This window comes from Nyctereutes procyonoides, unplaced genomic scaffold, assembly GCF_905146905.1.
Source record: "Nyctereutes procyonoides isolate TBG_1078 unplaced genomic scaffold, NYPRO_anot_genome, whole genome shotgun sequence".
In the NCBI taxonomy this organism is placed as follows: Eukaryota; Metazoa; Chordata; class Mammalia; order Carnivora; family Canidae; genus Nyctereutes; species Nyctereutes procyonoides.
The window spans coordinates 37004028-37532960 of record NW_026575043.1 but is presented as its reverse complement, the minus strand read 5'-3'; the positions used below and the strand labels follow the sequence as shown (position 1 = coordinate 37532960).

The 528933-nt window shown below is 48.5% G+C and overlaps 7 protein-coding genes and 1 non-coding gene across 16 annotated transcripts; 6 read left to right on the top strand and 2 right to left on the bottom strand.

Moving 5' to 3' along the window:
- Positions 1–75756: 75756 nt before the first annotated feature.
- LOC129508429 (U6 spliceosomal RNA) lies at positions 75757–75861 on the bottom strand. Its single transcript, XR_008664167.1, has one exon. It is a non-coding gene; the product is annotated as a U6 spliceosomal RNA (small nuclear RNA).
- A 41927-nt stretch (positions 75862–117788) lies between these two features.
- RSPH14 (radial spoke head 14 homolog) lies at positions 117789–200239 on the bottom strand. The gene is made up of 9 exons (XM_055322665.1): positions 200184–200239; positions 198097–198264; positions 195452–195590; positions 193548–193805; positions 192400–192502; positions 189114–189232; positions 121784–122009; positions 119742–119878; positions 117789–118027 (listed from the first exon to the last, which is right to left on the bottom strand). Exons 4-9 carry the CDS (start codon positions 193744–193746, stop codon positions 117789–117791), a joined length of 1023 nt encoding a protein of 340 aa, XP_055178640.1. The 5' UTR covers positions 193747–193805; positions 195452–195590; positions 198097–198264; positions 200184–200239.
- Positions 128403–180186, top strand: GNAZ (G protein subunit alpha z). 2 transcript variants are annotated; one of them, XM_055322662.1, is made up of 4 exons: positions 128403–128508; positions 141822–141998; positions 150434–151584; positions 178351–180186. In XM_055322662.1, exons 3-4 carry the CDS (start codon positions 150862–150864, stop codon positions 178693–178695), a joined length of 1068 nt encoding a protein of 355 aa, XP_055178637.1. In that variant the 5' UTR covers positions 128403–128508; positions 141822–141998; positions 150434–150861; the 3' UTR covers positions 178696–180186. The 2 variants fall into 2 exon arrangements, with proteins under 2 accessions (XP_055178637.1, XP_055178639.1); XM_055322664.1 differs by lacking the exon at positions 141822–141998 and having other exon boundaries at positions 128429–128508.
- Positions 200176–216674, top strand: RAB36 (RAB36, member RAS oncogene family). Of its 4 annotated transcripts, XR_008664097.1 has the most exons (13): positions 200176–200443; positions 201147–201229; positions 204271–204362; positions 205948–206013; positions 206442–206543; positions 208338–208445; positions 208705–208769; positions 210307–210362; positions 210874–210951; positions 211263–211353; positions 212898–213017; positions 213513–213719; positions 214399–214502. XR_008664097.1 is itself a non-coding variant. In XM_055322660.1 (12 exons), the coding sequence occupies exons 1-12, from the start codon at positions 200185–200187 to the stop codon at positions 213575–213577; spliced, it is 1185 nt and encodes a 394-aa protein (XP_055178635.1). In that variant the 5' UTR covers positions 200176–200184; the 3' UTR covers positions 213578–214526. The 4 variants fall into 4 exon arrangements, 3 of the variants coding, with proteins under 3 accessions (XP_055178635.1, XP_055178636.1, XP_055178634.1); XM_055322660.1 differs by having other exon boundaries at positions 213513–214526; XM_055322661.1 differs by lacking the exon at positions 208338–208445 and having other exon boundaries at positions 213513–214526.
- Positions 216675–225128: 8454 nt separating this feature from the next.
- BCR (BCR activator of RhoGEF and GTPase) lies at positions 225129–349399 on the top strand. The gene is made up of 23 exons (XM_055322060.1): positions 225129–226632; positions 287653–287834; positions 295400–295504; positions 295838–296023; positions 301907–302014; positions 305467–305527; positions 306781–306833; positions 308427–308567; positions 318656–318777; positions 319867–320035; positions 320584–320703; positions 321525–321600; positions 323025–323129; positions 323774–323848; positions 327108–327205; positions 329074–329205; positions 341456–341515; positions 342210–342319; positions 343823–343962; positions 344799–344933; positions 345717–345822; positions 346196–346358; positions 346706–349399. The coding sequence occupies exons 1-23, from the start codon at positions 225294–225296 to the stop codon at positions 346793–346795; spliced, it is 3876 nt and encodes a 1291-aa protein (XP_055178035.1). The 5' UTR covers positions 225129–225293; the 3' UTR covers positions 346796–349399.
- A 12979-nt stretch (positions 349400–362378) lies between these two features.
- SPECC1L (sperm antigen with calponin homology and coiled-coil domains 1 like) lies at positions 362379–494821 on the top strand. 5 transcript variants are annotated; one of them, XM_055322683.1, is made up of 17 exons: positions 362379–362499; positions 381149–381306; positions 394627–394816; positions 408484–408637; positions 413312–414942; positions 417012–417219; positions 429016–429089; positions 430215–430390; positions 434589–434752; positions 439178–439269; positions 444301–444391; positions 456738–456821; positions 457677–457833; positions 461256–461358; positions 489402–489518; positions 490388–490447; positions 492171–494821. In XM_055322683.1, the coding sequence occupies exons 3-17, from the start codon at positions 394664–394666 to the stop codon at positions 492258–492260; spliced, it is 3354 nt and encodes a 1117-aa protein (XP_055178658.1). In that variant the 5' UTR covers positions 362379–362499; positions 381149–381306; positions 394627–394663; the 3' UTR covers positions 492261–494821. The 5 variants fall into 5 exon arrangements, with proteins under 5 accessions (XP_055178658.1, XP_055178659.1, XP_055178657.1 ...); XM_055322684.1 differs by lacking the exon at positions 381149–381306 and adding an exon at positions 366188–366298; XM_055322682.1 differs by lacking the exon at positions 381149–381306.
- A 1710-nt stretch (positions 494822–496531) lies between these two features.
- On the top strand, positions 496532–501626 carry LOC129508247 (translation initiation factor IF-2-like). The gene is made up of 3 exons (XM_055323256.1): positions 496532–496608; positions 499772–500499; positions 500620–501626. The coding sequence occupies exons 1-3, from the start codon at positions 496532–496534 to the stop codon at positions 501624–501626; spliced, it is 1812 nt and encodes a 603-aa protein (XP_055179231.1).
- Positions 501627–508647: 7021 nt separating this feature from the next.
- On the top strand, positions 508648–517911 carry ADORA2A (adenosine A2a receptor). Its single transcript, XM_055322940.1, has 2 exons — positions 508648–509208; positions 516148–517911. Exons 1-2 carry the CDS (start codon positions 508877–508879, stop codon positions 517052–517054), a joined length of 1239 nt encoding a protein of 412 aa, XP_055178915.1. The 5' UTR covers positions 508648–508876; the 3' UTR covers positions 517055–517911.
- The last annotated feature ends 11022 nt before the right edge of the window (positions 517912–528933 follow it).

Sequence of the window (528933 nt, the reverse complement as noted above, 5' to 3'; positions counted from 1 at the left end):
AACTGCCTCAGAGATGTCCCACTCTCTTTTCTTTTATGACCCCACTCAATGCTGTGCTTTCTCTTGCCTCCTACTCCATAAGGGCATTCCCATCCACAGCCTAGAGCATCCCTCCTTCCTTAGAGGATTCCCTCCCCAGTGACACTATCCTGTGCCCCTCCCACACAGGACTCTGTCACACTCAGTACAAGACCTACAGTACTGCACCCTATTCACTCAATCGCATACCCCCACTGGGGGCCCCTCCTCCCACATCTGTCATGGGGGTCCCAGTTGTATTCAAAGCCTGGAAGGCAGGAGCCCCTTAGAATCCAATCCATCGCTGACCCCATCACAAGCACTAAACCAAAATGCCCATGGGTAGTCACTGGGGCCATGGGTTCAATATCAAGATTACATTCTGGATTGTGCCCTGGACAACTGTGGGTTGTGGGCTGACTCACCCTCTAGGAGTTGGGAATGGGCCCTGAACCAGGTGGACTACTGTGCTAGGAGCTGGCTCAGCATGGTGGATGTAGGCTCACGGTCCCACAGACAGACTGGACATGCGTGCATGCACAACATGCACACTCACAGGCACAATAAACTCAAATCCACACACTAGTACACACTCACGCACCTGCTATTGCACACATGGTCATGTTGCACATGTTTCTAGGCTGTGTGGTGGCATCCAGAACCCTCCATGGCCCTCAACTCTGCAGGAAGCACAGGCCTCACTGTGTCTGTGTTGGAAACAAGACTGTCACGTCTTCCAGGTGGCATTCCCCAAGCAAGCTGGGCCACAGACAGAGCTCCGTCCAGGAAGTTACCTAAGATGGGATATGTCACTCAGACATCCCTCCTACCCTCCATGTCTGGGGATGGGAGGAAGCTCACCCCTCCAAGAAGTGAAGGGACGGTGGGGAGGGGGCCCCCCTCTCAAGCTCTCATGGGCCAGACCAGCCCCCACAAAGAGGAGGCTGGACTTTGAGCCTCCCAAGCAACTGCAGGTGGACCTGGGTTTGGCGGGGAGGGGGTGTGCTGCCAGGGGTGACAGAGGGTTTATGTTCGAAGCTGTGTCACTGTGTTATGTGTTCAGCAAAAGGACCCAGGTGACTGTCCTAGGTGAGTTTTCCCTTTCTCTCTTTTGAGACCAGGGTGAAATTTGGGGGCATTTTTCTCTCCTTTCTGTCCTCAATGTGGCTGGAGTCTGAATTTCTCTGGAAACTTCACCTTTTTGTCTGTTCATCTCACCCCCTGTAGCCTATTCCTGCTCTGAAGCACCTGGTGGGGACAGGATGGGCCAGTTCCAGTGACCCCATCCTGTCCCTCCTCTTTGTGGCTCAGAGCTGCTCCTCCAGTTGACCATCTCCTCTGGCCTCTGGGGTAGAAGGAATCCTCATTTTTCCTTATGGGGTAGTTGCATTCTTAGTCAGAATAGCCCAGAGAATGTTCCAGAAAAGAAGATAGGCCAGCAGGACAGGACAGCCCACCCCCAGCACCTTCCCTATATTTACCACTCTTGTGTAGACCACATCCACCCCCAACGGTCTTGGGACCCACTGCCCATGGTTCCCCAGGGCCTCCTGGCTAATGTGTAAGCTCCTCCGTGGAATCCTGGGTCTCCTTGGAAGGGACAAGAGCCTGAAAAACAGAAACCATGTTGAAGACAGACCGACAGAAGCCCTATATGAAGACACTAAGGAGAGCTGCCAGGGAAAGATCTCAGACAGATTGATGCTGTAGGACAGACAGATTTCTCACAGAGCTCTAGGATCTCGAGACTGATGCCAGCCAGGAACGGGGAGCTCAAGGATGGGGTGGCGAGTTAGGAGGACAGGTGAATCTGCGGAGGGCCCGAGGCCAAAGAGAGGGTGCAGGGATCCCCTGAGCCAGGCATCGGGGTGCTCCCAACAGTGTTGGGGGGCTCCTGCCAGGCCCCACGCCCACATCCCCAGCCCTGCTCCCAGTGCCAAATCAGCTCTCAATAAACTGTCCTTTTGTCAATCAGAAATCATGCCCTCTTAATTGGGGAGGGGGGGGCGTCCTCATATTTAATTTGCAACCTCTCCAGGATTCTAGGGTGAGGTGTATGGGATCCTTGGCACCCGCTAGGAAAGTAGCCCAAGAGGAGAGGCTCACAGTCTCCCTGGTGGTGCCTCCCAGGAAACTGGCCTGGACATGGGAAGTCTGGTCACTAGGACCTCAGTCCCTCTGTCCTCTCCTTCTACTATTCTTCCTCCAGCACAGAACCAAGCCCACCTCCTGCTCTCTCTGCTTGGAGATGCCCATGGCTGGTGACCTCCAGACAAGCCCTCCCTCCCTGACCTTGTGGAGACCCTCTACATCCCGGTGTCCTCTCTACCCTCAGCCTGGAAGCCCTGCTCGGGCCTGGACACCTCTGCTCCTGGCCCTCGCCCCCTGTATGCCCTCCTCCCCCACCGCCCAGCTCAGCTTCTGCCCACCTTTACCCCCTCCCTGTCGTTCCCTCAGGCTGGACCACCCATGGGGCCCAGGACATTCCAGCAGCTCGGCTTCAAGGGCTCTTAAATCTGGGAACCACTTCAATTCCTTACCCGATAGCAGATTCAGAGATGTAAGAGGAATAGGAGGAAGCCAGGAAGGAAACTCGCACAAAAGCCCTGTCGGGAGGCTCAGATACTTGCCAAAATAAGTTCTGAGCTCCCCAGGAACCAGCGCAAGGAGGGAAATAGGTGCCTCACAATTTATCTGAGAAGAAACAAAGCCTTTGCTGGAGGGCCCCTGGTGTCTCAATGCTGAGGCCAGGTATCTTGTACCATAATAAAAAGTGGGATGTGTTTTACCAGAGGCCTCCCCACTGATGGGACTCGGGCTCTGACACACACACAGATGACTACCTGGCAACCTCGGGATATGGCAATGACCATGAGGATTGCTACCGCTGCTCCTCCCTGGGGAACCCCCTTGTTCCTGTCTCCATTACCACCAGGTCACCATGGCTGGTCACATAGTCACAGTCCCCCGATTTGGCCCAGTGTGGCCCAGGCAGGCAAGCTCCTGCCCTCCGATCCAGAATGGACCCTGGCGCCAAGTCATAGCTCCTTGCACCCAGAGCCCATGCCCACTCTACCTGATGGCCCCTCGGGTATTCCGGGCCTATGAGCCACTCCCTGACTCATGCCCCAGCTCTTCCAAAGAAAGATGGGGTTCTGTCTCAGGTGTGTGGCTCAGAAAGTCACCTGCCATCTTCTGTGGGGGTGCATTATTTATTCAGAATTAGCTCCATTCAATCCTGGACATCACTGAGAACACCAAGGTCCATCTGGGGACTTTCTCTGTGGCACTGTGGGCCTCCAGGGGCCTCTGGGCATCTGGGATCCTGGCTGCTTTCTGACTCGAGTGGGGAGAGAAGACCCAGTCCCAACACCCTCAGCCCTTCGTGCTGGGCCCCTGGGCTCCCGCTCCTCCTCTGCACTCTGGGGGACTAGAGAGGAATGGCCCAGGCATGTCACCACTCAGTAGTGGCCACACTGAGTGTCCTGGGTAAGTCTCTCCCTTGGCTCCTTGAGTTCATTCCCTGTGGCTGCTGTCACAAATCACCGCAAACTTAGTATCTAAAAGCAATACGCACTTATTATAGGGCCTAGAGACTAGAAGTCTGAAATAGGCCCCAAGGCAGAAATCAAGGTGTCACGGGGCAACCTTCTGAGAGCTCCAGGGGAAAATCCATGCCCACATTCCTGGGCTTGTGATCCCCCTGCCCTCTTGTCAAAGCTTGTGTCATCTTCAAGTCTCTCCCTTTCTCGTTGACCTCTGTTTCCACCACATCTCCTCACTCTGTGACCCTTGCCACCCTCTTCCCTTGAAAAGACTCTACCTGGGGCTACCCACATGACCCAGGATCATCTCCCCACTTCATGTCACATCTGCACATGTAATTCTATCACATCTGCAAAATGCTTGTTGCCAGGTAAAGGAACAGGTTCTGGGGATGAGGACGCGGACAACTTTGGGGGCCTTATTCAGCTGACCACGACTCCATTGCCCAATTCCCTGGGGGTCTGGGAACCTTCTCCTATGTTCCTCTCCCTCCATGCATCCTGCCCAGTCAGGACCACTCCTGGGGCCTCCTCAGCCCAGGCTCACTCCCCTTTTCTTCCTGGCCTCCTTCAGCCCCTTTTCCTCTTGGGGTCACAGGAAAGGGACTTTGATTTTAGCTGTGGGTTTGGGGCCTTCTTTCCATGTGGTCCCCAGTTAAATGCTCTCCAGGCCTTACCTATCACTGTCTTCCACCCTTGGAGGAAAATCATATTCGTGATCCTTGTCCTATGGATGGACACACCAAGCCCCAGAGACCCTGAGTGACCTACCCAAGGTCATAGCAGAGAATGAATTGGACACCCATCACCACCTACCCCAGATCTCAGCTCCTGACCCCAGGTCCCAGGTCTCTGTCAGCACCCTGCCCATCTCAGCCAGGCCCTCCTGATTTGTCCAGCTTCCTCCCTGGAGGGCTCTGAGGACTTAGGGCCCTGTCCCTGACCCCTTCCTCCCTCCTGGGACTCAGGTCCCTTTCCCAGGACCCACAGCCTAAGGGGACAGAGTTGTAGGGGCCAATGACAGATCCAGGGGGACAGAGCCTGGGTTCAGAGTGTCTGGATTCCTTAGGTCCCTTCACCTTCCTCTGGCTCAAAAATCAGGGTCAGAGCACTTGGAGGCAGGGCCAAGAAAGGGTCTCCTCTTCCTGAAGACCTCACATCATTCCCAGTTCTGGAAGGTGAGGGTCACAGCAGGGTTCACTCTTGGTTGCCCCAGCTCCAAGAGAGTTAGGCCCTGGCAGTTGACTTCTCCAGCACAATCCCCAATTCCCATGTCCCAGCTGCTCCCCCTCAGGATCCAGGGATTCTCTGTGTCACCTTCAATCAGAAGAATGATTTCCTGAGGAAAAAATACACAAAACTCTTGGTATGGATCCAGGGGAAGGGGGTTCAGTGCCAAGCACAGTAGCTGCTCCAGGGCTGGCTGTCCATTGGTACCACTGACTCAAGTGGAATTCTCCAGGTAGGAAGGCAAGACAGCACATACCCTGACAGGTGAGGACATTGGGCTGCTTTTCCACTCTGTTCTCTTTTTTAAAAAATATTTTATTTATTTATTCATGAAAGACACACAGAGAGAGAGAGGCAGAGACACAGGCAGAGGGAGAAGCAGGCTCCATGGTGGGAGCCCGACGTGGGACTCGATCCCGGAACCCTGGGATCACACCCTAAGCCAAAGGCAGACGCTCAACCGCTGAGCCACCCAGGCGTCCCACCACGCTTTTCCTGACCGCTCACACACCCCAGTCCACTTCCACCCCTGCCCTTCCCTGCTAAGGATCTTCCAGAGCTCCCATTTCCTCCAGGATTATGTCTGCTGCCCTGAGATGTCCCCAAAGCTCCAAGGGAAGATGCAAAAGGACATCCAGCAGAGAGAACCAGACTTCTGGAATGGAACCTTCAGACCCCAGGATGAACAGGCACCCTGTGAGGAAGTACAGTACCTGGGGCAGGGGGTGGGTTGTTTTGCCTTCGGGACCCACCTCCCAACAATTTTCCCACTGCCCCCTTCCAACGAAATGTCAGTGACACCCATTTCCCTAAGGCCACTGCAGGTGCATGCCACTCCGGTCCCCTTCCCCTGGCCCTGCCTGGTCTCGCTACAGCAGTAACGGCCAGCAATCAGAGATACGTCAGTACCTCTGCCCTCCATCTCTATCGGAGAGCAGTCTCTCTGGCTCAGCTTTCAGCTTTCAGCTTTCATCAACACCTCAATGTGAGGAGCCACTGTCCCTCCCATGGCCATAACAGGACCACAGACATGATCCCAGGGGAAAGAAGTAACCCTAAAGTAATGAAATACCTGGACTCAGGGATGGCCTATCTTGAGGATTCTATTTCCCAATAAGAAAATAATGGAGCATCCTGTGTGTGATCCTCTAACAGATTGTGTGGGAAAGCCCTCCTAACGTTGGGTCACTAGGCACTCCATCGAGGCCTCTGACCTCTGACCTCCCACAGTTATTGGGCATCCCCAGTGGCTTCCAAGGCACTTGGTCACTCCAGAGTAGACCATCTGGCGCCCCAGGCACCCCCTCCCCTATACATGCTCTGAAGATCCAGGATGGCATAGCCAGGCCAATCCACCTGCCAATCACCTTCTCCTGCCCCTCTGGCCATAAACCTACTCTTTCTCCCACTCACAGAACTCGTCTTGGATGCCACCTTCTGTCCTGTTACTACCTACCTTTCACACCCCTTACTCCTGGGCTCCATGTCCCCCTTTATCCAGGTCTCAAACCAGGTGGTCTCCTGTCATCCCACCTGTTCCCTGCATTTGCCAGGGCACCAGGGGTCCTCAAGTGCCCTGATCCAAAGGTCTCCTCACTGTCCTCCCCTCTGCCGACCTCTGGGCATGCTTCAGCACAGCACATAGTTCTCCCCATCTTGAGCTCCTCAGGCCCTGAGTCCCTCCTCCAGAGTCCACTCTTCTATCCTCTTCCACCTTCTCTGTTCAGAGCCACAGGGCCACAGGGAGCTGGCCCCTTCGGCTCTTTGTAAGTCACAAGCTGGATCTAAAAAGGCTTATTTTTTTTACCAACTCTATCTCCCAGCCTGGCCTTGGGCTCAACAATCCAACCAGGCTGCTGACCTCACTCTGGATGGCTGTGGTGTGCTCCACCAACCCGAGTCAGCCTGATGCAGGGCACCCTGAGGTGGGGGCCACACCTCCCTTCATCCCGCAGATGCTTGACTGGGTGCCAGGCTAACACTACTGGGCCCCTCCATTGCTGCTGCCCAGTGGAAGGATCGTCCCCTGCTCTGCTGAGGTGTGATCCCACCGGCCGTATGGACAGTAACCCCCTAGTTGAGTGCGGCTTTCAGGGAAGCTTAGCACCGATGTCTGACACGCTTTATCTGTGTGATTCCCAGACCACCCCAGCAGGCAGGCATTAATACCCCACACACACCTTATGGATGAGGAAACGGAGGTTCCCAGAGCTGGTCAGGAGGTCCCCACACCTCCCCCCGCCCTCCCCACCATGCAGACAGGAAGTTTGCCTGCCTGGGTCCTGCTGGTGTTCAGGGATCCCCAACCTGAGGCCACTGTCCCTCATGAGGATACCGTGCTTATGTCAGCCCAGGAGAAGAAGCCGAGCACAATGACCCTTGTAACCACCAGAAATCAGAGGCATCTTGAAGTCTCTGTAGGATCCTAGTTCTTTGTTCTATGTTGACTCAGGGTGGGCAGGAGGGCAGGCAAGAGGGGTGTCATGGGAGGGCTCTCTGAATCCACAAAGCAAAGCAGGAGCAGGTGCTGTATATCCATCCCACAGATGAGAGAATTGAGGCTCTGGAGGTGGGATGGGTAGGGGTACTGTCAGGGTCACACCCCGGTTGCTGCTGATCTGTTCCCCAGGCTCTTTCCGCAGCAGCTCAGTCCAACATGATGTGTCATTCATTTATTCACACACTCTTTCATTCAATAGTCTCTCGCTGAGCACCACTGTGGGCCAGGGCCGGGTGCAGGGGACAAGGACCGTGTGCCCTGGAAGAGCTTCTAGGCTGCAAGGAGACAGCTGTGGAGACTGCCACTGACCCCCACCCTCATCCTTGAGCCCTCCACATCAGCTCCCAGCGCAGGGAGCAGCTGATGCAGCAGATTCTGATCACTTAGGTTGAACCAACAGAAACATCAGCAGATGCCCGCCTTGGAGTCCTCGTTAGGGCTGTCAGAGTTCGTGTCACTGAAGGTCACTGACCATGAGGGCCGCGGGCGGGGGGGGGGGGGGGGGGGGGGGGGCTGGAGGCAGGCAGGTCCCCGTAGGATGGAGGAGAGTGGCAGGTCTGGGGTGTCCTAGCTGTAGGACCCAGGGCGGCTCCCTGGCTTGGGGGGTGGCTCCTTCAGGCTGGATGCCTGGGCAGAAGGACAGGACTGAGTCAGATGGGGGAGGGAGGCTGTGGCTTCCTTCTCACCCCAAAAGCCAGAGCCCAGAATAGCCTCAGGCAGGGGAGGGCAGAGGGACCTGTGGGGAGGGGAAGAGAGGGGGCAGCTCAGGGCCCTTGGGCAAGGGAGGGAGGAGAAGGTGAGATGTCAGCTCTGGGCTCTGGGGGAGGGGAGGAAGGGGAGGAGAGGTGTCAGATCAGAGCCCAAGGGGAGGCCAGGGGGAGGGCAGGGAGGGGAAGAGAGGTGTCAGCTCTAGGCTCTGGGGGAGGGGAAGGAGCAGAGGAGAGGTTTCAGATGGAGCCCAAGGGAGGCCAGGGAGGGGAAGAGAGGTGTCAGCTCTGGGTTCTGGGGGAGGGGACGGAAGGGAGGAGAGGTGACTGCTCAGAGTATGGGGGAAGCCCAGGGCTCCTACTGAGCTGAGCTGAGTGACTCTCCCATCTGCCCAGCCCCCCTGTGAGCCTGCACAGGCACCAAGACAGTGCCCCAGCCAAGCCTCGGTAGGGGGACACCCTCTTCCTTCACCCCATAGTATTCACTGAGCCAAGGAGTGGTGGGAATAGGGTCCAGCCCCAGCCTGTGTCTTATGGGGATATAGACACCAAAAAACACTCATTTCCCAACATAAAAATCCAAACCTGGGTTTCCAGGCACCTAGAAAATAGAGCTTCCAGAGGCTTCAAACAGCTGCTCACGGGAATGACCACTGGCTCAGTGACACGTGACGTAGCACAGTGACAGTCCACATCTCAGAGAGGGCTCCCCTTCCCTCCCCTCTTTCCACACAGTAATCTTCTCCATGGCCTCTGGGGCCCCTGTCAAATTCTGCATCTTCCTGTGTGATCATGATTCTAAACTCCTGTGTGTCTCCTAAACAGGACTTATGGGAGGAAAGGGGCCAGGTGGCCAGGTGGCTGTGACTGTACACACAAGAGCATCTCAAACTAGCATCCGCGGCGCTGGCCAGGTCTTTCCCAAACACACTGCTGTGCAAAGTCCCCAGAGGCAGCTCACACAGGACCCCTTCGGGAGGACTCACTCCCTCTAGGGTGATCTGGGGAAAGTCTGCTCCCATTCAGACACCTTGAGGAATTGCAGGTGGCCTCAGATGTCACCGAAGGTAATGGAGCTGGGGTAGGGCCAACTTTTCTAAAAAGCCAGTTGGTCACTTGGGGCTCCAGTCGACCTAATTCTATCTGGCCAGGAACCCAAGTAATGGTCACTGCAAGAACAGAACACCTGTGCCCAGGGCAGGTGACAGGGTGGTGGAAACTGTATCCTGGATGTCCCTGGACATTCCCAGTTCAGGCCTGTGTCCTGGTCTGCTTATTAATAGCACCCCTTCCACTCCCAGAAATGTCCCAGTTTGGGTGATAAGTTTTTTTAAATATTTTATTTATTTATTCATAAGAGACACACACAGAGAGAGAGAGAGGTAGAGACACAGGCAGAGGGAGAGGCAGGCTCCATGTGGGGAACCTGATGTGGGACTCAATCCCGGGACCCCAGGATTACGCCCTGGGCCGAAGGCAGGCGCTGAACCACTGAGCCACCCAGGGATCCCCAGGATGATAACTTTGAAGCTCCGAGCTCATGACCGCTTGCTGACTGAATGATGCCCCTTACGAGTTATGGTCGGGGAGGGGGCAAGGTCCTGCAGTCAGCTGGGCCAGACACCCTGCGGCGCAGCACCACTGAGTGGTGGCACCTGGACAGGGGCACCACGATGGGACCCACAGTGGCCAGGAGGACCTCAGCAGGGGCCACACCCCGTGGTCACTATGGGGTTCCTGGTCTCTGTGGGTCCCACTCAGAGCCCCCTGGTGTGAGCTGCCCCCAGCCCAGGCTGTGAGAGATGCAGGTGTGACCCTGCCTGCCTCTATTTCCCACCCGATGACAGGACCAGCAAGGGACGGGTCCTCTGGCAGCCCTTGTGCCCAGGAATCCAGCAGGTATCAGGGACAATGTCTTGGGGAAACCAGGGCGGGGACTAGGGCCAGGGGACTTCGGTGGCCAGTGTCACAGAGCCGGGGTCATCAGACGCCCCCGGGTCCACTCTGGAGACAGAGCGGCTGACGGTCAGCATGACCCACCGGGGCACCCCCTGTGGTCACACCCTCTTCCTGTGGCCACATCAACACCCTTGACGCGTCCCCAGGTCCCCTTGCTCTTCAGCGTCCAGCCCAGGGACATCTCACGTCAGGACTGACAGCCACCGAGCGTCCCCCGAGCATCCGCTGGCTCAAGCTCGGCTGCTCCGGAGCCTGGACCACCCGCATGTCCCCGCCAGGTGCCGTCCTTCATGGGGACGTCCTTCGGGGTCTCCTGAGCACCCTGGGGGTGGAGAGGGGCCCAGACCTTGCCCGACTCCAAGAGAAGGGGCGCCGGCCCGGGCGCAGGCCGGAGCAGGCCGGGGGAGGAGGGACCCCGGCCCAGCCAGGGAGCCCCGGCCTCAGGCTCCCCAGGCAGACTCAGGGCCAGTGTGGCCCGAGGCGCAGCACGGAGGAGGCCTCAGTGTGGACACGACCCAGAGCCAAGTTGCCGCCAGGCCTCCCTTCCCTGGCCACCTACTATGTGGGGGACCCCAGGGGGCAGGGCAGGCGCAACCCTGCTCGGAGTGCTCCCGTCTGGGGGGACAGAAGTGAGCCTAACAGATCTGTGAGCTGGGCAGTGCGGGAGATGGGGTTCACGCCTTGGAGAAAATAAAGTGGGGTGAAGGGCCAGGCCGCATGTGGCCAGGGTCTCCCACCCCAGCAGCTGGAGGAGGGGGCCAGGAGGAGCCCTGACGGGGGGCCAGGTCCCCTGTAGCTGGAGCTGGCTCCTGGGGGCCTCAGTTCCCATCTGTGCAGCCTGGTGACAACAGTGAGACTTCACCCCCCGGAGGGAAAGGAGTGACACTCAGATGGAAAATGGGTGTTTGCTTGTGTCCATGGCTGATTGTTGTTGTCGTTATCGTTGAGCTGTTCCAACCCCAGCCAGCCTCGGGCCAGCACCCGGGCCCACGGCTGGGCTCCCCGCAGGCCTGGCACCCTCACCCCAATACAGCTGGCCTGGCGAAACCAAGAGTCCCTGTTGCTCAAAATAGCTGGGGAAACCCAGACTGGCCCCAGCCCTAGTAGCAGGTGCCTCTACCTCCCCAAATGGGGGCAGGAGTTCCAGTTCCAGAAGATTCCACAAGCCTATCTGGCGAAAGGGCCTGCATCCCAGCATCAAGGCTGCCCAAGCCCCTGTTGGACAGGCCTGAGTTGGGCAGGGTTTGAGATCACAATCAATGGTGAGGAGCAGTATTCTGTTCCAGAACACTGTGTTCGTGTAGATCCTGCCCCCTCCTTGGGATACCCCATGGACTTCCTAAGTGCCACACAGGGAGCTACAGCCGACCGTGGGGGACAGCCAGACATTTGTTGCTCAGAGGCGCCCTCAGTGAACATGGCTGGCCAGGGCTAGATGTGGGACACTGGGTTACACCTGACCTGTTGCTACTGGCCCTCGAACTCTGGGGATTGGGTCAGATACAGAGATGGGGGGTAAAAATGTCACCCTCACAATCGCTGCCCTGGAAGTCCAGGGTCTGGGTAGCCTGGAAGCACAGCAGTCCCTTAGGAGGCCTCAGGGAGTCCTTCTTCAATAAGAGGGCATCAGATCACTCAGTCCCTCATCTACCTGTCCATATATCCATCTGTTCATCTGTCCATCCGTTTACCATCTATCCACCCATCCATTTGCAAAGGCTTCCTTAGGCTTTCTGGGGGCCTGGCCTGTGAGAGGTTCTCAGCACCCCATATCCCAGGAAAGGTGGGACTGGTCTAGCCAAGGTCAAAGTGAGACCTAGAATGTCCTTGCTTCACCTTTGGAAGAGGAGCTTCAAGTACCATTCACTGCCTAGTCTGACCCTGTACTGGGTGCTCGGTCTAGATGCCAAGGGCAAAGGTGTGACAGGCCAGTATGGTGAGCCCTGATGGCACCTGCCCAGTGGGTAGCCAAACTCTCCAAGCTCCCTCCAAGCCCCCATTATAGACCTTCCTGATCCACCCTTCAGGCTGACCTCCCCTTCTCTCCTCTCCCCTCCAATCAGAAAGGCTCCCAGGGCATTCCAAGGCTCTCAGATCTAGGTGGGGGGATGAGAACCCAGTACCCAGCACAGTTACCCCCAAAGATGGCAAATCCCATCCACCAGCTCATTATTGGCAGGGGCACCACCAGTAACTCCCCCAGCCCAGGGAAGCCAGGAGTCGGGCCTACTGGCCTTGGCGACAACACCATGTTACATGACACATGAGACGTGAAGTATCCTGTGAGCAGGCCTGGAGCAAGGGACCCTGCTGATGAGCCCAGGGGAATATGGCCCTCACCCTAGCCATGGTCAATCAGCTCATCAACCACTGTTCACTCACATCACCCCAAACCTGCCCTACAACAGACACAAAGATGCCTGGCCCAGGTCAGGTTCTGGGGGTGAAGCTAGGAGAGTGGACACTAGTCCCTGCCCAACCTGGAGCTCACAGTGCAGATGAAACCCTCCTCCCCAACAAACATTAGTGGAGAAGGCAGGAGTAGGGGATTGTAGGGGTCTTACATAGTAGACAAGGGTGGTCTCGAGGCAGTAGCAACTTTGAGAACCACAAAATAGGGCCTGGGAGCTGGACCCCCAGGGCTGGAAGGATAGAAGTAGGGAGGACATCTGGGGGGGTGCAGCATGAGCAGAGGCACAGAGGGGGACAGTAGCACCCCTGAGCTGGTGCTTTCCAGCCCCACTGAAGCCCCAGGACCCCTCCAGCTTGAAGGCCTCAGACTCCTGTCTCCCATGCCGCCTGGCCCGCCATCCTGCTCACCACCCAGAAAGGGCTGGGTCTTGCCCCGTGGAGGAAGGAGAATCGGACATAGTGACCACCGAGCAGAGGAGAGGGGATGCGCAGAGGATGCTAAGAGGCAGGCCAGGGTAGGGCCTGAGTTCCCTGGGGTAGACGGGTCGTCAACACTGCAGGCAGGGGCAAGGCAAGGGCATGAGCGCACACGCTGAGCCCAGCCAGCAGCCTGGAGTGTCCGGAGCCCTGGAGCCTAGCAGAGGAGCAGGGGCCGGGCCCTGAGGGCTTCAGCACTGACTAGATCTTTGGTTCCAGAAGGCAACTGATCCCCGAGACCCTACTGAGTGGCCTATTGTCCCTGGAGGACTTACAAAACATGGGGACACGTGGTATTCAGTTGAGCCGCTCAGGGATGCTGTGAGGCTGACAGCCAGGATCATCGTCCCATTTCACGGGTCGGAAAACTGAGACTCAACGTGGTTAACGCGCAGAGTGAGTGGGAGCAGCTCCTGCATCTCCTGACTCCCGCCCGACAAATGGAGAGACTGAGGTCGGCAGAGGCAGAGGACGGAGCCGCCCGCGCTCACCCGGCGGGGCTCCAGCCATGCCCACGGGCGGTGACCTCCCTCTACCATTCTGCAGCCCCGGCTCCCTTTCAGAGGCTCAGGAGGGAGCCCCCAGAGGGGACGTCAGGCTGAGCCAGGCCGACCCCAGGGATGGTTCCTCTACCCCACGGCGGAGGAGGGAGGGCCAGCAGGCAAAGGGCCTCAGGGACACTCTGCGGTGGGGGCCCTGACCCCAGGGTCAGGAGGGCAGGCGTCCTCACCCCCACGCACCCACTCTCTGCCCTTGACCTTGGCTGATTCGCGTCCCCTCTGTGGCCTCAGTCTCCTCTTCTGTACAAGGGGGAGATAACTAGTCTCTCCCCGGCAGGGTAGGTATGGGGATTCAGGACGATACCTGTGACGTGCCTGACTCATGGGGACCCTCAGCAACCCCCAGCTGTTCCTGTCATCTCCTGGGCTCTTGCCCACATCTGACATGCTGTGTGACCCTGGGCATTTCCCTTCCCCTCTCTGGGCCCCAACCTGCTACTTGCTCAGGGAGAGCTGGATGAGGAGCCCGGAGGGCCAGAAACTACAAGAAAACTAGAATTCCTGGATGAAGGCATTGCTCAAGGAGGCCCTGGATCTGCAGGGGCAGCAAGGCCTGAGGTGGGAGCTGGGTGGGGTAGGGGATTCAGGCAAGGGAGTCAGAGTGGTGGCCCTGCCTGCAGCTGGCCGCCCCTGGGAACCCCCAGGCTAAAGTTAACCCCGAGTTGGCTGAAACCAGAACTCAGGGTAACCAAAAGAGAGAAGTAAAGGGAAGAGAAACCCAGACTGTAACCAGCAGGGCGTGGGATGTGTGACAAACAGGGCCAGGTGTGCCTGAGGACTAGGACGGGGGCAGTTTCAGGGCTGTAACCGGATGTTTGTGCAGCTCACAGGTGGGGGTAGCAGAGCCCTTCCCCAACCCATCCCCCTCTGTGCCGGCCCAGTGGGTCGGTTGGGGTGCTGCCCCCTGGCTGCCTCCCCAAGCTCGGCCCTGAGTCCTGGAATCCTGGAGGGCCAGGCCTCAAGGGATCTCGGAACCAGCCAGTGGTGTTCTTCCATTGCCAGTAGGGCACCCAGGAAAGGGATAACCAGGGTCCCCCATGGAATCAGCACAGGAGGGAGGGCCTGAGCTCTGGAGCCCAGCCCCAGGTCCTCCCAGGAGCAGAATGAACAGATGAGTGGACCAGTGGGTAAGCATAAGCGTCCTGACTTCCCAAAACCCCATGATTCCAAGGGGACTCATGGAGACACAGTCTAGCCTTTCTGGAGGAAATTCATCCCCTGTGTCCATGGCCTATTAAAGTACTTCCCTAACGAACTAGGGGTGGTGGAAGGGGAGGTAGGCGGGGGGTGGGGGTGACTGGGTGACGGGCACTGAGGGGAGCACTTGATGGGATGAGCACTGGGTGTTATTCTATATGTTGGCAAATTGAACACCAATAAAAAATAAATTAAAAAAATAAAAATAATAAAGTACTTCCCTTTGACCCCAGAATCCTACTGCTAGAAATTCATCACCAGAACGGTGCACCCTGTGGTGGGTTTCTAAATGGCCATACATTCAGATAGCCTAATGTTCACAGCTCCAAACAGCCTTGGATAAGTGCTGTGGGCCACTTCCTCAGTGGACAATGGGACACAGGCAGATGACAAAAGAAGGTCTCATCTGAGCCCATCCTTGTGAAAAGGACATGGCTGTATGCAGAGAAAAGTTTGGAAGCACACACACCAACAGCCCAACAGGAGTCCTCTCTGGTTGTGAGAGCAGATGTTTGCTTTGTTTTCCTCTTAATTATTTTCTGTATTTTCTGAGTTCTCAAAGAACATGTGTTACTTTTATAATCAGAAAACAAAAACAATAAATTGATTAAAATCAATGATCCTCTAAAGATGATGTCTTAGAATATATCACTGTCATCTGAAGCTTTGAACATGATGTTATGCCAAAGGTCACAAGACAAGATGTGACATATATGAGCCCATGTCTCTAGCTCTATAACCATAATTACACCCATATCTGTATCTCTGAGCTGGAGCTACCTGTAGCTGGAATTATAGGTAAGGTTGGATTGGATTCCATTTTGCATATTTGACTTTTCTGATTTTTCTACAAAGATCATCCATTTATTGTGCAATTATGAAAAACAAGTATAAATTTATTCCAATCACTTCACATCCAGCAAATATTTGCTGCTTGCCTGCTACTCCCATGACAGGCCAGGGCCAGAGTTTGGGATGACATCAATGAAGAAATAGAGAACTGTCCCTCCTGGGCTCTGGTATAATGGGGAGATTGTATATGGAAAGAGGTCATTTCAATACTGATATGGATTCTTACCCCTGAATCACAGATCCTGTTCGCATGCTTGAAACTCTGTCCTAGCTCTGGCTCCACACAGAGGCAGGCAGCAGAAGGGAAGTTGCTGGACCATGAATAAAGGAAAGTATTCCAGGTGGTGAAAAACTAGCAGCAGGCATTTGGCAAGGAAGATTAGAGGAAAGCAGTCCCTTTTAAAGGCAGTTGAAAACAGAAGAGTGAGCAATCACAAACCAGAAGTTTAAGCAATTTTCAGCAAATGGTAATAAAAAGCTTCCTACAAATAAAGCAGATTAGCATGGGACAAGATTAGTCCAGAATTGGCAAATGTGAAGGAAAGAAGCACTCTCTGTAGCAGACCAGAATAGACTTTGAGAGTTTTCATCAGTTCCTTAAACAGGAAGAATTTTATGACAGGTCAGAGCTTGGTATGCATAGGTGGGAAGAGCTAGGTTGACAAACTTCTCTGCCACACAGATGACAATGTACCTTGGCAAAGACTCCCTCTCCCCATATTCTGATCATAGTCGGTATTGATCATAGTAGTTGTTATCTCCTTTGTCAGTTAAGAGGAACACACGAGAAAATGTGCATAAATCCCTTCCCAGAAGGCCTGCTTCAATAGTTCATAGAAACAGATTAGCTTATTTCACTCAGAATACATTATATGGTCTCATTCATTTGGAGAATATAAAAAACAGTGAAAGGGAATAAAGGGGAAAGGAGAGAAAATGAGTGACAATATCAGTGAGGGAGACAGAACATGAGAGACCCCTAACTCTGGGAAACGAACAAGGGTAGTGGAAAGGGAGGTGGGTGGGGGTTGGGGTGACTGGGTGATGGGCACTGAGGGGGGCACTTGATGGGATGAGCACTGGGTGTTATGCTATATGTTGGCAAATTGAACACCAATAAAAAATAAATTTATTTTAAAAATAATAATAAATAAATAAATATAAATATAAATAAATAAAAAGAAAAATTGAAATCCAATAAAAAATAAATTAAAAACAACACGTGGATGGAACTGGAGGGTATTATGCTGAGTGAAGTAAGTCAATCGGAGAAGGACAAACAGTGTATGTTCTCATTCATTTGGGGAATATGAATAATAGTGAAAGGGAATATAAGGGAAGGGAGAAGAAATGTGTGGGAAATATCAGAAAGGGACGACAGAACATAAAGACTTCTAACTCTGGGAAACGAACTAGGGGTGGTGGAGGGGGGGGAGGGCGGGGGGTGGGGGTGAATGGGTGACGGGCACTGAGGGGGACACTTGACGGGATGGGCACTGGGTGTTATTCTGTATGTTGGCAAATTGAACACCAATAAAAATTAATTTATTAAAAAAATAAAATAAAATAAAAAAACAACAAAAGAAACAGATTAGAAAGAAATTGTTACTGGAGCCTCACTCTACAGTACCTATAGTTGGTTCATTCTGATCTTGTTTATATTAGCAACAGAGTAACTTGCATATAGGCCATTTCTCTTCTTGCATTCACAAAATCTTGAAAGAAACTCTCCATTTAAGGAGCACCTAGATGGCTCAGCCAGTCAAGTGTCTGACTCTTGGTTTCAGCTCAGGTTGTGATCTCAGGGTCCTGAGATTGAGGCCTGTGTCTGGCTCTGCCCTCAGCTTAGAATCTGCTTGAAATTCCCTCTGCCTCTCCCTCTGCCCCTCCCCTCCCACTCATGCTCTTTCTCTAAAATAAATAAATTAATCTTTAAAAAACAACAACAACAAAAAAAAAAAAACCTCTCACTAAGGTCACTGCCACCTATCTGTTCTATAACAATGAGGACAGATGTGCCTTGGTTGTTCGCTCCTCACTTTCTCCCCAGAAAAATACAAGTTTTTAGCATAATTTCTAGTCTACTGTGACCTAGTACCCAAAAGAGTAGTAATTCAACAGCCACCACTCCAGTCTACCTGCCTCTTGCCTCGGCTGCCACTTTCAGGACCCCGGTTGACAAAGCAAAAGACACTGCCCCTAAGAGATGAGGCTCCTTCCCAGCTCTGCAGATAGTTCATCTTATCCCCAGCTCAGTGCCTGGGAACCACAAAGCTCTCCATGCACAAGGGGAAGGAGGGAAGAAAGAAGGAAGACATAATGTGTGTACAGGATGAATGATTGATGAGTGGGTGCATGGATGGATGGATAGATTGCAGATGGATGGGCAGATGAGTAAGTGAAGTGATAAGTTAATGAATAGGTTAGTAATTGGACATGTGACTGGATGGACAGACAGTTGGACAGGTGGGTAGATCCCAACCATGAGAAACACAGACCCTTGGCACCTTCCAGCTCTGTGCAAAGCAATGATTGAACCCAACACTTGGGTTCTGATGCTGAAGCTGACTTGAGTGTGACCTTGGGGCTGTCATTACCTCAATGTCTCTAAGCCTTGTCCCCTCACAGGAAGCAAAGATGTCGGTCAGCACCTGCCCTGTCCACCTCACCAGCCCAGCTGCTGGGAAGCCAACTGAAGGGATAGACAGGCATGGAGGTGCTTTAGGAACTCTAGAGGGCTTTCCTGGTGTGCTGTTGCTGCAGAAGGTCCTTGTGGGTCATCTGAGCTGACTCTCCCCAGAGCTGGATCACAGTTTGTAGGCCATGATCCAGGTGAGCTTGAAGCCTGGACAGACCTGGGTCCTAATCCTGACTCCACCACTTACCAAGTGCATAACCTTGGGCAGGTGACTGTCTTTTGTGTCCTCCTCTGTGGTGTGCAGGTGATGATAGTGACCACCACCCCTCAGGGTTGTGTGAGGATTCAGGGGGATAATTCTGGAAAGTGCTCAGCACAGTACCCCTGATAAGGGGAAAATAATGGATCTGAGGCCTGCTGTCTGGAGTCACAAAAAAGAGGCTCAACTGCCCCCTCCCCATCATAGGATGCTCTGGAAGCCTGAGGTGTTCTAGGACATCTAACTCAGGAGTTCACAAAATTCTGAAATGTATCTGTATAAATGTGGGTTGTGGGGAGAGGTCCAGGGCTCTGTGCAGAAAGAGGACATGACTCATTGAGGATTAGCCATATTGATCCAACCTACAACCCTCATTTAGAAACTGAGATCAGAGTCTCCCCCAAGAACACTTTGTGGGAACAGCAAAGTACCCAGGGATTCTGTCCACCGTGAGAACTTCCCTGGCCAGGAGCAGGACCCTGCCTTGGAGCACAGGCCTCAGATGGTATCACCGCCACCTGGAAGCAGTGTGCATCAGGCACAGGCTTCCAGGTCCAGGGGAGTAGGGATAGAAACTGCAGAGGCCACCATTTGGATGGAGCAGTGAAATTGCAGGGGAATTACAAGTTTCTCTTTAACTTTGTCTCTCCAAGTTGTTGTAAGAGGGTTTGAACCGTAAAGTTGAGGGAGAAAGAGGTAGTGGCTTGTGGAAAAACAACTCAACCCACTCCCCAGGGGACCTGCAGTTCTAGTTCATGAACTCATGTTAACAAAAACCAACCAAACCAGAGTTGGAAACAAAACGAGTTTATCAAACACGAGCGTGACGTGGAGTCAGCCAGATGACGTGGAAGAGAACATCCAGGAGGGGGATTGCTGAGCCTGGAAGAGTTTCTCTCCTACTCCAGGGCAGTCCTGGCAGACAGAGTCAGGCACCTCCAGGGCGGTGGGGGCAGTGAACTCCAGGCCCAGGTGGAGGCAACAGGATGTAGACACAGTAACCAGGGCACAGGTGTCAGCTCTGCCTAAGGAAGAATCACCTTGTTTGTTTTCCGAGTTCCTCTGAAAATAGAGTTTGTTGGTCTTGGTCTTCAGTTTTAAAATAATAATTGCTCACTGTCAACAACATGAGAAGTACAGAAAAACAAACAAGAGAGGAAAAAAAAATCACCCCTTGTACTTCAGACAGAAGAGCCACTGCTAATATTTTGATGAATCGCCTTCTATTTTAATCTTATTTTAATTGTAAACCGAAACAACCACAAAATAAATAAAGTGCATCTGTAAGTCTAAACAGTAACAACAATAGTTGTTGTTGCATAGTTGTACAATATTGTGAATGCACTAGGTGACCCAATCACACATTTTAAATGGTGAACTCACTATGATGCGGACCTTCCATTAATTAGCCTCGCGGGCTCTGAACCTGACCGGGCCCTCAGGGGCCCCCGGGCCAACTGTCCCTTCACCCCTTCCCGTAGCTTATGGCCTCTGCGCCCTTGACCCAACGAGGTCTCCGCGTCGCCTCTCAACACGGCGCCTTTGCTCTTTGCTCTCGGTCCGCGGACCCGACGGTCGGAGCTCCCCAGCTGGGCTGGTGCGGAGGAGCCGGGCCCTGGGCGACACTGGGCGGGTGTGTCCCCTGAGCCGGCCACCGCTGCCACCAGAGCCGGAGGGAGGCTCCCCGGGGCCGTCGCCCTGCAACACGCTGTTCTGATCCGTTCTCTTTCAAAATGGACTCAGCTTAGTCTTTCCCCCGATTACAAGAAGAGATTCAAAGATTCTTTTACAATAAAACAGAAGAGGGGCCGTGGGCGGCTCAGGCCGTTAAGTGTCTGCCTCCGGCTCAGGCCGTGACCCGGGCCCTGGGATCGAGCCCCGTCGGGCTCCCTGCTCGCCAGGGAGGCTGCTGGTTCCTCTCCCTCCGCCCTCCCCCCTGCTCATTCCTCTCTGTCTCTCAGATGAATTAATAAAATCTTTAATAAAATAAAATAAAACAAAAAAGTATAAATAAATAAATAAATAAATAAATAAATAAATAAATAAATAAATAAAATAAAACAGAAGAAAAGCGTGAAGACGTTGCCAGCACAGCCTGGCGATGGTTCTGGTCGTAGCCGACGTGTGGCCTTCCGGGCTCGGCTGCTTTTCACGCAGATGACGGATCGATGACGGGTGGCGGTGACGGGGGCGCGGTGCTTTGTCACTAGACAGCACAGCCACCAGGGAGGGCCCACGGTTAGTGGCACTCGCTGCCAGCCCGGGCCCGCAGGCCACTGCTCCAGGGACACGCGGCCCCGCCTCCAGCCTGTGCCCTCGGGTTGCGGCCGCCTGAGGCCCTGGAAGCCTGGCCCAGACTGGCCTCTGGCAGGTGGCACACCCCGCTCAGGGCCCCGAAGTCCCACCTGGCTCCGGAGGAAGGGCAGCCTGGGGCGGACAGAGGGGAACCCGAGGGCACCCCCACCCGCCCCACCCTGACCTCGGCTCTGCTCTGAGGCCTCCCCCCAGCTCCGAGGGCACCCACCCCGGGCGATCCCTCCTTAGGAGGTCTCGGACCCCTCTCCCCAGCGCCGACCTGTGTCCCCTTGGCAGCACCGGTCCCCAGGTGGGAGGGGAAGGCTCAGGGCTGTGAGCTCAGCCTCCGGCTGCTCTGGGGGCGCTGGGAGGGTGTGAGTGCTGGAATGGGGGGCTGTGGGCCCACATGTGTGCGGCTGCGGGAAGGCACGAGAGGCCCTGCCGGCGGTCCCCACAGTCAGGACCCGAGGAGAGGATTTGGCCCCCTCTGCCCCGGATACCACATGGCAATCAGTTTCTGTGGCCAGAGACCCATCTGGGCTCCCCGGGGCGGCTGCCCTTGGTGTGGAGGTTGAGGGGAGACCTCCGGCCCCAGCACCTCCTGCAGCAGGGCCTGCAGCCCCCACCCTGCGAGGGGGTGGTCTCAGAGCCTGGGTGCCAGGCCCATGAGGGGTCCTGGCTGCCCCAGAAGCCAGAGAGGAGCTGGAGGTGGAGGTCACTGGGCAGGAGCAGGGACCTTAGAGATGGGGCTCCACCCACTCAGCTTTCACAGGAGAAACTGAGGCCCGCAGGGGGCAAAGGGCTTGCCCCGGTCACTGTGAGCCCGGCTACCAGCCTCAAGGCCAGGGCTCTCCTCCACATGGCAGCCACATGCCCTTGGCCCTCAGGGGGCCCCCTTTCCACTGGGCTCCAGCCCTGTGACCTGTACTTGAGGCTCAGCATTAACTACTCTGGGCTGAAGATCCCTCAAGGTCTGCAGTCAAGTCCACAAAGTCAGGCTTCCCCCTTCCAGGCCTCCCAGCCTCAGGCCCCAGCCTGGCCTTCACGCAGAGCCGGTGCCTCCCTGCCTGCCTCTGGGCCGGTGGAGCTGAAGCACACTCAGGAATGAACCTCACAGCCCAGTCTCTGCGGCTCACTCAGGATCCTGCCAGCCGGGATCCAGTCTCAGGGGCAATGCCCACAGGGAGCCACATGTGATCTTTCTGTAAGTGGGTCTCTGTCCCACCTTGACCAGATGGCACACGGGGGGCACCACAGGGTCTGGGGCTTATGTGCCGTGAACAGTGTCTGAGAGCAAGAGCAGTCCCCTCCTCCAGACCTTCCTTCCAGGCCTCAGGGAACCACACCACCTCACACCTCACATCGCAGGTCCCTTCTGACAGGCCAGCGTCCCACCAGCACCATCACCTCCACCACCCAGCATTCCCCCAGCCCAAGGAGGGTGGTGCCACTGCAGAGAGGAGTTCAGGCCTGTCAGGAGCTGACCTCAGAAGAAGGTGGCCGAGTGGTTGGGAGCCCAGCCTGGCAGTCACCATGCACAGGGCAGAGGCATCACCCACACAGGAAATGTCACCACCTCTCCTGACATTCCTCCATGGGCCATAAGGGGGGTGTCCTGGCTGCATTTCTGGTCAATATATTCTGAGTATCTCTGTACAGTGCAGCACATACACTGTTGACCACGGGTTAGCTTGTGTTGCTTCTGTGTGGCAGGTCTATGTCAGTGTTCTTGGTACACACTCACACTCATGCATACGTACATACACACACGTCACACACCCTCACACTCACACATGCTCCACATTCAGTCACTCGATATGCACCAAAGCTCGAACTGAGGCCGCCCTCTAATGGCTGCTGTGGTCACTTCTCTAAAAGGTCAGTCAAACCAGGAACAACCACAGGCATGTTCATCAGAAATCCCAGATGCCCAAGTCTGGGAAGATCATTCTGTCCTTTCTTTTTTTTTTTAAGATTTTATTTATTTATTCATGAGAGACACAGAGAGAGAGAGAAAGAGAGAGAGATAATGAGGCAGAGACACAAGCAGAGGGAGAAGCAGGCTCCATGCAGGGAACCCGACACAGGACTCGATCTCGAGACTCCAGGATCACTCCCTGGGCCAAAGGCAGGCACTAAACCGCTGAACCACCCAGGGATCCCCCATTCTGTCCTTTCACAGAGGGGGATGTCACTTGTCCAAGGCTATAGAGCAGATAACATGGAGACCAGGCCCCTGACTCCCAGGCCAGTGTTCTTGCCCCCTCCCACAGGGCCTAGGTGTTCAGGTTCCAGTTCATTCCAGTTCCCAGAGTCCTGCTAGAGCCCAGAGGCAGGGTCTTCTCCCAGGGGAGGGACTGGGGCAGAGGAGTTGAGGGTTTCATACCCCTACTCCCTCACACAAAGGGTCCATGGCCACCCATGAGAGAAGAAGGTCCCTTGGGGGAGAGGAATTTCCAGACCAGAGGGTCCCTGAGAATGGTCTGCTCTGTGCTAGTTGGGAGGGAGTTGGGAGGGGAGGGGGCTGCACTTTCTGGAAACGTAAAAATACCAAGAACACTGACATAGACCTGCCACACAGAAGCAACACAAGCTAATCTATGGTCAACTAGCTCACATCTTTCACTAAGAGAACAAAAACAACTGGTCACTTGTTTCCACCCACAACCCCAAGTCCAATGTTTTCCCTACTTCCTGGAAAGAAAACGAGCACCATTCATTCCCCAGGTAGAAACTGATCTGCTCCAAAGCCTGGCATTGCTTTATGACCTGGGGACAGGACCGTGGCCTCAGAGGCCAAGTCCCCAGCAAAGTTCCAGTGGGTCACCAAAGCCAGAACAGACACGTTATGCTGATATGTGGTGCGATGAGTTCCTCCGGGGAAGGAAGGTGTTAAGGGGGAGAGGGTGACAACTGTGGGTTTAGATGGATGGTCAGGAGAGGCCACCCCTGAAGGAAGGGAGAGGACCGGCCCTGGAGGGTGCTTGGGGCAGGGCGCTCGCTGCAGGAAGCACAGGAAGTGCAAAGGCCCTGGGAAGGGACGACCCTGACAAGTCGCAGGAGCAGCGAGGCGAGGCGGCCGGTGCGGCCCCACCAAGGAAGGGCCAGGAGGCGGGCCAGGGGCCAGTGCGTCCCTGGGGCCTCGCCGCTGGCGCTGAGCACCTTGCCCTTTGCTCCAAGTTGTCAGACGCGCGCGAACCTCGCGTGGACAGAGCTTGCTCCTTCTAGCTTCCCGCGCGCATAACGGCTGGATCCCACCGCGGAATCCTGGCTCGCGTGCGAACCCACAGGGGGCCTGGCCCTCCCGGTGGCTGCACGACCCCGGGGCAGATCCGGCTCCTCCTCACCCACACGCGCGGTGCGCACGCCCCAGGCCTGGAGCCGCAGGGGCGCGGGGCGCCTGTCCTGCTGCGGCGGCGGGGACGCGGCGTCCGTGCGCACTGTCCCGCCGAACCGCAGCCGCGGAGGCCGCCGCCCGGGGGCCCATGCTGCCCGCTCGGGGCGAGCCGGGCGCTCCGGGTCCCTACGCGCCCCCTCCCCAGCGCCCTGCTCCGCTAGTTGGGGTCCGCGCACTTTTTATTGGTGTTCATTTGCCAACATATAGCATCACACCCAGCGCTCATCCCATCAAGTGCCCCCCTCAGTGCCCATCACCCATTCATCCCCACCCCCCGCCCACCTCCCTTTCCACCACCCCTTGTTCGTTTCCTGGAGTTAGGAGTCTCTCATGTGCTGTCACCCTCTCTGATATTTCCCACTTATTTTCTCTACCTTCCCCTATAATCCCTTTCACTATTTTTTATATTCCCTGAAAGAATGAGCCCATATAATGTTTGTCCTTCTCCGACTGACTTACTTCACTCAGCATAATACCCTCCAGTTCCATCCACGTGGAAGCAAACGGTGGGTATTTGTCGTTTCTAATGGCTGAGGAATATTCCATTGTATACATAGACCACATCTTCTTTATCCATTCATCTTTCGATGGACACCGAGGCTCCTTCCACAGTTTGGCTATTGTGGACATTGCTGCTAGAAACATTGGGGTGCAGGTGTCCCCGCGTTTCCCTGCATCTGTATCTTTGGGGTCAATCCCCAACAGTGCAATTGCTGGGTCGTAGGGCAGGTCTATTTTTAACTCTTTGAGGAACCTCCACACAGTTTTCCAGAGTGGCTGCACCAGTTCACATTCCCACCAACAGTGCAAGAGGGTTCCCCTTTCTCCACATCCTCTCCAGCATTTGTGGTTTCCTGCCTTGTTAATGTTGCCCATTCTCACTGGTGTGAGATGGGATCTCATTCATTTGGGGAATATAAAAAATGGTGAAAGGGAATAAAGGAGAAAGGAGAAAAAATGAGTGGGAAATATCAGAAAGGGAGACAGAACATGAGAGACTCCTAACTCTGGGAAACGAACAAGGGGTGGTAGAAAGGGAGGTGGGCGGGGGGTGGGGATGACTGGGTGACAGGCACTGAGGGGGGCACTTGACGGGATGAGCACTGGGTGTGATGCTATATGTTGGCAAATTGAACACCAATAAAAAATAAAATTTAAAAAAATAAATTCAATAAGACAGAGGCTAGCCGACAAAAAAAAAAAATCCTCTCCTTCTTCCAGTAATAGGTTTTAATAATTTTGAATGAAGTTGTATGTAGACTTTTCCCCATATACAAATGGCTTGGACATCTCTTTAGATTAATCCCTAGTTAACTGATATTTTTAATGCAGTTGTAAATTTTATCTATCTTAAATGTCATTTTCTATTCGTTGGCTGATATATAGATATATAATACATTTCTGTATTTGAAATTGGATCTGGTAAATTTGCTACACTTTTTTTAATAGGTTCTACCAATTTATCTTTACATTCTGTGGGACTTGCTACATACTTAAACATACCATCTGTGAATGACAACAATTTTGTTACTGTTTTCTCAATTCTTAGACATTTCATTTCTCTGCCTTGCTTACTCCCTCTGCTGGTAGCTACGAGTGCAACAGCAGGGAAAATAATCGGCATCCTTGTCTTGTCACAAAGGGATGTTTTTAAACACTTCATTATGAAACATGATGCCTGGCATAATTTTCTTAAGATTCTCTCATAGATCAAGAAGGTTCTAAGGACACCTAGGTTGCTCAGTCAGTTGAGCATCAAACTCTGATTTCTGTTCAGGTCATGATCTCAGGGTCATGAGATCAAGCCCTGCATGGGCCTCGCACTCAGCTCAGGGGGAGTCTGCTTGAGATTCTCTCCCCCTCTGCCCCTCCCCCCACTCATGCTCACACTGATTATCTCTCTCTCTCTAAAATGAATAAGTAGATCTTAAAACAAAGTTCTGTTATATTCCTTGTGTAATGGGCCTTTTAAAGTCATTTGTTGGATTTTATTCAAAAGAAAAATACTTTTTTTTTCTGCATGCTATTATACAGTAGCTTCTTTTTAATGTTGCAAATTTACATAGATTTTTCTAGGGTCAAACCAATCTTGCCTTCTTGAAATGCATGAACCAGACTTGTCCTTTATGTAGTGTCCTGCACTATAGCTGGACTTCAGTGTGCTAATAAAAATATTTGCAAGTTTAAGATGTTTGAGTTTATATTCCCGAATAAGAGAGAGCTGTCATCCTTCTTTTGCTGCCCTTGTTGGGTTTCACAGTCAAGATTGTGTTCATTTAATAAAGTGGGACAATATTTATACTGCATAAGAATTGTTTTCTTCTCTGGAAGAATCTGGGTAAGGTTAGGATTGCTCACCAGTGAAGCTCCCTGAGCCAATTTTCTTTGTGGGAAAATTTTTGGCTACTGATTCAATGCCTTTAGAAGAACTGAGATTTTCTATCTCTCCTTGAGTCAAAAATACGTGTTGGGTTAGATTTTTCTAGGAATGTTCTTATTTCATGTCAAATGATTGTCATCATGCTGTTATAATCGACTGCTATCATCCACTTTGGGTATGCATGTCCAGAAAAAAAAAAAAGCCCCCTTTTTTGTTCTTGATTTGGGTAATTTTTGCCTTCTTTCTGCAGTTCTTAAGAAATTCACCAAGTCTTTTTTTTAATATTTGGTTTATTTATTCATGAGAGACACACACAGAGAAAGAGAGGCAGAGACACAGGCAGAGGGAGAGGCAGGCTCCATGCAGGAGCCCGGCGTGGAACTCGATCCCGGGACTTCAGGATCATACCCTGGGCTGCAGGCTAAACCGCTGGGCCACCCAGGCTGCCCTCACCAAGTCATTTTTAATTTCAGTCATATCATAAAGCAAACAATTCTCTACTCTCTTGTTTCATCATACCCACTGGATATTTATCATCCATTTCTTCAGTATTTGTTCTCCTCCTTGTATCTGCCTTCATTCTATTCTTCCTTGAGATTATTTTGTTCTTTTCTAGCTTTGCAGAGTATTTGCTTGGCTCATTCACCTTCAGCCTTCTTAACTTTCTATCAAATTTCAATATACATTTTAAGGTTATTCACTTCCTCTTGTGTACTACATTAGTTGTATTCCTTAAGGCTTTATGTAGGGATTTCATTATTGTTCAGTTCAAAATGTGGTCTTATTTCCAATTTGGGTCCTTCTCTAAACCATGAGGGGCATATTTATTTATTTCCAAACATAAGAGGATATCTAAACATCATACTCAGTGGTGAAAAACTGAGAGCTTTTCCCATAAAATCAGGAACAAGACAAGGATGTCCATTCTAACCACTTTCATTGCATATAGTACAGGGAGTCCTAGGTAAAGCAATCAGACAAGAAAAAGAAATAGAAGGCATCCAAACATATAAGGATATCTAGTATCTCCCTGTCATTGATTTCTAGCATTTTGCTTAGAGAACATATGCTGAATGATTTAAGTCATTTAAAATTTATTTAGGCTTGTTTTTTGACCCAGACCCATTGACTTGGTTTTTGTCAATGTCCCTTTTCTGCTTGGAGGGAATATACATACTGTAATTTAGGATTCATGTCCCATAAATAAATCCATTAGGTCAGGTCAGTTAAGTCTTCCAATCTGCTATCTTCTTCCTCAAGTTTTTCCAGTTATTTCGAGTTATCACCTAGCCCACCATGCCTGAAAATGGAAGTTCTCCTCTAAATGACTTTCTTCAGGGACGCCTGGGTGGCTCAGCAGTTAAGCCTCTGCCTTTGGCTTGGGGCACAATCCCGGGGTCCGGGGTCGAGTTCTGCATCAGGCTCTTTGCAGGCAGTCTGCTCCCTCTGCCTGTGTCTCTGCCTCTCTCTGTGTGTCTCTCATGGATAAATAAAATATTTTTAAAAAAATAAAAAATAAATGACTTTCTTCATGCAACATTCATTTGGGAAATGTGTACCAAGCATTTACATTGTACAAGAGTAAATGTCTGGGCTCCTTACATTTCCAACACTTTAGTTGCCTTTGTATGATGGAACCTCTTGGCCTTTTCTCTGCTATATTTGAGGCTGAGGCATAACTATTGGGCAGCTATCCAAGCTTCCAGAGCATGTGTGGGGACCTCTGCTATAGGTGGTGTCGGTCAGTGATCCTGTGGAGCACATCAAAAAGTAGCCTCATGCAAGGAAGGAATTATCAGCCCATATAATTGGGAATCCAGACACGGGACGCTCAGGGCTGCCTAAACCCAGAGATCCTGGCCCTATTCTTCTAGAATTCTCCCTTCTATGTCCTTGTTCCCCACATTGATGGGGTTCCCTCATGATGCAAAACAGCTCCAGCAGACTTCACCCCTGCATATAACACATCCAAGGAAGGAAAAGGTCTTGAACCTGGTTTTTTGATGGGTCTGCACCATATGCTGGCACCACTGGAATTGGACAGCTGCAGTACCACAGTCCCACTCAGGGGTGACCCCGAAAGACAGCAGTGAAGGACAGCTTTCCCAGGAACAGAAGACTGAGAGATACATTTCAGGTCTTGGCCTGGATTGAGAGGTGGCAAGAAATATGGGTCCATGGTGATTCATAGGAGTTGCCAGTGGTTTGGCTGATGGTCTGTGTTATGGGCTAAATGTTTGTGTCCACTCCCAAATTCATATGTCGAGGGCCTAACCACCAATATGATAGTCTTTGGGAGTTAGGTTTTGGTGAAGTCATGAGGGGACCCTTGTGTTATGATTATAAGAAGAGGGAGAGAGGGCTTGCATGCTTCGCTCTCTCTTTTTTCCCTCCACACATACATGCACATACCAAGGAAAGGCCCTTGTGAGCACACAATGTGAAGGCAAGTGTCTGCAAGCCAGAAGAGGATCCTCAGCAATCCAAGCGAACTGAGACAGTCAGGGACTCAGAAGGATCAAGTGTCACTATTTGAAAATTATGACAAGGAACGAGTGAGAAGCAGTATGGAGATAGGCCTTTTAGAGTGGACCTTGTGAAGCCAGTCTCATCCCATATCACCAAGTGACATGTGAACGCTCTCTGCAAAGGAGAGCTCAATAATCATGTGGACAAAATGACACACTTCACAATGTCAGTCAGCTTCATTCCCAGCCATCCCAGTGTTTGCCCAATGGGCTTATAAACAAATGGGCCCTGGTCACAGGCTTGGAGGCTGGGCAAGAGCACAACATGGTCTATCAAGGCTGACCTGGCTACTGCTGCCACCTAGTGGTTAATTTGCTGAGACCAGAGACCAACATGAAGCCCCCATGACAGCACCTTGGCCTGGGGAACCAGGCAGCCACCTGGTGGCAGGTGGATTCTATTGCACTTCTTCCATCATGGAATGGGCACAAATTCCGGATATGGATTTGCCTTCCCTGCCTGTAATCCTTCTTCTAGTAACACCATGCCTGGACTCTTGGGATGCCTTAAATACCATCCTGGCATTCCCCTACAACAATGTCTAATCAAGGAAATTACTCCACTGCAAAAGAAGGGCAGCATGGAATTACTGGTCTTACCTCATACTCCATCATTCAGAAGCAGCTGGCCTGTTTAAAAGGGAGTGGCATTATGTCCACAATAGCCAAACTGTGGAAGGAGTCTCGGTGTCCATCGAAAGATGAATGGATAAAGAAGATGTGGTCTATGTATACAATGGAATATTACTCAGCCATTAGAAACGACAAATACCCACCATTTGCTTCAGCGTGGATGGAACTGGAGGGTATTATGCTGAGTGAAGTAAGTCAATCGGAGAAAGACAAACAGTGTATGTTCTCATTCATTTGGGGAATATGAATAATAGTGAAAGGGAATATAAGGGAAGGGAGAAGAAATGTGTGGGAAATATCAGAAAGGGACACAGAACATGGAAGACTCCTAACTCTGGGAAACGAACTAGGGGTGGTGGAAGGGGAGGAGGGCGGGGGGTGGGGGTGAATGGGTGACAGGCACTGAGGGGGGCACTTGATGGGATGAGCACTGGGTGTTATACTGTATGTTGGTAAATTGAAAACCAATAAAAATTAATTTATTAAAAAAATGAAACTCTACCCATTGGGGAAAAAAAGGGAGTGGCATTGACGGGATGAGTACTGGGTGTTATATGTTGGCAAATAGAACTCCAATAAAAAATATAATAAATAAATAAATAAATAAATAAATAAATAGGAGTGGCTTGTGGGCTCCTGGGTGGCTCAGTTGGTTAGGTGCCCAATTCGATTTTGATCTCAGGGTGGTGAGTTCAGGCCCAGTGGAGTGGCTTACAAAAGACTCAGTTATGGCACAAGTTGAGAGAGAGCACCATGAACTATGGGCTTCTGTCTTATAGGATGCAGCTTATGCTTTGAATCAAAAACCCTTATATGATTCAGCCTCTCCCTGGAGCCAGAATACACAAATCTGGGAATCAAGGGATAGAAGTAAAAGTCGCTTCTCCCACAATTAATCCTAATCATACACTCAAAGAATGGGTTTTTCTATGCCAGAAGCTTTTAGCCCTGCTGCTTTAGAAAACTGAGCTCCCAAGAAGATAATGCTTCCAGCAGGGCACACTACAATGCTTCCATTGAATTAAAATCCAACAGGCAGAAAAAGGAGCTACTCTACTAGTTGGACAGATTGGCCTGGATTTCTAAGGAGAGATCAGGTTGGTGCTACACAGTGGGGGCGGGGAGGGCTTTGTCTAGAACCCAAAGCACTAAGCATCTTAGTACTTCTTAGTACTCAGAGACTTTAAGAATGCAGGTTTAGGTCTCCCCCCTAAACCACCAGGTGAAGATCCGTCACCAGCTGAGGTTCTAGCTACAGACAAGAAAAATATCGAATTGGCAGAGGAATAATCAAAGATATCAACTATGGCCTCATGACTAAGGTCACCAGACTTAGCAATTAATGTCCATGCCTGGTTACATTTGAATTTCAAGTAAACAACATATATGTGTTTTAGCATAAGTATATCCTGTGCAATATTTGGGGCATTCTTTTTTTTTTTAAAGATTTTATTTATTTATTCATGATAGTCACACAGAGAGAGACAGAGAGGCAGAGTCACAAGCAGAGGGAGAAGCAGGCTCCATGCACCGGGAGCCCGACGTGGGACTCGATCCTGGGTCTCCAGGATCGCGCCCTGGGCCAAAGGCAGGCGCCAAACCGCTGCGCCACCCAGGGATCCCTATTTGGGGCATTCTTATACTAAAAATTATTTATTGTTTGGGCATCCTGAATTTTATCTGGCAACCCTGTTCATGACCAATGGAAAAAAACTGCACTTTTTTTTTTTTGCTTGTTATATGTATTTGCATTAGCCATTTTCTCTTTTCTGCTTCTCATGATCATTTTATATACAAGTTGTTGGAGGTTAGCAGAATATTCAGTGGAACTGTGATTGATTTTGAGGAGAAAGTAATATAATTATCTATGGATACAATGTCTCTTGGAGGTGTATGTCTCCTCATTTGGGAGAGAGACTATAGAATAGCTGCGTCTTAATTGGGTGGAAAGTTCTTTTGTCAGCTGGTGCAATGCTAAAGTTTGCCAATAGAGGGTGCTGGAGGGATGTTTCAAGGCTGTAGCAACAAAAGGGCACCTCACTCATCTACCAGATTTCCTTCCTTTTTATGGAGTACAAATGTCACTGGGTGGATGGGTAGATGGCCCATTTTCGCTTCAGCAGCCCTGATGACCAGCTCCAGCCTCTCGAATATTCTGGCCAGGGTGTGCCACTTCCATACACCAGCCCTGGCCCAGGCCCTCTGGCAAGATTCCAGCTTGCGTTGCCTGAGACCAGCCGATATTACACAGCTTCCTCTCTCAGACTACATCTTCTCCTTACTGAAATATTCATTCATTCATTCAAATATTTAATGATCATTTACTACTGCCAGGCAGTGTTCTAATAAACGCTTGTGTATGAGTCTTTGTATAAACATGTGTTGTCTTTTCTCTTGAGTATATCACTAAGGGTGGAATGACTGGATAATATGGTAGATGTAGCTAGTTGCTTAACTCTTTTGTTTAGGGTGGGGAGGGGCAGAGGGAGAGGGAGAGAGAGAATCCCAAGCAGGCTCCATGCCCAGCACATAGCTCGACACAAGGGCTTGATCTCACAACACTGAGATCAGACCTAAGACAAAATCAAGAGTTCAACAATTAACCAAATGAGCCACTCAGAAGCCCCAGTTGCTTAACTTTTTAAGCAACCAACAAACTGTTTTCCAAAGTGAATGTGCAATTCTACTTTTCCACGAACAGTGTGGAAACAGAAGTGGACACAGAAATGAACACAACAAAATGCTTGCCTTACATTTAAAAGAGGGAGAGAGATCATAAACTTATACGCTTAAATAACAATAGGTCATGTTAAGCTGTGATAAGAAATCTGAATTTATTTCCAAGTTTTAGAATTTAAATGAATGGATTTATGCAGTATATATTTTTTTAAGATTTATCTTAGAGACACAGAAAGAGTGTGTGCATGAGCAGGATGAGGGGCAGAGGGAGAGGGTAAAGGGATGCAGGCTCCCCGCTTAGCCCCACAGAGGGACTCAACCCCATGACCCTGAAATCATGACCCAAGCTAAAACCAAGAGCCAGATACCTAACCAACTGAGCCACCCAGGTGCCCCTGTACATGTCACTAGCCATATTTTTTCATTCAAAGTTATGTTCTTGAGATCTACCCATGATAGTAATATAAACACATCAAGTTTATACATCCTAATCGCTGAATAGTCCATCATATTAATGTACCTATATATAATCTTTTTTTAAAAATGTATATACCTTTGGGGGTGCTAAATAATAAGATCTTTTTTAAAAAAGTTTTTATTTATTTATTCATGAGAGACACACAGAGAGAGAAGCAGAGATACAGGCAGAGGGAGAAGCAGACTTCATGCAGGGAGCCCGATGTGGAACTCGATGCTGGGACTTCAGGATCATGCCCTGAGCCAAAGGCAGATGCTCAACTGCTGAGCCACCCAGGCATTCCCTGAGCCACCCAGGCATCCCATAAGATCTTTATTTATTATCACACAAACTAAAGCAACATGAAGCATAATTCTCCAGGTTGCATAACTGGAGGCTAGAAAACCTGTAATGAACATAACCTGGAATGAATATATATATATATATATATATATATATATATAATCTTATATATATATATGTATATCACTATATACATATATATTGCTATATACATATACTTGACACTATATACTTATATATCACTATACACACATATGTATACCACTATCACACATACATATACATAGGTATATATACAATACTAGTATACATGGCATATAACATATATATATATAAAGTATATACTAGGCATTTAGGTTTCCAACTTTTTACTGCAACAAATAATGCAGCAGTTAGCAAATAATGCTGTTCCAAATATACCCAGAGGTGGAGCCACTGAGTAAAAAAAGAATGCATACTTTTCAGTTTCACCGCCCCTCTTGTGGCTGCACTGATTCCACCAGCAGCAGGGAAATCCTACTTCCCTAAGTCTTTGCAACAGAGGGTACTGCCAGGCTTTTTCGATTTTACCCCCCGTGCTCTTACAACAACCCTCCCTTACAGCTCTGAAATAATGCAGGCAAAATGCCACTGGTGTGCCAGATGCCAGGTTAAGGACCCCACCACAAGAACGTGTGGAGTCTTCCTCTTCAGACTAGGCAAGGGTGAGGGACTCATTCACTCTTGGCTTCTCCAAGCACACCTAACACAGGGCTTCACACACAGTAGGATGCTTTAACAGTTGTGCCACTAATAAACTCTCCAAGCCTCATTTTTGCCGGTTCATGCCTCTAAGCTGTCACTACACCCGGTACTGTGCTGGTAAATGTTGAACAACCAACTCAGAGGGTGTTTGTAGATGAGGGGCTGGGGAGAGACCTAATTTGCAGCATTTGGCAATTTCCATGGTGTAAATACCCCCGTCATGGTAGATTCCGAGCTACTAAGTTGCATCACTGAGGAAATACGTTCAATCAATAATTCCTGTGAGCTGGTGCAAGCAGTCTCTGACACACCACCGACTAAGGCTGCAGACGCCTGGTCCTTCACTCTCGGGTCTGGGCTGGCAAAAGTCAGCTTCTGTGCTTCTGTACGAGTCTGACAGCGACATCTGGTGGTAGAGCCAAGCAAACCCCAAACCACATAGAGAAGGATCTAGAGTGTGGGAAAAGAAATAGGAAACCCCATCCCCACCCCACCTCCCAAAGGTTTCTCCCCTTTGCCATGTTCTGCCCTGGGGCCCACCATCTCCAGAAAAGACTCAATGCCTAGGAGGAACCATGATGGGGACCCCTGCAGGTCATCCTCCCGGTTGGGTGGAAGTGGCTCCAGGGGTCGGAGTAAGAAGCGACTTTATAGGGCTGCCAGCAGGTCACCACAGCAGATCAGCAACCTACCTCTGATGGAGGATTATCAGAACAGCGTATCACCCTGAAGCAGTCCCCACAACATCCCTAGAACAAGAGTAACCCAGCTACCATACTTGGAAGCTTTTGCTCATGACGGGTCTTCCCTCCAGGGACCTGGAATTTGGCCCCATACTCCAAGGCTTTTTCTTTGGCCCAAGACTTCCCTGATTTCATGTGTAACCTTTGGCTCCCAGATCCTAAAGCCCTATAGCCCTACCTGTGGTAGGAAAGGTGGGAAAATGAAGGTAGCATCTGGAATAGGAAAACCATTACACTTACCCTTTGGCCACCCCAAACCCCAACAGATTGCTGACCACTAAAGGTTTATATTTGAATCCCTTCAATAGTGTACTCTTTTTTTCAATAGTATATTCTTTTAGAAAGCTTCTGCTAAGTCCAGAAGTCCACTTTTTTCCAGATCCCTGGAGGGTAATGGGGAGGAAAACTATTAATTCAAACATAACCCTGTCTGGTACAGGTAGAAATCAATCGCCATTCACTAAAAAGAGAAATCCACTTCATAAGAGATAAGGCTGATCATTTGGGGGTAATCTTGATCAAAGACTTCTTGAGAACACTGCCTTCCTGCAGGATACAGTCCAATATTTTGCATCTGGCTTTCCCCAGAATTCCTGGGCTCACTCCCTCCACTCCATTCCATGTCCACTGAGTTCTAAAGGGTGAGGCCTCCAGGCACTGGGTCCTGCAGAATGCAAACAGCCAGCTGCCACAGGGAACAGCAAAAGGCAAATGTGATGACCAAACAACCCAACTGCTGATCAGCCCAATCCAAACTGGGGTTAAACCGGACAGGACAAATCAGCCAGTAGGAACATAGGCAGCTTTCTTTGGAAAGGTCATTGCAGGGTCAGGGGGACAAAGAATGGATGCGGGTATTTTCCCCCTCTCCAATGAGCAATGTCAAGTACAAGATCTCCTAGGATTTATGAAATTTAATTCCAGGAAAGCTAAGTTAGAGCAGCCTTCCAGAAGTGTATAAAAGAAATCAGAAATTTCTGGTGGACCTAGATGCTGTGGCAGCTTGGGACCAAATATAAACACTCTTGCAAATGCCTCAGGCCTAGCTCTAGTTAAGGACGCTGGGCTAGGCATGCTTCCCAGAGCATACACAGGCTGTGTCGCATATCAAAAAAGGCAAACCAATTTTCTTTTACCCTTGCTCCTTCCAGAGGCTTCATGTGATGAGCCCAAGACTAGATGTTCAGCTACTCTCTCCTTAAACATTTCCCTTCAGAGTGTAGAACTTCTGACCTCAGGGACGGCCTCACACACGATGGCCCCCAGTGTCATGTTTTCAAAAATGATTATCAATCCCAGTGGATGCCTTCTCTGTTGGAATCAAATGGATGGGAATCACTGGCTTCCAACCAATACAGTGATCCCCTGCTGCTCTGTAGGATGGGGGAGAAAAGGTCTAGAATCATAGGAACCCCAACAAAGGAGGGATATGGTTGTGTTGTGTCCTTTGAAGGGTGAGGTGTAAAACAATAAGCCCCAGATCAGCCTCTCTTCTTTGTCTTTTCACTGCTGGCCAGCAAAACTGTGACACTGCCGTTATTATCCTTCCTAGTTACTGCAAAAATCTGCTGAGCTAGCTTCCTGAATCCAAAACCATAGAGTAACTCTGGACACTGATCTGGCAGGAATACTAGACTGCAGACCTAGGGAAGTACATGTCTTAAATGTCCTCATAGTGAGACCAAACCTGACCCACCCCCAAGGGAAATGCCAGCCAGCAGCTTGTGGACATGCATATAGGCTGCTTACTTTGGCCTTTCAGCCAACAAACTCCAAATTTGCTTCCTCAGTGATCCTTTGGGTGATCACACTCACTAGGTCAAAAATCCCTTTACAAATTAAATATGATCAAATGACCAGAAATCACTGCACTAATATGTTTCCTCACTGGAGGGTGCCAGAGACCACTAAATCTAATCCAGGTTCAAGGTAGTCCATACAAAACTTGCTCACTGGGTGGCGTGAATGCTGGAAGAGGACTGGCACCCTGAGCAGTCCTGTTCCCCATGTGCCCCAGTCCCTTGCCAGGTGGAGAGAAGGAATCCAATCCTAAAAGAAGACTCCCTTAGGAGCTAGCTAGCTTATGAGTGCCCTTTTACACCAAAGAGGTAGGAAAATTAAAATTCAAGATAATAAGAGTTTTATTTTACAAATTAATGTGTGGCCAGCAAAAAAATTTTAATTAGAAAGGTGAGATGTTTGACTCACTGGGGCATCCATCCTCAAGTCTCTTCTGCAATGGAAGTTGTGTAAGCATCCAGCTGGGCATCCATTTCCAGAGTTTCAAAAACCATTAAGTGAGAGGAAAGTTTCAAAGTTTTTGAAATGGCAATATGAAGAGCTCCACAGATCCATTCCCCAGCAAAACTGGTAAAATGTTAAGCTTTTTTTTTTTTTAATGTTAAGCTTATATGTAAATTTATATTTATTATACATGCTAATTCTTAAGATACACCTAAATTCTAAGAAATAATACACATTTTAAGGGCAGCCCGGGTAGCTCAGCGGTTGAGCACCACCTTCGGCCCAGGGCCTGATCCTGGGGCCCCGGGATCAAGTCCCATGTTGGGTTCCCTGTATAGAGCCTGCTTCTTCCTCTGCCTGTGTCTCTGCCTCTCTCTGTCTCTCATGAATAAATAAATAAAATCTTAAAAAAAAGAAATAATACATTTTATATATAAAATATTTAAAGTACATACACGTATATATTTGTGTATGTATACATATATATAGTCCAGAGACTATATATATGTATATATATATATACATATATATAGTCTCTGGAAACAGACCTGAAGGCATACAGCTAATGAAATATTTATTCAAGAAAATCTACTAAAATGTGGCAAGAAAAAAAAATGTGGCAAGAGCAGAGAATCTGTGGCATTTCAACCATAACCTGTTCCCTTCTTCCCCTCCCCAACCCAAAGTGATGGGAACTCCACTCCTAGCAAGTGAAGCCAAGTAACACAGGGCACTTAAAGTGATAGTATTTCCCAGAGAAGGGCAGTTCATCAGTATTTTTCCCACCACACACACCCAACTATCTGTTGCAGAGGCTAAATTCCAGGTGAGTGTGGCAGGGGGTTGGGCCTCTCTCCTGCTCAGCATTCATTGTGACACAGAAGCCCTTCCTTGGAGATGGCATACTGAAAATACTGGGATGCACATCACTCTTGCTGAAGCTTACCCATAACGTGGAGATTCCATGCTGAGAGCAGCAAGCCAGGAATTCAAAGGCCCCTGGATGAGTGCCCAGTTCCTAAAGCAGAGCTTTAGAGAAGAAGAGCTTCAGAGAGAAGCCATCATTCACCCTGCCCCAGGCTCAGAGCTATGGCTTAGAGATTTTACCCAGGGGGAAAAGCAGGACAAAACAAAGATCTCTGGAGACTTTCCCAAGTGAACTGGCTTTATTTGCAACTGAGTATGAGGAAGCTCAAACCTAAAGGCACTCTCACAACAATGGAGCTTGTGTTGAAATGCAATTAAGAGAATACTGTTAACTTCATTAGAGACATAAACTAAACTGTAATTTACCAGGGAAAATCGGGAAGAAACAACTAAGAAGAGCCCTCCTAGGGTCAGAACAAATCTCACTGACCTCAAAAAGTATCCTGGCAAATGAGCCTAAATTTAATTGGATCAGTCTGTGAAGCAATGCATACCCCTGGGCATTGTTGAAAATGAAAAAGTAATCAGCTGTAATGAGTGAAGTTTATCAGATAGGCTTGGTCAGGGAAAGAGGTTGTAGCCAAAGCAACTAGGCAAGAAAAAGCAAGGAACGGCATCTAGTCTGAAAAAACAAGAAGTAAAAACTACTTCTATTCACAGATGAAATGACTTTGTTTATAGAAAATCCTAAGGAATCCACAAAAAACAATACTAAAGCTAACAAGAAGTACAGCAAAGTTGCAAGATATAAGATCAATATACAAAGAATTAGTTGTGAGATGTTGGTCAAAGTGACGAGGGAACAGGGCTAGCTGCGGACAAAGCACAGCTGGTATCCCACAAATGACCCCCACTCAGGGGTGGGATATGTGTGACATTCTTCAAGAAGCTTCCAATCATCTTAATGTTAATGCCTCAGTAGAGGGAAAAGCAATCTTTACCTTGACAATGGCAAGGCCTCCAGTATCTTGTAGGTACTCCTTAGCATATGAAAATCCTTTTGGAATCTCCCTTTTGCTTACCTCCCTCAACTCCTGGGTATATAATCAGCCCAGGGCAGCAGCCCTTCCTGACCACAGGTCCTGTTGCTGTGTTTTAATAAAACCACAATTTTGCACCAAAGATGTCTCAAGAATTCTTTCTTGGTTGTCAGCTCAGAACCCCACCTATATTCCAAAATTTCATCAAAATGGTACAAAGTTTCAGTTATTCAGAATGAATAAATTCTGGGTGTTATTCAGTTATTCAGGATGAATAAATTCTGTATATCTAATATACAGCATGATAGCTATAGTATACTATATCATATACTTAAGATTTGCTAAGAAAACATCTTAAATGTTCTCACCACACACAAAAAAATTACAGCTATGTGAGGGGATATGTTAATTGGCTTGATTGTGGTTATCATTTCACAATGTTTACATGTATCAAAACATCACATTATACACTATAAATATGTACAATTTTTAAAAAGATTTTTGAAGATTCTATTAAAGATTTTTTAAAAGACTACAAATAAAGATAGATTTATTGATTTGTTGATTTATTTTAGACAAGGGGCACAAGCTGGGGGAGGTACAAAGGGGGAGGAAGAGGAAGAGGAAACGAATCTCAAGCAGATTGTGGGACCCAGGAAATCTAACAAAAATCCCCTACCCCTGGACAAGCAGAGCAGGACTAACTCCATTTTATGCTACACCCACCATCTCATGTAAAACCCCCCACATGACATGCCTATTGTTTAAGGCACTCCCTCACCCTAGTTTAGCTATTAAGCACACCCTTATCAGAAACTAGCACACATTGGAATGCGGGACCTTTGACCTTTGACCTTTAACTGCCAAGGAATGAAAACCCCTCTTTTGCCCGTCAAACCTGCACACCAATTCTAACCAGAATAATAGGCTAGTTCAAATGGTCACTATAGGGTGAATCGTAATTCAATTGGCCACCTGCATGTGGACAGACATGACTGTGCAACTTTCTACATATGTTACAATCTCATTGGCCACGGACCCCTATAACACTACTATGCTTCTTAGTCTCGGGGTCCAAGTCCCTGCTCTGCTGTATGGAGTATACTTGGACCCAGGCTCGAGCTTGTAAATAAACTCTCATGTACTTGCATCGGTGTCGGCTCCTTGGTGGTTTCTTGGATTTGCAGTCTTGGGCACAACACAGATCTGGGACTTGATCTTGCAACCCTGAAATCATGACCTGATCTGAAACCAAGAGTCGAACACTTAACCAACTGACCCACAAAGGCATTTCAAATACATATAATTTTTGTTTGTCAATTATACACAATAAAACTGGAAATATAAAATTGTATTTCTACACACTAGCAATGAACAATCCAAAAATGAAAGTTAGAAAATAATTCTATTTACGGTAAGATCAAAGAGAGTATATACTTAGGAACATATTTAACAAATGTGGTGGAAAATTTATACTCTGAAAACCACTAACCATTCTGGAAAAAAATTAAAGAGGATCCAAATAAATGGAGATATATCCTATGTGCATGAATCAGAAGACTTAATATTGATAAGATGACAATGCTCCCCAAAGTCTATAGATTCGGCTCAATCCTTATAAGAACCCCATCTGGCTTCTTTGTAGAAATTAGAAAGCTGATCCTAAAAATAATATGAAAAACTCAAAGGATCCAAAATAGTCAAACAATCTTGAAAAAAAAACAAGGTTGAAGAACTCACAATTCCCTATTTTAAAACTTACTACAAAGCAACAAATTAAGAAAATGAGGGATAGATATATAGGTCAGTGTAACAGAATTAAAAGTCTAGAAATACACCCATATTTCTATTGTCAGTTGATACTTGATGAGGTGTCAAGACCATTCAATGGGGAAAGAATAGTCTTCTCAATAAATGGTGGTGGGAAAACTGTATCCACATGTAAAAGAATTACACTGGATCTTTAACTTACCCCATATACAAAAATTAATTCAAAATATGTCAAAAGTCTAAATGTAAGAGCTAAAACTATAACACTCTTAAAAGAAAACGTATGGGTAAACCTTTATGATCTTGGATTAGGCAATGATTTCTTAGATATAGCACCAAAAGTATGAACAAATGAAAATGATACATAAATTGGTCTTCATCAAAATTAAAAACTGTTGTGCTTCAAAGATACCATCAAGAAAATGAAAAAACAACTCACAGAATGGGAAAAATATTCACAAATCATACATTTGACAAGAAATTTGTGTCCAGTATATATAGAGAACTCTTACAACTCAAAAATAAAAAGACATCCAACTAAAAAAAAAAGTACAGGAGGATCCCTGGGTGGATCAGTGGTTTAGTGCCTGCCTTCAGCCCAGGGCGTGATCCTGGAGTTCTGGGATTGAGTTCCACATCAGGCTCCCTACATGGAGGCTGCTTCTCCCTCCTCCTGTGCCTCTGTCTCTCTCTCTCTCTCTCTGTCTCTCATGAATAAATAAATAAATAAAATCTTTTAAAAAATAAAAATTTTAAAAATGTACAAAGGACCCAAATAGACATTCTCTGTGAAAGATACACAAATAACCAATAAGCAAATGAAAGTATGTTCAGCATGATTAGTCATTTTTATGTTAGATTAAAACTATAAGATACTACTTCAAACACATTAAGATGGTTATAATTAAAAAGACAAATAACAAAAAGTGTTGGTGAAGATATAGAGTAATCAGAACTTTCATATACCACTGGTGGGAACAACATTGTAAAACAGTCTGGTATTCCCTCAAAATGGAAAACATAGAGTTATCATATGATTCAACAATCCCACTCATAGGCATATACTGAAGAGAAAGGAAATCATGTGTACACATAGAAACGTGTACATGAATGTTCAAAACAGTAGTAGTGGGACACCTGGGTGGCTCAGTGGTTGAGCATCTGCATTCAGCTCGGGTCATGGTCCCAGGGTCCTGGGATCAAGTCCTGAATTGGGCTCCCCATGGGGAGCCTGCTTCTCCCTCTGCCTCTCTCTGTGTATCTCTATGAATAAATAAATAAAATCTTAAAAAAAAAAGAATGTAGGAATACAAAAATACCTAGCACCCAACAAGATAAAATTCATAATGTCTGGCATTCAACTGCAAATGACCAGGCATGGAAGAAGTAGAAAAACATGATCCATTTCTCCTTATTTCTCCATAATAAGGAGAAAACTAATCAAAACTGATGCAGAATTGACATTGAAAATAAATGAATAGACAAGGACATTATAGTAGTGGTCATAACACCATTCCAAAATGTGCAAGAAGCTTGAGGAAAGATCAAATATATTGGGTAAATACAAAAAGGTTTTTTTAATCAGTCTTTAAGAACTACAACATCTCTGATGAAAAATACACTAGATAAGGTTAATGATAGATTAGAAATTGCAGAATAATTGAAATTTATAATTTAATTTAGATTGAAAAATAAATAAACAGAACATCAGTAACCTGGGGAATAGGTTCAAGTGATCTAATGTGCATATATTTGGCATCTCTGAAAGAGGGGAAGAGAGGCATTTCAAAAAAAAGGCAGAAATTTTTCTTAATTTGATGAGAACTATATACTAACACATGCAAAAATTCAACAAACGTAATCACAAAAAGCATGAAGAAAACCCTATCAAGAAACAGCATAATCATCACATTTCTTAAACCAACTCACTTAAGAGAAAATCTTAAAAGTGGTGAGAGGAAAAAGTACACATTATGTATAGAGAAACAAAGATAAGGATGACAACAAATGTCTCATCAGAATTAATGAATCTAGAAAACAGTGGGCAAGATCTTAAAAGTATTGAAAGAAGAAAGAGTCTTTTACTAGGAATTCACCTAGTAAAAATGTCTTTCAAAAAGAAGGCTAAGTAAAGATTTTTCTGATGTATAAAAGCTGAAAGATGTATCATCAGCAGACTTGCACACAAGAAATCTTACAGAAAGTCACTCAAGCAGAAGACACAAGCTGGAAGTCTGGATCTACACAAAAGAATGAAGAATGCCAGAAATAGTAACTATGTGAGTAAATATAAAGATTTTAAATTTATTATTTAAATCTCTTTCAAGGAAAACAAACTATACTAAAAAGAAGTAAGATATAGAAGTTAAACTTTAAAATTTATAATAAATCTAAAGTACAATATATGACAGTATCATAAAGACTAGGGAGGAGAAATGGAAGCATACTACTGTAAAGTTCTTATAGCATATATGAAGTGAAATAATATCACTTGAAGGTAAAGTGGATTAAGTTAAGGATGTATAGGGCAGCCCCGGTGGCTCAGCAGTTTAGCGCTGCCTTCGGCCCAGGGTGTTATCCTGGAGACCCAGCATCGAGTCCCACATTGGGCTCCCTGCATGGAGCCTGCTTCTCCCTCTGCCTGTGTCTCTGCCTCTCTCTCTCTCTCTCTGTGTCTTCATGAATGAATAAATAAAATCTTAAAAAAAAAAGTTAAGGATGTATATCATAAGCTCAAAAGCAACCACTGAAATAACACATCTAAGAGTTCTAGCCAATAAACCAACATGCATGAACATGAACATACACACACACACACACACACACACACACACACACACACACACCATTTAATCCAAAGAAGAAGAGAAAAAAGAACATATGAGATAAATAGAAAACAATGACAGGATGAGCACTGGGTGTTATTCTGTATGTTGGTAAATTGAACACCAATAAAAAATTAATTTATTAAAAAAAATAGAAAACAAATAGCATGACGGTATATTTAAACACACCACATCAATGTGCACATTAAATGTAAATGACCTAAACATGCTAATTAAAAATAGAGATTATCTGGTTAAATAAAAAAGCAGGACCCAATATATGCTGGCTACAAGAAATTCACTTTAAATATAAACACAAGTATCCTAAAAGGAGAAATGATAGAAAAAGATAAATCATACTAACACTAATCAAAGGAAAGTTGAAGAGATTATAGTAACATAAAAATAGATTTCAGAGAACAAAAGGGGTCATTTCATAACAACAAAGGGATCGATTCACCTAAAGGACTTAATGTTTATGTATCGTGCTATGGAAGAGCTATTTGTTGGGTATGTAAAAAAGTTTAAATAGAGTAAACACTATAAGAGGAATTTTCAATCACTACATAGTGAATTTTATTTTTTTGAAGTTTAAACATTGAAAAATGCTTTTTAAAAAGTTATAAAAATTAGTTACCTGAAATCAGAAATAAATATCAAAAAAAACCTGTAATTGTTTTTAACAAAATTTGAGTTTTCACTTTTTGCCAACTTTGAAACAGCTTAGATTCTTTCCTTAGAAAGAAAAACATTTTAGATGGAAAGATGACAAAGAAATTATTACTTTAGTTATGGTAATTTTTTAGAAAACTATGAAGAAACGTTTTTAAAACATATTTTACAAAAAAAGTGAAAGATTTTTCTATTAAGCCCTGAAACAATTGCCCATAGAAGGCCTTTCTAACAACGCCAAAAATGAATGGATTCAAAATTTGAAAATTAAAAAAAAAAATTTTGAAAATTTGCGAGTACCTTTCCTTAGGTTTAGTTGATCCGTGTGATATGAAACATTGCTCAATTGATAGTTTGTGTTTTTAGGGTTTGGTTTTGTTTTTTAAGTAGAATCCATGCCCAGTGTGGAGTCCAATGCAGGCTTTGAACTCACAACTCCAAGATCAAGATCTGAGCTGAAATCAAGAGTCAGACACTTAACTAACTGAGCCACCAAGTCACCCCTCAATTAATATTTTGAACACATTTTGTCTCAAAAGATATCAAACCTATAAGAAATGTTGCCAATTCATGACCCAAAAGATCAAACTTGAGACATAGATATTTTTAACTTTTTATATTTATCAAAGAAGAATTTCAGCTAAATATGAAAAAAAAAGTTAATATAATAGACAGTGCTCCAGCTCTGTTAGGTCAAAACTCCAGATTTAATGGGATTTTTAAATAAGAGACGGATGTTTATTTTATTGCTTTATTCCACTCCATGATACAGTTGTTAAAATCATCCAATTTATATGCGCAAATAATATAAATAATCATTTTATACAACTGTGGAAGGAAAAAGAAAGCAATAAATTTAATGATGTGCTTTTGTCAATGCTCATTGGTTGAGTCTTGGAAATTTTACAAGAATTACTGTAATGTCAACTGTAATTCAAGATTTTCTTAAAAGGAATGTTTATATTCCATATTCAGTAATCAAAGACCAAAAAACATCAGTCTGTACTTTTCATTAGTATGTACAGTATATGAATTAGCTAAATTTGAATAGTCAAAGACAGGAAAAGCTTATTTGTAACCTAGCTAGCCAAATATTAAAATTTATGTTGCATTGGAACTTTATGATACAAATCAATAATAATGATCTTGGGGCTCCTGGGTTGCTCAGTTGGTTAAGCATCCAACTCTTGGCTTTGGCTCAGGTCATGCTCTCATGAGATGGAGGCCCATGTCAGGTTCTGTGCTCAGCAGGGAGTCTGCTTGAGGTTCTCTCTTTCCCTCTCTGTATGCCTCTCCCCTCTAAAATAAATAAGTAAATCTTTTAAAAATAATAATAATAATGATCCTATGCATTCTCCTAACATGACTCAGTATATCAAAGATTTTAATTGTAAACTGGCTGTGGTGTGTAACTGGCAGCAAAAACTACAAAAAAAAATTGAAGAATGCTTTGTGCCCATCCATCCATCAGTTTAAATGTTTTTCAAGCTATATTAATGCCTGTTTGAATGCAACATTAATAATAGTGAGTTGACAACAGAGTTAGTGACTTACTTAACTTGGACAGATATAATTTTGAAAGTGATATCCTTTTGCTTCCAAGTCAAATTCTTCTAAAAAGATAAGCCAGTTTTGTCATTAATTTAAAGCAAAATGAACTTTTGGTACTTAATTCAGTTACTGCAAAACTTTTAAGAAGGTTTAGAACAACTTGGTATGTGAATCTACTTTTTCAACTGTAAATTTTAAATCTAAATACAGATCAAGTACTTCTGGTGAAAAGTTAGTGTGTGAACTGAGATGTGCTGTAAGTGTAAAATATATATCAGATGTTGAAGACTTAATGTAGGAAAAAGAATATATAATATTTCAACAATTTCGACATTGATTATATTTTTAAAAAGTAATATTTTGGACATAATGCGCTAAGCAAAATATATTATTTAAGTTAATTTCCCCTGTTTCCTTTACTGTTTTTAATGTGGCAACTGGAAAATTTAAAATTATATCTGGGATAAATAGCAAAGGAAACAACAAAATGAAAAAGCAACTTACAGAATGGTAGGAAATATTTGCAAATCATATACAGGAAAACCTCACGTGTTTGTGCTCCACTATATTGCACTTCATCATAGATACTGCATTTTTTGCAAATTGAAGGTTTGTGGCAATTCTGAGTTGAACAATTCTATCAACATCATTTTTCCAACAGTATTTGCACCCTTCCTGTACCTGTACCACATTTTGGTAATTCTCACAATATTTCAAATTTTTCATTATTATTACATTTGTTATGGTGATGTGTGATTAGTAATTAAGACTCATTAAAAACTCAGATGATGGTTAGCATTATTTAACAATAAAGTAATTTTGATTAGGTTATGTGCATTTTTTTAGATGTAATGCTATTGCACACTTAAAAGACTACAGTATGCTGCAAACATAACTTTCTTTTTTTTTAATTTTTTTTAATTTTTTTTAATTTTTTTATTTATGATAGTCACAGAGAGAGAAAGAGAGAGAGGCAGAGACACAGGCAGAGGGAGAAGCAGGCTCCATGCACCGGGAGCCCGATGTGGGATTCGATCCCAGGTCTCCAGGATCGTGCCCTGGGCCAAAGGCAGGCACCAAACCGCTGCGCCACCCAGGGATCCCCAAACATAACTTTCATATGCACTAGGAAACCAAAAAGTTCACTGGATTTGCTTCATTGCAATTTTCACTTTATTGGAGTGGTCTGGAACTAAACCCTCAATATTGCCAAAGATATTCCTATATCTGATAAGGGGTTAATATCCAAAGATACAAGGAACTCATCCAACTCAATATCACAAAAACAAATAACTCAATTAAATATTGGGCAAAACCCCTGAACAGAGATTTTTTCTAAAGAAGACATACAAATGGCCAACAGGCATATGAAAAGATGCTCAACATCACTAATCACCAAGGAAATATAAATCAAAACCACGATGAGATATCACTTCAAACCTGATAGGATGGGCATTATCAAAAATACAGGAGATAATAAGTATTAGCTAGGATGTGGAGAAAAGAGAAAACACTACTGGTAAGAATGTAAATTGGCACAGCCTCTGTGGAAAACAGCATAGAGGTTTTTCAAAACATTAAAAATAGAACTATTACATGATCCAGCAATCCCACTTCTGGGTATATATCCAAAGGAAATAAAGTCAGTATCTCAAAGAGATATGTGCACTCCCATGTTCATTGCAGCATTATGCAGTAGCCAAGATATGGAAGCAACCTAAGTGTCCATGAAGAGATGCATGGGTAAAGAAAATATGGTATATATGTACACAATGGAATATTATTCCACCTTACAAAGAAAGAAACCCTGCCATTTCCAACAACATGGATAAACCTGGAGGACATTGGGATGCCTAAGTGGCTCAGTAGTTGAGCGTCTGCCTTCAGCTCGGGGAGTGATCCCAGGGTCCTGGGATCGAGTCCCTCATTGGGCTCCCCACAGGGAGCCTGCTTCTCTCTCTGCCTCTCTCTCTGTATCTCTCATGAATAAATAATAAAAAATAATAATTAAAAAATGAAGGACATTATGCTAAGTGAAATAAACCAGGTACAGAAAGACATGTTATGATCTCATTTATATCTGAAATCTAAAAAAAAAGAAGTCACATTCATAGTAACAGAAAGTAGAATAGAATGGCTTATTACCAGATTACCAGAACCTAGGCAGGCCTGAGGGGAAAGGGGAGATATTGATCAAAGGGTACAAACATTCAGTTATAAGATGAATAAATTCTAGATACCTAGTGTATAGTCCTAGCTTAAGTTTAATGCTATCCGGGCCACCTGGGTAGCTCAGTGGTTGAGCGTTTGCCTTTGGCTCAGGGCGTGATCCCAGGGTTCTGGAATCGAGTCCCACATCGGGCTTCCTCCATGGAGCCTGCTTCTCTTTCTGCCTCTCTCTCTCTATCTTTTATGAATAAATAAAATCTTTAAAAAAAAAAAGTTCAAAGCTATCCAAAAGAAATATACTATGAATCACAGACGGTATTTTATTTTTTTCCAGCTTTATTGAGGTATGATTGACAAAAATCGTATATATTTAAGGTGTAGGTGATTTTGATAAATCTCTATATTTGAAATAATTACCATGATCTAATGAACATATTAATCACCTCACATCATTACCATCTTGTGTGTGTGTATGGTAAGAACCCTTGAGATCTCTGTTAGCAAATTTCAAGTATGCAAAACATTAGCTATACAATTTGTGTCAATCATACCTCAATAAAGCTGGAAACAATAAAATACCATCTGTGATTCATAGTATATTTCTTTTGGATAGCACTGAACTTAAACTAGGAATATATAATTCTGTTCCAGAAGCTGCGATCATAGAACTTTGGCTGGTTACTGGTAGGTACAAGCCTCCCCCTCCTCATGGTCATAAATTCAATATCCTTATTGTGAGAATCAAATGGGTTAACACGTGCAAAGTGCATAGAAAGAGGTCTGGTACCCGGCAAGTACTATTATGCCAGCTACTATTATTGTTATCATCATTTTTGGAGTTATTAGTATTATTAACCAAAATTTCTAAAAAGATACTTTATTTTTTTTAAGATTTTATTTATTTATTCCTGAGAGACATAGAGAAAGAGGCAGAGACACAGGCAGAGGGAGAAGCAGGCTCCCCGCAGTGATCCTAATGCAGGACTGATCCCAGGACCCTGGCATCACGCCCTGAACAGAGAAGGCAGACACTCAACCACTGACCCACCCAGGTGCCCTCTAAAAAGACAGTTTAGCAGAAAAACACCTTTTGCAGAGACAATAAAGGAGAGTAATACTTGGCCCAGATTTTAAAATGCTCACATCACCTGTGACAGATCAGTCACCTGGCCCCCACCTCAGGTCCCGCCCCAACCCAGGACCCTCTCATCCCTGCCTCCCGCCTAGGCACAGCCCTCGGCAGAGACATCTCCACCCTCCCTCTGCTTAGCTACTCCCCACCTTCCAGCCAAAAGTAAATAATAAATGCAGGTCCCCAGTAACGGAGTCATCCTTGACTAACCCCACGTTTCCTCACCACCCTCCCCCAAATAAACAAGCAGGCCCCCATCCCCCTGCACCTGCCTGGAACCTAAGTGGTGTTTGGTAAGCAGTCATTGTTAGGATCATCATGATGATGGTGGTGATGATGACAACTAGTGCTGATGAGACCCTTAAGCACCAGGTCCGTCCTGAGTGCTTTAAGTCCATCACATCCTCCCAACCGTGCTGTGTATAACATGCTGTCATTCCCTCCAGTTTCACAGTTGAAGACTCTAAGGTTCAAAGAGGTTCAGTAACAACCAGGGAATGAATGATTGGGTTCAGTTTTTTTAAAAAAAGATTTTATTTATTCATTCATGAGAGACACACACACACACAGAGAGAGAGAGAGAGAGAGAGAGAGAGGCAGAGAGACACAGGCAGAGGGAGAAGCTCCATGCAGGGAGCCCGACGCAGGACTCGATCCCGGGTATCCAGGATCAGGCCCTGGGCTGAAGGCGGTGCTAAACTGCTGAGCCACCTGGGCTGCCCACTGGGTTCAGTTTCAAACCTGGAGCTGCCTAATCTGACTCATGAGGTTAATTAACCCCTTTGCCTTGTTAGCAAAATCCCAAAGGTCACATGCAACTTAGGGCTCTAAGCATTCCCTTCAAATTTGACTGAAAAGTTTGTATTTTTTGTCTCTTCTTAAGAGGTTGGAGACCTTGTCTCCTTTACTGCCATCCGCCCACTAGAACTTAGCATGTAAGCACTCATGTCTTTTCACCGTACTACCCAGAGACAGGCCCTCCTCCCTGCCTAGGAGGAGCTTGCCTGTGTTCCAGTGAAAGACCAGATGGATACGAAAGCTTTGGCCGGTGTCATGGTATCACCCCTCGGGTAGGCTGTTAACGGTCAGAAGCCTCTGCCTGGCCCGCTCCACCAAGCAGGAGTGGCTGTGACTGCCACCATTCACTAACCAGGGGGAAAGTTCTCGTTCTGGGTGGCCCCCACCCAGCTGAAGCTTTCATGCCTATGTGTGTGACCTTTACGTTGGGACATTTCACCAGCTCATGAACAGGATCTTACTGTGCAGAGTCTGGCCTTTCAAAGTGCGATCATTGGACACTCTTTTTGAAGGCTTACAGTAAGTCATTATGCTGCTAGTAAGCAGACAGAGCAATGAAGACATGGTCTCCATCCTGTTAAGAGAATTTTGTACCAGAAGAGAAAATATAGGGCCTTTATGCCATACATAAAGGAGAAATTTGGGGTATTTTTCCAGATAATTCAAACTGAAGATTTTTTAAAGATTGGCCCCAATTATGGGAAACATCCTTCCAAGTGGCCGATAGATACAGGGGCTCTGAGTAATGAGTACTTGCTTTGGGATCCTCCCCTAGTGCTTTTATTGAATTAGGAAGCCCCCACCCAGCTTTCTTCCAGGCTTTGTTGGGGCCTATGTCTGGCCAAGGTCAGAGGACTAGTAAGCCATCTGGTCATTTCCAAAAGAAACCTGCTATACTTTCTGTTCACCTGGGAGCCATAAGATGTGCCCAGCTATCTAGAACACTTCAATCTTTCTCCTTTTTTATATTATTATCTTTCCATTTGTTCTTTTTGAAAATCATTATTTTTAATTAGGAAAATATTACATGCTCATTATAAGAAGTAAAAGATGCATAAATAAGGAATAAGGTAACCATGGGTGGCGTATCCTTCCTCCCCTTTCTCATTGCTTATGCAAACATGCTGATACATAATGAGTTTTTGTCTCTGGTCTTTATGGAAGATGTGATCATATCATACACATTACTCTGCAGCTCACTTTTTCCCCACTTACTATATATGGAGAGAGTCTTATAGGTCAGTAGATAGAAATTCAGCTTATGTTTTCATTAGCTGCCTAGTATTCAACTCTTCCCTACTGACACTGATTGTTGCCAAGTGTTGTTTTTGATGTGTTGGTGCTTTTAATCTGTGTAGCATGGATTCCCAAAATTAGAACTGCTGGGTCAGAAGTATATGTTTACTTGAAATTTTAGTAGATATTACTCAATGCCTACCTCCAAAGCTTGTTGAGATTTACTTTTACTTTTCTCACAAGCAGTATATGATCATGCTTTTTTCCCCAAGACTTGGTTGTTACTGCTTGTGCGTGTGTGTGTGTGTGTGTGTGTGTGTGTGTGTGTGTGTGGCCAGCCTGATGGATGAATAGTGGTTGTCATTGTAGCTTTGATTTGCACTTCCTAGACTCCTGATGAGGTTGAGCATCTATTTATGAATTTATTGTCCATGGATTTTCTTCTTCTGTGAGTTGCCAGTTTGTCATTTTGTATTTGGGTTATGTGACTTTGCTTTTATCAAGTTCTTTGTCATTTGACTTGCTCATATGTTTTCCCCAAGCTATCATTTGTCCAGACCAGTATGTACTGATATTTGGAACCAGATAATTCATTGTGGTCATCTGTCCTGTGTGTTATAGGATGCTTGGAAGAAGTACCCTCAACCTTTACCCATTCACAACCCAAAGTGTTTCCACACGTTGCCAACATCCCCTGGGTGAATGGGGCAAAAATCACCTCTGGTTGAGAATCACTGGTCTGAACTGTTAATGGTGTCTTTCTGTCATTTGAGTTTTTGTTAACTTTGAAGAAGTCAGCTATCCCTCTTTTCCTTTGTATCTTCTAGATTTCCTGCTTTGGTTAGGAAAGTTTTCTCCCATTCCAAGGTCATACAAATATTATCCTAAATTTTCTTCTAATACATTATAGTTCTTTCATATGTAAATCTCTAGAACATCTGAAATTTATTTTTATATATGATGTGATGGATGAGTCTAGCTTTATTTTTTTCCAGTTATTAAACCACCCTTTTCTCACTGAACCAATTGCCCACATTCGCACAGATGGGACTCCTTTCTGAAAACATTCATCAATTCCTGTCTGCCGAGCCCCCCCAGAGAACTGGTGCCTTGGCTCTTACAGGATGGTAAAGGGGGAAAAACTTACACTTTTTTTGGTTTGTTTTCTCTTTTATCAGTCTGAGCCCAGAGATCTTTGAGAAAGTGTTGGATGTATCTTCTTCCCCACCAACCTGGCTGCTGTGGTTGTGTTATTATTCCAGAAAGACAGCAGGGAGGAAGGAAGAGGCAAGGACAGGCGCTTAAGCCACCTTCTTTCCAGGATCTCCTCTTCTTACTGTCTGATCCTCTCTTTCCATAAAGAGAGGATGCTTTTATTCATCTGAGGACATTTTGTAAATTCCTTTTAAAAGTTTTACTGCTGATACCTTCCTTAGAAAAGCTCAGCTCTGCACATAGCAGGCCCTAGATAAATTTAGTGAATAGATGAAGTGAGCCTAATTTAAATCTGATCTGGAGAATTGTTTCTTTGGCTTAGGGCTTTATGATGGGAGGGACCCCATTATAATGCAGATACCTTATATGACTGAAACAGTTCTGTCAACCAGCTGTCATGCTTAGGTCCTTCTGGTCCCAGGCAATCTAGGCAATCTGCAGGATTGTCTTTCATTCACCTCGGGGTTGGGGAATCAGAGCTGGGAGCCTGAGGAAATAGGAGTTGGATGTGTTGGAAGGACACCTTAGTAATGGCAGACTGACTGCTGTCCTGGAAGATGATGCTAGGCGCATGTTCAGGTCTACCATTCCCGACTGACCCATACATTCACTTATCTCCTAGAATCTGCTGGAGACTCTGGCACTGATTAACTAGTTGGGGAAAAACTAAAGCAACATTATTTTCCCAAGAGTGTAGAGAAATGGAAATGTCCATGCAATCAGAGCTGAAAGAAACTGTAGTCTCCAGCCAGGCAGCCATGAGCCTTCATTGTAACTCAGTAGGTAGGGGCTTCTACTCCTAAAAAGAAAGAAGGGGAGAATGGATTTAGGGATTAGGGATCTCTGCTAAAGAGATTTACCCATAAGTGAAGGTGATGGTTTGAGAGATCTGTATCTTTGGAGCAGTTTATTTCTTGTTTTCCTTTGTTTGTTTGTTTTTAAGGCTATCCTGTCAAGCGGCCGTGGGACAGTAGAAGACTTCTTCCTGGCTGGCCGCAGCCTAGCATGGTGGCCGGTGAGTAAGCCTTGCATGTGGCAATCCACTCGGGGGGCCACATGTTAACTTGTCTGTTACTTTAATGTAGAAGTCTTATACCCAGAATAATTTGAAGTTGCTAAATCTGCAAAGTCATTCCGTTAGAGTTTGCCTAGCTCTGAAGTAGTTTCTTACTGACATGTTTCCATTCAACTCTGTTTAATTCACTAACCATTTATTAGGTGTTTCATATGTACAAAGCATTGTTCCAGGGTTCCAGGATACAGGTTGGAAATAGACAGTTTTACCCTCTGGAAGTACACAAGCTAGAGTGGGAGTTAGATGTGTATCCAGCAAATTACAGCATTAACGATGCAGTCCAGTGAGTCTGGCAGGAGGTACACGGGCCAGGTACAGATGATAGGTAAACTCAGGCTTGCTGGGTGAAGGTGGTGCAAGACAGGAAAGGTCTTACAGAGACAGGGTTGTTCAAGCAGGATTTGGAGGTGGAATGGGTGTTTGGCAGGTAGAGTATAAGGGTGTTCCAGGCAGAGGGAAGGGAATATGCCAAGGCTTAGCAGTGTGGAACAGTATGATGCTGGAAACATTTTTTGTCTTTCATGTATTAAATAATGTATTCTTATTCAGAATGATTTCATCCAAGAGAAGTCCCTCAAAACTCCCACAGCAGGAGAACCAGCTGGCTGTGCATGACCCTATACCCATGATGGAGTGGGTAGGGGTGCCTCAAGGAGGAGGAGGATGTAGGTAACCAGCAGGGCCCAAGGTCTGAGGACCCAAGTCAAGACTGAGCCAGGGCTGCTTTATAACTTATTATGTTAAAATGTGCATGTATTTCCTGCATAGGAGTATAAGGTACATTTGGAGCATTGTGTAAGAAGCAGGCCCTATTCACCAATATTCTTTGCCCTCAAACATTAATCAGTCTTATGGCAAACATTGGTCTTTCACACTGGGGTAACACTTCAAAGAGAGAAGTCTTGTCTCACAAGGAGAAAGCGCCTTTATTCAAAGGGATGAGGAAAGTACACTTATTAACTCTGATGGATCCAACAACCTAGCAGAAATGGCTTTGCCTCTTAGCTGGGAGATTTGGGGAAAAGTGGTTTCCTGATGTTAACTCTCTGAGTTATACTTGAATCTTTTCTTTCTTTCTTTCTTTCCTTTTCTTTTCTTTTCTTTTTTTAACTGGTTTAGAAAGAGATTGAATGCTGCAAAGAAATATTTGCAACGTGCCTCTACCTTGTTTATTTTTCTGCAGCTGATTCTAACAACACAATCTCTTCCTGGGCTGTGAGATACCCAGTCTTTTGCCTGAGACTCTTAGGCCTTGTAGTCATGTTTTACGTACCCAGAAAAATGGCAACCTGCTTCCCATGTTATTTTGTGTAACTGACACTTGTAATGGTTTTCAGGAGATGGCCTCCCAAAGTTTATGTATGTTATGATTTATTAATTTCTTTGCTGTGACTTGTCTTTTCATTGTTTGGATTGTTGCCTAATGAACAAAATATATTACAGTATTATTAAAGGAAATTGTAGTAAAAGAATGATTTTTGCCACTCTGATTTTGTTAATATTTTTATTCAATTAGCAGATATCTGATGCTGATACCAGTTGCTCTTGTCAAGGGCCTTCCACATGAGTTATTCTTTTCTTTCTTTCCTTTTTTTTTCTTTTTTCTTTATTTGTACATGGCCTATTCTTGTGGCCAGCTGGCTTGTCCGTAGTGAATCTCTGAAATGCTCAGTCCTCCCTCCCTCCCTGTTTTGTCACCTTGCTCCCCTCCTTTCCAGTTGCCTCCCCAGCTACTCATGGGCAGTCTCCCTAACTGGCTCTCCTCCATCTCCCTTGCTTAACGCTGGAGGTCCCTAGGGCTTGCGCCTGGCCACCTCTCTCTAATTAGACTCACACACGTGGCAATTCACCTAGCTCATGGCATTGAATACCAGTTACATGCTAACAAATTTCAGTTCTCTCCCGTGAACTCCCAGACTCACTTGTGACACCAGCACTATTCAACACCTGCACTTGAGAGGTCTATCAGGGATCTCAAAGTGAACAAGCCCCAGAGGGAGCTCTGGACCTTCCTCCCCAAATCTACTCCTCCCACCATCTTCCCTATCTCCTGAATAGCAAGCCCATCCTTCTAGTCGTTCTGGCTGAACAAACATGGAGTCTTGTTAGACACTTTAGTCTCTCTTATACCCAACATCCTATCCATCAGGAAGTCCTGTGACTCAATCTAAAGAATATATTTCAAATCTGACCACTTCCCATCAACTCTGCCTCTAGGTTTGGGCTGTTCTTATCTCTCACCTGGATTAATTATAACAGCCTCTTGAGCTCCCTCTTTCTACCTTGGCTCTTCTTTTTTTTTAAGATTTTATTTATTTATTCATGAAAGACACAGACAGAGAGAGAGGCAGAGACACAGGCAGAGGGAAAAGCAGGCTCCATGCAGGGAGCCCGACGTGGGACTCGATCCCGGGACTCCAGGATCACGCCCTGGGCCAAAGGCAGGTGCTAAACCACTGCGCCATCCAGGGATCCCTACCCTGGCTCTTCTATATCCAATCTCAGCAGAGCAGCTAAAGGGAGCCTATTAAAACACAAGCCAAACCATGTCACTTTTCTGCTTAGAGCCCTTGAGGGGCTCCCATGTCACCCAGAATGAAAGCTGCACTTCTTACGATGGTGTATATTAGGGCACAGAGAATCTGCATCTTGTTACCTCTCTGACTTTGCCTCTCAGGATGCCTGTCCCCAGCTCTATCCAGTGTCCTTGAACAACCCAGCCATGCTTCTGCCTCAGGGCCTTTGCCCCTGCTGCTCTATCCAGATGGAGCATTCTCCCCAGAATCTCCTTGGCTTGCCCCTCTACTTCTTCTGGTCTTCCTCAGTTCTTCTCTTAGAGTCTACTCTGACCACCCAATTTCCCAGTTCTTCCTATCTACTTTCCCACCTTTTTTTTTTTAACTCTATAGTACTTATCCCTGTCTATTATGCTATAAAATAATCCTTGGAGCACCTGGGTACTTCAGTCGCTTAAGTGTCCAATTCTTGGCTTAGATCATGATCTCAGGGTCCTAGGATCGAGCCCTGCATTGGGCTTAGTGGGGCATCGCTTGAGATTCTTTTCATTCTCTCTCTCCCTTCTCCCTCTGCTCCTCCCTGCACTCAGACAAACCTTCTCTCTCTCTCTCTCTCTCTCTCTCTCTCTCTCTCTCTCTCAAATAAATAAATAAATAAATAAATAAATAAATATCTTTAAAATAATTTCCTAATTTATTTTGTTTATTCTTTTTTCCCCAAAACAATGTTAGCTTCATGAAGGCAGGGATTTTCATCTATTTTACTCACTAATATATCCCTAATATCTAGAAAAGTGCCTGGACATAGTTGGCAATCAACATTTATTGGTAGTTATTGAATTAATGAATGATGCCTTTTAAACCTACCTTTTAATTTAATAATGTGCTAATATCTTCCAACATCTATATAAACATAAATAGGTGGATTTATTTTATATTTATATACAATCACATAGTGTTATATCATATGGACATTCCACCATTTATGCATCATATTGTTGGGCAATTTAGACTGTATATAACTCTTCACTGTTACGGTAAATATAGTGAACGTTCTTAATAATAGAAATAACTAGTATTACTTGAGTACTTACTATGTGCCACTTCTAAGACTTTTATTGCCTTACAGTTGTCACTGTTAAGGTATTTGGTGTATGTTTTCTATTATGTCTTATTAGTGCATTTTTACCTTTTACAGTTATAAAAAAAATCTTTGTTTAATGCCTTTGGTCTTGAATGCTACTTTTTCTTACGTTGGTATTGTTAATGCTGGGGTGTCTGGTGTTTCTACCTAAAGAGGTTTGTTATTTGCAGCCTCTCTTGATAATTTGGTTTTAAATATATCTCATATCAAAAGCATAATAGTTGGATTTCGGTTTTGAATGGAGTGGCTATCTCTACTCAACTGAAAAGCTGTTATTGGTTTAGGAGGGATTTTGCTCATTTAAATACCTCTAGGATTTTTTCTTCTGAAAGTAACAGATGTTGATTGTAAAAAACCCAAAAGTTACAGTCTAAGTATAGAACTTGAAATTTTCTCCTCATTCCATCTCTATAACTATCATTCCAGAAATATTTTGTTATATGTGTATGTGTATATATATATATATATATACATATATATATATATACACATATATATGTGTGTGTGTGTGTGTATAGCCAGGATCACTCCCATGCATATATCTGCACAAGTGTAAGGTGCACAAATAAAATTTTAATGAGATTATACATACTGCCTACTGTATTGTTTAATGAAAAGTTCCTTTATTCTTTTTTTAAGCTCCTTTACTCCTTCTGCATTCTACATTATTTCAGCATATACATGTACCTTAGTATTTTAACAAATGTCTTATACCTAATCAGTTAAATTGTTGATATTTTTAAATTATTTGGAACAATGGTGAAATCAGTATCTGCTAATATTTCTGCAGTAGGGAATGGCAAGGAAGTCAGTGGGGCAGGTGAAGGGTGGCTCCATAAGAATGGCCATCCTGCTCTTTTGACTTTCTCCCTCCTCACTGAGCTTGTAACTTATGGTTAGGGTTTGAGTAGCAGAAACACAAATGAGGGGACTCCTGGGTGGCTCAGTGGTTGAGCATCTTCCTTCTGTTCAGGTCGTGATCCCGGGTCTGGGGATTGAGTCCGGCATCGGGCTCCCTGAGAGGAGCCTGCTTCTCCCTCTGCCTGTGTCTCTGTCTCTTTCTGTGTGTCTCTCATGAATAAATAAATAAAATATTTTTTAAAATAAAACAAAAAAAGAAACACAAATGGGAATTCTGCCCAGGGAATAATCCTTTTTGAGAAAATGTGAAAATCAGTTTGAGTTTACATTTGTGAAAATGATTTCTTGGAGTTGGTCTGAGAGTTCTGATAGGTGATCACCTTTTGGTTTTCAGATAGGTGCCTCTCTTTTTGCCTCAAATATTGGCAGCGGCCACTTTATGGGCCTGCTGGAATGGGAGCAATGTCAGGGATTGCAGTTGCGGCCTTTAAGTAGAACGTAAGTAATACCTCATACAGCCACCAACCTCCCTCTCTACCCATTGTCCCAATAAAACTCACACACATAAAAACTGCTTCCAACCTCCAGTCAATACTGAAGACTTCTGGAGAAGTCATGGAAGAAAGGAAGCATGTCTTTGATTTCTCAAAAAGATGGTGTCAGTTTTCATTGTTCTTAGTTATTGAAGTTAATGAAGAAACAGAGAATGTTTACATTTTAAGGGCCATACAAATGCAGTGAACAAAGAACTCTTAGGAGACTAATCAGGTAGGGAAAAGAGAAAAGATCATGTTAACATTTAAATATACGTTCACATAGACATTTGTGCTTAGGTATACATACAGATATATATAATTATATGTGTGTTTGTGTAGACACAGATATATATATATACACATATGTGCCTATATGTACACATATGCATGTGTATATATATGTATATGTGTATATATTTGTAGTATGTATTGAGAATGGGATCAACTGAGCTCTTCAAGATATTTAACTAATTATAACAAAACTCCTAATTGACCTCCTAAGAATACCAGGTTTCAACTATAAAACTTATGAAATGGATTATTTATTTAATCTGTGGGATATATTTACTATAGGACATGGAATTTGTTCACTATGTATGTTCATTATAAGTGAATTTATAAGTATTGGGCTTATTAATTTATCTCTATATAAATCAGCTGACTTTTCTGGATAAATCAGAAAGCTCCCTACTTTCTGAGTCTTGTCTTTCTACAAAAATAAAGGATACTTCTAACAGAGTCAACTTCAAACCTACAAGATGCCCTGATTTTTGCCACAATTTACTAGCATTGGCTTTATATATTCAGCTTGCCTTACCCCTTCTTTGTAGGAAAGCCAGAGCCAAATTTATTACTTAATTTCAATAACTTCCATGAAATTTTGGTAAAGCTTCTCCCTTATTTCTCTGAATGGTTTCTGACTTTTTTAAACTATCTTTTATATATAACCCACCTTTACTCCAATTTGGAAATAGGCAAACAAATTAAAAATAACTTCTCTGAAAACTGGCTCAGTTAACCCCTCAAAATTGAGAACGCACTCTTTCATAAGCAAAGATCCAATGCCTGCAAGTAGTTTGTTTCACTGAAAGGTGTACACTTGGGCTGTTGTTTGTAAGGTTCCCCAGTATTGATATATTTGTTAGTCTTAAATAGTCACTGAGATTGCATCTCATTTAAGAGCATGGCCTAGATGGGACCCTAATGTAATTCTTCTTGGATTCAGGTTCCACTTCTGCTCTGTGTTCTTGGTTGAATATTTTCTCCTATTTACATTAAGACTGGGGTGAGTGTCCATTATCAAGTAATCTCTATAATATTTTTTCTTACAAATATTGCATGTACATAAAAACATCCTGGAGGACAAGTTAAATTTCTCAATCTTTTGATCCTTGTACTGACTTCCCTAAATCCTGAGAAATGTCTGAAATGACATCATTCTATGTTAGGTACACAGATGCCAATAATTGCCCACTGTTTTACTCCAGGCCTAATTCAAGGGTCCACTTTTTATTTTATTTTTTTAATAAATTTATTTTTTATTGGTGTTCAATTTGTCAACATATAGAATAACACCCAGTGCTCATCCCATCAAGTGCCCACCTCAGTGCCCGTCACCCAGTCACCCCCACCCCCCGCCCACCTCCCCTTCCACCACCCCTAGTTCGTTTCCCAGAGTTAGGAGTCTTTCATGTTCTGTCTCCTTTTCTGATATTTCCCACTTATTTTTTTTTCTCCATTCCAAGGTCCACTTTTTAAAGCTTTTATAGAAAATGTTTTAAAACTTTATCTAAAAATAAGACCCAAATAAATGAAAAGAACAAAATATGTTAATGACTAGAGGACAATATCTTAAAAATGTTATTTCTTTCCAAATTGGTCTGGGCTTGGAATGAAATTCCAAACAAAACCCAAACAGGATTCTTTAGGAACTTGACTGATTCTAAAACGTATGTAAGAGATAAGGGGACAAAGATGTGTCAGTGTCCAGCTGAGAGACACAGAGACCATCTAGGCTGCATATCTGTGAAGATATGTGGACTGACATCAACATGGTGGAATAAGAGCTTTCTACCATCTTCCCTCAAAGAACACCAATTTAGACAATCACTCATAGATAAGAGGGCTTTTGTGGAAGTCCAAAAGTCCACTGAAGAAGTTCTAGCACATTCTTGAAGAAAAAGAAAATCCAAAATTGGATGTATTGAAGAGGGTGAGAGGAACAATTTCAGTGTACCTATGTTACCCTTCCCCCAAGGTGGCATAGCTTACTGCCAAGAGAGATGTTCTCAGCCTGAGATTTCTCCCACAGGGGAAATTGAAAGCATAGGAGTAAATGCCCAGCTATCCAGTTGCACTGGAGTCAGCCAAGAAAACCCACTTCCTTCTCACTCCATCCAGAATATAGAGAGGTATGCTGTACATTGAGGGTGGGGGAGGGGGAAGATAGGGAATGGCTGAGAAAACAGTGACCAGGGCTCTCAGATGGCATCAGGACACAGATCCTACTTTGCAAACTTATCAGGAAGCCTGCCAGTGAGCCACTGGGGTCTCCTCACCTACAGATCCCCCCAGTTGGCCCAAGGGCACTTCAACATGCCACACACCTCACCCACATACACCTACATCTGTGGCTAGCTCCTTTTGTGCACCCCATATGGTGTAAAGAGCAAGTCTTTTTTTTTTCTGCAGAAAGTTAGTGAGCATTCACAGAAAACCAGACTGACTCTGTGGAATTGGGAGAAAGCATAAAACCTTGAGCATTCAGCAATGCCCTAGGGAAAGCTAGCAAAAGAGAGGCTGTCAGAACTTGGCCTGGCTTGCAGGATCAGGAGAAGATATATAATCTTAAAAATTCCTACCAAAAAGGGAACAGGAAGTGTGGAGCAGGTATATCCACAAAAATGTTCTGAGAAAACCTCAGAATTTCTGGCAAGGCTTACAGAAGGTATTTCTCTCCAAAAGCCAGTCAATAAAGATGAGGGGATGACTGCTTTCTCAAATACAAAGACAGTAATACAAAATTTGAGGAACATGAAAAATCAAGAAAACATGGCACCACTAGAGGATACAGTTTTCTCATAACCAACTCCAAGGAATTGGAGATCTGAGATTTATTTGAGAAATAATGCAAAATGATTGAAGGAAGCTTAGTGAGCTACAAGAAAACACAGAAAGATGATTCAATAAAATAAGGAAAACAGTACATGAGGAAATGAGAAATTTAACACAGAGATAGAAATCATGAAAATCAATTCCAGGATGGGAGAATACAATGACTGAAATGAAAAGTGTAATACAGAGCATAAATAGCAGACTGGAGCAAGCAAAGAATCTATGAAGTAGAAGACAGGTCATTGGAAATTATTTAATGAAAAAGAGTTGTGAAAGCCTACAAGACTGTAAGATACCATTACGATGCAAAATCCACACATTATTGGGCTCCTAGAAGGAAAAGTGAGGGAAAAAGGAACAGAAATCTTATTTAAAGAAATAATGACTGAGAACTTCCACAATCGGTGTGGGAAGGGGGGGGAAGATTTGAATATCCAAGGACATGAAGATCATAGGCCCCCCCCATTTCAATCCAAAACTATATTCTCCAAGACACATTATAATAAAATTGTCTAAACACGAAGAGAAAATTTTAAAATTAAAAAAGAAGAAAATCCTTACATACAAGGGAACCCCCATAATGCTATCTGCAGATTTCTTAGCAGAATCCTTGTAGGTCAGGAGAGAGTGGGAAATGTTCAAAGTGATGAAAAAAAAAAACTACCAATCAAGTATACCTTATATGATAAAGTTGTCCTTCAGAAATGAAGGAGAGATAAAGACTTTCCCAAACAATAGATGAAGGAGTTTATCACCACTAAAGCTGTCTTACAAGAAATGCTGAAAGGAGTTCTTCAAGGTGAAATCGAAGGGTGCTAACTAGTAACATGAAAACATATGAAAATAAACAATGGCCTGGTAAAGACAAATATATAGTCAAATTCAGAGTAGTCTAATACTGTAAAATGGTGGTATGTTAGTCACTTAAATCCAGTTTAAAGGTTAAAAGACAAAAGTATTAAAAATAACTGTAGCTACAATTATTTGCTAATAGATAAAAAATATAAAAAGAAGTAAATTATGACATCAAAAATGTAAAATGCTGGGCAAGGGAGTAAAAGGATACAGTTTTTGTATGTGATCAAAGCTATCACCTTGGGGATCCCTGGGTGGCACAGCGGTTTGGCGCCTGCCTTTGGCTCAGGGCGCGATCCTGGAGACCCGGGATCTAATCCCATATCGGGCTCCTGGTGCATGGAGCCTGCTTCTCCCTCTGCCTGTGTCTCTGCCTCTCTCTCTCTCTCTGCGTGACTATCATAAATAAATAAATTTAAAAAATTAAAAAAGAAGCTATCACCTTAAAATAGACTGTTATATATATGAGAAGTTTTATGTAAACTCCATAGTAACAAAAAGCAAAAAGTTACAGTAGATATACAAAAGATAAATGGGAAATGAAAGCATACTGCTAAGGAAAATCATCAATTCACAAAGGAAGACAGCAAGAGAGGAAGGAAAGTAACAAGGGAATTACAAAACTACCAGAAAACAATTAAGATGGCATTAGTAAGCCCTTATGTGTCAATAATTACTTTAAATATAAATGAATTAAATTATCCAACCAAAAGGCATAGAATGGCTAAATGGATTTTAAAATTAGCATGGTGACTGTCATTGACAATACTGTATTATATACTTAAAAGCTGCTAAGAGAGTAAATCTCGAAAGTTCTCAGTATTAAAAAAAGGTAATTACATGAGGTGATGGAGATATTAACCAACCTAACCGTGATAATCATTTCACAAGTATATTTGTGTCAAATTGTGTTGTACACCCTAAAATTAGTGTTATATACCATTATAGATCCATAAAACTGGAAAAAAAGAAATGAAAGATATGTAAAAAAGCAAAATCATTAGAATAACAAAGATACTCCTATCAAAGAAAAATAAGAAGGATTTGCCTTGCCAAATATCAAGACTTACTACAAAGCTATAGTAATCAAGACAGTATGATATGGACACAAGGATAAAAACATTGACAAGTGGAAGAGGAAAATAACCCAAAAACATTCATATATATGGACACTTGACTTACGACATCAGTAGTACTGCAGATCACTGAGGAAAGGAGGGTCAATTGATTATCATATGAAAAAAATCAAATTGGATGTCTGTTCTACACTAAAATAATTTTAGGTTGATTAAAGACTTAAATAGGAAAGGTAAAAGATTTTAAACGTCATAAGAAAGTATAGGATATCTTTTATGTCCTTGAGATTGAGAAAGATTTTAAAGTAAGATAGAAAAAGCTCAAATCCCTGGCTGACCACCAATGTATACGTGCAGGCATGAGAACCAAAAAAAGGCAGAAACTACAGGGAACTCTTCTCTGTGGAGACAGAACTAGACCTGTTAGATCTGTGACTTTATAGTGCCTAGGACTGAGTACCTTCCACAGCCCACACAATGTAGGCAGTAGATAGCAGAAAGCTTACTCATAAAAGAAGAGAGAACAGAGGGCTGACAAAATAACAGGAAATTTCTGTGGGAGCTCCAAAAACAAGGATACCAAAGAGAGGATTAACCTTCAAATCTGAGTATAAATTCTGCACAAAACCTTAACTGACTGCCAGACCACTCAAGTGCAGGGAAAACCTCTAGACTGGGCTAAGCAGCAGCTAAAAGCGTAAAGAAAACAACCAGAGACATCAGCTGCTACATACTGAAGGGTGAGGGCAGAAGGTGGGGTGGCATGAAAGATGTTGCAGTTTGAGTCCAGGCAAGTCAATTGCCTAGGAAAACAAGAAATAGCAATCCTCAGAACAAAACAGATTCTAGAATGCAGCATCATGTGATCAATGATGGCCAGTCTGCAACCAAGAATTATTAAACTTACAAAGAAATGGAAATATAAATGTGACCCACACTCCAAAAGGAAAAGTGATAAATAGAAACAGATTCTGACAAGGCCCAGATGTTTATTTAACAAACAAAAGACTTCAAACCTATAGCTATGAATATATTCAAAGAAGTAAAAGAAAGTGTAATACTAATGAATAAGCAAAGAGGGTCTCTCAACAGAGAAACTGAAACTATAGAAAATAACCAAATGGAAATTCTGGAGTTGAAAAGCACAGTAGCTAAAATGAAAAATTCACAAGAGGAACTCAACAGCACAGACAAGATGGCAAACAAGAGAGTCGGTGAACATAAGTATAATAGGAGTTAACTAGGAGAACAGAAGGGAACAGAAGGGAAAATTTTTGAAGAAAAAGGAAGAAAACCTCAGAGACCTATGATACAATATCGAACAGTCCAACATGCATGTACTTAGTATCTCAGAAAGAAGAGAGAGAGGCAGAAAAAAATTTTTTGAAGAATAACTGAAAATATCCCCAAGTTTCATGGAAAATGTTAATGTACCAATGTAAAAAGCTTAACAAATACCAACAAACACACAAACAGCTACACTTAAGTTTACATCATACTCAAACTGCTAAAAGCAAAGATAAGAAATTTTGAAAGATGTAAAAGAAAACACATTATATGCAGGGGAGGAATGATACAGTTAATGGATGACATTTCATCAGATACAATGGAGGCCAGAAAACATTTGAATGACATATTCAAATGCTGAAAGGAAGATAAATCTGTCAACCAAGAATTCCATATCCAGCAAAAGTACTCTTCAAAAATGTAGATGAAATGTATATAAATTTCAAATCATTTGTACACCTAAAACTAATATAAGGTTATATGTCAATTTTACCTTAATTTTTGATTGTTGCCAAAAAAAAAAGGTGATAGAGGAGGGAAAGATTTTTCAACTAGGACACAAAAAACATAAATTATCCACAGAGGAAGAAATTGATAGGACTTCAAAATAAAACTTTTAACTTTAACTCTATGAAAGATATTTTTAATAAAACGAAAAGGCAAGCTAGAGACTGGGTGGGGGAATATTTAGAACATATTTACAATAAAAGACATATCCACAATGTATATTTTGTTTTAAAAAAAAAAAACTCCCAAAACTCAATAACAAGTTTGAACAGCTGTTTCACCAGAGAGAGGAGACAAGTGGCAAATAATCATGTGAAAAGATGTTCACTACAATTGATCATTGGGAAAATGCTACACCAGATAAAATACCACTGAGAGCCATAAGAATGGCTAAGAGGAGAAGCACTGATACTAGCAAGAGCCGGAGAGGGGGTGGGGCAACTGGGACTCATGCGTTTCTCAAGGGAATGCAGAATGGCATAGCCATGTCAGAGAGGACAGGTTGGCAGTCTCTTCACAAATTAAACCTGACCACCCAGCCAGTATTTACCTAGATCTAGATTTTTATCTAAGCCCCAGAGAAATGAGGACATACATCCACACAGAAATTTGTACATGAAGCTTCATAGCAGTCATGTTCCTACTAGCCAAATCTAGAAACATATCATCTCAATTGCGCTCCAAGAGTAGATAAATGGTACATGATGTGGTACCAAGCAGCACTAAAAAAGAGTCCTGGAACCATGTGTCTGAATCTTAAGAAAATCAGGCCAGTGAAGGAAGCAGGCCATTAAAAAAAAGTACATAGCATATGATTTTGTTTATTTAAAATTCTAGAAAAATCAAATCTGTGGGAATAGCTAATACTGGTTGTCTGAGACCAAGGAGGGAGTGGAGGCCTTGACCATGAATCCTTAGGAGCTCTGTGGGGGGTGTTAGGAATGCTTAATATTTCGAGTATGGTGGTGATTACATATAACTATACATTTTTCCCAAGCTCATCAAACTTTACACTTAAAATAGGAGAATTTCACTGAATAGAGCTACCCCACAACCAAGCAATTATACTACTAGGTATTAAAGAATACAAATGTTGTGATCTGAAGGGGTACCTGTACCCCAATGTTTATAGCAGCAGTGTCCACAATAGCCAAACTATGGCAAGAGCCCAGACACCCATCAAAGATAAATGGATGAAGACGGTGTGAGGTATATATATATATATATATGATATATAGATGTAGATATATACACAACACACAGTGGAATATTATTCATCAAAAAGGATGAAATCCTACCGTTTACATCAACATGGATGGAACTGGAGGATATTATGCTGAGTGAAATGAGTCAATCAGAGAAAGACAATTATGTGGTTTCACTCATATGTGGAATTTAAGGAGCAAACAGGACCATAGGAGAACCAAAGAATAAAATAAGATGAAATCAGTGAGAGAGAGAGAGACAAACCATGAGAGACTCTTAACCATGGGAATCAAACTGAGGGTTGCTAGAGGGGAGATAGGTGGGGGGCATCAGGTAACTGGGTGATGGACTTTAGGGAGGGCATGTGATGTAATGAGCATGGGTGTTATATGCAACTGATGAATTACTGACCTCTGCCTTTGAAACTAATGATACACTATAAGTTAACTAATTGAATTTAAATAAAATAAGTTTTAAAAACTAAAAATTTTAAATATTTGTAGAGGCATTAAAAATGTGAAAGGTGGGATGCCTGGGTGGCTCAGTCAGTTAAGCGTCTACCTTCAGCTCAGGCCATGCTCTGAGTTCTGGGATCAAGCTCCCTGCTCAGCAAGGAATCTGTTCTCTGCCTGCCACTCCCCTGCTTGTGCTCACACATGCTTTCTCACTCTCTCTCAAATAAATAAATAAATAAAATCTTATTTTAAAATGTGAAAGGCGGGGGATCCCTGGGTGCCGCAGCGGTTTGGCGCCTGCCTTTGGCCCGGGGCGCGATCCTGGAGACCCGGGGTCGAGTCCCACGTCGGGCTCCCTGCATGGAGCCTGCTTCTCCCTCTGCCTGTGTCTCTGCCTCTCTGTCTCTCTCTGTGTGACTATCATGAATAAATAAATAAAATCTTTTAAAAAAATAAAAAATAAAATAAAATAAAATGTGAAAGGCTTGTCATGCAGCCTAGCATCTGCAATGGTGAAGCCATACCCCAGGAAAATTACCTTGGATTGTGATTATATTTTGGGATAAGATCTTTTAAAAAGTAATTAAGTTAAAAGGAGGTCATTAAGGTAGGCCTTCATCCAGTAGGACCTTATAAGAAGAGAAAATTTGGACAGAGACATGTATAGAGGCAAAAGGATAGGAAGACACAAGGAGATGACAGCCTTCAGCAAGCCAAGGACAGTGGCCTGGGATGGATCCTTCCTTCACAGGTCCCAGAAGGAACCAAGCCTGCTGACACTTTGAACTTCCAGTCTCCAGAACTGTGACACGGTAACATTTCTATTGCTTAAGCCCCTTGGTCTGTTGCACTCTGGGACAGCAGCCCTAGCAAACAAATTCAATTATTAGCAAGTGTAAAAGAGCTTAGAATGTCACTGAGAAAGAGCCATATGTGGCAGTATATGATTAAAGACCAAACAGAAGGTGAAAATATTAAAGCCACAGGTGTTTAGGAGAAGACACGTGGTCCCTGTGAAATCTGTAGATAAGTTTTCATAAAACAGATGGCATCTGACGTAGAACTTAAAATAGACACATGTGAGCAGCTGGACAAGAGTCCATGAGGATACTCAGGACAGAAGATGGGACAGTATACATTTAGCTCTTACTTGTTCACCTACCATGAGCCAGGATCCAGGAATCTAACAAACAGAGGCGCACTCCCTGTGGCAGGGTGCCCACAGCCTGAGACAATGGAAGTCAAAGTGAACAGGATTGTTGGGGACAGCCAACACGTGCACGAGAGCATGGGTACTGAAGACCAGATCAGAGAGCTGTTGAGTCAGGTTCTGTCTCTCCTGAGCACTTGTTATATTTATAGTATGTGATAAGGCATTTGATTTTGCTCTGCGATTATTTCATTAAGGTGATTTATCATCATTAGACCGGTTCAGTTAGCCACATTTCCTTCTACATTCAGGAAATTACACAGGAAGCTGGGTTCCAGGCTTCTTTAAGGCAGCACTATTGCTTCTCCTTTCTTATTTCCCCCATACTAACAAGTGCCACGGAATGCAAAGCCAGAGTGGGTGACCCTGCGGCACCTTATATACCTGGGCCGCTCCTGCCATCGGCTATGTCTCTGTGACAACTAGCATATTGTGCGCAAGGCACATCCTTGCAGGTGTGCCTCTTCTGGCACTCTGTCTGTGCAGGTGATGACGATGCCAGAATATTTGAGGAAGAGGTTTGGTGGCTTTTGGATCCAGCTCCTCCCTGCTTTTCTATACTTATTCCTCTATATCTTCAATAAGATCTTGGTGAGTTGTGTAAAAGCCAGCCCAGAAAACAAAACAAAAGACAACAAAAATTCAGTAGGCGGGACAGTGCTAGATTAGTCTCAGCAGTTCACTCTGAGGCCCCATAAGTTACTTCTGGCCTCTGCTGTCTAAATGAGAGTAGAGAAAAAATAACTCAATAATACTTTCCAAAAAAAAAAAAGGGCGGAGGCATCTTATTTGTGTCCCAAGCCTAGGTTACAGGTCCCTCCTTTGTATTTCTAGAGAACCATGGGCTTACCTGTGTCAGGCCATTAGATGATGTCACTCCTCTGATTAAAATAGTCCAGGAAAAAAAAATAGTCCAGGAGCTTTCTATTATCCTTACAAGAAAACCTAAGCCCCTTATTATGATCTGTAAGGATGGCCTCCTCCCTTGTTCTCAGCAGGCTTTGACCACACTGCCTGCCTTATTGTTTCTCAAACCTAGCGAGCTCGTTCCCACTTGAAGCCCTTGACACTTGTCTTACGCTGTGTCTGGAATGTTCTTTCCAGAACATTATTTGCTTTTCAAATATCACCTCCTTGGAGAGGCCTTTGATGAGTATGCCCGTCAATCTCTCTTCTATTACTGGGTTTTAAATTTTTCTTTGTAATATTTGTTACCATGTGAGAGGAATTTATCCATTTCCTTGCTTATTATCTGTCTCCTCCACTTCAGAGCAGGCTTCCCAAGGCCCAAGGCCTTGCCTGGCTTATTCACTATATTACCCACTGTGCTGAGAAAATGATCAGCACTTAAGGCACTTAATAAATGGTTTTGGGTTTTGTTTTTGTTTTTAGTGACCAAATGAGTGTCACTTACCACACTGCATAGAAATTGCCTATGTAGTCTCTGTCACTAAATATAAGGTCCCTGAGGACAACAGCTGAGTCTTAGTAACTCTTGCGTCTTTTAAACTCTGTTGAGTATCTACTATATTGGTGCTCAGTAAACATCTGGTGAATAAATGGATAGATGAATGTTGGGAGGATCTCTGCCATTATAACCCTGCTTTGGAGACCACAATAACAGAATAAGACACCAGCTGGCTGAATGATGTGCACATGCTTTAAAGTCAGTATCACCTAAGCCAAGGATCAACAAATCTGGCCTGCAGGCCAATCAGCCTAGTGTTCTCCTTTGTATTGTCCATGAACTAAGACTGGATTTTTACAGTCTTTAACGGTTGTGAAAAATAGAGACAGTATGTGGCCTGCAAAGCCTACAGTATTTACCATCTGGTCTTTTAAAGAAAAACCTTGCCAGCCCCTGATGTGCTATCCCCTTTACCTTTTCCCAATGGCAGAACTGTAGAAATGGCTCTCTCTGAGCACACTCCCTGCTCCAAGTTTCCAGGGAGGAAGAGGCCAAGTTTTTATGAACTGAATTAATCGGATTAACGCAAACCCTGAAGGTGCTAATCTTGCTGAACTCATGGGGCACAAACCTTTTTGCCCAACAGAACTTGGGTAGACCTCAGTCCATGTCTATTAGTGATAGAGTGGATGTGCTAACTATAGACCACTTCCTGCAGATGGCTCTAGGGTCTTTATGATGTTGCTGTTGATTGAGCTGGAAATGCAAATGCAGCCTGTCACTTTTTACTCATTTCAGGTAGAGATCTGTACTGGTGCCATGTTCATGAGACTGGTTTTGGGGTTAGATGGCCACCTGGCCACCATAGTCTTGCTGACAATTACTGGCATTTATACCATCACAGGTGAGGTTACTGTAATCACACATATATTTATATTGGCACAAAAGTTCTTCTCATAGTGGAGTGCTAGTAGACATTTAGGCAGGAGTCTCCAGATTTTGCATTTTCCCTAAGTCTATAGATCACATTACTAGGCCCAAAGGGGTGGAACAGTGAAAATAATTGTGGCAGGGTGTCTAAGTGGTGTCCTACCTCTAGAAATCAGGTCAGACAAGTGGAAGGCTTTCTAAGGGCACTGGCGAGGATGGCAGTGATCATGTTTGGGGTGAGCCAAGGCCTGACACTGCAGACTGCTAGCTAATAGCATAGAAACAGAAAAGGAATGAGGAAGAGGCAGCAGCTTCAGGCATCTTGGTCACCTGGTAACCTGGGCAAGCCATCAGATGGGATCTTCTATGTAAGCAGTCCTGTCCAAGAGGCTCTGCCTAGATTTTGAGAGTAGGGGCTCTTGTCACTTGTTTTTTCTAGTCACAGTGCAAATCTTGGACACTGTTGAGTGTCCCTGGCAGTTCATCACTGTCTGAATGGGGAGAAACAGAGTGGGGAGTGGAATGCACTCAGTCAGTGACTGTCAATGCACCAGGGAGTTGGAGTGGGGGTTTCTTCCCAGGGGACATTTGGTAATGTCTGGAGACATTTTTATTTGTCACAACTGGGCTAACTACTGGCATGGAGCAGATAACAGTCAGAGATGCTGCTAACCATTGCTTCCAAACTGAGATTTTGTGATTAAAGATGTACTTTTTTGTTTAAGAAAACTACCAGCTTTTCATTCATCAAAAAAATGGGAAGTAAAGGGAAATTGGGATACTGAAGGGCAAGATAAGAATCCAGCAAAAGATCATGAGGTATATTAAAGAGAGAAAACAGTATGTACAAAGACTAAACATTGTATTGTAAGACCTACTGACTTACAGGTACAAAAGGTGTGAATGGAGCAATCTGGGAGGAAGCAAGCATGTAGAATAAGGATACAGAAGTGACTTTCAACAGAGTCTCAAATGTGGTTTTTGTTTCTCTTTCTCCTCTCTATTCAGGTGGTTTTGCAGCTGTGGTTTACACTGATATCTTACATGCTATTGTTATGGTTCTGGGATCAATCTTGGTAATGGGCTTTGGTAAGTCAATCTTGGCAGACTGGACACCATGAATGGAATCTTTCAGTCTGATTGTTGCCTAGGGCCACTTCAGGACCTTCATCTCACCAATGAAAAGACTGAGGCCCTCAGAACCCAAGAGCATTGTCTCAGATCACCTGAAAAGTTGAGGGCAGGCAGAGGGGGAAATTCTGCTCATTTTGAAAGAGAGAAGAGTCAAGAAATAGGAGTGGCAATGATAAACTATAGTCCTTTGGGACAGTGTCAAGTGGCCTGCCACTCTCATCCCCATCTCTATGCATCTATCAGTGCTCTTCCTCTCTAGTTAGAAGCCCCTTTCCTTTTCATTCACACAGTTAAATCCACCCATCAAGGTCAACAGAAGGCACTTCCACCCTCTGCCAAAAGTGTGGTTTTATATTTATTCCATCTACATGTCTTTTTTTCTGTGGACTCACATCACTACTACATATGACTTAATATTTTTGTGATACATACCCTGATTGTTCATTGATTGTATCACATAAATAACTCATACCTCCCAGCTCCAAAACTTCTCAAAAACCAAAACCATTGTATCCTGAGACACGTAATAGTTGCTTACTACTATTAAGTAGTAAGAATGAAAATGGTAGCTAATATGAATCAAGTATCATGTACTACCAGGTAGCCATTTATCCATATTTGCTTCATTTAATCACCATAGCCACCATGATGCATAACTGCAATGGTTATCTCCATTTTACAGATGAGGAAACTGAGTTATTCAGCTAAGTAACTTGCTCATGAGACACACCAAGAGCAGAACTCATAGCTGAGTCTCTAAACACCAAAGCCCAATATGTGAACTAACATATTACAACACCTGTAATGGCAAGTACATTTACTTAAAATGGAAGAGTCCTTCCACTAGGATAATGACCTTAGTGATAATAACCTTAGTGAGGTTGGTGTTATGCACTGTTCCACAGGTCAGAGATTAGTCTTGCATAAATCTAGAAGGAACAATTGTTGGCTCGGGTATTGAAAAATTATTGAAATAATATGTGAATACAGTTGAAGGACTATGGCTCCATAGAGCATGTTGTTGAGCCCCACTGAATGAGAAATTATAGAATCAATCAGAGTCACATAATCCTCAGTCTCACCATTTAGTAAGCATTAGTGTGCCATCAAGTGCACTCAGTGCTATATTACTGGAACACAAAATACATGCCAGGCATGAGTCAAGGAATTTTTTAATAAGCTGGGAACCAACGACTAATTTGAGTGACAAAACTCTATAAAACACACTAAGCCATTATGTTTAATGTTTATTAGTATTAAATATCAACATTTTTTCAACCTGCCAAGTTCACCTCAATAGTTGCAAATGACATCCAATTAAACTTTTGCAGCAGGTGGAATATTCCATTTAATGTTAGCAACTCTACCTCTAAATGATTATATATTCTTTACTGTTAGACTGAATGTTTGTCTGCCCCCACCAAAAATTCACATGTTGAAATCCTAACCCCCAATTCTGATGGTATCCGGAGGTGGGACCTTTGGGAAGTGATTAGGTCTTGAGGGCAGAGTGCTCATGGATGGCATTAGTACTCATAAAAGAGACTCCAGAGAACCCCTTCACTTTCCCACCATTTGAGGACACAGTGAGAAGATGGCCACCTGTGAGCTAAGAAGGAGATCCTCACTAGACATCCACTCAACCAGCACTTGATCTCAGACTTCCTAGCCTCCAGAACTGTGGGAAGTAAGTATTTATAGTTTATAAGTCACCCAATCTATGGTATTTTGTGATAGTAGCCCAAACAGACTGATATTTTCTGAGAAAAGTAATGATATTTTTAAAATTGGAGCATTCATGCTCTTTCGGTAAGTAAACTATGTTAAAGTCATGGAATAATGGTTTTCTTTTCAAAATATACAAGAACTTGTACATCCAAATGAGTGTTGTTGTAACTAGTCACCATGAGACCCCCCATGTATATACAATTGCAATTTTTGATTTTTGATTTTTAGGTAAACAAAACAAAAATGAATGCCATAAAATACTCATTGCCCTCAGTTTCTCAGTTGAACTCCCCAAAGACAACCATTATTAAGAGTTTCGTGCATATCCTTCCAGAGATATTCTTCATATATACAATCATTTTTTTAATCTATGAAATAGGTATATAGATAGAAACAAAACAAAATTTGTGGCCTGTTTTTCCACTTATGGTACTAAACCTTGGGCAAATTTCTATGTCTGTGAATAGAGACCTACTGCATCTTTTTGGTTGTGTACTTGTAATAAACTTTATTGAAAAGTGCACAAGTCAAAGTGTGTAGCTAGATGAACTATCACCAAGTGAACACACTCTGGTAACAAGCATCCAGGTCAAGAAGTTACCTTTTTGTTTCCTCACTTTCCAAACTTTATACCTTTTGTATCTTTTTCTTATCTTAGTACACTGGCCAGGGCCACTGGTACAGTGTTGGATAGAAGTAGAGATAACAAGGCATCCTTGTCTCATTCCCAATTTAGCAGGGAAACCTTGGATATTTCACCATTAAATAAATTATTTGCTGTCAATTTTTTGTAAGATACTCTTTGCCAGACTAACAAGTTTGCTTCTATTTCTAGTTTGCTACAATTGTTTATCATGAACAAGTTTTGAATTGTAGCAAGTATGTTTTCCACTTCTACTGAGAAAGGTATATTATTTTTCTCCTTCATCCTTTTAACACAGTGAATTATATTGACTTGGTTTTGAATGTTAACTCCATCTTGCATTCCTGGAATAAACCTAGCTTGTTGAGGAATACCCCAAATTTTTCTCCAAAGTAGGTGTATTAACTTATAGTCTCAGAAATATATGTGAGAATATGTGTTCCCTAAATTTTCAGCCAAAAATTGATGTTTTAAGACTTTCTAAAAATTTGCCAAATAGGTAAAAAATAAAGTATCTCATTCTTGTTTTAATTGGAAGTTTACAGACTGGTGAGGTGGAATATAATTTCATACACTTGGTGGCCATTTGTAGTTCCTCTTTTGTGAATGAGCCATTCATATCCTCTACCATATTTTTTCTGAGTAGTTTCCTTTGCCTGTTGGTGTATAGGAGTTCTTTATACATGACACAAATCTCTTCTTTTAGTCTGACAAATTTTTAACTTGATTTCAGTCATATAAATTTTAGATCAAATTTATCAAACATCCTTTTCTTTTTTTTGTATCTTGTCTAAGAATGTGCTGCCTAACTAAAGTTCATAAATATATTCTGGGTTTTTTTTCTGTTAACTTTGTACTTTTGTATTTTACCTTTTTTTAACCCACATGAAATTCAATTGTAGAAGTGCCATGAGGTGTCTTATTCATTTTATAATCAGACAGTATTCTTTCATTGACTAGTTTTGACTTCAAATGATTCTGAATGCATTTCAAAAATCAAGTCTATATCAAAGGAACATGATTTACTATGCCAAAATAAAAGGGCTTAAGTAACTGGAATTATGGGTGTTTTGTGCCTTTTAAAAAAATATTTTTCTTTAGGGACGCCTGGGTGGCTCAGCTGGTTGACTCCTGATTTTGGCTCAGGTCATGATCTCAGAGTCCTAGGATCAAACCCTGTGCCAGGCTCCACGGTCAGCAGGGAGTCTGCTTGAGATTCTTTCTCTTCCTCTGATCCTCCCCCACTCACGCTCTCTCTTTCTCTATCTAACTAGGTAAATCTTTTAAAAACTACTTTTTATTTAATGTTAAGATTGTATAACACTTAGGATATTGAGAGATAAATGCCATAGACTATGAGGAAATTTTCAAGTATGACGTTTTATATATATTTTATTGGCATTGCAGGAAAGTGAATATTAACTTTTATTTTAATCAAGATTATTTAGAGAGCTTGTGATAGCACTTTAGTTCAAAACTAATATAAGCAAATAAGTTCCTTCCTGGCTCATGTAAGTAAAAATTCCAGGGGCACACTACTTTCTGGTGATGATTAGATCCAGGTTCTGAATGAACCAGGTAGACAAGAGAGCTTCAAATTGTCATACTAGCTTAGAACCTGAAAGAAAGGAAGCTGGATTCTTTGGTTTCTCTAAGCACCAGACTCCTGGGACAGATTCCAATTACCCCATATCCATTCCTGACACACCAGTTGTTGCCCATGGGTCAGAGAGCATTGGCCAGGCCTAGGGCACACACCAGATTGGACTGGTGGACAGTTTGACGAGGCCTACCTAAGCCACACAGTATGGCATTCAAGTGGCAAGAGGGACTCTGCTTCTATGAGTGAGAGGAGGGGTGTGGACGCACAACCACCAATGTCCACTATACTTTTGTTTCTCTTCAGAAGACATGATGTCTTTTCTTTTTGTTGTCATTGTTTGTTTTTGTTTTGTTTTGTTTTTGTTTGTTTTGATAGAAAGGATCAAATCTTTATTTTATTCTTTTAAAGATTTTATTTTCTTTATTTTTTTAAATTTAAAAATATGGAATGTTTCATGAATTTGCATGTCATCCTTGTGCAGGGGCCATGCTAATCTTCTCTGTATCATTCCAATTTTAGTATATGCACTGCCAAAGCAAGCACAAGATGATGTCTTTTCTTAGGCACATATAGCTTGACTATTGTTTAGTCCATTGTGCTTTTTATACTAGGTACAGACAATGAAACTGGGCCTCACTTCATAATCTTGGGTCTTCAAACATGTATTACTGTGTAGTTTAAGGTAATGATAAATTTTATGATGTTTTAAGCCTTTCAGGAAGTGGGAGGATACCAGGAGCTACTGTATAAATACCCAGGCAGTAAGCCAAACCTAATCCATGAAGGAAATTGGACTGCCAAGCCAGAATGTTTTTTGTCTCACCTGGATTTTTTTCCATATCTTCTTTCCATATCCCATCACTGGAGACTTCCCATGGCCTGGAATGTCTTTGGCGTCCTTACCTTCTCCTTGTACTACTGGTTTACTGATCAGGTAACTAGACATGGTGCAGTTGTAGCAACTGCATTGGAAGCTGGTGGTTCTCAGTACATTCCAGACTTTCCCAGTCTCATTTTTTTTCTTTCTTTTTTTTAATAAACTTATTTTTTATTGGTGTTCAATTTACCAACATACAGAATAACACCCAGTGCTCATCCTGTCAACTGCCCCCCTCAGTGCCCGTTACCCATTCACCCCCACCTCCCGCCCTCCTCCCCTTCCACCACCCCTAGTTCGTTTCCCAGAGTTAGGAGTCTTTATGTTCTGTCTCCCTTTCTGATATTTCCCACACATTTCTTCTCCCTTCCCTTATATTCCCTTTCACTATTATTTATATTCCCCAAATGAATGAGAACATACAATGTTTGTCCTTCTCCGATTGACTTACTTCACTCAGCATAATACCCTCCAGTTCCATCCACGTTGAAGCAAATGGTGGGTATTTGTCCAGTCTCGCCAACCACAGGCAACAGTCAGCCTGTCTGCGCTCAGTGATCAGGTGTCCTTTCTAGGCTTTATTTATTGCATAAAGAATTTGATAAGAAATTCTGTTTTAAAGGAATTAACAGGTTAAATCTGTTAAAAGGAACTCACAGCCCCATCTATAACACATCAGCTATTTCCTTTTTTATTATTATTTTTAACTATCACTATCTATAAAACACAATCCTTTTGGGCATGAAAAATATGTCAGTTCTCCCCAACTGAGTTTATAAATTAAATGTAACCAACCAGTATTTCAATTGGATTTTTTAACGACTTAAACTTATTTTAAAAATTATATACCTCACTATTGATGGTAGATCATTAAATTAATTGTGAAATATATGGTACAAAGGCAATAAAAAATAAAAAGGAAGTATAGCTATACACAATAATATGGATGATCTTCCATCTTGATGACAAATTAAAGAAGCTAGACACATAAGGCTAGGAACTGCATGATTACATTTTAAAAGTTAACCACAGGCAATGCTAACTTATGTCATTTAGGAATACACAGTAAGTGGCAAAAAATATAAAGAAAAGCAAGAAAGTAATAAAATAATCATGAAAGCAGTCATTTCTGGAGCAAGGGAGGGGTTCAGATAAAAAAAATTCAATGTGGCAGCAGTATTTATAATTACCACAGGGTGGAAACAATCAATATGTTCACTCATGAATGAATAAATAAATAAACACAATATATATCCATTCATTGAAACATTATTCAGCCATAAAAAGGAATGGAGTGCTGACATATGCTATAATTTGGATGGATCTCAAAAACATACTAAGTAGAAGAAGCCAGACACAAATGATCACCTAGTGTATGATTCCTTTTATATGACATGGCCACAGTAGGCAAATCCATAGAGACAGAAATCTAATTAGTGCTTGCCAAGGGCTAGGAGAGGAGGAGTGGAAGGGGACAGCTTAATGGATATGACTATTTTTCCAGGGTGATGAAAAAGTTTTGAAATTAGAAGTGATGATTGCATAAGATTGGGAATACACTAAAGGCTACTGAATTGTTTAAAATGGTTAATTATATATTACATGAATTTCACCTCGATTTTTATTTAAAAAAAGAGCCACAAAAAGGTTTCTGGGGTACCTGCAAAGTTCCATCTGAATTTGGATGATTGTTACAGTATATGCTTTTAATGTGCTACAGTGTACTTTCATGTGTTATATCATGATTTAAAAAAAAAGATTTAAACATTTTGTGGAAGAAGAAAATGCCACAAATCACTAACCCAAGTTTGAAACTGAAGAACAAAGAGGGGGAACTTGCCAAACCAGATTTTAAACATCTGCAAAGTAGCAGTAATGAAAACAGTTTGAAATAGCCAAGAATAGACACACAGACTAGTGGAGCAGAATAAAGAGGTCAAGGCAGATTCTTGTACTTGTAGGAATTTAATATGTATCCAAGGAGGCTTCAGAAGTCAGTGGGGAAGATACATACTCTTTGATGTTGTCAGAAAACCAACTATTTGGAGTAACAAAACTTCACTCCTACTGAACACTTAGTATAAAGGTGGTCAGGTAGGTTAAAGATTTAAATGTGGAAGGACGCCTGAGTGGGTCAGTGGTTGAGCACCTGCCTTCAGCTCAGGTCATGATCCTGGGGTCCTGGGATCAAGCCCTGCACTGGGCTCCCCACAGGGAGCCTGCTTATCCCTCCAACCTATGTATCTGCCTCTGTGTGTGTGTGTGTGTGTGTGTCTTTCATGAATAATAAGTAAAATATTTTTTTAAAGTACCATAGGCAAAGTTGACAGATGACAGATGAGAGAGGTTATTAGAAATGTTTATCATAAACAAGAGACTAGTAGCAAATCCACAAGAAAAAGAAGTTCCAGTGGAAATGTGGGTAAAAATAATGACAGGCAATTTATAAAAAAGGAAATTAAAACAAGCATAAAATAAGCATATAACCCAGAGTTTTGAGGGAAGTGCAACTTCAAACCACAAGGATACTGGCAAAAATTAAAGATTGATAATGCCAAGTGTTGGAGAGGATGTGGATGTGGATATGTAACTCTTGTGTACTTCTGGTGGACATATAGACTGGTGTAAATCCATTCTGGAGGATAATACAGCAGTATTTGATAAAAGCGGGTATATTGTACTCTGAGCTAGCAGTGGTGTTCCTCAGAAGCTACCTAAAATATCCTCATGCAAGTTCATGAGGGACTATACCATTAATCACAGTGTTGACTGTGCTTGTTACTCCAGAGTGGGCAAATGAAATGGCAGGGGGCAGTGATACTATGGAATACTATGCAGTCATAGAACCGATGGACTAGATGATATGTAGCAACACTAAGAGGTCTTTAAAATGTAGTGAGTGGGCAGATAAGAAACAAGATGAGATCCAGAGTACAACATATGGGTATTCTCTATAATGTAGCTCTGGGTTTTTAAAATTTGTATTCTTGCCCACTTATTTATTATATGTTTAATGATGCTACTTAACCTAAAAGATAAGGAAAATCTTTCTATATTTTTCTTTTCAATTTCTTCTACAGCTTTATTTTTTTAATTTATTTTTATTTTTGTTGTTTGCTTGTTTGTTTTTTCTTCTACAGCTTTAAAAGTTCTCCCTGGCCTGCCACATCTGATAGTGGGCAAACAATTTCCTGAACTACCTTCAAAAACAAAATTTTCTAGTTATACTGGGTAAAATGTAACAAGCATCTTTTTATATTCATAGGAAAGCTCATAAGAAAGGAAGAAAGTCTCCGGAGGTTGAAAAAAACAAAGAGAACTGAACTCAAGAGAGTTAAACTGACAAGGACACTGGACACCAATGGTCCCCTGACAGCATTTACTAAACTGGGATTTCCAAGGCTTAGATTTAACTGGCCAGGCAAGAACAGGAGGAAGACCTTGAGTTCATGAGTAGTGAAGAGTGAAGGCTATAAAAAGTGAAAAGATAGACCAGTAAAATAGCTGGCCACCAGCAAAGAGAAAGAGCAATAAAACAAAATGCTTCAAGTTTAGTCCCGGGAGGAGGAAAAATGTCTCCCCTGAAAATTCACAAGGGCAAGCCAGCATTCCTGTACATTTAAGGTTTTTATTTATTTATTATATAAATTTATTTTTTATTGGTGTTCAATTTGCCAACATATAGAATAACACCCAGTGCTCATCCCATCAAGTGCCCACCTCAGTGCCTGTCACCCAGTCACCCTCACCCCCCGCCCACCTCCCCTTCCACCACCCCTAGTTCATTTCCCAGAGTTAGGAGTCTACATTTGAGGTTTTTAATTTAAAATTTTAATTTAAAAAAAATAAAAATAAATAAAATTTTAATTTAACTTAATTCCCTGTATGATCAGGGAAAACTCGTGGGAAGAAATGAACATACACTCATCCAAAATTTGCTACACACTGACCTCACAGGAGTAATGGCAGATTCTCCCTGGAGGGTTGCACCCTTGACTTAGATCTTGCAGGATTCCCATAAATGCCTGTTCAACATGAGCCCCTTAGCCAAAATGGAAAGCATAGAAGCATCAAACCACCTTGAGCAAGAAACAGCAGAATTAGTACCCCCTAAACTTCAGAAAGTCAAGGTATTAGATGCCAAATACAAAAAATAAAGCGTGTTTAAAGAACTAAAAATGGAACTGAAAACCTTAACACCATTCTATCAAAAATAATCAGATTTGAAAACTCAAACTTCTGAAAGTGAAAAATATGCTCATTGAAATGTGAAACTTAGTAACTTAAAATAGCAGATTAAAGGGGCACCTGACTGACTCGGTTGGAGGAGCATACAACTCCTGATCTCAGGGTTGTGAGTTTGAACCTCACGTTGCATGTGTAGAGGTTACTTAAATAAATAAAAAAACAAACAAACAAACAAACTTTAAAAAAATAGATTAAATGCAGCTAAAGGAAAAAAAATAGTGATATGAAAGTGAGAACTGAAGAAATTGAAAGCACAAAACTGGAAAATGTGAAAGAGAAACCAAGTGACATGGAAGAGAGAATCAGGATTAAAATATATTTCATTAGAGTTCCAGAAGGAAAGGAGAGAGAAGCACTCTTTTAAGAGAAAATGGTTGAGAATTCTTACAGTTGCTGAAAGACAGGAAGCATCAGATTCTAGAATCATGGTGAATCTCAAACAGAAATAACTTACAAATCCACACAAAGAAAAAGAATGAAACCATAATGAAAGTTCAGAATATCAAAGACAAGGAGAAGACTTTGAAAGCACCTAAGAGGAAAGACTACCAATAAAAGAAGACAGTTTTGGGGTTTTTTTAAAACATATTTTTATTTATTATTATTATTTTTTATATTTATTTTATTTTATTGGAGTTCAATTTGCCAACATATAGAATAACACCCAGTGCTCATCTCACCAAGTGCCCCCCTCAGTGCCTGTCACCCAGTAACCCCCACCCCCCACCCAACTCCCTTTCTACCACCCCTTGTTCGTTTCCCAGAGTTAGGAGTCTCTCATGTTCTGTCTCCCTTTCTGATATTTCCCACTCATTTACTCTCCTTTCCCCTTTATTCCCTTTCACTATTTTTATATTCCCCAAATGAATGAGACCATATAATGTTTGTCCTTCTCCAATTGACTTGCTTCACTCAGCATAATACCCTCCAGTTCCATCCATGTCGAAGCAAATGGTGGGTATTTGTCGTTTCTAATGGCTGAGGAATATTCCATTGTATACATAAACCACATCTTCTTTATCCATTCATCTTTCAATGGACACCGAGGCTCCTTCCACAGTTTGGCTATTGTGGACATGGCTGCTAGAAACATCGGGGTGCAGGTGTCCCGGCGTTTCACTGGAACTGTATCTTTGGGTTAAATCCCCAGCAGTGCAATTGCTGGGTTGTAGGGCAGATCTATTTTTAACTCTTTGAGGAACCTCCACACAGTTTTCCAGAGTGGCTGCACCAGTTCCCATTCCCACCAACAGTGCAAGAGGGTTCCCCTTTCTCCACATCCTCTCCAACATTTGTTGTTTCCTGCTAAAAGAAGACAGTTATACCAACAACAGACTTCTCAGTTCCAACAATGTAATCCAAAGATAGAGGAGTAAAATTTTGAGCCATTGAGGATAATGTCACCTCTAAAGTACATGCCTATTAAGGAGAGCACGTGAGGAGATGAGCACCGATCGTTATACTATTTGTTGGAAAATTAAATTTGAAAAAAAAAATGAAAAAATAAAGTACATGCCCAGCTAAGGTATTATTCATGACCAAGGGCAAAATCAGGACATAACCTTCCCTAAAGAAGGACTGAAAGAGGTACATAAAGAAAAAGGAAATACTCATGAGCAAGAAGGAATAGTTAGCAGAGATATTAACAGATACATGAGCAAATTGGTTGAAGAATAACAATTACAAATACAAGAAGTGAAAAACAGGACAAAACTAAAATATTGGACCTCTGTTTGGAGTTAAATCTCTCCATGGACTCAAAATTATTCAGAAGGGTGGGGATGCTGATTTACTTTAGCCTTGAAGTTGTATCTTTGTCAAAATTTGAAGGGCCAAAAAAAAAAAGAAAGAGAAGCAAATCTTAAACATCTTGAAGAATACAAAGAGTTTCTCACTGGTTTCTCATGAAATCAAGACAATGGAAAACTCTTTACAAAACTCTTTATATTGAAAAACTAGTTAATGACTGACCTCACTTCAGAGTACTAAAATTTAATCAGTTCACAAAGAAAATCCAAAATGCCCAGATTATGGATATTATCACATGCTGACAGAAGCTCAGTAAAGAGTCTGTCCCACATATGACAACAATCTCAAAAATTTAGTAGTGTCACCACTGATGACACGTGACACATCCCTTTCTAAACTATGGCTAAGAAAGAACCAATTTCTCTCTTCTGTGTAAGAAGGAAGCTGAAATCTATTTTACTTGTTCTATAGAACATATTAGAGGGACACCTGGGTGGCTCAGCAGTTGGGCTTCTGCCTTTGGGTCAGAGCATGATCCCAGGATCCGGGATCGAGTTCCACATCAGGCACCCTGCAAGGAGTCTGCTACTCCCTCTGCCTGTGTATCTACCTGTCTCTGTGTCTGTTATGAATAAATAAATAAATCTTTAAAAAAATTGAAGGGCCATGATTAAAAGCATAGAAGTAGTGGGGCTCCTGGGTAGCTCAGTTGGTTAATCATCTAACTCTTGATTTCAGCTCAGGTCACGATCTCAGGGTGGTGAGATGGAGCCTCATGTCAGGCTCCATGCTCGGTGTGGAGTCTGCTTGAGATTTTCTCCCTCTCCCTCTCCCTCTGCCCCTCCCCTTCCCCTCTCTCACATAAATAAATAAATATATCTTTAAAATAAACCCACAGAAGTAGAATATAAAACTACTAACTGGTAAAGAAAATGACTAAAGAAAAATTGTTAATTAAAAGAGGCAAACAAACTGATGGAAAATTGTTGACTTTGGCCCCCTGCCATTTTGAAACAATAATCCTCTCCTTGCCCCACTTTGTAATATATGACAACATACAAAAATGCTTAGGGCTTTCTACATGGGATTTCTACGTGGCTTTTATGATCACCCTTCCCTCAGAATGAGAGTCCAATTTCTGCCCTTGCCGTCATCATTCATCCCCTCCCTTGAGAGACTGTCTCTTCTGTGCATAGGGCTAACCAAAGGCCAGGAAATGCAGCGTGGCTGCCCACCTCCACCTGCTCTGCAGGAGCCTATGTACACTGAGAGGTTAGCAACTGGGTGACAGTTGCTAATCTCTCGAGAAGCAGGACCTGTTGCTTGAGGAGGACAGCTTTGGAATTCCTCCTCCTATTATTAAAATGATGCATTTGGAAAAGAAAGAAAACCTAAAGAGGAAAATGATAGTCCTGCCTGTTAATTTTACCATGCCAGCATGAATCACTATTACCGTGTGTTGGGTTTATTCCTGTGCACTTTTTTCTTGGTGTAGACTCACAGTATATATGCTGCTATTGTATCCTGTATGCCTCTTACTTACCATCACATTGTGAGCATTTTCCCCATTATCTAATAAATGTTCTTCAGAAACATACTTTTAGTACATACATAAAACTGCATTGTTGTGATGCACTGGACCATATCTTTGTTTGCTTTCTTAAATGCTTCTCCACCTGCCAGCTGTACTGCTCTGTTCGGCCTGAGTGCACACCGCTTCTTATGGCAGGAGCACCATGAAATGGGTTGTGAAACATCTCCTAGGAGATTTTGCATTTGAAAGTTCTCTACTATTTCATTTCAATTTAGATGAATGAAATTGGCCCCTGTTCTGAAAACTCTTTTGGTACCAGGAACCCACCTTTGCTTTAATTGATGTCACAAGGGCCCTCTTCCTTCTGCCTGGCAGGGGCAGTCTGTGGCCTCCAGGAGGGAGGCTTGTCCTTGCCAGGGGACAGCTTGTAAGCATTGTGCCTCCATAATTGGCGTGCAGTGCTAGCAATGAGGCCAAGGTCACACACACCATTCCTGTCCCCTCAGGCAACTGTGCACCGAGCAAAACATGCTCATTGGTCACATGCACTTCCTCTCGCCCTGGATGCCCTGGAGATGCCTGGATGATTGGGGCGAGCAGCTCAGCAGAAAACCCACCAGAGGGCACATCCTGCTGCCACAACAGGGTCACAATTGTCCTGTCTGTTGTGCTGAGATGACCCAGGCTGGATAGACTCCAATAGAGCCATCACCCCCACCTCACCCATCTGTGTTTCCTCGGCAGATTTTTGTCCAGCGATGCCTGGTGGGGAAGAACATGTCTCACGTGAAAGGTGGCTGTGTCCTCTGCAGGTACCTGAAGCTTCTGCCCATGTTCAGCATAGTGATGCCGGGAATGATCAGCCGAGTCTTGTTCCCTGGTAAACCCTTAATGCTGATGTGTTCACATGGATCGCCTTCTCTTTTCTTAGAGACCTGGAGAGTACTGGGGGGTGTTGAGATGCCCCAGATTGCTTTCTAGGGAGCTAAGGGGTTCAGATTAAGGGTGCAGCCAAACAAAAGTCTGGCAGGGACCATGGACGTCGGTGGCAAGAGAGAAATCCCATGAGAAAAGCTCAGCTAGGGAAGAGCCAACCAGGGTTCTATACACCCAGAGCCCAGCCTCCACCAGGGCTTGGACACATGATCCATGGGAAGGTTTATTTGCTCCCCTTGAGTTGTGGACATAATCATGGCACACATGCCTGTGTGCCAGGTGCTGTGCTGGAGACCTGACAGCTGTTGTCCCTGCTCACTCAGACCTGTAGCCCTCGTGAACAGAAGAGGATTGTCAGAGGGGGAGCTTGATGTAAGCCCCCAAAGTGGGTCTGACGCAGGCCCATGCTCTTTCCATTAAATGCTATTAGAAATCTCTGTTTCCGGGATCCCTGCGTGGCACAGTGGTTTAGCGCCTGCCTTTGGCCCAGGGCGCGATCCTGGAGACCCAGGATCGAATCCCACGTTGGGCTCCTGGTGCATGGAGCCTGCTTCTCCCTCTGCCTGTGTCTCTGCCTCTCTCTCTCTCTCTCTCTCTCTCTCTCTGACTATCATAAATAAATAAAAAATTAAAAAAAAGAAAGAAAGAAATCTGTTTCCACCAGGACACCTGCACCCCGATGTTTATAGCAGCAATGTCCACAATAGCCAAACTGTGGAAGGAGCCTCAGTGTACATCGAAAGATGAATGGATAAAGAAGATGTGGTTTATGTATACAATGGAATATTACTCAGCCATTAAAAACGATGAATACCCGCCATTTGCTTCAATGTGGATGGAACTGGAGGGTATTATGCTGGAGTGAAGTAAGTCAATCGGAGAAGGACAAACATTATATGGTCTCATTCATTTGGGGAATATAAATAATAGTGAAAGGGAATAGAAGGGAAGGGAGAAGAAATGGGTAGGAAATATCAGAAAGGGAGACAGAACATGAAGACTCCTAACTCTGGGAAATGAACTAGGGGTGGTGGAAGGGGAGGAGGGCGGGGTTGGGGGTGAAGGGGTGACGGGCACTGAGGGGGGCAGTTGACAGGATGAGCACTGGGTGTTATTCTATATGTTGGCAAATTGAACACCAATAAAAAATAAATTTATTATTTAAAAAAAAGAAATCTCTGTTTCCCTTAATGAGCTATCATAGATAGCTCTGTGGACATATTCCTATTTCAACCTAGTTTTACTAGCTGTGCTGTCTCTCAGGGTACCAGGTTTGTTTATTCATAGAACCTACATGGAAAAAAAAAAAAGAAGCTACATGGAGCACTTTTTCTCCTAGGTGCAGCCACTGGAACAAAGCAGGTGGCTTCCACAGGAGTCTTCTGCTGCTGAACTTTGACAAGGCCAAGCAGAATCTAAAACACTTTTTATTGCTAAGTAACAAGTGTAGGAGATATCTCTAAGCCTTATTCACCTTTCGGTCTGCCCCAAGACGTACCTCTTAAAAAAAAAAGATTTTATTTATTTATTCATTCATAAGAAACAGAGAGAGAGAGAGAGAGAGAGAGAGAGAGAGAGGCAGAGACACAGGCAGAGGGAGAAGCAGGCTCCATGCAGGGAGCCCGATGTGGGACTTGATCCTGGGACTCCAGGATCACGCCCTGGGCTGAAGGTGGCACCAAACCGCTGAGCCACCCAGGCTGCCTCAACATGCCTCTTTTTTTAATCCTAATTCCCCTCCAGCTTTAACAGAGAGAAAGGCTTTGCTTCAGCATTCCCAGATTTGGTCTTTGGCTGCAGGTGGCGTTTGGGGGTCTCATAGGCAATGCCTCCTCATAGGTTAGGAAATATGCCACTGTGCTCTCTAGGACCCCAGAGTGCCCTGGGCTTTGCAGACTTGCCTCTCCGCCCCATCCCACTCCACAGCATGATCACCTTGCTCACTGAGGAAGAAGACCCAGCAGAATCACATATATCTTGGACTCTAGAGAGGAAGCAGCTAAGGGAGAGGAAGAAAGAGTACAGAATGGCCTCTCCCTCCAGCTAGAGTGGCTTCAAGAACCCAGACTTTCTCCAGCCTTCTGACCAAGGGGTAAATAGATTTGATGGAGCATACTGGTAGAGAGCCCTTGGGGTGAGAAGAACCTGGAACCACTTGTCTCTAGCTCTCAGAAGTGGCCAGACTCACATATCCATTTGCACATGCCAGGTGCATAAAGCCAGGAAGCCATTTATCATAGAAGCTTGGCACCTCTCCGTGTTCCTGGAAGAGTATGCCTTTCCAGTAACCCAAATGCTCTTGGCCCTGGATTCTGGGTCTCTCCTCTGGCCAGAGCTAGGGGCCAGACACTGCCAACTACTAAGGTGTGATTCTCAAAATCTGGTTTTCCATGTATACCACTGTATTATTTGGGGTTCTTGATGGAACATGATGTGTACCTTTTTAGCTCCTCTTCCTTTGGAGTTAGTGTTACCCTCAAGCCATCTGGTAGCAAAGTGGTTGCCAGCAGCACCAGGCCTCTAGCCCACCAGCTCAACAACTTCCACAAAATGTTTCCTTCCCCAATAGTTCCAGTAAAAATCCCAGATGTGTCTTAGTGAACTCAGTTGAGTGATAGGGATCAGTCATTGTGGCCAAGGAGAAGGAATTTCCAGAACAGCCAGGCCTGGCTCCTGGGTCCTTCCTATACTACCCTGAGTGTCATGGAGGTTCTGTTACCCAAAGCAGGAGGCAAGGAGAGTGGGAAGATATAAATGGATGCAGCTTCCCCCCAAGTTTTTAGTCTCAAGATGTTTGGTAACCAGTGCTTAAGCTAGAGAGCTGTCCCCAATCAAATAGCTTGCTTTGCCGATAAACTGGGGCAATATCCTGCTTCTTTGTCATCTAAGTTGATTTGTTGTTTTGGTTTTTTTTTTTCTCAGATGGTAGCTACTGAAGGACATATCACATTCATTCCCTTTACATCCCTTTGTCCAGAATTTCTTCCCAAATGCTCTGAAATAACACCCCCATGAGGGCTAAAGCAAGTAAGGTTATGAGTTGCTCACACATTAGTATGTGGGGATGAATAATCTGTCTGCTTTCCTGACACCTAGTGGCGGTCCCTGGAAGGCTTGTCTAGGTCACACTGATGTGCTTGGAGGTCAAGCAGTAAATGGTAGAAACACTGATTCATCTGTCTCCTAGGTGCCTAATTCCCAGCCCCAAGCTCCTGAGGAGTGTGTAGGATCATGAATTAGAACAGTCACCAGTAGTTCAAGAATCTGACATCCACACAGTGTTACCTAATTTGCAACCCTTTCCCTCAACTCAGATTTTAGAGCTCTGAGGCAGACACATTGGTGTGACTGTTATCTCTCTTACAGATAAAGTGGCATGTGATGTACCTTCAATATGTAAGAACTATTGTGGCATCAGAACTGACTGCAGCTCCATCACCCACCCAGTGCTGGTGTTGAGCTGCTGCCCAGAAGTAAGAGGTAAACCTGCCATAGAAACCCCACGATCTGTGACCCCATTGGAGGCTGTGCCTTCAGTCTTTAAGTGGATGGTTAGTAGCAAAGATAAGGTGGCTTATTTACCAGGCAGCCCATCTTTCTGAGTAGAAATGTTGGCTGTGAAGTGGGGGGTATATTAGTGAGATAGAGGGAGCCTTGCTTGCCCTGAGGGAAGGAGCCAGGCCTCCTCTCTCTTCATTTCTCACACACTCTTCATTTCATTTCTCCTCTTCATTTCTCACACAGTTATACGAAGTACACACCCTCTCAGAGGCACAGCCTGTGCCCATGATTTGCATTGTTCGCTTCCATGGCTTAGCTGGTGCCTTTGCTCATTCATCCCACAGGAGGGCTCCACTCTATGCCAGCATCGCCCTAAGCCATGAGAGTGCGGAAATGAGCAAAACCCAGTCCTGCTCTCAAAGAGCTCATGTCCAGTGCAGGGCCAGGGAGGTGGGCAGTTCACCAAGAGGGAGATGGCTTTCGCCTCAGCCATTTCCCCAAATCCCCGAAAAAAGGCCAAAAAAATAGTACCATTTTTTAATGGTACTATATTAGCTCAAGATCAATGGGAGCTTTGGAGATCAAAGTTGAGACAATTCCATAAAATCCAAGAGAGATGGAATCTGACCAAGGGAAATCCTGACCATTCCCACAGTTCAGGAAGGAAGTTGTCCAGGTTCTGCAGCTGAGTCTGACCTAGAGCACCCAGGGCTTCAAATGAGGGTAGGCTGCAGGGCTCCTGAAAGGAAGTAGATGCAAGGATACCAGCCTTTGCCTGGCCAAATAGTGTACTGAATACAGTAGGAGTCTTGCTGAGGTGGGCCTCCAGCTCAGGCTCCGGTTACCTTCAGGCTCTCCCATCAATACATAGAAATGTCTCTGTGGAACAAAGTCCCTGCAGTAAGGCAGTCTTTCAGGTGAAAATACTAGACTGTTATGTTTATAGTTCACACTTCAGGAGTGCTTGCTCTCTGTTAGGCATTATGTTAACCCATCTGCTTAATTTAACTTAATAACAGTCCTGTGTGGTAGGTACTTTTATGCCTACTTGACAGACGAGGACACTGAGGCACAAGGAATCACATCCCTCGCCTCCATTCCAAACCTTCTCTGAGCTTCTGACTTCTTATCTGTACAAGTGGGACAGCAGTGGTGTCCATCTCACAGGGCTGTAGGAGGATCCTATAGGCTAACAATGCCCAAGGAAATAGACTGGTACAAAGTAACTCAAGAGATGTTAGCTCTCCGGGGCGCCTGGGTGGGTCAGCAGTTTGGTGCCTGCCTTTGGCCCAGAGCGTGATCCTGGAGTCCCAGGATCAGGTCCTACATCGGGCTCCCTGCATGGAACCTGCTTCTCCCTCTGCCTGTGTCTCTGCCTCTCTCTGTGTCTCTCATGAATAAATAAATAAAATCTTAAAAAAAAAAAAAAAGATGTTAGTTCTCCTATGACATAAAGATACAGGAAGAAACTAGTAAGTCTCATCACAAAGAAAGACAAATGTAATGCTTTAATCTATCTTAGACAGAATGCCACTCCAAATAAAATTTGAATGTTTTGTAGGAGAAAATATGGTATGCAGAAAAGTGCCTTGGGAGGCCTAAGGCATCTTCTGGCATGGCCAGAGAGCTGGCGGTCCTGGAAATATCCCTTCTCTTCCAGGCATACGAGGCTTGATGCTGTCCGCACTATGGGCCTCTCTCATGTCCTCCCTGACTTCTATTTTCAACTGTGCCAGTGCCCTGTTCACAATGGACATCTATAACCAGATTCTGCCTATGGCCACTGAAAGGAGCTCATGGTAACAGGAAAGTGAAAGACTCTTCTAACCACTCTAGTTACTGCTGTCAAAGAAAACAATGCCCACCAGAAGTGATTATATGAAACATTTAGGTTATCATACTGTATATAGAATTATCTTGTTTAAATACAGTATAGTTGTACCTTTTTTGCTGCAGTTTTGTGATGAAGATGTATTGTTTTTATAACCACAAAGAAACATGTTTCCATTTGGGAAAAAAAAAAGTTATAATCACAATGACTTAAAAAAATCTAGCATAGTTTAATGTATCCCCCAAAATAGTCCTTGCATGGAAATTTACATAATTATTTCATTGCCTCATTTAGTCCTTGTGACAACTGTAAAGGTAAGTTTTACTGTTCTTTTTCTCATTGGTACCAATGTGGGGGAAGTGGCTCAGAGAAGGAAATCCACCTGAGATCACATAATATAAGTAAAAGAATGTGTCTATGTCAGGGCCATGCTGTTAACCATGATACCACATGGCACCATGATAAGCACAGGGTAGGGGATGCATAGGTATAAAACATGGTTATCATCTTTATTCCATGGGATTTTACATTGGCTGCCCACAAACCACACACGTTTAACTTCACCTACATTATGTCTAACATATTTCTTTTATCTCACATCAGGTTGCATGTTGTTCATTTATTTTATCTTTAGCCCCTGCACTTGATTTTGCTTTTAAATGTGATTAGCATTCCATAGGTTTTTTTTTAAGATTTTATTTATTTATTCATGAGAGACACAGAGAGAGAGGCAGAGACACAGGCAGAGGGAGAAGCAGGCTCCATGCAGGGAGCCCGATGTGAGACTCAATCCCAGGACCCCGGGACCACGCCCTGAGTGAAAGCAGATGTTCAGCTGCCAAGCCACCCAGGCGTCCTGCATTCCATAGTTTAAAACCAGTTTTAAAAAATAAAATAAAAATAAAAAATAAAATAAAACCAGTTTTCTGAGAAATTTTAAGGAATAGATACTAGTTTTATTTAAATTGTTATGACATAGATAAAAAAGGAAGGCTTAAATTCATTTTATGGAACTCAAGAAATTTATGTACCCAAACCTAAGAAATATAGCATAAAAAATTTAGAACTAAAGACTAATCTTACTTTTAAATACCAATGCAAAAATCGTAAATAAAATATTAGACACAGATCCAACAATATATTAGAAGAATGTTAAAAGAATGATATCTCATTACCAACTGGGACTTTTTTCCAGAAATACAAGATGGTTCAATATTAGGAAATCTAGAATTATAATGCCCCATATTAATAGATCAGAAGAGTAAAATTATGTGTATCTGTTCTCTAAATGATGAAAGTATTTGGTAAATTTCAATGTGATAAAACATGTCTGTTTTACCCTAAAAGACAACATTATACCTAGTGAAGGAACTAGAATGGAAGAGGCAAGAATGTCCTCACTTACCACTATGTTTATACTAATAATATATATAATAAGACCAACAGGTGAAGTTAGCTATCTAGGACTTTAAAATAACCATGATTAACATATACAAGAAAATACAAATGTGTACAAAACAGATGAAAACCTTGAGAATTTCACCAGAAAATTAGAATTCATATAAGTTAAAAAGGCTTTTCTAGAATTGAAAAATAAATATCTGAAATTAATAACTCAATGGATGGGCTAACAACTGATTGGATATAGCAGGTGACATGATTAATGGATTGGCACTGGATCGAGTGACAATAGCAAAACTGAAACACACACACAAAAAGAAGATATATGTGGTGTGCAATCAGAAGAATAATATATATGTCATTGGAATCACAGAAAGAGAAAAACAATTTGGGTAGAAGCAGTTTTGAAAAGATAATGGCCAAGAATTTTCCAAGACTGAAGGATAGTTGGCCAGAGATTCAAGAAGTTCCACAAATTATGAGTAGGATAAATACAAAGGAAACTACTGGACTACATTGTAGCAAAACTGATAAAAATTGAAGATAAAGAGGAAATCTGTAGAGCAGCCAGAGGAAAATAAATCACATTACTCTCAAGAGAGCATCAAACAAACTGATAGAATTTCCAACAGAAACTGTAAAACCCAGAAGACAATGGATTGACATCTTCAAGTGCTAGGGGGAGAAAACCCTGCCAACCTAGAATCCAATACTCATCAAAAATATTCTCCAAAATGAAAGTGAAGTAATATATTTTCAGGTAAACACAAGTTGAGAGAATTTGTTACATTAGATTTTCAGCATAAGAAACACCAGAGGAAGTTCTTCCAGCTAAAGGAAAATAACCCAGATAAAAGAACTGAACTTCAGAGAAGAATGAGGAGCACCAGAAAGAGTAAATATGTGGGGAAATACAAATGTAGATTAGCTGTTGAAAACATTAATAAGAAAAAAAACTCTCTGGGATTTATAACATATGGAAGCAAAGCATAGCAACAAGAATAGCAGAGAAAATGAGCAGAGGCTAAATGGAGCTTAAATATTTGCAGGTTCTAGAGTTATTTGGGATATGGTAAAAGATAAAACTTGTACATATCAAGGGTGAGTGCAATCTGATCTCTAGACTAAGCAGTAAAAGAATAGTTCAATAATGTTTAACTGACAACTTGCTTAAAGGAAATATGGAATAACTCCAGTTCTGTTGAGATATAATTGACATATACTGGATTAAGTTTAAAGTGTATAACATAATACTTTGGTATATGCATATATTGTGAAATGACCACTACAATACATTTAGTTAATGTGCATCACCACACATAGTTACAAATTTTTTTCTGGTGATGACAATTTTTTAAACGTCTTAGCAAGTTTCAAATATACAATACAGTGTTGTTAACTATAATCACCATGCTGTACATGACATCCTCAGAAGTTATTTTCCTTATAACTGGAAGCTTTACCGTTTAACCTCCTTTGTCCAGCTCTTCCATACATACTTCACCTCTGGCAGCCTCCAATCTGCTGTCCATTTCTAGGAGTTTGTGATTTTAGATTCCACACGTAAGTGAAATCATATGGTATTTGTCTTCCTCTGTCTGATTTCACTTAGCATAATGCCCTCAGGGTCCCTGTATGTTGTCACAAATGGCAGAATTTATTTCTTTTGGGGGGATGAATAATATTCCACTGTATATACGTATCAGCTTCTTTCTCCAAACATCTGTCAGTGGACACTTAAGATTGTTTCCATGGCTTGGCTATTATAAGTAATGGTGCAATGAACCTGGGTGCACAGATATACTTTCCTAACAGTAATTTTTTTCTTTTACGTCTATACCCATATGTGGTATTACTATATTATGCTAATTCTATTTTTAATTTTTTGAGGAACTTCCATACTGTTTTTGCATAATGGCTGCAAAAATTTACATTCCCATCAACAGTATACAAGGGATCCCATTCCTCTACATCCTCATAATACTTAATATTTGTTATCTCTTGCCTTTTTGGTAATAGCTATCCTTAACAAGTATCAGATGATAGCCCACTGTGGTTTTAATGTGCATTTTCCTGACCATTAGTGACGTTGAGCACTGTTTCGTATATCTATGGGCCATTTGAGTAACTTCTTTGGAAAAATGTCTATTCAGGTCTTTTGCCTAGTTTTTAATTGGATTATTTGGCATTTTGTTTTGTTTTGCTTTTAAGTTGTATATGAATTCCTTATATATTTTGGATATTATCCCCTTATCAGACATGTGGTTTGCAAATATTTTCCCCCATTCTGTGGTTGCCTTTTCATTTTGTTGTTTCTTTTGTTGCACAGAGCTTTTTAGCTTGACATAGTCCCTCTTGTTTATTTTTGCTTTTGTTGCTTGAGATTTTGGAGTCATATCCAAAAAACCATTGCCAAGACCCATGTCAAGGAGCTTATTCCCTATGTTTTACTCTAAGAGTTTTAAAGTTTCAGGACTTGTTTTAAGTCTTTAATACATTTTGAGTCTTTAAGTTTTGTGAGTGGTATAACAGAGGAGTCTAGTTTCATTCTTTTGCATGTGAATATCCTATTTTCCCAGAACTGTTTTTTAAAGAGATTGTCTTTTCTTTATTGAGAATTCCTGACTCCTTTGTCTGATATTAGTTGATCATATATGCATAGTTGATCATATATGCATAGTTTATTTCTGGGCTTTCAATTCTGTTCTATTATTTTATGCACCTGCTTTTATTCCAGTGCCTACTGTTTTAATTACTATAGCTTTGCGATACAGTTTGAAATCAAGAAGTGTGATACCCTGCTGGGGATTTAACCCAAAGATACAGATGCAATGAAACGCTGGGACACCTGCACCCCGATGTTTCTAGCAGCAATGTCCACAATAGCCAAACTGTGGAAGGAGTCTCGGTGTCCATCGAAAGATGAATGGATAAAGAAACTGTGGTCTATGTATACAATGGAATATTCCTCAGCCATTAGAAACGACAAATACCACCATTTGCTTCGACGTGGATGGAACTGGAAAGTATTATGCTGAGTGAAATAAGTCAATAGGAGAAGGACAAACATATGGTCTCATTCATTTGGGGAATATGAATAATAGTGAAAGGGAATAGAAGGGGAACGGAGAAAAAATAAGTGGGAAATATCAGAGAGGGAGACAGAACATGAGAGACTCCTAACTCTGGGAAACGAACTAGGGGTGTTAGAAAGGGAGGTGGGCGGGGGTTGGGGGTGACTGGGTGATGGGCACTGAGTGGGGCACTTGATGGGAGGAGCACTGGGTGTTATTCTATATGTTGGCAAATTGAACACCAATAAAAAATAAATACATTTTTTTTTAAAAAAAGTGTGATACCTCCAGCTTTGTTCTTATTTCTCAGAATTGCTTTGGCTATTCAGGATCTTTTGTCATTCCAAACAAATTTGAGGATTATTTTCTCTATGTCTATAAAAAACGCTATTGGGATTTTGTTGTTGTTGTTGTTGTTTTTGCTATTGGGATCTTGATAAGGAGTGCATTGAATCTATAGATGGCTTTGGGTAGTATGGACATTTTAACAATATTAATTTGTCTAGTCCATGAACACAAAATATCTTTCTGTTTATTTGTGTCTTCTTCAATTTCTCTCATCAATGTCTTACAGTTTTCAGCGTAGAAATCTTTCACCTCCTTTCTTAAATTTATTCCTGAGTATTTTATTGGTTTTGATGCTATTGTAATTGAGATTATTTCCTTTATTTCTTTTTCAGGTAACTCATTCTTAGGGTATAGAAACACCAGTGATTTTGTATGCTACTGTATGTTGATTTTATATCCTGAAATTTCATTGAAGAGAAACATCTTTAAAATAAGACTGAGGGGGATGCCTGGGTGACTCAGTGGTTGAGCATCTGCCTTTGGCTCGGGGTGTGATCCCGGAGTTCTGGGATCAAGTCCCACATCAGGATCCCTGCATGGAGCCTGCTTCTCCTTCTGCCTGTGTCTCCACCTCTCTCTGTGTGTCTCTCATGAATAAATAAATAAGATCTTTAAATAAATAAATAAATAATAAATAAATAAATAAATAAAACTGAGAAAAGCTTAAAGAAAATGTGGTAAAATGCATATCATAGCAATAGAAACATAGATGCAGAAATTTTTAACAAAATATTAGCAGGTCCAGCAACATAGAAAAAGAAAAATACACCTTGACTATCTGTGGTTTATTCCAGGAATGCAATAGTTGTTTTTTTTTTTTATTCAAAAATCAATCAATGTACTTGACCACAAACTAAAAACATGAGAAAATCATATACTCATCACAATAGATGAATTTATAATTTAGAATGTTTAATACCTCTCTTATTTAAAAAAATTCTTAGAAAATTTAAAAGAATTCCTTTACACTGGTTCTTTTTTCTTTCTTTCTTTCTTTTTTTTTAAGATTTTATGTATTGGGGAATCCCTGGGTGGCTTAGAGGTTTAGTGCCCGCCTTCAGTCCAGGGCGTGATCCTGGAGACCCGGGATTGAGTCCCGCATCAGGCTCCCTGCATGGAGCTTGCTTCTTCCTCTGCCTGTGTCTCTGCCTCTCTCTCTCTCTCTCTCTCTCTCTCTCTCTCTCTCTCTCTTTCTCTCTCTCTCCGTGTGTGTGTGTCTCTCATGAATAAATAAATAAAATCTTAAAAATATTAAAAATAATAAAAATAATAAAAATAAAAGATTTTATTTATTTATTCATGAGAGACACACACACAGAGAAAGAGAGGCAGAGAAACAAGCAAAGGGAGGAGCAGGGTCCATGCAGGGAGCCCAACGTGGCCTGAAGGATCCCCCTCTGGCCTGAAGGTGACGCTAAACCGCGGAGCCACCAGGGCTGCCCTACACTGGCTCTTATATATTGAAAAACCTATAGCGCATATCATACCTAATGTTTACATCTGAAAATCTTTTCCTCTGAGTTTAGGAACTAGACACATATGTCCACTATAACCGCTTTTATTCAGCATTGTGCTGGAGGTGCTATGCTACACAAAAGGTAAGAAAAGGAGACAAATGGCCTGAGGATAGAAATAAAATTATCATAAAATACTTTATAGACAAACTGTTAAGAGTTAAAAGTGAATTTAAGACTCATATCAAGACTGATATGTCAATTATATCTCAACAAAACTGGAGTTATTCCATATTTTCCTTTAAACAAGTTGTCAGTAAACATTCTTGAGCTATTTTTTTACTGCTTAGTCTAGAGATCAGATTACTCTCACCCTTGATATGTCATAGTCTAGTACAAGTTTTTTCTTTTACCATAACCCAGATAACTCTAGAACCTGCAAATATTTAAGCTCCATTTAGCCTCTGCTCATTTTCTCTGCTATTCTTGTTGCTATGCTTTGCTTCCATATGTTATAAATCCCAGAGAGTTTTTTTTCTTCTTAATGTTTTCAAAAGCTAATCTACATTCGTATTTCCCACATATTTACTCTTTCTGGTGCTCTTCACCAAAAAAGAAAAGCCAAAGCAATTCTTCAAGATGAGCCAAGCTGGAGAATTTAAGTTAAGAGATGCCAATATCTATTGTAAAGTGACACTAATTAGACAGCATGGTTTTTTGGCACAAATATAGGCAAATCAATGAAACAAAATACAGAATACAGAAGGCCCACAGGTATACAGTCACATTATTTATGGCAAAGATTTCAGTGTAATACAGTAGGAAAAGTGAGAAGGATTTTCAATAAATGGTCCTGGGTGATTTGGCTATTTATGGAAAGAAGAATGTTGATTCTTACCTCACAAAATCTGTTTCTGTTGTATTTCAGATTGTGAAAGATAAAACAATAAAGCTTTTTTAAAAAGAGATGTATTTATTTATTTATATAAGAAAGAGAGAACACATGTGAGTGGAGGAGGGGTAGAGAAAAAAAAAATCTCAGGCAGACTCCCTGCCAAACAGGGAGCCAGATGCAGGGCTCAATCCCATGACCCTGAGATCATAACCTGAGCCAAAATCAAGAGTCAGCCACTTAACCGACTGAGTCACCCAGGTCCCCCAAACAATAAAGCTTTTATAAGAAAAAAATGGGGGGCACCTGAGTGGCTCAGTGGGTTAAGCATCTGCCTTCAGCTCAGGTCATGATCCCGGAGTCCTGAGATCAAGCCCCATATTGGGCTCCCTGCTCAACGGGAAGCCTCCTTCTCCCTCTTTCTCTGCCTCTGTCTACCATTTCCCCTGATTATGTGTGCTCTGTCAAATAAATAATTAAAAAATAATAATAATAAGTGGTCAGGATGACACTGGATTGCCAATCACATGTCATTTGTATCAACTGTACCTTTCCTTACAAATCAAAACCACAATGAGATACCACCTCACACCAGTGAGAATGGGGAAAATTAACAAGGCAGGAAACAACAAATGTTGGAGAGGATGCGGAGAAAGGGGAACCTTCTTGCACTGTTGGTGGGAATGGGAACTGGTGCAGCCACTCTGGAAAACTGTGTGGAGGTTCCTCAAAGAGTTAAAAATAAATCTGCCCTGTGACCCAGCAATTGCACTACTGGGGATTGACCCCAAAGATACAGATGCAGTGAAACGCTGGGACTCTTGCACCCCAATGTTTCTAGCAGCAATGTCCACAATAGCCAAACTGTGGAAGAAGCCTCCGTGTCCATCGAAAGGTGAATGGATAAAGATGTGGTTTATGTATACAATGGAATATTCCTCAGCCATTAGAAACGACAAATACCCACCATTTGCTTCAACGTGGATGGACCTGGAAGGTATTATGCTGAATGAAGTAAGTCAGTCAGAGAAGGACAAACATTATATGGTTTCATTCTTATGGGTAAGATAAACACTAGTGAAAGGGATTATAAGGTAATGGAGAGAAAATGAGTGGTAAATATCAGAGAGGGAGACAGAACATGAGAGACTCCTAACTCTGGGAAACAAACAAGGGGTAGTGGAAGGGGAGGTAGGCAGGGGGTTGGGGTGCCTGAGTGACGGGCACTGAGGGGGGCATTGAGGGGGGCACTTGATGGGATGAGCACTGGATGATATGCTATATGTTGGCAAATCGAACTTCAATACAAAAATATACAAAAATATACAAAAAAAAAAAAAAAAAAACCTGGGGACACCTGGCTGGCTCAACGGTTTAGCACCTGCCTTTGGCCCAGGGCATGATCCTGGAGTCCTGGGATCAAGTCCCACATCGGGCTCCCTGCATGGAGCCTGCTTCTCCCTCTGCCTGTGTCTCTGCCTCTCTCTGTGTCTCTCATGAATAAATAAATAAAATCTTTAAAAAAAAAAAAAAACCTGTACCTTTTTTAATATTGCTTAAGTAAATTTTTACATCATCTAGAATTGTGGTCACACATCAGAATACAAACTCCAACATCTGATTTATGACTTTTGACTTATATATTCTGTAATGTCAATACCGTTCAGGATTTTGCCATCATCCGTGCATCTTTTGGCATGCTCTTGGGAGAAGCCATCTTGCCAGATTGCGTATCTGGTAGTCAGACTTGTCAAGCTAAATCACCCCGTTAGTGTATTTCAGTCCTGATCTTGGTGCAGGTTATTTGCCTAGCTTGTTTTTGCTGGTATACTTAATAAGCAGGATGTCCAGAAGCATCTTCACTATGATGGCTCTGTTCACCTCCCATACTTTCATTATCCTTTCAATATCTGCAATAATGATCCATCTCTAATTCTTGATATCAGTAATTAGTGTGTGGAGGGTTATTTTATTTGATCAAACTTGCCTAGGGGGTTGTCAATTTTAATAATCTTTCCAAAAAACCAACTTTTTGAATTGTTATTCTTTTGATTTTTGTATGTTTTCCTCCATTGATTTCTGTTTTTCTTTCTCATCTTTTCTTTTCCTTCTGAATTTACTCTACTCTTCTTTGTTTCCATCTTAAAGTGGAAATTCAGATCATTGCCTTAAAGCCTTATTTTTTATGATGACTTTTAAAGTTATAAATTTCCCTCAAAGGCCTGCCTTAGCTGCAGCCTACAAATTTTGATATATTGTGTTTTCATTTTCATTCAGTTCAAAATATTTTCTAATTTGCTTGTGATGTTTTTACTCTATTCATGGATTATTTAGAATTTTGCTGTTGGATTTCCAAGTTTTTGGTACTTCCTTTTTTATTGTTATTGATTTCTAAGTTATTTCCATTGTGATCTAAGAATACACTCTATATGACATTTTAATCTTTTGAAATTTGTTGACATTTCTTAATTTTTGTCTGGTATTTCTGTTATATAATGTATATATAGCTTTATATATATACACACACATACACATACATACACTCAGTATATTCTATAATGAGCAAGTGGTATTAAACTCTTCAGTTATGATTGTGTAGTTGTCTATTTCTCCTTTGCTGCAATTGTTTCTGTATTTTTGCTTCATACATATGGAAATTCTCATATTAGGTGCTTGCACATTTATGCTTGTTATGGTTTACTGAGGAATTAATGCTTTCATCATTATGAAATGTACCTTTTTGTCTCTAATGATATTCTTTGTCTTGAGGCTCACTTTGTTATTAATATAGCCCATCCTGGCTTTTTAATGCTTAGTGTTTGTAACATCTTTTACTTTTAACCTTTAAATATATTTAAAGTGAGTCCCATGTAGTTGGATCTTAATTTTTTTATCTAATCTGACAATCTCTGCCTTTTGAAAATTAAGTCCATCTCCATTTAATATTATCATTAATATGATTGGAAATAGTTTTTTATCTAATCTGACAATCTCTGCCTTTTGAAAATTAAGTCCATCTGCATTTAATATTATCATTAATATGATTGGAAATAGTTTTTAATATTCCATTTTAATTCCTTTTGGTTTCTCTAGGCATTATAATCAGCATTATTAATCTATCTTAGTCTACTTAAAGCTAATACTGTATCATTTTATGTAAAATGTAAATATCTTAGAACAGTATATGTCATTTTTCCCCTTCCATTTTTTGTGTTATGGTTTCCATATATTTTATACATTGGTGCATAATACAGTGATAGCAATATAATTTTTTTTATTTATTTATGATAGTCACACAGAGAGAGAGAGAGAGAGAGAGAGAGAGAGAGAGAGAGGCAGAGACACAGGCAGAGGGAGAAGCAGGCTCCATGCACCGGGAGCCCGACGTGGGATTCGATCCCGGGTCTCCAGGATCGCACCCTGAGCCAAAGACAGGAGCCAAACCGCTGTGCCACCCAGGGATCCCGATAGCAATATAATTTTTGCTATAAGCAATTGCCTTTAAAATAAATTAAAATAAAAAATATACATACAGCATTTTATATTTACCCATATGTTTTATCTTTTTGGTGCTCATCATTCCAACCTTTAGGATGGAGTTTTCAATATGTGTTATTTCCCTTCACTCTGAAGAATTTTCTTCAGCATGTCTTATAATGCAGGCCTGCTGGTGACAGATTCTCTCAGTTTTTGGTTATTGGAAGATGTTTTTTATTTTGTTTTTATTTTTGAAGGATTTTTTTGCTGGATATAAAATTCTGGGTTGACAGTGTTTTTTCCCACCACTTTAAAGGTGCTCTTTCATTCTCTTCTGTCTTCTTATTTCTTATAAGAAAGAAGTCAGCCATAGCTCATAGTGCTGCTCTTGGTATGTAATGTCTTTTTTCCTATGGCTTTCAAGATTTTCTCTTCATTTTTGGTTTTCACCAGTTTTGTTATGATGTGTTTAAGGGTATGTATGCATGTGTTTATGTTTATTCTGATTTGGTTTTGTTGCGCTTCCAAATCTGTAAATTAATGGCTTTCACCAAATCAGGGGAAATTTTTTATCATTATTTCTTTGTATATTTTTCCACTCCATCTCTCCTCTTCTTGACTTTATTTACACACAGATTAGTCCTTTCTACATTGTCTCACAGATCACTGAGGTGTATTTGCTTTACATTTTTAAAATTTGGGAACACCTGAGAGGCTCAATTGATTAAGTGTCCAACTCTTGGTTTCAGCTCAGGTCATGATCATGGGCTTGAGCCCCATATCAGGCTCTGTGCTCAGAGTGGAGTTTGCTTGACATTCTCTCCCTCTGCCTGTCTCCCCAACTCATGTGCACACTCTCTCCCTCAAATAAATAAAATCTTAATAAAATAAAAGTTAGAGAACTCTATTAAAAATTTGTTTTACATCAGGCTCTCTGCATGGAGCCTGCTTCTCCCTCTGCCTGTGTCTCTGCCTCTCTCTGTCTGTGTGTCTCTCGTGAATAAATAAATAAAATCTTTAAAAAATAAATAAATAAAAATAAAAATTTATTTTGAATTTTTCCCTGTGTTCTTCAGTTTAGATTTCTATCAGTCTGCCTTTGGGATTATTGGCCCTTATACCATTTCCAATTCATTAAAGCCAACCAGTGAATTATTCATGTCTTATACTGAACTAGAATTTCAGTTCTAAAATTTTTATTTTGGTTATTTTTTAAAGTTTTTATAGTTTCCAGTTTTCTGTCATGATTTCCCATCTATTCACTCACAACCTTCATTTCCTTTAAGTCCTTGAACATAGCTATAATAGCTGCTTTGAACTCCTTGTCTGGTGATCTTAATATCTGATACATTGTGGGATCCATTCCTATTGATTACTTTTTTTTTCTTGACTGAAGGTCATATTTTCTTATTCCTGTGCCTAGTAAATTTTATTGTATACTGAATATTATGAATAATACATTGTAGAGATTCTGATCATGGTCTCCTAAAGTATACAAGCATGCAGGTAAATTACCAGTTGATCACCTTAAACTCGTAGAGTCCTGGTTTTATACTTTATTAGGGTGGGTCAGTTTCTGTCTCACTTAGTTTTATGGCAAATTCTTAGTCTTGGGATTTAGTCTCTACTTCTAAGGCAGGCTCTTTAGAAGTTTCAGGGAAAAGCCTAAGTTAGGCCCTCTAATTCAATGAGATTCAAACTCCCAATTTCTATCTTTCCCACTGTAGGCAGCCACTGAAGTCTTTGCTCAACTTTTTCTACTTTCCAGCAGGTGCTTGTTGGTGGATTATTTGGAGATTCTCTCACACATGAATAGTCCAGGGATCAGCCAAAGGCATAAGGGAAGTTTATACACAGATTGGATCTCCTTGCTCTGTGGCTTCCTCCTTTCTAGAATTTCTTCCCAACATTCTCAACCACTCTGAATCCCCAACCTCCACCTTCTGACACCTCAGCCTAGTAAGAGTGAAGCTCTCTGCTTAACTTATAGCCACCCACACCATGCAGGCTAGGGAGAGCCCTCAGGAAAAAAGCTGGGTAATATAGATAGCACCCAGTATGGTTGTATCCTTTCAAGGATTAAATCCTCTCCCATTTTTGCCTACTTTTGGCTCCCTTCAGTGTTGTTGCTTTGTATTTGACCCACAATTTATCATTGTTATCTGTGGGAGGGTTAGTCCCAGGCAAACTATCCTGTCATTGCTTGGGTGGGTATTCACATCTTGTATCTTCTTTGACTATCAAAGAATTAGTCCTTTATAACTTAGAGTCATTCACTCTGAATAATAATGTTTAAGCCCTTGTTGACTAAGAGCTAAGATTTATTCATCTTTGGGATGATATTTGATTTAGTGTAATTTTATATATGAACACATTTTAAAACTTTTACTTAGAAAAAGCAATGAACATTTGGAGCCTCAACTCAGTTTCATAAAATTTTCAGCAAAATTTAAATGAGTTTCTGAACTTGTTGAAATTCTCAAAATCATGTACTTACTAACCTGTCTGAACTATCTTAAAATGTGTTACCCTGAAGAAATTAACACTCTAAATGTGAAAATCTATCCATGATCTAGTAACAGGCAAATGGACACTCAGTTTTATTTGTCCAGAAGTTAAAGAATTTTTATTTGCAGCCTTATGTGGCTGTCTTCTCTGCCCCAAACTTATAAATGGGCATTTGAATTTAACCTAAGGAATAAATGAGCTAATAGTTTATGGCTTGTAGATATTTTTATTGACAGGGGGAGGAAAGCTCATCAAATTGTCTTTGACTATTGGTTTAATTTATAGGTTTTTGTTATATTACTTGCTGTCACCATCATGTGGGTCCCTGTTATACAAACAGAGTACAGTGAATGACTGAATACACGCATGCAGTTATGAGTTACCTGACCCCACCCATTGCTGCCATCTTTCTGCTTGTCATATTTTGCAAGAGAATCACTGAACAAGTACGTAGGTGTTGGCATGGCCACTGCATGACACAGTGTGAGGGCTTGCCTTCATATCATAGTTGTCTTTGAAAGACCTGCCTTGGGCAGCCCTGGTGACTCAATGGTTTAGTGCTGCCTTCAGCCCAGGGCATGATCCTGGAGACCCAGGATCGAGTCCCACGTCAGGCTCCCTGCATGGAGCCTGCTTCTCCCTCTGCCTGTTTCTCTTCCTCTATTTCTCTCCGTGTGTCTCTCATGAATAAATAAATAAATAAATATTTTTTAAAAAGAAAGAAAGAAAGACCTGACTTAGAGGAGTCTCTTGTGCTTCAAGAATTCACACCATTGTATCATTTGCTTTCCAAAAGATAATTTCTTCCTGGGCAGATTTGGTCTGAGCTCCCTTATGCATGCAGGACAGGAAAAAGGCAAGCTCTGATTTGTTTTCCTTCTTTTGCAATGTAATCAACTTTCAACTGCCATAGATGATGCAGTGTGCATGCTCCTCCCTCACACATATCAGAGTGTAAGAAAATATTATTCTGTTGCCTCTGTACATGGATGTGTCATATTTAGAGATTTCATACCCACAGGGAGATGTACAGTCACAAGCTCCTTTTGCCTTTCCTTCAGTGAAGACCATCTCTTCCAAGCATTCTTAAAACTGAAGATTCTGAGGTGCCTGGGTGGCTCAGTCAGTTAAGCATTTCCTTTTGGCTGGGGTCATGATCTCAGGGTCCTGGGATGGAGCTTTGAGTTGGGCTTCCTGCTCAGTGGGGAGTCTGAGATTCTTTTTGTCTCCCTCTGTCCCTCCTCCCACTCATGCTCTCTCTGTTTCTGTATAAATAAATAAATAAATAAATAAATAAATAAATAAATAAATAACTTGAAAAAAAATAGGGGCACCTGGGTGGCTCAGTTGGGTAAGTGCCTTTGGCTCAAGGCATGATCCCAGAGTCCCCAGTTTGAGCCCTATGTCTGGTTCCCTGCTCAGTGGGGAGTCTGCTTCTCCCTCTACCCCTCACCCTGCTCATGCTCTCTCTCTCTTGCCCTCTCTCAAATAAATAATTTTTTTAAAAAAGCCTAAAGATCCCAATTAATGATTCAATCATTTTATACATAAGACTTTCTTTTTTAGAGAGACGGAGGGGGAGGGGGCAGAGGGAGAGAGAATCTTAAGCAGGCTCCATGCTCTGTACAGAGCCCTTCACAAGACTGTCTCACAACCCTAATATCAAGACCTGAGCCAAAATCAAGAGTCAGACACTTAACCAAATGAGCCGCCAAGGTGCCCTTATCCATGACTTTGAAAGCATAGTTTGCCAGAAGGTTTTTATTTGTTATTTGGATCATATCTTAACTTGTTTCCCCTAACAACACTGAGTAGTTGGGCCTGATAAGTTCCTGAGCACAGTGTATGAGATGCTGTGTGATCTGGCCCCTGCCTAATTCTTGGCCCTTGCCCTCTTGATGCACAGCCCCAGGGCTCCAGCCATTCCTAACCATTTACAGTGCTGATTGCCTAACTGCCATATGCCTTCTCTGGCCTCCCTTCACTTGCATAAACTGTTCACTTTATCAGGAATATCCTTTTCCTCTTCCACCTGGCTGGTGCTTCCTAAGGGCCCATATCAGGTATCCAGTCCTCTAGACCAATCTAGTGCTCCCTGCTCTGTTCAGCTCACCAAGACTCAATTGCACACCAAGAATGTAGGGGGAAGGTGACTGGCTTCTGCAGATGCCAGAACTGCTTCTCTCTGCTGAGAAGTGGCAGGGGCAAGAGGAACAGGCTTGTCATAAGAATCTGCCTCCCACTGATGACACCAACATTGAGGTATTAGGGCCTACTGCCAAGGAAAACTGGGGATCTGGTCAGTGGTTCTCTGCCCCTGGTCCAAGGTTACAAGGACATTGAAGGTACCCTCTTTGACCTAGAGAGTTTCTCTAGGCCCTCTCTCCCCCACTCTGTTTCAGATGGCATTCTCATCTGGCTTCTGCTGCCCATCTGTTTCTAGATCTTCCCATTCAGCACATCTCCTTCCTGTGGATTGTCCACCTGTCTTTTGGTTTCAGGTCTTTCTCCAAGATATTTGCCCACATACTGTATCTTCTGTCTCCTCTGACATCCATCCTCATCTAAGTCAGGCTCCAAGTACAGCTCCAGAGACAAGGTGATGTTCTTACTCTAAAGAGTAGACAGTCTGGTAGGAGACAGATGATACCCAATAAGCAGATAAAGATTTCTGATAGTGATGCAGTATTACTTAAAAGATAAAAAAAGGATTGTGAAAAAAAAAAAAAAGATTGTGAAGGGTATCAAGGCAGGCTCTGGGGGCAGGGGGTATACAAGGACCTTAGCCAAGATGGTAGGGATAGACTTCTAAGAAAATGACCTTGAATCTGAACCCTGAAGGGTGAGCCAGAAATACCAAGATCTAGGGAGACACCCAAGCAGAGAGAAGGGCAAGTGCAAAGGCCTGAGCCAAGAGCAAATAGGCAGGTTCAACATGCAGGAGGAAGGTTGCGCACAGGGGCTTAAGTGGAATGACCCAAGGGGAGACTGGCAGAGTCAGGTGAGGGCAATTCGTGGGCAGGGTTGAGATTTTACTCCGATGGCAGGCCATGAGAAGCCTTTGGATAGTTTAAGCAGAGGCATGGCATTTTCTTTAAAAAAAAATTTTTTTAGATTTATTTATTTATTTATTTATTTGAGAGAGAGAGAGAGAGGCAGAGACACAGACAGAGGGAGAAGTAGGCTCCATGCAGGGAGCCTGACGTGGGACTCGATCCCGGGTCTCCAGGATCATGCCCTGGGCTGAAGGAAGCCCTAAATCACTGAGCCATCCAGGCTGCCCGAGGCATGGCATTTTCTACACATGCTTTGAAGAGCTCACTCTGGCTTCTGTGAGGACAGTGGGCAAGCAGGAGGCCAGGGAAGAAGGTCACCTATGTGAGAGAAGATGGTGGTTCAGGATTAGGGTGGCAGCCATAGGATTCTGGACACATTTTGGAGCCAGAGCCAACAGGATTTGCTGATGGGTTGGTAGAAGGACAGGATGGAAAGAAAGGGAGTAGGGATGACTCCTGAGGTTTCAACCTGAGCAACCAGGGGGATAGAGGTATCACCCACAGCCCATGGGGAAGACTGGGGTCTTTTTGAACACTTGACATTTGAGATACCTATTCATTATCTTACTTAAAAGTGTTTCCAATGTTTCTTAAGTTCTTTGATTGGCCTAAGAGAGAGTGCAGGTGTCTTAGGTGTTTTTTCAACCCAAGAAGGTATGGCCTCCTCACTGGTGCTTACATTCTGCTTCCTTCCACAAGGTATTTAAAACCTTTGTTGTGATGAGTTTAACTTCAGAACTCAACTGGTGGGGAGGTGAGGCTGAAGGTTTGTCTCACCACCCGTCTCCCTCCAAGTGACTCCCTTGTGGCTCCTCCTTTGGTAGGGTGCCTTCTGGGGGCAGACCAGAGGACTTCTGATTGGCTTCTCTCAAATGTTGTCTGAGTTTGCCTACCGGACCTTGGAGCTGTGAGGCAAACAGCAAGTGCCCCCTGATCATCTGCGGTGTGCACCATCTCTACTTTGCTGTAATTCCCTTCATAATCAGTTTTTTCACCATCCTGGGGACCTCCTTACTCACAGACCTGATTCCAGATAAACATATAAGTGTGGCCATGAGATTGTTCTGGGGTCAACCTTCAGTCCCAGCGTCCCAAGGAGCAGTAACTTGGTTCCACTCGTTTTGAAGAGTTATTGAATTCCTGCATTCTTTTTTTTTTTTTTTTAAATTCCTGCATTCTTTTTGAAAGTGGGAAGGCTGGGGGCTGGGAGTGGGGGGGGGGGCAGAAATAGGCAAATAATGGAGAAAGGGCCCTGCCTCAAAAACAAAACTCAACTGAAAAGCTTCTCAACAATCCACCTTTTAGGTAGCCACTTAGAATGAGAAGTCTGCCTTTTAAAATGCAAATTTTCCTTAGAAGTGTTAAATTCCCTAACCTCGGTATGAATAAATGTAATCAGGGCAGTCCCAGCTGCCACCTACCCTCAGAGAATTAAGCCAGTAGGAAGGGGGAAGGGACAGGAATACAGGCGGCTGCCTGTGGCCAGCTCAGGGCTGGGTGCCTCTCAGTCTTCTCCTGCAGGCTCATTCCCACATCCCAGGAGGTAGGTATCAGTCACCCCAGTTGGAATATAGGGAGTCTAAGCTTAGAGAAATTAAGTCACTTGTCTAAGGTACCAAAACTAGGTAAGTGGCAGGGCTGGGCCCCAACCTGGCTCCACTACATCACTTCCATCAGCAGGACCAGCAGGCTTCACAGGGGACCTGGCCCAAGCCAGAAAGCCCCGTCACCTCCCAAGTGTAAAGGGGAGATGGGTTTGTGAGATTATTTGCCTGTCTGGTAATTTTTCCTGGGGTCGGGGTAAAAGCCATAAATGTGGAAGGCTGCCTCCAGTTTCCCCTCTCCTCCCCCGCCCCAACTTTGTGCTTTCCCTATGGTTACACTTCCTGCTCCTCAGTTTCTGTCTGATTCATTCCTCTCCTGTGCACAGAGCCCAGTTGGAAAAGGGATGGAGCACCTGGGGAGGACAGCCAGGATCATCTGGGATGTGCATACCCACTACATCAGTGACAGCAGAGAGACTTCCCTGATCCCAGTACCTTGAGAAACTGGCGGTGGGTGGTGAACTTGATTTCCTGTTGCTCAGGGTCTTAATCGCTTAGATTGTCGGCTGTTCTCTTCCTCTCAACGTTTTGGTTGTGCCCACTTCTCAGGCAGCCAAGTACCTGTTGAGTGTTTCCCACCTGCCTCCCAGTATGCCAGGTGCTCTGGAGAACACAAAGCAGCTGCCAGTAGGGGAGAGAGAGATAAACAGGAAAATGAAGCTTCTGGATCAATGTCAGTGGACCAGGCCCTCTGCTCACCACCTACCAGGGGAAGCAGGACAGCAGGCACACAAAGCCAGGCTCTTCCAGCGCACCCAGCAACCTCTTCCTCAGAGGTTGATAGTGTCGTTGGGAAGGCAAACGAATACATATGGCATCACAGGAAGCAATTAAAGGCTAAACCCAGTCTCTGTCATTAACGCAACAGAATGTTAGTTTTGACATTTTAGTCTGAGAGGTGGGGCTGGGGCAGGTCTGGGGAGGGGCAAGCCCAGCCCACTCACCTCCCTGCCATATGTTGGAGGTGGGGGTCCTGGGATTCAAATATAATGAAGCTAGTATAATAGATCAAAATCTGTTCCAGGATAGGCTTGGTGGAAATGTTCACCTAGTGGACCCTTAAAAAACAAGCAACAACAATTGGCTGGATTTTGTTACTTCCCAAAGTTTCCATGTGTGTTTTCAGAATGAGAACAAAATCACAAAGCAGAAAGGAAAGGAAATCCCTACAACATCTGCAAATGCCTTGTTGAGTTTGAACAACTCAGCTTAGCTGGGAGGCCAGGTAAACCTGATAAAGCCTCTTCTGGGCTGGGTTAGTGCTCAACTCTGACAGCCAGGAGGACCTCCTTCTCCACCAGAAGCAGCAGACCAGAGAGGATGGGCAGCTACTCCCACCCTGAAGGGCACAGTTCCTAGACCCACAGGACTGGACAGGGCCCAGAGCTCATTGCCTCCCACCCCTTACTATACACCTGAGGTCCAAGCAGGTTGTGTCACCCTGTGCCAAAGTCATGGAAGCACATGGTACCAGAGCCAGAACAGAAACCCAGGTTCCCAAGTGCCATGCTTTTCCCCACTCGCCTCTGTTCCTTCCATCTCATGTTGAGGTTGAACCACCAGGTCTTGTTTCAGTCCTTGGAGACCCTGGTGTCTAGCTGCCAGCCGTGGCTGGCTACGGTCTGTGAAAGGGTCCTGGGTGGTGACGTGCCCCTGCTCTCCCCCCAGCTCCACCAGCTCTGTTGGAGTTTACGAGATAGCCAAGACGAAAGGATAAATTTGAATGCAGAAATACAAGGGAAGAGACCCACACCCAGAGCACAGCCAGGTGAGAAGGAAGACCCAAAACCTGCAGGGGGGGTCCTGTTTAGAGTGTTCTGGGTGGGTGTTGCCTGCACTGTCACCCTAGCACCCTTGCTCCACAGTCACCCCTCCCAGAAATGCTCTTCCAGGCTCTTCTGCCCCTCTGGGTGTTGAGGTTGAGGTGTCTCTGGACTTCTGTGTGCAGCCTTCTGGGCTAGGGAGAAGCAGCAGATGCAGTGAGCCACCCTTGGAGGGGCAGGGTAGGGTGAGGAGACAAGGGGTTGGGCCTGGGGGTTGGGCACAAGCATGAAGCAAAGGGCACTGCAGGAGATGAGAAGCCGGTGGAGGGAAGGCAAACAATGATGCACCCAGCAAAGTGAGGCCTTAGGACTCGTCACAGGATTAGCCTCACAGAGATGATGCTGTACCTCAAGAGCAGTCTGGGGGAGGAAAGGGGGAGAGGGTTCTGGGGAAAGAAGTCTGAGGACAGTTAGCTTTGAGTCTCAGCAAGCAAAGAGACAATGTTCCATGAAGGGGCTCCAGAAGGCCCAGAGGAAGGTTTTCAGCAGATGGGTCAGAAAGGGAGTGTTGGGGCCACAGGGGAGGGTGACCTGAGTGTCTTGGGGCCCTGACGCAAACAGGGATAAAAGCCTAATGAGATTAGTCCTGAGTCTCAGGCAGACAATGCCTGGGGAGCCTGTGAGTTTAGGGGAGGAAGCAGCAATCTGGGCCCCCCCTCCACTCCTGCTAAGGAAGTTCAGAGCCCAGAGAGGTCTCAGGCTGCCTCCTGACATCTGTAGAGGAGGCCCTGGTCAGGTGCAGAGCAGAGGAGTAGACTCTCCAGAGTAAGGCTGCCCTACATACCTCGTGGATGCAAGGCTCCCTGCAAATTTCTCTTCTCTGCATGGGGGGAACAGGCTCACTGGGGGCCAACAGTGTGCCGGGGGCTTATTGTTGGTGCACCTCCTAGTTCCTCTTCTCCCTCCACAGTCGTGGGAGGAGGATGACAACAACGATAATGACAGTGGCTAATATTTACTGCCCACATGGGATGTTCCAGGCAGTGTTTAAATTATACCTTTGTGTGATAAGTACAATTATTATCCCCATTTAGATATGGGGAAACTGAGGCACTGAACAGTTAAGTAACTTGCCCCAGGCTTCACAGATAACCAGGCAGTAGTGGAGCTGGGACTTGAATACAGGCAAGTCTGACTCCAAAATGTGTGCTCGTGGCCAATGGCCATCCCACTCCCCATCACACACACCGTGGGCTGTCGTCAGATGATCAGTTGCCTTTTACAGACAGAAGCCTCTTGGGGTCTGGCAGCTGCATGACTATATAACATGAGTGTGGAGAGTGTGACACTCAGGACTTCTCAGCACTGACAAGAGATGGGTCCCTGGCTTTGGAGTCCTCTGGCTGCAGCCGCCCTCCCCTTGTAACAGAGGTTTCTCTATCCCTGGCCGACGGGTTCCATCATCCCTGGTGCCACCTCAGCCTCAGGTCACAGCTGGCATGGAGGCTGCCCAACAGAATGAGACAGAGAACAGGTCACAGCGAACACTGCCGGGTGCCCGCTCTCGGACCAGGCGGCCGTGGCCAAGGGACCCGCTTCAGCGTGCGGGAGCTAGCCGTGGTGCTGATCTGCGGCTCCGCAGGCCCCGCAGCAGCCCGCAGGAGCTATCCTGACAGACTCAGCGACGTTTAAGCCTCACAAGGCGTTTTCGCTAATTTGAACGGAAGCGTTCCTGTAATTCAAGTGCCCAGAGTGAATTACTTTGGGACAGGCCGTGAGAGTGATACATTCCCTGAGAGATTGCCATGGAGAGCAGTGTCTGGTTCCAGAAATCAGGGGTTTCTTCCAATCTCTGGAGAGCAGCGACTGGGGAGGCAGATTTAGAGGAGCAGCCACTTGCTCTAGACCTGTCCAGCTGTGTTCAGCCATGTGCCTAAGACAGAGAAGGGTGGGCGCTCCAGGAACGGGACCCAGCCGAAGGCTCTGCCAGTAGAAGGCAAGCATGCCCCCAGGCAGTTCCCACCCCACCACCACCACACTCCCTGAGCCCCCATCCCATATCCCACTCTCCCAGGTCTCTGAGGATGGTGGTAGGGCTTCCGTAGCAGGGGCTGAGGACTGACCCTCATATTGGAGACAGTCTTTTGGTCTTCCTGTGGGACTGCCCGCTAAGATGGGACACCATAGAAAGTCCTCCTTCTTGTGTCCTCCTGACCTTTGCCTGTTCCTTCTATTCCAGATGTATTGGAGGAGGCCGAGGGCTGCCTCTGGAAGGTGTGGGATGTGTTCTGTGGACTGGAGCCACAGCCAGGCCCCAAACTGGCCCCAAAAGAGGTAGCCGAGGAGAGTATGGAAAGTGCTGCCATATCTTAAAGGATAGAGCACTTGTTGGAAGGAACAAAGTGCCATGACATATCTGAAGGGACACAGCGCGGTGACGTGTTGGAAGGGACAGAGTATGATGATATGTCAGAGATACCCTTCTGGAGAGAAATTGCCAATGCCAGTGGGTTCCTCCTGATATCGACTATAGTCCTGTTGCACATCTACTACTACTAAGGCATCTGGGGCCCACGGGCATCTGGGAAGGGCAGGCAAACTGCAGCCTCTTCCAGACTGCCTTCTCATCCAGTGGAGAAAGTCTTTCCTACAAGGAGACCCCTGGATATGGGACCAGAGATTACACTAATGTAAACACTCCTTTAGTGCCACAAATCAAGTGCCACCAGCTGCAGGGCATGCGTGCTGAGGGGACAGGGTGAAGTCCATTTGCGACTCCAGAGACTATGCAAATGAGAACATCTGTTCCTTTACGAAATGAGTCATTTTCTCCAAATGGCTCTACTGCATAAACACTGACTTTCACTTTAAATTTAATTTTGGCTTTTTATTTCTAGATATATTTGGGATTTTTGCTTGTGTTTACTTCCATGTAACCATTTCCTTTCTATATCCAACCTCCATTTGCTTTGTTCTCCTTTTTAAAGGTATGCCCTGCTGGCAAAGATGCTATGTAGTGTAAGCGCCATCCCCATGCAGGGTTCCCACCCACAGGTGCTGTGCCCACTGCCGATGACCTCACAGGCCAGCTGGAGCCAAGGCTGCCCATGGGTGGGACTTTGGCTCCTGCCTGGACCTGTGGTGAAACTGAGGCAGTCTCTGCTCAGCGGAACAAGCCTCCCAACAATTCAGCACTGTCTGGCTACAGTCAAACTGCACCCTTGAAGGACAGGTGGAGAGGAAAACTTCCTCCTCGCTGAGCTATTCCTAGTCCCTTCCAGTCTACCTGCAATAGGCATGTTTTTGGGCATTGGGCCCGGAGCTAGACTCCCTTAGCTGTCAAGTATAGGCCACCCTGGGCTGTGTTTCTGCAGGGACTCCCTAAGCTGTTCCTTCCACTTCCTTCTTCTCAAAAATAAATCATTTGTATCTTTAGAAAAAGTTCCAGGTGCCTTGAAGTGATTTGGCAAGAGCCCACCCAACATCACAAAAATCACATTCTGAAGGCACATACAAATGCGGTCTCTTCTCCCCAGTTTATCCCTTCGGCTGACATTTTTGAGTGCCTACTATGTGCAAGCTCCAGCAAGGAAATAGCTGCGAACAGAGCATAGGGAGCAGACGGTGAAACTCTAGCCGTGGGATCCCTGGGTGGCGCAGCGGTTTGGCGCCTGCCTTTGGCCCAGGGCGCGATCCTGGAGACCTGGGATCGAATCCCACGTCGGGCTCCCGGTGCATGGAGCCTGCTTCTCCCTCTGCCTGTGTCTCTGCCTCTCTTTCTCTCTCTGTGTGACTATCATAAATAAAAAAAATTAAAAAAAATAATGTTAAAAAGAAACTCTAGCCATGACAGCCAGCATTTATTGTGGCCTGTTGTTTTGCTGCCCAGGGTAAGTGCATTATCACATTCAAGCCACAGAACCACCCTTTGTGGAAGGACTAGAATTAACCACATTTCACAGGGGAGAGGACAGACTCAGCAAGGAAACTGAGTACACTGAAAATGGGCATAGGGCCTAGAACAGCCCTGCCTAACACCAAGGCCACACGCTGCCCCACCACATATTGTGTATACAGGAGGGAGGCCCACCTAGTCTGAGACAGGGAAAGCCTCCTATGACCAAAGAAGAAGGTCAATTAGCTGGACAACAGAAGTGACGATGTGCAGAAAGACACAAGGCAAGAGTGCAAAGCATCTTTAAGGAAGCCAAGACATGGCTTGTGCATAGGAGAGTAGTGGGAGATGGGGAGAGCAAGGTGAACAGGGGCCGGACTTGCCTTATATACTTTGGGATCCTAAGTTCCTGGGAGCTTCGGCAGGAAAGGACAGGATCACATTTGCTGGCTGCTGCTGGAAAGATGAAAGGGAAGCAGGAACACCCACCAAGATACTGTTTAGAGCAATCCAGGCAAGTTGGTATCAGAGAGGAAAAGAGAAGGGAATGGCATCAAGAGAAGCCAGCAATTAGAAATAACAGAATTTGACTGATTAGACTTGTGGAGAAAGAGGCCAGAGTGACTCTCTGGGTTGAGCATGTGGGCAAAGGGTGTGCCAATTCCAAAGATAGGCCGTGTTGGGAAAGGAGTGGACATTGGAGAAAAGTTGAGCACCACTTGGGACATGTTGAGTTTGAGTGGCATGAAGATACTACTGCCATTTTGACAATCGTACACAAATAATTGTTGTACATGATAATCTGATCCATGAACATGTGGTGTCTTCCCATTTATTTAGGTCTTCTTTAATTTCTTTCAACAATGTTTTGTTTTCAGTGCTCAAGATTTTTACTTCTTTTGTTAAATTTATTCCTAGGTATTTTATTCTTTTCGATGCTATTGTAAATGGAGTTTTGTCACCTTTGCTAAACTTGTGTCTAGTTCTAATACTTTTAAAGTGTATTCCTTGGTATTTTCCATTTATAAGATCACACTGTCTGCAAAAAGATAGTTTACTTTTTTCTTTCTAATCTGGATGCCTTTTGTTTTTCTTTCCTAACTGCTTTGGCTAGAACCATCAGGACAATGTTGAATAGAAGTAGTGAGAGCAGACAATCTTGTCTTATTCCTTATCTTAGGGGGAATGCACCCAGTCTATCACCATTGAGAATGATGTTAGCTGGCCAACAAGCACATGAGAAAATGCTCTGCATCACTTGCCATCAGGGAAATACAAATCAAAACCACAATGAGATACCACCTCACACCAGTGAAAATGGGGAAAATTAGCAAGGCAGGAAACCACAAATGTTGGAGAGGATGGGGAGAAAAGGGAACCTTCTTGCACTGTTGGTGGGAATGGGAACTGGTGCAGCCACTCTGGAAAACTGTGTGGAGGTTCCTCAAAGAGTTAAAAATAGATCTGCCCTGTGACCCAGCAATTGCACTGCTGGGGATTTACCCCAAAGATACAGATGCAATGAAATGCTGGGACACCTGCACCCCGATGTTTCTAGCAGCAATGCCCACAATAGCCAAACTGTGGAAGGAGCCTCGGTGTCCATCGAAAGATGAATGGATAAAGAAGATGTGGTTTATGTATACAATGGAATATTCCTCAGCCATTAGAAATGACAAATACCCACCATTTGCTTTGACGTGGATGGAACTGGAGGGTATTATGCTGAGTGAAATAAGTCAATCGGAGAAGGACAAACATTATATGGTCTCATTCATTTGGGGAATATAAATAATAGTGAAAGAGAGTAGAGGGGAAGGGAGAAGAAATGGGTAGAAAATATCAGAAAGGGAGACAGAACATGGAAGACTCCCAACTCTGGGAAACGAACTAGGGGTGGTGGAAGGGGAGGAGGGCGGGGGGTGGGGGTGACTGGGTGATGGGCACTGAGGGGGGCACTTGATGGGATGAGCACTAGGTGTTATTCTGTATGTTGGCAAATTGAACACCAATAAAAAAAATTTAGTATTACAAAAAAAAAAACTTTGAAGAAATTGTGGTAGCAATTTTGAATAAATTGAGTTAACAATAAAAAAGAGAGAGAGAGAGAATGATGTTAGCTGTGACTTTTGGCAGATGTTCCCCTCTACTCCTAGTTTGGACTTTTTGGATTTATTTTTTTAAGAAATGGATATTGGATTTCACTAAGTGCTTTTTCTGCATCTATTAAGATGATCATGTGATTTCTGTCCTTAATTGTGTATGTGTGTGTGTATCTATCTATCTATCTATCTATCTATCTATCTATCTAATCTATCTATATTGGTATATAACATTGGTATATTACATTGATTCATTTTCAAATATTAAACCAACTTTGCATTCCTGGAATAAATTCCAGTTGGTCATGGTATATAATGCTTTTTTTATGTAGCTGGATTTGGTTTGCTGATATTTGGTTGAGATTTTCCTTCTCTATTCATAAAGGATATTGGTCTATCGTTTTCTTATGATGTCTTTGTCTGGCTTGGATATCAGCTAATTTTGAGTAAAATTAGCCTCATAAAATGAGTTGGGAAGTGTCCCTTCCTCTTCTATTTTTCAGAAGAGTTTGTGAAGGACTGGTATTAATTATTGGCTGGAGACATTTAAGGGTAGATATTCAGTTGGATAGAAGGGTCCAGAACTCAAGAGAGAGGATGGGGCTAGACACCGATTTGGAGGAGACAAAACAGTGGGCCGGCCTAGCTAAGAAGGGAACCTGGTAGAGGAGGCCCATAGCCAGGTAGGTGAGATTGTGTGGGAGAACAGGAGGAGAGAGCACCTAGACAGAGCTGTGAGAAACACGAAGGTTACTGGTCATGTAGAGAAAAGAAGGTTTTACTCTTTACAAAGGAGACCAAAGAGAGTACAGCCAGATTCTTGAAAGGAAGCCCAAGACAGTGGCTATGGGAAGGGAACATCCATACTTGGGCCACTGCATGGGTCAAGAACAAAGAGCACAGGGTCTCGGCAGCAAGATGATCAGGAACCTTGGCCAGTGACTTTGGCCACAGCCCTTTGGTGAGGCAATAGAGGAACCAGCATACTATGGGTTGAGGGGAGATGGGTACATGAGGAAGTAGAGGTCTTCAAGCACTTGTTTTACTGAAGGAGGAAAGGTTTCCTCTTTAGGCGCCTGTTTTGAGAATGAGACTTACCTGAAATCCCAGCTGGGCTTAGCAGCCAGTCCCTTTCAGAACATGAACATTTACTTGGGCTAATCCTCTAATTCCAAGGATGCCAACTTCTCTGTTTCTTTTAGGAAAGGGAAAGCCCCAGTCACTGAAAGAACTATAAGAAGGTGCTCACTTGAGGATTCTGGTTATGCTGATGCTGTTTACTCTGGATGGACTGGACATCCCATAAGCCTGGGAGGTTCTGTCCCATAGGAAATACTGCTGTTGGTTGGTTCTATAATGAGGAAAACCTCATTTGAGGCAGAGAGCCTCAAAAAGCTCCCCTCCTGAGCTTTTCCAACAGAAGTCAGGACTGGTTTGAGAACTAGCATCCTGCCAGACCAGGTAGGGAAGGCTGGCAACAGTTAAAGGGTCCCCGAGCTTCCTACCCTCTGCAGCCTGGCTTTTCCTCTAACCCCTTCAAGCTCTCCAGCCTCCTTTGCCAGTTTCATTTGGGGGAGAAGAGAGGCAGGTGGAGGCCTACATGGAAGGCTGGTCAGAGGGCTGCCCCAGGGCTGGTGTAGTTGGCCTCAAGCCAGCTGGGAGCTTACTCTTATGGCTTCTCTGTTCTAGGGGAAGATCCCGGTTCTGGGCATGCATTCCTAGGGGGCCTCATACAGTGCATACTCTTCCTGAAAGAGTCCACATGGGCTGGCACTTTGACCTTCCTTCCTGTCATCCATCATGAGAGAGGGGCAGAACTGGCTAAGGAGGGCAGTGCTCAGCCACACCCAAAGGCCTGGTCACTCAAGTGTCTCAAGTTTGGGTAGTGCCTGGTCCAGCTGTGTTCCTTCCCCCAATATAACTTCTGCCCCCTCCTTTTTCCTGGAGAGCTCAGCCCTGCTCTCTACCTTCTCAGGGGACACTTGGTCCCAGCAGAGAGCCAGGATATCACCCTTCTATCCCTGGGCCTTGGATTTAGCCCATGCCTCCTCACCTGGCCACCATGACCCAGTCCTTTGGGGCTGGGTGCTTCCCCTTTGCAGGAGAGAGGGGAGATGTGACCACATTCCAGGAACCTAAAGGGCCATTCAGTCCCAAGATAAAGAGATTCAGCCATTTATTAGGTAAGCAGCTTATTAGGTCTGGCCTAGCAAGAGGCTCAGGGTTTCCACTCGATGACTTTGATAGCAGTCCGGGCTGCCCGCCGCACCGCCTCACTGGTGTCTTCCTCGAGGGTGCGGAAGACGGGCACGTGAGATCGCAGAAACTTGCGGCCCTCAGGGGTCTCGGCCAGCATGGTGAGGGCCTTGGTGGCGTTCAAGCGTGCCTTGCTCAGGGATGAGCACAGCAGGTTCAGGAGCGGGTGGATGGCTTCTGCGTCCAGGGTGGCATATTTCCCTGTGGGCCACCAACACCAAGTGTCCCTCAGGGGGCTGTCTGTTCCATCTCTGTCACCTCAACCCAACCCTGGCCTCTGGTCTGTGTGGCCGCAGGAGAGGTGCCTTCTCTCACTCCCCTGTAGGCCCTGACACCTTCCTCTGGCCCTCCAGCCCCTCAACTGGCTTCACACCACCCTGATGCCTGTCCTGCAGTCCAGTTCTCTCAAGGGAACACAAAAATTAAAATCCAATTGACATGGCAAGTATTTCTGGAACACCTGCTCTGTGCAAGGCACAACAACTCATAGGTCTTTCCCTCCTGATCCTTACGGTTTATTGGGGGATGCAGACATTAATCTGTAAAGGAGATGCCCCCTCCTTAACCTTTGCCACCTTCCTGCTGCCCTGGCCTGCTAAAAGGCCAGGTGATTGCCCCCTGCTCCCAGCTTCCTACCACACTCAATGCACTCTGTGTGCTGAGATCCTGGTGGCCGCCCTCTGCCCTGCTGTTTCCCGCTGTCCCTTGGGTCAACACCCAGGCCCCTCCCAGAGGAGGCTTGGCCGCTGTCCTGTGCCCACTGCATTCCATGCTCCTCCAGTAGGTCATCAACCCTTTGCCACTCCTACCAAACTGTTCGCCAGAGGCTGAGACCTGAGGGCCAAGTCCCCACCACCCAGCACAGGGTCTGCCCCATGGCAGGGACGTGGGGACCCTTGGCTGGAGTGCCAACTCTGTGAAAAGTGGCCTCACATTCCAGCTGTTGCCTGGACCCATGGTCACCTCTCTGGTCCTCCAAGAGCTCCCACAGGAAGCCCAAGCAAGACACTACACTGAGTATGCCCTGTCTGAGCAATATGCATACAAGGTGCCCTGCCCTGGAGGTCAGCATCCTCACTGCACAATCAAAAGGGGACTGTGGCTCTGGAAAGGCCCCAACCTCTCCTCCTCTGGTATGTCTCAAATACCACCATTAGTGTCAAGTGGGGAATGGCTGAGAACCCCAGTTCTGGGGGACTTTGCAGCATGCTGATTGAGAATCAGAGACCCAGTCAGTCCTCCGTGGAACACCAAGAAGGCACAAGGCATGGGGCTGATGCAGGCATTTGTGGGCACAGGGAACGATAGACAGCTTTCAGAGGTCATGTGGGATGGCCTAACCTGGCCTCTAGGTGAAGAAACCAACCCCAGTCATTCCTGTGGCCAGGACTGGAGGACTTAGCATGGAAGCCTGACTGTTCCCCAGGTGGGAGAGGTCATCTCATACTCTTATTTGCTCCCCACCCCCACCCATTGAAAAAAATAATTTCGATTAAAAAAAACACCATGAAAGCAAGGGCTCCAGTGTTTGCTTAGGTTTCAGGATAACCAAACCAAGGATGGCAAACTACATAATTAATCCCAGAATCAAGGCTTACAAGGGGCCTGGGTCGGAAGCAGGAATTCCAGGCCCAGGGAATAGCCTGGCATGAAGGGACAGAGGTCCTAATGGGAGTGACTAGGGAGGGGCCACAGGTAGTCCCCCCATGGCCAGGAAGAAAGAGGGTAGAGCATGGGCCCAAACTTGAAGGGACTTCAATAGCAGGCCAGGAAAAGTGTTTTGGTAGGGCAGGGAAGGGGCAGTACTGGGATGTTGAGCACAAAATGAGCGTTCTGGAAAGCTTGCAGGAGACCCCGACTGCCCAGTAAACTACAGCCTGCATAGGAGATGCACCTGGCCAGCAGGCCACCTCACCTTGGGTGGTCATCGTGGCATACATGAGGGCCCCGGCGGCATTGGCCTGCACCTCCTCCATCTTGTCCTTCAGCAGGTGCACCAGGATGGGGATGACGTCATGCTGCCACACCTGGTTCTTGCCCTCCAGAGGGATGCTGGGCGAGAGAGGGGACAGCTGTGTGGCTTTGCTTGGCAAGGAGGTGGGCAGGGCTGAGGACCACCCCAGGGGACACCAGGAGGATGTATGTTGGGACCATCCCTGGCGGTCTGGGCCTGGCCAAGGGGTGCCAGGGTGCAAGAGAACACTGGTGTGAGGTTTGGGTCTCACCCCCATGCTGGGATGACCTAGGAGCACGGCTTGGGGCCACTGAAAGCAAAATCGCAGAGAAGCCAGGGGCTGATAGACCCTTGCCCAATACATGAAGACACCAGACATATCACCCCAGCCCCAAAATGGGGAGCAGCAGAGCCCAGGGGTGCGACCCACAGGGACACGTGTTTTGACTCTATGCAAGAGCCGGAGCTGCCAGAGATGGGCTAAGACCCAGGAGCTGCACCGAGCCGCCAGGGAGACATCCGTGCAGAGCCACCCTCATGGGAGAGACGTTGTAAGTCACTTCTAATCCTGGCACTATGTGAAGCTGTGAAAATAAATGTGATGGACTCCCCACGAGCTCCCTTTGGGAACTTGATCAAAGATGCAGAGTCCTGGGCCACGCCTGCCGGGATTCCGTGTGTTTGTTCATTCCCACGGCCAGGGCTGACTGAACACTGTGGCGGACCCTGGCCCAGACGCTAAGGCCAGTGCAGGGTTGCTCTAGCTCTGGCACGACTGACACTGGGGCTGGATGATTCTTTGTGGTGAGGGCTGTCCCATGCATTGTGGGATGCTAAGCAGCATCTCCAGCTCCCCGCCCACCCCTCGACGCCAGGAGCACCCTTCTCCCTCAAGTTGGAACAACCAAAAATGTCTCCAGACAGTGCTGCCTGTCTCCTGGGGGACTAGAGCTACACCGTGCCCCCCATTTTGAACACCTGCTCTCAAGCAGCAAGCAGAGCAAAGTCCTGCCGTCAGGAATTCCCCTCAAAAAAAAAAAAAAAACCCTCAGGGGTGACACATGAAACAGCAGGGAATGGTGAAAAGCACAGGCAGGCCTGGTGGAGGCCGTCATTGTCTAGAATGGGTATGGTCCTCAGAGGCTTCACTGGAAGGGGACCTCTGAGCAGAGACCAGGTGCTGATTGGTCTGGAGTAGGGTCCCGAAATCTCCATGTTCACAAGCTCCCAGGGGTCTGGATCGGGGGCCACACTCACAGAAATGCTGGCCCGGGTTTCTAGAGAGAATCCCAGCTGGAGGGACAACCAGGGCCCAGGGAGGCAGGAGGTGCCAGGACGAAAGCAGGTGGCCATACCTAAGGCATGGACTTGGGGGGAACAAGGGACCATCGTCCTGGGGAACCGTCTTTGTCTGGGATCACACACTGCCTCCCTTCCTCCCTCCCAGCTCTGAGGCATCATGTGCTCCCTCAGGTTCCAGGCCAGGATTTAGACTGTGATCCCCTGCGACCCTGGGTTGCCAGTGACTGGACACATTATGCTTCTGCTTCCTTTCCTGTAAAAGGTAATCAAGCACCTTCCGTGGAGGACTGTCGTTTGTAGACAATGCCTGGCACCTACAGAGCACTTAGTGACTGCTATCACCGCCACACTTCTGTGTTTGCCTTCTTCACGGGGAGGTGGGCTGGGGGGAACCAACCACCTCATTTTACCCAGGACTTGGGGGCTTCCTGGGATACAGGACTGTGAATGCTAAGCTGTCGGGCCAACAGGACAGAGGCCCCTGCCCAAGGGGACAGGGTCCTCCTCCCACAAGGCCCAAACAGGCTGGGGCGGGGAAGCCAGCCCTGAGGTGGATTCCTGGGAGCTCTGGGGCAGGCTGGCTTGCTGCAGGGCTGGGGGTGCTCAGGTGCCTCTGAGCCTCGGCAGAAGTGGAAGCCCGGGGTGCCAGCTGCTCCTGCCCTCCCTGCACTGTCCACCCTGTCCACGAGGGCCGGGCTCACCTGACCACAGTGAGCATGCAGGCAGCTTTGCTGCGAATGTCATCATTGGTGCTGAGGAGCTTCTGCTTCAGGAAGGGCACCACGCGGTTACTCAGCGCCTCAGTGGCATCCTCCAACAGGCAGGGCACCAGTGTGTCCAGGAGGAGCCCTTGGATCTCTTCCTCCTCCCTCTGCAGCTTCCACACCAGGGAAGGAATCAGGCCGCTGTTGACAATGCCCTGGGCTCCTGCGGGACAGGAAAGGGCACAGAGGGTGGGCCAGTCCTCCCTGCCCATTCTGGTGGCCAGTGGGAGAGGGGAGTCCTGCAGAGCTGGTGGGGGATGGGGGTTGCAGATGCCCCTCGCTGCCAGACCCTGGAGCAGCTAGTTGGAGCCTGTGGATGACAAGCTAGGGTGGGAACCATGCGGCCCTGGAGGACCCCCAAACTTTGGTCACCTATAACTGGTGGCGGGGGTGGGGTGGGGTGGATATCAGCCTTCAACAGGTGCTCAGGAGCCTGCGGAGCAGCAGCCATCCCTTGGAGAGCACAACAGCCACCCCTGCAGGCCCCAGGCACAGGAGAAAGTCCCTTCCCTTTGCCTCCTTGCACCAGAAGGAAGCGGGGGGGGGGGGGGGGGGGGGGGGGGGGGGGGACAACCAACCTCCTCCTTCTCACCCACGACATCTTTAAGCCACTAGAAACCCCAGGCCAATCTGGCCAGCCTTTGGGAAAGGAAAAAGAGCCAGGTATCAGGCCTGAGGCAGAAGTGAACAGGCCAGCATCTTACAGACAAAAAAGAGCTGTGCCTCTAAACAAAGGAGACAGGAAATCCATAGACTCTTGTGGTGGTGGTGGTGGTGGTGGTGTCTCAAAAACCTGCAGGAAGGGGGCTCCACACAGCTGGGGCACCAGGCTGGGAGAAGGTGGTGAGGTGAGGCTCCCCAAGGATACGTTCCCCCTCCCTCCTTCCAGCTCCTCCTCTCTTCCTGAGGGATGTCTGGAGGGGAACCCAGAACCAGGCCAGGCAGCCCTCCTGAGGGCCCCAACTACCCTGTGTCCAGAATTGCTTCTGAAGCAGCCATCACTGGGAAGTGAGCAGGCCGGTGCTGGGGAGGGCAGCCCCCCCCCCATGCCCCCAGCCTTCCTCCTGGCCCTTTTCCTGGCCTCCTCTGTGGCCCACACCACCCACCAAGAAGCCATATATATATATATATATATATATATATATATATATATATATATATACACATACACACAGCCCCCATGGAGGTGGCCACCAGCACCACTTCTCTCTTCCGCCTCCCAAGCTAAACCCTCTAATTTACCCTAGAGAGACAAGTAAACAGGTTAATTAGCCTAAAGGTCTCTAAGTGCCAATTAGCACCAGGGATTTTGTCTTTGAAGACATCACCCCAGCCTTCCTCCATCACTTCCTGAGGACATCAAATGGCAGGTGCCCTGGAGTGAGGGGGATGGAGAGGCACAGATGCATGTCCAGTGGCTCCCAGTGTCCCTGGCCAGCTTCTCATTGGGGTGTCATGGTGGAGCAACTAGCTCTGCCCCATTCTCAGGATGCTCCTGACACAGGAAGAGCAGTTGCCCATTGCTTTAAGGGCACTGCACTTCTTAAGGCTAAATCCACACAGATTTCAAAAAACGCTTAGCTTGGACTCCTAAATGTATCCAGCTGTGTGACCTTAGACAAGTTATTCTACCTCTCTGAGCCTGGTTTCCTCATTATGGAAACCAGCCTAGTGGGTAGGGAGTTGTGCAATGTCAATGGGTAGTAGGTGAGAACATCATCTCTGTAAAGAACTATTATGGGAGACCAGAATGCTTGGGCCTAGCATCCTAAGGAATTCCACCAACACTGAGACTCGGTTACAAGCAAAGGCCTGTGGGGTGAGGGTGAGAGGTGAGGTGTCATGTACAAAGACAAAAGCTGCACAGTCCCTGCACTGCAGGAACACAGCCCCTCTCTCCCCTTCAGCCTCTCCCTCCCCATCAGGCCATGGCTGGACCACACACCTGGCCTTCGGCTCTAGCTCCACTGTGCACTCAGGCACCTGCCCACAGGCTCCCTACTTGCCCCAGCCATGGGTCCAGCTCAGCCGCAACCTGAGCTGGAAACCCTCTTCCCAGCTCACCATGGAGAGGTGACAGTTGGACTTTGCAAGGATTTTGCTGGCTGGAAAGATTTTGCATAGAAGGAGAAGGTTCCTGGCTGGGGGACACCTGAGTAAAGGCCCCAGGACGAGGAATTTGCACGTCATCAAATTGGGGCTTGGTTGTGGCCTCACTTGAACCTAGGTCTGGACTTTCCAGAGACCCCTTCCTCCCAAACGTGTTGCTGGGCACAGGCTGGGGGGAAAAGGTAGAGTTAGAGAGTCGAAATCAAACTGCCAGAGGTAATCAGCTCCACTACTCCCTCCCTGGGTGAGGAAACCAAGGCCCTGAGAGGCAATTCAAGTGCCTGAGGTCACACAGCAGACAGGGGCAAAGCCAGGGCCCTGAGCTATTTGGGTTTTCTCAGGCATTTGTCTCGGGCTTCTACTCCTAGAAATGCTGAGCACCAGGACCCGGGTTCATTCTGAGACAGAGGGAGAAGATTAAAAATAAAACGCGTGCCGGGTGTGCCTTTCTGCTCGTTCACTTTGCTTTACAGCTAAAAGGAGAGTTGCAGGCCTGGCTATTTATAACTAACCCAGATCTGCAATGGTTTGTTCAAGTTGGGGCTGGGGGGTTGCACAGACCCCAAGGAAACAAACTGGAGAAACCCACTCAGCCCCACCACAGCCTGAGAATCGGCCAGCGGGGCTTGGGAGAGCAGGTCAAGCCGGGAGAAGAGCCAGACAGGACGGTGCTGTTGCCAGCATCCAGAGACTAGCAAGACACCACCACCCCCATCATCAGGGGGTGGGGAGACCAGCGGCATAGTAGGCCAGGACCCGGCACCACAACACAAGTTCGTGCGCATGTAGAACGCACATGGAATTCCAGGGTCCTAAGGACCCTGGACTTGCAGGAAGGGAGGCCCAGGGGAGCTGGACCTAATGGGGCCAAAGGGCAAAGGCATGAGGCATGGGGCATACCTGGGGAGGGCCCCGGGTCTGGCATGGCTGCTGTGCCATGATGGATTCTGTGGTTGAGCCAGAAAGCTCCACCAATCCCTCCAGAATTGAAGGGACATGATGCCCATGGCACAGAATGCCCTGTGTTTGAAGTTTGGTCATTTCCTGGAGGATGGCCTGACACCACCTACAGAGGCCACTCCTCAGCCATCTGTCCCTGCTGGATTGGTGAAGTATGAGGCTCAAGCACCAGGGCCTTCCTCTTTCCACCACAGGGCCCCAGCTGTTGTTCTGGTCCTGTTTTTCCGGCTAATAAGGACTGAGGATGGAGCATCTGCACCTCATCGGGACCCACCTGTCCAGCATTAGCCTCATGTGGTCCCTGTGCCCTGAACCACTGGCACACAGACCCCACCACACCTGTGCCTACCTTTGCTCATGGATACACATCCCTGTCCTTAGCTTACGTGGCTTCTCAATGGCACATGACATGCCTGACCCCATCTTACCTCTCAAGACCCTGTCTTACCTTCCTGAGGAGCCAGGACCCTCTACTCACTGGTTTTCCGGCCACCTCTCCCACTGGTCCTCCATCTGCTTAGCAAACACTGTCCTTCCTCCAGCATCTCCTCTCATGTGGGCCTCCTCCTTGCCCCCCCCCGCCCCCACTCTGTCCCTCTGTCTTGGCTGCAGCCACCACATGGCCCTCTCCTGGCACACTCTGTCGCTCAGTGATCCTGCAGCCCTACGCTGAACTCGACTTCATGGAGAATCTCTGCTTTCTTATTTTCTGAGGACTGACCAGTTGACATTTTTATTATTTGATTCTGCGTATTAGGACAGCATACATTATGGGACCATGCGTATTGCAAATAAATATGAAACAAAAACTTGTCATCCTCCTTCTCAAATTTAAGAAGCAAATCCTAAAACTCTCCAGTGGTTCTTAGGCTGACATCCCCAATCTCAGAGAAGGGCCACTAGCCGGTACAAACGTCCCCACTCCAGCCTTGTATCCTGGCACTCACACCTGCCTGCTGCCTCCAGCCACGCTGGTCTTCCATGGGTTCCTGCAAGGCCTCATGGCTCCTTCCTGCCCAGCACCTTCCCCAACTTGGGATATGCTTCTCTCTTGCCCTAGGTCACAGGCCACTTCCATCCTGCTGTCTCTCAGTGCCCATTCTTCCCCTGCCTTGCCAGATGTCCCTGGGGCCCTGGTGGGTCTCCTCCATGGGGCCTCACACAATTGTAATGGTGGATTATTGCCCCGCAGACAGGAAGGTCTACCAGGCAGCGCCGGGCGTGTCTAAATCCCAGAACTATCCCTGCGCAGAGGAGGTCATCAGGAAATGATTGCTGTATGAAGAATTACAATCATTGGTGGCCGCCAGGGTCAGGTGAGGCAGGCATTAGCCAGCCCCATGGGGCTGCTTCATGGGCTAGCCTCTGATCTCACGCGTGGACTGCTGCAGAGGGCCAGCCTACACTAACATCTAGGTTTGCCCCTGCAAGCAGCTCCATTCCGATCTCAATCCTATAACAGAACTGCCCTCGCCCATCTCTAAACATGTGCCCACGTGTATTGCCCCTCAGAATCACTCTCCAAGGACAGTCTATTAGTGTCTCCCTTGAGAAAGAAGGAAACTGAGGTTCATCCAGGTGAAATAGCCTCCCCCCCAAAGGGTGTACAGGTAGCAGAGCTGGGTCTGTGCTTTCCCCCCATACCCTCTCACCTGGGGATCCACACCAGGGCAGGGCCTGTGCCCGCCATCTTCCTGGTATCACGGGAGGCCACTAGCTTTTGAGTGGTCCTGGGAGCAGAGGCCCAGACTGACCCAGCCGGGGGGTGGTTTGAAGGCATGCACCCAGAGGAGCCCCTCCACTGTTAGCCACCTTCCTTTGGTTCTCACTGGCCACCTCCAGCGAGATTCACCTCAGGATGCCCATCCACCAACATCTGTCCTATCCCTGGCAGTTTAGGTAACTTCTTCACAGGTTAGCCTCGTGTGGTCCCCGTGCCCTGAACCACTGGCACACTGACCCCTCCCACACCTGTGCCTACCTTTGCTCATGGGTACACATCCCTGTTCTTAGCTTACATGGCCTCTCAATGGCACATGATGTGCCTGATGCCGTCTTACCTCTCAAGACCTTGTCTTACCTTCCTGCGGAGCCAGGACCCTCTAGAGACTCACTGGTTTTCTGGCCACCTCTCTGAGCATGTGTCACACAGTAGGTAGTACAACAGTTTCGGTCTCACAGCAGAGGTAACATTCCCAGAGAGGTTATGGAATAATGTTGCAATGACACAGTGTCCAGCCTGCAGAACCAGACCCCCAGCCCTGCCTTCTGACCACAAACCTGGGCTGGGATGACCACCCAATCCGCCTCTGTCAACAGTCAATTCCAGTGCTTCTGCCCAGGGTGGGGTGATACCCGTAATGTGACCATGAGGGAGTAAAGTGATAAGGAAGGTGTTGGCGGGGAGAATCTGCACTTTTACCAGGGATGCTCTAGAATATGCAAAGATTCAAGTTACAACGATGGCATTAATGTCTTGGCTCTCTGGCCCAAGTCTTTTAAGCACGGGAGTGAGGGGCTCCTGCTTCTGATGCCCACAGATGGGCTCCCCCCTAAAATTGGAAGGCAGAATTTGGCAGACTGGCTCAGGTGCATTTCACTGAGCATCCGATGCCTTCTACCCTCTACCAGCTTCCCCAAGGAGGCAATAGGGGATCCTGGCCTTCACTGAGCCGGCTTCCTCCCACCTCTTTGATGTGGGGGACAGATCCCGGGCCCTTCTCCCTCCCCTCCTCTTCAAGGCAGCCTTCTGTGGCCAGGATTGCCAGAGGGGGGACCCTGAGGAGCCTCTACACATGCGGGGGGTGGGGGGGGGAGCGAGAAGCAAAGATGACTAAGGTCCCTCCCATCGCTGCACTAACCTCACCGGTGTAAACCTTTAGGGTTTGCATAGCCTTTCACACGTTCTAGCAGATTGTCGCGACAATTCAGGGAAGCAGGCGCCACCAGCCCCAGTTTGCAAAACAGGCTCAGAGGGGTCAGTTGGTTGCCCAAGGTCGCGGGGCTCAGAAGGGGCCGAGCTGGGTTCGAATTCAAATCGGGGGCGCAGAGCGGGGGTCTGGGGCGGGGGCGGGGGGGACGCGGTCTCCTCGGCCGCAGCGGGCTCCCCGGGCCGCCGGTGCGGGCAGCGCGTGCCGGACTGCGGCGCGCGCGGAGCCGCGGCCCCGCCCCCGCCCGTTGCCATTGGGCCGTACAGGCATCCGTCTGCCGCCCCTGCCCAATGAGAGGAGAGCCGGCGCTCGTGGCGGGGCGGCAGCGCCCAGCGCCCAGCGCGTGGTCACCGGCGGGCGCGCGGCACCCCCGCCCGCGGTTGGCCTGGCAACGCGCTGCGCTCCGGCTCCGCCCCCTGCCGGCGGCGGCGCGGCGCGGCGCGGGGCGGGCGGACCCGCGGGCGGGCGGCGGGCGGCGCGGGAGGGCGGGCGGAGGGAGCCGAGCCGGCCGAGGGTGTGCGCCGCCCGCGGTCCGGTCACGTCCCCGCGCGGTGCCGCCGCCCGCGTAGTGCGGAACCAGGGCGCCGCGGCCCGCGCTCGCCGCCCCGCCCCGCCCCGCCCGCCCCGAGCGGCTCGGCCGGGGCTCCGCGCGGCGGCCCGGAGGTGAGTGAGCGGACCCGCGGCCGCGGGGCGCGGCGGGCCCTCGGGGCTGGGGGCGCGGCTGGGGCGCCCTCCCCACCCCCACCGGGGCCCCGCCCGGGCCTTTGTGCTGGGGATGCGCCCGGGCGGGGGGCGCCGGGGAGCGGCGGGAGGGATGCCCGGGCGGGGATGCCCGCGAGGTGGGCAGGGGCGGCCGCGGGCCCGGCAGGTGCCGGGAAGGGGCGCCCCGGGCCGAGGGGCGGTGGAGGGGCGGCCGCGGGCCCGGGAGGTGGGCTGGGGCTGCCGCGTCGGGGGCCCTCCCCTCAGCCGGCGGTGCGGAGCCGCGGCCGGGCCGGGCGACCTGCGGGAGGGGCGCTGAGCCGGGGTCTCCCTCCCGGGGGAGCGGGGAGGAGGCGACCCCGGGCGGCTGCAGCGCCGACGCGTGGCCTTGGCCGAAACCGAGGAGCGGGCCCCGGAGGCCTGGGCCCGGGGCCGGGCGGCTCGCAGTTTTCCGTCATCGGTCTTGCAGAGAGCAGGTTCCTTGGAGGCATTTAGAGCAAGAGATGAGTATCGACCTGCTGCGATTGTGCTGTGCTCCTGGCTCAATATTTTTTTCCCTTAAAAGGCGGTGGGGGTGTTGGGGGGTGTGGGGGGGGAGGGCCTCGGGGCTGGGGCTCCGTATCCTGCGGGAGATCCAAGGGGGCTCTGTCTGCAGGGCGGTGCTGAGCCTGCCTGGGTGATGATGGCAGGAATCTGCCTAGGCCGAGAACTGGGGTTCTCTGTCACAGGAGAGGAGAGGATGGGGAGGCAGTGCGAGAGCAGGGTTCCCTGGAGTCCCTGTCTCAGCAGGGAGGGACCCGCCTGGTAGGCAAGGGCTGCCTGTTTGGGTGAGGCAGCCCAGCCCCTGATGGGCTCCCTTCTGCCCAAGTGATTTCCCTGCTCTGGGGACTGAGTCCTGCTGCCTTGGGTTCTGTCTGGAGGAGGCTCCTTGGCCAAATTCAATTAAACAAATATTTACTGAGCATTTGCTCCCCCAGAGCCTGGCGCTGAGGTGGGAGTGGACTGGGCCTGCCCTCCTGGGACTGACTCAACACCCCCCCAGGGGAGGAATGGCTCTGCTCAGATAACCCAGCCCTGAGTGTGGGTGCCGGGGGCCGCTGGAGGCACCTCAGAGATGATCTGGACTGGGGTTAGGTGGGCTTGTGGGCCAAGTGACATTTGAACTAGAGCTTGAAGGACAGGAGCACAGCTGGGGTGGGCACTGTGCTGAGAGGAGAGAATGGACCAAAGCACAGAGAGGGCACTCAGGCAGTTTGGGCCTGGTAGGATGTGCTTGGGAAAGCATAGGTGGCACGGCGGGAAAGGTGGGTGGGGGATGCACAGGGCCTGTGGGAGCGGGCCAGTGGAGCACCTCATTGCTTGTTAGCTGTGGCTGTTCCATGGAGGCCGCGGTTTCTTCCTCTGTGAAAGAGAGCACCTCTGGGACCTGGGAAATGCGGTGGGCCTGGGGACGAGCTTGAGAGACTCCAGGGGGCTCCTTGTGGCCCAGGACTACTCTTCCAGGCACCTTGTCTCATGGGCAAGGCGGGGGTACTGGGTAACGAACAGCCTGGCCCCTTTCCTCACCAGGATGGAGAATGATATTTAGCCGGTGACTCTGTCTCTCTGGGGCGTGGACGTTTGTGAACGTCCCAAGGAGGCTTGGGAGCCTCTGTTTAGGGGCTGATCTAGGGGCTGATCGCATGGGAGGCTCAGATGAAGTGGTGTGCCTTCAGCATTCCTCATGCTCCGGGACAAGACGCAGGCATTTGGTTTAAAATTCTGGTGTGTTCCTCTAACAGACATGGATTTTCTGCGACAGGAGGTGGATAAGACGTGGTCCCTCCCCCTCAGAAGGCCAGTGTCACTTTCTGCCCTAGATCTGCTTGCTTGCTCGCTCTCAGGGATGTTTTCTCTCTTCCTCTGAAGGGGCTGTTTGTTATTCATCTGTATAGCATACCCCCATGGCCCCCAAACACACACCTACTTTCGGCTTTTGGCCAAGGCCCATGTTGCCCCAGTGAGAGCAGGGCCTGTCTGCCCTCATGGGGGCACGGGCTATGCCAAGAAGGATGGAGCCGCTTCACCCTCGTGCCTGTCGCCAGGCCACATTCTGGGGGCCAGCTATGGGACTCTAGATTTGGGACACAGAGTGAATCCCTCCCTCTACCCCCAACTTCTCAGCTCTTCTGTTTCCTGGAATCTCAGGAATTCTTTGGTCCAGATCTCAGGAGCTTCTAGAGTGATTCCAGAAACTTCTGGGTAACCAGGTGGTCCTGGCAAGGCTGCCCAAAGTCCCCATAGGAGGCCAGTAGGATGGAGGACCAAACGGTGGCAAGGCTGGCCTGACACTCAGGGCGTGGCCTGAGCAGCCTCAACCTAGCTGTGTGGTTTTCTCATGTGCACACGCACGTGATGACAGCATGTGCCGGCCGTGCCTTCCTTCCCTGGACGTGAAGATGTGGTGCTTGCTAGCCCTCAGAAGACCTAAAATGCTGTGTGGCTCTAGGGCATTCTCCTGGCTGCTGACCATGGCTGGGCTTACAGGAACTCTGGAAGAGATAGATTAGCACACTGCTCTCCCACAGCCCCAGGAAGGAAACCTGGGGTAACTGAGCCTCTAGGCACAGGCCTGCAGGCTGTGGTTGGCTGGAAAGAAGGCCAAAGGAAATGCATAGAGGCATCAGGACAGATGCTGAGAATCAGCCCCAGCGTGCTTGCCTGACACAGCTTAGGCACACAGGGGACTGACACGGGACGGCCCATACTCCCCGAGGTCAGGGGCCTCCAGTTGAGGCCTCCAAAGACCTCGGTCAGCCTCTGGCCCTGTCACCCCCACCCAGCCCCATCCTGACTGAGCTTCTTTGTCTTCACCCATAAACAGAGCCAAGTGTTCCCTGCCCCGTCCCCACACCATCCCTGCACAGGTCCTCTCCGTGCATTTGGCCCCTTTACACATGTCCGCACTGGCAGGGGAGACGCTTCGCAGGAGTAAGCTGACAGGGACTAACCACAGGGACCATCTGATGGCTCCTGGAGCACACAGGAGACGTCAGCTCTCTGTACAGAGCCTGAGGAGACGGAAATGATTCGCACATTCATTCATTCCTTTGGCTGACACTTACTGGAACCTGCCAAGGTCTCGGCACTGTGCCAGGAACAGGGAAATGGCAAGGAGCAGGACAGACACAGAGTCGGCCCTCATGGTGCTTGCAGCAGAACCAGGGAGGCTGGCACAACACCTGTGTGGCTGGCTGCCAGGTAAGGTAGGCGCCATGAAGAGAACGGAAGAAGAGAGTGGGGACGGGGAGGGCCAGGAGGCCGCTCTGTGTGGAGGGGCCATTGGCACGGTGCCGCAGAGAGATGGGTAAGTTGTGACCCATGGGGAAGAGTGCCTGGAGAGGGGATGGCAGGTGCACAGCTGCCGGGGGCCCCACCAAAAAGCCGGGTAACCAGAGCCCCACAGGGGGAGGTGGCTTACGGAGCAGGTCAGGTAGGACTGTGTAGGCCCTGGTGAGATGCAAAGCCCTGGGGCGTTTGGAGCAGAGGAGAGACTCCCGCTAATTCCACTGTTAAAAGGCCTGTGTGGCTGACGGCCATGGGGGCAAGGCTAGAGGGCCGTGAGGGGCTGCTGAGCCAGGGCAGCATGAGATGAGCAGTAGGAGTTAGGAGGAGTGGTTGGAGGGAGATTTATTTTAAAGAGGTCCTGCTGACGGAGAAGAGGCAAGCACAACTCTGGAGGGACGGCAGTGGCATTGGCAGAGAGGGAAGACTCGGACTCCCTCATGCGAGGCAGGGAATTGGGAGTTGGGTTGGCCACTGGTAGATGTAGCCATTATGTGGTGGTCAGAAGGGAGAGTGAGGCTGGAGGTAGAAATCTGGAGTCCTTGGCACCAATGTGTGGAAGCCAGGGACTGGTGAAGGTCACTTGGGGATCAAGGGTGGGTGGGACCAGAGGACCTGGGTCAGACCCCAGGTCCCTCACCCCTCAGAGCATGAGCTGAGAAGGAGCTTCCAGAAAGGAGAGATTGAGGATTAATGAGCAAGTGAGGTGGGAGCACGGTCATGATGGCAATGTGGTGGGGGGCTGGGGGACACAGGGTAGTGCAGAGGAAGAGGGTGTCCCTGAGAGGGCGGGTCTCCTGAGGCAAACATCAAGGCACACGTGGGATGCGGTGCGTGGGGACTAAACACGGTAGGTCCAACCACATAATTTGTGAGGCCCTTGTTAAAAGTTCTTAAACCTTTCAAGGCAGCAGAGCATTAACCCAGGCCTGGGGCCCTGTTGGGCTAGCACGCGCTTGCCCACGAAACCTGGTTGTAGCCCAGGGACGGCAGTGCCTTGGGCCTGCCACCCAGGCTCCCTTTCACTTGCGTGCCTTGGGTAGGTGGGCAGGTGGGCAGGTGGGCTGTGTTTGGGACTTGGGACCACTCGGGTCAGTCGGAGCCAGCCTGCAAGCCTCACCCCCGCCTTCTGCGAGTGTCGCTTCCTCCCCCTCTGTCCTTTGACGCCCAGTGGCCTCGGGCAGGAGGCACAACTCAAAGGCTAAGGACTGGGCTGTCCTTTGGCAGGACCCTGGTGAGCAAGGCAGGTGGCTTCACACAACAATGGCTTCCTTGAGTTCATCTCTTTTCCAAAGGAACCTGCTACATCACAGAGTTTTTCGTTATTTGCTTCTAAATTAAGGTATAACTCTCTTTTAGAGACATCCCTAGAGAATCCATCAAAAAGTGCTAAGAAGCGAGACTGTTAAAAACCACGGTGCAGGGAGAGGCCTTACAAACAGTGTCAAGCCCAGCGTTCCTTCCTTCTAACCAGAAACACACCCGTCCCTGAGGGCTCATCCAAGCCAGTCCATGCCTCTCCCGGCTGTGCAGCAGTGGTCAGAGCAGACCTTTCAGGGAGAGACCCCGCCCTCCCGAGCCGCCCTCCCTGGCCCCTGGGATGAAGTGTACTGCGGACAGGGTTCTGGGACCTGAGCCCCTGACACGCTCAGCAAGGCCCCATACTCCTGTGAATCATGGGGGTCAGGGTTGTGGTGTTGGAGCAGAGGACGGCGGGCTCAGTTGTGCACGTCCTCCACCCCAAGCCCAGACACAGGCATTCACTGGGACAGCAGCAGGATCTCTGCTGGATTACAGCGGGGAGTGCCTTCTGGGGGCAGAAGCTCACTTGACCCTTCCACTACCAGTCCCTCCAAGAAGGGGCTGAATTTCACCTCAGTTGTCACAGCTGAGGAAACGGAGACATGGGGAGATGGGGTAGCTTTCCCAAGTGGGCAATTGCCTCTATTTTTCCGCTTAGCACTGGTCATGATATAACCTACTACCTGTTTTATTTCTTTGTGCTTGTTTACTACCTGCCCTGGATCTGAATGTAAGCTCTGTAAGGTCAAGACCATTGTCTGCTGTTTGCCACTGACAGTCCAGTCCCCAGAGCCTGGCCTGGCCACAGTAGGACCTCAACAAATCACTGTTGGAGGGGGAAATGAATATTGGCAAGTAGACCACTTTCATGCAGAGGGCTAGGCTTCCTGGTGGCTCTAGCCCTCACACTGGCAAACTGCTGCTCTAGCTCAGCCCTCTGCTCCCAAAAAGGCTTTGGGTCTCCAGAGGGGTGTCTTTGGGCTCTAGGTTTGGCAGACAAATACAAACCACCTACAGGTAGATACCACTGGCTGGGGGCCAGTGAGTCCTGACTGTGGTTCACTCCCAAGCCAAGGCAGGTGGCCGCCTAGCTTCTCACACTGCCATTGCAGGCACAAGCCCCTGCCACTGGGAAGCAGATGCCTCAGGCAGACACCTGGCCCCTCGGCGACGTGGTGTGCCTGGGCGAGGCCTTGGTCAGACATGAGGGTTTCACATCGTTGTGCCATGAAGTGTGTCCACCAGAAACTGTCCTAAGAGAGCAAGACAAGGAAAGGAACACGGTATCTGCACTGACCATGTGATGGCTAAGTGGCCTTTCCAGATAACCCCTGTGTCCCCAAGATTAACTCAGCAGAGCGGCTGGGTGCAGAGGAAGAAGCACTAGATGGGAAATCAGGAGGCCTGGGTTCTAGTTCCGGCTCTAGTTGCTGAAGTCTCTTCACCTGCCAGGCCTCAGTGCTCTCACCTTTAAATTGGCCTTGGTCAAGGGTACAGATAGTTCTCGTTCCTTGTACCACCTCTGGAGTGGCTGCCCAAAGCACACAGTGTTGAGAAGGATCCCGAGGCTCCTTGATGGCTAGAGGGAAAGTGGTCGTGGTTGATGAGCGATGTCTACCGTGGGTACTGGGGAGGAGGATTTCGCCTTACACAGGTTTGCCAAGGACTGGATGACCCCAAAGACCATGCCCTCACTCTTGCCTAGAAGTTTCTGCTCATCCTTCATCACTCTTTATGTGCCTCTTCCGGACACAGACTCTGACTTGCCTCCCCTTCAGTGCTTCCACATCTAGCATCCTGAGTCTAACAGGCAGCTTGGCTACTGTGCACCTCTTCCCACAGTAGCCTCTTTCTGTACCCCAAGTGAACGAAGGAACAATTGAATGAGCCTCATGCTGCACTCCAAGAAGGCTACCTGGAATTAGGACACCGGGTGACCACAGAAATGCTGTTGTAGCAGTGGGGGCAGCACAGGCAGAGGGGTTGAGTGACAAGGGAGGGACTACGGGACAGTCTCATGGGGCCCAGTGCTCCTGTCAGACCTCAGCCATAGGACGGCTCACCAGGCTTCACCAGGGTGAACGTGGAAAATTGCTCCAAACTACCTAGGGGGACTTCTGAAGACCCTCTGTGACTAAGGGTCAGAGGACTTGACACCTCCAGCCTGCACCCCAGCTCCATCGGGTCCTGGTGACCTGGGCTGGCGGTACTCCACTCCATGCCCCCTGGCCTCCACAGCGCAAGCACCCCTGCCCACCCCATCTTCTGTGACCCAAGTTGGCTGTGTGTGGCTCCCGACTATGCCATGTGTCCCCCCTCACTTCCCATGGCCCCATGGAGTAACCACCAGGACCCCTGCTGGCCAGGCCCCATCGGCACATGTGAGGTGCTGTGGCCCGGTCCCCAAGCTGGGCTTTCCTCCAGCTTGGTCACCCCCCTCACCCACTCCGTTACCTCTGATATGCTGTGCAAACATATTTCTCGATAAAATGCTGGGAAGAAAAATAATTAGAGTGTTGCTTCCATTATCCAATTTTTGATTAATCAAACTCTCTTTGTCCTCGGCCAAAATCTATTCATTTCCCTTCAACACTGGGCCAGTGCCAGGCATCGATTCCCTCTACGATAACACCACGCACGGACGCATGCACATCCCCAGCCCTGCCCCACCTCATGGCAGGGAGGAGGGTGCCGAAGCACTGACGGGGCTGTCCGGTGCCCCAACGCCGCCCGCCGCCTCTGGGAAGCCCCCAGGCACGCCGCCCCCTACCCCCCGCCCCAGCTCCTCTAGCCCCTCAACTGGGCCCTGCCCCTCTGTGGCCGGGTCCCTGGCTGTGTTAGTCTTGTCTTGCTGGCTGTTCGGGGGCTCTCCAGGGACAGACAGGGATGGGGACCGGTGTGGAGGGTCTGGCAGCTGTGGCTGCTGAGGGGGGCAGAAGGCGAGCCGCAGCCCCAGGCTGTCTTGTCACTGGCGCAGCAAGGCTGGGGCGGGCGGGGAGGCCAGGGGTGAGGACTGGTGCTTGTGAGGGAGCCTCGGGGCCCTGAGCCCTGAGCGGAGGCAGACTCAGGGTAGGGGCGGCAGGCTTTCAGTGGTGACTGCGGAAGCCCCGTCCTGATGGGCTACCAGATGAAGGGACGGCCTGGCACGAGGGCCCAGAGGCAGAGCAGTATCAGGGCTGGCCAAGGTGAGGTGGGAGGCGGCCGCACATCTGGGGTGTCCATCTGCGGGAAGGTCTTTCTAGGAAACTTCCCAGAAGGCCCTGCCCGTCCCCTCCCTGTGATGAGCGGGCCCCTCCTTCACTCAGTACAAAGGGCTGAGGTGGACTTATCAGCAACTGCTTCCTGCCGGGTACTCCTGGGCCTGCAGGACACAGCAGTGACACAGACCGACAGCCCCTGCCCTGTGAAGCTGGCATTCTGTAAGTGTGATGGGGGCTGATAAACACGATAAGGGAGTCATGCACCATGTTAGAAAACAGTTGTGAGACATATGGGAAGTCGTAAATAGGATGGGCAGGGTGGCCTCTCGAGGAGGGGACCTCTGAGCCATTTGGGGAAAGGATGGATTGGCTCTGTGGACAGAGGGTGTTCCGGGCAGAGGGACCAGCCAGTGCAGAGGCCCCGAGCTGAGAGTGTGAAAGACCCTTGAGAAACAGCAGGTGGGCCAGTGCCCGAGGGTGGAGGGGACGGAGCACAGCAGCACAGCCGCACAGCGGGGCAGGGGAAGGCCGGGCACAGTCTGGCCCAGAACTGAGGTGGCCAGCCGCGGGGAGGCTTAGAGCACCCGAGAGAGGCTGTGCCTCATAATTTGACAAGGATTCCCCTGGCTGCTGGCGGAGCAGAGTGCAGGGGCGCCTGAGAGGTCACTATAGCAGTCCCCAGTGAGAGGCTGGGGCATGCGGGTGGGTAGGTGGCTGGATTTCAGACGCAGGGCTCCCGTGAGGCCATGCAGGCCTAGCCCTCACCTGAGGCGCCGGGTTCTGTCAGGAAGGGGGGCCAGCAGAGGGAAGGCATGTTGTGCACGGTGCCCCCCAGGTCCCCTTTCCTGCCGGCACGCTGCCCCCCACCGCATCAGCGTTGCCCGCTCGCAGCTGCACCCCTTGCTGGAGAACTGCCTTGGGCCCTGGGAGGCCCTGTCCTGTCCCTCGAGGTGGGATGGCCTTGATTTCATGCAGACTCTCCAGCGCCCCGGGATCGGGCCACAGCCACAAGGCAGCTGAAAGCACAACTCTGCCCGGTTCCCTCACTGGTCCGGGCCTGCCGCCCTCCCTCCTGAACTTGGTCCCTGGAGCAGCCATGAATCCCCATCTCAGGCTTCGCTTCTCTAGATCCCCATCAACAGGGTCGGAGGCTGCGGCAGGCTTGGGGCCTCCCGGGAATGGCCCTGCATAGACAGGAGGCCAGGGGCCCCAGGTTTGCAACCTGGAGGCCCAAGGGGGTTCAGGAGGCTGGGGAAGCAGGCTGTGGGGAGGGGCCGGTCGAGAAAGGGAACAGATGTGAGTGGTGCTCACCTTCCAGGTGGGAAAGACTAGAAAGGGAGCTGCAGGGAGGCAGGAGGGGCTCAGGGAAGGAGTCGTGCACTTGCCTGGCCTCAGAGCCCTCAGCTAAGAGGGTCTGGCCTGGGGCGTAGCCAGCATAGGGGGAGGGATCTTGGGACTCCACGCTCAGAGGCAGGAAATTGCAGGGCAAGGGACCCAACGAGGTTAAATCAGAGTCTCCACCCAGGTTCCTCTGGGCCGGACTGAAAGTCAGCAGCAGTTACCTTCGCTATGGAAACTCGGGGAGCCCGGCTCCACCCCAGGCAACAACCCCTTCCGCTTGGCGGCAGGCTGCTTGGCGGCGGGGCTGCGTTTAGTAAAGGCCACATGTCTTCCCTGCGCATCTGGGCCTCCTTCCCCCTCGTATGTGGAACCTTTCCATTTTTATTTATCTATTTACTCCTGGCTCAGAGAATCTCTGGCCTGATTTCCTCCTGAGTCAGTGTTCCTCAGGCCCTGCTATCACATCCCGTCTGGTCAGCCTTAGCGGCGGTGGGCCAGAAGGCCGGCCACGGGGCCACGGGCCTCCAGAGCCACAGGACAGTACGGGGCTGCAGGGCAGGGCGTCCCTGGCCCTCTCCAGCAGGACCTTGAGGCCAGGAGGCTGCCTTGCTGGGGTAGAGCCATCTGTTGGGACCTCTGTGCAGCTGGGGACACTGCGCCCCCAGCCTTGGTCCTTCTCCTGTCCGTCTGCTGACCCTGGCTCTGAAATAAGCAGGGGACGAGGAAGAGGCCAAGGAAGGGGGACTGCTTTTAAGGGGAGACCTGCTGAGGGTCTCTTGGTGCCAGGTCAGTCAGGCGGGCTGGGGGGACGTGGATAAGCTAACCCAGTGGCCTGGGCCCCGGTGGCTGTGGAGTGGCTGCGGAGAACCCAGAGCCACGTTTCCCTAGCTCGGAAGTGTCTCACGTGTGCACGTGCTACCGTTTTGTCACAGAAACCGTTGTGATAAATGAAACGCAGAGTCGTTTACAAACCACATAGAAATCTTGGTGCTGAGAAACCCTCTTACCCCCGTCACCAGCACTCACCAACACTCACTGGGTGAATGGGTGTGCTCTGTTCTCAAAGAAGAGCATACAGGAGCATGTCCACGGCAGGCCAAATGCTCCAGGACAGCAGGCAGCCTGTGCCTGGCACCTTGTCACCCGCCCCTAGGAGTCCGTGGTGTTTGGCCCAAACCTGTGTGTGCCAGCCGTATTTGTCATTGTGACAACGTCCTTGAATACCATATAAACTGATGAAATAGGAATGTAAGGAGGACTTTTGTGGAAATTCAGTGAATGCTTTGGGAACCACAGTAAACGCTGTGGTTGGGTTTGGTGTGGGCAAGGCACCCGTTAAGCCTGGGGACAGAAGCCATGACAACCTAGGAGTCGGGTCCCCGTTACTTTGCCACCATATGCTGCACGGAGAGAGTCAACTGGAGATGTCACACCTGGCGCACTGTGGTTTGAGAAGGAACAGTGACAGCAACTCCAGTAAGCGACCCTATGTTCTGAGAATAGATGGCCCACCCCCAAAATTGGTGAAGGAGTGCATGAGTATCTGTTTTAAGTTCACAGCTGTGTTAAGTCATGTTTCAATATGCCGACCAGCCAGCAGTCCCAACTTTGGTGACAACTTTTGGTCATGAACAGATCTTAAAAATACACCTATGATAACGGTAGAGTCTATGGGGTTGATTTTTTGTTGTTGTTGCTTCTTTGACATTAGAACGGGGAGGAGGAGATCCCTCTACTTGGAAAGGTTGTAAAGCACGGGTCGGTGGAAGCGAAGGGCTAGGGAAGGGGCTGCTTGGCCACACTGTCACGCTCCCTCCTGACAGGCCTACCTGGAAACCCCTTCCTCAGGACCACCCCAGGAGAGGGTCCAGGAACCACTTGCAGGGACGTGTGGGATTTCTCAGCCTCAGGGAGACCAGGAGATGCCAGTACACAGGCCAGGAGGGTCAGGGTGCGGAGATGCACTGTCTCTGCCCATAGGCTCCCCCAGCTCCTGTCTCATTTTCAGTAGGATGAGAAATGGTCAGGTTAGGGTTTGGGGTGGGGCCCAAGCTGACTGTGGCAGGAAGGGGCAGGGCGAGTTGCCAGGGGTGCAGGAGGGGAAGGCAGGAGGGCTCAGGAGGATCTTGCCTATGGCTTGGGGAGCGGTGGGTGAGATGCCCTGGGGCATCTGGTGGGGGGGAGTGGGCACAAGCAGAGGGGTCTGAGTCCCCAGCTGGGGTCCCAGTGGCCCAGTGTGGACAGGAGTCTCTCCATGCAGGCGCCCAGACAAGGTCAGGTGAGGTAACTCACTCAGAAGGGAGTGCTGGGAAGCTTGGGAGCTGTGAACCAGTAATTTTTGGTGTTCGTCCATCTACCCATCCATCTGTTCTGCACATCTTTCCAGAGCTGGCAATGGAGAGGGAGGGGGAGGGGAGGGTGGGCCTCGAGGGCACGGTGTGTGTGCTCAGGGCAGGCGCCTGCAAGGCAGCCAGTGGCCCGGAGGCCGAGGAAGGGCCAGTCCTGGGCAGCCCTGCTGGACTGTCCCTGGGTGAAGTCCAGTCCCGTGCGGAGCCAGTGGCACTCGACATTTAGCTCAGGCTCACCCAGGGCCAGGTGGTGAGTCCCCACTGAGGCCCTTGGGCTCTGAGGGGGCTCCTTGGTGCTGCAGCGCTCGTGTGGCCCTTCCAGGGAGGGAGGCTGTTGCCTGGCCTCGGAGAGAGACGTTTCCAGTGGAGTGGGCTGGGGCAGGGCACTGTGGCGTGGGGAATGGGAGACTCAGCCAGGGAGGCAGGGAGCAGGCTTTTCTGGCAGGGGTCATAGGAAAAAGGAGGTGGCCTATCCCCGTTCCCCACCCTGTGTTACTGGCACCAAGGCAAGCAGAGGCTTTTATCTCCTCGGGAAGATGCGGCTTTTAAGTCCAGAAGTATGTGTTGTTGTGTCAAAACCCATCCAAGCATTTGGAATGGGCCAACCCAGATTCTGCTGTACGTGATGCTGGTCAGGCCCATGAGCTCTGATGTGTGAGGGGACATGGTGCATTGGGCCCCCCTCCCTGGCCTTGCTTTGCCAGCCTTTCCGGGGAACCCACATGTCCAGCATCCCACATAGGGAGTGGCAGCAGACCACCCACAGGTCCACCCCCCAGCCCCCCATCAAAGGCTCTTCCACAGGAGAAATAGGGTCTCGATTGGGACAGTTTCTGCCTTCCGGTCCCTGGGGGCAGTCCCTGCCATGGCAGCTGTCACTGAGCCACTCCCTAGGGAACCATGGGAAGGCTGTTGCTTGGGTGGGCCTGCTCTGAGCTGGGCCTAGGCCAGCAGCGTCTTGCGCTGCCCAGCCAGGCACCTGGGGCAGTGTCCCCTCGGGTGTCCCCACCCTGCCTGCCTCCTGCTCTGGCCGCCTCTCCCACCCTTGCACGATAGTGGCCTCTGGTAATCGTGTCTTATCTGGTGTCCCCTCCCTGGACCTTCTGCCGCAGGCCTCTGCACCCTCACTTCCACTGTGCCATGCTTTTCTCAGAAATGGCCTCGCAGACTTAGGTGCTCACAGTCTCCCCAGTCAGAACACAAGCTCCTCAATGCAGACTCAGCTTGTCCTACCCTTCCCCTACCCAGGTCCCCAAGTCCAGAGCAGAGCCTCCTCACACCAGGCTTGATTCCCAGAGGGCACAGTGATACTCACTCATCTCAGGCCCAGTGGTTGATTGACTGTCCGTTTGGATCTGAGGGTAGAGGGCCTCAGGCCCTCGTGCAGATGCCCGCTGCACCTCGTGCTAGGTCATTTAGCAACAGGAGAAGCAGCAGAGGGTGCCCTGATGAACAGGCAAATGGAACTGAGCAGAAGAGGGGTGACAGGTCGGGGTGATGCCTTTTTCTGAGAGGAGAGACAGCTTCTGGCCTGAGTGAGGACGAGGGATACAGCGCTGACACTCCAGCCCCGACACTCCAGCCCCATTGCCTCCGCCCCAAGGGTTCCAGCTAGAGGACCTCTGGGCCCAGGCTCCCTGTGTCCCCATCTGCATCCCTAGATCATACAGGGTGGCCTGAGGCCACAGCTGTGAGCGGCACCCAGCCTTCCCATGAGGAGGGTAATCCTTTTTCATTTCTCTCTCAATCCCTTTCCTTCAAGGAGAAAATCTCAGTCTGGTGCCAGTGTGATTCTCACACCCTCCGGTGCACTAATCCCAGCTGTTGAACAAACGGCAAGCCCTCTGCTCACTCCTCCGCAGGCAGCGTCCCTGCAAGCAGCAGCCACACCAGCTCATGGGTTAGGGGACTTCTGCCTGTGGTGACTCCAGCTTTCTGTGTAAGTAGGAAAATGAAGTTTTTATTTTTTTTTTATTTTTTTTATTTTTTATTTTTAAATGAAGTTTTTAAAATACATCATCCATTTACGTAAAAAGTGCCAGCCAATGTAAAGCGAATTGCTGATTAAGTCACAGCAGGTAAGCAGGTTGCACTGTGGGCACGGGGGTCGGGGAGCCCCGCAGGCCCAGTTCCCCCGCTCCTCAGACCCCAGTCCCTACATCTGTATTGTTAGGCCCCTCTCCTGGGGATGCTGTGAGGCAGAGGCAATAGGACATGTGCACATAAGGACAGGTAGGCGCCTGGACAGGGCTGACCCACTTGTGACAGAGGTGCCTGCTGTGTCCCCCACCGTGCCTCTGGCAGCACCTTCCCCTCCTGTGTCCCCAGCAGCCTGAGGCAGCACAGTGTAGACAAGGAAAGGGAAACCAAGCCCTGGCCCTGATCCCACTCTCCCCAGCTTCCCTGGGACAGACCCTCCCCCGGCACAACCCAGCTGTCCCTGGTGGTCTGAGGACACAAAGAAATGGCGCCACGAACATTCTGTGGGGGCCCTGACGACTGGACCATTAGGGTGACACGTGTGGATGGGGCCAAGGACACATCATTATGGGGAGCTGGTGGGCAGGTGCCAGAGAGGCAGGTGGGTGCTAGAGAGGTGGACGCACCAGGTTGGGCCTCGCCTTGTCCAGACTGGGGACAGGCGGAGAGTCCGAACTAGTAGAAGAACTGGGCAGGGGAAGGACATCAACTTATCCAAGACCACCAAGGGGCCACCAGGAAGACCCCTGCAGGTCCAATGTGACCTAAAAGAAGACCTAAAAGGGGGGTGCAGATAAGGAACCCCAGGGCACGATGTTCAGGCAGGAAAGAGGGTGCACAAACAGCCAAAAATGTAGAACACCAGATTCCAGGACGCCAGGCATGAAAGGGCAGTGGGAAACATCTTACGAAGAGGGGAGGAAGACCGATAATCAGTGACCGTGCAGGCAGAGGCGTTTCCGGACCTGATGTTTCTAAAATAGAGCCACGGTGGGAGCTGACACAGGGCTGCAGTTCCGGAGGGCAGAGAGGGGGCCCACCCTCTAGAGGAAGACAGAAATGACATGGGTGGCTTTGGCCCCAGGAGGCCGTGGGAACCCCTTTGGACCTGCGAGCTGAGGCCAGCCCAAGGCCAGCAGCAGAGGCGTGCAGAGCCCAGCATGGCAGGGTACCCCCACGTGCCTCTCCTTCTGCCGGCACCTGCAGACCCGCGATGTGGGCCTGCTGGGACGTGGGGTAGGGCCTTCCCTGCTCGGCCCAGATGCCCTTATGTGAGGAAGGGCCTGAGGTCACAGACACCTAGCCTGAGCCACCACCCTCCTCCCACTCCAGGTCACCACAGGAGCAGCTGCTGGGTGCCAGGGTGGAGCTAGCAGGTGGGAGAGCCACTGCTGCCAGAGCAGAAGGTGTCTGAGCAAGCTGGGGCGGGGTGTGGGGCCAGGGGACAGCAGTGCTGAGTCATAGCTCTGCCCCGGCAGGCTGATGCTTGGCCTGCATGGGGGGGGGGGCAACGGGCCGGCAGCTCTTGGGGGGGGAAAGGCCCAGGACCTCAGGCTGATGATCCTCACACTAGGGGCTGAGCACTCCCCAGGGAGCATCAGTCTGGGTGCATGTGTCACATGTGCAAGAAGACTCAGGCCCACCAGTGCCCTAGGTGTGTGGTCTCGCCCTGCCTGCTGGCCCTGAAACCTGAGTTGCCCTCTGCCTCTGGGGTTCTACCTGTGGTCTCACACACACACAGCTGGCCTCTGAGTGGCCTCTGCTTGGGCGCCAGACAACCTTGCCTCTCTAGCCATTCAGTCTAGGCATGGGCCTGCCTCTTCAGTGGGGTCAGACTCCCCTCCCTGGCTCCTCCCTTTCTGATGGTCCAGGACTCTGTGTGGAGTGGGCTTTCCTTGGGTGGGGAGGGAGTCCACAGAGTGAGGGGCTTGGCTTCTTGTTTCCACCTCCCTCCAAGGAAGTGGGTGCCCAGTGACGAGCGAGCCCCGCCCGCCGAGGCCAGGCCTTCTCCAGCCCGGTAAGCTGATAAGCCGTCTTCTCTCCTTGGAGACCCTCTGGCTTAGCCCGGCTTGGGCAGCAACACTTTGGTGACCTTGGCTCTGGGCTCCCTTCCTCGGGGGGGGGAGAGGGGGTACAGAAGGGGCTGGTGTCGCACAGCCCTGGTCTGCCCTCTCTGCCCAGGCCCCTAAGTCAGCCATTAGTGAGGACGTGTTACATAGCGGACGTGTTACAGTGCCGGGGCTCTGTGCCAGGTCACGAGGGGCATGCCTGGGGAGAGCCGTGGCCTGCATGGTGGGCATCTGGGGTACAGGGCAGCAGAGTGTGGAAAGGCCCCAGAGAGGTGGTAGCAGCACTGTACTCCACCATGTCCCCACCCCTGGCTCAGGACTGTCACCTGGCATCTGTGACGTGAATGGAGACTTGAGAGGGTCATGTCTGAGGGGAGGGGGCAGTGAGACATGAGGACGGGCTGGGCCTGTCAGGAAGTGAGTAGGGACCAAGGTCAGGGGCCTGCGGGGCAGGGCAGGGCAGATCTTAAAGAGCATATGTGGTGTGTGTGCTCAAGTATCTGGCCTGCACGCTGCCGTCAAGGGGTCCCTGAGTAGGCTCTGGGTTTGGGGATCGCATCCTGGCAGCCTTTACGTACACAGGCAAGTGGGTAGGTGAGTCAGGGAGACCGTGAGGGGATGTGATGGAGCTCATCAAGAGTCATGGCCAAGGTGGGCCACATGTCTGCAGAGCCCACCATGGCACACCTGCCACTTCCTCCCAGCATCCCCTCTCCAAGGATGGCCCCACTCCCAGCCTACTGGCCAGACCCTGGGGTGCCCGAACCCTACCACCGCTCTGCCACCAGGCACTGCCCATCATACAGCCCGCGTGTCACCTGGATAGCTGCACCCTGTTCTAGTCACATACAGGGCACTCCTTGCTCAAACCTTGGCTGGCTTCTAGCTCACTCAGAGAGAAAGCCAGAGTTCTTACAGTGACCCCCTCACATTAGATGCCAGCTCCCCACCTTCCTTCCTGACCCTCAGACTGGCCAAGCACATTCTCAGCCCAGAGCCTTTGAACCAGCTGTTCCACTCCCGTCACCATCTGCTCGTGGTCACCTAGCACCTGTCAGGGCCCTGCCCACCTCCATAGACCTGCAGCCTTAGGTTAAGCAGCACCCCTGACCCTGCTCCTGTGCAGCTTGGCACCTTCCCCATCACAGAGTCTTTGCTGCCTTTGATCTGATTCTCACTTCCCTCCACCTGTGTAAACTCAGGCGTCCCGTCTTTGATTCATTCAGCAGTCATGTGTCCGCCGCCCCCCAAGCCCCTGGTGAGTGGTTAGTAGGCCCTGACTCCTCCCCTTGGTCCCTCTCACGCACCTCAGCCCCGTTCCACACTGTAGCTCATATCTCCTCTGCTTCAGGCACACCACAGGTAGCCACCCACAGGCATGGGCGTGCACTTACATATTCCCACGCACATGCGTGGACCTACACACAGGCACATACCTAGATGGGTGCATACACACATACACAGTCCTGCAAATACACACATGTGCGTGTGTGTAACCCCAGACACGCGCACACACACAACCACATGGCCACAGCTCTGCACCCACACAGTAGGTGCCCCTGACTGTCCCTGCCTCCTCTTCTCACCTGTGACTCCCTCCTCTCTCTCTGTCCAACCATTCTGACTGTCCTTCAGCTCCCCAGGCATGCCATGGTTCATCTCTCCCTTCGCCCACAGGGCCTTTGCACGCGCCCTTCCTCTCACTGGTACACTCTTTCCCTCACCCACTCCTCAGTAATTTCCAGCCAGCCCAGTAGTGCTGTGGTGGTGGTGGTGGTAAGGGATGGGATTTGTGGGTGTCAGGCCCCAGGGACCTGTGAGCAGTTACTGAACCAGGTAACCGTGTAGTCATCCAGCCCTTGGCTCTTCATCACCAGGCCAGTGGCAGGGAGGCCCAGTAAAGCCCACATTAGACTGAGAGAGAGAGGACTGGCAGGAATCGCACATAAAGACAAAGGAGCCAAGCCTCAGGATGGGACGGTGCTGAAGTCCCATTTGGACCTCAGCAAATACTCTTGTTCACAGGCCCCCCTCCCTGTGTCCGTGCCCAGGCCAGTCCCCAACATTGAGCACCGATACACCCTGGGATGTGGCTGAGCCCTGCAGAACCACAGGGGGAATTCTGAGTGGGCCTTGCCTCTTTGGATCTGAAAGAAGAGGGTGCCTCTAAGAGAGGGACCCACCTTGGATGTGTCTGTTGGTGGCTGCCCCATGTAGGTGGCAAAAGCTCCCAGGCTTGGCCTGGTGCACACAATTGCCTCCTGGCTGTTTCCTTCCCCCTTACTCCCATGTTGCCTTGTGGCTGCACTGGTCAGGGACCACCCGGCCAGCCCCAGGCTGCCCGCCCACTGCCTCCAGTCTACTCTCCTGATTCTCAGAAGCCCAGCCGTTGGCCTTGGGGTTGTGGAGCACGCACTTGCCAAAACACAAGTCATGCCTTCTTAGACAGGGCGGCTTTGGACTTGAAGGCTGGGTGGGGAATCTTGGTCCAAGCAGGGGGCCATTAGGTCAGGGTTCCAGCCCACGGAATGGATGATGTGCGCCCCAAGTGGCCCTCCACTGGTGGGTGAAGCCAGGAGGCAGGGGGCCTGCTTCTTTCTCTTGTACCACGTGGCCTCCTGTTTTTATTTTGGGGGTAACTCACCCACAAGACCTTTTTGTGGTGTTAAAATTGACATACTATAAAACTTATTACTATTTTAACCATTCTTAAGTTTACAGTTTAGTGGTATTAAATATATTAATGGCACTGTGCCTCTGAATTTAACGACTCTAAGGACCATATATGGGGAATCACACAGTACTTGTCATTTTGTGACCGGCTTCTTTCACTGAGCATAAAATCCTCAAGGTTCATCCGTGTTGTAGCAGGTGTCCTTCCTTTTTAAGGCTGAATAATATTCCTGTGTGTGTGTGTGTGTGTGTGTGTGTGTGTGGCATTTTACCTGTCCGTTCATCTGCCAGTGGACCCTGGAGTTGCTTTCACCTCTTAGCTATTGCAGATAGTGCTGTTATGAACACGGGTGTACAAAAATCTCTCCCCAGACCCTGATTTCCATTCGTTTGGGTATATACCCGAAGTGGAATTGCTGGTAATTCTATTTTTAATTTTTTTTGAGGGAAGAACCACCCTACTGTTTTCCATAGCAGCTGTACTATTTTATATTTCTACCAAAAGTGCACAAGGGAGCCAATTTCTGCTCATTCTTCTCTTGTTGTTGTTTTAAATACAGTACTCATCCTTCTAGGCATGAGGTGGCATCTTACTGTGGTTTTGATCTGCATTGTCCTGACAGTGATGTCAAGCATCTTTTCATGCGCTTACTGGCCATTCATTTATCTTCTTCAAGATTTCTTCTTCAAGAAATGTGTGTTCAAGTCCTTTACCCAATTTCCAGGCAGATTGCTCCTTGAGCTGCTGAGGTTTACTTCTCTGTATATTCTAGGTATTAACCCCTTATCCAACATATGATTTGTAAGTATTTGCTTCCATCCTGTAGGTTGCCATTTTAGCTGTTGATAGTGCCTTTTTATGCACAAAATTTTATAATTTTTATGCAGTCTGGTTTGTCTCTTTTTTAATTTTGTTGCCTGTAGCCTTTAGTGTCATATCCAAGAAATCATTGTCGAATCCAATGTCATGCAGCTCTTGACCTGTGCTTTCTCCTAATACTATACTTTTAGGTTTACATTTTAAGTCTTTGATCCATTTTTAAATTAATTTTATGTATATGGCATTTGGTAAGAGCATCACCATTTTTCTAAGAAAACCCCAGCCCTGGCAGGAAAGACCAAAGAAAGGAAGGATGCAGTGGAGAGGTACAGGCCGCAGGTGGGACAGGACACCCTGTTGGCAGGGTGGCAGTCACGCATGAGCTGACCTGTGAAGAAGAGGCAAAGTTCTGGTACAGGAGCAGGTGAGGGGCCACTAATGAGTGGTGGCTGAGCTAGCCCCCCCCCGCGGACAGCCCTTTGCTGAGCCTGGCAGGCTCCCCCGGCCCAAGCTGTAAGAGGGGGGATTTGGGTTTGAGAAGGATCTGGCTACAGGGAGGTCATGCGAGGAAGCAGCCAACGTCTTGGTCTGTTTGGGTGCAGCTCTGAATGGAGGCAGGGGACTGGCCTGCACAACCCCAGGCCATGTCACCTCTCAGCTAGACCACATCCCAAGAGTGGGGTCACTGAAGGGTGCCTCAGGGCATGCAGAATTGGTGCCCGGTTGCTGCTTGTCTAGGTGGCAGTGACCAGCTGAGGGAGAACTGGTCGCTTGGGGCCTGGGTGTCCCTCAGATTCTCAAACACAAGTTGAAGGAAACAGTAATGACAACATGGGGCACCCCTGGCATGGCTGGCATTGCCTTCAGGAGGGAGAACCTTGGCACTTGTGCAGGAGTGAAGGCCCCAGGAGCCCTTCTTGGGCTCTTTCCTACACCTTGAGGGGCTGCTGGGTCTTCAGCAGGGGCCCCGAGAGCAGCCACTGGGCCCCCGCTCCACACACTCACAGCCCGGGGAGGAAAGAGGCAAGTCTCGGATAGCATGAGAGACAGGGCCTCATCCATGCCCTGATGCTTGTTTACAAACCTCTCTTAAAACAAAAATTAAAAAAAAAAAGAAAGAAAACAAAAGAAAAAAATTCATTTAGGAAGATACAGGAAACATGGTAAAATGCAAAGAAGGAAAAATCCGGTGGGACCACGGAGAAGCCACAAGGTCCTCAGCCTCTTCATACCTGAGGCTTTCCCTTCCCACTCTCCCACCAGCCCTCACCGAGTGCCCACAGCTCCCAGGCCCTGGGCTATGTTAGCCCACAGGCAATGCTTGGTTCTGAGGGAGCACCCACAGGTGATGAGGACACGGGGGTACTAGCTGCCACTGCCTGGGTTCCAGACGCTGCACTGAACGCTCTACCTCTAACAGATGCTTATGACCGGTGAGGGACAGGCTCTGTGACGTGGAGTCAAGTGCTCAGGCCACACAGCTGGGATGAGACTCATCATCCTGGGAGCACTGGGGACACATGAAGGCTCAACCGAGGGGGAGAGGTGGCATGAGAGGTGCTTGCAGGGCCCCTGGCTACAGAGGCAGGTGGGTCCAGGGAAAGAACGGGCCTCAGGGTCCTTGCCATCCAGGGCCTGCCATGAGGGAGCATCGGGGGTGGGGGGTGAGTGCTGGCCATGGCAGAGTGAGGAGGCTGCAAGGGGTAGCCAGGCCAGGACAGAGGTTGTGGGCAGGCTCCCAGATGGGAGCAGAGCCGGAGCTCTGGGCCTGCCCTGGTGGGGAGGGCCCAGGCTCAGCTACTCACAGGTCATCGGGGGAGGCCTGGGAAGAGCTTGCAGGTATCCTGGGTCAGCAGGTGGCTGGCTGAGGGCTGGGCACTGAGGTGCTGATGCCCTGGCCAGGGTGTGAGCACAGCTGTTCCTTATTGACCATCAAGGTGGGAACAGGGACATGAAAGACCTGGCCTAGGACCAGGGAGTCTGTGGGCTGCCCCCTTGCCTTGCCCTGGGCTCAGTGGTTCCTGATGCTCTCAGACATACTCTGGCTCACCTGCCTCCCACACCTGGCTACTGTCCTGTACCCCCCCAGCCCCTGCTTCCCCGACTCAGCCCGCCCAGCCCAAGCCTCTCCCCACTGACCCACCTCACCCACCAGGAGCCAGGCTGCCATGTTCCCCGCCTGCCCCGCCTGAGACCTCTGCCTTGCTCTGCTCCCTGCCTGTCTGTTTACTGCCAGGCCTCGCCAGCCTCCTCCTGGTGAATGTCCTGCCCTGAGAGAGCGAAGGAGTGACCCAGCTCCCATGAGAGGTGGTGAGGGGAGATCATCCAGTTACCCTGGTGTCGGACCCCACTGTAAACCAAGGAGGGGCCAAGGCCCATTGATGCTGTGACACATGTGGGTACACCCCCGGCAGCCACAGGAGAGGGTGAGGGAGGTGGTGGTAAGGGGAGGACATCAGAGCAGGTTCTCTGTATGGAATCCTAAAGAACAACAGATCCAGAGACGGAGGCTGCAGGAGGGTGAGGTTGGCCGGATGCAGGTGGGGAGGGAGGGGCAGCAGGGCCCCGGACTCCCTCCCTCGCTCCAGAAACCCTAAGGCTAACGTCCCAGTGTGGCTCTGGGCACCGTTTCCTCAAGTACCAGGCTTCAGGCACACTGGCTGGCCAGGCAGGGTGTGAGGCGTGGAGTGGGGCGCAACTCAGCGGAGTCCCAGGGAGGGGAGCGGGTGTGCTTCACCATCCCCCAGGCTGCTTCCCGAGGAGGCCCGGTTTCCCTCTTTCCCCCCCAGCCTGTGGCAGGGGGGAGGCTCACCCTCTTCTCTGTGTTGGCAGGTGAAGGGCGGATGCCCAAGGCAGGGGGCCCGCAGGGAGCGCACGCGGCACCGGCCCGGCAAGCGGCGGCCAGACGGCAGCAGCCTAGGCAGACGCTGGAGTCCTGCTTCCCACCGTCGGGAGGACAGGGCATGACGGCGGCAGATCGGGCCCCACAGTGGCCCGGGCAGGTGGAGAGTCACTAGAGGGAGGGCTCGGCGGCCTCCTCGCCCCGGGCGATCGCCATGCCGGCTGGAGCAGAGGTGCTGGGGCAGGGGCTGCAGCGTGGCGTGGCCTCGCCCTGCCGCCCGCGCTGAGCGCTCCGAGGGCAGCCGCGCTTCGTCTGCCGGCACCGCGGCCCGCGTCTCGGCGTCCCCCCCCCCACTCGGCGGCGACAGGGAGCGGCGCCCCGTCCCGTGCTCTGCATCTGGGCCCGCCGCTGCCGGACCATGGGATGTCGGCAAAGCTCAGAGGAGAAAGAGGCGGCGCGGCGGTCCCGGAGGATTGACCGCCATCTGCGCTCGGAGAGCCAGCGGCAGCGCCGCGAGATCAAACTGCTCCTGCTGGGCACCAGCAACTCGGGCAAGAGCACCATCGTGAAGCAGATGAAGATCATCCACAGCGGCGGCTTCAACCTGGAGGCCTGCAAGGAGTACAAGCCCCTGATCATCTACAACGCCATCGACTCGCTGACCCGCATCATCCGCGCCCTGGCCGCCCTCAAGATCGACTTCCACAACCCGGACCGCGCCTACGACGCCGTCCAGCTGTTCGCGCTCACCGGCCCTGCCGAGAGCAAGGGCGAGATCACCCCCGAGCTGCTGGGCGTCATGCGGCGGCTGTGGGCTGACCCCGGGGCGCAGGCCTGCTTCGGCCGCTCCAGCGAGTACCACCTGGAGGACAACGCCGCCTACTACCTGAACGACCTGGAGCGCATCGCCGCGCCCGACTACATCCCCACCGTCGAGGACATTCTGCGCTCCCGGGACATGACCACGGGCATCGTGGAGAACAAGTTCACCTTCAAGGAGCTGACCTTCAAGATGGTGGACGTGGGCGGGCAGAGGTCGGAGCGCAAGAAATGGATCCACTGTTTCGAGGGCGTCACGGCCATCATCTTCTGTGTGGAGCTTAGTGGCTACGACCTGAAGCTCTACGAGGACAACCAGACGGTGAGTGTGCCGGGCTTTTCCCCTGCCTGTTCCCGCCTCGGCTGGCTCCTGGGAAGCGGGTGGGCTTGAGGGGGTGGGCAGGGCAGGCGAGGCTGAGGCACGGTGGCTCCGGCCAGGGCCGTCTCTGGGAGCACAGCGTGGAGCGTGGTGGGTGGTGGGTATCTCAGGCACTGGAGGGCCTTGGGGTACCGTCTGCTGTGGTGCCTCTCTTGGGGGCCACTAGCACGGACAGGTCCCACTCTGACCTGAGGGTCCCTCACGGGCCCTCGGGGTCTCTGCATCCCTCTGAGTGACCACCACACCCTCGGGCCCCACCAGGTAGGGATGTCCTCACCCAGCTGCTGACAGCACTACCCTCAGGATGCTCATAGACCCCAGGTACCCAGGTGGCCCCTGCCTCAGTGCCACGAGCAGCCCACACCCATGCCCGAAATGCCCAGGGCATGGAGAGCCATCCCTCTGCCAAGTGGGACCTACTCCTTGGCCCCAAGACCATGTTGCTTGGAGCCCAGAAAAGCGGCCCTGGGGCGCCCGGCCCGCAGGGAAGGCTCACTGGGGTGGAAGAAGGGGGAGCTGGGCCCTATGAGGGGCTCTGCTCTGGGTGAGTTTGGGGTGCAGTCACGTGTGTGGGGGAGTAGCCCTGGAGGCTGGAAGGGAGGTTGACAGCTCGGCAGGACATGAATGGGGACAAGGCCCAGACCAGGCATCCGGTTGCTGGTCTATGTAGCAATCCAGGAAATACACAAAACCCCTATGATTACAGGCACTGTTATGGGTGCTGGGAACTGCAGCCACGGCCCCACAGCCCCATTGGGATCCTTAGAGTCTGGCAGCAACAGGGTTAAGAACTGTTTCTGAGGCTTAATCCCCAGGGGTCGGGTGGGTATGGGGGTTCTTTCAGGCCCTCAGCCTGAACACCGTGGTTCTCAGCGTGGAGAAGGGCGCTCAAAGGCAGGGGGTGGATGGAGCCCCCATAGAGGGGACACAGTGCAGGGAGGTACCCAGGAGCACCCAGGGTTGGTGCTGAGCCAGTGGGGGCTCGAGGGGGAGAGGGTGGGCAGCATGATGCAGGTGCAACCAAGGCAGAAAGCCCAGTGCACAAGGCACCGCAGGGGCTTTGGGTGCCCAGGAGTGGTGGTGGAGGCTGAGCAGCTGATGGGGTGGGGGGTGGCCCAGGCTGTCCTACAGAGGACATTTTGTGCCAGGCAGGAGCACTGAACAGAGACTTGCAATCTGCCCTTGAGGCCTTTGACGCTGGGGGCAGGAGGTGTGGGGGCAAACGGGTCCACAAATAGCCATACGTGGTATGGAGCTGTGGGTGCCAGCGGCTCAGGGGGGCAGTGGTCTGGCAAGGGGAAGGGGTGATGATGGTCCTGGTGGGGGACCCACTGTGCTGGGAAATGGGGGTGGGGGGTTAGCCTCCAGGGCCTTAGGGGACCAGGGCAATGGCAAGGAAGGGGCTTGGCCCTTCATTCAGTCTTTTTTAAGGCAGGTGGTGGCTTTGTTCTTTGGGTTCAGTTGGGAGTCTTAATTGGGCTGCAGCCCCAAGAAAGTATACAGACGGCCTTGGGCTGCGGCCACCATGCTGGGTGCCTGAGCGTTTTTCTGGATGGAGAGAAGGTCTGTGTCTTTCAAGGTTTTCAAGGAAATCTAGCCTCTTGGAGAAGGGGAAAGAAACAGCTGCAGGTGATCGTGAAGACAGGAGGCTGGGCTCCCCCTCTGTCCTGTGTGCACCCAGGGGCTCTCCAGGGCTGTGCCAGGCAGTGACGGTGTCAGGGGCCTAGGCTAAGGACACTGTATCCACGGGGCAGGCCTGCCTTGCTCCCAGCACTGTGTGTTTCTAGGGTTTCTAGCTCCTCTTGTTCTTCTGCCCACACCCACTTTGGTGCCGTGTGAGGTTCTGGGCAGAGGGACATCCCAGCCAATGGGAAAGGTCAGGCTATTTGATGAGGCATTGCTCTGAGCAGAAGGCTCGGGGCTGACCAGGCTGTGACGCAAGGCCCAGGTCAGGGGCCCGGGTGAGGCCCCAGGACAGTGGCGGATCACATCTGCCAGCCACATGGTGCTCCTGTGGTCAGCTCTCCGGCCTTCCGCCTTTTTCTGCCATGTCCTGAGGCTGGTGATAGCCTGTGCTCTGGGGCCTTCCTGAGGCCAGGATCTCGGGCTGCTAAGTCTGTCATCTCCAGGGCAAGGTGGCAAGTTCCTTCAGCATTGGCCTGGGCTCCCAGACCATCTGTTGGCAAGCTTTGTCAGCCCAGCCTGTGCCCACAGGTGTGGCAGGATGTGGGAGGCGGGATGCCTCAGCCCCGAGTTGGTCCCGTGTTTCATGGAGGTATTTGGCTATCATCTCTGCTATCTGAACCTGTCAACTAGGAGGTGGCCCAAGTGTCCTCAAAGATGGGCCCAAGGCCAAGCCTTCCCTCGTCTGAGGCTCTTCCTGGCCCTCCCTGCCTCCCCCCCCTGCCTCTCTCCTCTCTGTTCTGGCCTTCCTGGCCTTGTTTTCCTCACACACTCTCCTGTCTCTGGCCTTAAGTGTGTGACCACCCTGGCCCGGCCTGTCCCCGCCCTTCAAGTCTCATCTCAGGCATCACCTCCTTGAAAGACCTTCCTTGACCCCAGCACCAGCACACCCCTCTATTGCAGCCTGTCTGTCATTACAGATGGGTCCCCACCTGTGTGCTAGTGAACGACTGCCCAGTTGGGCTGGGGGCATGAACGGCAGGACAGGCAGCCCCACGAAGGCCCTCACATCTCTAGGCTGCTCCCGGCCCTCTCCCCGGGGTGGGGGATGCACAGCTGGGTGGGGATGGCACCCCCCAGCCTGGCTGGGGAGGGGTTCTCTGGAAGGCCTGTATTTGCCTCCTGGAGGCAGCCGGGCTCTGGAGCTGCTCAGGGCATTTTCTAAAGGGAGGGGAGAGCAGCCAGGCCTGCACCCCACCGCTCCCGCCACCCTGGTCTCAGCAGGCCCGGGGAGGTGGTTGTTCCCCAGAAAAGGAAATTCTTCGTGAGAAACTCAAGCGAGGCTGGAAATTCACTGGATTCCAAATAGTTGTGACCTTTCATGCTCTACCAGCAATATCTCAGGATGGAAAACAAACAGGCTGCTGAGGAAAGACAATAGCCCCTGTGGTTCCTCCGGCCGCTGGCCGTGCGGTGGGCTGGCCGCCCGGGGCAGAGCCGGGCCAGGCGGAGAGCAGAGCCTGCCCCTGCGGCGCCCGCACGCAGTTCTGTCCCCGCCGCCTGCCCGCCCCCCTGTGCCCCTGCCCTCCTCCCACCTGACGGAGCGAGCGAGAGCGAGTGCAGCCATCAGGACAGGACAGGGCCGCCCCGGTGCCTTCTTTTCAAGGGCCCTCAACTGTCCCCGGGCCCCAGCAGAGGCACGAGAGCCAAGAGCCAGCCACGCCGAGTTTTGCAGAAACCAAGGGAACCTGGTGGCCCAGCACCAGGCTCTGGACCGGGCTCCTCGAGATCTTTTTTCCTGCTCGGCTCCTGAGGCCTCCAGGAGCCTCGTCTGCTCTGACAGCGGGCTGGTGGAGCCCCCCACCCCCATGCCTGGCAGACGAGCCACAGCCACCGCCACCACCTCCCCCAGCCCCCCCCCCCCCCCCCCCCGCCGGTATCTGCGTCAGCACGTTGCCAAGGGTAACGTCGGGATCTCTAGGCTCCTGGGCGTGGAGGGCTGCAGAGGGCTGCAGGGAGCACAGGGCAGCACCTGAGCAGGGGAGGCCGATTCCGGGGTGTCTGTGGACCATGGCAAGGAGCAGATGCAAGGGGCCACGCCCAGCCTTCATAATGATTCCCCGCCCTGATCCTGAAAGGATTTAAGGGGTCCTTGGGCCTGCCTGGGGCCCCACCCCCCTCTACAGTCCTGGCAGGTGCCTGGGGACTCCAGTCAGGTGGGCATCTACTGTCCCTACAAGGGGTCCCCTCAGAGAGGCCAGGAGGCTAGAGCACAGCCCATGGATGTGTCACCTGCCCCATCCTGTGAGGTGGCAGCTGTGCCTGCTGTCCCAGTCACGGGGCAGGCAGGACAGGTGGGGGTGCCCGGGCTTAGGACGAGTCATGGTCCCTCCCTGAACCACACCTGCTATCTGCAGCCAGGCCTCCCTGCCTCTGGCCGCCTTTTGTGGGAATGCCACTTCCTGGCAGCTCTGCCTGCCTGTGGGTCCGTCCCATGGCCTCTTCCAGGAGTAAAGAGAGACAGAGCTTTAGACTCAGAGGCTCAGCCATGGCCCCACTCAGGCACGGAGGCCTGCTGGCTAGCCACCCATCCCACCGTGTCAGCCCCGAGAAGCTACATGGCCAAGGCCCCACGCCAGGCCCCTCACTCAGCTGCCCGTGCAGGGGCTCTGCTTCCTCCCCTCTAGTGCCCCAGCAGGTGGGACCCCAACACCCTGCTGGAAATCTCAGACGGCAGGGGGGTGGGCACTTGCCCCCCCCACCTCTGCCCCTACAGATCTGCTAGTGGACTGCATGGTGGCTTAATGGTACAGGCACTCTTTAGAAGGGACAGATGAAAAGGCCAGGCTATAGAGCATCACAGTGTTCTCACATGAAGACCCACAGGGAGCTCCCTAGTTGCCCATTTTCCGGCAGAGCTATTGGTGTTCTGAGCCCTGTAGAGGGCCTGCTGTGCACCTGCTGTAGACGTGCTGTGCAGATGCAAGGCCCGGACTAGAGGCCAGACGCTGAGGTGAACCCAGCTTTCCTGAAGGCACAGGTTGCTGGGGCGGGTGGGGGGAGGGCAGGGGGCACACACCCAGCACAGTGGTGGTATCATTTCTACAAACCTCATGCTGCCTAGGGACACCTGCCCCTCCTTCAGAACCTGGCAGGGAGCAATTCCCAGGGGTGTCCCCTGCTTTGCTTTCATGTAGAACCAACTGTGGCCACAACAGGGTATGGTCTGGGCCACAGCAAGTTTCAGTGTGGGAGGCCTGGAGTCCCCACTTCTCTCTAACAGATAGCTGGCCGACATGTGTGGAAGAGGGTCCCTGGGGTGATGAGTTGAACACGAGGACATGCCCTGTAGGGAGACAAGTTCTGCAGGTGACGGGTGCTACAAAACCAGACTGTGGTTGTCACCTCTGCTCAGCCCCAGCCATTGGCCCCTCCTCATCCTGGGGCCCTCAGCTCCCCTGGGACAGGTCACAGCTCCACCACACCATGAGGCCAGGATCAAAGCGCCGTCATCCACCCACCGTCTGTGGCATGGGCTGTGGACATTAGGCTGGCACACACTGGTACTCAGCAGACTAGATGGGGCAGGAAACATGCAGGCTGGGGGAGAGCCAGGGGTCAGGGCCCTGCCTTCTGAGTGTGTAGCTGCTGGGACACTCAGCCTTTCTGGGAGCCCCTGCAAGTGCCAGGCCCTAGGGGCAGAGGTGTGCAGTGTGCCCCAGAGGAGGGGGCTGCTCAAGGCTGTCCTACAAACTATGTACCTGCACCCCGGCACTGCTTTGTCATTCAGCCCTAACAGGAGCTTGTCTTAGTGCCTTTAAAAGTGGTGTCGTGTCACAAAATGGCACGTTGATGGTGATGCATTGGATTGCAGTGAGATAGGTAGGCATTTACTGATGGTTAGCAAAGCTAGAGATCCCAGAGCTGGGCCAAAGGAGGAGGTGATTAGAAAGGGCAACAGCCAGATGGGGGTGATACCCCGGCTCAGATTTGGAAGGGATCTCACATGTCCTTTAGTGTCCTAACCAGCCAGCTTTGCAAATGGGCAAAGTAGGGCCTATGGATCAGCATCACATGTCCCAGAGCTGAGTCTGGCTCTCGGATGGCAGGCTGACACTGCTCCCTCAGAGATTCCAGGGGACTCTGGAATCCCCATGTCCTGTAGGTACAGGATGCTCCAGGGAGGGCCTGGGGGAATGGACGCTTTCCCCCCCTGGGCCTCAAGAGACTTGAGTAATTGTCAGGGTGAGCACTGCCCTCACCCCATCAGTGGCAGGACCAACAAGCAGCCTGAGCAGAGTACATCCCCACCCTGCCTCCTGCCCCTGACCCAGTCGAAGACATAGATCCAGGAATTGTACCGTGGAGACTTGGGACAGTGCTGGGAAGGCGTGTCACTGACCTGCACGGAGGCCAGCCCTTCCCCACCCCCACCCCAGCACTGATCTCCCTGAGCACCTCCTTCCGATCTCAGGATGTGCCAGGGCCACATCCAAGTTATTACAACCTCCACAAATCATGGATGACCCTGGGACATCAGAGACCTCCTGGACCAGAGCCAGAAGATGGGCCTGCTGGCAGAGGGGCCTGGGTTCCTTGGAGTGGACAGCCCCAGGCGCAGATCCGAGCCACTCTGTAGAGACAAAGGCACTAAGGGGGCCAGGCCACGATGGTGCCTCCCCCTGCAGGTACAGGGGGACACAGGGCTCAGCTGGCCACAGCTCTCCCCAGCGGCATCCCCTTTACAGCTTAGACCAATTCTTTCTCTCTGTGGTTGGCTACAAGGGGGACAGGCACATGTGCACTCACAGCCAGATTGCTGTCTCGGCCCAGAGGCGCTGTCGATGCTTGTGAACAGTACCCTGCCACCTCCATGTGAGCTCATCAGGCTCTGGGCCCATCCAGGGTCCCTTGCTCTGTGGCCCAGGCCTTGTCCCAGCCCCAACAGGGCTAAGGTCACCTGGTTCTCAGCAAGACTCTGGCTGTGAGCCCATGGCCCCCACTCAGCAAGTAGCCAGTGTATCCACCTAGGGCCCTGGCCTTCACATTAGTCCCCAGGGGGTGTGTGATGGGTGAGGGCAAAGCGGAGAAAGGGTAGAGAATGCAGCAGCTATCAGCTGTCACTCCCCCTCAGCACAGCCTGATGCCTATATGTGGCCCCTAGCACTTGAGCCAACTGATATTTCCATTCCTTGGGCTGACACCACCTTCCCTCTGCTCCCAGGGAGACATGCAGCCACTGAGGCCGTTGTCAATAGCAGTTTCCTCCGTTCCACCTTCCCTTTTGCCCTGGAAACTTGAAGGGCTCCCATTTCCTGTCTACCTTGGCACTAGACTCTTTGCCCTGAGTCAGTCCTCCATCAGACATCTCCCGAACAGAAGGACGCGGCGGGGCACTGGGCTCAGGGCCCCCCACCTCCCTGCTGTGCTGTATGACCAGCCCCTCCATCCCAGCTCTACACTGCATAGTGGAGCTTTGGGATCCTAATACAGCCTTTTCATTCCTCCCTGCCTCCTCATCCTTGTCTCCCCAGCGCCGCCATCGAGCATCTCAGCCACTCTTCCACGCTGGTCGCCTCCTGCCATGTCACCAGAGGCCCCTTGCCCCCCAGGGACAGGCCGTTGCTAAGCACAGCTGGGACGCCATCCCCGTTCCTCGCTTCTCCCACCAAGACAGACTTTGCCACTCACTTTGGCAGAATCTGCGTTGGGACGTCCACAGTGTTCCAATCTCTGAGCCAGGCGGCCCTTCCAAAACAGGAAGTCAACCAGTTTGGGCTCTGGTGGGGGCCTCCCTCGGAGGCAAGTTGGGGTCAGCCTCTTGCCCTCGTGCTGGCGAGCCTTGAGGGAGGGGAGCAAGCAAGCGCTCTCCGCACTGTGCCGGCAGAGCTGCCCCCCACACCTGCCTAAGGGGGCACCGAAAGCCAGGTTAGCAGCAGCAGAACCTCCCTCTCTGCACAGCAGCCCGCTGGAGGGCCGCAGCTGGCCAGTACCAGCTCACAAGTGCCAGTTCTTCCATTTTTAGACTCTTGGTGAGCTGTTTGACATCATGCTGGTAGCTCAGAATCATCCAGGAGAGGGTATTCACATCACAGAAATTGGCAAATGCTGCACATCAGCCCCCTCCCAGCCGGCTGTTAAACATTCCGCAACCTACTGCAGCCAGTGACCCCGGCCCTGGCCAGGAGGGCCAGTGCCAGGGCAGGCTCACTGAGAGGTGATTTACAGGATTTGCCGTCCGCATCGTTTTGGAGAGCTGGGCAATGTCCCTCTTTCTGAGACTCAGCAGTTCCCTGTTCTGGCCCGGTGACCGCAGGTGTTATTTCTGTTCACGCTCCTCCCGTTCGAGAACAGTAAATTGCCGGAGTGGCTCCACGCTCGCCCTGGGTTCCCCCTCCCACTCTCCCCAGGCAGATTTACGAGAAGCCTTTCTGTGCAGAGAAGCAGCCTGGGAGCTGGGTGGTTCTGCTTTCTCTTTGTCAGCACGTTAGCAGACTAACGTGAGCCCATCTGCTCAAGCTCAGGCCCGTCCTGTATTCTCCATCTGAGAGGACAAGCCCTGGGATACTCTCATTCAGGAAGCATTTCTTACACACCTCCTGTGTGCAGCGAGCTCCCCGTCTAGGCACAGAAATGATGATGTCCCTTCCTCCCCTGAGGTCAGATGAGAATGGCATCATGCAGCCCCTGAAGGGCTGGGGTGGCCCTGCCAGCACCCACTTCCACTGGCCCCATCCTCAATGCCACCGGCTTCAAGACACTTCTGTGAAACAGCTCTTTGGGTTTCGAGAAGCCAGGAGGGCCTGCTCTGCCCCAGAGACCAACTTGCAGGAGAGAAGGGGCCCCACATATCAGGGGCCGGGATGGATTAGGATGAAGGTGGGAGTAGTGACCTGCACTCAATGTGGACCTTGTAGAGTCCAGCCCGGCTGTGGGGGCCATGGGAGCAGCCAGCAAAAGCAGGACCGAGGGGCTGTCGGGGGGTGGGGAGTGGTGGAGAGCTAGGGCACTGGCTGCCCTACAGAAGGGGCAAGGTTCCAGGTACTGCATCCAGTCCTTAGCAGTCTGGGGTGCTGGGGGTGGACATTGGTGCACACACACCCCGGGATGGTGGAACCAGGGTTCCCTGGAGCAGCTGCATCTCCTACCATCTGTACGCTTCCCCCTCTGCCCCCTGACCCGTTCCAGAGGATTCCCCTTCCACTGGCCGCAGAACATCTCCATCCTGTGCTTACCCAGGATCTTCACAGTGGAACTTCCCCACCTGCATCCCACCCGGCCCCCCCAGGCCAGGGGGGTCATTAATTTCCCCAGCACCTTAGTTCTGTTCCCTATGCACACATCAGAACAGCTCTGGGTTTTAAGACACAGATTATTATTGTTTTAAGGGATTTCTATAATCCGAGAACTGAAAAACAACTTGTCTGAGTATCAAGAACAGACTGCGGGGAGGAGTCTGAGAGCGGTGGGGGCCACGCTGACCTAGGGACACTCAGGAACCGGCTAGATGGGGCCTGGAGGTCTGCCATCTGGGGGAGTCCCACAGCTGCCCTGAAAAACATCAGAAACGCTAATAGGGTCCAGGTGGGACCCCCTCTTTGTCCATCTGTAGGGCCCCTGAGGCCCCACTGGCTCTGACGGTCTAGAGTTTCTGGGGAGATTGGAGTAACAGCTGAGGGGAGGGGAGGGGCCCTGGGCATCTGAGGGGGACACTGAGGATGTAGCAAAAGGCACCCCTACTCCCTGTGCATGGCTCCCAACTGGACACATGTCCTCAGGCCCAGAGAACAAGCTCTGGCTGGCCCGGGGGCCCGGGCTGCAGCTCCCCCTGACCCTGCCTTCCTCACCTCCAGTTGGCATCGCTCGGGCTCATGCACCTTCTCTAATTTCATTAATAAAGCCACAGTCAGCCAGAGGCCCTGGGCCGACTGAGGCAACCTTTAGTTCTTGGATGGCTTCCCACCCTTGGACCAGCAGGAAAGGCATTAGGGGGAGACTTCGACTCCATAGCTCTTTATTCAGTATCCACCAGGCTCACAGGCACACCCCCCGTGGCTCCTCTCTTAGCCTTGTCTGCCCAAGGATGATAGGACCCCAGGAGGCGGGAGGGAGCAGTACCTGGCCACATGTGGCCCCTGGTCCTGCACAGCCTCTGCTTGGATGATCGGGTCCGACCTTGGCTTCCTCATCTGTAAAATGGGACAGTCCCTCAGCTCAAGGACAAGACCTAATTTTGGTGATACCTGCCTTTACCTGGGCTTGGTGCCCACGGGGTCTGGAACCGTGGGGCTCGTGCTCTGATGGAAGGGAGTACAGGCCTTGGAGTTCAGACCCTGGGCAGCTCAGCAGGGCAGTGAACCTCTCCCGGCCCCCCACGGCCTCCCCTGTGCCCCTGCCTAGTACAGGTGACAGGGAAGGCGGTACGGGATTCAGCACAGGCCTGTGGGGAACACAGTACTCTCCTGCCATTTCATTTCCCTCTCACAAGAGACAGCCATGAGCAACCCCTGGACCAGCACGTGGGCTGAGCCAGCACATGGCTGAGGTCCCCCAAGACCAGGGCCGGCCCACCGCAGAGTGGGCAGGGGCCACGTGATTCTCCAGGGTGGTCTGTTCCCCACCTCTTGGAAGCCATCCCGCCCACCTCCCCCTCGGTCCCACGTGGGCCTCCTAGGACCAGACTGCCATGTCCCCCAGGACATGACACCACAGAGCCATCAGGATGTGGGCAGTGCTGGACGGGCCTGTCACGCACGGTCTGCTCTGACACTCAGATGCTCTGACCAGGGGACCTGGCGTAGAGCTCTCAGAGCCAAGGCAGTAGGGCACTGCCAGGCCTGGGACAGAACATGTTCCATCCAGGGGCATCCCGGTCCCCCAGCGACACTGGTGCAGGGAGGGCAGGAGGTCTCTTTGCTCAGCAAGGAACCCATGGAGGTTGGAGGCCTGATGACCCCCTGTCTGTCACACTGTGAGTCTAGCCTGTAGTCAGTGAGACCGTGGCCATACCACTGAGTAGCCAGCCTCTGACACACCCTCCCCCCAGGAAAGAGGGTGTCTCATCCCCGCTCCCACCTGGCGCTGTCTGCAGGCATAGCTGCTGGGGCTCTGGAGCCCCACAGTCCAGACTGTCCTGCCCACCTGTAGCCTGGCCTGGGCATCACCTTGAGCCACCCCATGCTCTCTCCCAACGCTGCCTATCCACGACAACGGGCTTGCACACCCCTAGTGAAGCAGAGGGGGACAGGTAGAAGGGGTGAGGTGTTTGGGGGCCCACCCAGGGAGCAGTGACTCCTCTGCTGCACATCCTGAAGACAGACGGTCTCCCAGGTGAAGACAAGGGCCCTTCCTACTTTGTCTCACCTCCCCACCTCACCTGTAAACGGGCCGAGAGGCTTGGCCAGAGCCAGCATGAAGAGAGCCATGTCTGCTGCTGAGAACCTAGCAAGGTATGGGGTGTGCTGATGACAGTAACAGCATCCTGGGCAAGATAAAGCCTGCAGCTCCCGCCTTGGGCAAACGCAGGGATGGGCACTGGGCCAGCAGCAGCCATTCCCAGGCTGGAGGCCCCTGTCGTGGCAGTGCCTGGGATCCACGGAGGGTCCCACGGCCTGCAGAGTTCCCTAAAGCATGTCCCGATAATGTGGCTGCACCAGCACACATGTAGGTCGTCCCTCTGTGGGAGAGGCTCTGCCCCCAATCAGATTCTTACCGGGGCTGACACCCCGGAAGACTACACTAGCCCCTTTCACCCCCTGCAGATGGAGAAGCCAGAGCTAGGGCAGTAATGGCCCATAGGTAGAGGTTCCCCATTAAGACGTCCCGTCCCCAGTGTCCCATGTCCCTTCAGGAACTGGCTACAGTGCTTTCAGTAGCCTTTGCCCCTGGAGGCGTGGCATAGGGCTCGGCCGGGGAACAGCAGCACACTCCTTGCTGAAACAGGGTCAGGCAAGGGTGTTAGGCTGGTGGGCTCCAGGGGGTCCCCGGAGCTGAAAACGCAGAGAGGTGTTTACACTCCAGTTTCCTCTGTCAGTGACAGTGACGGTCGGCAAGCCCCGGGCCAGCCTTGTAATCTGTGTTGCCAGCTTCCAGCCTGCACGAACCTGCGTCCTGCTGTTTGCTAATTTCCCGTCAGTGACTGACAGCAGGGGGACTTGGATCAAGCTGGCAGGATTTAACAGGAAAACAAATAGGAAACAGTTCTCATTTCAGCCGCAGCAAAAGTGGCTGGGGCTCTGAACTCTGAAAGAAGGATTCCTCCCTAGGGTGGGGACGGTGGGGAGCAGGCAGGGCCACGGCCTAGACTCCAACGCTGCCAGTGGCCTGCTGGATGGCCCGGGCCCCTGCCCTCTCTGGGCCAGAGCATGAAGGAAGGGAGCAGAAGGTGGGAGCTCCAGGCCCTTTCAGAGCACATGCTTCCCACGTTGCCCTGAGAATTTGCTGCCCCAAACGAAGAGTCGTTTCTCATTCCTAAGCTACCCCTCAAGTGACAGGACGCTCCTCACTCACGTCACGCTAACCCGGGGGCTCTCCCTCCCCAGGGCTGTGCCAATACTTGTGGGAGCGGGACAATCCTTTCCATCTCTAAGATCCTATACGTCATTGGTTCTGAGGTTTAGGGAGAGCAGAAAGCAAAACCAAACGATTGTATATTCAGGGTGCTGGTTTCCTGGTTGGCCCCCTCAGGCTCCCAGGGGGACAGCTCCAGTCAGCCGGGGCCTCCGGGGTGTTGTGTGGCTTGGGCTGCCCAGGTCCAGGACCCTGATCCCTTGTGCAGCTCCTGGAGTCCAGGCAGTCCCCGGGGCTAGGGCACAGCATGGGCTCTCAGCTCGGATGGCTGTGTGGGCTGTGGTTGGCCACAGAAAAAATGGAAGGAGGCAAGCTGGGCCGACCACACTTGCCTCGAGGCACTTGGCTCTCAGCCCTGTGCCAGGCATCGTGGGAAAGTCAGTGGTGGCCTCAGCCCTTCTCCAGGGGCTGGCATCCAGGGGAAGATGAAGGTAGAGGACAGAGACGAGGCCCCCAGACACAGTCATGGGGCCCTGCATGCAAACCTCTAGGCCTCCCACCCTGGCAGGGTGTGGCCCCCACCACACATATGGGAGAACTCAGGTTCTAAGAACAAGTTCCCCAGGTGGCCCAGTTCGGCCCTCCGTCACCTTCTAAGCAGAACCCGTGGCTCTCCCCTGCCATGGGGGGAGGGGCGGGGGGTGAGAAGCTGCTACCCTTGCTATTACTTTGGGTCACCCTAATCCCATCCACGTACACATGGGAAAACCAGGGACCAGCAAACAGAATGGCCCACGGAGGGTGGGTGCCAAGCTGGATGGGAAGCGTCAGAAGCCGGTAGTCTGCAGCTGAACTGCATGAGGCAGGAAGTGGCTCTCCCCTATCTCTAGCAGGTTCGGAGGGGTTTGGGCTATTAGGACCCGAGATTCAGCTTTACCGGCAGCCTGTTATCTTGTTTAAACAGCCTTTGCTGTTTGAAGTGGCAGGCCTGGCCAGTGCTCTTACTACAAGCGTTGCAATTGTCACTGGACCCGGGGGCATGGGGACTGGCAGGCAGTGACTGACTTCTGCACTGGTTGGAACATACCCCCACCCCCAGAGAAGCCCCATCTGTTGTTGGCCCGAAGCCTGCAGGGCTGAGCCCTTTAAAATGGGCCACTCCTGACCCTCCTGTCCCCTTCCCTCCCGCCCAGGGGTGCAGCAAGGAGGGCAGGAGAGATGTGGGAAAGAAAAGGAGAGAAGGTGGTGGGAAGGTTAAGGGCCGCATGAAAACCCAGGACCGTCCAAGGGCATGAGGTGTGCCACCCTGAGTTGCTAATCTTTCTGGGCCACATGCTAATCTCCACTCCTGCCAGGGAGTCCTGTGGCCTCAGGGCTGTTTGTCTGCAGGTGGCAGCAAGGCTGGCGGCAGTGGGAGCAGCAGCCCGGCAGGCCCACCCCCAGGTGCAGACAGTGACACACTGTGGAGTCAGGACCTGGGGCCACCACACAACCCCCCCGCCCAGGGTTGGCCACAGGGGACTGAAACAGGAAAATAAAACCCGAGACTGCATCCCCCAAGACACAGGTAGTTCCTGATCGTTGTAAAGCCGGAAGAGCTCCTACTTATCAAACGCCTTTTCAGCTCATTCTGCCAGATTGATCCGCTGAACAAGAGCTGAAGTGAGAACACAGGCCAACTGTCAGTGAAAGACCAGGGCAGCGCAAGGCCCGTCTCGGGGAGGGAGGCAGGTCCTGCTGTCCGTGGTGGCCCCAGCCACACGTTGGCTGTCCTGGGCCCAGGAGGAGGCTGGGGGCAGTGCGAGGCCCGCAGGCCATCTGTGGGCCAGGCCCTGGGCGGTGCACCTGTGCGGGAGGGCAGGGCAGGGGCCCTGGGCGCCCGGGGCCCCTCCCACCCCACCCTGGCCCCCGCACACGCACCTGCCACACCTAACGCATGCCCACGGCGTGCGCCATCTGGCCCTGCTGTCCTCACCCCGGTTCAGCAGACCGCCCTGGCTGGGCGCTGGAGAGACCAGTGCGCCTGACAGACGGGGCACTGTGCTCACGGCAGATGATGAGCAGGACAAGAACAGGGTCCGATGGCGCCGCCAGAAGCTGTTTCGCAAATTAACAGACAGTTAAGGTCGGGACTAGGAGGTGCTTCAGGTGGGGGTCAGGAAGGGCGTGGGAGAGCCCACCCTCTCTGTGGGAACCCCAGGGAAGGACAGCACAGTGGCGGCGGAAGCCCTCACGCAGGGAGGGAAGGATGAGTCCGGAGCTAGTGGAAGGCGCCAGATCATCCGCAGCCATAGAAGTGACTGGGAAGGGTTCGGGAGACTCAGAGCAGAAAGCCAGGAGACGGTCTGGCAAGAGATAAAAGTGGGAGCGCTGGGATGGACAGGTGTGGACAGATCCCAGCTGCGTCTGGAGGTACCATCAGTGGGACAGGGTGGCGGCAGAGTCACAGCCTGACACTGGGCCCTCTGCGGGCCGTCGCCACCACGCCCCGCCCCAGCCTCAGCTAAGGCTGTGCCCACAGCCTGGGATGCCGCTTGCCCCGGTGGCCGAAGTCGGCCCCTTCCAGCCCAGACTTGGCCCATCGCTCTGTGCCGCCTGCCCTCAAGCTTGCATGGTGTGGTGCCGGACAGTTAGTGGCACATGTGTCCTTCCCCTAGGGGGACTCCGTATAAGCCTCCACTGCTCTTTGCTCTTTGTCCGTCCCTTGTCCCTCAAGGCAGGAATATGCACGACACTAAGTAGGAGCTTAAGGTGTATCCAGGTGACCGACTGGGGTCCAGAGCAGAGGAACGAGAAGGGCAGCCAAAGCAGCGGCAGGGAGAGGTTGGGCCTGCATCTCCGCACCGCACTCAGACAGTGGTGCTCAGTGAGTGGGGTGCTGGGCCTCCAGCCTCCTCACATCATCGCCTATTGACCACGTTTCTATTGTGACTCATTGCATGATAGCCTAAAATAACCGCTGTCTCCTGACTAGCAGGACCCAAGGCTGGTAAAGTTCAAGGAGAACCAAGGCGGCCCTCCATGGGCCTGGCCGCACAGTGGGTGGGCAGTCGTGTTGGAGCAGACAGGAGTCTGAGGGCTCCTTGCCCAGGCCCCTGCCCTCTAGGGTCGCATCCTGCCTTGCTAAGGGGTCAGCCGCTGACCCTCCAGAATGTCCCACATATGCCTCTCAGGGAGCCCTAACGCTGAAATAAGCCAGAGAGAGAAGGGGGTCGGATGGAAGAGGGGTAGATGCTGATCTGAGTGGACAGCCGACCAAGGCTCAGAGAGCAAGGTACTTGCGGTCTACACTGGGGAGACCTGGGGCCACAAGAACAGAGTGGGATAGGAAGGCATCGAGTTTGGGGGTGGTGGTGGGGGTTGCTAAGCAGAAGCAGCCCCTGGTGGCTGTGACAGATGGAGGGGAGGGAGGGACATGAGCTGCTGTCCCTGCGTGTGGACAGGACTGTGTCTGTCTGTCTCGGCCTGGGCATCCTGAGCCCATGAGGCTTGTGCCTCATGACCTTGAGGGCCTCAGTTTGGCAGGGGGTGTGGGGGTTGGGCGATGGACCTGAGCCTGGGCAGCAGTGGGAGGCAGGGGCTGTCCTGAGGGAGAATGCTGCTCCGCCCAGAGGCCCTGAATGCCAGGAGGAGGGGAGGGGGAGCAACAGGGCTTCCTGGCTCTCCCACATTGCCTTGGTGGCTCTCCTCTCTGCGCTGTCCCTGCACATTGGCTCCAGGGACAGTCAGGGGCTCATCAATTCATTAGCTTCATTAATCCAGCTCTCCAGTCTGGCAAGGCAGCATTTAGGTTTGTGGGAGAAAGAAGTGGGAAATGCTAACCAGATAGATCTAGAAGTGACCCTGGTCATCTAAGCTCTGTCCCCGGGCATGCCCCTCTTTCCTGAGGCCAGTAACAGTGAGGGGGATGACAGGCCTGGGTTGCTGTGGCTGTTGGGGGCTCTCCTTGGGGTGGGGTGGTAGGCCTGGCAGCAGGGCCTAGGCAGGCCAGGTCAACCCTCTGAGCCTCACTTTCCACATCTCTAGAATGGGAATATTGGGAGGAGCCCCTTAGAGCCTCTTCTCTGAGATGAACAGAGCTGGACATCTAGGCATCATGGTAGCCCCCACACAAAGGAAGGAGCAAGGCCCAGAGCCATCAGGGCCAGTTGTTGAGGATGACACTGCCCAGGGCAAGGCACTATCCGGTGCTCCTTCAGTAACGCTGCCAGCATCTAACCTCCTCTCCCATCAGGAGGCCCCCTCTTCCCTGCCTACTACCCTGTCTCTCAGGAAATGTGGAGTCCCCTCAACTCCCAGAGACCTTTCCCTACCCTCCCAACAAGTACACAGTGATGGACAACATTTCTCAGGCCAGCCAGCCAGGGCCAGGCCCGTGTGCCCCTGTGAAGGGACGCCTGGCCCAGCCTGAGGATCAGCAGCCTCCTGCCATCGGTCTGTGTTGCTGTGTGAGGCGGCGCTGAGGGTGGAGGCTTGCTCCTCAGTTGTCATGGAAACAGCAGTGAGTCTGCTGAGCATCTGAGTACTCAGCTCAACGGAGGGAGGGGAGCAGCCACCCTGGGTGGCAGCTGCTATGACAGACTCTCAGCAGCTCAGCATTTGGAGGGCCCGAGGAGCTGCCGCGCTCCTCAGCCTGGTGAGCAGAGGGCCACTCGAGGCCACCCTGCCCTCCGGCTCCCTGTGGGCAGCCAGACCACAACCACATCTGCCCTCTTGTCCGCACAGGTTCGTGGTGATTTCCCTCCAGGCCCGGGTGAGCCAGCACACGGGCCCTGCCCTCCAGGAGACGCTTCCAAAGAGGGGACACACACAGGGGAAGGGGGTGGAGAAACACGGATTCCAGCAGGCGACAGCCTTGAGCTGGGGCTGCCTGGGGAGCTCCAAGCATCCTGTCCCCATCCCCGCAGGCGGGAGCCAACATGACTCAGGCCTCCTCCACCTGCTCCCACACTGGGCCTTTGCCGGGGAGCAGCCCTGCTGCCTCCCTGCATGGTTTCTATCTGTCTGCCCGTCCCTTTCTTCTACCATCACCCCCCGAATGCATCCCAAGCTCCTCGAATCTAGAAAAGTGTGTACAGTGGCTTCCTCCTCAGGCTCCAAAGGAGAGTGGCAGGGCCGGGGAGAGGCCTCCCCGGAGCACAGCCACCTGTCAGGGGCACAGCCACAAACCTCCAGGCTCGGGCCAGGTCAGGCAAGGCAAGCTCAGCCCAGCAGTCAAGGGAGACCCCAGAAAGTCTCAGGCGCTGCCTGTTGTCTGCGTGGGGTGTGGTAGGGCATGGAGACAGACGCCAGGCTGGCAGGAAATGCTTCTCTGCAGAGGTGAATGGTGAAGGAGCCCAGGAAGGCTGCTTGACCACAGTTCCTCGTTGTGGCCGTAGCTCCTCTGAAAGGAGAGCAGAGTTTCCTGTCTTTGTGACAACAGCACAAGGCCTTGTGCCCAGGTGAGGCTCTGCAGGTCCTAGCATCCCTCTTGCCCCCGGATCCCACCCTGTCTCCTGCTTCTCCCAGTACCTCTCCCTCCTCCACTGCTTCCCTTAGGGATAAGCCCCCAAGGCACAGTGTGAGGAGGCCTCCAGCCTGGTCTGGGGCTCTCGTTCTTCTTGCCACCACTACCCTGTTCCCACGGGAGCCCTCCTACCTACATTCTTCCACCTGAGGGTAGATACAGGCCAGGGTCTTGGACCTCTGAGCTCCCCCTGGACAAGCTGGAGCCCTGAAGAGAATTGCACCCTGGAAGAATGAGGACCCTCAGTGGACTGGCTCTGAGCCACCAGGCAGCCTGCAATCTGGGCCCGACTTGGCCTCTTCCTCACAGAGCCTTAGGCTGGGGCACCCAACGGTCAGCCTCCACCTGCTTCCCGAGGCCCCCCAGCAGGGCCACCTGAGCACCCCCAGGCCATCCTAGACTTCTCTGCAGCTTTACATGAAGAGAAACACACACATACTCCTCTCACCCCCCAAAGACCTGCCCCCTGCCTCCCCTCTTCTTTGGAGACTAAGAATAAGCTGTTTCCCTGAGTGATTGACACCATCCTTGGAGTGATTTTACTCTGGAGGCACAACCCTGTCTTGATACCAGTCCGTAGCTACAAATGCATCTAACACGTCACACCCACCCTGTGAGCCTTCCTGCCAGGAGGTCAGGGCACAGGTCTGAGGGCGGGGCTCACTCGCCCTCCTCCCGCTGGAGAAGTCTGGGGACCCCAAAGCCCACTTTGCCTTGGTAGGGCTCAGGATGGGCCAGGGAAGTAGAGGCTCCTCCCACCCTCCAGGCCCAGGGCACAGGATCCTGCACCCCACCTGCCTCCACTGGTGATGCAGGGGGGAGGGGCAGTTGACACTGCCCACTGGGACATGCCACTCACTGGGTCAGCTCTCCCCCACCCCAGACCACACCCTGCCAGCTGATAGGCAGCCCCCAACTTGGGTGCCCCCAAGCTTCCACCACAGAGGGAGCCCAGAGGGCCAGAGACATGGCTGTTACTTTGTGAAGGGTACCAATTTGATGTCCAGTCCCAAATGAAGCCTCCCCTTTGGCCCATCCAGCCACGGCGCTGCCAGGCAGCCTCAATGCCCTGGTCCCGCCCTCAGCGCCCTCGGAACCTGGCACCCTGCTGCTTGGGGCCAGGCCCCGTGGCTCAGCTGTGGGGTGGGCAGCCATGGGGCTGCCTCCATCCACGGTGAATGGAACTCATTCATGTGCATGGCCCAGCCTCCCAGCCCTCCTTCCAGTGTGAAAAGCTGAATTCGCAGTTCCCATGAACAAACACTCCAGGCTTCACTACAATGGGCAGACTTGAGCTTAACCAGGTTACAACAAAACTGAGGCCTCATCCTAGAGATGAGGAAACTGAGACCCAGGAAAGGACAGAGACTCCCCAGGCTCTGGAACCCCAGCTGAGCCAGGGCCAAGGCCTGGCCCCCCACTGCATCCCCTCCACCACCCCTCCCAGCTTGCCTACGCTGCAGCTCCATGCCTTTCCCTGCCCTACCCACCCCCCCTCTAAGGCCCAATAGGGAGGCCCTCTCTTCCAGGAAGCCTCCCCTTTTATCTCAGTCATGCTCATGATGGCTACTTGCAGCCACAGTGCCTGGCCATGGGGACTCATCTTTCTCTGCATGTCACACTTTCATCCTCAGCCACCCTGTGAGGAGGCACACTAACAGACCTCATTTTATGGGGGGGTGGGGGAGACTGAGGCTCAGGGCAGCTAAGAACCAGTGGCTGGCAGATCGAGTTCACCCTCATCGGCCACTCCCCAGCCACCACATCACCTCATTTATTTCATCCTGCCCAGGATGGGCTCGTTGAAAACAGGGCTGTTGGCTCATTTCTCCATCTCCCTTAGGCTTAGAACAACATCACACATAGAAGGGCCCCTGGAGCAGGTCTTCCAGGGAGATAAGGAAGGAGTGAGGAATGCACGGGCTCAGCAGTGAAGGGTGTTGAAGTATTGGCAGGCTGGGGTTTCCAGGTCCCGAGCCCCAGGGTTCAGGCTGGTCCCAGGAAGAGTTGAAACCTTGACATCACCTGCATTTTATGTGAGGTCTAAGGCTGGAGACCCCTGTGGACGCCTGGTTGGGCCATCTGGCCTCGCCCTGTGCTGTGACCACCGTGAGCCCTCCACCAGACCCTGGGGGTGTGGGAACCTGGTGGAGAGGGAGCAGACAGGGAGACAGGATGGGTCAGTACAGGGCAGTCCCCCAGTTGGCCTCCCCTGTGTTCCTAGGGTCTGGTTGATGGCCTGTTCAGCATGAGTTGGCATTTGCATATGGCTGCCCCAAACCAGTGTGACCTTGGAGGGTAGGCAGGTACTGGTCCTGTCACCCCTGGAATGTGTGTCCACACAGGAGAGGAGGGCATTGGGAACAGGATGAACTGGACCAGTGTCTTAGGAGGACTATAGAGCTGGGAGCTGGCATGGAAACCAACGCTAAATGTGCCCAGACCCGGGGGCCCCAAAGGGAGCAAGGAGCAGTGTCTGCACAGCCTGCTTTTTCCTGGAACAGGACAATGGGGGACCTGTGTGATGATAACAGGGCAGCGAGGTTGGCTGAGCATCTGCATCAGGTCGGGCACACCTGGACAAGTGCCACACAGCCTGTGGCTCAACCCACCCTACGATGGGGTCCTCAAGGGCCAAGAGGTAGGTAGAAGACCCAGGGCCCCACAACCAATGACAAAAACAGCAAGTGTGAGTCCGTGTGCATTTTCTCCACGGAAAGCCACCCCGCTTTGTGAGGCTGGTATCCCTGCCTTCTCTCACATGAGGGGTTGAGGCGCTGAAAAGCAAGCATCTTGCCCAGAGTGACACAGGCTAGAGGCGGTCCATGCAAGGCACCTCGGAGCAGGTGAGGGCCAGGAACAGGGAGTCACATGGAGGGAGAAAGATGAGAACACCCAGATCATGAAGGGCCAGTGTGCCCCTTCTGAGGGGTCCAGATTTTGCTCTAGGAGCTCAGTCAGGAAATGTGGGGTTAGAGAGGGTTTCAGACTGTGCCCATGCCCCTTCCCTATCACTTGGTCCTCAGTCCAAGGTAGTCAGTGAATCATCACATACACGACCTGGGTCCTAACAGAACACCTGTGGTGGCCTGTGAGGAGAGAATAGTAAGGACCCTGCCCCCTGGCACCCTGAGCTACGGGGTGTCTGTCAGGAAGGGTGGGTGCAGTGGATGGAGGTCAGAACCGGAGGCTCTGAGGCCCAGGCCTCTTTCTCTCGCCCACCTGCCCACAGTTTGGTGCTGCTGGAAAGTGATGAGTATGTTACTATGCGGGTTGGCTAGGCTATGGTAAAGAGACGCTGAAGGGTCCCCAGCTCCAAAAGTAGGCCCCCACCCCTAGTCCACCCCAAAGGCGTATTAAGTTGCAGATATGCTGCACACCAGACCCCACACTCACAGATTTTGGAAGCAAGCTGCATGACGCTCAAGAAGCTGGCGCAGGCTTTGGGAGGGAGGTGGGGTGGCCCATAAGCAGGGAGGGCTAGAGGCTGAAAGGAGCCCCCAGGGGGACAGGTTAGAAAGACTCAAGGCAGGCTGGTAGCCTGGTAGTCATTAGCTAGCACCCTTACCTGTTCCCCTGCCTCTCTAGAAACTACAGTGTCCTAGGAAGGCTGAGCTGTGCTCCCCCCAGTAATGTAGAGAGCCGGAATGCACTCAGAGAGGGACCCAAGAACCACAGCCTGGAGGACACCTGCTGGCCCCCCTCCCTCAGGCAGGCTGGTGAGCTCTCAAATCAGTAGGAGACTGAGGCCATGCAGGAAAATGTTGGACAGGACACTGTGCCTGTTGCGAGGCCCTTTCTGTTCATTTGCAAAGTTCGGGGGCTCTCCCTGAGTGTCCAGGGCTGGGTTCAAGGCTGGGTCTCCAGGAACCAGCCCTCTCCCACCCAGCCAGCACATAAGGAAACCCTGCCATGCCAGAGTTCGTGGCCTTGACCTATCAAATCAGGGAAACAGTGGTAACTGGAGGTGCTCAGCCTGGCACTTGCGGCTCTCCTGGCCTCCACTAAAAAGCTAAGGGAACCTACTGCGAGGAGGCAAGCCTCACACCTGTGAGAGTTGGGTCAGGAGGCCATTGGATCTCCAAGCTGAGCAGTCACGGGAGGCTCCCTGAGGAACCAGGTGGCCCTGGAACCCACGGTCAGCACGGAGGCGTTGCTGGCCCCAGGAACCTGTCAGCTGCTGGCTGGCTGAGCCCAGGTCTGCAATCAGGCCTCTTCAAGCAGCCCACGGAGCTGCACCTGCAGTGGGGCCCGTGGCATCCCCACTGAGAGGAGATAACAGACACCCCTGTGCCACTGGCATGGGAGGGTACCTACTGCGCACCAGCAGCCACAGAGCAAGGCCCGACAGACCCAGGCTCTTCTTGCACCGTGCCTTCATTCCTCCTCACGGTGGTCCTGGCATTAAATGCCATGACCATCCCATCTTATAGATGAAGAAACTAAGGCCCAGAGCAGAGAAATGACTTATCTAAGGCACATCAAAAAGCTGACGGTGACAGTGAACACCAGGTCTCCGGCCCCAGACCCTGACTGTACCTGTAACTATGGACAGGGAACAGCCCTTTGGTGACAACAGGAGAGCCTTTGTAGAGCACCAGAACCAAAGGGCAACATTCCCCTCACCACATGCAGGCTCCCCTTCATATCGCAGCTCACCCTGGCATGGGCCTCAAAATGAAGCTAGTCCAGGCCACCATGGCTGCTGTCACGTGGTAGCCACGTGTCAGGTGAAGGCCTCCTCCAAGTTCAGCATGGAGCAAAGACCCCAGACTCACAGGCCAGTGAGCTCCTTAGGAACAGCCCGTTAAGGGCCCCTGGGTGGCTCAGTTAGTTGAGCATCTGCCTTCTGCTTGGATCATGATCTAAGAGTCCTGGGATCAATCCCCACACTGGGCTCCCTGCTCAGCGGGGAGTCTGCTCCTCCCTCTCCTTCTACCCTTCCCCCCGGCTATGCTCACTCGCTCGCTCCCTCTCTCACAAATAAAATCTTACCGGAAAAAAAAAAATCTAAACAGGTCATTAGGTCCAGCCTGGTGACATCCACAGGCCACCTGGGGGAAAGTCTATTCAGTGGCATTGAGCATATTTGGACCCATCTGAGTAGGAGCTTTCTTTGCAAATGGCCAAGAAATGACTTCTTTACCACCCAGGGACTACATGCAGCCACCCAGCTGCCTCCCTCTGTCTGACATGCTTTGTGACAATCACTGATTTCTCACCGTTGGGCAGTTAAGATTCCCACCATTGCCCAAGCTTCTGATGGGAATCATCTGTTCTGCATTATTTATATAAATGAATGTGCAGACAAACCCCAGACTCCTAGAAAGTGCTGTCTTGCTGGTGAACAGGCCCTGGAGAGAGCTGGTGGGCATCAGAGCCCCAGGCTGGCACTGCTGGCAGCTGCTAGTGGGTGTGCTTCCTCCTGGGTGAAGCACCCATGACCACTGCATCACTGGCAGCTGGAGCAGTAAAGGCGGGGAGCGCTTCTTGCTGGAAGAGAACACCTGGTTGGTAGACACCGGACTCTTAGCCGAGCCCTGGGATCAGCCTGTCCAGGCCTCCATCTCCACATGCGTGAAATAGGTAGCCCCCCTGCTTGCAGCACAGCCGTGGCGTGCAGGCTTCTCAGATTCTGGATCCAAGAGGAATGTTTGTGTCTGGCTAACGGAAGTTTCACAGCATAAGGGAGTGATCCGCTAGCAATGATTCCACAGTTACTGCTGGCTGCATTTGCCCTGGGAGCCCAGCAGCCCAGCTGGACCACACGAGGATGGTGCCCAGTCCTGTCTCAACACCTCTGGGGCCACCAGCAGCAGCTCTGACCCACGACACCAAGTGGGCAGGGTCACAAGGGAAGTGGGTGGCAGGGGGAGACGAATGACGCATAGTTGGTGTCCAGGCTGTACACCGCCACCAAGGGCCAGGGGGGGATGCCAGGGGAGGCCCTAGAGGCCAGACTGGGGGACTGGGAGCATAGAGCCAGACATGTGCTGTAGGCAAGTGAACAGGAATATGGGGCGGAAGAAGTCACTGGAGCTTCTAGGAAGAAGAGGCCTTTAGCGAGGCCACAGAGGGTGTGCGGAGTGTAGAGAGAGGAGGAGGGAGGCCCCGTGGCACTCATCCCTCCCATACTCACACTCGTGTGTGCTTCACAGTTTCCAGAGTGATAGCCCAAAATAGCACGTTCCTTCCAGGTGCCAGGACACGGCTCTGCCCACTTGGGATGGAATGCAGGAGTGCACGTGCCGCAGTGACAGCACCGTGGGCACCGAGGCAAAGGGCCCCACCCTGCCCACGCATCACCTCCTGGGCTTGGCTCCTCCTCAGCAGAGGGGCCTCATGTGCAGTTACAGGGGACCCTGGCACAGTGGCACCCCATGTGGGCCATGAGCACCCAGGGAGCAGTAGGGGATGACAGGTGGAGTACAGCATCTAGCCCAGGGCTTCTCGAGCTCCAGTGCTTACGTGTGTTTCTGCAAGTTGGCACCTGGTCAGTGTGTCCCACAGTCTGCTGAATCCTGCCTGGCAGGGCCCATGCAGGCAGGATGTCTACACAGATAGAGGTCTTGTGGTGATTCTTTGATGCTCATCATCTCCCAGATGTGTAAATAGTGGCCAGTGTGGTTACACATGCTTTGTCCCAAGGAAGAGAGAGAAGCCAGGCCCCAAAAGCCACGAGCCAGAAAAGCAAAAGGAGCCCAGGAGCGGGCAAGGGCCCCACGATGAGGGAGACTCCTGCTAGGCCGTAGCCATCGTATGAGTGTTTGCAAGACACTGCCAAGGACATGGCTGCCGTGTAAGGAAAGTGCCTGAGTTCCCAGGCTTCCGTAAGGAACGTGAGGCTCAGAGAGATGTCTAGGGTCCAGAAAGCCTGCCAAGAGCTGTCTGTGGGGCGGAGGTTCACACGAGACAGGAAGGACAACCCCAGGGTGTGTGCTGAGCAGCTGAGATGGCCGCGGGGAAGGAGGGGCCGCGTGGCCTGTTGGCTGCTCCAGTGCCACACGGGGCCTGCCCTCAAAGGACTGACCAGCAGAGGCCTTCGTGCGAGCACTGGCTGGCACACAGGCACTGTGTCAGCCTGTGGAGGATGCCTTCCTGCCACTCTACTTCCAGACTCCACAGCCTGTCCAGAGCTGCTGGCTTGGACCAGGTATAAGAGCCACCCTGGCTCTCCCCCCGAGTGGCCCAGCAGATACCCATTCTAGGACCCTGGCCACGCCCTGTCTCCTCTGCCTGGCTCCCACGCTGTGAACTCCCAGCCCTGGGCACTGGCCTGCTGGTGCCCACCTTCCTGCTGATGGCCAACCCATCCCCCTCTTCTGAGTCCTGGGCCCCTGGCATGAGAGCTGGGACCTGTCACTGGCCCTTAGGGCATGCTCAGCAAGCATTTGCTCAATGAATTAATGCATGCGTGCTAATAACCGCATCTGTTATTTATCTGATGTGAAATTTGGGGTCAGAAGCACAGCCCCTGATTATGACATCATTCCTAAGAGAATTGATAGCTCTGTTAGGCTTTACAGTGTGGCTTCCAGGAATCCATTAGAGCTAATTACTCTCCAGTAGAATGTGACATTCCTAGACCACCACTTATCTCACATTTGGGAACATTGTGTGGCTCCTCCAGGCCCTACTGGGGATGGGGATCCTGCATCTTATTTCCATAGAAAGGTCACTCCCCTCCCTTCCCTCAAGACCTGAAACCACTCACTCTCCAGAGTTTCTGATACTCCTGAGCTCAGTCTAAACAAGGCACACTGGTTTTGGAAAACATGCTCTCCAAGGTGCTACACGGAATCTCAGGGCAGCTTCTTGGACAGGTACCCCCAAGCATCCTCTCCACCACGTAACCTGGTTCCTTCTCCGCACTGATGCTGTTAGACTGTGTACCTAAGACAATTCGGGATCTCCAGGAGAGCAGGGTTTCACTGAGGCATCCTCCTGTACACTCCCACCTGGGGTGACCTCACTTAGGCCAACAGTGCTGTCCATCCACACTGCAGGGAGCCTGAGCTCCTGGTTGTGGAACTTGGAGCACATTTCCTGCCTCTCCAAGTCTCAGTTACTTCATCTGTAAAATGGGACTAGGAAGGTGAAAGGTTTGAACAAGCTGGCGTGCCACGGCCACATCATATGCACCAGCTGCAGCTTCCTTCGTCATTATCACATGACTGGTGATATTATCTGGTCAGAGTCCTTAAATCCGCCTCAGATCTAAACTAAACTAGCTCTGAGCTTTGTTTGGACATTTGGCTCGTGCATTTTATTTTAAAATGGCAGCTTTTGCCATAGTAACTCAGCAGCAGTCCTTTTAGAAGCTAGAGTTGTCAGTCCTCTGTGGAAATGGTGGGCTTGGGAGTCAGAAGCGTTATGTTCCTTAAAAACTCAGTCACTACAACCCATTTAAGGTCCTCTGAAAGAAGGGGTGTGAATAAAGGGCAGTGCCACTGGGGTCTCTGAGCCTCCTGGGCTGCTGTCCTCACTTGAGCCCAGTGGCGTGGCAGGGGCAGGGGGGTCCAGGCCTTCCTCAACTCTCCGGACTGGAGCCTTGGGCCTTGGAAGCGCAGAGATCGGGCTGAGGACTGACGGTACTGGGTGACAGGACCGAGCCTTGGAGGACAGGACGACGCCCAAGAGGGCCAGACTTGCCGGCGGGGCAGGAGCCTGGCCACACTCACGTAGAGAGAGACGTGATGTGATGGCAGCTCCAGGCCCGAGCTAGCACAGGACAGTAGGAGATGGGGCCCTCCGCGTGAGTATGGAGTTGCACAGGTCCCTACAGCGGGGGGGAGGCCATGCAGCAGCCCCATGCCACAAAGGAGGGTCCAGCTAAGTGGGACAGCCCCTTACAAACAGGTGTCAAGGTGCCGAGGGCGGTGCCAGCAACTTTAGGGGGCTCAAGAGCCCAGGGGACGCAGGTGAAGACAGACCTGGCCTGGCAGAGAAGGACTGCCCGGCAGAAGGGTACTAGGGGGACCCTCCGGGGGGCCTTCTCCCGGGAGGGCTGCGGGCCTGGGGCCTTCCCACACTGCACCCCCTGATTAACACCGGAATTGTCCTGCCCGCAGAGTCGAATGGCAGAGAGCCTGCGCCTCTTTGACTCCATCTGTAACAACAACTGGTTCATCAACACTTCGCTCATCCTCTTCCTGAACAAGAAGGACCTGCTGGCGGAGAAGATCCGCCGCATTCCGCTCACCATCTGCTTCCCTGAGTACAAGGGCCAGAACACGTACGAGGAGGCCGCTGTCTACATCCAGCGGCAGTTCGAGGACCTGAACCGCAACAAGGAGACCAAGGAGATCTACTCCCACTTCACCTGTGCCACCGACACCAGTAACATCCAGTTCGTTTTTGACGCGGTGACAGACGTCATCATACAGAACAATCTCAAGTACATAGGCCTTTGCTGAGGAGCCGGGCTGGCCGGCTGGCCTGTGGCGAAACCCCCGGGGTGTCACACCCCCCTCGCGCTAGGGAGACCCAGCCCAGGGGCAGAAGACGGGGGGCCTGAGAAATGGCCCCCCGTTCCCGCAAACATAAATATATATGGATAGATTGCTAGGTAGGTAGACACACACACGCGCACACACACGGTCTGGAGATGGCAGTTCCCCGAAGCGCTGGAGCCTCTAGAAGACTTCGGCCGCTGTCACCAGGTTCACTACAGGCCCTTCCTGCCCCGTCACCTTGCCTTCCTGAGTCGGCCCTGCTCTGCATGGGGGTCCCCATGGGACTCTTAGGAGAGGCGGCTGGGTCATCCGGAGGAAGCCGGCTGTGCCCAAGCGTCGGACTGGGGACCTTGCTGCTGACCCAGAGGGAGGACCGGAGCAGGGTCCATGCGCCTTCCCCGCTGGCCCGCCCTGTACCACGGCTGTTCTGGAACCCGGGTGCAAGGCCAGACGACAGCACTAACCAGACCTCTAGCCACTCACAGCTCTTTTTAAACAGCTTCAAAATATGCAGCAAAAATCCACACAATAACACGAGTGGCACCATTTGTCTCAAACTAGGCCAGCTGGGTTCCAGCTTTTCTTCTACTAGTCTGATGTTTTATAAATCAAAACCTGGTTTTTTCTTCTCTGACATCCTTTTTTTTGGCCAAATCTCGTGGTGTTTCGCAGAAATACAGAAAATTTCAAATGCAGTTGAGTATTCTTTTTTAAAATGCAGATTTTCAAAACCTATGGTTTTTTTTCAGGTGGTCCTTTTTTGTGTCTGGCTTGCTGAGTGTAAAAGTTGTTATCTGAATGAGTCTGTCCCTCTGCTCCTGAGCGACACTGGGGTGGACAGCCGCCCTACGGCAGCGTCGCAGGGCCGCGTTGTACATAAGCCCGTGCAGTGTCCTCTTGTTACGGTGCGGTTTCTGCTTTGTTTTTATTTCAGAAAAATAAATGTGATGTATTTAAAGAAGGTTCTTCACCTAGGAGCGAATGAACAATAGCTAAATGTCTTGGTATCTAAAGAGTAAATTATCCGTGGCTTTGCAAGTGGAGGAAAGGGGGAGCAAGAGATGGGGCCCCGGCCCCCACATGCCCTACACCTGAGACGGGCTGAGAGCCACGACAATTCCTGTGAAGGCTCAGCCGGCGCAGCCTGAGGGAGGCCCTGCTGGGACCTCGCACTCTGGCCCTTCCTGTCCCAGGGCCTGTGGCACCCGCCACCACTGAAGGACCTTGGCCCAGGGCCGCATGTAAATATGAACCCCCGCCGTCAAGAGGGAAGGCACCGCCAGAGCCCTTGCCAAATCTCCTTTGCCCTCAGCCTCTGTTCGGTACCTGTATGTCCAAGGTCAGTGCGTGGAATCACAGCCAAGGACTTTAAGAGATGCACGGAGGGAAAGAGGAGCTGGTGATTGTATGAAAGTTAAAGATTGTCTACTTTAAGAAAATAAAATATCCTGAATGAGCTAAGCTTTGTCCTGGCGTGCTGTGTGTGCGGCTGGCCTGTGAGAGCGTGCCCGGAGACACACTGTATGCCCAGCTTGCTTTCTCTCCCCCAATCCACACATTCATGCAGAATCACTTGGAAATAACCATCAAGAATAAACAACCTCAAGCAAAGAAAGAAACTGCAAGAGATGGGGGCCCTGTCTGGCCCATGTGTCTAGAGAGGCTGAGGTTTGGGGGTGATGATGGCTGCGAGACCCCTACCCAGTACTGGCCCAGGCTGCACTGTCACCCAGACCCCTCACACCCCAAGACACCTCTGCCAGGACGCTAGAGGTGGAGAGCCTGGAGGGTGCTGCAGGATGTGGGGAGGAGGGGTATCCCACTGTCCTGTCTGCTGACTCTGGCTTGTGGGGTTAGAGGCATTTCCATGTGGTGGAAAGCACTACTGAATAGTTCAGCAAGTTTGTTCAGCCCGCATCGGGCTCCTTACAGATTGTTTGAATACCTCTACCGCAGCAGGGTGTCAGCTGTGACCCGTTTTACAGACGAGGAAAGGTGCCCAAGGTCCAGGTCAGGGACTGGTGGGGCAGAGAGGCAAGTGCATCCGGAAGCCTGGGGTTCTTGCCTGGCTGGCTCTGATGCTGATCACCCTGCCCCCAGACAGGATCCCACGGGGACCACAGAGCCACCCTGCACCTCCTCCTCGAATCCAGGGCCCACATAGAGCCCCGAGTGAGGACCAGCAGGTGGAGACACACCCGCGTGCACGCACGCGAATACACATCACAGAGACACACATCCAGATTGGGCTCTCTCCCTCCCCCACCCCTGAGCCCTCGTGGGGATTCCCTTCACGCCTTCCCACATCACCAAACAGCAAAAATCCAAGGGGACTTTTGTATAAGAAGAAATAGCGTGTGACTTAAAATCTTTGAGACTTATTTTACGCTTTTAATGCCAACTGTGAAAAGAGCAGTAATTTCACCATGAGCATCCTTCACCTAAAAATACACAGCTAGGAGGAAAATAGGAAGACTGTGCCTTCTCTCCTGATGTGCTCAGGGATGGGAGGTGCTTTCCCAGGCCAGTGCTCCGGTGCCCAGAGCCCAGTCAGCCAACTTCCAGGGCCCTGCTCTCCACTGCAACCTGTCTGTACGGCTTTTTTTTTTTCTTTTAAACTTATTCTGTGAATTACTACATGAACCACCCCTCCTTGCCTCATTTCCCTGACAACTCTGATAGCCATGTTTCCTGTATTCTCTTCTTCCATAACATGATGCGTTCAGTGTTTTATTTTTCATTTCGTATGTTGCCTATTTTTATTGAAGTATAATTGACATACAATCCTGTCAGTTTCAGGTATATCTCAGAGTGATTCAGTATTTTCATATATGCTATGAAATGAGACCCACGATAAGTCTGGTCACCTGCTGTGCTGGTTCTTCCTCTCTGGGCCTGCTGCATCCTGCTTTTGCCTTGCTAATCACACTGACATGCTTTTTCCCATTCCCACAGTCCAAGACTGTCTATCTCTCAGGGCTCAGCCCGCTGCATGTTGGATGTCCCCTCCCTCCCACACTCCTCTGCATAAAGCACCCATGCCAGGGCGAGGTGGGAAGGGGACCTGGCACAGTCTGACCCACTTTCTCCCTCCACTGTACCCAAATAGTGCCCAGTGTGGAGAAGGCACCTGCTAACCTAAAAGTCCAGGAAAGGTTCACCTATGGTGGCATCAGCCAGAGGAAAATGAGCTGTGGGACCAGCAGCAGAGGGACAAGTGAGAGGAGACCAGATTTGGCGGGAGCGCGATCCTAAGGGGAGAGGCTCTACCCTGTGCAGGAGGAGCTGGCCCAGCCTCACCCTCTGCACATGACTGACCACAGCCAGGTCCTGCTATGTGGCCCAAGACTCCCTCTCATAGGGCACACCACCGTGTGGGCTCCAGGGTATTGCCACCAGTCCCTGTAGCTCTTGTGGTCACCTGGGATGGAGCGATGGCTCAGTGACAATAATCCCAGCTTGCCTCGGCGACTGCTCACCACATGGCCCTAGACTTAACCTGGTACACACTTGTCTGATTCGACCCTCCCCGACTCCTGGGAAGCCAAGATTACTGGCTCTGTTTTATTGAGGAGAAAGCAGAGACCCAGAGGGGAGATGACTTCCCAGCATCACATGGTGTAACAAGTGGCCCGACCAGGCCTGGGTCTATCTTCCCTGGAGCCCATGCAAGGCCCTGGCCATCTAAGACAAAGGGGCAGGAGGTACAGGTCTGCTGACTCCGGGGCAAGTGCTGGAGAGGGCCGTGGTCCACCATGAGGACAAGGGGACCCCACCAAGGCTGGACAACAACTGGGGCACTGGCCTCACTAAAAGGTGAGCTGGGCGAGGGGCTTCAGTACTGAGGTAGGTGAGGCCAGGCACCAGCTGCTTCTGCCAAGAGCATGCCCAGAAAGATTTGATCTTTGTGTAACAAGCTATCCCAAACCTCCTGGGAATATGAAAACCTTGTGGAGGGGCTCTTGGTGGCTCAGTCGGTTTACCGTCTGCCTTCGGCTCAGGTCATGATCTCAGGATCCTGGGATACTGTAGCCCGAGTCGAGCTCCCTGCTCCGCAGGGAGTCTGCTTCTCCCTTTCCCTCTGCCGCTCCCCCTGCCCATGTGTACATGTGCACCTGTTCTATCTCAAATAAATAAAATACAAAAACCACATAGAGCTGAGAAAGACTGCCTGCCCCAAGAGAGCCCACGAGAATAGCTGCTGGGACTGTGGCCCACCTTCATTGGGCCAGACAGGAAAAGGCTCTTCTGGCTGGAGCAGGCCACTGGATGAGGAGGGGGAAAAGGCGAGGGGGTATCTAAAGCAGGTGCACCAGGCTGGGAACCAACTGGGCAGTGCCACTGTTGGTGGGCATTGTCCTTTGCTGAGTCTAGGAAGGGGACAACTGCCCACCACAGACAGGCTGAGGACAGGACATGTGTGGGGCCTGCTGTACCCAATCCTGAAGGCAGGTGAGCAAGGACAGGGCCACCCCTCTGGGGCAGCCAGCCCCATCCCTGCACTCTGTGGTGTCAGAGCCAGGAGGAGCAGGGGGTTGCTCTGGGCAACCCCACACACAGCCCCCAAAGGGTAGAGGGGTGCAGCAGCTTTCTTGCTCAAGGCTGCCTGGCTGAGGCACCTTGCAAAGGGGCAGAGCACCTTGATTTGCTCCTCCCGCAGCCCCTCCCTCTAGGCTTCTGCTCCTCCCACTGCTTCAGCTTCCATGTCCCCCACACCTCAAATTTACCAGGATCAGAACTGTACCTGACATCAGGCCTGGTAATGCCTGTCCCTCCCCAGGCCCACGCTGCTCCTTTCTGAGTCTGAGGAGCCCATCCCCATAGGAGAGGCCTGAGCACAGCCTCTCTGCCTCCCTCTCCACTCCCTGGCCAGTGCCCTCCTGTGGGCAGGGAGGGGCACCTGTTTTGACCCCCATGGCCCAACCCAAGCCAGGCTGCACATAGGATGTAGGAGACAGAGTGGTCCCTGCACCGTGCTGCTGCCATAGCTCAGTGCAAACTCACAGGTGCCCCAAGTCATCCTGGTTCCAGGCCACAGTCTGAAGGTCCAAGGGGCCTGGCCATGGCCAGTGGGACCCTGATGCTATTCAGCAGCACCCCAAAATCTAGTTCCAGAAGAATCCTCAATGTCGGCACCAGAGTTCTCTCCTGTAATGCCTGGCCACAGAACAAGACCTGTTTCTGTGTGGGGTTAGCAGAAACGAGGGAGCAGGGACACCTGGGTGGTCTGCGGTTGAGCATCTGCCTTGGGCTCAGGGCGTGATCCCGGGGTCCTGGGATGGAGTTCCACATTGGGACCCCACAGGGAGCCTGCTTCTCCCTCTGCCTGTGTCTTCTCTCTGTGTCTTTCATGAATAAATAAAATCTTTTTTAAAAAGAGAAACAAGGGAGCAGACAAGAGATTCTCCCAGAATTCCCAGCAGTCGCCCAGCTGACAGGGACCCTGGGCGGGAGGCTTCTGCATGGCGATTGCCTCTACAATCCTGGTTTCTGGTCCCCTGACTAGCAGCACCCCGGGGGGCCTGAGAGTAGAGCCAGGCCCTGCCAGGCAGTCATCGGTCCTGTGGCACCCCCTGCTGGTCACTCTGGGAAACCACACAGCCGGCCCCAGCGGGCCGGGGCAAGGATTTAGAGGGAAGACCTCTGTTCCCCTACAGGTACCGCATACTACAGACAAGCAATTGAGGCACAGTGGCTGGAACAGATCAAGGGCCTCACATGAAGCTGTCGAATTAATGAAGGACGGATGGAGTGGATTGCCACAAATAACTAACAAACGATGCTTTAAAATATGGCATAAAGCTGGCTAACTCTAATATTTCTTTTGAGTGCCAGGCACTGTGCCAGGTGCAGAGGCTGACTTCTGGTGTGGCAGTGGGTAGAAAGCCCATTCTAATGACCATCAGTAGGTGAGCCAGCTGAGTCCAGACTATGCCAGGCCCACAGGCACACGTACTGCGGTGCTCCATGATGAAGCCAAGGCTCCGACCCAAGGTCACACGCTGGTTAAAAGCACAGCCACTGAAGTAAATGCACTCACCCCACTCAGAGGTCCAGCAAGGAGACCCCCTGGGACCCAGCCACACTGACCAACCCAGAAGCCACAATGCTCAGAGTCCCCCCCAGGGGGACTTCTTGGGGGCATCCGCCACACCGTATGTCTCCCTCTCTCCCTCCAGCTGCCACCCCCTTTCCCAGCCCTGCCATCACCCCCACTGCTGCACATCACTCACCCGAGTGTCCCTGGCCTCCCCTCCCGTCACACCACAGACAATGAGCAGCACCCGAGAAATCCTGTGATAGAAGGTGTGGCTCACCACTAGGGAGCTTTGTCAGAACCATGTACCCCCCTACCCCTTGTGATGCACCCCGTGCTTATGGATTCCAGAACAATTCTGCAGGAAGGAGATAGGACCCTCCCCACCAGAACACAGATGACTGTAGAGCTTTTATTTTTTTTATTTTTTTATTTTTTTTCTGTAGAGCTTTTATAACTAAGACAGTGTCAGCCTGGCAAGGGCCAGACAGGGAGAACTACAAACAAACAAAAATCCAGGCCAGGTACCTCCACCAGCTAAATGTGAAAAGCGAGACTCTTACACTTTTTTTTTTCTTTAACCCAGGCTTTATTTGTATTTCTTTGCTTTCACATAAATTTTCCTCAACATGTTATTACAAGGTTGATAAAGCTGAAAGAATGACACAGCAAACATTCATGTCTACAACCTAAATTCTACATTTTTGTTTATCTGCCATGGATTCAACATTTTTAATGCACTTCAACTTTCAGAATATTTTACCTCTGAACACCTCATGTATATTATCAAAAGGCATTTACTTGTTTAGCTTCAGTTAAAATTCATATACAGTGCAATACATTTGAAATACATAGTAAGAAACTTGAAGGCCTATGTAACTCAGACTCCATTTGTATTTCTGTTGTGACTAATGATTTTGAGCATTTTTCATGTCCTCATTGGCTGTTCCTATAGCTTTGTCAAGTTTCCATTAGAATGTTTGGCTGAGTTTTTATTGAGTCTGGAGTTTGAGAATTCTTTATTCTGGACATTAGTCCTTTGTCAGGCATGTTTTAACATGTCAGGCATGTAATTTCTCCTAGTTTATGCCATACTTTGTTTTCTTAAAAATATTCTCATCGGAAGAAATTTTGATGTATTCTAATTTGTTTTTTTTTTTTTAATGCTATTTCATTGTGTTGTCCTTACTTATTTATTTGGGTCTTTTTTTAATTCAGTTTGTCAACATGTAGTATAACACCCAGTGCTCATCCCATCAAGTGCCCTCCTCAGTGTCTGTCACCCAGCTACCCCATCCCCCACCCACCTCCCCTTCTGCAACCCTTTGTTTACCAGAATTAGGAGTCTCTCATGGTTTGTCTCCCTAATTTTTCCCACTCAGTTCCCCTCCTTTCCCTTGTAATTCCTCTTAGACTTTTAGAACAAAATAACGCAGAATATCTTCATGAGCTCTTAAGCAGCTCCAAATACACATACACACACACACACACACACACACACACACTACATTCAGTTGAAAAACTACTGGGCTAATGAATAAACAAATAAACAGTGAAAAGCCACACAACAAGCCAGAAAATGGTATTTGCGATGTGTGTGGCCAACAAACGATTGGAATCCAGGATGAATGAAACACTCTCTCAAATCAATAAGAAACGGAAAAAACAACTCAAAAGAATATGCTCAGGTTCCTGGGAGGCACTGGGCAGGAGAGGGGAGGTGGGGGCCTCTCCCAGTCACAGGGGATGGCAAAGCCACCCAACAGCGAAACAGCACAGCACACACCACCAGGTTGCTGGTGAGGATGTGCAAGGGGCTCTCTACGGGGGGAGGAGGGTGGGCTGGGAGGCAACTGCAGTATCCGGCCAAACTGAAGGCCATGCATTCTCTGGCCCCCGAAACGATGCTCTCCTCCAGCAGAGGCCTTGGAGGCACCTGGAAGGACTCCAGGAAAATCTGAGCGGGAACGCTCAGGATCAGAAAGAAGCAGCCTGCCCCATCAGCAGAGCAGGGCTGAGTGCATTGAATGTGAGCGTTACGTTCAAGCTCCAGAAGGGCACGCCACAGTTAAAATAGTAAAACAGAGCTCACGACGCATGGATAAATCTCAAAATTATAACGTTAGGTTCTTTAAGTGGCAAGGGACTTCAAGTGGATAATTCAACAAGATCCATTTGCTTAGAGTTTAAAACATGCAAGGCAAGATCTCTATAAGACTACATTCATGGTCAAATACAAAGACCCGCATTAGAGATATAGTCAGAAATTACTGGTGCCTCCGGGGAGAGCAGGAGAAGGGGTGCTGGGTGGGGAGGGTTCACAGGGTGCTTGGACGGTTATTACTTTTTTAAAAACAAAAATCTCAAGCAAATACAAAACATGGTAGAATGTGAAAACTTAGCAAAGCTCTAATGGTACTTGATGTTTACTATTGTCTCTGTACTTCTTGGAATGGCTTAAACAGGTGGCAATAACAAAAGAGCCGGCTGGGGGCTCCACACCCCAAGGAGGAGAGTTCCTCCGTGGTGGGCGCGGGGCATACATTTTGCTCAGCCCTGAGCCCTGGGACTTCACCAATACCCACTGCCTCAGTGGCCCTCAGTCATGTGGTCTCAAGGGAGAACCAGCCAACGCGTGTTTGAGAAAGATCTGGGCACCTGCTCCCAGAGACAGATTCTGTTGGCCTAGGGCAGGACCGGGGATAAGCGGGTCCTAAGACCACCAAAGGGTTCTGTTTTCTGGCCTAGCATGCTCCCCAACACCCAGCCCGGCCCAGCTGGGAGAAGGTGTGCTTCCCAGACGGGCAGCAGCGCCAGGTCACCAAGGGCTCCGCTCCGTGTGACCTGCCTCTCTGCACCTGAGCCCACAGTCCTCTCTCTCTGGGGTCTCAGCTTAGGGAGTGCTTACACGTGGACTGGAGCATTTATGGCGTGTGTCATGCAGGGCAATACCCTACATGCTTGGCAAGGATCTTCTCACTCACCCTCACTTTCGGCCTCTGAGGCAGGTAGTATCAGCCTTGCTTCAGAGATGAGGAAATAACCCATCCAAGGGCATGCAAAGAACCAGGGGAAGGGCAGGGGAAACCCAGGGCTGTCTCACTCCTGGGCTGCAATGCCTTTTGTCCACCTTCTACTTAAGGCACCTCCTTTAAGGCCTTGATATCATGCCTCTCGGGGTGAGCCCTCTGTTTAAAAATGTTCACTGCAAAAAATAAAAAATAAAAATAAATAAAAATGTTCACTGTACCACGTGACAGGGCGGATGTGAGTCTGACACAAATCTCAACCCTCTAGCTACGGTGGGCGGGTGGCTGTCACCCTGGACTCTGCATCTAATCAGCAGGAGCACCCAGCTGAGGGGGACCTCAAGCCTGAGAGAAGAGTGGACTTTGGGGCAGGCCTTCTTTCGTCCCTAAACATGCTACGGCACACTTCCCAAAAGATGACATTTACCCGGCTATAGCCATTAGGGAAACACAAATTAAAACCAAAATGAGACACTACCACACACCCACCCACCCAAATAACGAAAATAAAGAGCCAGGAATGATCGAGTGTGGGTTGAAGACTGGGAGCATGTGGAATTCTAAGACACTGATGGTGGGAGTGTAAGTTGGTATAACTATTTTAGAGAACCATTGGTGGTACCTTCTAAAGCTGAACATAAACTTGTCCTATCCCCGGCAATTCCCCTCCTAGGTACGTCTCAAAAGAAATGCATCTATACATCCAACAAAAGACACTCAAAAGAATGTTTATAGATACCCTATTCTCGGTAGCCATACACTAGAAACAATCCAAATGTCCATTGGCAACAAAGTAGACAAAGAAACTGTAGTATATTCATATAATGTGAATACTGTACCCCAGTGCAAACCAGCAAAAAAAAAAAATCATATATGGATCTCAGAGGCAAAACATCAAGCAAAAAGAAAGCCAGAAACCAGATATTACAGACTGTACGTTTCCACTAAAGTAAAGCTTAAGAAGAGGCATAAAATAATCCGTAGTCTTATAAAGAAAAGACAGTTTACCTTTGGGTCAGAGGTAGTCACTGGGGTGGGGCACGTGGGAAGTCTTTACAGTGGTGGTGCTACCCTATAAACCTCTTCATCTGGGTCATGGTGCCACGGCATGTTCGCTTAGTATAATTTAATAAAACGTTAAAAAAATTTAATAAAACGTTCGTGCATTATTTGCTTTTTGATATGTGTATTGTACCTTAGTAAAAAGCATAATTTTTTTTTAAAGCACGCTCTAGACAGCGATCTGCAGCATGGCATGTGAGTGACCTGGAGTGGAGACCAAGGGGCCGCCTGAGTGCCCACGGAGAGCCTACCTGAGGGAAGCTGGGCCACGTGCTTCAATGCCAGGTGCAGGTTCTCTCGACAGGCTGACTGAGGGTCATTCAGCAGGTAGGCCAAGGCAAGGATGACATCATGCTTTAAAAAGCCCTCTCTGGGGAAAAGAATACAGATTTAGATATAATTAAGACCATGCCTGGAGAGAATTCAGTAAGACAAAGAGGAAGTTGTCCACCCAACACTCCTCCTGGGGCTTGAACTGTGCTGGCTGTCACAGGCCACATTCCTCTGGCTTCCAGGGAGAAAAAAAAGATGGGAGGTGGACAATCGAGAGAATCCCTACAGGCATGAGAGCAGTGTGGCCTGGGTGGCGTGGGAAGAACCACACACTGGAATGACACATCTCTGTCCCATCCTTAGCTAGAGCCCTGGATCCTTCTTTCACTCTTGCCTCCTCAGCCCTCTTATCTGTAAACTGAGGATGAGACAGCAGAACCTCACAACTGAACTACCCTGAACTTTGGGGCTCCACCCACCAGGGCACACCCCCACAGAGCTCCAGGCTCTGCAAGCCCTGCCCCTCGAAGCCCCTGCCTCTTCTCCCACCTGAATTGTGAGCCTGCCAACAGCCAGATGCTTGCCTCCAAACCTATGGATGCCTGGTATGCTTGTTGTTATAATTATAGAAGTCAATTAACTATTAGGTAAGCCAATTAGATGTGAGAAGAGATTTTGTTTTATTTTGTTTTCTTATGAAAACAAAATTGATTGCGTTGGGAAGATTCAAAAGTGATTCTCAAAAAAAAAAATGTGAGATGACTGTAAAAGATTCTAGGTTTTTACATGCAGATTACTCCATTAATGTCTTTGAGTTCCCGCTCTATTTGAAAGAAACCAAAGCTGCAAATTAGATGATATTATAGGTGTGGTTTAAGCAAAAGAGATGATGAGAAACACCAACCAGTGGGCCCGCCCCCAAGAAGAGGCCTGGGGGGCAAGCAGGGATTGGTGAATGCCTGATTATTTGTGTTTGGGGTTAAAATGAAGCAGTGTAAAGGGAATGTACAATTTCTTCAGTTAATGGCTTTGTAACTATTTCCTTTGATTAATCGCTGGGCCTGAACACATCTGGTGTAAGGGCTTCTGAGGTCACACCTCTCAGGGCTGGAGTCAGAAAGAAGTGAGAAGGGACATCTGGATGGCTCGGCAGTTGAGCATCCGCCTTTGACTCATGGCATGATCGCAGGGTTCTGGGATCGAGTCCCACATTGGGCTCCCTATGGGAAGCCTGCTTCTCCCTCTGCCTGTGCCTCTCCCTCTCTCTATGTGTCTCTCATGAATAAATAAATAAAATCTTAAAAAGAAAGAAATAAAGAAGTGAGAACTCGGGGTGATGCCCTTGCCCAGTGCCTGGCACATGGAAGTGCCCAGCAAATTGTGCTCTTCCTGTGTTGGCCAGGATTTAACATTCGGTGAGTTCTGAGTCATTCTGGGGCAGGAAAATCATAGCAGGACACCCAGGCTGCAAAGGACTTCCCTGATCCCCCATCTTGAGGTGTCGGCCTCCTCAGTCAGTGCCTGGTCACCCACTCATTCCCTGTCACTCCTGCTTTGTAAGTCTGCTGTGTTTGCTGTGAGGCCATTTGTCCCACTCACAGCAGGCGAGCAAGAGGTGGGCAGGGGGAGCTAGGCTTCCCAGGAGGTTCTTCCGTGTGTGGCCTGTCATGCAAACTGACTCCTCAAGGCTGCTACCCTCATCCCCTCTTCCTGTTGCTACTTGTGTGGGTACAAGAGGCACAAGAGTTTCAACATGAGCAGTTATTTCGAGCCTGACCAACTCCACGAGCTACTGGCTTTAAGTTATAAGATCACCACCGAACTCCAGCAAACTTCAGAAATGGGCCTCTGTTAACTTTCGGCCCTTTGCATTCTTGGTCTATTGTGGTGTGGTGGAGTGGGATGGGGGTGGGGCGGTTCTGGAATCCCCGACCCTGTTCACTTGGTTCTCCTCCCTATGCCTGGTGGTGGCAGTGTGAGGAACAGCGGACACCAGAGGAGTGTGCGGGCCAGGCCATAGCAGGCCCTTGGTCAGTGACAGTTTCTTCACCGCGTGTCCCCCCAGCCCCTGCCAACGTGGCCACATCCAGGAACCCGCCTCTCCCCCCAACCTCCTCCTGCTGCTAAACAAACCTACAGGCACCCCCACTAGGTTCACAGTTCCCTTGTACTTGCCCAAGCTCCAAGCACCCCTCCGCACAGCGTCTATCAGCCCTTGCTGGGGGTGAGTGCTTAATATCCACATCAGGTCCAGAAAGAGAAAAAAGGAGCAGGAAGGATGAGAGGCGCTTCCCTCCTCCATGCTCCTCAGTATTAAAGCACTTTCCATGGGTCTGTCTCAAATAAGCACAGCCAGACTCCACCAAGGTCACAGCAGGAAAGGTTGGTGTCCCTGCTTACCAGGGCTCCTGCACCCCTCCTCTGTCCCCATGCCCTTCCTTCCTTCTGGTGCAAAGCATGTGAATTGGGGCTCTCACTGTAGCATCACTTCCCCATTCGTTCATAGCGACCCATTGGGCCAGGACTGCACATGGTGTGGGTTAACCACATCCCCTTCTGGGAACCTGGAATTAGACCTCAGAGAGGAGTCAAGGAACGGCGAGATCAGGGGGACTGAGGGACTGAGGCCACCATCTGGAGATGGCCCCGAGCAAGTGGGTGTGTGAGTTCATAGACACTATCTGCAGGGAAAAGGAGGCAGCAGAGAGACGAGCACCCGGTGGCCACCCAGGCCGACGTGAGGCAGACGTTTCTGGGCTGAGTGCTGCACATGCATCAACCCGTTTAACTCCTGCCCCCACGAGCAAGTGTGAAGACACTGAGGCACAGAGAGCTTGAGGAGAGGCGGGATTGAGCAACCTTACATTTGGTGAGATGCCCCGATACCCCTGAAAGGATCTCAAGCTTCCATACAGGGGCATGTGTTGTTTACATCACACAAGTTGGAAGCCAATGAGCACCCTGCCCCTCTATTCCTTCTTTCTGAGCAGCAGTCCTTGGGCAGGGCCCCAGGGCTCTTTGTGATTTTCAGTTGTTTTCAATACCAAGTAAAACTGGGGGTCCCAGGTCAAGAGTGTGAACTGAACCGATCTGGGAAAGCACCCCCACCCCCGACATACGTACGTACACACACACACACACACACATGCACACACACACACTGGCAGACAAAAACAGAGTATTCAAGGTCATCCAAGGGTGTTCCACCCAGGGGAGGGATGTGGTTCCAAAGCATGACACTGGTTCCCAGAGACAGCTGCCCACCTGCCCACGTTATGGGTCACCATGATAGAGAGCACCTCGGTGGCCTTTATCCGCACTATGTCATTATTATCCTTCAGCAAAGCTTTCAGGCTCTCCAGGCAGCCTGCAAGGAAGGAACAAGAACCTTTGAACACTGACCAGTCGCAGAAATCAACTAACCCAGAAGTCAAGAGGTGAGGCAATATTGGGCAACAAGAAACTACCAGAAGCTTTGCTGCTTTGGGGCCTTGGGGGATCACATCAGTTGCAAAGTATTTCTGATTCACTAAAGGAGTCTCTGTGTGCTAGAAAGGCTCACACAGGGGACTTTTTTATCTAACCCCCTGCACGCTTCCGACCAATGGCCTTATCTCTCCATCCACTTCAAGATTTTTAAAAATGGCCTTTACATCTGGAGAGACTGAGGGGTAATATTCTCACCCCTGTCCCAAAGTAGTCATGTACCCTGGAACAGGCTACACCTGGGGATGCCAGGTTGAGCAAATAAAAATCCGGCTGTATTTATTTATCTGGCTACCCGTAGCCTCATACCCCTCCTTCCTCTGAACCTCCGGTTTTCTTATCATCTTCCCTCCCAAGGCAGGTGCTATTAGAATTAAGATAACACGGGCACTGCACCGGGTGGTGCTGGCCCAGAGTCAGGCTTATTAAACAACAGTTTTTATTACTGAAGCTCCACCCGGTGTCCTAGGCCCTGGTTCTAGGAACCACAGCCAAATCTGGAATTAACTAGACCTTGACCCAAGGCTGGAGGGAGAAGCATAGTTCATTCATCCCCATCTGAGAAATGTGTAACCACGTCAGAAAAATCACCTCAAGCCTTATTTTGATCATTAGAAGGATGAGACACAAGGGTCATAGGTCCCAGAGATACGTGTGGTTTTAGTAAGGCGTGTGCCTATCTTCTGTGATAGCCTCGTGGTTGAGATAGATAAACAGGGCTCTTTGGTGGATTTATGGCCAACTAGTTGAGCCACAGCAGAGAGGGCTGATTCATGGCTCTGGGTAGGACGCTGGTGGTGTTTGACTAAGGACTAACTAGCTCGGACGGATGCAGTGAAGGGGCCAGGTCGCCTCAGCCCCTCCCATTCCAAGCCACTGTGCTGTCCATCCAGACCCCAGTCATCGTCACCCGGGCTGATACTCACCTATGTCAATGGCTGCATAGACATGTTCAGGGTCGTGCATGAGGTCGCACAGAGCCATGAGGGCTTTCTGCCTCGTTAGCAGGTCCTCCGACTGCAGCTCCTCATTCAGCTTGGGCAAGGCCCTACAGCCATAAGCAATGGAGGCCTGAGCAGGGTTAATGTCAGGGGGCAGGTACATGGAGACCCGGGCATGGGACATCTTTCCACGCCTGCAGAGGGCAACTGTCTAGCTCTCAAAACAAAGCTCTGCAGAAATCACTGATTAAAAGAAACCAAAAAATTGTTGTTATTGCCACTGGGATTTAGAAGCTACTCCTCATTTAATCCTCAAAACTATAAAAGCAACCAGGTGGGTATCTTTACTTCTATTTTGCAGATGAGCAAACTGAGGCTGAGAGCAATGAAGGGATCTGCTCAAGGTCACAGTAAAGATAAATAGCAGCCCAAATTGCAAACTCCAGAGTTCTTCCATGCTTAACGACAGAGGAAAACCACCAGTACTTTACAGGCTGGGCCTTTGGTCAAAGGCTCCAAAGAGACAAACCAAACCAAAGAACCAAACAGGAATATGGCCGCCACATATAGTACTTACCTAACACCAGCAATACCTAGTATCTAACTCAACTACCCCAGAAGGAGGGGACTTGTGTTATCCCAATTTTACAAAGGAAGTAGTTCAGGTCTAAGGGTAGGGGTTGGCTTCAGGTCATAGAACTGATGAGGCCAGGCCCCAGTGTTTAAATCCAGGTCTAGCTCATCATCCATCAGGGACCCATATTCAGATGCTTCTGATACTTCCACAAAAAAAGGAATTAAGGTTAAAGCATGATTTATTTTTATTACACACATGTACACTTGGAGCAACTATAGGCAGTGTGGCTCAGTATAGCTGACCCTTGAACAACACAGGTTTGAAATGCACGGGTCCACTTATACGTGGATTTTTTTACAATACAGAACTTTTTTTACATAATACTTTGTGCATACTTTTTCACATAAATACCGAATGCATTCTCTCTCCCTTATGCTTTTAATAACATTTGGTTTCCTCTAGCTTCCTTTATAGTGAGAATACAGTATATAATAAATACAACATAATGTACATGTTAATGAATGATGTTATCGGTAAGGCTTCTGGTTAATAGTAGGCTTCCTAGTAGTTAAGGAGGGAGTCAAAAGTTAGAAGTGGATTTTCAACTGTGGGGGGAAATGTAGTATGGGCTCTCCTAACCCCTATGGTGCTAAAGGGCCAACTGTAGTTAATAATGGGCTCCAGAGGGACGCCTGGGTGGCTCAGCAGTTGAGCGTCTGCCTTCCAATCAGGGCGTGATCCGGGGGATCAGGATCGAGTCCCACATCGGGGTCCTTACAGGGAGCCTGTTTCTCCCTCTGCCTGTGTCTCTGCCTTTCTCATAAATAAATAATTAAAATCTTAAAAAAAAAAAAAAAAAAAGAATGGTTTCCAGACCCAGGCCATGGGTGGCCCTTCTTCTACCTGTGTCTTTCTGAAGTTGCAGAGGCAGGTGATAATAGCACCTCCTTCCCTCACTCCCAGACTTGTCATATGAACTGCTACTCATGAGTCTGGCACACTACTCTCACAGTGGTGATTACTGCCATTAGTCCAGCGACAGTCCCAGCCCTGTAGGAATGATCAACTCCAGTAGAGTAGGTGAGCCAAACTCTGATTCTGGGGACTATGTGACCGGAGGAAAAGAGGGGAGGGGGCCTGGCTGGGAGGGGCCTTTGCCATTTCTGGGCTCCCCCTGCAAGACAGTGGGTGCTGGGGACAAGGGCCTGACCTCCTCCTTAGAGGAGCATGGGTTAGGGAGAGCCTTGGGGTAAGAGGACACGAGGCCGGCCGCTGTGAGCCGGACTGGGTAGATCTGGGGACCCTCTGTTACCTCTCACAGCTGCCGCTCACCCGCCTCGGCTCGCGGTCCCGGAAGCGCACGCCCGTTGCCAGGCGACTGGTTGCCAGGATACCTCGCGGCGTCCGCTGCACCGGCTGCGCAGGCGCGATCGGCCTCGGGCTGGGACCTGCTGTAAAAGGGAGAGAAGGCTTTCCTGGGTTACTGTGAAGAACAAAGGCGGCTCAGCTTTGTTCATGGTACAGAAGGGAAGCGAAGTGACTGTACGTCTTTCTCTGAATAGAACATTGCAAGTCTTTAATCCTCAGGGTAAACTCGTGAAGTGGTAACATCCAGTTTACAGACAGAAGCTTCAGAGAGGTTCAGAAGCTCCTCCCAAATCACACAGGCCTGATCCCTGGACTGTCTAGCTTTGGCTCAGGCTCCTTGATAGGCAGTCGGACGGCCTGCTAATGACACAGATCAGCCCCTGAGGTGGACCCAACACACGGATGGTTGGAGCGATTGTTCTTCAAAGCAAGTCAGACCCAGCCATCGTCACCTGCCTGAAACCCTCCTGTGGCTTCCCAGTGGTCTCAGGACAGGTCCAAACTCCTAGCCTGCCATCAAGGTCCCAGATCATGGCCTCCAGGACCATGCTGGATTCTTTTAATTTCCCAAATGGTCAACTCTTTCATGCAGCCTGAGCTGCTTGTAACACTAACCACTTCTTTTCCTTCAGGACACAGTTGGTGTACACCTCGACCATGAATACTATCCTCTCCATATTAGTAAATGACCCCATAGCTTAATTATCCATTTGGCACTCTTCCTCCTCCAATTCTCTATTTATTTCCCTGCTTCCCCCAGCAGACTCCAGCTTCTCTGAGGGTGGAGGCCATGTCAGTCCTGTTTACTTGCCTTTGTAGTGCCAGGAATATACTAGAAAAATGGGTATACTAAAAGAATGGGTAATGGACTTGAATCAAGATTTATAATCTACAAAGCACTTTCACCATCTTGTGTGACCCTCGCATCAAACCCTTGAAGTTGATAGGCCGGTCCATTTTATAGCAGAGTAAACTGAGGCAGAGGAAGAGAGCAACTCATGTAAGTCCACCCCTCTGCCTGAGTCCTTAGCACTGAAATTTAACTAACAAATGCACCAAGCATTAGCCTCCAGCACAATTAGCTTTGAAATGAAGATCACTTACTTAGATCTTTGTGCCCAGGATCCCATATTGTGATGCAGAGATGTGTCCCCTACTGTGGTTCTTCAAAGGACCCAGTCCTAAAGGATCTTTCTAACCCAGAGCCCCCTAACTTTTTCAGGAAGGTGGTGTGGAGAGCACTGGGCTAGCAGTCAGAAAATCTGGGTTCCAATTCTAGTTCTTGATTCTTTTGATTTTGTGAGCCTTAGGTCCCTTGTCCATGAAACCAGGGAGCTGAATCAAGTAAATTCTCAAAGCTGGGAACCCCCAGGGCACCCCCAGGGCACCTGTTTTAAACAGGTCTTGGAATTGAGTCCCACATTGGGCTCTCCTTGGGGAACCTGCTTCTCTCTGCCTATGTCTCTGCCTCTGTGTGTCTTTCATGAATTAAAAAAAAAAAAAAAAAAAAAAAAAAGCTGGGAACCCCAGGCCTCTCAGAATCTGGTTAGAGAGTCTTTTTTCTTTTTTAATTATCCTTCAGTTTTATCATTTTTCTTTTTTTTAAGATTTATTTATTTATTCATGAGAGACATACAGAGAGGCCGAGACAGAGGCAGAAGGAGAAGCAGGCTCCCCGCACGGAACCCGATGTGGGACCTGATCCCTTGGATCCCAGGATCATGCCCTGAGCCAAAGGCAAATGCTCAACCACTGAGCCACCCAGGCATCCCCAGTTTTATCATTTTTCAATCTCCTTTTTGTCCCCTTTTAAAAGACACATACAACATAATATTAGTATATGTTAATTATAAAACATAAAAATATAATAACCACGTGTGAATTCACCGTCAGAACATTATCAATGCCTGGATCCTCTTTCCCTATCCTATACCCCATCTTCCTCTCCGAAGCTAACCACTCTCTCATTTTGTGATTACACAGTCTTACAAGTGCCTCTAAGGCCATCCATCTTCAAACAGAAATTAGCTTATAGGAGCTCAGTGACTCAGGTCAGCTTTTAAACAGCCATTAATTACAGAAATTAATTTTCTAAAATGACCCCTTTAGAAGCCAGGCATATGATATTCAGGCATCATTAGATTCAGATCTATGCAGATTAAGGTAAATGAGTGGTAGGCCGCTGCAGGGGGCTGGACTCCAATCAAAGGCCAATGCTACAGCAAAAGTTCTTATGCCATGATTGCAGAGAGGAGGAGGTATCTGCGGGAAAGACTAGAAGGAGGGAAGCACACCAAAATACGTTAAGGCTGACCTGGCAGGGCCAGAGATGGGAAATGTTATTTATTCTCTGTATTCTAAATTGTTTATTTTTATTCGAGTTATTTATTGAATAGGCAATATAGGCACATGAAAGGAAATCTAGAACATATGAAAGTAAAATGTCTCCCTCCCTCCTCAGGCCCAGCCAAACAGGTTGTCCTCATCTATATGTAGCAACCACTGTATCTTTCCAGAGCGAAGCTAAACTTATACAAGTAAACATGATTCATTTACTTTTTACTGTGGCAGCATACTTGTGTTCTTTACCTTCTTTTTAAAAATTTAATTCATGGGTAGCCCCGGTGGTGCAGCGGTTTAGCGCCGCCTGCAGCCCAGGGCGTGATCCTGGAGACCCTGGATCGAGTCCCACGTCAGGCTCCCTGCATGGAGCCTGCTTCTCCCTCTGCCTGTGTCTCTGCCTCTCTCTCTGTGTCTCTATGAGTAAATAAATATAAAAATAAAAATTTAATTCACTCACTTACCATTCACTAAATGTATGATATGCCTAGGCACTGTTAGCCAGTGCAATAGGTGGATTAAATAAACATCAACAGCCTTGCTCTCCCTGCTGACAGTGGGGGGAGATAAACAACATAAACAATAAGTTATATAATATGTTAGAAAATAGTAGGTTCCTGGGAAAAACAGAGCAGAATAAGGGGTTGGGAGGATGCTACAATTGTAAATAGGCTGCTTTGGGAAGGTCCCATCTAGAGGTGTTATCTGAGCAAACTTGAAAAAAGGGGAAGGAGGAGAGCAATGTGAATATCTGGGGGAAAAGCATTCGGGCTTAGGGAACAGCCAGTGCAAACCCCCCGGTGCCTGGTGTGTTGCAGGAACAGCAAGGAGGCCAGTAGAGTCTATGCGGGATAGGGGTTGGGGGGGGTGGATAAGAGGTGGAAGAGAGGAAAAAGGCCAGAGCAAATTATGTGAAGCCTTTTGAGCCACTGTAAAGATTTTATTAATCTGAGAGAGATGAGCAGGCATTGGACAGTTTGGAACCAAAGACTGCCATGATCTGATCTGTTTTAACAGGAGAATCCCTGGGGCCACTGAAGGGGAATTGGGTGGGGCAAGGGTAAAGGCAAGGCGACCAGCTGGAGGGAGAGAAGGTAATACACTGGGCAATACCAGTGGAAGTGGGGGGGGGGAGTAAGGGGATATTGGACAAATTTTCAGGGTAGAACCTACTGGGTTCACTGATAAATCAGTTACGGGTTGTGAGAAAAAGGAGTCAAGGGAGGGATCTTGAAGATCCCTCCATCCCAATATATAAAGAAAAATATGAAATATTTAGATAACCAGAAAAAATCACATTTAATATGAAAATAAATATTTAAACACTTCACATAATCCCTACCCGTTCTTTTGAACTACCACCTATGGCCTGGAGGCCAGGTGCTCCAGTCTTTTCACCATCAGCCCCGCCCCGCCCTGCCCCGCCCCCGGGGTCCCGGCCCCTCCTTCCAGCAGCTCTGCCCCCGCCCCCGGGGTCCCGGCCCCTCCTCCCGGCCGCCCTGCCCCGCCCCCGGGTCCCGGCCCTCCTCCCGGCCTCCATGCCCCGCCCCCGGGTCCCGGCCCTTCCTCCTGGCCTCCATGCCCCGCCCCCGGGTCCCGGCCCCTCCTCCCGGCCTCCATGCCCCGCCCCCGGGTCCCGGCCCCTCCTCCCGGCCTCCCTGCCCCGCCCCCGGGTCCCGGCCCCTCCTCCCGGCCTCCATGCCCCGCCCCCGGGTCCCGGCCCTTCCTCCCGGCCTCCCTGCCCCGCCCCCGGGTCCCGGCCCTTCCTCCCGGCCTCCATGCCCCGCCCCCGGGTCCCGGCCCTCCTCCTGGCCTCCATGCCCCCCCCCCGGGTCCCGGCCCCTCCTCCGGCCTCCATGCCCCGCCCCCGGGTCCCGGCCCTTCCTCCTGGCCTCCATGCCCCGCCCCCGGGTCCCGGCCCCTCCTCCCGGCCTCCCTGCCCCGCCCCCGGGTCCCGGCTCCTCCTCCTGGCCTCCATGCCCCTGCCCCGGTCCCGGCCTTCCTCCTGGCCTCCATGCCCTGCCCCGGGTCCCGGCCTTCCTCCTGGCCTCCATGCCCCCCCCCCGGGTCCCGGCCCTTCCTCCTGGCCTCCATGCCCCCCCCCCCGGGTCCCGGCCCTTCCTCCTGGCCTCCATGCCCCCCCCCCGGGTCCCGGCCCTTCCTCCTGGCCTCCATGCCCCCCCCCCCGGGTCCCGGCCCTTCCTCCTGGCCTCCATGCCCCCCCCCCGGGTCCCGGCCCTTCCTCCTGGCCTCCATGCCCCGCCCCCGGGGTCCCGGCCCCGCCTCCCAGCCGCTCTGCCTCCCCACTGGAAGCCCGCTCCTCCCGCCCTCATTACCATGGTGATCGCCCAGCGCGTGCGCAGTGTCCTGGAAGCTTCTGCAGCTCCCCCGAGACGCTCTGGTTGCTACAGTGACCTCTCGGTGGAACCGCGCGTGGACTCTTTCCGCTGTGAGCTCCGCCCAGAGCCCGTCCCTGACGCCAGAGATTCGTCAGACGCCCTCGGGTCCAGCGTGGTGCTGGTTGCTATGGTGATCGCGGCCACCGGCCCCGCCAGACCAGGTCGCGCAGCTCCTGGAGCCTTTGCAACCCCCGCGGGTGAGTCTGCCGCCCCCTGTCCCCCCCGGTCCTCTACTGTGCAGGGGCGTCCCGGAGGCCCTGGTTGGGAGGGCTCCGCGTCCCCGCCCACCTCCCGCAGTACGAACCTGAACCCTGGGGCCTCCTTGCTCCCTGAGCGGCCGCCCTGGGCCGGGCCGCGTGGTCCAGAAGGGGAGCCGGGTCAGGTCGGGGAGGACGATGGGCCTGTGTAAGACCCCCCTAGCGGAGTGGGGAGGACAGGAGAGGACGCAGGGCTGTGCTGTGAGGGGCCAGGCGCTGGGCGGGTGCAGGGGTGCAGAGAAATGCCTGTAGGTGTAACCTGAGATCCCTGACCCACCCAGAGCCTTTGTCGCTTGGAGACTAGGAGCAAGGGACCACCTCAATTCTGCGTCTTCCACCTGGGCGGTGGTGATGCCCAGCTTGGCATTTGTGCCATGCCTCACTCACCCCGGTGATAAATTAAGAGAGGGGCCGCTCCTGGTTGGAGGAGCCCCCAAGCAGGGCCAGGAAAGCCTGGTCCCCCCCACCCCACCGCAGCCATACTGCCTGCAGATGGAAAGAGATGATCTCTGGTCAGTTTCCCTGTGGGAGAAGGGGGCGTGGACCAGTGTTTAAAGCTACTGAGGCTAAGCATAAACTTAAGGATGAGTCCCCAGGGATTTATGTAGCTCCCTAACCCTCTTTTGCCTGGCTGGGTCCACAGGACACTCTGGAAGGATGAGGTCTTCGCTGACGTCTTTGGGGCCGCCTGTGAGCCGGGACCGCGTCATCACCAGCTTCCCTAAGGTAGAGAGAGTCGTTAGCCAGCCCTTTAGGTGCATGCTGCTCTCCCAACACCATCTCCACATCCACATTCCCCACCTGCATTCACCACCAGAAACAAAGCAGGAGAATCGGGGAGGTCAGTGGTCAGTCGTCAGTCCCTCTCTAACAAAGCCCAGGAACTCAGTAGACTTCTTCAGAAACAGGGAGACTTGGCACTGACTTGCCCGAGGTGGACCAGCTAGTTAAGGGTGACCCCAGGAGATGATGTGGCATGGAGGTTAAAGGCACAGACTTGGCAGACAGTCCTGGGGCTGAATCCTGACTCTCTCATTAAACTATGTGACTGTGGGCAAGTTACTCAACCTCTCAGCGCTGCTGATACGTAAGGATAATTCCTCACTTTGGGTGCTTGGCGTTGGTAAACAGGAGTTCCCTTACCCGAGTTGTGGTCACTGCCATTCTCATTGGTATTATTACTATTATCAAAGTAGCAGTCTAGTTTCCTGACACCAAATCCAGGATCCTCCCTCCTTACCATGCTGCCTTCACTTCCTGCTGAAAATACGACGGTCTTTCATGCATATCAAAATCCAGTATTCATTGCATCAGGTGTTGCATCAGGTTGCAAATCAGTCCAACCCCTAGAGGAGGCCGTGCGACAATATTTCCCACCTTTGTGTTGCCGCTGCCTTCTGATCCAGCCATTGAAGGCCAGGTAGTGGAGCAATTTGTAAAGCACAAGATCAGACACAGTATAAAATGTCTTCGGGGCGGGGGGCTGCTTCAACAGCAAAATGCTATGTCCTGACCCAGACGGGAGGCAGAGTGAGGCTTCCCTTCAGGAGCGGATGTGTAATGAGACTCAAAGTCAATTAACTAAAATGTGAGGAATGGAGCATACTTCCACTGGTGGAAAAAGGAGAGGGGAGAAGACAAATGCACGTGTTTGTTTATACGTGCCAGAAATCTCTCTGGAAGGACACAGAAGATCTTGCTGTCTGTGGTTGCCTCCATGTGACTTGGGACAGGGCATGGAGGGAAACATCCTCTCCTTGGAATGACCTCTCTCTGTCCTTTGAATTCTGTGCCCAGGCTGGTACACAGGAAGGAGGTAAGGAAGGAGGGGACTGCAGACTTTGGGTAATTTGGGCCTGTCTCACCTTTTCTTCCTCTGCACACCCAGAGAGAAACCTGTGGTGCCTCGGACCTGTGGACAATTCTCCCAGAAATTTCCATCTCAACAGATTCCATCCCAGGCAATTGCTTCCCTAGAGAGCTTCACCGTGGTCACCAGGGATGATAGACACTGATGTTTAGTGAGCCAAAAGGAAGGGAAGTATGATCGGCACAGAACGGTCCAGGTCTCACGGCGCAGAGGGCTCCATTTACAGAACAGATCAGCAAGGCGCAGAGAGGCAGGGTGGGGGGGGGGGCTGCGGGGCGTCACACCTCTGGGTGTGGGAGAGCCAGGACTTGACCTGAGAGCCGGCCGGAGGCATCCACCGTGTTTTCACAGAGGGTGAGATTCTCCTCATCCTGTCTGTGGCAATTCATCATACATCGCGGGGCCACACCACTTCAGACCTGAGACATTCCTGGTCAGGTGGGGCAAGTCTCTCTCATTACTCTGTGCCTCAGTTTCCCTGTTTCTAGAATCAGCTCACACTTCTTGCCCAGTCCTCCTTGTTACATTTCTTCAGTGCATCCACAGTGGTGGGATGCCTCTAATGACCACGGTGGCCAGGCTGACACCCCCCACCCTATCCCACCCCCCCGCACCCCATTTGAAACTGCCTGCCGTGAAAGTGGATGGGGGAGGGGAGAAGCAGCCTGCTTTCTCATGAGGTAGTGAGGAATGTGGGCTGTGGGCCAAGCTGCTCACCTGCCTTACCCATTTGCTCCTCCCCCCAACCACATGACTAGGTTATGAGTGTCCCCACTTTCCGGATGAGGAAACGGGCTCACTGAGATGCTGTGACTTTACCTTTTGTAAAGCTGCTTCCACTGTCCCTGCCGCCTCCATCCTGCCTGAAGTCGAGGGGGCAGGTGCTCCAGGGCAGAGCCCACCTCCGTGCCCAGGAACTCAGAAGAAATACTAAGGCTAGAAGGAGGTGGAGCCCTTGCTACAGAGGAGCTGTGGGTCCCAGCAGTGCCCCAAAGGACATGGTGGGCAGCCTGGGGGGACCCTTGCCATATCACAGCAGGCCACACCAGCAGCTTCCACCAGCAGCTTCCAACGATGCCCCTCTCCCCATATCCTCACCACATGCCATCCTCAGCCTCTGCCAATCTGTGAGCAAAACATGACTGTCACCTTCAGTTTGTTTAATGTCATCTTTTCCGATGGTAAAATAAAGGGGCGTGCAACGTGTATCATGACATCTTAATAGCCACAAATATTTGTGCAGCACTTAGTGTATCCACTGATGGCTTTACAAGCATTATTTCATTTTATGCCCCCAGGCTTCTGGGGCCTTCTAGATTAGAGACATTAGACAGCTGCCTGGGATCACACAGCAGCTAAGGGGAGACACAGGTCTCCCTGACCCTGAGGGGGTGCTCTTCAATCTTGACCCGTTCTGCCTTCCAAGAAACGTGGAAGACCCAGAGAGCCCTCCGGGACATTTTCCTTGCACATAGATACACAGTTTCAAAGCAAACGTGGCATCCAAGATCCTAGAAGGCATGGAAGGATCTCGGTGCCAAAAGTGCCCTGATAACCCACCCCTCTTCTCGCCTGGAGAAGTTCAGGGAGGATAGGGACCTGCCACATGCCCAGAGCAAGGGCACAGCTGCCCCAGGCAAGACCCAGCTCTCCGAGTTGCCACCTGGGCCCTTTGGTCTGACCCCCACTGCTGCTCCTCAGGACTCACAAGACCTGGGAGTCTCGGGGCCACCGATGGGATAGAGGACGGGTGTGACAGAGGGGTCAGGGAAAACTGATGAGCTGGGCCATAGGGAATGCTGGCAGGCAAGTCACCACTTTGCTGCCCTACTTGGTCATGGAGTTGCAGCTTTGTAGGATGAAGTGTCCATCTGTCCATCTGTCTGGCTTTTTCCAGTGGTACACCCCTGACGCCTGCCTGCAGCTCAAGGAGCACTTCCATGGGCAGGTCAGCACCACCTGCCAGCGCAGGAACACAGGGACTGTGGGGTGAGTGACCCCATAACCCAGGGAACGTGGGATGTGGGGGGAGGCAGTGGGTAGGAATGAATGCATGGATGAATATATGAACGGGCAGATGAAACACACATATGATGCCCGTAGAGCCCAGAATGGGCCTAGAGGCGACCAGGATCTTCACCTGGCTTTGCTGCCATAGAGAATGTCTGCCATAGAGAACGGCTTCCCCTTTTCTCAAGAAGTCCTGCACGTGACTTCTCAGCCTGATATCCTTGGCATATGTCTGCTTTCTCCATCTGGAATGTCTTTCCTACCCTTCAGCTCACAGTATAGTGTTAGAGGACTCCCCACCCCTATCCCCGCCTCCCCAGCCTGGGCTGGGTACCCCTCCTGTGTGCTTCTTGGTCCCAAGCACTTATCTCACAGACTTGCGAGTTTGCTTCTAGGTTCAGCACTAGGCCTAGCCTGTGAGGGCAAGGGCTGTGTCTGTTCTGCTTCCGCCTCAGCAGCCCTGGCACCTGGCACCACCTAGCCCTGCTGGCTTTGGAAGTTTGCAGCAGTTACTCCCTCCCTTAACACACAGGTACCAGGGCCTACTTTTGCCTCTCCTCCTGAGGAGCTCATGGTCTGCTCAGGTAGTCATTGGGGCTCACAGGTGTCATACAGGTGTGGTGAGGTGGCTGTGGAAGCCCAGCTCTGAGTTCCCAGATAGCACAGACTGAGGCCGGGCTCAGGTCAGAATGTCCATGGCAGCCATGGTCACAGGATGAGAGCAATGGCCACCAGTTAGGGTGGTATGTCATGTAGATGACCTCTCTGACACCCTTCACAACAGCTCTGGTAGGTGAGAAACTGAGGCACAGTGGGTACCCCCATAATACCTCAGCAGTACCTTTACTCCTTCATCTGGGAAGCTGGAGTTAGGGCCATCCTGCTCCAGAACCAGAGGCCACCTGGGAGCAGAGAAGGCACAGCCTCTGTGCCCCCAGACACGGCCAGGGGAGCTGTATCAGGTCCCCAGGTAACACAGGTGCCTTCTTGCTGTCTGCAGGCAGAGGAAGTACTTGGTCCAATGTCTGAGCTCCTTCCGCATGAGCTGCCAGGCAGTTAGTGACAGTAGTATCCTGGTCAGGGAATACCTGCTTGCCAAAGCAGGAGCCCTTGCAGCCCCAGGCATGGGTAGGAAGGTGCAGGGGCTCTGCCCCCAGTGCCTGTAGGCCCTGCCCACAGCACTGTGTCTGGTCCTCACACGTCCAGGCTCCTCACTGTGCCACAGCTCCCATATAGCCCCACCTGGGACTCCTCCCTCTAGTCTGTCAGCCCAAGACTCAGCCTCCCTTCGTGCCCAATTCTTATCCTCACCACTTGGACCCAGTAGGGTCAATGGTACAGCCCCTGAGAGAGTAGAGTCCCTAGAACAAATACAGGCCTTCTGCCCTCTCCTGTGAGTGCCAGGGATGAGGACACACATCCCAGAGTGTCTCAGCAGGTGGCCTATTCCCTGTTAAGGACTGACACGTGGCTCACGAGTGGGGAGCTCAGGGAAGGAAGGGCCCGTATGTGTGAAGATGCTCTGTGGCCACACTCGCACGCAACACAGCCATATCCCTCACAGGCTCCGACTCTCCAAGGTGGTTGTCGTTGGCGATCTCTACGTGGGCAAGACCAGCCTCATCCACAGGTGCGCCTGCTGCCCACACCTCCCAGCACTGGCTGTCACGCTTTCCCCTGGGAGACCAAAATGACACTGTCGTCATCAAAACTGTGTGGTTGCTGGGTGCCACACCTCAGAGGGGGTACAAGGAATCAGGGAGATCCAGGTTGGGTGGAGGGTGCAGGGTCCCAGGACCCTGGCATTCATGACACCATCCCCTGGGACCATGGGCTCATGCCTCACTGGCCCTGACCTGCAGCATTTGCCATCTGGGCTGCTGCAGCCCTCTTCCCCCCGAGCAGTTCTTATCAGCAGCTCCGTCTGTCTACTGTTTCCCTCTGTGGACCATCATCTCATATTCCCTGTGGGTGCACTTCCCATTGCCTGCAGACTTTGCCTGTCATGAGCGAAGCTTCCACACACAGCCTCTCTGATGACTTCCTCAACTCCCACAGGTTTTGCAAGAATGTCTTTGACCGTGACTACAAGGCCACCATCGGGGTGGACTTTGAAATCGAGCGCTTCGAGATCGCTGGGATTCCCTACAGCCTGCAGATGTAAGTGGTCATTGTGTCATGCCATTTCCTGTGTGGCTCATGAGTGGGCTTTGTTGGGGGAGAGCCATGGGGAAAGCCTTGGTGAGCTCCTTGACTGTGCCCTGTGGTGCTCAGTGAGGACCTGTCTAGATAAACAGGAATGATTGTATGAAACTGGGCTGCGCCAGTTCCCAGAGGCCTGTGTACTCCCTCAGTCCCCATGGGTGTCTCACGTTGGTCATCAGACCTGGGAAAGTCCTCACAGACCGACGTGCCCACCCATCCTCATCCTACCCTGACGCCTACCCCTCACGTTCTGGCTCTGGGTCCCCACCCCTAGCTTGCCTGGTGCTCAGTGATCCCCCCACTAGGCCAGCAGGGTGGCATCTGGCCAGTCACTTCAGACCTCTGAGCATCTGTTCGCATCTGGAAAACGGAGCCCAAAGCGGTCCCTGCCTGCCGGACTCTGGTGGAGGCCCCCTAGTCCACGCACCTTCCTCGGGCTTGATGTTTCCCCACTCCTCCTCACCCCTCTGTCTGCACTCCACTCCCCTTTCTCTCCCTCTGTCTGCTTCCCTGCAGACCCCATGTCTCTGCATCTCGGTGGCCCCATTGGCTTCAGTCCCTCCCGTTTCCCTCAGAACAGCCCAGAGTCTGTTCCCCAGAGCTCTGGACCTTGCCTTCCCTCTCCTCTGGCACCTGTAGGATGCTGCAGGTCTGTGTGTCACCAGCTGAACCCTCTCCTGTGTGACTTTCTCCCCACTCCAGTCTCTCCTGTGTGGCTCCTTCCCCTTCCTAGGCTCCCCACCCAGCTGCCCCTACACCACTGTGGCCTGCTGCCTCGGTCCTGGTCCCCTTCTTTCTCTCTCCCTATGAGTCACACCTGCTTCTCTGGTTTCATCCTCAATCCTCTATGCCCTGCCTGGGCTTAGCCTGGAGATCTAGGGTCATCAAGATGGAGCTCTCCCTCTCGTGGACCTCAGCTCCTAACTCTGCCCGCTTCTCTGAGGACAGCCCCAGTGCAATCCTAGAGCCAGATGGCACCACCACATCCTGCCCAAGGGAGAGTATGGGGCCAGACCAGAGCAGAAGAGGCAGGGCTGGGGACCCAGGGGCTCTGGAGCCAGGAGAGCTGAAGAGCACAGAGCTGATGGGACAGCCCATGTGGGGCCAGGCAGAGAACAGCCTGTGCTGGGCTCCCCTTTGTGGCCACCGGCTGTATTGACTAGAGTAGAGACGCAGTCCTGGCTCAACTTCTCATTGTCCCTACTGGGGACACTGCCAGCCATCCCACTGGCCCCACCTCCAGGCCACCCTCCCTGATTCCCACCCAGAGTCATCTTCAGAAACGAAAGACGTTATGAATGAATTAACAGAAGAACAGTGCCAAAAGGTTCTGCATCATGCTGAATCACTTGAAAAAATTTCAGACCGTTGAGATCTTATTCATGGCTTATCTACTTTTCCATTTACAGAAGAAAGTTAAATTTTGATCTGCTATTTTTAAAAAGGGATGGGTTTTCAGAGTCAGTCCTGCGTGTTGACCGCCTGCCTGGTTCTAATATTTTATTTTATTTTACCTTATCTTATATCATCTTATCTTGTCTCTCATGAATAAATAAAATCTTTTTTAAAAATAAAAAATAAAAATAAATAAACCAGAGCAAGTAGATCTCAGTATGTGTCTCCCCCTGTCCTATACTGTGCCGATGGCAGACCTTGTTAATTTTTTTAAGATTTTATTTATATATTCATGAGAGACAGAGAGACACTCCCAGGTCCCACCCAGGGACCTGAGCATCCCCTCTGCTGCAGGGCCAAACGTGAAGCCATGGGCCAGCCACACACGAGCAAGTGGCAGAGCCTAGAATCCCAGGGCCATTCACCAGGCCACGTCTGCAGGTGGACTTCCACATCTTCAGAGTGAGCACTTCAGGGGCATACTCTCTTTTTTAATGGCACAGACTAAAGGAACTGAGCTACAACTCCATCTAGACAGTGGAATTAGGTCAGGCCCCTCCCCCACGGGCATGTGACTCCAGCTAGGGAATTCCCCCCTGGGGCCCCATGGGAAGGAATCCCGAAGAATTGCGGGGCGGGGCCACTAGCTGGTGGTTTAGAGCACTGCAGTTGCTTCATCTGCCACCTCTTTCTTTCCCTTTCTGTCTTTGCCACTACACAGCTGGGACACCGCAGGGCAGGAGAAGTTCAAGTGCATCGCATCTGCCTACTACCGGGGTGCCCAGGGTGAGCATCCGGGTGATGGCAATGGTGGGGCCCTCAGCCATGGCAGGAGGCTCCCACTGGGCTCATAACAAGTCCAGGTCCTCCGCCCAGGCACCAAATCTGCCCTCCAAGAACCACTGAGAAAATCCCCAGCCAGCCCTTGGGGATGAGGAGACTGCTTTCCAGCCAGCTGGGCCTGGGGTTGGCCTCAGCAGTCACATCCTGCAGGGACCCTGTGCTGGTGGGTGCTCGCTTTGGGGTCTCAGCCACAGTTTCAGCTCAGTAGGATGCTTACGGGGGGGGGCACATGTCCAGAAACCCCGGAAAAGAACAGAGTTGACTCCTGGAGGAGGTGCGGGGAGGCAAGGCTGGAGGGGAAGAGTGGAAGGGCCACAGGAGGACTGCACCTGCTGGGGGGGGGCGGGGGGGCAGGTAATGGGCAGGCCTCTCAGGCAACAGGCGACAGCATAAGATCCCCACTTCAACACTAGCTTCCTGGGGGTTTCGGTGGAAAACCATTCACGGTATCCAAAACCAGGCTCAAGTTATGAGACCCAGCTATGTCTACTTGATGCTGGTGTAAAGAAATCACAACATTGCTATTGGAGATTTGAAAAATGCAAAACCAGGAAACCATGATCACCTTGGTTACAGTCGGAGTTCCAGCTGTGGCTTGTCTTCTCAGGGAAGACATCCCCTGAGGAGGAGGTGTCAGGCACTGGGCATACCCCTGAGAACAGCAGCCCAGCCCACCACCATCACCATGCTCCGTAGCCTCCCTTGCTTCATCCCCCTCTGCCTCAGGGGGCCTCCTGCAGCTTCAGGCAAGATGCAGAGGAAGGCTCTAGCTGGCCCTGATCACATCCCCAGGCCCAGTAGAGACCAGGCCTTGCTGGAATGTTCTCTACGTAGGACTCCCTTCAGGACACCAGGGGACCCTGGACACCCTGAACACCACGGGACCTGGACAGGACCAGTGATGAGAACCACCCTGCTCCTCAGAAATGGTTCCCCTAAAGCTGCTTATCTGTTGCTATTGTCCTCAGAGCCATAGATGCCATTGAACGAAAGTCCTGCATCAGGCCCTAGATCAAGAGCTTATAAAAAAGCTGTTCTTGCTTAAACCTCACAGCACCCCTGAGAGCCTGAGGTATCATTCTCACCACTTCACAGATGGAAAAATTGAGGCTCTCAGCAGTTAAGGCCCTCACCTGAGCTCCCTTAGCTGTAAGAGGCAGAGAGGAGATTTGAACACAGGAGCCTATGAGCTCATCTTGCCTCCCTGGATACCCCCTCGAGCTGGGCCTCTAGGTATGGGTTGGAGAGGGTGGTGGGTTGGTAGATAGCAAGGGGGCGCCATGTGGTGTCTCCTTCGCAGCCTTCATAGCGAAGACCCGGGCTGACTGCCTGGGAGGCCATCCCAGCAATTCTGCGGAGTCCGGCTCCTCTCTGGGTTTCTCTTGGGGAGCAGGGAGCTGCCTGAGGGGAGCCCCTCCTTGTACACCGTGTTTGTCTCACCTGTTGCTGACCAGTTCTTGGCTTCTCCCCATGTGTACAGTGATCATCACAGCCTTCGACCTCACTGACGTGCAGACTCTGGAGCACACCAGGCAAGTCTGGGACTCTTCAGCCCCTATGGTTCCTTTGGGTTCAGGAATGCCCATGAGCTGGGCCCCCAGTGGCAGATGCAAGGGACCAGACTCGCTGGTGAGAACTGACCACCCACAGGCCACTTACTGCCTCCTCGCCACATTATCCCTTAAGATTTGCCCCCATCTGCTGAAGGCAGGGCCAGCTCAGGGTTTGCAGCCAGCCCAGGCTGACAGGGGCCAGGCTCAGAAGGGCCTGCCTTTGCTTTAAAGCTCTGCTGTCACCATCTTGAGAGCTTTAGTAATTGCTGGATGAGGAGCCTCCCATTTTCACTTTGCTCTGGGTCCTACAAATTATGTGTAACCAGTCCTCTTGTCTTGGCTGGAGACCTGGTAACATGACCAGCGCCCCACTCAGCCAGCCAGGGTCTGGGTACCTTCCCTGCGACTCGTGGCTCAGTGCTCCCAGTGCGCCCCCAGACCTCTCTAGGTGGATGGATGCCATCTCTCAGCCTGTCTTCCCTCTGTGCAGGCAGTGGCTGGAGGATGCACTCAGGGAGAACGAGCCGGGCTCCTGCTTCGTGTTCCTCGTTGGAACGAAGAAGGACCTTCTGGTGAGCAAACCAGAGCGAGAGGCTCTGGAGGGCCCTCCGGAGAATGCAGCTGCTTTCAGCCCAAGCTTGGGGAATGGAGGGTGGCATTGATGTGCCTAGATGGGAATTTGAAGACCAGGAGCTAAAAGTTAGGGGCACCTGAGTTTCCTGTGCTGGTCTCATTGGAGAGGGATCAGCAGGATGTCACCCCTGGGGAAGTGTACCCCGGCCCATGCACCTGCCCATCCCAGGGTGAGATGGGGAGGTGGAGGCACAGGGGGAAGCTCTCCCCGCCACACACACAGGAGGGTCAGGAGGGCTGCTTCTCCCAGTCAGGGGCTGCATGTAAGCAGGCAGAGGTGGAGGCTGTGCGCCTGGCCAACGAGATGCAGGCCGAGTACTGGTCGGTGTCAGCGAAGACAGGTGAGTGGGTGCGGGGCTATCGCCCCAGAGGGTGCAAGAAGTCTCCTTCTGTGGCTCTGTGGTATGCTCAGGTCACAGCCAGCTGTGCTGGTGACCACACAGAGCCTTCCACTGCCTGAGAGGAGGTCTCCTCGACTCTAGAGGGAGACCCATGGGCACCAGGAATAGGGACACCTGGCCCTGTGTGCGTGTTCTCTAATGCATCCCCTCCCTCTGTGAGGCAGATCCATTTTATCTCTGCAAGGTCACGTCCAGGGTCACAGGGAGGAAGCAGCAGGGCTGGAATTGGAATACAGCCCTCACCTGTAACCACTATACCATCCTGCCCCCCCACCTAAGAGGCACCTCCTGGCACATAGAAGGGCCCAGTAACTGTGGCTCCCATGTCTTTCCCGGATGTCATCGTGGAAGACACTGCAACATTGCTCATGGCCCCCTGGCCCTCATCCACATCCCAAGTCTGTCCTCCAGGCACACGGGACCCCCAGCCCCTGAGCCGGCTTTACCCACAGGCCCCTGCTTACTCCAGCCCAGGCTAGATGCCTAATGTCTCAGCTTTGGTGTCCTTATCTGGGAAATGGGGTGATGCTGTCCATCTCATTTCATCTTTCTTGCAAAAAATGTGTTTTAAATTACAGAAGCCATATGTTTTCACTGAGGAAAAATTAGAAAACACAGAGAAGCAAAGGACAGGTTGTTGGGGGTGGTGGTGGTGAAATGAAATACCATGCAGTGACTGGCTCATAGAAGGCCCCAGCAGCTCAGGGGACTCAGGAATTATGCCTTGAAGTCCTTGCTCCAGGTGAGAGGCTGCAATAGACATCTGGTCAGGGATGGTGAGGCAAGGATGAGAGTACTAAGGGTGGGTACCACATGGTCAGGGATGGTGAGGCAAGGATGAGAGTACTAAGGGTGGGTACCACATGGTGGGGTGGGGAGGGAGCACAACCTCCAGCCCAACCCAGTTCCCTCTGCTCCTTCATGACAGCATCCCCTGTATCCTCTGATAACTGCCTCCCCTTAGAGATTCACTGAGAATTCCCTAGGGGCCAAGCAGGATTGCCCTGTGCAGTTGTATAGGTTGTCAGCTACACAAGGGCAGTGCACATGGTGGGGGCCGGAACCTAGCTCTGTACCCAGATGGGTGGCCTTCTCTGCCTGAAGGAAGTCTATGTGGAAGTTGACCCCCCCATTAATCCTCATAGCTGTCCACTCGACAGGTGCTCAAAAGTGACAGGAAAAGCAGACACCCTTCTGATCTCCACGCATGCCAGTGGCAGGCCCACAGGAGATACTCAGTGGTGATTAATTGGAAGAGTAGATGCTGGGAAACCAAGGCTCAGAGATTTGAGGTTGCTGCTGGAGCAGGGGGCCCCAGGGCCCCAGAGGTGGGAAGCCAGGCTGGCCAACACCATCCCTTGCCCTGTGCCACCCCAGGCAGCTCCACAGGTGGGCCGCCCTGGCTCCCATACCCCCTGGCTCCGAAATTCGTCCGTGAGTAAGGGCCGAGGTAATGGGGTCAGGGCTGTCTCTTGGGCCCACAGGGGAGAACGTGAAGGCGTTCTTCAGCCGTGTAGCTGCCCTGGCATTCGAGCAGTCAGTTCTGCAAGACTTGGAGAGGTGGAACAGCGCCCGGGCCCAGGTCGGCGACGGAGACCTCATCCGTGCGTACAGACAGTGGGACCAAAGCTGGGGAGCAGGCTAGCAGCCTAAAATCCATGTCCACCGTCCTCCCATCCCAAGAGGCCACCCCCTTAACTTGTCCCCTTGAGCTGTCCTCTCGGGGGTACCATCTTTGCCATTACTCTGACATCAAGTCCTCAGTCTCCCTGACCCTGCCGCCAGCTGAGACTTGCTCCCTGGCTCTCCCTGCCCTCAGGAGCTTCTTCACGAGCCAGGCTGGCGTCCCTGGCTGTGTGGATGTGTTCTAGCTTTGGCTCTCCCAGTCTGGGTCTTTCCCCATGCTGTTCCACCATCTGGAATACATCCTCAGCCTCTCGGCCAATGCCAGGTCACCAAGGCCTTGCTTGAGAGGCCTGGGGGTCAAGCTCAGCTCTGCCCAGCAGTCACGAGTGGGTGCCAGTGGCAGGGGAGGGTGGCTGCTCCGTGTTAGCTGCAGGCACTTAGTTGATGCCAGGTGACTTCTCCCATCCTTACAGGAATGGAGGAGAGTCCACCCGAGACCCAGGAGAGCACGCCGTCCTCCAGCCTGGGTTGCTGTTAGCTGGGGCCTGCATCAGAAGCCTCTACTCCCCGCACACACATGGGCAGTGCCTCCCATGACTGTGGATGGGGTGACATGAAGCCATCCGTAGCTGCCCACCCACCATGCTGAGCCCCAGAGCTCAGCAACTTCTCTTTAGCAGGTTGGGAGCCAGGAAAGGGTGGCACTGGCTGCCCAGGAGCCCCCCTTCACTGCCCCACTGGTGGGCACACAGTGGTGACCATCTGGAAGGCCAGTTCCACCCAGATAGTCACCAGACATCCCCCCCTGGCCTCGAGAGGCCTCAGAAGTGCAGACACGAGACACTTGTGCCCCACAGCCTGCATCTCTGTCTTGGCACACATTAGCTGCCCACACAGGCCCTCTGACCACTTTGCCGGGCTGGCCTCAGGATCCTTCTCTTCTCAGTGGTCTAGGCAAGTCTTTTCTGTTATTAGCAGGACTTGCAGTTCTCAGTCCCAGAGCCCCAGGCCTCACTGTCCACTGTCCCTCTGCCATAGACTTGTGGGATCCTGGGTCAGCCTTGCCCCTCTGGAGGAGGATGGACAAGAGGGTCTCTCAGGCCCCTTCTGGCCCAGGGGTCAGCTTTGGCTCCTCTTTGATCCTTGTCCTGTTGGTCAGTGTGTGAGGATGGGCAGAAAAGGCCATCATGCCCCTCTGGCCCACCTGGACAATGAATTTCCCCAGCTGCCCCTGGGGTACAGTACTGCTGCATCCCTTGTGCATGGCGCTGCCCTGCTGTTAACTGGCAGTTGTCACACAGACACTGTTGGGCTGGTATCTGTGGTTGCCCCCACTGCCCCTCTCTCTGGTCTCCACAGGAAAGGGCCTGGAGAACAAGAAACTCTGCGTGCCTGCCTCTCAGGACCTTTGTGGTGGCCTCCTTGACTCTTTGGAGGACATCGGAGGCCCTCCGGAGTCTGGCAAGCTCCTCATCGACACCCCTCCATCCTGCACATCCAGGACAGGCAGGCACAACCCAGGCATGCCCTCCCTAGTGCCCACTCTCTCTCTGCCCTCAGGTTGCTCTTCTATGGGGGCTTTAACTACCCGCACCTGCCCCTGGCTGGGTGCCCACTCCTCCCCACCCATCCCTTCCCACAAGCAGGTGGGCACATCTGGGCATATCCTGCCTGCTTCTCATAAATGGCGAGCATTTTGCCAATAGCTGTTCTGGTCAGTGCCCCAAACAGTACCCCATACGGTGCTGGGCACACTGTGGGTGCCCACTGCATATTCACTGGCTGGCAGCAATTGCTAAATGCTGGTTGGGGAAGGACACATCTTTTTCTGTTCAGTCTCCCTGCACCACATTTTAGCTGTTGTTTACAGATTAAAAAAAAAAAAAACACCTCTTTATATAAATCACTGTTAAAGGAATTATGTACACCAGAATTGTAATCCAAAATAAGACACTATGAGGTTTTGCATACAGTGTGAAAGTCCCCTTCCTGTCCTTGGAAGTAAGTGCTGCTAACAACTGTAAGAGTCCTTCCAGACTATTCCTCTGCAGCACAACCATGTTTGTTGGCTCATTTGCTGTTTGAGCAGAATGGTCTTTCCCCGCACATGCTGCCCAGCCGCAGCCTGTGTTCTGACTGACGCGCAGGAGCCCTCCCTCCACACGGAACCTACTTGTTCCTTTAGCAACTGCTGGTTTTCCTTCAGGGGATGGACCAGAGTCCAAGTGCCCTGCCCCCCCAAGTGGCACATTAGGCTTCTGTCCAGCTTCCAGCCTTTACCAAAGGTACTGCAGAAACCGTCCTTGGAGTTGTGACTTTGTATACTCAGGATTCCCAAAGACAACGTGCTGGCCCTTCTGTGGATGGGGCCCCCAGCTTGGTCCATTAGACACAGTCATGGCGGGGTCAGGGGGCAGGCTGCATTAGGACCAGGTTTGTGGCACACAACAGAAAGTGTCATGGGATGGAGGAGCCTGGCCACAGAGAGTTGGCACTCTCCAATGGCTCCCTTCCCCTCACCCCTCTAGGCCTTGGGATTGGGGTGGGGGGCTGATAAGGAGGTCCTGTTACTAGCTCCTGAGCACCCATTCTCTACAAGTAGCCCTTTATTAAACTCTCCCCATGTTAGGACACCTGGGTGGCTCAGTGTTTGGTTCTGGTCACAATCCCAAGTCCCAGGATTGAGTCCCGCATCGGGCTCCCTGAATGGAGCCTGCTTCTCCCTCTGCCTGTGTCTCTGGCCCCCTCTCTCTCGCTGTGTCTCTCATGAATAAATAGTTAAAATGTAAAAAAACAAAAACAAAAAACAAAAACACACACCTCTCCCCATGTTGTCTGCTGTGCATGTTTAGTTGTTTCCCACTGGTTGATACGGAGTCTTCTGTCAGAATCGACGAGTTAGCGAAGACATTCTCTTCAAACACCTCAAAACTGGGCTGTGGTTTCTGGTGCAGAGACCCAGGATCACATGCAAATGGTTCAGAAAAGGTTTGTCCCACAGCCCTTTCTTTGTCTCTGCCAAGCAGCCTTGTCCTTGGGACACTGTGTCCCTTACATGTCTATCCCCGCAGCCAGGGGGTCCCAGTGCCCTGCCACCCAGGGTTGTGACCCCAAAAATGGTTTATTCGCATGGACCCAACCACACCCAGCCCTCCTCAGGGTCCCCAGTAGAGCCAGGAAATGAGCTAATCAATCCCTTCCTCTGTTCCCTGGGCCCCCACAATTTCAGTCAGTCCCCTAGCCCTACAGCCACATGACCTGCGATGAAGATTCCCCAGTGACCCAGAGTGGGGCGCTTGCTCCCAGTCTCCTTAATCTTGTGCCCTGGGTCCATAGATTGGTGGGCAGAGGGAGGCCAAGGATCCATTCAACCCCCACCTCAGCTGTGGGGTGAGATGGGAGCCACCCCCAGATGGATCTCAATCTCTAGAGAGACTCAAGGTTACCCAAAATCCAGGTAACTGGAACAGAGATGGACAGAGGATCACTTTCTCACCGATGAGATTTGGCATACCTAGGAAGGTTTACAAGGAGTTCCAAGCCTACAGGGAGGACATGGTGACCGAGGAGGCCCAGAGCAGGGACCACGAGAAGGCATAGGGTGGGGGGAGTCTTCAGAAGAACCGGCACCCAACTCAGAGAGGGCCCTCCTCTTCTGAGGGAGAAGGGACTCCTAAGGACTGGTGGGGTGGGGGCTGGGTCCACTGTTGCCCAAGAAGCTCGGGGCTTCAGGCGCTGCCCAGCAATGAGAAACCCAACAGCTCCTGGGCTCCTCTGCCATCTGCTGTAGCCTCCCCATGTCACCTCCCATATGTCAGGCCTTCCCGTGAGGGAAGTTGATCGGCAGACAGGCCATGTGGCTGTCACACCGCCTCCACCTCTTTCCAGGCAGCCCAGATCCTTCCCAGCCTCCACCCCCACATCCAGACGCCTCCCCAGCATTCAGGGCCACCAGCCACCTGTCTGAGCCTGCACCCCAGCCTGCTATGTGCAGGCTCTTTGCTCTGCTTGCTCCCCACCCTGTCTCCAGGGACACACGCTGGGTGTTCAGGCAAGCAAAGCAGTGCCAAGGCTCTCTCTGGCTCACATGTGGGTGGCACTGGCTGGCCTCTGAGCCTCTCTGACCACTGGAAGCCACAACCTGGACCGTTTCACAGGCCATGCCTTCAGAAACAAGCACATCCTGTCCCAGCCCCTTCATTCACCATGAAGGCTGGAAATGGCAGCCAGGAACCCCCCACTGGGATTCCCTGCCTGTAGGGCTCTTATCAATAATTGATTCTGCAGAAGTGAGGTGGAATCACAGCTGGAGGGGGGGGTGCTTGGGAGGAAAAGCTCACACACTCACTCATTCAGAACCCTTGGCCAAGGGCGTCCTGCAGAAATCCCTGCTCCCCACTCCGGGCCTGGGGCTAGTGGCCTGGAGGAGGTGCCCAGCCAGGGACAGTCCAACATAGCACGAGCGAGCAGACAAGAAAGCTGTATTGATCGCCCTTGTTTTCTGATCTTGCCTGCAGCTCCCTGGGGCTGACAGATGACAGAGGGTGATGACTGATGACAGATGGGGGCCCATGGCCTCATCCTGCTTGAAGAGATCCCTCCTCTGGCCTCCAGGCCCCAAAGTGGGTGGGGATAAGGGTACAGACAGGGGAAGGAATGAGCAGGAAAAGGCCCAGATATTCAGGTTGGTCTCAGGTAGAAAGGTCTTCAGGCAAACCCTGCTGTCTTTATAATGCCATATCTGACGATCTCGCCTGATGGCACAGTGGTTGGGAGCACCAACTTGGGACTTGGGCAGTGCCACCGATTGCTGTGTGACTGAGGGGTCACTGTTCTTCTCTGAGCCCTTTTCTCTGCCTCCTGCCAGGATGATAGCTGTGAGGTGGGGAAACAGGCCATAGCCATGGAGCCCCTAGCCCCAGGCTGGGCAGCTGGTGGGGGGTGGGTGGATGGAAGCCACTCTTATGGGCAGTGCCACTGCGCCCACCCATGCAGTGCCTTTGCATTAGCTAGAAAAAGGTACCCACGCACTTCCTTAAAGAGTTAAACATAGAGTTGCCATATGATCCAGAAATCCCATTCCTAGGAATATTCACCAAAGAATTGAAAACAAGGACTCAAACGAGTACATGCACACACATGTTCAGAGCAGCATTATTTATACTAGTCAAATGTCCACAACGGGTGAATGAGTAAACAGAACATGGTCCACTGGTACAATGGAATATCATTCAGTCTTTAAAAGGGATGAAGTACTGACACACGCTGCAATGTGGTTGAACCTTGAAAACCCTACGCTGTATGAAAGAAGCCAAATATATGACAAAAGGTCATATATTATTTGAATCCACGAATATGAAATGTCCAGAATAGGTAAATCTGTACAGACAGAAAGGAAATTAGTGGTTGTCAGGGGCTGGAAGGAGGGAAGAATGAGGAGCCACTGCTTAGTGGGTGTAGGGTTTCCTTTTGGGTTTTGGGGTGATGAGAAAAGTATATACGGGGTGGGGGCGGAGGGCGAGGGAGAGAGAGAATCCCAAGCAGGCTCCACACCCAGTGCAGAGCCTAACACAGGGTTCAGTCACATGACCCTGAGATCAGGATCTGAGCCAAGACCAAGAGTTAGACGTTCAATTGACGGAGCCACCCAGGTGCCCGGTGATGAAAATATTTTTGAACTAGATACAAGCTGTATGGTTGCACGACATTGTGAATATATTAAATCTCTGAACCGTCCGCTTCAAAATGGTTAATTTTGCCATGTGAATTTCACCTCAATTTAAAAATAGAACTTCTTGCTCAAGGCATTTGATATCATTATATTAGAAAACTGCTGTCATAAACGGATTTTGTGAGAAAAGACACCTTTTTACAATTGCTGTCATCACCAATATTCATATCTATCAGGTCTAAGCTGGGAACCATGCCCCCTTTGATGTGTGCCCTTGTGCAGTGTACATCCTGCCTAACTGTAGCTGGCAGACCTGCTCAGGAAGTCCCCAAGGGCAGGGGTGGCCAGTCCATTTCACAATGAACAAATGGAAATTTCCTACTTTCACATTAGTGGGGCCTTCTGACTTCTGAATGACACAAAGAACATAGGCTGTGGAGCTGGAAGATGGTCTCAAGCCTGCTCACACCTGAGGGCTGGGTGCTGTGCAAACTTGTCTTCATCTGAGGAGTCAGGTGAATCCCTGGGCTTATGGGAACATTAAAATAGATGCTAGAAAAATGCTCCTCCTTACTCCTTAGTGAGCAGGACCAGGGGCTGCTGCTTCCACCCAGGCTGGGGACCCAAGGGCTGACTTAGCTAATCCTCCATGATTTATGTTTTTTTAATATAATGGATTTATTAAGATATAATTTACATACACACAATTCACCCATTTCAAGTGTATAATTGGATAGTTTTTAGCATATTCACAAAGTTGGGCAAAAATCACCACTGTCAAGTTCTAGGACATTTCTAAAAAGGAACACAATGACCTTTAACCGTCACTCCCCATTTCTCCTACTCCCTTATCCCTGGCAACCACCAACCTACTTTCTATTTCTGTAGATTAGCCTATTCTGGACATTTCATGTAAATAGAATCATACAATATCTGGACTTTTATGATAGGCTTCTTTCACTTAGCAGAAGTTTTTCAAGGTTCACGCATGTTGTAGTATGGGCACTGCATTTCTTTTTTAAGGCCAAATAATGTTCCATCGTATGGATGCATCACATTCTGAGTAACAATTCATTCGCTGATGGATGTTGGGTTGTTTCCACCATCAGTTTTAACACATTGGAAGTTCTACATTCTGTCTACAGAGGGGACTGTTGGGTCCCAGCCTCTTTCAGCAAAGGGAAAGGGCAGCCTTGGGGAGGGATTTGCCAACATCTCCTTCTAGATTCAGGGATGGCTGAGGGTGCCTGAGAGAGAGAGAGTGTGTGTGTGTTTGATTTTTTTAAAACACCATAAATGTTTTGTGTGTGTTTGATTTTTAAATAAATTACAGAGCCACAGAATTGTATCCCAGAAAATGAAGGAAATTGAGGGGAGACATTACCAGTAATCCTATTTCTCTGTCCCACTTCGGTTCTCAGATGAAAAAGAAAACCAGTATCTATTGGAAATGATGGAAATGTCTGTTATCTGATTGTGGTGATGGCTTCACAGGTGTGTTATACATGTCTACACTCATCAAACTGCACACTTTGAACATGTATAGTATATTGCACATCAATTAAATCTGTAAACTTCAATAAAGCTGTAAAAAATTTTAAAAATAACATCTATTTTTTTCATTACAAAAGATAGGCATTTTCATTATGAGACATTCAGAAAAGCATAATGATGAAGAAAATAAATGTAATTTGCTACTCAGGGCTTTGGAGCCCCTGGTGAAGTCCCCTCCACCTGCTGAACCCCTTGAAAGGGTCTGTGGGACCAGCATCAGCTTCCAGCCTGTGTGGCCAGGCCCTGGGGCCCACTTTGGCTCTGCTGGCCTCATGGTGCCAAACCCAACGTCCTTCCACCTGAGGACTCAGCTGCCATTCACAGGGATCCTGCCCTCCTCATGCAGGATGCCTCCCTCGGGATTCTTGGGTCCCTGTCACTTCCCTGGAGAGTGCTTCTCGGTCTCTCTGCCTCTGTTTCCTTCCTAGTCCGGCTCCTAACCCTTCCTCACCTAGTCCCCTTGGGCAGCCGGGGAGAGTCTTCAGCCCTATGGCCATAAACACTAGCTGTTCACTAACAACACTCCCATTTCTATCCCTGACCTTGACGGTTCCTTGGTACCCCAGAACCAACCACTCTCTCTCCACTTGACTCCTCTCTGTACCTCTTCAGGTACCTGAAGCCTCCTCACATGGGGACTCCAGTTTCCCGATCATAATCAACAACCCACTGTCTACGTCATAGCTGGTCCTTCTTCCCTCCACATCCGATCCATCTTTAAGTCCAGAACCAACCTGGAACTTGACCCCCTCTCTCTGTTGCCTTGCTTCCCCCTTTGTCTGGTTCTGGGTCACCAGCACCTTTCATCTGGGCCAGCAGCACAGCTCCTGTCCACTTACCCTGCTCCGGCCCCCTACCTCCCACCTGTCCACAAAACAAATCTGAGCCAGTCCCTCCACAGCTTATGGCAGATACTGTGGCTATTTGAATTCGAATTCATTCAAGTTGAAGTAAACTAAGTTGTATTTATTTATTTATTGTTAAAAGATTTTATTTTTAAGTAATTCCTACACCCAACATGGGGTTGGAACCCACAACCCCAAGAACAAGAGTTGCATGCTCCACTGACTGAGCCAGCCAGGCTCCCCCAAACCAAGTTATATTTATTATTATTTTTAAAAGATTTTTTGGCAGCCCCAGTGGCACAGCGGTTTGGCGCCGCCTGCAGCCTAGGGTGTGAATCTGGAGACCCAGGATCGAGTCCCACATCGGGCTCCCTGCATGGAGCCTGCTTCTCCCTCTGCCTGTGTCTCTGCCTCTCTCTTTCTGTGTCTATGAATAAATAAATAAAATCTTTTAAAAAATATTTTATTTATTCATTCATGAGAGACAGAGAGAGAGACAGAGAGGCAGAGACACAGGCAGTGGGAAAAGCAGGCTCCATGCTGGAAGCCCGACATAAGACTTGATCCTGGGTCCCCAGGATCAGGCCCTGGGCCAAAGGTGGCGCTAAACTGCTGAGCCACCCAGGCTGCCCCCAAACCAAGTTTTAAATCAAAATAGGTATTTCCACGGGATGCGTGGGTGGCTCAGTGATTTAGAGTCTGCCTTCGGCTCAGGGCGTGATCCCAGGGTCCTCGGATTGAGTTCCATATTGGGCTCCCCACAGGGAGCTTGCTTCTCCCTCTGCCTATGTTTGCCTCTCTCTGTGTGTCTCTCATGAATGAATAAATAAAATCTTTTTTAAAAAATAGATTTTCCAGTTCTCAGGTGTAGTAACTACATCTTGAGTGCCTAGGAGTCTCATGAGGAAGCTAAATGGCTGCTGTATTGTTCAGTGCAGAGTGTAGAACATGTTCATCATGGTGGAGAGTTCTAGTCATGTGCAAGTTCAGAACCTTCCAGAGGCTTTTCTTTGCATTTAGAATACAACCCAAACTTCTTACAAACCTTCTTACAAGGCCCTGCCTTGCCTCTGATGTCACCTCCTGCCACCCACACCAGCTTCGTCTCCTAACCCAACTGTGCCTCAAACATACCTAGAATTTTGAAAGTCTCCCTGTCTTTGCCTTTCTGCTCCTCATCCTTAGGACCAGCTCAGATATCACCTCTCCTGGCAGGCTATCCCCAGACCTCTGCCCCCTCCTGGATCCCTGCACAGCACACACACCCCTGCCATGCATGGCCTGGCTCTGCCTGACTTATCCCTTCCTCCCCCACTCATGTCCCATCTTTCTCTCTGGGTTGTGTTCTCCTCTGGGCTGCACACGTCAGAGTCTTCTTTCAGCCAGCACTGGCTGAGCATCTACTATGTGCTGAGCACTGGGGAACATGACAGACAGATGCCCATCCTTGGGAGTTTAGATCTAGCTAGGGACAGATACCTAATGGGGGATTATGAGTGTTATGTATCTGGGCCCCATGTTTTTCTCATTCCTTCTTCTCTGGGGAAGGGAGGGATGATCAGAAAGCTCTACAGGAAAAGACTAGAGCCCCAGGGTGGGAGTGTTTTTAGGAAAGGACTGAGGATGAGAGGAGTGTCTTTGCGGCCAGAGGAAGCTATCTCATGGGGGCAGATAGCCACTATCCCCTGGTTTCTGAATTAATTTCACTCATGTGTACGATATTTGAGGTGGGGCCTGCAAACCAGAGAAAAGGGCACCTCACTGATGGATGAAACGCCCCACCCAAAGTATCCTTTTCTTTCCCAGATGATTAATGATAATGTTCCAGATGAGCCCACAATTCCCTGTCCTGGAAGCAGAGGGGCTCCATCAGCAAGGCAAAAAAAAAAAAAAAAAAAAAAAAAAGCAGTATGTGCTTTTGGAATTCTCTCTGGAGACAAGCAGAGAATGGGATTCTGGAAGCCTGCCTGACCAAACCCACTGTGTTGACCTGAGCAAGCCATGTGAGGGAGACAGTTAATATTGATCGCAAGCCGCTATTTGCCATACCCTGTAAGGTCAGGACTTACGCCCATTGTAAAGAAAAGGTTGCTGAGGCTGTGCAAATAGCTGGGATTACAGCCTCACCTGTCCAGCCCCAAAGTCAGGGCATCAACTCATTCTGTTTCTTCGCCTGCCAAACAGGGCTTACAGGGGGCCTTGTCTGCCTTAGGGGGGGATCTCAACGTAAAGGAGCTGGTTTAGAGGGGCCACGGGGCCTCACGGGGAGGGGAGAGAGCAGGAGGGTGGAGAGGCCTGCAGAGGGCGGCAGTGAGTCGTGCCTGGAAGTGTCTGGCCCACGGGGCCCAAGAGCTTTCCCTGGACACTCCCAGGGCACCTCCCAGAGCACTAATCTTAACAAGCAGTCAAGGAAGGAGCACCACATGCCATGTACTGGAGTGTGTTTCAAGTTTGCCCAACTGGGTGCTTTACACATGGTGCTCCCATTTTACATACAAGGGCCAAACTGGAGGCTCAGAGAAGGGAAGGGAACTGTCCAGGTCACAAAACCTGGAGTGGGTAAGACCTGATCGGGAGCCAGGCTGGCCCGGCTGATAGCCCTGGGCTCTGTTTCTTCTACATTAGATGCTGGGGCATCTGTTCCGGGTGGCACTGGACCTGGGGAGGGGGCCAAGATAACCCCTCACATTCACCAAGGGTCAACAGCCCTTGGAGACTGGTATCCTTGTTCCCGTTTCCAGGCCAAAGGAAACTGAGGCACAGAGGCAGAGGTGGTCAGGACTCAGGCCCAGTTCTTTGGTTGACTAATCCTGTTTCTTGTTTCTTCACTCAGCAGGCCGGTTTGGGTATTTTCACCTGGTGCCCACCAGACACCCTGAAGTGTGCTCTCTGCTGTGTGTCCAGGATCTCTGGGCTTCCCTGGGGTCCAAGCGATGATTTGGGTTCCCTGCCAGCCCTGGGCTGTCCTCTCTTCCCCTGATCCTGAGGGTTCTGGTGGAGACTGGAGACCCCCTTAGGGGGGAGACTAAACCTAAGTTCCGAGTCAGGCAATCCGGGGAAAAAAACGAGGCTGGCCTCTGAAGCCCGGGAGAGGCCAGGCGGCAAACACACAGCTCAGGACCACAGGGAGGGCGGGCGATGTGCGTGTCCGGTGAGCTACGGGGAGAAATTCCTGCTCATCAGCGCTGCGACCAGGCCCTATGGCAGCTGTTGCATCACGCACCCCAAGACCACAGGGCGCTGCTGGCTTTGGCTCCCTGCCTCCCCCGGACCGCCCGCTCCTCCGGGTCCCGCGTGCGGCTCCCAGACAGCTCAGCCCCGACGCTGCGGAGCGGCCGCCGGGCTGCGGAGAAGTGAGGATCCAGGTGTTCCTGTCCCCAAAGTGCACGAGTCGCCGGGGCCTCCGCGCGGCCGGCCGGGCTCGCCACCGCCGGGGGCACTGAGCTTCCCCGCGCGCGGAGGCCCAGGCGGGGCGGCGGCCGGGAGGGGGCGCGGCCTCTCGGCGCCCCCCGCCCCGCCCCCGCCCGGAGCCCTCCGCGCGGCCCCTTTAAGAGGCCCGCCCGGCTCCGGCAGCCGCGCCGCGGCCACCGCCCCCCGGCCCTCCCCTTCCTGCGGCGCCGAGTGCGGGCCGGGCGGGAGCGCGGCGAGAGCGGCCCGGGCGAGCGCAGCGGCGGGGAGGCGGCGGCCGGGCCGGGCCGGGCCGGGGCGCGGCGCGGCGCGGGAGCGAGAGCCGAGGACGCGCGGCGGCGGCCGTGGGGGGCGCGGCGCAGGGCCGAGGGGGGGCAGCGCGGGCGCCGCGCCGGGAAGCCCGCACACAATAGCGGCGCGCGCAGCCCCTCCCCCCGCCCCCGCCCCCGCGCAGCCCCCCGCGCAGCCCCGCGCCCCGCCCCCGCCCCCGCGCAGCCCCCCGCGCAGCCCCGCGCCCCGCCCCCGCCCCCGCGCAGCCCCCCGCGCAGCCCCGCGCCCCGCCCCCGCGCAGCCCCGCGCCCCGCCCCGCGCCGCCCCGGGGAGCCCAGCCGGCCGCCGCCTCACCTGCCGCCCGGGAGGGGGCGGGCATTGTTCGGCCGCCGCGCGGGGCCATGGGGGCCGCCCGGAGCCCCGGGCCGGGCCTGGAGAGGTCGGCGCTCCGCCGCTGAGGCGGGCCCCGCGCGCAGCCGGGCGGCGCAGGTGAGGCCGGCCGCGCCATGGTGGACCCCGTGGGCTTCGCCGAGGCGTGGAAGGCGCAGTTCCCGGACTCCGAGCCGCCGCGCATGGAGCTGCGCTCGGTGGGCGACATCGAGCAAGAGCTGGAGCGCTGCAAGGCCTCCATCCGGCGCCTGGAGCAGGAGGTGAACCAGGAGCGCTTCCGCATGATCTACCTGCAGACGCTGCTGGCCAAGGAGAAGAAGAGCTACGACCGGCAGCGCTGGGGCTTCCGCCGCGCCGCGCAGCCCCCCGACGGCGCCGCCGAGCCCCGCGCGCCCGCGCCGCGCCCGCCGCCCGCGCCCGCGCCCCCGCCCGCGCCCCCGCCCGCGCCCGCGCCCGCCGACGGCGCCGACCCGCCGCCCGCGGAGGAGCCCGAGCCCCGGCCCGACGGAGAGGGCTCCCCGAGCAAGGCCCGGCCCGCGGCCGCCCGCAGGCCCGCGGACCGCGAGGAGCGCGGCGCCCCCACCAGCGTGGCCGCGCTCAGGTCCAACTTTGAGAGGATCCGCAAGGGCCACGGCCCGCCCGGGGCGGCGGACCCCGAGAAGCCCTTCTACGTGAACGTCGAGTTCCACCACGAGCGCGGCCTGGTGAAGGTCAACGACAAAGACGTGTCGGACCGGATCAGCTCCCTGGGCAGCCAGGCCATGCAGATGGAGCGCAAGAAGTCCCAGCTCGGCGCCGGGCCCGGCCTGGCCGACGCGCCCAGGCCCTCGTCCCGGGGCCGCTCCTCCGAGAGCAGCTGCGGCCTCGACGTCGACTACGAGGACGCGGAGCTGAACCCCCGCTTCCTGAAGGACAACCTCATCAACGCCAACGCCAACGGCGGCGGCAGGCCCCCTTGGCCGCCCCTGGAGTACCAGCCCTACCAGAGCATCTACGTCGGGGGTATGATGGTGGAAGCGGACGGCAAGGGCCCACTCCTGCGCAGCCAGAGCACCTCGGAGCAGGAGAAGCGCCTTACCTGGCCCCGCAGGTCCTACTCCCCTCGGAGCTTTGAGGACAGCGGAGGCGGCTACACCCCGGACTGCAGCTCCAACGAGAACCTCACCTCCAGCGAGGAGGACTTCTCCTCGGGCCAGTCTAGCCGCGTGTCCCCCAGCCCTACCACCTACCGCATGTTTCGAGACAAAAGCCGCTCCCCGTCGCAGAACTCCCAGCAGTCCTTCGACAGCAGCAGCCCCCCGACGCCGCAGTGCCATAAGCGGCACCGGCAGGGCCAGGTCATCGTGGCCGAGGCCACCATCGTGGGCGTCCGCAAGACGGGGCAGATCTGGCCCAGCGACGGGGACAGCTTGTCGGGCAGGCTGCCTCAGGATGGCACCTTCCATGGAGACGCAGGTGGGTACCTGCACCACCTTGGGTGGGCACACCTGCACCCTGGCTGGAAACCATTGCAAGGGAAGAGGGTGCGTTAAGCAGGGGAGAAATGGGTAGATACTTTGTGGACCGATTTCCACCTGCTGCTGTGGACAGCAAGGATTCGCGGTGAATCCTGCACGTGAACAAATGCCATCCTCCACTTCCTCCTGAATGCAGGTTCCCAGGGTTTGGCCTGGGATTGATTGGGTTGGGAGGGGCAGCGTGTGGGAATGGTAGGTGGCTGTTCCTTTGGTTCTAGAGTGGTGTGCGTCTCGTGAGACTACTCTGTGGGTTGGGACCAGGTGCCCCGGGCAGTGATCTTGCCCCTTGATCACTGCACTCTGGGTAGGCGGTGGGTCATGGTATTGAGAGGTGGCCATCTCTGTCTTCCAGATTGGGTACTTTTAGTGGGGCTTGATCTGTGTCTTGGGAATTCCCTGCCACCCCAACTGTTCCTGTCCTGGAAGAGTTACAAGACACTTCTGGGGAACCCAAGATGTGCTAGCTTGCTCCCAGGCCATTGGAGTGTCAGATTTGCTTGCTGACTAGCAGCCCGAATGCAAGTCAGGGCAGGTGAAAATAGGAATTACGAGGAAGTGAGGTGACAGGCAGTTCTGACTCAGTGGACCACTGCACATCAACGGGGGTGAAGATTTTATCCAGGGCTGAAGCAGAGCCACACCTGTTCTGATTTGCTTGGCTCTGATGGGAGACATCACCTATCATTACTCATCTATAGGGCTCCTGTGTGTATCTTACTCCAGCTCCATTTTTTTTCTTTCTTTTTTAAGATTTTATTTATTTATTCATGGGAGACGCACACACACAGAAAGAGAGAGAGAGAGAGGCAGAGACACAGGCAGAGGGAGAAGCAGGCTCTATGCAGGGAGGCAGGGAGCCCGACGTGGGACTAGATCCCGGGTCTCCAGGATCATGCCCTGGGCCGAAGGCGGTGCTAAACCACTCAGCCACCCAGGCTGCCCCCAGCTCCATTTCCTGATCCTTTCGTCCACTCTTGCCTCCCTGTCTTCCCAAGGATGAATTGTACACTGGTGCTCATCTTGGCCTTCTAATCCATGGTCTGACCTTTGGCCCTAAGATGAAACCTGTGAGATCGTGCACGTGACCTCTGGGGTGATGGGACTGAGTTTTGAGGTCCAGGCACAGTTTGTAAGACTGGAGTAAGAAGCAGGTGGGTAGGTGTGGGATTTGGGTGGGCTGAGGGTTGTGAGGCTGTGGGGAATCTCTTGGAGTCCTGGTCCCTATTAGGCTGATCCGATTTTCTGCTCCATCGATTTTTCTTTTTCTGCTGATGGAGTTGTATGTATGTGCTTCCATCGTCAGAATCCTCCTGAAACAAGGAAAGCTATTTTTGGCTCTGTCAAGTGGTCTTTTTGTGATCAGCTCTGTCCTGTTCATTTTAGGTGCATCCAGTTGCTGATCTTCCAGTTGCAGCTGGGGGAGGCTGTGGCCTGTCACTAAGACCTGTGGCCTGACCCAGCTGCATCCCTTAGGTCCCTCCCTGGGGGGTGGAAGGCTGTAGTATTTAGAGGCCTGCTTTGCAGGCACATCAGCTCCCCTGGGGTCTGGAGGATTGCCCTGTGGTCACTGGGCACCAGCCTTGTCGGACCAGCTGTCGACTGAGTGAGCCAGCTTGAACTGGCCTTCAGCGCCAAGATGCAGGAGAACATTATTAATAAAGAAAATAAGAGGTTTTCATGGAGACCTGCAATCTGAAATGGTATTCTCTTGCTGATGGTGAATTCTGAGTTTCCAGAAAGCGGGGACAGGTTGGACGGAATGTGTTTCAGTAGGTCGACCTTCGGTACCTCTTCCCTTCTCATCAGCTGCTGCAGACGTGGGACCCTGGTTCTGTGTGTAGCCCAGGACAGGTTCTCAGGAAATGGCCAAGGGGTTAATTTTACAGCTTAAACCTCACTCTTAGGATATTCTGGATCTTTCCCTGAATGTCTTCAACACCCTGTGTTCTCTCTCCTGTAGGTTTTAAAACTGTTTTTTTTTTTTTTTTTTTTTTTTTTTTTAGCTCTAGGAGCTTTTAACTCTACTCAGCACTCTTCTGAGCATTGTGGCTGGAGGGGAAGGAGAGAGCCTGTGCTAGCAAAGCCATCTGTCTCTTTCCAGACTACTTCCTGATGTTCTTTAGATGGCCGTGGGGCCTGCTGGCCAGGGCTGTACCCTGCAGAGGACCAGTGAGGAAAATCACAGCGTGGAAGGGAGTAGAAGCACCCTAATTTTTCACAGCAGCAGAATCATAACTTCAGAATCCCTTTGGCTGAATGTGCTCTTGTATTTTTGAGTTGAGGGCCCCTGGTGTTGGAGGGAAGAAGCTGAAATGACGACCTACCACTGTGTGCCAGGCATGGTGACAATGTGCCTCATGCAGGGCCCCTCGCAGGCTCTTACATCACCTTGCGGTAGGTCTGCCCAACTGTAGGTAAGGACAAAACCAGGAAGTGGCAGAGCTGGGATTCCAGGAGTTCCGGGTCCCTGTGGGAATGCAGATCCGTTCCTTCCTGAACCTGGCCACCGTAGGGTGGGTGGTCTTTGAATCGCCCTACACCGCACCTGAGAATCATGATGAGATTGGTCCGGGGGTCCTTCCTCTCCACACAGTCAGGGTCGGTCAGCTGTGAGCCCTGCTCTGTGCAAGCCCTTCCCTTTCTGCCTTGCAGGCTACATGGAAGGAAAGTATAGTCCTTGCCATCTGGGAGCTGACATGCTAATGGGAGATAGGAACACACACACTATTTATGTGTTCAGAGGGAGTGAGATCAGGGAAGCTTCTGGAAGCAGCAGCACTGGAGAGAGGCCTTGCCTGTCAGCACATGTCTAGCGGCAGAGGGTGGGGAAAGCTGACCGCCCTGAGGAGCAGTGGGAGCAAAGGCTCTGGGGCACCCATGTAAGCCTCCTATGACTCTAAACTATATATATATATATATTTTTTTTACTTCAATTAAATATTTGTAACAAAATTTACCATCTTAACCCATCTGAGCGGTGTTTAAGTGTCAAGTTCGTTGGCATCAGGCACATTCGCATTGTTGTGCACCCATCAGCACCACCCATCTCCAGAACTCTTTTCCTTTTCCCCAGCTAAAACTGTTTCTACCAAATGACAGCTCCCCATTTCCCCTCTTTGAGCTCCTGAAAACCAGCACTGTGCTTTCTGTTTCTATGATTCGACTGCTCTTAGTACCTCATATAAACAGAGTCCTACAGGATCTGTCCATCTACATCTGGCTTATTTCACTTAGTGTCATCTCCCCAATGTTTATCCACACGGTAGCACAGAGTGTATGGTTTTTTTTTTGTTGTTTTTTTTTGTTTTTTTTTTTTTTTTTTCAGAGTGTATGTTTGAAGGCAGGGATCCCTGGTTCATTTCCGGGTCTCCCAGGGAGCCTGGCTCCAAGCTGAACACATAGCATGTACTAGATGATTCCCTTCCTCCTTTTCACAGCTCTAGGGGTGAGTTGGGGAGTTGAGAAGCTGGGAAGGTGTGCCAGTCATTGGGAAGCATCTTACCTGCTCTACCTATCTCTGACTCCATTCCTGTTCTTGGGTTTTGCTTTCTGAGAGTTTTGGTGAGCTCTTCACAAGAGAAACCAGACAACCCAAGAACCTTCACTCTTTTAGGTCTGAGGAATTTTTTTTTTTTAAGATTTTAAAATTATTTTTAAGTAATCTTGGCACCCAATGTGGAGCTCGAATCACAACCCTGAGATCAAGAGTTGCAGGCTCTAACGCCTGAGCCAACCAGGTGCCCCACGGGTCTGAGGAATACTTGATCTGAACACTCAGTCCCCGTGTCCCTTGGCCCCTTTCCAAGTATTAGTCGTGAGTCCTGACCCCAGATCTTGTGCTTCTTTATGGGTTCTCAGATGAGTTGCTGCCCTATGTTTTTACATCTCTATTAAGCAGTTTAATTTGCCCTTTGGATTCTGGCAGTGTGTTGTCACCAGAATGATCACTGCTTTGTTTCTCCGTAGGGGGATTGAGTGGACTGGCCACCAGTTAGATTGAGTAATTCTGGGCCAGGAAAAGGTCACTCAGGCCTTGCATTGGCTTGATCATCATCTCTTTAAATCAGACCCTGTGATCACCCTTCAACTAAGTACAGGCTTCTCTCCATGAACAGAGACAGAGTGGACAGAACAAGCTAGGTGGAGTCTAAGACTGCTAAGTCATCAACAAGGTGGAAACAGAGTCTGGTTCAAATTTTACAAGAGTTTTCTGATTACAGAATGGATGGCTTCCTCGTTTTGGGAACAGAGTGAAATATTCTGGAATGTTTCACTAAAAGAGCTAACTGGGAGTGCTGTTAATTTGTGTGGGTCCAGGGGATATGCCTTCTGGGTTCAGGGCCACCTGCCCTCCTTGGCTGGGAGTCCTGTGGCCCTGTGTGTGTGACTGTGGCCCTCACTAGGATAGAGCATCCAGGTGAGCCATATGCTCGGCCCAGTTGGGAGAAGACATAGCAGTGCTTGAGGCCACGCTGCAGCTCACCGCTGTGGTTCGAAGGGCTTCCTTATGCACAGTAAATGGATGGGCATCTTCCATCTTCAGGTTGTCAAACCTGAAGTTTCAACTGCAGCTGCCTTTTTTTCTCCCCAGACTTATTTATTTTGGGAAGGAGCAGAGGGAGAGAGAATCTCAAGCAGATTCCCTGGTGAGCGGCGAGCCCAACACGGGGCTTGTTCCCACAACACTGAGATCATGATCTGGACTGAAACCAAGAGTGAGACACTTAACTGACTGTACCATGCAGGCGCCCTTGTGGCTGCTTTTAGATCAAGGTTCAAGAGGTGGCGGTGGTGGGTTTAATTAATTGGTCCCACCGAGGGTCCCTCACCCTGACTAGAATACAATCATGTAGGGTTTTGTTTTGAGTTTTTTGTTTTTAGTGTTTTTGTTGTTTTTGTTTTGTTTTTTACTTTGAAAGCAATGGAGTAAACCAAGTTAAAATGTTACTTATATAACGTGATAGGTTTGTTTTTAACTGTGATACAACGTCCATAACCAAATGTGTCATTTTAACCATCCTTAAGTTTATAATTTGGTGTCATTAAGTACATTCACACTGTTGTGCAACCATCACCACCATCCACGTCCAGAACTTTTTCATCTTACAAAACTGAAACTCTGCCCCCCATTCAGCACTAAGTCATCCTCCCTCCAACTCAGCCCCTGCCAACCACCACTCTACTCTCTGTCCCTGTGAGGGGTTATCCTAGGTCCCTCTTGTCAGTGGAGTCCCATAATAGCTGTCCTTCTGTGTCTGGTTTATTTCACTCAAGTAGGGTTTTGAAGTTGCCAGGAGCAGTATTCTCATCCTTAATTCCCATTTCTGGCCCTTAATAGATATGTTTAGGAAAATACCTGTTAGTCATGGCGATATTGCCTTGGCTTTCACACCCACGTATTTGAAGTGGCTCACGGTATTAGTTTGCTAGGGCTGCTGTAACAAAACACAACAGACAGGGTGGCTTAAATAACAGGAATTTATTTTCTCTTTATTTTAGAGGCCAGTAGTCCAACAAGGTGTTGGCAGAGTTGGTTTCCTCCGAGGCCTCTCTCCTTGGCTTGACTTACAGATGCACCCCTGCTTGGGCTCCTCTCTACCCCCCACCCACATGCCTCTTCCTCTGTGCTTGGGCACTCCCAGTGTCTCTCTGTGTGTCCAAAATATCTTCTTCTTATAAGGACACAAGTCATATTGAGTTTGGACCTGACCTTCACGTAATTACCTGACCTTCAGGTAATTTTAATTACCTCTTTAAAAACCCACATCTCCAAATACAGTCAGATTTCGAGGTACTGGGGGTTAGGGCTTCATATGAATTTGCGGGGATGCAGTTCAGTTCACAACACTCAGTGAGTCCCTGATTGGGAGCAGAGGAAAAGCTCCCATGGCAGAGAGAGATGGTGCTTGTGCTGGCCTCACCAGCCATGTTTTATGAAGAATTTGAGTAATGTGTTGTTTGATGCTACGGTAGCCTCGAGCCAAGAAAACACAGCCTGGCGTCAGGAGAGCTGTGTCCTCATGCTTCACAGGTTGCTACACCTCGCTCCTTGCCTAAGAAGTTAGTGTTTAGACCTCATCATTGCTAAGATCCCTTTTTTTCAATTTTTTGATTTTTTTTTTCTTTAAAATTTTAGGTTAGAAACACAACGCTTCCCAAATCTTTCTTCTTTACCTGCCTATTAGTAAGACAACCATCTCTCCCCATTCAGTCACTCAGAAACTATTTATTGACTATCTACTGTGTGCCAGGCATTGTCTACATGGAAATTTTCTCTTGCTTTTTACTCATGGCTTTGTAGAGAGGCTGAGCTCCAAAAACTAACACACACGCACCAAAAAAAAAAAAAAAAAAAAGTAAAATAAAAACCAACACACAAAAAGTCTTTGTGATATCCTGGCGTCTTCCCTAACTGTATATCTTTCTTTTGCTGTATGTTTGCAGCGATTTCCTGTTAATCCTGTGTCTGGCTGGCTTCCTTCTCCAGGGTAGTGAGAATCTTAAGACAAGGTCCTACCTGCCTCTGTGTCCTAGGATTTGCCTCACTCTAGGTTCTTAATCATGTTTGATGAAGGATGTTCCTAGCCCACATGGATCAGTCTGTGTCTTGGGTGTTGTGGATGTTTGTAGGTCAAAGGCAGAAGGAGACTCCATTTCTGGGGTCTCTGTTTGCTCAGACTCTTAACTGTTCTTTTTATTTTTTTTTAAAAATAATTTATTTATTTATTTATTCATGAGAGACAGAGAAGCAGAGACACAGGCAGAAGGAGAAGCAGGCTCCCTGCGGGGACTCCAATGTGGGACTCTATCCCAGGACCCTGGGATCACAACTTGAGCCAAACGCAGATGTTCAACCACTGAGCCACCCAGGCGCCCCTTCCCTGTTCTTCTTAATCCCACATTCCCCCATCAGATAAGCAATATCAGATTTTCGGGAGCCCAGTGATACAGGTGCCCTGGGAAGGAAACTTGTTAGCTTTGGAAATTATCTGGAGATTATTTTTCCTTCTTTGCTGAGGCTTAGAGAGCTTCCCAAGTCCTCAGACAGGGGCCTGCTAATTAGCTGTCTTGGATTCTAGCGCTTGCTATGGTGACCTTGCAAAATGACTGTAGACAGAGATGGAGGCTGGTGCCCAAGGGAGACACAGCCGACGAGTTCAGAGATGTGCCTCCTGAGGTCTGGTGCAGGGAGACTGGGAGGCCCCACTTGTGTAGCAACTACAGCTTTGGTGAAGGCTGTTTCATGTGCCCGCAGAACATTCTTGTGATGTAGCTGGAGCAAGATTGTTAACTTAATTATATGCCATCAGCTGACTGGGTCTGAGGGGGTGTGAGACAAATGCACCTGCCCGGGGTCAGGCAGTTGGTGGAGGGGCTGGTGCTGGCCTCTCTCCTCAGGCCGTGAAGTGATGCCAATCACAGGAGTGTGGGTACAGGGTGACCTCCTCCCCCTCCCCCAGTAGATGGAGGGGATGTTCAGCAAACACGTTTCAGACAGGAATGGTGCTGAGTGTCAGGAGACAGGCTCTCTAGCAGGTCATTTTCGGTCTGCTGGGGAGACAGCCACATAAACCTAAGTGCTGTGATAGGCATCATCTGGTCCCCAGCCTTTGGGCAGGTCCACAAAGGCATCAGCTACCTAAAAAAGTTGTTTTTCTCCTTTCTCCTTGCAAATTTCTCAGAAAATTTCCTCACTCTCCCTATGTTCTCCTGGGGCACTTTGCTAAAGAGATCGCCAGCAAAATTATGTGGCAAGGAGACCAAGAGGACAAATAGGCCGGAGAACACTGCCCATCTGTCTGAGCTGAGGGTGGGGGTTGGTGGCAGACTGTGCTCTGGTGTGAGCTGCAGAGGGTCAGGGCCTGGCTGGGAGGATGCACAGAGATGGCTGGCCACATGCACAGAGGATCAGTACGTGGCCCAGGGAGCACTAGGGAAGAATTGTCTCTGGCTGGCCAGGAGACTGGAGGGGATACTGGAGGAGAGGGAGAAAGACTTGCTGTTCCAGCCACAGCAAATCCAGGGATGGAGTAGCCTGGGGGGATCCTTCACTCAAGTACCTCTGTTGGTTTAAGAAGAGCCTTTGAAGATTCACTTCGTTTTAAAGGCCTGATATGCTCCATTTAGAATATGCTGCTGGGTAAGATGGAATGTTGGTAGAGCAGGAAGGGTATACATGCACATATGCTTACAAGTGACAAGGTGGATATTCTAGATGCAACCTAGAGGCAACATATGTCAAACTTGTCTGAGGAAAGAATGCAGATGATATAGGTAGATCCGGGGTGTGGTCCTGCGCAGGGTGTTGATTCTGTGGGCGGAAGAGCATGACCCCCTCCTTGGGAGGCTTTGAGGGAACATGAGTACATAGAGTGGGTGGTCCCTGGAGATCTGGCCCCCTGTCTGGTCTCATGGAGTCACCCCCTCAGGCATCTGATGCTGGTTGATTGCACATCACTTAGCAAGAGATTTAAAAGGAAAAATGCATAATTTAGGAGGTGCAGGCCATTTTACCCGCTTTGCTCAGCAAGAGTACCCAGTATGAGCTCTAGGGGGACCCAGGGGTCTCTGTTCCCTCTCATAGTGTGTCCTCTGGGGTTGAGTGGAGTTCTTGCATCTTAAGTGTGCAGCATGTATTTTTCTGCCTCATGACCCCAGATGTGAAGTTCCATCAGCCCAGAGTACCTGGGACTACACACTGAAGTTGCCGAGCCCTCTATCCTGGGCCATATCCTCCTCCATGGTGGATAGTGTGAGGTCCTCTTGCAGCGTTCGTGATTGTGTGCCCTCCTGGCTTTTGGGGCCTCAGAGTTAGAGGCTGGAGGAAGAGAGAGACCTCTTGATTATTCTCATAGAGCGCCCTCCCCCGCAAGTTGATGGAGGGAAAGCTTAGAACCACTTTGTTCTCACTTTTAGTGATTGTGAGGCCTCAAGAGAGGAAATAAAAACCATAGACTTTCTTATTTTAATAGAAAATAGAGGAGGAAGACGGGAAGCTCTGAAAATTATTAATGCTTGGGCATATACAGGCTGTGCTGTGTCTGCAGATTGCCTGATGCTTTACAGACCAGAGGGTGTTGCCTTGTGAACAGTTGGGGAGGATACTGGAGATCTGGGCACACCCCTGGCAGGGGCCCTGAGGTGTGTGGGGTAGCCCCTGGGGCAGGTGGGAGGAGATGAGGAAATGGCCCCCACTGTGAGTGGTGGGGGCACAGGGAAAGAGCTGGGTGATGTTTCCCCCAGAGCATCAGGGGAATCAGGGTGGCCTGCAGTCACCACTGCCGTCTGCTGTTGCCCAGCCACCCCTCACCCCCTCCCTGAGAGGCTGGGGCAGCTGAACCTGCAGCACAGCTGGGGCATGCGGTGCTCTGTGTCTTCGTTCTTCTTGTGTTCTTTTTTGGGAGCTTCAGAAAGCCTTGTGCTTGGAGACCTAGGGGCAAATGTAGTTTCCATCCTGTCTGGTGCTGGGGATGATGGTGGGCAGGCGAATCTCTGGTTTCCCTCTTACACCCTATCAATGAGGAGCTATATATTTCTGACTGATGATGCTCTTTGTTAAATGACGGAGATGGAGAGGTGCCTGGGTGGCTCAGTCGGTTAAGCATCCAACTCGTGATTTTGCCTTAGGTCATGATGTCAGGGTGGTGAGATCAAGTCCCTCATGGGGCTCCGCACTCAGCAGGAAGTTGGCTTCAGAGTCTCTCCCTCTGCTCCTCCCACATGTGTGTGATACACATGCACGTGTGCACACTCTCTCAAATAAATCTTTTTAAAAAATGGCTGAGATAGAATTCACACCACAGAATTCACTCATTTACAGTATACAAGTTAGTGTTTTTTAGTATATTCACAGAGTTACACAAGCATCACCACTGTCTAATATTAGAAAAAATTTTCATCACCTCAGAAGGAAACTGTTCCCTTCAGCTGCCCTGACCGCCCCCTCTCACAGCCCCTGGCACCCACCATTCTACTTTCTGTCTGTAGATTTGCCTTTTCTCTCTTTTTTAAAAAAATATTTTACTTATTTATTTTTGAGAGAGAGACTCTCAAGCACACTCCCTGCTTAGTACGGAGCCCGACATGGGGCTCGATCTCCCGACCCTGAGATCATGACCTGAGCTGCAACCCAGAGTTGGACGCTTAACCCACTGCGCCACCCAGGTGCCCCTACACTTGCCTTTTCTGAACGTTTCACGTGAATGGAATTGTGTAACATACGGCCTTTTGTGTCTGGCTTCTTTCACTGAGAATAAGGTTGCGGGGTTCATCCCTGTTGTATAATGCATCAGCACTTCATTCCTTTTGGCAGCTGACTAATGTTCTAGAGAGCATTTTGGTACACTGGTAGCCAGGCTCTGGCTACTGCCTGGGCACACTCTGCTGGCTCATGAGGGTCCGGGTCAGACCTTGAGGCCTGAGAGGACTGTGTAGAGGTTCTGGAGGGACTAGGGGAGCCTCCTTTTCCTTGGGGGACAGCCCCGGGGAGTTGGGATGCCAGAAGCCATGCGGTGACTGAGTTTGCTAGGCTCAGCAGGCCGTGATTCAGCCTCCAGCCTGAGGTTCCACCTCACAGGTCTGTCCATCAGGAACCTGCTTGTTCAGAGGCAGCGTTTTCCATCCTCAGACCTTGACGAGGACTATGGTCTTCCCCTGGGTGCCCTGCCCCTGTTCTGATTGCAGTGAAATATCAGAACATAAAATGTATCATTTGAATCATTAAGCATTCAGTTCAGGGCATTAGACACTTTCACACTATTTTGCAACTATCAGCACCATCCCTCTCCAGAACTTTTCATCATCCCAGACTGAAACTGTCCACGTAAACAACGACTCTCCATTCTTCCGCCCCCTTCCCAGCCCCTGGCCCCCACCATTCTGCTTTCGCTCTAGGGACCGCATACAAGTGGACTCCCGCAGTACTTGTGTTTTTGTGTCTGGCTTGTGTCACTTCACATCATGTTTTCAGTGTCTTTTAAGCCTTTTGGCGCCGGGCCTGGGTGGTAGCTGGACAGTAAGCCTCCCCAGAGGCTGAGCTGACCAAGGCCTCCGCTCAAGGGAGAAGAGCAGTCTGTGCTTCGGGTAGCATGCTACATTTGCAGAGTCTTGCATTTTCCTCTCATAGGGACCCCCATTGCTGAGTTGTTTGAGGTGTTAGGTGAAAGACTCTAAGCCATCCACTTGTTTGGACTTCTTCCATACTTGGATAGATAGGGTGATCTTTGTCTCGTGACCCTCTGCACTGTCATGGAACGGCTGTGATGTGAGGCAGGGAACGCACAGGTTGGACCAGTGATGCAGGCACCCACCTCACCTGTCCTCTCCTAGGTGCAGGGGTGGCCACGCTGGGCTCAGTGCCGTCATCTGGTTGGCTGGCAGTCCCAATGGCCTCACTTGTGAATTATCTTAAGTGGATGCTTAACATAGCGTGTTCACTCTGGGGTGTGCCTGCAGACTGCTATGTGCAAAAACAGTATTTGTTTTTGCCCAAATCTTAGACCTTAAACCAAAAATGTGATTCACTTATCAATGTTTCATTCATTTATGAAAGCTTTCTACTTTCCTATGAGAACATGGGTGAATGTGCCCGTATACGTATTTTGGGGGCATGGGATTGTCACTGGAAATGTATTTTATATATTTTTATATATAAAAATGTATTTTATTCGTCCAGTGACGAATGGAATGTCACTGTCCAGCCACTTCAGCAGCACCAGGATCTGGCTGGGACTCTCTCACCGACCCCTCCTCTCTGCCTCATTTTCAGGAGGCTGGAAAGTAATCACTGTGCTAGGAAGTAGCAGAGCCTGTTCGGTTGGAGCATTGGTGTAAAATGTGGGCAACGGGAGGTGAGGGTGGATTTAGGAGGGTTGGGGTCATGCTGTGCAGGACCGGGAAGCCAGGCTAAGGAAGTTGTGCTTTCTCAAAGGGTGATGGGGCAGATTGAAGGTTGTTGAGAGGGGAAAGGATGCCTTTGGAGCTTTGCCTCAGGAAAGGCCTTTGGCAGGAGCATGCGAGATAGTCTGCTGGGACTTGGGGCCCCTGGAGGCATCTTGGGAGTGAGGGGAACTGACGGGGAGATGGAGAGAACAAGAACAAGCAGACAGTGGGAGGCGGTGACCGAAGAGAAAGGAGACCTGATTGGTGGAGCCTGGGGGTTAGGGTGGCTGTGTTGGAGGCCTTAGCGTGGCGGGGAGTAGGTACAGGCAGTAGGCTGCAGACCTGGAGGAAGGGCCAGGCAAGGCAAGACCAGGAAGGCTGGCAGCAGGGCAGGTGTGTGGAGAGAGAGGAGGGCTGGGGCAGGCCTAGGCTTTGCACATTTGGGGTTTCACAAAAGGGAGGAGTCTGCGATGAGAGGGGAAATGTGGTGGGGGTTTATGTTGCAGAAAGTCAGAGGGGTCAGGGGTTTTGTATTGGAGTTCTGAGAGATCCCTGAGTGTGTACCCATGGGCTTTCTTGACCCAAGGATCCAAGTGGGAGCTCCAAGGAGGTGATCAAGGTATATGTGGGGGTCAGTGAGGAGGTGAGTGATCCCAGCAGAGGAGTGACCAAGTTCCTACTGAACAATGACCAGGAGTGATGTGACTTTACAGGCATTCGGTCACATGGGCCTTGTGAACATGTGGCTGTGCTTCAGAAACATTGCCATGGCTCACCTGGGGACCCAGGGGTAGGGAGGTGAATGAGGCATGAGATCAGGAGGGGAGAGAGATGAAGGTGGCTGTGAGAGAGCTGGGTTTGGGGCTCCTCAGCAGGTGTGAGAGGGGACAGAGAGGTGTGGCTTGTGGCTGGCACAGAGGGGAATGAAACAGTGGCCACGTGGGTCAGATCCCTGTGGCTGGTGGCCAAGTGCGGTTAGAGAGGAATGCATGATGAGCCCTGTGCTGGTGGAGTGTCAAGATGTGGAACCTGAGGCTTAGAGGCCCCAGTGAGTCACAGTGATGGCTTGGGATCTGAGACCAACGTGTACATGAGCTCCCAGTAGGGAGGCCCTTATGGAAGAGCATCTTGTCATACCCGCCCATGCCTGCCCCCCAAAGCAGCTGGTGAGCCACTGTTAGAATTGACCCTAAGGAATCTGAGTTGTGATCATTAACATAAGTCTGGTTTCCTCTCCTATGGTATTTTTTCAGTGGCCAGATGGTGCGAGTTGCTGCAACAGATTTTTTCTCTGGGGAAGAGTAGGCAAGGTTCCAAGAGGGCTGTTTGAGGTGTGCATGGGGAGCAGTTCTAGAAAGGAGTTTGCGTCTCCAGAAGTGGACCCATGTGGTTCTAGAAAAGAATGCCCACGGCTCCAGAAAGAGGTGTGTGAGGAAGCATCAGAGACTTGGTCCCAACATTCCTGTGTCATCTCCCGGCTTCTCCAGCCCCATGAGCCCTGCGGTTGCTTGTTTATCCCTGCTTGTCTGCAGTCTCAGGTTCCAGAAACTCTGGCACGGAAGTCCGGGAAGGTTCATGGGCTGAGGCCTGGGCTGCTAGCTGTCTGGGGGAGGCTCTTTGTTCCAATCGCTCAGGAAGTGTCTGCTGTGTTGGGCTGGGCAGTCAGGTCCCCAGAAATCCAGCAAGGGGCCTACTTCCTAATTCTGCAGGTGCACGATTGGCACAGTTGGCACTGGGGAGTGAGAGAGAAGCAGAGGTGTGGCCTGGGAGTGCAAGTGGGGGGTTACATCTGAGAGAATGGAGCATAGATGTTTCCTTCTCATTTCTTTCTCCTTTCTCCCTAGTCCCAAAGCACTGAGCTCCCTCAAGTATGTGAATTAATGGAAGCCACTCCTAAGGGGAATAGGGTCACTTCATGTTTATTGAATTCTACGTGACTAGATGCGAGTGTAAATACAACCTTTGATGTCAGAGGCCAAGGCGGGACCTTATAGGCATCGCTCGGACACCCCATCCAGCCTCTCAGGCTCCAGGGTACGTAGACCAGGCAGGAGCAATAGGGCAGGATCCATGTACTCTCCTTGGCTGGTCCCTTTCAGAGCTGTTTTGTTTGAAGATTTAGGGGGATTTTTGAAAGGCTGGGCTAGGCCGTGGCTTACTTGGGGAAGATCTGGGGGTTTTCATTTGCCTGGGACCTTTTAGGGGTCAGCAGGGTAGCCCACAATGTTAGGAGTCCAAGTTTTGCCTGGGATACATGGAAGTGTGCAGACCTTGGAATGTCACGGTTGTACTGTGTTCGGTACAGCTAAGCCTGAGGGCTGTCAGCAGAGTGGTTATGGGAATGGGGGCATTTGGCCTGGCAGAGAATGAAAGAAGTAGGCCTCCACCCTAGCTGCCCACATAGACGGCCTCTGCTCTTATTAAAACAATCACACATCTTCCACGGCTGGTCACTTGTGGAGAATCTCATGTGTAAGGTTCTTAGTTTTGTTTTGAGATCTCACAGTGTCTGTGGGTCAGCAGTCAGGGCATGGCTTAGCTGGGTCCTCTGCTTGGGGGTCTCTGATGGCTGCAATCCAAGTCTTGCCCAGGGTCCGGGCTCCTGTCATTCACGTCTGGGGCTCCATGTCTCCTCCATTCTCAGCTTGTTGGCAAAAATCCAGGTCCTGGTGGTTGTAGGACCGAGGTCCCATTTCTTGCTGACTGTCAGCTGTTCTCAGTGCCCAGAGGTCAGCCCCCTTCATAAGCACTTCACACATGGCTGTTTGATTTCCTCTTCTGAGCCAGCTTGGGTTTCTGGGAAAGCTCCATGGCTGATTGCAGCCAGGGTTGAGAACCATCCTCCTCCAGGAATCCACAAGTGCTGTCTATATGTTCTAAATGGTTGATGGGTGTAAGAGGGATTTCTTTTAGGTCACAGCTGGAAGGCTGGCTTATTTGGGGAGACAGGTTTCTACTCAGTATTAATGGAGACTTCCTTCTCTTCCTGACTTTGTTATAAAATCATATCTATAATTTTATGTAGCTGAGATCTTCTTGCATTAATGAGAGCCTCTTCTTGTTTTACTAAATATTCTGTTAATATTTTATTTTTATTTTTTTAAATATTTAATTTATTTCCTCATGCGAGACACAGAGAGAGAGAGAGAGGCAGAGACACAGGCAGAGGGAGAAGCAGGCTCCATGTAGGGAGCCTGACGTGGGACTCGATCCCGGGACTCCAGGATCACACCCTGGGTGGAAGGCAGGCTCCAAACCGCTGAGCCACCTGGGGATCCCTCTGTTAACATTTTAATTATCACATTGTTACTTTGTGATAGAGTTACAGTTCAACTAATCTAATTTTAATTATTTTTGTTGAACATTTAAAGTATTTGCTGAGGGGCACCTGAGTGGCTCAGTTGGTTAAGTGTCCAACTCTTGGTTTTGGCTCAGGTCACGATCTCAAGGTTGTAAAATCAAGCCTGGTTTCCTGGGCATGGAGCCTGGTTAAGATTCTCTTTCTCCCTCTCCACGTCTCCACCTCTTGGCTGCGTCCCCCTCACTCTCACACACACACTCTCAACAAAACAAAGCAAAAAAGTTTACTGAATGTAGCTGATAACTGCAGTATTTCAGTGAGCATCTTTTTTTTTTTTTTAAAGATTTTATTTATTCATGAGAGACACAGAGAAGTAGAGACATAAGCAGAGGGAGAAGCAAGCTCCTCACAGGGAGCCCGATGTGAGATTCGATCCCCAGACTTGGGATCATGCCCTGAGCCGAAGGCATATGCTCAACCACTTGAGCTACCCAGGTGTCCCTCAGTGAGCATCTTTTAAAAAAAATTTTTAAGTACTCTCTACACCTGGGGATCCCTGGGTGGCTCAGTATTTAGCGCCTGCCTTTGGCTCAGGGCGTGATCCTGGAGTCCTGGGGTCGAGTCCCACATCAGGCTCCCTTCATGGAGCCTGCTTCTCCTCTCTCTCTCTCTCTCTTTCTTTCTCTCTCTCATGAATAAATAAATAAAATCTTAAAAAAAAAAAAAGGTACTCTCTACACCCAATATGGGCATAGACCTTGACTGAACTAGCCAGGTGCTCCAGTGAACATCTTTTTTTTTTTTTTTAAAGTTTTATCGAGTTCTAATTCACAAACCAATCAGTTCCCTCATTCAGAGTGTATTGTTTGGAGTCCCTGGCTGGCTCAGTTAAGTGGCTCTTGATCTTAGGGTCATGAGTTTGAGCCCACGTTGGGGGTAGAGATGAATAATTATCTTTTAAAAAGATAAAGTGTACAGTTCAATGGTTTTGGTAAATTTCATTAATTTTTTTAAGTTGTGGTAAAACATATGTAACATAAAATTTACCATTTTAAGCATTTTTTAGTGTCCAGTTCAGTGGCATTAAGTCCATTCACATTACTGTGCATCCACCACCATCCATCTCCTTTCATCCTGTAAACCTGAAACTCTTCCCACGAAGCACTAACTCCCCAGTCCTCCCTCCCCCAGCCCCTGGCGGCCACCATTCTACTTCCCGTCTCTATGAATCTGACTATTTTAGGAACCTCCTGTAAGTGGACTCATGTAGTATTACTGGTTTATTTCTTTGACTATGAAGGTTCATCCATGTTGTAGCATGTGTCAGAGCTTCCTTCTTTTCTAAGACTAAATAATATCCCATTGTACGACATTTTAAGTGTACAGTTTGGTGACATTCATTACATTCAGTGAACATCTGTTTTGTTTTCTGTTTCTTTTTTTTTTTTTTAAAGATTTTTATGTATTTATTCATGAGAAACAAGAGAGAGAGAGACATAGGCAGAGGGAGAAGCAGGCTCCCCTGATGTGGGACTTGATCCCAGGACCCCAGGATTGAGCCAAAGGCAGACGCTCAACCACTGGGCCACCCAGGTGCCCCCCAGTGAACATCTTCTTATATGGGTTTCTGTTCACATTTCTGCCTCCTTCCTTGCTGGTGGGCATCTGTCAGGGGATTTACCAAGGTAGATGTGTAGATGGTTTGAAGACCCTGATATCTTCTGTCAAATTACCTTCCAGAAATGTTTCAGTTTATGCTTAACCCTTTGCTCTTTTTGGACCTCCTTCTTGCCCTGTTCCTTTTTCAGGACTTTACTGAAGTAGTTCCATCAGGAGATAAACCAGGCAGGCTTCCCCTGAGGCAAAGGAATGGTAGAGGGTGGAGGGTGGGGGGCAGGTCTTGGTGGAGACTTGCCTAAAATCCAAAATTATGATCTGGAGTTTTTGTCTAAAGAGTAAGATCTGAAGTTAAAGTTCTCTTTAGGAGGCATTTGTCCTAAACTGGGTCCCATCATAACTACTAGTTCCTTGATATTCGCCAGGAATAACAGGTTCCATGGGCCCTGAATCAGGAGAGGCCCTGGGGTGGGGGGGGGTGCACCCATCCAGTGTCTCATTTGAGAAGCTTCCCGAGGCCACTAGCTGTGTGACACTTAGTCCTTTGTCAGCTCTATGGTCCTTGGTAGGGAAAGAACTCCCTGTCCCCTTGTTTATCATGAAACTTGCTAGTTTATTGCTGCCTTGGGGTGCTTGTAACTGAACCGGAAAAGCATTTCAACTTCTCTTCCATGTATCTTGGCCATGGATTAGGGCTGCTAGATAGCATTGTCCGGTTAATTCTGGCCCATGGACTTCCTGCCTGGCTTTCATGGAAGCTCCAAGGAATCTGAATGCCATGGTAGAAAAGAGATTTTATGAAAGGGAGAGAACCTTGCATGGCCACACTCAGCCAGCAGAAGCCGTGTCAGGGCAGCAGCAGGGCCATGTTTGGAGGGAGGGCAGCATTGTATAATGGGCTTAGGGAGGAATGGGGATAGATATTTCTCTGATGCTGTTGAGTTGTCTCAGCACACTGCAATGGAGATCCACCTTAATGTTTTAGTACTGCTGAGAGCCAACTGTTCTGGCGTTCCAGCCATCCTGGCTCATGGATTATAGAGCTGGGGCTCACACTTGCTCCTTCTGCTCTGTGTTGCTCAACTTGGCTGTGCCCTTGGCTGCTGCTCTTTTACTTTGGTAAATTGCTTTAAACTCCGTGGGCCTCTGAATTCCCACTTGTAAGTGAGGAAACCGCACAGTAGCATCTTTAAGATCCCTTTAGTTCTATGATTCCTAAGAAAATTAAATCATGTTACTTTGAGTTTCCCAGCACATTACCTGGAAAACCTTGTTGGCAGGGGTCCCAAAGCCATCTTTCTGTAAGACCCCATTGGGTCTGGCTGCTTGCAGTGACTGGGGTCCAGGGAGCCTGTGACGAGCCAGAAGGTGGATTTGGCTCTGTGTGAAAGTGTAAATGGGAACTGTGATGCTTTTTTGCTGGTTGATTGGCCATCCATTGGCCAGCCCTTGTGCTGGGAGCAGGTGCTCAGAGGCTGTGCAGGTGTCACCTGGGCAACATGCTGAAATGCAGAGCATGGGCAGCAGGAGGCCCAGATCGAAGTGGGAGGGGGTGAGGGCCGTGTGGAGGGTGTCTGCCCAGGCGGAGGTGATGGTATCCAGGCAGGTGGTTGGCAGGGGGAGGCCTGTTCATGCCAGCTGGTATCTTGCCAGCCAGAGCACAGCCCTACATAGAAACCCTTGTGCTAAGGCCAGCACTGAAATGAGCGGGGCTCGAGTGTGTGGCTATTGCCTGCATGCATCTCCACACCATGGTGTTGGGGACGTTTGGTACGTTGGGGCCATTGTTTTTCTTCATCACAGATGACTGGCCCTCCAGCGGCCTGTTGCCTGCTGTAGGCCCTACCTGGGATCGGAGTTCAAGGCTTGCTGCCTGCAAGGGGAAGCTCTCTAGTCCGTGCTACACTTTTCTGAGCATTCTCATTGGCAGTGGAGCAGGGACTGTCTTGTGTCGGAGCTCGCCAACACCGGGGTTGGGTCGGTCAGTCTGGAGGGCTCAAGGATGGGAAGGAGACTCTGTTGACTGTCTGCACTCCAGTGGGGCATGGATGCCTCAGTGGAAGTCTGTACTTTTCTGGAGAACTTTCCATTTGGCAGGCTCAGTACTCTGTGCACTTTGACTCCCAGGGACCCACAGAGCATGCCTGTCGGTGTTCCCTCTTTGGCAGTCTTGCAGGAGAGAGAGGACCCCTCCCTTTACTGGAACTTTGTATTTGGGCTTGGCTTTAACTCTTTGTGATGGGATCCCACGTGCCTTCCAGAATCTGAGCCCTACACTTCCCTGCAGGGAGCTAGGTGGTGCCTGCCATGTTGATGCTCAGACAAGGGGAGCTTAGAAGGGTGAGAAGCTTCCAAGGCAGAGCCTGGATTTGAACCACAGGTGGTTATTTGAGCCTCTGCTCTTTGGTCTGCAGTATTGGGGTTGGCAGACCTTTTGGTAGAGTCAGTAACTAATATAGGCTTTGTGACTGAGGAGAAACTGAGGCGATTAAGTACTTACATAACCATTTAAAGTGTTATCACTTAAAAATATAAAAATCATTCTCAGATCCCAGGTCACACAGAAACAGGCAATGGTGACGTGCTGGATTTGGCCAATGGGCTGGAGTTTGCTGACCCCTGCCCTACAATGGGCTGCCTCCTAATCTTTGTGGTTGTGAAAAAAGATGATAGAGCCTTGTATGGGTGTCTCACGTGTTCAGGAGCCCTCATTAACATTCTTCATGGAACCTGTGAGGCAGGCAGTGTTGCTGTTCTGTCCCCCACAAGGACTGTTTCCTCCAGGAAATCACCAGATGGGGCAGAGCTGGGATGGGAGATGGTTGGCTGGTTAACAGTTCCTGGCTGCTTCTCAGTGTTGGGTATTCATCTCCTGAAACAAGGCTGAAGCGAGTGATGGGACAAGACCATGGTACCATGCTCCCCATTTTTGTACCTGTTTGAAAATTTCCATAACAAAAAAATTTTCAAGAAAGAGTCATTTATTGATCAAAGCTGTAAACAAAACCCTCTACCTTGAGAGGACAGAGTGTTGGAATCCTGAATCTTCCTCAAGCCCCAAATATGCGTGAGTAGACTTGCTCATCTGTTTCCTGGTAGCAGATGTTCCAGAGATAGCAGTAGGCTGTTCCTAAGCCCCGCCGTCCATCGTCTCTTCATCATTGATCCATCCAGCTGTCCGCTTAGTCCATTTGGGCTGCTCTACCAGAATGCCTTGAACTGGGTAGTTTATAAACTACAGAAATCTATTTTTCACAGTTCTGAAGGTTGGAAATCTGAGATCTCAGCACCTCCAGATTTGGTATTTTGCGAGGGCCCTCTGCCTGGTTCATAGACAGCTGCTTTCTCCCTGTGTCTTCACATTGTATAAGGGATGAGGGAGCTCCCCAGAGTCTCTCTCATAGGGTCCTAATCCCATTCATTAGTGTTCATTTGAATACTCAGCCCTCACGACCAAATCACCTCCTGAAGACTCCACCTCCTAACACCATCACACTGGGGATTAGGTTTCAACATACGGATTTTAGGAGGGCACATTCACCATCCATCATCCATTTATCATCTTCCTGTCCAAACGTCCACTTATTCATCATCTATCCATCTACTCATCACTCATCCATCCATCATCTAAGCATCCCTTTATCCATGTGTTCATCTGAAGTTTATGTAGCACCTGCTGGGGCTCAAGCCCTGTACTTAGATCTTGACATAGTCCTTGACTCCAAGAAACCCATAGACATGTGACATGTGATAAATGGATGATGTGATAGAGGTCAGTACCAACTGAGCACCAAGAAGGGATTGACTCTGCTGGGTTAGCTCAAGGAAGGCATCTTAGAGAGGGTGACCCATTAGTTGGGTCTTTTTTTTTTTTTAAGATTTTATTTATTTATTCATGAGAGACACACACAGAGAGAGAGAGAGGCAGAGACACAGGCAGAGGGAGAAGCAGGCTCCATGCAGGGAGCCTGATGCAGAACTCAATCCCGGGTCTCCAGGATCACACCCTGGGCTGAAGGCAGCGCTAAACCACTGAGCCACCCGGGCTGCCCATTAATTGGGTCTTGAATGGATCCAGATGGAAAGGAGTGTGTTAGGCTACTATGAGTGTGGGAGAGGGGGAGGGCATTCCAGGCCGAGGCTGACCTGTGCACAGAGGCAGAGAGGATTGGGGGGCAGCATGGCTTCCCCTAGGGTTCCATGAGGCTTGGGACAGCTGGAGCATGGCACTGGGACAAGGGACTGACTGGCCACAAGGTAGGGCAGTCTGGTGTGCTGCCTCAAGCCAGAGAAAGCCCCTGGTGGCACTTAACCTAGAGGGTGGGGTGAGTTTGAGGTGTGAGAGTCATCCTGGTAGCCCCAGGCCTTGCTTGATTTCTACCCTGAGTGTGCCCAGGCTGCTTTGGGGTTCTGGGTATTTTGTGGACAGAACTCTTCTGTAAGCTGGGCAGTGGGCAGCCCTGCTCTGGCCAAGGCAGGTGTACCTGCCTGTGCTCACCTTTGTTGTGGCTTCTTGGCTCCTAGTTTCCTATTGGGAAGCGCCAGTACAGGCAGGGTAGTATTTTGTGTCTGTGTGCAAAACAGACATGCTTGAGCTTCAGTGTTTGTGGAATTCTACACTTCAGTTGGCTCCTCACAAGGATGGTGTGGGGCAGCTGTCCAGGAACCTCCACGAGGCCCCCTTGGCAGTCGTAAGAACCTCAGGCTCAAACCCACTGGCTGGAAAAGCAGAGAGGAGCAGCACTTGTTCCTTCAGCGCCCTTCCTCCCAGGCCTGTGCCCGTGGCTGGTCAGAGGCTGTGGCCAGGGCTGCAATGTTAGGGCCTCACCAGGCCCAGAGTGGGCACGGTTACTTATAATGTCAGAAAGAGCCCTTGTTCGTTTGTTTGCTTAGCTGTGGTAAAATACCAGTAACCTAAAATTGACCATCTTAACCTTTTTTTTTTTAAGATTTTATTTATTCATGAGAGACACAGAGAGAGAGAGAGAGAGAGAGAGAGAGAGAGAGAGAGAGGCAGAGACACAGGCAGAGGGAGAAGCAGGCTCCATACAGGGAGCCCGATGTGGGACTCGATCCCAGGTCCCTAGGATCACATCCTGGGCTGAAGGTGGTGCTAAATCGCCGAGCCACCCGGGCTGCCCCATCTTAATCTTTTTTTGCGATAAAGTGTAGTAAACACACAATGTTCTATTAATTTCAAGTGGATCATTTTCATGAGTCCAGGACAGTGGCATTAAGTCATTCACATTGTTGCACAGCCGCCGCCACCATCCATCCCTACACCTGTTTTCATCCTCCCAAGCTGCAAGTCTCTCCCTGTCAAATACTAACTGCCCACTTTCTCCTCCCAGTGCCTGGCCACCACCACATTCTACTTTGTGTCTCTATGAACCTGGCTACTCGGGGTACCTCCTGTCAGTGGAGTCAGACAGCACTTGTCCTACTGTGACTGGCTCGTTGCACTTAACGTAACATTTTCAGGGCTCATGCAAACTATAGCATGTGTCAGAATTTCCTTCCTTTTTAAGGCTGCATAGTATTCTATCGTAGGAGCATACGATATTTGTTTATGCATCCGTCCGTGGAGAACACTTGAGTTGCCTCCACCATGGGCTGTTGTAAATGATGATGTTTTTTTAACATCAGATTTTTGCGTTTATTTGCTTCTCTTTTGGTTGGCATATTTATGTATTTTTGGTTTATTTATGTACATGTTTTGGTTTGATTTATTTATGTACGTGTTTTTATTGGCATATAATTGGCATGTAACGGTTTGAGGTGTGTAGCATAACGATTTGATATATGTATACATTGTGAAATGATTAGGGCAGTAAGTTACTATCCATTACCAGACAGGAATTTTTCTCTTCAGCTAGTTTTTTAGTCAATTCCCTTTCCTCTTTTTTTTTTTTTTTTAATTTTTATTTATTTATGATAGTCACACAGAGAGAGAGAGGCAGAGACACAGGCAGAGGGAGAAGCAGGCTCCATGCACCGGGAGCCCGACGTGGGATTCGATCCCGGGTCTCCAGGATCGCGCCCTGGGCCAAAGGCAGGTGCTAAACCTCTGTGCCACCCAGGGATCCCTCCCTTTCCTCTTTTAACAGCTTTCCAATCACAGGAATTTTTGTTCCTAGGAAGATGAAATTTTGAGTCAAGGATAACAAAAGACATCTTGTAAATTATTGGTTCTTTTAAAAAAAATACCAAAGATTCAAAAAGTGCTATGATGTCAGTTGAGGATTGTGTGCATTGAAATGCAGTTTATAGACAGCAAATGTTGTTCTGTTATTCTATTTTTTGGTTTACTATTCTACAAGTGATGACAGAGTTGTGTAACAACCACCACAATCAAGATCACCCCAATCAGGGTCACTCCAAAAAGTGCTGTCACCCTCAAAGCACTGTCACCCCAGAAAAGTCCATTACCCTAGAACGTTCATCACCCATGTCCCTTGGAGGCATCTCTTCCACCTGCAGCCCCCAGCAGTCACTGATGTGCTTTCTTCCCTTGTGGTTTTGCCTTTTCCCAAATGTCCTATAAATGGATTCCTGCATTGGGTCTGGCTTCTTTCTCTTTGTGCAGTTGAGATTCATCCAAGTTGTGTGTATTGGTAGCTCATTCCTTTTTATTAATGAGGAGTATTAGCAGGTCAACACAGTCCTTTTCCTTTCTATTCTATTTGAGCAACATTATTGAGATAGAACTTACATACCAAGTTTACCCATCTCAGGTGTACCAATCACTGGTTTTTAGTATGTTCACTGGATTGAGTACCACAGCCCCCATTTCAGAATGTTTTCTTTTTTAAAGATTTTATTTATTTATCCATAAGAGACACGGAGAGAGAGGCAGAGACATAGATAGAGGAAGAAGCAGGCTCTATGCAGGAAGCCCAGTGTTGGAGTCAATCCTAGGACTCTGGGATCACACCCTGAGCCAAAGGCAGACGCTCAACCACTGAACCACCCAGGTGTCCCTCAGAATGTTTTCATTACCCCCAAAAGAAACCTTATACCCAGGGGTCTCTCCTCATCTTTCTCCCTGTAGTCTTGGACATCCTAATCTATTTGCTGTCTCTGTGGATTTGCCTTTTCTGGAGATTTAATGCAAATGAGGTTCTATAGCATGTGGCTTTTGGTGGGAATGGTCGTTTTTTTAATGGTTTCTTTGGAAGGCTTATCTTCCAGGTCATGTCATATCATGTGGGTAGCAGGGGAGTGAGAAGCTGCTGCCCTTGGGTGTTCCCGGTCTGGTTTTGGGGCTGTTCCCCTCAGGGTACCAGGAAACAAACCTTTCTAGCTCCCCTTTCTATAACCCAGGGTTCCACCTGTCTTGCCCTCAGCCTCCCGCAAGGGTTCAGATCCCAGAGGTAGCAGGTGGATGGGTGGACGGACCCCTCAGCCTCCAAGAGGGGCCTGCAGCTCTCCTGCATACCTCTCCCCTTCACCTCAGTCCAGTTCCCCTTTGTTATTTTTACTGCCAGATTGGCCAGGCTCCAGAAAGGGGGCTGGAGGCAGGAGAAGAGATGCTGTGGCATGTGGCCATGATGATTACCCACAGCCTGTAATCCAAGCTGTGGATTGAAGACTGCCTTCAGTTAGTATTAGCAGATGCACTTGTTCTGTGCAGGGTGGGGTGTGATCACAGTGGGATCCCTTCACCACCCATAGTCCTTGGACCTGTTCTTCTGACACACGTCCCTGGGAGCTTCTGTGATATTTGGAGTCTATAGCGACCCCCATGGCCCAGGACCCCAGGGCCTTGCTTAGCAAGGACTGCACTGGGTTCTGGAAGCTTACCGGAGTTGTTGTTGATAGGTACACAAGACCCACAGGGGTGCTAGATCCACCTCTGTTGGGGCGGGGCCATCAGCAGGAGCTCGGTTCTTTTTTTTTTTTTTAAGACTTTATTTATTTATTTATTCATGATAGAGAGAGAGAGGGGGGGGGCAGAGACACAGGCAGAGGGAGAAGCAGGCCCCATGCAGGGAGCCCGATGTGAGACTCGATCCCAGGATTCCAGGATCATGCTCTGGGATAAAAGCAGGTGCCCAAACCGCTGAGCCACCCAGGCTGCCCAGGAGCTCGGTTCTTACTCCGGGAATGCAAGGGGCTTCTGGAGCTGCATGGTACTGTAGACTGGCATCCACGGGGTGTGCCCACCTGGGAGCCTCGCTCTGCATCTCCCAAAGCATGCGATAACCTCCATGGACTGCCTACTCTCTGACAGACAGGGCGTGTTTTTTTTTTTAATTTTTATTTATTTATGATAGTCACAGAGAGAGAGAGAGAGAGAGAGAGGCAGAGACATAGGCAGAGGGAGAAGCAGGCTCCATGCACCGGGAGCCCGACGTGGGATTTGATCCCGGGTCTTCAGGATCGTGCCCTGGGCCAAAGGCAAGCGCCAAACCGCTGCGCCACCCAGGGATCCCAGACAGGGCGTTTATAACATAGCAGTTTGGTGTGTTTCCTCATTTGAAGAGGAAAACAGATGCACCTGCTCTCTGGCCAAGAGACATGGCAGGTGCAAACTGCACACCCAGTTCCGAGTATTATCTGGACCAAGGAATGAGTTATTTGGTCATAAATCAGGGTCTTGTCTGCAGAAGACTTGGCAGTGTGAGGAATGGCTGTCTATCTCCATTGCTGGAAGGGTGGGGCATTTCATTCACTCGGACACTCCCTTGGTGAGGAGCACCATTAGCTGATGTGCCGCTAAGAAGGAAGGCAACACTTCCAGTCATTGTAAGAGGCAGAGATGATTATATGATCCCACTTTGAAACTTCTGGAAAATGCGTGTCTGAGAATTGATGAAGGGATGGTTACGTTTCTTCATCTGTAAAATAGGAATCAGAGTAGTCATCTGCTCAGGGACTTGCCGTGAAGATTCAGTGAAGTGATGTGTGTAAGAAAAACACTTAGCCCAGCTCCTGGCACACCTCAAGTGCTTAATAACACTGGTTATTCTCATTTTATTGTTGTTATCGTTGTTGCTGTATGACAGATAGCAGGAGAGGATGTTGGCTGCTGCTTCAGCTGGTTGGAGGTTTGGGCCCTTTTTTTTTTTTTTTTTTAAAGGGGGCCAAAGTGGAAGATGAGAAGCTATCTTTTTTTCCATTAGAGCTGGAAAAGCCCAGAGTGTGCATTTCCAAGCAGTGATTTTTCAAATGGTTTTGTTTTGTTTTGTTTTAGGAACAGAGCCCTTCTTTTGAAATGACATTTTAGATCTTCGTACAGAGAACAGACAAGGAAAGATCTACAGTAGCCAAGCCTGGCCCAGCTGTCTCCCTGCCAGGCCCTGCCCCACCCCCTCCTTCACATGGCTCCCAGGACCCTAGCTTGGGGCTGATTCTTGCATTCTGTGTGTGCTCTCCTGGGGCCCGCAGCTGGGCAATCTGTGGGGAGACTCTTCCTGGAGATCAGCGTACTGGGTCTTCTCCAAGTGGCATTGGCTGGCCAGGGAGCTTGGTGCAACTTTCTTCTCAGGATAGAGAAACAGAGCTGGTCCCTAGAATGACCTTTTTTTTTTTTTTCAAAAATTTTTATTTACTTAATTCATGAGAGACACAGAGAGAGAAACAAAGACACAGAGGGAGAAGCAGGCTCCCCGTGGGGAGCCTGATATGGGACTCGATCACCAGACCCCGGATTACGCCCTGAGCTGAAGGCAGATGCTCAACCACTGAGCCACCCAGACATCCCAGACCTCTTTTTGGTGGTGATGTGGGGTGAGGTGAGGAGACTGGGCAGCTACAAGCCTGTGTTTGTGAGTGTGTGCTGTCCTAACTTGCATTTGCACAGGGTTATAGGTGGGACTTTCCGCCAGTTACAGAACTTTGCTTTTACTCTTTTTCTTTTTTAATTGTGATACAATTTTTTAAAGTGTGCAGTTCAGTGGCATTAAGCACAGTCACGTTGTTGTATCACCATCATCCATCTCCAGAACTTTTTTATCTTCCCAACTAAAACTGTCCCCATTAAACTCCCTGCTCTCCCCCCACCCAGCCCCTGGCAGCCATCATTGTCCTTTCTGTCTCTATGAACCTGAGGACTCCAGGGACCTCATATATGTGAAATCATGCAGTATTTGTCCTTTGGTGGCTGGCTTATTTCAGTGAGCATAATGGGAGGTTCATCCATATTGTAGCATGTGTCAGAATTTCCTTTCTTTTTAACACTGAATAATATTCTTTGTATGGCTAGGCCACATTTTGTTTACCTTTCCATCTATGGACATTTAGTTTATTTCTATCATTTGGTTATTGCAAATGATGCTGCTGTGAGCTTGGGTATGCATGCTTTTACTCCTGACCCTTTGCAAACGGGCTCCCCCTGCATGAGCACCCAGAGCCCCACTTAGCCACCATTAGTGGGAAATGGGAAAAGTAACTGTTCTCTTACAGTGACTGCCAGGAGCACGCAGCCCTCTGCAATGTAGCAGGTTGTTGATAAAAAGGGCTGGAGTTCTTGGAAAGGGGCGTTCCTGGCTGCGAGTCCTACCTCCGTTTCCAGCCACCTTCTCTGCCAAGGGAATTTGAGTCAGCCGCTCCTGGGAAGTGGTGAGCCTCTGATGAGCTGAGGGGAGATGGAGGAGTGTTTCTGTATGATTTTAACTGCTCGTGGGCAAGTCAGTGATAGAACCAGAGTGGATGTGGGACAGGGATCTGCTTGATTTGACATTTTGCTTCCTATGTGGAACAGAGTAGGCAGGTTGGGGCCTTCCTCCCTGGCATGGGACTTTGGTTCTGCACCCCAGTCGGCAGTTCAGGAATTAGGGTTGGAGCCTGCCTTCAGGAACGTGTAAGAGGGATATGGGATCAGTGAGTCAAGTAAGGAGTCAGATAGTGACTGAGACTCCAGGAATTCCAGCATTCCTGGAAACATGGATCATTCTAGAATAACCAGATTCAGGGTGTCTGAGTGGCTCAGTCATTTAAATGGCCAGTTCTTGATTTTTGACTCAGGTTATGATCTTAGGGTCCTAGGATCCAGCCCCCCACATTGGGCTCCATACTCAGCAGGGAGTCCACTTGAGATTCCCTCTCTCCCTCTCCCTCTGCCCCTGCTCGTGCTCACTCTTGCCTCCTCTTTCTCTCAAATAAATAAATCTTAAAAAAAAAAAAATAGAATAGCCAGATTCCCATGGATTTTGCCATGTTCAGGAAGTCTGGCAGAGCTGGTAATTACAAAGTCTAACTGAGAAACATCTTATATATAACCTTCTGTTTCCCTTGAGTATTTGAGAGGAAGCTGTGGGTGCATTTTATGGGTAGGTGTTCCAAGCTCTTTTCCTCTTTGGTTGATGCTGGGGGCCTTGATAAGTGTCAAGAGCCCCACTTTTTTTTTTTAAGATTTTATTTTTTAATTTATTTGAGAGAGAGAGAGAGCTTGTGTGGGAGCAAGCATGAGGAGGGGGAGGGGAGGAGGCAGAGGGAGAAGCAATCTCTCCACTAAGCAGGGAGCCCTGTGTGGGGCTCAGTCCCAGGACCCTGGGATCATGACCTGAGCTGAAGGCAGCTGTTTAACTCACTGAGCCACCCAGGCGCACCTCCCCCACTCCCCAACAGCCCCACTTTCGATCTGCATGGGCCTGGCTTCAGAACCCAGATGGCTTTGTGGAAATCAAAGCCTGAGATTATTCCTAGCCCCCTTTTCATCATGCTTCAAGGGCATCTTTCTCTTTGAATTTTAGTGTCTACATTGTTGGAAAGTCATTAACATGTTTATAAGCTCAGACTCAGTCATCCCACCCTAGGGTATTTTCCTAAGGAAATAGGATTTTCCCCCCTTTTCCCTTTTTGGTATTATTATACGAAGCTATTCATTATGTTCACAACAGTGGAAAGCTGGAAACAAAATAAACGCCCTGTGATAGAAAAGGGGTTACAATAACTTGGTGGACTATTATGTCACCATCAAATGATAACGATGAAAATCATGAGGCAGCGTGGAACTTACTCATACTGAAAAAGTGACGCATAGCATTATATGTGTCAGGATTTGTATCTGTTACCTCTTGCTGTGTAACAAACCATCAAGGAGATAAAGTTGTATGGGGTTTCTTCCTTTCAATTATGGCTACTACCATGTCTTGTAATAGGTTTAAAATGAAAATTCTCCACATGCTAGTTATTGGGTGCCTAGCCAGAGGATGATGGGGTTAGGGTGGGGTGGGGTGGGGATGATTATTATTAGGTCTCCCAGGCTTGCAAGTTTGGCCATCATGGGACCTCTGGAGCCTGGACATCAGGAAGATGTCTAGAGATAGTGACTGGTACTGTGGGACATGTTTCAGCTCTGTGGTGCTCTCTTCTTCTTGTCACCTGGACAGAGGGTGGATGGGTCATGATGGCAGCACAAGTGGACCCATGCCATTGGAGGTGTTGGTTACCCATCTCCGTAAGGCAGGCGTGGGCCTGGCCAGCACAAGATCACCATCCTCATATAGGAAGAGAGGACTTCCTGGGGACCCTCGTGTCTGAGATAGTGCTGTCTGGTTGATTTGAATTGGGGTCACAGGTGTATTTGTCTATCCCCTTGCATTCTTTTTTGTAGTTTATTGCTGTTCCCCTAAACCAGTGGTCCTTTGACAAGATTTTGTGAGTTTGAAAGTGCTTCAAAGTAAAAATTTAAATAAATAAATGCCCAGAGAAACCATGTTCTACCTACGCATGGGATGGTGTGAGGCCTGGAGGAAGAACATTCCCATGTAGCCCCTGGGTCTCTGGGCTGTGTGGTGGGCACTGGGCCTGAGTCACAGCTGCCTGCCCAGCCATGAGCAGGGCCAACTGCTGTGGACAGGAGACACCTCAACACCCACACGTCCTGCTGGAGGAGAGCTGTGGCCCAGGTTACTGAATCCTGTCTCATGAAAAAAAAAATGAGTCTTGCCTGACTGTGACCAAAAGACCAGGGAAGGGGTTTGAACCTGCCCTGAGCAAATAAATGGGCCTCGCTCCAGGGGAAGCGTGGGCTGTGGAATAACCCTCCTCTAACGAGCGAAATTCCTTTCCTATTGCATGGGGACCTGCCTCCTCTCTGCGTTCTTACTCTCATTCTTCTATTCCTCCTGAACTCCCAAGCCTTGTTGGCTGGTCCCTCTGGTCCCCTCTGACTGGTCTTGAGGGCTCTGCCAGTGCCCTGGCTCCTCTTGTGGGTCAGAAGCAGCGGGAAGCCCTCAGAGCTGGGTGAGCATCCGTGTCTGCCCCTGCTATTGATCAGCCTCAGAGCTTCTGTTCCCCTCATCTCCCTCACATCCTCTGAGGCCATGTAAGGATCCTAGGAGGTGACCCAGGACAGGGCCTCGTTGCCCAGCAAGCATGAATTGCTCAGAAACTGAGTTCCCCTCCCTGACCCCACTGGGTTTCAGCTTTTTCTTTAACAGCTGCAGAACGCTGATTAGCCACAATTTGTGGGACTTTCAGTATCTAAGGCAGATGAAGCTGGTTGATGCTTCCTTCTCCCCTACATTGTCCCAGCTGTGGATCTGAGAGCTGGTAAAGTGCTTCCTCAGGCCTTGGTCTTGGGGCTGACAGCAGGAGGGAGGGGTGTGGTCCTGGATGGGGCCTGGTGACTAGTGACAGCCTAGCAGCCTGGCCTGGGGCTGGCTTGAGCTTGGGCAGTGGCTGGAAACCAACCTGACAGCGTGCCAGCCTTCACTCACCTCTCGGGCCACAAGTGACTGGACAGGCATGGAGGATTTTGGTTCCCTTGGTGAAGACCCTTCAGTCCCAGGCCAGGGCAGCAGGGCCATGGTCCAGGTCACACTACTGAGGGAGGAGAAGGGAGAAGATGGGGAGGAGGCCCACCATAAAGGGCTAATTTTTCTGTCCTGGAATGAGCCAGCTCTGAGGGTAAGTGGCTGTCAGCAGCAAGGATGAATCGCCTATTTACTTGTTTCATTAAGAGGCTCCTTGCCCGTGGGAGAGGTCGCAGCCTTGCCCGCCTTTCGCGGGGAGGAAGTGGTGTTTACAGAGCAGCCAGCTGGTGCAGGGTGAGGAGGTGGCTAATCCCTCATTAGGGAGCCAAGAGGGTCTGTAGCGTGCCAGCCTGTTCCTGCCTTGCTACTACCCTAATGGCCGTGACAATAGATGGATGGACAGAAGGCCTGGCCAGCCAGGCAGTGAAAACAGGAAACCTAATCTTTTCAAAATAATCCAGGGGGAGGGGAGAAAGTGAAGAAGCGAAGAGCATAAACTGACAGATGGCCCTGTGGGGGAGGCATCTTCCAGCGGCTGGGGCTTCTCAGAGCTGGAAATTGCAGTGAGTCAGCGAAAAGTTGAGGGTGCTCTAATCTTCCAGGTCTGTTCCTGACGTTAGATGGTGTTCTAGCAGGAAGCCTCCTACCCCAGCCTCTCCCACTGTGCCTCTAAAACTGTCTCCTGTTGCCTTGACTATGACTCCCTCACCTTGATTGTGACCCTCCCCTGCCCTTGGGCACGGCCCCCAGCCCCCCTCCTCAGGTCAGCCAGTAGAGGCAACTGATGTGTCTTCACGAGGCCCATGCTGCCCTTGGCCTGGGGTCTGAGGCCACACTTTCCAGGAAATTAGGCCGCAGGACCACCCATACTGCTTTCCCACCCTTCTTGGGCTCTGAGCTGGTGGCATGAACCACTCCCTGCTCCCCACTAGTTCTGAATTCTTCCTCTCTTGTGCTTTCTGCAGGATGTTCTTCACCTGGAATGCCCCTCCACGTATCTTCACCTGCCCAGATCCATGTGTCCCCCCAGGGCTCAGCTCCCGTGCCACCTTCTTCATGGGCTTCCTTTGCCCCACCCCATATCCTTCTGTCACCCTTGACTTGTCTCCCTCTTCTGACCTCTCCAGGTGGTCCCTCATTCATATCTCCTTCGTGTGCCGTCCAGGCTCCCTTTGGTACCTGTGTGTGCACTGCCTTGCCTTCTGGAGCAGAGAGCTACCCTGTTATCCCTGCCTCTCCCTGGAAGGACTCAGTCCCCTGGGCTGGCCTCTGTGGCGCACCTGCATGTGCACGGGCGTGCATGTGTATGTGTGCATGCCTGCTGCGCAGAGGGAGGGGTCCACTCACCTGCCACTCACTCTTCGAGGCCGGGCACACTCTTGTGAGCTCAGGTCGCGCAGAGCACACAGGGGCCCTCCTGTCCCCCACCCTCTGGGTCCATGAAACACTTCCATCCTTCAGTGGGAACCATGCGGTCCCTCCTTCCCTCTGTCCAAAAGGAAGGGGGTTACCTCGAGGTTTTGTCTACGGTGAAGTGAGAGCCATGTTTTATCTTCAGGTGGGCTGTGCTGGGGGAATAACACCCTTGGAGAAGTGAGGTACAGACAACTCTGAGTGGTGGGGGAGTGGCTTTGGTGTCTGTCAACCCTGACACCCGCTCTACGTGGGGGCTTTTGGCTCACTGGCTCCAGCTGTCTTTGAGGCAACATTCGCTTCCAGGCCTGAAGTGCTGAGAACCTGGGGATCTCTGAGCCTGAGGCCCCAAGGCCACCAGGGAGGCCTGTGGCATCCTGAGGAGTGCTTTCCTTCCCAGGCTGTTGGAAAGCTTGACTCAACCAAAGGAGTTGATCTGAGTGTGAGCACAGATGAGCGTGTGTGTGTGTGTATGTGTGCATGTACCTCTGAGTGTGCGCACATGAATAAGCATGTATGTGTGCATGCATGCACCTGCACTGTACAGCCCCTGGGGGAGAGCTGAGCTGTCCCACATTTTCTTAGTGTCTCTGGAGCCTTGTCTCTCAGATGACGCTGACTCACCACTCGTTGTATACCTCTGAGAAGATGAAACGAGAGCCTTGCAAAGTTCCCTATGTGGTAGTGTGTCCTGGACAGACCCTCGATCCACGTACAGTGGCTCCCTTCCCATCCCGCTCCAGAACATCAGCTTTCTTGACTTGCTGGGCCTCACTTGGCTCAAGGAGAGGCTAGGTGACCAGGATCTTCAAACCCCCAGACTCCAGCTGGCAAGGGGCCTAGCAAGTTCTCCATCCAGGGCACAGTGGAGCTGTGTCAGTAGCCTGGAGATTTCAGGTTGGTTTCTCAGCCCCAGCTCTAGGTGTTTTCACCCAGCTGTCTACACAGAGGTGACCGGGGGCTCTGATCCCCTTCTTCCCTGCCACCAGGCACCGTGCTCACCCCCTCATTCCCTTTTCCCTAGTGAGCCCTGAACTAGGCCCTGCCTCTTCCTGCCTTTCCTGCGGGCAGAGGCCCCAGTGTCTGGGACCCACTGCCACTCAAGGGCAGTGACAGGAGCGCTCTCACCCTTATCTCGGCCGCCAGCCTGGAGGGCCGGTTTATCTCTCCTGTCCACACGGTCTAAAGGAAGCTGGTGCTGAAACAGCAAACTTGGCCTGACTCTACAACAGGAAGACGGGCGTGGGCGCAGGTCTCCCCGGCATCAGCCACGGCTGCCACACAGCAGTCATTCCTGCTGGTCCCCAGGGCTCTCTTGTCCTGTGGCTACCTCAGAGGTGGTTTTTCAGACTGACATTTATGCTTTTGACTTGGTTGCATTTTCTCAGAGCTCTTTGTGGACTGTGCAGTGGGACATTGGGGTGAGCTGCCTGTGGCACCGTGATCAAGGTGGACGTGGCTGCTGCCCCCTTCCTGGCAGCCCGAGCAGGGCACACGGTGGACATTTTTCTTCTAAGGCTCATTCTCCGCATCTGGGAAGATCAGAGATCTATTCCTCACCCTGAGCTACGTTGTGAACAAGTGGGAGAATGAGCCGCATCTATCAGGAGAGGGCAGAGGCCAGGAGAGTCCACTTCCCACTTTCCTATCCACTGTCTGCCCAGAAGAGGAGAGACTCCCTCCCAGACCCAGACAGAACATTCATTCTTTGATGAGCCCAGAGCTGCTCAGGGCTGGAGCCAGGCATTCTCACCCGATTTCTCTGGTCCTCTTGGTCACAAGGCACAGGGGCAGCCTCAGACCTTGCAGGCAGTCTGGGGATCAGGGGCAGCTGGCTGGGCTGTCCCAGGAAGGGTGTGCCCAAGCAGGAGGTGGCCAAGCCTGCCTGGAGCCGTATTGAGACCAGCTCCCCTCTAAGACACGTGTGTCCTGCTTAATGAAAGAAACAGTTTGGTGGTGTGCTTTTTTTCTGTGTATGGATTCCCCTCTTCCATTTAAATACAGAGGAGGACACCTGACCCTGACCCTGGGCCTGTCTAGACCAAAGACGTCATTAGAGCCCAGAGTAGCATGCATTGTGATTATTTTGGGACTTCCTCTCTATGCACCTCTGGGCTCACTTACTGTGGACCCCACCCTGGTTCTCAGACCCTGCCCATAGCAGGCTGGCCAGGTCAGGTGGAGGGCGTGGGCTCTGACAAAGCCAAGCCTGCCAACCAGAGACCAAGCAGCAGGGCCCATGCTCCAGGCTCGTATACCTGAGGCTTGCAAGGTGTGGCCTGAGCTCCGTCCTGCCCAGTCTCTGCTGGCAGCTGTTCAGGACATTGTTTTGGAGGAACTCCCTGTGGATCTGGACGACCCAGGGCTTGTTCCTCACTCTCTCCTCTTGTTTGTATCCCACTGACACCATTGTCTGCTGAATGTCCAGCAGCTTGGGGTATGGGTAGAATCACAGGCCTGAGAGTCTACCATAAGGAATTCCAGGTCTTCTCGTGTCTCCCTGTATCCTGACTTTTCCATCCATTGGCAGCACTTTTCCAAGACCCGTCCCCTTTTCTGGCCTTTGCTATCTGGAAGTTCATTTCACATGGTTGACACCTCCTAGAGACCTTAAGCATTCTTTAAGTCTTTTTGTTTTCTTCCCAGTGGTCTTATTCTCACGCTGTTTAATTTCTTAAGCCTGCCTCAGATCCTTTTGGAAATAGGTGGGTAGAAACCTGCACAAACAAACTCCCCATCCAGCCTGGCATGCTCCCTTGCCCACATCCTGCTTTCATTCTCTGGGACCTGGAGGCCTGCTGAAGTGGGGGCCCCTCCTTGTTGGGGGCAGGGCAGGGTGTGGTGTCACCTCAGAAACCTTACAAACCTCCTCCTTGGGCTCCCAAATGATTCATTTCCTTCAAATGTCCTATGCTATTTTCCAGTAGAATCCCTGTTATGTGTGAATCAAGATCCTGGCTCATATTTTCTGCCATGACTGATGTGATCTTTCCCTTGAGAAATATTCTTCCTACAGGGCCCAGAGTCATTCTTTTATACTTATTGGTACTAAGTGTGTGTGTGTGTCTCATTGTCAGGTGCTGCCCATGAAGTGAGTTAGGGAAGACATGCTTTTGTTTCATGGCATGTTGCCTGTGATAGTGGGTTCTTGGTAGCATTTAAGTGCCTGGGCAAAGATGAGGAGAAAGTTCCTAATCTTCATAACAAATTTCTAGGGCTACAGTGATGGTAAGAAACAGCCAGGTTCTGAAACTGAGGAGAGGAAGGTGGTTGAGGCCTCTCCCTGTCATTTAGGCCAGGAATAACTCAACCTGGCCCACCACTTGCTTTTATGAATAAAGTTTTATCAGAATAGGGTACACTTATTTGTCCATGCATGATGTATGGCTGCTTTCACAATGTAGTGGCAAAGTTGAGTAGTAGTGATAGATACCACATGGCTTGCAAAGCTGAGAATATTTACTAGCTGGCTGTTTGCAGGAAAAGTTTGCTGACCCCTAGTTTAGGATAGAACACAGAAGTAGAAGACCCCAGAATAGCATTCCTACATAAGAGAGTCTTTTTCTCTCCAGCAGTCTTTTTAATTAGATTTAATATGGATTATGCGAATCTCCTCATTACCACCTGAAGGGGGCCACAAGGAGCAGGGTCCTGGAATTTAGGTTTGTGGAGCACAAAAATCTCAAAACAGCCCTGCCAGGTAACTCCCATTATCCCCTTGCATGTCTCTAGGGGCATGTCTCTTGCATGCTATTATTCAATCCAGAAGCAGGGAAGAAGCCATCAGGCACTTGCCATTCTGTGGTCAGCCTTCAGAGAGACAACAGGGAATTAGCATCTGAGCTGCCCTGTGGGACAGAAGGAAGAACATCTTGACTGTAAGCATGGTTAAACACTGGATAAGCTGTCAGGGGAGTGTGAGAAATTCCCATCTGAGGAAACCTTTGGAAAGGATAAACCATTTTGAAGTATATTTTCAGTGCCTGGGTTTTCAGCTGCTTGGTGACAGGGCATTGTCCTCGATGGAAGACAACCTTTTGACCTTTCCCATTTAGCAGTTCACCACCACCCACCTGCCTCTTAGCAAACCCTTTGCTGGTCAGATTCCAACAACACCAAGCCCCTTCAGAAAGACTTCCAAGGCCCTGAGTTACTGGAGATTGGGTTTCTGGAATGGTTCTTGCACCAAAGAAATCTTCTCGAAGGCTGGACCACCTCTTGAGGTCCTTGTGTCTACCTGCTAAGTCTCTTATCTGTCTCAGGTTACCATTAGCCTCAGGACTCCTTTTCCCACAACTTTTGTCAGCCTTGTCACACAAAAGGTTGGGGGCATGGGGAAGGGTGGGGGTCATGATGGGTGGTTCCCAGCAGGTTCCATTGAGAGCAAATCAGACTGAGAAGTTGTAGGAAGTTTCCAGGAGACAGTGAATGAATGGATCTGGGCCCCCTCTCCCTCTAGGGCAGATGCCATTTACTGCCCTGGTTGACTGAAGAACATCCACTTGTGTTTGTCTGAGACATCTTCTGGAGGCAGACTTGGAGCTCTAACAGAGGCCAGAGGGAAAGTAGTAGAGTGGAGGTAGGGCAGAGTTGGCTTTGGTGAGAACAGACTTCACAGGTCTCATGGCACCACAACCAGGAGCTCTTCCCTTGAATTGTGTGTGAAGGTTTTAGTGGGTCCTCTGGCCACATACTTTGCAAAGGAATTTACTCTTGGCATGAATTCAAATCAGAAAGAGCCTCCTTGAGAAACTAGAAAATGGCTCAATAAGCGTTAATTGTATTTCTTGTCTTCCTTAATTGCACAAGAAACTACCAGAAGCTGGGACACCTGGGTGGCTCAGCAGTTGAGCATCTCTGCCTTTGGCTTGGGGCGTGATCCCAGGGTCCCGGGATCAAGTCCCATATTGGGCTCCCTGCCTGGAGCCTGCTTCTCCCTCTCCCTGTGTCTCTGCTTCTCTTTCTGCGTCTCTCATGAATAAATAAATAAAATCTATTTTAAAAAAAAGGTTTGGTAGTGAAACTGTCTGGAGCCAAGGGTTTTTTGTTTTTGTAGTTTTTAAAAAAGATTTTATTTATTCATTTGAAAGAGAGAGAAAGAACAAGCAGGGGGAGTGGCAGAAGGAGAGGGAGAAGCAGGCTCCCTGCTCATCACAGAGCCCGATGTGGTGCTCCATCCTGGGATCCCAGGATCGTGGCCTGAGCCTAAAGCAGAGTTAACCGACTGAGCTACCCAGGCACCCATTTTTGTAGTTTTTCAGCAGCTAATGTGATGACATGAGACTTCAAGTTATCTATTTCCTTTAATTTAATTTATTTTTTCAAGTTACCTCTTTTTTTAAAAAAAAAAAAGATTTGTTTATTTGAGAGAGAGAGAGAGTATGTGTGTGTGTGTGCAGGTAGTGGCAAGGGGAAAGAAAGAGAATCTCAAGCAGATGCACCACTGATCTCATGGCCCTCAGATCATGACCTGACCCAAAATCAAGAGTTGGTTGTTTAACCAACTGAGCCACCCAGGTGCTCCTCAAGTTCCTACTTCTTAAGTGAGTTCTGTTAATTTCTGTCTTTCAGGGAATTGCCCCATTTTATCTAAGTTGTCAAATTTACGTGCATAAAATTGTTTATAAGATTTCCTTTGGATGCCTGTGGAATCCATAGTGATATTTCCTCTCTCATTCCTGACTTTACTAATTTGTGTCTTTAGTTTTTTTTTTTTTTCTTGGTCAGTTTGGCTAGAGGTTTATTGATTTTTTTTATTGATCCCTCCCTACCACGAGAATCGACTTTTGTTTTCAATTATTTTTCTGGGTTTTTGTTTGTTTGTTTGTTTTTAATTTTATTGTTTTCTGCCTTTAGCTTTATCTCCTTTCTACAGGTTTAATTTTGCTTTTTTAGTCTTTAAAGATGGAAACTTAAGTTATTGACTTGAGGCCTTTCTTTTATAATATAAGCATTTGATACTATAAATTTACTCTTGGGCATTACTTTAGCTATATCCTACATATTTTGATATATTGTATTTTTATCTTACTTCCCTTTAAACCATTCACCAGTTTTTCTTGAGACTCCCTCTTTGACCTGTGGATCATTTAGTAGTGTCTTGTTTAATTTCCAAATATTTGGAACCTTTTGAGATGTCATTTTGTTACAGATTTTTAATTTTTAATTCCATTATGGTCAAAGCCACATGCATTAGTTACCTTTTGCTGCCATAATAAATTTACATAAACTTAGTGGCTTAAAAACAACGCAATTGGGGATCCCTGGGTCCCCAATAAATAAAAATAAGCTTAAAAAAAACGCAATTTATTTTACAGTTTACATTTGTGAGGTCACAAATTCAAAATGGGTCCTACAGACTAATTAAGCCTTAGTTTTGTTTCATCTCAGATGGTTTTTATTTTGCCTTCATTCCTGAAAGATATTTCCACTGGATATAGCATTCTGGGTTGGCAGGGTTTTTTTTATTTTTTATTTTTATTTTTTATTTTTTTAGAGACTTTATTTATTTATTCATGATAGACACAGAGAGAGGCAGAGACACACACAGACAGGGGGAGAAGCAGGCTCCATGCAAGCAGCCCGACGTGGGACTCGATCTCAGGACTCCAGGATCATGCCTGGGCCAAAGGCAGGCGCTAAACCGCTGATCCACCCAGGGATCTCCAGCAGGGTTTTTTTTAAATCCATTTTCTTTTTCTTTTTCTTTTTTTAATTTGAGAGAGTGAGAGAGAGAGCGAGCGAGCGAGCGAGAGAGCACATAAGCAGGGGAAGGGGCAAAAGGAGAAGCAGACTTCCCACTGAGCAGAGAGCCTGAGCCATGGCAGATGTCACCTAGGCACCCCTGATGGTTCTTTCTATGTAGTACTTTATTATTATTGTTATTTTACCCTTCTCTGACCTCTATAGTGGCAGTTAAGACATCTACAGTCATTTGGCTCTTTGTTTGCCTATATATAATATGTTGGTTTTTTTCTGGCTTCTCTCAAGATATTTTTATCTTTGGCTTTTAGCACTTTATGGTATATCTGGTAGTGGTCTTTGTTGTTTATCCTGTTTGGGATTCACTATTTCTTGGATTTGTACATTTATGACCTTCACCTAATTTGGGAATTAGCTATGATTTTTTAAAATATTTTCCCTGCTCCAGTCTCTTTTTTTTTTTTATGGGACTCCTGTGACATGGACGTTAGATATTGTCCCACAGATCCTTGAGGTTCTGCTCCAATTTTTTTCTCTTATTTTCTTTCTGTTGTTTAGACGGATAATTTCTATTGATCTTTGTTGAAGTTCACTGACTCTGCTGTCATCTTCATTCTTTATTCATGAGAGACACAGAGAGAGAAAGAAGCAGAGACACAGGCAGGGGGAGAAGCAGGCTCCATGCAGGGAGCCTGACGTGGGACTGGATCCTGGGTCTCCAGGATTACTCCCTGGGCTGAAGGTGGCGCTAAACTGCTGAGCCACCCGGACTGCCCTGTCATCTTCATTCTGATAGTGAATTCCTCTCCCAGAAATTTTTTATAGAGGTTATGTTTTTATTCTAAAATTTCTATTCAGTTCTTTTTTTTAAGATGTATTTATTCATGAGAGAGACACATACACACAGAGAGAGAGACAGAGACACAGGCAGAGTGAGAAGCAGGCTCCATGCAGCGAGCCTGACGTGGGACTCGATCCCGGGTCTCCAGGATCACACCCTGGGCTGAAGGTGGCACTAAACCGCTGAGCCACCCAGGCTGCCCTGGTTCTTTTTTTAAAAAATATATATTTTATTTACTTATTTATGTGACAGAGACAGAAAGAGCACAAACAGGGGAAGTGTCAGGCAGAGGAAGAGGGAAAAGCAGATTCCCTGCTGGGCAGGGGGTGGATGTTTGTTGGTTGCCTTTTCCTTGAACAGCTTAGGTTTCCAGGTTCTTTGTTGCATAATTTTGGATTGTATCCTGGACATTTTGAATGGTACGTTATGAGACTCTGGATTGTTTAAATATTCTGGAGATGTTGATGGAATTATTTAAACAGTCAACCCAGTTAGATTCAAGACCGCACATCTTAGCTCACTCTCTGTGGCCTCTGGTTCCAACGCCCACCCTGCTGTGCACCAGCCAGAGGTCAGTCTGCAAGCCAGGCAGTAGTATCAGTGCTCACTCATGTAGTTCAAGTCCCAAACCTGTACTGTGCTGAACACAGGTGGTTTCATGCATAGGCAGCTTGGGGCAGGGGAGCCAACGGCTTCACACACAGACTTAAAGGATCCTTTCTCCAGCTCCTTCCTCTCCCTGATCTGTCCTACACTCTCTACTTCCCCAGGTCCTGACTAGAAGGCTGGGCTCCAACCTCCCCTTGCTGTCACCGCAAGGTCCACTGCTACTGTACCACTGCTACTGTACCACTGCTACTGTACCACTGCTACTGTACCACTGCTACTGTGGCAGTAGGAACTCTGCTTCTTTGATGGCACTCCTAGTATAGAGTGGAGAGGGCACAGGACTCCACCCCACAGGGCCACTGGGAAGTGGAAGGGGTGCCTCACCTTGCTGGTGTTCACCTGGAGCACAGTAGATAAGGTTAAAAGTTTAATTCACTAGATCCCTCCTTTTGGGACCTTTGTGTAGAGAAAGCAGGCTTTTCTGTTGTTTTGGGTTGTTTTTTTTTTCTTTCTGTCTGTGCCTGTTGGCACTTTTGGGCTGCTCCACTGCCCAAACTGGGATAGATGGGACGCAAAATCTCCCAGCTCTTCTCTGTGGTACTACAGTGGTTTGTCCAAACCCCTACAATCCACAACACTGAGAGCAAACCCTAACGCAGACTATGAGCTTTGCGTAATGATGACATATCAGTGTAGGTGCATCAGTTGTGACAGATGCACCCCTCTGATGCCGAATGTTAATAATGGGTGGAGGAGGGCATGTGGGAAATCTGTAGCTTCCTTTCAGTTTCGCTATGAACCATTAAAACTGCTCTAAAAGAAATAAAGTTTAAAATAAACGGAAAAGCTGAGAAGGCCCTTCTGGGGCATCCTTCAGGTCCTGAGATGCCTATCCAGTGTTTCTGCTCCCCGCCTTTCAGAGTCCCATGATAGCTATTTCATATGTTTTGTCCAGAATTTGTAGTTGTGGTGAGTGGAAAAACATGGAGTGCACTTGCTCGTCTTGCCTGAAACTGGAAGTTCAAGCTTCTGCCTTTGAATTTACTTTTTTCTGTGTATGGTGGTGTTCCCTGGGATTGGCCCCCTATCCTTAGACATCATCTCAAGGGATGCAACCAGTGCTGGTCACCTCTGCCTTCCGCAGAAACTTTCCTACGGCTCCTCTCTAAACCCCCAAGCCTGAACCCGTGGACACTCACACTGCAGATTCAGGCCCAGACCTCCTGGCATTGTTTCCCATCAGTCCTAGCAGCTTCTGATTTGCAATGCTCCAGAACCACCTCTTTGCTTCTTGTTGGGTTACTTAGCAGTATCATACCCTGGTTTGCTCAGTCCCTGCTCTGCTTGAGGCTCTTCTGCTGATTTCTCTGGCCCCACACAGAGTACGTAGAGCCATCTGCCCACATTTCTAGGAAGAGTAAGGCTTCCAGCTATGAATGCATAGAGATCTTTGGCAAGATCCGGAATTCCTGGCCAAAGGATCCCAGAAATTGCCTCCCCACTCCTGCCTGTCCTGCATGCCAAGGCCTGCCTTCCCACCAGCCTGCTCCCCAGCCCCACATCCAGCTGTCATTCCCTAGTACACCCACCCTGTGCAGTTGTCATGGACACATAGCATTCCTTCATGGAATGTACTCCATCATAGTGTGGGGTTCCAGCTTCTCTGTGGTGGGGGCCACAGGTGTTGTGGAGAGTACAGGATCCAGAACCATCTGATGGGACAGATGGTGTCAGGCGAGCTATTGTTTTCCCATTTGTTAAATGGGAATGACCCTAGGAACTTACAGGGCTGTGTTGGGATTAGCGGTAAGGGCCAGAACAGACTGGCACGCTGTAGATGCTCAGGAATGGGGAAGGAGGGGCCTTGTTTCTAAGATGGTTTCCCTGTGCCGCTTCCACATGGTGACCAACTGCACGTGCTGGGTAGGGCAGTGGTGTTGAGGGGGTGCCATAGGCTCAGGCTGTCTTGTGTGGAGGCTACGCCAGCTGTGTTCTCCCCACCCCCTTCCCGCCGCGGGAGTGGAATCCAGCAGGAATGTGCGTTGCGTTCTTCCCTGGTTGCTTGGGCCACCTGTGCCATCTGGCCAGGCTCATGGAGTGCATAGGCTTGGGAGTTATGTCCCCACCCATGCCCACTCCCACATTTACACCCCATTTTCAGAGGGAGAATCCGACCCCTGGCTAAAGCTGCAGGTGGGGGAAGAAAGTCCCAGACAAGTTAGGGAGTCTTCAAGGGTCTTCCTGTCCTCTTTTTTAGCCCTTCCTGCTTCCCCTGTCGCCCTGCCATGCCTGTCTGCTCCTCCGGGCACCCTTGGCCTGTCTGAAGGCTGCTTATCCTTTAGATGCTAAACCACCTCGTCCCAGGAGGTGCTGTCAGCTTAGTAACTCTGACCTTAGTTCTATTCCTAATTTTATGTTGGTTTTTCAGCTCCCCAGCAGCTGAAAGCCTCAAGACCCAGCACTCAGACGAGGACGGGGCCTGCTGATTTCAAAGCCTCAGGCCCTGCTTGTGTGATAGAACCCAGGACTCCCGGTGCCCTTGGCCAGGTACCATCCTGGAAGCTGCACTGTACCAAGCCCAGTGCCTGGCACCTTCTCCTCAAGGTTTGCAGGCCAGCTGAATCCTCTTTGTATTGATGAGAAGCCTGGGTCCTAGAGGGATGAAGTAATTTGCCAAGGTCACCCAGGTGGGCAGTGCTGTAGGACTGAGTTGGAGCCAAGATCAGTGCTGCTTTGCACATGGCTTCTGCCTTAAGTCAGCGGCTCAGGTGCCACTAGCCGGGGGTTGGGGGGCAGCCGCTGTCACCTGGTGAGGCAGGAGCCTGGGCGCAGACAGGGCCTAACCAGGATTGAGGTCCCAGCTCTGTGTTTCTGTAGCTGGTCAGCAGTGAGCCCACCTGATGCACCTGTGGGCACTTGTGGCCCTGTCCTACCACAGCCTTGAGGTGAGATGGCCAATGAGAATGATTGTAAGTGCTGCTATGTTACCACATGGAGGGAGGGCTTATTAACAAGGACCAACCTATGGGATCTAGCCAAGGAGCCACTGTGCTATGGCAGTTTGGCAAAGACTGGCAGGAGCTGCCAACCTGAGAAGCTGGGCTAGGGTCCCTTTGGTGGATGCACATGCCTCTTGCATGTGCACACACCTGCACATACATGCTACATGCACACACTTACACGCCCCCCCCCCACATATGCAGATGTAAACATACAGAGACACAGAGGAGGAAAATGTTGAAGGGCAGAAATCAGTTCACATGATATTAGCCTGGACTTGCGTCCAGAGCTTTGGAGAGAAGAATCTTTCCAGACTTTTGGGATCTGGTGGAAAATCTCCCCTCTAGGGCTCCTCTGCTCGTGCTTTTGTCCCCCAGGACCCCTTGAGGTCTGTAGACAGAGTCTGAACCAGAGCACAGAATCTCCCTCCAGAGGGCCCATGTGCCTGCCTGCAGCAGCATCTACTCACTGTTCCCACTGGCCCTTCTCCTGGAAGAGGCAGCCTGCAGCAGTTCTCTGCCCTGTGGCGACAGGCTGTTCTTGTTTGGAAACAGAAGATACCATCATTGCTTCTCTCCACCCTGTTCCCAAAACATGAGGCTCGAGTTCAGTGATGCATATGAAGTGCTGGCTCTGTGTGTGCATGTAGTGGGCACCTGGGCCCTGAGCACCCTGGTCCCCTCTGTCGGCCTCTTCCCTCCTGGTCTTCAGAAGGGCACAGTGGCCCCGCCTGCCACAGGAGGTGTGCCAGCCAGGGTCCCATGGAAAATCAGTCGTTAGGTCATGGGCACGTGGGGTCAGTGGGCAGACATTGGAGGCTTTCCCGGTTGCCAGTGACCCAAAAAATCACTTTCGGTTTTTGTGACTCAGAAATGAGCTCAACCCACACACCCTTTAGATGTTCTGAAACTCAAGCCCGAGTTCTCCGGATGGCTCTTGGCTATGGGATTGTCTGAGTGAGCATTTTTATAGAGACCCATGCACACCTGGACTCTGGAGATAGTGAATGGAAATTTTACTATATATCTTACCAGCTTAAAAGGGAGGGTGGTCCTCCTTTATTTCATGTTTCCTGGCACCCTACATGTTGGTGATTATGTGTATGGGAGGTTGTCTGTTTATTATGATCTGGGCCCTGGAAGGCAGGGGAGCCATGAGGTAAAATCAGTGAGGCAGGGGATGGTGACTTAACATATGGTCCCTGGGTGGTCAGGGCCTTAGGACTCCGGCAGTCCTAAGAAGCTTATGAGTAGTTGAGGAGGGACTAGATGTGGGCTGTAAAGTAGGTGAGAGGTCAGGTAGGCTCTTAGTTCCCCTAAGGGGGATTGGGAGAGTGGCTGTGAGGTTAAGTCACATTTGTGGAAGGGTTTGTTGGAGCAGCAGGCCGTGAAGAAGGTAGAATTCAGAGGCCCATGGAGGCCTCTGGATGGAAAGAGGGTGAGCTGAGGCCCAGAATGGAGCATTTGTCGGGGGAGGGGGCCTCACGGCTCAGGGGGCAGGTTGGCGAAGCTCAGCAGTGGCCTTCCTGGCTCTGTAACATGTTGCACCTGAGACTCCCCTCAGCCAGTAAGACTGGAAACCAGAGTGGGCTTGAGGACAGAGCCTCAATTCCCGTTTTACTTCTCAGGTCGTCATCTTGCTCTGAATTCCCTAAAAGCAACTCTGTCACCAGCCTGCCTTCTGGGTTAGATTATTGGGTATAAACTGTATTTCCCTGATTAAAGGAAACCTCCGCACAGGGTATAGAGGGTGTAAATGTCCAGACTCACGTCTTCTAAGGCATTCCAAGGGGGGCTGCCGAAAGGAAGGAGTGTGTTATGTCACTGGTAAGTTGTGGGTCTTTCTAGAAACTTGGAATATGACATGCGCACGTGTGTGTCAGATTGTGTCACTTTGTTACCCCAGCTCTGAGGCCTTCCATGTGCCACCATTCTGGGCACTGCTGTCCAAGGTCTTACAGCTAGAGAAAAGGGGTCTCTCCAGATAGATTCTGTGGGTTCCTGCTGTCTGGTGGGTTCTGAGCCCCCCATGGCTGTCTCCTCTCCTAGTAGCCTCTACCTTGCAATAACAGGGCACATCCTGGCTGAGTAGCACAGAGAGCTAGGGGATGTTTGTCTGCACTGCTGCTGTGTGTTGACTCCTATAGCCACTTTGGAAGGCTGGGAGAAAGCTTGTGGCTCTGAGGTGGTCAGGGTTCTGCTGTCCAAACAGCCTTCCGGAAGCCCAGCCTTCGGTTGCCCCCAGCTCTTTTCAGTGGCATTCCCCACCCTCCGGCATAGAGCAGAGCATGCCTCAGGCTAGATTCAGGCAAGACCAGGGAAATACACCTGCATAGCCGAGACTGGTTTTAAAAAGATGGAAAACCCCTCCTACTGGGAAGATTCATGTGGGCACAGCAAAGAGCCCTGGGCATAAGCTGTCAGAGTTCCTTTCACAAGGGCTAAGAGGGGACACGCACCTATTAGGTGCCTGCTGTGTGCCAGCTGCTGCTGTGAACCTGTGATCCGACTGGGTTTCCACTGGTCACCTCTACTGGGGGGATGGCAGGACACCTACCTTAGATGGTGGGCTAGAGTCAAGGTCGTGAAGAATGAGGGATCAGCCTCATTCTCCTCATGTCTGTCTGGGAAATCTGAACTCAAATTCTGTGTCCTCAACAGTACTGGAGTGAGGTGCCAGCCTGATAGCGTGATTGCTGGGCAGGGTGACCCAGTTGAACCAAGCTGTCATTCTACCATGTGTGGTATTTCTGGGAGAAGCGCCAGGCTCAGAGCTGGTGTTGGATTCCTCTGGGAGCCTTTCCAGAGGCCTTGTTTCCCTGGGATCCCACGATTCCTGAGGGAAGGACCTCTTCCTAGAACGTCTACACCGATGAGCCCAGGGCCTTCTGTGGTGCAGTGGTCCACTCTGCCCTGTCTGTGGGTTGAGTCTCTCTTTGGAGGACTCGCTTTTCCTAAAAAGTACTTTCAGAACTGAGCATATTGCAGACCCTCATCAAGACCTGCTGGGTCTGCAGGCTGGGCTGGCCAGTGACAGAGGTAGAGGCCTGAGTGGGCATCTGGCAGCTCTGCCCCTGGGGGTGCCTTGGGTGTGTGAATCCTGTCTCCTACACGTGGTACCGGTGCCAGGGAAAGCAAGAGGGGAGCTGTGCCTGGTTCCCAAGCCAGACTGATTGGGGAGGGAGCATGGAGCCTGGACCAGGCTGTTGTACTGCGATGACAACTGGGATTATCACCAAAGGTGGTAATTCCCACATGACAGTTTCAAGTTTCAGGTCAAGAGCTGAAGCTAGTCCTCTGTCTCCTCTTTCATCTGGACAAAGATCCTTGCTGGCTTATTTTCTGGCTCGTTCCTCAGCTGTTCTCAAGACCTTGTACTCCACAGAGACCCTGTTCCCTGCAGACTCTGAGCCCCAGGGGAATGGGGGATGCTCTGTTACACTGATCCGGGCTGCAGAAGAGAACTGGGGGAGCCCCAGAAGAGACCTGTGGGAAGGTGAGGGCCACAGCCTCCCTGGGAGACCAGCAATGAGGTGCTGAGAAGGGCAGAGTGGGGCTGGCATTTGGAGCCCTGGTGGGCTTTGCAGCAGGCCAGATGGAGGGGATCACCCTGCCAGAGTCACCCTCTGACCACGACAGCCTGAGACCTGTGGTGGGTGCCACAGGTTCTGCTATACATGTTTTATGGCTCTGAGAAGAGTCTTCCCAGTAGCCCCAAGCATGTGAGCTCACCACCCCCCACCTCTAGCATTTCCCAGAATGGAGCCTTCAGCCTCACAAGGAAGTAGAAGATGATGCTTAGTACCCTAGAAGTCAGGCAAGAGGTAATCATGTGGTTTTCTGGAAAGGAACTCCAGTAACTACCACAGGTTGGACCACAGGAATAGCTGAGGCTTCTGATAATTATGATAAATGATGCTTGTGCTTCTGGATGCTTCCTCCCTCTAGCAGGAGAAAGGTGGCCTGTTCATCACCCCCTCAGGGTGTGAGGGTACAGTGGTTATTATCCCCATTTCACTGGTGGGAATATCAAGAGATGAAACAAGCCTCTGAGTGGCCTCAGTAATCCCAGTTTGTTTGTTGTCCTTTTTCTGGCATGATGCAAGAAAGCCCTGGAGGTTGCGGTGGGGAAGAGGGAGTCTGGGAACAGAGGAATTATATTTCCTTTTCCAAATATGTAAGTCAAGGATGGTAGAGTTCCTGGCCACTTGATTCGAGTGCACAGAAAGTTTTCCAGGGGAAAATTCATTCTGTCTTAAACTTAGAGACCCTGGTTCCTCCTGGTCTGTTCCTTGGCTTTTGACATTGGGTACATCTCAGGTTGTGGTGCAGAATATAAAATAACCCCCCTTACTTCTACCACCCCAGCTTACCTCCAGTTCATCCCCAGGATGCCTGAAGTCAGGGATCGAGCTCAGGGTGGGGCTAACCCCTCTGAACCTCCAGGAGGTGGCCTTGGCTGGGCACACCTACCTGGGTGAACCCCCTGCTTTTCAACTCAGCTTGTTAGCCGTGAGGCTCAGGGAATGTTGCTTCCACTTCCAAACCTTCAACTTTGATCTGTAAGACAAGGTATCAGCAACCTTGCAGAGAGGTTTGAGGACTTGAAGCTGACCACCTGGACAGGGCCTGTTACTGCATCTGTGTGTTGCCCCCACAGATGTCTCAGGGTCCCTGACTCAGGCTGGCATCCCAGCTACTGTGCCCCCCCCCCAACTCCCCCGCCCCCGTGTATCCAGAAGCCAGTGAACCTCTCAGGAGTGCCGTAGATTGGGGTGACCCAGGAGTAGAGCAGACAGGAAACTTGCAGACTAGCCCCCAAGACTGAGCCAGAGCTATGCCTCCACAGGGTAGGAATGCAGGCAAGCAGGAGGTTCCTTCTCCTGGTGGGGAGTCCCTGATTCCCAGGGGAAAGGACTTACACTTTGGAAATCCATTGAGGACAACAGAGCAGGGCTGCCATAACAAAACCTTACAGACTGGGGAGCTTATACAACAGACATTTATTTGATCTAGGCAGTCCCAGGTCAGTGTGCCAGCCAGTTCAGTTCCTGGTGTGGACCTTCTTCCTGACTTGAAGATGTCTGTCTTCTTGGTGTGTCCTCACATATCAGAAAGAGAAAGAGAGCTCTGGTGTCTCTTCCTCTTCTTACAAGAACACAAATCCCATCATGAGGGCCCCACTCTCATGACCTCATCTAAACCTAATTAACTCCCAAAAGGTCTCACCGCCAAACACCATCACATTCGAAGGTTAGAGCTTCGGTGTGTGAATTTGGTGAGGGCACAGACATTCACAGGCGTATCATCAGTCTGTCCCCAGCATTGGTCTCTGACTTGTGGGTGCTGATCTTGTCGCTTTAGTTCACTGTCCTTATGTGCACATAAAGCCCCCCTTTCAGAACAAGATGAAGGGAGCACAGTGAGGTCCTGAGGTCGAGAAGGAGGAAGGTGCTGGGGCTTCACTCAGGAGGGAGTCTTGCACCCTTTCTGCTCTGCCCTCAAGGGAGGGGCAGTTGGCAGACTATTGTTGTGGGTGGGGAGGGTCCACAGCGCTCAGTTTCTGTATTTCTGACTTGTACAGTTGTAAGATATCCTGGTGGTTCTGGTCTATTCTTGAGTAGCAGAGTCTGGGGCAAATCTACAATAGCCTAGCTTCTGAGGGAGAATAGCACTAGTTAAAGAGAGACCAGGAAGGCATGAATGTTCTGCGTGGCAGCAGGGGGTGAACCACAGGGCTGGCCTGTTGCCCCTGACTGCATGGGGCCTAGTCACTCTTCTTTCTCTGTGATCTGAATCTGAATCTGTGGGTGTGCTGCTGAGCGTAGACAGCCCCCGGGTGGCTGCAGCTGGCTGGCTGAGCAGAGTCCTATTTCCGTGCATGAGCGAATCATTGACCATGGAAATACTGGGTGGGAAGAGGCCTCTCAGAGCTTGTACCCAAGCTACACAGTTGCTGTATGTATTAGTTTGCTAGGGCTGTGTAACAAAGAACCACATACTGGGTGGCTCACACAAGAGACATTTATTGTCTCACAGTTATAATGGAGGCTGGAAGTCTGAGATTGAGGTGTTGGTAGGGTTGGATCCTTTTAAGTGCTGGGAGGAAGAATATCTGTGAATCTGTCCCAGGCCTCTTTTTTTTTTTTTTTCTTTTTTGATTTGTAGATGACTGTCTTCATGTTCATATGGCATTCTCCCTATCTACTGGTCTATCTTTAAGTTTCCCTTTTCTGGGGCACCTGGGTCTGATTCTTGTTTCAGTTCAGGTCATAATCTCAGGATCATGAGATTGAGCCCCGCATCACAGAGTCTACGTGAGATTCTCTCTCTCCCTCTGCCCCTCCCCCTGCTTGTGAAAGAAAAAAAGAAAGAAAAGAGAGAAAAGAAAGTCTTTTAAAAAATAAATTTCCATTTATTATTAAGGACACAGTCGTATTGGATTTGGGCCCAACCTAATGATCTCATTTGAACTTGGCAAAGACTACATCTCCAAATAAGGTCACATTTGGATGTATTGTGGATTAAGACTTCATCGTGAAAATTTGGGCCAGTAGGGGAGACACGGTTCAGCCCATAACACTGTACTTCTTTCTTCTTTTTAAAAAATTTCTAGGGGATCCCTGGGTGGCTCAGCAGTTTAGCGCCTGCCTTCGGCCCAGGGCGTGATCCTGGAGTCCCAGGATTGAGTCCCACATCGGGCTCCCTACATGGAGTCTGCTTCTCCCTCTGCCTGTGTCTCTGCCTCTCTCTCTCTCTCTGTCTCTCATGAATAAATAAAAATAAAATCTTTAAAAAAAAATCTAAACCTGACTGATTTTTATTTTTTTATCTAGGGTTTGTTTTAGGGGGGGATTGACATAAAATTTACTATCTTAACTGTTTTTAAACATATAATTCAGTTGTGTTAAATGCATTCACATTGTCATGCAGCCATCACCACCAGTTATCTCCAGAACTTTTTCTTTATCCCAAGCAGAAACCCTCCCTACTAAGCAGTAAGTCCCCACTGCCCTCTCCTCCCAGCTATTTTCTGTCTGTGAATTTGCCTATTCTAAGTACCTCCAAAGTCGTGGACTAAATTTTTGTGTCCCCTCCCTCCAAAAATTCATATGTTGAATCCCTAACTTGCAACATATTTGTAGGTGGGGCCTTTGGGGGATGGTCAGATCATGCGGCCCTTGTGATGGGTCTAGTCCCCTTAAAAGAAAAGACCCAAAGAGAACTAGCACCGTCTTTCTTTCCACCTACTAAGACGAGGCCATATGAGCACACAGCAAGAATGCATCTGTCTGCAAGCCAGCAAGAGAGCTGTCACCAGAACCCAGCCATACTGGTATGGCTTGTTGCTTGTTTACTTGCTTGTTGACTTCCAGCTTCCAGAGAAAATAGATTCCTGTTGTTTAAGCCACTCAGTCTAGGGTATTTTGTTAAGGCAGCCTTGGCAAACCAATACATTTATATCAATGGAATCATGAGATGTTTATCCTTTTGTGATTGTTTTCACTTGGCATATTATTCACAAGGTTCACCTGTGTTGTGGCATGTTGCAGGACTTCCTTCTTTTTTAAGACTGAGTAATATTCCATGGTACATGTATACCGCATTTTGTTCATCCATCTGCCGCTGGCCACTTGGGTTACTTCTGCCTTTCGCCATTGTGAATGATGGTGCTGTGGACATGCATGTTCGTGTACCTCCTTTCCCTAACTCTCCCCAGGCTTCCTTCGGGAAGGCAGTCCTGAGGTCGAGGTAGGGAAAGTGGCTGTTCCTCCTGCCCTCCTAAGCTCACCCCTGATGAGTGCCTCTTCATGGTCCAGCCCTGGCGTGGGCACTGTAGGCTGACCACCAGACAGTGGGAGCTCTTTTTTCCTACCATTTTTTCTCTCTTCCCTCTGCGTTTCCTCTTTGAAGTGGGAATGGAATGAGATGAGATGAGCGTTCCCACAGCCGTCCAGTGACCATGTGCCTCAATTCCCATGTTGCTCCTAGACTATGGTCCTGCTCTCAGTGCCATCCTCTTGAAGGGCTCTGCCCACCTCTACTGCCTTGTGCCTCTCACCCCTGATGACTCTACGGGCCAGTTGCCTGCAGCCAAGTCTCAGCCTCAAGTCCTGGAAACTCAGCACCCCCTTTGCTCTTCTTCCTTTTTCCATGTGGGTCCGCTCAGTCTGGGCCTGTTTGTGGCATTTGATGTCGGTGTCCATTCCCACTAAAACCAGACCCTCGACCCATTCACCTGGAGTTACCATCACAGAAGCCTCCAACTGGGTCCTAACTGCAATATCAAACTCAGATGTGCTGTCATAGTGTCATCTGCCTGTGTTCCCTGCCCCCACCCTTGGTCCAGGCCTCAGTAACCCTTGATACCTCCTAAATCGTGCCTTGGGTCCTTGGCCCAAAGCCCAAGCCTCTGAGAATTACTCCTTCCCACCACCACTCTCACCTCATTCCCAGCATATCACCTTTCCAGCCTTTCCTCATTCATGAGCTTGCAATAGCCCCGCAGCTGGGTTGACCCAGCTCCCTGTGTAGGGCACCTCTGCAGCCCCTCTGCTAGTGGAGGGAGGGCTCAGTGGTTCTTCCATCCCACACAGACCTTGTCTTTGTGAAGCCTTTCTGGCCCTCTCCTGGGGCCAGCCATCTCTTCTTTGACCCCATGGCATCACTTTCAGGCCATAGGCTACACCTGTATTAATCTCCTGGGGCTGCCATAATGAATGGCCATAGACTCAGTGGCTTAAAACAACAAATACATACTCTTCCACAGTTCTGGAGGCAGGAGTCCAAATCAAGGTGTAGAACAGGGCCATACTCTCTCTGGGGGCTCTAGGGGAGAATACTTTGTTGCCATCTCCAATTCCTGGTGTCCCCATGCATTCCTTGGCTAGAGACGATGTCATTTTAATCTCTGCCTCCACCTTCACAGAGCCTTCTTCTCTTCTGTCCTCATAAGGACACTTGTCACTAGATTTAGGGTCCTTTGGGTAATCCGGGGTGATTTTATCTCAAAGTTCTTAACTAAATTACATCCGTAAGGACTCTTACCAAAATAAGTTCCCTTCATACAATTCAGTTGTTAGAATGTAGACTTATCTTTTGGGGGCCACCATTCAACCTACTGTAGTGTCCTTCCCACCTTTATATTCTGTGGGGAGCCAGTATCTGCCTCTCTTATTACTCTAGTGGGTCTTGGAGTGGTCACTTCCATGGGGAGATGGTCTCTGCTGCCTTGCTTGAGGGCCTAGCTGCCCCCCATGTGTGGCTTTGCTGTGATGCACATGTCATGTGACTCCTGAGAGTCTGATGACTCCCAGGGGCAGGGGCTGGATCTGTGGTGCCATGCCTAACATGAAATAGAAATGTCATACATCTTGGGTGAATGTTGGGTACCGAATAAATACATCAGCTTGATTGTCTGAGGCCAAACTGCCTCCAGGAAATCTTTCTGAACCTGTTGATGAATGAAGGTGGTGCTAAAGAATAATAATAACACCATCCAGTGACTGAGGGCTGCAGCTTCCCAGCTGGTTTGTGTTCCAGCCTCTGCCTGCCCCACCCTGGCGCCATCTGGTTCCAGCCCCAGCCCAGAACATAAGTGATCTTTCCATCTTTAGGCACAGGTGGGTCCTTGAAGACAGAAGGAAATCTTTTAACAACTCTCTCCATGGTGATCAGGGAGTCCTTGTCTGCCCACACTGGGGACATTCAATCTTAATGCTAAAAGTCACCCGCAGAGTTGGCCTTGTGGTGATTCAGTCTACAACCAGCTGGAACCCAAACCCCAAGCGGAAGAGTCATAAGAGCTATTATATTAGTTGGCCTGTGTCCTCCAAGAGAGCCCAGCTTTGTTCAGGGCATCTAGAGCTGCCAGGAGAGCTGAGGCATCAGGCCATGAGCAGGGCAGGCCCAGGCCCTTCCCAACCAACATTTTCTGGCCTGTCGGGGAGACTTGACTAGTGTCAGAGCCTTCTGTGTTCCACAGGCTGGTCTGGACCATGGGCTCCCACTACCCGGGCAGCTGGGGCTTTCCACACTAGCCTGGTGATGTCATTGTTGGGGTGGCAGCTTAAAGGCTGGAAGGTTGCAGGATTCCAGGGTATTTTCTGTGCTCCCCCTTCCCCTGCAGAACCGCAGGCTCTGACAACAGGCCTCTCACCAGGGTGTAGTGGCCAACTAGATGGGGAGCATCTGGTTTATAAAGAATTTTGACCTCCTTGGTGTAGATGCAAGAGGGGGCAGCTGCCAGCCTGAGGGTAGAGGAAAAAAATGGAAAAACCACCCAAACCAATCAGATATCTTAGAATGTAGAGTAACCTCCCACTGCCTGTGGGTGGCCTGGGGTTATGGTGCCAGGCAGTACTGACGTCCGACAGGAACGATGTTCTTGGTTTTCAGGAAACAGCTGTATAATGTTCCAGATTCCTTCTTTTAACAGAGGAAAACAGATCTCTCTCTCTCTCTCTCTCTTTCTTAATTTCTTTTTTTTTTTTTTGAGGTGAAATGACAACGTAAAACTAAACATTTCAAAGCAAACAACTCGTCATTTAGTATATTCGCAGTGTTGTGTGACTACCACTTCTATTTAGTTCCCAAACACCATCATCACTGCAGCAGGAAATCCCATACTCATTAAGCATCTACTTTCTGTCTCTGGATTTGTCTCTTCTGGACATTTCATGTAAATGGAATCAGACAACATGTGGTCTTTTATGACTACCTTCTTCACTTGGCATCTTGTTTTGGGGGTTCATCCATGTTCAGCCTGTCTCAGTACTTCATTCTTTTTGAAGACTGAGTGATATCCCACTGTAGAGATAACACCACAGTTTCTTTATCCATTTATCAGTTGATGGACATTTGGGTGGTTCCACCTTTTGGTCCTTGTGAATAATGCTTCTCAAACATAGCTTGAATTATCCCAGTACAACTTTTGCTTTAAACACCTGCCCTCCTTTGGTTATAGATCTAGGAGAGGAATTGTTAAGTCATATGGTTATCAGCTCAACCTTTTAGAAATGTCTTCAGAAAGTGACCAGATAAGCAGGTCACACGGGTGGACCTGGGGCCTAGTCAGGCTCCACCTGTTCCTCTCTCGGAGACTCCTTTTCTTGTCTGAAAAATGAGCATCTCAAAGTTGCTGCCCATTAAGGGGTCAGGGTGGATTCAAGGATATCAGCACTATGCCTCACCCAGAGGAAGTGCTTGAGAAAAGGGGAGCAGGTATTTTCCAAAAGTACTGGCTTGCTTGGGCACATTCAGGGCTTTTCTACGGTTGGGGAAATTCACTTTCCTGAAGTATCACAGTAAAGAAGTCAGCAGAGCCCCAAGACCTGCGGCCAGTCCTGCAGATAGAATCTGTTCCCAGGGTACCGGGTGGTGGGAGGAAGGCTCGAGGCTGTGCATGAGCGTGGTGTCCAGAGCTAGCTTGGACCTGTAGAACCTGTGTGCCCTTTGGTGAGACCCGGGGGTGCCCTAGCCAGGGTTTTTTTTTTTTTAATTTTTTTTTTTTTTTATTGATTTATGATAGTCACAGAGAGAGAGAGAGAGAGGCAGAGACACAGGCAGAGGGAGAAGCAGGCTCCATGCACTGAGAGCCCGATGTGGGATTCGATCCCGGGTCTCCAGGATCGCGCCCTGGGCCAAAGGCAGGCGCCAAACCGCTGTGCCACCCAGGGATCCCCTAGCCAGGGTTTTCTGAGCCTCTCCCAGAGGCTGATGCCTAGCTGGCAGGACACCCCCAAGGATGTGAGCTCCTGTCTGGAAGTCACCAGCCCTGCAACACCATTAGCACTGTGCTGTATGCCTGTAGCCCAGGAGAGGTGTGGGGTCCACAAAGGAGAGGGCAGGAGTGGGGAAAGAAAGCAGGGCTTCTCCAGATATGAGGTGGAGGGAGGACTCAGTACCTGCCTCTGCTGAAACCTGCCCACCGCAGCTGGCCAACCAGGAAGAAGATGGTGTTTGAATGTCTTTTACCTCAATAAATAAATACAGGGATCCCTGGGTGGCGCAGCGGTTTGGCGCCTGCCTTTGGCCCAGGGCGCGATTCTGGAGACCCCGGATCGAATCCCACGTCGGGCTCCCGGTGCATGGAGCCTGCTTCTCCCTCTGCCTATGTCTCTGCCTCTCTCTCTCTCTCTCTCTCTCTCTCTGTGTGTGTGTGTGTGTGTGTGACTATCATAAAATAAAAAAAAATTAAAAATAAATAAATAAATAAATAAATAAATAAATACAGCCCAGCCCTTTGCTGACAGTGTAAACAGGGATATGAGACCACCCTGCCTCGGTCTTGATGCATGATTGAGTTCCTCCCACTCCTACCCAAGTTCCTGGGGTCCCTTCTTTCCTCTCAACCCTGTTATGTGTTTATCAGAATCCCTCCCCTGGCCCTTTCCAGCTGTTCCCATTTCTGCTTTGGGAGGGGAGGGCTGAGAACATTTCTTCCTCCTGAGGATTTTGCTTCAGGCTCTCATCTTGGGGTGCACTGGTCAGAGGGTGGGACAGGAGCTGGGATCTGGGCCCCACACCTGTGGCGGCAGCAGGGCCACAGAAGCAGGATCCGAGGACCCTCCAGGTACATTGGGTCCAGCAGAGCCTCCCCTGGTTGGCTGCAGCCAGTAGACCTATGGCTGGTGATCTGAGCTTGGTTCTGCACACATTTCCTGGGAGCCGTTGCGGCAGAAATCCCAGCAGGGCCTGAGAGAGGCCTTGTGAGATGCACACTTCCTGGCTCACAGCTGCAAAAACAGGGAAGGAGTATCGAAGTTACTGGAGCTGTTTGATCCAAGGCTGGGCTGAGGAAAGACAGGCTATGGGGGAGAGGCTGGGGCTCTCCCTTGAGGGACTGGCAGGCCGGAGGCTGGGCTAAGGACATTTAATGCTTTGAAGGCAGACATGTGCCCTCTGAGAGCAGGAAGGACAGCCGCTTCAGGGCTGTGGATCCGCATGGTGCTATTATGCCAGGGGATCCGGCTCTGGCACTGGGTGTGACCTGTGATTACCAGATTCTTATGGGCTGGCAGGAATCTTGTCCAGTCTGGGTCAGGAAGATGCGGGTGGACAGGGAAGTGGCCTGGAAAAGATGATGTGTAAACTCTGTTAGAGGGATAGCTGCTGGAACAGTGGCTGTGCCAGTTTGGTCTGGCAGTGTGACAGACACCAGGGCTCCTTTGAAACTGTGCTTACAGAGCATGAAAAAGGCCTTCCTTTATTGTCCTTTGTTATTAAACCCGCAGAAACCTGTGATGCAGCCTGGGTACCTACCACCCAGCCCCCCCACCCCCCCATCAGCTCAGGGAGCACACTGCTTGGAAGTTTTGGTTCTCTGCTTATTTTAGACTTGGTTGCAGGGGGCTGTTGGTGATGAAGGGGATGGAGAGACGCTCCCCTGCACCCTGCCCCCTCCCCTGGCTCAGCTACCCAAGCATTGCCCTGTCTGGGAGGGACCTCAGAGGGGGTGTGTGTGTGTGTGTGTGTGTGTGGTAGGTACTTGTTACATATAACATCAAATGGGACATTTTAATCACTCTTAGGTATACTGTTCGGGGGTGTTAAGCACATTCACACTGTTGTGCAGCCAGCAGCACCATCCCTCTCTCCAGGACTGTTTCATCTTCCCAAACTGAAGCTCTGTGCCCACAAAACAACTCCCCATCCCTCCTCCCCCAGCCCCTGGTCCCCACTATCGAACTCTTTATCTCCATGAATCTGACTATTCCAGGTCTGTCGTATAGGTGGACTCACACAGTGAATTTGTCATTTTGTGACAGGGTTATTGCCCTTAGCATAGTGTCCTCCAGGGTCATCCATGCTGTAGCATGTGTCAGCATTGTCTTACTTTTTCAGGCCAAGTAGTATTCCGTTGTATTTCCATATCACATTTGGCTTATCCATTCACCCGTCAGTGGATGTTTGATTTGCTTCCACAGTTTGGCTGTTGTGAATGATGTTGCTAGGAGCACGGATCTGTTTGCACCACTGCTTTCAGTTCTTTTACGTGTGTACCCAGAAGTGGAATTGCTCGATCGCATAGTAATTCTACATTTAATTTTTTGAAAGTTTTTTGTTTTGCTTTGTTTTTTTAACCAGTGTTGTCCTTGAGGTGTGAGAAGAGGATGTGATCTGGGCTGACAGGTACTTAGTCTTCCCACTTGGCAGGTGTGGGGGTGGCTGCCTTATTTCTTTCCATCAAAGACTAGATTTTAGATCTGCAGAGTGCCAGGATTGTGGCTGCTAAGCCGACTTGCCTGGAGAGGAGGAGGTTTGGGATTTCATTGTGCACATCCGTTTTCCACCCTAAGCTGGCCGCTGCCTGCCAACTCTGAGTGGGTCTTGCTCCCTCTGCGCCCGCCCTCTTCCCTGCTGGTTCGCCGCTCTGTGTGTGGATCAGCCCTCATTTCCCTGAGCCTCTCATAGCTGTAGGATGACAGGCCCACCCCCTCTGAAACCAGTATTTGCTTTCAGCTTTGGGTAGAACTTTGCAGGAAACACCAGGGTTAGCTCAGCCACCAGGTCCCCAGTCCTTGGAGGGAATGAGCCCCAAAGAGGTTTTCCCACTGGATATTCCTGGTAGAAGAGAGGACAGCAAGGCCCCTCCCTTACTTTGCTCTGGTTCTTGGGAAATGGCAGCTCCCGAAGCCTCCTAGGAATAGACAATATGCTCGAGGAGGTATGGGGACCCCAGGAATGTGAAAGTGTGAAAGGAAGATGGGTCCCTATGTGTCAGTTAAGATGGAGGAAGAGGAAAGGAGGGCTCTCCTCCTTGCCCTATCACATTTGCAGGAGTAGGCTGGGGGTTCTGGGTTAGCCAGGACAGTGAGCTGAAGCCTGTGGTGGAAGGTAGCCCAGCAATGAATGACCAGCTATCTGGAATCCAGACTTAAAAGCATTGGTTTCTCGGACGTCAGTGTAGAGAGATGTGTGCAGAGTGGGAGACAGCTGACTTTGAGTTGCCCTGATCCTCCTAATTACCCATTGAGTCTGGCTGTGGAGCCTGGCTTCTCCATCTCACCTGGTGGGTGGGAAGTGTCTACAGCAGTCTCAGCAGCCCCACACGGCCCTGGCCAGCAAACCTTTTGCCAGGCACTTGGTTTTGCACAGGTTTTTTTTTTTTTTTTTTTTTTTTTTTTTTTAGTCAGGATGTTGCTAAGCTAGCATAGCACTTCGTTTTGTAGATGTGGAATCTTGCAGTATTTGGAGCAAGCCCTAGGACCCTGAGTTTGACCCTAAAGTTCTTGCTTGGGGCATCACTCAGTATTAATTTGACCTTTAATGTGAGCTCAGTGTAGTCACAGGCTGGGATATCCGGTGATGGTGCTCAGATTAAGGATGCTCTTCTAGATGATGAATATGTTGTTGACTTCTTAAAAACATTATTATTTAAAAAAAAAAGTTTATAGTTTCCTAGAGAGGATGTGTGGACAGTGAAAGTTCTGAGCTAATGTAAAAGCTGGGCCCAGAGGAAGAGTGGGGAGCAGAGTAAGACGCTGTGAAGGAGGTGAGGTCAGGAGGTAGGCAGGACATGGCTGGCTGACCTGCACAGTGACTATAACGGCTTAAAGCAGAGCCAAGCCTCCATCCATTGTCTAGTTCACACGCCTGATGATAAAGTCAGGAAAACTGAGACACAGACCGCTTAAGTGACCTGCACTGATTCTCACAGGTATATAGCAACCTAGACAGGACCAGAGCCTCACTTCTGGGAAATTCGCATCCCAGGTTCTAGAATCAGCCCACCTGTCCCCTGGAGGACATGTCCTGGGTTGCAGAAGTAAAGATAACCCCACCCCCAGCCCAGGGGGATCATTCAGACTACCCATGAGGAAGGCATCTGGCAGCCAAAGCCTTCTGTCCAGGGCCCGGACTGCCTTTGGACACAGCTACCACAGAGGGCAATTTTTCAGTAGAGGCTGCTGTGATACAGGGTTCATATCATGGATGTTGAATGGACAAGAAGTCCTCTGTGTTCATTTTGGTTAAAGAAAAAAAATCTGTGATACCCCAAAAGGAAGCAGAAGCTGAAGTCAGACTTGTTTTGGGGGTAGAGTGTGAGATTAGGGCTCTGTATTTAACAGGGTTCTGTGCTTTTTAATACAATTAAACCCTCCACATCTGTCTTCAGGGATGCCAGGCAAGAGTTAGTTGAGCACCTTTGCAGACTCTTAAGAGGACACAGAACTTGACCTTGGCCTCTGACTATCCTGGTAGGACAGTACAAACCCCAGCAGGGCTGAGCATTGATAACCAACATGGCGATGGCACCAGGAGCCCCCACAGTAGCCCATGGATTAAGGAGACCAGGGGACCTCAGTACAGCTTGTTGTTAGGGTAAAGGGTAGGAGCCCACCCAGCTCTCAGGGTCCTCCACCCTGTCTACAACTTTCATCCCAGAACCAGCCTCTGCTGGGACCCTCCTATGGACACACACAGCAACAGGGCTCCACCTGGCCTTTGTGGTCACTGCCTGCACACGGGCAGCAGGGACACAGTGTGGGTCAGGGAGACAGCCAGCACAGTGCCAGATGCCAGCTTATGCTAATGTAGCAGTCTCAGCCCTGCTTCCTGCTGGAACCCCTGGGAAGCCTGTACAACCACCAGGGCCCAGACCTCCCTGGGTGTCTGATTCTATAGGTCTCTGTTGATTTTGAAGCTGGCACTAATACATACCCAGGGCTAGGGACACCTGTTAGAGGGCATGCCACCTGCTGGCCCACTGAGGTGGAGAATGTGGGAGAGGCAGAGGTGTGTGAAGAAGCTGGGATGTAGTGGATGAGTCTCACGGTGCAGTGGCAGCCATCATAGCCGATATGACGAGCACCTGGCCTCTCCAGCCACAGGTCCTCTCAGCTGCCACGTGGGAAGAACTGAGAACAGTCCCCTTCTAGAATTGCCAGGTCTCCTCTGGAAGCCTGTGCCTACTGGCCTCGTTGCTATGGGTGCTTAGTGGCGGAAGTTGTTGTAAACTGGTAAATAAACACTGCAGGGGTCCCCTGTGGTGATGACGTTGGACAGGGCTGGTTGCCAGTGAGTCATGGGGAAGACAACGTAACCCGATCAAGATGACTTCTCAAAAAGCTCATGGGTTGTGAAGGAGCCCTTGAAGGAGTTAAGTCACACTCACATGAGGCTTGGAATGGGCCAGGCCCTTGTGGGTTAAAGTCTTGGTGAGGATCCACTGGATTAGAATAGTTCTGAAAACAGAGCTACAGAAAGACAGGCAAAGGAGAGTGGGCTTTGTGATTTAGCTAGGGAGAAAGGGGTGACTGTCTTCAGGTAACTTTAGGATGGAGGTATTATTCTCTATAACTCGATAGCCCTGAGCAGCAGGGAGCCGGCTAGAGGGTAAGATACTCTTTCCTCACAGGGATACTCAGATTGGTGGTCTGGGATTTTGGTGGACCAGATGGGAAGAGTCAGCCAAGGCAAAAGGTGGAGTAAGGAGAAGGCGCTCCAGCGCCCTTTCCCTGGGTTGGGACTGTCTGGCCTGGGGCACTGCTCACAGGGGCTGGGGCTTGTGCTTGGACCAGCATGATCTGTGCTCCTCACCCCATCAGATCCCCATGGACAGGTGCATAAGGACCGTCCCTGATAGCAAGATGCTAGCCTTTGGGCTCCATCTTTCTGTAGCTGCTCAGGTCCACTCCTGATACAAGTACTATGTGCCCCAGACAGTGTCCTGAAAGCCCAGTCTCATATAGTCTGGGGCGTGTGCCACTGTTTCAGCCCCATCTGCCCTGTGGTCTTCACTTAGCTGGTTGTGAAGGTGAGGTCAGCTTACCTGAAGTCCTTGTTCAACACCCCTGGATGCCCGACATCATCAGCCAGTGCCTGCTGGGACATGTGGGGTGTGGCCCCCCTCACTGTCTCTAACACAGCTGCTTCTCTACACACACAGATGCGTCGTTTGGAACGCCACCTGGGTATGGCTGTGCTGCGGACCGGGCTGAGGAGCAGCGCCGGCATCAGGACGGGCTGCCCTACATCGATGACTCGCCCTCCTCCTCACCCCACCTTGGCAGCAAAGGCAGGGGCAGCCGGGACACACTGGCCTCAGGAGCCCTGGAGTCCACCAAAGTGGTGAGTCCCAAGGGGGAAGGGCCTGGCTATGAAGGAGGGCTTGGGCTTGGCTCTGGCCTACTGTCCACTTCCTGAAGGCACCCTGAAGCACATCTGCTCTCTCAGGCGTAAGTGACGAGTAGGTGCAATCAGGAGCAACCGATAGCTGAAGTCACTAAAAACGCCTTTTTCAGTCCCCTATCTGGTACCTGCTGGCCTGGAGACGGCCTCCTGGAGGCTTTGAGCAGTGAGATCATGGAACTGTCAGCTGAGCGTGCAGGACGTAGGCATATGTGGAGGCTGAGAGCACCACCGCTGTCCTACCAACAGGACCAGTGGCCACCCCAGCGGTGGTGCTGCGGGGCAGAGGAGGGGGACAGCATCTGGGCTGCTCTCTTTGTGCTGCTCACAGTGCACTGGCTCCTTTTCACTAGAAAGGGTGCTCCTGAGGACTCCATCCATTTGACCAGAGTCTTGCCCTTGAGGTTGCATTGTCATTAACAGTCCTGTTGTCATCTCCTCTTTGGAACAGGACAAATACCTTCCCTCTTTTGCTTAGCTTGTTTCTGCTGATGTCCCCTCCAGGTTGAAAAACAAGAGAGAAAGTTGCTTTTATCCATTGTTGGTAGGAGGTGCCAGAAGCGTATCTTTTCACTGCAGTCGCTCCTCTGTTGGGCTGGTGCCTTCTCTGTGGGACTGCTTCTTAATTATGCTTTTCTGATTTCTAAAGACCCTGGCGCTGGGCAGGCTTCCTATTCTGAAATGTAAGGATGGGAGAGGAAGCCCAGGTGTGACACATACACATACTTGCCTTGTGCAGCGTTTTGTTTGTTTGTTTTTAAAGATTTTATTTATTTATGTATGTATGTATGTATGTATGTATGTATGTATGTATGTATTTATTTGTGAATGAGAGAAAGAGAGCATGCACAAGTGGTGGGGAGGGGCCGAGGGAGAGAGAGAAGCAGACTCCCTGGGTGGGGAGCCAGAAGCAGATTCACTGAGCGGGGATCCCAAACCTAGGACCCTGAGATCATGACCTGAGCCCAAGGCATATACTTAACCAACTGAGCCACCTAAACTCTCCCCTTGTGCAGCTTTTTACCCAAATACCTGATTTCAGTATTTTACAGATTAGGAAACTGAGGTCCAAAGAGGTGAAATTACTTGCTCAGGCCCACACAGGTACCAGTTTGAAGGCTTCCTGAGTCCTCAGATGACACTCTTTTACCTACCTTGCCTTTCTCAGTGCACTCTCTTGCTTCCTGCTTTGCAAGCATGATTGGTACAGATGGGGCTCTTTCCTGTCCAAGTTCAGCCTGAGTCCTGAACTTGGGACAAGGCTGCTCCAGGAGGCTGATCTGCCCTCCCTGTGCCCCAGACCCCATGCAGCTTGGCTGCCCACCACCACTAGGCTCCTGCTCTCAAATCCTGTCTACACTGACTTGGAGTTCTGCCCTTACCTTTCAGCCACGCTCAGAGGCTTATCTGTCCTAGAGTCTGTCCAGATCCCAACGCCTGCTCTCCTTGGGGCCCCCAAGGGAGCCCATAGACCTGTCTCACACATCTGTCCTTGCCAGAGGTGGGCTCGCCAATTCCGAGCACACCACCTGGCCCAGAGCAGGTGTCAGGGAACGTCTGGATAAGATGGGAATTTTTTTTTCTATTGCATTCAAATACATGTAACGTAAAATTTGCCTTCTTAACCATTTTGAACTGTACGTCAAGTGGTCTGAACGGCATTCACCGTGTTGTGTGGCCATCAGCACCATTGGTCCCCCTCACTTTTTATCATGTAAATCTGAAAGTCTGCACCTATTAAACAGTGCCCCCAGCCCCTGGCACCCACCACTGTACTTTCTCTTTGTTCATCGGGCTGCTCTACCTCATGGAAGTGGACTCACACGGCATATGTCTTTTCGTGACAGGCTCATTTCACTGAGCATAACGTGCCCAAGATTCCTTCATGCTATAGCACCCTGCAGAATGATTCCCTTCTTAAGCCTACATTGTACGCATCTACCGTGTTTTGGTAATGCGTTCATCAGTTGGGAGACACCTGGGCTGCTTCCACAGTTTAGCTATTAAGAGTAATGCTGCTGTGAACACAGGTGTACAAGCATCTCTTTGAGACCCTGGTTTTCAGTTCTTTAGGGCAAATACCCAGAAGTAGAATTGCTAGATCCTGTGGTAGTTCTGTTTTTAATTTTTTGAGGAACCTCCGTATTGTTTTCCATAGAGGTAAACTGGCCACACCAGTTTATATCACACATACACTCCCTGCAACAGCACACAGGAGGTGCCGTTTCTCCACCTTCTTGCTAGCATTTGTTTTCTGCGGGGGGCGGGGAGGGGAGGGTGATAATGGTTGTGGTTGTCCTAATGGGTGTGAGGTAGTAAGATGAGAATTTGTTTGGCAAAGGGCTGTGTAGCCTTCTTCCGGAAGCCCTCTGGTTAGGTGCTTGGAGGCCTGGGGTGGGGCCCTCCACTGCTTTGGAGACAGACTCAGCTTTGACTCTTTGGTTTCCCTGCCAGTACAGTGAGACTCTCTTCTTTCATTCTTTCTTTTTGGTTTCATGAAAATCAGCTGTCACTTTCTGGCACCCACAGACAGCATGCTGGTCTCGAGGCCAGAGGTACGCAACCCCAACCAGCCGGGCTGGCGGGGAATCCCTGTTCATCAACCTCTACCGAGCTTGAGCTCTTTGGGCTGTGGAACAATCAGGAGGACCCTTAAGGACTCCATAGCAGCAAGGTGGCTCGCTGAACTCCTGGGTTGCAGGTCTGCTCTGGGCACACTGCCCCCAGGGGAAGGTAGGGAGTCCACAGAGGCCAGGAACTCCCTTGCCTGTGCTGCTGTGGGAAGGACCCAGACCACACTGGGTGGGTCCTGGTCACCATGGTTACCTAGGACATTCTCTAGCCCTGGATGTTCTGAGTTGCCTGCCCATCTTGACCAAACTATTTCCCCCTTGAATGATGACCATGTGATCTCAGATGGGGACAGAAGCTGCAGGAGAGGCCAGGCTGTCCCCCAGGCAAGAGCCGTCATGCACACATCTTCCATCTCCCCATGACCAGGTGGGGACACATGTTAGTAAGCCCCTTGGGGTTGCTGGGAAGAAGAGCAGTTTCATGCGGGCCTTTTTTTCTTTTTTCTTTTTTTTTTTTTAAAGATTTTTATTTATTTATTCATGAGAGACAGAGAGAGAGAGAGAGAGGCAGAGACACAGGCAGAGGGAGAAGCAGGCTCCACGCAGGGAGCCCGATGTGGGACTCGATCCCGGGTCTCCAGGATCAGGCCCTGGACTGAAGGCAACGTTAAACCACTGAGCCACCCGGGCTGCCCTCATGTGGGCCATTTTGATGACCATTCCCTCTCTCCCCTGGGAGGGCAAAGCTAGCAGTACTGACCAGAGGGAGTAAGGCAGTGTCATGGACACTCCCAGAAGCTGTGATCAGAGCTGTGGGCTAGCAAGTTACCTTCCTTCAACAACGTCAGGAAAAGGGGTGAGGGTCTGGCATCACTCCCAGCTGCCATCCTGGAGAGGCAGAGCCTGTAATATGCCAGGTCAGCATGGTCCGTCTTTCCTAGGGTCCTCAAGACTCTCCACATCCTCTCACCTGTTTGTTTATAAGGAGGGACATCGGGGCACAGAGAGGGGAGCTGACATTGTTGAGCAGTCCCTGCTCATTGGGCTCTGTAACACACTGTGACTTTGTTCCCCACGGTGACCTGCCAGGCCCTGTCCCTGGGGTAGCAGCAGGGGGTAGGCCCCAGAAACATCAGACCTGATACCACCTCAGCCCACACTTCTCATGTTCAAGGGCCCTTCAGTGTGTGGTGGAGTTGGATGAGCCCAGCAGCCAGGGGCCTCTCATGGGCACATAGAGGCCGAGAAGGCAAACAAACACTTGGGGTCTGTGGCTTTGCAGAAGTGACCCTGGTGTGCTGCCTTGGCAGGGACCACCCGTGGACCCTTTGGGGTTTGTTCTTGTTTGGGGTTTTGTTTGTTTGTTTTTTAGGTTGAAGCCAATGCAAATACACATGTTCAATCAATCACTCCTACTCAGAAGTCAAATTTGCATTTTTTATAAGGGTAGTAAACTCTGGTTCAGGAGTATTTGAAGACAGACCTGCTTTATAACTTTGCTACCGGTCGTCACCACATTGAGTAAATCTGATCAAGAACTGGGCTCATGGAACAGAAATTATAGCTCTGACTAGAGCTTTTATCTGATCAACCACAAGTTTATTCACTTTTATGATTCAGTGGTTAGGGACACTTTGATCGTGTGGGTGCCCCAGTGAGGCTGTGCACCAGGCACAGCAGGATAAATGGTGCCTGCGCCACTGTGGCTCATCTTGGCCACATTGCCTAGTTCTGGGTCCTGCCTTACACAACTTAAACAGGGATAATATTTGCTCACACCTGTCCTCCCTGCAGAGTTGGAGACAGCAAGTATTTGGTGTCAGCCCTGCCTATACTCTTCCTTCTAAGAGCCCTCCCAGGTTGGTTTATCATCAGTGGGGCAGACACAAAGAATTGCATTGCCTCCCCTACATGTTGGTGCTCTTTTCAGAGGACTGGGTTTCCAGGAGCTCGGGTCCTTGTGTGGAGGCCAGCCCCTGGCCCTCTGCTGGCCAGGCTCCAGGATGGTGGGCGTCCCTGTTGCCAAGCAAAGGCATGGCCCCTACCCAGAGAGGAAGGGTCCTTTGTCCAGCAAACTGGCTGCCAACTCCCAGCTGGAAGCAGCCCACCCCTTCACAGCCGGGGTTTGATTCCCTGATCACCCTGGCTCCCTCAGGTTGGGGCTGGGGGTAAAGAGTGCTCCCCAGATTCCACCCTGCCATCCATACTCCTGCCACTCGAGTTCAGCTCCTGCCCTCTTGGGGCCTGGTGGCGGTTCTGTTCACCTGAGTCTCTTTGTAGGCCTTTTCCCCTTTGTCACGTCCAGTTTGTTTTTATCCGCTCTTGCAGCCTCAGGTCAGTGTGGCTTCCTCCCTCCCCAGCAGAGGTGAGAGGCCTGCCTTCCAGCTGGCCGCTTCTCTTTCCAGTCGCCCTTCTCCTCTGGCTTCCTCTCCACCAGGATCTCCCTGCCATCCCGGTCCTGACTGGACTCACATGCCCTTTCCAGAACTGGCACGTGCACAAGGCAGAGCTATAAATAACCCTGGCCCCGGCCCTGCCCTTTGTTCCCTCATTGTCTGCATTTCTTACGCGCCCTCTCCTTCAAGATGCCGTTGGCTGGCTTCTGAGCCGTCCCTGTCTGCCCCCAGCCTCCAGCACCATTCTGGGGCTCGGGGAGACGAGCACTGGTCCACAGAGAGGTATCCACACCCGTGTCTTCTCCCTAGCCTGGCACATTCCCCAGGCCAGACGGTCCCCTGAGCTGGCCGCGCCCTTCGAAACAGTGAGAGCTGGAGTTGGCGCCATCCTGCCTGCGCTCTTTTTCCTCCCAGCTTTCCAAATTGTGTGGGTGGGAATGAGACGCACTGCCACCCACGTGAGTACCGGCATCTCGTGCTGGGTGGGGCTCGCCGTGTGCCCCCCCCCCGCGCGCCCCCCACCCCACCCCCCGCACCAGTGCTCACAGTAGCGGGATTGTTCCTCGGACACAGTAGAACTGGGTGGGTGGCCACTGCTGCTCAAGGAGCCTGCTGTGCCCTTCACCTTTACATCTGCCCTTGCTTGAGGCACAGATGGCACCTGGACACAGTGGGAAGCACGTTCAGGGGCAGCTGAGAGGTGCTTCTCCAACACGCTGCCACCATTCATGGTGTGACCTTGGTGGGCTGAGATGAGACAAGGTGTTAGTGGCCCCTACCCTACATGTCTGTGCACTGTGTGCCACAGATTTGCTGACTGTGGAACGGGCTAAGCTGACAGTTTTGGATCTTGGCACCTGCTTGTCAAACAGACAAGGGTTCCAGAAAGGGACCTCAGAACCTCGCAAAGATACAGCCAAAAATAGGGCCCAGCCAAGCATCCTAGATCCATTCATTGGTTTGTTTATTCATTATATCTTCATGGAGCACCTATGTGTTCCAGGTACTGAGCTGGCACAGGAAGTTTCCAGGTCAGGCACAGCATGTCCTGGAGATTTCTGCCTGTGGAGCCGCTGCCCGTGGTGCCCTGGGGTGGGCCGGGGGGTGGGGGGTCGTGTCTGTGTGGGGTGGGACCTGAGTGTGCTTTCTCTGGAGTGATACTTAGCCATGATCATGGCGGCTGCCCCCTACACACACACGAGTACACATACACACTTGGGCATGCACACACATACAAGCATATGCATGCCCCTAGCTCATGCACACTGAGAGATTCCCAGAACAAAGTAGTGGTTCAGGAAGACTTTTTGGGTGGTCCCAGTGGGCAGTGAGGATGTGGTACAAGCCCCAGGGACCCAGAAAGCAGAAGCAGGTGGGACCTGGGGATTGAGCCTTCCTTCCCCAGTTTATACCCAGGCAACTGATGCTCCGGGCAGGAGGGCAGTTGCCTGAGACTCAGTTGCCAGGTGTTCAGTGGGCAGGCCTGACTCTGTGGCCCTGTCCCCCACCTCCTGGCTCTGGGTGCTTCTTGCTGAGCCACCCATTTGCACCAGGGTAGCTCCCTTCTCCCAGTCCAGGGAAGTGGCAAGGGCTGGCAGGATGGGAAACACACAGAAGGGCCATGCTGGAGTCCTGATTCTGGATGCTATAGAGACACTGTGAGACCTGAACTGGCCTTAGGGCCAGGCCTTTCTGGAACCCAGTGGTTCTCACGTAGGCATAATTTGACCCCAGAGGACATGTAGCAATATCTGCAGACATTTGTGGCTGTCCCAGCCAGGGTTGGGAGGGGAGTGTTGCTCCTGGCATCTGTTGGATGGAGACCAGAAATGCTGCTCAACACCCAAGTCCCCCCAGCATCCTAAAGAGAATCCTCGAGCCCTAGATGTCAGCAGTGCCAAGAGCCAGGAGCCTGCCCCAGATCAGTGATCTCCCCTGAGTGCTTCGGCAAAGTGGACCACAGCGCCAGTGCTCTGGTTCTATGCCCAAGGGCTGCCACAGAGCAGTATGGTTGTTCATGTTCAGCCACAGGTGGGAAACCAGTAGCATGGGCAAGAGTGTTACGTCACTTTCCGTGGGCTATAATGGGGCCCGTCAACACATGGGTGGGTCATGGGCATAGCCAGTCTCTGATACTGATTCCCTCACTGGTGGTCAGGGAGCACATGGGAGGTGTAACCAGGAAATCACACATAGATTTCATTGCCTTTGACATCAGCATTTGTGTTTGTTTGCTGAGCACCTGTAACAAAGTGCCATGAACCAGGGGGCCTTGCCCTGACTGCTCAGCCGGACGCTGCCCATTTCCTATTGGCAAGACCAAGGGTGACCCTCAGCTTTGCTGGACGACCCTCCAGAATTTGCAGTGTCTATGAGCAAATGGTTGACTTGATGAGACTCCTGTGTCTCCCTTTATTTCTACATGGAGCCTTCCCTCAGAGGCTTGGCCTCAGGTTGATAAGCAGGCCTTCCTCTCTGAGAGGGGCCACTTCAGGAGCCAACCCCCAGGTCTGACCTTTGTCTCTTTCTCCTACAGAGTGAGTTGGACTTGGAAAAAGGCATGGAGATGAGGAAATGGGTCCTGTCTGGAATCCTGGCTAGCGAAGAGACTTACCTGAGCCACCTGGAGGCACTGCTGCTGGTGAGGAGAGGGTAGGGGGCTGATCAGGGCAGGGGCACTCTGCTCACAGGTCCCAGGTCCCAGGACAGCAGTCAGAAGGCAGCCCGCCCTCCCTGGAGGGTCATTCCATCTCTGTAGAAGCTGGACCTCCCCATGGCATAGTGGATACTAGCATAAGACAGGTGCCAAACCAAGCTGGCTTTAAATTTTTATTTTTAATGGAATTTAAAAAGAAAAGCACAGATGTCACATAACTGATTTTCTGTGGTCATACCATGTACCTGAAAAACAGCAACCCTCTCCAGTGCCACTCTCACCTGTCACCTGTGCTGCCTCACCTGTGCTCTCTTCCAGCCCATGAAACCTTTGAAGGCTGCTGCCACCACCTCTCAGCCGGTGCTGACAAGCCAGCAGATTGAGACCATCTTCTTCAAAGTGCCTGAGCTCTATGAGATCCACAAGGAGTTCTATGATGGGCTCTTCCCCCGAGTACAGCAGTGGAGTCACCAGCAGCGAGTGGGTGATCTCTTCCAGAAGCTGGTGAGTGACTCGGAACAGGTACACGACAGTCTCCCAGGAGCTTGCGGCTCTGCAGGGATCCAGCCTCTCCCTTGCTCTGTGGGCGTGTGTTGTCAAAGGCTCTGGGATGTGGAGCCCTTATTTTAAGTAGGCTCCACACCTAACATGGGGCTTGAACTCATGACCCCGAGATCAAGAGTCGCATGCTGTACTGACTGAGCCAGCCAGGCGCCCCTGGAGAATTTTTTTTTAAAGTGGTGTGGGGTGGAGAGACATGGTCAGTAAAAATCAAGGTAGTGGGGAAAGTGCTCCTAAAGCTTGAAGGAGTGGGAGTGCTTGGGTGCCTCAGTGATTGAGCATCTGCCTTCGGTTCAGAGCGTGATCCCCGTTCGGGGATTGAGTCCCACATCAGGTTCTTTGTGAGGAGCCTGCTTCTGCCTCTGCCTCTGCCTCTGCCTCTGCCTCTGTGTCTTTCATGAATAAACAAAATCTAAAAGAAAGGAAGGAAGGGAGGGAGGGAGGGAGGGAGGAAGGAAGGAGGAAAGGAAAGGAAAGGAAAGGAAAGGAAAGGAAAGGAAAGGAAAGGAAAGGAAAGGAAGAAAAAGAAAGAAAGAGAGAGAGAGAGAGAGAGAAGAGAAGAGAAAGAAAGAAAGAAAGAAAGAAAGAAAGAAAGAAAGAAAGAAAGAAGAAAAGAACCTGAAGGAGGGCCCTGGCAGAGAGAAGTGGGAAAATAAGGCATTATGTGGCCCTTAGCTCCTCCCAGCAGCTTTTTTTCACAACCTGCAGCCATATTTAACGATGACTTTGACAGTGACACTCATGCCTTGTAGGAATCACAGCTGGTTCTTACAGACAGGTTGGAGAAATGCAGGGCAAGTGGTTTGTCCCTGCAGAGCGTAGACTGAGGCACAGCCTTGCAATGTGAGGCTGCCTGACTCCTGAGTAGTGGGGCACAGGAGAGCCTATAGGTGCCCATCTCACCTGAGCTGAGGCAGCCCTGTAAGGCAGGTCCTGCCCCAGCCACTGTGGAAGTGAGAAGACTGAGGAATTCTGGGCCACTTGCTGGTAGTGTAATACTGGCTTCTTTCCAAAAAGAGTGCTTTTCCTTCTGCCTTCTTGGGCCATAAAACTGAAGGACAAGTGATGCTGGATGACAGAAAGAATTTCTGAAAGGGCTTATTGAGCCCATACTGACCAGGAATCCTTTTGGCAGAGGTGGCTCTGGGTCCCAGTTCAGGTCCCAGAGGCAGAAACAACTTATCGGGACAAAAGGGGCCCACCAAGAAGGCACGTAAGGGGCCTCTATGACCCTTTGCTGACCACAGGACCCTAGAGGAGCCAAGGATATGGCTTTTTAAAAAGTCAGCAGGACCATGGGGTGCCTGGGTGGCTCAGTCCGTGAAGCATCTGCCTTCAACTCAGGTCATGATCCCAGGGGTCCTGGGGTGGAGCTCTACATTTCATTGGGCTCCCTGCTCAGCGAGGAGCCTACTTCTCCCTATCCTTCTACTGCTCCCCGTGCTTGTGCATGTGCTCTCTCTCCCTCTCTCTGTCAAATAAATAAATAAAATCTTAAAAAAAAAAAAAAAGTCAGCGGGACCAGTAAAACTTAGCAGTCAAAATAAAGGGGGTTGGCAGGCCCCTTGGCACTGGCCAGGCTACATCTGGGATGGGGATTGGCTCAAAGTGCTTATTTAACCAAGGCGTGGGCCAGCTAAAACTTGTCCAAAAGGAGGAAACAGTTAAGGCACCTGCAAGAGGAAGGAGAAAACTCAAATGAGAGCTATCTGGTCGATGTCTGTCTTACAGTGTGTGAGGTTCCAACATGTGTGGAAAGGAGGCCCCCACCCCAGCAGGTCTAAAGTGTGGAGCTGGTCCCCCCTCCCAAGGTCACAGGCCTCCTCTAGGTATGCAGAGCATGGCCCCCTGGGCTGCCCAGACACCCAGCTGGCCCAGACCCAGTCCTTGCCTTGGCTTGTGCCTGGGCTAGAGCGTTCTACTCCAAGGTGTGGCCTTCTTCCTGTTGGCAGTCCTCTCTCTCCACTACCCTGGGCTACAAGACACCTTGGACCCCAGGCTGGAGCGAAAGTACAAGAAACACATGAAACTTTTTGCTTTTCTGTTCAGATTCCCACCATGTGAGACCCCTTTCTCTATGGCCAGAAAGTAGGAGGCTGTGTTGGTGCAGCAACCCCAATCTTTGAAGTGCTCCCTACCCTATTTCTCCCTGTGTGAAGTGTCAGCAGGTTTAAACCTAGTAGATTTGGCTCAGCCTGCAGCCTTCCTGAGAACTGGAGAATCATATTGTTGAAAAGAAACTGCACCCAACACTCTTCCCCAAATAACATTCCAACATCACTCAGAGACTTCTCTTGCAAATTTTCATAGTCTGATGGACCCCAGAATTGAGGCGGTTTCCTTTGGTTTTCCCGGTATCCTTGAACTAGCTTTGTGGGTCAGACATTGCAGCAGGACTAGAGAGAGGGGTGATGGGGCTACAGCAGGAAGTCATGCCCCAGGAACTGTGTGAAGAATGTTCATGGGTGCCGCTGAGCAGGGTGCTAGGGCTCCCCTGTCCCGTCTGACAGCACAGCAGGGTCAGCCCAGTGTCACCTCAGCAGGCTCCCCAGCTAGGAGAGTCTTAGGACCAAAAGAGCCTGTGATGCCCTGCCCCAGCCATAGCACCTCCCCTTCCCCAGGGATTTCTGGTATCTCAGAAAGCCTTGGGCTCCCCTTCCTGTGGGAATGTATGGGTTAAATGCCGCTGCTTTAGGGGTCTGTCTCGGGCTGAAATTTTGTCAGGCTCTTTTTTTTGTCTTTCTAATCATTTCAAAGTTCCAGAGAGGTGCAGAAATAGTCCAAGAACTCCCATGTGCCAGATCCACCAGTTGAAACATTTTGCCAAATTTGTTTTATCTTTTCCTCTCTCATTTTTATATACGTGTGTGTGCACGTGAATGTGCTGAATAATTATTGCAGATACTTTTGCCGTTTTACCCCAAATAGTTCATTGTGTATTTGCTAAAAACAAAGACAACGTATTCCATAACCCCATAGTACAGTGATCAAATTCAGAAACTTTCACGGTGGTGTGGTGCTGTTATCTAAAACATAGTACAGGGATCCCTGGGTGGCGCAGTGGTTTAGCGCCTGCCTTTGGCCCAGGGCGCGATCCTGGAGACCCGGAATCGAATCCCACGTCGGGCTCCTGGTGCATGGAGCCTGCTTCTCCCTCTGCCTGTGTCTCTGCCTCTCTCTCTCTGTGTGTGTGACTATCATAAATTAAAAAAAAAAAAAAACACATAGTACATATGCAAATTTCTCCCAAGTTAGCCATCAGGTTTGTTTTTTTTAATATTTATTTTGGGGGGCACCTGGATGGCTCGGTTGGTTAAGCATCTGCTTTTGGCTCAGGTCGTGATTCCAGGGTCCTGAGATTGAGTCCCGCATCTGGCTCCCTGCTTTGTGGGGAATCTGCTTCTCTCTCTGCCCCTCCCCCGCTCATATTTTTTCCCTCTCTCTCTCTCTCTCTCTCTCTCTCTCTCTAATAAGTAAATAAAACCTTAAAAATATTTTTTAAAAAAGAAAGTACAAGTGGGAGAGGCAGAGGGAGACAGATTCTCAAGCAGAGCCTGACATGGGGCTCAATCTCACCACCCTGAGATCATGACCTGAGCTGAAATCAAGAGTCAGATGCTTAACAGACTGCACCACCCAGACTCCCCAATCATGTTCTTTTTAGGCACTTTCATTCTCTGATTCAGGATCCAATCCGAGGGCACAAGATGGACTTGGTTTTCACATCTCTTTAGTTTTTTCAGTTTATACCAGTTCCTTGGCCTTTGTTTGTCGCCTTGACATTTCTTGAAGGGTACAGGCCAGATTGGGCTTGTCTGATGTTTTCTCAGGAATAGACTCAAGTTCTACATTTCTGTGAAAACAAAACAAGCTGCAGCAGTGATATTGTGTCCTCCTCTGTGCCTTGTATCAGGAGGCACATGATCTCCATTTATCCTATTACTGGTCCAGCTCCATTTTGGATTAGTTAAATATGTGAGATGAGATTGCTTGGCACTATGCAAAAGTCACGTGGAAAGTGGGAGGTCCTTGGGGAAAAGGAGAAGGAATGGAAGGGGTTCACCTCTCTTGGAACTCCCATCAGTTTGCTAGGGCTGCCAATCCAGATGGCTTGAACACAGAAATCTATTTCCTCATGGTTCTGGAGGCTAGAAGAGTCCAGGATCAAGGTGCCGTCAGGGTTGGTCTGTCCTGAGGCCTCTGTCCTTGGCTTGCAGATGGCCGCAGTCTTCATGTGTCTTCACACGGGTCCCCCTGTGGGTCAGTGTCCTTATCGCTTATAAAAGCACCCATCATCCTGGATTAGGACCCACCCTAACAACTTCATTTTAACCTCATCACCTCTTATCCTCTCTCTAAATACAGTCACATTCTCAGGTGCCAGGAGTTAGGATTTCACCATAGGAATTTCGAGGTTATGCTTGTCAATGGTAATGTCCCCTCAGGGCTCCTGACCACATTCTCTGAAGCAGCACCATAGCTTTTAACCCCTGCTCTGTTTTCAGACATTTGCTATATTACATGTCTGTTGACTTATCGTGTATCTCTACTGCCACTGGCCCCACTGTGTCTGAGTGATTTGCAGCTGTGGTGACAGTGCCTGAAGCAGAGCTTCATTGTGGAGGTAGGCACTCAATGACCAGCAGAGGAGGGAGAAAACAAAGTGCTCTAGAGTCTGACCATTGTACCGATCAGTGTTTGGAGATGTAGTAACATGTCAGGGTGCTCAGTGCAGTAGGAGCCACACAGGGCCTCCATGCAGCCCCTCCGGGAGCAAAGCCAGAGACCAGACAGTACCAAGGGCACCTAGCTTACTAGCATTTGGCATCGTCATCTGAAGAAATACAAAATTCAATATAAATGCAAACACATAGAAATAAAATTTACATTCAGCCCAGAACAGACTCTAGGATCAGCTAAAGCTTTAGACTTCCAACTGCTGGTCGGCTACAATGGGAAGTCTTGGCTAGTTGGTCACCAGGTCCTCCATTACCCTCCCTAGGTCTGGCTTTGCTGGTACAAGAGGAGGTTTCCCCTTAGCTGCCTCTGAAGGTGACCTGGGGCCCAGAGGTGGTGGTGGCTTATATACACATGCGTGTGTGTACACACACATCCATACCATTGTCACTCAGTTGGGTATCTGACCAGGAGATTATATGAAAAGACCCTCTATTAATATCTTTGGTTTGACAAAAGACAAAGTACTTCTGCCTTGCAGCTGACAGCCAGCAGGTCTCCCACACACCAGGTATGGAGCATGATACCTGGACCCGCTTGCCAGGTTTGGGCTCGGCTCATGTCTGGAGAGTGGGAGCCCCTCATTCCCCAGTGGCAGCTAGATTGCATGTTCCTTATGTTTCTGGAGAGATCGGACAAGAGTGGAGCACTGTGGCCACCACAGCCCAGGGGCCGACCTCCTTAGTCTGTAGTCTCCTACAGCCAGAATGAGAAGGTACCACTCCATCCCCCCTATGTAGGCTCTTGTCTGCGTTCACTGACAACTTTGAGTTTTAGCCACTGCTGTGGCAGTGTGTAAATGAGTAGGATGGGAGGAATAAGCAGCTATGGAAGGGAGCCCTTACCTGCCCAGGGCTGTGAGTCACTTCTCAACATGTCACTTGGAAGAGGGGAACATACTTGGTGCGTGGGGAGGGGAAGCAGGTGGGAGGCAACTGCAAGGAAGAGCTGAGGTGTCTGCAGCTCTGTGCTGTCTGCTGCACCTGGGATTTCTACAGAGCTGGGCACAGAAGCCCATTTCTCAGAAAGATGGGGAGCAGTGACGCATGTTCCGCACCTGTCCCACACTCTCTTCCTTCCTCCCTGCAGGCCAGCCAGCTGGGTGTGTACCGAGCCTTTGTAGACAACTACGGCGTCGCCATGGAAACGGCGGAGAAGTGCTGTCAGGCCAACTCTCAGTTTGCAGAAATCTCTGAGGTACTCATGACTCTGTTCAGACGGGTGCACCCCTCCACCTCCCACAAATGGAACGTGGGCTGGTCGTTGGCACACTGTGACCCAGGAGAACAAGGTGCACCAAACCAACTTCTGGTTGTAAATCTCCACTTTCTTTCCAGATACTTCTGGGTTGGCTCTGTCAGCCCAGTATGGGGGACACAGGAGGGAGCGGCCCTGCAAGTGCCCTCCCACCCCAAGGGCTGGGGCCCAGTTCTGGGGCTCTGCTGAGTGCCCCAGACAGATGCTGTCTTGCACCGTCTTTGTGCAGTAAGCATTGTCCATAGTTCTGGGAGGTCCAGTCATGAGAGTCCTGAGGCTGACTATGCACCTGGTTGCTAGAGAGCAGCTGGGGAGGTGTGGTTTGCACTCTTCCTTCTCTAGCCTGCCTGGGGACCTTGCTTGCCAGGCAAACTAAGCAGCTAGTACCGGGGTGTGGAATTGGCATTGCCACTTTCTGTCTATACGTGGGAGCCTAGAGCTCCAGGACCACTAAAACCTCGAGCCCGAGTGTTAGCATGAGGGGCCTCAAAAGAGCACATCAGATACAGAGAGGATGAGCAGGTCATCGGGGTGGGTGGCCGCCCCTAGACCAGAGCCTGCAGCACCTACCTCTCCAGGCTCCCAGCAAGGGCTTTCTGTAGCCTGCCACATCCTGCTTCTGCCCTGTGCAGCTGGGTCACATTTCCCACTTTCTGGGCCTGTCATTGCTTGTGATGCCTCTGGCTCCTCAGAGCTCTGACTTGCCCTCCCTCCTCCAAACAAGGGTTCTGGGTGGAAAGATTCCATGAGAGAAATTAGCATAAGAAAAATAAATGGAAACTAGAAAAAGGGAATGACTGGGGTCTCCCTTACACCCTATCATACCTGGCTTTGTTCTGGGGGCTTGGTGCCATTTTGTAATTTGTCGCAAGAGGTAGCGTGTCATGGGTGTTGATGGTCTCTCATGGTGGTAATGGGTGCCGGGCTGTTCTTCCGGAGCCCACTTCCTGCCTGGCCTGCTGGTAACAGGCCACCTGCACCCAGGGTTCTGGGCTGGCTCCAGACATCCCTCCCTGTGTGCTCTGTTTTGCCTGGAGCATTTAGGCCACACCTTTCTTTAGCTCATTCACTTAGCAAACCTCCATCCCCCCACCCCTAACAGCTGGCATGTTGGTGCAGAATCCCGAGTGACCTTAACAAATTAGAGATCTAATCCTTTAAGAACATGCTACAGCTAGAGGGGGCCAAGTTCAAGTCCACCCACACAGGTTTCTATAGAGGAAGGAGGAAGCAATGGTGAGCTACCACCCAGGGGTCATGTGGTCCCACTGACCATGCACGAGTGGGACTCTGAGCTGAGGCAAGGATACTGGGAGGGAGACAGCGTCTTGGGACGTGCTGAAAGCTGGCCCTCCATGAAGCTTGTCCCTTCTAGGCAGCATCCGCTTTGGTTCCCCACCCATGTTTTTAAAAGAGACCCAGAGAAATTGGAACCACCCAGACGGAGCAAAATGAAGCCAAAGGAAACAGAAGCAGCAGGCCATGCAGAGGTTGCACTCCAGGGGTCAGAGCTCAGGCTTGGGGAGGACAGTTACCTCTAGGACAGGGAGCAGTGGAACAGTGGCCCCTCATCTCCTCCCAGTCCTGAAAATGAGCTAGGGCAGCATCCACTTAAGCCACAGTTGCCCAAGCTGGGTTTTGTGGAATGCCAGCTCCCACACGATAGATGTTTGAGAATTCTGGGAACAGGGCCTCTGGGGACCAAGTTAAATTTGAAAAGTGTGGGATTAAGCCAGATTCTTTGAGGCAGGATTTCTCGACCTACCTCTGCATGCTTGTGTGCATGGTACTGCCCAGAGGCACGTGGTGTGAGGGCTGCCTCCCAGGCCCACGTGAGTGTGGAACCTGACTTGCAGAGGCTCATGTTCAGCTCTCACACCCCTCTCATCCCCTGCACCCCTCAGGAATTTCTGAGACAGGTGTATGGAGGAGTAATCACTATGAGGGGCGTTAAACTCTCAAGAGAGGTACCAAAGTGCATTTGGCCCCAATGAGCTTAAAATACCACACATTTAAGTTGTGAGAGGTTTACCACAGCATGAGAGGTTGGGAAAGCCATCTCTGAGCCCCTTTTGGACCCCATGCTGTTTCTTATTGTTGGTCAGCAGTCTGGTAATGGGATTAACCATAGCTTCTTCCCGGAGATGATTTCAGGTACACAGAATCTTATATCCTGGTTTCTCTTGGTACCTTGGACTCAATCAGTGATGCCTTTGATGCAATTGTGTGAAAACATGACCTACCCACCAAAAATCTCTGCTTTCCTTTGGGGATCATAGTGCCTGTTTGTTAGAAACTATAGGCTCACCTTTATTGCACTTTGCAGATACTGTGTTTTTTGTTTTGTTTTGTTTTGTTTTGTTTTACAAACTGAAGGTTTGTAGGAATGCTGTGTTGAGCAAGTCTGAAGGTGCCATTTTTCCAAAAGCATTTGCTCATTATGTCACATTTTGGTAATTCTTGCAACATTTTAAACTTTTCCATTATTATGTCTTTTGTGATGAACTATGGTCAGTGATTATGACTCGCTGAAAGCTCAGATGAAAAAAAAAAAAACTCAGATGATGGTTCGCATTCTTTAGCACTAGAGTATTTTTTAATCAAACTAGGTACATTGTTTTTATACATAATGCCATTGAACACTTAATAGATTATAAACATAATTTTTATAGGCACTAGGAAACCAAAAAAAATCACTGAGCTTGCCTCATTGCAATAGTCGCTTTGTGGCTTGGTCCAGAAGAAAACCCACAATATCTCCACGGTATGCCTATACATTTGCAAAGTCAGAAGAAAGTGGGGTGCAGGTGGAACCTGGCGCGGGTCTCAGTGGTGGGGGTCCCGCCGTGGCCATGTCCAAAGGTGAGTGCTTTTCCAACCCATTAGCTTCCTTGCACACTGTTTAACTTCTCTGAGAAAGCAGTTCTATGCATTTAGGAAGGACACTGAGGTTTGCCACATTTTTATAGGAGTCTGTGTGTCAGAGGCGCTCTTGACCAGGGGTGATTTTGTCTCTAGGAGACAACTTAATAATGCCTGGCGATTTTGGATTGTCACAACAGGGGGAGAACGTGCTGCTGCACCCAGAGGTAGAGGCCAGCAATGCTGCTCAGTATCCCACAGTGTACAGGACAGGCCTCCATAGTAAGAGAATTTCTGGCCCCAAATGTCAACAGTCGCAGGTGAACCAACATGCCCAGGGCAGGCCTTGTGTTCCACCCACCCTGTATTTCATGCTTTGGTTCAGGACACCCCTAAGACTTGCCTCATATAAGGTTTTGTGCAGCGAGAGAAGGGTGAGTTTTCTGTGGAAGGTGTCTGGCCACAGAACTTCCTGCCACATCAACGCTGCCTCAGTGGTCCCATGTGAAAACGTGCTTTTCTCTTTGTAGAACCTGAAAGCCAGAAGCAACAAGGATGCCAAGGACCAGACGACCAAGAACTCTTTGGAAAGTGAGTTCTCTGTGCCGAGGCCTCCTCGTGCTCCCTAGAGGGATAGCTGCCATGAGCCAAGGGGGCATTTGCTGGAAAAGCAAATACAGCCCCCAGTTGGGTCACCCTCCGGCACCCTTGCCACTCCAGACTTCTAATAGTGAGAGGGGAGACATGGCAAAAGCAGCACTGGGTGTGGTGGGATGGGGAGGGATGTGGTCAGGACCAGCTTTCCACCAATAGTAGCAACGAGGAAGGATAGTAGGGGTTTGCAAACACATGGAAACCAGGCACTGCTGGGTATTTAAAATGTCATCATGTTGTCCCCAACAGCCCTGTTAGGAGGATTTTATTTTCCCTTTTTTTCAGATGACAGAACAGGTTTAGAACAAAAGTAACCCCGCTGGAACATAGGTCCTAAGTGGCCAGGCAGGGGGAAAGCCAGAGTTGCCAGGCTCCCAGGCCTGTGTGTCCGGCCCCTTCACTGTGGGCAGAAAACAGGATCAAGACTGACAGGTCACACCTCAGTTCTGGTTATTAAGATGGCATGAATAGTTATACTTAGAGAGAATGGCAGACTCTGACTCTGGTAGCAGAGCTTCACCATGCTTCTGAGTTTCAGTCTCTCATCTATAAAGTGAGGTAACAATGCAAGTCTTACAGTAGTTGTGGGAGTCACATGAGGAAATGCTCCTGATATATGTCAGGACATGTATGCATCTGCGCCTGTGATGGACAGGGCTCGCCATCCTCATGGAGAAGCAGGGGCTGCCACAGCTGGCCAGGGCTCCTGTGCTCCTGGAGTCCAGGTGTCTGAAAACACTTAAACAGCCAAGAGCTAAATCGGCACCTGAGTTAGTGCATCCTCGGAATCAGGCCTCTAAACTATACAGGGATGGATGTTGTGAGTGACATGTTGGTCTGTCCCCAGGAGACCCTCCAGACCCTGCCAGGGTTGGAACCCTTGCTGGCCCATCTGCACCAGGATGCTGGTGGGCTGCCCAACTCCGGGGGGGGGGGTGTCAACTTGGGTTGACCCATAGCTCTGGACTCAGCATTTAATGTCACAGATCAGAAGCTCAAAGCCATGTGCCCAACCCTGTAGGTCCTCAGGGTTTGACCTTGTCACTGGGTGTGGAGTAGTTGGGGGGGGCGGGCGGGGGATTGGGCCACTCCCCCTACTCCAGCGTTTGCAGCAAGGACAGGCAGGCGGGGTGGTCTGGGGCTGCTTTCTCTGTGCGTAGCCACCTCTCACCCTGCCCCTCTCTCTGCAGCCCTGCTCTACAAGCCTGTGGACCGGGTGACACGCAGCACGCTGGTCCTGCATGTGAGTCACTCCATCCAGGACCTTCTCACTTTGGGGTTCTTGGCTTCTGTTGCTCCAGGGCTGACACTGATATTTGTCAGTGTTACCCATACATTCTCTTTTCCTGCCACACACATTTATTGTAGATGCAGAAATGAGAAGCTCACAGGGCAGGGGTGAAGGGAGAACAAAGCAGATTCTTAAGGTGTCCAGAGTGCTTTTGTAGGGGTTGATGCAGGGAGGAAGTGTCCTGTCCCGTGTAAGCAGGGCCTCTGAGGTAGACGGAGAGTGGGCAGAGAGGGTAGGTGCCTTCCAGGGCTGCAAGGATGACCACTGCCTCCTAGCCTGGGGAGAGGGAGCCTGGGGAGGGCCACTGCCTCAGCGGAGCTGCTCCTGAAGGCAGCAGGGAAAACAAAATTGGCCCCTAGTCCTACTGCCCAGGTGACCCTATTCATTTATATTTAGAGCAAGTTGTACATACATTTTTTTTTAATTTGCAACCAAGTCACAGAAGTATGTGAGCTTCCCATTTCCTTTCCTACTTCCTCCCAGCAAAGGAGTCACCACCACAAGGATTCTTTGATACACATGCTGACATACGTGAATGTCTTTTTTAATTATGCAAGCGTTGTGCTATGTATCATCCCACTTTGCCTTTTTTTCCCATTAAATTGATGTGCTGGAGAGTGTCCCACTTTAGCCCAACAGCTCTGCCCCATAGTATTGAAGCTGTGTCGTATTCTGTTAAGTGCACATTTCATAATTCCTCCCTCTCCTCCGATTCAGAGGGAGATGAGAGACATGGTTTAGAAGGCTCTGGCTGGGGCAGCCCGGGTGGCTCAGCAGTTTAGCGCTGCGTTCAGCCCAGGGCGTGATCCGGGAGACCCCGAATCGAGTCCCACATCAGGCTTCCTGCATGGAGCCTGCTTCTCTCTCTGCCTGTCTCTCTTTCTCTCTGTGTGTCTCATGAATAAATACATAAAATTTAAAAAAATAAAATGACATTTATTTAAAAAAAAAAAAAAAAAAGCTCTGACTGGTGGCTCATCAGACGGAGTCTTAGAGACCTTTATTCTGTCTCCATTCCGAGCATCCTGACAGGGAAAAGCCAGAGGGGCCCAGGGGTGTCATGGGGGTTCTGGGACTACCGGCACCAGAGCTTTCCTCCAGGCTTATTTCATCTCTGCAGGTTCTCTACAGGGGGGATTTGAGAGTGAAGGGAGTTGTTTCTCTGAACCAAGGAGCTGTTGACCTTGAGCACGAATTGCATTGCGTGCATTCCTAGTGGAGAAGGAGTCAACGTTTCCATCTCCTCTCTAAAGCAGGAGGATCAGGGAAGGTCAGGCGCTTTCTCCTGGCTGGCACCGACCAGTGGTCCTGGATGAGACCATTTCTGCCCCCTAGGGGACATGCAGCAAAATTGGAGACTGTTGCTTGTCACAGCTGCAAAGGAGGCGTGCCAGCATCTAGTGCCTAGAGGCTGGGATGGGGAGCTGACGTCCTACGGTGCACTGGACAGCCCCCTCCACAGGGAGTGATCCAGCCCAGAATGTCACAGTGGTGGGCTCCAGGGCTGTGCTCTCTCTGACCTGAGTCTTCTCTCGCCTGACACAGGACTTACTGAAGCACACGCCGTCCAGCCACCCTGACCACCCTCTGCTGCAGGATGCCCTCCGTATCTCACAGAACTTCCTGTCCAGTATCAATGAAGAAATCACACCCCGCCGGCAGTCCATGACCGTAAAGAAGGGAGAGGTGAGCGAGGCTGGGGATGGTCTGGCTTTGCCACCCTGCCCCACCAGGCAGGGGCAAGTCGGAGCCCCTTTTTGGTCCTCAACAGACAGCCTGCTGTTCAGCCTAACACAGAAAATGTATTACCTTTTAGGGTCCTTGACCCTGGCAGGGTAAGACCTGATCCTCCGTGCGGGCGTCAGGGTGGAGTTGCAGGGCTGCTCGCCTCACTTGGCCACCTCTTTTTCATGTGTGGTGGGTCGTGTCCAGGGCACCTCTTCTTTCCCCTACAGCCTTGTCATCTTGGGGTCCCCAGCTGAGAATACCCATGAGAAAGAGAATGTCATTTTGTCTGCCTGGAACAACATAGTTCTTCCTGAGTATTATTTTCTCATTAAAAAACAGTTCCAGGTTTCCCCTGCTACCTGAAGGTAGATTATTCCTATAAAGTCTTTTGTAAACTGAATGGTGTAAAATGGAAAAGCCATTACCCTTTGTAAAAGCAAATACGGTGTTCAGATTTATTTTAGTTACTGGAAACAAGTACTAATGTAGATCTTCGGTAAAAGCAAAGTGGTGTAATGCAAACTTCTGGATATTGTGGGAAACCCGTGTGACCAGATTTAAGGATTTAAAACGGAAGTACATGACGTTTGTGGGCTTGCTTGTCTTCAGCTCCAAGCTTCAGCTCCTTCCTCCTCCTCCCTCCCTCCTACCCTCCCTGACAGCCACCCCTGGTTTTTATCTCCCTGCACATCATTGATAAGATGGTAGAGAACAGAGGGGCTGAGAATGCATGACCCAGCCCGCCCTGGTGGCCCCTGCTGCCTCTGACCCTGCTAGGAGGGGCCCAGGGAGGCAGTAGGCAGGTGCTGCCCCGAGTGGGCAGCACTTAGTGAGAGAGCAGAGCTGCATCAATCAGGGAGGCTGGCGTCTGGCACAGGTGAGAGCATCTATTATCAGAAGCAACACCCAGGTGAGGTATAGGCTGATCTGCTGCCTCTGGGGGCTTGTGCAGGGACAGGAGCTATATGACCCAGGCAGGACACGGTAGCCTGACGATAGCTGCTCCTGAAAGCCACTTCCTCCTCCTTCTTCCGGTTCATATGCCAGGTGCTCGGCACTGAGGGCTCACCCTCCCAGCATCAGGGTTTCCTTTCTTCCTCCCACCTGGGCTGGCAGGTAGGCCCCTCTCAGATCTGTCCTCCCTGCTCTTCCTTGGGAAGTGGTACCTGAGTGCTGAGTAGAAAGCTCCCATGTGCCCAGAGTCTCATCAGGCTTGACCATGAGCAAAGGGCTTGGTCAGATTTCTCCTGGTAACCCTGGGCCGGAAGGGCCAAGGAAGAGTGAGGTGTCCCTCTAGTCCACCCTCCAGGTTTGTTTGGACCTGGAACCAGGCCGACATAGAGACCCAGTGCCAGCATCACTGTGAACTCACCCACCACAGGGCTTGGACTGTGCTTTCTCCTCCGCCCTGGACCTGTTCCTCCTTTTTACAACAGGGTGGGAACTCAGCCTACCGTGCTGGGTGCCTGGGCACCCAAAGGGCACGATTTATGGCAAGAGCCCTGCCAGCGGGCAAACAGAAGCAGTCTCTGAGCTCATGGAAGGCAGCAGTGGGTCCCCAGCACCTCCCAGGGCCTCCACACCCTGTTGTCGGATGTCTGGAACCTGGGGGTGGTGGGGTGGTGGGGTTCAGATCTCCTTTGCTGGAGCAGCAACAGGGCCTTGCCCCTGGTTCAGCCCCACGCCTGGCTGAGGGACTCTGAAGGAGCGCAAAGCTTTGGCCTCCCTCAACACATGTGGGATTTGCCTCTGCTCAGACTCCTTATCCCTAGTGGGTTTGTGCCCAGCTCACTCTTCCCTCCTTGGACACCTGCTCTTTCTCCTTTGCCGACTGTTCTCTTATGAGAGTGTTGTCCTCTTGGGAAACAAATGCGTGAGTCCTTTTTCTCCCAGCTTTTCATACGGTGCTGACGGCAGACTCGGCTGTTCAGGATCCCTGGGGAGAAATACCATCTTGCTCTTTAGATCGATGGAGGCAGCTACCCTAGGGAATTGAGGAAAATCAAATGCTACCTGGGAGCTGGCAGCCCAGCCCTGGTCTTGCATCTGTTACCACGCTGACCCACAGTCAGTGTCTCAGCGCAACCAAGCAGGGAATGTGGGGACCAGGCTCTTCGTGAGGACAAGGGCTTTTATCTGCACCCATCATGTACCCCCCCCCCCAGCCTCTGGCCCTATTGGCCTCAGTAGGAGGGATCACTCAGGTGCCTCACCTGCAAGAGGAAAGAGACACTAGTGCCTTCTGAAAGGTTGTGAGTCCGAGTCGCACACACCTTCTCTCCGCCCCATGTGTGGTAAGGGAGGTGGGAGCCAGCCCAAGATGACAGACAGTTGCCCACGCTCACGCTCCCCACCCCCACCCTTCCAGGAACATACATTACTAATCAATCAGGTGCTCAAACTCTGAGCTGATTGCTGCCTAAGCGTCTTCCTGGGGGTATCCTCAGGCTGCCCAACCCAGTTTACAGTCCCCGGTGTAGTAGAAAGGGTGCTGGAAGAGCAGTCCCCCAACCTGGTTCAGTCCTGCCTACCCCTTACCAGTGGCATTGTTTGGGACACCCCTATTTCTTTGCTGAGTGTCCATAATCTGAGGATAGTGACTCAGGATCTGCGGCCCCTCCCTGGGGTCTTTGTGAGACAGAAAGGGTCTCATGACCTCCGAGGGGCTGTATAAAAGCAGGGGGTGACGATTTGTCCACGTGGGCACCATGGTGGAGGTGGTGGGAAAACACCCTCTAGAGCACCAGTCAGGAGAGAATCTGCAGGTCCCAGGAGGAGTGGGAGCTACAGGCTGCTGCATTTTAGAATTTGCAGCTGGGGAGGGTCAGATTTGGAAGCACCAATTTTTTTTTCCCATGTTTTTATCTCTAAATTTGGTATATGACATTGAATATCAGATTTCCGAAGGGAGAGAGAAAGTGGGCTTCTGAGTTTTCTTGATGACTCTATGAGGTCAGAGGGATCTTCCAGGAAGGACATTGTGGCTTAGAAAGGTTGAATGACTGCGCACAGTCACACAGCCCCTAAGTAGCTAACCCAGGACGTGAGGCCAGGTGTGCCCTGGCACCTGTGTGTACCACAGGTGTGTTGTGATTTATGACCGCCCCCTCCCCCATGCCCCCACATCCCTTTGAACCGGTAGGACTGTCCACCCCTCCCCGGTCCTTGTATAAAGAGCTACCTGGAAGTAGGTGGTCATAAGGAGAAGCATGCCCCTTTGGTTCCGCATGCTACCAGTCTCCTGCTCAGAGTGTGGTGGGGCCGCTGGGGGCGGTGGTGGCAAGGGGGTGGGCAGTGTCCCTGTTTCGAGCTCTCCTGGCAGTTTTCTAGGGAGAGAAAAGGTGCCTCTATTGGCCTGGGTGTTTGGAGATCTCCCCACAGTCCCAGGTGACCCATCTCCACCTGCTCAGCCTGGGTTAAGTCGGAGCACTGTGGAGAAGCCCCAGTGTGAGCCCTGAGTGGGGGGGGCTCACAGGTCCAGTCCCCACCGCTCCAGGGCTGTCCTCTTTGAGGTAGATTGGGCAGCATTACAGGTGCCTCCCTGACTCTGAACTGTGGCTGGCAGAGGCTCTCACCAGCCTGTATCTGGCCCTAGCACCCCAGGGGCCATGAGCGGCAGGTCCTTCCCAGGAGGACACCCTTCTCAGCCTCCCAGGAACTGGTCAGGACCAAGAAGTCCTGCTGGCATAGTCTGTTCCCAGACCTGGGTCCTGTGAGCTAATGGGTGCTGCTCCTTCATTGAGCTGAATTAATTTTACACTGCTGGCTGATTTCCCCATGTGGCTGCCTGTCTGTCTGTTCTTAGCACCACACCATGTGCTGCCTGGCATCCCCAGCTCGGCTGGGAGGCAAGTGGGATGATCCTGTGCGGGTGTTTTGTTTCCCAAGAGCCAGCCTTTCTGTGGAGCCATTCTCTACCCAGGTTTCAGGTGCCCCTAGCAGAAGGCAGGTGGGCAGGCCAAATAGGAGCCATTGGGGAAATGTCACCAGTGCAGGCTGAAGTCTAGAGGTGGTGAGGTTCAAGCAGAGGAGAAGGGAGGGCTCTTGCTTTGGATTAAAGAATTGGAAACTTCAGACCTTGTGGCAGTTTACAAGGGATGCTGTGGAAAGGGGGTGGGGGTGAAGACAGAAGAAGGGTTGGGGTTCCCAGTGCCACCTGACAGTGTGTGACCTCAGCAATGCCACCCATCTCTAAGCACCAGCTTGGTCACCTGTGAGCAAGGATAGGAGTGAGCTTAGGCCACATGCTGTCCACAGTTTCAAAGGATGTCCACCACATGGGGGCCTCATAAGTGGCCAGTACTCCATGTCTAGGCCTTTTCTCAACCCTTTGTAAACATTTGCAGATGGAGTGTGAGTTCTCAACCTGTCTGGGCCTAGGTTCTGATTCTCCAGGAACTTGAGCATGTTACTTAACTCTGTGAGCCTTTTCTTCTCCAAGAAGTGGTGGAGCTGGAACCTACCACCAAGGACAGCTCTACGGAGTAAGAGATGTTCTATGAAGCCCTCTCTGCACAGGGCCCAGCGCCCAGCAAGTGCTCAGTGAACATTACTGCTGTGAATGAGCAGTGTGCTTCCCAGGCTCACCCTTCCCTCCACCCAGCAGGTTCCTGCCCCTTTGGGGCCACATCATGCTCTGACTTCATCTCCCCAGATTGGTTGTCTTACAACGTCTCTCCAGGGCATGGGAAACAAGAGGCTGTTTCAGGGACCAGGGAGTGCAGGTGTGTTCTGCGGGGAGGCCAACTAGCCAGGTGCTGAGAGCCCTAGAACAGGTGGGGGGGCAGGCGGGTCAGGCAGGACCCTCGGTGCACACTCGGCTGCGGGTGTGTCATTTTGGGAACACTTATTTCACCTGCTGAACCTCCAGATCCCACTGAGTTACCCCACAGCCAGGGCTGCTCTGATAGGCAGTGTCCGCCGGGCCACTTGCACGCAGCCAGCTATCCCGTTTCAGACCATGCACTGGGGGCTCGGGCTGCCAGCCTCCTCCAAGGCCAGAACTGCTGAATTTGTCCATGCTTGGAGCCAAGCAGGACACCCTCAGCCAGCACCTGGTGCCTCATTGGGCCATGCTTTGGCCATCTTCCCTCTTCTTCTCTCCACCCCTACCGGGGCCCTCCCTGGCAACCGTTCTTGGTCTCAACTGGCCAGGCCCTGCTGGTCTATCACTGAACTCCAGTCCCTGTACCTGAGGAAATGCCCCAGCGCCCCCTCCATGGAACTGTGGTCTCTGGCTTCTTTGTGTGTGTGTCTCAGTCTGTCCACCTGCTGTCACAAAGTGCGGTTGGCTAGGGGCTTAAACAACAGGCTTTCATTGCTCCCGGTTCTGGAGGCCAGGAGTGCCAAAGTCAGGGGGCCAACATGCTCAGGATCTGGTAAGAGCCTGTTTCCTGGCTTGCAGATGGCCACCTTCTCACCGCGTACCCCCATGGCTTTTCATCACAGCTTGCATGTGGAGAGATCTCTATCTTCCTCTTCTTCGAAGGGCACCAGTCCCATCATGGGGTCCCACTTTCGTGGAATCACCCCCCAAAGGCCCTGCCTCTGGATATTGTCACATTAGGGGTTAAGGCTTCAACATATGAATTCTGGGGTGGACACAAGCATCCATTCGTAACTGTGCATTTCTTCCAATCGGGTCTTCCCTGGATGGGCTCTGTCTGGAGGCAGTGACAGCTGGGGGAGGCTGGCCAGCCTCAGGGAAGAGCCCTGGGGAAGAAGGCGCCCCTCTTCAGAAGACCGTGGATACATAATGTAACCTCGCTGGCCTCAGTTTCCTTGTCTATAGAAATGGAGGTGATGGAAAAAACCCCCAGTCATTCTTGAAGTCTGAGAGGCCCCATGACAGGGCAACTCTCAACAGGGCCTGTACCCGCAGAGGACTTTGCTTATGGTAGCTAATAGCCCCGTGTGGGCTCATTTAATCCTCTAAAAAATGCCACCAGGCAGGTGTTTGCATCCCATCTTATCTTTAAGGCACCTGAAGCTCAGAGAAATGAGGTGGCTGAGGCAGCATTATCACCGCAGAGAGAAGAGAGAAGGGTGGCTGCAGACAGGGAAGGTGTGTGGCGGCTCCAGACACCTCACTCCGTGGCAGGGGCATGTTGTCAGCTTTTCAAGGAAACAGCTGTTGTCCCTTCTAAGCAGATGTTCCCCACCTGAGATGTCAGGGTAGGGGAACTCCCCACCACCATCACTGCTCCACCGCACAACACACACGAGGGGGCACACTGTAATATACACAGGGACATGCACATGCATACGTGCAGAGGGATACACTCACATACATACCTCAGAGGGACATGGGAACATATACCAGTGGACACACAGGACATGAAGACACACAGGGACACGGAAACCAAGCACAGCATACAGAAACACAGGAGCATAATCCACACATGAGGACGCAGAGACACAGAGATATGTATACATGGGGGACACACAGGAAAACATACACGGAGACATACACACAGATCGGGACCCATACACTAACAGGAACACACACATAAAGAGACACAGAAACACATGGATGCTCTTCCATATGAACACACTCCTGTGGCCCCAACAGTCTGGTTCTTCTGAGTCACTGTCTCATAGACCCCAAGAAGTATGGTGCTACCCTATCCTGGGTCCATCAGGTTCTGGGTCTCTCTTACAGCTCTACCCAGGGGTGTTGGTTCTGCATGAAATGCTGAGGCAAAGGGACTTCATGCCATCTTTAGACCATGACCCACAGTGCTATGGGGTTGAGGCTGTGACCCACTGCAGCCCTCCCTGTGTCCCCTGGAGGACCTGACAGGTGGGCCTCACCAGAAGTTGGTGCTGGAGACCAGGGTGGTGAGCATTTACAAGAGGGACATCTCCTGGGCAGGCATGGGCCTCCCAGCTCTACCCTGGTCCTGTGTGGGCTGGCAGGGTGTCCCTGCAGAAGCCGGGGTTCTGAGAGGAGGCTCAAGTGATGGCCACAGGGCCCAGCAGCCCCTCGAATACCTCAATGAAAGGGCAGAGCAGCCCCTCACAAACTCGCTGTTGGACCTGCAGCATCTCCATCCTTCCTTTCATTTCTGTCCTCCTCCCCAATCATCTATCCTTGGCCTCTCTCTTTCCTGAAGTGGTGTCTGTGCAGATAGGGATTTGTTGCTGTTTCTTCATGTAGCCTCAGCAGCAAGGATCCCTCCTCAGCCTAGGGCTTCAGGCTGGGCTCAGAGCAGGGCCAGGGCCAGGCCAGCTGACCTCCAGAGCCAACAGGAGGCATCTGTTTAGTCAGGGCCCTAAACTATGCGTCAGGGTGGGACCACCAGCCTTAAGAGTCTGTGCCTCAGGACCACCCCTGGGCCTGGGGAAATGTGGACAGAGACCATGTGATGCCTGGACCCCTTCTCCCTTCCTCTCCCCTCACCTGCTGGTCTGTTGCTCCCCTGACTCTGGCCCCTCTGCCAGGCTCCCTTTGTGGATTTCCCGGTGTCATAGTTGAGAGCCTATTTTCCTGGGGTCTGCCCATTTGCTGGCTATTTTCTGTTTGGGCACTCTGGAAGGCCCCAGGGTGGGCTGGAGTTCAGAAGCAAGGCTCGGTGTGTCCTCGGGAGGGACGGCAACTGTGAGGGTTAGCGGTGACATGCATGACCCATGTGCCCTGGACAGCCCTCGAGATAGAGTGTGGCACAGAGCAGGGCTAGACTGGGATACTTTGCAGGCAGTCCACTGGCCAGGAAGTGTTGGGGCCCCCTTGGCTTTGAGGCTTCTCTTAGATGAGGATTTGCACAGGCAAGAATTTACTGGGAGGGAGTTCACTGTCACAGCACCAAAACAGAGTCTGCCTATCAGAGCCTCCCATGGCTGCAGTCTGAGCCCCAGGGGGCGTATGTGCTCCCCACAATCAGACATGTGTCCTCTCGACACAGCAGGGCAGGTGTGTGGGCTGCCACAAGCACCAGGTTAACACTCAGTGGTCTTGTGGAGGATGAATGTGCCACTTCAGCAGAATGTGTGAGCAACAGGACCTTGCAGGGAGAGAGAGTGAGCTGACTGAGGGGTGGAGGGTGGTCGCTGCTGGGACTCTGGGTGCTTCTGACCTGCTGGCCGAGGGGATGAGTCCACTGCTGAGCTGGATGGAGGGGGCCCTCTGCTGGTGGTAGCCAGAAGCTAAGCCCCTTTGTATGGAGGCAGGATCTATGTCCCCTCACAGAAGGTCCCTTCTGCCCGCTGGGACCCTCTGCTGTGTCCCTGCTGAAGAGGCATCTCTCCATTCCCCTGGGACTTCAGGGTCCCAGGAGCCTTCGTAGACCTGCTCCCTGATGAGGACCCAGCAGTCAGGCTTGCCCTAGATTTTGCTCCAGGGTCTCCAGTTCTGTGTGGACGTTGCTCCAGGTGCACACACTTTCTTGCTTCCGTGGGTGCCAGTGCCAGGTGGGCTGTCTGCCCATGGCAGGTGGGGAGAGGGTGAGTGATGATGAGTCATGGGCTTAGCACGCAGGCAGCCTTCCAGCCCTTCCACTTACACTCTCTCGTTTAAATCATTTGCTCTCTGGAGCCAGGGGCCAGCTGGCCTTTGTGAGCTGAGCTGAATGTGACAGTGACGTGTGGCCTTTGCGCCTGGGAATGTTGGGGCTCAGCCCAGGATACTCTTGCTTTTGGGGTAGATCTCCTGGCTCCAGCTCTTGCAGAGAATATCGGAGAGTTCACGGAGGCAGAGTCTCCGTGAGAGGACTCTAAAACTAGGTGGCAGCAGAGCCAGGCGTGTGGGCCTACCAAGCAAATGGGGGGATGGAGATTCCTCAAGCTGGCGAGATGCTGTGGGTCTGTACCCACTCCAGTGCATGTACCTGATCCTCCAGGCCCTTCTCTGGCCATCACAGTGAGGAGTGGGGTATCACCCTTTCGGGGGGGCCTTCCCTGAAGCCAGGGTGGCTAGGTTCCCGCTAAGCATCTGGTCTCTCTTCCATGGGCTTGTGAGTTCCTACTGACAGAGACTGCTAAGTATCTTTGCTTGCTCACTCACTCTGCTGCCTGGGATTGGTGGAAAACCTCTCTGAGGCTCCCATTTCTCATCTGTGAAATGGGCATAAGGACCTGCCTACAGCATGTTGTGGGGATTACATCTGGTGATGAGGCCATGTGCTCCCACAGCACACCTGGAATGTGCACGGGGAAAGGGAACGTTCGCCACGTCAGCCTCTCATCTTGTCTGTATCCTTGCCATGCCACAGCGTTGACCCTCATGAGGTGCCAGGCGCTCTTTTTCAGATGAATTACTGACTTACCGTGGTGTGCCATTCAGCAGCCCCTGGAGCTGGGTGAGCCAGTGGGAGTGTTCTGGTCTTTTAGATGAAGCACCTAGGTGCGGGGGCACATGGCTTGCTGGCAGACTAGTGCCTCCCATCCCCCTGTTCAGTCTAGATCCACAGGGTCCTTGGCAAGTCACCTCAGACCTAGGCTACAGGTATCCAGGCATCCTCTGTGAGCTGCTGCCCATCAGTGGGCACCGACCTGAGGAAGCCCAGAGCATGAGGTCCCAGCTGTGGGCCCCCCAACCGACCTCCTGCTGCTGTCAGAACTAAGCCCAGCTTGTTCCATGCCTGCTGGGCATCCCCTTCTTGGAGTTCTCTGGGCCTGCCTCCTCCCTGCTCACCAGGCTGCCCTGTCTATGCCTGGGGCTCCCAGCTCTTCTTGCTGTGGGCCTGTATTGTGATGGTCCTTCTGTGAAAATGTCCCTCACATGGCTGGCCTCTTACCCATTTTGGGTCTCCAGTTGCTGCCCCACCCCACGGAGGCAGGGACTGCCCTGCTCACAGGAGTTTCCTGCCATCATTTTCCTGGCAGACCATTGACATAGCTGTAGTATCCTCCTCCCCAGCCTCCAAGCCAGTGGTTGGTACCCTGTCCACTCATCCTCCTCCACAAGCCAACCACCCAAGAAACTTTGCTGAACAGAGGAAAGTGTAGTGTGTGTGTTTGCTGAGACGGGGAGGCTAAGGCAGTGAAGGCCTGCCCACCCCACCCCGCTGGCCTGCTACCCCAACTCGAGCCCTCGCTCCACCCCACAGCACCGGCAGCTGCTGAAGGACAGTTTCATGGTGGAGCTGGTGGAGGGGGCCCGCAAGCTGCGCCACGTCTTCCTGTTCACTGACCTGCTCCTCTGTACCAAGCTCAAGAAGCAGAGTGGAGGGTGAGTGACCACAGGGCACCCATCCCACTGTGTGGGGAGGATCTTGGGGCCAGTGGAGGGGAACAGGGCTGGTTTCATAGATGAAAGAAACCTAGCTTTTTTTTTTCCCCTTGTGCAGTGAGGCTGAAAAATTTGATAACTGTGTGGCCAGATCACTTTGAGTTACGTTGTTTCCAGCTGGCTGTGATGCCAGGCTCAGGGTTAAAGGACAGGGTTAAACTCCTAGGGTTAACAACCTGGGGATGGTCTAGGTCAGGATCAGTGACTGCCCTGTCACCTCCTAGAGAGTGGAAGGGGAACCCACCTGATGGGGTACTATTGGGAGACTGTCACGTCATGACCCAGGAAGAGAAAGTGACAGTTCAGGGAGCTGCAGGGTCTGGTGAAGGCTGGCAAGTGAGTGAACAGGGGGTGGCATCACTAAACCATTCCTGTACTTGGTCTCCCCAGACCTGGTAAGAGCTACTAGATTATTCTCAGCCTAGGCTGCAACCCACCTCCCCCAACACACACACACGCGCGTGCGCACGTGCACACACACACTCTCCTCCTCCTCCTCCTCTTGGAGATCAGACCACTCGTTGTACCAGCTGGAATGGAAGAAAGAAGTCATGTTGGGAAAAATTAGAACTGGGTTATTTCCCCTTTTCTGCCATTACCGTACTGAGCAGGTTTAAACAGCCACCTCAGAAGAGAGCCTCAGTTTCCCCTTCTGAGGCAGTGGATTACCTGGTAGATCTGTAGCCTCTCAAACTCTACAGCTCTGGGGGTATCTGCAGTCCTGTCCGTGAGGCCCCTGCTGTGCTCCAATGTCAGGGAACCTGTGAGCCACTACCATCAACCCAGGATATGGTGGATCAGGCCTAAGTCACGCATGCAGAGTGTGCATTTCTAGGGGCTATCAGGGCTGAGGGCTGGGTCACCAGTGTCTGCCGATGGCCTTATGCCAGCCTGTCTCATGGACCACAAGCGAGGTTTTAAGGTCATGTAAACTGCAAGCCTCAAACTTAGGCTTTTCCAGCTCCTGAGAATGGTGATGTTTAGCAAAGGAAAACAGTCAGTGTGTTAATGTGCTGTTTCCTCACCCAGCAAAACCCAGCAGTATGACTGCAAGTGGTACATCCCCCTCACGGATCTCAGCTTCCAGACGGTGGATGAGTCGGAGGCGGCTCCCAACATCCCCCTGGTGCTGGACGAGGAGCTGGATGCCATGAAGATCAAGATATCCCAGATCAAGAATGATATCCAGAGAGAGAAGGTGAGACCAGTTGGGAAGGAGCAAGGCTAGGCTCTGCAGCCTGCGTGGCATCAACCCATTGCATATGAGTATCTGGGTACCTGACCCACTTCTGGCATCTGGGACCAGCTGGGAGCCCTACGAGCCTGCTGTCAGGCCTGGAGCCAGCCATCCAGCACATGGGATGCAGGAGGTGCCTGGCTACATCGATGGGCAGAGAGTCCCAAATAGGGGGATCAGCCCCTCTAGGTGTTTTGGACTGCCCTGGGCAGCTGCCTGGTTGTTTCTGGAAATATTTACAAGACTTGAGGAACAGTGCCCAGCCAGAGCAGGCACCATGCCGTGGCCACAGGCAAAGTCGGTCCCCAGGAGATAGGGCTTCAGCTCAGGGCTGCCCAGCTGAGATGGGCTTAGCAGGATGGGCTCTTGCCCTCCCGCACCTGCTGGCCTCTGCACTGCAAACCATGCAGGCTAAGGAAGGCTCTGGGAGCAGTGGGGATGAGACAGGCAGGAGGGGGTAGCTCTGGGCCCCCAGAATGAGAACATGACCATGTGGCCTCTCCCAACAGAGGGCAAACAAGGGCAGCAAGGCCATCGAGCGGCTGAAGAAGAAGCTGTCGGAGCAGGAGTCGCTGCTCCTGCTCATGTCCCCCAGCATGGCCTTCAGAGTACACAGCCGCAATGGCAAGGTGAGCACCCACCGCAGTCCCGCTGCCTGTGCCCCCTGGCTCCTGTGCAGCCTCGACAACAGCAGCCCTTTTCCTCTGGGGTGCATTCACGTGCCAAGAGGGGCCGGTTTGGTGTAGCACACCTAGGCCCGTGTATTCCTCTAACCTGGGCCTCGGGCTGAAGCCCCCAAATTGACTGGTAGCTGGGAGATAGCAGGGTCTCCAACAAGTGAACAGGGAGGGGGGGTTCGCACGTTTGTGCAGACCCAGCCCTCGGTACAGGGATTCTGTCCAGGGACCTTGTGGGCCTGACAGGTACCTTCTCTCCTGATCTGGTTCCTGGTGCTGTCTGGAGCCCGGGCCTCTCCCTCTGTGGGCATCACACAGCTGTCAGTGTGCAGCCTAGAGGGGCAGCTGGTGGGTTCTGTGGGAGCCTTGTCTCTGAGACACAGCTCGGGGCTTGTGTGTTGGACGCAAGGTGGCCTGGGTGGCATCGGCCCTCACCTCTGCAGATCCCACCTGCTAACCTTCTCTGTGGCTCTAAGCCACAACGTTTCCTGCCCTGGCCTAGGCAGTCCAGGCAGGGGGCTAGTGCCAGAGGCGGAGCTGCACAGGGCACGGGATCTGTGGCCCAGAGCCTAGCTGGCGGGAAGGGTAGAGAGTGCCAGAAGCACAAGCCAAGCTGTGAGCACACTCAACCACCAGGCTCCTGCTGGCCCCTGGCACCAAGGTACATGTGCCCTGGAGGGGTGTACTGCAGGACTCCACGTGGCCAGTGACAGGGAGCGGTGCCTGAGCCAGAGTGGAGGCAACCAGAGTGTATTCTCCTTCTCGCCCCCCAGAGTTACACATTCCTCATCTCATCTGACTATGAGCGTGCTGAGTGGAGGGAGAACATCCGAGAGCAGCAGAAGAAGTGTAAGTGGCATCTGCATGAGAGACCTAGAACCTCAGGGCTGGATATTCATCTCCTCCTGGGGTTTCAAGCCTTTTCTTTCTTCCCAAGGGGCTGGGCGGCAGTGTTCTTATCTGACTGAGATGCTATGTGGAACTCTGATTCAGAAAATGTATTGGACAGGAGGTCTTCCTGGGGCCCTGCCCTCTCTGCCCCTTTCCTAGGCCCTCCCCCACGTTCCTTGTGCACCACTCCCACCTGCTTTCTGACCTTCCTGTGAACTCTCCATCTCTTGCAATGCCTTCCCTAAATTCCCCATCTGCCTCCTGAAACTCCCTATCATGACACTGACCTACCCCCCGTAGCCCCCTGTGCCTTTTTCTGCCCCACCCAGGCTTTCCCCACCCCCTAGCAGGTGCTGATGCCAAAGGGGCCCTTGGCTGGACCTGTTTGGGCAGCCACACGGTGCTGGCCCCACTCCCTGCCCAAGGAGCCAGCACCTGATCACCCTTAGGAGAGGGTGCTCCCTCCTCTCTGGAATGATCCAGTCCCTGGGTGCTTCCCTCTCTTAGCAGTTGTCTCCTTCTCCTGAGCTCAGAGCTGCCCCTGGTCCTGTCAGACAGTCTTCAGACAGGTGGGCAGGCAGGCTCTGCTGAAAGTCCTGGGGTATAGCTGCTTGGGTCCCTCCTCTGCACACCAGCTGTATGATTCTAGATTCCTGAGCCATCCTGGCTCAGAGGTTCCGAGGTGCGCTGTGTGTGCCACTGTTCTGAGAGTGCCTGCAGAGAGAGCCAGGCGGGGAGCACTGTGTCCCAGCTCGGCTGGGAGCGCCTCACACGTCCACCCTGTCCTGAGCTCCTGTCCTCCCAGGCTTATCATCCTTCCTCTGCTGAGCCATTTCCCCCCTGCATCCTGGGGCACAGGGTCTTCCTGGCAGCGCTGATGGCTGATGCCTGCCACTCGCCCATGCTCATGTCCCGGGGTTCAGACCCCAACCATTTGCAGCATGGCAGCGTCTATTCCCTGCTCAGTGCTGTAATGGAAGTAAGCTCCTTTTCCTTGCCTGGTGGAGAGACGAGTGCCCTCGTTAGCAAAGTGCAGGGCAAGGCTATGGCGGGTCTCTGTGTGGGGATGCCCCACGGGAAAATGCTCCAGGTCACCCTCTCACAGTTGCCCTGTTCTCAGGTAGCATGCCAGCTCTTGGATTTGCAAGCCTTACGCTAATGTGTCCTGCCCCCTCAGCCCAGCCTTGGCCAAGGCCACGCCTTGCTTGGCCACTTACCAGCTCCTCCCTTGGGAGCAGGTCGCCACCTCCTGGCCACCACCGCTCATCACTAGCGTGCGGGGAAGGTCCTGGGCAGGGCCATCAGAGGATACCCTCCGAGTGTCCCCAGGGGTCCGAGGAGCCGTGCAGACTGGTTGATACACCTGGGTTCTGCCCTCTCAGGTTTCAAAAGCTTCTCCCTAACATCTGTGGAGCTGCAGATGCTGACCAATTCGTGTGTCAAACTTCAGACCGTCCACAGCATTCCACTGACCATCAACAAAGAAGGTGGGCTGTCCTCCCAAGGGCTGCTGTCCCTTTCTGATGTCAGCACTGTGTTTGGGGCCATGAGGTTCTCGAAGGAATGTGTGTGCTGCTTAGGGCCTCTTGGCCTTCCCAGGAGTTGATGGGATGGGTCAGGGCTGGTCTGTCCCCAGCTACTGGGTGGTTGAGGAGACCCATAGCTTTGTGCTGGTCACACGACACATTTCAGACCCTCTGGGCTCTGGGTCTGGTCCCACTCCCCTGTGCCCTCAGCCAGCTGCCTCCCACCCACACCTTTGGTCATGGTGCATTTTGTGTTCATTTGCACACACACTGTGTACACTCATTTCCACTCACAGGTATATATACTTGTTCACATGCACACACACGCACAACATCCATATCACATGCCACCCCTCCCCTTTTCTGTCCTGGGAACCTTATTATGTTTCAGCTCAGTCATTGGTCTGCCCATGTTGTGAACCCAACTCAGATCCCAGGGTCCCTGAGACAGTGGATAGGTTTCTGGTTCGTGACATCACCCAGCCCCGTGCTGAGCAAATGGCAGTCACATGGTGCTCCCCTGCAGATTGATGTTTGAAGCGAGTGCATCACATGCCTCCCTCTCTCAGGAGCACAGATACTCACCTCTTTGCTCTCTTGCACAGATGATGAATCTCCAGGGCTGTACGGGTTCTTGAATGTCATCGTCCACTCCGCCACCGGCTTTAAGCAGAGTTCAAGTAAGTGGCTGGTTTGGGGAGGAAGGTGGCAGGGCCCTGAGCTGGAAGCTGCAAGGAGCCAGGGTCATGGCTCAAATTATCATCAGATGCCTTCGACCCTTAACGCTGTGAGGTCCTGTGCAAGTTGACACCCAGCGCAGACTGTTGGGTGTATCTGGTCTCTGGACCAGATGTGTGAGTCGCTGAGTTGCCCCCTGCAGGCGGGTCTTGTAATTTCAGGCACTGGAGTCCGCTTCAGACAGGAAAATGCAGTCTGGGTTCCAAGCTCTGGGCTGCGGGTAGCAGCGCCTTGACTCAGCCAGCAGAGTAGATCTGGCTGCTGACAGCTAAATGGATACCGTTTTCCTCCCACCCCTCTGAGGCTGGGAGCGCCTCTCAGCTGCCCAAGGTCTCAGAGCAGTGGGGGCTGGTTGCATTGCAGTCCAGGGCAGCACATGCTCCATCCCCCAGCAGGCCACCTCCACGCAAGCCCTTGGGGCCCCTTGTAGGAGGACACAGGTCAGTGTGCTGCTGACCTTTCCCACCGATGCTGCAAAACTGAACAAGACATCGCCAACAAGCCAGCCTAGAAGACAATATTTACTAACCATATCTATGTATGCAATATGGGACTTGTATTCAGTGCATTTAGAGAACTTTTAGAAACTCAGTGTGAAGGAGACAACCCAGTTTTTAAAAATGAGCAAAAGATTTGAATAGACACTTTACCAAAGAAATACAAGTAGCTAATTAGCACATGAAAAGATGCTTGTGGTTGTAGAGAAATGTAAATTAAAACCACAGTGAGATCCCACTTCACACCCCCCCAGGATAGTGATAATCAAAAAGCTGCACAGTGGTGCTTGCTTTGGCAGCACATATACAAAAAGGTGCACAGTGACAAACGTCAATGGGGATGTGGAGCAGTTGGAACCCTCAGATGCTCCGCCGGTGGGGATGTGAAATGGTTTGGTCACCCTGGAAGATAGTTACACAGTTTCTTTCTTTTTTTTTTTTTCTTTTTTAAGGTTTTATTTATTTATTTATGAGAGACACAGGGAGAGAGACAGAGACACAGGCAGAGGGAGAAGCAGGTTCCATGCAGGGAACCCGATATGGGACTCGATCCTAGGACCCTGGGATCACGATCCAAGCCAAAGGCAGGTGCTCAACCACTGAGCTACCCAGGCACCCAGTTTCAGTTTCTTAAAAAGCTAAACACGCCCTTACCATGTGACCCAGCAGTCCTGCTTTTAAGTATTCACTCTAGAGAGATGAGATCATGTTCACATAAAGACTTGGATGTACATGATAAACACCCCATGTTCATCCACAGGACAGAGGGCCACTCAGCGTTAGAAAGGTACAGAGTCCTGATACAGGCATTCATTCACAGGGATGAATCTAAGAAGAATGATTCCTAACAAAAGACACCCAATTGAAAAGACTATATGTTGTACATTCCACGTGTCTGAAATTTCTAGAGAAGGCAAAATTTGGAGACAGCCTGGCGGGGGTTCCTTGGGCTCAGGCTGGGAGAAGATTGACCACAGTTGAACCCAAGGGGTCTTTCTCGGAAGAGGGCAGTGTCCTGAAACAGTGGCCGTGCTGTTCAAACAAGTATTTAAGTTTACATCCTCAAAGGTATGACAGATAGATTATACAGTATGCATATTATACCCCCATAAAATCATCACCTAGAAATAATTGTCCCCCTGGGCACACCTGTCCACGTCCCTCTCACATAAATGCTAGAGTTTTGAGGGTTCCATATGGGCCTTCTTCCCTCACTGCCTATACTCCCTCCTTCCCACACCCAGAGACCTTTCCATCAACAGCACAGATGATGCCTGGCACTGCCTCTCCATCCCCACTTGGCTCTCCTGGCTCCGCTCTGTTACCTTTCCATCTGTGTCCTCAACATCCCATGGTCTGAACTCCACATCCCCCAAGTAAACCTAGCACTTGGGCTAGGTTTCTTCTCGTTTGTGTCCCTATGAGAAGTACCACCCTCTGCCCCATGGCAGGGTTAAAAAGCACTGTCTGGTCTACTGGCCACATCAGTAAGATGACATTCTCCATCAGTGGAGTTTCCTGGTCACCTCTGGCCATCTGCCACATCCTTCATCCAGCCCCTGGCCTTGGCCTCCTCCCTGGTCCCTACCCCTACTCCCCCTGCACCCCACAGTTCTCCAGCCCAGAGCTGCTTTCAGTGCCCTGGCCTGGCCTGCAGCACCCTTGGCCCCAACTAACCTGGTAAACTCCCAACTACGCAGGTGGTAGTAGGCACCTCCCCCGACCGACACCCCCCCACCCCCCCCCACCCCGTGTATGCATCATCCTTCTGGCGGTGATGGCACATTCACCTCTGTCCAGGTCACAGCCATAGGGCTCTGCTCACATAGAGGCTCTAGCCAGGGCTTGTCAGGGAGCAAGTGAACACATACATGTTCTGAGAGGTGCTGGTTCGGCGGCACCATGGGGCAGAATCATTGTGTGAGGTGCCGGGTCTTGTGCTGGCCTCTGGTGTATCATTTTATTTTAAAAAGAAAAGACTCTTTTTTTTTCTGATTTTGAAAATGTCAGGAAACAAGAATTCCTGTCCCCTTCAGGGGTCCTTCCAGCTGGACTAAGACTCAGATAGACATGAGACCAACTAACAGGAGAAAATTTCGTTTAATAACATACACACAAGGGACGCCTGAGTGGCTCAGTGGTCAAGCATCCACCTTCAGTTCGGGTCGTGATCCCAGGGTCCTGGGATCAAGTCCCACATCAGGCTCCTCACAAAGAGCCTGCTTCTCCCTCTGCCGCTCTCTGTGTCTCTCGTGAATAAGTAAATAAAATAAAAATAGCGTACCCACAGGGAATCCACATGGGCATGGAAATTACACAGCTAGTCAGGTAAAATGAGGTATACATGTCATTTTGAACTAAGGAGAAAGGGGGCAGAAGTCTAGGACTAAAGAGGAAAGGAATGCACGTCACAGAGCAATAGAACAGATGGGCCATTCGGATAAAATTTGTATCTCTGCTCGTAACCTTTATTTTGGGAAAGACCCCCGCCCCCAATCTAGATTCTTCTATATAGTTAAGAGAAGGGCAGGTTTCTCTACAGCCCATAGAGTCTTGACTGCCTTCAGCCCAGAATAATCTCATGTCACAGTGGCCTATCTTGGGGCAGCCTGCCCTGGGTCCCCTACACAAAAAAACCCTACTCTCAGATAATGCAGGTAACGTGGAAAAGCATGGTCACCATCCCTGTGTCTCCCTTCCGCAGATCTGTACTGCACTCTGGAGGTGGACTCCTTTGGTTATTTTGTGAATAAAGCCAAGACACGTGTTTACAGAGACACAGCTGAGCCCAACTGGAACGAGGTGAGGTACTACTGCCAGGCACATCTCTAATGCTGGCCCTGGCCGGCAGGCCAGGATCTTGTCGTGGGGAGAATCTGAATGTATAAACCCATCCCAGCCAGCCTCCGCCTCAGCCCCTACCCCTGCCCCCGCCTCCACCCCTGCCCCCCCCCCCCCGGGGGCGGGGGCTCCCTGATAGCTTCCCCCCTGCAGGCGCAGCTGCCAGCATTCCACCAGCATTCCGGGAATCTCCTGGGAGGAGAGGGAGGCTAGTCCAAGAGATTTTATCTCTGTGTTCCTGAGAATCCAACCCTGCATCACAAAGAAACAGCCTATTTTGCTGGAGAAACTTAAAAGGGCTTTTTGTGCTGCCTTTGTTATTTTTTAGTGTTTACGTGGTAAGTTTCCTTAGCGTTTTTTTCCTTGGAAGTTGGAATGAACCCTGTGGCCCTCTTGGTTTCTGGAAGCCCGGGGCTCTGCTAGCAAGGCCTAGGGTAGGGACCCTATTTGCCTGTCCAGGCTGTTGGGTTTGTATGGTTTGCTGCTCTGTTTTCCTTCACTGTGGAGAGCTGTTGTGTTAACTCACTTACCGTCTCGCCCTGAGCTTTTGGGAGCAGGGGAATATTACAGAGTGGCCAATATTGGTGAAGTCCCCAGATAAGTGAGAATGCCATTTTCCGGTTTCTAGAGCAGCTGTGGCCCTCAAAGGCCTGATGCTTAAGGATATGGGTAGGGGCACACCACCCACTCCTCTACAAGAGCAGCAGCTCAGGCCCACCTGGCTGCCTAGTCCACCTTAGGTCATGTATGGTAGTTGGGTCGTGGGCCAGCACCCAGCTCTCCTTTCTTGACATGCACTGCTCTGATCATCAGACTCGCTGCCTCAGTAGAACTGGGGTCTGAGGAGTCCATAGGATTGCCCAGTCATTATAGTTCTGGGTGTCACTGCAGAAAGGGTGGTGGCTGTGGTGGCAAGGGAGCAGCACAACCAGATGGAGCCATTAAGGGCTTTGTAGAGAGCAAGAAGGCCTGACTGACAGGGAGGGGTTCTGGACACAGTGCAAAGGGTCTGGGTGCAAGCCAGCAGTGGAGGCTCAAGGAACCAGGGCACGGAGGCTCCCAGACCAGCAGATCACCTGGTGGCCGGCCTGGGTGTGCCTCTGGATCATCCAGGAGTGTTCCATGTTCTTTCACCTGGGCCCTTCCCAGCCCCATGCAGGCTCAGAAATCCCTCCTTTTTTTCCATCACCCTCTTTCCATTTCCCCACCATGAACCTGTGTCTGCAAAAGCACTGGTGTGAAATGCAGAATTTACTGAAGATATCCTGGGGTGATGGAGGAGAAAGCGAACACCACACATCCCACAGCAGACAACTCGAAAGCCTACAGGAGCAGTTCTTTCCTCTCCTATATCACCTCACTGGGTTGATTTTTTTTTTTTCTTTTCCAATAGGCTTATTGTTTAGAGCAGCTTTAGGTTCGCAGCTCTAGGTCCAGAGCAGAAAGGACAGAGATTTCCCATATACTCACTGTCCCCGAACATGCACAGCCTCCCCCACCAATCAGTGATCCCATACGCTACATCATTATCACCTAAAGTCCATAGAATATCTGCATTTGTAAGCACCACCCCTGAGCTTCTGATGCAGGTGGCATGGGGACTGCCCTTTGACATACTGATTTAGGGAGTTTGGATTACATGTGAGAGGCATTCAGAGCTTCCAGAAGCATCCACTGTCCACAATGGGATGCTCACAGGAAAGTAGCTTCTGAGGATCTTCGTCACGGAACAAAAGTGGAGAGGGTCTCCAGGTTCTTTCTGGGGCAGCAAGGAAGCCGTTGGACCTGTCTACTAATGAGGGGCTTTCCTTTTTTTCTTGGGGCTTCAGGAATTTGAGATCGAGCTAGAAGGCTCCCAGACCTTGAGGATACTGTGCTATGAAAAATGTTACAACAAAACGAAGATCACCAAGGAAGATGGCGAAAGCACAGACAGGATCATGGGGAAGGGCCAGGTCCAGGTGAGGCTGCCACCCTCCTCTGTCCCCCCACCTCCGACACACCCTCGTACACCTGCCCCTGGACCCCCTCCCACACCTCCTCCTGATGCTCCAAGTTCTTTCCCCAGTTCACCTTCTGGAATACTGAAATGGCCTGGCTCCAGGGGTTGGGGGCACATACCCTGGACTTAGCGAGGGGACCTTCACAGGGCTTTCCTGCCCCTCTCTGTGTTGGAGTATCTGTTATGCCCCATCTTATCCCCAAAGGAAGTTCAACTAGACTTGTTCTTGCATCAGGGGCCTCAGTTCCTCCATGGCTTGTAGTCTGTTGCCTCACCTCTGCAATTCTGTGCCCCACTCTGGGGAGGCCCTGATAGCCATGTGCCCTACAGGCATCTTACCAGACCCAGCTGAGCGGGCTCCTCCCCTGGGGGTGGGCACTGGCTGCTCTCTGACCCTCAAACCCACTGGTAAAGACTCCAGCAGGAGTGGCTGGGGATTCCAGGTAGCCAAGAGAGTAGGCCGCTCTCCACCAAGGCCCACCTCCCTCCCTCCCCTGAGGGCAGGAAGTCAAATCCTTTCCTGCTGAAACACTGAGCTGCAGGGTTGAAGGAAAGGGAGGGTGACTCACTCCTGTGTAATTTTATCTTAATGGGATAGTGGGGAGCCAAAAGCTCACCTTTCAAATTTTTTTTATTTATTTATGATAGTCACAGAGAGAGGAGAGAGAGAGAGAGAGAGAGAGAGGGGCAGAGACACAGGCAGAGGGAGAAGCAGGCTCCATGCACCGGGAGCCCAATGTGGGATTCGATCCCGGGTCTCCAGGATCGTGCCCCGGGCCAAAGGCAGGCGCCAAACCGCTGCACCACCCAGGGATCCCAAGCTCACCTTTCAAATGAGCAAGGCCTCACTTAGGTTAGGCGGGCTTCAGACCCCCCTCTCTGTTTTGCCAGATTCTCAGGTCTTAGTTCCCCAGGTTTACACAGCTGCCTGTTTTCCCACCCTGGAAGCTTATTTGGGAATTCAGTGGCTCAGGGCCTCCAGGGACCCATTCCCACCCTGTACCTTGAGACCAAGTCTAAAAGTAAAAATGCTTCTCTGAACACCTTGTACCTGCTCCCCCCCAGCAGACACCACCCAGAAAGTGGAAGGACACACCCACCATATAAAGATTGGCCTGGGGGGGGGGTGTGAAGCTGATGAAATCCTACACCCCACACCCCACACCCTCCCAGGAGAACAGGCCCAGGGCCTTTAGCCACCCCCACAGACAGGACCTGGGGCTGGACTCTCCCAAGGTCCAGGGTAGGACCTGCCTGGGGTAACACTCATGTGAATCCACATTGGGGTACACATGGGGATCAGTGGGGCAGCCTTGCCCAGCATAAGGAAAACAGGATTCTTAGCCCCTCTCTTGGATGGTATAACCCTGGGCGCAGGAGTTCCTGAGCAGACCAGGTTCAGCCACTCGCCACTAATAAAATCCAAAGGCAGAGAGACCAAAGGTGGTAAGAAAGAAAGGGGTTTATTTCAGTGAGGCCACCACCAGGAAGACAGCGGGCTAGCGTCTCAAAGACTGACTCCAAAGTGCTAAAAATACTTGTAGGTTTATAGAAGGAAAGTGTGGGACAAAGGTCAGTGGGTGCCTGCGAGTGGGCAGTAAAGGTTAGGCGAAGCATTGTCCTGGGGTCAGTCACGTGGGGTCTTGCTGAATTCAGAGCCATCTTCACTAGTTGAGGAGGCAGCCTTAGTTCTCATCATAGGATGCTTTGCCTGCAGGATCTTTTGCCTGAGTTAAGAGATGAGCTGGAAAGAACATAATCAATGAGGAAGTGTGGACCGAGATCGAAATGGAGGTGATTGAAATCCTCTTTCAATGGGCATGGTCTGTGAAGGCCAGTTGCTGGTTCTGGGCCGCTCAGGAGATATCCTGCACCAGGGTCCTACCCGTGGTTTACAAACCTGATATACTGTTGAGCCAGTAGTAGGGTCTTGGTGGTGGAAGAAGCAGAAATGCAAGCCAGTGCCTTTCAGTTGTTGCACTTCTGGGGTCCTATTCAGGGATGCTTGACAAATCAGGTCGCTTCCCCAGCCAGGGTCATGCCCATGAGCTGGGCGTGGGTCCCACCTTGACAGATACGTGTGCCCACTGCGAAGTTGGGGTGATGTCTAGGGGGTGGCTCACACGCTCAGTGTAAACACTCACCACTGTGCAGCTCACATGCGTTGACTCCCCAGTGTCCTTGAGACCCAACCCCGTACTTCCACATAGATGCTGTTCACCTTGGCTTGATAGAGAATCCCATGGGTTGAGTCAGCCACTTCAAGGGGCTCTTCTGCTCTTAATGGACACTCAGGTGTTTTCCAGATCTTGCTGTGTTCCGTAAGCATACTGGTGCTGGACATCTTCAAGGACTGACACGTTTGAGCAGCTACTGGGCGATAGTAACAGACATGTTTGGGCCCTTTGAGTTTTCAGTTCTCTGCTCTGCTGTTCGACAACTGATGTGTTCCCAGTGCTCCCCACCCTCCTCCCTCTCCATGTTTGCATCTGCCCCCAGCCTGGGGTCCCTCCTGCACACCCATACCCTGACTCCAGTCTTGCAGAGAGCCCCAAGGCAGGCTAAGGATACAGATGGATGGTGTCCGGCTCCTTTTTTCAGTCCCTCACATAAGACTAAGGGGAGGCTCAGATTCCACCAACTTTTGACTCAAATCATCCAGATCCTCCAATACTAGAGTCCTGGGGGTGGTGAGATTTGAACCAGGGCCCTGAGCACTGTCATTAGGTAATCAGGGGGTCTCTGGAGAAGAGAAAAGAACAGATACTCATCCTCTTCTTTTATTGTATCAATCTCTCTTTGGAAGCCCTTTGCCATGATACTACTGTATATAAACAAAATATTCCTTTTTTTTTTTTTTTAAGATTTTATTTCTTTATTCACAAGAGCCAGAGAGAGGCAGAGACATAGGCCGAGAGAGAAGCAGGCTCCCCATGGGCAGCCTGATGCAGGACTGGATCCCAGGATCCCGGGATCATGAACTGAGCCAAAGGCAGATGCTCAACCACTGAGCCACCCAGGCACCCCACAAAATATTCCTTTATGAACACAACTGTGCTCAGACGCACTGGGGGTGCCAGGTGAGCACCCTGCCCTGTCTTGGCAAAGAAGAGAGTGGTTGAATTGTGGGGGCTGACGTGGGGCATCACTCCAAGCTCTGGCTGTTCTCTGCCCCTTTCTGCCCTCTGACCCCAGTCTGTGCTTCCCCATGCAGGCGCTCTGAGCGGGGCTCCTTTGCAAAGTCTCCCTTGCTGTTCCTTTTAGTAAGATAAGATAGGACAGGGGTGGAGGACATGGACTATGTTTTTTTTTTTTATTTTTAAGATCTTTTTTATTTATTCATGAGAGACACACAGAGAGAGAGAGAGAGAGAGAGGCAGAGACACAGGCAGAGGGGAAGTATGCAGGAGCCCAACATGGGGATCCCAGGGATCCAGGATCAGGCCCTGGGCTGAAGGTGACGCTAAAGCGCTGAGCCACCTGGGCTGCCCATGAACTCTGTTTAAAAAAAAAAAATTTATACATGACCTCGTTACAACATCAAGGTTGACTGTATTCAGTGGGAGAGAGGTATAGGGCCCACCAGAGTGGCCTTTTGCAGCAGGAGAGAGATGGAGCCCAACTCTGAATCGAACAAGGAGAGAGGGAATTTATAGCCAAGGAGCAGGATCCAGGGGAATCATCAGTTGGAAGGTACTAAAGAGAAAGGTCTGGAGTAAGGGGAGATTCTGACTAAACCCACCTAACGGGCTCCTTGCTGAAAGCAGGCCAGGCAATCAGACATCACCAGGGGTGGTGGGGGTGAGGAGTCTGGTCAGGTGTCAGAGTCATCAGCTCTCAAGAATATCAAGGAGTGGTTTTTGCTAAAATTGGGCTCTTGGGGACATTCCCAAGAAGGAGGTCTGGTTGGAAAACAACCAGAAGAGCCTGACTCGTGTGGCCAGAGGGAGGCTCTTTCCACTCCCTCAGCCCCACTGCCCCTCCTGTGAGCTGGGGCAAGTCATCACTGCCCGGATAAACGTATTTCCTCACATGCAAACTGGGGCCAGGGCCATGGAGCCGAGTGTGGGGGTCTTCAGTGCCACTGCTGCTATTAATTACTCATTGTGGTCGGTGTTAGTGGAGATGGCGGGCTCTGGCTCCACCCCCTCCCTGTCTGCTTCCATGGAGTTGCTGAGTGAGTGGGAAGCATGGCCCCTGAGCCATCATTAGCCAGGAAGGAATCCCAGCATGACACAAGGTCCGTTTGTGATTCACACAGAGTAGGCAGTGGCTGGCCCAGTCCCTGGAGACCCCCATTCCCAGCGGAGTTTGTTTTCCAACTGGCATTCCCAGGAGGAAGAAGGAAGGAAGTCAGAGGAGGAGTGGTGATGGCCCCCTATGACCTCAGCCAGGCCTCTTTCTGCCTCCCCCAACCCCCGCAGATACTGTTTTCTGTGTGGGGCACACCTAGGGGAGGGTATCCATGATTTTGGGGGTACAGCCTTTCCAAGTGTATATTATTTCCCAATAATATTAGGCTTCTTCCAAGTATGCCATATGGAAGGGATATAGAGCCCTGCCCATCCTGTTGCTGGGGTCAAGGTGGGGGGTGATGAGAATAGCATGGCCTTCCCCCACAAGCGCCCCCCACAAGTGCCTCCCATACCCTCAGTATGTACATTGACTCATAAGTTGAGTATAAAGCCCGTCCTATGAGGTGGGGAAGGTGCATCACCACAGGAGTGTCCAAGGGGGGCCAGGGAAAAGTCCACAGCTGGCCAGGAAGGCAGAGGCTGGGCAGGCCCCTCTGAGGGGCCAGGGACGGAAGTGAAGTCTCCAGCAAAGCTCCTCACACACCTGACAGGGCAGAAGGTGCCAGTCATCTGGGGAGCTAGATCCCAACTTCCCAGGGTTGGTGTCCTAGATCAGTCCATGTTTGCTCACCTACATGGTGCTGATAAGCTAAGAGTTCAGGAGCCATCCATCGGAGTCTCAAGTTTCAGCCCTCACTCTTCAGATGACTTGTCAGATCCCTACTTCCCCTCTGCAACAATGGAATCTCCATGAGAGGAGATGGAGGGCTCCCTCTCCTGAACCCTGGATGGGTGAGTTGGTTTGTTCAGAGCACCAGGCCATACTTGCCAGAAAGGCAGAAGGACATAGTGTGTAACAGGGAGGCAGCCCTGGGGTGCCAGCTGTCTGAGAAGGAGTCACAGACTCTTAAACCCAAGCCCTCTGCTGCGGACAGGTGCACAGGGCCGCACCAAGAGTCTTCTCCGAGCCAGCTCTGAGTCTGAACAAGCAAAGCCATCCCCATCCATCATCAGACACCAAGAGCCCACGGTGAGCCCTCGTGAGCTAGGGCCTCCTGCATGCCAGATACCAGGGACCCTGAGAACAAGAAGACATCTATCTGCCTCTGTGTTTTATAGAGCAGAGAATCTCCGGTGCTGCAGATGAGCCAGGAGCCAGAGCAGAACATGCCCTGGGGTGGCTGGGTGGCTTGGATGGCAAAGTTATTTTGTGGGAGTCGGGACAGAAAAGGCTTCACAGAGTTGGGGTCACTGAGTCTGGGGCTTCAGGGGAAGGATTTTCCTAGATGGAGATGTCACACATTCTATGCTCTGAGTAGAGCAGAAGTGCAGGACTGTTGGGAATGCACCTGTTGTGGCATAGCTGGAGGGTTGGCTGAAGTAGCCTGACCAGGTGCTGCAGGGACTAGGATGGGGGCCTGAAGGCACTGCCCGAGTGCTCCAAAACATCCTAGGCCAGGGGCTGGGACCAGCATCTGGGGGCTAATCACCCAGATTCATCAAAGACCAGGGAAACTAGAGCCTTGCAATCATTAGGAATTCCTTCCTTCCATCTTTCCTTGCTCTCTCTCTCTTTCTCTTTTTTTGTAATATTTTCTTTATTTACAAGATACAGATAGAGAAAAAGAGAGAGAGAGAGAGGCATACATAAGCTGGCATTCTGGGTATCTGTATGTGGTTTCCCAAACTCTGCTGGCCTGGATTGCTTGCCTCATGAGTAGAAAGTACACCATGGATGTACTTAATGCTACTGAATTGTACACTTAAAAATTGTGAATTTTATGTTTCATATGTATATTGTCACCATTTTATTTTATTTTATTTTTAAGATTTTATTTATTTACTCATGAAAGACAGAGAGAGAGAGAGCACACCAAAGACGCAGAGAGAGAAGCAGGCTCCATGCAGGGAGCCCAATGCAGGACTCGATCCCAGGACTGTGGGATCACACCCCAAGCCGAAGGCCAATGCGCTCAACTGCTGTGCCACCCAGGCATCCCTATCACCATTTCTTAAAGAGCATGTGCACAGGGTGCAAGGATAGACATGGAAGCCCAGACTCAACAACTTGCCCCCTTCGTGAAATCCTCCCACTACCAGAGGGACAGTCAGCGCCTGTGCTGTGCAGCGTGATGGGGAACCTGCCTTTGAGAGCCTCCCATAGCCTGGACCCTCAGCAATCCCCAGTGACCAAATTCCCCCTCTGTGCCAATATGCATCATAATGCCTGTTAATGATATCTGTGCTGTCTATCCTATACATACATGTCTTGACACGGAAATACCACAGCAAATGAAATAGACAAAAGCCCTGTTCTTGGCGAGGCAGACATCAACCAAAATAAGAATAAGACTGTGGTCAGGCAGGAAGGAGACAGGGTTTGGGGAAGACGTGGTTTTCAGTCAGGTGGTTGAGGACAGCAGATACTGTTACAAAGGTACCGAGAGACCCAGCCTTTCATCACTGGGGATTATGTCAGGGCCATGCACGTTCCATCCACACAGCCTCTCCCTGAGCCGGGGCCTCCTATTGTTGGGGTGGGGGGATGCCTTCCTGGATTGCCTGGGTGGCTGGGAATGGGAGCGCTCAGAGATGAATGAGACACAGCCCATGTTGCAGGTAAAGGAGCAAGGGGAGAAACCCATGGTACCTCTTAATCCATCTTGGAGCAGATCCAAAGGGTCTCTTGTACCAGTAACATAAAGTGGATGACGATTATTTCTAACAAACATTTAAGGAAGATTTTAGACTATAAAAGTTACGAACGTGCAAAACACGTGAGCAAATCCTTGTACAGATGCCCCAGGATTTGCTATACCTCTGTCACCATCAAGAAAATGTAGCCTTGAGATGCCAGAGTGGCTCAGCAGTTGGGCATCTGCCTTCAGCTCAGGGTGGGATCCTGCAGTGCCTGAATCGAGTTCCGCATCAGGCACCCTAGGGGGCGGGGGGCCTGCTTCTCCCTCTGCCTGTGTCTCCGCCTCTCTCTGTCTCCCACGAATAAATAAATAAAAATCCAAAAAAAAAGAAAAAAAAAGTGTAGCCTTGTGACCTGGGCCCTCCTTGCTCTGTTGTAGTCTACCTTGGGACCTTGTATCTTTTTTCTTCACCTGGCACACTATACAAGCCTCTAAGTATACAATTTTAAAAAAAATTAAGTATACAATTCAATCACTTTTAGTAAATTTACAGTTGTATAACCCTCACCAACAATCCATTTTTTTTTTTTTTAAGAATTTATTTACTGGGGATCCCTGGGTGGCTCAGCGGTTTGGCGCCTGCCTTTGGCCAAAGGCGTGATCCTGGAGTCCCATGATCAATTCCCACATCAGGCTCCCTGCATGGAGCCTGCTTCTCCCTCTGCCTGTGTCCCCACCCCCCCAAATGAATAAATAAAATATTTTTTTAAAAAATAATTTATTTACTTATTCATGAGAGACACAGAGAGAGAGGCAGAGACACAGGCAGAGGGAGAAGCAGGCTTCATGCAGGGAGCCTCGTGGGACTTGATCCTGGAACTCCAGGATCATGCCCTGGGCCAAAGGCAGATGCTTAACTGCTGAACCACCCAGGTGTCCCCAACAATCCAATTTTAGAATAATTCCATCCCCTCCTTCGTTCCCATTTATAATTGTCTGCTGCTCTTACCCCCAGACCCAGGCTGATCTGCTTTCGTGTCTATTTTTGCCCTTTCTGCATATTTCATATAAACGGAATCATTCTATATTATGCCGTCTTTTGTGACAGGCTTCTTCCACTTAGTACATTTGTGAGGATCACCCACATCATAGCAAGTGTTGGTTATGGCTGAATCATATTCCATCATCTGTATTCATTTACCACGTTCTGTTTATCCGTTCACCAGTTGATGGACATTTGGGTTTCCAGCTCCAGGCTATTACGGTTAATGCTGCTGTGAACATGTGCACACAAGTCTTTGTGTGAACGGATGTTTTCATTCTTCCCGTGTGGAGACCTGGGGGTGGAATTGCTGTGTTGGACAGCCAAGTTTAGCTCTGTGAGGAACTGCCCTACTTTTCCAGATTGGCTGCAGTATTTTATATCCCCAGCGGCAGTGTCTGATGGCTCCTGTTTCTCCACGGCCTCACCGACACTTGTTACCATCTGTCTTTTTGATCACAGATGTCTTAGATAGTGTTCCTTTATCCATTTAAGTGATGCTGGAGCCTAGTAGGGATCAGAGAAGGGCAGCAAAGAATTAAAGATGTGGACGCTTGAGCTCAAGAGAACAGATTGCAGCAATAAGAGCAAAAAAGGGAAACCAGATTTCCCTCCTGGGGAGATTTCTCCAGGCTTCTCTCAGAAGACCCATTCCAGGGAGTAGGTTACTGTGCACATATGTGATGCTCAGCGAGGAGCCCTGGGGAAGCCCTGCTGAACCATCTGGGCAGTGACAGTGGGCACAGAGGGAACAAGCATCGCCTTCTCTGGACAATTTAGTCTTGGGCTGAGGGCAGCACCCAGACCTCAGCAAAGCCACCCGGGCACATGGGGGCAATCATCCACCAGCCCCGATGCCCACCATTGTTCCCCCACCTCACCCAACCCTGGAGAGACAAGCTGGAAACCAGCCCTTCCTCCTGAGAACACTGGATATATATAAGTTGACCCCTTGCCCCCACAGTCCCCAGTCCCTATCTCCCATCCCCCAGCAACAGGCACATTCCTGGAGGAGACCTTGAGACCCTGCAGGGGCCCCCATGGGCGTCTGGAGCCCCATTTCCTGGTCCACTCCAGCTCAGTCATCTATTTTTCCAAATCCCAGTCCTGGCTTGTTTACTTCTCTGGTCCTTTAAATAGCCACATGAAAGCGCGTGCCAGCCTTGAATGTCGTTTGGGGCCGGACTGCACCGAGCCGCGGGCCTCATCATCATGTTATTCTTCATGCAGCTTCCGCTCTGCTCGGCACACTCTGTTCTTTGGAGCCGAGCCAGCCCTGGGGCCGGCCTTTCCCACTGGAGCTGCCTGGAGTCCAGGGGGCTGCCTAAGGAGCCACCTGGTGGCCTTGTGGCCCAGGTCTGCACTCTGGAGGCCAGCTTTTGCCACAGCCTCTGGGGCCAGGTGGTGGTGGGACCAGACACTAGTGCTGGCGGCAGACAGTGGCACTGCACTGCCTCCACTGGGCTGGCGATGCTGGGTGGGGGGAGGGGACGGCGCACAGTGTTCTCTGCTCTGAGTCCAGTCAAGACACTGGTGTCACTGGCTAGAGTGGTACAGGCTTGAGGGGGTGTCCCTAGAGCATGTCCAGCCATGAGGCCGCCTGCCCAGGCAGACACATGTTACTCAGTGTTTCCAAATGCGCCCACAGGAAACCAGCCACTTGAGAAGGAAGCTTGGCTTTTCTAGGCTTTAAAGAAAACTGACTCGTCGGAGTTCCGTAACCAATAGGAGTTCCCGTAACCAATAGGCGGCTGGTGGGGGATGGGGCTGTATTTTCCAAACATACACAAAAAAGGAGAATCCAGGGGTGATCGGAAACTTTGACCTTGGCGAGCCAGGCTGCAGGGGTGGGGCTTCCCGAGAAGTGTGGTCAAAAGGCAGTGGAGGCCCAGAGCTTGTCACACTCCTGTCCCAACACACGCCTCTAGCCACATCGGTCTCTCGGAGCAGCAGGGCCCGGGATGCGAGAGATGCCGTCTGCCCCCACCGCCATGCAGGGCCTCCTACGGTACTTCCACCCCAGCCGGGTGGCCCCGAGCCGACTGGCCTCTGCCGAAAAGCACTGGTGTGCTCCAGGCACCGCCCTGTGGACCCACATCCGAAACCTCGTATGCAAGGGCAAGGTGGGCAGTTGGGTGTGCCACAGGTTTCCCGGGTGGGCCCCATCAGGGCGGGGTCCCTGCTGCTGGGATGTGCTGTTGTGTCGCTCTGCCTGTCCACTGCGTTGAGGAGAGGGGCCGGGTGATGACTACTCCTGGGAGGGAGAGGGAAGGGGTTTCCTGCTCAAGCTGCTTCTGTGTCTCCATCTAAAGGAAACTCCCTGGCGGCGCAAAACTCTCCCTTTCCGTAGGTGCAAGAGGAACGGTGTCTGTCCCCTTCCTTCCTAGACAGCCAGAGCACCCCCCATCTCTTCCCGCCACACTGGTCTGGTTGAGAGAATGAGGCAGCAGCACCCCCCTCCTGCCTCCCCTGGAAGAAGCTCTTCCCCCAGCTGGATGGCAGGGGTTCACTCTGGTGGGAAAACACCAGTTGGGAGGTTTCCTTTTCTGAGTGGTTTGTGACTGACTGGTCCCCATTCATAGGTCCTGCCCCTGAGCGCGGGATCCCCATGGCCCAGGAGTATAGCTCCTGAGAACCTCCTGGAACAGATGAATGAAAACCTGTGACCCCTACCCCCCATAGCCCCAGGAGGGAGACACTCTGCCTCCCTTTGTTTTTCTGAATCATTCTGTCTGTACATTTCTCATCCTTGGGGATGTTAACCAGTAGGCCCTTGAAGGGGAAGTGAGTGCCTGCGCTGAGCCTCTGTGCCAGAATGTGCAGGGAGAGAAGCTCAGGTTGCACACACCTGGCAGTTGGTGGCCGCTGGATCTTCTTTCCTCTCCTGCACGAGGCCCACGTGGCTGTCACCTCCTGGGTCTCTTGCAGTGGATAGATATCCCTCTGGGCCTGGAGCTGTGCTCATTCCCACTGTGTGTGTGCATGCATGCATGCATCTGCATGCACAAGTTTGTGTGTGCAGAAATGACGAGGTGCAGACCCTGCTTTCAAATAGTTTGCCTGGTTGCACATATGAACCATCGCCTGAAGCAAGTGATGAAATCACAAAGCTTTGCATGAGGAGTGCTAGGTTATATGGTGTCAGACAGCAGTTCCCTCAACTGGCTTTATATCAGAATCACTTTGGGAGGTTTCTAGTTAAGTGAACCCCATGTCCCTCCCTGAGCTGCTGGTGCGACTCTGTGACTAGGACTCCAGGAGCTGTTTTTAAACAAGATCCTCCCAGTGCTTATTTGTCCAGCCCAGCCCACTGGCGTGGAATGTGTGCTCCCCGCAACAGGGGAGAGGGAGCCCTCATAGATGGGGGGCACTTGGCCTGACCACTAAGGTCGGGTCTCTGTCGGGTGAGATTAAGCAGCATTGGTCCCATCGGCTGGCACACAGACAGTGCTCTGTGAGGTGAAGCCAGAGGGGCTACAGAGGGCCCTCCAGCCCCCCTCACTGGCTGTGTGATTTGGAGCTGTGCTCTGGGTCCTTCTGGGCTGGCCTCTGGGCCACAGGACTGGCGTGGACTGGAAACCCCTCCTGCATGGGCTCCTACAGCTAAACCACATAGCACACACAGGGAGAAAACTGTCCCAGACTCTTCTTTGGCATACCCTCTGAAATTTACTATTGAAATTGGGTTTCCCAAACTATTTAAGATGGTTGGTGGAGGGTGAGCAAGATGGCTGCCAGCAAATGGGCACCTGGGTGGCTCAGTCGGTTAAGCATCTGCCTTTGACTCAGGCAATAGAGTCCTGGGATAGAGCCCTGCATCCGCTCCCTGCTCAGCGGGGAGTCTGCTTCTCCCTCTTCCTCTGCCCCTCCCCCCACCCATTTTCTCTCTCTCTCTCTCTCTCTCAATAAATAAAATTCTTAAAAAAAAAAAAAAAGATACCTGCCAACGTAGACTTGAGCTCCCAGCTGGAGGGACAGAGAGAGGAATGGGGCGCTGAGCCGTGAGCCTGGAACCTGTGAACCGTGAGCTCCCAGGTCTGGGAGCAGGAGGCCTTTCAGTTTCCAGGGGTTTTCTGGCAAGTTCTCTTTGGAGAACCTCTAGATAGAGGTGCCAGCAGAGGTCCAACTCTAATTCTGACATAGGTGTGGAGCAGTGATAGGCTTAGGCTGCTGCCCAGCAAGGTCTCTGCACAGACCCCAGGGCACCTGATAATCACGACTGTTTGCTTTCAGCTGGACCCCCAGGCCCTGCAGGACAGAGACTGGCAGCGGACTGTCATCGCCATGAATGGGGTATGTTGGCACCTACTTTCCCACTAGGTTAGGGTGGCCCCGATTCCCCCAAAAGCGGTCAGAAGGAGGCTGAGCCTGAACTAGTGCCTGAGGTGGGACATGGCTGAAGGAGGGAGAGACGCTGCAAAGCAGAGTCACTACAAGCAGGCAAGAATCCATTTGGGGGCTGGAGTACGGTCACCAGCCAGGTGCTGGAAGTCCCTCCTGTAACAAGACAGGTAGAACCTCGACCCTGGGGTCTGCCTATAGAAAGACCCCTCATTAGTTTTCAGTGTCAAGAAGGATTTAAACCATAAATAAATAAATAAATACATACATACATACATACATACATACATACAAACTATTACATACCAGAAAAGGTGTGTAACATGAACAACACATTCTCATTTGCTAGATGATTCATGGATTTTTGTTAGGATATTTTCTATACTTTTCCTTTTGCGTTGCTGACTATTAAGAAAGAGAAGCAGTGGGGGTTAGGGTCAGGAGCAGTGTCCTACAAGACCCAATCCTTGAATCACCCTGACCATTCCTGGTTCTTGCTGAGCTCAGCCAGGGACCTGCCCTGCCCTGGGATCTTAGCCCACTTGTTCAGGGAGGGGGAATGATTTGCCAAGCCCCCAGGGCCTCTGGGAACTCGCACTGTGAGTCCCAGGAAGGTGAGAGGGCTGTGCCCTGCCTCCCTTTGCAGATCGAAGTGAAGCTCTCAGTCAAGTTCACCAGCAGGGAGTTCAGCTTGAAGAGAATGCCTTCCCGAAAACAGACAGGCGTCTTCGGAGTCAAGATTGCCGTGGTCACCAAGTGAGTGGAGAGGGGCCAGGACTCATGCATCTCATTCCTGGGCACAGTGGGCACCCCCTCCCCCAGGTGTTTCTGAAGGAAAGAACAGGTGAGGGTCTCCCCTCTCTGTACGTGGTCCTCTGTGCACAGGGCCGCCCCCGCGGGCTCACTGAGAAACCTGTCCCTGTCCCCTTAGGAGTGTCCTTGCCCCCTTCCCATGCTGGCGGGCTGCTAGCTCCCAAACAGCTGCTGGAACTGGGTGAGGTCTGGGTTTTCTTCCTTCAGAATTTGCCCCAGTCGGGCTTCCTGTGGAATGAAGGCAACTCCAGCCCCTCAGTCACAGGTCAGTTGCCAGGAGAAGTCTGTATGTTGATTTGAGAGCAGTTCTCAGGGACACAGGCAGCCTCCTCCCAGAATCCATTCACTTCCTCTGTTTGGAATCTGGCCGGGCCCCTGACCTCACCGGTCATCCAGCTGGAGCCCACGTCAGATGTTCCCCGGACACCTAATTGTGTCCGAACACCACTCTTCACCCCCAGCTGCACCCCAGCTGTCCCCACAGCTCTCTGGATGGGTCTGGGCTTAGGCAGAGAAGATTGTGTCAGCAGTTACCCCAAATAAGTGCTGCTGATGGGGGGGTGGCTTGGGAGAGCGCTTTTCTGGGCTTATGAACCCAACTGCTAAACTAGGCTAACCCTCCAAATAGCATGTCTCCTATTTTTGAAGTCTTCCTACTCCGGGGTCCTATGTGGAGTACTGGAATTGTGCATTAAGACGTGAGCAAAAATTTAGAAGCACAGGATTCTGAGTGCTGTGGTTGGGCAGCCCTGTGGAGTCTCCATCCAGCAGATGTTGGGGGAATGCCACCACGTGCAGGGCTCACCTCTTGCTGAGGCCTGGAGAGGTCAGGATTCGCCTCTCATACAGCAAGTGGAGGGAAGGGCCAAGACTATGTCCGGGACTCTGTGTAGCCACCTGTCAGCCCAACGCCTGAGATCCTTTCTGACTTCCTATGGCTGCTGATTCCGCTTAGAACAGCCTCCTAACCTTCTCCCAAATTATGCATATTTCACAGGGCATCCATCTACCTTAGGCCCTAATGATGGTGGGGGGCAGGAGGCATCTGGGTGCCTCAGTCAGTTAGGCATCTGACTTTGGCTCAGGTCACAATCTAGGGTCCTGGTATTGAGCTCTGCATCAGACTCCCCATTCAGCAGGGAGTCTGCTCGTCCCTCTCCCTCTGCCCTCCCCCTGCTTATGCCCCCTCACCTCACTGTCTCTCAAAGAAATAAATAAAATTTTTAAAAAGGAAAAAAAAAAAGGCTAATAAGATCTAAGCAATGGTAATCATGAACTCTCCCAGCAGAGGGAAAGCACACAGAAGGGACTGTGTGAGCCCGAACCTGGGGGCCTTCATCACCCCCATCCCCAGGTATCCAGGTGTACAGACAGGTGATGGGTGCAGCCCTGCTGTGGCCTGAGCCAGGGCTGCCAGGCACTGAAGGTACTTGCCCTCCCCTGCAGGAGGGAGAGATCCAAGGTGCCCTACATCGTGCGCCAGTGCGTGGAGGAGATTGAGCGCCGAGGCATGGAGGAAGTGGGCATCTACCGCGTGTCTGGAGTGGCCACGGACATCCAGGCTCTGAAGGCAGCCTTTGACGTCAGTGAGTGTTGGCCTGGGCAACACGGGGTTGGGGGTGTGGGCATGGTGACCATGTGCCTTCCGTGGCTTGTGCTGGGTATATGAGGCTCTGTACCTTTTCTTCACTTGTTTTATTTTTCAAATGAAAGTAAGAGGGAGTGGTGGGAGGAGGTTCTGCAGAAGCCCGTTCTATCTGAATCATGCATGCATGGCTCTCGTAGAGTTGGGCCGGGGGCTTCTGCAGAGCTGCCCCATCTCACACTGGGGTTTGGCCTGCTTTCACTGGGTGGAAAAGAGGTGCTGACCAAAGCCCAGGAGTCAGTGTAGTCTGACTGCGAAGAACTTCCTCAGACCCCAGATGAAGACACTGATACCCCAGAGGCTTCTCAGAGTGGAAGATGGCGGAGCCAGGCCTCTGTGCCTGCATACTCTACCCGCCCTGGCCTGTGACACGGAGGGCCAGTGGCCACCTGAGGCCAGAGGGGAGTCACTGGTTTAAATCTCTAGAATTGAACCAGTAATCCCAGTATCTTAATGTGATCAGAAGATGCCTTCAGCCAGGTGGTTCCTACAGAGCATAGCCGCCCAATCCCTGCCGAGGCAGTGTCCGTCCACTGCTAGCCTCACAGCCCCTCGTGGTGGCTCTGCCGCCAGGCCAACCCTTGCCCAGCAAGGGAGAGATGGGCAGAACGCCTCCCCTGTCAGGACCCCTGGTGTGCTTTGAAGATGATCAGCTGCTCAAAGGAGGGACCCTGAAAGCCATCAGCCTGCTGTGGGCTCACTTGGCTGAGGCCCGGAGAGTGGAACCCTGTGTGGGATCCGCAAGTAGGCCGTGATCCATCTCTGCACTCCTTGCAGATAACAAGGACGTGTCGGTGATGATGAGCGAGATGGACGTGAACGCCATTGCCGGCACGCTGAAGCTGTACTTCCGCGAGCTACCAGAGCCTCTCTTCACCGACGAGTTCTACCCCAACTTCGCCGAGGGCATCGGTGAGCAGGGGAAATCCCCTCCCTGCCTGTCCCTGGTGCCCCAAGGTGGGCGAGGCGTGCCCTCTCCACCACGGTCCATGTTTCAGTCCAAACTGCAGGTGGTGGGGGCCCCTGAGAACCTAGCTGTCATAGAAGGACAGGGGCCTCCCATTGTGCCCCCCACCCCAAGTATCCCGGGGGGCACAGCAGCTGTACCATCATAGACGCACCAAGGTGTGGGCCCTACAGTCTCCTTCCTCCTCACTGGAGTGCCCGCCCTGCTCCTCTCACCACGGGTCCTGGTCCCATCAAGTGGGGCTGCAAGCCCAACCTGACTCTCCGTCAACAAGGAGGTGGTGTCCAAAGTGGGAGCGCTGGGGTACAGGGCACCTGCGGCTCCCACACACGGCTTCCAGGGCCATTTAGCGGAGGACCTGGTCCCCCCCACACCTCCAGGGTATACAGGGTGATGAGGGAGCTGCCAAGGCCCTGAAAACCTCTTCCTACATTCCATGCTTGGCTTCCTGCGCCTTGGGCTCTTCTGAGCCGGAGGTGGGAATGGCCAAGCCAGCTGGGAGGGCAGCTCTGCCCAGCCCCTCCTGTCCCTGGTCCCTGGGATGCCATTCCGCCCTTGGAGATAACAGAAAAGGCACCCATCACGGGGTCCTCCCCGGGGGCCAGTGCCGTGTGGGTCAGGGTGATGACAGGCCTGGGCTGTCCTGTGCCCTCTGATGGGCCCTAGGAAGGACTTCCAGCTTGGCTGTGACCCTGACACTAGCACCTCTCCCACCCCATCCCCCATAGCTCTGTCAGACCCTGTCGCGAAGGAGAGCTGCATGCTTAATTTACTGCTGTCACTCCCAGAGGCCAACCTGCTGACCTTCCTCTTCCTTCTGGACCACCTGAAAAGGTAACCCCAACTCCTCCTCAGGGGCCCCGGGTTCCGGGACCCCAGGTAGCAAGGCGCACCAGCTCCTGCCACACTCCGAGGCTGCCAGGACCCTCTCCCCACTCCTGTCTGTAGTTGCTCCTCTGCTGAGCAAGATGCTTCAGCTCCGGCCAGTGGCTGGGCTTTCTCTCCCCAGCAAGTGGCCTCAGGTGCTGTTTGTCCTAGGCCCGGGAGAACCAGGGTGGGGTCTGCTTTCAGCACCGCCAGGGGCAGGATGTCTATGTTGGAGAGCCAGCCCCAGGCAGAAAGGGGGGCACTCCCTATGATCCCTGAGCACTCACTCCCGCCCTGAAGGCCATGTTGCAATGGTACCCCTTGCTTTGGCCCTGTGCAGGGTGGCAGAAAAGGAGACAGTGAACAAGATGTCCCTGCACAACCTTGCCACAGTCTTCGGCCCCACACTGCTCCGGCCGTCAGAGAAGGAGAGCAAGCTCCCTGCCAACCCCGGCCAGCCCATATCCATGACCGACAGCTGGTCCCTGGAAGTCATGTCCCAGGTATGAGGAGACAGGCTCCAGCTCGAGCCACCTGACGTCACAGAAGTGGCCTTCACCTGGCCCACGGGGGTCCTACCAGTCATTACCACCCAAGCTGTATGGGGGCGAGGCCCGAGGTGCAGAAAGAAGGACTGACCAGAGGCCATGTGGCTGGGAGGGATGGGAGGACCCAGTCCACTGCCCATCCTTCTGTTCCTTACCCGGGCTTCTCAAGGCTGGCATGGTGTTCCCTCAGGGACACTCAGATCTCTTGCCAGGAGGGGCTTGTTGTCACCAGCACACTCTGGGGCTATGAGCACCCCTCTGAGCCGCTTTCCTCTTTCCTCCTCCCTGCTGTGCCCTGGCAGGTCCAGGTGCTGCTGTATTTCCTGCAGCTGGAGGCCATCCCTGCCCCAGACAGCAAGAGACAGAGCATCCTATTCTCCACTGAAGTCTAAAGGCCCAGTTTGGTCTCCAAGAGGCCCGCAGAGGGCCTGGAAACCTCCTGGCAACACGGGCTATCCACAGAGCGGGAACCGAATCTTCTTGAGGAGTAATTGGGCCACCTCGCCCCCAAGGGCTGGACCACCTGCCTAGAGACAACTACCCTACCTGGAAGGCTGAGTGGCCTTAGGGCCTGTGGGTCTGTGAGCTCCCGCCGGGCCTCAGACTCCGGTTTTCCATGCGGCCACAAGAGGGCGCCCCAAGCCAGCAGGCCTCGGCGCGCGGGCCTGGCCGTGGGACCAGGCGAAGGGAGTGGTTTCTGCGAACTTAATTTATCAGAGTTTTAAAGATTTCTACTGGATCACTCATCAAGATGCACCCTCTCCGGGGAGAAGGGAACGTGACCAGAGTCCCTCACTATCGTGTCTTGAATAAACACCGATGCTGCTTCGTACCGTGGGGGCCACAGCCCTGTCCCTGTATGGGTGGGGGCTTTTCAGTTTCCCTGACTTAGAAATTTGACTCTGTTTGTGTAACAGAGTTCGAAAAGCTAAGTCAACACTGTGTAGTGTTTGACCCCTTTCACCTCCTTTCTTCTCTTTCTTTCCAGAAGGAGCTCTGTCCAGAAATGGGTCTTCCTGTTCTGTCCTGTTGCTTTGTCTTGCCGTTCATGTGCCCCTTGGAAGGCAGCTCCCCATGGAGCCGTGTAACGTCTGTCTGTCTGTCTTTCTGTCCAGGATCGACACCAGGGGGAGGGAGGCTCAGGCTGCGCACTTTATGGCTTCTCCAGGGATAGTGACCCTGTCCACTGCCTGCTGGGCACAAGCTCTCCTCTTCGGCTTAAAAAGGCCTCAATCTCTCTGGCTTCCTCCAGCCCATCGCCCCCTCTGCCCACACCCTCCCTTCCCCTGATCGTCCCCCCCACACAGATCACTTCATGCTCTCGCTCTCTGCTGAACAAGCTCAGTAACTTTTGTAAAAGTCTCCTCTTAGCAGCAACAGCTTGCTGACAGCTTGTTTTAAACTTTGATCCGAATAGCCTTTTGATACTTGAATATTTTTAAGTTTTCTACATAGTTTCTAATTTTTTTCCTAACAGATTCAGATACCTAATACGATATCAGAATGTACGCCGTGGACAATCTGTGTCCCAGCGACATTTTGTCTCCCTCCACAGGCCGGCTCTGTTTTTGTCAGGGGTGGGTTCTAAAGTCTCCTGAGCATGTGGGAGGGTTAGGAGCAGGGGGCCGCTGTTCTCCTGGCCAGCCTCCTGTCCCAAAGCAGGTGGAAGGACACACACCCACTGCCCACCCTCCCCCTTCTCCAAACACCAGTACGGAAGGGAAGCCCAGACATTCCTGGTAACCCTCCTGACCATCCGGCTTAGAGAAAGGAGAACGAGGGAGGCCACTAAGTATTTGGAAGAAACAAATATATGAACAGTTGCTCTTTTTTTTTTTTTTTTTGAGAGAGAGAGAGAGGGGGGTGGATAGGATGGGGAAAAAAGAAATTGTGAGAAGCCAAGTTTCCATGCTAGTCTTGAAAGAAGAGAGGATCTAGTGGACCGGAGGAGGGAAGTGATGGTGTGACTCAGGAAAAGGTGTTTGCTTGTCACATGATTACACCAGTAACCGGTGGCAATGTCCCATGGTCCTTCCCATGTCCTGGGTGGCAGGGGTGAGGGTGGGAGGGTTCGCCTCACAAGGCAGCTCCCACCTGAACTTGCAGCACATGCTGGGGGGGCATGTGCCCCCCAACCTCCTCTCTGCTCGTGGACCTACGGAAGCAGGGGGCTGGGGGATACAGCAGAAAACAGTCTCTTGAAGGTTTTATGTCCTCATATTTATTTCTTTGTACTTTTTTCTTGTTAGAAGAGCAGACCTACCACTTTCAAGTAGTGCTGCTCTCCTAGGGGGTTAGGGTAGGGAGCAGGGTCCTGTGCCCTCTTCACATTTCTGAATTCGTGGGGTTTCTCAGGCCTCTAGCTCCGGGCTGCCCCTGGCCTGGCTCCCCGTCCATCTGAGCAACCCTCCAGCCCCGCAAGGGGAACACATTTGGCTTAGAAAATCTAAACCCAGCCCTCATTTCTGTTCCCTTGGTGTCATGATTTGCATCTGTCGCATTGAAACTGGAAAGCAATATATCAATGTCTGTGCCAATTTTCGTTCCGTTCCCCATCTCCTCCCCCTTTTTACTTTTTATTTATATAGAATGTGTGCTGTTTAACGACAGAATGACCACTCTTTCCTCGTGTAGCTGTAAAAGCGCTCCTTCGCTGGGCCACAGTGGCGGCAATTGCTTTGGATCCTTGGCCGCCTGTGTCGTCCCATCTCACACTCGGGCCTGTGGGTTGGTGAAGCCAGCACAGGGCGCGTAAAGGCCTAGAGCCCAGACGTGACCTTCCACAAGGCTCGGCTGCTGGACTCTGCCGGAAGAAGTGATGCTTTCCTGCCCCGGCTGGCACCCCGAGTCTGGAGCAGCCGCTCTGCTGCCCTCAGCAGCGGGGGGCTCAGCTCCACTAGTCTCAGCAGCTGCATTTCTGCTTTGGGCTCAGCCATCCAGACACCACCGTGGGGGAAAAGGACTGCTGACACTTTCATTAAAGTTATCTGAGACTACTTGTGTAGGTGGTGATTGCTCCATTCAGAAGAAAAACCACGATCAGAGCCTCTGGGAGGGGGATGAGGGTGGGCAGCAGAGCCAAAAGAACCAGGTGACATAGTGGGCCTGGGTGTCCCAGAGGCCACCTCAGAGGGCAGTGCACACTGGCATGAAGCCAGGCCCTGTGGGGTTCACAGGCAGGCACAGCAGGTAATGTCGGGACAGGAAGCTGCAAGTCTCTGCTGCCCTCTGGCCTAGGGCAGTGGGGGTACTGGCCGTGTCAAGCCCAAGGGCAGGGAGGACTCCAGCCACACACAGCCCGGCCCTGTACCAGTCCATTGGCCTCCGTGGTTTCCGCTGGCACTGGGGTTTGGTGGTACACGGGTCACCCTTAGCTGCCACCAGCCTCGCCCTCAGAAAAAGCCTGTCCAGCTTACAGGGAAGTGGTGCCCAGGGTGGAGACAGGTGTGGGACCTGGGTGCAGCTTGGGAGGAGCTGGGACTAAGGCTCGCCCAGGAGACTGCAGGTGGCCAGTGAGGGTCCTCCTCAGGCCCCCGGGGAGGAGGGTCTCCTAGTCAGCTCCCGGGCGGATGGGTGGGGAGCAGTGTGATGTGTGGTCAACTGCCCAGACAGATTCTCCCTCCCACTGGCCCCCAACGCTGCTGCCTGTGGAGCATCACCGTGGCTGTTTCCCCAAGCAGAGCACGGAGCTGCCCTGGGGAGATGCAGGGCTGGATGGCAGCAGCCCTGAGCCCAGTGCAGCCTTTTGCTGGCCTCTGGTGACCTGGAGGAGGTCACACCAGGAGTGTAACAGGGTGCTCTAGGGATGAATCTCCACCCTCAGAGTCTCCAAAGGCCTTTCCCCCAGCACCTGTCCTGCAACACCCCCCCAGTGGGCTCCCCACAGCTTCTCCCACAGCACCACCTGTCACAGCATCCTCTCCCACAGGTGTGTAAGGTGTGTGTGTCTTGCCTATATAGGAAAAGCTTCGCATACACCTTGCCACCTGTCCACTCTGACATCTGCTGATGAGGAACAGGCTGCTGCTGGCCCTTCTCTGAGGATTTGACCCCTAAAAGGCTACTGTTAGTTCTCTCTAGTTCCACAGTCCTGGTCCTGTTTGAAAACCATAAAAAATAAAATACTAATAATGAAAAAAAAACTGTAACCCCTACTGTATCGCTCTTAACTAGGATTTGATTTTTCAGTCTTTTGAGTTGACCACACCCAAATTCCTAAGAACAGGCACCACGTCCGGCCAAGCCCAGGCCAGTGATCCCGAATCTGAGATCTTCCACCTCAAAGGGCCCTCAGAGGCCTCTTGGTCCAATCCCTTTACTTGATAGATGGGGAAACTGAGGCACGTGAAGCCCTACCCCGACCCCTGCACCCTGGTATCCCAGAGCTGGTTGATGAGCTGAGGCTAGGACCTCTGTGTCCTGCTGACACTCCCCCCTGCCCCCGAGCTCACTCCCTTTCTGCAGGACGGGACAGGACGAGACCTTGACCACCAGCCTTGGCCTAGATGTGTAAGTGCCCATGTGGGCACACGGGCTGAGGCTTTCAGGTGTCCCACACATGCACCCCCTGGGCAAATAAAAGGAGGGCAAGATTGAGTATAGAAATCTCAGAAAAACTTACATACCTGCCCCCCCAAAAGAATGCCTCAATTGCCTTAAAAGGAAGTCTTTCCATGGACTAATGACGGGCAGTCACAAATAACTCTGGAAAGATAAACAGGAAAAGTGAGGGGGTGACAAGCAGACCCAGCTCTTGAAGAGGCCCAAACGGCCTCCTGGAGCAGCTGCCACGGGTCAGCAAGCAGCATCAGGTCCAAAGGTCACCCCTGGATTTGGGGGGGGGGGTGTGTTGGAACTCGGTGTAACTGGGGTAGAGGAGGCCAGTGGGTCAGCTGCCAGCCAGAGCCCTGTGTCTGTCACCCCAGTACTTGCAGCCCAGAAAGGCCAGCCAGGACCATGGCAAGCAGGCACCCATGGATGGTTTCCAGGAAGACAGGGCTCCATCACCCCTCTCAGACATGTCCAGATTGGAAAGGAAACCAGCTGCACTGAGTGCCCTCGGCCACGCGTCCTGAGCAAGGCCTTCTTGGGGCCTCTCAAACCAGTTCCCGCTAGAACGGTGAGGCTCAGTCCAGGCACCGACTATTCCACTCCCCTTGGGTGGGGGGAACTGGTTAGCACCTGACCAGAAACTCTGCCTTAGGGTTTTCAGTCACTTTGCTGAAACCTGAGCCTGGCAGCCACAACTTATTTATGTGTAAGTTGGGATGGGATTCTAGACAAAGAGGGGGCCTTGGGAATGAGGCCTGACCAAGTCTGGAACCTAAACAAGTTTGGGTCCCCCGTAGCTGCTGACTGAGTAGCCACAGAAGTGGAGGTGCCAGGAGGGTGGCCACCCCGACCCAAGAACTCCCTGGGGGTGAAGGCTTGAGTGACCGCAAACACGTGGACCTCTCAAACCCGTGGCGTGACCCCAGGGGCCAGCAGGGGAAGTTCTAGACCTATCCAGAAAGAAGCAGACACTGCAGATGCTCACTTAAGTATGGCTGTATTTAAATGACGTGATGGGCTGGTGTGGACAGACCCCTCAGGATTTGCTGTCTTGGCTCTGACCTGTGGCTGCCTGGTGCCCCAGTCAACCCCTGCTCCCAGCTCCAGGGAAAATGTGCTAGAAGGAGAGAAAAAGAGGGAATGGCCGCTGTCTCTTCTATTTTTCTGAAGACAGTGTTTACAATGTTTACAATGTTGGGGAGGGGCGATCAGAAGTTATTTGGAACAAGCTAAGGCATCTGTGACCTTTGTTTGTGTTCCCCATTAGGTAAACACTCCTGGGCTGTTCCCAACTGGGGCCCTTTCACCTTGGTGATGGCCAGGAAGCAGCTCCCAGCGCTCCCAGGGGTGATGACTTCGGGCCCGGTCTCAGGCCTCTGAGTTCCGCCCCCCCCCCCCCCCCCCCCCCCCGCCCAGACCACCTCATGCCCTCCTGCTTCCTGCCGATGCTGGGCTGGGGTGCCAGCCTGCCGCAAATCCCTCTCCTGCCCAGCTGGTGCTACCCACACTCTCCCCACCCTCTTCATGGCTGACCTGAAGCTTTCCACTACACCATGGCTGCTATGAACTGAGTTGTGATCCCCCCAAAATCCATATGTTGGAAGCCCTAACCCCCAATGTGACTTTATTTTGAGACAGAAGCCTTTAGGGAGGTACTTAAGGTTAAATGGAGATCCTAATCTGATAGCACTGGTGTCCTTATGAGCAGAGGAAGAGACACAAGAGATGGATCTCTCACTCCCCACACACATGCTCACAGAGGAAAGGCCATATGAGGACACAGTAAACAGGTGGTCAGGAGGAGAAACCACAGAAGTCCCTTCCCCCCTGTGGTGTATTGTTACACAGCCTAAGCTGACTAATATAATGACCTTTGGCCTTAGCCCCTTTGGACTCCTGGATGTGGAACCAAGCCTGGAGCCCAAGTCCAGCCACACTGCTCCATGGGGGGTCCAGAGTGACCACCCAGAGGGAAGAGGTTGTCACCCCCCTTGTCTAGACCACATCAATAAACCTCACAGACAAACACATTTTGTGGCCTCCTCTCCTACTTACAGCCAATGCCAATCTCTTCTAATTCAGAGTTGCCCCGTGGCTCCAGTGGGTGACTTAGCCATAGGCACTGTCTGGGTATGGCCTGTATGGGGTCATCCCAGGCTGAGACCCACGTACTTGCTGGCTTCGCCGTGAAGGACCCCAGACAATGGTGATCTTTAGGGGCCCAGAGCCCCCAAGCAGCCTCTCCCTACCCATCAGCTACTGAGTCTCAAGTAGCCTCAAGGCCTCCCCCCACCCCAGAGTTCTCAGGTCCTAACTCAGGATTGAGTTGTGTGCCTCCTGGGCCAAGTGGGTGGGGGAGAAATTGTAGCACCTGAGAGGTTGGCCAAGGGTGACCCCAAAATGTGGCAGAGGCAGCAAATTGTGCTTACCCCTCAGGATCTGTCTACCTGGAACCTCATAATGCAAAACCCTTTGGTATAAGGGTCATTGCAGGTATCACTGAGCTAAGGATCTCAAAACGAGATCCTCAAAGAATAGGGTGTGCCCTAAAACCAATGCCAATGTCCTTGTAAGAGATGGAAGAGGAGACACTGACACTTAGAGGGGGAACCTCCATAGGAAGATGAAGGCCGAGTTTGGCATGATGCATCTGTGAGCTGAGGATTTTTGGCAGCCAGGAGCCAGGAAAGAGGCACGGAACAGACTGTCCCTCCAAGAATTCAGAAAGAACCACTCCTGCTGCGACCTGGATGTGAGATGTCAGCCTCCAGAACTGTGAGGGAACCCATTTTGGTTGTTGTAAGGCCCCCCAGTCGGTGGTCACGTGTTATGGCAGCCATACGAAACTAATAGAGTCCCCCTACTAGTAAGTCCAACAGGTGGCCAGATCCCGGCTTTGCCACTTCCTCTCCTGTTCCCACCTCCAGATGCATTCCCTCTCAGAGCAGACATGGATTGTCCCTCCTGTGTCCTGGGACCAGAGGTCCAAAGGCTGGGGTGGGGGCCTCGGAGACAGACACGGGGATCGTCTCCCAAACACCACACACAGCTCAGCCTGGTGGCTTTGGCCGCTGTCCTCTGGCCCCTCCCCTGCCACCAGCCCTGCCCACAAAAGACCCCAAGAAAGTGGAGAACACCCTCCCGGCCTGTCCCCTCAGGCACGTGGCCCATAGACCCCCTGTGCCTGACCTCTGCAAATGTGTCCCTCCTCTGCCAGAATCCTGTAGAGGCTGCTTTGGGGCAACACACTTGAGCAATGGGAACCGCAGTGAGGCAAAAGGCCCCTTGATTGACCAACGGGCCACTTACAACCAGGCACACAAGGGAAAATCCCATTTTCATTTCCATGCCTCCTCACTCCACCCTATAACTACAGTGTCCCCCCCCCCCCGTCCCCATCTCATGGCAGACAATCTCTCCCTTGCCATCCTGTTTGCTGCTCCCCTGCAATGTGTTTAATAAACTTCTATCTCCTTTGTCCTCCCTTGGCTGGATTCCTTCACCACACATACTGCTAGCTTCTACCCCATCGGGACACCCCACAAATCCCAACCAAACCTGCTGCCTCATAAACACAGTCAGCTGGTTTCTAGCTCCCAGAAAGCAGGAGATAAATAAGAAACAGCCCTTTCTCAACCCTTCCATCCCTCTCGTTACACTCCCTCCCCATCAAGCTACCAGGAAGGGACACCTGCCCTGGCAGTCTTGCCCCTTAATGCCCACACCCTTTATGTTCAGGTCAGCTGGCTCTGGCTGCAAACCCACAGCTGTTCCCTGCCCTGACCCCCTCTGACATGACTGACTACCTGTCCCTCCTGCTGGTCCCCTCCTCCCCTGGCTTCTGTGACAGGCGTGGCCTGCTGACCAGTTTGAAATTAATTCCCCAGGGCAGGTTTATGTTTTCTCAAGGGGCATGTCTTTCTTTCCTCTAGATCTTTCTAGAATTTCTCTGAACTGCCTTCAGGTTTTGCTTGGGGTTCAAAACAGGATAATGATGTACTGTTATGCCCCCCCCATCTCTCTTTTTTGAAGATTTTATTTACGGGGTGCCTGGGTGGCTCAGTTGGTTAAACATCTGCCCTTCGGCTCAGGTTATGATTCCAGGGTCTTGGGATCAAGCCCCATGTTGGGCTCCCTGCTCAGCGGGAAGTCAGCTTCTCCCTTTGCCCCTCTCTGCTGCTTGTGAGCTCTCTTTCTCAAATAAATAAATAAAATATTTTTTAAAAAAAATAAATAAATTTAAAATTAAATCTTCTTAAAATTTAATTTAAAATTTTTATTTAAAAAATAAAATAAAATTTTTATTTAAGACACAGAGACAGAGAATGAGTGGGAGGGGCAGAGGGGGAAGGAGATGGAGAGAATCTCTAGCAGACTCCATGCTGAGTGTGGAGCCCCACTCAGGGTTCGAGCCCATGCCCCTGAGATCGTGACCTGAGCTGAACCCACAAGTCAGACGCTTAACCAACTAAGCCACCCAGGTGCCCCTACATTCTTCTCTTTTTACCCATTTGGTTAAAATTTCCCCACAGTGAAATCTACCCTCAAAGGGAGAATTATTCCAAAAGAGTGTCAAGTCCTGGACAGGGCTCTCAAAGATGCAGGCATTCGAAGCCTTGCGTTGTGTGCAGAATTCCCAAGAGGCATCTTTGCAAGGGGTACGGTGACACCAGCTGGGGATGCAGAATGCAGACCCAGGATCTAGAAGCCAAGACTTGTTGTGCCTCTTGGGCAACTAATTTCTCCCCCTGAGCCTCACTTTCCTCACCTGGGAAATAAGGCCTGGGTTAGACACCAACCGTGGGAAGTGCCAGACACAGGCCAATTAATATTATTTAAACCTCAGGCACTTGGCATTGCTGTCTCTCCAGCTCATCCCTGCTGTCTCCGTGTCCCCACCATGACGTGTGTTTGTTTTCCAGAGGTCCCCAATCTGGGTGGAGTTATATCAGGAAGCTGGACGGGGTTATTGCTTTCTGTGGATGGTGACTTGGACACTGAGAGATGACAAGAGGAACCATGTCCTGGGCCCTCATCATATGCCAGGCCCTGCCCTTGGGATGTTTATAGCCTCCAGATGGGCAGATGCTAAGTCATCATTACTGTTTATTAGCCATGTGGTTTCTGTGTGCCAAAGACTTTAAAGAGAAGTGTAGTGTAAGGGGGACAGAGAATAGGGTGGAACCCTGTTATTTAGTCCCCCAGCACCCCAACCGGTATGGGAGTATTGCCATTGTTCACAGAAGAACTGGAGGCACAGAGAGGTTGAGGAATAGGCTTGAGGTCACATAGCTAGAGACTGTTTGAGCTCTAGTCTGGGGACCCAAAGAGCTGCTGGCACATGAGAAGCAGAGGCTCACCGTTTCCTTCTTACTGGCCTCAGTTTCCCTGACCCTGTTGTAAGAGGGTCTGATTATATCTGATCTCTGTAGGCCATAAAGGAGGTGGATGTCTTGTCCAGAGTAGGTTCCCTTACTCTATCTCTTCCAGGTCACCTATAGGCCAGCTGGGCATCCCAAGGTGCTTCTGGGGTTTCAGGCTGTGGTCGCTGGTTCATGGGTCCCTCCCAGAGCGAGCAGCATGGCTGCGGAAGGCAACAAACAGCCCATCTCTGCTTGCAGACACATCATCGCTCAGCTGACAGTTGTATATTTCCTGGGACCCAGAGCTCCCCTGGCTCTGAGGGAGGCATGTCAAGAATCCTAAGCTCCAAGTCCTGGCACTCGAAGCTGATGGCTTGCTAACTGTTGGAAACAGTTGTTTTCCTATTAAAACTTGGCCTCTGGCCCCTGCCATTTGACTCCTCCAGCTGTGGTCCAGATGAAGCAACTGGGCTTGAGTGGGGCAGCCAGTGATTGGAGTGGGCATCAGGGCATCAGGGTGAGTGGGAGTGAGTGGATGAGGGGGTCAGAGGGAAACCAGCAGCACTGAGCTCAAAGGCGTTCCAGGCTATGGGCCAGCAGGGCCTGACCAGAGGGGCACTCTCAGCCCATGAATGGATCATCACAGTGTCCCAAACCCTGCCATTTGGTGGCCACGGCCAATTAGAGGTTGGGCCCTGGGAGGGGCTCCCACACAGATAGATGACCTGCATAGGCAGTCAGCCTATGCTACCCTAGGTCCTTTCTTGCTCCAGGCCAGCAGCTGCCCCAGGTGCCTCCTCTTTCCACCCCTTCAGTTCTGGGGAGCCAAGGAGGATGGGCCAGGACAAAAGATAAAGTATGGACGAGGCTGATGGAACCACTCTGATGCCAGCACTGAGGCCCAGCCATAGGCTGGCATGAAGTCCAGATGGTTCTGTGTGCCCCACGCTCAAGTCTGTCTCCTCCCCTTGGCCCTGTCACTAGCTCAGACCTCCCAGACCCCCCAACTTCTGGAACCATGAGTAGGTTCCCTGACTGTGAGGGTCACCCTCCATATCGTGTTCATGCACGAAGCCAGTCCTCCAAAGAAAATCTTACAGCACGTCACTTCCCTGGCTAGTACCTGTCTACACCACTGAACCCAAGTTCCATGGCCTGGTGGGGGAGACTCTCCCTGTTATTCCCCCTCCCCCTTACCCCTGTATGTACAGCCATGCTCCCTGCTGCCCTGCTCCTTCCAGCTTTGCTCTAGAGGATGCTCTGTTTGCCTTCAGTTCCTTGCTCTTTCTCTTGCTGTCCACTGTCCTGGATGTGCCCTCTCTTTATGGAAACGCTGCTGAAATACCACCTCCTCTGAGAATCCTGCTGATTCCTCCAGGACACCTTAGCAACAGTGCACCTGATTTAGGATCAGTTCACACTGCTGCCTTGGCCAGAGAGGACCCAGAAGCTAGGGACCTGGTCAAAGTCATCTCTGCCCCAGCCCCAGCCCCAGGCACAGGGTCTGATTCCACAGGCCTGGTGGCTTCTCAGGAAATGTCAGCAGCCTCCTGCTTGATCAAAAACAGCTTTTCTGTTTTGGAATTTCAATGTGGGAACCTCTAGTTCAGTAGTTTTGGTTCATTCAAAGTACTTTGCTGTGTGCAGGAGTGTTTGTAGGAACTTTGTTTCTAGTGTTTGAGGATAAGTTTTTTTAAAAAGTAAAATTAGGGTGCCCTAGGTGGCTCAGTTGGTTAAGTAAATTTAAGTACCTGCCTTTGGCTCAGGTCATGATCTCAGGGTCCTGGGACGGAGCCCCATATCCCTGCTCATCAGGGAGTCTGCTTCTCCCTCTCCTTCGGTGCTCTCTCTCTCAAGTAAATAATACAATCTTTTTTTTTTCTCTCAAGTAAATAATACAATCTTAAAAAAAAAGTAAATATGTGACCTTTATAAAAATATAAAATAAACATGTATCAAAGAGTTTACTTAACTTGTTAATTAAAGGAGGGAACCCGGTAAGATGTTACTATCAGTTCAAAGGAGAATCCAAAGGTCAGACACATTTATAGATCAGAAATATTGAAATAAACTTGCAAATGGAGGCAAAACTGACTTTTCCACGGTGGGGGAGGTTTGTCCTTATATAAGAACCATTTGCACTGCTATCAGTTTTCTACAATTTACAGAGTTGTAAAAGAGTTTGAAGACAATAAAAGGCTCAGAGCCCCTACAAAATCAGAACCAGATAACCTAGAAGAGGGTGTTCCAAGGACACATAGTTTTCCATTGGAGAATCCAGGAATCTTTGTTGCATCATGCAATTTTCCTTCCACTAACAGCTCACAACTGGAGACAACCCAAATGCCCATCAGTAGGAAAATGGGTATAGCATGGTATGGTAAGTTCATACAATGGAACACTATACTGTAACCAAAATGTTATTAATTTTGCATGCCACAGATGTGTGTAACAAGATGGACGAATCTTGTAGACCAAATGCTGTGTGAAAGAAGGCAGAAAGAATACAGGTTTCCCTTGCAGTCTGAAAGCAGAATATTTCTTTTTTTAAAAATTTTTTATTGGTGTTCAATTTTCCAACATATAGAATAACTAACACCCAGTGAAAGCAGAATATTTCTATGAAATCTTTCATACACTGAAATGGCACAAAGCAAAGAAACAATTACCATAATTTATACAGAAAAAATTTTTGCATGCTCCCAGGCCCCAAAAATAACCTCTCAGGCTTTTCTTATACCTTAGGACACATCTTGCTAACAGATGCACAAAACAAACTGAGATAAAGCAGAAATTCTCACAGACACATTTCAAAACTATGGCAACTCAATGCTGGGATGCTGAGTATGCTTCTCATGGCAGGAGTTTGGCAATGCCACTCTTGCTGCTCAGAATGCCCACCTCCTCAATAACTGCTAGCTGCAAAACAAACATCGCTGTTAATTGCTTTTCACCTTTTCTTATAAAAGCAGAAGTCCTCTTTGCATTTCTTTAGGTTAGCAAAAGCAGGTAATGATGTATCTGTTGTAAATGTAAAGTGGCATTACACAAACTTTCAAAAAGCAGGGGATACCCATACAGACTTGTAGTAGGCTGAATAATGGCTCCCAAAGCTATGAGATCCTAAATCCTGGAACCTGTAAATGTTACCTTGTTTGGGGAAAGGTTCTTCACAGATATGATAAATTAAGGATTTTGTGATGGGGTTTATTCTGTATTATCCAGGTGGACACTAAATGCCATCACAAGTGTCTTCATAGGAGAGGATCAGAGGGATATTCACACACACACACACACACACACACACACACACACACACACGAGGTCATAGACAGAGGCAGAGATTGGAGTGACACAGCCACAAGCAAAGTATCACCGAAGAATGCAGGCATCCAGCAAATGTTAGAAGAAGCAGAGAATCTGGAGGAAGCTCAGAGCTCCCAACACCTCAATAGCTGATTTCTAGTCTCCAGAACTATGAGATGATACACATCTGTTGTTTTAAGCCACCAAGGTTGCGGTCAGTAGTCTGTTACAGCAGACCTAGGAAACCAGTATAGTATGATTCCATTTATTGAAAAGCTCAAGAACAGTCCATATTAATCTTGAGTTAGATGTCAGAATGGTGATTAACTTTGGTAAAGACCTAGTGATGAGGGGAGTGTAATAGGAAGACTGCTAAAGTTCTTTTTTTTTTTTAACCTTCACTTTTTACATTTCATTGAGTTGCACATTTATTTTGTGTCCTTTGTTTGTATTTTTTAAAGATTTATTTATTCATTCATGAGAGACACACACAGAGAGAGAGGCAGAGACATAGGAAGAGGGAAAAGCCGGCTTGCTGGAGGGAGCCTGAGGCCGAACTCTATCCTGGATTCTGGGATCATGCCCTGAGCCTAAGGCAGATGCTCAACCACTGAGACACCCAGGCATCCCTATTTTGTGTCCTTTAATATTAAAAAGTATTTTGGGAGCATCTGGGTGGTTCAGTCAGTTAAGCGTCTGCCTTGGTCTCAGGTCATGATCTCAGGGTCTAGGACTGAGCCCTGCCTTAGGTGCCCTGCTCAGCAGGGAGTCTGCTTCTCCCTCTCCTTCTGGCCCTTCTCACTGATCATGCTCTCACTCTCTCTCTCAAATGAATAAATAAGACTTCAGAAAAATGTATATTTTAACACATGTGTGGCTTGTCAGTATTAGTGAGGTGATGGCAGGTGCTGGGAACCAGACAGTTTTCTCCTGTTTCTGCCATTTGCTGGCTTGGTGGCCTTGGGCAAGTGGTATAACAACCTCTTTGAGCCTCAGTTTTGTCCTTTGTACAGTTCTCACAGGGCTGCTGCAAGGATCTAAGTCATACTGAGTCCTTTTTGAACTCTAAATGCCCACACAAAAGCAGCATTAATGTCCTTCACATTTGCTAGGCATTTCTTGGGTGCTGGGCATGTGCTAAATATTCCTCAAGCATTATCCCACTTCTTTCCCTACAACAACTCATAATAGCACTCATTTTGCAGATTAAGAAAACAGAAAGGCAAAGACAGACAACTAGTAAGTGATGAAGCCAGGATGTAAACTCGGGCTGTCTGGTTGTGAGGACCATCACCATCATCTTAGTCCTACACTAGGGTTGAATGATTATTTTCAGAGTATTAAAAGATTGTGGCTATTCTCATTTTAAAGAGAAAAATGTAGATCAATATGTATAGTGGGCTACCATTTATGTTAAAGAAAAGAGAGAAGCAAAAGAATGTATCTGTTTATTTTGCATATTTGTTTATATTCTTTAAGTATCTTTAGAAGGTTATCAAGAAACTGAATACAGTTAGTTGCATTTGGGAAGAGGAAGTATAGGAATGAATGCCTTCTGAAATAAAATTAAATCATAAGGGAAATTATATGAACAATTTATGCTAATGATTTTGAAAACAGTCATTTTCCTACAAAAATATAATTCAGCCAAGGTAATACAGGAAGAAGCAGAAATTCTGTCTTGTGGCCTTTGGCCGGTTCAGCCGATAGAGCCTGTGACTCTGGATCTCAGGGTGGTGAGTTCAAGCCTCATATTGGGAATAGAGCCTACCCCCCCCAAAAAAAAAATCTGTCTAAATCTAGAGCCATTAATGAAATGGAATGCTTAAAGTCTGCATCCCATCCCCTCAAATATCTCAAAGCGACAAAACCGAAGAAAAACACCAGGCCTGGATAATTTTATAGGCAACTTCAACAAACATTGAAAACTCCTCTTAATATGTAGAATCTCCCAGATGACGAAGTTTAAATTATTATAAATTAATCCCAAACCAGACATGGACAGTACACGAAAGCAAGGGCCAAAATCACTTACGCACAAAAATGCAAAAACGCTAAGTAAAATACTAGTGAAGAGTCCAACGATGCAATAAAAGTTTATCAAGTCCAGTTTTTCTTAATCCTGGTAAACTAAGATGACGTAATACAAATTCACGTAGTTCAAACTAAGGAAAAAAAACCTGTGTGACAATATTGACCTAACAGAACTTCCTTAACTTGATAAAGGATATTTAGCCTCACGTTTCTGGTTGCTCCCAACCCCCGTTTAGGGTCTGTGTTCCCTGCTGCAAGGGGGGCGTCAGGCCTGCAGGGCTTGTGTGTTTACCACCACCGTGCAGCTCAGGCCTAGCACCGTCCTTGGCACACTGTAAACCTGTGCTGCATGAAAGGTGGATCTTTAGCTGAGATAAGGCTTTGGGACCAGGGGGTGCTACACTCATCACCCGGCCCCGCCGAGCACAGCATTCAAGAGCATCCACCACCCGCGGCTCCAGCGCAAAACCCGACGCGTGCGTACTGGCGGCTGAAGCCTTTTTTTTTTTTTTTTTTTTTTGGTCGTTGGCCGGGAGACAGTGCGCCTGCGCTACCCAGAGATGGGCGGGACGCGGAGTGGGCGGGGCCGCAGGCGCCTGCGCGACGGCGGGATGTGGGCGGGGCTTCGCGGCGCCTGCGCAGTCGGCGGCGACTGTCTGGGGCGGGCCGGGGGCGGGCCGAGGGCGGGGGCCGCGAGGGAGGCAGGGCGGGCCGGGCGGACGGCGCCGTGGGGTTGGCTGCTGCCCTGAGGCCGGACTCAACGGATTCGGGCCGCGCCACCGGGCGAGCTCGCCGCCCGGCCCCATCCCGGAGCCAGCGAGCGAGCGAGGCGGCGCCGCGCGGTAAGAGCCAGGCCCGGGTCCCCTGAGCGCGCGCTGGCGGGCCTGTCCATCTCCTCAGCGCCGCCCGCGCGGCCAGGCCCGGGCGACCCCGCAGACCCCAGCGGGCCCGCGCCTGCGCCGTCCCCCGCCGGGGGCCCCCCAGCCCGTCCCGCGCCTGCGCCGTCCCCCTCCCGGGGTCCCGGGCCGACCCTCGGGTCTGCGGGCCGCACCTGGCCGGGGTTGGGGCCCAGGTGCTTCTGAGGCCCTCCGCCTGCTGGTCTCTCTGAGCCGAGGGGCTGAGCGTGACCCTCGCGCCCCAGGAGAGGCTGGGGCCGGCGCCCCACAACCCTGGCCCCTGGTCCCCTTCCCCCGGCGGAGACTGCGCTCCCGGGGCCCCGAGGTCGCGGCTCGCCGAGCAGAGCAGCAGGGCCGCGGGCGGCGGACCCCGGGCCTCCCGCAGGCTCCGCTTCCGCCGGGCACGCGCCCCCACCCTCGCCCTGCGCCGTGGGGAGGTCGCCCTTAAGCGAGCCGAATCCCCCCCCCCCCTTTTTGAGACCTGGTTACATCAGGTTGGCTAAGAATAATGGGCCGTTTTGTTTCGGGAATTTTGCATTTCCCTCAATATGGCAATTGTGTGGGCATCCGTGGTTATGTTCAAGACCTTGTTCATTGTTGGGCACCTCTCCTGGAGACGACTAGGAAATAAAATCCGTTTCCACGTAGTTTCATCTTATTTACGAGACCAAGTAAGAATTCCTGTGATCTTTCAAATGTAGATACAGAGAGCCTTGCTTTTTTGATACTCTTGATAATTTGCCGGCTAGTACCGAAGCGCCCAGGAGAAATTCCCATAAATTCGCTGCCCTGTATTGATTCCTGGAAAAAGGTGTTGTAAGAGGAGCATCTGAAGCCACTGATTGTGTTTTCTAGGTTTACAACAGATTCAGGGAACTAGAAAATATTGCGGAGCCCAACAGCATTCGCTGTCAGCCGGGAGATGTATCTTGAGATGAAATCAGAGCTTTGTAGACATCAGCAGACATCAGCATAACACATGTAGGTTATGAAATAGTCAAACCAATACTGACCAGTATATCTGTAAGGAGAAGTAGGGTATTGATCTGGGGAAAGTGTTTTTCGGTAAAGAAATAGCTCACTGATCCAGTAATTTTTTTTTTCCTCTTTAAAAAATACCTTCTTTCCCCCTTTGGTTTAGTGTACACCAAGTAAGAGTCTTTAAAGACTCAGCAACCTTAGGCAGCTGGAGAATGTTTCTTTTCTTTTTTTTTTTTTAAGATTTTATTTATTTATTCATGAGAGACACAGAGAGAGAGAGAGAGGCAGAGACACAGGCAGAGGGAGAAGCAAGCTCCATGCAGGGAGCCCCACGTGTGACTTGATCCCAGGACTCCAGGATCACGTCCTGGGCAGAAGGTGGTGCTAAACCTCTGAGCCACCCAGGGATCCCCTGGAGAATGTTTCTTAACCTGCATATACTCTACGCATGTAGGAATCTTCTTGACATTCATTTTCAGTAAGAAAGTGAATATTGTGACATAGAAAAGCTTTAACCTTGCATTTTTAGGGTGGGTATCTCTACATCGTGTTGTCTTGCAATGAGATTTCTGTGAAGCGGAGGTTCTCTTTATAACCAGTTTAACACAGTATATCCTTAATTTTACATGACTTAAATGCTAGTATTGCCTCGGTTCAAAATTACTACCAGGGTTGGGTTTTCTTTTCTTTTCTTTTTTTTTTTTTTTTTTAGGGTTGGGTTTTCATAATGTATAAGACTTGTCATATAACTGTATACATATTTATTTTTATTTTATTTTAATTTATTTATTTTTAAATATTTTTTTTTATTTATTCATGAGAGACACACAGAGAGAGAGAGGCGGAGAGTCAGGCAGAGGGAGAATCAGGCTCCATGCAGGGAACTCGACCTGGGACTCTGATCCCAGGTCTCCAGGATCACGCCCTGGGCCGAAGGCGGCGCTAAACCGCTGAGCCACCCGGGCTGTCCTTATTTTTATTTTTTAAAAGATTTATTTGAGAGCGAGCATTCGGCAGTGAGTGGGGGAGTGGTGGCAGAGGGAGAGGCTCTCAAGCCGACTCTGCTCTGAGCAGATAGCTGGGCCTTGATAGCAGAACCCTGAGACCAGGACCCCGGCAGAAATCAAGAGTGGGATCCCCAACTGACTGAGCCACCCAGGTGCCCCAGACCATATACATATTTAAATCACATAGCTAACTTGTATTTAGGATTATGCAAACTGTCCAGCTCAGTAGAAGATGGATGACAGGGTATCAGCAGGCTAGAGACTCTCTTGGTTTTATGGCTTTGGACAAATCGGTTTTCCTTTCTGGATCTTCCTTTCCCTATCTGTAAAGTGGGGGGTAGAGGGGTGGGGGGAAGAGATGTAAAGGAACTTGAGTTGTCACTTCTTTTTTTTTTTTAATTTTTATTTATTTATGATAGTCACACACACAGAGAGAGAGAGGCAGAGACATAGGCAGAGGGAGAAGCAGGCTCCATGCACCGGGAGCCCGACGTGGGACTCGATCCCTGGTCCCCAGGATCGCGCCCTGGGCCAAAGGCAGGTGCTAAACCGCTGCGCCACCCAGGGATCCCGAATTGTCACTTCTAACACTTAATGGATCCTTGTCTACGGAGTCCTCTTCAACTTCCAGTAGAACTGAATCTTCTCGGGATCCCTGGGTGGCGCAGCGGTTTGGCGCCTGCCTTTGGCCCGGGGCGTGATCCTGGAGACCCGGGATCGAATCCCACGTCGGGCTCCCGGTGCATGGAGCCTGCTTCTCCCTCTGCCTGTGTCTCTGCGCCTCTCTCTCTCTCTCTCTCTCTCTGTGACTATCATAAATAAATAAATAAATTTAAAAAAAATTTAAAAAAAAAAAAAAAGAACTGAATCTTCTCACCAGTTCTATGGCATTATTTGTGGTTTGTCAGCAAAGACTGGGAGTGAGAACAAATCTTGGAGACTATCTGTCAGACCCACGAAAGGGAGTGTTGAAGGGGCCTTAGCATACGAGAAAAACAAGGACAATGTGGAGAGATTTTCACTAAACTAAATTTATTCAATGAAAAGACTGCCCTTTCTAAAAAAATATGTCATTTTCTTGGTGTTGAAATTAAGCATCTTTAGTGAAATGATGGTGATACTAAATGGTAGTATATGGTGATTGTAACTAGCGAATACAAGGTTGGTTGTTTTATCACAATAAGGTATTTTTAGAAATAAAGAGAGCCTAAAATCTTTTGTTTTGCTATTGTTATTAGGGAGTTTAAGAAAAAGCTCCTGGGGCTTTTGGTGCTAAGAAGATTAAAATGTAGATTATTTTTTAAGAGTAAATATGAGTTTACTTCGTGGCCATCTGTCCAAATCTACAGACAACTGGGAAGTTTGTGTTAAATTTGCTTAGTATTAAATATGTTAATATTCTGATTATTCTTTCCTACTGGATATAAAATGTCAGGGTATTTTTTGTGTGTGTGCTTGTGCCAACAAAATAAGCCTAGGCAGGGAAATTCCTCCTGGTGGTTGGAATTGTTAGTGGTGAATAGACTAGCTGCTGAGGTAAAGAACCCCCATGGGATTTCTCTGTCAGCTCAGAAATCTTTTAGTATTGTGGCCTTAGTCTTTTGCTGTGAAACAACATGAAATTAGACTTACAGATTGTATTTCAGATATGCCTAGAGGAAGAAGTGGCAGTGGTTTGTTCCAAAGTGAATGTAGCAGATGATCTTTGTGTCTGAGAGAAGTCTTTGAAATTCATCCTGGTGTGCTGTTAATACCAGGTAAGATTTAGAGTCATTATAAATTTTTTTTTTTTGCATTCACAAAACTGTAGTATATCAAAATGTATCAAACACATTTTAAAAGTGTCTTGGGGGCAGCCCAGACGGCTCAGCGGTTTAACGCCACCTTCAGCCCAGGGCATGATCTTGGAGACCCGGGATTGACTCCTGCGTCAGGCTCCCTGTGTGGAGCCTCCTTCTCCCTCTGCCTGTGTCTAAGCCTCTCTCTCTGTGTGTCTCTCATGAATAAATAAATAAAATCTTAAAAAAAAAGTCTCTTGGGTTAAAATGAGTAATTCAGTCTAATTCATAATTCTAATTCTTTTTTTTTTTTTAAGATTTTATTTATTTGTTTGAGAGAGAGCCAGAGGGATCACAGAGGGAGAGGCAGAGAGAGAAGCAGACTCACTGCTGAGCAGAGCGCCTGATGCGAGGCTTGATCCCAGGGCCCTTAGATCCTGACTTGAGCCAAAGGCAGACACTTAACCGCCTGAGACAGCCCAGGTGCCCCAGGATTTCATAATTCTAATTTCTGTGCTCAGAGGACTGATTGCTCTTTGCTGTCTCTAAATGCTCCATTTTCAAAGGATAATTGGGTAATTCCCAAAAGGAAATTTGTCCACTAGAAAAGAGTGCAGATCTGTCAATAGTGTTTTTCCTTACCTTTTCTCATATCATCAGTGTAGTTCTTTTCTGGTTAAATCCAGAGGTTTGCTCCTGCCTCTGTCTTTCCAAAATATATCTGTTCATAGTCACCCACACCCCTACCACCAATTGTAAGTCCTTCAATGGCTCTCACTATCTTCATAATCAGATTTACTAATCCTTATCTTGGTATCCAGGACACTTCATCACTGGGCTCTGGCCTCCATTCTCATTCCCCCACCCCCTTTTTTGGTACTTCACTGAGTTTTGCTGAATATCTCTTGGAACTTTAACTCTCTCCAATCTCCATGTCTCCCTCTGCTGGAATGTTCTTTTCTCACTTCATCCATTATCACCTTCATACTCACCTTAGATATTACCTTGCCTTTAAGGCATCCCTTGACCTATTTCCTGCATACTTGTCCAGCTCCCTGTCTAGTGAGGATTTGGTGCCCTCTGTTTTGTCTGTTCTCTCCACTAGCTAGTGACATCACAGTGCATAGCAGAGTGTGTGGCTTGACCAGAGGTTGTTAAATCTGCTAGCTGTGCTATGTGCTAGACACGTCAGTGCTATCAAGCTGGTAGAGATCACCCAGTCCTTGTCCTTAGGAGTTCCATTCCAGGTGCACTTGACCTCTTCAGCTGTAAGACATCCCCCAGCTGTTCACACCAAATTTGCAAAGTCTACTTAGTTGTATCTTAGGGTCTAACTCAAATCTTATTTCTTGAAGGAGGGGACTACCTTCTTTCATATCTGCATTATAATCCAGAAACTAGGTGGGCATTATCTTTGTTCCAAGCTTTGGAAGGTAAACATGCATTTGTTCTCTATTGCTTCCTCTTTCCCCTTTGGATATCTCCCACCTTGGGTTTTTTGCTTTTGTTTCAAGTTGATGTGTTTGGACAGTAAAGGTTTAAAAAATCAAGATATTAAATTGCAAGTTCATCTGTTATGCATATAGCCTTATGGCTTACTGGGGAGAGCATTTGACTCTTGATCCTTGGGTTGTGAGTTTGAAAAGAAACCCATGTTGGGTGTAGATTACATAAAAACCCCCCCTTTTAAAAGATTTATTTATTTGAGAGAGTGCATGCATATATGTGCGTGCACACAAACAGGGAGGGCAGAGGGAGAGAATCTTTAAGCAGACTCCCTGCTGAATACAGATTCCCCACTTGGGACCTCATCCCATGACCCATGAGATCATGACCCAAACCAAAACCAAGAGTCTGATGTTTAACTGACTGAGCCACCCAGGTGCCCCAAAAATAAATCTTAAGAAAAAAAAACAATAAGGGGGAAAGTACGTTGTCTCTTGTAAAAAGGCCCCGTATTATATACTTCTTTTCAAAAGAACTGAGGTTATACAAAGAAAAATAAAAAAGACCCTGCTTAAGCTTAGCAAAGAGGCACGCAGAAAAGCTGGCAGCACTGGTAAGATTTATAAAGAAATACTGGTTAAAAATTAAAGTTGTCCATTTCTTCCTCTCTCCCTTCTTATATTCTTGGAAAAAATCCCAAGGCAGCCATTTTCCATTTGCACCGAATTCTTGAGGTGGTCCACTGGGGCTCCTTTTTTCCAGAATCATCACAATTGGGCACTTTCTCCCAAGAGATGCTCCTTTTCTCCTACATAAGAGAAAGCCAGTGTCCTGAGTCCCACTCCCTCTTTCCCTGGAGCTTCTCCTTGTGGTTTGGTTTTATCCTACCAGGCTCAATGATTCTTGAGCAGGACTTACTGGATTTTTCTTCTTGCACATTTTTCTTTTTGAACTTTGGTGAGTTTGAGCCAGTCTTAAATCTTCTCTCCCTTGTTCTTTCTTTTCTCCCTCTCTGGCAGTCTGCATTTTCTGCAGTCTCCATTGAATTGTTACAGTTACCCAGATCTGTTGTGTCTCCCCCGTTACCAGTTACCTGCCTATCTTTTCAATCCTGGCTCTCTCCTTTTATTCTCGAAGCTTACCTCATTGCAGGTTTATTCAGCCTTGCCCAGTCCCCCTACACAAGGCCTCCAGCCTTGCATTTTTTTAGTCTTTGTTTTTTCTTATCTCCTGTCCTCTGTGCCTCAAGACTTGTCTCCCTTTCCTTCGCATACTCAATTCTTCATCATTCTTTATCATTCATGTATTCGAGTACAAGAATACCTTAGAGCTTGTATTCATTTGAATACATGACTGATGTATTCACGTATTTAATCATGTAGTCCTTTGCAAACATCTATGTTTTAAAAAAAAAATAACAGGTTTATTGAGATATAATTCCTATACCATAAAGTTCACCCTTTTCAAAGTGTACACTTCAGTGGTTTTAAGTATATCCTTAGACTTGTGTGTGGATCACCACTATCTAATTCCAGAACATTTTCATCACCTCAGAAGAAGACTTGTTCTGATTAATAGTCACTCCCCATCCTCTACTCCCTCCAGCCCCTGGAAATCCCTAATCTGCCTGTTCTGGGTATTTTATAGAAATGGAGTCATACAGTTTGTGCTCATTTGTCTGCCTCCTTTCTTTAGCATGGTGCTTTTAAGGATAGTATTCATTCCTTTTATGGCCAAATAATAGTTTATACTTTGTTGATTGACATTTGGTTTTTTTCCGCTTTTGGCGATTATAAATAATACTGCTGTGAACATTCATCTACAGGTTTTTTTTTGTGGATGAATATTTTCAGTTCGCTTGGGTGTGTACCTCGGAGTGGGATCACTGGGTCATATAGTAGCTGTGCTAAACTTTTCGAGGCACCACCAGCTATTTTCCAAAGCTGCATCATTTTACATTCCCACCAGCAGTGTATGAGGATTTCAAGTTCTCTACCTCCTCATCGTTGTAAAGTTTTCAGGGTATACTTTTTTTAAAATGGGATTTTTTTTTTTTTTTGACACTTCTGCTTCTTGTTTTCTTCACTTAATACTTCTGGAAATTCCATTAAATCAGCTAGTATCACTCTGACTCACTGTGATTAATGGCTTCATAGTAGTATTCCATAGTAAAAATACATCATTTAGTCATTCAGTTCAGCAGATATTTATTTAGTTTTCTTAAGTAAATTCTATTCCCAACATGGGGCTCAAACTCACAACCCTAAAATCAAGAGTCACAAGCTCTACTAAATGAGTCAGCCAGGTGCCCCATCAATTCAGCAGGTATCTATTAAGTGGCTCTTAAGTGCCCTTTACTCTTCTAGGCTCTGGGACAACAGCATTGAACAAAACCCCCTGTACTCTTAGAATTTACTATCTGATAGGGGAGTGGGTGAGAAGTCAGGAAATAAGTAAGTAATACAGATAGGGTTTTTTTTAGTGCAGTTTGAGTCTGTGGCAGCTTTCTTAAAGATTTTTATTTAAAATTTTTTTTAAATTTTTATTTATTTATGAGAGAGAGAGAGAGAGAGAGAGAGAGAGAGAGAGGCAGAGACACAGGCAGAGGAGAAGCAGGCTCCATGCACTGGGAGCCCGATGTGGGATTCGACCCCAGGTCTCCAGGATCGCGCCCTGTGCCAAAGGCAGGCGCCAAACCGCTGCGCCACCCGGGGATCCCTAAAAATTTTTTTATTCATAGAGACACACACACACACAGAGGCAGAGACACAGGCAGAGGGAGAAGCGGGCTCCATGCAGGGAGCCTGACACAGGACTCGATCCTGGGTCTCCAGGACCACACCCAGGGCCGCAGGCGGCGCTAAACCGCTGTGCCACTGGGGCTGCCCTTGTGTCAGCTTTCTAAGTAGTGTATATGAAGTACCAAAGGCTAGAGATTACCCTAAGTATTACAGACTGCTCTAAGTCAGTATTAATATTAATCACTTGCAGGTGGAAAGTAGAAACACTTTCTAAAGTAAAAAATGGAAAACAACCAGCTGTAAGTGTGGATGTGGAGTTTTTCCGGGGATAAACTGATGGGTCTGAAAGGTCTTGGTAGCAAAGTTTGCTTTTTTAGAAGTAGGTTCTACACCCAGCATGGACCCAGCACAGGGCTTGAACTCACAAACCTGTGATCAAGACCTGAGCAGAGATTAAGTATCAGAAGCTTAACCTACTGAGCCACCCAGGTGTCCCAGTGTTTGCATATTTATAAATTATGTCCAAGCCCTCTTACTCTGGTGATCAGTAATAGACATCCTTGACCAGAAGCCAGGTAAGATATATGTGTTAGAAGTTTTTCATGGGGGACACCTGGTTGAGCGTCTGCCTTTTGGCTCAGGGCGTGATCCCAGAGTCCCGGGATCGAGTCCTGTGTCGGGCTTCCTGCGTGGAGCCTGTTTCTCCCTCTGCCTATGTCTCTGCCTCTCTCTCTCTCTCATTGTGTCTCTCATGAATAAATAAATAAAATCTTGAAAACAAAAAAATAAAAAAGTTTTTGATGGATGCAGCCAAGAATTAATTTTGAGGGACATGGCAAAACTTCCAGGCCTATACAATAGTCTTATTTTCTTTCTGGATTTTTATGTATTTATTATATTGCCCTGTGAATTATTGCGGTTGTCTCTACAGTAAAGTCTACTCTAAATTATTCATGCTGATCCTTTGGGAAAATAATCTGGGTTATCTAGAGTTGTTAGGCCTAGAGGGAAAATGATGTCCTCTCCACAAGGACAGATTTATTTTGATGCGGAGCCTAGTTGGGCCTGCACTAACCCCTCTTGGTTGGCTCTAGAAGTAATGCAGTTAAAATAAACATTTCAGTTCTGATTTTGTTTTTTTATATTGGACTTGGAAATGAAGTTAGAAATGCACACTTTAGCTACACATTTACTCAGCCTTCCTGTTACCTGTCCAGTTCAAAGGCTTGCTTGGCCAGACCCAGCTCGATCATAATGGAATGCAAATCATTTATTAATAACCAGAATTTCATTGTGATGAATAAAATGTTTTGCAAAAAAAGTTTTTTGGCATTTCACTAACGTTCCTTGTTTTTAAATTAAAAAAAAAGCAACCTTGAAGTTTATGTTAAAGTCATATTTCTGAAGGTGTGATGTAGAATATAAAAGTCAGGAAGCTGTGTAGCTGTACTGGGATTCTTTTTTTTTTTTAAGATTTTATTTATTTATTCATGAGAGATACAGAAAGAGAGAGGCAGAGACATAGGCAGAGGGAGAAGCAGGTTCCATGCAGGGAGGCTGATGTGGGACTTGATCCCAGAACTCCAGGATCACACCCTGAGCCAAGGCAGACACTCAACTGCTAAGCCACCCAGGCGTCCATGTACTGGGATTCTTTATTTTTGTTTTTAAAGATTTTATTTATTCATGAGAGACACAGAGAGAGATCAGAGTCATAGCAGAGAGAGAAGCAGGCTCCCTGTGGGGAGCCTGATATGGGACTTGATCTCAGGACTCTGGGATCACGACCTGAGCCTAAAGCAGATGCTCACCCACTGAGGCATCCAGGCGTCCCTATACTGGGATTCTTAATCACTTTCTTTCCTGCCTTTGCTCTGACTCCCTCTCCCATCATACATGTGCTTAGTTGGGTTACATTCCCAAACTTTATTTATAAAACTAATTTAATTAATAAGTTTTATGTAGTCTCTGTTAATAGTAGTGTGGAATCTGATGAGCATCTATAACAGCAGAGCTGAAAAAAGCGTACATTTCTTGTGTACCTTTCATGAAATATGGTCCTCTCACAACACATCTTGAGGCGGTTAGCACAACTATTATTTTCCTTAATTTTATAAATGAGGAAATGAGATTAAGAAGACAGAGGTAACCGGTGGCCAAGCTTGGATTTGAGCCAGGTTTCTGACTAAAAGTCTTATGTTCTTGTTGTTGTATTATGCTGCCTTTCAACTAGGATACATTTGTCATAAGGTTGAAGGAACGACAGTGCTATTTATTTAGCCTGGAGAATGGAAAACTTAGGTGGGCATTGTTTCTCTTGTAATTGAAATATTTGATGGAATTTATTTTGGTTGCTTTCGCAGGTATTCTGGTAAATGGCAGTTCCCATTTGCACTGACATTTGGCTACATAAACTGCCCAAGATTTGTAGGAGCTGCCCTTTTCCAGTTACTACCTAGTAACAAAGGTTGTGGGATGTCAAGGGTTGATGGGTAAGGAGGATTAAATTAGATGTCTGACATGAGTCCTCTCTCCTCTCACTCTCCTTTGCTTCCTCCCTCTACATCCTTACTTGCCTGACCTCTTAATTGGTCCTCCTGTCTTCTCTTTCTTGCCTCTTTTTCCTTAAGGCACTCAGAGGCAAGTTTTAAATGTTGGATGGTCTCTTGATAAAATTTAAAGATAATTCTGTTTGCCTATTTCATTTTTCTCACATTTGGAATATATCCTCATTATTATTTTATTTTACTTTTTTTTTTTAAGATATAATTTATTTGACAGAGAGCACAAGCAGGGGGAGCGGCAGAGGGAGAACAGATGGAGGACTCAATCCCAGGACCCTCATGATGTGAGCCAAAGGCAGAGACTTAACCGACTGAGCCGCCCAGGCGCCCTATTTTCTTTCTTTCTTTCTTTCTTTCTTTCTTTCTTTCTTTCTTTCTTTCTTTCTTTCTTTCTTTTCTTTCTTTCTTTCTTTCTTTCTTTCTTTTTTTTCTTTCTTCTTCTTTCTTTCTTTCTTTCTTTCTTCTTTCTTTTTCTTTCTTTTCTTTTCTTTTCTTTTCTTTTCTTTTCTTTTTTTTCTTTTCTTTTCTTTTCTTTTCTGATTTTATTTATTCATGAGAGACACACACATACACAGAGGCAGAGACACAGGCAGAGGGAGAAGCAGACTCCATGGAGGGAGCCCGACGTGTGACTTGATCCTGGGTCTCCTGGATCACACCCTGGGCTGAAGGTGGCGCTAAACCGCTGAGCCACCCGGGCTACCCTATTTTATTTCTTATAAACATTTTATTTTGGGGGCCCCTGGGTGGCTCAGTGGGTTAAGTATCCTACTTGTGATTTGCCTCAGGTCATGATTTTAGGGTCGTGAAATCGAGCCCTCCATCAGACTCTAAGCTCAGTGAAGAGTCGATTTTTCTCCTCTCTCAGCTCTTCCCCTCCCCCTACTTGTATGTGCTCTATGTGCACATACATATAGGAATAGTAGTAGAAAAAATTATAAATTCCAAATTCATACTTTACTGTCACTTTATTTAAAATGATACGGAAGGAAGGAGGGGAGCCTGCCTGGCTTAGTCAGTGGAGCATGTGACTTGATCTCAGGGTTGTGGGTTCAAGGCCCATGTTAGGTGTAGAGATTACTTTAAAAATAGAATTTTTTTTAAGATTTAATTTTTTTTAACGAATTGAAAATTGAAGAATGGATACTGGTATGGTAGGCTAAGGAGAGGTTTATTTTTTTTTTTTTTTTTTTTTTTTTTTTTTTTTTAATTTTTTTTTTTTTTTTTTTTTTATTTATTTATGATAGTCACAGAGAGAGAGAGAGAGAGGCAGAGACACAGGCAGAGGGAGAAGCAGGCTCCATGCACCGGGAGCCCGACGTGGGACTCGATCCCGGGTCTCCAGGATCGCGCCCTGGGCCAAAGGCAGGCGCCAAACCGCTGCGCCACCCAGGGATCCCTAAGGAGAGGTTTATTATGTAAGTATGAGATTCTCTCATGAAAAGCTAATTCAGTATTTCTCTCTCTCTTTTTTTAAGATTTTATTTATTTATTTATGAGTTACAGAGAGACAGAGAAGTAGAGACACAGGCAGAGGTAGAAGCAGGCTCCATGCAGGGAGCCCGACATGGGACTTGATCCCGGGTCTCCAGGATCACACTCTGGGCCGAAGGCAGCACTAAACCACTGAGCTACCCAGGCTGTCCAGTATTTACTTTCTCACTCAAGGTTTCTATCCTTGGAGATATGTACCCAAGGTTCTTACCCTATTTTGTTCCCAGTTGTAAGTAACTGCGCAAAATTTTATATAGAAAAAGCTGCATAGGCGCTGTGTTTGCCTGGCCAAAGGAGTTATACACTGCAGATGGGCAGAGGGGGTGGGTGGTAAGCAGTAGTAAGTTCTGTATCGACGTGAGTGACTTCTGAGAAAGAATCATTAGAATTCTTAGTCATTGTACATCTTTGAGAGTAGTTTCGAAGATTAGTGAGGTCAAGAAGAAAAAGACCTGTTATCTCAGACAGTTGATGAATTTTTGCATAGCAGTTATTGGTTTCTTTAAGCACTTAGGTGCTTAAAATTTTTTTTGTCAGAAGCCCAAACTTTAGGTATTTGTTCCATGATTAAGCCTCTGTGCCATGCTGTGTCGGAAGCTCGGCAGATTTCAGATAGCAGGGTAGCTGAACTGAAGAAGAGATTGGGAGATGAGCAAGTGAGAAAGTCAGCTAGGAGAATTCTCCTGCAGAAGTACCATACAATGGTTTTTAAAATAACTAAAGTTATCCTTATCTCACTGCTGTCTGGAGCCTTTAGAGATGAACCATTGTGAATATCTGATATCTAGCTAACTGAGGTTAGTGTAGGAACTTCCCATTTCTGCTGATGTCTGATGATAAATCAGCCCTCCCAGATCCATTGGAAGGCTTGTGAAGAGTGAGAAGGAGGATCCAACTTTCTTTCTTTCTTTTCTTTCTTTTTTAAGATTTTATTTATTTGAGAGAGAGAGAGAGAGAGAACATGAGCAGAGGGGAGGGACAGAAGGAGGGAAAAGTAGACTTCCTGTTGAACAGGAAGCCTGAGGAGGGCCTTAGTCCAGGACTCTGGAATCATGACCTGTGCCAAAGACAGAAGGTTCATTTGGTGTAGGGGCATCTCTGATTACTAGGTATCGCAGAATCTGCCTCTTGATAACTTGTACTCACTAGTCCATCCTGTTCCTTTCTGGATCTTTTCAAATTTGAAAGCAGCCATATTTTTTAAACAACCTACTGAGTTGAAAGTCTCTCTCTCTTTGACTTGTTTCCAGAGCGCTATATCAGAATTTGAAGACTCCCAATTTCTAAATCGGGAGTAAGATGCTGTGACATTTGTATGAGAATCTATTGTTCTTAATATCCGCTACTAGTAAGCTTTTACTGAAATTCAGTTTGCTAATGTCATGTAGCTGTTCTAAAATTTTACTTTTTAAAAAATTGTAATGAAATAGAAACATATTTTACATATTCTATTTTCTTTTGTTTCTAAAGATTTTATTTATTTGAGAGAGCATGCGTGCACATGAGAGGGTGGGAGAGCAAGGTGGAGCTGGGCGCAGAGGGAGAAGCAGACTCCCTGCTTAGCAGGGAGCCCGACGCAGGGCTCTATCCCAGGACCCTGAGATCAGGACTTGAGCTGAAGACAGATGCTTAACCGACTGAGGCACCAGTCACCCCTCTATTTTCTTAATACCTAATTGGCTACGTTATATTGAAATTCTGACATGTAATTGAGCTTTATTGCTTGAACTTGCAGTAATTACTCATGCAGTGAAGAAAAACAGTATGATCCTGAATTGGCAACAGCAAAATCAGTGTAATTGAGTTATATGGTGTATCTCAGCATTTTAACAAGGAAGTATGTACCATGACATTTTGAACTCAGAAGGAAGTGCTTTCCCCGCTGTTTTTCTCTTTTTCCCTCTTACGTCCTTATCCTACCACTAATGAGTGAGCCGAAGTTTTACATTGTTACAGGTATGTCTTAGAACAGAGGTGAACTAATAGGTGGTTAACTGGCCTGTCTAGAAAGAGTTTATTCGGATTTACTTTTCAGCCTTGATACATGTCCTTTTCAGCCTTGATTTTTGTCTGTTTTTGGGTGTTTGGTTTCGTCCTCCATAATAGTTATTAAAAGATATCTTTAAGGTACTTACTTACCCTGCCTTGCCTCATAAATGGTCATTTGCATCCTCAGCGAGCCCTGGGGGAGCAGTCTGTATACAACTGCCATCTGAAGTTGTGTTGATAAGTGCTGGAAGAGTTATAGTCTAAGTCATGAGGAGGGGGAGACCACGTGTGAGTTTTGGTATTGGTGCTGCTATAGGTTCTCTGAGCTAGACCTTGAGGCGACTTGAACTACACTCATCCTTTGAGATTGGCTTTGAAGGAGGAGGCACTTTCAGTGAATGGACATTGGAGTTGGAGGAAGAACATACCAGTTGGTGGGAGCTGCATGAATAAGGCAGAGGTGACCAGCACTGGTTTTATGAAAATGAAACAGACCAGCTGCTCTAAACTTAGGCTGTTTGGAGCAGACTCCCAGAGAGTGGTTTTGAAATTAGATCAGGCTATTTTGTCGAGGACTGATGTGAAGCTAGGGGATTCGAACTTTTAATGTTCTTGCTGAGTATGGCACAAGACTTCTACCCATCTTTTTTGTCATGGTTCACTTTGTACATTATTCCCTTTGCTTCCTTCCCTACTGCTACCCTTCCCCACTGCTGCCTTTCCTTTCCTCCCTATTTGAGGATCTGAAGTTTCCAGAGAAAATACAAATGCCCAATTACATTTGAATTTGAGATAAATAGCAATTTTTGTTGTTGTTTAATTGTGTACTGAATGTTGATAAAATAGTGTGAAGTGAGTGCTGTGATAGAAATACCAGAAGTCATTTGAGCTGAATCTTGATATGACATGTGAGCAGTTATTTCTCAGGCAAGAAGATGGTAAAAGGCTCTCAGGGATAAGAAATAGTAGGAGTAGAAGTGTGGGTATTTGAAAGAGCATGGCTATGTTTGTAAAATGGGAAACCAGGTCGGGAAGGTGGGTGGGAGCCAGGGTCTGGAGGGATTTGTATTGGTCACTGGGGCGTTTGGTCTAAGGCAGTGGGGCATTACCTGACTGGAGTAGCAGAGTGGGCTTTGTACTTCTGTATGGAAAAACAGTTGTTTCTCAAACAGGAGCATTGCAGGCAGGGAGAAGGTCAGAAGGCTGTGGTAGTTGTCAGGCTATATGTTTTCCCTGACACAGTAAGAGACTGGAGCAGGGCTGGTGGGGATGGAGAGGAGAGAATGCTGTAAGCACTACCTACCATTGGTTGCCAAGACATGTCCTACCATAGTTAAACGTTTCCAAACATAGAGTACACCCAAGGCACTCTGTAGTCTCACTGTACGAGCCACCCCTTGAGATAAAGAAAGACAACACAGGGAGTTGCCCAGTTGTGGTGGAGAGGTGGAGGTTTGGAGTCAGACCTACTCAAATCCCTGCTGTTACACTTCCCAGCTGTGAAAGCTCAGGTTACCCTTTTTACAGTGGACTGACGATCATACCCATCTCCTTAGGTGAAGGAGAATTGAATGAAATGTGTGTGAAATTTCCAGCATAGTGCTTGTCATATAGTTGGCCCAATAGGTTTTACTTTTCCTTCTTTCCCTCTTGCCAGTGAGGTTTCAGAGGGATGGGAGAATGATGGACTTTAGCCATCCATTTGGGATTATCAGTTTTGGCCAGGGAGCAAGGGGACTGCAGAAGGAGATACAGGTAAGCAGTGAGGCCCTGTGGCTCCTTTCCACATTTCATTCTGGGAGATCACAGACAGCCCTTCTTTGAGTTATCTGTCCTTTTCCAGGGAATGTGGATGGAAATCCAGGGGAGTAATAGGCCTGTGGCAGAGACATTTCCTTCCTGTCAGCCAATTCTGTTGAGTTGGCTTATTCAAGTCAACAGAATGTTTGTGCAGATATGGCCCTGTGTGTGGTAAGGTACAGAAAGATAGAGATCTTCCCCTTCCAGGTTTAAACCAATCCCGGTACATCAAGGTTTCTGTCTTGGCACTATTGATATTTTGGGTCATGTGGTTCTTTGTTGAAAGGGACTGTTCTGTGCATTGTAGGATGTTTGACCATCCCTGGCCTCTACGCACTCAATGCACCTCCACCCCATCGTGACAGCCAGAAATGTCTCCCAACAGTCCCATTGGTCCCCTATGGGGCAAAATTGCCCACTATTGAGACCATAACCTTTTTTTTTTATTTTATTTTTTTTAAGATTTTGTTTATTCATGAGAGACACAGAGAGAGAGAGGCAGAGACATAGACAGAGAAGCAGGCTCTTGGTAGGGAGCCTGATGTGGGACTCGATCCTGGGACCGGGATCAAGCCCTGAGCCAAAGGCTGACGCTCAACCGCTGAGCCACCCAGGCGTCCCGGAGGCCACAACCTTATATTCAGTAGATACAAAGAAAAAAGGACTCCTTAGTATTTTTACTAAATTTCATTTTATAGAACTATAGTTTTATCTAACTATGAAATGCTTGTTGAAAAATTTCATTTTTATTAAACCATATTGAAATTCTAATCTTTTTTTTTTTTTTTTTTTTTTATTTTAAGAAGGGGGTTTGGGAAAGGGAGAGAATCTTCAGCAGTCTCCACACCTAGCACCAAGCTGGATGCAGGGCTCGATCTCACAACCCTGAGATTATAACCTGAGCCAAAATCAAGAGTCAGCTGTTTAACTGACTGAGCCACCCAGGTGCCCCGTCTAATCTATTTTAACTTGTTTAGTTTAGAAAGACTTCCTTTATGCTATTAACAAAACAATTCTCAAATCTAAATTATTGGTTTTTTTAGTTGAGCATTTAGGAACTTTTTTTTTTTTAAAGATTTTATTTATTCATAAGAGACAGAGAGAGAGAGAGAGAGAGAGAGAGAGAGAGAGAGAGAGGCAGAGACACAGGCAGAGGGAGAAGTAGGCTCCATGCAGGGAGCCCGATGTGGGACTCGATCCCAGGACTCCAGGATCACGCCCTGGGCCGAAGGCAGGCGCCAAACCGCTGAGCCACCCAGGGATCCCCTGTTTTGTTTTGTTTTGTTTTTTAATAAGTTTTTCCGTATAATTTATATACAACAGAATGCTTCCATTAAATATACAGTTTGATGGGGTTTGAAACTGTATATGGCCATATAAGCAGCACCCAGTACAGATACACAGTATTTTCATAACCCCCAAAAGTTCCCTTATATCTTGTGCAACTTCCCCTTCTTCAACCCCCGGGCAACCGCTGATCTGCTCTCACTATAAAGAAGTGTGCATTTTGTAGAATTTCATGTAAATGGAATGTATCAGGCTTCTTTCTTTTTTAAAGATTTATTTAGGGCAGCCCCAGCAGTTTAGCGCCGCCTTCAGCCCAGGGTGTGATCCTAGAGACCCGGGATCAAGTCCCCCGTCAGGCTCCCTGCATGGAGCCTGCTTCTCTCCCTCTTCTTCTGCCTGTGTCTCTGCCTCTCTCTCATGAATAAGTAAAATCTTAAAAAAAAAAAAAGATTTATTATTTGAAAGAGAGAGCGCATGTGAGGGAGAGGACAGAGGGAGAGAAAGAGAGAAAGAGAAAATCTCCGGCAGACTCCCACCCAGCTGAGCAGGGAGCCCAATGCTGGGCTCAGTCTCACGATGCTGAGATCACTACCTGAGCAGAAATCAAGAGTTAGAAGCTCAATGGACTGAGCCCCCCAGGTGTTCCCCAGGCTTCTTTTATTTATCATAATGCTTTTGAAATTCATCCAGGCTGTTCCATGTTATCAGTGCATTCTTCCCTTTTTTTTTTTTGCTGGGTTTTATTTCATTATATAGCTATGCCATAGTTTGTGCATTCTCTTGTTGACAGGCATTTGGTTGTTTCTGATTTGGAGTTTTGTTTTTTTTTTAAGATTTTATTTATTCAAAAAAAAGATTTTATTTATTCATTGGAGGAGAGAGAGAGAGAGAGAGAGAGAGAGAGGCAGAGACCTAGGCAGAGGGAGAAGCAGGCTCCATGCAGGGAGCCCGATATGGGACTTGATCCTGGAACTCCAGGACCTCACTCTGAGCCAAAGGCAGACTCTTAACCACTGAGCCACCCAGGCATCCCTGATTTGGAGGTATTATATGTATTTTTAAAGAGCTGCTGTGAACATTTGTGTATGTCTTTGTGTGCATATATGTTTTGTTCTTTTCAATAAATACCTGGGGCGGGAATTACTGAGTAATATGGTAAGTATGTATTTAAATTTATGAGAAACTGCCAAAACGTTTTCCAAAGTAGCATTACTGTTTTATACTTCTAACAGCAATGTGTGAGAGTTCCAGGTGTTTACACCCTCACTGACCCTTAGTCTGTCTCTTTCATTTTGGTGGTTCTAGTGAAGTGGTTCAAATCTAAAATTTTAAGCTTCTTTTTAAAATTAATTATTTATTTGTTTAAATCAAATATTTATTTATTTATTTTTAAGTAAGCTCTCCACCCAGTGTGGGGCTTGAACTCACAGCCTGGAGATTGAGAGTTACATGTTCTGACTGGGTCAGCCGGGCATCCCCTTAAGTTTTGTTTTGTTTTGTTTTTTTAGATTTTATTTATTTATTTGACAGCACGAGTAGGGGGTGCACAGAGGGAGAGGGACAAGCAGATTCCCTGCTGAGCAGGGAGCCCGAGTTGGCTGGATCCCAGGACCCCAGAATCACTACCTGAACTGAAAGCAGACACTTAACTGACTGAGCCACCCAGGTACACCCCCCACCCCCTTAAGCTTATTTTTTATTTTTTAAAAAAAAATTTTTTCTTAAGCTTATTTTTTAAAGGATTTTTTACACTGTTACATTTGAACAATTTGTGAAATGCAAAGAAAAGCTTTCATTTTGTGTTTTGGATCAGAGTTTGTTATAAATGTAAAAATATATCAAATTGATGTTTTTAATTAAAAATAAGGCTGATGGTTTATTTTATGAATATAACATTGTGCAGTTGTGTAACTGCCTGCCAGAACTCCAAGCATAAAGCCATGGCTTGAAGGGGTCCTGAATAAACGTTTTCTTTTTGTAAATATTCGCAAACCTTGGGTTAGGAGGGAATGGCCAGAGGAGACAAAATTTTTTGCATTCTGGGAATTTGAACTTTGGGAGCCAATTTGTTTTGGACTATATCTGGAAAAATCATTTGTGTACTGTAGCCAGAAATTCTTTTAGGCTGTCCGTTTCCAGCCTTCTCACTTGTCTGGAATGTTAAGTATTGTCAGTTTAATGGCCTTTCAGCAGTTTATATTAAAAAAGAGAAATCTCCAGAAATGGATCTGAAGAAGTCTTGGTATAAGATTAGTTTTTTTTTTGAAAAGAGAGAGGCAAACCAAGAACAGACGCTTAACTCTAGAGGACAAACTGATGGTTATGGGTGTGCGAGGGGGTGTTCAATAGGTGATGGCGATGAAGTATAAGTAGTGCACTTGTGATGGGCACTGGGTGATGTATGGAAGAGTTGAATCACTATATTGTATACCTGAAACTAATATTACACTGTATGTTAACTAACTGGAGTTTAAAAAAATTTTTTGGGGGGGAGTCCCTGGGTGGCTCAGCGGTTTGGCATCTGCCTTTGGCCCAGGGCCTGATCCTGGAGTCCCGGGATCGAGTCCCACATCAGGCTCCTTGCGTGGAGCCTACTTCTCCTCCCTCTGCCTGTGTCTCTGCCTCTCTCTCTCTCTTTGTGTCTCTCATGAATAAATGAATAAAATCTTTAAAAAAAATTTTTTTTTAAAGATTAGTTTTTTTTTTTTTTTAATCTGGCAAGCAATAAAAAGGAGAAGATTTATGGTTTTAAGTTTGAAAAAATCCAGGGAGCTTCTAGTTTCTAAAGATTTCCTTGTAGAATCTTGTAGAGTCATAGAAATCATAAGTTAATACTAGTGGGCTTCTCTCTGGCCAAAACCAAATGGACGTAGAGTTGTGCCTTTGAATTTTTGTTGCTGATAATTAACTCCTTAGTATCCTATCAGCAGCTGTGGTTTAATGGAAAGAGCTCAGACTTTGGGCAAGCTATTTACCTCCCTGACCCCAGTTTCTTCCTCCTTTCCAGCCATGTAGGCTGATGATGAGAATCAGGTGTGCTGGTGCAGTGCTGGCCTTTCTTTTCTTTTTTCTTTTTTTCTTTTTCTTTTTTCTTTTTTTTTTTTTTTTAGTGCTGGCCTTTCTTGTTGGCCGGCTGGTGGTCTCCAGGCAGCTGCTTATATTTATTATTTTTTTAAAGATTTTTATTTATTTATTTATTCAGAGAGAGAGAGAGAGGCAGAGGGAGAAGCAGGCTCCATGCAGGAAGCCCGACGTGGGACTCGATCCCAGGTCTCCAGGATCACACCCTGGGCTGCAGGCAGCGCTAAACTGCTGCGCCACTGGGGCTGCCCAGCTGCTTATATTTAAACACCAGCAACACCAACAAAGTATCTCTTCCGCCTCATGACTCTCCCTTTAATGAAGCTAAAGTTTGGAAAGGTCTTTATCCTTCATCTCCTCAATTTTTTATCACATTCCACTGCAGTCTGACTTGGCCCTTGACCTTCCTTTTGGGCTGTTTGCCCTTCTTGCTGTCAACTCCTTATGGCTAACTTCAGTATTCACTTGGGCATGGCTGGTCAGTGTAGCTTTTGTCCTTTCGATGCCCCCTCTGCAGAGCATGGCCAGATGGAAAGGAGAAAGCTGGGAGGGGAAGTGAGGGGAAATCAGGGAGGAAACTGTTTTTCTCTTCTTCTGTGACCATAGGGGTGTTCAAGGGTGGTATACCCCTAGGCTAAGGAGAGGACACTGGGGCAAAGTTGTTTCCTTCTCAGGGTTGAAAGTGGAAGTAGAGGAAAGGTGGGTCTGAATGCCACCTTTCTCCCTCAGTAAATCGTAATGTGGGTCATTGATTTCTGGAAACAATATCATAACAAGACAAACTACCGTATTAAACATGTACATTAGTTGATAATCACACTCTGATTTTAGGCATGAAATAAAATTGGTGTCAGGGCACCTGGCTGGCTCAGTCAGAAGACCATGTGACTCTTGATCTGGGTTATGAGTTCAAGCCCACGTTGGGTGTAGAGATTACTTAAATAAATAAAAAAACTTTTAAAAATCGGTGTTAAAAATGAGAAGATACTGTGTTACAATAAAAATAAACATTTGAAAATTGTCAGTAGGCATTATAATTGTCAGCTGCTTAGTAAGCATTGTATTTTGGCCAGTAATGGACTTTTGTATGTGGATTCAGACTAAGCAGAGAATTGTATATCCAAAGACATTTCACCTAGGCTTCTTTCTTTCCTCTCTCTGTTTCATGCATCTTGCATACACGCCCACTTGCTCATGTGCAGTTTTTTGACATGACAGGACTCACACTTTTTCTCTGAGTAAGCCTTGACTTTTTCAAGAGTCTCGCTCGAGGTCCATAAAATGTGTACATTTAAATGTACTTTTTTCAGTGTGTGTCATAATTCAGGAAAGAAGGGTTAGAAACATGTATGTGTTGAGGAATTCAGAGTTGGATCAGTCTGTTGCATTAGGACTTATCTAATTAAAACGTTTCTTATTGAATTTGTTTTCGGCGTTCTATTTGGTTTTTGTAGGCCACGTGGTATTTTCAGATTGGTTTTTGGTTTTGATTCATTTAGTAACATGTAGTTACTGACTCCAGTGTGGCTAGTTTCCTAAATTTCAGTTTTCCCTTGACTGTGTGATGCTTTTTCCTCAGTGTTTTAAGTCTGTACTTAATTTACAATTTTAATATGATCCCTCCATTTCAAATATGGAGTTTGTGAAATAAGAGAAAGAAATGTATTTAGATAGTTGGGGTTGAAACCCTTTTTGGATTTTTTAGTGGGATATTCATAGGCATAAAAAAATCATAGCTAATCAGCAGTTTCCTTTTTAAAAGTAGTTTTGATTCCTGGTTCTGAATGGTATAAATTATGGAATAGAATTTTTGGATTTCTGGGCAGCCCCGGTGGCCCAGCGGTTTAGCGCTGCCTTTGGCCCGGGGTGTGATCCTGGGGATCTGGGATTGAGTCCATGTCAGGCTCCCTGCCTGGAGCCTGCTTCTCCCTCTGCCTGTCTCTCTCTATCTGTGTCTCTCATGAATAAATAAATAAAATATTAAAAAAGAATTTTTGGATTTCTGAAAGATCTTAATCCATTCTCCTTGCCTTATAAACAAGGCTCACAGAATTTAGCATGACTTATCAAGGTCATGCAAACTTGTCAGGCTTGTGACCACAGTTCAGGTTTCTTGATTATCATTCTAGTCAACTCTCTACCATATATTTTCAATATTTCCTGATATATAATTTTCAGTGGGAGAAAACCAGAGGCAAGTGTTTGTTGACATCTATGTGCAATGGTATATAATTTAAGTAGTGAGTATAAACAGTCTTTAGTCATTCCTTATAAAGGGTTTCTCTTACAAAGTGTCTTTTGAATCACCACTTTTACTTTAATAAGGCATTAGTCATACTTAGGGCATGCAGTGTGTTCTTCTCTACATTATGATAGCTCACATTTATCCCATCTTTACCGTGGGCTGTCACTCTGCTAAGCAGTTTAGGTTCATTACTTCATTTAATACTCTCAACATCCTTATAAGGGAGGTAGCATCAGCAGCCCATTTTCTCTATGAGGAAACTGAGATTTCAGAGAGGTTGGGTAGCTTGCCTGTGGATACAGATTTGTTAGTGCAAAGTAGAGCAGCCTCTGGGATCCTGGTTGTTTTAAAGGAGCACAGATTTTTTAAAGTATCAATTAAGTAACATTTAAGTAGTTTTAAATAGCAATACATTTTGTATAACAGAAGGAAAGAGAGGTTCTAATTAGAGGTGATTAGGAGGTGTTCAAAGGAAAAAGTAGTGACCGTGTCAAGATCCTGGTGTGACTGTAGAGGAGGAAGAGATAGAGGATGCCTCTGGAGTTGCCATCAAATTCCTGTCCCACATGCTTCCAGGACTGAAGGTGCTTCTTGCTGAGGGAGGGGTCTCAGCTCTCCGGCAGTTCCCAAGACAGTGTCAGTATTCTCCATGCAAGGTGTATCCTTCATGATGCAGTATCATGACAGTTAAGGTAAATTTTCAAGGTCCTTTTGGCATTATTTTTGAGACTTGATCGGTGTGCTCTTCATAGGTGGGTGGTTTCTGAATCACTGAGATAAAGTGCCACCCCTGATCTTGGGTTGTTGCACTGTGTTTCTGACTTCTGTGTGTTGGAGAAGTGAATTCCCCTGGAATGAGTGTATCAGGATTTTTGTCCTTTAAATTTGTCTATACATGTTATTTTGTCCAAGAACTCCATAGTTAGATTTTATCAACCCTTCTTAGAAGAGAGGAAACAGAGTTGCAAAGATACAGAGACGAAGAGATCTGCCTGCAGTCACACAGCTTATATGACAAAGTCAGAGCTTGAACTTAGCTCTGCTGATATTAGTTCAGTACTCTGCTACTGTTTCTGAGACCCAGAGGGAGTCTTGTCATGGCTCTGACCTACGTGACATTGTCATCAGTTCCATGAATTTTGCTAAGTTAGAAGGGTTTTGGGGTCAGAAGGTACCTTCGAGATTCCTTAGAATCCAACGTCCTTGTATTGAAAATGGGGATCCTGGGTGGACCTGTGACTTAGGTTGAAGACGGCACTTGTTCGAGAGAGAACTGTGGGTTTTAAGTCAAAGTCAGAATTTTAAGGTATCCTAAATGCTGAAGCCTTGCGCTAAATCTGACCAAATGAAAATTTGATCAGATACAGATGTAAATTTTTTCAGAATGTAAATTACACAGCTATGAAAAGGAAAGCAGTGAGGTGTTTACAATTTCATCAGTATTTCTGTGCGTTTGGAAATTTTTGTAATAAAATGTTAGGGGAAAAAAGAGAAAAAGCAGTTAGTGACTGTTTGAAAAAGACAGGTGAGTATTAGGTAACTGTGAACTCAGTGTGCCTCTGGTAGCTCCTAGAAAAGCAGTTTTTCTTTAAGAGGAGCTCAGTGTCTAGATCAAGAGAATAGTCACACTGAGCTCTGCTTGCCAGACCAGATCTGTGTAATATCCGTGTCCAGTTCCAAGGGCCTGAGCCTGTCCATTGCTGATGGACAAATGGTGCTGAATCTGGAGGTGTGGCTGGAGATTCATGGGGCCATTGTGGAAGAAAGGCAGGTGTACAGTAGCACTGTGGTGGTCTTCAGATGCTGGGAGAGCTGTGGGCTGTGAGTTTTTTTTTTTTTTCAAGATTTTATTTATTTATGAGAGAGAGCCGGGAGGAGGAACAGAGGGAGAGGGACAACCAGACTGCACTGAGCGGAACCCAACTAGGGGCTCCATCTCACACCCTGAGATCATGACCTAAGCTGAAATCAAGAGTCTAATGTTTAACCGACTGGGTCACCCAGGTGCCCCAAGAGTGGTACTTTTGAGTGAAGAGAACTTGGAGTCAAATCAGAGGAAAGAAGTGACAGGGAAGGAGATGCCAATGAGGCATTCTCATGCCTGAGCCCCACCACCATATTATGTCCTTTCAGCCCATCCTCCACAACAGTGCTAGGTTCATCTTTAGGAACTACAAATCCAAGTTAGGGTTGCACTGACTTTAGTCTGTAGTTTGCCATCCTGTATTGGACAAAGGCCAGGGCTTGACTGGCCTGCTGGGCCCTTCCCCACTAGGGACATTTGACTTTTTTTTTTTTTTTTGACATTTCTGTGTTCTAGCCAGACCCACGTTCTTAGAGTCCTTCAGGTGAGCTTATGCTTTCTCACACTTCTGTGAGGTTCTCACCCGGTTCCCTAGAGGTGGAACCAAGGACTAGCTCTTTTTCTATGGCCATTGTACTTTGTTTATCTACTTATCTTGTTTTTTCAGTAGAATTTATGAGGGATGGGGTCTTCTCACTGTTTATGTATCTTGTTTCTTCTACTAAACTATGAACTCCTTGAAAATAGGTGTTTTGTTTTAATTATCTTTATTCACGTATTTATTTATGTCTTGTCTGACTATGTCTTGTCTGACTAGTATCCTAGAGAATTGGCATTTCCCATTGTACAAAGTAAGTAATCAGTGAACATTGAGTAAATAATGACTTGCTTCATAACTTTTTAGTGGTCAGTTTCCTCCAACAGTAGATGCTTGTAACTAAAAGATTTCTTGTCAGTGGTGTTGCATGCAAGATTTCCTATAAATGGCCTCCAAAATATTTACCATTTTTAAGAGTCTGTGGTTTGATTTTTTTTTTTTCTCCAAGTAATCTCTACGCCCCAACATGGGGCTTGAACTCACAACCCTGAGACCAAGAGTTGAATGCTCTACCAATTGAGCCAGCCAGGCCCTCCTGTGGTTTGACTTTTAAGTAGTATTTTGTCTACTATATCTGGCAGGTAAGAGATGGCCCTTTTTTTTTTTGTTGTTGTTGTTGTTGTTTTTAAGATTTTATTTATTCATGAGAGACACAGAGAGAGGCAGAGACACAGGCAGAGGGGGAAGCCGGCTCCATGTAGGGAGCCCGACATGGAACTCCATCCCAGGTCTCCAGGATCAGGCCCGGGGTTGAAGGCGCGCTAAACCGCTGAGCCACCCGGGCTGCCCTCTTCAGTAGGTTTTAATTATGTGATTTCCTCATAGATGTAAAGGAAACTCAAGCTTCCTGTGTGGCTGTGGATGTGTAATTAGCTTTAGGCAGGGCTCCTGGAGCTGTAAATCCTGTCCTGGGGAACCCAAGTACAGGGACATCCTGGTGAGAGTTCTAGCCACCCAGATTGCTGCCTTCTAAGTGCAGGATTATTTCTGTAAAATGAGGGCAGTTATGTCTCTGCCCAGGCCTAACAAATTATTATTTTAATTGAAAAAGTAGTAGGTATCTATAAATTAATATGATTATAGCTAAGAATTTTATTTTTGCAACTGAAACTTAATACATATTTAGAACTGGTGATAAATTTTCTGCTCTAAAAAAGATAGATTTTATATTAACATGACAATTAGTACCTTCAAAATGAAAAAATTTGGTCAAGTATATCAGCACTGGCTCAAATGATAAGTGGATAAATCTAGAAAGGCAGATTGAGCAGTATAGTTTTAGTGTTATAGTTTGTTCATATCTTGTGAAATATTTGTTGCGATGAAAACTGCACATTTCTGAAGTTCTTGTGTATGGTTGCACTGGGGACCGTATGGAGAGGCAGGCAGGGTGTGGGATTTGGATTCAGTCTACTGTCCCTGAAGAATGGTAACCCAGGGAGAGTGAGTTATACTCTCTGAGCCTCTGTCAGTGCCTGTATGGGCTCTTGAGAAGATTTAGTGGACTCTTCCACATACAGCACAGCTGGGACACAGTCTGTCCTGTGAGAGAGGCTCAAGGCCTTTGGTGCCGTTCCCTGTTTTGGAGGCAGTGCATCAGTGTTGATGTTTTAAAGAAATATTATTTGAGGAATACATCTGACATACTTCCTATATTTATTGTAGCTTGAGATTATTCTTAGTATGTATAGGGAGACAGGATCCATACTATTATTGTGAGGAGAGCTACTTTTTATTCCTCTCAAACCTTGACTTCTCTGGACTAGAGGTAATGACAGGTGCTAATGACAGCCCTGAGCAGGATTGCGGAAGGGATAGTAGTTACTTACACCACACCCCTTTTTTCAACTTTCAGGTACTTGAAGTGCTGTGAACTGTGCTCATCCTTTCCCTCCACTCTGTAATTGCTCCAGTGCTCAGGGGACTCAAGGCTTTCTAGGCAGGGCCAGCAATTCCTGCTTCTTAACCAGGTAGAGGCCAAGGTCTGGTGAATTAGAATCTGTTTTTGAGGATCTTTGCCCTTAGATAGGGCTCATTTTAGAAAATCATGGAAACTTTCCATGAACTCAATGGTTGGTGGTTGCTTTTGAAATGTAGTAGGTAGGGGCATGGAATTTTAGACTCATTGAAGTGTTGGTTCCATAAAATCAAACTTTCCTGTGATCTGCTACAACTTTGGAATATCTTGCTGAATAATTTATGTAGATAGAAAAAAATTTGTTTATTACTGAGCCTAGAAATTTAATTCCATTTTATACAAAGAAGGCATTTTTTAAGTGGAGTTTTGGTATAGATGGAATTTTCCAGGAATGCAGTTACTGTAGGCATTGAGGAGAAATTGTTTTCTTCTCAGCTTTACCAAATGGATTAGTCAGGGTTGTCCAGAGGAGCAGAACCAGTAGGACCTAGACACACACACACACACACACACACACACACACACACAAAGAGATTTATTATAAGGAGTTGACTCACATGATCATGGAAGCTGAGAAGTATCAGGATCTGCAGTCAGCAAGCTCGAGACCTAGGAGAGCCAATAGTAAGTTCCAGTCTGAGTCTGAAGGTCTGAGAATCAGGAGAGTTGATAGTGTAAATCCAAGCCTGAAAGTTGGTAGACTTGAGACCCAAGAAGAGCCAGTTTTTCAGGTAGAGTCCAAAGACGGGAAAAGACCAGCATCCCAACTCAGTGAGTCAGGAATCTCTATGAATTCAAATGTTAATCTCATTCAGAAACATCCTTACACAACACATACACACAAACAAAAACAAAAAGTAAAGGGCAGCCTGGGTGGCTCAGCGGTTTAGCGCTGCCTTCAGCCCAGGACCTGATCCTGGGGATCTGGGATCGAGTCCCACGTCGGGCTCCCTGCATGGAGCCTACTTCTCCCTCTGCTTGTGTCTCTGCCTCTCTCCCTCTGTCTCTCATGAATAAATAAATAAAATCTTAAAAAAAAAAAGTAAAATAAAAATTACGGATCTTATTAAAACTAAAAGAGACGACCTTATACCCAGAATAATTTAACCAAATGTCTGCATTCCATGGCTCAGTCAAAAATTAACCATCCTTTTAGTGATTCATCCTTTTAGAAAATCACATGGTTGATAGCATGTATGATAGATGGCATGGTATCTCAGTTAGAGTACTATCAAGTATCCAAGTCAAGACTTTGTAGTCAAATTCACAAGGATTTAACTTAGAGGTATAGATTTCTGACTCTTATTCCTCGTATGGTCTTGCTTGAAAATTCATATATTGAAATTCACATTTGTTTTACTTACAAATTACTTTTATTTTTTATGTCAAATTATGTAGATATTTTTAGAAAGTACTTGTTTGTGTTTAATAAATAGGTTAGCTTTGGATTTCACTTCAGTAGCAAAGATGTATTTACATATTTGTTAGAGAAAGGGAGCTTTGGTTCCAATGTGGGTGAGAACCAGTGGTTTGAGATCTAAGATCTCAAGCTGCCAGTCTCTTGGACCAGTGTATCTCAGCATTTTTAAAGTTTTTGGCTGTGCTGCTTGTCTTCTCTCTGATCTTTGTAAAACTGTAGTTCTTCTCTTTATCTTTTTGGGTATTTTATAATATTGGGATTTGCTTTCTACAAGTCCTTGTCTGATGTTCTTTAGGTTTTTTTTTTTTTTTTTAAGATTTTATTTTTAACCTGTACACCCAACTTGGGGTTTGAACTCAGCCCCAACATCAGGAGTCACGTGCTCTTCCAGCTGAGCCAGCTAGGCTCCCCAGGTAGTTTTTATTTTGGTTTTTGTAACCACTTTATTAAGATACAGTTCATGTGCTTCACAATTCACCCACTTTAAAGTGTAAAATTGAGTGGTTTTCAGTATATTCAGAGTTTACAGCCTTTACCACAATCTAATTATAGAATGTTTCATTCCAAAAAAGAAATTCTGTATCCATCAGCAGTCAGTATCCATTCCTGCTACCCTAGCCTCTGACAACCTCTAATCTATTTTGTCTCTATGAATTTGTCTATTCTGGGCAATATGTATAAATGGAATCATGCACTACATGATTCCTTGTGTCTGTTATTTTTAATCGGTTTAATATTTTCAGGGTTATACTATGTATTGGTAGTTCGTTTCTTTTTTATGCCCAAATAATATTCTGTTGGATGGATATACCACATTTTGTTTATCCATTCATCAATTGGTAGACATTTGGAACTGAAACAAAAAGTTATCTTGTATGCAGAAGGCATATAAACACAAATCGGTTGATAGTAATATGTATCCAGTAAATAACAAATACATGTTGATAAGTAAAAAGTAATTTAAATGTTGTTTGGGTTGTTTCCAATTTTGTGGCTATTATAAATAATGTGTCTGTGGACGTTTGTATATAAGTTTGTGTGTGATGGGCACCTGGATGGCTCAGATGGTTGAGCATCTGCCTTTGGCTCAGGTTGTGATATCCAGGTCCTGGAATCGAGCCCCATGTCAAGCTCCCAGCTCAGCGGGGGGAGTCTGCTTCTCCCTCTCCCTCTGCCTCTCCCCTTGCTTGTGTTCTCTCTGTCTCTCTCTCAAATGAATAAATTTAAAAAAAAAAAGTTTGTGTGTGGACAAATGTTTTTATTTCTCTTGGGTTTATAAATCCAGGAGTAGAATTGCTGGATCATATGGTAACTCTATGGTTTAACCATTTGAGGAACTGCTAGGCTGTTTTCCAAAGTGGCTGCAGCATTTTATATTCCTTCTAGCTGCATGTGAGGGTTTTATTTACTACAAATCCTTTCCAACATTTGTTACCATCTTTTAAAATTAAAGAAAAATTTTTAAAGTAATTTCTGTGCCCAACATGGGGCTTGAATTTACAATCCTGAGATCAAGAGTTGAACTCTCCACTGACTGAGCCAATCAGGCACCCCTCTATCTTTCTGATTATAGCCATCCTATTGGGTAGAAAGTGGTAATTCATTAGGTTTTAAGAGGTAGCAGCAGGAAAGGGACAGTCTGTTACATTGTTCAGTGTGGTAGTTACCATGTACCTTTAAGTTTAAATCAGTTAAATAAATCAGTTAAATCAGTTAAATAAAATTGAAAATGCAGTTCCTCAGTCACACCAGCCACATTTTCAGTGCTCAGTAGACACAAGTGACTAATGGTTACTGTATTGGATAGCACAGATAGACATAGAGCATTTTCATTATTGCAGTAAGTTTTTTTTTTTTTAATTTTTATTTATTTATGATAGTCACACACAGAGAGAGAGAGAGGCAGAGACACAGGCAGAGGGAGAAGCAGGCTCCATGCACCGGGAGCCCAACGTGGGATTCGATCCTGGGTCTTCAGGATCGCGCCCTGGGCCAAAGGCAGGCACCAAACCGCTGCACCACCCAGGGATCCCGCAGTAAGTTTTATTAGATGGTACTTGTCCAGGAAAAGTTCATTTAGCAGGAGCTGGATGAGTTGGCAGAGAATGGTAGAGGGTCTGAGTTGTGTAGAAAGGATTGTGGGCGTGGAATTTGGAGAAGAGAACAAAGAAACCTCAGGGAGCTATCGAAAAGATAGGAGACTTAGAAAAGAGCAGGTAAATAAAAAGAGTGAGAAACTGAAGGAAAGGTTCTGAGGAATTTGATTTTTCCACAGTACTTTGAGTTAGCGATAGATCCAGTGTCATTCCTTCATTCTGTAGGTGAGAAAAGCGTACACTTGCTGCTGAGGTTTTGCTGTGTTGTGGTTGCTGTTAATAACAGCGTTCACAGCGTTCTTTTAGCTCAAAGGCCTTATCATGTTGAGGGTGGAGCAGAGCCCCCCTTCACCCTGTCTTACTGTTCTTGCCACCAAACCAGTTGGTACAGTTTGTATTATGTCAAGGCAAGATAAATCTGGAGTGTTCGTGCTCAGTCTAGATAAAGTATTCATTAAGGCTATTAAGGGTATTGGGACGAGCCTTTTCTTTTCCAAAATGTTATTCAGTAAGTTTATTTTTATTAGTGTGTAGAAATCTTCACAGAATACAACAGCCTCTTTTTGTGTTCATTGTTGTTTCTCAGAATCATCATACACAAACTTTCTTACCTTCAAATAGGGTTTCATTTTTGTGAAAGCCAACCTGGCCCATGACATCTTTCCAAACCTGATATTACTGTAGGGATTGTTTTTCTAGCATAGTTAGTAAAGATATATTTAAGGGTTTATATGGGTGCAGTTTTGTGTGCTGCCAGTGTTCTTCTGAGTCCTCTAAGCTAAGAAATCAAGCACGAGTTGCTTAGGTGGTAGACTTGTCACATTCCTTATGGGTATATAGATGGCCTTGTTTTCTGAACCCAAAAAATTGAAGTTTATGTTCTGATAAGGATTTTTTTAAAAGACTTTATTTATTTATTCATGAGAGACAGAGAGAAAGAGAGGCAGAGACACAGGCAGGCTCCATGCAGGGAGCCTGACGGGGGACTCGATCCCGGGTCTCCAGGATCACACCCTGGGCCAAAGACAGGCAGTAAACTGCTGAGCCACCCATGGATCCCCTCTGCTAAGGAATTTTGATGCTGCCTCCTGATAAAAGAGATATGCTGGGAAATATATTTAGGTCCTGAATGTTGGAGTTTCTGGGATGTTCTCCTGGCTTGTATGAGGCTATTACAACATATATTTGAAATTAGGACTATACCAGATAGTTTGGAAAATACGATCATCCTTAAATATCTGCAAAATGGCTAATTCTCAAATACCAGGATGGTTAGTGCTTCATTAAATGCTAAAAATAATGTATGTTGTATTGTATTTAGCCAGTTCCATTAGAGATCTAGAATTTTTATTTTGTTTTGTTTTTGTTTTTTAGAGAGCACATGTACACACATACAAGCCCCTGCAAGTGGAGGGGGGGGGCAGAGAGAGAGAGAGAGAGAGAGAGAGAATGAATCTTAAGCAGGCTTCAGGCTCAGTGTGGAGTTGGATGGGGGCTCGATCTCAGGACCCCTCGATCCCAGCCAAAATCCGGAGTTGGATACTTAACTGACTGAGCCACCCAGGTTGCCCCTGGGGTACTCCTTTTAATGACTGAACTAGAATGCACAAAATAGTTTCAAGCTAGTAATGTTCAAGGAGAAAGACTTAAATGTGGAGTATATTCTGATTAACAAGTCTAAGAGCTTTTCAGCCTTTTATTTTCTGTATCAACATCTAGTTTTCAGACATTTTTATGTATTGCATGGTAAAATTTTTCAGAAACAAATTTCTAAAGAACTTTCTTCTACTTGTGTTCTCAGTATAATGACATTTCTTTCCACAGATTTGCTTGTAAATGCATCACGAAGAGGCAACCCAGAATGAAGAAAGCAAGCAGGAGTGTTGGCTCAGTGCCTAAAGTGTCTGGGATAAGCAAAACGCAAACAGTAGAAAAAACTAAACCTGAAAACAGCTCTTCAGCATCTACAGGAGGCAAAGTCATAAAAACTGGAACAACAGCATCATTGTCAAAGGTATTAATGTGACGGTGTTTGAATATGTGATGGATTTTAGGATGAGTGAATCTTAATATGTTTGATTTATTAAATAAACATTATTCAGGGTTCGCCCTCTGCTGGTGCTGGGAACACACAGTCTTCAGAGAGTTCAACAATGTGGTAGGCTTGGTGTGTTTGGTCTGGCTTTATAAATGAAACCACATAGTAGACTTGTTCATGAAACAAATATATCACTGAGCACTTGCCTTGTGGCAGGGTCTTATGCTAGTGTGAGCTGGAGGTAGAGTCTGTCTTCAGACTTGTGGTATAACGGGTGGAGATTGTCACCTGTGCGCATAATTCAAAATACATGTAAAAAAGTCAGATTTCCTGGGAGAGCCAGGAGAGCAGCGTAAGAGTTTCAGGAAAACATTGTTTTTCTAGCCTGGGAAGGTTTTATGAAAGATCATGTGTGCTAGGTCTTAAAGGACGACCAACAATAACATTCCTGAAACCCCTAGATAGGGTTTTTTTATTCCCATTCCACTGCCTTGTACACCATAAACTTACTGTTTTTCTGACAACTGATCCTGTATTAATTCCATTAAAATTGGGTGATATTAATTTAGTTAGAGCATAACTGGTTTCCTTTACACTCCTTTTAAGGCTGGTTTAGTTCTTGTTGGTACAGAATAGTGACTGTGGGCTTCAGGAGCAGACAGATCCAGTCTTTGTATGTATGTGCTTCGTGGTCAAGTGGTTAGCACACAGTCTGGCACATGGCAGGTGCTTTGTAAATGACAGGTAGTAGTATTTTTTCTTTTAAGATTTTATTTATTTATTCATTAGAGACACAGAGAGAGAGAAGTAGAGACACAGGCAGAGGAGAAGCAGACTCCATGCAGGGAGCCCGATGCGGGACTTGATCCCGTATCCGAGGATCATGTCCTGAGCCTAAGGCAGACACTCAACTGCTGAGCCACCACCCAGGCGTCTGGCTTTTTTTTTTTTTTTTTTTTTAAATATTTATTTGACAGAGAGAGCACCAGCAGGGAGAGTAGCAGGCAGAGGGGGAGGGAGAAGCAGGTTCCTGGAGGAGCAGGAAGCTCAATGCGGCAGGTTCATGACATGAGCTGAAGGTAGATGCTTCACCAACTGAGCCACCCAGGTTCCCTTGTAGTAGCATTTTTATTGATTATCTCTAGGAACTTTTACCAGCTCAGGACTGATTTTTGAAGAAAAGAGTCTTTTCCTTTGGGTGCTCTCAGTGTCTCTGTTGGTTTGGACTGTCCAAGGGACAAGATGACTCAGGGCCATCTCTCTGCTGGTCAGATATTGGATATATTGCATAGGGATGCAGAGTCTTGTTTTCCAGGGAATTTTGTATTTTGAGTAGAAACTTTGTGGAGAAAACCTGTAGAGGGTTTGTGCTAGTCTGATAGGGAGAAACAAAGCACTGCTTGAAACATGATCCATTCAAAAGCCTTTTGTTCAGGCAGAGCTTTGATAGATTGTGGCTTAATTATTTTAAGAAGCGCCTCATAGAACAGCTGATGAGGGACTTCCTTATATGTGTTGAAAGATCTAGGTGGAAATCCTGTTTATTCTGTTCCAGGGTTGCCAAAACTAAACCCAGACTTACTCCATAGGCTTGGAGGCACCCCCAGATTTTTTCCTTGCTACAGCTTTAATAAGCTGCTGGGTGTCCTCCTATGGCCCAGAGCATGGTACCAGGAATAGACCTTTGCCCTACTTCCATTAGTCAGAATCAACACCCCTGAATTACTTCCTTGATGACAGTGCTACCACTCTTTTGTGTAAGATAGCTGGCATTTTCTGACCTAACTGGTTACTCACTTGCTGGGGGTGTCTTCAGAGCAGAGTGCCTGTGTGACTGGGTGAACTGTTATTTATGTGACTGGAAGAACAAGTTGAAACACTGGCATTAGATGCGTTCTACTGCTTTCCTTCTGTTGTGTCCTCATCAGTGGCAGTCAGGGTCTTTGAAGGTTTACTATGAAGTGTGCCCTGAGCAGGCATGTCAGATCTTCAGAGGCCTACATCTGAAGTTGATGGTAGTTTGGTTTTTAACAGTGAGTACTTTTTCATTGTAAAGCAAAACAACTGTACACCTGCTGTGTGCCAGAACATGCCAGCTGTCCAGATTTGGCTTTTCTTTTTTTGGCTCATTTAAGTAGGGGTGTGTGTGTGTGTGTGTGTGTGTGTGTGTGTAGTGAGGAAGGTCTTAGAACAGGTGATATATTTTTTTTTAATTTTTATTTTTATTTATGATAGTTACACAGAGAGAGGGAGAGAGGCAGAGACATAGGCAGAGGGAGAAGCAGGCTCCATGCACTGGGAACCCGACGTGGGATTCAATCCCGGGTCTCGAGGATCACGCCCTGGGCCAAAGGCAGGTGCTAAACCGCTGCGCCACCCAGGGATCCCAGAACAGGTGAAATTATTTGGGAACACTATGTAGACTGATGCAACTGCTTTTATTTAAGAAAAAGTCACTGAATAGAAATTGAAGTAAGAAGACAAAGAAGGGAAGAATAGTGAAAATGAACAGAAAAATTGAAAAGATCAAAAGGTTTTGGAGACCTACAACCTTAAGTGTTATTTTATTTTCCTAAGTTTACATATTTCACTGTGCTTCTCTAACATTTGGACACTTTCCACAAATTAAATTTCTGTAACTGTGATGGAGCATTGATGATTAACCAGATAAATGAAGCCTTTTGCTTTTAGTCATGTAGACACCATGTACACATACTCACCCACTCATGTGGACAGCCACATGTGTGTTTCTGTCACTGCACAGTATTCAACATTTTCTTACTGTGGCAGGACATGGGGATATACCTTTCTTTACCTCTCTCATTTCAAATATTATTTGAGGCTAGATCTAGTTGATGTGTAGGAGAAAGGACTTTTTTGACAAGAGCACCTCACTGCTGTTTGGAGCTTTTGTAAATATAAAATACAGCACAACTGCTGTTCAGTGAGTTTTGAAGAAAAGTTTCCATTCTTCTGAGTAGCTGTGATGTCTGGTTTGGGGCCTTCATATGGTTATCTGTCACAGTGAGCAGAGAGGATTATTTGCCGCATAGGTATTGTCTTATATATGCCTGCACGTTGCAGGTTTCACACACTGCTCAGGTGTTCCCAGTTAATCCTTGTAGAAGTAATACACTTTTTCATTGTCCCAAGAATACTTTTTTCTAAAAGTTAATAGATGAGAATTGGTAAATAGCAGTTACTTCAGTTAGAATCTACCTAAATAATTCATAACTCAATGATTATTTGTGAGCATACCTTTCCAGTATGAAAATTAGTAAACTATATGATTGAACAATCCATCTCTGAAACTTGAAAAACAAAATCTAAAAACTAACCTTAAATTTTGAGTTGATGGTGCAGACATGAAACTTGGGCTTTATGAAACTTAGAAGCATGTATATGTTGGTTGTATTATTTCATCATTTATATCTAGAAGGGATTTTTTTACATTCTTTTTTTATTTTTATTTTTTAAGATTTTTATTTATTCATGAGAGGCACAAAAAAGAGAGAGAGGCAGAGACACAGGCAGAAGGAGAAGCAGGCTCCATGCAGGGAGCCCGATGTGGGACTCGATCCCAGGTCTCCAGGATCATGCCCTGGGCTGAAGATGGCGCTAAACCATTGAGCCACCCGAGCTGCCCTACATTCTTTTTTTAAAAAAGATTTTATTTATTTATTTGAGAGAGAGAGAGAGAGAGAGTGCACAAACAGCGTGAGCAGCAGGCAGAGCGAGAGAGAGAAGCAGGCTCCCCACTGAGCAGAGAACCTGATGCAGGGCTCAATTCTAGGACTCTGTGATCATGACCTTAGCCGAAGGCAGATGCTTAACTAACTGAGCCACCCAGGTGCGCCTAAACATTCTCTTAAAATTCTTTAAAATTTTATTTTATTTTTTTATTAAGTAATCTCTATACCCAGCATGGGGCTTGAAGTCACAAACCTGAGATCAAGAGTTGGATGCTCTACTAGCTGAACCAGCCAGGTGCTCCTCTAGCTAGAAGGTTTTTACCAAATGATTTGCATTTTGCATCTGTTATTGAAAAGTAGGCTAAAAATCTCTTCCCTTCATCAATTTCATTTTTTGGACTGTTGTTGATGAGGAATATTTGTGTGTGGAAGTGCATATGTATTTGCAGAATTGTGTAATAAACATTGAAATAGGGAAAGATACCAGCCTGCAAATAGCTTCATGTAAAGAGAAGTTGGAGAGTATAGAGTTGTTTTTTTTGTTGTTGTTGTTTTGTTTCTAACTTTTTTAAAGGGTATTTATTTATTTTTAGTAACCTCTGCACCCAGCCTGGGGTCAAACTCATGACCCCAACTGGGATCAAGAGTTGCATGCTCTTTCTTTCTTTTTTTTTTTTCCTAAGGTCTTTTCTTTTCTTTTCTTTTCTTTTCTTTTCTTTTCTTTTCTTTTCTTTTCTTTCTTTTCTTTTCTTTCTTTCTTTCTTTCTTTCTTTCTTTCTTTCTTTCTTTCTTTCTTTCTTTCTTTCTTTCTTTCTTTCTTTCTTTCTTTCTTTCTTTCTTTCTTTTCTTTCTTTCTTTCTTTCTTTCTTTCTTTCTTTCTTTCTTTCTTTCTTTCTTTTCTTTCTTTCTTTCTTCTTCATTCATTCATGAGAGATACACAGGCAGAGGGAGAAGCAGGCTCCATGCAGGGAGCCCAACGCGGGACTCGATCCCGGATCTTCGGCCCTGGGCCTAAGGCAGGCGCTAAACCGCTGAGCCACCCAGGGATCCCTATTTTTTTTTTTTCTAAAGATTTTATTTATTTATTCATGAGAGACATAGGCAGAGGGAGAAGTAGGCTCTGTGGGAGTGAACATACTCTGCAGCTTCCATCTATGTCAAGGAGTGGCTGAAGTGGTTGGTCAAGGAGAGGTCTGAAGTTGTTTTAATTTGCATTTGCATTATTATCCATGGGATTAAGCACCTTTTCATGTTTTACCTTTATATGGTTTGTGGGCAGTTATGTATCCTCCTTGTGAAGTGTCCATTCAAATCAGTTGGCTCATTTTGCTACTGTATTATCTATCTTTTCAGCTTTTTTTTTTGGTGGTAGATTGATTACACATAACATTTTTCATCTTAATCACTTTTAAGTGTACTGTTAGTACATTCACCTTGAGCAACCATCACCACCATCCATCTCCAGAACTTTTTCATCTTGCAAAACAAACTCTGTCCCCATTAAACAACAACTCCCCATCCCCCTCCCCAGCCCCTGGCAACTACTGTGGTATTTTCTGTTTCTGACTGTTTAAGTACCTCATATGAATGGAATCACACAGTATTTGTCTTTTTGCCACTGGCTTATTTCACTTAGCATAATGTCCTCAGAGTTCACATCTGTACTGTAGCATGTATCAGAATTGCTGCTGCTGCTGCTAGTTCTTCTTTCTTCGTTCTTCTTCTTCTTCTTCTTCTTCTTCTTCTTTCTTCTTTCTTCTTCTAGATTTTACCTTTTTTGGGTAATCTCTACACCCAGTGTGGGGCTGAAACTCACAACCCTGAGACCAAGAGTCTCATACTCCACTGACTGAGCCAGCCAGGCACCTTTATAAAGACTGAATAATATTCCACTGTTTGTAAATACCACATTTTGCTTATCTCTTCTTCCATCAATGGACACTTGGATTGTTTCCACATGGACTTTTGGCTGTTGTAAATAACAGTTATGAACATGTATATATAAATATCTCCTAGAAGCCCTGCTTTTAGTTTTTTGGGCATATACTCAGAAATGGAATTTCTAGGTCATACAATTTTTTGAGTAGCCTCCATAACTGTTTTCCAGAGCAGCTTCACCATTTTCCCTTCCTACTAAGGAATTCTCTTCCCAACAATTTTTCCACATCTTTACCAATACTTTTTTTTTAAATAGTAGCCATCAAAATGGGTATAAGGTGGTATAGTGTGTTTTTTTTTTTGTACTGATTTGTAGTTCATTGCCTATTCTAGATGTGAGCCCTTTGTCATTTATGTGTTGCACATATGTTCTCCCACTTTGTGCCTTCTCTTTCTCCTTCTTTAATGGTATCTTTTGATAAATGGAAGTTCTTAATGTTACTATAGTCCAGTTTGTTAATCTTTTGTTTATGTTTAGGGGTGTGTGTGTTTATAAAATCTTTCCCTACCCCAAGGTCAAGAAGACAGTCTCCTATATTTTTCTCAAGAGTGTTGTTATTTTACATTTTATATTTAGATCCTCAATCTATCTAGAATTAATTTTTTAAAGATTTTGGGTTTTTTTAAAGGTTTTATTTATTCATGAGAGACAGAGAGAGAGAGAGAGAGGCAGAGACACAGGCAGAGGGAGAAGCAGGCTCCATAAGGGAGCCTGACGTGGGACTTGATCCTGGGTCTCCAGGATCACACGCTGGGCTGAAGGCAGCGCTAAACCGCTGAGCCACCTGGGCTGCCCAATTTTTTAAAGATTTTTATTTATTTACTTGAGAGAGCACAGAGGGAGAGGGAGAAGCAGACTCACTGCAGGGCTTGATCCCAGGACCCTGAGATCATGACCAGAGCCAATGGCAGACGCTTTTTTTGTTTGTTTGTTTGTTTGTTTGTTGTTTTTTTTTTTTTTTCAAAGGCAGATGCTTGACCAACTGGGCCACACAGGTGCCCCTAGAATTAATTTTTAAAGAGCTTTTTATTTGAATTAATTTTAAACTGAAAAGTTGAAGAACTAGGACAGAGAATTCCATTATGCTCTTTACTAAGATCTCCTACCTGTTAACCTTTTATCATGGTTAGTCATTTTACCGTTATACTTGCATACTACATACATATATACACACATACATGCATATATTTATATATGTATATAATTTTTTTTGAACTGTTAGAGTGTAAGTTGTAGAGATGATGCTCCTTTACTGCTGAATATTTCACTGTATGTTTTCTAAAAAACAAGAATGTTCTCCTTTATAACCATAGTACAATTATCAAATCTGGAAGTGAATATTGATAAGATGCTAGTATCTCATCTCTAGACTTTAATTAAATTTCACCAGTTGGGGATCCCTGGGTGGCTCAGTGGTTTAGTGGCTGCCTTCGGCTCAGGGCGTGATCCTGGAGTCCTGGGATCGAGTCCCACATCAGGCTCCCTGCATGGAGCCTGCTTCTCCCTCCACCTGTGTCTCTGCCTCTCTCTCTTTCTCTCTCTCTGTGTCCCTCATGAATAAATAAATAAAATCTTTAAAAAATTTTTTTTCACCAATTTTGCTCATGTCCATTTTAGCAAAAAAGAACTTTTTTTTTTTTCAGGTCCAGCTTTCAGTCCAGGATAATGAGTTACATTTAGTTGTCACTCTCTTCTTTTCTTCTTAAACTTGGAATAGTTCTTCAGTCTTTGTCTTTTGTGACCTTGATGTTACTAGGAATGTAGGCTAGTTTGTTTGGTAGACTGTTCTCCAGATTTAGGTTTCTCAGTGTTTCCTTGTGATTAGGTTTGGGTTATGGGTTTTTGGCAGAAATTCCACAGAAGCCACATGTCCAGCATTTCCAGAAGCACATGGTGTCAATCTGTTCCATTCCTGGATATTAACTTAATTTGGTTAAGGTGGTGTCTGGCTTTTCTGCTATCAGGTTATCATGTTTCCTTTTGTAATTCAAAAGTATCTTGTGGAAAATACTTGGAGACTTTGTAAATATCCACTTTCTTATCAGACTTTCACACCCTAGTTTTAGGGATTCTTGATTCTTTCTAGGATCAGATATTAGTATGGTTTTTGTCAAGTGGTAGTTTTCAAATTCTGTAATTCTTTCTTTTTACATGTAGTAAATGGCATTTTACTTACAAGAAAGAGTTTTCACTTTTGCCCCACCTATATATTTGTTTGTTAGTGTGGAATAATGGATTCTTATTCAGTGGGCTGTTTGATGGTTAGCATCATTTATTTTGATGCTCAGACTGACCCTATTTGGTGAATCAGGGGGCTTTGGTGGGAGTACCTTCAGGCCAGCTCCTGTGTCCTTTCAGTATGTTCCTATTCTTTTTTGAGCAACCCCTCAATTTCTGATGTGAGAAGTTTTTGTTTTCCAGCCATAGCCCTAGAGTCAGCCTTTTCTTCATGAAGGCTTTGTTCCTTTTAGTGGAGGATGGCACTTAAAGCCTTTGGAACCTAATTGTGCTTGTTGCTTTTGAGTATATTGTGTTTCTTGTTGTTGTTTTTAAAAAGATTTTATTTATTCATGAGAGACACACAGAGAGAGAAAAAGAGAGAGAGAGAGAGAGAGAGAGAGAGAGGGAGGCAGAGACACAGGCAGAGGGAGAAGCAGGCTCCATGCAAGGAGCCCGACGTGGGACTTGATCCCGAGTCTCCAGGATCACACCCTGGGCCAAAGGCAGACGCTAACCAGTGAGCCATCCGGGCTGCCCTATATTGTTTTTAAGCCTGCTCGGCAGACAGAGAGGAAGCAGACACATGCACACACATGCAGGTGCACACATACAAGTGCACACCTGCATATCTGTATCAATTTCTGTTTCTCTTCATATATAATAAAACCTGTGAGTTCATGCTATTACTTCCAAATCCATTTGACATACAGTTTAGAGTAAGTAGCCTTTTCAATTTCTCTAATTGTAATCCCAGTCTTCTGACAGTGAGAAACCTGGCTTTCATTATGTTTATTTTCTCAATCTAGAATATGTAGGCACTAGTTACAGAATTGCTCACCATGTCACTGCCAAAAACGGATCTATCAGCTAGAATTCAGAATATATAATTTTTGGTCTTTAGCTTGAGAGTTTGAAGATTTATGGTCAAAATACAGTTTTCAGAAGATATTTGGATTCTTCATGTATCCTCCATCCTGTGTGGCTGTGTTACTTTATTTGAAATGTAGTTGGGTCCATTTGTTCCTCTTGTGTTCCATTTTAGGGTTTCCCCTACCCCCTTGTTTAATTAATTAACTGCAAGCATGTGAAACACTACCAGGGTTCAGTAACACACGTCAGACTTAGGAGATGTGTTTAGAGAAGTGCCCCTCCACTCCCCTCCTCCATTCCTTCTTACTCTGTCCCCACCGAGCCCTAGGAGGTGAACAGTCTAGTTGGGTTTTTGTTTTTATCCTTCCTGTATTTCTTTTTGCATAAATGATCAGATCCATGTATATATATTTATTGTGTTATTTCCCCTTTGTTACACAGAAGTTGCCATAGTTAGATCTGTTTCTGCATTTTACTTTTTTTCACTTAATGTATTCTAGAAATCTCTATACCAATTTATAGCAAGCCTTCTCATTCTGCTTAATGTATCTTTGTATGGATGTACTATAATTTGAGTTACTGTTCTGTGTATGGGCATTCAAGGTGTTTCAATATTTTGCAATTTTTTTTTTAAGATTTCATTTATTTATTCATGAGAAACACAGAGAGGGGGGCAGAGACACAGGCAGAGGGAGAAGCAGGCTCCAAGCGGGGAGCCCGATGCGGGATTCGATCCTGGGACTCCAGGATCACACCCTGGGCTGAAGGCAGGCGCTAAACTGCTGAGTCACCGAGGAATCCGTCCAATATTTTGCAATTAAAGACAATGCTTCAGGGGTGCCTGAGTGGCTCAGTTGGTTAAGCTTCTGCCTTCCACTCAGGTTATGACCCCAGAGTCCTGGGATCGAGCCCTATATCTGGTCCCACTCCCAGCAGGGAGTCTGCTTTTCTCTCTCCCTCTCCCTCTCCCCTTGCTTGTGCTCACTCTCTTACTCAAGTAAATAAATAAAATCTTAAAAAAAAAAATGGCAATGCTGCATTGAGTAACCTTATGTGTGTGTATTTTTGTATTATTAAAGGTATGTCTTCAGGGGAAATTCCTAGAGGTGAGTTTCTGGATATACAGTAAATGCATTAAGTAGTTCTGTTAGACATTATTGGATGCCTTTCATAAGGCCATACCAGCTCTGTTCTCACCAGCAACTTACGAGAGTGTTTGTTTCCCTTACACCCTTCACAAAGGAATGTGTGTCATAACTTCTCATTTTTGCCATTCTGAAAGGTGAGATGTATCTCAGTGTTGTTTAATTTGCATTTCTCCTATTGTGAGTTAGACTGGTTCTGTTTTTTGTATCATGTATGCATTGATTATAGTGATTGTTTATTTTGCTCACTTTTTCTTTTTCTTTTTTTTAAAGATTTTAATTAGTTATTCATGAGAGACAGAGAGTGAGAGGCAGAGACATAGGCAGAGGGAGAAGCATGCTCCAAGCAAGGAGCCTGATGCAGGACTCAATCTTGGGACTCCAGGATCACGCCCTAAAGCCTAAGGCAGATGCTTAACCGCTGAACCACCCAGGCGTTCCTATTTTGCTCACTTTTCTATGTGTTTTTTACTCCTTGATTTCTAAGAGTTTTTTGTAATTTAAGGATATTAGTCCTTTATTTTTTATTTATTTATTTATTTTAAAGATTTTATTTATTTATTCATGAGAATACACATAGAGGAGAGAGAGAGGCAGAGACACAGGCAGAGGGAGAAGCAGGCTCCACGCCGGGAGCCCGACGCGGGACTCGATCCCAGGACTCCAGGATCGTGCCCCGGGCCAAAGGCAGGCGCCAAACCACTGAGCCACCCAGGGATCCCGATATTAGTCCTTTATTTGTGAGATGTTGCAAATATACTCTCCCAGTTTAATTTTTAAAACTTTGCTTACAATGATTTTTTGGATCATGTACAAGATATTTAATTTTTTTTAATATTTTAATTTTTATGTAGTCAAATTTATCAGTTCTTTGTTTCATCATTCAGGATTTTTTTTTAAAGATTTTATTTATTTATTTATGACAGACACAGGGGGGGAGAGAGAGAGAGGGAAAGACACAGGCAGAGGGAGAAGCAGGCTCCATGCAGGGAGCCCAACGTGGGACTCAATCCTGGGTCTCCAGGATCACATCCTGGTCCGAAGATGGCGCTAAACCGCTGAGCCACCCGGGCTGCTGTCATTCAGGATTTTGAATCATAGTTAGAAAGCCTTGGAATTTATGTTTTAAAAGGTGTGAAATAGGGCTTGTTCATTTTTTTTTTCTATTGTGAGTATGCAATTGATCTAGTCATTTATTGAAAAACTCATTTTTTTTTAATTTTCTTTTATTTATTTATGATAGTCAGAGAGAGAGAGAGAGGCAGAGACACAGGCAGAGGGAGAAGCAGGCTCCATGCACCGGGAGCCTGACGTGGGATTCGATCCCGGGTCTCCAGGATCGCGCCCTGGGCCAAAGGCAGGCACCAAACCGCTGCGCCACCCAGGGATCCCCGAAAAACTCATTTTTTTTCTGTATTCCTTCTTTGGTCATAAATCAGGTGTCTATATATGCAGTTTCTTTTTGGATTTTTTTCTATTCCACTTGTTTATTCATGTTCCAGTATACTATTAACCATAGTTATTATGATAATTGCAGAGTTTTTGACTTGGTACTCTAATGTATATTTAACTTTGCCATTACCCAAAGACAAATTGTAAAAAGAAATGTGACGATGAAGCCATTTTTCACATGACTGTGTAAGGTGGTTTTCAGATGTAATAGTTATGAAAGAAAACATATTTAATTTACGAAGAAAGATAAACTACCTAAAAGCTCATTTTAACAGAATATAAGAAGTGATTTGAAAATATACGGTTATGTTGAGTTTATTTACTGATTAATTGATGAGGGACAAATTGACAGGAAGGAAGTAGAACTTGATTTACAAATTTACATAGTTGACCAATTTCATAAACAGGAACTATTCTTTTTTTTTTTTTTTTTAACATTTTATTTATTTATTTGAGAGACCAGGAATGAGAGCAAGCAAGGAGGAGGAGGGGAAGAGGGAGAGAGTTAGAAGGAGAAGCAGGCTCCCCTCTGAGCAAGGAGCCCAACCAGGGTCTTGATTCCAGGACCCTGGGGTCATGACCTGAGTGGAAGGCAGATCCTTAACCAGCTGAGCCACCTAGGCGCCCCAGAAACTAGTCTTAATGTGAACAGTCCTTAATGATCAATGTAGTATCCTCCTTTCTTGTTACATATAACTAGATTTTTCATAATGTGACAATCCTAAATTACCAAAGCTTAATTAGTTTAATTTGTTTAAAATATTAATCCTTTTCTACCCTCAGTAAGACAGATTGATGTAGCTAATGGTATTATAACTTTTATAATTGAATGATGAGAACAGAATCTATTCCACTGACATTTAGAACAGGAAGAGACTTTAGAGATTAGTAATTTATGGACCGTTTTAATCTGTAGAGATGAATTTATTATGACTGCCCAAGAATTTATTATGATTGTGTGGCTCCAGATAGATAACAGTAATAAATCAGTTGGCTAACTTATGCTTTCACCTTAAAAGGACAAAACTTTTTGGTTCTTTTTTATTAAAAAGTAGTTTTTCTTGGGGTCTCTGGGTGGCTCAGTCGTCGGTTGAGCATCTGAGTCTAGATTTCAGCTCGGATTATGATCTCTGGGTTTGGGGACTAACCCTCTCATTGGGCTATGTGCTCAGTGCAGAGTCTGCTTGAGATTCTCTCTCTCTCTCTCCCTGTGCACCTCCTGCTTATGCTTTCTCTCTCAAATTTAATTAATTTTTTTAAAAGTAGTTTTTCTTTTTTTCAGTTTTTTAACTCCTCTATGTTCTTTCATTCCTAGAAGTAAAAAGATTTTTTCACCATTTTTCTTTAACAATTTTATACCCCATCACATTATCCAGGGAGTACTTGTTTTGTTTTTGTTTTAATTGAAGTATAGTTGACACTTATATTCTTTTTAAAAAGCTCGTATTTTCTTCAGTCTGTAAAATATAAATAAGTATTACAAAGGCTCTTTCTCAAGCAATATGATCATTTAGGCTGACTAACCCTCACTCTAACCTTAAACTCCCTAGTTTTTATTTATGTATTACCTAAGCTTTAAAAAAAAAAAAAATCTTTCAATTTTGGCCTAAATTAGACTACGAAAAAAATTAGGGCAGATGAAAAGAGTAAATTTCAAAATAATGGCTCCATCAGTGCTTAACTTTATTATTATTTTATTTTTAAAGATTTTATTTATTTATTCATGAGAGAAACAGAGAGAGAGGTAGAGACACAGGCAGAGGGAGAAGCAGGCTCCATGCAGGAAGCCCGACAGACTCGATCCCAGGTCTCCAGGATCACACCCTGGACCGAAGGTGGCGCTAAACCGCTGAGCCACCCGGGCTGCCCAATGCTTTACTTTAAAGCAGTAAAAATTATTTCTGATTCTCAGGGGTATTTCTCTCTAGAAATTGCAGGATGGCATTTTCTGTGGCATTATAGAACTTTTCCTCAGAGCCTGTGTGATAATGCTCATATGACTTATAAGTCCTGTCCTAGATGAAAGAGGATGTCTTCACTGTTTCCTATCTCTCACTGACTGGCACGTGTGGGTGCCCAGTAGGCTTCCATAAAATCTTCGATTACATTTATGATTTTCATATTTCATATGTGTGATTGTTTATAAACCAGTAAAGAGGTTCTTTTTCTGAAGTGCAGTATGAAGTACTGTTTGGTAACTGTCAGAAAATCTTTGTAGAGCTCTTGATCTTGAATTCGATGTAAAAACCAAGAGCTTTGTTTAGTCTTAAAATATTATTTACTTTTGCTTCATCATCCAGTCAATTTATTTTCTGTTGCCTCTAGACCAAGAGCAGTGATGACCTCTTAGCTGGAATGGCTGGAGGGGTGACAGTGACTAATGGTGTTAAAGGAAAGAAAAGCACCTGCCCTTCCACAGGATCTTCAGCCTCAGCCCCTGCCATGACCACTGTGGAGAACAAGTCCAAGATCAGCACAGGTATGGGCGACATTCAGAGTAAGAGTTAAACTGCTTTTTGGTTTGAATGGCAGAGTACAGTGGTATTTAAGGGGTTCCGTTGATTAAAGAAAATATTGGGCATGGACAAAAGTATTTGTATTTCAACCCCATGTACTCATCACCCTTATCAACTAATGGCCAGTCTTAATTTCTTGATACCCACTTCCCTCATTATTTTGAAGCAAATTCTAGGTGTCCTATAATTTTATCCACAAATATATAATTATTTTTGAAAGATAAGGATTCCCCTAAAAATATAATCATGATGCCATTACCAGCCCTTAAAATAATTATTAATCATTCCTCAAATCATAAATATAAAGAAATACTTATTCAAATTTCCAACTTTTTCCTAAACCTTTCTTATGTATAATTAACTGTCTGTGGATCAGAATTTATTTAAGGTCCATATATAATAATTGTTACTCTTTCTTAAACCAATTCTTTTTCTTACAATTTAAATTTTATAGAAACTAGTTATTTGACTTACATTTTCCTGTGACTTGGATTTTGGTGTTATATCCCCTTGGTGTCCTTGATCATGTTCCTTTGTTCACTTACTGTTAATGTTGTTGGATCTAGAGCCTTGATGGGACAGATTCAGGTTCCTTTTTCTCCCCCAAAACTCCTTCATACATAGTAGTTGTCTATCCACCAGTAGCACCTCATTTTGCTGTCTGTCTTGCCTTGATGTTAGCAGCCTTTGACAGTCAGTGACTGGATCCATTCATTCCTGTTCTACCGTTTGTTCTTCATTCATTAGCAGCAGTTTGGCTTTAGATTGATGGAGTCCATAAATTAACTCATCCTGTAGTCTAAGGAATAACATTATCAGATTTTACTTTTTTTTTTTAAAGGTTTTGTTTGTTTGTTTGTTTATTTATTTATTCATGAGAGATACAGAAAGAAAGGCAGAGACATAGGCAGAGGGAGAAGCACACTCCATGCAGGAAGCCCAATGTGGACTCGATCCTGGGATTCCGGATGATGACCTGAGCCAAAGGCAGATGCTCAACTGCTAAGCCACCCAGGCGTCCCTATATTTTACTTCTTATACTTACAGAAAAAAACTTCAGAAGTTCCAGGAAACACAAGATCCACATGTTTGTTTGTTTGTTTATTTATCTTTAAAAATATTTTATTTATTTATTCATGAGAAACACAGAGAGAGCGAGAGGCAGAGACACAGGCAGAGGGAGAAGCAGGCCCCACACAGGGACCTCGATGTGTAACTCGATCCCGGGACTCCAGAATTAAGCCCTGGGCTGAAGGCAGGCACTAAACCACTGAGCCACCCAGGGATCCCCCTGTTTATTTATTTAAATAATTTTATTTTGAGGTAATCTCTACACCCAACATGAGGTTTGAACTTACAGCCCCAATATCAAGAGTCACATACTCCACTGGCTGAGACAGCCAGGCATCCAAAGATCACATATTTGTAATGCAGCTGGTGGAAGCACATTGTCAAAAACGTAGCAGACCTTTTTTATCATCATTATTTAGGCTGTTAGCTCCTTGTGTGTGTATTAGACTTTTTCCTAGTCCAGGTGTACCTACTGTCCTCTCTCCTGTTTTGACCTTCTGTGGACTCATCCTTCTATCTCAGATCATGTTCCGTGGTTAATTATATTAGTCATATGGTATGATCACAAGGAAGAAACACGGAAGGCACTGTTAACACCAGGCACCGTTCCATTTTATCCTCACTATAGCCCTTTGAGGTAGAGGCTGCTATCTTCATTTTAGAGATGTGAGAGCTATGCTTAAAGCACTTAAAGACACTTAAGTATCTTGCCTAAGGCCTTGCATTCATTTGTTCAGAAAATATTTATTGGGTACTGTAATAGTTTGTACCAGGCTGTAGAGCTGATGGAGTAAGGACTGTCCCTTGAATCTTTTACTTTCAAGCCTGAGGTCATCGCCACACTTAACACTGCAGCTTTTGTGGTAAGAAGGAAGATAAGTAACTCTAATACCATCTGTATCTTTTCCTATTTCCAGCTTTTAGAATCTACTGGGAGAGATACCTCACATTTGGACCCAGGTTCCCCACTGACAAATGCTACCTCCCCTCACAGGCTGAATTCACTTATCTCCTTCCTGGATCTGTTGTCCTACCGGAGGCAGCTTTGTACCTCTGTATTAAGTTTGCTGGGGTCCCCTAACAAAATACAGACTGCATGGCTTAAATAACAGACTCGTAGGGATGCCTGGTTGGTTCAGTGGTTGAGCGTCTGCCTTTGGCCCAGGGCATGATCCTGGGGTCCTGGGGTCGAGTCCCGCATCGGGCTTCCTGCAGGGAGCCTGCTTCTCCCTTTGCCTATGTCTCTGTCTCTTGCTGTGTCTCTCATGGATAAATAAATAAAATCTTAAAAAAAAAAAAAATAACAGACACATAGTTCTCACCAAAACTGGCTGGGAATTTGAGATCAAGGTGTCTGCCGGTTTGATTTCTTCTGAGGCCTCCTTGGCTTGTTGGTTGTCTCTTCATTGTCTGGTCATCCCTCTCTGTGTCTGTGTCCTGGTCTCCTCTCCTTATAAAGATACCAGTCAGATTGGATTAGGGCTCACTGTAACAAACCCCATGTTAATATAGGTACCACTTTAAGTTATCACTCTACTCCCAAATACAGTCACATTCTGAAGTACTGGGGGTTATGGCTTCAACACATGAATTTGGAGGACACAATTCATCTCCTGAAAACATCCTTAACTCTTCAGTGGATCTGCTCTACATTTATGTACTCCTCGTGACTTCTCTAAGACCTGTTCATGTGTCTGTAACTCACATTCTTCATCTGCCCACTGGGCACACTAATCCCAGACGAGGAGCTTGTCTTTGTTATGTCCTGTCTCTTACTTTCTTGTTCCTTTACCTCTCCTTTCCTTTTGGGGTGTTAGCAGTTCCTCTCCTCATTACTGGCTGCTTTTTCCTTTTTTCTCTCAGGCTTGCCCAGATCTTTTCCTTCTTAGGATGGTTTTTGGTTTGGAAAAGAAGGATGTTTGGTACTGTTTACAGAAATGGGGTAGAGAATGAATACTTCTGGTTATACCACCCTTTTCCTTTTTTGGTCTCCATTTGCAGTTGTTTCTCCTCATCTTATTTCTACTGTGTAAATCTGTTACAGATGTATCATTCCTTCTCTATTCTTGCAGAGATCCCCATCTCACTCCCCAAATGTAGGCCCTCCTTTACTCTGACTGCTCTGCCTCACCCCCTTCCTCCTTGGCCTCTCTTCTTCCTCAGAGGTTTCACTTAGCAGCGTCTGGGTTCATTTTCATAAAAATGCCATTCCCTATATGTCTTCCCTGCTCCAGAACATTTGTTGAACACTTACTGTGGAACTCACTAAAGTTCCCTTGGCGTTCAGGGCCCCATAAAAACTCCCCCTGCTGCTTGCATTAATTGTGTGACCTTACTTTTCCTTACTGTGTGTCTTGTTCACTTCTGCTTCCTCGTCCTGTCCTGTGGCTGGCTAGAATGCCCTCCCCTGCTTTACACCTGATCCTTGCCAGAATTAGTGGCTATCTTCCTATACCATATCAATCTTTTGCTTCCTCATACTTCTGTAGCCTGGTGCCTGCCACATAAAGAACTAGCAGGTTCTTACAGAATTCTTACTGATTAGGTCTAGATTTTATTTTTCAAAGTAAAAAGTGAATTATTTCTTAAATGTTTATAGGTAAGCATATTCTTGTTCTTTGTGTATTAAACATGTGATTATGTCAATTTTCACAGGTTTAGAATTTTAGTAGTCAGGTAATAGTGGTTCCTGTAGCATATTTGATAATATGCCATCATTAGCATAAATACGTTATTGTTTTCTAGCATTTTGGGAGGCAGCATAAAATACTACTTACTTAAGCTACAGATTCTGGAGCCAGATTCCTTGCCTGTTTTTGAATCTTAGCCCAATCACTTATTACATGTGAGATGTTGGCAAATTATTTAACATCTCTGTGTGAATTTCTTCATGATGTTAACAATGAGACTTCTATAAATTAATGAATATGAGGTGTTCATCTGTGTTTGTAAAGTAAATGCTAAGTAGCTATATTACAACTAATGTTATTGGTACTATTATGTGGCGTTCTATGATGTGAAGAAGTTTTTGCACTTATTTTGATCACACTTTTTAAAAAATTTTGATCATACTTTTGTGTTTATTGTAGGTAGCTTAGATTTTTGGTTTGTCCAGAGGCTGCCTTTCCCTTCTTGCTCATCTCTGATCTTTCTTTACCATCTGATTTACAGTTAATTTGCTACCTGACTGGTTAATCCTAGCATCCTCTTCATCCGTCTAGCTTGCCCTGGAATGTTAGGTCCCTGGCTACCTGTTTAAAACCATGGTTTAGGATTTGAGTTAATGTGTAACTTTTTAATTGTAATTTTAATTTATTGAGATACTATTCACATTTTGTAAAATTCACCCTTCGAAGTGTCCATTTCAGTGTATAACTTCTTTTTCATTGATAATTAAAAGATGAATGATCTGGTCTTGAGGAAATGGAATTTTACAGTAACCAGAATATAAGGCAAGATTAATGTGGGTCAGAATCCATGTGAGGGTCTCTAGATTTTCGCTGATATAACCTGTGTGCCTCCTTGCTAATGTTTTTTGCCTTACATTCTTTGTTTTAAACATTAAGGCACAAGTTCTTCAACCAAGCGGAGTACTTCCGTAGGTAATAAAGAATCCAGTTCTACTAGAGAAAGATTACGTGAGCGTACCCGACTAAACCAGAGCAAAAAACTACCTTCTGCGGGTCAGGGAGCTAATGATGTGGCATTGGCCAAGCGTTCCCGCAGTCGCACTACTACAGAATGTGACGTTCGTATGAGCAAGTCCAAGTCGGACAACCAGATCAGTGACAAAGCTGCTTTGGAAGCCAAAGTGAAAGATCTTCTCACACTGGCAAAAACCAAAGACGTGGAAATCTTACATTTGAGAAATGAACTCCGAGACATGCGTGCTCAGCTGGGCATTAATGAGGATCATTCTGAGGGTGATGAAAAATCTGAGAAGGAAGCCATCATTGCTCACCAGCCAACTGACGTCGAGTCCACTTTACTGCAGTTGCAGGAACAGAATACTGCCATCCGGGAAGAACTCAACCAGCTGAAAAACGAAAACAGAATGTTAAAGGACAGGTTGAATGCGCTGGGCTTTTCCCTAGAGCAGAGGCTAGACAATTCTGAAAAACTCTTTGGTTATCAGTCCCTGAGCCCAGAAATCACCCCTGGCAACCAGAGTGATGGAGGAGGGACCCTGACCTCTTCGGTGGAAGGCTCTGCCCCTGGCTCGGTGGAGGATCTCTTGAGTCAGGATGAAAATACCCTCATGGACCACCAGCACAGTAACTCTATGGACAACCTAGACAGCGAGTGCAGTGAGGTGTACCAGCCCCTCACATCGAGTGATGATGCCCTGGACGCACCATCGTCCTCAGAGTCCGAAGGCATTCCGAGCATAGAGCGCTCCCGGAAGGGGAGCAGTGGCAATGCGAGCGAAGTGTCTGTCGCTTGCTTGACAGAACGGATACACCAGATGGAAGAGAACCAACACAGCACGAGTGAGGAACTTCAGGCAACTCTGCAAGAGCTAGCTGATTTACAGCAGATAACCCAGGAACTGAATAGTGAAAATGAAAGGCTTGGAGAAGAGAAGGTTATTCTTATGGAGTCTTTATGTCAACAGAGCGATAAGTTGGAACACTTTAGCCGACAAATTGAGTATTTCCGCTCTCTTCTCGATGAGCATCACATTTCTTATGTCATAGATGAGGATGTGAAAAGCGGACGCTATATGGAATTAGAGCAACGTTATATGGATCTAGCAGAGAATGCCCGTTTTGAACGAGAGCAGCTTCTTGGTGTCCAGCAACATTTAAGCAATACTTTGAAGATGGCAGAACAAGACAACAAGGAGGCTCAAGAAATGATAGGGGCACTCAAAGAACGCAATCACCATATGGAGCGTATTATTGAGTCTGAGCAGAAGGGTAAAGCAGCCTTGGCAGCCACATTAGAAGAGTATAAAGCCACAGTGGCCAGTGATCAGATAGAGATGAATCGCCTAAAGGCCCAGCTGGAGAATGAAAAGCAGAAAGTGGCAGAGCTGTATTCCATCCATAATTCTGGAGACAAATCTGATATTCAGGATCTTCTGGAGAGTGTTAGGCTGGACAAAGAAAAAGCAGAGACTCTGGCTAGTAGCCTGCAGGAAGATCTAGCTCACACACGAAATGATGCCAATCGATTGCAGGACACCATTGCAAAGGTATTGTTTAAGTAGATTAAATGTTCTGGATCAGCATTATGCAGCTGCAGTACACACCACGTTTACTGAAAACCAGTATTGCTTGGGTGTTGTGTCATTCACTTTTTTAAGGCAGATTTTGTTTTATTTTATTTTTTTGAAGGTTTTATTTATTCATGAGAGAGAGGGAGGCAGAGACACAGGCAGAGAGAGAAGCAGGCTCCATGCTGGGAGCCTGATGTGGGACTCGATCCCAGGACTCCGGGATCATGCCCTGAACCAAAGGCAGACGCTTAGCCGCTGAGCCACCTAGGCATCCTGCTGATTTTTAAAGCTCGAGAATGGTTTTTCTTTTATTGGGATACAATCAAAAGTTTTGTTTTTTTTTTTTTTTTTTTTAGAGATTTTGTTTATTTGAGAAAGAGAGCACAAGTGGGGTGAGGGGCAGAGGTCTAGAGGTCAGAAGCAGACTCACTGCTGAGCAGGGAGCCTGATGCAGGGCTTGATCCTGGGCTCTGGGATCATGACCTGAGCTGAAGGCAGACGTTTAACAAACTGAGCCACTAAGGCACCCCCAGTCTAAAGTATTCTTAAAATAGTTCATTTTCACTCACTTGTGTTTTACTACTGTTTTCCTACCTCTGAGACGAAGGGACTAAAATGACAACAGAATTTTTCCTAGTCTGGGTGTGCCCAGGGGATCGTGTTGTGCAATTTTACCTCCTTATCTCGAATGTATTTTGACAGAGAAAAGATAGAGCTAGCAGTTTAGTCTTTGGGATCAGCAGTGTCTACCCTGTCTTTTCCTGTGGTTATAGTTTTTCAAATAGAATTCTGTTGTGAGTTTAAAATCTTTTTGGAGTACAGAGGCTCCTGTTCCTTTTTTTAAAAAAATTATTTATTTATTCATGAGAGACGGAGAGAGAGAGAGAGAGAGAGAGAGAGAGAGAGGCAGAGACATAGGCAGAGGGAGAAGCAGGCTCCATGCAGGGAGCCCAACGTGGGCCTTGATCCTGGGTCTCCAGGATCACGCCTTGGGCTAAAGGCAGCGCTAAACCGCTGAGCCACCCAGGCTGCCCGCTCCTGTTCCTTAGAGGACGAGGTCTTATTGGTGGTGAGGACCTTAGAGGTCATGGGTCCAGCCCCCTTGTTTTACCCCTAGCATGATAATGAGGACTTATGCAGAACCTAGAGCCCGGGGTTGCTGGCATACCAGCCAAGGGTCTGTGCCACATGTGATTGCCGGTGTAGTGTTTGTTTACATGAGTTATCCAATTATTCTATCTTACATTTATTTCCTATTTTAGTGCAGTGATTTTTAAAGTAAGACATATTAATATATCTTTGGACAAAATTTAAATAATTTAGATCTTAATTTTTTTTATTTATTTTTATTTATTTATGATAGTCACACAGAGAGAGAGAGAGAGAGGCAGAGACACAGGCAGAGGGAGAAGCAGGCTCCATGCACCGGGAGCCCGACGTGGGATTCGATCCCGGGTCTCCAGGATCGCGCCCTGGGCCAAAGGCAGGCGCCAAACCACTGCACCACCCAGGGATCCCAGATCTTAATTTTTTAATGATGAAGTTTAGTGATACAGTTTAGGGGATATATTATTTGTTGGAGCATGTATGTTGGAGGGCACTTTGAGCTGATACTTTTGCAATGACAGTATTTGAGAATTTGAGAATTTTTTTTCATTTTTATTTTGGTAATGAAGCTGTCACACATCAGACATCTTTTTATTGTTGTTGGGAATGGATGTTAATTACTAATCAAATGCTTGCCTTTGGTTCAAACTTTGGAGAAGGGAAAATTTCCAAAATTTCCTCATAAATAATCTAGTTTAGTGTCATGTTAATATAATTTGTCAGTGATGTAGCAACAAATATGCTTACGCATATTGCATAAAATCTTATATTATTGTAGAGTACTTTTTCATACTTTCAAACAGTTATTATACAGGTGGTTTTAGTTCATACCTAGGAATTCATGTTTGGCTTTCTTTGGAACAGTGTATACTTCCATTCTAGAATTTATCTTAGAGAAGCTCTTAACTTTTCTAATCCATGCTATCAATTCTATATAGGTTGAAGATGAATACCGAGCCTTCCAAGAAGAAGCTAAGAAACAAATAGAAGAATTGAATATGACATTAGAGAAACTAAGATCAGAGCTAGAAGAAAAAGAGACAGAAAGGAGCGACATGAAAGAAACCATATTTGAACTTGAAGATGAAGTAGAACAACACCGAGCTGTAAAACTCCACGACAACCTTATTATTTCTGATTTAGAGAGTAAGTGATGGGGGAACTTTTCATTCCTTTTTGTTTTGTCCTTCCCGTGTTAACGAGTGGGGATAGTTCTCATTCAGTAACAGAATGAAAATTGGTCACTCTGTGCACTCTGGTGCACACACGGTGGCCCGCAGAAATATGCATGTGGCAAAGCATATTTCATACATTAGGTGATAGTCTTTGGACTGCTATGTCTTGTTCCTAAGGAGAAACTGTTAAGTGGAACCATTGCTTTAAAACTGTGTGTGTTTATGGAAAGTTATTTAACGGAAAAGCTGATTGTTACTATATTTTTCTAGGTCTTAGGAAAAGCCATTTATTATTTATTTCTAGTGACTGCAAACACACGAAGACAAAAGAAATCAGTTCTTCATAATCTTATGTGTAAGGCATAGGTTTTTATTTATTATCTGATTTTCCTCCCTACCAAGAAGATTTTATGATCTGATAGAATTGAAACTCTGATTTTAAGTTGCTTTAAGTTTTTTCAAACTATTTTATCATTATTTCAGACTTATAAAAAAGTTGCCAGAATAGTACAGAGCATTTCTGTGTTGACAGTTTGATGAGGAGCAGAAATTCGGGTGATCTTAAAATGTCTTTCCACAGACTATTTATTATGTTGCAAGTGAGGAAAAAGAAACAACCAGAAATTACACAGTGGAAAAATTGGGCAACACTGGACTGAGTGATTGTGTAAGTGACAGAGGCACACAGAATTGGACTCAGTATCAGCTGGGCCGTATTCTGGCTGAGGCATAACTTCAGTTAATCATAAAGAAACATGAAATAGACAAAAAATAAAGAATGTTTTACTAAAAACACAAGATGTCATAAAAGCTATGGAAAATTCCGGATTAAAAGGGCCTAGGGAGACATGACAATTAAATGCAATACCTGTGCCTAGACTGGGTCTAGTGCTGTAGGGAGAATGCCATAAAGGATGGTATGACAAAACTGTTCAAAAGTGGATGCTAGATAAACATATGTATAAATTTATGAAGTTGATATCTATGCTATATTTCTGTTCCTATACTTAGGAACCACACACAAAATATATTTAGGGGTAAAGGGCCATGATGTATATCCTTAAAGGGTTTAAGAAAAACATCAGAGATAGATAGAGACTGATAAATAGGGATACGAGATAGCAAATAATGAAAACAGGTGGGTAAACTGTTAACATAGGCAAATCTGAGGAAAATGGTATATGGGTGCTTTTTGTACCAGTTTTTGCAACTTTTCATAAATTTGGAATTATTTCCAAATAATGCATCTTAGATTCCTCAAATGTTAGCAAATTTTAAGTTGTAATACACTTTAATGATAACTAGGTGGGGACAAAAAGAATGGAAATGATTATTTTGGATACATTGGTTAAAGCTTTTAAATTTTGTGGTTCATCATACTGCTCCATTGGGCTCTGACAGTGTATTTTTCCTTGACAGCAAACACGGCATTGGGCCAGATCTCATGTGCTATTGCTGTAGAGGTGGGGAGGTTTGAACTAGTTCCAGGAGAGAGTGGGACATCTGCAGGAGTCCTCCTAAACATGTCTTGAGGCAGTTCTGAGCTCTGGCTAGTTGGCCCGGCTTCTGTGGTTTGACCCCAGGGTTATTTGGAACATTCTGAGACATTTGGATACTGAAGTAGCTGACCATAGGACTGTTTTCTTGGAGACAGTGATAGTCCTACAGATAAAGCTTTCTTATCTGAAATTTTTAAAAACTCCCAGTTTAACATTTATGTCTAGTCTGTATTTCATTGTTTCTGAACTGAGAGGAGTTATCTAACTCTATTTCCTAAATGTAAAAAGTTATAAAGTTTTTCAGATTAACTTGGAAGTTGAGTGCATTTTCCGTTAAGTACTGATAACAGCTTTTTCCCTTGCAAGACTTTTGATTTGAACACGGAAAGAGTGACATCTTGTGGTTATTGGGGCAATAGGTAGAAAAATGTTAGCTGATCAGGATTCCTGGGATGAAAAATCATTGCGAAAATAAAAATTCTGTTAACTGTATGTGGATTTTAATTATGAAGTGGCTGAAAATCCGAATGAAATTTCTTCTTAGCCATGTAGCTCCCCCCCCTCCAATTTTTTGAAATGAAAAGTTCAAATATCCAGAAATCTTGGCAGCGTGGTACAGTTAGCACCCATTGCCTAGAATTGATAGTTATTAATGTTTTGCAATATTTGCCTTCCGTGTGTGTGTGTGTGTGTGTGTGTGTGTGTAACAACCAGCTAACAACAAATTATAGACCTCATGACATGTAGTATGCAACCCCTAAATATTCTTCTCCTAATCATATCTAGTAATATTTGGCATAATTCCATAATTCTTATAGCTCATATTCACATTTTCTAAGCTGTCCCCAAAATGTCTCTTCTAGTTTTCTATAGGAACCAGGATCCAAACAAGATTTATGTATTAATTGAAACTCGTTATTCTATCTCCATAGTCTGATAGGAGTTAATTTATTTCTTAGTGAATTCTAGCACTTGGGGATTGATGGATGCTAAGTCAGCACTTGGTATAAGGGACTTGATAATGGGGAATGCTGTTACTTGAGAAATTGAGACTTTCTTCTCTCTTTTTTTTAAAAAGATTTTATTTTTAAGGGAGCATCTGAGTGGCATAATTGGTTAAGTGTCCGACTCTTGGATTCAGCTCAGGTCATGACCTCAGGGTCCTGAGATGGAGCCTCATCTCAGGCTCTGTGTTCAGCACCAAGTCCACTTGAGATTCTCTCTACCTCTCCTTTTGCTCCTCCCACTTGTGCTGTCTCTCTCTTTCTCTCAGATAAATAAATCCTAAAAAAAGATTTTATTTTTAAGTAATCTCTACAATCAACATGGGGCTTGAATTCAACCCCAAGATCTAGAGTTGCACACCCCACTGAGTGAGCCAGCCAGGTGCTCTGGAAAATTGAGATTTTTCTCCTGTGGAATATTTTAGCAGCCATTACCATAGTTAATTTTAGAATTTTTTCATCACCCTAAAAAGAAACTGTATGCATTAGTAGTCATTTCTCACACCAATATGACCTTGACTTTGGAATTAGTGGACAGGCTTTTATTTATTTTCATTTTTATTATTTTTTATTATTTTTTATTTTTTTGTTCTTTTAAACTATTTTTAAATATATTTTATATATATATATATATATATATATATATATATATATATATATATCTGAGAGAGAAAGAGTGAACAAGTGTCCAAGTGGAGTGAGGGGCAGAGGAAAGGAATCTGAAACAGACTTTCTGCTGAGCAGGGAGCCCAGTGTGGGGGATCAGTCTCACAATTGCAAGATCGTGACCTGAGTCGAAATCAAGACTGGGTTGCTTAACGGACTGAGCCACTCAGGTGCCCTGTGGACAGGATTTTAAGGCAGCTGTTGTAACTATACCCAGGACATTGAGGAAAATCCACTTGTAATGAATGAATAAATAGCAAATATCAGCAGAGAAATAAAAACTGTTAAAAAAGAATCTGATATGTATCCAGATAATGTCAGTGCCATATTGCTTAGACCTGGCCTGCCATACTTTTTCATACTATTTGGATTTAGCATTCCAAACTAGAAAGATCTGTTGTAAAATTCATTCAGCAATACTGTTGAGACTTTTGGTTCAAGATAATGGCCTGAGGCCACACATATACTTCCTTTCCCTCCCAAAGTCTTAGTGACTTGGTCCTGCCATGTAATATAAAAAGTACAATGAGCCTAAATCAAAGATAGAAAGTAGGTGAGGGGTTTCATCAGTAGATCCACAATTTTGAGTAACTTCTGGAAGATATATAGCAGATGGAATTGGGAATATCGAGAACTCAAACAGCAGAAAAATCTGTGCAGGAGAATACTGAAGCTATAAGTAATGATGTTCCCAGTTAGACTTTGGGGATTGGGGTACTAAGACCTTCTCAGGAATCATAGGGCCTGGGACCAGGAGCAGTTTCAGGCTGTGGTATACAGGATTGCCAGAAGTTGTACCACCCTCTCCTCTGTAGAGTGCTGGCTCTGGTGTTTGCCCCGAGGCTTGAATTCTTTTTCTAAATAAGTTGGGGCTCCTGCCATGACTTTAGTATCAGAAAGAGAAGTAAAGCCATGCCTGAGGTAACGACAGGCTGCCATGTTGTCTTGAAACGAAGACCACACATAGGGAAAGACAGTTTGGCCCAGCAGTGAAACAGGTGCGCACACACACATACACCCACCCCTACCCCTGTTGCCTTTTTTTTTTTTTTTTAAGATTTTATCCATTTTTTCATGAGAGACACACACAGAGAGAGAGGCAAAGACACAGGCAGAGGGAGAAGCAGGCTCCATGCAGGGAGCCTCTTGTGGGACTCGATCCCGGGTCTCCAGGATCACGCCTGGGCTGAAGGCAGTGCTAAACCGCTGGACCATTGGGGCTGCCCCGCTGTTGCCTTGATTGAAGCCATCCATTGAATGTCCCTGTACCTCTGGAAGAAGATACCCTGTAGGCATGTGTCATCAGCAAAGCCTTTAGCCAGTCGTTGCATTGAGGAGAGAGGCCGGTGTTTAGAACAGTAGCTTTCATAATTGTTGAGAAACATGTAGAAGTCGAAGTCACTAATATTAGTTATCCCTGTCCTTTTAAGTAAGTAAGGCCAAACCAGGACTTGGACATTTTAGTATCTTAAAAGAGAAATAGCAGAAGGAAGCAACTCAGCTGAGCCCAAAGAAATGAAGTTAATGATTTGACTCACCATTAGTCCAGCAAACCAAAGCTGATTGGTGTTGAGGGTAATGGTACCAGGGAGATTGCAGGTATGGCTTGAATGATGTACCCATCAGTTACAATGAATTTACTTACCAACCACTTAGTGTTTGTGTAGTAATGCTCTGTGTGTGCTTGCAATTATGTATAGCTTCTTTCATGCCTGCTGTAGTTCCTGAGATTGGGGGCTGGGGCCTGACATCTAACACAGGTCTTGTACTTTCACATGGAACACTACTTAAAGTGGTGAGCAAGGGTGGCTTGAGAGTAGAGAAGTAGCAGAAGGAACAGAGGAGAGTTGTATAATTCTGTGGTGGGAAAAGCTTTTTTTAAAGAATGCTAGGAGGAGGCACTTGGGTAGCTCAGTCCGTTAAACATCTGACTCTTGATTTCAGCTCAGATCTCGATCTCAAGGTCATGAGTTCAAGCCCTGCATTGGGCTCCAGGCTAGAGCCTACTTAAATGAAAAAATGTTAAAGAATACTGGGAAGCCATAAAGGAAGTCTCATATTTGACTGTATATAATTGAAATTTTCAGTTCAGCAAAATGAAAGTACCATAAATAAAGGACATTGGGAGAAATTGGTAACACATATCAAATATATAAGGAGATCCTATACATCAGTGATATTATGATAACCCATTAGCCAAAAGAAGTATTAATAGGTAAGCAGAAAAGGTACAAAAAGACCCTCGATTTCACTAAAAAAAGCAAAGAAACTCAAAGTAAAGCAGGATGCCAATTTTCACTTAGCAGGTGTGGAAAGTAAAAGAAATTGATAGTGTGTAAGAGAGGAGAAAAAGACCCTCTCGTACTGTTGGAAGGAGTATCAATTGCTTTTCAGCCTTTTTGGAGTATTGTTCAAAATTAAAGTACAGCAGTACTTTAGCAATCCACTTACAGAAATCTGTTCTTTTTTTTTTTTTTTAAGATTTTATTTATATATTCAAGAGAGACACACAGAGAGAGAGAGAGAAGAGAGAGAGAGGCACAGAGACACAGAGACACAGAGAAGCAGGCTCCGTGGAGGGAGCCTGATGTGGGACTTGATCCAGGGTCTCCAGGATCAGGCCCTGGGCTGAAGGTGGCGCCAAACAGCTGAGCCACCCAGGCTGCCCCAGAAATCTGTTCTTTAGAAACATTCTTAAAAGTTTGCAAATATAAACTTAGATATGTATGTTGCAGAATTGGTGCTTACTACAAAAACTTGGAAACTACCTATACTTTCAACAGTTGAGATCTAGGTGAATAACCCATGTGTCCAGTGCAGCCCTACTATGGCTGTCATTACACCAGTGAGGACAAATTAGGCAGGTGTGTGTGTATGGCACAAAGTGCCATAGATGGAATAAAGAAGGTAATGGGACAGTAGAGTATGAGATGTGTGTATTATTTCTGTAACTAAAATCATAAAAGTTGTAAATACAACATTATGCTGAAACGGTGGCCAGCATAGTGTTGTTCCTTAAGAAATACTGATTTCAGTGTATTCTATGCATTAAATTTTATAACATGGTGACTTCTCAAAAAAATTTTCTGCATTCTTGAGCTGGAACCTTCTAACAGATTAACATGCATCCTGTCGATAGTTTGAACGACCCATTACTTCTTCCACTTCTAGAAATGTGCCTTCAAGTAATATATGAACAATTTTGTAAAGCCATTTACCATGTTTATACCCAAAATTGTAGAACCATTCTGTTTGCTAATAGGAGGTTGTTAAAACAAATCATATATCTGACTGATGGAGTACTAACACAGCCATCAGATAGTGCTGCAGATCTGTATTTATTGATAAATATCCATTATCTGTTGTTAAGTTGAAAGGCTTATGAAGAAGTATTTAAATACTATAATCTCATTTTAAGAAAAAGATTTACCACATGAAGTCTGGAAAGATATATATGCAAATGTAAATAATGAGTAATCTTATTTATTTTATTTTACTTTTTTAAAGATTTATTTATTTAAGAGAGAGAACACTTGAGCCAGGGGTAGGGGGGAGACCTAGGGAGAGGGAGAGAAGCAGATTTGCCACTGAGTTTGGAGTCTTAACACAGGACTTGATCCCAGGAACCCTAGATCAGATCATACATGAGCCCAAACCAAGAGTCAACACTCAAGTAACTGAGCCACCCAGCCACCTCAGGAGTAATATCAATTTTGCAACCCTTTTCTGTTTCCCAGACTTTTTGTTGTGAGGATGCATTACTTTTAGAATCAAAGGGGAAAAGTTCTATCTACTTTTCAGAGGATATGGAATAAAAGCAAAAATAAAATTAGCAGGGGTGCCTGGGTGGTTCAGTTGGTTAAGTGTTGCCTTCTGCTCAGGTCATGATCCCAGGGTCTTTGGATCAAGCCCCATGTTGGGCTCCCTGCTCAGTGGGAAGTCTGCTTCTTCCTCTCCCTCTACCCCTCCTCTTGTTTCTGCTCCCCTCAACCTACTCTCTCTGAAATAAATAATAAATAAAATATTTTTAAAAAATTCTTTTAAAAAAAGTAGTAAATGGTTCATTTTAAACTCATCTGTGTCCCCTTTTAGCATCAGGAATTCTGGTTTGGGGATAAAGCTGTGGCTTGGTGGCTGGATAGACACCCCATCTCTCCGTGGTGCCCCTAAGGCATGATATTTTAATTGATTATTTACACTTGTCCTTTCTCTTTTTCTAGAAATTACACCTGATATTAGTTGGAGGCACTCGTTTGGATGTAAGGGTCTGATAGCACTGGGATATTAGTACCCTGAGGGTTTTCTTGGATTTGGAGGGCAGGAAAGGTTGCTTATGAGCTTTCATTGATTTTACAGACCCAGGAGTCATAGGTTGAGCTTGTGATTATGGTATTTGCCTAGTGGTAACATCAGCATGTGTGATAAGCATGTAACTGGGCCAGAATGAAGGCCTGGTTGTTTTTTCCTTCTTTGCCAGGAATGAAATGTCTTGGTGGCTAAAAGATTATGAATCCCATTATTAAATGGGCAGGGCAGTGCCCAGAATTGTTTGGAGCACAGTTGGTCTAATACCAATGAGAATAGCAATTACTTGATTTCTAGAATAAAAATAACATTGTAAAACTGAGTTTTAATTTATAATTAAAAATGAGATAATAGTTCTTCTGTTCTTTGATAGAATGTAATGTTGCTTTTGAGTTGCAGACAGTAGATGGCAGTGTCCCTCATACTAGAAAAACTTGGAGGAGGAAGGAAACTGCATTTAGTGGCCCTAGACTTGAAGACTAACATTGCCCATTCATAGGATCACTAATTGGGCCAAACGGCAGTTTTGTTAAGCTAGTCTTCAAAACAAGAGCATACATAGAGACTCCTTTGTTTCCAAGGAGGAAAAGCCTGTTGTCATTTTTTTTTCCTGTTGTCATTTTTAATACTTTATGTTACAAAATGGAAATACAGTTATGGTTCATGAAGTTTAAGTCAAATTCCCTAGAGACACTTTAGTGTACTTTATTCTGCCTAAATATGTCCACTGGCTGCCAGCTTTCTTTCCTTTCTATTTAAGAGAATTAATAAGACATAGCCTGAGTACGGAAGAATGCTCTTTTAAAAGCAGTGATAATGTGGCCATAAATGTAGAATTCGAGAAAGAAGGAAGAATAAGAACCAAAGAAATGAATGAAGTCTGGGATTGTATGACCTGCCTAAGATGGCCAAGTGGCTTAAAATGTCACCTGAGAATCAAGATAACACCAGATGTTCAAAGTGAGCCCATAGTAAGATTTGCTGTCATTTGTCTAATGTGAATTATCTAAATATAGATAGATATACATCCTTTGTGACCAGAAAAGGAACACTTTTTTTAGCCAAGGAGGAGAAATTCACTTTTTTTTTGCTTGCCTATTTTAATTAGAAAAATTGATTGCATTTAAATATAGTGTAAATGAAAGGTGTAACTCCTATGTTCCCAACACTAGAAACTGTCATTCTAATCTGAGTCTGATAATATCACCAAGACTTTGAATTCATCTATATGTAGGTCATATGAGAGCCAAGGATCCATGCTGGTTTGAGTCATACTTGGCTCCAGAAATAGGGGTCAGGGTATTGGACTCACTCACTGGTGTCCACTTTGCCCTCAACCAAATTGAATGGCCCTTTTGACCCTTAGTTTCTAGATTAAATGAGGTCAGAAGCAGCTTATACAGAGATGGACTTTTAAAGTTTATTCCTTTTTGTATGAAAACATCCTCTTTTCTGTCCATAAGAGGGTAAGGATTGTATCCTTTTTCCCTTTCCCTTATATGTTAAACATCTAGAAAAAAGCCGGCTACAAAGTAGGTACCTATAAGGTATTTATTGAGTTAATGTAAATTTTGAACCTTTTTATTTCAAAGGCCCCAACTTTGTTGAACAGTTTTGTGATGATGAATGAGAGGGAGTTAACTACTGGCTTCCAAAATTGGCCAGTTTTTCTCCCATGTTTTATCTCATTTATTTTTTATCCAACTTTAGAAAATGTATCATCATTATATATTTGTAATAATTATTACACATATAATTACATGTATATAATATCTGAGGGCATCTCAGTGGCTTGGTTGGTTAAGCATCCGATTCTTGGTTTCAGCTCAGGTCATGATCTCAGGGTCATGAGATCAAGCCCTGTGTCAGACTCTAGGCTGGGCATGGAGCCTGCTTAAGATTCTCTCTCCTCCTCTTCCTCTGTGCCCCACCCCCTGGCTCACGTGCTCTTTCTAAAAAAAAAAAAAAGAAATTATAAAAACTATTAAAATATCTGAACATGAATATATCAATATTGAGTTAAAGGTATCATGTCACAGAGGTACAGCAGAACAGGTTTTGGATGAAACTGAGAAGGGGAAGATGAACAGTCTAAGAAAAGACAACACACTTCTACTTAAGAATGTTGATTAAAAGCTAATAATATTTTTAGCTTAAGGAAGATTTTTTTAAGCTTTATTCGTTTGAGAGAGAGCGAGAGAGTACATGAGTGCAGGGGGTGTGCAGAGGGAGAGAGAGAGAAGCAGACTCCCTGCTGAGCTTTGAGCTGATGGGGGCTCCAGCCCATGACCCTGAGATCATGATCTGAGTTTAAATCAAGAGTCAGTCATTCAACTGATTGAGGCACCCAGGCACCCTAGGAAGATTTTTTTTTTTAAGATTTTATTTTTAAGTGATCTTAAACCCAACATGGGGTTTGAACCTACAACCTGAGATCAAGAGTTGCACGCTCCTCCAGCTAATCCAGCTAGGCGCTCCTTAAGGACAATGTTTTGATTGCATATAACCTCATGCAAGTGTTCACTATGCCTAGGTTCCTGCTACTAAGTAAGTATAAGGAATAGGAGGGAATATTTACTCAGACACAATAGTATCTGTAGTGGTGATGTCCCTGATAATAAAGAGTACAGTTCTGTCAATGGAATATTTTTTTTAAAACCCTAGGTTCTAAAAACAACAACAACAAAACAACAAAAACAAAAAACAAAAAAAAACCCTCCTAGGTTCTGATTTTATTTTATTTTTTTATTATTTTTATTTTATTTTTTAAAAGATTTTTATTTATTTATTCATGAGAGACACAGAGAGAGAGAAAGGCAGAGACACAGGCAGAGGGAGAAGCAGGCTTCATGCAGGGAACCTGATGTGGGACTCGATCCTGGGCCAAAGGCAAGCACTAAACCACTGAGCCACCAAGGGATCCCCCTAGGTTCTGATTTTTGTATTGCTTTTTCTTGCTCCCTCCATTAGCTTACGTAGTTATACTTTATTCCGTTTTGTATCCCTACCATGTGCCAGGTGTTAGGGCTGTGAAGTCACCACATAGCTCCTGACTTTGAAGTGTTTTCAGTCTAGTGGTAAAGACAGATGTGTAAAGAAATATAAGTGCTGGCAGCAACAGTCACAGAGTTGGAACACAGAAAGGATAGGGCTCTGCTGGAGTAGAAGGTGGCAGGTAAAGTCAGAATATTTGTCACCAGATGTCAGTGCCTTTTCTGGTGCTTAGACCAAAAGAAAATGCTCAGTCCCTAAGCTGTCAAAGTAACCAACTGTGATAAATTTACTGGGTGGCAGTTACCAGTGGGCACCTCCTAAAGCATTTTCTTTTAAGCATGGACTTTTGAACAGAACCTCCAAATAGAATGTGACTTCCCATGTATTTCTGGTTCCAGGGTCACTGGGCCTGACTGTGCCTTTTTTAAAAAAAGATATTTATTTATTCATGAGAGACACAGAGAGAGAGAGGCAGAGACACAGGCAGAGGGAGAAGCAGGCTCCATGCAGGGAGCTTAACGCCGGACTCTATCCCGGGTCTCCAGGATTAGGCCCTGGGCCACAGGTGGCGCTAAACTGCTGAGCCACCTGGGCTGCCCCTGACTGTGCCTTCGTGTTTGCATTCCCACTCTGTCTAGACTGGTACTTTGCATATTAGTGGTACTCATTAAATGTTTACAGTGACAGTGGAATTGTTTGAGGAAAATTCATATTATGCAAGAAATAATTTGAGAAATGTTGATTTACTTTATGAATATATCATTTACTTTAGAAAAAGACTTTCCATAGAATTAATGTAAATAGCTCCCCAGGATAACTAATTAAGCTTATAAAAATTTTGCTAATTCACTACTTTTCTGGAATTTATTCCAGTGTGTAAAGAAAGTTATGCTTTCATAATGAGTTTAGTTTAATAACCCTTTTGATTAGAAGTTCACATTTTAATAGAAATCAGTGTTATTTTGATTGGTTATGAGCCAAAAATGTGTGTGTTCTTAACAATTGATTTTACTTAACTTTTTGTTTCATAATTAAGACACTGAGGAAGGAAGCAATCCAGAAATTGTGATTTAAACTTGATATTTTTCAAAAAAAAAAAAACTTGATATTTTCCTTAGAAAGTAATGTTGGTTAATACTTGGATTGAACATCCTTTTTTCTTTTTAAGTTTTGTATTAAAAGGTCTTTGGGCAGGATGACCTTTTTTTTGAATGTCATACTTAAATACCTCCTTCCTTTATATTAATCCTTGGAACACAGCTTTAAGAATAAATATTTAAACTTCTGTGCTGTTTTCAGATACAGTTAAAAAACTCCAGGACCAAAAACATGACATGGAAAGGGAAATCAAGACACTCCACAGGAGACTTCGGGTAGGATAAATCCTCATGTATTATCTCATTAGAATACCTAGGTTTCTGAAAGTTGGAATACAGTGTAGTCCTTGACCATGTTAGGATTCATCTTAAGCTTCAGATACAGTTAAAAACACTGATCCCACTGGGCTTTGGACAGAAAGCAAATGCCATCATTTCAAATTGGGATTAGTGCTGGATTCTAAATAGAAGAATCTACGAGTAATTTATGAGTGGTAATTTTAAAAGGATGGACTTAGGAAGCAAATGTTTTATTTTGGAAAGAAAAATTATTTGCTCTTGATTAGAAAGTGTCTCAAACCAAACTGTTTTCATCTGGGTTTTTTGTCTTCTATGAATTTGATCAGCTTGCTGACAGCAATGCCACTCTGATGCATAGGTGGGAAAAGCTCATCAAGTTTGGGTCATGCCTCGGTTACTCAGGCTGAATGAATGGTGTCTGAAAATTGCTTTGAGGTGACAGATGCCGGGCCTAGGACTAGCTGTGGCTCTGGTGGAGGTGATGCCCTAGGGAGGCTTGCCCACCTAGCCACACCCTCATCCTTCATGGCTGTGGGAAGCGGCAGACTGAACAGTTCTTAGCTCCTCTCTTTGTATGATTTTGTCTGCCTAGTTTGAGTTGAGTGTTTTTCTTCTGGCTTCCTCTTCCTTTTCCTTTACTTTTGATTTTTTTTTTCCTGGTAGTTTTTGATGTCAAGATATTTATAGTTTTTCAGTATAAAATCTCACAGTATGGTTCACACACCATTATCTACTTTCTTCAGCTTTTCAGAGGTAAAGTGCTATAAATTTTGAATGATGTGTTTATTTTCATTAGACTTACAAACTTGCATAAGGAAGAGAGGCTTGACATTATTGTCATTAATATTGATTGAGCACTCTGGTGCTTGATGCCTCAGCAGGCAGATCAACAGAAAGTCTCTTCCTCATTAAGAACAAGTTCACTACTAATAATTGTGTTACCTGTTACCTGTTAGAAATAATAATAGCAATTCTCTGGGATTTAAAAGAAATTAATCATTATTTGGGACAGTGCATTACAGTTCAATCATAAACAAATTTTATTATTTTTAAGTAAGTATTGCTCTCTTTTGGAAATAAAAATTTAGTTTTTTAATGTAGGAAGAATCTGCAGAATGGCGGCAGTTTCAAGCTGATCTCCAGACTGCTGTAGTCATTGCAAATGACATTAAATCTGAAGCCCAAGAGGAGATTGGTGATCTGAAGCGCCGGTTACATGAGGCTCAAGAAAAAAATGAAAAACTCACAAAAGAATTGGAGGAAATAAAGTCACGCAAGTATGTTTTGAAAAACCAGTTGTGTACTTATATTTTAATAGAGAACACTTAAAATCCCAATTTTATGATGTGGTATTATGGAAAGAATGTGAAATTTGACTCTAGTGTGAGTGTGGATCCTAGTGGAAGTTATTCAACTTTTCTGGCCTCGTTTTATGACACCTGTAAAATAGCAGTCTATATGGATCTTTCAGAGTTGTTGTCAGTATCCATAATTAACAGTTCGGGGGAGGGGGAAATGGCCGAATGGTCCCTGGCACAAGGTACCTTCTAGTTCCCTCCTTTCCTGTATCACCACACTCCAGCTGTTACTTTTCTTTAGACTGATAGCCTCTGATTAAGAATGTGTACTGTGGAGGCAGACAGGCTCGACTCCTATCTAGTTCTGCCTCTTATTAGCTGTGTGATCTTGGTTAGGACCCTTAACTTCCCAAAGCCTCATTTTGCTTATCGTTAACATGGAGACTGTACTACCTGCTTTATAGTGTTACTATAAGGCTTAAAGGAGATCTCTCTGCACAGTGACCAGGGCAATGATAAGTATACTTTAATAACTAATATTATTAGAGACCCAAGTAAAGAATGTGAAGTGAGTTTTTCTCCATTACTCACTTTGAGGAGTTTTCACTTGTTTTATACTTACAACACTCTGAATCTCCATAGTAATACTTTTTCCCATCTAACAGAAATCATTGGGAACCAATATAAAATATTAGGTGAGATGACATTTGTGAGGTCATGAGTTCCTCAGTGAGATTCCATCTAATGAGTAGTGGGGAGTAGTTTTTGTGTTGAAGTTATTATTGAGAATTTAGTTATTCACGGGCACGTGACTGGCTGAGTCAGTAGAGCATATGACTTAATCTTGGGGTCATGAGTTGGGGCCCCAAGTTGGGCATAGAGTTAACTTTATAAAAAAAGTATTGGATTATTCACCACTTTAACTAATTCTTAGGTAGACATAGGAAAAATTTTAGAAAAATATTTTTGGAGTGCCTGGGTGGCTCAGTCAGTTGGGTGTCTGACTCTTGATCTCAGGGTCGTGAGTTCAAGCCTCCATGCTGGGTGTGGAGCCCGCTTAAAACAGGATATTGTTGGAAAGTTATCGTGTTTTATTGTTGCCTACCTCTAGTGTATGGCCCAGAGAAAAGTATTACTAAACCATTTTTCAGGGACGCCTGGGTGGCTCAGCGATTAAGTGTCTGCCTTTGGCTCAGGGTGTGATTCTGGAGTCCTGGGATCAAGTCCCACACTGGGCTCCCTGCGTGGAGCCTGCTTCTCCCTCTGCCTGTGTCTCTGCCTCTCTCTCTCTCTCTCTCTCTCTCTTTCTCTTTCTCTCTCTGTCTCTCATGAATAAATAAATAAAATCTTTAAAAAATAAACAAACATTTTTCTTTGGCTTCCTTAAGTAGAACGTGGAATGCAGTGGAAGATTATTGTTTCTCCACTTGGTAAAAGACTCATATGTTACATTACCTTTTTTTCCGTATACTGTTAAAGGAATGGTGTATCAGAAATATTTCATTCTTTTTAAAAAATGATTATTTGGGAGAGAGAGTGCTCGGCGGGGAGGGGCAGAAGGAGGGGAAGGAAGAATCTCAAATAGACTCTGTGCTAAGCGCAGGAGCCCATTTGGGAGCTCGATCTCAGGACCCTGAGATCACAACCTGAGCCAAAACCGAGAGTTGGATGCTTAACCGACTGTGCCACCCAGGCACCCCTGGAAATGTTTCATTCTAAAGGTAACCTGAGTGAGATTCTTCTCTTGAAGAATCATTCCATCAGGTCCTAAAGATATCCTTGATGAAGCAGTAAATTAATTTTACTAAATCTTGGTCCTTGAGTATATATACTCCGTTTAACATTCCTTTTTCTAAAATGTTTTAAAAGATTTTATTTATTCATGAGAGACAGAGGCAGAGACATAGGCAGAGACATAGGCAGAGGAAGGAGAAGCAGGCTCCAATGCAGGGAGCCCGTTGTGGGACTTGATCCTGGGACTCTGGGATCATACCCTGAGCAGAAGGCAGATGCTCAACCACTGAGTCACAGGCGTCCCTCTGTTTAGCATTCCTTGTGATGAATGAGAAGTATACATAAAGCACTTCCGCTGTATTATTGTATATCCAGGCATGAGGTTGTCTCAAGGAAAGTGCTCTGTGGTTATTTTAGTTTAAGCTGTTTTCTAACAAACGATAGATATATAGACTTTGCTATTTGGTGGATATTCCTTAAAAATGAATTAAGAGAGACTGTCACTCTTAGGGAAAGGAAAGGAAAACAACTGACTGTATTTGTTGCCAGTGCTAAAATGTGGACTTTCAAGTCAATGTTAAGATTTTAGAAAACTTGTATCTGCCATCACAAGCTTGGCAGCTTCGTATATTTAAAGAGTTTCCTGATGAGATCATTGGTGATATTAACAAATGTGACTTTTAAATAATAAATCATATAATGACAGATGTCAACATTTGGAAAATTCGTGTAACTCAGTAAACCAATATTTTCAGCATGACTAATGCGTAATGTTACACAGTCACGTGTCGGTAAAAGATCCATTTCAAGTATAAGATAGACTAGAGGATTTTTAATGGACAGAGTAGGAAAAGTTTATTTATATGGTTTCAAATTTCACATTGCAACTAACTTTTAAGTAATTACCACTTACTACATTTTGGTATAGTATCAAGGAAAATGGCCTCGGTTGTCTAAAAAGCCACAATTATTTAAGATCATTAAAACAGTCTTTTCTTTTTCAACTGCTGTGTATCTGTTAGCCTTGTTTTTTTTTTTTAACCTCAGAATAGATTGAATACAGAAGAAGAAATGAGAATCTAACAGTATTCTGTTAAGCCAGACATTAAAGAGATATGCAAAAGTGTAAAAACGCTGCTGTTCTTCTACTACTACTTCCTCTTCTTCCTTTTTTTTTTTTTTTGGTTTGGGAAAATCACTATTTTTCATAAAAATATTTTATACTAATAAGTCCTGGGTTTATTTTTGTTTTTAGATGAATTAAGTATTTTAAATATGTCTTAGTTTAAATTTCCATTATGATAAATGTCAGTAGACATAGGCTACATAAAGAAAAGCTTTTTGGGATCTTGAGTAATTTTTAAGAGTGGAAAGGCTGGGAGGTGGCTTAGTTGATTAAGTAGGTGCTTTTGGCTCAGGTCATAGTCCTGGGGTCCTAGGATCAAGCCCCTGGTCCGTCTCCCTGCTCAGCGGGGAGTTCACTTATCCCTCTCCCTCTGCCCCTGTTCATGCTCTGTCTCTTGGTCACTCTTTTTCAAATAAATAAAATCTTAAAAAAAAAAAAAAAAAAAAGAGTGGAAAAGGGCTCCAAGGCCAAAAAGGTCTGATAATCACTGTTAAAGAGTCTTTGTTAAAACTTCTAAGCATGAGACCTTATGGTAGATCTGGAGGAAAAAAAAAACTGTCAGAAGAGTCAAATAGCTACCATCTTCCCAAGGACTGGCTTAATTTTGTCCCCCTATAAACTTACTTGATGGTTATATGACATGTACAAACTCTGCAACTGAAATCTCGTTCCAGATAAAAACTGATGTGTTAGTCAGCTCAGTGAATTAGAGTTGGCCAGAAATAAAATGTAATTGATTTTTTTAGATGACTCATGATCCATCACACTGAGCATCTCGGAGACTCATGTTACTAATATGGGCCCAGATTTTTTTTTTCCTTTGTAGAAATTCTATTTGGAGACTACAGCAGAGTTTTTTTTTTTAAAGAATATGAGCTTTGATTTCATTTCTTTTGTATTTCCATATCTATGCATGGCATATTAGGGCCAGTATAAATAATCCATATACTGGTGAATTTCCAGACTCCTTAGAGCAGGACAGAACCTCAAGATCCACAGTTCTGTCAGGATCTTTTTGGATAGTCCACTTTCCATTTTACTGCTAATTGATTACCGATGTCCTCACCTTACACTTAGATGAAAATGGATTCTGATGGTTACTTTTAAGCCTATTTAGTACAACCTGATATAAAAATTTTAATATCATTTCCTGGAACTTATGAAACAAATGAGAATATTAGACTAGGTAATTTACTCAGCTTCTACTGATATTGTTTTTTTAAAAAGTGATACTTTTTAATGCTTTTCAGTAGGGAGGTGAAAATGTGTATTTGCTAGTATATGTGTAAAAATGCCTGACTTCACTATCGTTTTCAGGCAAGAGGAGGAGCGAGGCCGGGTATACAACTACATGAATGCTGTTGAAAGAGATTTGGCAGCCTTAAGGCAAGGGATGGGACTGAGTAGAAGATCCTCAACTTCCTCTGAGCCAACCCCTACGGTGAAAACCCTCATCAAGTCATTTGACAGTGCATCACAAGGTAATTTCTTATATCTTATGCTAAAGGCAGGCAGTTGTCATTCACTTACCATCTGTTATCTGATCTGGTTTGGTATTCTTTACCATCTTACTCTCTGAGCCTCATCAAATTTCATGTAGCATTAATGACTTAGTCTTACTATCAGGTGAATTTTAGGAGACTTGGGATCTATTCAGCTTCAGAGGATCTTGCTCTCAGACTTGGTGCCTTGCCTCTCACAGAAATGTCTTCATGTAGTTCTGGGGCTTTGAGTGTCTTCTAAAAGAAATGCCTGAAAACTCCAAATGTATGAATTCAGTCCTTTCCCTTCCTCTGAACTCCTGTAGGTGTATAATTCCAAAGGCCTCCTTGATATTGACACTCAGGTATCTCCCAGATGTCTTTTTTTTTTTTTAAAGTGGCAGTCGGAGAACTGTCTTTTTTTTTTTTTTTTTTTTTTTTTTTATGATAGTCACAGAGAGAGAGGGAGAGGCAGAGACACAGGCAGAGGGAGAAGCAGGCTCCATGCACCAGGAGCCCGATGTGGGATTCGATCCTGGGTCTCCAGGATCGCGCCCTGGGCCAAAGGCAGGCGCCAAACCGCTACACCACCCAGGGATCCCTCTCCCACATGTCTTATGTCCAAAACTGCACTCCTGTCCCTGAGCTTCAGGCTTCCCCTGTGTTCCTGCCCAGTTACTTAAATCAGAGATTCAGGAATCTTCCGTCTCCCTTAAATCCTTCTTCTTTTCTCACCTCCATATCTAATCCATTAACAGGTCATGTGGATCTAGCCTCCAGCATGCACATCTTTGCTCTGTCTGCTTCTATCTCTAGCACACAATCAACTGCTAGTATAAGCCACCATCAGCTTCTAATTTCAGTGACCTCCTAATTAGTCTCTCCATTTCATTTCATGAGAGAAAGATCTTTTGCTTAAACTCCTTTAATTGCTTTATTATAGTTACAATGAAATTCAGATCCCCAGATGCCTGCATAATCTGACCCTGCCTTCCTCTTACCACAGTTGAGCCACTCTTCCCCTGCCCTTCTTCTACTCCCACCACACTAGACTTTAGGTCCCAAAACAGACCAGGGTTCATATCGCACAGGCTTCATATCTTCTCTACCTGGAAGCTCACTCTTCCCACCTTCAAGTGACTGACTCCTTTTTATCTCTTTAACCCCCTCAGCTTTGGGAAAGGGAAAGGGTTGTCATTTTTTTTGTTGTTGTTGTTTGTCTTTTTTTAATAAATTTATTCTTTATTGGTGTTCAATTTGCCAACATATAGAATAACATCCAGTGCTCATCCCATCAAGTGCCCCCCCTCGGTGCCTGTCACCCAGTCACCCCCACCCCCCACCCACATCCCCTTCCACCACCCCTAGTTCGTTTCCCAGAGTTAGGAGTCTCTCATGTTCTGTCAGGGATGTCGTTTTTAAAAAAAACTAAATGGAAGCATCCATCTGGCTCAGTTGTTAGAGCACATGACTCTCGATCCTGAGGTTGTGAGTCTGAGCTCCACGTTAGATGTAGAGAATACTTAAAAAAAATAAAATCTTGGGCTACCTGGGTGGCTCAGTCGGTTAAATATTTGACTCTTGTTTTTGGCTCAGGTCATGATCTTATGGGTCATGGGATTGAGCCCTGCATCGGACTCTGCACTCAGCGGGAGATTGCTTTCTTTCTCTTTCAGATAAATATCTTTTTATTTTTTTTATTTTTTTTATTTTTTTAAATTTATTTATTTATTCATGAGAGACAGAGAGAGAGAGAGAGAGGCAGAGACACAGGCAGAGGGAGAAGCAGGCTCCATTCAGGGAGCCGGATGTGGGACTCGATCCCCGGTCTCCAGGATCACACCCTGGGCCGAAGGTGGCGCTAAACCACTGAGCCACCCGGGCTGCCCTCTTTTATTTTTTTAATAAATCTTTGTAAAAAATCTTTTAAAAGTGGAGGGGCACGTGGCTGAGGTAGTTAATTAAGTATCCAACTCTTGGTTTTCGCTCAGGTCATGATCTCAGGATCATGAGATTAAGCCTCGGGTTGGACTCCACACTCAGTGCAGAATTAGCTTAACTCTCTCTCTCAAATAAATAAATCCTTAAAAAAAATTTTTTTTTTCAGAAAAATAACTGAATGTAATGTGTCCTAAAAATTATTCTTTTAAAAATTCTTTAAACTTCATGACAGGCTTTATTCTAATTCACTTAAATAATAGTAGAGTTTCTATAATCTGTATTCTGTGACTACACACAAATTAGTTTTCTTTGGCTTAAAATCAGATCAAAAGTCACTTACATACTTACACTATTGATACAGATATTTTGGAAGACAGTAACTTCCAATTTAACATGCCATATTCATAGATCCTGAAGTTCTTATACATCATACAGGCACAAGTTTATAAAGATATATAGATATAGATACAGATATACACAGAAAGTTTTCAGTATAGGATTGTTTGAAAACCTAGATATTGCTCAAGTGCCCATTAAAAACATTAATAAGTCAGTTATGACCCATTAGTACAATAGAATACCGTGCATTTTTTAATAAGGTTGAGGTAGATTTCGAAGTACTGATGTATAATGTACTGCAGTCCTTTGTAATAAGTTGTAGACCAGTATTATATAGTGTGATCTCATTTTGTTTTTTAAGTACATAGATTTTTGCATTAAAAGTACAAGAAAGATGATGCACTTGGAACTATTGTTAATGGCTACCTCTGGGTAATATGATGGGATAAAATGAAAGAAAGGCTCACAAAAATCTGTGCTTCTAAAATGAAATGATAATGGAGTGCTTTACTAAATTTAAAGTCATGTAGTTATTCAGAATATTAATGAAATGAGCTTTAATGCAAAAAGATAAATCTGCTCTCTTCTGATCTTTTTTAAAAAACAGTATTTTACAAGATATATCTAAATGACTCAGCAGTCCCACTGCTAAATTATATACACAAAAGAAGTTAACAGAAGTCTTCAAATAGTTGTACGTGAGTGTTCATGATAGCATCATTCACAATAACCAAAATGTGGAAACAGCCCAGATGTCCATCAACCAACGAATGGTTAAACAGAATATGGTATATCCATCTGATGGAATATTATTCAGACATAGGAAGGAATGAAAGAAGTACTGATGTATACTACCATGTGTAAGACATACTAAGTAAAAGCAGCCAGACACAAAAGGCTGTGTGTTATAAGATCCCATTTATATGAAGTATGGAAAATAGGTAAGTCTATGCATAGAGACAGAAAGCAGTTTGGCTGTTGCCAGGGACTGAGGAAGAGATAAATGGAGAATGATTGCCTAACAGATACTGGAATATTTTGGAACTAGGTAGAAGTGATGATGGGTGTACAATATTGTGAATGTACTAGATGCCATTGAACTATGTACATTTTAAAATTATTTACTTTCTACTATGTGAGTTTTTTTTTTTTTTTTAAGATTTTATCTTTTTGAGAGAGAGAGAACATATAAAACACCACTAACAGTGGCGAGAAAGAAGCAGACTGCCCATTGAGCAGGGAGCCCAATGCGGTGCTCAATCCCAGGACCCTGGCTGGGATCATGACCTGAGCTGAAGGCAGACCCTTAACCGACTAGGCGCCCCTATTATGTGAATATTATTTCAATAAAAGAATGCATCTAAAAATAGCAAATTAAATAGAAGTACTTGGTTGCATAAAAAGGTCCACCATGATCTACTTCTTCATCTTTTCCCCACTGTGTGACATGCCTGATTTTGTCTTTGTGTCCCATTTTGATTTTAATTTAGCTTCAAACAAATAACCATTTTTTATGTACCCTCTACCAAAATCTGTGCCAAGCCCAAGTATCTGGAAGTGAATAAATTATGGATCTTACTTTTGCATAGTTTAAAGAGGGATACGGAGGAGCGAGCGAATAATTGTACATCTATGCATTAAATGCAAACCAGAAAGTACTTGCGAAGTAAAGTGATGAACCCCATAGGAAGAGATAAGAAAAGATGATTGGGAGCCCAGTGTTCCTTCATTTTTTGTTTGTTTTTATTTTCCAGTGTTCCTTCGTGGAATGCACACCGACCGTGGGCTAGGCTTCTCACCTGATGCAGTTACAGAAATACTCCTCTTGGGTTTTTTGAACTTATATTTCATTGGCTCGTGGAGCTCTTTAACTACCTAAATTAATGAAATGGCAAAAATGAAATGACTGGCATAATCAGGTTGGGAATCAACACAACTACTCTAAGGAACAGAGAGTCCACCTAGTGGCAGGAGAAGCATCACCTGCCAGGCACAGCTGTGAGTGTGCCATAGATGCTAAGCATCAGTCAGAACAGTTTCCAGGGGAGCCTGAGCATTGAATGGTTTAGGGGATCCTTTACGGGAGACCAATTATGAAAGTTTCCACTCTACCATGATACATTCAATGTTTGTTTGTTTCTGTAGTACCAAACCCTACTGCGGCCGCGATTCCTCGCACGCCTTTAAGTCCAAGTCCAATGAAAACCCCTCCTGCTGCAGCTGTCTCACCTATGCAGGTAAGTGTCTGTTACTGTAGAGGCTGTGGGGTCCTCAGCATCTGGAAGTCTGTTCTCCGAAAAGTCCTTTGCACTTACGTTAGGGGGGCACACCTTGTGAGGAATGTAGTTAGGGTTGTAAAATCATGTAAATATCCTTAATTGAGATAAATTATGAAAATGTCCATTGTGTTATTAGTCTTTTGAAAGTCCCTAGTAATAATGATAGCTAACAAGTTTTGAGCACTTGCTATGTGTTCTACACTCTTCCAAATGCTTTATGATGTGAATTCATTTAATCCTCACAACAGCTCTATTGGTATCAGGTACTATTCTTACCACTAGTTTTCACATGTGGCAACTGAGGCCGAGAAAGATTAAGCAACTTGCTGAGGGTCATATAATGAAGAAGTGGTAAAATGGGATTTGAACCTGGGCAGTGTGGCTTCAGGCACCATCAGAGTATGTAGTTGGCATGTGTCAGCCTCCACTACCTAACATATCACTATAAAGCTTAGTGGTTTAGAACAAATTTTCACATTTCTGTGTTGACTAGGCAGTTCTTTGCTGACTTTGTGTGGGCTCACTCTTGCAGCTGCACTTAGCCATAGGGTGGACTGGGGGCTGGGCTCAGCAGGGATGGCTGGGCCACTCTCTCCATGTGGTTCCTTCGTGGTGTGGTGTCTCAAGCTCCAACCACATCATAACGCTAGTCCAGATTCAGAGTGGAAAGATTCTGCAGAAGGTTCAGTATGGGCCATTTTTTTAGTAGTCTAGCACAAGGGCATTGCTGGTCCATTTCAACAAATCTTTGAGGTCGCTCTTCTGGTCACTGTGGAAATGTAGACCAGAACAAGACAGAAGGCTATTGCTCTGTTGTGCTCACGAGGCCCTCTCACTGTGCCCTTCTTGGTCAGGTGCTTTTGGAAACAGTGGCTGTGGTAGAGTTTTTCCATGTAAGTGAGAATAGCCAAAGAAGAAATGGCCTTAAACCTAGTACTCTTTGATACAGGGTAGTCTTGGCCACACCTCTTCCCTAAAACTAAAATAGGGTTTGGGGGCATTTTATTTTTGAGTGGAGATTTTTGTGCTTTGTTAACTAGTGGCCATGTATTTTACAAGTGAATCTGTTGGGGGTTTTTTGTGTTTTGTTTAACCTTTTTCTTTTTTTTACTTTTTAACTTTTTCCTGTGTGCAGTTTAGGGTAAAAGTACAGTCCTTCTGCATTTGTAATTTACAAATTAATGGTTCTGCATTTGCATGTGTACAGAAGGTGTTTAATGCTCTTAATTTACAAGGAAGGCAAGGGAATTCCAATCCCACTATAGATTTAATGCTTTTTATAGGCTCACTATTAATCAAACTTTTTCTGTAGACCCCAAGATGTAAAATATAAACTTCAAATAAGGTGAAATTTCTTTAAGTGGTATTTGATGGTTACGTTTAATATTCTCAAAGCATGACTTTGTATATCTTTGTAAAGATAGTAGGTGAAAAATCTCATCTAAATTGAAAAAAGTTAACAATTATAAGTCACATTCAGTAGCTTTTTAGTACTTGGTTAGTTAGCACAATGCTTCTCAAACCTAATTGTGCATAAAAACCATGTGGGAGAGGTTTTAAACACATGGATTCCCAGGCTTCATCCTAGTGAACGAGAATCTCTAGGGAATAGGGCCTAAGATTGGGATTGTTAGTTTTTTAAAACTCCCTGAGTGGGAATTCTGCTGGCGGTGAGGGAGTGACAGGCTGGATTACCCTGCCACCTCAGGCAGCTCAAAAGCTGGCCAAATTATAGGAAGCAATTATATTCAGACATGTACAACAGGCAGTAGGAGACAGTGGTTTTTGAGTAAAAGTTAAAAAATGGGGAAAGTCCTGCTGGGCCCTTGCATTTCCTGTTGGGAGGTTCCACATGGTGGTGCAGTAGGGGATGCTAGATGGGGCCAGGAAGGGGGAACTAGATGGGTCTGAAGAGACACAGATCATTGTTCAGGAAGAATGAGAGTGCTAGAACCTTCAGGGCAGAGGACCTGGGAAGAGGGAACTACACACAGGAAGGGCCTCTGCAGAGGCATCCTGTGAGTCTTTGCTTGAATGCCAGTCTGCACGGGCACAGGGTGAACCCCCACAAGGCTAAGTCAGAACAGTTTCTCAGGAAAGAAGAGTTACCAGGGAGCTGTCAGGTAAACACTTCCTCCCATAGTTGGTACAGGGCAGGGAATCATTTGAGTTCCTGCTGTTCACCATGGAGAAATCTTGGAATACTTGGAGTATTCCTTTGAGACCCTTTAGGGCCACACTATAAAGTAGAACTGCATTGCAGCTCACAGGTAAATAGATGCTAGACCTGCCCTAAAAGACCTTAAATATTAACCTCCAAAGGGCCAAGGAGATCCATAAGTAACTGGGGTACTCAGCCTCTGAAATGCTTCTCAGTGACTTTCACTTCCTAGAAGTCACACTCTTATGGAATCCACTCCTCTTGAGTGTTGGCTGGACTTTGTGATTCACTTCTGATGAATAGAGTATGGGAAAAGGGGTGGAATGTCACCAGGTAGGGTTATAAAAAGATTAGCTTCTGTCTTGAGGATTCTTCTTGCTCTCTCTTAGATCTAGTCACTCCAGTGAACAATTGAAAATCGAAATAATTAGCAGTATATTTAATAAAATGTTGTGCAATATCTGTATAACGGAAAGTATAAAATATTGCTGAGAGAAATTAAAGAAGTAATAAATGAAGAGATATATTCATGGACTGGAAGACTCAATATTATTATCTTACAGCTCTCCCTCACATTGATCTGTAGATTCAACACAATCCCAGTGACAGTCTCGCATGCTATTTTGTAGAAATTGATAATACAATTTTAAATTTGTGTAGAAATGCAAAGGATCGTGAATATCCGAAGCATCGGGGGATACAAAAGGAAACAACTTTGGAGGATGTATACTACCTGATTTAGGCACTTAGAGTAATCAAGGCAGTAGGGTAATGACTAAGTTTATTTATTTATTTGTTTGTTTATATGAAATCTTCATTAAGCTGATAAGCTCCCCATCCCACAAATAGCCAGAGTACCAGCAGCTGCACTTACTGATGTAAGTTTCAATGTAGACATCATACCAGTGGATTATATAGAAAATCCAGAAAACAGGTAAATGGATTTTCAGTAGAGGTGCCAGGGTAATTCAATGGGAGAGAGGTTGCCTTTCCAACAAAGGATTCTGGAATAGCTAGAATCCATATGGAAAAAAAAATAATGGTTGAGGTAACCACAACTGTTATGTAATGGCATTTATAAAAATTAATTGTAGACCTACATGAGAAAGCTGAAATTACAGAACTTCTAGATGAAAACATTAGAGAAAATCATTCAAGAAGGCCAAGATTTCTATTTAGGACACAAAAAAAAGGAGCCATGAAAGAAAATAAATGGGCATCAAAATTTGAAACTTCTCTGAGAGACATTAAGAAAAAGAAAGATAAGTTCTAGACTCAGAAGAATATAATCACAGTACACTTATCTGTCAAAACACTGTATTCCGAGAAGATGTCTTCATCTTCTTGATTGAAGACAAACCAATAAATAGTGAACAAAAAGATTTTTAAAGTTTTTCCTCTTTTTTTTAAGATTTTTTTTTTTATTTATCTGAGAGAAAATAAGAGAGCACAAGCAGGGGGAGGGGCAGAGAGAGAGAGAGAGAGAGAGAGAGGGAGAAGCAGGCTCCCCAATGAGAAGGGGGACCCCCTCGTGATGTGGGATTCAATCCCAGGACCCTGGGATCATGACCCCAGCTGAAGGCAGACACTTAACTGACTGAGCCACCCCGGCACCCCTAAAAGTCCCTTCCTAGGAGAAGATTCACAAATGGCCAGTAAACCACATGAAAAGATGCTCAACATCATTAGTTGTTGGGGAAGGAAAAATTAGATTCACAGTAAGATCCCACTATGTACCTTTTAGGATGGCTAAAATTAAAGGCAGTCTTTAAGTGTTGGTAAGGATACGAAGAGGCTGAACCTTGCACTTTTCTGCTGGGAATATGAAATGAGTAGTTCGAGGTTCACTAGATAAAAAAAGGGCTAGGGAAAAGCTGGGAAAATAAGCATGACAGAAAGGACAGTGATGGTAAACACCATGGTCTGTGTGGAAGTGAATAGTTTAGTGGTATTTGAGCATTACACAGAGGTGGCAGGAGATGAAGCCAAGGAACTGAGAGATTTTAAGTATTTGTGGCAGATACTTGTGGCTGCACGCAGAGGATGCATGTATCCGACCGGAGATGAGGAAGCCAGTGGCAAAGCCATCGTAGTGGCACTGAATTAGATGATAGGTTGTACTGGGTCCCTTTTAGTAGGAACACTTCCATATTTCACCAATTGGTGCATAATAGTTAAGAATTCTCTTTTTTTCAAATTCTTTTCTTTTCTGTTCTTTTCTTTTTTCTTTCTCACAGACAGAGAGCACAAGCAGGCAGAGTGGCAGGCAGAGGGAGAGGGAGAAACAGGCTCCCCACTGAGCAGGGAGCCCAAGGCAGGGCTTGATCCCAGGACCCCTGAGATCATGACCCGAGCCAAAGGCAGATGCTCAACTGACTGAGCCACCCAGGTGCCCCAAGAATTCTCTTTAAACAAAATAATGAGATCACACTCAGAATACCAGTGGTTGCCAGGGGGCAGTACTCTGGAATTGGGAAACGGGGGGAAGGTGTAATTATTAAAGGGCCATCCTTGTTCTGTGTCTTGACTGTATCAGTGTTAGTATCCTAGTTGTGATAGTGTGGTATAAACGTTACCATTGGGGAGAACTGAGTAATGGACACAGGGGGATATTTCTGTATGAATTTTTAAAATAGTATATTGATCACATTATATCCCTGTGTGTGTGTGTGTGTGGTGTGTGTGTGTGTGTGTGAGTCTTACTATAATAGTATGGAAAGAATGATGCAGATTCATAACTAAATATTACTCTCTGCAACACTGACTTTATTTGGGGGTCCCAGCTCTAGATTTATCCTAACATTGAACTGTGTATCTTATGATTTCAGAGACATTCCATAAGTGGACCAATATCTACATCCAAACCTCTGACAGCGCTGTCAGATAAGAGACCAAACTATGGGGAGATCCCTGTTCAAGGTATACCTCATATGTCACAGTATTTCACTTCTGCTATTAATTTTTTGAATCTTCTGGCTTTTTTTACTAACTAAATTGTGATTTTCTTTGTTCTTGACATGACTTCAGCTGATCTGGTATACATCTTTATCAGAAGCTTACTAATAATATGTCTTCTTTGCAGATAGGGAGTTAGTTATTGAATGCATCTTGGAAGACAGCTTTCTCATACTGTTATGATAGGTAGTGGAGAGTGCACGCCATTACTAGGCACTTTATTTTCATAGTTCTTCATGGGGTATGTACTGTTATCCACATCTTATAGATACTAAAAATGAGATTTTAGAAAGTTAAATAAAATAGTTAATGAACAGTAGACCCAGGCAGCCTGACTCCAAAGCCCATTCTTTTAACCTCTGTGCTCTGTATTATTGTCCAAAAGAGGACACTGGAACTCTGAAACACGAAGTCCGGATGAGGTCCATTCTTTTACGTACTTATGAAAGGGGTTTGGCCATTTTCACACAGCTTTTATGGTAGAGCCAGCCAGCACCAGAACCCATGTCTCCTCCCTTTCAAGGTCAGAGTTCCTTCTCTGACTCCATATTGCCTCTTCCTGCATGGTGCTGAAGTACACTAGAAAAATGGTTTGTGGCATTGGGGCATGGGGCTGTGAAGTGCACGCTTAATTTGGGGTAGGTGTGGACATGGTTAACAGAAATGTATGCCCCTCAGGAGCCTGGGGCTCCTCTCAGTTGATGTAGACTGGTCACTCCTGTGTTGCTCTGTGCATTTTCTTGGTTATGGCAGTTAGCCTTGATGCGTGTGACTGCGAGGTTTTAGCGGGTATGGGGAAGAAATAAGCAGACTTATGAGAATTAGTCCCTTAAATAACCTAGAGGATGTTCTGTGGGCTCCAGGGAGCACCTGTGTAAGAGGTATTCAGTTTGGCAGTGGGACTGGCCCCTTACCTGCCATTCACAGGTATACCTCATACTCAGATGAGTGCACACATTGAGGGATAATGGTACACAAGACAGTGCTGCTGCTACCTTCCCTGCACAAGGGCTTGCCTTCTACCCCTACTTCTTGGTTCTAAAACATTCGTCATTCATGACTTGAGGTCTTTTCTCCCCTCAGAAGGTGCTCTTGTTAAAGGAAAAAATAGTGGAAGGTGTCAAGTCTCTCTTTAAATCTTGACTGCATTCCCTCTCTTGCTTCCCAGATGGATCCATTAAGGATTATGTATATGTCGGGTGTGTATATCACTGACCTCGTACGTCCTGTCCCCTGAGACTGTCTCCTCGCCTGTGAATTGGAAATAGTCACAAACTTCTTAAATCCCTCTCTTCCCAGGTCTTAAACCCTGCAGTCAGACTCTTACCCCCACCATTCCACCAGAGATGCTTCTGATGGAGGTTATCAGTGATGTTGTGCGCTAATCTAGCTCTCAGTCCTTGTCTGCTGTGAACTATAGGCAGCATGTGGCCCTGTTGAACACTCCCTCTTCTGGGATGTTCATCTTCATTGCCACAAAGCCACACTCTGTGTATTCTCCATCCCTCCCTGGCTGTTCCTCCATCTCCTGTGCTTGATCCCCATTCCTGACCTGTAAATGGTGGTGTACCTCTGAGCTCAGTCTCAGGACCTCCCTTCTCTGTCTGCACTCACTCTGTTACTGTATTCTTTCTCATGGCTTTAACTGTTATTGCCAAACTGATATCTCTAGCCTCTTTCTCTCCTGTAGACTCATATACACAGTGGCCTACTCGACAGCTCCATCTGGATGTCGAATAATCTCAGACTGAGTGTGTCCAGAAGATTTCTGCATTTTCTAAACTTGTCCTACCTGTAATTTGTCTTCTCCATCTCAGTTAATGGCAGTTTTATCTTCCAGAAACCTTGGAATCATCCTAAACTCCCTTCTTTATCTTAGACCTTATACTGCAAATTTTTGGGTTTTTTTTCCCCATGATCAAATCTGTGTGTGGTGTGTGTGTGTGTGGGAGAGAGAGAGAGAGAGAGAGAGAGAGAGAGAGAGAGATAAGTAGGCTCCATGCCCAGCGTGGAGCCCAACATATAGGACCTGAACCCATGACCCTGAGATTAGGACTTGAGCCGAGATCAAGAGTCAAATGCTTAACTGACTGAGCCACCCAGGCACCCCAATCAAATCAATTTTTCAGTTGAAATGTAAACAAGATGTAACATTATATTAATTCCAGGCACACAACACAATGATCCACATTTTTATACATGTTGCAAAATTATCACCACAATAAGTATAGTTACCATCTGTCAGCTCACAAAGTTACAGAACTCTTTTGTTATTTGTTATTCAGGAAACTCCATTGGCTCTTCATCCAGAGTCCAAACATTGCTCTTCCCTCTGCCACCACCTCCTTGGTCAAGACACCATCATCTCTCACCTGGTTTCTGCCAAAAGATTCCTAACCCCTCTCACGATCTATTAACCCTACAGTCACCATAATCCTGAAAAATAGAAGTTGGAACACTTCATTCTATTCAAACCTTCCCCCAGCTCCCTGTTTCTCTCAGAGGAAAAGCTAGAGTTCTCTTAGTGGCCTGCAGCCCTCCCAGCATGGCCTTGGTTACCTCTCTGGCCTCATCATGTTTCTGTCCTGGTCATTCTGCCGAGCCACACAGGCTTCCTTATGTTCCCTGGGCATTCTGGCACTCTCCCGACCAGGGAACCTTGCACTGGTGCTTCTTCTGCTGGAGTTCTCTGCCACATGTCCACATGGCTCACTCTGGCCCTCCTTCAAAGCTATGCTCTCGTCCCCCTTGGCTGGTGAGTGCCATAGTTAAAATTGTCAACCAACTCTCCCTCCATGCCCCTTTCCTGGACCCCTCTCCCCTTTAAAAAACTTTAACTAAGTACTTATCCCTTGGGGGATACTGCATAGTTTACTTGTCTATAACTTTTATTGTCTGCCTCCCTAGTCAATGAATTCAGGGATTTATGTCTATCTGATTCACTGAGGTATCTTAGCAGCTGTCATTGTGCTGGGCTCTTGAAAATAAATTATGAGATGAGTGAATGAAGTGCAAGTTAAAGCATGTAAAGGGCTTAGCACAGATTTTAGTCCACGGTAAATGCTCACCGTTAGATTTTATTACTGTTAATATAAGAAGTGTGAACTTCTTAGTAGCACAAGTAGCAGAGAAGGATGGCTCTCTATTGTCCAAACTCAAGATTTTAGTTCATTGCAAGGCCACCAAGGTGTTTAGGATTTTGCTTAGCTGCTGACAAGTGGTTGTGAGAAAGCATCATCACTCATTACGTTTTGGACATATTAAGGCTGTAGGCACCGAGGACAAAAGTGGAAGCCAAGGAGTAACCCCACTCAGATGCCTATTGTGTGTTCCCCTGTTCTATCAAGTCAACCTTTTGATCTGCAGTCAGCACCAAGTACAGTTGGAGCCAGGGTGCCATAGCCTTTGAGAGTATATATAACTTTGGGCCTGTGACAGCTCTGTGGGAGAGACCCCTGACTGGAGAGATCAGATAAAACTGAGTCCTCAGGCCCCAGTTGGCTTTTGAGGATGGTAGGGATGCCCCATGCTCCAGTGAGAAATGACTCCGAGCCTTCTCCCCTTTCAGTAGCTACCTTCCAGACTCTTCTTGATCGGCTTACAGCAGGACAAGGTTTACTGAGGAAAGTGAGCACCAGCAGCGTTTCTCGAATTTACCTGTCGATAAGACTTAACTGAGTCATTTCTTAAAATAGGGAATCCTGGGCTTCACCTCAGGTCTATTGCCAAAGACTCTAGGAAAGGGAGCTTAGAAACTTCATTTTCAGAAGCATCCCAAGTAATTCTTTAAAAAGGACAAATTGGGGAAACTGGGCAAAGATTACTATTTAATTTTTCCTATTACCTTGGTTTTGTGGGTATGGATTGGAAGTGTGGAAGATCAGTGTGACAAGGTTTTTAACACAGTAATGTTTTTTCTGGGGCTCTGCTGAATGAAACCTTTCCCTGGCTCCCCTTGTTTTCTTATCTGGTAATGTACCAAATGATAATGCTCTTGGGGGTGTGTTAATGCTGGTCTGCTTCTCCACTTCAGTCCATTATGCCTTCATGGGACTTAGCTGAAGCAGTGCAAATACAGGAGAGAGCAGGAAACACTTAAGTGAATTTTTGTCTGAGAAATTGTTGATAGTGTGATTTTTTTATTTTAAACAGTCATTAGAGAAAGAAACAACTTATGTAACTAAGAACAACCAAGTGATTCTTGGTTGGAAAAAATCACCATGGTTATCTAAACGGTGAAAAGAGAGTAGGATTTTCAGGCCTTCTCTGAAAATGCTTCCTTGATTGTTTCTTTTACCATGGCGTTAATCGAAGAAGAGTCTATAATTTTTATTTTGAAAGTTACAGTGGCTTCATTACTGAAAATTTAAAAGGGGCTGCCTTTTGTTCTACACTTAAATGAGAGAATTTGGTGTTTTTTCCAGTTAAGTATATTATAATAGGCATAGAGTTTTTTTGTTCTATTTTAGCGTCATGCTTTATATGTCAGTTACAGGAAAATATTTCAGAGCAGAGAAATCTTATTATAAATGAACTGATCAGATGCTCTTTTGTTGGTATTATTGGCTTAGGGTCATGATTGTGCCACCTCAGTGACGCTTTGTAGATAGGATATGAATTAGTTTTTGTGACCTAATAAACAGGAAAGGATAGATCTGCCTGCTAGCTACATGGATACAGGTGGTTGAAAAAGTCTTTACTGATCCCTTGCACAGTGTGTTCTTATAGGGTCCAGAGTAGAGTGTTAAGCAGAGACCTCAGCTGGATGTTGCAGATGGTTGGTGAGCCTGGGTTTTTGCCCTGTTTTAGGGTGACTTTGTCCTATCTGTGTTGTGGCTCAGACACTTGGTTATCTGAGAAAGTTGATTAATTCAAGTGTATTTATGTTTTGTAAAGAAATTCATACTCTTGGGGCACCTGGGTGGCTCAGATGGGTAAGCCTCTGCCTTCAGCTCAGGTCATGATCATAGGGTCCTGGGATCGAGCCCCGAGTCAGGCTCCCTGCTCAGTGGGGAGTCTGCTTCTTCTTCCCCTTTTCCTTCTGCCCTCTCTTCCTGCTCACCATCCCCCACACACACACCGAACTGCTCATTCTTTCTCTCTCAAATAAATAAGTGAAATCTTTAAAAAAAAATAAATTCATATTCTTATCATCTAAATTGTATTACTTGAGGCTAGAGATGTAAAAAGTTTTAAAAACACAGTATTTTGAAGACATTGGTTTATGGTAATATTAGGTGCGTATGTGATATAAAGAAGGTTTCACTAGAAAGCCAAACCTTTGTTAAGTGTTATAGCCTAAGTTAAGTAAAAGAAAAATAGCTTTCTATTTAAAAAGTTTCACAGCAATTTTCATTCTCCAGAGGGTAGATCTAAGTCAAATTCCAGCCCAGCCCTAGATCCCACCCTAGTGGGGAAATTCCTAGGAGAAATTCAGATAGAAATCCTACTCTTTTGTATTTATAGTCTAATGAATGTCTACCCGTTCACTTCTAAACCTTCCCCTCTCCCTAACCCTTTCCTTTTTTTCCTCTGTGGTTTTGATATTTGTCTTGATAAACTAGAGTATCTAAGCTCCTATTTTTTTCCCAACATACTATTACTGAAACTTTCAAACATACAGGAAAGTTGGAAGAAACTGTATGGTGGGTATCCACATCCTACTGTTCAGATTCTATAGCATTTTGCTGTATTTGAGTTAAACATGTTTATCCATCTCTCTATCCTTTCAGTCCATCTAGTTTTTTTAAATGCTTCTCAAGGTAAATCGCAGTTGATGCACTTGAGCATGCATTGCAATATTTATTTAAGGTGCTGTCTCAGTCTTTAAACTCTTGAGGTAAGTTCAGTCTTACAGAAGAGTTGCAAAAATATTAAAGTGCCCTCTTACACCTTTCCCTAGCTTCCCTTACATGAACATCCTACACAGCCATAGGGCAGTTACAAAAATAAGAAATCACAAACGTTGTTAACATACCATTAACTGAACTACAGACATTGTTTGGATTTCACCAGGTTTTCTACTGATGTCTTTCTTAAATTCCAGGATCAAATCCTGGGCCCCACTTGGCTTTTAGTTGTCTTACTGCCTACTAAAGCCCCTACCGGTTTATCAGTCTCTGTCTTTGTGACTTTGACACTTTTGAAAAATACTGGCCAGTTACTTTTTTAGAACATCTCTCACTATGCGTTTTTGTGGTATTTTCCCTTGGTTGGGTTTAGGTTATGGGCTGTTAGGAAAACAGCTGTGTCAGAAGTGGGGTGCCCTTCTCAGGTACCATATCAGGGGCACATGAGTCAATACATATTATTACTGGCCATGTTGGCCGTGATCACTTGGTTAAAATGATTGTCTACTAGTAATTAATAAATATCCTATTCCTCTTTACACTTTCACTGATTTTAGCATCTGTATATTTTGCCTGCAGGAGTTATTACTGTGGTGTTCCGTACCAGTGATTTTCTGTTTTCTCATTCTTTCTGTGGGAAATTATTTATATTATTATACTTACTGTTTATTTATAACATGTATTTGTATTAGTATAAGCCCGTGGGTATTTATTTTATTCTTTGGGTTGTAATCTCTTACTATTACTTTCTTTGTTGCTCAAATTATTCCAGCCTGGGAGCCATTTGGAACTCTTTCACATTTGACTCTTTGCTCTTTTTGATGCACCCCCCCCCCACCCTCCAAAAGCACTTTTCTTACTTTTAGGTACCCACAAGGTGATCCAGATTTGTTCTTTTTCCTGCACCAGATCTAGAATCAACCACTTCTCCAAGGAGCCATGGTTACTTTTATTAGAGAATAGTGTTTAGAAAACAAGATCTAAGTGCTAGATGCTCATTGCTCCTGAGGTTTCACTGCCTCCATTCCTTCTCTGGATAAAGCTAGGAAAACTTTGTATGTATACTAACGCATGCATACATACACACAAATAAGTGTTATTTCTATATCTATGAAAACCCATGACTACGCAGATGCCTCTGACTCTAGGTCAGCACCAAAGGGTGCGTTCTGACCTTTTCCCGTTCCTTATTTGTATCTTTTTTCTCCTAACAATGGAAACCTGGCTCTCATTGTCTATAATATACTAACTTATTTGTTGAACCTCCTATACATACCTAGTAGTTTCAAAGTTGCTATACCATACCCCTGTGAAAAGCAGATCTAGGGAATACAGTGAGTACAATTCATTTTGTGTTTACCCTTAAAGTATCATGTCAAAACACCTTTTTTCTACTTAAGTCAGCCCCCCTTTTCACTGCTCTCTCAGTATGGTTATATCGTGCTTTTGTAATACAATTAGATTAATTTTGTCCCGTCTGCATTTCATCCCCTCATCCCCCAATTCTGGTTGACTTTAAAAAAAAAATTTGTATCTTAGTAAAATTCATTGTGTTCTGTGCATTGTAGGGTGTTCAGCAGCCTCCCTGGTCTTTACCCACTAGATGGTAAGCACCTTACTGCCCCAGGTATGACAATGAAAAACGCCTGAAGACAATGGCATATTGGCAAATTTGCCTTCAGTTGAGAATCAGAGACGTGGTTCTCACAGTTTTATTTGTCTAATTTCAGCAAAGAGGTGGAAACTCTAAGCAGAGGTCAAATAGGAAAGCCTAATTAATCTTGTATGTTTGTCTACTATTTCTATCAGAGGCTAACATATTCATCATAGACTTTAAAGGCCCTATTAGTTCCACATCTCTGCCATGTCTGAGTCTGGTTTTATTGATTACTTTGTGCCTTGACATGGTGAACTCAATATACTGTTTTTTCCTTGCTTTTTGTGTATTTTGGACGTCTTTGTTGAAAGCTGAACATCTTGTAGAGAGTAGTAGATTGGTTTTATGTCTTGACATGGGCCCCTCCTTCCGGTAGGTGTTTAGTGTGGGATTTTGAGTTGATCTGTTCAGGAGCTGAGCTGGATTTCAGTTTATTAAGTTGCTCTCCTCCTTAGTGCACAGCAGTTTATTAAGTTGCTCTGCTCTTTAGTGCACAGAAGACTTCCAACTGTTCCACTGATCCTTGTGTTTAGAGAGGGCTGCTGTTTGGAATGAGTGTTCTCAGTGTCCACTCCAAGTTCAGCTTTTGGCTGCCTTTACATATTGCATCTCAGGGAGCGCCCTTTTCACACTCTTACAACTCTTTCAGCTGAGACGTCTCATTTGCTTATTTAAGCATCTTTAAAATTCTCTTTTGCTCATTCATTCCAACATGGGTCATCTTTGGGTAGGTTTCTATTTGTTTTGACTCTGGGTTGCTTTTTTGTCTTTCTTTGTATGTCTAGTAGTTTTGAATTGGATTCTGGCTGGTGTGAATCACATGTTGTAGAGATTGTTTTCTGTTTTGTTCCTCTGCAGAAAATTGGTTTTTGATAGCCAGCAGTTACCTTGGCTCGCCTCAAACTCCATCCCACCTCTTTTTCTTCATCTTAAATACCTGTTCAATTATTTTGCCCTTAATTCAGCTCCTTGGAATCTGAGTGCTTGTAGTTTTCAGAGGTCAGTGAGAGATTTGGGCAGTCTATATACAGAATTTGTGATTCTTTCTGCTGTCACCCTGCTCTTCTCCCTTTTCAACAGTTTTGGTTGTCCTGAGATCTGTCTTCTGCTTCTCAAAGCAGTAAAGCTGTAGGCTTCCTACCAGCCCCCCTGTATGGCCTTACCCGGAGCCTGTACTCATGCCTATAGCCATAATCTGGAAAATTACCTGTGTTCTTTCATTCTTCCCAGTGTTTACTCTTTTCCTTTTCTGCCTGCTTTTGGATTCTCTTCAGTGCCTTGAAGTGGTTGATTTTCGATTTTTTTCAGATTTTATACTCGTTTTTGGCAGGAGCATCCATCCATTTGGAACTAGTCTGAGAAGTTGGCTCTTTAGGCTCCTATTTTATTTTATTTTATTTTATTTTATTTATTTTATTTATTTTATTTATTTTTTAGGCTCCTATTTTAAAGCCCACTATTTTGCCTTTAAATTTGTTTTGGGAAATAATAAAGGGACAACTGCTTGTACCTGTTTATGTGATTTCTAAAATAAGAGAGAATTAAATAGCAGACCCAGTATGCTTCTGTTACTGCTGCCTGTCTGTCAAAGGTGAGCAGAACATCTCTGTAGGTTTATCCCTTTCTCTGAGGCCTTGATCTTGTCCCCATAGGCTGTCACAGATGGTGTTAGCCTCGGGCTATGATCCCCTTCTCCTAGATCTTCAACTTTACCCTGTCTACTGGCTTCCCTCCCATTGTCATTTAAAAATGCTCACATCTGGGGCACCTGGGTGGCTCAGTTGGTTAAACTTATGCCTTCGGCTGAGGTCATGATCCCAGGGTCCTGGTATGAGCCTGGGGAGTCTGTTTCTCCTTCTGACCCTCCTCTTGCTTGTGCTCTTTCTCTGTCAAATAAATGGATAAAATCTTTTTAAACAATACTCACATCTCTGCTAGGTTAAGAAAAAGAATTCTCTCCCTTCCTTACCTCCTGCAACTACTGTATTCTTTCTTACTCTTGTGCAGCTTGTCTCCTTCCTCTCTGACTCTATCTCCTCAACATGTTTTCACCTTACTTTTGTCCCCACCAGTGTATGAAATTGCTCTAATCAAGGTTACCATAGCCTCCATGTCATCAAGTTCATTCTCACCCCATCAGCTACATGCTGATAATTTCCAAAATACCACATCCCCTCTGAACCCCCCTTTTCTTCTGAACCTCTTGTAATTGCTTGCTCTGCGTCTTCCCCTGCATATCTCAAAGGGTTCTCAAATTCAGCTTGCTCTCATCTCTCTTTTCCCATAATACTCTTTGCCTTTCTTATCATTGTACCTGGCACCTCTTTCTTTGTCACTTTCATATCTCATTGGTCAGCAAGTCTGTTAATTCTGCTTCATCAAAGAGCCCTTGAACCTGTTTACTTCTCTCCATCCCCCCCAGTACCACCCAAACCCAAAGCCTTCCTCACCTCTCCTCTGTACAGGCTAACATACCATCTTGCATGCAGTGTGGCTTCTTTACTCCACTGCAGGCAGCCACAAAGATGCTCCCCTAATAAAACCTTCATTGGCTCCCATTGCCAACAGGGTACAGTCCAAACTCCTTAATTTGGCCTGCATTGCCTGCATACTTTCCTTTGCCTGCTCTGATCCTCCCAGCCTGCCTTTGCTGCCTCATCTGCTGCTCTTTTCCCCTATCCTCTGAACATTGATGCCCTGGAGTTGTTCTGGTGTGTGCTGAGCACTTAGCTGGGAACACCCTCTCCCCTCCAACCTCTCCTTTGCCTGTGTAAAAGCTATTAATTACCCTTCTCATCTGAACCAAGATGTCATTTCCTGAGGAGGCTTTTCCGGACCTCCCCCCAAGAGCAGGTCACGTCCTCTGTTGTGTTTCCAGAGCCCCATGCACTTGTTCTTTCCTAGCATCCCTCACTTGTAATGATTTTTTATTTTTTTTAATGCCTGGTTTCTGCTCTAGATTGTAAGTTCCATAAGGGTAAGTTTCTTGCCTCCTTCCTCTGGCCTTTTCACCAAGCCCAGTGCCTAGCGAGTAGTGGACGGCCAAATGATATTTGTTTAGTGAATGGATTAAAGACAAGAAAAGCTCCATATGGCAGTAGAATAGACTTTGTTACTATAAAATAAAATCTCTCCTGCTTGCCACATTTGTTTTCACTTTCTTTATTTGCTGTGTTCTTTGGGAAATGAAGATTTTAGGGAAATGACTAAGTGCATAATTGTAAAATGGAAATTTTGATTAAAAATGTTGACTTCTGTTTCCTACTATTTCCGTGTTCTACTAATTTTGTTTTGTCTGTCAGACTTTGTGCATAATATGCTCTTCCTGTGAGGATGAATGCCAATTGCTCACGGGGTTCACAATTCTGATTGGTGCTTGCTTATGGGCTCTTCACACAGAGGTGATGTTTGTTCATGTTTGGAAAGATGTAGTGAATCTAGGCTGTGTAAGTCCTATCTTCCTTAAGAAAGTAAGTTCATCCTTCCCAAAGTTGTGTGTAATGACAACCAAATGTTCTTCATATACTTAGAAAATAGATTTTGGAATAATAAATGCACTATCCTTGAAAGATGTCATATGCCATTATTTTTGACATCATGATATTTGAGAGGAGCTATTTTTTAAATTAGTTCATAAAAAGAAGTGGTGAATGACCTGTTAACATATGTTTGCTGTGGGGCCACTCTTGGTCAGTGAGGCTAATAGTCTTCAGTAAATTTAAGAGATGGTTTTTTTCCCTCAGGCTAATCACACATCCTTAGCACATGGCAACCAGGCAAAGCACATCTAGTCCATCTGTCCTGGTGCTTGGCCTTCTTAGGCTTGGAGCCCTAGGAAGCTAGATCAGAAGGGTGATGAAAGTAGCCGGCCTACAGAGGGTATGGAAGAAGAGGATAGGAAGCAGGGGAGCAGCTTGTGCCAATGAGTGAGGAACTCCAGAAACTACCAAGGAAGGCTGCTTATGTCTAGAGAGCATGGGAAGAGTGGAAGAGAGCACAGCTGCAATTTGGGCAGTAGAGGCAGTACCTATCTGTGTCCTTCCCTCACTCACAGAACCATCTGGGGCTTCCTTGTTGCCTCAGACCAAAGTCCACATACCAGGTAACCAAGGCTCTTGTTAGCCTCATCTGCCCTTCAGAGTCCCTTTTTCTGCCACCCTCTCTGATTTCCATATGGCCCACGTTGAGGCTACACTGGCATTTTATTGTTTTGTAACTCACCTTATACGTTTGTATGTTTGTTTGTTTGTTGTTGTCTAGCCCTGAAATACCATTCCCACTCCTCTCTACTAGTAAAGCCCAGCTTAACATCATGTTGAAGGCCTCCCTGCTGCCTGAAAGCCATATGAATGGCTTCACACGCTGCGGTTTGATAATCCTTGTCATTCTTATTCTAATTGTCCTTTCCTGATTTTCTCTGGTGGTGTATATGTATGGCTTCCCCACTGTTGGTAGGCACAGAAGGGCAAGGCTTTGATTTAGTTTGTACTTTTACGGTAGGGGATCTTGAATTTTGGTTTTAAATTGTGTCAAAAAGTAGCAGTTGGTGATTTAGAAACATTCATCTATGTCAAATCTCATCTCCAGAACATAAATGTTTTCCCACAGTCCTTGTCTACAGAAGCTCTTTTGTAGATGTGGACTCTGTGGGGAATTGTTAGAGTACCCTGGACTGAGAAAGAAGGATGAGCCTAGGAGGAGGAAGGAGGAAGAGGAGAAGAGCTCACTTTCTTGCTACCTTTTGTTACCTTGGTTCAGTGTCTCTCTCTCTCTCTCTCTTTTTTTTTTTTACCATTTTGTACAGAGCATCTATTACGAACCTCTTCAACCAGCCGACCTGCTTCTCTGCCAAGAGTACCTGCCATGGAAAGTGCCAAGACCATCTCAGGTGATGACTTTTTATCTGGAATTCCTTTAGAAAAACTCTTCTAGAAGTTTTAGTAATGGTACCAAACACTTCCTGTCTGTGTCTCTCTGTCTATCTATCTATTTTAAAGGTTTTATTTATTCATGAGGGACACACAGAGAGAGGCAGAGACATAGAGAGAGAAGCAGGCTGCCTGCAGGGAGCCTGCTGCAGAACTTGATCCAGGACCCCAGGATCATGACCTGAGCCGAAGGCAGATCATCAACCACTGAGCCACCCGGCATCCCCAAACACATTCTCTTTAGACTTACTTAATTTTTCTTCCCTCTTTAGCTCTTGAGTTGATTATTTTTCTTTTTTTAAAGATTGATTTATTTTTATTTCAGAGAGAGAGAGTATGCATGAGCGAGGAGTGGGGAGGGGCAGAGAGAGAAGCTCAGGCAGACTCTCCGCTGAGCAGGCCTGGCATGGGGCTCCATCTCACAACCGTGAGATCATTACCTGAGCTGAAATCAAGTGTTAGACACTTAACCAACTGAGCCACCTGGGTGCCCCTTGAGTTGATTATTTTTCACTCTGAATTTCCTCTGCTATATCTTCTAGATTCTATAGAAATCACACTCAGGGTATGTGCAGTTCAGTGCATATCTCAACTGCTGTACCTTTTTTACAGTTTTCTTAGTGAAAGAAATAAATCCTTTCAAGGTTACCAGTATGATAAAGAAAATGTTAGTCTTTCCTGCTCTATGATAATTTCTGCTCATTTTGGAATCTGCTGAAGAAAATGTCTCAAGAACTCAATTTAAAAGTGTTTTATAAAAGTAAATGTTTTTCTGCATTTATACAAAATGCATAATGACTATTTCTCACAATCAGTGTCTCGACGAAGTAGTGAAGAGATGAAACGAGACATCTCTGCACCTGAAGGAGCATCACCGGCCTCTCTTATGGCTATGGGAACCACATCTCCACAGCTTTCCCTGTCCTCTTCTCCCACGGCATCTGTTACCCCTACCACCCGAAGTCGGATAAGGTAGCGAACAGTTAATACTGATGCATTTCATGCTTACCTCTCTTGGCCTTTGGAGATTAATGATCAGGTTGTAAATAATGGCAATCAAGCACTGATTTTTCTTTTCTTTGTGTGTTATTAAATGTTTTATTCTTCTATGCCCAGAATTGGATAAGATGGTATAATAAAAAGTAAGGTAACATGAAAAAGATGGTTCCTTTCCCCAAAAGTAAGTTTTGTAGAATCGGAATACTGGGCTTGGGTGGAGGGTTAGGGAAGGCTTCTGAGAGGAGTGGTGTCTGGGTGGGGAGGACGGGTTGGCAATTGGAGCCAAAGTACAGAAGGGTGAGTAACTGAGGGTTGGGGGAGCTGTGGATAGGTGGTACTGCAAATGCAAATGTACAAAGGATGGGTACAGAAGGCCAGAGAAAGGTGTGGACCTACCACATCCAGGGGCTGCAGAAGAAAAGATTGACAGTAGGGTATAACTAGGCATAGAACCATTTAAGTCACTTGGATATGGTAGTAGCTATGAAGTGGGATTAGTAAATCAACATGAGAAGGTGATTCAAGGATTCTTCTGTTGTGGACAAAAGTTGGGGAACACAACTAAAATAACATGATGTTCCTGGACAAAGATACCAAGTCTGGATCTTTTTTTTTTTTTTAAGATTTTATTTATTTATTCATAGAGATGCAAAGAGAGAGAGAGTAGCAGAGACACAGGCAGAGGGAGAAGCAGGCTCCATGCAGGGAGCTTCTTGTGGGACTCGATCCCGGGTCTCCAGGATCATGCCCTGGGCTGCAGGCGGGGCTAAACTGCTGCGCCACCAGGGCTGCCCCCAAGTCTGGATCTTGATGATAGCAGTGGAAATGGTGAAGGGAGCGTGAGACTCAGGAGCCTTTTCAAAGGGAGAGATGATTGATTTTGGCAATAGATTTCTAGAAAAGGAATGAAAGAAGAACTACCAAAGGGGACTCTAATTGTTTTAGACTGGAAGCTGAGAACATAACGCCACATTGATCACTGGTAAACAATATCTGAAAATGTAATAGTACATTTTATTCATATTTCTCATATGTCAGAAGTCATTTGGGACTAAGAAGTCATTATCATTTAGAGGGAAAAAAACATTTAAGAAACACAGCATATATTGTATATAGGGATGAGGAAAACTGTTGAGTTATATTAAGAAGAAGGAGGGATAGGAGTGAGTTTCAAAACTAATTTAGCTTTATACTGACTTAGAGGTATGAGAATAAAATGGAATAGTTGGCCTCTCAAACTCAAAGTATATACTTACGTTTTGAGCCCTGCCTCTAGAGGCCCAGCCTCTTAGAAATAATGGTCTCATAAACAGTGCACCATCAGAGCAAGTAGATGTACAGTGATAAGGGTGGCTGTCGCTCTGCCCAGGCTGATGTAGGGAGAGCGCTCTCTGTGCTTGTGTCTGTCCTGGGTGGTAGGCTACCTACAGTGTGCCTGTGGAAAGGGCACCCACTCCTCCTGGCTTCCCTACTCAGAAGCTTTGACTTCCAACAAGGCATCTCCTGGAAGGTGTCTTCATCTTACAATGAAGAAGTTATAAGAGATGACCTTCCATCTCCGAGAGGCTCTTTTTCTGCAGCTTCCTATTATAGACCATAGAATTATTCTTTGATGCTTTTTAAGCTGTTTCTGTAAACAAACAGACCTGATGTGAGCCAGAGTAAACCTTTCACACTGATTATAGTAGTTTTATTTTAAGCATGATGGAGATTTATTTATTTATTTGGCTCGCTTTTTTGTGTTTGTTGACATATCTTAACTTTATGTTCATTCTCTTTTCCTACGTTCAGTGGTATAACAAACTTCTTTGAACTTTTAAACCAAAGCAGGAGTCCGGTGGGGTGGCATGCAAGCATTAAAGTATATTTCTTCAGGGCAGCAGTCTTAACTGTTTTTGGAAATTTTTGTATTTTATTTCTGGTTCTAAGATAAATCAAACTGGGGCTGCTTCAGTGCACCTCTCAATTGGAAAAGCTTCAGTTCTAAGCTGTACTCTTTGATTTCCTAACTTTGAAGGGTGAATACAGACAGAATCAGTGCTAAAAATACTAAGCCACTTATAGCATAAGAACCTTTAGGACAGTTATTGGACTAAGTTCATGGGGTGTGGGGTAAAATCTCTGCTTTGTTTATAAAGTAATCCCTAAAAAATACACCAAGCTTTCAAGGGCATGCCACTTGTCAATGAGCAGGTTATTTTAGAAGTACTCTCACTCCAGGTAGTCTGAAGTGCTTACCAACAGGAAGGATTTGGTTCAGGATATACAGGGTTATATACCTCCTTTGCATCAACACAAGTGATCACAAATCTTTTCTCTTTCATTGTCTCATCTAGAGCAAGATATTTGTTCTGCCTCTGAGGAAATTGAATAGTACCCAAAAGTACCCTAGAATTTTAAGAAATGAGTTATAAGTAACCATTTTGGGTCGGTCCTTCCTTCCTTCCTTCCTTCCTTCCTTCCTTCCTTCCTTCTTTTCTTTTTCTGTGGTATATCTATTTATAGTAAAATCTGAAGTTCTTTGAGGGGGCAGGGCCCCTGTGTTTTCACTACCCATTGCCCAGTGTATAACTTAGCAATAAACACGTTTGAGATGTTTTATGGTTGTTTGTTGCCATCTGTGTCTTATCTGCCTTCCCCAGTTGTAAGCACCTTGAAGGTAGGAAGTATGCCTTATAACCCTTCCCCTTGCATAATCTTGCCTTTTGTATTTATAGAAAGTGATTTGTTTTTTAAAAAGCGGAAATGAGGGCAGCCCTTGGAGCGCAGAGGCTTAGTGCTGCCTGCAGCCTGGGGTGTGATCCTGGAGACCTGGGATTGAGTCCCATGTCAGGCTCCCTGCATGGAGCCTGCTTCTCCCTCTGCCTGTGTCTCTGCCTCTCTCTCTCGCTGTATCTCTCATGAATAAATAAATAAAATCTTAAAAAAAAAAGCGGAAATGATTGAGGACATAAAAGGAGACAAAATGAGTAAAATAAAAAACTAAAGCATAAAGATTATGGAAGGGTAAGATACTGAGTGAAAGACAGCCATGACAGCTTTCAGATGCTGCTGTGTCAGGTTATCTTTCCTCCTTTTGAGCATTCTGGAATGTGTTCCATCAATTGTGGATGTGGATTCACTGTACTGAATCTTTGCCAGTTTCCATGTGGATAATAAGAGTCCCTCCCTTCAGATAGCAGAAACCCCCAACAGTGGTAGGTCTCTGAGGGCCCTGTAAAAATTGACAAGTAAAATCAAATGAATGAAAAGATACATCTTGCTATTAGATGTTTTACTGTGTGCAGTTATCCTACTCAAAAATGCAAACCAGCACTCTCCCTTGTGGGGTTTCTGGTTTATAATGGTGCTCAAATAAAGTATATTTTAACTTTCAGTTCCTTATTTTCACGTAGGGAAGAAAGGAAGGACCCTCTGTCAGCTTTGGCGAGAGAATATGGAGGTTCGAAGAGGAATGCTTTGCTAAAGTGGTGTCAGAAGAAAACAGAAGGCTATCAGGTAATCAGTCATATCGGTTCCTTTGTCCTATTGAGCAGTGGCCATACCAGGGCTCACATTAAATGGAGAAATCCTGTACTGAATTTCAGGAACACATTCAACACAAAGTCTATCCCAAACTTGGCCAAGTGTCACTTGGATGGCATCAGTTTTTTACCTTTCCAGACAGAGTAGCTAATCTTTCTAGTACTTTTATTCAGCTCTTCTATAATACTTTAAGTCCTGTTAACTGCCTTCATTGAGGTCTCATCTGGACTAAGAGTGAAAATAGACTTATTTTACTTTAATATTTTCATTAATGGCTAAAATGATAAATTTTATGTTATATATTTTATGTATATTTTACTGCAATAAAAAATTACACAGCAAAAAAAAAAGGTAAATGATCAGGATATAAGTAGATAGAAAATCAACAAGGACATGCAAGACTTGAACTTGATACTAGGTAGTATTTGTGTGCGTGTGTGTATGTGTGTGTGTATAACTAATTAGACCTACCCAACCACAGCAGAGTAAAGATTCTTCTCAGGTGCACATAGAACATTACAGGATAGGATATATGTTGGGTCATAAAATGTCTCAATAAATTTGAACAAAGATAGAGATTAAACAAGTATCTTTTCTGACCACAGTGGAATAAAATTAGAAATGTATAACAGAAGGAAGATTCACAACTAAGTGGAAATTAAACAATTAAATTCTTTTTTTTGTTTGTTTGTTTTAAACAATTAAATTCTAAATAACCAGTGGGCCAAAGAATAAATCACAAGAGGGGCACCTGGGTAGCTCAGTGGTTGAGCGTCTGCCTTTGGCTCAGAGGCATGATCCTGGGATCCTGGGGTCGAGTCCCACATTGGGCTCCCCACAGGGTGTCGCCTTCTCCCTCTGCCTATGTCTCTGCCTCTCACTCCGTGTCTCTCATGAATAAATAAATAAAATCTTTAAAAAGAGAGAGCGAGAATAAGCCACAAGGGAAATAGAAAATAAGGAGAGTGAAAGTGAAGCACAACATACTGAAACTTATAGGAGACACTGAGAGCAGCTCTCTGAGAGAAGTTTATAGCCATCTACCTTTAAAATGAAACATCTCAAATCAATAACTTGACCTTTCACTTTAAGAAAGTAGAAAAAGAGTAAACCAAACCGAAGCAATCAGAAGGAAAGACATAAGATTAGAGCGGACAAAACAGGCAAGAAGATTAATGAAACCAGAAATTGGTTATCTTAAAAAATCAACAAATTGACAAACCTTTAACTAGATGGACAAAGGAAAAAGATAGCTGGCTAAAAATCAGGAATAAAAGAGGGGATATCCCAAGTGACCTCACAGAAACAAGAAATACTTATTTACTTAGTAAATAATAGTAATCATAGGAATATTTAAAAGGAAATACTCTGATCAGCTGCACACTGACACATTGGGTAACCTAAATATGAAAGGACAAATTCTTAGAAACACATTGTCAAAAATCACTTAAGAAAAGGGTACCTAGGGGATCCCTGGGTGGCGCAGCGGTTTGGCGCCTGCCTTTGGCCCAGGGCGCAATCCTGGAGGCCCGGGATCGAATCCCACGTCGGGCTCCCAGTGCATGGAGCCTGCTTCTCCCTCTGCCTGTGTCTCTGCCTCTCTCTCTCTCTCTGTGACTATCATAAATAAAAAAAAAATTAAAAAAAAAAAAAGTTTAAGAAAAGGGTACCTGGGGCAGCCCTGGTGGCGCAGCGGTTTAGCGCCGCCTGCAGCCCGGGGCGTGATCCTGGGGACCCTGGATCGAGTCCCACATCAGGCTCTCTGTATGATGCCTGCTTCTCCCTCTGCCTGTGTCTCTGCCTCTCTCTGTCTCTATGAATAAATAAATAAAATCTTTAAATTAAAAAAAAAAAAAGAAAAGGGTACCTGGGTGGCTCAGCTAATTGGGTGTCTGACTCTTGGTTTTGACTCAGGTTATGGTCTCAGAGTCCTGGGATCAAGCCTCATGTTGGGTTCTGTTGCTCACTGCAGAATCTACTTGTTTCTCTCCTTCCCCCTCTGCTCCTCCCCCCATTTGTGTGTGCTCTTTCATATAAATAAATCTTAAAAAAAAAGTCTCACGAAGAAAATCTTAATAGATCTATAACAACAAAAGAGATTGAATTAATAATTAAAACACTTCCAACAAAAAAAAAGCCCATGACCAGATAGCTTCATTGATGAATTCTGCCAAATGTTTAGAAGAATTAACACCAGTCTTTCTCAAACTTTTCCAAAAACAGAAGAGAGAACACTGCCTCATTCTGTGAGGCCAATATTACCCTGATAACCAAGCCAGAAAGAAAGTCATAAGAAAACCATGTGTTGGGGATCCCTGGGTAGCTCAGCGGTTTAGCGCTTGCCTTCAGCCCAAGGCGTGATCCTGGAGTCCCAGGATCGAGTCCCACATCAGGCTCCCTGCATGGAGCCTGCTTCTCCCTCTGCCTGTGTCTCTGCCTCTCTCTCTCTCTCTCTCTCTCTCTCTCTCTCTTTCTGTTTCTCATGAATAAATAAATAAAATCTTTAAAAGGAAGAAAAAAGAAAACCATGTGTTAATATTCATTATGCAAAAATTCTCAACAAAATACTGGCAAACAATCCAGGAGCAGATAAAAAGAATCATATACTATGACCAAGTGGGATTTATCCCAAGAATGCAAGGTTGGTTCAGGATATGATAAATCAGTGTAATATATATCTCAGTAGAATAAAGAGGGAAAAAACAAGATAAACTTGTCAATAGGCATAGAAAGAATATTTGACAAAATTAAATACCCATTTCTGATTTGAAAAAAAAAAACTGAGCAATTAGGAATAGAAGGGAACTTTCTCAGTCTGTTAAAGGGCATCTGTGCAAAACCTGCAGCTGATAGCATACTTCATGGTGAAAGACTTTGGAAGCTTTCCCTCTAAGATCAGGAACAAGAAAGGATGTCCCCCTCACCACCTTTATTTTTAAAGATTATATTTATTATTTATTTGACAGAAAGAGGGAGCGTGCTCACACAAGCAGGAGGAAGAGCAGGCAGAGAGAAAGGGAGAGGCAGGCTCCTTGCTGAGTAGAGCCTGACTTGGGGCTTGATCCCAGGATTCTGGGATTATGACCTGAGCCAAAGGGAGACACTTAACCATGTGAGCCACCCAGGTACCACCACCCTTACCACTTCTATTCAGTGTTTTTTCTGGAAATTCTAGCTAGAACAGTTGGGCAAGAGAGAAAAGTTATTGAAAAGGAATAAGTAAAATCATCTCTGTTTGTAGATAACATGATTTATGTCTAGAAGACCTTAAAGAATTAACAAACAAACTGTTAGAGCTAATAAACATTCAGTTAAATTGCAGGATACAGGTCAGTATACTAAAATCACTTACATTTCTTTGTTTTGTTTTTTTTTTTAAGAGAGAGAGTGAGTTTGGGTGGGGAGGAGCAGAGGGAGACAGAAATTCGTAATCAGACTTTATGCCCAGCACAGAGTCCACTGTGGGCTCAATCACATGATTGAGAGCCCACAGGAAACTCATGTCTCTGAAGTCATGACATGACCCAAAATCAAGAGTTGAATGCTTAACTACCTGAGCCACCAGGCACCCCATCACTTGAATTTCCTATATGCTAGTAATGAAAACTCTAAGAATGAAGTTTTGTGGGGGTTTTTTTTGTGTGTGTTTTTTTAAGGTTTTATTTTTTTATTCATGACAGACAGAGAGAGAGAGGCAGACACAGGCAGAGGGAGAATCAGGCTCCATGCAGGGAGCCCGATGCGGGACTCAATTCCCGGGCCCTAGGATCATGCCCTAGCCAAAGGCAGACGCTCAACCACTGATCCACCCAGGCACCCAACTTTGTATCTCCATATATTTGCCTATCCTGGACATTTCTTTTTTTCTTCTTTTTTTTTTTTTTTTTTTTTAAATTTATGATAGTCACACAGAGAGAGAGAGAAAGAGAGGCAGAGACACAGGCAGAGGGAGAAGCAGGCTCCATGCACTGGGAGCCCGACGTGGGACTCGATCCCGGGTCTCCAGGATCACGCCCTGGGCCAAAAGGCAGGCGCTAAACCGCTGCACCACCCAGGGATCCCTATCCTGAACATTTCATATAAATGGAATCATTTATGTGGGCTTTTGTGGACCGGCTGTTTCATGTAGCATTATGTTTTCAAGATTCATCCATGCTGTGGCCTGTGTTATCAGTACTTTATTCCTTTTTGTGCCCAAATAATATTCCATTGTTTGGCTATACCACATATTTTCAGTTCATCTATTGATGGACGTTTTGGTTGTTTTGACTATTTATGCTGCAATAAACACTGTACAGGTTTTTGCATGTACATAAGTAATTTTCCTTATCCTCATGTCCATCTTCTACTCTGCTGCAAAACTGGTTTAAAATCATGATCTGGGGATGCCTGGGTGGCTCAGCGGTTCAGCTCCTACCTTCAGCCCAGGGTGCAATCCTGGAGTCCCGGGATCGAGTCCCACATCGGGCTTCTGCATGGAGCCTGCTTCTCCCTCTGTGTCTCTGCCTCTCTGTATATATCTCTCATGAATAAATAAACAAAATCTTTAAAAATAAATAAATAAAATTGTGATCTGGAAGCTACTTCCTCTTTGCCATGCAGTTATAGCCCAAGATCCTCAGTATGGAGAACAAGATCCCCTGTGATCAATTTGACCCTTGCACGTAGGCTTATTGACTCCTCATTCTTATGAACTCCTCAGTTTCATCTTGATCCTGAATGCTTCACCATCCCCTCACTCCACTCCTTCCGTCTAGGGAGTGTCTGTTCCTTCAGGTTTGAGAACAACATCTATGCAAAATAGTTTGTGCACCTGCTTCACCGCTGCAGGGATTCACTCTTCACATGTGCTCTTCTCTACTCCCTCCTCACAGAAACCGGGGAGCCAAGTTCTTTCTCGACTTCAATCCAGGAGAATGTTTGCTATATTTTAGGGCATATTCTTTGGGGGTCTTTACATCTGTAGTTCATTTTCCCTGTGTTCCCAAACTCTACAGAATGTATCACAAGGGTACTGAAGTTGTTGTTTGGATGTCTGTCTTCCTTTCTAGCCTATGAGCAGTCTGCCATAAGGCTCAGGACATGACAAAGCTAATAAATGTCTGAGCCTGTATATTGAATGTAATGGACTACAGTAGAGGTTCATTTTTAGAACTGGGGTTCTCAACCCTGTGTGTAAAAACCTGTGAAGATTGTGGGGGAAAAGCAGATTCCTGAGAACCACAACTAAAGATTTATAATTCTAACGGTATAAAATGAGACCCTGGGATCTGCATTTTTACAAATACTGCAGGTGATGCATAGATCACACTGAGAATCACACATAGAATAGTGATTAAGACCGTGGATGTGAGTGTCAGGTAAGTTTGAGCGTCACCTCTGCCCCTACTATGTGACTTCATGCAAATTACTTAGCTTCTTTGAGCCTTACTTTTTTCTTCTGTAGAAATGAAGGAGTAACTGAGGCAGTCATGCACATTTTCTAGTTTAATAGATTTTTAAATTATTATTTTCTTTGATGGTAATCGGGTGCTGTTTGGTAATATAAATTCTACATTTTCCCAGACTGCTATGTAAGTTGAATAATTTGAGGTAATTATAAATTACTTCCCGGCTGGCTATAGAACTTTGCCATTTATAAAGTTGATTAAAAAGTTAAATAATCAAGTTGATTGGCTCTTAATTCCTTCCCACCTAAATTCTCTGGCTCTGTGATTTTAAGGGACATCATATTGGTTAAAAAACAAAAACAAAACACAAACCTGGGGGAATGAGAAGAGAGGCTAATTGGGGATGCTTTGAGGAAACCTTCAGGGGGACCTGGAGGTTTTCCCTGCAAACTCCATGCATGCTGCTTAGTTTACAGTGTGGGAATCCCCACAAGAAAACCCTTGAGGCTTAGGTGAACGTAGGCTTTGTTGTGTAGCTGGTTCCAGATGGTTCCCCCATTAAGACTTTTAGAAATGGGCATACCAAAGAATTCCTCTTATCTTTCTGCCTTGTTGAGTGGACATTACACAGATATCCCGCACCTATTGCTGCTTTTGTAAGGAAACATTTATTAAGAGGTATTCCAACTGTTTAAAAAAAAAATACACAAATCAATTCAAAAACTTAAAAACTTCAATTAATAATTTCAAGGTTTTTTTCCTTTAGTGGGTACTTACAGTACAGGAGGAAATATGGAAAACAGAATAGTTAACATACAGAAAGAAAAACCTTTCTGGGGGATCCCTGGGTGGCGCAGTGGTTTGGCGCCTGCCTTTGGCCCAGGACGCGATCCTGGAGACCCGGGATCGAGTCCCACGTCAGGCTCCCGGTGCATGGAGCCTGCTTCTCCCTCTGCCTGTGTCTCTGCCTCTCTCGCTCTCTCTGTACGACTATCGTAAATAAATTTAAAAAAAAAAGAAAAACCTTTCTGGACACTAGACAGTCTTATGCTACAAACCCAATTTCCCCTTTCTTTGCTTCCTATGGACACTTTTGTAATGATATATACGTATGGCTTTTTTGTTTGTCATGTGTTTGTTTCCTGCAGACACATCTCTATTCTTGCTGTTCAAAAATAGATAGGATGCTGGTTCTTTGATTTCAAAGTCTGTGAGTTAAAACTGGACAGTCTGAAATGCATAATCTTTTTCTAAACAGAAAGATAGATCTGATAGAGCTCTTAATTTGTCAAGAGCCACATAAGCAGTGCCAGAGCCTTTTCCTTATCTAGCTATAAATATGGATGAACATACCCATCCTTTGGAGGCAGCAGTTTGGGACCAATTTTTTTGGTCTCTGACTACTCAGAGTCCGCAGGAAAGGGCAGATTGTGACACTTGACTAGCTCACGAGAGCAGGAACTGTTACGTGACACTCAGCACATACTGCTCTCTCAGGCCCCAAATGCAGCATTAATGCTTGGACCATGCATGCTTTATGTCGTAGGAGCTGTCTCATCAACAGAGATAGATTCCCTAATACCATATCATCTTCCTTTAACTCTCTTAGGAGTCATCCTAAAATAATTGTGCTAATCACTGTAACTTCATTAACCATCCATTACAAAATAAGCCCTGTGAGTTTGCCTTTCATCTAACAAATACATTTTCTCTTTTAAATTGTGTCCTGCCACTTATTATTCACTGAAGTCTTAGAATACTAGAATCATTACTGTTGAAAGGACCTTGGCATTCTTATTTACTGTCAGGTTTACAGATGTGGGACTAAAAGCTCCACTGGATAAATGACGGCCTTAAGGCCATCTCATCAGTCCGTGGCATCACATAAACAACCTTCAGCACTATTGCTTTAATGATTAAATCTTCCTTGTTTTTTAAATTAGTGCCTCAGTTTGTACCCATTATGTTTTTATTTTTTCTACAGTTATGCTTTTAAATTTAATTTAAATATGCAGCTAACATTAATAATTCTTAAGTGCTTATATGGAAAAGTGCTAATCCATTGTTCTATTTCATAACCTCTGTAATTTCTGCTTCCCAGAGGCAACTGCTTTCAGTTCTGTTTGTTTAGGGATTGACGATATCAGATTGATAAGGAAAATAAGAAAATAATTTTTACTTTCAGCATATATTTTCTTCTAAAACTTATATTCAGCAGCTTCTGCTGTACCATTGTTTTCTTGTCTGGAAAAACTTAATTGAATACAGTCAAGGGGCCTCTAAAGGTTAATTTAAGAGAGCTTTACTTTGGATGAAAAATCTTTTTTTCTGATAAAATGCCAGACCTACAATTGGATTAGTTAATCCAAAGGATAATGAAATCACTTAATCCAGTACAAAATAGTTTTAGTAAACAACAACAAAAAAAGCTTTTAGAACTGCCTGAGGTAATTTAATCTCAAGTAAGCATTAAGAATGCACAGTTTTATTGAGGGATTTGGTCACTAATGCTTGGCTAGAGAAGAAAAGATTGTACATGTCTTTGGGGATCGGTGGAGGCAGAGGAACTGACAGACTTGAATGATTTGGAAGTGATGTTTTATGTGCTGTGCTTTGCTTGCTTTCTAGCAGTTTTTCCTGATACAAAGTAACTTGTTACATACATACTAAGGTGTGTGCCAGATAGTGCTCTGGGTGTTAAAGCAGAATCAGGAGATAAAAAGACGTTTTCTCTTCTCAGGATGATTATGTACTAGTCAGTAAAAATATAGCAGTAATTAAAACTAAATATGAACTTCTGTTTAGGTATAGTATCAGTCTCTACTAGAGAACTATTATTTTGTTTAAAATAGTTTGTGTGTATATGTGTGTATGTATTTGAAAGTATTGAGAAATAATCTAGGCAGCTAAGACCAATTTGGCAGGAGCCAAAATTGCAGAAAGAACACGTTGAATTGAGCCCTGTATTCACCCCTATTTTTTTTAAACCCTTGGTTGGCTAATGAGGCAGAGACCAAACAGAAAGCAGTGGTCCGGAGCTAGACTCTCTGAGTAGGGATACTAAGGTTCAAATTCAAAGCTACTAAGACAGTCAAGATCTGGAGGTCCTAAATCCCAGGGAAAAGACAATGCCAGAGTAGCAAAGTCAGTGCTTGACTTAGCTTTTGGCCTCAAGTTTGCCTGTTCTGTCCTAAGGTGTGCTGAGGCCAGTTTAGATTCAGCAGAAGCTGCTGCCAGGAGGGTAACCACTTCAGCCTCATTCTATTGAAAAATCTCCTTTCCGCATTGAATGGTGTTGGCACCTTTGTCAATTCATTTGACTTTTACACAGTTTATTCACTTATTTCCTTGACTATTTAAAACCTAATGGTTTGTCTCTGGTCTCTTTATTCTACTCTATTCTATAGGTTTGCCTCTGCTGGTACCGCACTATTTTTATCACTGGAGCTATGCAGCAAATTTTGAAATCAGGAAGTATGAGTCCTCTAGCTTTGTTCTTACCTTTTTAAGATTGTCTTGACTATTCAGGGTTGCTTGAGATTCCGTATGGATTTTAGGAGGGTTTTGCTATTTCTGCAAAAAAAAAAAAAAAAAAAAAAAGTCCTTGGAACATTGGTAGAAATTGCATTGAATCTGTAGATTACTTTGGGTAATAACACCACAATAGTATTAAGTCTTCCAACCCATGAATCTGGGGTTTTATCATACAAATTAAGTTTTACCTTCTGGATTAAGTTGGTTCCTAATTGTTTTATTCTTTCTGGTGCTATTGTAAGTGGAATTATTTTGTAATTTCCTTTTTAGGAAATTACATTGTTCGTTGTTCATTGTTACTGTATAGAAATGCTCTGATTTTTGTATATTGACCTTGATTCTGCTACTTTGCTGAATTCATTTATTAAATCTAACTGTTCAGGGTTATCTACATAGAAGACATATCATCTGCAGACAGAGATGATTTTACTTCTTCATCTTCAATATGGATGCCTTTTATTTCTCTTTCTTCCCTAATTGCCCTGGTTAGAACTTCCAGAACTATGTTGAGTAGAAGTAGCAAAAGTAGATGTCCTTGGCTTGTTCTTCCTCAGTGTAGAAAAGAGCTTTCAGTTTTTCACCATTGAGTATGATGTTTGCTGTGGTTTTTCATATATAGCTTTTTATAGTATGGAGGTAGTTTTCTTCTATTCCTATTTTTCAAGTATTTTTATCATGAAAGGTTGTTGAATTTTATCACATGCTTTTTGTGTATCAACTGAGATCATCACATGGGTTCTTTCCCCTTCATTCTGTTAATGTGGTTAGTATATCACATTAGTTGATTTTTGTATGTTGTGAACCATCCTTGCATTCCAGAAATAAGTCCTACTTGGTCATGGTGTATAATCCTTTTAATGTGCTGCACTGAATTTGGTTTGCTAGTATTTTGTTGAGGATTTTTATATTAGTGTTCATAATGGATACTGGCCTGGAGCATTGTTCTCTGGTAGGATCTTTGCCTGGCTTTGGTTTCAGGGTAATGGTGGCCTCATAGAATGAGATAGAAACTATTTCCTCCTCTTCAATTTTTTTGAGAAGTTCTTTAAATATTGGGTAGAATTCATCACTGAAGTGATCAGGTCAAGGGCTTTTCTTTACTGGGAGTGTTTTGGTTTGGTTTGGTTTGGGTTGGGTTGGGTTTTTTTTTTTTTCTTTTTTCTTTTTTTTTGGTTACCGATTCAGTTATCTTACTAGTTAAACATCTATTCAGGTTTTTTGTTCTTTTTTTTTTTTAAGATTTTATTTATTTATTCATGAGAGACACAATTAGAGAGAGAGAGAGGCAGAGACACAAGCAGAGGGAGAAGCAGACTCCACACAGGGAGCCTGATGTGGGACTCGATCCCGGGACCCCAGGATCAGCGCTAAACTGCTGAGCCACCCAGGGATCCCTGATTTTCAGTTTTTGTAAAGATAATTCAGTCTTGATAGCTTTTGTGTTTCTGAAATTTTCCCATTTCATCTAGTAATCCAGTTTGTTGGCAGACAGTTGTTTATAGTACTCTGTTATAATCCTTTTCATTTCCATAGACTTGGTATAATATTCTCACTTGGTTTCATTTCTGATTTTAGTAATTTGAGGCTTCTCTCTTTTTTCCTGAGTCAATTTAGCTAAAGTTTGTCGATTTTGCTGACTTTTTATTTCATTGATTTTTTTTTTCTATTTGTCTATTCTCTTTGGTTTATCTCTGCCCTGATCTTTATTTACTTTCTTTTACTAGCTTTAGGTTTAGTTTGTTCTTATTTTTCTGGTTACTTATTTTAAAGTCAGTTAGTTTGTTGATTTGAGATCTTTCTTATTTTTTAATATGTAAGAGTTTATTGCTATAAACTTCCCCTAAACTGCTTTCTGTGTGTCCCATAAGTTTTCGTATGTCACGTTTTACTTTTACTTTTCCCTAATTATTTTCTAATTTATCTTGTGAATTCTTCTTTGATCCATTATTTGCTTAAGATAATTTATTTTGAGTGGTAAAGCAACCTTGCATTCCTTGGACAAACTCTACTTAGCTATGATGTATTATCCTTTTTAACGAGTTAAATTCAACTTGCTAAAATTTTGTTTTGAGTTTTAGCATCTGGAGTGCCTGGGTGGCTCAGCGGTTGAGCGTCTGCCTTCAGCTTAGGGCATGGTCCCAGTCCAGGTTTCGAGTCCCGCATCAGGCTCCCTTTGAGGAGCCTGCCTCTCCCTCTGTGTCTCTGCTTTTCTCTCCGTGTCTCTCATGAATGAATAAATAAAATCTTTTAAAAAGTAAATCAAATTTTTGCATATGTGTCTTAAGAGATATATTGAGCTGCAGTTTTCTTTGTTAATAATATCTTTACCAGGATTTGGTATCAGTAATGTTGACTGTAGAATAAGTTGGTAGGAATTCTTTCTTCTCTAGTTTTCTGGAAAAGTTTATTTACAGTTGCTATTTCTTCCTTCTTAAATATTTGGTAGAATTCCCCAGTGAAGTCATCTGGTCTAGTTGTCTTTGTAGGAACATTTTAACTACAAATCCAGTTGCTTTAATAGAGACATAGGGCTATTCAGATTATCTCTTTCTTCTTGAGCGAAGTTTGGCTGGCTGTGTGTTTCAGGGAATCTATTCATTTCATCTGAGTTGTAGAATTTATTGGCATAATGTTCATAATATTCCTTTCTTATAGGTACCAGTAGACTCTGAAGTGTTGTTTCTGCTCTCATTCCTGATAATGCAACTTGTGTATTTTCCCTTTTTTCCTTATTAATCTAGCTAGAGGTTTATAAAATTTATCTTCTCAATGAACCAGTTTTTTTAATTTATTTTCTTTATTATTTCTGTTTTTCTGTCTCATTGCTTTTTTCTCTGGCCTTTATTATTTACTTACTTCTGCTTACTAATCGGGTTTTATTTGTTCTTTCTCTTTAGTTTCTTATGGTAGAGTTGTCATCATTTGAAGCTTTTCATCTTTTCTGCTGTAGACACTTCTTGCTAGAAATGTTTCCCCTAAGTGCTCATTTGGTGGCATCCCACAAATTTTGATTTTGATTCATTTTCATTCAGTTCAAAATACTTTTCTGTTTTGATTTCTTCTTTGATCAGTGGATTATTTAGAAGTATTTCATTTAGTTTCCAAACACTTGAGGATTTTTCAGAGATCTTTCTGTTACTGATTTCTAACTTATTTTGATTGTGGTCAGAGAATGTACTTTCTATGACTTGGATCTTTTTAAATTTATTGAGACTCATTTTGTGGCACAGAATATGACTACCATTTAAGAAAATGCTAGTCTGCTGTTGTTGGAGAAAGGCTCTATAAATGTTAATTAGATACCATTCGTTGACTGTTGATCATATCTTCGTATCTATTTTCTAGCTACGTATTCTATCAATTTTTGATAAAAGGCAACATTACAGTCTTTTGATTATAGTTGTAGATTTCTCTATTTCTCCTTGTAGTTATAACAATGCATTTTAAATTATTACTGGTACTTAAATATGAAGAGTTATGTCCTCTTGAGAAATTTACCTCTGCCGTTATAAAATGACCTTCTTTATCCCTGAGAATATTCTGTGCTGTGAAATACTTTCTTTATATTAATATAGCCAGTCTGTCTTTTTCTTGATTATATTTAATGTGCTATACATTTCTCTAGTGTGTGTACTTCTTGCAGGTAGCACATGGTTGATTACCATATTTTTAAAGTTATTCTTCTAGTGAGTCTTCTGAGGATTACAATACACATCTTATCCCCGTTGATTTAAGGTTTTTCTGCCTTAATATGGTGAAATATAGCAACTTTTTCTCCAGTGCAACTTTTTCTTCCCTTTTCCTTTGTGCTGTTATTATCATATGCATTATATTTGTGTTATAAACCCAGTAGTACATGGTTATAATTATTGCTTTACTCAGTATTACTTTTTTTTTTCTTAAATAAAAGAGGAAGACAGATGCGAGCAATTTTAGGCATGAGGGCTATAGACTCCCTGTTCTTACCTGAAATTACTTGCCTTTGATTAATTCCCAGAGCCCTGAAATTATTATTTTTGACAATTTTGTCCAGTTTTATATTTGTTTTTTACAGGGAGGAATTGTGGACCTCTCTTCCCCCACAGCTGGAAGTTTCCTTGCATGCTTCCTTTTTGGATTTCTTTTCCCCCTACCCTCTTTCACTAAGCAACAACAACAAAGGAACACTTAGCCTTTCTTCTCCCAGAATTGTGTGTCCCCGTGGACTGAAGAGTCAGTAGAGTAAGAACTAGTGGACAGATAAAAATAGCTCAGTCTCCCACAGCTTCCTTTGAAATATTAGACTGTCTGTAGACAAGTAGGAGAAAAGGAAGTTCTCTTAATAAATTTATGAAGTGTTCATATGATACGTGCTAGCATCTACCTGGGTAGCCCAGGCTTCTGGCGTTTGCCACATTCCCTCAGGCCACTGCATTTCCAGCATTCTGAAATTTGTGGGGTGAGTGGAATTCTTTGTAGAAAGTAGCTTTCCTAACCTGAAAAGCTCAGATTTCTTGTGATTCCTCTTGTTCGCTGCATGATGAGACAGGGAATAGAGAAGTGTCCCCTGCACACGCAACGCCCGGCCCCTGGTCTATCCAACACTGTCCAAATGGTATTTCTACTGATACTCCCGTTCCTTTTCGGCGAGGTCTTCAGTCTCACAAGCCAGAAACATCATGGAGTGCCTCTTCCCTCCTAGTCCTTCCTTCCCTGTCTTCCCTCTCCATTTTCCTAGCACCCTGTCTTCATGATTCCAGTTAGAACTGAGGCAGGGGAGGGTGGAATGAGAGAGATCAGGAAAGCCGGGAGTTCCGCCAATAGATAGAGTGCAGTTAAAATAATACATTTGGAATTCCTGATAGTCAATGCAAAGCTTAGATGGTTTCATTTCCTCTTCTATAACTGGAATCTTAGGTCACAGGAATGACTTCCCAGAGTTAAAAAATCAAAAAGGTGCAGGCAGTAGATAAGGGTTTTGATCGGAATTAAATCTAGATTGAAAGTCTAAATTCTTTTTTAAATTTTACATTGTCAGTTTGGTTGGAAACTTAAGTTTCCATGCAGAAAGATCTTATTGTTTGTAAATACCACTGTGTTCCAGGGGTTAAAAATACTTGAACAAAGGGAAAGGGAATGGCAGGTTTGTTGTAGTCCCACCCGTTCTTTATGTGGACTTCCATATACTCACCCACTCTCTCCAGGCAGCTTCTCACACCTGCCACACCTGCCACAGCCTGGTCATTCATTCTGTGCCTTCTTGTCCAGGAAGCTGGCAGCAGCCTGGCATGAAGTTCACATGTCCACCGAGAGCTCACATCTCAGGGCTCCTCACAGGCCTGTGTCCTCTGATGCACACGGTGGAGGTTAGGCAGATGGCCTCATGGTCACAGTGGAGTGAAAGAGTGGTTTCCTGTTTTCAGGGGATTCCCTTTAATGCCAAACATAGCAGCTGGGAAACAAAGTTTTCCCAGAATCACAATGTACTTCTTGAGTTCTGTTTAAACATAATTTGACAGCCACTGTTAACATTTATTTATAGAAATGTCAAAGCTATAATTTTTTTAAATTAATTGCATAATACCATTACAATACATTATTTGATCAGCGGTCTTGTGTGCCTTAGGTGACACTACCTAGTCAAGATTTATCTCCCTGCCCCCCACACTGACACCAGTTCTTAAGTGCTGATGTTTACTTTTCTCATTGAGAGCATCATTCAGAGCTGCATTTGGGGCCCGTGAATGTGCAAGGATACTCAGGCATGGTGGGCTGCACACGGCGATAGCAGTCTCATGGGTTCCTGTCATGGTTCCATTGACAGAATGGGCCTGTGGAAGTGCGAGAGGCAAGAGGGACCTGACGAGTTTGCACAGAGCCAGAGAGGCCTGTCCTCCTCTGTCCGTACTTCAGCAGTCTGCTCCTCTTCCCCTCATCCTTTCCCCATTGGACTCCCAGCCACAGAGAAGACCTGTTGAATGTAGGAAACTGGTTGATTGTCAGTGTTCTTGGTTAGCTGTAAGATGATGGTCTCACAAGTTCATTTGCTTAGATAAAATTTGAAGTACTTAATTTGAATTAGCACCCACAATTCCAGTCTCAGAAGTTGGAGAACATCAGACTTGCAGTGACCCCTGGGAGTCCTGCAGATGGAGGTTTGACTTCTTAGGTGATGGGACTGAAAATCAGAGTAAGTGTCAGGCTTGCCTGAGATCATACATCTGGGCCCCCAAACACCCAGCCCTGTGTTCTCTCTACTGACCATCCTGCCTCCCTAGCAGGGTCCCAGGCTCTTCACTAAGTTTCCAGTAAATGGGTATTTTTATAATGAGTAATGCTGAGAAATAGAAATCAAATAAGTAACATTTTCAGGAGCTGCTTAATTATTTTGCTAAAAGCAGAATCATTAAATTATCTGGGTCAAATAATCTTTATGTATCAGATAGCACACACGGTCCTTTACTGCCTTACATCATGAGAAAATGTGTGTGTGTGTGTGTGTGTGTGTGTGTGTCTTTGTGTTTCATTCACTTTGGATGGGATGCCAGCATAACAATATGAAGTCTACAGAGGAGTTGAAATTTGACAGGTTAATTTTATTATATACATGATGCTCTGGCTTTTCACAAATGAGTTTAGCCTGAGGTCATTCAGGAAATTTAGGGTGACCTCTCTGTTTGTAGAAGCAGGTAATTTGTAAAGATGCTCTATTGCTGCCTCGTGATATATAATTATGGAAAGGGTAATTAACCATTAGATACTGGAGGGAGGAGGAAAGACACACTAGTTTCCTTTCCAAATGGGTTCTTTAGATTCATGAGAAAGGAGGCTGGTCTGGTTACCTACTGCTACATACATAACAGCACCCCAAAAGTTAATGGCTTAAAATAATGATGACATTTATTTTGCTCATAAATCTATAGGCTTACTGGGGATAACATCTCAGGTCTACTCCTTTCAGCTTCATCTGAGGCTCCTTCCCTCATCATGTCTGGTGGCTGACGGTGGCTGAGATTTTCTCTGGGCCGGGACCAGAAGCCTACACGCAGCCTCTCCCTGTGGCCTGGGCTTCCTCACAGCGTGCTGGCTGTGTTCCAGGGCAAATGTCCCAAGAGAGAGAGATGAGCAAAAACCCCTCTTTTTTTTTTTATGACTTAGGAGTCACGCAACATCTCTTTCTGCCACATTCTGTTAGTCGAGGCAGTCACAAAGGCCTGTCCAGTTGCAAGGGGAAGGGAGCTAGATTCCACCTCCTGATGGACGCAGCAAGGTTCTAGAGAGGATATATGGCCAGAAATACTGCTGTGGCCTTTTTTGAAAAATCCAATCTGCCACAGAGACTGTTGTCTTTTATTTAAGTAGAGCAGCTAATAACAGGACACTAACCTGGCATACCCTTATAATGATATTTTTTAAAAATACTGTCTCACAGGTGAGAGGGAACCTGGGTAGAGTAGGGACAGTCCGGCGAAGAAGTCCACCTTACGAAAGCTAGATGTGTTTGCCTGTACAGCTGCGTACCAAATCACTTGGCGTCCTGAGAACTCAGGGACGTGACCGTCTGCCTTCTCAGAGCCCTCCGAGGGTGTGAGTGCCATCGGTCACTTGGACTGTCTGGTTCCGCCGCGGTTTAACTGTGAACTGCTTCACAGTTACAGCACTTTGAAACACTAGGAAGTACAAAGCTTAAAAACGGAGAGAACCTAGGTGGCAGCTAAATGTGTTTGTGGCCCTGGGATCCCTTGTTTTAAAAAAACAGTTGTATTGAGGTAGAACTGACATATAATCAGCTGCACATATTGAAAGTTTACAATTTGATGATTTTTGACATATATATATGCCTGTGAAACCATCCCCACCCACAGTGAGTATATCAGTGTCTGTAGAAGATTCCTTAAGCCTCTTTGTACCCCCTTCGTCCTACCTTCTCCCACCGCCACCCCCCAGCAACCACGATCTGCTATCACTATGTAGTGTTTGCATTTTTATAATTTCATATAAATGGGACAATAGTGTGTATAATTTGGGGAGGGTTCTGGCTTCTGTCACTTAGCATAATGATTGTGAGATTTATTGATATTGTGTATATCAATAATTCATTTCCTTTTTTTATTCTGAAGAGCAAGTCCATTTTATGGAGGCATCACCATTTGTTTATCTGTTCAGCTCTTGCTAGACATTGGGTAATTTCCAGTTACTGCTTTTAAGTAAAGCTCCTGTGAATATTCATGTGCAGGGAGTTTGCACAGACATCTAAAAAATGGATTGGCTGGATTATGTGGTAGTTATAGGTGTCACTTTTTTTTTTTTAAGATTTTATTTATTCATGAGAGACACAGAGAGAGGAGCAGAGACATAGGCAGAGGGAGAAGCAAGCTCCCTGCGGGGAGCCTGATGGGGGCCTCGATTCCAGGACCCTTGGGATCATGCCCTGAGCAAAAGGAGTATGCTTGACTACTGAGCCACCCAGGTGTCCCTAAGTGTCACTTTTTAAGAAGCTGCCATACTATCTTCCAGAACACACCAGCAGTGTGCCACAATTTCAGTTCCTTTACATCCTCACCAAGACTTTGTGCGGTCTGCTTCAGCCACTTGAATAACTGTGTGGTGATACCTCATCATGGTTTTAATTTTCCAATCGCCTGGGAACTAATGGTGTTGAGCATCTTTCCTTGTGCTTATTTGCCATCTTCTTCAGTGAGGTGCCTGTGCACAACCAGAATGGTCAAGTACAAGGAAGGATATGATGCAGTCTAGAGCATGACCTTTGCCCTCAAGGAACTTTCAAAATTATTTCTGAAACATAATAATATTTCCAGGCCTTTTAAAATGATGCCTTTTCCTGGGCATAATTTAACCTTTTTAATGACTCAGATTTGTAATCATAAGCATTCATGACTGTACTGTGTAGAATCGTTTTGACTGGCCTTTATATTTATATTTTTGCTGCATCACATCCTTCCTTATGACCCTCAACCCTCTCTATCTGGCTGTATCCTAATGTGTTTTAGAGCAAGAAACCACAAAAAAGTGCTTGTAACCAACTTGCATGCAAAACAAAACCAGAAAAGTCAGTATGGGGTCAGGAGTAAAGTGCCACACACAAGGCCCTAATGGAACGCAGGTTCCTCCCCTCCCTCGTAACAGCATCATGTTCTCCCACTGTTGGTTGGTATCTGATGATATTTGGTCCAGAGTAAAGTGTTTCACCATTTCCCTTCACATTTATTGCACTAATGGGAAGGTAAGGGGCGCCTGGGTGACTCAGTTGGTTAAGTGCCTGCCTTTGGCTCAGGTCACAATGCCAGGGTCCTTGGGATTGAGCCCTGCATTGGGTTCCCTGCTCAGTGGGGAGCCTGCTTCTCCCTCTCCCTCTGCCCATCCACCTGCTTGTGTTCTCACGCTCTCTGTCAAATAAATAAAATCTTAAAAAAGGGGGGGTGGTAAGTAAACCACTGAGTTTGGCTGTAGGAGAGGGTGGTTCCATAGGTGTGATACCTGTTTTGAAATGTTTTGCCATTTTCCCTTGCCAAAATGGTAGGTGTAGAAACAAATACCCTGACAGATTTAAAAGAACACTTTAATCTCTGCCATAAGCAATAAGATAAGTTCATCTTAAGGTGAGTATACGCTTGAGCATCCCTTTGCTGAGATCATTTCCTTCCCAAGCTACTGAAAGACCACAGCCACTTCGCAAACAGGCAGCCTTGCACTTCAGTGTTCTGCGTCAGACCAGATACATTCCCTATGAAAGGGAGGTGCCATGCTGGGGAAGACCAGCAGTCCTTCTAGGCTCATGTTCTGTCTAGGTATGTATCAGAGAGTGTTCTGAGGGGCAGGAGATTCTCCCCTGAAATGTGAGTACCAAGAGGATAATGATGCAACCAAATGCCCCCTGCTAAGGGCCCACTACCAGTGCAGTGGTCTAAATCTTTGCTCTGTGTAGAATTAATAGTGTCTTGTGGTCTCCGTGTGGTAGTATCCTTCTGTGCAAGAATTCCATTTTTCAAATTTAAGGTATTTGGGTGAGTCTAGGTATACTTAGTGTCTATCCTTCATGCTTAAGTGCTGTCTTCTAGCAGCCCTCATCTTTAGAAGCTGAATCATTTTTTTTTTTTTATTTAAAGACCTACCTCCATACTGAACCATTCAGATCCTCTGGACTCTTTTTCCCCCCTGAATTTCTCTACTTTCCCTCAGAGCTTTCTTAAACGAGCACATTATTCAGCAGTATTCAACAAACCTTTGTGAAGTGTCTGAAGAGTGTGCTAGATCTTCAGGTCAGTGTTTGGCAAGAACACGCCTGAAACAGGGAAATTAAGTCATATAAGTGCTATTTGTTGCAATAGGCACAGGGAGAGCTGTAACAGAAGCCTGTGTGACTGTCACAGAGCCATCAGATCTTTATCTCCGGCCCAGACAGCAAGTGTCCTGAAGTTCCAGGTGTGAACTAGAGTAGAGGGACATGGAACCAGCATGGCTGGCTTCTGGTACTCCAGGGCTTCTCCTGGGTGGGAACAGAAGTCTGCTGTCTCACTCTTATTTGTGGTCTAGAAGGTGGGATCAGCACTATCTTGGGGGAGGTAGGAGAAGGGGACAGGATGTGTCAAGCTCCAGCCAAAGGCACTGTTTCATGTACCTCACAGACTCTGTCTTAGTAAATCCTCATAATTGGGTTATCTTTCCCATTTTGCATATGAGAGAGTGCAGATTTCTCCAGGTAAACTGCCCCCACAGTCTTGGAACTAGTAGGGAGTGGCCCCAACATTCAAAGCCCAGGTCAGCGGGACTCTAAAACCCATGATACTTCTATAACACCACTCTGCTTTTCCAGAGTGGTGGCTTTCACATCGGTATAAAGAATTTCCTAAGACTTAAAAAAGGAGGAGCACAGCCAGCCTTGCAAGGTAAAGAGCTTATTCCTGTCATCTTTTCTCAGAGAAGGTATTTGAATAGGGTCTTTGTGTGAGCCGTGGCTTCTTACATGGGGCAGCTTTCAAGGCCCACACCACCCAGATTGGCCTGCGTCCATCTGTTTCAGAGCCTGAGTACAAAATTGGTGGCATTTGTTTTAAGGATAAACTAAGGGAAGCCCTCCTGTGGATGTTTTGGAGTGCCTGATTTTCTTGCCATCAGACACACAAATTCTCAGGAAAGTTGTTGGGGGTTAGGACGAGAAGATAAAGCTTCTCTCCTCCTCCACCAAGCCCTTCCCCAGAGCACAAGCCACGGTAAATGTTGCTTGAGGATTGCTATGAGTGTGTCTCCTTTAGTTCAAATTGCATTTTAGTGAGTAATAGCCCCTGCCAAGGCTAAACTAAATCTAGAAAAGGCAGGACTAATTCCTAATCTTCTCATAAGACTACTCACAACATACCCAAGGCTCATGAATCAGTTATGACCTAGCCAGCAATTCTGGCCTACCGTCCATTCCTAGTGGCAGTTTTCCTAAATTTTCAAAAAACAGGCATCCTAGTTCCTGTGAAAAGTCTCCCTTTGGAAGGGTTTATGGGAATCATGGGGACTTAATCTCATCTCTTAGGGTGGCATTTGCTAACTTATTCTGAATTGTTCCCCCAAAATAGGTTCATTTGACTAAAACAATTTATAGCACATTAAACCCAAAATGTAATTATACTTTAAATTTTGTTTTTGTGAAGCTTCAGTATAGTTGGAGCTGTATCTTAGAAGTATGCTTGCTACTTTGGGCAGCATGATTGTGGTTAAATCTGGCTACCTCACCCAAGGAACCATGGTGGCCTCGCTCCTGACTTTGGAATGACCGTACACAGAGAATGATGTATCATGTTCCTTTTTGGTTACCGCAGTTACTCAGTTTATCCTAGAGGTGAGGGGAGCAGCTTGATACCCTGCCTCCTATGATCAGCTACTTGTTTGTTTTTAAGAATTTTTTTTTTTTAGTAGGGCCATAAAAATTCCCATAAAACCCACTCTTGAGTCGTTACATTTAAGCAATGTATGTTGAGTGCACACTCGAGGATAAGTTGGTTCCTTATGAGATTTACTCAGTGTATAGAGTTTATTGAGCATGAACTACTTCAGAACATCTGCCAGTTGTTTTTGTTTTGTTTTGTTTTACTGTGGTAAAACAGACGTAACCTAAAATTTTACCATTCCAGCCATTTTTTAGTTCACAGTTCAGGGGCATTAAAGTACATTCACAGGGCAGCCCCGGTGGCGCAGCGGTTTGGCGCCGTCTGCAGCCCGGGGTGTGATCCTGGAGACCTGGGATCAGGTCCCGCATCGGGCTCCTTGCATGGAGCCTGCTTCTGCCTGTGTCTCTGCCTCTCTCTCTGTGTGTGTTTCTCATGAATAAATAAATAAATCTTTAAAACAACAACAACAACAAAAAAAAGTACATTCACAGTATTATGCAGCCATCACCACTGTCTGGTTCCTGAACTTTTCCTCACCCCAAAGGGAAACCCACATCCCCATTGGCAGTCACTCTGTATTCCCAGCCCCTGCCACCACTCATCTGCTCTCTGTCTCTGGATCTCACTGGTTTGGATACTGCATATAAATGGAGTCATGCAGTATGTGGCCTTTGTGTCTAGCTTTCTTCTAGCTAGACACAAAGAATGTTTCAAGATTTATCCACATTGTAACATGTACCAGTACTTCATTTTCTTTAATATCGTATTGTATGGACATACCACATTGTGTTTATTTTCTTCCTTGGTAGATGTTTGTTGCTCGGTTGTTTCCATATTTTGGCTATTGTGAATAATGCTGCTGTGAACATTCCTGTGCAGGTATTTGTTTCAACACCGGTGTTCACTTCTTTTAGATGTATGCCTAGAGTGGACGTGCTAGGTCACCTGACAGTTCTCTGTGTGACTTAGCGAGGAACTGCCACAGCAGCTACAGCATTTTACATTCCCATCAGCAGTGTGCAGTTCTCATTTCTTTACATCCTTGCCAGCACTTGTTACTCCATTTTGTAAAATAATGTGTGTCCTGTTGGGTATGAAGTGGTAGCTCTTGATGGTTTTATTTGCACTTCCTCCTGACTGATGGAGTTGAGTGTCTTCTTGTGTGCTGTTAGCCATCTGTCTGTCATCTCTGGAATAATGTCTGTTCACATCCTTTGCCCATTTTGCATTTGGGCAGTTGGGTTGTTTGTCTTTCAGTTGGGTTGTTGAGTTGTAGTTTGGTTTTTCATGGAAATTTTCAGATACCCCCTAAAGTAATGAAAGTGGAAAAGGGATCCTGTGCATACATCCCCCAGGCACAAGTCATTGCACACAGTCCTTGAACTCTCCACCCCCCACCTGGAGGTTTCCAGAACAATTCCCAGCTATTGAATGTCCTCTCACATTTAGTTTAAACTTCCCAGTTGAAGTATGGTTTTATAGTTGGTTTGCTAGAATTAAGGTCTAGATAAGGTTCACACATTGCATTTGGATAATATCCTTCTTTTAAGTCAATCTAGAAAATATACCCTCTACCCCACCCTCTCCCCTTCAGTTTATCTTCTTGAAGGAACTGGATCATGTATCTTACAGAACTACATCCCTGTGTTGTTCTCCCTGGTATAAGCTGAAGATAGCACTAGAAGTTAGATCTGATTCCAGTTTCAGTGTTTGGCAGAAACACCTCAGCTGTGGAGTTGTGTCCGGCTCTCCAAGTAGAGCAGAGCAGGACTGGTTCTCTCAGGTGGCACCAGCCACTTATCATTGTTGTTGCCAAGCAACGCGTTTCCATTTCTGCCAATCACTCTTGCTTCATTGTAATTCCTCCTCACAGGCACACTCCTTTGTCAGCTGTTTAATGGCTTTGCTGTCCAGTTTGGTCAGGAAAGTTCCATGTGGTGCTTGCTCCTCTCCCTTGATTTCCTAGCACTGGGGATCGTGAGTGGTTTCTAGCTGGGCTGAGTGTGCTTCTGTGAGCATCACCATGGACTCCAAATTTGACCTTTTCAACGTTCCCATCTGCTGCATTTGTACCCGTCAGTCTTCAAATCAGTGGTCCTGGCTCAGATCATCAGGAGACCTTTAAAGAAAATAATGTCCAGACAGCTGGGTCGGCCTCTGAGGTAGACCTGAGCATGCTGCTTTGAGAAGGCTTTGCAGGTGATTCTGTTGCACAACAAAGATGGAAGGTCCTTGTTGGAACCCCCTCTCTGACAAGGGGCATAAGATGCGGGGCCGGGTCCTCAGCATTGTCAACTCACCCTGGACTGTCTGCCCTGGCTTCCTTCCTTGCTCCCAATTTACCCCGTAGTTCCAACACCTGGACTTCATGATGAGCAAGGCTCACGGATGTGTGCTGCCTGCCCTCCCCTCCCCGGCTCTTTCCTCCCCTCCCCTGACCTAAAGCAAAGCTTGGCTAAACTTCATAAAGGAGACAGCACTAAAGTCCCCAGGGAAACACCTGAGTGGACCTGCCAGTTTACACCGAGGCAGCCTTGGGCACCAAGTAGGTTTTGCTTGTTAACTTCCAGAGTCTTCTGGGGCCTTCTGTATTTAACACTACCAGGAGTGGTAAATACTGTCTTTTGATGTCTTTCTGCCTCTATTTTATTTTATTTTATTTTATTTTATTTTATTTTATTTTAATTTTTTTTAAGTTTTTATTTATTCATGACAGAGAGAGAGAGAGGCAGAGACACAGGCAGAGAGAGAAGCAGGCTCCATGCCGGGAGCCTGACATGGGACTCCATCCCAGGTCTCCGGGATCACACCCCGGGCCGAAGGCGGCGCCAAACCACTGGGCCACCCGGGCTGCCCAATCTCTCTCTCTTTTAGACATCACATCCCCTTTCCATACCACCCAGAAAAAGGTCCCCCCATCTACTTTTCAGATTTCCCTCCAGACCTTGCCCCCATGGTCTGGGGCTGAGGCAGTTGGGTAGGAGTTTTGTTTCTGATGCACTTGTACCTCTTGAAGGCTGGGCTGTGACCCCCCAGCAGGTGGCATTCCCAGCATCTTCAGTCATGGGAAGGACTCTGCCTCTCTGCCTGTGTTTGGGCCTGTGACACCACTGAGACGGGCCTAAGGAAATCGGTGTGAGCAGGAGGGTGAATCATGGTGTTTGGCTTCTTGCCCTATGCCCATAAAAGTGGCATTTCCTTAAATAGATCAGTACCTTAATAACTAAAGAACATGTGGTATTTGGGGGTGTATTTTATGGCCCTTAATTAAACAGACAAATTAAAACATTTCTAAGATGTTTTATGACTTTTTTAATCTTTTTCTGTGGAGATTTGTGTAACGTTTTCTGTCTCTTTCCCCACCCCTCAGCGCTCAGTGTGTGCAAGGGCACATGAGAGTGGGGCCACCTGAAGGCCGCATCTGATCTTAAGTCCTAGGAGCAGGAGAGGGATTGTGGCTCAGCTCCAGAAGGAGCAAGTGGGAAACGCCCAGCCAGTCCTGTGGAGGGGTGGGAGGCGTTGGGCGATTTTATGAGTCTAGGTCTGTGTTTTTATGATAGTGGAAAGGACAGCAGATGGGCTTGTGAAGCAGGCCACGTCCATCTGCCCCATCAGATCTCTCAGTGGACATTTCCTGGATGGGAGGACGTGCGCCTCAGTTGAGTCTGTGCTGAAAGCTTTCTTGAACTTTTGTTCCTGCACATATCATAGCCCTCTTGTTCTTGTCCACCTAATCCAAACATAGACTTATCTGGAAGAGTAGAAAAGCCCTGAATTGACCTGAAAACCAAGTGCAAAATCTGAATTTATTAATTAGAAACTTGCATTATAATTCCTAGTATGTTCCATTGACTCTATTAAAAAGAAAATTATTTTCTTCCTAGAGAGCTTGGACCATTGCCTGTGAAGAATGAGCAGTAGAAAGTCCTTTCATTAGTGTGCATATTCACCTCAAAACATCATGTTTTGGGCTTTAAGAGTAGTTTATTTTAAAGGTATTGGGTGGCCTGCGGAAGAAGCTGTCTTGTGTAGGGGTGAGGCCCTTGACCCTGCCGCAGCCCTGCACTGATCTGCAGAGTGTAAATGGGTCCTTCTGTCCAGAGGGAAGTGCACATAGGCTTTACCATTACCATTAAAGACTCTCCTTAGGCATCGAAAATGCCACTTTTTAAAAATAAAGAGGCCACTCCTAGGCAACTTTGTGAGAGAAACATGTCAAAAAGCATATCTGTGAATGTCAAGACCATTACAGATAATTGAACTTTGTGATGAAGTGGCTTCTTAAACCTAAATTAATAGCTCCAGAGAAGCCAGGGGACCTTTCTGTCTTCCCGTCTGGATTTTCTAGCACTCTTTTTGGCCTCAGAGAACAAGCTTTGTTGTTTACATAGACTTTTCTCTGTTCAGTCTGCATTATTTCCTAGTAGTTTGTTTTTTTCAGCCCTGAGCATCAGAAACAATGAAACAAGAGGTAAGATGGGGAGCAGAGGGGGTGCAGGCCCTGCGCTGCTGTGGTGGCAGAGGCTGGCGGTGGTGGCAGCCTTCCCTGGGGCCTGCTTTCTCATTCTCAGCATTTTTCCACCTCCCTTGAGGCCCTGGCCTCATTTTCCCCCAAGGTCTCTCTGGAAGGCTGAGGAGGTGGAGGGATGGTGGCAGAGCACGCAGAGGTCTCACTTGGGTTCGGTACGGAGTGGCCTCTCTGTCCTCTGCTGGGTACAGCACCCAGACTGGCTCCCTCCAGCTGGGGGAAGAGCGACACCCGCCAGCCTGCCTGGGCTGGGACTTTGTTTTGATTTGGAAGTTTGGCTGTCAGGTACTTCAAAGTTAACTCCCCCTACCCTGGAACCCACGAAGCCATTGTTTCCTCATTGTTTAAATTTCTTTGGCATGTTTTGTAAATGAAGTCACTGCTCAGCCTGGAGGTTCCAGGCTTGAGGTTGGGTTTGTGTTGAGGAAGCTAGGGAAGGCTGGGGTTCCCACAGCTGGGGAGCTGGGGCGCAGTCGTTTCCTCTGGTGCAGGAGCCTTTGCCTCGTGGTGTGGGGAGGCCAGGCACGTAGGCGGCTCTGCCAGACACCCGCCTTTCAGCTGGAGAGGGGGCTGCAGCGGCAGGAAATGGAGATTTGTTTTCCTCCAGAAATGAATGTGGCCTCTGGGGGCAAGGGTTGAGAGTCCTCAGCAGCCACATGTTGCCGTTTGCCTTGCACAGGGCTTGGACACGTTGATAAGAAGCTGCTTGCCCTGCCATCCATGCAATGGTACGCTGTGCCCTCGGCTCTTCGATCAGGGTGCTTGTCATGAGATCTAGTTGGGATGCTAGGAGGAGCCTGGACGGGCTTTGGACAAGCCTGAGTTTGAATAACCACGTAGATCAGCTCTGGAACCTGGGCCTCCTTGAGCCCCAGCCTTCTTACCTAAAACTGCTCCTGGGTAATGGAATTAAAATGACACCCTGTCCTCCCTGCTGCCAGCCCAGCACCTTGGACAGGTCACTTCCCTTCGCTGGTTCCAATTTCCTCCCAGATGGCACGGAGGCCCCTGGCTGGCTGCTTCCTGAGATTCAGATGAGATGAAAGAGGCCAGTTTGCTATGGCAGCAATCAGCAGTGACTGTCGGACACCTCTGGTTGCATGGCGCCCTCGCAGGAGGGGTGACTATCATCGTCCACTGTCGAGAATGAGACAGGAATGCTTGTTTGGACTGTGTCTTCACACCAGGAAGTGTGAGGACTACAGCCTGGAGGCAGGGAGGACCTGCAGGCCCTGGGGGGGGGGTTGGTGGGCTTCGTGGGCTTGGTGGGCTTGATCTTAGAGGCCGAGTCAGATGGCCCTGAAAGCTTACTGAGACCTTCCCTGTGACTCTTGCCAGGTTTGCATCCTTTTGTGCTTTAATCTGGTAATTTTTCTCACCACAGTTTATGAACAATGCTTTCAGGCCAGATAGGCGAGACCGTCCACCTCAGATAATCAGGTTACAGAGGGGAAATGACCTCTGGAATAACTGCCCACAGAGCTGCTGCCTTTTTGAAGACTTGTGTTTGAGTAGAAGCCCCCCACACAGGGCAGCATTCTGAGTGTCTGCAGTCAGGGGTCAGACCAATCATTTTGATGATGAAGCTGATGAAAAGTTCAGCCCTGTGCACTTCCACACTCCTTGCTGCTTTTGTAAGGGGACTGACGGAGCACTGGGAGTCTGGACTGAGGCTGTCATCCTGGAAGGGCCACTTGCCAGCCCGGTTCTATCCTCCCCACCTGCCTCTTGTCCATGAGTCCCAGGTCCCCTACTTGGCAGGAGGAGCTGACAGCTTGAAAACCTGGGGTGAGGGATTGCAGAGTTTTTAAACTCTATGCATACGCATAGTATTTGTGTTGCTGTGATCACGTGTCCCCGGGAGTAGTGGGAACCTGTATCCAGGAGTGGGTGGTTTGCCTTCTCTAATAAAACGTGGGCTTTCCCAGCCCCTAGGAGCTGACCGTTGATGCAGTTGAAGTCTGTGCGAAGGAAACTGGGGCCGCAAACAAGAGATATTTGGGAAGTGCCCTCTTGCTCAGTTTGTGGCATTTATATAAAATGTGTGAGTTTCCAAAATTTAACTGTGGAGTTTCAACTTTAAAAGAATTCTTGCAAATAAGGGTAACGGCTACTTATCAGCCAAACTGCTATCAATTAGTCAGCTATTGTGAATATGTTACTTTTATAGTTGCAAGTAATTTACTATGAATGTGGAAAGTAGGAGGAAGTCCAGGTGGTCTGCGGAGCAGCTCTTTGGGAAAGCACAGAGCCCCAGCGTGCATTGGCTCCCAGCGTCTCCTAAGGCAAGAAAGCAGCTGTTGACGTCCTCAGAACACACAGGTTTTGATGGACTGTAAATCTGTGCCTCGAGCCCTAACAGGGGAGGTCAGGCAGAATCATAACTTCTTAACATAGGACCTCTGCTCCCCACGGTCCCACGAGGCTGCTGAGCTGCCAGATGAGCTCCCTGCACCCACGGTCCTTCCGTGAGGGGGAGATGGCAGTGACCTGGGGGTGTGGGCAACTGCTGAAAAGGCTGCCTGTCCGTCTTGGGACGTGGCCCCCTTAGCCCACTGTGCCTTCTCCAGAGCCTCCCCTGCCTGGGGTTCGGAGGCCATGTGGCACTGAGGCCTCCTTCCCGTCCTCAGCATGCTCCTGAAAAGATCACAAGGTGTGTTACTTACATGTTTCTTTCTTTTCCTTCAGAATATTGACATTACAAACTTCAGCAGCAGCTGGAATGACGGGCTGGCCTTCTGTGCTCTCCTGCATACGTACCTTCCGGCTCACATTCCGTATCAAGAGCTGAACAGCCAAGATAAGGTAGGCTGGCTGTGAAACAGCCCACCCCCTGGCGTCCTTACCACACAAGAGAGGCAGGTCCTTACAGCAGCAGGGCCCCACCATAGTGCTGGCTCACAGCGGCCTCGTCCCAGCTTGGTCTTATTATGGGATTGAGTTATTTGTGCTGAGCCAGCCCAGTCTGCAGTCAGGGGTAGGTCACAGTGTCCTGACCTATCTTGTGTGGGACATTTAGTGGGTTCAGCATTCCCCAGGTTACTACATTCCCAGTGGGACTGGCCAGCCTTCCTGGATGATGACATTTAGGATGGGGGGTTTACCAAGAACTGGCCGCCTAAGGCAGGAGCGGTCTGGGTAGTGCTTCCCACATCAGGCCAGCCTCCTGCCAGCCTGCTGTAGTCCAGTCCAAGTGTCTCACTGAGGGAGCTGCCCGGGGACAGGGTTGGGGACAGGATCGGGGACAGCCCCTGTCCAGATGGGTGCTGGGAGAGGTCCCAGGCCTGAGCCCTTCTGTGGTCTGCTCTTGCCTTCAGATAACACTTGAAGATGCCCCCCCCCTTCCCCTGGGGAGAGAGCTCCCCTGACAGGCGTTTCTGATCAACTTTTGGGGTCTGGGTCCAGGCGGTTCAGGACTAATGTATTGAAAGTCCCCTTTTGCACAGTGAGGAAAGAACGAGTGTGTAGAGACTGCTCCATGGCAGGTCACAGGAGGAGCGGGTAGGTCCTGCAGAGAGGCAGTCTGGGTCGATGGGGGGGGTCCAGGGGCTCCGCTGTAGGGCTGTTCTGGTACCAAATGGAAGTGGCTGTCACCTTGCCTAGCATCATGAGTGGCGAAAGTTGCCTTCTCCTGATCTTGCTCGTCCATTCTGGTCACACAGTTTCTTTTACAGCGAAGGAACTTCACGCTGGCCTTCCAGGCAGCTGAGAGCGTCGGCATCAAATCCACACTGGTGAGTCACTGACAGGGCCCCTCCTTTTTGTTAGGAAGAGTTTCCTTCTCATTAAGGGAGATCCGGGTGGTGTGGGGGCCTGATGATCAGGAGGCTGCTGGGTGGCGAAGGGGGTGCATGCAGGCCCTGGTTAGCCGAGCGAGTGTCCTGTCGATGGGGCACAGGCAGGGCTTACCTCAGTCCTCTGGGTGTTTCGTGCCTCACATGAAGCACCCTGAGATGGGTAGTGTCATCCTGACCACGGCCCCGGCAACTCTGACTTCTTTAGAGTCACCTTTTTTTAGTTGAATCCTGGATTCAGAAGAAAAATGCTAACCAGTTTATAAAAGTCATTGTCAGAGGCACATTCCCACAGGTGTGTCTGCCTTTTGTCAAAGTAGAGGGAGAGGGGAGGTGAGTGGGGCAAGGAAGGAGGCACTAGAGGCCGAGCGGGGGCTCCTGCACTTCATGGGGGCTGTGGCAAACGCTGCTCACAGTGCGAGAAAGGAGTTGTGGAAAGCCTACGTGTTTCAGGGTCGTCAGGCCTCTGCTCAGTAGCTCACAACAGACGTGCTCTTCTGTCAGCTTTCGCCTCATCACGGTGTCCAGATGCAAAGCCAGTCCTTCCACACCCAGTGACACTTACTTTATGTAAACTCGGTACTGCGGTGTCAGCCAGGGACGCGCAGCCCGGGGAGTCCCGCAGAGTGAGAGCTCCACGGGGCCAGGTCACTGAGCCCAGGCACCCCTCACCTGACTTAACAGCTGGGTGGCTTTGAAGAAGTGTTTACATTCGTATTCACCCCATAGGAGTGTTCCCGTAGAGTTCCAGAAGTGTATCTTCTGACTTGATAGAAGAAATAGGCTTGTTTAGGGTGGCCTCTGTTCAGTTGTACAGAGAGAAAGAGAAGTTCCCATTATTGGAATGTTTTCTGGATTCTGGGTATTTTACAACACCTGTAAAGTTCCAACATAAAAAAAGTAGGCCATTTCCCCACCCTACAAAACTTTTAGTCAGGATCGTATATTGAACAAACATGTTTTCTTTTTTCTGTACCAAGTCACCAGTGGGTGGCCTATTCCATCCTGCTGGTTGTGGCCTCACCCGTGGAACCTCTCAGAGCAGTGCCTTGGAGCATGGCTCCCCTGGAAAGTCACAGATGTTCTTCAGCAGCAGTGGTCTCTCTGGGGGGCTTCCCAGTCCCATATCCAAGTCCTGGGTTTCCCACGTTCATTTTCATCAGCTGCATCTCACAGAGGACTGTTACTCTGCAGGATACAATTAGAGAATAGTGTCTTTGATGATTTCAGATGGTTGCCATGGTGAAGGGCATTGGAAAACTGAGTTCTGGGAGCCCTGGGCCCACAGAGACCCTCCTAGGACAGAGACTGGGGTGAGGGAGGCTCTCAGAAGCCAAGAAAAGAGGCAGGCAGGGAACAAGGCTCCAGAGAAAATGACAACCAGCTTGGGAGGGCCGTGGCCAGAGACAGGGGTGCCGTAGGGTGGGGGTCGGGGCAGGGCTTGGGCACAGACAGGCATCTTAGGGACTGTGTGGACACTTAACGGGCACACTTGGTAGCAATGGAGCAAACATCTTGGCCGGGCCTTTGGCGGGTATGATCAGCTTGGTCTGGAGTCGGAGGCCCTGACTGGTGCCAGGGCCTGTGCAGCTGTCAGGGAGCTTGTCAGGGTGGGCCCCGATGTGACCCGGGATTCTAACCTGGTTCTTTCCTTCTCCACCAGGACATTAATGAAATGGTGCGGACCGAGCGGCCTGACTGGCAGAGTGTGATGCTCTATGTGACGGCGATCTACAAGTACTTCGAAACCTGAGCACGCCAGAAGGAGGACTCTTCCCCGTTACCAAGTGACACCAACACCATTAGCTATGCACCCCGTAAAGCTTTCAGCGACTCTCTGGGCTGCCCTGCAGCGTGTGAGCCTTCAGCCAGGGACTCTGAGTCAGGAGAACTCGGGCCTCCATGGCCCATGGCTCACGGCTGGCTCCTCGCACTCAACCCGTCCGGCCACAGGTCGGTGTGGGCCCAGCGCACATCACACATGCTGTTTGCCACCAGGGTCTTTCTCTGAAGGGAATATCGAACTACATTAGTGCTGTGGGGTGGGAAACCCAGCTCACGCATAACTGAACTTGGGGAAGGGGTGAAATTATGTGGGCAGCTCACAGGGAGTTAGTGAAAGCTTTAGCCACAGCTCTTCTCGACTACTCGCCAGCACAGGGTCTGTCACCCGTGAGAACCAGACAGGAAACTCGACGTCTGGCAGAGGCGCCCCACGAGCAGGCTGCGGGCCTGGACGTGGGCTTGCTTTCAAGGGGTGCATCACTACAGCAGTGGGACGGGACTGTCCTGGCCCACATGACCTAGGTGTTTGCAACTTGAGCTAACAGATTGCAACTCGAGTTCCCGGCTGGCAGGTCCGCCGCTGCTGAATGGTTGGTTTTGTGGCCGGGGCCGTCAACAGGAAGCAGCCCCAGGGGACCCCTTGCTGCCGCGCCGCGGACCTGTCCTTCAGCCCGGAAGGGGCTTGGAAACCCAGCTCTGGCTTTAATTTAGGTTTCTGGACAAAAGAATTGGTCAAAAGGAGTTCTAGTTAAAATGTTTTTCTCTTATGAGCAATATTGGGGGGAAATAGCCCCTGTTCTGTTAGTACCAAAGTTAAATCATTTTAGTAAATCTAGAGATAAAACACAAAATCTGGACATTAGCATGTCGTGAAAGCCAGAAATGAAGTCAGAGAGCTGAACAGCTGGAGGGAGCCCAGCAGGGTAATTTAAAGTCACTGCATCACTCAGAACAAACCCTCCTGGGCAAGAATTTAAGGAAGTGCCTTAAGTCTCCTTGCATGGGTACACCGGCCAGAGGGTCTTGGAGGCCGCCACGACCACAGCCACAGCAGGTGGTGTCAGGGCGCAGCCCAGCGATGGAGTTGCTCTCCTGCCACGCCACCCTCCGGGTTCCACATAACGGGCAGCCACAGCAGCACCCCTTCCGTGCGGTGGAACCAAAGCCTTATTACGAGGGATTCTGGGGAGATGACTCTCAGGTTGGGACTCAGCCCTTCTTGGGAACAGGGAGCCCACGTCTCACGTGCGCCTAAAACTGGTTTGAACAGTGTCAAGACTTGTTGCTTCTAGAATACAGCGTGTTTGGCACCGGCAAAGTAGCATGAGGAAGAGCTGCCACCAGCGGAAGCAGGATCGCTGCCCCCACCACAGGATGCAAGGAAGGCTGCCCAGCCAGCACGTGGGCCAGAGGGTTCTGCATTCAAGCATGATGTTCTAGACTAGGAGTTTGACGTGTCTGTAGCCTAGGAAAGAATGTGTTCATTGTGAAATGGGCTGTGTGTGTGTGTGTGTGTGTGTGTGTGTGTGTGGCCTGCTGGCCCATAGCCCCTGGCTGGCTGGTAAGTGCCCATCAGCCCTGCCCAGATGCCTAACCTGGCAGCTCTGGCTGCTGCCCTAACTGGAGGCTTTTTGTGAAATGCCTGTTTTCAGCTAAGGCGGGAGAGGCTCAGTGAGCAGAACCCAGCCCCAGAGCGCACGGGAAAACCCTGGCGGGGACCTGTCCCCATCCTCCCTGACCGGGTTCTGTTCTGGCCTCTCTTGCTCCATTGACAGTTGCCGTGCTATCAGACAAGGGACTGTTAGGTGTTTTTCACACGTCTCCGCTCGGTCTTCCCGAGTCCCACTGTTGCTCTCATTTGCCCTCATGGAAGCCTCCGTTCCTGATTGCACCCAGTGTGTCTGGTCTGTGGCCATGTTTTTGTTTATTTATTATTGTTGGGGGGGGGGTTGCTTTTTTGTCCTATGAAGGAGAAGACTTTCCCGGGTCTGCGGTTCACACATCTGTCCCTTCCTAGCCAAGTGAGCCAGCCCTGGCAGCTCCTCATGGGGGACATGGGGCAGTGCCCACAAGGCTGCCATTGGGGCCAGTGACGGGAGAGGGCGGCCACAGGGAGTTTCTGGACCAGGCCCAACCTGTTCAAGGGGCCCATCTCTGCCTCCCTGATAAGCTGTGCAGGCGAGCCTGGCTAGGCCACCTACATTTGCACGTGGGTCCGCAGGCAAGAAGGTTCTAGAAGCATAATTTCTTTTTCTAATAGGATCCTTTTAACACTATTGGCTTTATGGGATAATTCTAGATGGTCATATATACCTAAAAGTGCTACTGTGAGGTGCTTTTAGTCCAGTGGCACTTAACACGAAGCCTCCAGAAAGTCATTTTGCCTCTTCTCCCTTCAAGCACAAGCTTTACTGCAAAAGGGCCAGTTACATTTCTGTATCTCTGAACCACGGCCTTCTGCTGACTGACAGTACTTTTTAATTTTGTCCTATTAAATATTCTTGAATGTATTAAAATTGCTGAAACACATCAGGCGTGGGCTTTTCTGGCTCGACACGTCCAGCTGCCCCTCTGATATGGTATGAACAGGACCCCGGCCGCCTCTGGGACTGGCTATGGCAGGACAAGGGCACGTGAGCTGCGTGCCCTCTGGCCACCCCTCCCCTGCAGCTCCTGGCCCCGAATGTTGTGGGGGAGGGATCTGGGGGGGGGGGGGGCAGTGCTAGTGTCTGTTAGGTCCCGCCCCGGGCTGCCGCGCAGAGCTCCAGGCCAGATGCCCAGGCCTGAGACCCCAGAAGCGCTGCCCAGGCTCCCCCACGGGAACAGAAGCCCTGGCATTCCCCAGCGGTAGCCCAGACACGTGCTGTTGCGGGGAACGGAGGGGTGGCCACGGTTCCTTGAGGGGTTATTTTGTTTCTAACAGTGCATCATCTTGGAGATCGTTTTCAGAATATATAAAATTATAGAGGAAAAAAAATCGATAATTACACCACTCAGAGCAAGCAAACCGGTCAAGCCTTTATTTCTTGTGCATCTTGTGTGCAATGATTATGAATCCACAGAGCGCAGCCCAAGACAACACGGGGCCTTGTCACATTGCACATTACATGTCACCTGCTGAAGGGCCTGTGGGGCCACCCCTTGCTATCCGCTACGTGACCTAGGGGGCCTTTCCTGGGCCTGACCCCCTTCCCCGAGCTGGCGTCTGTCCAGTAACTCAGCTCACACTGGGGAGCCGGAGTTGAGACTGGCCTGGGAGAGCTGACAATCACGGGCAGCTACCAAGGCCAGGTTTCTGGGGTCACAGCACGGGAAAGTCTGTGCTGGGACTGGGTGTTTCCAGCTTCTCCCCATCCCCGGCTGTGAGGCCTGGGGCACTCGCTCAGACCCAGAGCTACTGCCCTTCGCTGGAGTGTATGGAGGTCGTCCTACGAGCCGCATGTTGGGCTCTGTGCAGGGGGCACCAGCACCGGGCACGGCGGCAGGAGGGGTACCTTCCCCAAACATCCCTCCGGCCTGTCTGTCATGCCAGCTGCCGTCAGAGGGGGTCCTTCCTAGCCCGACTTCCTGGCCTGCTCACAGCCTGGGGCTCACTGGGGCCACCGGGGTCTCTGCTTCCCTAGACATAGCGCTTCCCGTCCCAGGGCAGCACTGGGGGGGGGGGGAGTGGGGGGGGACTCTTCCCACCCTGACTTAGGGAAGGTCCTAGAACCCCTTTTGGGGAGAGTGGATGGCTTTAATGGGTGGAAGCAGGAGAGAAGATCCAGAAAGGATCTCACCCCCCTCCACAGCCTTGCAGGGCTGACGTCTTGGGCCTTAGGTGGCCCTGCCCTAGTGACACAGTGACCACCTCTTCGGCCCTATCCTTGCAGGGCTGCACTTCCCACACTCTTGGCTCGGCCTGAGTTCTGTTTTAGGTTGTCCTTTAAATGGGGGACAAGGCAGGTAGAAGGTAGACCGTGGATTCTAGTCGGGCTGCCCCAGGCTGTTGGGAAGGCAGGAGCCTGAGGGGGGGTGGGTAGTGCAGGACGCAGATGGGGCCTGGAGCGCCCCAGCGAGCTGGGGGGCTGGGAGGCAGGTGGGAGCACTGGGGGAGGGACATCACAGCCTGGAGCCAGACCCGGAGTGAGGAAAGGCCCCGGCGTCCCTGGAGGATACCTTCATTATTGAGTGTGTGCCTCTAGGCTCCTTAGGGGTCACCGTCCTGGGAGGAGGGCTGGGGGAGAGCACAGGACAGGCATGTCACCAGGACCCACTGGGCAGGAAGCAGGTTGCGCCCAGCAGGAGTTGGGATACCGGGGTTCCCCTACCCCCAGGTAGGACCAGCCTGCCACAGACTGGGCCCGTCCCACCTCTGCAATATGACAGGCCCCCAAGATGCCCCTCCTTGGTCCCTGCTACCAGACCTGCTCTTGAAGTGGGGGAGGGAAGCGGCCAGCGGGGCATGGGACAGGGATGCAGGGCGGCTGGTCTGCTGCTGGCAGCTGCTGCCTGCTGGTGCGTGCCCAGGCTCCCGGCTTAGAGCCGTTTGTAGGGTGGTGAGTGACCGACTCTGGCCCAGGGCCAGGCCCCACTTCTGCCTGAACCCCGTTCCCACATCTACCCAGATGTGCCCAGATCAGCTCAGAGGCAGAGCTCCTAGTGGGGCTGCTGGGTGGCCCCCAGAAGCTGGCGTGGGCTGGAGGGTCAGGGTTGCCCTTGGGCTGCTGTGCCTACAAATGGCTCGGGGAGCTTCCTCCACCATGACTCTGGCCTCTTGGGGCCTGCTTTAGTCTCCGTGTAGACTGGAGCCCTGCGAGGTCCCCCACTTCCTCAATCCCAGAGACCCAGGAAGTGTGTGGTTCCCCTCCCATTCAAAGGAGAAGTTGGTGAGTACTTTGGGGTGGCCTCGTTGGTTCACAGGATGCTGGCCCCCTACCCCAGGTGCTTGGTCCTGGGTCTCCCATTGCCTACCCCTCATGTGGCCCAGCTGGCTCCGAGCAAACGGTCAAGGTCCAGAGGCCACCAGGTGCATCCTGGACAGGAACGGAGCCTACGGGGCGTAGGCATGGGGTGGGGGGCGGTCTGAGAGCACAAATCTGGAGCAAGAGAAAGCCCAGCTGCCCCCATGGCCGGGCCTGAGGAGCCTGGGCTTGGACGGAAGTAAGGCCTGGCACCCAGAGCCCTCGAAGCCTGACCCGGGCTGGGCAGGGACACCAAAGCCCAGAGGTAGACAGTGGGGCCCGCCAGGGGCCTCCCCATGCCTGGGGACCAGCAGGCTGTGCCCCGCCCTCGGGGCTCCCTCGGGCCTGCCCAGGGGCCTCCCCTGTGGCCGAGACACCTGAGCTGTTCTCCAGGCTGAGAAGGGCACGACCCCGGAGGGGGTGCAACAAGGCCGACAGGGTGCTGGAGGGGCCCCGGTGTGGGAAGGCCGGGAGATGTGGGTCAACCATGACACGTCTGCGGGGGGGGGGGGGGGGGGGAGCAGGGTTTGTGCCGGGCCCTCCCCCGAGCCGCTTCCTGTCATTGCTGAACCGGACGCTCCTGGGTGTGTGTGCTGTCTAGGCAATGGCTTTACTGGGGACCTGGACAGAGGCACAGGACAGATGACACAAGACCATTGGAGCAGCTCCCTCTGCCTCTGGCTGGGGAAGGGCTGCCACGAGCCAGGGCTGGGGACCTGGTAGCCTGGGACGGTGGGCGGGGCCCCGGGGCCCCCAGGAGTTGGCTCTGGAGTGGAATCACCGCCTGCTCAGCCACCTCTGGCCTGAGGACACATGTAACCCACGCCGAGGAGTTGGGGGCTGGCAAGTGGCCCCCAGGAGCGAACTCAGGGCTCCAGCGCTTTGGCCCTAAGGACCAGCTGGAAAAAGGAACCTTCATTCCCTGGGAGTGGGGCCCGTGTGGTTGCAGACAGGTGCGTGCAGGGCCAGGTCATGTGTGGGGAGGACTGGGTGGGCGGGGAGCCGGGCCCCCGACTGCAAACGGCAGGCGAGAGACTCACAGGGGCCCACGCTGGGGGCTGGAGGGGCAAGCTCAACAACCACCCTCCCCGCCCACTTGCCCCATGAAACCCCACAGTCCCTTCTAGGCCCCCAGTGACTCAAGGCAGCTGTTTGCTTGCATGTTTGATGAGTGAGGACTTGAAGGATTATGGGCCCAACAGATGTGGGCAGGAGGCTTTGGTCTCCACTCCAGGAGTAGCTTATCCCACAAGCTGGTGCAGAAGCAAGGGGGGCAAGCCAAGGGCGCCCCCAGCCGACACCTCACAGTCAGACTCTGGCTCAGGAGGTGGCAGGGCAGAAACGACACAGTTCCGGCTCACTGTGAGGCAATGAGGACCTCAGGGCAGAGGGAAAGCCACAGCACCAGCACGCCCCTGTGGGCAGTCCCAGGGGCAGGGTCCTGCCTTGGGGGCGGGGGGGGGGGGGGGGGGGCTCCTCCCTTTAGTCCCCCATTACCCCTCACAGGAGGGCTACAGAGGCCTAGGCCGGGGCACGAGGGGCCATGGCAGGGGAGGGCCAGGCTGGAAAGGCCTCCGGATTCTTCCCAATTTGAGAAATCTCATCTGCACCTCAGCAACAGCTGGAGCTGTCCTGAGCCCTCCCCCCACCCCCACCCCCCCGTGCCCCGTGGCCTGTCCCAACACTGTGTATTAGGGAGCGTGGGGACCAGGGGGCAGGAGCCCAGGCTCAGGAAAGGGCTGGAGGCTGCTGGCAACGCAGGCCGAACCGGCAAGTGGTGGGTCGCCAGCTCCCGGCTCCGGCTGTGCCTGGGTGGCCGCCCCCCGCCCTGTCCTGCCCGCGGCCTGCACAAGCCCCTCTCCCGGCCGCCCCACGGGGCTCCCACGAGCCCTTGGCCACCGGGGGGCCCTGGCTGGCTGCTTCGCTTCCTCCTGCTGCGCCCGGAGCGGGGGCTACCGGCCTGCGCTGCTGCGAGGCTAGAAGGCGGGTGCCCTTCCATGGCTGGACGGGGGCCACTGGGAGGTTGCTCCCAACGTGGAGTCTCCAAAACGAGGTGCAGGGGGGACGGGAGGTGGATCCCCAGCCAAAGGGTCTGAGACTCCGGGTCAGCGGGTGGCGCAGAAGGCGGCTCCTTTTCACTTTGCTCAGGGAAGCGGTGGGGGCAGGTCCCACCTGGGCTCCAGAGGATTGGAGATCGGGAGCACAGAGCCTGGGCCGGGCAGTCAGAGGGGGTCCCTGGAACTTGGGGTCAGGCCCCTGGAGGCATCCCGGAGCTGGGGTACACCCCACCCCCTGGAGGGGTCCCTCCGGCCGAAAGCCTGGAAGAGCCAGGGAAGGAGGCTGCGCTTGAGTTCAGGACCGGGCCCGGAGACTCGAGGAGCAGCTGGGCCCCGGCACTTGCCAGATGACAGGGGGTCCCGGGGATGACACGCAGGCAGCACCCCAGCTGGGCGGCGGCGGCAGGGGAAGGAGCAGAGCCCCGGGGGCAGCAGGGCGGCAGGCAGCCCCGTCCCCGTCCCCGTCCCCGTCCCCGCAGGAAAGGGAGCGCGGCGGGGGCGGGGGCGGGGGCGGGGGCGGGGCGGCGGGACGAGGCGGCGGCCGTCGGCGCGCGGGGCGGCGCAGCAGGTGGCCACGCCGGGCCGGGCAGGGCTGCCGCGACGTCCCGCCGGCCTCCTCTCCCGCGCGCGCTCGGGCCTCGGTTTCCCCGCTCGGCGGGGCGGGGCGGGGACAGAGGGCCCGGAGGCCGCCTGCAGGGGGCGCCCGTGAACGAGGCGGCCGGAGCCGAGCCCGAGCCGCGGCGGAGACAGCGGGAGCCGGCGCGCGAGCGGCAGGTCAGCCGGGGTCTCGGGGCCGGGATCCCGGGGGTCGGGCGGGCGGCCGGCGCCGTCGGAGGCTGCGGGCCGGGGGGGACGGGAGGCTCGGCCCCCCCGGGCGCCCCCCGCCCCGCCCCTGTCTTCCCGCCACCGGGCCGGGGTCCGAGCTGCACCCCGCGCGGAGACGGCGCGGCGCGCGCAGGGGCGACTCGGGCCGGGCGCCACGTCTTCAGCCGGGCCGGGGTCCGCCCAGCCGGGACCGGAAGGTGCGCGGGGGCGGCGGGAGGGCGGGGGGCGCGAGAGCCCGACGGCCCGGGCGGCGGGACCCGCAGGTGGCGCGGGGGACACCCGTCGGGCCGTCTGGGCGCCCCGGGCCGGCCCCTGGGCGCGGCCAACCTTCCGGACGCGCCCGGCGCGGCGGGTCGGACCCAGGCGAGGGCGGGCTGCGCAGGTGGCGCGGCGGGGCGCGGAGGGGCGCGGAGGGGGCGCGGCGGGGCGCGGAGGGGCGCGGAGGGGGCGCGGGCGGCCTTCCGGGGCAGGGGTGGCGGGGCTCGGCATCCCCGTCCCGAAGCGTGGGGCGCGGCGAGGAGGGGAGTCAGCGGCTGGGCCGAGGCGGGCGCGTCCCGGGACCGTGGTGGCGGGACCCGGACTTGGGGGGGCGGGGGGGTGCCCGCCCCTGGCCCGGGCCGTCTGTCCGCCGGGCCGCCCCGAGCGGAGGTAGGAAAGGCGGGAATGGTGGCGGCCCTCGAGGGACTTGGGCGTCCATCCCGGAGGGTCAGGGAGGCGCCGCGGCCGGCGGAGCCCAGGTCCCTGCCTTCCCGGCACCGCTACGCCGCCTTAGACTTTAATTTTCCGGGCGTTAGAACGGGAGGAAGGGGAGGCGAGGCGGAGGCCGAGGGGAGCGGGGGACGGAGGAGACGCTGCAGAGCCTGGGCCTGGACGTGTGCGCCCCCCCCCCCGCGTCAGGCCGCCCCGTGGGCCGCGCTCCCTCCTTCGCAGGCCCCTTTCCACCCTGAGCTTGCCGCCGCCCGCCGCCCCCCGACTCGGGCTGCCTGCACTGCCAGCCCCTGCACCCTCCAGAACACGCCCCCGCCCCCCCCCCGTGGCTGCCCCGCTTGTCCCCACCGTGGGGTGGGCCGAGGAGGCTGTTGCGGGGTCAGGAGCCCCCTCTTCAGTCCCGCGCTGGCCGCTTCGGAGGCCGTGGCCTGGCTGGGGGGCTCCGCCCTGTGCGCCAGCAGGTCAGCGACCCAGCTCCTTGCCGAGGCTTGTCTGCAGGTAGTGGTGTCAACACCTTCCTGCTCTGTCCTCGCCCTTCAGGGTCTCCCTGCCTCTCCCCAGTTCCGGTGTCCCTGGGGCCGCCGCCCCACCGTCCCCGGCCCCTCAGTGCAGACCAGGCTCCGGGCTAGGCCAGCGTCTCGGTTCATAACCCCAGCGAAGCTGAGGGCAGCCCAGAGACGGGCGGCAGGCGACCGAAGGCTTTGGGCCAGCTCAGCCCTCAGGATGGTCTGCGAGGTGCAGGCCTCCCACACAGTGCTCCTGCCCCCTAGGAGCCCACAGCCCCCGGGGGGCAATGGCTGACCTCAAGGGCAACCCAGTGACAGCAGATTTCGGAGCCCAAACCTGGGTTCTGGTCTTGGGTCCTTGGCGCGCTCGCAGTCTCGTGCAACAAGCATGATGGAGTGGCAGTGCTGGGCTGTGACGCGGAGTCCACGAGAGGTGGGCACAAGACAGGCAGGTCAGAGCAGAGGACAGGTTGGCGTCCGTACTTGAGTGGGGGGGGTGGACCCCAGGGGAGCTGCGGTCCTGGTGGCATGGGGGGACACTGCAGGGGATCCCTGCGGGCAGAGGAGCATGGGGACTGGAGCCTGCTTGGCAGCAAGCGGTTGGCTTCAGGGCAGCACCCCGGGCGACATCTCGCCTGTCTCACTCCTGAGCTCCATCACCCCGTGAGCTGGGACTGCTAGCCTGACCATCTTGTGACCTTTGTCTCGTCTGTCACTGCTCAATCTGAGCACCAAGATGCGCAGAGGGGAGCTAGGGAAGGTGCGCAGAGGGACGGCCACAGCATGAAGTCGTCAGGGGCCGCAGAGGACACCGCTGCAGTCAGGTGCTGAGCCGGCCAAAGGAACGAGTGTCCCCCCCCCCCCCCCGGAAGGGGTCTGTGCCGGGGGAAGCATCACAGCCACAGAAGGGAGGGGTGACTTCGTCTTCCGGGGTATGGATGCAGTAGTTGGGGTGCGGAGCCTGAGGGCAGTACCTGGAGGTCCGCACTGTGCCAGGTGGGGAAGGGAAGTACGGAGCGAGGCTGCGGGGCAGGCGGAGGCCCCCCGGGGCCTGGGGGCTCTAGGTGGTACATTAGTGGCAGAGGTCCCCCACCCCTGCCTGCAGAATCATGAGAAGGGCCCCTGCGGCATGGGGTCCCCCGGACTATGCTGGAGACAGGTAAGTCTGCAGGAGGGGAAGACGGGGCTCCAGCTCTCCGGGGCCCCTCGGCCTTCTCCAACCAGGTCTGAGCCTCACACAGGCTGCAGTGTCTGCCCGGAGTCCCTCCCTGCGTCCTTCTCTCGTCCCTCTCGCTTTCCCTGTCCTCCAAGGCCCGCCCCGAGGGCCCCCCTCTGGGAAACCATCCAGATTGCCTTGCGCCCAGACCCTCTTCTGCAGGACGGCCGGTCTCAGAAGCTGCTGGGCAGGGGCTGGCGTGTCTTTCTGTGGCCCCCGCTTTGCTGCCCCCCCCCAGCTCTGCCCTGGAAGAAGGGCTGCCTTCCTGTGCCAGCCAGGGCGGGCAGCACCAGCCTGGGGCCTCTCCTGCTGTGGGGGCTGGTGGTCTCTGCCTGGCTCCACCTCCCGCCCCTCGCAGCCTTTGCAAACCGTGAACCAGGTACAGGGGGTCGCGGGGTGCAACGGGGAGCAGTGGCAGAGCCGTGTGGCATCTGGTCCGGCCACAGGCCGTGCTGCCCTTGCTAGCGGAGGCTTCGCCCTCTCCCTTCAGCCTCCAGGGCTGCATCATCACGCCTTCACCCCAGGGGCCCCAGGTGTGGGTCAGCCTCTCTCCCATCCTCAGTGGGGCCACCCTCCAAGGAGCTCCTGCCCTCCAACAGGCCAGCGCTCCGCCAGGACCCCACCAGGGCCATCTAGGACCCGTGGCCCAGCCCCCATGTTCCCTTCAGGCATCGTAGTACCTGTCATCCCACCATCAGAGGGCTCTTTTGAGGGAAGCGTGGGTACCAAGCCTGTCCCAGGGTGCCATCTCGCAGGAGCCTCGGTACAAGGGTGAAGACCTGCTCAGGATCTCAGAGAGTATGGGATGGAGCAGGACTGGGAGCCCACCTGAGCTCCTTCTACCACAGATAGGCACCCAGCCCCTGGTGTGTGGGGTGATCTCTAGAAGGGGGGCTGTCAGATGAGGTGGCCGTGAGGGGGTGAATCCTCAGGCTGGGAGGATGCAGACTCTCCCGGTGTCTGGCCTGGATGCATGGTGATGAGAGAGGGACTCCAGCCCCCCACGGGGAAAAAGGAGCTGGGGCAGGCCCTATGGCCCAGGAGCTGATGGGGAGGCTGTGCTAGGGGTCAGATTCAGTTCAGGGAGTAGTAGCTCTCTGCCACTTCCTGCCCACCTCCTGCCCGGGCTGAGAGCAGCAGCCTCCGGAGAGGTGGGGGGGAGGGGACCACTGGGTGCCTGCCTGGCACTTAGGGCCCAGCCTGCCCCAGGTTCCCAAAGTTGTCCTGCAGGGAGAGGAGGGAGGGAAGAGGCACCAGTGCTTTGTGCTTGCTCACCTGCAGGCACCACTGGAAGACGCTTGCCCCACTCCAATTGGTGGCTTTAGAGAGGGGCTTGGTGGGTCCCCAGGCCCTGGGGTTCTGGGAGGCTCATGCCCAGGCCTGGGCTACCCCAAAGAGCAGTCATGGCAGAGCCAGTGGAGGGCTTGTGGTTGAGAGCAGGAGCCCAGCTGCCTGTCCGGCTGTTGCTTCTTTGCTTGTTGCCCTCTCCACGCTGACTGCGCTCCTGGGACACCCGTGTTGGTACTTCGCCATCTACCTTCTCTCAGCTGGATCTCCTCATGGACTTTGTGTCTTTGTGAAGCTGCTGTGCTGATTCCTCAGTGCTGATAATCCCTCAAACGCCCAGTTGTCTCCAATTGTGTGCACGCCTGAAGTGCATCATGTGGATTGTGTTCTCTCAGTCTCTTTATTTTTCATTTTGGGGGTTTTATATTATTTCTTGTTCACATTCACCTGTTCTAGTTTCATTTCTGCCAGTCGAGTGATAAGTTCTCATTCTTGCTTGTGGACATGGTTCCTTTTTTCATCTCTTTAAAGATCCTAAATGTCTTTGAAAAGCATTATTAGATTATTACCTTCCTCTCTTCCGAAATGAACGAATCTCCATATTTTGGGTGCTGTTGCTGATCTTTCTTAGCTTGAGTTTTTCTCCTGTGCTTTGAAATTGTGGTTTGCAGGGTCATCTTAAGTGGGAACTGCGGCCCTGGAGATGGGGAGTGACCGGCACAGCAGGGTAGCAGCTGGCTCTCAGCAGTCTCCTGGGGCAGGTCCTCCTTCAAGGTCCCCTGCTGTAGGCTCAGGACTCTTCTGGGGCCAGGCTCAGCAGCATGTGGCACAGAGTAGGTATTTGTGTAACATCTGCTGTGAGGGAGGAATGGAAGAGGCTCAGGCCAGGATCCTGGAGCCCAGGAATGGGCTGAGTATGGTTATGCCAGGTCCGAGTCCCTACACTGGGCCTGGTATGTTGCCCTGAGCGGCACCCAGGAGCAGAAGTACAGGGTCCTGCCTGGAAGCAAGCAGGCCCCTCCATCCAGCAGGCTCTGGGGGGTACAGCCACCATCTGGGCATGTGTACAGAAAGCCTCTGTAGTGTGACTTACAAGGAGCCACAAGTGGGCCAGAAAATATGTGGGTTTTGATTAAATGGAGTTTCGATTAAGGTGGCCAGGTCGGTGGGGGTGAGGAGGAAGGCCAGAAAGAGCAGCCGTTTTGAATCAACTGCAGGGAATCCTGCAGGGTTGTCCTTTCAAGGCTCATTGAGCACGTTCCCCAGCACGTGTCTCTAGTTTGTATGGGACAGCTTCTGCCCTCTGCCCTGTCCCCAACAAGGGATAATCAGAGGGAAATATTACATTATTAACATTTAATTTCCTTTCCTGGCTAGCAACAGATGACTCAAGAATTAATTAAATAGGGCCAACAGAGAGGGATAGGAAATTGCCAGATCCTGGCTCCGCCCCTGGCCCCCTCCCCTTGGGCCTCCAGACCTTCCTGTCGCTCTAGGAGGCCTCTGAAGGGAGGGAAGCAGAGAGGGGCCAGGAGGCCCCAGGAAATCTTCCTGCTGCTGTGTTTTCCATGGGCATTTCCCTCAGCTCTATTCCACCCTTTCATGCTCTTGGTAAGGCTGGGAGAGGTCAAGGCTGGGAGAGGTCGTTAACCTCTTTAGGACTTAGCTTCCTCATCTGTAAAATGGGGCTCAAGGAGACAACGGGAACACAGATGACCCCACTGTTACCATGGCCTCATATATCGTGAACTCCCAGGCAGGCTGCACAAGATGAGAGGGTCTGGAGTAGAGTCCTGGCATCTAGGGAGAGCACAGGGCCTGGTGGCTCCGCAGTGGCCAGAGCCCAGTGTCAACAAACTCTCTTGAGCTTTGTGTGCTAATTCCCATTTCTTGTTAGTGACACATTAGTAGCTTGAAACTGGCCATACTGGGAGCATTTCTACCATGGAAGTCTGGCAAAGGCCACAAGTTAGGGTGCCCCCACCTCCTGGGTGGATTTGTCCACCTATGGCTGAGAAGCCCCCGACCTTACCATGCAGCAGCTCCAGTAGGAGGCTGTTGAGCCTTCTTCCTGCCCTGTCACCTGGTGCCTTGGGCTGAACTGATGTTCTCTGCTTGGGGCTGGCACTCTGGTTTGACAGATGCCCAGGTTGCCTGTGGGACCAGGCCAGCCTCACCCCAAGATATGCTGGCAGCAGCTGGAAATACCCACACATATGCTGTAGGAAGAGCAGATGGGGAGCCATTGTGCAGATGCAGCCTTTTAGGACCCAGCTGTCAGCAGCATTAGCTCCTTGGGGCAGGAGGGTCTGTGACCAGGAGGATCCACTGTATCCGGGGAGATTGGGAAGGCACCCCAGGCATGGTGTACAGCAAGGTGGCTTTAGTTCAGTCAGGAAGAATGTTGGTACCAGGTGCTGTTCACCATGGGAGCCCATAGCGCCACGGTAGGGCGGCCCGAGGACTAGGGGTACGCAGGCAGGTACCCGGGGCTGCCAGGAGAGCCTTACCAGACAGAGGGCTGGGTGAGGGCCCTTGAAAGCCCTTCCACTCCAGGCTTCCCGGCTCACAGAGTCAGCCTGACCTCATCAGGGCTCTGGGCAGGTAGGGCAGCCTGGCCTTAGCTCCACAGAAATGTGATGTGTATTTGGGTCAAGTGGACCACACTGGTGGTCCCATCTCATCTCTCCCCAGGAAGAGCCCTCTGAATCTGGACAATGGTCTGGGACCAAGTTAGGCTTTTAGCCTCGGCTGATCTGATTGGCAGAGGCTGTGGCGCCTCTCAATGAAGATTTCCCTGGAGAGGCCAAAGTCTGGGTAAGAAGGGTGGCAGGTGATGGTGAGGAGGCTAGGAGGGCAGACGGCCCACTGAGAGGGGGAGGTGGGATTCCAAAGGCTTACTGGACCTGGCCTTACCCCCCTGGACAGTGGCTGCCGCTGCTACTGCTGGCCCTGGGCGGCCCCTAGGTGGCAGGCAGTCTTGGACCTGTCACTTCCCTTCTGCAGAATAAAAACTAGACCCTGGACACACAGCTTCTGCTTTTCAGGGGTCCCTGGTGACTGCTGCTTTAGGCTGTAGGCCAGGGACACTCTATGGCCAGGGAAAATAGCAGGAGACTTGGTCTGGTCCTTCTCTGCCAGTGACAGGCTTTGTGTGCAGCTGGTTGGCAAGTACCCTGCATATGGAGGGGCTTGGGATTCATTCATGGTCCCTTGGTGGTGGGCCCCTGCCAGGCCTGGGAGAAGCCCATTGGATCTGCTGCAGGCTGCAAGAACTCTCCATTTCTCAGGGACTTTGCCGCCTCTTCTCTGTCCTGTTCCCTGGTTTTGGGTGCTCCATGTGAGCCTCCCGGTGGGCACAGGGAATAGCCCTCGGGTACAGTTCCAGCCTCCAGAGGCACACTGGAGTTAGAAGGAAACGTGGTGCTCCTCCCTTGCAGCCCCCTGTCTCCTCTTGCATGGGTGCAGGAGCCTGGCCCTTGGAACATGACAAGGGACCATGAGTTCACCTACTCCCAAGGGCACCAGCTCTATCTGTTGTGTCCTGGAGGAGGGAAGGAGGACACAGTCTCCTGAGCCCACGTCTGGGCAGCTGAAAGGCAGCTTTGGGCCTCTTGTCCCCATGCAGGCAGCAGCCGCTGCCCATGTGTACCTGGGGCCCCATGAGGGCCCAGGACTGGAAGAGGGGGTGGATTTGGCATGAGGGGACACCATAAGGCAGCACGTGTGTGATGAGGTGGGAGCAGAGGCAGTGGGGGAGGCCCCCAAGCTGGTAGGGGGAGATGGAACCCTGGGGGTTTGGACTGGGGGAGATCAAGACCTCAGCTTCTGCTTGCACTCCTGCAAGTGTAATTCCTTGCAATTCTATGATGCCTGGACTCTGGGAGAGCCCTTTAGATCTGTTTATTACCTGCTCATGGAATTGTGAGTGAGCTACAGTGGTCCCCAAAGGCTATCTGGGGTCCAGTCTCCCCATGGTATCAATGAAGAAACAGGCCTAGAAAATAACACTGCATCCTTGCCCACAGTTGCCCAGCAAGCCCTGGCTGAGCACCCTGCTGTCTCTCCAGCACCACACTGAACTTGTCTGTCCTGTCATCAGCCAGGCAGAGGAACAGGTTGGGGGGCGGGTGCAGGAGGAGGAAGGGGAGGGGGGGAGGTGAGGCCACTCCCCTGCCCAGACGTGCAATCAGCTGGCAGGGGCTGCTGAGGAGCGGGCTCCCTTTGTGCCTGTTCCTCCACTCAGTGCAGCATCACCGGCTAGGGCACGAGGGCTTACCTGCCGGCAGTGGGAGACCGCACCAGACGGGCCACCCCAGTCCTTCCAGAGCAGAACTCTAGGGGTCTCTGGGCCTCTCCTTAACCTAGCAGCTTAGGTAGGTACTGGCAATTCCCAGGGAGAGCTCTTGGGGGATGGAGAGGACTGAGGTTGGTCAAGAGAGAAGGTAGGTGGGCCTGGGAGAGCCGAGCAGTGAGGGGGCCTTACTGGAAGGAACCTGGGGGTAGCAGTAAGCTCAGGGGCCCAGGAGAGTGGCAGGGCAGCCACCAAAGACTTAGGAAGCTGAGCATGGGGGGTGACACAAGCGACTTAAATTTAAAAGATTCCTGTGTCTCCTAGAAAACACAAGGGCTGAGGCTGTGTCCACGGTGGGGGCTGGGGCACCAAGGGTTGTTCTCTGGCTGATGCCTGGCCTGCAGGGCGGGCCTTGGTAACCAGCCCTGAGAGCTGCCCCTGAGATCTTCGACTTTGCTCCCTCTGCCTGTGGTCCAGCTCCTCACAAGGCTTCTCCCTTGGCAGGTGCCTCGGGGACTATGAAGCCGAGCTGAGCCAAGATGCTGCGAGAGCCCCTGAGGAGGGCCCAGTTTCTGGAGACTCAGACTTGGCAGTGAAAAAGCCCTTGGGAAGCCCCCGTCACAGGCAGGGGCGCTCTTGGCTCCTGTGAAGAAGGGGCTCAGGGGCCTGGGCAGGGCCAGCGGCACTGCAGCTATGGACCGTGAGCTGGCCCGGCCCGTGTCCTTGCTGACCCTGCCCATCTGCAGCCATGTCCACCATGGGCTCCTGGGTGTACATCACGGTGGAGCTGGCCATCGCTGTGCTGGCCATCCTGGGCAATGTGCTGGTGTGCTGGGCTGTGTGGCTGAACAGCAACCTGCAGAACGTCACCAACTACTTCGTGGTGTCACTGGCGGCAGCCGACATTGCCGTGGGAGTCCTCGCGATCCCCTTCGCCATCACCATCAGCACAGGGTTCTGTGCTGCCTGCCACAACTGCCTCTTCTTTGCCTGCTTTGTCCTGGTCCTCACTCAGAGCTCCATCTTCAGCCTCCTGGCCATCGCCATTGACCGCTACATCGCCATCCGCATCCCACTCCGGTGAGCTGGGCAGTGGGGGTGGTGGGTTGCCCGTTTCTCTTCCCGGCACACCTCATGCTGGGGCTCGCATCTCTGAAAAGGCTGCCTGTGCCCAGCCAGAGTCAGGGTGAATCTGGGGACAGGATTTGGTCTTGGATGTCTGGGTGTTGAGCTGAGGACGGGGCCCTGGGGCTCAGTCTGGGGCTGCCCGGGACTCGGTACACGGCCAGCAACCATGCCACTCCAGTCAATCCCTGTGGGCACAAGGCACCCCAGCCCTCCTCGGTCTTCCCCAGGCTGTGTGGTGGAGGCTGCTGCTTTGGCTGTTGGCAGATGTGTGTGGCCCAGGTCTGGGCGGTGCATCTGGGTCATTTTCTCACACAGCACGATGCCAGGGTGGGGCAGGGCACCATGGGAAACCACAGGCCCTCAGAGCTAGAAGCCCACACGCCTGCCCACCTCCAGCTCCTCTGAGCCAGCTGCACAGTTTGCACATTAAAAAAAAAAAAAAAATGACCCAGAGAGGGGAAGTGACTTGGCCAAATGCCACAGTGAGTCACTTGAACCAGTATGCAAATTTTGTGCTCCTCAGGTCAGCAAGTACTCATGGTCTTGGAGAGAGCCTGTGTGCTCAGCTAGTGGAAGGGGTTTTTATGGTGAATCTTTTGTGAAGTGATTTCAGCCCTGGATTGTGTAAATGAAGACTTTCCCTGAGGCTGAGTTCATTTAATGTGGCCGCCACCTACAGGGCCAGGGCAGATGGAAGCTAGGAAGTTACCTCCCTCCCCCAGAGTGTGTGTGGCAGGGAAACCTCCTGCTCCACCCCCTCGACCCTCCATCTGGGAGCTGGGTTCCACAACCTGGGTGGCTGCAGACCCTGAGGGAGGTCTCAGAGGACCAGGGTACCTGGCTGTGAATTCTCCCAAACAGGTGCAGCGCCTACCTATGCAGCAGGCCTCAGCAGCCTCATGCTGGCTGAGTGCACCCCAGCTGAGAAGAGGAGAGGGCTCAATGAGGAATGGAACTTTAGAATGTCAAATGCAAGGAAGCCCTTAGAGGTCATTTCCTCTCATCTTCTGGATGGAAAAATGAGGCTCTGAGAAGGCAGCCAGCCCTCAGGGCCACACAAGTTGGCAGTACAGTTGGGACTGGGCCTGTGAAGAAATGTGGCCTGTCACCCACTGCAACTAGCCTTTGGGGAACGGGGTCACAGGGCGGCCCTGATCTCCCAGACCTGCACCAGGTGGCCACTCCTGTCACCTGAGCTCTAAATGGGAAGCAGGTACCCTCCTTATGCTGCTCAAATGAAGGAGGGAGCTCGGGCCCTGTGTGGCCCTACAGGATGCTCTAGTCTCAGGAGAGCTTAGGACTCTTGTCCAAGAGGCGACTTTGGCCAGCCTCAATAGATGACTGGCCAAATAGTGCAGAGCAGAGTCCGGAGTCCAGGCTCATTGAAGGACAGCTCAGAACACAGGGTCCCAGATAGACAGAGAGCAGAGAATTGGTGTCTACGTTAGGGGCCAGGTTGAGCATCAACTAGGCCTGGACCAGCCCTGGTAGGAATGCTCAGTGGGGAAGCAGAGATGTCACTTTCACTTCCTTCCCTTTTTCAAAGGGCAACAGCATTCTAGGGAGAGATCAGGGCTCAATTGAAAGGGTCTTGGCTTCTTTTTCTTATTTCTCTGTGTTCTGAGAGTCAAGAGAATGATTCCTGATGTAGGAATATGGGACATGTTGTGTGACCATAAAGTCAGCTGTCCCTCTCTGGGCCCACTTCCTCATCTATAGAAGGAAACAGGCTTCTCCGTCCTTCTGAGCTCACAAAGGTGTTGTGAGGGTCCAGCCAGCAAATGGGAGTGATGGGGCCCTGAGAAGGGAGGGTTGGTGGGATGGAGCAGGTGGGGGATTCAGCTCTTTTATGAGCTGCTGGAGTTTCAGAGCTGGGTCCCTGATGGAGCCTGGACCTGCCCCCACCCCATCTGTATCCCCGGTCCCCACCATCTTCCAGAGCAGGACCTAGTTCCACCCAGACCCTGGCTGTTTGATTAAAGCTTGATAAAGCCTTGGAGGGTCAGCCTAGATCTCTTGGATCTGGGGTTTGTTGGGGATGGCGATGCTGCTGCTGCTTATCTTCCCCCTCAGGCAGAGCACTTCACAGTTGCCAGAGGATGTTAGTGCAGTTTCTCCTTTGATCCTCACAGCCTGGCATTGTGGCCAGGGCGGATGTTATGACCCTTGTGTTACTCATGGGGAGGCCAGAGCCGGAGAAGGAAAAGTGTCTACTGAGTCGGGGGACTCCATGGCCCTTCACGAAGTTCCAGGCTCCCTTGCGTCCCTCTACTTTTCTTATTTCTCAAGGGCCCTGCCCTGGGGAGGGCGAGGTGCATGAAGGTGCAAGGGGGGATGAAGTGAAGGCAAATGAGAACCCTGGCAGCTCTGGGGCCACTGCCTGATTCAGGCTGCTTGCTCCTGCCTCTCCCCCTGTCCCCTGCCAGCTAGAAATCTCCCCTCCTCTGCATAGTGTCTTCTACTCCGCTCAGTAGGTGCATTTGGCTGCTCTGAGGTATCCATCCCCTGACTACTCACCTCGATGTCTAACCCCAGGCCTGTATCACTCACCCTTCATTTCTCTTTTTTTCTTTCTTTTCCTCCCTCCCTCCCTTCTTTTCCTTTCCTTTCTTTTCTTCCTTTCTCTTTCTCTTTTAATATTTATTTATTTATTTATTTATTTGAATGAGAGGTCAAGAGAGCACAATCCAAGGGAGGGGCGGAGGGAGAGGGACAAGCAGACTCCCTGCTGAGGAGAGCCCAAAGTGGGGCTGGATCCCAGGACCCCAAGATCATGACCTGAGCAGAAGGCAGACACTTAACCAACTGAGCCATCCAGGTGCCCCTCTCTCTTTCTTTCTTTAAAGAATTCAGTTTCAGAAAAATCTATGCTCCTTCCCAAGTGCAGGGACTCTGGTGGACTATGGCAGGGCTTAATCAGGAAGACAGTGAGAAGCAGCCTGGCCAGAGGCAGAGATGGGAACCCTCAACATCCCCAAAGAACAGATAGCCTAGGTGAGAGACTCTCTTATCCTAGGAGACTTTTGTGCCCCTTGTCTCCTGCCTCTCACATTAGCCCCTGGTAAGCACTTGCTCTCCTTGGGAAACAGGCTGCATATGGAGCAGCAGTTAGTGCAAAGACCCAAGGTATATATGGTGAATCACCCCATGGGGAAAAAAACAAGTATCCTGGCTCCTAAGAGAGGGCTCCCTGGAGGAGGTGATGCTGGATGAATCTTGCAGGATGGGTATGCGTAGGGGCAGGAGTTATAGGAGTGGGCCAAGCCTGGACAAAGGCCCCAAGTAAGGAATGAACATGTGGGCCCTGGGCCCAGGAGAGGTGAGACAGAAGACCAGGAGGTCAGGGAGGGTGTGAGGCTGGCTCAGGCCTGCCTGTGCCCAGGAGAGAGTTTGGGTTTCACCCCTGGGCCAGTGACTCTTCTTCAGTTCTTAGATCACTGACTCCTTCACACAACTTATGAAAGCTCCACCTTCTCTCAGTGTAGGGAAAATGCACATGAAGCCTCATGTGGAGTTGTGGGTGGTATTCCTGGATCACAGAGTGAGCCCCACATGGGTAATGGGGAGACCCCAGGAAGGGACAGCCTGTGAGCTAGGAGATGTAGGGAGGCAGAGGTACCTCCAAATGCAGTGAGCAGTGCTCTGGCACCCGCTCCCTGTGATGCCTCTAGGGTGCCCCGAATGCCAGAGTGTTGTGCTGGATGCCTTTGGCACCGCTTCCACTAGACACTCTATGTCTGGGGCCCAGGAGGCCAAAATGTGACTACCATCAATCATAAACGCAGCCCAGGGGATGCCCCTCGGCCAGGCTGTGGCTTGGCTGTTGTTCTATTTGGGCCCTAATGCTGTTCCAGTTCCCTGGGGGCCTGGGTCCAGGGCTCTCAGCCTAAGGACTTTTCTTCTGAATAACAAAATTAATCTGTCTGATGTGTATCTGTGTGTGGGGGAGGGTTCTAAAATAAAGTATTACCTGCACGTGCTAAAACATAAAAAAAAAAAGAACAACAGGGTATATGGTGAAAAATTGTTCATTCTGTCCCCTGCCCTACCTTCAGTTCTCTTCCTGGAAGTCAGTGTTGGGAATCCTCTCAAGAGATATTCTTTGCACGCTTAGCCAAGTACTATTAATGTGTTTGTTTCTGTCCCCACAGGGGGCTTTTGTTTTAAAATGCAGTGCCACACCTTCCCTCATGGGCTTCCTGGTCTGTAAAAGCAGACAGTTGGACAGACCAGGGATTTTCAAACTGTCCTAGAAGCCTTTGGGCTGGGCCCTGCTGTCCCCACCAGCTCATTCATTCAGTGAATATTACAAGCTGTCTCCCTTCCTCACCAACTTACTTCTGTGATTTCCTGGGAATGCAGGCAAGACAGTCGGCTGCTGGCGGACAATTTGAAAATCTCCAAAACAGGTGGCTTCCAGGATCCTCTACAGCATCCCTGCAACTATTTGCTTCTGCTTGGTTACCTCAAATGACAGGAAGCTCACTTTGCCCATTTCTTATGTGAACAGCTGAGCTGAGAAGTTCTTGCTTAACGTCACTAACAACCCACCTCCCTGTAATCTCTACCCACCGATTTTACATTCTGCCCTCATGGGACAGTGCTCACAGGCCCTGGATTCTTTGTCCCATTTTACAAATGAGGAAACTAAGGCTCAGAGATGCAGAGTGACAGCACATGACCAAACAGGAACACAGCAGTGCTGGAACTCAGGGAGGGATACACTTTTCTCAGGAAAAACACCAGCATTAAAATAGTCTCCTATTCAATGAGATTATATAAATTATAATTTGTAGGGTACTAAAAAAAAGTGCCTGGCACACAGCAAGTGCTCTGTAAATATTAAGTGTGGGGTTGGGGGAAGCCTGAGACTTTGTGTTTGAGGCTCCAGTATAGGAAACAGGGCAGCGTAGGCTCTCTGTGGCTTGGTGGAAATGAGCAAGTCCAAGCCCCTTTGCAGGCATCCAAGGCCCTGCTAAATGGGGTTGAGGGCTCCTGGGAGTGGCCCTTCCCAGTTACTCTTTGGATTCAAAACTGACATAGATTCAGAATTGACACACTTACCCTGGCCCAGGGTGCTCCGGGCTCCTGAACTGTCCACCGCAAGTCCGTTCCTCTCCTTAGGCTTCAGTTTTCCCACCTATAAAATGAGTTGGTTGGATTAGTTAAGAGGTCAGAGGCCACCAGATTTTTTTTTTCTTAATTTGAATTTGTGGACAAAATGTAAACCATGGACAGTTTCACTGAGAAAATCAGCTCCCCAGCCCCTTCTGAGGCCTGGCAGCACTGAAGCTCACCCAGCCACTTGGGTAGGGAACTCCTCAAGATCATTCTCAGCCACGTCCTGAGGCGGTGGGAGCCCTTCAAGGCAGGTGGCACCAGTGCCCGTGCCTCGGCAGCTCATGGCGGTGATGGAGAGCAGATCAGCCTCCGCCTCAGCAGCCATCCTCCTGGGGTGTGGGCCAATGGTAGCACCCCCCATCCTGGGGGCTGAGCGGCATCAGCCATCTCTTATACACGTAGTACGTGCCCTGCCAGCCTGCCTCACACATTTCTTACCTGTAGGCCCATGTTTGCCACCCATGCACTAGATAGTTTCTGTGGATGCTTCTGATTCTGGAATTAAATAAAGGGCATCCACTGTATGTCCTTTTCTCAATGCTGGCAATGCAGAGATGGATGTAGAAAAGCCCTGCCCTCAAGGGGCCCCTGACCTGAGGGGCCCAGATGGAGTAGGGATTAGCTGCACTTGGGTAGGGAACTTCTCAGGGAAAGATACCCAGCCTGAACCTGAAGGATGGGTAGGGTTTACCATGTAAAGGGGAGGGCAGTCTGGTGTTGCCTGAATCAAAACCATTAAGCAGATGGTCATCCCTCAGAGATGACCAAGGTCACCTTCTTCAATCAGGAAGATGATTTTTTGATTGCCTATTCTCTTTCTCTTTTTTTGAGAGAGAGAGAGTGTGTGCATGCACGCGTGGGGGGGATACGGGGTAGGGGCAGAGGAAGAGGGCGAATCTTAAGCAGGGCTTGGTTTCACAACCCTGAGACTGTGGCCTGAGACAAAATCAAGAGTCAGGTGCCCAACTGACTGAGCCACCCAGGTGCCCCAGACTGCCCATTCTTTTAATAAAGTCTATGCCGCCTTTTCTGTGGGCCTGGGTCCACTTCCTGGCTGGCAGATCTGGTCACACTCTGAGTCTGGGAATAAGTCTGGCTCTCTAGAGTCCTGAGTGATTTCAGGCAGATTACTTTTCCTCTCCGGACCTCAGTCCCTCATGCAGTTCTTTCCTCTTGAATGTTAAGACTACTATATAAATGTTAAGACATACTGATCTCATGTCTCTCCAGAGGACTGTGAGTGAATTTGGAAGGGAGAGAGGGTATTTGCCTCTCCTTGGGGGCTTCTGGAGACCTTAAGTCAAGTGGGAAGAGCACGGAGTACAAGAGACATCAATCGTCTTCAAGTCTGATCTGGCTGGTTCTGCCCCCAGCCATTGAGTCATTCCTGACCCATTCCCACTCTAAGGAGAAATTTTCTAGCATCAACTGAGACCAACATGGAGGTGATAAGTACTCTCACTTATAAATTCCCTCAAACTGAATTAATTGAGTCCTAGGACTATTTGTAATACTATTCAGTAATCATTTGAATGTCTATGCAGCAGTTTCCTTTCCAGGGGGTCTGCTCTCCTGTTATCCCCTATGGGAAAAGGCAGGGCTTGGACCTCCACTGAACAAAGGAGGATACTGAGGCTCGGAGGCAGGAAGTGACCAGTCCAAGACCTTATAGCCAGAGAATGGGGGCTGGAGTGCTTCTCTGGGTTTCTGACTCTTGGCCCCTCCTAGCCTTGATTTTTCAGACCTTTGATGCTGGTCTCCTTTCCCCAGGTACAATGGCTTGGTGACTGGCACAAGGGCCAAGGGCATCATTGCAGTCTGCTGGGTGCTGTCGTTTGCCATTGGCTTGACTCCCATGCTGGGCTGGAACAATTGCGGTCAGCCAAAGGAGGGCAGAAACTACTCACAGGGCTGTGGGGAGGGCCAGGTGGCCTGTCTCTTTGAGGATGTGGTGCCCATGAACTACATGGTGTACTACAACTTCTTTGCTTTTGTCCTGGTGCCGCTGCTGCTCATGCTGGGTGTCTACTTGCGGATCTTCCTAGCGGCTCGGCGACAGCTGAAGCAGATGGAGAGCCAGCCTCTGCCTGGGGAGCGGGCTCGGTCCACGCTGCAGAAGGAGGTCCACGCTGCCAAGTCACTGGCCATCATTGTGGGGCTCTTCGCCCTCTGCTGGCTGCCCCTGCATATCATCAACTGCTTTACCTTCTTTTGCCCAGAGTGTAGCCATGCCCCACTCTGGCTCATGTACCTGACCATCGTCCTCTCCCACACCAATTCTGTTGTGAATCCCTTCATCTATGCCTACCGCATCCGTGAGTTTCGCCAGACCTTCCGCAAGATCATTCGCAGCCACGTCCTGAGGCGGCGGGAGCCCTTCAAGGCAGGTGGCACCAGCGCCCGCGCCTTGGCAGCTCATGGCAGTGATGGAGAGCAGATCAGCCTCCGCCTCAATGGCCATCCTCCTGGGGTGTGGGCCAATGGCAGCGCCCCCCATCCTGAGCGGCGGCCCAATGGCTACACCCTGGGGCTGGTGAGTGGAGGGATTGCCCCTGAGTCCCATGGCGACATGGGCCTCCCAGATGTGGAGCTCCTCAGCCATGAGCTCAAGGGAGCATGCCCAGAGTCTCCTGGCCTTGAAGGTCCCCTGGCCCAGGATGGAGCAGGAGTGTCCTGATGATCCACTCAGTTTGTCTCTTCCTACAGAAAGGAAATCTTTCTCTTTGGTGGATAGAACCAGTCACATTGGGAAAAGAATGAATGTGCCTGGAGACCCTTCTCGTGGCCAGTTCCCACTTTGGACTGAGAGGAGGGAGCCCTGGCTGGAGCAGCATGTGGCCTAGCAGGAAGGGTTTGGAGTCCAAGGAAGTGGACGTTTCACATCAGAAGGCCCAGCATCAGGTCAGGGCCACAGCACAGAGCATCTTGGCTGGGCAGGGCCTGGTCCCCCACTCTGGAAGCATCTAGAAGTACCATCCTGACGTGGCAGGGCAGGCTAACTGGCCCTGAGGCTGTGGGGGTGGCTCCAACAGGCCCCCTACCACACACACACAACACCCTCCCCAGACTTTTCAAGGATTCAGGAGCTGCTATGCCCAGAGGTGGCGTTTTTCATTTCTTTCTTTCTTTTTTCTCTTTTTCTTTTTCCAGGAGAAAATGTTAAACGTGAAGAATGCCTTTTTTTTTTTTTTTTAATTATTTTCCTTCCCTGGTTGCCAGGTCTGTTGTCAGTCCTGCTGCTAACCTAGCTCCAGGAGTCAGCCCAGGGAGTCCCAGACAGCCCTGTCTGGCTACCATGAACTGCCACGCACTTCTTACACCGTCAGTCCCAGGGCCATCTCTTGGGGTCACAAAGCTGGGCTCAAGGACAGGGAGCTGTAATGGATTTGCTGCCAGACTGTGGGCTCAGGGGAGGAGATCGGGACTGGCTCACCATGCGGTGTGCCTGGGTAGCTCAGACCTGCCCGGTCAGAGGCCCTTTCTAACTGCCTTTCCTTCCGAAGGGCATGTTTTTTTCTGAGATAAAATAAAAATGAGCCATGTTGTGTTTTAAGTTTGTCCAGTGAGAATGGTGTCTGAATTCCTTTCCGTATTCCATAGGCCTGGCAACATAGATATGGGTGTGTATTACATGTGTGAAAAAGTGTCTGCATCTGTGCATATAGACAGACACACCTTGCCTGACCGGGGGTGCCTCCACAGGTTCCCATCTTCTGAGGGAAAAGGCTGCCCAGGATGCACCAGAATCCAAATGTCCATGAGCAGCCCCCAGACCTGTGTTCCTGTGAGAGGGGGTTGTGGGAAGATGGGCTCTTCCCAGCTGCTCTCCCTCCAGAGGCCATGACCCCCCCAGACCTAGCCATTCCTGCAGTGTGGGGTGTGGCTCCTCCCTTCCTCATTGCTTCCTAAAGCCCCCTGAGAGGAGTGCCCTACTTTCCCCATGCCCTGCTCTACCCCTTAGCTAATAAGAGGGCACAGAGAGATCTGGAAAGAGATATAGGTGAGGATTCAACTGCCTTTCCCTTCCCCTCTTGTTGGGAAAGTTATCCCAACTCCTGCTCCCAACCAACAAAGAAACCTATAAGGAATGGGTGTTTCCTACTCTGAAGCCTGTCTCTGGGGCCATGTCATCTTTCCATGTTGGACAAGTTTGAAGCCTAGGGGGAAGTTAGCAACCTGTCGCAGCCTGAGGGCCAGTCTGGTCTCAAGTCTCATAGGCATACTAGGGCAGGGAGGGGGAAGGGGCATTTGAACTTCACAGGTAATCCTCACAGAGCCCTGGGAGCCCCATTTTACAGATGACTAAACAATCTCTTTTGAACAGAGAGGTTAAGTAGTTGTCCCAGGTCACATAGCTAGTAAGTGACAAAAATAAATTTAAAACACAGGTCTGGGGACCCCTGGGTGGCTCAGTGGTTGAACATCTGCCTTCAGCTCAGGATGTGATCCCGGTGTCCTGGGATTGAGTTCCATATTGGGCTCTCCAGAGGGAGCGTGCTTCTCCCTCTGCCTGTGTCTCTGCCTCTCTCTGTGTGTCTCTGATGAATAAATAAATAAATAAAAAATTTTTTAAGATGCATTACTCTTAAACACACACACGCACACAACCCAGGTCTAACTACAAAAGTCATGCTCTCATGATGAACTGTTTCAATCGAACCAAAGAATATGAAATAATACTAGGCCCCTACCACTCTGGTCAAGAAATGAACCATTACAAATACAGTGAAAACATCTCTAACCCCTCCCCATAATATTACCCTGCTTCCTATACCTGGAAACAACCACTTTCCTAGGATTTCATTTGGTTCCACTGCAAATCTTTATACTTTTACTACACAGATGCATATGTGAGTATTTCTAAGCCAACACACATTTGCTTTAGCTATATTTTACTGTTACATCAATCAGAGTCCTCTAGACTGGCTGCACAGAAGAGACTCTTAGGGCACACTGAAAAGCACAAAGCCTAACCCCTTGCCCCAGAGATGATGAGTGGATCTAGGCAGTACCCCAGGGGTTCTTATGGACAACCAGGGCTAAGAAGCACGAAATAAATGCACAAGCCCATCCCTGTTCACTCCAGCTTCCTCCTCTTTCCTACACAGTCTTGCTAACTATGGGCTGAGGGTGGAGCAGTGCCTGGGTTGTGCCTAAGGAGGCCAAGAGCATTGGATGCTATTGGTCTTCATGACCAGTTGGTGGGAAGAAGCCAGAAAGAGAACCACAACAGTAGAGAAGGAAAAATATTGTCTCTCCTGTCTTTACTGAGGCTCCTTAGGAACTGAGCTTTGGGTGCTGACTACACAGGTATAGGCTATGGGGCTAGGGAGGGACAGAACCAGGGGCTCAGGAAAGGTTCCCAGGTACTACTGATCCACAAGTGCTCTTAGGGACAGCCTGTAGCCTGGTTCTGGAGCCCAGACAATTCAACTTCCTCAGATCCTCACAGGGCCCGGTATCCATACCACCCCATGCAGGCTCCCACTGAGTCATGCCTAGAGGAGAAGAGCACATGCATAGACATAAACAGATGCATGTGTCACTCCCGGACCATAAGAGAATACACGTGTGTACACACAGACAGACACATGGGTAAAGCCTACTTCAACAGAAGTAGGCGCCCACAGCAGCAGCGTAAGGCTGACATGAAACCTGGCCCAGCCCTGTGGAGTGTAGACATGTGTCTGCCCTGGGACAGGCTGTCAGGAGTACTATGAGGGCTGTTCTAAGCCCTATAGCTCTGTCCAAGGGCCCTTCTGCCCTTTCCATGCTCTTCCCAAAGGTCTAAGAGTGGCCATGCTTCACTCAAACCTGTCCTGAGCACAAGGGTCCCATCACAGAACCTATACTGGTGATGACCCAAGCCCCTCTCCATTGCAGCAATAGCCAGGGTCTCCAGGGAGGCCTGTGGGCAGAAGCTTGGTTCGGGCTGGGCTCTGGTTCATCATCACTGGCCCTCATGAGCGACAGGCCCTCTGACAGCTTCCCCTTGCCCTCCTCCATTTGAGACCCTTCCTCTGTGGCTCTCCCCATTTGGATTAAAATCCTTTCCTCTAGGAGACCTCAGACAAAATGCTCTGGGCTCCAGAGATCCACTTGGGAAGTGAGGTAGAGCCTCAGTTCCAGGCCTGCTGACAAGGGGCAAGCTCTGGTGACAAACCACAGCACCGCAGGGGTGAGAGACAACCTGGAGAGTAAAGGAAATGAGTGATGATGCCCTCTGGATCTATTTGGCTGAGACTTGGCATCCCAGAGCTGGGACCATGGCCTTCTTTTCCACTGTGGTGGGAAAACAGGGACCAGTGGCTCTCAGAAGCCAAGTGCCCTGGGAGAGGGAATGGTTCTGGGCAACCTGTCCCCATACTTGGGGCTAAAGGAGCAGCATGGCATTCTGTGCCTAGAATGCAGCTCCTATCCTGTTGCGCCATATAACACCTGCCATGGCTGCTCTAATGGGCAACCCCCAAGATACTGTGCTGGGCTCAAGTGCTGCCCAAGACTGGCAATACCCATCTCAGATAGGAAAGGTTATATAGGTGTTGGTGGCAACTGAGGTCTGCTGTGAGACAAGCTACTCCCTCTCAGGTCTTTATTTACTCTGAAAAGCAGACAGTGCTCTATAAGAGTATCAGACTGTCACCTCTCCCCCCACATACACCAACCACTCTTCTGTCCTAGGCACTCCTCACTGCAACTGTCACTCATCATTAGCCGTGACTGTCACTGTTGGGACAGCCCCTGTCAGGCTGCAGAGCCAGGAGGGGGCAGGAGAATGTCAGAGGATTCAGACAACCTCAAAGAACAGGAATGGACACACAGAACCTAAAGCCTAGGTGCAGGAGGCACCTTTCTAGATGCTCTGCCCTGGCTCTTTATTTTGCCAGAGAGAAAGAGCAGGTCAGCAGAGCTTTCCCACAAGCACCTCTGCCCTCCCACTAGTCAGGCTTAGAGAAGGGCTGGATGCTGAGAGAGGCCAGGCTGAGAGTATTGTCAGCATGAGGCTGGGCAGGTGACAGGTGAAACAGCCAGTGTTCTCTGACAGAGGGATTTTTTTCCTGTCAGTGGAAAAGGCTGCTCATGGAACCACCCACAATTCTTTGCCTTGCCTAACGGAAGTGTCCACGTGTGTATGTATGATTTTGCAGAATTAGCCATCAGACTAGCACCTAATGACCAGCTAACTTCTCAAAGAAGGCTGGGTTAGGACAGAGCAGGCTAGAACTTGAGCTCCATCTCCTGACTCTCTGTTCCACTCTCATGACTTAATGAGCCTCTACTAATGAATGCTAAACCTTGAAGGAGGTGGGCAGGGGTGCACAGGGAGCCAACAACCAATTTAGGAAACTAAGCTAGATGCATCCTGTCAGGGAAGCCAGAGGTGAGGGCCAGGAGTGGGACATAAGCAGTGGGGGTTCAGAGGAGGAAGAAGTTTCATTCAACTAGGCAATCAGGCGGTTGAATTTGAGTTTGCCTTTTAAAGGCCAGCAGTTGGGATCCCTGGGTGGCGCAGCGGTTTGGCGCCTGCCTTTGGCCCAGGGCGCAATCCTGGAGACCCGGGATCGAATCCCACATCAGGCTCCCGGTGCATGGAGCCTGCTTCTCCCTCTGCCTATGTCTCTGCCTCTCTCTCTCTCTCTCTCTCTGACTGACATAAATAAATAAAAAATTAAAAAAAAATAAAGGCCAGTAGTCAGCTCCAGGGCCCGAATCTTCAAGGTGTTCAGCAGGAGATAAGAAGCAGCAGCAACTGAATAAATGTGCTCCTGATTTACATCTGCCTACACAGAGGCAATTTTCAAGTTAAAATGTTGTCAGAGGGTTGTCACAGTTTTGATCTTTCCTTTCTGTTCTTTCTCAATCCACCCACATTCTCTAGTTGGGTTGGAAAGGGGAGTGAGGGGGGCAGAGCTTGGTTTAGATTCAGAGATTTTTTGGAATTGTTAAACAGGACTTTAAAAAAATGATCTAGTTTTCTCTTAAGAAAATTCAGGCCTAGAGCCCAACATCACAACTGTCCTGTCTGTCCATTGCAGAGCCTTCAGGGGGATTAGAGAGAGGAGGTCAGGAGTTCTGCAGTCATCCCCAGACTATTTCTTGGTGTTGTAGCTTGATTCTTTTTCCTTCCTAGTTCCTTCCTAGTTCAGGGATGCCAAATAATCCCACTCCTTCCAACCACCACCCTGCTCCACTGAGCTCTAATGGGGACACAGCACCAGGCTCTACCCTGGCTTTGGCATTGACTTCTACTCTGACTGTGGGCAAGTCATTCTCTGAGCTGCCATACTCACTTTCAGATAAAACATGGCAATATTTTAGCATTATCATTAGTGCTAAACATTATCATTAGTGCTATAACAAAACCATTCTCAGTTCAGAAAACACAAGAAGGGAAGCAATCATAGCTTCAGTGTTCTGGACACCAGAGTAGAAAGGAGTCCAGAAGGGAAGAAAGAGGGAAGGGGGAAAAGAGGGCTGCTTACCTGGTTTCTATACTCTGTTCACTGATATGGCCCAGCCATCGCCAGATAAAGAAATATGGTGAGTGTGAATTTAAACCAGGCACCTGGTGTCTGTGAGGCCCAGGAGGTGGGTGTGGGAACTGCAGGCAACTTAGGGAAGGGGCATGGACTATGGATTTCTCTGTCTTCGGCCCCATCCTGTCCCATATTTTCACTAAAGTCTTGATTCCCAGGAACTGAGGCTTATCAAAGAGGTGAACAGAGAAGGGATATAGTAAATGAAAGAATAAGGATTCAAAATTACATCAGGAGGCAGACAGATAATACTGAGCAAAGATCAGTGTAAAGTCTCACACTGAGTTTGAGAAAGCAAACGTGCAGGAAAAGACCAATCATTTTGTGTCAAAACAACATGGACATCTCAGCTGCTAAGTTCAGCACAGGCTAGCTCCATGGGAAATGCCTGAGAGAGGAGGGCCCATGGCCTCAAAGGGTATCCCATCACAGTCCCTCGGGGCCCCAGGCAGAAGACTGGTGCTGTTCTCGCCAACACAGATGATCATTGACAAAATGAAATACCATATGTGACTGTGCCTACCATGAGATGGGAGTCTCTGAGCTACACCTAGCGGAAGTAACAAATGGCTGAAGGGAGGTGATCACAATGGGGAGGGTCTGGAAACTGGAAACTGAAAATGGGAGGAGAGGACCTAGTGCTGTGGCAGCAGGTGGGTGGACCAGAAGAGTGACCAAGCTTCGTGCATGCTATTCTGAAGGGTACAATTTGGCTTGTTTAGAATAACCTATTGGGTGTTCTGTGGCTCACAGAAGCTCTGGTGGAATAAGTAGGTCATGTTTGAGGCCACCCTTAACAGCTGGAGACCCATGGATAAGTCTTCAGTGTATTCCAAGAGCACTGAGGTGCTCACAGTCCTAGAAGGGGCCTGGACACCCTTGCGGGCCCTTGAGGCACCTCCCCTGAACCTCAAGGGCACAAGGCCAGGTAAGGATGGCTCATCTTTATTGGCCAGAATTGCCAGTTTTAGGATCCTAAAAGCTGAAAGCAGGAATGGGGGATAGGACAGGTGAAAGAGGGAATGACAAAGTATTAAAAAAATAAAATGATTCCTTGAATTAAGTTTATATAGGTGGGAGGCGATTCCCTGGTTGTATCAATGGAATACACCCAAGGCCTGAATTCCTCCCACCAGAACCACCTGTGGTGATGGCATTGTCACCATTCACCATTGTGACCCCAGCTGAAGTACACTGCTGTCTGGTGGAGGTAGCATGAGATTTATTGGGTCAGCCTGTGGACATCTGGTAGAGAAGCCAGAGGGACTTGGACATGGGAGAGATAAGGTTTTGCCCAGCACAGGGTTAAGCAAACTTTGCCAAGTTACCAAATGCTCTCACCCAGTCAGTGAGTGCCAGGGGGTGAAGTATAGCAGGGTCCTTACCCATCTCCTCCCTTCTACCCCTGACTTCCCTTTGCCACTTCCTAACTTCCCTAATCCTATCAGTGTGGGGGTGGGGGGGGTGGGAGGTTGGAGGGGTGTTCCTTGCTTTATTTTCCCAAATCCAATCTATTGCATCCTTTCAATTCCTAATTCTTGCAAACGTCTTCTGAATCTGTTTCATCCATTCTACCCCCAAGTCACCCCTCAAGTCATCATGTTAGCTGAGGCCTCATCATCTCTCACCCACCTGGATAAATTCCACACTGACTTCTCTGAATTTGTTTCTTTTGTCATAATTGATTTAGCCCACAAGGTTAGATAAATCTGCCCCTTGGGATGCCTGGGTGGCTCAGTGGTTTAGCACTTGCCTTCGGCTCAGGGAGTGATCCTGGAGACCCGGGGCCGCGTCCCACATCGGGGTCCCTGCATGGAGCCTGCTTCTCCCTCTGCCTGTGTCTCTGCCTCTCTCTCTGTGTGTGTGTCTCTTATGAATAAGTAAATAAAATCTAAATAAATAAATAAATAAATAAATAAATAAATAAATAAATCTGCTCCCTGTATACCTCTCGTCATGTCCCTTCCTTGCTCCAGAATATTTAGGGAGCCCTAAATGTGTATCAGGTCAAGCCTCATTCTTTAGTATGGCATTAGGGGTCACAGCTTTACTCTCCAGCCTTGTCTCCCTACTTATCATCCTCCTAACTCCTTCCCTCCCCTTCCCTTTCAGGAAGGCCTCTGCCAGGAGCGATGTCCCTCTGAATCTCCCCTAAACAATTCTCATGTTTCAACTACCACCTGAAGAGCCCTATCTACCACAGGGCCTTTCTGAACCCTCTGGTGACAGCCTCTTCTCGCTCTTCTGACTTTCCTTAGCACTAAGCGCCTGTCCTATGCACCAGAAGTTTGTCACCTACTTGTAGTAACATCTCTTCTTCTGCTACAGTATGACTTAGCTTCTGAATAATATGGCTGTTTTTCACAAGTGTCTGTTCTATCTCCCTACCTGGACCATAAATTCGAATCTCAACCATAGATTCCCAGAGAGTAGAGAAGGGATGGTATCTCCTCCATCCCAGGGCTAACCATCGTGAGCACTTGATAAGGCGTGCTGACCAGATGTGGTGAGGAAGAGTAGCCATGAGGTCAAGAGACCTGGGTTTTACTTTTTCACTTCATGATGGTTCATGTGACTTTGGATAGAGCTGGCAAATTTCCTTCCTTGCAAAATGATGAAGCAGATGGAGAGATGCAAATGTCCCTTCCAGCTCTGGTATTCTCTGAGTCTAGATGACTGGGTCTGGCTAGGGAAGGAGCAAGAGAGGCTATGGACCAGCCTTTGGAGGGAGAGAGGGAGAGGGAGATGGGGAGCTAATAGCTCTGGAGGAAGGAAGGACATGCTGGGCTAATGGGATAATTGGATAATCCTCAGAGCTAGGGGCTGCCAGGCTGGGGCCAGCTGTTAGAAGCAGACACAAATAGCACAAGCAAAACAAAAGCGCTGGTGCAGGAAGCACTTTGCTGAGACATACGGGGGAGGGGTGGTGGTGGCCAGACAGTGGGGGAGGGAGAGGGAAGGAAAACTGGAGCCCCCATTCTGTGGGTCCCCCTTAGGGATCTTGTGGTCTGATCCTATAACAAAGATTCCATTTAGGGGCTTTGGATCTATTTCTGCATTAGGGGACATTCTTGGAGATCTTGGAGTTATTCTGACCTCAAGGGTATCCCTCCACCAAGACAATCCTTAGGGACCATGAAGCCCTCATCCCTGCCTATTGAGGGTCATCTGCAGATGGACCATCTGTTTGAAATATCTGTGAAAATATTACTGGACTCTTTTGCAAAATAATAATTTTGGATTCAGGTCTCAGGGTTTCCTTCATTTCAGACTAATAAATAAGTGGATCTGTCAGTGGGGTTGGACATAAAACAAAAGAAATTTGAAAGGGGGTTCAGGTCTAGGAGTCAGAAGCCCGGCTTTTAGTCCCAGTCACATAACTCATGATGGGATCTCTCTGGACCTCAGTTATCCCATCCATAAATGGGGGCAATAAGCAATACTCTCTCTACAGAGCTGTTGTGGAGATAAAATGAGATCATGAGTGGGAAGCAATTTGAAATTTGTAAAAAAACTACTTTAGTCTCGACTCTGTTTCTAACTCTATATCATTTTAGAAGGCTTTTTCCTTTCTCTGAGGTCTAGTTTTTTCCACTATAACATGATGAGATCAAACTGGATCTCTTTAAATTCCTTCCAATTCTAATGACTCTAATCCTCAAAAAAATTAGTATGTTTACATCTGTAGATATTTTAAGAAAAGCATGAGAAAGGAAAATAAAGCCAATATTATTCATGAATGTAGAAATAAAATACTCAATATTATCAAACCATATCCAGCAATGTATAAAAATAATATAAACCATGACTCATTAAGGTTCATCTCAGGAATGCAAGGATGGCTTAACAGTAGATAACAAATCAGTGTTATTCATATTGATAAATTAAAGAACATTGCAGGAATTTCTCAATAGGTGGAGAAAGTGATTTTGATTTAAAAATCCAACATCCATTCATTGTGAAAACTCTTAGCAAACTGGAAATATAAAGGTGTTTTCTTAACTTAATAAAGGGTATTTTTCAAAACTATATAGCAAACATACTCAATGGTGGAATCTTAGAAGACTTTTCTTTCTAGTAAAGACCAAATCCACTGTTCTATACAGTATTGTACTAAAGGTCTTAGAAATCACAATAAAACATGAAAATAAAAGATGTAAGACTGGAAAAAGAAATAAAATGATACTATTTGCAGATGAATTAACTATCTATGTAGAAAAATCCAAAAAACTTCTTTGGAGTATTAATGGAACTAATGAGACTTCACCAAGGCTGCTGGATAGAAGATCAATATTTTAAAAAAATCAATAGTGTGGGCAGCCCGGATGGCTCAGCAGTTTAGCACCACCTTCGACCCAGGGCATGATCCTAGGGACCTAGAATTGAGTCCCACATCAGCCTCCCTGCATGGAGCCTACTTCTCCCCCTTCCTGTGTCTCTGCCTCTATCTCTTATGAATAAATAAATCTTTAAAAAATATATCACTTATAACAGTAACAAAAAACTAAAAGGTACCTTGGAATAAATCTGACAAATATACACACAAAAGAAGACTCCAATCAATGAAGATGGGCCATGATCATGGATAGGATGAGTCAGTATCATAAAACACAACGATCTCCAAATCAATTTATTTTATTTTTTTAAATTTTTATTTATTTATGATAGAGAGAGAGAGAGAGGCAGAGACATAGGCAGAGGGAGAAGCAGGCTCCATGCACCGGGAGCCCGACATGGGATTTGATCCTGGGTCGCCAGGATCGCGCCCTGGGCCAAAGGCAGGCGCTAAACCGCTACGCCACCCAGGGATCCCCTCCAAATCAATTTAGACATCAAGTACAATTCCCTTAAAAATCTCAATAGGACTTTTCATGAAATTTGACAATTTGGATCCAAAAGATTGTGTGAAAATAAAAAGGGTCAAGAAGACCCACAATAATTTTATTCCTATTGAAGAGCATTAAAGTTTGCCCTAACAGATACTTAAGCATAAAGCCCAAGTAATTAAAATAGCATGGTACAGGAAGAGGCAGAGACCGAGCAAATGGGATATAAAGGTTAGATGCAAACTTGTATGTGTGTGGAAATGTGTCATATTGTAGAGGTCACATCACAAGCCACAGAAAAAGGAAGAAGTGTTCATTAAACAATTCTAAGAAAATGAAGTTTTTTTTTTTTTTAATTTTTATTTATTTATGATAGTCACAGAGAGAGAGAGAGGCAGAGACATAGGCAGAGGGAGAAGCAGGCTCCATGCACCAGGAGCCCGATGTGGGATTCGATCCCGGGTCTCCAGGATCGCGCCCTGGGCCAAAGGCAGGCGCCAAACCGCTGCGCCACCCAGGGATCCCAGAAAATGAAGTTTTAATATGGAATAGCAAAACTGAAAACAAAATACAAGTGGGAAAAAAACTAATACTTTTAAAAGCAAATATCAGAAAATATCTTTGTGATCTTTGGGCAAAGATGGATTTCTTTTTTAAAGATTTATTTATTGGAGAGAGAGAGAGAGAGAGCGTGTGTGAGCAGGAGCAGGGAGAGGAGCAGAGGGAGAGGGAGAGAAATCCTTGAGCCGACTCCCTGCTGAGCATGGATACCATTCCCATTCCCCACCCCTACCAATATGAGGCCCAATTCCATGCCCCCGAGATCATGACCTGAGCTGAAATGAAGAGTCAGATTCTTAACCAACTGAGCCACCTGCAAAGATGGATTTCTTAACACACAAAAGCAAATGCTATAAAAGCAAATGTTGCTAAATTAACTAATTGAACACTTTAAACACTTTTTTTCCCCAATGAAAACAACATAAAGCAAGGGCAATGAAAACCTATAGACTGGGAGAAGGTATCTGCAATGCAACTCAGTAATCACTAAAGGATTAGTGTCTATAATATATAGCTTTTCTGAAAATAAAAAACCTATTAGACAAATGGGTGAAGTTATGATCAGGTAATTTAGAAGAAGAAAACTAAATGACCAATAAGCATAGAAAAGTAAGTTCAAAGCCCTTATACAT

Coding starts and splice junctions, on each gene's coding strand:
- GNAZ (XM_055322662.1), top strand. CDS start 150,862: ATGGGATGTCGGCAAAGCTCAGAGGAGAAAGAGGCGGCGCGGCGGTCC. Junction 151,585..178,350: donor TCTACGAGGACAACCAGACG/GTGAGTGTGCCG, acceptor TCCTGCCCGCAG/AGTCGAATGGCAGAGAGCCT.
- ADORA2A (XM_055322940.1), top strand. CDS start 508,877: ATGTCCACCATGGGCTCCTGGGTGTACATCACGGTGGAGCTGGCCATC. Junction 509,209..516,147: donor GCCATCCGCATCCCACTCCG/GTGAGCTGGGCA, acceptor TCCTTTCCCCAG/GTACAATGGCTTGGTGACTG.
- SPECC1L (XM_055322681.1), top strand. CDS start 392,642: ATGCACCGGGAGCCCAACGTGGGATTCGATCCTGGGTCTTCAGGATCG. Junction 394,817..408,483: donor CAACAGCATCATTGTCAAAG/GTATTAATGTGA, acceptor TGTTGCCTCTAG/ACCAAGAGCAGTGATGACCT. Junction 429,090..430,214: donor CACTCCACAGGAGACTTCGG/GTAGGATAAATC, acceptor TTTTTAATGTAG/GAAGAATCTGCAGAATGGCG.
- LOC129508247 (XM_055323256.1), top strand. CDS start 496,532: ATGTCACCAGGACCCACTGGGCAGGAAGCAGGTTGCGCCCAGCAGGAG. Junction 496,609..499,771: donor CGGGGTTCCCCTACCCCCAG/GTAGGACCAGCC, acceptor CCGTCCCCGCAG/GAAAGGGAGCGCGGCGGGGG. Junction 500,500..500,619: donor GGCGAGGGCGGGCTGCGCAG/GTGGCGCGGCGG, acceptor CCCGTCCCGAAG/CGTGGGGCGCGGCGAGGAGG.
- RSPH14 (XM_055322665.1), bottom strand. CDS start 193,746: ATGTCCCATGCCCGGGTCTCCATGTACCTGCCCCCTGACATTAACCCT. Junction 119,879..121,783: donor TGCATGCTCACTGTGGTCAG/GTGAGCCCGGCC, acceptor TCTCTCGCCCAG/CATCCCTCTGGAGGGCAAGA. Junction 118,028..119,741: donor TGCCACGATGACCACCCAAG/GTGAGGTGGCCT, acceptor GGTGGCCCACAG/GGAAATATGCCACCCTGGAC.
- BCR (XM_055322060.1), top strand. CDS start 225,294: ATGGTGGACCCCGTGGGCTTCGCCGAGGCGTGGAAGGCGCAGTTCCCG. Junction 302,015..305,466: donor AGTTTGCAGAAATCTCTGAG/GTACTCATGACT, acceptor TTCTCTTTGTAG/AACCTGAAAGCCAGAAGCAA. Junction 342,320..343,822: donor AAGATTGCCGTGGTCACCAA/GTGAGTGGAGAG, acceptor CCTCCCCTGCAG/GAGGGAGAGATCCAAGGTGC.
- RAB36 (XM_055322659.1), top strand. CDS start 200,185: ATGGTGATCGCCCAGCGCGTGCGCAGTGTCCTGGAAGCTTCTGCAGCT. Junction 210,363..210,873: donor CTCTGGAGCACACCAGGCAA/GTCTGGGACTCT, acceptor CTGTGCAGGCAG/TGGCTGGAGGATGCACTCAG. Junction 211,354..214,398: donor GTCGGTGTCAGCGAAGACAG/GTGAGTGGGTGC, acceptor TGGTCTCCACAG/GAAAGGGCCTGGAGAACAAG.